Source organism: Triturus cristatus, chromosome 4_1 (genome assembly GCF_964204655.1).
Source record: "Triturus cristatus chromosome 4_1, aTriCri1.1, whole genome shotgun sequence".
Lineage (NCBI taxonomy): Eukaryota > Metazoa > Chordata > Amphibia > Caudata > Salamandridae > Triturus > Triturus cristatus.
The window spans coordinates 723,698,828-724,275,543 of NC_140585.1; the positions used below are offsets into that span (position 1 = coordinate 723,698,828).

At 44.3% G+C, this 576,716-nt stretch overlaps 1 protein-coding gene across 4 annotated transcripts; it reads right to left on the minus strand.

The window, feature by feature from the left end:
* Window positions 1-15,566: 15,566 nt before the first annotated feature.
* LRRN3 (leucine rich repeat neuronal 3) lies at window positions 15,567-341,163 on the minus strand. Of its 4 annotated transcripts, XM_085653192.1 has the most exons (4): window positions 340,730-341,163; window positions 296,465-296,536; window positions 75,055-75,157; window positions 15,567-18,847 (listed from the first exon to the last, which is right to left on the minus strand). In XM_085653192.1, the coding sequence occupies exon 4, from the start codon at window positions 18,494-18,496 to the stop codon at window positions 16,379-16,381; it is 2,118 nt and encodes a 705-aa protein (XP_085509318.1). In that variant the 5' UTR covers window positions 18,497-18,847; window positions 75,055-75,157; window positions 296,465-296,536; window positions 340,730-341,163; the 3' UTR covers window positions 15,567-16,378. The 4 variants fall into 4 exon arrangements, with proteins under 4 accessions (XP_085509318.1, XP_085509317.1, XP_085509319.1 ...); XM_085653191.1 differs by lacking the exon at window positions 296,465-296,536; XM_085653193.1 differs by lacking the exons at window positions 75,055-75,157; window positions 296,465-296,536.
* Between the last annotated feature and the right edge of the window lie 235,553 nt (window positions 341,164-576,716).

The window sequence follows — 576,716 nt, forward strand, 5'->3', positions numbered from 1 at the left end:
GAGGATTCGTCAACCGGCGCCAAAGTTATTCAAAATAGAATGTTGCGGATTTCCTATGGAAACGTGGTCCTAACTATAACTACCTACTGGCGACCGCCAGTAGGTAATATATATATATATATATATTCACTGAAAAAACCATAGGTTTCCGGGGCGTTATAGTTAGCTGGACTTTTCACTCGTACAAAACCATTGAAATTCCCCCGTTATAGTTAGTTCAGCTAACTATAACTCGCGCGCCCGCAATGCACTGCTGATGACGTCACATATTACATCACTCATGACATGGTCAGTGACATCACTCATGACATCACAGGTATTGGCTCCGCGATGATGACGCACTGGCATCGGTGAGGTTGGAGCTGCGCTGCGAGTCGGGTGGGGTTTGTGAGCATTACGAGCGGTGCCCAGGGCCGGACTGAGAGACAAAACCAGCCTTGGAAAACTGATCGGCCGGCCTCCCATAGGGGAAAGGGGGGAGTGTGGCTGAGCTGTTTTCTAGAGCCGGTTTCGGCCGATTTTGTTACAGGGGGGCAAAGTTGCCAGCCCCCGGTAACAATAACCGCCCCCAGGAGTCCAAAACTGGCCCCAACTCTAGCAGCTCACCAGGGAAACACCCGGTGCCCGCTACGGCCAGCCCAGCCCTGGCAGTGCCTTCAGCTCCAATGCAGGTAGCGGCCATGGAGTCAGCAGGCATCGGGCTGCGGTGCAAGCCGGGGCAGTACATCATGTGATTCACAAGTGGGACCCACGGCTTTGTTGCAAGTCGCTACGTCGCTCACTGGCGTTGTTGCTGCTTTTTCCTTTTGTGGCAGCTGAAACAGCAGTTCCAGAAGCAGGAGAACAGAGGGAGTGAAGTCTTTGTGTTCCTGAGATTTCAGAACAGGAGACAAGCTCTACACCAAGCCCTTGGAGATCTTTGTCATGCAGGATACACAGCACAAAGCAACATCTTGTTCCTCTCCTTGGTAGAAGCAGCCACTGCAGAACCACCCCACACAGCAAAGGGGCAGTACTTCTCCTTCAGCATTCCCAGTTCTTCCCCTTGGCAGAGCTTCCTCTTGAGTCCAGAACTAATCTAAAGTCCTGGGGTGTGGGCCCCAATATTTATACTCAATTTCTCTTTGTTCTCTTGTGGCAGAGAGGGTCTGTGCTCAGTCCAAATCAGTTCTGTACTTTCTGGCCCAGCTTCCAGGCAGGAGGTGGAGACAGCATTGTCCAAGGCATGCCATGCCTATTCAGGTTCAGTGTAAGCTCCTCCCACTACTCCAAATGCAGCCCAGATCTATTCAGCCCAGTCCAGACTTATCCAGACAACGAAGAAAACACCTTATCCCCCCTCCCAACTGGCTGTCTGAAGAGAATGCACATCCCCAGCCCCTGTCACTCCAAAGCCAGACAGTCAATCCACAAACACAGGATGGCTAAGCAAGAAAATACCCACTTTCTAAAAGTGGTATTTTCAAACACACAATATAAAAATCATCTTTAGTAAATAATGCATTTTTATATTCTGAGTTTAGGCATACTAAACTCCATTTTTCTACCTTGTCCCAATGTGAAGTTATACTTATAAGATTTTATAAATAAATTCCAATTCTATCCTATGGAACAGATTGCCTTTCCATAGTGAAAAATTAAATATACTGTATTTTACTATCAGGACATGCTTCACACCCCAGTACATTTCCTGCCTTTCACATACACTGCACCCTACCCACTGAGGTATCTTGGACCTACCTTAGGGGGACTTGCATGTAATAGAAGGGAGGTTTAGGGCCTGGCAAGTGGGTGCACTTATCAGGTCGACATGGCAGTAGAGACTGCATGCAGACACTGCAGTGGCTGGTCTGAGACCCCTTTGAAAGACTGCTTGTGTGGGTGGCACAATCAGAGCTGCAGGCTCACTAGCAGCATTTGACTTACAAGCCCTGGGCACACACAGTGCACTGTACTAGGGACGTAGTTGTAAGTTAAGCAAGCCAGTCATGGAAACACCATTCCAAATGCACCATTTTGCAAAGGGAGCACTTCCACTTTGGCACTGATCAGCAGTGGCAAAATGCCGGAAGAATCTAGACCGAGGTTTTGGGAGACAAGGGTACCCCAATATGTGAACCTGGGGTGATGATAATTATTTAACGAACAATGGTTCAAGTATGGCCTAAAAGGTCCAAGGGTAAGAGGTGTGACCCAGAGAGGGGAACTGTTTTCTTTTTTAAAAAAGGAATGAAATCAATTCAATAGGGAGCAAAAGACAGAGTCTGTAGAGGGTCATGTAGGTCAAAAAGATGACAGATATTTATTTGCACGAAATCAATTATAGCGTGCTCACAAAAATAAAAAGCGTGGTGTGAAATAGTGACAGTGGGTTTTAAAAAGGCATCGCATTGACAACAATATATTGATTGCAACAGCTCTTTTAGCAACACACAAAGTGTAATTCGCTTAAGACAACCCTTGATTTACTTTCATTAACCCCTTAATTAGCTTTGGCCTTTTTTTTAAGTGGGCCACCATTAATGCATGATTAAAATGCCTGTCAAAATGTAAGGAATTTTTCTTCCAGGGAGCTATTAACTAGTATGTACACATTATTATGTTTGTATATATGTATACAGGGTCTTAAACAGATGTGTTCACCATTTCCCTCCCCCTCTTAATTTTAGCTTGCTCACCTTGTCCTGCAGATGAACCCCAATAATAGGGTTAGAAACGCTGTCGACCACCCCACAACATGAATTCCTTATAAACTTGCATAAATCATTTACGGAATTCAACTATATTGTTGTCAATAGCCGGGTACAGCTTGGTTCCAGTGTCACAATTAACACAGGACCCATGTCTGGACATTCCCATGCCACTTAGGGTGGTACATGAAAAATACACAGTAGGTGATAAAAGGAATGCCTGCAATTTGAGAATCCACTAGCAAAAGCACAAGGTTGCATACCAATCTACCGTTCTTTTGTCTCACCATGACAACTCAGTTTGGACCCAGCCATATGCAAATCAGTCTTGACCCTGCCCCTCATGGGGACAGTTCGGGCTGAACTGCCATGCCACGCCCTCCATGGACCGGAATACAAGTAACCCAGTACCGGTTTAATTCAAGAATTACATCCATCAGTTTTTGGTATACTTTTATAAAATTAGCATTTTCTTGTCCAAAATATCTGATTCCTGCAACTTGTTCCCGGGTCACATGACTAGGTGTAGCTGGCAGTCGGTCTTTGTACAATGCTCCAAGACAGTGAGACAAAGGTGACTAGGTGTTGGCAAGATGGGCCACTCTGAGTTGATGGGGGGAGGATCTGTCACCTATCATACTTTTACATCAAAGAGGCTCTGCTGGAGCACTCTCACAAAGGGTTTGACACTGGTATTTAGTGATGAAGCTGGGGCCAGGACAGGGAGGAAGTGGATGTCTGACACCATCAGTGGGCTAAAAATCTCTAGAAGCTTTTTTTACTTCAAAGTGAGCACCAGGTATAAATTTTGTACCCTTAGACCCAAATCTTCAGTACACTTCTAGATGTGTGGACCTGTGGACTCTGCTAGGAAGGAGGACTGCTGTGATCCTGAAAGGACTACAGCTCTCAGACTGCTCAACTGCTGCTACAAGGTACTTCTGCCCTGCTGTGCTGATCTGCTGCCCTGCTGTCCTCTTGCCTGAATGACAAGGACTGGAGCTGCATCTCTAAACCCAGGACACGAGATAGACTTCAAGGGCTAGTTGGCTGGCTTCCTGTTTAGAAGCCTCAGGGACAGAACAGGCTTCCAACTCCTTGAACCCAGCACCTGGACTCTGCCATCTGTTAGTCTTGCCCTCCTAAGTGGTGCAACCCCAGGCCTGGATCCTTCAGAAGTGGACCTGAAGGTACATTGCCAGCCTATCTATGGATTCAGCAGAACCAATGCATCTCCTCTGTGGCGAGGTGCATCTCCCACAGAACCAGCATCTCGCCCCTGTTGCTTGATAAATCACCCTTGGAACTGATGCATCACCTCTGCTACATGGACTTTCCCGATGCAAGGACTTTGCATCGCTCATGGTAACACATTGGAACCACCTCTGTGTGAAGCATCTCCATGCAAGGACATCGCTTCGCCAATGCAGCCCATTGGAACTGCCGCTATACATCTCCTTGCAAAAACATTGCATCACACTCTGCATTTCCCTGGAACTGCCACTGTATGACGCCTCACATCACTCCCCTCTGTTGCACAATGCATCTTCAACGCAGGACTCCAAATTTTTTTGCAACCAATATCAAGGTACTGTGCTCAGTGGATCTAAGTGGGTCCCTGTAGCTTGCCCACTCTCTCTTGCGGGCAGCTTGAACTTGATATGTTGCCCTGGTCTAGAGCTACCAAATAACCACAGTTGGTGCTGTGCTTTTTGGCACTATTTTCACTGAAATCTTCAAACTTGCATATCCTCAGGTCTACTGTTTGGATTTTTGTTATTTCAATATTGATTTATTTAATACAATTGACTCTATTTTTCAAAATGACTGCAGGACTTCTCTTGTGGTGTGTCCTCACTTTACACATTGCCTCTAAGTTAGGCCTGACTGCTCTGTGCCCGGCTATGAGAGCGCTGAGCACAGGTTAGTTTGGGGTTTTCATGTCACTTCACCCTGACAAGGATTGCCGTATCTGCTTTAGTACCCCTCAACAAGTAACACAATTTCTTACTCAGAGTGGCTGATTGTCTGGCCTTCCATGCAAGCTACAGGGACACAACAGACTACAGAAACCTTGAACCCTGCACATGGCCTCTGCCAGAGTGAGTCCTGACCCCTCAAGTGGTGTCCCTCCAGTCCTGGAACCTTGGTGGTGCTGCTGCAGGTGCAGCTTCTTACTAATTTTAAAAGTTGGGACTTAGAAATATTTTCATCAAAAAGTGGCCAGACAACCGACAGAAGATCGGGACCTACCTGCTTGCAGATCCACCCAAGGTTCATCGCCGGTCCACCTGATTCTGTGGCAGCTCCCGCTATTATTCTTTTCTGCAGCAGTAAATCCTGTTCGGTGTGACCTCTCACTGAAGGTATCTGGTTTCATGGAGCCTTCATCAGCTACAACTTGCAGCTTTGTCACATTGGACATTTTTGACTTAAAAAAAGTTACTGTTTACTAAGCTAAATATATTGTGCCTATGCCATGCTCTGCTCATAACTTCACATATTATGTCACTCATGACATGTTAAAAGACATCTTTGATATTATCACTGATGACATCTCAAATGACACCATTGATGACTCCAGTGAGAACACTATAGTCATGTACATCACATGAGTTTCTGACTGTACCTGTGTGGGGTGGTAGCAATGGACCAGCATAAGCCATGGAGACAAGTTTAATTCAGTGTACGTTATATGGTGTGCTATTTAAAAATCACTTAATTTTGAGGAGGATGAAGAACTCCATGATTAACAAGATAAACACTGAGAGGTACTGATATGGGTTGCAAATGTGTTATTCAAAGTATGTTGTGGTTTAAAACCAATGCTTAATGCTCAACTGTCTAAAACCCAACATAAACTCCCAGAAGATGTGGAAGAAGCCTCACTCCAATTTAATAACTGGCTCTCATACGTTGCCAACAAGATAGCCCCTTATAAAAAAAAACTCAAACAAGAGAAAATCACCCACTGCTCCATGGATTTTGGAAACCCTAAGAGCTAAGAAACAATTGTACAGGCAACAGGAGAGATGCTGGAGAAGCAATTATAACACCAGCGAACTTCCTAACCACAAATCCCTACTGGTTGAATATAAAAGCCTGATAATAACAGAGAAGCATTCCTATTGTGTTAAACAAATTGAGGAGGCAAAGAATTCCACTAGGGAACACTTGCAAGTAGTCTCTACCTCCAGACCTCCAGAAAAAAACACATCTGAGCACTCACAAGACTTCTAAAACTCCTTAGTGCAACACTTTTTTAAAAAAGTAGAGCAAATATATGTCATTTTTTACACTAAAACACGCTCGGATAGATGCGTTTTAGCTAATGTGAGCCCACCCAATGTGCGACTTTTTCTGAATTTAAACCAATTACTTATGATCATTACTCTTATTCAGCAGGCCAAATCAGGTTCTCCCCATGACGCTTTCCCTCCCAGTATGTTCAAGCAAGCCCCTGAGACTCTGGCTCCCAGTCTCACCACCATGTTTAATTCCATGTTCATTCAGGGAGTATTTCCCACCATTTGGCAAAGGGCATCCATTTTGCCACTACTGTAGAAACCTAACTTCGATCCCACTGAACCAAATAATTATAGTCCTATTTCTTGCCTTCCTCTACCTGTAAAACTGGTGGAAAAAGTTATGAATGAACAGTTAACTCACTACCTACTTAACAACAACTGTCTAGACGAAACCCAGTTCGGTTTTTGGGCAGAACACAGTACAGAATCCGCCCTTAATTAAATCCACAGATGAAATCAGAACAGTTTTGGATACTGGGGGCGCTGCTGCTCTGATTCTGCTCGACTTGTCGGTGGCTTTCGACACCGTCGATCACAATGTGCTACTTCAGCATCTGAATTCTATTGGCATCTCTGACAAGGCTCCCACACTGGTCTCTTCCTTTCTGTCCGAAAGAATACAAACAGTAGCTTTGGGCAGGTATGATTCTCCTTCCTTTGCCCTTCCATGTGGGGTCCCACAGGGCTAAACCTTGAGCCCCACTCTTTTTAATATTTACGTATCTGAATTGGCGACACTTATTAGATCTTTTGGATTGACATTAACATCATATACAGATGATACAAAAATTGTCTTGTCTGTTTCCAAAAATACTATGCCACCAATGCCAAATTTTAAGGACTGCATGCTGGCAGTCAGTTCATGGATAAGCTCTCATTGTCAAACTAAATTCAGGTAAACCTGAAATAGTCATTTTTGGCAATTTCTTGCCGGTCCGGTCACAGAGTTGGCAGCCTGATGAACTAGGCACGGCACCCACCCCAGTTGCCATTGCAAAAAACATTGGCATAATTCTTGATAACAAATTGAACTTTGAGGCACAGGCTAATGCAGTCTCCTCATCAAGGTTTTTACCTTTATCTTTTATCCCTGTGGACAGTAAGAAAATGGTTATTACTTCATTGATTCTTGCCAAACTAGACTATTGCTATGGGCTCTATCTTGGTATGCCTGAAAAGCAACGTAATAAGCAGCAAATAATTCAGAATGCGGCAGATAGGCTCTTGCTGGGAATTCCCAAGTTTCACTCAGTGAAAAAACATCTGCAAAAACTGCACTGGCTCCGAGTTAAGAGCCGTATCATCTTTATGGTTCTCTGCATTACCTATTGGACACTTCATGATATTGGTCATAAGTTTCTGAGACACCTGGTATCCTGGTATACTGGTATGCCCCTAAGAGACATCTTCGCTCAGATGGAGCAAAATTGATAGGAACTCCTAGATTTTTCAAAACCAGCTGGGGTGGCATAAGCTTTAGGGTGGCAGTCACCAAACTCTGGAATGATCTTCCCTTCTTTATTAGAAGACTTCCGACCTTGTTTGCTTTCAGGAAGGCCCTGGAAACCTGATTGTTTAACAAATAGAGACCTTTGCCACACATCAACATGCCTACTCTGGACCTCAGCGCCAAGACACCTCTGGGTATTCATGCGCTTAATAAATTATTAATATAATATAACATGCCTGTTCTAAAATATCTGTTCAGGGATAAAAAAAGTAGATTTCCCGTATATAAGGAGTATCGGACCTATATTATGTTAGCATGATGCATCTATACGTATACTCCCTGTTTGATATATATGCTTTTTGCTTGGAGGAAACTCGTTTATTTCCTCCCTGTATATCTATTGCTAAAAGAGTAGACCGAGAACCATACAGACGCCATCTTCTGAATATATCCTCGAGCACAGGCCGTGATCACGCGTTGATCACGTGCAGTTGTCAGGCCCCAGTTCATCTGAGTTACTAGTAGCAGCTGAAGGTAGGCTGTTTACTCGTCTGTTCTAAGACTCAAGATCGCATCTGGCTTTGGGGGCGATAAGCGCATTCCTGGAGGCCCTGTGTCTACACTCCCAGGCACCAAGACGAAAGGGAGTCACCCCTCCTGACCTCATCAGTAATAGATAGTCAAGCCTTTGTACTGGTCTGATGTGTGCCATATATGGTCCTTCCCTGGAGCTCGAGGGCCAACTGGTATTTCTCTTTTTACAGTGATTGTATGTGTTGAATCGAAAAGTATATAACCTCATGTTTGAATATGAGCCAACAGTCTTCTCAGCGCATCTGATGGGTGAGGTTCGGAGAGGCTCCTCTATAGAGTATTTTGTTTAATAAACGATTGAACCTTCTTCACTGCAAACTGACTAATTATTTGGTAATGGTACTGGGACTATTGGTAGGTATAGTCCATTAGTTTATTTTTATGGTACATCAGTTGGCGACTCCGCCGGGACTCCGTGACTGGGTCATCCTCCCCGTAAACAGGTGGTAAGGACAAGGGGTAATTCTGGTCGAGCGGGTGGACGGAAACAGGATCCTTTGAAATTTAGCCATCTTTGGTATGAACTTACTCCGCTCTCACGATCAGAGTACCCCCAGCTGCTAGTGACCCTTCACCGGAGTCTGATGGGCATAACCCAGGAGCTGACCGTGTTGGTCTTCAGGAGTTGGCAGTGGAGAACACGCAATTGTACCTGTGTGCACCAGGTGGGTGGAATTGTTTTGATTTTCTTGGCATGCACTGTTGAGCAGTGCTTTTGAAGCAGTTAACTGTGTAAGTATTTGGTGGTCAGTGTACCACGGCGAATTTTGGGGGTCTGACGGGGCAGCATTGTGGTGGCTGCACGTACAGATGCTTCACGGAACTTTTGTGAATAATAGAGACGCCGATCGGACACCCGGTGTGGCACGTGTGGCGCGCGCCCGGCCGGACTGCTCTCGGAAAAGCCTCTGGCTGTACCTGGGTAGCCTTGGGAACACATCTAAAGCGGTGCTGATGAAGCGGGCTTAGTCAGAATAGTCCCTAGAGTGAACCAGGAAGGCTGTGGGATGGTCTGTAGGTCGGTCTGTGGTTACACCTGTCTGACGGTCTCTTAGTAGTCTTTGGACTGCTTGATTTTGGTATCTGTCGGTCTTGGAATCTGAATTTGATTGATTCTCCACGAACAGGTGTCAACGGGCTCTGTTCTTTATTTGAAAAGACGGCATTTTGAATATCTTTGTATGTATATATATATTATTGTCTTGTGTATGTTTGAATGAGCGTGAAGTTGTATGTTTTGCGAATGTTTGAACATGGCCATGTTTGGAAGTTTATTTTTATGATCGAATGAGGAATGCGTGACGACAGTAACCATGCCGTGTTTTAGCAAATTGAGTTGTTTTGGATGTTGTTGCCGCCCTAATGATACGCGTTTGGCTGAAAGTCAACCTACCCCGCCTGAAGGCAGCCCAAGTTATGATATGTATGTAAAGCATGGTATTACACCTCTCTTGTTTAACCTCTTCAGTGCCCATGACGAGATAGTCTTGTCATGGAGCACGGTTGCGCTGTGCCCATGACGAGACTATCTAGTCATGAACCCCACCCACTAGTGCAACGCCCGGCACAGGAGGGGGAAAGGGCGTGGCACTGAAGGGGTTAATACACCATGGCATAAATATACTAAAAATAATGTGGAATTACAATGGCCCTTAACCAGGTCTTTTGATGAAAAAAAAAAAAAAATTCTGCAGGATCGATTATTTTCTAAACGTAGTCCACAGTCAATGTTTGACTCCCTAAGCCTGTGGCAAAAGGAAGCAAAGCGTAGACGTATGCGGGAGGAGAAAGTATGTAGGATGAATGGAAATCAGACGATTACGCAGAAAGCTATAGCTTATGATAAAGCACAAACTGAACAAGGGATTGATTGTGCAGACAGACAATTTAGATTGCAAGTGGATAAGACCTATGTGGCTAGGACTGAAGCGGAAGATGACATAGAGGATTTATTGGATACTCGTCCACCTCCACCCTATGCTCCGCAGTGTATATATCCCGTTGTTTCCCCGACTCTAGTACAGGCCCCTTCAGCTTCCGCCCCTGTTGTTTCCTCTTCCCTTGCCTCTCCGGGAACGTCCTCTGTTTTGCTTCCCTCAGTGTCTGAGACGGCTACTTTATGGCCTGTTACACTGCCGTCTTCCGTTACGTCCACAGCTGTTCTGTCTCCCCCCGCCCCTGTGTGGGCCTCCCTTTCTGCGAGCACAACTCCATCTCCAGCTGTATCGACTCCATTTCGTGCTCTGGGGGATTTCGACGCACGGAAGTTGTTTACTCGTTCGGCTGTAGGACCGAATGAGAAACAGATGATTGAGAATCAGTCATCCCAGTGGATGCGACAGACTATTTACACTATAACTGATATATGGAACACGCTTCGAGACTATGAGCCTGTTATGCAGCAACATACCTTGAAACACATGGCTGCACATATTATTACTCTCTGGGAACAGTGTTTTCCAGGAGGGATGGCCCCCCAAGTGATGTGACATCCGGGACAGGGCTCATAAGTCTGAACTTAGCCCAGATGAAGTGTATAGAAATGTGGAGGTTTTATTAAATTATCGAGAACAGATGCATCAAAAGTGTCCCTCGTGGGACACTCAACATCATATGCGAGAAGTTCACCCTATCTTTCATCCTGAAATACCGGAACTAAAGGATGAGCACGGCGTGGTGACTAGACCTCGTGTAGAGGCCCGAGTGCAGGAGCAATGGGTTTACAACCCCTGGAAGAGGAGTGAAGTCCTCTCGCTAAAATCACAATTACTCGACCCCCGTAAGAATCCCACGGCTTATTATAAAGAACTCACAGAAGGGCCTCTTCGGCCGTCATGACCTTAGCTGACATAGAGCTATTTTTTGCATTGTTAGTTCCCGTTGACGTATGGCGTCAGGTGCATGATCAGGACCATGCTCAAGAATTCAGTAGAACATGGGAGCAGATAAAAGATTGGGACAAGGATCGTAAGCCTGGAGATAAGCCGAAACCTGAATTATTGGCATTACATGGCTGTATTATCACTTACATGCATTCCTTAATTCCGCTTCGTAAGGTGGATTGGGATAAATTGACCGCATGTAAACAGAAGAAAGATGAAAGTGTTTCGGATTTTTTCACTAGATTTGAGGGCGTATTCATTGATTTTAGTGGACAGGATTTATGGTTGGAAGGCGGTATACGATTATTTGTTAATCGTTTTGTAACCAATTTGTTACCAGAAGTCTCTGCACGGCTACAAGCCACTGAAAGTACCTGGACCACTTCCACGCCCTTGGTAATATTGAGTAGGGCCCAATATTACGAACATAGAGAAAATGAGAGTAAGGATAAGACGGAAAAGAGAACGAAAGATCTTAAAACGCGGGTGTTGTTGCAACAAGTTGCTCAAGGACGAGGAAGAGAGAGAGGCGGTAGAGGGTTCGTCCCGAGGGGGGTGGGAACTGGACGAGGAAGAAGGCTGGCTGTTGTTTTGGGAATAAATCAGTGTGCTTATTATAAGGAGGAAGGGCATTGGCGATTCAGTGTCCGTTGTTGTCGGCCCAGAACGGGGCTATAAGAAGTAGAGAAAGAGGTCGGGGAAGTGTGGATCGCAGTGATATGCGACGAGAAGAGGCGACGCAAGTTGGACAAGAAAAGAATTATTTTGATGATCCAAGAGGTAGGCTGTATTATAATGAGGAGTGTGCAATGGACGTGACCTAGTGAGGGCCAGGTGTCAGTAGCCGTTGATCAGCAAGGACCTTATGTAGAGGCACATTTGATGGGGACATCTGAAAAGTTTTTAGATGATACGGGTGCAATGAATAGTTCTATTTCTCGTTCCCTGGTGCCAGGGGCAGCTTTGTCCGGGCACAATAATGTTTCGGTAGGATTCTCGGGAATTCCGGTGGTGAGCCCCATCTCCAAACCTATTCCTTTTACAATTGGTCCTGTTACGATAGACTCCCCATTTCTTTTGACTTCCCATTGAGGCGAAAATTTGTTGGGCTTGGATGATGTATAGGCATTACACTGTGGACGCTTGAAGGTTTTCAGAGAGGGATTATGAAATGATTTTAGCATATATTGAGGTTCATCAAGGATTCAACCCCGATGGAAATAATGGAGAGGGAACCTTAGACCTGAATGCTTGTATGAATATGTATAATAACGCATGAAAATACCACTTGGTTGAAAAATGAAATTTTTGACTTTTTTTAATTCAATTTCACTCAATATTATCGACACTTTCAGGACCGTAATGTTACTGAAGATAGGGCTATTCCAGTGCCTGTATTAAACAGTACCTCTACGTTTTGTGTTCAAGGAGTAGGGTACATATCAGTAGGAGAAAGTCGATGTAATTACACTTATCAGTTGCGTACTTTTAGCAGCCCTCCGTTGTTAACCCCTCCTAATTTATATTTTGTCTGTGGAGGAAGTGCCTATACTTTGCTTTCGCAAGGTTGGGCTGGACGTTGCTACCTGTCCTTCCTGTACCCTCCAGTCTATATTGCCCCTTCTAATTATCACAAGGATCACCGACTAGATAAACGTAGCGTGCTTAATAGGAGAAATAAATAGATACCACCGATATAGATCAGACCGATACTCCACTGCAGCATTTCACCGACATTATGAAGGAAGTGTTACCCTTTTGGGGGCCTATGATTACTAGCCTAGAAGTACGACGACGTTTGTCTAGAGTAGTTGAAGGGGTAATTAACACTACTGCAGGAATACTGACCAATCGAACATTAGAGCTACAGGCGACCAGACTCGTTTCGCGTCAAAACCATATGGTTTTGGACGTTATCTTGGCAGATCAAGGAGGAGCATGCCGTGTGATCGGCAGCTCTTGCTGTGTTTATATTCCTGACTCCGCCCCCTCCGTTCATTTGGCTATACAGAAGCTACATCGTTTAGCTTCTGAGATACATGTAGGAACTGGTACGTGGTCTCTCTCTGGTTGGTTCTGGGGTTTGCTGTCTACTTGGGGATGGAAAATTTTGATGGTGCTGGCATGTATAGCCGGTATCATATTCACGTGTTGTGTTTGTGTACAATGTGGACCTGCATGTTGCTCTTATTGCGCGACAAAACTCACTTCCTCTGTGTCTGGTCCATCCCCGACAGCGGTAAAAGCTCAGCTAGTTCAACAGGAGCTCAAAGACTTAATGCAGTTTGATGAGGGAATATTTGAAGATTGAACTGTTTTTGTTAGCTACATCATGCTAAAAGGGCCGTTCTGAGGGATAAAAAAAGTAGATTTCCCATATAGAAGGAGTATCGGACCTATATTATGTTAGCATGATGCATCTATACGTATACTCCCTGTTTGATATATATGCTTTTTGCTTGGAGGAAACTCGTTTATTTCCTCCCTGTATATGAATTGCTAAAAGAGTAGGCCGAGAACTATACAGACGCCGGGCCCGATTCACAGAACTAACTTAAGACAAAATCCTAAACTTACTACCATTTTGGTATTCACAGAAGGCACTTACTCATTTTGGTATTAACAGAAGGCACTTACTCATTTCGGTATTCACAGAAGTTAGGAGTCCTAACTTTAGGACTCCTAAATGCCTTCTGTGAATACCGAAAGTCTTAAATTTAGGATTTTTCTCAGTTTAGTAGTAGTAAAGTTAAGACTCCTAACTTTAGGACTCCTAAATGCCTTCTGTAAATCCCGAAAGTCTTAAAATTAGCATTTTTCTCAATTTAGTAGTAGTAAAGTTAGCACTCCTAACTTTAGGACTCCTCAATGCCTTCTGTGAATCCCGAAAGTCTTAAAATTAGGATTTTTCTCAATTTAGTAGTAGTAAAGTTAGGACTCCTAGTTTAGGACTCCTAAATGCCTTCTGTAAATACCGAAAGTTTTAAAATTAGGATTTTTCTCAGTTTAGTAGTAGTAAAGTTAGGAGTCCTAACTTTACTACTCCTAAACTGAAAAAAATCTTAACTTTAAGACTTTCGGTATTTGCAGAAGGCATTTAGGAGTCCTAAAGTTAGGACTCCTAACTTCTGTGAATACCGAACTGAGTAAGTGTCTTCTGTGAATACCAAAATGGGTAAGTGCCTTCTGTGAATATGAAAATGGTAGTAAATATACGATTTTGTCTTAAGTTAGTTCTGTGAATCAGGCCCGCCATCTTCTGAACATATGCTTGAGCACGGGCCGTGATCACGCGTTGATCACGTGCAGTTGTCAGGCCCCAGTTCATCTGAGTTACTGGTAGCAGCTGAAGGTAGGCTGTTTACTCGTCTGTTCTAAGACTCAAGGTCGCATCTGGCTTTGGGGGTGATAAGCGCATTCCTGGATACGCCGTGTCTACACTCCCAGGCACCAAGACAAAAGGTAGTCACCCCTCCTTACCTCATCAGTAATAGATAGTCAAGCCTTTGTACTGGTCTGATGTGTGCCATATATGGTCCTTCCCTGGAGCTCGAGGGCCAACTGGTATTTCTCTTTTTACAGTGATTGTATGTGTTGAACCGAAAAGTATATAACCTCATGTTTGAATACGAGCCAACAGTCTTTTCTGAGCACCTGATGGGTGAGGTTCGGCGAGGCTCCTCTATAGAGTATTTTGTTTAATAAACGATTGAACCTTCTTCACTGCCAATTGACTAATTATTTGGTAATGGTACTGGGACTATTGGTAGGTATAGTCCATTAGTTTATTTTTATGGTACAGCACTGTGAAAAAGGCCAAAGCTGCTTGTAAATTTTTATTTCCAGAATGACATAGCGCTTTCCATAGGGCCTGATCGAAGGGGTTTTTATAGTGGAAAATGTATACCCGTGAACCTCTTGCCTTACAATTGTGGGTCATCTGAAGTCTTTAAGAGGGTAATCCCATAAATGTGAAATTGTGGGTCATGTGAAGTTTTTAAGAGGGTAATCTCATCAAGGTGAATAAAAAACTGCTCACAGGTGTAGCGTGGTGAATTCAAGTCTACAAACCTTATAGTATGTTGTAACAATGGTTGCATAACATCATCCGTGATGTCATCAATGGTGTCATTTGAGATGTCATCTTTGAATTCTCCAGTTATGTCATTTAACTAGTTATGAGTGATGTAAGCAGTGCATGGTGGGAACGCTGGTTATAGTTAGCTAAGTAAATATATAACCATATATAGAGATCGATAGATAGATAGATAGATAGATAGATAGATAGATAGATAGATAGATAGATAGATAGATAGATAGATAGATAGATAGATAGATAGATAGATAGATAGATAGATAGATAGATAGATAGATAGATAGATAGATAGATAGATAGATAGATAGATTTTTGTAAAGTGTATTAATAATGGACGAGGCATCTGAGTATTGGATTGACATGTTTATACTTTGAGACTATCAAGAGCTTAGAAGCGAGTTTAGCATCTGTGGACTTCATGAAACATTCATTCTGACACCCCACACAGACAGCCATGCACTGCTGTGATGTTACGTCTATTGGAGTAATGTGCGAATGCTGCCGGAGTTTTTCTTTCCATCGGTATCTTTGCCACGTAGACAGACATTGCTTTTGTCTATTTATTTTTGATAGTAAACATTTAACCTAATTTACAATAAACAGAAAATGTACACTATCATACTTTTTCTTCCTATATCTGCTTCCTAAGCACTAGTTACGACTTGTCTTATAAACTTCTATTTGCACCCGTAACGCGATAATACAAGTATAAATTGCGCCTGTCGTGTGTTTAATCTACAGATTGTGACTACGTAAAATCTCTCATAAATTGCGAGGAAACACTGCACTAAATGTCAGTTGTCCTTGGGACCATAGTCTATATTACTCAGACGAGCGATGAGAAATAAGAATGACAAAATAAGTTTTTGTTTTAATCAAAAATGTATTTTCTTCATTAAAAAAGTTCCACATATCCACAGTCTACACTACTGAATGTGTCCATTTTAATGCCACGTCACCTCCAGTCCATCAAGTTACTCCATACACTCTTTGCTAAAATATGTGTAATACAGCACAGTAAGAGGTATTTCTCAGCCCCACTACTCTTACACACAGTATACTGTATAAAAACAAATACCGAAAACGCTGTTGTTCAGCTATAATGTATTTCTGACAAAAAAGTCACATTATTGTTCTAAAAAATGAGTAATTTAATTTGGTTGGCACAATAGTGTACAACTTGAAGCCAGTCAGCTAAACATCCTGTTATGCAGTACCCTTGCAGATTTCCATTTGCCAGCTGCAATGATGTCAGGACTCCTTATCCTGAAAGAGTAATGCTTTCCTGCCACTTACAGAGCACAACTGCAATCTTGTGCTTTTTCTTTCCATAGAATAGGTTTACTGACTGTAATGTTTCATGATAAATTGCCTTGCTCGCCTACTGCAGTCGCTTTCACTTCCAGGTCTGTGCTTTCTCTTCTTCTTGAGTTCCAAAGACTGATAAGAGGAGGATAAAAGTCACTGAAAGCAAACCTGGGTTTGTGCAGGCTGTGACTTCGGTAGGTGCACAGAAAATCTCTGCTCATTTCCATGGGCATGTAACTGAAGACGTATGCCACTGTGATCACCCCAAATAGGCCCCCTAGAATGATGATGAAAGCAGTTGTGTTGACCTTTTCCTTTTCTTTGACTGCCAGATCCAATCCTTTTGTGGTGATGTTCACACATTGTTTCTCGTTCTTCTGGTATATATTTGGGATATGTACACAGATCTTGTAATCAGTTGATGGGTTTAGATGTGTCAAATTGTAGACCTTAATATTAGATGGTACTCGTGCACTGTGGGCAACTTGGGTCGATGCGCTCCTTAGCGAGGCGGTCCATCTCACACTGGATTTCAGAATTTTAGAACTGGCTTTCCATGACACTAGAACAGAGTGTGGTTGTATGTCCTTTATGTTAATGTTCAAAGATCCATTGATGTCGTGGGGGAAATAACCATCCACTTTGATTATGACGGTTTTTAGGTCTGCACCAACAAGATTAGTTGCCATACACGTATACAGGCCGGCCTCTTTGTAACCCACATCCCTGAGCTCCAGCGTCCCTTCAGGGTGAGCGTAGAAGTGTTCAGCCACTGTGTTGGGCTTAATTCTGTAACCTGATGGCATTATCCAGAAGATTTCTGGTTCAGGTTCAGCCATTGCTCGACAGTGTAATGAAACTGAGCTGCCAGCTCTCAAATCCATCTCAGAGGGAAAACTTTCAGGAGCAATGAGTGGGAGGCAGATTGACATCATCTCCCTGAAATGTATCTTCCTAACATTTTGCCCTTGGAATTCAGGGGGGTCAACACAAAACAAAGCATCTGGCTCCATAAAACGAATATTTGTTTTGTTCATGTTAATCCAACGGATTACACAGTCACACCTGATGGGATTACTGTGTATGCTTATTTCCTTCAGATTCAGCAAAGAGTCTATGGTGCTGCGGTACAGAGCACTAAGGGCATTGCTGTTCAGCATGAGAGATTCCAGTTTAGGGAGTCTGGAGAATGCATTTGGATGAATGTATGATAATTTGGGATTGTTGGTAGCTTCTATTTTCCTTAGCTCCGGCAAATTATCAATAGCAAGGTTATCAATAGATATCAGCTCAGGCATATTATTCATTCCCAATTCTTTTAAGAACGCCATATTGCTAAAATCTCCCCTTTGCAGTCTGCTAATAGGATTTTTATTCAGATCCAAAAATTTTAGATTAGTTACCTTTTGAAGGGCAGTATATGGAACCTTTACAAATTTATTGGCATAAAATGAAAGGCTTTCTAATAAGTCAAGACCAGTTAAGGCATTATTGGGTACTTCTGTGAGATTCATTCCTGCTAAAACCAGACTCCGCAGATTGATAAGTGGCTTAAAGTTCATATCTTCTATTCGAATTACAGGATTTTCTCCAATCATTAGAATCTCCAAACTCGGAATTGCTTCAAACCACTTACTGTTGATAACTTGCAATCTATTTGAATTAAGGTGTAGTCTGAGAAGATTGTCCATGCCAAGAAAGGCCCCCGGAGCGATAATGGACAACAAATTGTGATTAATGTAGAGCTCTTGCAAATTGTTCAATCCAGAGAAACAACCTTCTGGCAGCTCAGTCAGTTTATTTTCCTCAAGATATACAGAAAGAAGATGAAGCATCTTTTGAAGACTAATGTTGACCATCGAAGATAAGTTATTTTGAGATAAATCCAACCCTGTGAGATTCACAGGAAAATCCTCTCGGTATTCAATTTGTTCGATGTTGTTCGTCTGTAAAAGCAAGACTTGAGTGTTAGCAGGTAATCTAGTTGGTACATTAAAAAGGCCCAGATCATTGCAGTCCACTGTTGGGGCTTCCATATATACAGACCTGGGTGTAAACCAAGGTCTAACTTCACAGGTACATGATTGAGGGCAGTCACGTCTTTCATCTTCAGCATGAACTAGAGCAATAACAACAAGACCAAGTGCAAAATGTACGTTAGGGGACATGTCCTTTATGTGAGTGTAGACTTCTTCAGAAAAGCAATGGTGCAAAACCAATTCTCATATTACTTCTTGGATGATCAACAAGAACATTGGAGAGTGCTGCCCTTTGCATTTGTTAAGGGATGAGCATCAACAAGTTACAAAACTTTTGTTCCCGAAAGGAAGCCGGAAGCACATTTCTCCAAATAAAGGCGGCATATTGTGGAAAAGAAGGTCACTGCATCCTTGATGAGGTAAAACTCTTCGGCTTAAAGATGATGAAGCACAAACAGAATGCTGTTGGCGATTAGGAAATTCATTTGGTTCCATAAGCATCAAATCCCATGATTAATGTGAGGGAAATGTCGATGTGACCTAAAAGAAAAGAAATGACACATTGTTAGTTAGAAAAAACAGATAACAAGCACAAGCTTGTATTACTAATATATGAATGATTCATTTAGAAATAGGGTGCACTTTGAGGTCATTTCAGCAATCACTGAAGGGTAAATGATAAAATGCATTTCTATATAATGTGCTCATTTGACCTGCGTCTCTATTCTAAAAGAAATGGAGCAATGATAACATATGCAATGCCAACAACCCATGTACAAATTGTGACCTACAACCTTTTGTTGCTATCACAAAAGAAAAATGCCTCAGCTTTTCTATAATATTAAATATGCCTGGCAAAACTGAAGTGCAGTTCTGCCAAATATCACGCATCAGGTGTTAGACTAACGCATTTCAGTGTGAGGGTCCGCAAACCCACACTGAATTGCAAAGTCATGCATAATAGCACCTCTGCTGTAAAGGAGGAGAGCTAGTAATCACGCACCATAAGCAGGTAACTAAAGCTGGAATTGCAGCATGCCATGCATGCTGCTCCCAGGGTCGGGGCTGGCTCAGAGTCTGCAGCTCTAGTTTCTACTGCTACAAATGAACAAATATAAAACAATTATACTAGGATTCACCTGATACCACCGGCTGCATGGCATATGTGATTCATCAATGATGACTAACCTGTGAGTAAGTGCCCAATGAGAGACCTGGGGGAGGTCAAGATTAGTTTTTTAATGCACACTAGGTGGGAAGTCCTTCTGCCACCCGTGGCGGTGCCAGGGCAGGCGGCTGCAGATCATGAAGTTTTGGGAGGCTACAGTGGAAATGTTAGTTAGTACTGCTTGCACCGCTTTGTGTCACGGTAATATTGACCCAGCTGTGATCAGAGTCGACCCACCTCACCACCAGCGGTTAAGTGAACCCCACGCCCCGTGCAGCCAGGTTTGCTGAGCCTCAGAATCACACTCACCTGAAGCAAAGTAAGTCTGGTCTGATGAACTGGTGTATTTTGTTCAACCAATAGTTTGCAAAAGGGAATTTCAGTACAATTAACTTTTTTTTCCATTCACAGGAGTGAATATAGTAACTTCCTGGATCCCTCACCAAGTGATGGAAACAAAACTTACCCATAGAAGCTACCACACGAACAGTTAAGTGCCATAATATGCGCCTGACTCATGTTTCTGCTGTGAACTGATATGTTAATTCATCAGTTGGACATGTTTCCAGACTTGCAAGAAGAATTGCACAACTGTACAATCCACTTCTCTTCTACATAGGGTTGGTTTCAGGCACATTGCGTCACCGGAATGCAACAGGAAGGGTGTAAGATTGACTGTACCCACACGGTACTTGGAACCGAAGTTGAGGTGGGAAGTCACAGTCGCACATGATTTAGGTTGACCAGCCCACTTTTGGAACTGCATAGCTACAGGTGACATAACGATGGGACAGGAAGTCTGTCCTCGTGTTCCTTGACCATGTGACATTTGAGGCACAGACGAAGCCTGGGTCTCATGCAGAACTGGAGGGCTTATCTTCTCCATTCTTAGTCACAATCTTAGTGACAGCCTGTAACTAGGAATAAAGACACTGACGCACAAGAGGCAGGTCTGCACAATCCCACTGCCAAATGGTGTGGTTTCCCATAGCGGGGTGTGTCGCGCAGGTTTGTAGCATTCGCCAAACAGAAGCACAAGCCTAAAAAAACACACAACCACAAAAAATAAGTCCGGCGCTAAAGTTCAGAGCCTTGATTTAATATGTTGCAAATGAGCTTTGTGATATCTGTACTATACTGAAAGTGAATTTACTTAGACATCTGCTAAATGAAAGTCTTTTAACAATTATTTCTTAAACATTCAGTAAATGTAGAGTTTCTCCTTGCTCAAATGGGTGTAATTTCTGATATTTATATTTCTTTGGTCTTTATTACTTGATTTTGCTCACGAGAAAGTGTCACTCATAGTAGTTAAAGAGTCACACATAATTACTACGGCCGAACTGGGAACCCAAATCATCCCTGGCAACTTTGATAGGACCAGCCCAGGGAATGGGGTGGAGTGCAAATGTGGAGCACTGCTGCTTTTGGCACTGGGGGGTGATATTGCAGCACCACTGAAAAACCGGCCACCAGTAACAAGAAAAGGTCCCCCACTGCAGTAAAACTGGCCCCACCCTTCCAGGCTCCCAGGAAAATGCCTGATGCCTGCTATGGCCAGTCGGGCCCTGATAATTACTCTGAAATCATGAAAATGTCACACATAGCAATCTGAAACATTGGCAGCTATGGAAGTGTTCTGCACACCTGTGTGGGTGGGCAGTTAACTTCTGCATGGGGCACAGCCCTGTGCTAATGATTTAGGGACCATTGTCTGCCCTTCAAAAATGAAAAGGAAAACGTTTCATTTTTTTTTTTTTAAATGCCTCCCATTTTCCTTTAAGGAAAACGGGCTACATTTTAAAAAAACGTCTTTATTTAAAAGCAGTGCCAGACATGGTGGTCTACTGAGCCCAGCAGGCCACCATCCCTGGGAGGGCCTGTCATTCCCAATGGGCTCACAAATTGCGAGAGGAACATTAATATTCATGAGCCTTGCAATTTGTGACCCCATTGGGAATAGCAAACAGTGTTAAACAGACTGTTGTACATCCCAAATAGCGCTTCGCAAACTGCAAGTCGCAAATTACTTGCAATTTGCGAGGCGCTATTTTGCATGTCATACATCTGGCCCTTAATTCTCTCAGGAATCATTGCATTTGTAGGGAACTTGCACAGGTAGTCACGCAGCGTCAAGCAGATGGTATAAATGTTTTAAATGTCAAAAGGCATCTGGCAAGGTTCAGAATTGTTCCCTATTATCAGTGGATGTAGTTTGTGTGGCAATGGCATGGCCTCATAGATTTGGAGTAAGACAAAGCAGCTCAAGTCTATACCTTGCCATACACTGTGTCACGGAGGCATTCCATGGACGTTGCAGTGGGTATTCCCACTCAACACCTATGGATTTTGATGCTGCCCCAGATTGTTTTAAACACATAAACATGGGGCAGCCCAAAACCTTACGCCTCCCCAGAGCAGATGAACCAAGTAGAGATCTTTTTATTTCTCCTTGTTTTTTCCTCTTTCCATGCAGCACATAAGAGAAAAATACCTCTCTGGATTCATTTTGCGCAGGAAGTTGCCCCTTCCTGCACATAAAATATCCTGCCTGCAACGGAGGCACCCGTGCACCATGGTGCGAAGGTGCCTTACATTGGCACTAGACAGCAAATTGTGCACCAGCACAGGGGAAAAGGACAGGAATGCACTGTATTCCATAAATACTGTGCTTTCCTGTCCATTCACAGTGGCCTAGGTCAGCACAGAAAGAAGACTTGCAGCACTGCCCTTTGCCAATTCCTCATAAATGAGGCTCTTGGTTAATAGAGGCTTTGCTGGAGTAGTAAATGATTGATAGTGTCATTTGGTCACAGAAAAAGATTAAAATCAATAACGCCCCAACATTGCTACTACCAACTTCTATACATAGATATTTAGACATTTTAAATAAAGATTTAGCCCGTAGTCTTACTCAAGAAATGCAATAATTATCATAAGCTGTGAACGATAAAACACACATAAACCCAACAGATTTGAAAGAGGCGCATCATTCTATGATGCACCGAACAAGGCTCCACACTGTATTAAATAGCTGCGGATTTGTCTTTAAAGTTGCCAGCAAAAGGATTTTCAGAATAGTAGTTGTAATTTCTTAGAAACAGTGGTAAACAAACTTTTATGAAATTACATTTTCCATCATAAAACATATTTTTTAAATCATTTTTCCTTAAACTGCATTCTAAGGCCACAATAGTGATATCACAAAGGGCCCTATCATGACGAGCTGCACTGGCTCGTTATAGATATATGTGTCTCTTGTTGGTGTGTGTGGTGTGAAAAGTTCATACATACAACTCAGAAGATCTCAGAGCGAATGAATCAACTTAAGACCGAACAAGTCGGACACGTTTTTCCTGGCTGTAGGACTCTGAGCACTTTACCACAGCGAATCAGTGCTAAAGTGCACATGCTCTCTCCTTAAAACATGGTAACGTTGGCTTATACTCAATTTGCATATTAAATTTACTTCTAAGTCCCTAGTAAAGTGACACTACCTGTGGCCAGGGCCTGTAAATTAAATGCTACTAGTGGGCCTGCAGCACTGATTGTGCCACCCACTTAAGTAGCACTTTAAACATGTATCAGGCCTGCCATTGCATCCTATGTGCGCAGATTTAAACCGCCATTTTGACCTGTCTAAATAGTTCCTTTGCCAGGCCCAAACCTTCTTTTTTAATACATGTAAGTCACCCCTAGGGTGGGTCCTGGACAGCCCAGAAGGCAACGTTGATGTATTTAAAAAGTAGCCTATTTACTTTTAAGTTTGAAATGTCCTGGTAGTGAAAATCCTTTACATTTGTTATTCACTACTGCAAGGCCTAACTTTCCCATAGGATACATTTGGAACTACCATATTACATTTATTAAGCTGTAATTTCTAAATAGTACCAGGTTACCATATCATGTTTGGTGTCTTTGGAATTGTATTTACAAATCCTAACCTATGGTGATGTTGAATTTTAAATTTCAGTTTTGAAAATGCCAATTTTAGAAATGTGGCATTTTCCTGTGTTAGCCATTTAGTGCCTGCAGCCTGTCTCTGGGTAACATGACTTGGTGTAGTTGACAGTTGGGCTTTGAGTATTCCTCCTAGACAGCCATACACAATAGAGAACTTAGGTGTACCTGGATGGGCCATCACTGGCAGGACGGGAGGGAGGAGCTTGGCAGAGCCCTAGTTACACTTGACTAGGCAGTGTCCTGCCTCCTTACAAAGGGCTGCATAGCCCATGAAGTTAGTCTGGTGCCACGGAGGGACACCTGTGTACCTCAAAGTGAAGCCTCTAGAAGCTTCTCTCTCACTTCAAAGGCAAAAAATTGTCTATACATATTGGACCTCAGACACCAACCCTTACGTACATTTCTGGACCAGTTGAAAATCTGACAGTAAGAAGGACTGCTGTGCTGCTGAAAGAACTGCCACTCTGCTGGACTGCTGACCTGATAGAATTGCTGCCCTGCTGTGCTAGCCTGCTGCCTGCGTCCTTCTTGGCTGGGAGAGAAGGACTGGATCTGCATCTCTTGAACCCAAAAACCCAGAGTGACTCCAATGGCTAGTTTGCTGGCCTCCCGTCCTGAAGACTCAGGGTCATAACAGGCTTCTGACAACCCTCACGTGGTCTCTGCCATCTGCCAAGTGGTGCAACCTTAGTTCTGGACCCTTAGAAGTGGGCCCGAGGTGCTTTGACAGTGTATTCAGTAGAACCAACGAATCTCCTTTGGTGGATGGAGCAACCTCAAGCAGAACCTCTATCAGTAAGATGCAAATGGCTGGTAGCATGCAAAGTGGAGCTCCTGGAACCATACCCCATGAATGAAAAGTTGGTAATAGTTAATGTCTATATACGGGGGCGGTCTGAGGTGTATAGGCTGGAAATGGGAAGGACGAAGGAGAATGTTGACTGATTGTGTGAAAGATTCCAGAAAGATATTTTTATATTTATGGGGGATCTGAACCATGAATTAAACCCAAAAAAGTGGATAGATGGTCCAAAGGAATGTTGAAATCCTATAATATAAAGATGGCACATTTCCCTAAAACTAAAGGATCTAAATGGGATATAGTTCTGGGAAAATATCTGGGCTCAAAAGGCCTAGTTTGTTTAAATGGACAGGTAGGCGAGGATTGCCCAGCACAACCGACTTTTAGGGTTGGTCAGCAATTATGCCCAATTGATTATATGTATGTGTATGCTTGGAACGTTGATAAAATAAGGGATTTACAAGTGGGTCCTGAAGAGGAAACTGATCACCATCCTCTGAAATTAAATTTGCTGAGAGGAAAAATTATGCCAAAGGAAAAGGTGATCGTTCTTCAGAGGGATTATCCAAAATGACTGACTGCTAGATTAACAGAGGAACACATAGAAAAAGTGTCAAATCTCCAACTAAATGTATAATTAAAGCATACTTCGGAAGCAAATCCGGAGTGGAATGGGAATTTAATTGTACAAGTGGTACAGTGCCTTAGAATAGTCTTAAAAGGAAAGGGAATAAGGAATACGAAAGTCCGAACAACCAAAGTAACAAAAACAAATGGTTTACTGAGGAATGTAGGATTCTAAAGGTGCCGTTATTGAAAGGGGAAAGAAATCTCTAAATAAGATATGAAACAGAAAGTCATAATGTGCTGATGAAGTTAAGGCGAAGGTATAACACTTTAATCAGAGACCAGAACATAGAACATAAAGAGAGGTGTTGAGAACATATGATAGTGGCTAAAGTAAAAACATACAACTTTTCTGGGCACTGGCACAAGAATGACCAGGAAAAACACAGGATCAATGATCTGTGTGGTAGATGAAGAAGCTTGGGTGGATCATCTGGAGGAGACATATGGTAAAAAAGAAGACCGAGTGGGGGAAACAAGGTGCCCTTTGGGAGAAGGCGGTGAGGACCTAAGGTCCAAGTTCTCATCAAGTAACATCAGAAATATCATCTAAAGACTAACCCTGACTCATGCATCTGGACCCGATAATATGCCTGCAATATTCATGAAAGCTTGCCTGGACTGATGGGCTGAGTTATTGTATAGGTTGTTTGATAAGATTTTGGATATGGGGATTATACCTGAAAACTGGAGAGGGACAATTATCAGGCCGATACACAAAAAGGAAGGTAAAAAAAAAAAAACAATGATAGGCTGCTCAATCTCCTTGATGTGGCCTAAAAGGTATTCACAAAAATAATCTTGAGAATGTTAAAAGAGTGTGCTAATTTGAATTGCATAGTGCCACCAGAACAGAGGGTTTTAAGCAACAATACTCGACAATTGACCACTGCTTTTTACTCTGGTCCATTGCATGTACGTCTGTTGAGCAGTGGGGGTGTCTATTCTGCTGTTTTGTAGACTTCCATGCAACTATTGATCTGGCAGATAGAACCCGCCTATGGGAGGCATTGGAAAAAGAAGACATCCCAAAAGACCTTCTAAGGCTAATACAGGAGCTACATAGGGTCGACTGGGCCCAGGTCATTATGGACACTGAGGGGACTCAAGCACAAAAAATACAAATATATAATGGGTTGAGACAGGGCTGTGTATTTGCACCTTTACTCTTCTCCTTATTTGTTTCCGATCTGCCAGTGACCTTAGCTGCTGCAAACAGATTTAGCCCTAAAATGAATGGTAATCATGTGGCATGCCTTCTGTATGCAGACGATGTCATGGTTCTAGACCAAACAGAAATAGGCCTGCAAAGAAAATTAGATAAATTCGAGGTTTACTGTAGGTGGAAAAAATAGTGGCAAATATGGATAAAAATAGGGTGCTTTGCTTTGGGAAGAGTAAAAGTAAATTAAATTGGCACCTAGTCTCAGAGAAACTTGAATTAGTTAATGAATATAAGTATCTTGGAGTCTGGTTTGAGAGGTCCTTGAAATGGAAAATACTCTTAGAGGCACTGAAGACCAGGGCTATGGCCTGAAAAAATTATCAAGGACTTCAGAGAAATGTCATACAGACCAGTCCTAAAGGCTTATGTAGCAATGATCCAGCCTCAATTGCAATACGGAGCAGAGCTGCTACACATTACTGGCAAAAATAGGTGCAATGCCGAGGAGGGGAAATGTTTGAAGTATTTACTGTCATTCCCCAGCTCTGCCACGATCCACGAAATAAGACTAGAAACTGACATGATATCATGGAATATACTGGCTGCAAAAGCACTAATAAAATTCTGGGGAATATTTAGTGGGGAGGATATACAAGCAGTTTCTCAGTGGTGCAAGAATGAAATTGTGCAAAGTGTATTAAAATGGGCAAAAAGTGTTAGGATCAAATTGGGGGCTGTCTGTAAAGATATGAAAGTATTGTTGCTCCAGCAGAACCTACAAATTGTAATATTCAAGAGTGAGTTAAAAGCACTAGGCAAAGACCTGTTCCACAAATGCGACTATTGTTATTTAAGCGCTAAAAATCAGTACATTTTATTTTAAACTCAAGGTGGAATAAAGCAAGTTTCCCGCATGTGGCTATCCTACCAAACAGCTGCTAAGAACTGAAGTTTTGAGAGTAAGAATTGTACCCCACCCGTGTAAGACAAGTGATATGGTAAACGCAAAAATTATTCTTACAGGAGGAAATTGTACTTGTGGTTTGAACACTATGGGGTCGATTATGATGCTGTTCAGAAGGGCTCCGAATCGGATTCGGGTTTGCCGAATCCAATTTGGAATCCTTGTTTCCGACCGAATCGTAAACAGTTCCCAACGACCGATTGCGATGCCGGTAAACTCTAAGGGCTGTTTGAATTGGTTCAGAAAGGCATTCGAACAGGTCTTATCTTTCAGGGCCGAATCGTACAGCTCTATGGACTCGTTTTCCGAGCGAGCGATTACGTGACTTATTCGGACAGCCGTTCCGAATCCGTTTCTCCGTAACAAATCGGCTGTCTTAATCTATCTTTGGGGGCCTGTAGCAGGCCCCCTTCATTAGGGGCCTTCTGAATGTGGTCCGTGGGGGTAGCCAAGGGACACCCTTTCCAACCATGCACAATGTGGCAGGCACCAAGGGGTGCCCGCCACAGGGTGCATGATTTTCCCCACCTTCCCCTTTCTTCAATGGGAGCCTGTGCATTAGTTCATAATTCAGGCTCCCATTGAAGTCAATGGGAGTCTGACTGAATCGTATCCAGAAGCATCCGGATGCATGCAAATCGCTTGGTAGCACTCCCCCAATTTGAGTCGTTCGGACAGCATTCCAGGACCAATTCAGTAGGATTGCTTTCAGCACTAGATCGTATTCGGCCACTAAATGTGAGATTTTTCTTATTCTGTTGGACTGCTTACAAATCAAACAACAGCGGAGATAGTTTTTACACCCAATATTTCTGAAATATTATGACCTGTGGGCGTGCTGCAGAACTATTAACCGACATGCGCTTTTTAGACATAGCATGTGCCATTGGGAGATTCATGAGGGCAGTCAGCACAGTGATAACTGAGTTTTAGTATCTCTGAGGTTTTATGTATTTTATGGGACTATATTAGATATTTCACTTAAAAGCACATTTTAAGTGGGTAGATTCTTATAGTTTTATCAGATGAAATTGACCTCTATTTATGTATTTGTTCTTTTCCTTTAAAAAAATTACTTACAAGGCATTTTATAGTGCAATGGACATACCTTGTTGTATTGTTTAAAGGCCAATGGTTTGGTTGATTGACTCTAACAGTACCCTTGGCTCTGCTAACCAAGCTCAGGGCCAGTGCAATGTGTTAAAAGGTACATGTAATAGAGTACACTTATAGTTGGCTATGACAGACCCTATAAGTCCCTAATAGATAATAAGGCCAGGGGGTGCAATCTACCTATACATCCCTAGTATATAATCGGGCATGAAGGCTTAGAGGCACACCAGATTTCCTGCACTTGCATATGTGTGCTGCTGTGGGCCTGCTGTGTTTTAAAGGCAGCTTGGCCTTGCAGAGTGTCTTTAAAAAGTCAAACTGTGTGCAAACTCGACTTTGGTGGTATGGGCACTTTATAGGTGACAATACACCTTTTTGTATGTATTAGCTACCCCCCCCCCCCCCCGAGTTGCCCCTAGGTGTCCTAGAGGTGGGGGTTCATGTACGTATAAACAGGGGCCTTCTAAAAGATGTTCTTTATGCCCTGGTGGGGGGAAAACTGACCATTTCATGTTTTCCCATTGTGGATACTTAGCTCCATAGGCTAACATGGCAATATTCGATTTAGTTATAAATGTTGCTAGCAAAAGAGGAAAATATCATTCAAGGACTTAAATGATTGGTGTTGATAATTGTAACAGATTACCACTGTTGAATGTATCATAACTAGTACAGAAGAGAAGTTAGGGAACTTTCTCTTCTGTAAGCCAAAAACAAGCTTTATAGTGGTTACTGCTGACTGGTCAGCCTTAACAGGCATAGTCAGGCTGCTTTGAATAGGTGATAAGTGGCCTGGCAGGAGCAGAAGTTATCTGATGGACTAAGAATAGGGGCCAAATGAGTATAAATAAATTGCATCCAAGGTGAGCCTGATTGCACCCTGACCATTCTCTCTTCCATCATCTCCACAGTTAGCTCTGAGAACCTACCCAATTAGAGGAGGTCCTGAGCGTGGCCTAACATCCTTAAAAAGGTCCTCCACCATTGGGGATGAATCTGCAAAGACCAAATAGATCAATAGACGGCGCCTTGAGGCCCTCTTGGGTGAATAGTGCGCTTTATAAACCCCTGATTGACTGATTGATTGTCAATTTCGTCATTAAAGAACACAGTCAATTCCTCACTAAGAGGAGCTTAAGCTCTAACTATCTGACCCTATCTACTGGATGAGCTAATTCTTAACTATCTTAAATAGATCTCTAGTTGATCCACTGTTCTCCTCAAGTCTTCTAGCAAAATGGTGTCTCTTTGCTTGTCTAAGTTGTTTGTGATAAACTTTGAGTGCATTTTTAAAGATCAACCAGTCCTCTAAAACCTTAGTGTGCCACTGCCTATGCTCGACATTTGGAGTCCCATTTTATTTTCCTTAACTCATTTGAGTACCACTTCTCTGATAACAGACTTGTCATGGGATTGCTGTTCTTTTGGGGGCACAGGCAACAAAGGCTATAGTCATTGCCTTCACAAACTTATTTACTGCTTTTTCTACAGAACAATCCTCCCTCATCGTGGGAGGACTAAAATCAATAGTAAAAAAACTGAGTTTACTTTCCTCCATGATCTATGTAAAACAGGAGATAAGCTGTGTCTAATTGGGACACCACTTAGTAAAGAGAAGGAGAAATTCGTTAGAAAATGATCTGACCAAATGATAGGATCAATTGACTGAATCATCAAAATGTTCACATTATTGAATAATAGATCAAGAGTGTGCCCTGCCTTGTGTGTTGGACCCTTTATCCAGTGCTTGAACTGCAGAATCTGCATCTCGCTCTCCACCATCCTACTCAATGTAGGAGTGGCGCTGTGAATCCTGGTGTTTGTGCTGCTGTTGGTGTTCTGTACTGATACTTTTTGAGTGACACAGAGGCTGGATGTTGTTGCTGGGTGAAACATGACAATCAGCCATCACCACTATGTACTACAATGTCTGCTGAGCTGGTGAGGACATATCCAATATATCAAAATACTTTTCTGTAGTATTTGCTTAAAATCGTGACAAGAGGGTCGCTTTTTTGGGCTTTGTGTGCCTTTTATTGTAAAGTGCTCTCTCACCATGGCAGGATCGAGTTGTGCTATTGCAAAAAGTGAAAATAAAGAAATAAATGAGGTACACGGGCTCGTTTGTTCACAAGTTATTATCGGACTTGGTACACTACTTTGTTGCTTAGCTTCTAGATTGCTTTGAAGAAGTACATTGCCAATATTTGCAAATAATAGGATGAAACCAAGTCTTCACTGACAATGAAAAATGAAGCTTCAGACACAAAGTGTATGTACAGAGAGGCTCACCACACAGATAGGAAAATGTCCTTGTCTCTCCTAACGTACAAGGTCAAACGAAAGTTGTTCTTTTCCTTGTGTTTGCCACTGCTGGAGCCTTATCTCTCAAACATCCAGATAACTAGAATATCTTATCTGTGATGAGCGGCGTTTGAAACTAAAACTGCTGAGGCTGGCAGACCCTGCAAATTGTCTCAGTTTTCCCATTTTTTATACTTAAAGTGAATGTTCATTGATCTTGTGTCCCATATTGCTGCTGAAGGTTTTATTTCAAGGCTACAGTGCCTATTTCAACTGCATTTAACTTTGCGTGTGATTCACATCTAATGTATTGAGCTCCGTGGTTTACTTTGTATCATTTCAGAGACTTCACATGGAAAACGAGGGTTAGATTACTTTTTAGGTCAAAGGTGTTTAATGCAACCATGCTAGGAAATGAAAAATGTGCGCAACGTGGATGTCAATAAAAACAGCATGCTTCTCTAAAGTTTCATGCAGGAATCGAGTGAATAAATACAGTATGGAGGTGACGGAATGCTGAAAATAGAAGCCTGTCTGTTCTGAAGAATGGGATACCATAAACATGGGCCCAGAAATAATTTCTTAGCTTCAATGGAGGCGTCCATGCCCCATATATTTATTGCTGAGGTGACAAGCTGAACTGAAGTTTGAGAGGCTCAGCAAAGTTTGCGAGAGAGGGGGGCGCATCATTTGGTGCCACACCTCATGCTTCAAAGCTTTCAACTGTGGTATATTGTTCAGAAGTTGCCAGAGGTGCATTTCCACTCTATTTTCAACTCCATTCTTTTACAGCCAACTTCACTCTGCACAGATGTGAACAATCTTGACTGAAAACGCCATGGAGAGCCAAGCTATTAACAAATGTTGTCTCATGAAGATTAGAGGCATATGTACAAGAAAGTGGAAATGGCACAACGCGGCGGCAAATTTTACAGTACCATGCCCTTTCCAAATGCAGGGATGTGACTTATTGACAAGAATATGGTGCACCCATGTGTTTTCTGTAGCCCTGTTCTGTGCAAGGGTGCCTGATTTGCAGGGTTGATAGTTTGTGTACAGGAAGGGGTCCATTCCTGCACATAAACAATCAATAATGGTGATTTGCTACTTCTATGTGTGCTGCACAAGTAGCAAATTTCCATTATTTGATGTTTTTGTTCATGAAGGGACACCTTTATGAACAAAAACAATCATTAATGACATTTTGCTCTTTCTGTGTGTGGTGCAGAATGCAGCAAACAGAAAAAGCAAAAACGAGGAGAAATAAAAGTATGTCTCCCTGTTGCACCAATCTAATGCCTGCTTTTGCATGGTGTTAGTTTTTGGCACTGCCTCAGTTATACAGATCCTTATAAATCTGGGCAGTGTCAAAAAGCAAAGGGTGTTGCGATGGAACGCTGACAGCAACACCCATTGCACGCCCCTATCACACAGATACTTGCGTAAACGGGTACCATATTTATCAATTGGTGTTAAGTCACAAAAAGTGGCTTAACAGCACTTTGTAAATATGGAACAGGGCACCGGAGTGTCGGTAAAAGAGATATTCCGGCGGCGCAATCTCCTTGTACATATGTGCCTTAGTTTCTTCTGTAAAATTATTCTTCACAAACTATAGCACCCCCAGCTCGTTAAACACATTAATTTGAATGGATAGTGCAGCTGAGTACACTTATGTCCTCTATGCAGTAGGGAGGTTTCCACTGGTAATGATGTGGATGATGTTGATTATGCTTGATTTCCCAGCATTTTGCACACTTTATCTGTATGTTTTTAAACATTCAAAGTATGTGTTTGGAGTATTCTATTCAGAAAAACATTGATAAAACATAAATAAATGGCATGGATTGGTTTCTGCCCATAATAAAACTTGGGATCATGGAGTAACCATCAACTATGAAACTCATTCTCCATAAGCCATCTAGCAGTTTATGCCTTATTACATTGCCAGTGAAATATGAACTGCAGTTACAATGGATGATATGTGTCTTCCATAAATTCAGCGTGAAACGTGCCACAACTATCAACTGAAATTTGAAAAAACAAATCTTCATGTTAGCCAAAAAGCTCATGACATCCCTACATGATAACAAAATACAGACCTTAGTCCACTCATAGAGGAAAGATTTAATCCCAGTTGCCTACTTATCTAAAACACTAAAAGCACAATGTAAAAGCCAAAGAATGTGGGTGACAAGGAGCACCCTTGCTAGAAACCTGATTTATTGAATTTCTTGTGCTAAAAAAGACACATGACAGGGAGCTGATATAGATGACTTTTTTTGTTTGAACACTACTTCATTGAATTAAGAAATAAAATAAAAAACAAGAGGAAGGAATATATGAAATATCCCAATATATATATACACACATATATATATATATATATATATATATATATATATATATATATATATATATATATATATATATATATATATATATATATATATATATATATATATATTACCTACTGGCGGTCGCCAGTAGGTAGTTATAGTTAGGACCCCTTTTCCATAGGAAATCCGCAACATTCTATTTTGAATAACTTTGGCGCCGGTCGATGAATCCTCGCGAATTTCTCAAAATAGGTGGGGCGCTACGCTCCGCTCCTACCCTGAAAGTCTCGGGGGGATTCGTCAAGCGGGGGCTGAGATAAAAGGGGGGTCCCAAAACGCGTTTTTCCCATGCATTTTTCCATAGGACCTTTAGACAGAGCTACAGCCCGAACGGCTGAACAGAATTACTAGAAATTTGGCAGAGAGGTAGTCCCTATGTCAAGGAAGTGCCTTTTGTAGGTTTGGTGTAAATCTGTTCAGTAGATTCTGAGAAAATAGCCTTTAAATCAATATATATATCTGAGCCCGCTTACGGTACGCTTACCGTACGCTTACCGTACGCGTACGGTGGCGTGCGCGAGCGCGATTCTGATTGGCTCTTAGATCTTAGTAAACATTCGAATCGGCCGAAACCAGGAAGCGGCGTCCGCCATTTTGTCTCTCGCACTGAGTGTTATTTATCAAACATGATGCCCAAAAACATGTTACGGGGCTGTTTTGACAACTCCCTCCCACATAGTCATGTTGAGGGAGTCCCCAAACATCCCCCAAGAGCAAAAACGGTTTTATTTTTTTTTCGGCAATTTCGCCGAGTACGCTTACCGTACGCTTACCGTAAGCGTACGGTAAAAAATAGAAACAAAAAAAACACTATCCACACTTACCCCACCCCCTGTGCTTTTAGTGGCCGTAGGCCACCAAATGTACAGGGCTTATTACATCAGTAAAAAAACTATATTTTGGCAACATGAAATTATAAAATCGATATAAAAAAAACACTATCCACATTGACCCCACCCCCTGTGCTTTTGGTGGCCGAAGGCCACCAAATGTACAGGGCTTATTAAAGTTGATAAAAACCGTGCACGGAACGCACTGCGTTAAGTGGGCGCGCACGCCTCAAATGGCGTAAAGTAACTTAGCATTTAAAAAAACGTACAAATTCACTGAAAAAACCATAGGTTTCACACACGTTATAGTTAGGAATTAGCATTTAAAAAACCTTGCAAATTCACTGAAAAAACCATAGGTTTCACACATGTTATAGTTAGCGGAAATTTTACTGATAAAAAACCAATGAAATTGCCCCGTTATAGTTAGTGCTGGCAACTATAACTCACGCGACCGCAATCTTCTGCTGATGACATATGTGTCTTTATAAAAAAAAATATTTGTAATATATGTATAGCTAAAAATGTATGGAAGAAGACATGGGCAAATAAGTGTCTAAATACAGTATTAGCATCAGCAGAGGATTGCGGTCGCGTGAGTTATAGTTGCCAGCACTAACTATAACGGGGCAATTTCATTGGTTTTTTATCAGTAAAATTTCCGCTAACTATAACATGTGTGAAACCTATGGTTTTTTCAGTGAATTTGCAAGGTTTTTTAAATGCTAATTCCTAACTATAACGTGTGTGAAACCTATGGTTTTTTCAGTGAATATATATATATATATATATATATATATATATATATATATATATATATTATCCGTCAGCTCACAGATCTCCACTCACTGTAAGTACGAGCCACACGAATCCAGTTGATTTTCAATCATTTTTAATGTTGCGGGCAAACAAAAATGACGCGTTTCGAGCAAACGTGCTCTTGGTCACATGACCGTATGTTCCGAGTTCACTGTATTTAAGGTCATACAGAAACATAGACAACAGACTTCTCAATTAGTACATTATAGAAATAATAATATAATTCAAAAGTACTTTTACACATAATTCAGCTGCTGCGCAATGGTCGTTTCTTGAGTGTGAAAACCGGTGTATTTTAAACAATGGCTTGGAAAATATAATAAAGGAACACCATTTGTTTTCTAGTGTATCTCCTGTGATACAATCACATATATATAGTGGACAAGCAGAATTTCATTATGCTATATATCTATATATATATATATATATATATATAGATATAGATATATACATGTGATCAAGACCGCGCTTGAGCGGTCGAAACGCGTCATGCTAGGCACTGGCCTGGAGTAGACTGGATGCTATGGATTTATTTGTTCTGAATTAAAGCACTGCAATTTATAATCAACGCCTGGTGGTCCGTATCTGTTTGGTCTCATCATAGATTTGTGGGGAGCCAGGATTGTGTTTTTCATATATATATAAACATATATTTTCACTGAAAAAAGCTAGCTATAACTGCTGAATTTCACCAATTTTGCACGAGTCTAACTATAACGTCCCTGTAACCTTTGTTTTTTTCAGTAAATTTCTATTGTTTTTAAAGTAGTAGTCACGTTTGCACAGTGGTGGAGAAAGGGGGCAGGGTCTTTGACAGCTCTCAGGATTTTCACTGTGTGAGACTTATAGGAGGTACCAGTAGTGTGCCAGGAGCCGCGTCTGTAGAATGCTGGAGAAAGGGGGCGTGGACTTCAAAAACCTCTTAGAAATCCGACTGTGTGGGACTTACTGGATGTGCAGGAGGGGTTGTTGACCCCCAAGGATGTTCTCGGGGCCAACTGCCCCTCCTATCACCACCAGTAAGTACTACACAGCAGGACTGTTAAGACCTGGTAGGAGGCCATGCCCCCTTTCTCCACCACTCTGCAAACGTGCCTACTGGCGCACTGCTAGTAGGGGGAGGAAGTCCCCTTGGCTATTCAGGGCCCTTGGGGGACAACTACCCCTCCTGTTACCTCCAGCAAGTCCCACATAGTGGGTTTGCTGAGAGGTTGTAGTAGCCACACCCCCTTTCACCACCGCTCTGCATATGCACCTCCTGGTGCACTACTAGGTGGGTTGCGTTTGCAGAATAGTGGAGAAAGAGGGCAGGGCCTCCCGCAAGCTGCTGGCTTTTTTTCTTGTACTTCTCTGTTTTTGTAGGAAGGAGGGCTGTGTGCCCCCCTTCCCTGGACTGATTTGGAGCCTGGGGACCCCATCACCTGAGGTCCTACCGCTTTTTAATTTTTTTGTATTAAAAAAGGGAAGGGGGCCGCGCGTCTTCCTGCCGAGCCAATTTTGGCCCAGGGGACCCCATCCCTCTGGGGGCTACCCCTTTTTTATTTTGTTTTACTTGAAAGGGAGGGTGCCGAGTGGCACCCCTCCTGGCCATTTGTGGCCCCGGGGACCCCATACCCCGGGGCCTGGCCTCTAGTCTGGGTGCCCTGGTCCCAACCCAGGGCACCCACTGCCGATGTTGAGGACAGCAGGGGGAGCCTGAAGGCCCCCGCGGTCTCTGCCGACTCCCTGCCTCCAGGGGGAGCCGGAATTGCTTAGCAATCCAGGAAGTTGCAGACTCAGCTCTCTGGGTCCAAAACTAATGTCTGTTTCCCTGCTCGCTTCACAGCGAGCTGGGAAACAGACTCGGGTCTGCTTTCAGCAAGCAAGAGCATTTTTGCTCTCACTTCCCAAAAGCAGAGCAGGTCTTTGCTATGGCTTGCTTTCAGCCAGCGAGAGCATTTTCTGCTCTTGCTTCCCAAAAGCAGGGCAGTTCTTTGTAATGGGGGAGCCAGATCTTGCTTTTTAAAAAAGAATCCACGGATTTGCGAATCTCAGGATTTTGCTGCAATACTTTTTTTTTATAATGCATTTATGCCATGACGGGGTCCCAGGAGGTCCCCAATACCATGACTTGGGGGTCAGTGTATAACTAACCTGCCCCCTCTTTTTCCAACACTTCCTGTTTTGGCAGCCAATCAGAGCGGAGCATTTCCCTGCACAAGCTTGTCTTTTTTCACGAAGGGTTCGTGACCAGAGATATCACTATGATTTTCAACTTAAATTTCTGAAAAACTACTGAACAAATTTACACCAAATAACAAAAAGCAAAATCTGTGTAACAACATCTACCTTTCTGCCCAATTTGGTGTAATCCCGTCCCACAGTTCGGGAAGTAGGTTGGACAACGTGTTCCTATGGGAATTAACATTGCAAATGCACCTTCTTTTCATGCCCCTTTTTCTCGGACCTCACTGCACGAATTACCCCCAACCTTTCCATGACACACAGAACCTACTTTGACACTTTTTGGGAAAATTTCATGAAGATTGGTCAAACGATGCCAAAGTTATAGGCAAGGAGATGATGGACAGAGTGCTGAATTTTTTTAGATGCCTACCCCTAGTCACAGATCTGAGTTGAATCCATCATCGTTCTTTAGCTCACTTCGCCACCCTAGTTCAGACCCAGCCATATGCAAATCAGTTTTGACCCTGTATCTCATGGGAACAGTCCAGACCAAACTGCCAAGCCAGGTCTTCTCTGGACCGGAAACAAGCATCCTGGGACTGGTTTCAGGGTAACACCCCTCATCAGCCAGGCTAGCTTGAATACAGTGGCAAATTGAACAAGGGACCCACATCTGGGCATACCCTGCCAACTTGGGGCGAACAAAGCAAACACAAGGAGATGATGGACGGAGTGCTGATAATTTGCATACACCCACCCCCAGTCACAGAACTGGGTTGAATCCATCATCGTTCTTTAGCTCACTTCTCCACCCCAGTTCAGACTCAGCCATATGCAAATCAGTCTTGACCCTGTGCCTCATGGGAACAGTCCAGACCATTCTGCCAAGCCAGGTCTTCACTGGACCGGAATCAAGCATCCTGGGACTGGTTTCAGGGTAACACCCCTCATCAGCTCGGCTGGCTTGAATCCAGCTCACCATGACGAGGTATTGACCCGGGACCATCTTGCTGCTGTTAAAATTTCAGCGTTTATTGTATTTTAATTGAGGACCTCTGCATTCTACCAAAAGGAAATTGTTCTTTGATCTTCTGAGCAATTAATAGGTCTTGAGAAAGCCCTCATCTGATTGACCACTCAGGGACACGTGTCGCCTGTTGCACCCCCAGAGTACAAAAGAACATTACTTCTAGAACAACAAAGATGTAACCAATAAAAAAGTTTTTTTTCTACACAAAACACAGTCAATCATCTTCTTCTAAAAATATCAAGAACCTAAAAAGGATACAATCTGAATGTTAGAAACCATGCTTACTATGCAAGGAGGAGCATATGCTCAAACCCTCACTGTTGTCAGAGTCCTGCATCTAGATTGATGTCAGGGGGTTCTTCCTTCCATTTGTCCATGGCTGCTGCCTCCAGCCCCAGTGTCCAGCAGAAAAATACAACCAAAGAGAGCTCTCCCCCTTGCGCAAGACCTTTCAAGTGGGGGCAGGAGGTTCTAGCAGTAAGGTACCTCTTGCCTATCCTGGAGTGCCACATCACCTCTCTGCCCCAGTCCCAAACTTCCTGCACAGCCTGCTGGGACATTTCAAAATAGTGTCACCCAGGAGCAACTTGACACATCTGCTCAGAGGGTCTTAGCTCCACCCGTCACTGACATTACTGCCAGGGCCTTTCCCAGTGAATCTTTAAAGGGAGGCCTCTCCTGTGTTGGCTTCAGAAGTCTGGGCTCGTTCCTTTGTTTAGTGGGCTCGGGCAGGCCCATCCTTGTCACAGTGTGATGGCAGATTGATTGATGCAGACCCTTCATATCCACCTTTTACCTCCTCAGGAGCTGAGTCAAATATTGTTAACTGCTCCCTTTGTGTGGGAGGCCTTTTTTCCTGCCACTGCAGAGACATTTAATTAACTTAGCAAAGCAGAGTGACAAAAGGCCTGGGCTCTGATCCAGAGCTGAGCCAGACAAATATGACATTCCTGGATGACCCATAAGCTGTCCAGATATCTTTTTTGAACCTGCAGAATTGATTTTCCCACACATGTAACGCCCCAATCCAAAGTGTTACTTGTTTCTGTAGGCCAAAGGGAAGCGAAGCTTCACTCCAAGGCGGCCCTCCTCACAGGCGTACAATGGAGTGTCACTGCAGACAAAACAGTAAACCACACTGATGTTCCCTATGAGTATACAGTAACATTATGAGGCCAACCCAAGGTCAATATCTAATCCTACAGAGTTCCTTCTGCGCCAGGCTACCTGTGCACAGTTAACAGACTGCGCACAACAGGAGTCTCCAACATGCAGCCTTCACATGAATGCACACGTGTGCACACATATTCACCAGCCAAGTGCCTCTTACCCTTGCTGTGTCACAGTGACCTTATCTTAAAAAGCAGATACTGGCGCTAAACACTCGCAGTCCATTTAGCACGTGTTTACTGTGGGTGAGTCACAGGCTATGACGCTACCCCACATTAAAACTTTGAAAACCAGAAGCTAAAGCAAAGAATTGTCCAGATTAGATAGGCAAAACTAATCCTCTCACAGGGGGCATCTCTTTCAAACCCCTCTAAATAAAGGAAAGGCTGGAAAGGAAATTCTCTTCAAGAATAAAGGGACTTGATTTGCAAAATCTGATATAGATTTTCAACCTATGCAATAAATGGGAAAACAAAACCATCATTTGCTAACAGAACTCAAAGGTACTCTGTCAGGCTTTTTCTACAAGGACTGAATCTGTTGAGACCACTAAGCACTCAAAATGAGACAATGCTATGGGTCTCTAATATTCAGGTGCCCAGTTACTAGGGCTGCAGTGGCAAGTTGGCCGCACCAGCCTCCTTGAAACCTACCTTTCCAAACACTTGTACACTTGCATCTAGATGGTTGAAATGCCCTACTCCACGGCCCTATATGCCAAACCTAGAGCTTGAATAAATATGATCACATCACCCCCTCCATGATGGAACTTCATTGGCTCCCTTTGCCAGTCTGCACCATTTTCAAAACCAGCTGCATCATTTACAAACGCCATCACAACCAGTACCCCCCCACTTATCTTGCAGGCACGCTCACCATCTGTGGTGTTTCTTGGCACTCCTGCAGCCAGGGCGCCATCAGACTACAGGCTTTTCATTCTTTGCACCCAGGATCTGGAACAACATCCCTGTATCCTCCAGGTGGTGCTCAAATTTAGGAAAGAGTTGACAACTCACCCCTTTAATGAGCCCTGCATTACAATGCATTAACTGCCCACAACTCAGCTTCCTCTCCCATAACTTGCCACCTTAAAGCTTGCCTTTCCGATATCGACTTGCATATAATTTAATTAAAACCCTTTCCACAGATAGTGGCTTTGCTAATATTTGGCATACACATGAATTAGGGCAATTGGAATATAGGAGCAGCAAAGGTCATGATATTTACATTCCTGTGTTTCAGACCAAAATATATTCTTACGTTATTTATTGTAGACGAGCATCCTCTGTGACTTTATTGTTAAAAGCGTTCTTACATGAAAGGCCTGACGTTATTTACCCCTTTTTATAAAATAAAATGCACTGGAAAAAATCCACCTTTTCTGCACAATTACCAAGATTGTTTTGCCTTTTTCTGGGTCCTCTTTTTGGTGGATTTAGAACTCTGTGCACTATTACTCCTGCTAAACAGGGGTAAAGTGCCTGTGCTCCCTCTTTAAACATACTTAAAACTGGCAAAATTCCTGATTGACTCATTTCACGTGTCTATAAGTCTCTAGTATATGGTATAGAAAAAGTACCCAGTGCCTGGAAGTTAAATACCACCTGTGGAGTGCTGGACCAATTGACCTTCCAAAATCTACATTGTTACCAACAGGGTAGGGTAAGGTTTGATATTTAAAAGCTAAATGTGTAAAATTAAAGCTGCCATGCTCCTCCAGTGACTAGCCCCCAAAAGCAATTTTCACAGGCAGGGAGGTAGCTTGATCATAGAGAATGGCAAAGGATCGATTATAAACTCTAATCAGAAATTTTCACAGGAACTGGCTAAAATAGTCATTAAAAGATTCTTTTTCATATTTATTAAAATTCCATTTCAATGGTGAAGTCAGATTCCTATTACATATATAGGAAAGTTAACTTTTAGAAAGTTACCTTTTCCCTGCATGAAGTTCCTGGAGGTAAATTTGCTACAGCCATTGTATGTCTAAAGGTGGCTGTGTACTGGGTTTGTGTTAGCTCTCCAGCAACTGCCCGGCAAATGCTTGACCTTAATGATGTATCAAAATTGCACTAGAGCAGATCAATGGCTTAGGCTTGGTGACAGGATAGACTGGGTGTGGGGAATTTGATCCCTATCAGCTCTGAAGGGACGTTTGGTTTGGAGCCAGGAGTATCATTACGTTGAAACGGAAAAAGGGGAAACCTGCTCAATCCTACTTTACAGTGAGGGGAGACCTGAAGAAGGGAAAGCCTTTGGCTTGAATAGCTCGGTTGGCCCAAAGCTCAGTGGGAGGGAAGCTACCCCCAGAGCTGGTTTTGAGTGGACAATTAGAAGGGTGCCCCTTATTTCCGTGGCATGTCCTCTGGGTAGACACAAGAGCTCTGCACAAGGGAAAAAAGGTTTCCCAATCTTGGATTTTAGGAGTGAGGGGTACTGTGTGGCTGTTTGTGGTAGGGCAAACAGAAACTACTGAAAAAGTGGGTAGATTTCCCCCAAGAACTTTTTTCCCCATTGATTAGGTAGTGTTCAGTAGTCAGGCCCACTCACCTGCTGTTGCCAATCATAAATATGACACGCAAATGAACCCTCCTTAGAACACTTTCTGGACCTGTGGAAGATCAGAAGAGGACTAGACCTTCTGTCTGTGACCTGATAGAGGGCCTATAGGATTGAACTTGTACTCAGGATGCCAAGGGTCAGTTTGCTGACTTCCTTTATGCCTACAGGGTCACAACCAGCTGTAACAGGCTTTTTTCTGAAGCGACCAATGACCAGTACCAAATGGACCTGAGCGAGACCTTGCTGGTGGCCTCTGCTGGAGTGCCTTAGAAGTAACCCAGTTGGGCTGCTTCAAAAACCATGAAAAGTTGGGATTTTTACATTTCAGGGATTTTCAAAACCTCTGGATCTGTCAGGGGACTGCAAAGGTGCCTGGCTTCAATTCACCTTGAGGCTTGCCCCGATGGAGGATTTTAACTAAATCAGAAGGTAATCTTTTTGACCGAGACAACCACGCTTGGTATATTCAACCTATGCTCATTAGCAGTCAGCCGGTAATCATGCCTATTTGCCTAGGTCCTGGTCTACTGCTCCCATAGATTACTATCGGCACTCAGTGCTTTTTGGTGCCATTTTTAGTTAAAAATGTAAACGTTCATATCTCTGGTTCTCCTCATTGGATTTTAGTAATTTTGCTTATTAAATGTTACTTTCTTTTTCTAATTTGGTTTGAGATATGTATTGTTTGGTGTTTTGACTTCATTATTACTGCTTTGGTACTGCATAAGTACTTTACACATTGCCCTAAGTTAAGCCTTTCTGTTCTGTGCCATACCTACCAGGGGGTTGAGCTGAGGTTAACTTAGTGACTTTGGGGTTCACTTGGACAAATAAGTGTAATTATTCCTCGAGGTGGGCAAACATCCACCCCAAATAATAATCCACTTTCTAACCAACACAAAGTATACATTTTCTCCTGTAGAGCCTAGCACTTGACTTGGAATAGATAGTTGAGAGAACCCTTTGCTGTCTAATTGGAAAGTCGGTATTGTGCCTTTCCTATCTGTTAATGAAATTAAAAGCATGTTTCACTACTATGTGGAGAGATATCTCTCTAGTGATGGACAACATTCAGATATATGACATTCATGGTATGACAGTGAAATATTTGGTTTACTGTCTTGTAATAATAGTCCTGATTTTCCAATAACCTTGCAGTGGTGTACCCTCCTTATATTGCCCAATATATTAGGCTACGTTCTTGGGTGTTTTCGTTTTTTTATAAAGCGCCTGGCCCATGTAAATGAGTTTCTTGTCTGTTTCTTTAAGCAGGTGTAATTAGAAAAGTGAAAGAGATGAGCTGCGCCTTTAAATTGCACGATAGTCATGAAATGTTTCTTTAAAGAGGAGAACGATTTATGTTCGGTAAGAGGACTAGTAGTTAATCTCCATTTAATAAGTGATATACCACATGTATTGAAATGAATAGTTGCGATTACAGACGTGATTTGGGATTTAAATGTGGGTCCCACTTTGTAGAATGGCTATTTTGAGAGGATACGGTCAAACTATGGCTGTGAATCATATTCCAGAGGAAAGATAGCGTTTCCTGGGTGTTTTGGTTACATATTGTTCAAAATTTGTGTAAGCCAAAATTCAGATTCTTTATTGATGTCTCTTTTGAAGATATATCACTGAGTTCAGTCATAAATTCCAATGTAGGCAATTAGGTATTGTAGTGGTGAGTATAATTAAACGTTACTACACAAAAGGTTTTATTTCATATCCCTCCACAGAGCCAGGTTTCAATTTGGTGGACCATGGGTACTAAGTGGAGATAAGACGATTTCTGTGAAATCTGGATATTACTTCTAGTCCATTCCCATTCTTCACCTGTGCATCTGCACGTAGTATGGGTTTTAGAGCTTTTTACATGTTCACTCTAATTACTGACCCACAGGTATGTCCTTGACTTCCTTCTTGACCTTCAGCCCAAATATCCAGATCATTGATTAATCCTTCCTGAAGTTCCAATGTCTATGGGTTAGGCCTTAGGCAAGCCAACCAGAAACGGTGTCTGACACATTTTGTGGGCGCTGCTGCACACATTCATTGGTCTGAAGGATGCTGAACACACTTTGTTTCTATACTTTGGGGGTTCGGTGTAGTGCACACATTTTATTTATTAGCTTATGTATGCATTCGGTGTTGCAACGCAAATTGATGGGGTCCTCCTGCCGAATATTATGAGGTGCCATTTAGACTCCCATAACTCTAATATATGCATCAGCCTGGGCTCATGGGGGAGGGGTGGGGGGGCGGGGTCATTAATGGTTTGGGCCCGAAAAGGGGTTGGGGGCCCTCCTGCATGCATTTGCGAATTTGCTAAATACTGCGGGCCTCATTTATGAAAAGTGCCGCATCGCTGCGTGAAAGCAGCGATGCGTCACTTTTCATTGCGTCCTCCTTGCGACATGCTGGATGTGTCATATTTACAGTATGACGCATCATGTCGCAATGAGTTACAGATACATCAGTATTTCTGACGTATCTATAGGCGCAAAAATTACGCATTGCTGGAGTGTGTCATGAAAGTGACGCAACTCCATCAATGGGTCATTTCACATGGGCAAGTCCCATTTCAAACGTGTCTGCGTCAGTCTTACGCCTGCTGTGAGGCAGGCGTAAGATATTGACGCATTTGCGTCCTAGATGTGACGCAGTAAAATCTCATAGATTTCACGGCGTCACTTCTACGAGGCTTACTTGCGTCAAAAGGCCCATCCTGCATACACTATACCTGGTGCAGGTACAATGTTGCGCAGGGGTTTACAAAGTAACGCATCTACATAGATGCATCACTTTGTAAATATGACGCAACATGGCGCATTTTCTACCCTGCTGGTGCGTCACAAAAAGTGATACACCGGCGGCGCCAAAGTGACTCAAGGGCTCATAAATAAGCCTCTGTATATTGTGTATATTCATAGTTCTCCATCAGTCGTATGACTAGCAATGGAAAGATGAAGATGTGGCAGCATTTTACGTTTCAACCGAATTTACTGAGCTTTGGATGCATCAATCATTAGGCGGAGGCAGACATAAAACTTGAACCCCCACCCACTGGCAATCCGTTCTCGCCTCCCTCTCCTGCCCGTGATCCAGTCGTTCTCCCCATTAATTAGTACATCAAACCATTTAGTGGCAGCATTGTGACGTCACAAGAGCATTGTCAAAATTTCAGAGGAACTAGAGAACTAGAGAGCACACTGAGTTTGTTTCGAGGCGCAGTGCAGCACACTCTACTTCCACAGGATGCGCCATGCTTCACAGTTCTGCATGTTACCGCATTGCACTTTCATCCTGGGGGTAGATCGCACTTGCTAAGTCAGTCAGCCTTGAGCAGGCACGCAATGCATAATGTGCACTTTCAGAGACGGTCACTGCCCTGCACATCTTCGCAGGTTCTGGCACTCTATTACTCAGTCATGTGCGTCCTAACTTGTCACATTTCAACATGATTTGCCTCCGCGCATCTGGCGGCTGCGCTTTCGTGCAGCCAAACTCTTTGCTGACTCGTAAAATGCAGGGGAAGGCAGACGGGGAGATCAAGTGAATTCCAGCATGGCATCCGGAACACTGTCAGCCCTACAGTGGGAGAAATGCCATGTTTCCTTTTGTAAAACAAAGGAGTGGAGGGTCCAGTGTGTCTGAGTTTGAGATTCATTTACATTTTCAACAATTGTGTAAAATATACTATATGTGTCTTCACTGCCCAAAAATGACTGGGGCCTCTGAGCAGCATAAGAAAAAAGATAGCACAATCATGATTGAATGTGTCCCCCTAGGCACACTGGTGATCTCCGTTTAGAGATGTCGATTTTGAAAAACAAGTTCAATTGGAAATTATATGCAGTTTTAGCAATTTTTATTCATTGCACTTCTCAGTATTCACATGTTCATTGTGCATTGTTCATTCACGATGTCAAATGATATGAAAACATCTTATAGCTCAGACGTTTTGTATCTTGTCCAATGCATTTCGGGTTCCATGAACCCTTCGTCAGGGACAAATCTAAAAAGCAATCATAATGAGGAGGCAAATAAATATCTAATATCAGGTACTTAGGTGTCATGGTACAAACAGTAATTTCATCGTTGTAAACAAGAACATAGGTTGTTAATCAATTGAGCTTGGGGGAAGAAAATAGGTATTCTCGATGTGACGGTCTTTTGGTCATTACGTTCTCCGGTTTTACGTTGTACCGGACAACGTAAAACCGGAGAACACTCTCTGACACCTAAAAAGTTCTCACGAAATTCAGTTTAGATCGTGAATACCGCGTTATAAACATAACGCACACATATCGTTCTTCACCCTCTATTTGTTTCTTAAACATGTGGCAATTTATGACATTCCATACGTAATGACCAAAAGACCGTAACATCTAGAATACCTATTTTCACCTCACGCACTGACCGCCTTCTTGGCATAATTTGAATAATATTTGTCATTGCTGTGAGGTATCGGAGCATAAATTAGCATCTGCAAATCGACTACCAATCTGGTTGTGGCACCAACCTATGAATACTGCTCGCTTGGCACCATGTCTACCTCGTTCTAATATTAGTCGGGATTACCTTCTGAATGGTGCTTTGCCAGTTTTAAAACTAGGCAGGGCTAACAGAATGTCACTTGACCATAACAAAATTGGAAACGTAGGATATTTTCTGTAAATTAACTGGCACAGTCTATGCTGAGCAAGTAGAGAGATAAACCTCACTCCATCCAAAAATGGGCAGCACCACAAACAATTGCGTTTGGTAAAATGTAGCTCACATTTATGTGTGGACCCCTAAAATGCGTTCAATAAATATTTTCAAAATACTTCATGGATGAGCCGGCTGTAGATACTGTTGGACCTGGAACTTTCTGCAGGGTCACCCCCAAACATTTTGCCTTCCTCCTCCCTTTTTTGCTGAATTTGTTTTTGTTGGCTTAACTACTCTGGGAACCTTACCACTGGTAACCAGCACTAACGTGCTTGTGCTCTCTAATTAAAACATGATAACTTTGGCATGTCCACAATTAACATATTTAATTTACTTATAAGTCCCAAGTAAAGTGCACCACAAGTGCTCAGGGCCTGTAAATTAAAAGCTACTAGTGGGCCTGTAGCACTGATTTAGTCACCCACTTCGGCAGCCCTTTAAACATCTCAGGCCTGCCATTGCAAAGCCTGCTTCTGCAGTTTTAAACTATCATGTTGACCTGCCAGGCCAAAACCTTCCCTTTTTTTGATACATATGTCACTCCTTGGGTAGGTCCTAGGAAGCCCCAAGGACAGGGTACAGTGCATTTGAAAAGTTGGATATGTACTTTTAAGTTTTACATGTCCAGGTAGTGAAAAACTTGTTTTTCACTACAGCAAGACCTATCTTTCCCATAGGTTAACATTGGGATCACCATAATACATTTTATAAGTGTAATTTCCAATTAAGAAAATATTAATATTTTTGTAGTTTGGTGTCTCTGGACTCACAAAGTAAAATCACAACTTCTGGTAAAGTTGGATTTTAAGTTGCAAGTCTGAAAATGACACTTTTAGAAAGCAGGCATTTTCTTACTTTAACCATTTTGTGCCTTCTGCTTGTCTCTGAATACACGTCTCGGGTGCATGACAGCTGGGCATTATGCATTCACTTTAGACAGTCTTACACAATGGGAGCTTAGGTGTGACTTGATGGGCCTTAATGGGCCATTAACTGGCTTGATGGGGGAGTGGTGGAGCTAAGCACAGCCCCACTTGCACCTGAATAGGCTGTGCCCTGTCTCCACACAATAGGACTAACAACCCAGTATTGTCAATCCATCCAGCTTGGAGCCAGGGCAGGGGAGGAAGGGGGTTCCCTGAAGTTCAAAGCTACTGTCTAGAAGTTTCTCCCACCTTCCAGAACCATGGCACCAAAGTTTAAATACTGGACTTCAGTACACTTTTGAACCGGTGCATACTCTGCCATGAATAAACACTGCTGTGCTACTGAAAGGACTGTCACCCTGCTGGACTCCTGCTCTGCTGTGCTGACCTGCTACCTGCTGCCCTCCTAGCCTGGTAAAGAGAAGGACTGGACCTGCATCTCTACAACCCAGAACCAAGGTGACTCCAAGAGCTTGCTGGCTTGCCTCCTGCTTTCTGAAGTCTCAGGGACACAAAATACTCCCAACTTACTTGCTACAGCACCTGGACTCTGCATCTGTGAGTCTACACTGCCAAGTGGTGTCACTCCAGTCCTGAACTCTTGGAATTGGGCCTAAGGTGTTCTGCATTCTGTGGTCCTTTTCGGAACTGACGCCAGACAACGCAGAGCCTTTCAAAGCAGTGCCTATCAGTCCATCATGCAGACCAAGCACCAGGATTTAAGGTACTCTGTTCAGCAGGCACATGTGGGTCCCTGTAGTTGGATCATGCTCCATCGCAGTCTGCATGAACTCGTACCAGTCTGGCATGACCAAATAACCACAGTTGGTGCTTCGTGCTTTTATGTGCTATTTTCACCTAATTCTGTAAAAATGCATATCTCAAGTTCTACTTTTTGGATTACTTTTGTTTTGGTCTTGTTTTGCTCATTAAATTAAGTTTTATTTTTCTAACCAAGTGTGGTGCCCTTTGGTGTGCCGTTTTCACTGTTTTACTGTTATAAGTGTTGCCTCTTAAGTTAAGCTTGACTGCACTGTGCCAAGCTACCAGAGGGTTGGAACAGGTTAATTTAGGGTGTGTTTCTGACTTACCCTGACTAGGATTGTGGTTCTTGCTTGGACAGGGTACAGACCTCTGCCAACCAGAAACCCAATTTCTAACAGATATGTTTCATGTTTTCTGGCTATGATTCAGACATTTAAAATATGGATCTGCATACAAATGCATTCCATTCATAGCCAGGTAGTCATCTTCCAAGATATGGCTTTTTCCTACTAAATGATGCCTTTAGTCCAATGTACCTAATTGAAAGGTTCTTGTTGCACTAGCGTTCTGATATCAGGGGAATATTGTTTGAATTAACAAAGTTATGAGATGGTTTTGGAGAGGGATGTCTACTATATGTTCTGCATTATTTTTGGGCATTTGTCTGTGTTTATTACAATGTTTAGGCATTATTTTGTTCCAGGATTCATGCAGGAGTTTTGTAAGCTTGACAGTTACAGAGTATGCTTTGACACAGGTGGATACTGGTGTTCACTCGAAGGCACAGCTCTGGGTGAATTTGCCAAATCAAATTCAGCTGTAATAAACTGTTTCATATTCACCTCACGTAAAAAAGACCATCCAGCGCAAAATATAATGTTCTAGTAATCTTTGTCGTTGATGAACATGCCCCAGTCTGGTAGTCTAGGACACTTGACCCAAGACAAGGCCATGGCAGACACCATCACCCCTACTGTAAGAATTTAACTTCAAGATATGGGCATTCTAGTGTGACAGTATGGGAATTCAAGCCTTACATTGACATATAGGTAATCGTTCTTCTATAATCAAAGAGGTGGGGTTTATATCTTGCTCTATCTGCATTTGAAGTTAATTTACCTAAACTGATTCTAACCCAGGTCTCTAGACCCTTGCTAGCTGCCAGTGTAACAGCTGTCTGCACATCACTCACACTCTATCCAGTACTTTCAACCGGTGCAATTCACAGTCTCAACTTCTAACCCTGAGATACCAGGGTTCACTGTAAGCATACTGACACCTGCCTCTCAGCAAATACAAATGGTCCTTCTGCATGCACCTCAAGCTCACATCCATGGAAACTCTTGCCTCCTCCTTCAGTACAACAAATTGTTAATATTATGTTTTAAATGGACATATATTATCTTCGTTTACAGGTTCTTGACATCCATGTTTTGGTCCATTGTGGAACTCCAATCAGTTTCTTGTCAGCAGACAGTAACTTTTCCTGTCATGCTGTGCAAAGCTGGTTCTCTTTGTGAGAAATGGTGGTTAATCTGAGGCTGAAGGTGAGTGTGTAGAAACTCTGATTGTTAGGCTGAGGAAAAGAAAGAGAGGGAGCACGGTTTTGATGTGAGCTGCGACTGAGGCCCCGCCCCACAAGGCCCAAACAACCTGACTGCAATAGAGACACTGCTTTCTTGGCTCAAGCAGCAAGGTTTTACTGAGAGAAATGCAGTGGTACAAGTGCAAGTAAAAACACAAACTGTTTCTGTAGAACAATGGACAGCGAGAAACCAATGGGTGTGTACGGATGCAGAATATGTGGACCAAAGCACACTTCACAGTCAGCCTACAATGGAGCCTGATTAGGAAAACACTGATTGCTGGTCAGGGTCTGACTTAGAATAGTTTCAGTGAAAATCTTCATTGGGGCAAGGCCAGAGCAGTAGCTAAGAAGGACTCTACAAGGCCAGATGTAACTGATGAGCAGTCCAGCAGAAGCCTCAATTGTGCAGTGAACTGCTGAGAGTGGGACAAGAAGTTATGGTGCCTGGAATTTGCATAAGTCTTGCAGCGATTATTTTTTTGTTAATTGTCCTATTTTTGAAAATGTTATACAACTATTGTTCTGAATATCCAAAAGTCTCAAGCTTTCAGAAAGTGTCCATAGAGACTCCGCTCACTCTCTTGGGTTCAAGTAGAAGGGAGACTCCCCAGCTCAAAGCAAAATGACCAAAGCCAGTAGTTTTCAGGAATTTCTCTGCATGATCTCAGGCTATCACGAATAAGACTTGCCCCTCCATTTTAGAAGGGATTAGAGGATGTTTTCTCTCCCTGAATCCCTGATCTCCTTATCTTAATGTCCTGACGAAGCGCTTAAGGATCCATTAGGGACCACAGGCAGCGTGAAACATGTTGACCACCCACTATACACTCTCTCTCTCACCTTAAACCTTCACATACGGGATGAGAGCAGCGGGATTACAGATAACCTTTTCTCCCCTACTCACTTCAGCGTTATTGACGCACCATTCCCCGTTACATTTTATCCAGACCCTCAGGACTCACTAATAAAACTATTGGGGTACCGAAGGGTCTTTTTAGCCTCACCACCTCTCACATCCTCCCCACACACCCGCATGCACAACTACGGCTACTCCGACAAAAGATCTCCGACAGAGCGCCCTCTTTGAGGGCCCGTGAGGGACTGCAGCGCCACCCCCACGAGGAGCTTCGCCCTATGATGATGCTTGGCACCCGCAAGGGTGTGTGAGGGCACTTCTAGCACCCACCCAGGAGTATCTGGTCTTCACTTCACTCACACTTCAGAACCTAATCTCTAGACTCTGTTCTCTCTCTCTTATGTAGGAGACCATACCGGGACTGTTATTCTATATCTTAGGAACTGTTACCCAACTGTGTTTGAATCATTACAAAATGCCAGGAAAAAAAAAACAATACACGGGAAATGTCCTTATAAAATAAAGTAAACGTTTTTGCAACCTCGTAAATTGCATAAACATGCACATAGTATGATATCAAGTGAAATAGGATGACGGTCTGGGGTGTAGCAATAGAAAAGCCTTTGGTAAAAACTTTGGGCAGATCTGTATTGGAAAAAGCCAGACAAAGTATACCCAGCTTGTAGTTCCTGAAACTTCAGAGTTTTGCAATATGGCTGCACAAAAACTGGCCGGCCCTAGAACCAGTTTGTTGAATGTAATGCAGTTCAGTTTAAGCAGTACACAAAAACATAGGGGTAAAAAATATAATGGTACAGTGCTGGAGTTTGCAACCAGGGAGTGTTCCGTTATGCTATTAAGTTTATAGAGGTTCTCGATTACCCAAGGGTGTCAATCAATCAATCAATCAATCAGTGACACTTGTAAAGCGCGCTACATACCCGTAGGGTCTCAAGGCGCTGGGGGGGGGGAGGGGGGGGGTGCCGCTACTGCTCGAACAGCCAGGTCTTCAGCTTCTTCCTGAAGGAGAGGTGGTCTTGGGTCAGGCGCAGGTCGGTAGGGAGGGAGTTCCAGGTCTTGGCGGCCAGGTAGGAGAAGGACCTTCCTCCTGTAGTCGCTCTTCGGATGCGGGGGACGGCGGCGAGGGCGTGGTTGGCTGATCGGAGGTGGCGTTTGGGAGCGTGGAAGTTGACTCGGCTGTTGAGGTAGCTCGGGCCTTGGTCGTGTAGGGCTTTGTGTGCGTGGGTGAGGAGGCGGAAGGTGTCCTGGTGCTGCCTTATGCAAAAGAATCATAATGTAAAATAATTAAAGAGCTAGGCTAGAGATTAAAAAGCCATGTTTTCAAGGCCTTTCTGAATTGAGGGAGATTTTCAGAACATTTGAGGTCGAGGGGAAAAGAGTTCCACAGTTTAATGGCACCCACAAGAAAACTTTTACTGCCCCAAAAAGTTTTCCTAAATTTGGGGACAATCAAGTTCTTTAAAGTCAGGGAGAGAAGTGCCTAGGCGGGATGTACCAATTACATTTTTGAATAAAGTATTCCGGTCCAATGTTGTGTAATGCCTTAAAGGCGATGTAAAGGGCTTTGAAAGCTATTCTTTTCTTTAAAGGAAGCCAATGGAGTATATGGTAATGCCATGGAGGCAGAGTGATTTTGGAAGATTTGGAGTTTGACAAGGAGATTTTTCTGCATAATAATGTATACTCCATTGCAATAATCAATTTAGATCAAATCAAAGCTGTCGCAACTGATTTTTGGAGGATGGGAGGGATGTAAGGAAGAATTTTCCTGATGATCTTTTAAAAATAAAACACAGAGGAAGCAATTTGATTTACCTGATTTGCAAATGTGAGTCTTTTATCACAGATGACCACAAGGTTTCTTCCCTTGTCTACGTGTGTAGGTGGAGGGCCAAGCTCCTGTGGCCACCAGTCGGAAGGCCAGAGGCTGGTGGTGTGACTGAAAAAAGAATCTATTTTTTTCTGGAATTAAATCGAAGGCAGTTCTCAATCATCCAATTACTTATGCTTACCATACAGGTCCTGACTTAAAGGGCGGTGTGAGAATGGTTGCCAGATATTGAGACAATATTTTGCGTATCGTCTACATACAATACCACCGAAACACCAAATGATTTGATAAGTTTAGCTAATGGACTAATGTACCAATAAAATAAAGTGGGGCTGAGAGAAGCCCCCTGTGGGACCCCCTAAGGAAGAGTGAATGAATTTTAGATGTGAGGATCTAAGGCAAACTGTTGTTCCCTGTCGGACAAAAACGAGACAAGAAGTGCAAAGGCTGAATCTCTAATGCCCAGCTCATAAAAACGACCCAGGAGGATGTTATGATTGACAGTGTTGAGAGTTGCTGAGAGATCTAAAAGAATAAGGACAGCGTTGTCCCCTTTGTCGATGATAGTTCTAATGCCCATCTCATGTAAATAACAGATGAGAATATTTTGATTGATGATGTTGATCATTGCTGAGAGATCTAAAAGAATAAGGACAGCGTTGTCACCTTTGTCGATGATAGCTCTAATGCCCAGCTTGTGTAAACAATTGATGAGAATGTTTAGATTGACAGTTTCGAACGTTGCTGAGAGACCTTAAAGAATAAGGACAACGTTGTCACGTTTGTCGATGATAGTTCTAAGTCTTTCAGTTGCCACTATAGGGGTTATTTTGGAGCTATGTTGGTTACAGAAGCCGAACAGAGAGGAATCAAGCAAGTTGTTCTCATTAATAAAGGTGGATAGTTGTAAGTTCAAAGCTTTGTCAATGGTTTTTGCTGCAAGAGGAAGCCGGGATATGGGGCGATCGTTTTTGGGGTCTGTTAGAAATGGGGTTTCTGGTTGTCTAGGGTAAGCACCTAAGCCAGGCAGAACCCACCATTCTAGTCATGGTAAGGGAGTTACACACACAAGATAACCACTGCTCACCCCTTGGTAACTTGGCAAAGCAGTCAGTCTTATCTCAGAGGCAATGTTTAAAGTGTTTGTGCAATACACACACACCAGCGACACGCTAGGCACACCACAAAAAAGACTCCACACAAGGTTATATAAAATATCCTTTGTATTATAAAACACTTAGACCACAGCTACATGAATCACTTTGCCAACTAGGCAGTCGTCATAACATCACATGTATCATAAATCCCTTTGTGTCATATGTAAAGCACATTAGGCTACAAATCACATACACCAACATTCACCGTGTCACTAGGCAATGGTCATTACAATACATAGCTCCTAAATCACTTTGCCAATTAGGCCTTTGTCATAACAACACCAGTAGTGCACTAAAGTAAATGCTTATATGGTGCACAGGTTATACAACCACCATCACTGTACATAACATCCAGGTCCTGGACATGTATTTGCTATCCTGTCAGTATCTCCACATCAGGGCATGAAATGCAGCAGAAACCTATGACAGCACTCCTGCACTCATCTTAAATGTTATACGGTACTACTCAAAGGGAGACCAGACATCAGCATGGGCGCACCTATAACTGGGATTACTGTACTCCCAGTACTGTTTCTCTCCAGGCGACAAATTCCTAATTGGGGGTCTGGGCTCGCCCACAATGCTACCTAAGTACACGTACCACCAGGTATGTCCCTTACCTTGTAGCAAGGGGGTGGACATACAATCCTTGGCTACTGTGGCGGGGGAGACCACACTGGACGCGCTGCACGAACCCATGCCCAGCAGCTACCAATGCCTCAGGCTCTCCCACTAGAGGAATCACAACACTGCAAAGAGCCCTCTGGCTCCGGGGCTCTCTGGACAGCCCGCACGGTCAGCCATGGTCCCTTGGACCAAGACAGCAACTGTGGTGGTACCGGGCCATTCCGCATTGAGGTGTGGATCCTCGCTAGGCAGAGCGCCACCGTGGGAGTAGAGCATTCCGCTCTCTCACCCCCCAGGCTCTCTGCACATTAATTGCGGTGGCCCTCAGACAGGCGGTTCACCTGTGGCGAACACCAGGCGTCCACTAGTACTTTCTTCTGGGCTGGTCAGCCACAACTGACTCTCAAGTGAGGCAGTAGGAATAGTTGAAGCCTGGAGCGAAGTCTCCAGCGAGCACAGTTACGCCTCTCAGGACACCCTTCATCAGCTGGACCTTGTTCAAGACTGACGTCAAACTCAGTGCAGACAGTCGGCTGCATCACAAACACCTGGGCTGACTGGCAAGTGCTGACAGCACGCTTCAACCAGCGCCAACAAGCCGAATCTAGAGCAGCACTTTCCATGGGATCACCAAAAGGCATAAACAGTGCTCCACCACGTGCATCCCTGTAGGGCCACAATCACAACAAGGGCCCGTTGAAGCACTAAGCACGCTTAGGTTCAATGCCAAGTACCAAGTAAATAAAGCGCTACCCCGGTGCTACGTTTTCTCAAACACAGGACAGACCACCAAGCCCTGAGAGAACACTGCGGGCACCAAGCAGGTATAAATGCAGCAGGCCAGCACACAGAGTCCTTGAAGGGAAGCAGGCAGTCTTTCTTACATCCTAGAAGGCCACAGGTTAGCACAACAGGCAAGGGAGTTAAATGGTGTTTTCTCCTGGCAGCATAACAGTTCCTTCTGGCAAGGTTCAGTCTGTAGAGCCAACGGCATCTGGTTACAAATCCCATGCAGTGTCTCAAAATCATGGGGTCGCATCCCCTCTACTTATAGTTCAAAAGTCTTTTTTCTGGGGGCACTTCAAACAACTTTCAGAAGTGCACAACAACCCCATTCAATCCCAAGCCCTGGCTCCAGACACAAAACAGGGGGGAGGAGACAGCATTGTTGAAAGTCAGGCACAGCTCTTTTCAGGTGCAAGTACAGCTCACTCTAAATTCAGACAAGGCCTATTCAGGTGCAAGGAAAACTCCTACCACCACTCTAAATACATCCAAGGTCTATTCAGCTCAGCGCTTAGTCACCCAGGAAAGGCAGGACACACCTCAACCCCTTTGTGACTGTCTAGAGAGAAAGCACATACCCTTCCCCTGTCAGTCTAAACTAGACGGTGAATACACAACCAGACAGGGCACAAAGAGTCATAAGCACACAGAAATGCCCACATCTAAAAGTGGCATTTCTAAAATAGTAACAAATCCGCTTACACCAATAAGCAGGATTTATTACTACTATTCCAAACATACCAAACATGGCCACGCTACCCTTTTCATATCAGAATTGACAACTGGAACCACATATCAGGGAATTCCCAATGTAAAACTATGAGAGGGCAGCCTCACAGCAGTGAGAAACCAAAAAGGCTGTTTGTCACTACGAGGACATGCCACGCAACTAAAGACATTTAGTACTTTGGATTGAAAAGTGGAAGCAAGAAAATCGCAAAAAGATTGGCTCACATTGGAGTTATTCCTGTCAACAGGATTAGAAATAGTTTTTACGATTTTAAATAATTCCAAATTTTTTGCAGATTCAATTTTGAAACAATAGTAGGAGGATTTTTCCTCAAAAATCATTGTTTTGTAGTCTTGAAAGGATTTTTTATGCATATCTTTGTCAGCTTCATTATAATAAAATCCCCATATATATTTTAATTTGCGACAAAGTCTTCTTTGTGTCTTAAATTTCGGGACGTAACAGGGTTCAGATAGTGTTATCCAACAATTTTTAGGGGGATTGGCTGGGGCTAGAAGGTGGGTGGCATCAACTAGCCAAGTATGGTAGTTGGTGGCCATGATATTCAGATCTTTTTGAAAGCGATTGAATGGATGATGAATGTAGTTATCATTTAAAAGCAAATTCTGAATAATTATACATACGATGTTGTTGCTTTTTTAACTGAACTAGAAATGATAACAACATATCTGGGCAATCACTTTCTCACAACATTGTAATTTGTGTGTCACATAATAGCAGGAATAAAAAATGTTAAAGATGATACCCCTGCTGCCCAGTTCTAGTGGAGTTTTTTGTCAAAAGTAAGGGGTTAGGCTCAACCAGGTAATTAAAGGCAAATATTTTATCACATGTTATACTCTTTGAATGAGATTTCTATAGTGAGTGAACTTTACTCGCTTCTCCACTTACTAAAAATGTAAATGCATATCTGGCTTATTTAGTTGGTTAAATCGAATCTAGAGATTCTCAGTTTGTCAACCACAACCTGGATTTGTCAACCACAGTCTGGGTTGTTTCCTTTCACCTCATTGGACAGGAGTGCTCTCCTGCTTGACCCCAGAGAACGCTTAATAAATATGTGAGAAGAGCAGAGACTCTCAGATCTGATGCTTGAAACTAAGAGAAGAAGAAAGTTTGTTAAGCTGGACACTTGATTTGCACCATCAGGCCTTGCATTCTGACTGACTATGCCTGCTGCATTATCTGGAACTACAGCCCTGTGGATGTACCTTGCTTCAAAAGGATTAAAGAGTGGACTCCCTGCAGGCTACAGGTTAACAGATCTCACCTGGACTATCAACACCAAGAATCCCCTACTTGGAGTGTGTCCAGTGGATTTGTAAAGGTTTTGTCCAGATGGATTGTGGGAATTGTGGTCCCAACATTTCAAGGACCATCTTGGAGATTACAGACCCTTAGATTGTGGTTTGGACACTTTAGACCATCAAGAAGAACTTCAACAAGAAGTTCCCGAAGTCTGGAGAAGTTTGGAACAATGTTTGAAAAAAGATCCATAAGGGGACCGACTCAACTGCGAGAGTCAAGCCGGCCACCTTCAATCACGAGCCAGCCTGACCTGCTGGTTTGTCCTGGAGAAAAGCTCCAGAGGTCCAACCTCCAGAGTTTGACTGTGAGCTCCCTAAAAAGCAAGCCAGTTAGCACTCAATAAATCCGGACAGATGAAGAGCCTCGAGGGACCCCGGCAGAAAAAGCTTGAGAAAAGTTTCAAAGTCAGAAGGTAAAATTTTGACCGAGGTCTACACCGAGGGGTATCTGAGCAGGACTCCGTTGTGGTGAGCCTGAAACTTAGACTTTGTCCCTGTCAAGCGCAACCATATGTCCCAAAGTGGCGCTATAGGTTTCTAAGTGCAATATAGTGTTAAATCTTTTAAAATTCATATCTCTGGTTCCCTAAATTGGATTTTTGCCGTTTTGATGTCATTTTGAAGATACAAATATTTCCTATTTTCATAAATTGGTGTTGCATTTTTATTGTGTGTTGTGTCTTTATTATTTACTGAATTGGTGTTTTTAAATGCTTTACATACCTGTCTCCTAAGTTAAGCCTGCCTGTTCCCAGCCAAGTTACCCAGGGTTGAGCATGGGAATAATTTATTGAGACCTGGACCGAGCCCTAGGCTGTGTTAGTGGTCTTATTGTCAGTAGTAGATGCCTATTTACCACTACGAGTACCCCACTTTCCAACAGAGGCATCTAAAGTTCATACATTTAACTCAGAATTTCTCCTCCCAGTTAATGCAGATCTGTCTAAAGATCATACCTCAACTCAGAGAAGTTCTGAGATAAGTGTGTGAATTTTAGATACTTCATGAGCAATAGCACAAGTTTAAAGCTCAGTGTTGAGCCACTGAACTTGATCCCAATACAGCACCCAGGCCGCAGTGAAATGCGGGTCGGGTTGTTTGAAGCATGGTCCATCTTTCTCTGCAGGTGTTGAACAAAGGAGTACAGAGATCCCCCTGGAAGCAGGTGCAGTGAGTGATGGGGAGATTTCTGGTGGTCCAAAAGACCCTCTTTTCCTCCTTGCAAGGGTCGCCCTTGAGGGGTGCAAGGACTGTACGTTACCTCACTTTGTCTCTGAGCCTATGTACATAATATGGCGCAGGAACAGAGTCAAAATGTTTCCAACATTTGCTTTGGGCCACACCGTCCATTCAAATGAGGGAATGCCGTGGGCGTGGCTTAGCACCCAGCGAGCATGGCGGCGTCTTTGTGAGGCTCCGTGGACCGGTCGGGAGCAACACGTCGCTTGCACTGCCAGCGCGGTAACGACCAGCGGAATGCCAGTATAAACTGATGCCCTTTACTTGAAGACTCCAGGCGCTTCTCCATTTTACAGTTAGGAGGTCTTATTCGACCATTATCGTCGCTCCACAGCACTGTTCTCATCGCGCCACCGCGCGCTATGAATGCTTTTTCACCCCTCACAAGCGGACTTGCGGTTTTTCATTGTTAGAACCTACAAACTGTTTTTGAAGTCCTATTTGCCCTTTATGCTTTCAACTATATGGGGGCCCTGAATGTTTCAATAAGCGACTGGGAAGAGGCTCATTTTGCTGTTGAATGCCTCATTCTGGTTGCGGTCGCCATTTTGTATGTGCAATTCGCGTCACAGACGCTGTTCTTCCTTCTGACATGAAGAACTGCCGCATTTCTTTGTTTTGTGCCTAAATGAGTTAATTACAAACTCCTCTTCCCAGAACACTGCCCTCCTGCAATCCTGTGCCTCATTTCTCATGTTATTCAGTCTGTCCTATGAAATGTTGGAAGCGCAATTGCCACTCTGTGAAGCCTAACTTCTTGAACGACATTTACTCCCTGACATGGTCTCATCATTTGCTTAGGCGTTCACCATAAGTTACTTTTCCTGCATGGACTACCTAATTGAACTTTCGCAAACGGAGTGTCAACAGTTATATTAATTTGCGAGGTGAATTACAATAATTTATTGCGCTTGTTTACACACTAATTCAACAGCGTAACAAACCGAATTCTTCCTGCAGCATGCAAACCTCTTTGATTGAAGGTCCTTGTTAGAAATGAGGGGGCTCTGGTTGACGCAGGTGTGTACCCACAACAAGCAGGGACCCTTTACTTCTTGTCAGGGCGAAGGATGACTCCCCAGAATATCCCCTGCTCACCCTCTAGGTGCGTGGCGCGAGCAGTCTAGGCTAAGTCTCAGGCGTACACGGTTAAGCAAATGCAATTACACATACAGTAAACCCCTTGCATGCACCACAAATGGACACCAATCAGGAAGTATATAAAAATAAGCTTTTATGTAGATTCAGCAGATTCAAATACAAGGCCCAGTAACGATGAACTGATGGGGCCACAACTCTTGTGAATACGGTAAAGTCTCTTTGTTACGGAAAGTTCCTTAGGCGGGCACAAGGTAACTGTGGGCCTCAGCGCACTTCGTGCTGAGGCGGCGCCCGGGAAGCACACGGCAGATGACAGGGAAATCAGAACGTTGCGGACCCTGGATCCGATGCGAGCTCGCGGTCGAGTTCGTAAGTACAGTACCTTGTTTCTTGACGCAAAGGCGGGTGCGGGACTTCAGCGGCTCTTCGACAGAAGGGCGAGGCGGCGTCCGAGGCTCCCACACTTCACGATGGGGGTCTGATCTTCAGGCTCACAACAAGAGCGGGGTGGTGCAGGTGGCGGGTGAACAAAGCGGGGCAGCCGGGCACGCAGGTTACGTCCGGGCCGTCCGAGGCTTGGAGATGCTCACAACGCCGATTCCGGCGGGAGGGTGAAGGTGCACAGCGAGCCTCCGGCGAGCGAGGTGACAGGGGCAGCCCAGCACAGCGTAGGGGGAGCGGCTCCGATCGAGCGAGGCTCTTCCCAAGGCGGGGGCGGCTAAGCAGTCCTGGTCACGGCTCAGTCAGGGAGGGACTGGGACACGAAGGACACAGCTCCGGCGGGGGAAAGGACACCACAGTCCAGCGGCAGGCGAGTGAAGATCAGGTAGAGCCCAATGGTCCTGGGGCTCAGTTCAGGGGGCAAGCTCAGTTCCAAGCCCTTGGAGATCGCTTTGGAAAAGCACAAGTCTTGAAAGTAAAAATAAAGCAAAAGTCTTCAGCAACAGTCTCTCTTCTCCCCTTTGGCAGCAAGGTCACCACTGTAGGCCAATCCCCCAGGATAGGGACAGTCTTCCTCCTACAGCTTTCCCGGTGCCTCCTCCTCAGGCAGAGATTCTTCTTGGTCAAAAGCGGATCTAGTTTCTGTGGTAAATAAAATAAATATTACCGGACTGAATTTCATACGGAATCTTAAAATAAAGTAAAATAGCTCAAAATAACAAGAGGCAGAATCCGTGGTATAAGAGGTTTTCTAATGGGCTTTATTCCATTCAAAATGGCCGACTCGAGTCGCGGCCCTCAGGTTCCGTCACCACGAGGGTTCAGGAAGTGAAGTACAATAATTTATTAACAGACATGTATTTTTATAATAAGTACATTACAATGAAACGAATGTAGAAGGCGTAACATTTGATAAGAAAAGTGACGTGACAGTGACATAATCGAAACTAGGCGTAATAAGGAATAAAAGAAACATAATTGGTTTGCATTATCAGACATAGGTGGATCTATAAGATAATACTTGGCATAGATGCGCGCGCAGCAGTATGACGTGTAATTGACGTGCAACTAGGGGGTGAAGGGGACTTGACATTTAGCTCTACATGTGGAGACGAGAAGTCTGGGGTCAAGTCAACCTAATCCCAAATCATATCTAACATCCTATGTTTAAAGAACTATGTTATCCACAAGGAAGAGACTCTCGGACAGAATCTATTCTATACTGACTGTGTGCGTGTACAAGCGTCTAAGTGTCTATATGAGATGCGAGGGGCAGAAAACTTTCCATGGCAACAGGGCTATGAATCACTTGCAGGAGGACGGAAAGGCTGAGTCCTCTGCTTGTGAGCTAAAGGAAATGTTTACCTAAATCACTGGACGGGAATGCATCGGCTGGAGAGCAAAATAGATAATTCGAAGGTGAAATACAACTTCTTGGCAGACAGGCGAAAACTGGCCGAGGCAGGCACCGTTAGCTGCACAGGGAGTAGGACAAAGTTCATGGATACAGATGCGAGCTCAAGCTGAAGCTGTCAGAGACAGAGAGCAGGGAAAGGCTTTGAGGACAGAATCGGGCCTACTCGCCTGAACTGTAAAAATGAAGTAACTTAGCCATATAAAGTCGGTGGCCTTTCATACTTAGGAATCGAATATCCAGCCCATTGATGGCGGATCTGACAGAGAACATGTTGACGGTAGACACACATATGTTTGCGTCTTAGAAACTGGAACTGGAGGGAACATACATGTACTTGTAACATGTATATAGAACCGTTGGGGTCCAAGATAGGGGACATAACTGATCAGGAAAATCCACATTTCCACATTCCCTCCTTGTCCCCTTCTTGCCCTTCACGAGACATCAATCTTCATCATTCCATTGATTTGCTCATGGAGCATCATTTCTTCTTCCTTCTTCTTCCGGCATTTTGAACGAGAACTGTGATATGGAATGCATGATGTGGCACACAGACCACAAATCGCTGGTCCACATTGTAGGCATAAACAACAACTGAAGAGCATAAGAAGGCCAATACCTAGGAAGGATAGAACTCTCCATCCCCAGGCTGATATCACACTCCAAAACCACCCGGACCACGTCCAAGTGCCTGGATTCTCGTGTATCTGGCTTACAATCTTATGAAGGCGTGTTATAGCTTTATATACAGATGGCGAATTTTCTGGTATGAATATGCAGCAGCTGGATCCGATGACCCTGCAAGCTCCGCCCCTATCGGCCAGGATGACGTCAAGGACAAGACGATTCTGGAGAACAACAATTCTCATCACTGATTGTTCCTCTGTCAGATTGCCTAGGGCGGCTATAGTCTCGTTTACTACAGCTTCAAGAGTCTTGGTGAGTCTACGTATCAGCTTGCTATTTGATATTGTACCTATATAGGGAAAGATACCTTTATTGAAATCTACATACTTGTCCCATGCTGTCTCAGTATAATCGACAACTGGGAGATCTCTTTGCTCTCTATTGTGTACTAAATGAACATTTCGATAATAATCAGGGGGAGCTAGGAAAACAGGTGGCAAAAGGAATGCGATGTAACAGGTACCATCCCAATCTAGAGGCAGACGCATATATGCCGTCTGACCACATATGAAGTAAGAATGGCGAGAAGCTCTAAATGAAGATTTACCTTGATCACTATATTCTACTGTAGTAACGCATTGGCTATGGCCCATATGTATGGAACCAACTTTTCTTACACATAATTCACCCTTAACTGGAAATACTGACATAGTGGGCAGAATTAGTTCAACTTCGGATTTGACATTCAGAATCATAAGATTAGGCGTAAAATTACCTAATTTATACACTTCATTTTCTAAATCAGTTCCTGTTCTACTGGGGTGACCCTCCTTATTAGGGTGACAGACTTTGAATAAAACTAGATTCAGATTTCCCCATATCCAATGTTGTTGATAAACTGCTGTGTCTGGGTCTATGGAATTTAATAAACTAAACCATGCTCCACAGGAGCCATTGTGTGTGAATGGATGTGGAAAGAAAGGCAGAACTCCTTTGTTATTCTGATAGGGAGGAAGTCGGCCACACACCCAACAATTGGTCGCATTACTAGTCTGATGGGAATGATGTAACATACTAATGAATGTGTTATTGCGCAGCGCAAGTCTATAAGATAATTCATGTGGCGGTAGGTCACTAAAAGAATGTTCATCAGTTATATTGAAAACACGTTTAGAAACAGGATAATACATATGCAACAATATACTTGCAGTAACTATTAAAAAACTCAAGGAAGACAAAATTAATAAAGTCACAATACAGTGGTTACGCAGTAATTTACAATAAGCATGTCGTTTCATTATGATTCTGGACTCTACGTGATTCAGACCTAAGGGGTACATGTCGGGACAGATTCAACCGCTTCACCTTGGAGAGGACTTAAACAATCAAATCGTCCGACAGTTTAGATCTGGACCTGAGTTTCTGTTTATAGAGTTCGGTGCTACTGGCCTCAGCCAAAGGTAGCTTTGAGTCAATGGGGGAAGACACACGGGCAGTACTGTCTGTGTCAGGAGGAAGTCCATGAAATTTTTTGACGTGACTTGAATGAATCCACCCTTTGCGTCCCTCGATCTTCACGGCTGTTCTTGTGGTCAACAGGACCAACTTGGGTGCTTTCCACCTGGGCTCCAATTGACTTTTCCTGTCGAAATTTCTCACAAAGACAAGATTACCCGGAACAACGTCATGGGGTTTCGCCTCAGTGTTGTCGGGAAAGGCTGCAGCTACCTGTGAACGAGAAGATTGTAGTGCAGACATCAAGGAAGCCAGGTAATCTGTCAGCATATTACAGTCAACATCAGTTATTTTACGTGGTATAGGCGTCCCCCACATATTCGGTGGTCTACCAAAGATCACCTCATACGGGGATAGCCCTGTTCTAGAGTGTGCTACCATTCTCATGTAAAAGAGTGCAACTGGTAATGCTACTATCCAGTCGACACCTTTCTCTCTACATATTTTGGACAGTCTGATTTTCAGTGTCTGGTTATGTCTTTCTACGAGACCTGCTGCCTCGGGGTGTCGGACACAGTGGAATTTCCACTGATATCCCAACAAGAGTGAGACATGTTTCATTAATTCGGATGAGAAAGGCTGACCGTTATCTGAATATACAACACGTGGTAAACCGTACCGTGGGAAGAATTCTCGAACTAGCTGCTTGGCAGTAGTCGGGGCAGTGTAATCTGATACGGGATACGCCTCTGTCCAACGGGAGAGAGCGCAGACAACTACGAGGACATATTTGAATCCTCGACAACGTTCCATCTGAATATAATCCATCTGGAGGACTTCAAAAGGATGGTCAGGAGGCTGAAATCCACCCTGCTCTACGGGAACACTCTTTCCTGGATTAAACTGACAACATATCATACAGGTACGAACTTTTTGTTTAGCTGCTGCTCGTAAATGTTTGTTGAACCAAATGTGCTGAATGCTGTCTAGCATAGCCTTCTCTCCCAAATGTGCTGGACTGTGAACTGTAGCTATAATGGCTTGAACCATGGAATCAGGGAGAAACCATACAGATTTCTCCTTCGTCATCCATCCTTGATCTGTCTGGATCCCTCCTAGTTCAGTCCACTTCTTTATTTCTTCTGCTGTGGCATGTGTCTGTATGTCAATTACGTCAAGTGCGGGATCCTTAATTGTCATACACTGTGTTGGGGTCTGAACTATTGGCTTTGTCATGTCTAATGTGCGATTCTGAGCAGTCTGTTTAGCTGTTCGGTCAGCTAAATCATTTCCTTGAGAAATGGTATCAGTAACCTTCGTGTGTGCTTTACATTTCATAATCGATATAGCAGTGGGTAAATGTATTGCGTCTAACAAAGCATGAATGAGGGGCCCGTGCTGAATGTGGGCACCATGGGACGTTAAATAACCTCTCTCTCGCCATAGCACGCCGAAGTCGTGTACAACTCCGAATGCATAACGTGAGTCAGTGTATACATTAACTTTCTTATTTGTGGCTTGAATACAGGCTTGCGTTAGAGCAATAAGTTCTGCTGCTTGGGCTGACAGAGTATCTATACAATGTGTCTCAATAACTTCAGTGTCTGTTGTGACTGCATACGCGGCCACTAAATCTCCTGTACTTGCTCTCATGCATGATCCGTCTACATACAACGTCAGGTCTGGATCTAACAATGGAACGTCTGTCAAGTCTTGTCTAGGTTTCGTCTTTATTTCAATGATTTCAACACAATCATGAGCTAGTGGGTCTGTTCCAATTACAGGTAATAGTGTAGCAGGATTCAATGTATTACACCGTCGGATCTCTATGTGTGGTTGAAACAATGTCAGTTCATAACCGGTAAGTCTTGCTATGGTCAAGTGTTGCGTTTGTGTTCGGTTCACAAGAACCTCTACTGCATGTGGTACTTGTACTGTCAATGGGTGTCCTAATACTATGGCATCGCTTTGTCTGATTGCTAAAGCTGTCGCTGCCACTGATTTCAGGCATGCAGGCAAAGCCTGAGCTACGGGATCTAATGTACTGGAAAAATAAGCACATGGCTTGCGTGATCCTGCTTGATCCTGAGTGAGTACTGACAAGGCAGTACCTTCGCGTTCTGTAACAAAGAGTGTAAAAGGTTTGCTATAACATGGTGTTGCTAGAACAGGTGCTTGACATAAAGCTTCCTTTAGGCTTTCAAAAGCTTGTGTATGTTCCTGAGTCCAAGGGAGAACAGTCGATGTGGCTGCCTCCTGTGTGGTTAACTGAATGAGTGGTTTTGCTAGAAATGCGTACTGAGGGATCCACTGCCTACAATATGAAGTGAGGCCTATGAAAGCCCGCACCTCCTTTTGTGTCTGGGGTATTGACATGTTAGCAATTAACTGGATGCGATCTGGTGTAAGCTGCCTTCCCTCCTTGGACAGCGAGTGACCAAGATAAATAACTCGCTGAACACAGAATTGCAGCTTAGAAGGGGACACCTTGTGCCCCTTGTCGGCTAGGAAATGTAAAACTGTCAGAGAAGCTTTTTCACATTCTGGCTCGCTTCTCGCGGTGATCAGCAGATCATCGACATATTGAAGCAGTGCAGTATTGACTGGCATGTGGATACTGTCAAGTTCTCGTTTCAGTGCTTGGCTGTAGATGCTGGGGCTTTCTGTAAATCCTTGAGGAGCGCGTGAGAATTTAAAGCTGCGCCCATTTAAACTGAATCCGAACAAGTATTGGCTTTCCGGATCTATTGGGACGCTGAAAAAGGCATTCTTGAGATCAATTACAGTAAAAAAATGTTGCTTCGGAATCAATTGCTGTCAACAATGATGATATATCAGGGACCACAGGGAATTGTGGTACAATACACTTGTTTAGTTCACGCAAATCAATAACCAATCGGTACACTGGTGGAGCAGTAGGATCAGTTCGTTTAAGAATCGGAATTATCGGTGAATTACATACATTGGAGTCTGTTTCTACAACTACTCCCTGGGCAATTAGCTCATCAATAATTTTCAGCAAAGCCACTACAGCATCATGCGGTAACTTGTATTGTCGCATTCGTGGTAGTACCACTCCTGCTTTCAATGTAACTCGATAGGGTGTAATGTTCATGCAGCCAACATCCGTAGGGCCTTGTGCCCATAGATGTACTGGTAAAGTCTGTAGTCGGGGATCCATGTCTCTAGACACATAGTGACCTTTAAAATCACGCAAAAACAACCTTACTCCTTCCGGAGAACAACATATTATGGCTCCTAGTGCTTTCAGAGTTTTAATTCCTAACAGATTTTCTGGGCATGATTTAGTAAGCAATAAATCTGTAGTTCGTGTCAAAGGTCCTATCGTAAGTGGTAGAGGCTGTGATACTTCATTAACAATAGGTTTTCCTGAAAAACCAAGGGAAACATTTTGAGAGCCTGAGAGGGGTGCCCCTGGAACTTCACTACGTTTTATGGTTGTTCGACTTGCCCCTGTATCGAGTAAGAATTTTCTATCTTGACCTAATAATTCACTATGTACATAAGGTCCTTCTTGATCTACCGGAATCTCGATAAGCGGTAAGTCAACTTCCCTCTCTAGGCTGGTTCATGCGTAACGCTGATACTCAGGGTATTCATACTGTGCAGTCTGATACATTTGTTGTGTTGTGGTTTGTGTGGCAGTAGCAGGCAACGGTGGTGCAGCTGGCACAAACTGTATGGGTTGCTGTGAGGCTGGCATAGACTGTTGCTGAACTGGCACGGACTGTCCATGCTGCATAGCTCCTTTTTCATTCTGATCTTGTCTAACTAATCGTGGTCTCTCTTTTGCAATACCTGTAGCTATATTTCGTTTCAGGACTTGACAATCATGTACATAATGGCCTAGTTGTTTACAGTAATTGCAGGTTCCTTTTACAGGAACTGCAGAATCACCAGAATGTGTCACACCCTTTTTGTGACCATCTGCTGGTACTGTCTGAGAAACTAGCATTTTCATTTTTGTATCCTTCATGCGTCTATGCTCGTGTTCTTGTTCATCCCTAATTCTATTGTGATGATACTGTAACATTTGTAGCATTTGCGACGGAGTGTTACTTTGCCAGGTACTCTCGAATTTCAATATTCTATTCTTCACTGGAGGCAATGCATTTTCCACTAATTTTGTCACAAATAGATGTGGATATGAGTCACTACTTGCTTTTATACCACTATTTATACCAAAACATTTTTCAAATCGAGCATAATAATCGCTTGTGTCTTCATCTTGCTTTTGTTTACAGGCTGTGATTGCACCCCAATCTTCCTTTTTTGTAGTTAATAAACGTGGCAGTACCTGTACTAGTAAACCTGGTAATAGTTTAACTTTATCCCCGAGCCCCGAACCTGCAGCTCGGCCCCTTTCTTCCTCTGCTAATGCTGTCCAGTCTATCTTTTGGTCTCCCACTTCCCACTCTTTTTCTTTCAGTTTTTCATAAATGCCAGCAGGCAAAAGCACCTTTAATATCGTCATAATATCAGGAAAGGTGTACTCTCCCATCAGTAACATGTCTTTAATTTCTCGGTGGAAACCCGCTGGGTCTTTGTCATGACTAGGTACTACTTTCTTCATTTCTAATAATTCCATTTTTGATATGGGTGTGTAAACAAATACACGGTGAAACTCATTGTCTTCGCCTTTTATTGGGTGCACTTCCCGTAAAGGATTTTGTCTATCCATGTAGTACGGTGCTCTTTCTCTGGGGGGCAAGGAGAGAGAATCTGGATTTACAAAAAGGACGTACTGCTTACGTGACACTAATATCTCTTTAATTAGCTTGTTACTAGAACCTCTCCATCTGTACGTGAGTAGTTCCGTTAATATATCAGGTAAAGGACCAGGGTCAGCATGTTGGCTCTTATATAATATGAGGAGTTGCTGAATCATATAGATTCCAGCTAAACGTTGTTCATCTGTACTGAGGTTAAAAAACGTGTGCGCTACGGTCTCATCACCGTATTTTTCAGGACTAACAATCCAGTGAACGGCTGATCTGGCTAATTCTTGCTCATCTATGGAATCGAGGAGATGATAACCTCTTCGTTCTCGTAGTATTTTATCTGCGGCTTGAAACAAATGTTCAGGAGACTTCAGATTTATTACAGGCGTCGGATACGTTCTGCTATTATTTGGACATACAGAGTGTATTGGATCAGAAAAACATCTAGTATTTTCACAAGATCTTCCTCTGCCTACATAGGCTATGGTCTCTGACTGTCTTGCAGAGTTCCCTGATTCGGACACTTCGTCTTGCTCAAACTCGTCTGTTCCCAATCTCTCTTCATGAATACGCTCTATTTCTTTACGGATTTTTCGGCACATGGCTATTATACAATTTTGCTTATCGTGTCTCCCTTCTGATATATTCTGACTCCATCTTGTAAGAATAAGCATTGCATTCGGGTCTACCCCCGGACGATCTTGATTTCTGATCACACAGTTTATGAGGAAACGTAACAGTTCCCCCTGTATCTCTACTTTCTGGAATTCCATAGCTCTGTTAATACATCCTGGATCTCGTCCTGTTTGAACAAAATGATATATGTTTATCCAGATGCGTAGTCATTCCTGGTAACCTTACTAAATACTCTGCGGCTCGTCTGATACGTAATGATGCCAGGACCATTTCGTCCTCTTTACCAACCACGGGGTCATATCTACAATTTACAAGGAGTTCCTTAAGCGTACGTTCACTTACGAATTTAGGTGTACGTGAATGCGCTGACTCTTGAAAAACAAGTTTATTTATTCTGGGCGGTGTAAAGGTACTGCTAGCACCTCCCGTGGCCCCATCTGGGGCGTCGGGTGTGAATGGATTCGTTGAACGTGACACAGCAACTATGGGTGTCGATACCTCTGTAGAGTCGACTGCGGGGACAGATGCGGAAACAGATGTGCTTGCCGATGCTTGTGTCGGAACTTGCTGTTGCACGGGGACAGATACCTGATCCTGACGTAGAACCCCTCTGCCAGATGGTCTATGTGGTGCGGCGTTAGCATACTCGGGAGCTGCGTCATCTAGATATGAGGAAAGAAAAACATCTTCTGCGGTTCTGGGATGCCCTTTTGGATGTACCTTAATTGGAAATAATGGGGGTGGCAAGTCTTTTGGCACCTCCGTAACAGCCTTAGGCAGTCCTTCGGCTAGAAGGGGATACATACCATTCATAAGAGCATTCCTTTGCCTATTTACTTGTTCTGATTTCACTCGGATACCTTCCTCAATTAATAGATTTTCTTGAACTTTATTTGAACTTTCTTTACTCCTCTCTTCTTGTCTACGTGCTTTTTCTGTTCGTCTATGAGATTCTTTACGCCATAACTCAACAGCGTCTTTCTGTGACTGTCTGACCTTTCTTTTCCATAACTCTTCCTCCACTTTCATGATGCACTCTGCATCCCAGGTTCCCGCTATGGGCCACCTTTGACTTTCCGGTAATCCTTTGGTATAATCTACCCATAGATCAAGAAACAATATGGCATCTAAGCCATGCTTATGGTACATGAAATGTCCTGGAGTGTCTCTAGGAGGAATGGGAACTGCTTCTTCAAGCACCCCTTTTCTGGTAGTAATCTGTCTTAACTTCGAGAAGAACGGCATATTGACAACTGATCTGATACTTACTCTTGAACTTGCTTAATACGAGAAACACAATAATGAACAGTGAACAATGAACAGTCATTCATACCACAATATGCAAGACATTTCTGAATACTTTAAACATTAAACATTAAACATTATAACAATGATCGACAATGATGACAGTCTGCTTAACTAATCACCACGCTGAATTCTTGACAATAACTGAATACTTCGGAATACTTGATATACTGCTAAACAGTACATATACACTGCTAAACAGTGCAGACCGGATTTGTGTACCCAAATCCGTCTTGACCGGCACAACCTATGTGCGCGTCAACACGCCTCCCCGGCGATGGTACTCACCGAGTAGCTCCTTGAAACGGAAGGCCTCAGAGAATGGACAGGACTCGATAACTGCGGACATCGGACCCTCTGGACGTCGGGATTTCGGAAAACCTGGTGGGCCTCTGTATACCTCGGATCTTGCTCTCTCAGCTAGGCTCTGGTCGGGATACTTCGCACTTCTCACCGCCTCGTCTGGGTTGATCGCAGCCTCAGTCGCCCCCGCTTGACCGGAGGGAGCTTACAGGAAATCCTGCTGGTACGCGTTTATGGTCCGTCCAGCTGTGGCAGGAGACCGGGCCTGCAACGCACCGCCGGCGCGTGAGATGAGAAAGTGTCCCTATTCGGGCGCCATTATGTGGTAAATAAAATAAATATTACCGGACTGAATTTCATACGGAATCTTAAAATAAAGTAAAATAGCTCAAAATAACAAGAGGCAGAATCCGTGGTATAAGAGGTTTTCTAATGGGCTTTATTCCATTCAAAATGGCCGACTCGAGTCGCGGCCCTCAGGTTCCGTCACCACGAGGGTTCAGGAAGTGAAGTACAATAATTTATTAACAGACATGTATTTTTATAATAAGTACATTACAATGAAACGAATGTAGAAGGCGTAACATTTGATAAGAAAAGTGACGTGACAGTGACATAATCGAAACTAGGCGTAATAAGGAATAAAAGAAACATAATTGGTTTGCATTATCAGACATAGGTGGATCTATAAGATAATACTTGGCATAGATGCGCGCGCAGCAGTATGACGTGTAATTGACGTGCAACTAGGGGGTGAAGGGGACTTGACATTTAGCTCTACATGTGGAGACGAGAAGTCTGGGGTCAAGTCAACCTAATCCCAAATCATATCTAACATCCTATGTTTAAAGAACTATGTTATCCACAAGGAAGAGACTCTCGGACAGAATCTATTCTATACTGACTGTGTGCGTGTACAAGCGTCTAAGTGTCTATATGAGATGCGAGGGGCAGAAAACTTTCCATGGCAACAGGGCTATGAATCACTTGCAGGAGGACGGAAAGGCTGAGTCCTCTGCTTGTGAGCTAAAGGAAATGTTTACCTAAATCACTGGACGGGAATGCATCGGCTGGAGAGCAAAATAGATAATTCGAAGGTGAAATACAACTTCTTGGCAGACAGGCGAAAACTGGCCGAGGCAGGCACCGTTAGCTGCACAGGGAGTAGGACAAAGTTCATGGATACAGATGCGAGCTCAAGCTGAAGCTGTCAGAGACAGAGAGCAGGGAAAGGCTTTGAGGACAGAATCGGGCCTACTCGCCTGAACTGTAAAAATGAAGTAACTTAGCCATATAAAGTCGGTGGCCTTTCATACTTAGGAATCGAATATCCAGCCCATTGATGGCGGATCTGACAGAGAACATGTTGACGGTAGACACACATATGTTTGCGTCTTAGAAACTGGAACTGGAGGGAACATACATGTACTTGTAACATGTATATAGAACCGTTGGGGTCCAAGATAGGGGACATAACTGATCAGGAAAATCCACATTTGCAGGGCTCCTACATTTATACAGCAAATCTTTTGTTCTCCCAGGCCAGGGGGGCCCTTGCCTAGTCCAGTCCGGTTTCTGAGCACTTTGTTTACGCGATGCAGGCTTCTTCTTTCAGAGTGCAGGGCAGAGTCCTCAGACGCTCCACAGGGGGTGGAGCCGGCATTGAGGTGGCAGAGCACTGTCCTATTCAGAGCCTAGGAGTACTCCTCCCACCCATAAACCTGTCGATCGTCCTATTCACCACCAGGCCACCTAGCCCTGCCCATCTGGGTTCCCCCAGCCCTGTCACTCATACCAGCCAGACATCAGATACACATCACGCAGAGGCGGGCTGAAATGTTTAGGCAAGCAAAGGCCAGCTTTCTAAAAGCGGCATTTGCAAACCCTGAATATTAAAATAAACCTTGGGAAAAGATGTACCTTATTATTCCGAGTTCAGGCATACTAAACTCGATCTCCTACCATGTTCCCTGGGTCGGTTAGGATCATAGGGTGTAACAATCCAGGCCGCCCATACTGGCCTATGAGAACAGGGTAGCCTTGCAGTAGTGAACAACAAGATGGCGGTAATTCACTACTAGGACATGCCACGCATCTAGGCTTGTCCTACCTTATGCTCACAACGCACCCTGCCCGTGGGCCTACCAGAGGGGTGACTAACATGCAGCTAAGGGAAGGTTTCAGGGACCGGCAAGTGTGGGCACTTGCCAGTCAGCATGTCAGGCTTTCTTTTTACCGACCTCCTTTATCCATAAATATACTATGCTCAAGAAAACTGTGCTGGAATCTTTTTCCCATTGCCTCACTACACACAATGCTTCTATTAATCGAGAACCATCCTCCGGACTTCATACCTTATTAATGACCAAACCCAAAGCTTCTACTATTTATAATCTTTTGCATGGCACCGACATCAATAGACAGAAGACTAAAATTGAAATGGCTTGGGAACAAGACTTTAATACTTCTTGGCCATTATCATTGTGGAAAGACATATGGACTAAAATACGTAAATCCTCTAAAGCAGCAAATACCACGCAAACATGATTCTTTATTTATAACAGGCTTTTACTTACGCCAGCTACATTATGTAAAAGATTCTCAACCATCCCAGATTTATGCCTGACTTGTTCTTCCCCCAATGCTGACCTTTTTCAAATGTTATTTACATGCTCGCAAGTTCACAATTTTTGGAAGCAAGTATGGTCACAGATTAACTCCATTTTTAACACTACATTTCCCTTTTCTTTTGCCCACGTTTTTCTAGGTAGTCTCTCCTCCATTTGGGATAATGTTTCTCTCAATGTTAAAATTATTGATTTATTATTAGCGATTGCTTTTCAACAGATCACCATTAACTGGAAAGACTTTACGAAAATCTCCTACAAGGCTTGGTGGTTTACTGTTTGTCATAACCATAGATTAGATACTGCTTTTGTATATCCCCCTCAATTGGCCATGAAACGCGTTGACTTATGGTTGCCAGTCACAACATATATTGACACCAGTGCCAAACGTTTCTCTCTACCTAATCCTTCTCAGCAGTAAGTTCTCAAACCACCGTGAATTCCCTAATAGTTCCATAATTTTTTTATGTAGGTACTTAAATGGCCTTAATGTTTCATTTTATTTTGCTTTTATTTGCTTCAGTTATGTGTCAATAGTCCAATTCCTCATACTTTTTATGTAGTATATCTGGAATGTATTGGTGTATGCTTAATATTGTATAATTTTCCTTGACACCTTGTTTTTCTTTTAATAAAACTATTTGAACTAAAATGAGGGAATGCCCCTGTAAGACAGAGCTCACGCCAAACAGGCACTGGCACCATCTGCATTACAAAAGGGGCCTCACAAGTGTCTGTGGCCCCTTCTGTAATACCAAAGTGCCCCAGAGCACAGAAAGCGGCAGCTCAGGCCCCGTGGCACCCTCTGGAGCACATTGTGTAATGATGGCCCTGATTTCCTCAAAGCATCACCTCCTGCTGTGTTTCTGTATTTTGTCCCTTGTGCCTGATGACTACTATTTTTAAATAATGGATTTGTGTAGCAGACAAGAGTACAATTCCCAGCAGTGTTTAAAAGCCTGCACTGCAATGTTCTCATCTCAGATGGATGCAGCTGACGAGCTACTCGGACGCGCCAAACATTCAATGCGAACGAACAGTGAGGGAAGGCGGGTACCGCGAGTTCGGATTGGCTGCCATAGAAATGGAAAGGTCCTTCAGAGGGACAGACTATCCGGTGCACACCTGGCGGCAGTGCCTGAGAGGCAGGAGGGAGACGCGCCTCAGTGGGGCCCCTGGAGGATGACGCACACACAGTTACTGAACCGTGAGGAAGGCTGCCTAAAAAGGGATCCAACTGTTTTAAGTTATGATTACCTACATGTTCGTCGCAGATCGCGATAACGTTGAGAGAAAAAAATCATTAGCTTTATTAAAAGTACTACGTGACTTTTAATTCTATTTATTAAAGGTAGCGTGCGTGAGTGTTTATTAAATATGATAATGATTTTATCTTTCTTAATAAACCTGACATTTTCAAACTATTTGAACCTAAGAAGGCTAATGATGCGACTCGCAGTCGGTTTTGGTTTAATTGGGTTTGTTTCACTGGCTGTCACTGATGTCTCACGCCCGGGTTCACAAGGGGCGTAGACATTATTCCTAACGGAGTAAATATTCAGAGCACGGTAAGTGGAGCGTTGTTTTCATCACTGTAGCAGAAGACAGCTAGGAAGGAAGTCCCAGTTTGTAAAAAAAAAAAAAAAAAGCACGACAGGCCTCGGCAATTTTTCTTTTTCTGCTTCAGCAGTTTGACAAACAGTGTTAAAAAGTAAAACGGAGCAGTTACAATCGAATGTCACCTGCTGGCCAAAAAAGGCAACTAGTTCACTTCACGAGGCCAAGTTCAAATGGAGGCCAACATTTCAAAGCAGGGCCTTTGCAAGAGTGGCACGATTCCCTGCTCACTGAACGAAGGAGTTGTCCTTCTTTTCCCTGCAACTGACATTTCGGGATGGTTTGTGACTAAGAGAAACAATATTCCGGATTGAAAAAAACTGCTCCGTTCGTTCTCTGTATCTAAATTCAGTATTGTCGGCCTTTGGAAAATAAAATTCAAATCAAAACAACATGAGATTGCTCTCCTCGAAGATTTTAGGGTCGATGATGAAGATGATGATTGTCAGTAGCAGCAGCAGCCGCAGTAGATGATACATGATAACATTGCTGGGAGCCCCAATTAGGTGTACTCTTTAAGTAATATTGATTACAATGATATCAATAAAAATGATCATTTTAATAATTATGATATTGATGTCTGTGACTCATTATTATCAGGCAATGTTACTGTCATGTAAGGATTGTCATTGGCACTGCGCCGCACAGAGAAGCGGAATTAAAATATTTTATGCAAGCAGCCTCGTTCCTGTGTCGAAATAGATCCATTATTACTCACCACTGTGGCAGATATGGATTACAAAGTCATAAATGCGAGCAGCGTGCAGCACAAACACTAGATTGCTTGCTAAATTAATAAGTTTCCATGATTGTTTTATTTCACCTACCTCCTTCCGCTTCTGATTGGGGCTGGAGTTGTCTGCAGCCTGAGGCTAAAGCAAGGCTCCAAATGACATTGAAAGCGAGATCAAGACATCCTGGCTTCGGCAGCTGGAGAATGAAACCAAATGAGAGAATTATGTCTGGGAATAGAGGCCATTAGATCAAAAAGCCCGTGTTAAATCAAATTTCACTGTTCATATGTCATTTCAGGAAATGCCATTATTAATTCAACTTCCCCTCCCGGCAGAGACAGCTAATGAACATTAGGCAAATAAGGTTCTGTTTACTATGGCCCCGTCGGGGCTCCTGCGGAATTAAACCCTTGCTAAAATTCAGGGACTAAGGTAGTGTGGGGCAGAGGCATGCTGGTGACAGCTCTGGAATATCAGGAGTCCTAGAGGTCAGACAGGGGGTATGTCGGCACGCTGCAAAGGGCTCCCAATGCTGGAATAGAATGGGGGTTAAAGGTCAGACTGAGGTATATCGACACGCTGGATATGGCTCTCAGGGCTGGAATATCAGCAGTGCTAGAGGACAGACTGAGGTGTATCGACACGCCGAAAACACCCCTCAATGCTGGAATAGAATGGGGGCTAAAGATCAGACTGAGGTATATCGACACGCTGGATATGGCTCTCAGGGCTGGAATATCAGCAGTGCTAGAGGACAGACTGAGGTGTATCGACACGCCGAAAACACCCCTCAATGCTGGAATAGAATGGGGGCTAAAGATCAGACTGAGGTATATCGACACGCTGGATATGGCTCTCAGGGCTGGAATATCAGCAGTGCTAGAGGACAGACTGAGGTGTATCGACACGCCGAAAATACCCCTCAATGCTGGAATAGAATGGGGGCTAAAGGTCAGACTGAGGTATATCGACACGCTGGATATGGCTCTCAGGGCTGGAATATCAGCAGTGCTAGAGGACAAACTGAGGTGTATCGACACGCCGAAAATACCCCTCAATGCTGGAAAAGAATGGAGGCTAAAGGACAGACTGGGGTATATCAGTACGCCGTAAATACCTCTCAATGCTGGAATAGAATGGGGGCCAAAGCAGAGACGTTTTAATGCATGGGCAAAGTGGGCTCTGGCCCAGGGCCCCAGCCTTTCAGGGGGCCCCCTGACAGTCAGCTCCGTTCTCCAGAGTTTTTGCCCTAATGACCTTGAATATTTCTTAAACAGTTTGTTTTAAATACTGTTTTCTTTTCATATATTTCTTATGTACCTGAAGTGTGAGAGTCTAGTACAGCCATTTTGCAGAGAAATTTTGTGTTTATGTTTCATGCAATATACATAAAAAAAAGTTTATTTTAGATCAAAACAAGGCCTAACATATAAGAAATGGGAGGGCGTCACAGAGATTATTTGCAGTAATATTGGTGAGCTGCTGCTGTGTTACAATATTGAAAACTCACATAACTATCCCTGAATATTAGATGTAAACACATTTAGGGCCTTACTTATGAGAAGTGATGCATCGCTGTGTGAAAACAGGGTTGCGTCACTTCTTACTGCGCCATCCTTGCGACATGAAGGATGTGTCATATTTACTGTATGACGCATCATGTCGCAAGGAGTTACAGATACGTCAGTATTTCTGACGTATCTGTACGCGCAAAAGTGATGCATTGCTGGGGTGTGTCTGAAAATAGACGCAACTCCAGCAATGTGTCCTTTCACATGGGGCAAGCCCCATGTGAAAGGGCCTGCATCAGTCTTACGCCTGCTGTGAGACAGGTGTAAGATATTGACGCAATGGCATCCTAGAAGTGGCGCACTGAGTTCTCATAGATTTCAATGCACCACTTCTACGAGGCATTTTGAAGGGCAACACCCACCCTGCATACATTATACCTGGCGTAGGTATAATGTGGTGCAGGGGTTTACAAAGTGAAGCATCTGCCTAGATGCGTCACTTTGTAAATAGGGCGTAACATTGCACAAATTTTACGCTGCCGGTGCTTCACAAAAAGTGACGCACCAGCGGCATAAAAGTGAAGCAAGGCCTCATAAATAAGGCCCTTAGAATTTGGACGAGTGTTTCTTTGCACTGTCAGGGACCTAATGAAATGAAATAGTGTATTTAATAAAGCGCGCAGCTACTCAGACTAGAGTGTCCTGGCGCATGACAGTGGGAGGAAAAGGTGCATAAAAGACCTATCAGTTATCAAAAAGCCAGGGTTTTAAGTTCTTCCATGAAAGAGAGTAGGTCTGTAGTTAGTCTCAGAGACTCAGGGAGGCTATTCCACAATTTTGCCCCTAGAAAGCCGTGGGATCTGCCTCCAATGTGGGCACTGCATATTTTAGGCATGATGGCCAGGTTGGCATTGGAAGAATTTAGGGGTCTAGATGTTGTGTAGCGATTAACACGCTTATTTATGTAGCCGGCTCCTAAGCCATGGAAAGCTTTAAAGAAGATGGTCATCGCTTTGAAGTCGATCCGTTCTTTTATGCGGAGAGACTTAAGAATAGGGGTTATACTAGATCTGGGTTTAGGTCTCAGGATGGCTCTGGCCGCCGCGTATTGTACCACTTGTAGGCGCTGGATAAGGGATTTGGGAAGACCGAGGTACAAGCGGATGACATAGTCAAGCTTTGATGTCACCAGAGCCTGCACCACGATCTTTCTTCTCTCAAGTGGTAACAGTGGCAGGAGATTTTTTAGCATCCAGAGTATGCCAAAGCAAGCGCCAGTTAGATTTTGAATTTGAAAGTGCATGGAGAGTGTCTTGTCTATGACAATTCCTAGGTTTTTGACTTTCTCCTTTTCAGCGGTCGGGGGCGGCAGATCTTTTGGCCACCAAGAGCTCCAGTCAGGCGTTTCTGGATTACCAAAGAAAACCACTTCAGTTTTGTCAGGATTGCACTTCAGCTGATTGATCTTAAGCCAGTTAAAAACCTTTGCAAGACCTAATCATTGCCCCGTCAAAGTCGGTTCCTTTTTCACACGTAAAAATCAGCTGAGTGTCATCAGCATAGGAAACAATTTTGGTGCCCTCTTCCTCTACCAGAAATGCAAGGGGGATAGATATATATTAAAAAGGGTAGGACTGAGAATGGAGCCCTGAGGGACACCTAGATTCATGGCTGGAACTGGGGATGAGAAAGGGGGGAGCCAGATGTCCTGAGATCTATTTACCAAGGATGACATCCATGTTAAGGTGGTTCCCCCCAAGACCGATGTCAGCAAGTCTCTCCAGGAGCCTCTCATGTGGGAACATATCAAAGACTGCCAACGTATCAAGCAGTATCAGAACAGCCTTCCTTCCCTGGTCCAGCTTACCCTTGAGAAAGTCAGTCACTTCTAGCAGAGCGGGCTCCATACTGTAGTTAGCCCTAAAACCGGATTGGACTCATGAAGGAGCCTCCCATCTTCAATGAGGGCCTTGTTTACATGCTTCTCTAGTACTCTGGAGAGGGTCAGAAGAAGGGAGATTGGCCTGTAGTTGGCAGGGTCCGTCGGTTTGGCGTTAGCCTTTTTTATCAGTGGAAGAAACTTGGCATTCTTCCATAATTTCTGCATGTTGCCTGAGGAGAGAGAAGCATTAAAAATCTGGTTTACTGTGGGGCTTATGGTGGGAGCTAATAGGTTCAGGATATTCCCTGGACATGGGTCAGTAGGAGAGCCAGACTTAATGCTTTGGAGAGGGGCCAGTGACTCTTCAAGCTGAAACTCAGGGAAAGCTAGTAAAGATGGATGATCCAAGAGGTGCAATTTGCTATTAGAACTAAGGTAGAAGGCCAGTTCTTCCTCTGAGATGTTAGTGAAGGCTTGTTGGATCATGGAGATCTTTTTGTGGAAGAATTCAACTATTTACTTAGACCATTCTTCAGTGCATGGCCCTTCCTTTGTGCCGGCTTTCAGGGCAGTAAAGGATTTAAGTCTGCTAAATATGTCCTTACTCTTATTTTGGGCATTTTCTATCTTGGTTTGAAAGAAGTTTTTCTTGGCTGCTTTGACAAGAATGTAATGAGCTTTTAAGGTGACTTTATACACCTTCCTGTCCTCAGGTAGATAGGATTTATGCCATTTCCGTTCAATTTTTCCATAATTTCTGTTGCGAGATCTGAGGGAATCGTTAAACCATGGAGCTGGTGGGGCTGACGTCTTTAAGGAGCGACAAACAACTGGTACCGCTGCATCAATGTTGGTTCGGAGCCATGAATCTATTGAGAGGGCGTCCGAGTCGGGGCAGCCAGACAGCTCTGGTGAGGAATGACCGAGGGCGTCTGCTAACATCGAGATGGATATTTTATGGAACGTCCTGTAATTAGAGACCCTCTGCCCTGTGTTAGCTCGAGGGTCTGTGGCAGAGTTGGGAATGACAAATTTTAATAGGAGGTGGTCAGACAAGGTAATGGGAAGAGGTAGGCTTACTGATATGTCAAAGTTGTGAACGATTTGGTCTAGGGTATGGCCCTTCTCATGGGTGGCCAAAGAAATAGATGGAAACATGTTGCAGGCCTGCTGCGCCTCCAACAAGGAAATTGTTGGAGGGTCTTTTCCATTGTCCAAATGTATATTGAAATATCTCAGAATGAGGCAGTTGTTGTACTTTAAGGCCAGGGAGGTGGTGGCTGTATTAAGCGTAGTAATAACATTTCCAATAGCACTGGGAGGTCTGTAAATCAGAAATCCAGCTATGCTATGATGGGGGATAAGGTACAGCAGAAGCCTAAGCAGTCTAGTTTTGTATTGTAAATTATGGCGACACCTCCCTCCTTCCCATTCGATCGGTCCCTCCTAAGAATTTTATCGAAAGTCTACCTCCAACCTCGGATCAGCGGCTGTACACTGACATAATGGTAGCCACCTAAGGCTAAGCAGTTTTTTCCTATTGCAATATAGTGGAAGAAACTCACCGGAGGGGAACTGGGCAGCATGGCCGGCGCCAAACGCCTCCAGGCGCAGACAGTCTTGCCTTCGGCGCGCCAGCGTTGCGCCTGCTGAGCATGTCCACTTAGCGTGTCCGTTTGCATCGGGAATATATAGGCTAATGCCTATGATGCAAACTGGATCGCCAACGCCGCTGAGGAAGCGGAAACTGCATAGGCATAAGTGAGGAGCCCGATAGTAGCCCCAGCCCTCCGCACAATCGGCGTATCAGCAGCAGCAGACCAGGACTGGAGGAAAACCGAGATGCGAATCGGAGCAGCTAAGGAGGTGTAGGCAAGCAGAATCAAGTAAAGTGCAAGGGCGCATAGGTAGGAGAAATTGTTAAAAAGCACAGAATAATTCAGCCTCAAATATACAATGTAAAAAGTATTAAAAAACCTAGTGGCAGGGCAGGAAACCCTGAATCCCACAGCTGTAAGCTGCGCGTGTCCATTTACAACGGAAATAGATAGGCTAATGCCTATGATGCAAACTGGTTCGCTAGCACAGCTGAGGAAGCGGAAACTGCGTGGGAAACAGGGGCTCAAATTAGATCATAAATTCAAAGGTGTCCTGAACAGGGGCCCCCAAAATATGTTTGGCCCAGGGCCCCCCAAATCCTTAAGATGTCCCTGGGCCAAAGGTCAGACTGGGGTATGTCAGCACACTATAAATACCTCTCAATGCTGCAATAGATTGAGACTCGAGGTCATACTGGGGTATATCAGTACGCTGTAAATACCCCTCAATGCTGTAATAGAATGGGGGCTAAAGGTCAGACTGAGGTATATCGACACGCTGGATATGGCTCTCAGGGCTGGAATATCAGCAGTGCTAGAGGACAGACTGAGGTGTATCGACACGCCGAAAATACCCCACAATGCTGGAATAGAATGGGGGCTGAAGGTCAGACTGGGGTATATCAGTACGCTGTAAATACCTCTCAATGCTGTAATAGAATGGGGGCCAAAGGTCAGACTGGGGTATGTCAGCACACTATAAATACCTCTCAATGCTGCAATAGATTGAGACTCGAGGCCAGACTGGGGTATATCAGCACGCTGTAAATATCGCTCAATGCTGGAATAGATTGGGGGCTAAAGGTCAGGCTGGGGTATGTTGGCACACAATAAATAGCCCTGAATGCAGCAATATCAGGGTGCTAGAGGTCAGGCTGGGGTATAGCAGCACGGTGTAAATACCGCTCAATGCTGGAATAGATTGGGGGCTAAAGGTCAGACTGGGGTATATCAGCAAGCTGTAAATACCTCTCAATGCAGGGATACCAGGGTGCCAGAGGTCAGGCTGGGGTATAAAAGCACACTGTAAATACCCCTCAATGCTGGAATAGATTGAGGGCTAAAGGTTAGGCTGGGGTATATTAGCACACAGTAAATAGCTCTGAATGCAGTAATATCAGGTTGCTAGAGGTCAGGCTGAGATATACAAGCATGCTGTAAATGTCGCTTAATGCTGGAATAGAATGGGTGCTAGAGGTCAGACTGGAATATATCGGCCAAAGTAAACAGCTCTGAATGCAGGAATATCAGGGTGCTAGAGGTCAGGCTGGGGTATATCAGCAGGTTGAAAATACCGCTCAATGCTGGGATAGAATGGGGGCTAAAGGTCAGACTGGGGTATATCTGCAAGCTGTAAATACCTCTCAATGCTGTAATAGAATGGGGGCTAGAGGTCAGTCTAGAGTATATTGGCACACAGTAAATAGCTCTAAATGCAGGAATATCAGGGTGCTAGAGGTCAGGCTGGGGTATATCAGCAGGTTGAAAATACCGCTCCATGCTGGGATAGAATGGGGGCTAAAGGTCAGACTGGGGTATATCTGCAAGCTGTAAATACCTCTCAATGCTGTAATAGAATGGGGGCTATAAAAGCACACTGTAAATACCCCTCAATGCTGGAATAGATTGAGGGCTAAAGGTCAGGCTAGGGTATATTGGCACACAGTAAATAGCTCTAAATGCAGGAATATCAGGGTGCTAGAGGTCAGGCTGTGGTGAATCAGCCCACTGTAAAGACCGCTCTATGCTGGAATGGATTGGAGGCTAAAGGTCAGGCTGGGGTATATTGGCACACATTAAATAGCTCTGAATGCAGTAATATCAGGGTGCTAGAGGTCAGGCTGTGGTGTATCCGCACACTGTAAAGACCACTCAATGCTGGAATAGAATGGGTGCTAGAGGTCAGGGTGGAGTATATCGGCCACAGTAAATAGCTCTGAATGCAGAAATATCAGGGTGCTAGAGGTCAGGGTGGAGTATATCGGCCACAGTAAATAGCTCTGAATGCAGGAATATCAGGGTGCTAGAGGTCAGGCTGGGGTATACAGCACACTGTAAATAGCTCACAATGATTGACTATCAGCAGTGCTAGAGGTGAGACTGAGATCTAGCGACACTCTGTAAATGGATCTCAGTACTGGAATATAAGCAGTGCTAGAGTTAGACTGAGCTTAGGAAGGTAGAATCCTTTTGCATGGTTACCCACACTTTTTGCCTGGTGTTGCTATGTTGCTCTGACTAGTCTGAATAGGCTCCTGCTAATCAGGACCCCAGTCTTGGTGCTTCCTCCCTAAATTGGACATGGTGAGTACTAAGCTACACTCCAGATTGGCTACTAGTGTACCCTTGTAAGTCCCTAGTATATGGTACTGAGGTACTCAGGGCATAGGTACACCAGGGACACCCATAAGAGACCATTCAAATTGTGACTTTAGGCCTGCCATTGCAGCCTGTGTAAGCTGTTGCTAGAGCCACTTATGACAGATATAGGTTTCCTTATATCTGAGGTCACTGCACTTAAAACTTATGTCACCCCTAAGGCAGGTCTTTCAATCCTGAAGGAAGGATTGCTCAGTTCTGAGTGTGAGTGAGCCCTTGCATGAGCAGGACACCCCTACAACCTTCGGACTCCATTCTCCCAGGTTGTATGTGCATCAGCCATTTCGTTACATAGAGTAGCTATGCAATAGCTATCTCTAAACTGGCTGTAACGAACCCTGTCCTGTTTGGTATCAAACATGTTGGAATCATACCCCAACACTGTAAATGGTGTGAGGAAACAGTGTGGTGGTATCATTCCATGCACTGTAATGCTCCTCTGGGAGGCCCTTAGTCCTCCCGGTACCGGTTGTCTAGACCCGAACAGCAAACTATGGCTGCTGCCGACCAGAGACACGAATCTTCCCTCCTGCTGCTGAGCCAAGCTTGAGCAGGGGAAGGCAGGATAATAGGTTTCCTGTCATAGGGAGATGTGACCGCCTCCCAGAAAGGACTTAGTGTATTGGTACAGGGTAGGGGCGCTTGCCAGCGCCTCTGAGACTTCTTTAAGTGCACATTTGGTGCCCAACTTGCATACACCAGTTCAAACCAGTTCAGGGAGCTGTTGTCTCCCGCTCTGGTACAAAACTGGACAAAGGACATGGGAATATTCTCCCCAATGTCCAGCCCCTCCTGCGGGAGGGACAACTGAATCGTCCCAACTCTTTCCTTAGGGTACTTAAAGGCTTACCTGTGGGTGGGTTCCTAGATTCATTCTGGGACAAGATTCAGATCCGAAACCACTTCATCTTCGACCATCTGGGCACTCTGGACTTTGCTGGACTGCGCTCTGGACACCGAGGCTGCAACTGGGAAGGCTCCTACTGCTCCTGGTCTTGTCTTCCTGCCAGTCTTTCTGTAACATCTGTGCCTGTGTTCCATACAAGTTCCTCACAAGGCCTGTATGTATCCAAGACACCTAAAGGAATCTCCCTGGAAGTGAAGCAGTCACTTCCTTGCATCTGCAGGCACTGCAACCTAGCTGACCAGTCTGCTTTTCCCGAGCTACTACAGACTTCGAAAGGTTCAGCAACACAGGTGGTGGCTTTACAACTCCTTTGAGGCCATGCCCTGTCTTCCTAGCAAGTTGGAGGCCAGTATGCCACATCCGAATTGCCGGAGCAGCACCCCTGTGGAATGCGTCTATTTAGTGTTGCCGAGGCTTGTTAATTCTCTTCACAAGAGATCTTCAGGCTTCAAGAAGCTTCAGCCTCCAGCATCTCCTACAACGAAGATCCTTGCCTGCACCACATCCTTTGCACCGTGGGCCTTCATCCTTTGGTGAGCTGCTCGAGGTCCTCTTGCGACTCCTGTGCTTGTGGGTCCTCTTGAGGGTCTTCTTTGGCTCAAATAGGCTCATCTCCTTGCTCTGGGCATGCTCTGACTTACCTGCTAGTGGTGAGTCACTTGGACCTTGCGGGTCCCGACCTTGCACCTTTTTCTTCTAGTATGTTGTTTGCCACTGCTAAGGCTTGTTGATGCCCCTGCCGGCCACTGACCCTCTGGCTCTCGACATCAGCTCGGAAATGGTTCCTGGTCTTCGTCAGCGCCGCCTGGTCCATACAGCCGCAACTTCAAGTGCACCATCAACTCACCTGCATCCCGACATCGGTGGGAATTTGTATTCCGTGCCGCCTGGTCACTCCCGAGTGGCATAGACTCTGTTCCCTCTGCTTGCAGGTACCTCTCACCTTGAACCCACCTTTGGTTTTCACCGGACTCTTCTCACCGTCTTCATCAGTGGGATCTTCCTGAAGTCCTCCATTGTGGTCTACGGAGGTTCCTAACGCCACTTCGCACCTATGCACCCGGTTTCCCTGGTGTAGGCATCCTGGATCCTTATGTATCCACAGGTGAGGTGGCTCTGTAACCTTCAGTCTTCCACAGGGTTTCTTCAGGGTTCGCTGGGAAGGTTTCATCTACTTTAAAATTGCAACCGCGACTTACCATTTGACTTGAATTGAGTATGCGGTTGTGTTCCCACTCTACACACGACCTCCGTGGGGTTCCTAGATACTCACCTTGGGTGGTTACTTGGGTCCCCAATTCTTCTACGTCTTCTGGGTCCACTCTTGACTTGAGTCGTGGTTCTCATTCCACTATTTTAGTATAGGGTTTGGTTACCCCCTGGGGACCAAAGTGTATTTGTGCTTCTCGTTTATTCTATTGACAAAGTATTATTGTGCATATATCTCCGGGTACGAGATATTGTATTGTGTTAGTGAGTGTTAGTAATAAATACATATTTTTTATAACTACACTGTGTTGTTCTATTTGACTTAACTCATACCATAAGGTTAAGTGCTGGCAAACCAAGCTGCTTTACACTCCTTCTGGACTAAGCCTGAAGGCTGGTCTCCACAGCTACCCCTTAGAGAGCTTTCTAAGGTTATCTAAGACCACTAAAATGGCCTTATGGGTTGTCTGGATTAGTGCAGGGTTCTGCACTTACATAAATGGGCACCATATACTAAGCCAGACTCCTACACTGAAGTATATCAACACTCTGTAAATGGCTCTCAATGTTGTAATATCAGGAATATAAGAGGTCAGACTGAGGTATATCGACACGCTGTAAATGGCTCTCAATGTTGGAATATCAGGAGTGTTGGAGGTCAGACTGAGGTATATCTACACGCTTGAAAGTGGATCTCAGTGCTGGACTGTCAGAAGTTCTATAGAACAGGCTGGGGTATGTTGGCATACTGTAAATGGCTCTCAAGCCTGGAATATGAGGAGTTTTAGAGGTCAGGTTGAGGTGTATTGAAACTCTCTCTCAAAGCTGAAATAGCAGGGGTCTTGAAGTCAGGATTTTGGTGTCAGAAAAATGTAATGGGCACCCGAGTGGTGAACCAGCAAGTGTGCTACATGTCACAATTGGATTTATCCGCCGAACAGTATGTAGATCTGTTAGACCTGACATCCTTGGCGAGGTTTCCCCTGTCTTTTTGCCTCTGCTTCTGGTGATTTTAACAGTGAACTGGATTCCATTTTTGCTTGTCCAGATGCTTTGGGAACTTTACCACTGCTGATCAGTACCAAAGTGCTAGTGCTCCCTGTGTAAATTGTTATTATGGATTGGCCTTCCCATGAATGGCTAATTTGATTTACTACTAAGTCTCTAATACAGTGCACTGTGTAGGCTGCAGCACTATTGTGCGACCCACGCCAGCAGCCTCTCAAAGGATTCTCAGACCTGCCATTGCAGTGTCTGCATGCAGTTTGTACTGGCATGTCAACCTGGCAAGTGCAACCACTTGCCAGGCCCTAACCTTCCCTTTTCATACATGTGAGTCACCCGTAACGTAAGTCCAAGGGACCCCCATGGGCAGGGTGCAGTGTATGTGAAAAGTAGAACATGTACTGGTGAGTGTGGCATGTCGTATTTGTGAAATACAGTGTATTTTGTTTTTCACTATTGAAAGGCTATCTGTCCCATAGGATAGAATGGGGGGAATATTTTGTAACAGCTTACAAGTATAACTGCCCATAGGGGCAAGATCGAAAGATGGAGTATGCCTGATCTCAGAATATAAAAATGCATCTTTAGTAAAGATGATTTTTATATTGTGTGTTTGAAAATATCAATTTTAGAAAGTGGCTATTTTCTTGCTTAGCCATCCTGTGTGCCTCTGCTGGTTTGTGGATTGACTGTCTGGTTTTGGAGTGTCTGTGTCTGGGGATGTGCATTCTCTTCGGACAGCCACTGGGGTGGTTGAGGTGTGTCCTGCCTTTCCTTGCTAAGTCAGGGCTGGGCTGAATAGACCTAGGATACATTTAGAGTAGTCGGAGGAGATTTCCCTGTGCCTAAATAGGCCTGGTTTGCCTTGGACAATGCTGTCCCCACCTCCTGCCAGGAAGCTGGTCCAGAGAGCATAGAACTAGTTTTGACTGAGCACACAATGCACAAGAGAACAAAAAGAAATTGAGTATAAATATTGAGGCCCAGGCCCCATAACTTTAGATTACTTCTGTACTCAAGAGGAACCTCTGCCTAGGAGAAGAGCTGGGAAAACTGAAGGAGAAGTACTGCACCTATGCTGTGTGCTCCGTGGTGTTGGCCTGCAGTGGCTGTTTCTGACAAGGACAGGACCAAGATGTTGCTGTGTGCTATGTATCCTCCACGAAGAGGTTCTCCATGGGCTTGGTGTAGAGCTTGCTTCCTGTTCTGAAGTCTCAGGGACGCAGACATTTCACTCCCTCAGTTCTCCTGCATCTGGAACTGCTGTTTCAGCTGCTACAAAGGGAAAGAGCAACACCGACGCTGGTGAGAGATGCCGCGACCTGCAATGAGGTTGTGGACACCACTCCTGAAGTGTATGACGCACCGCCCTGACTTGCACCACAGTCCCAATGCCTGCCGACTCCGCACCTTACCGACTCTTATGACGGGGGTTGTAACTTCCTTTTCCTGACTAGAAGCAAGAGTCTCTACTTGGACAAAGGTGCAAACCATTGCCAACTAGAGACTCCATTTCTAATAAGATATTAGTGCTTGAAGAGCAGAGGTGCTGAAGGTTATGTATGACATGCATGTGGGTGCTGATGTGGGAACCGCAAGAGTGCTCCTTTTTGAGATTGGGGTATTTTAACAGTGCAATATATGGCATGGGGTCAAGTGATGGAATGGTTGAGACACTGAAGGTAAGATTTGGGGTGCTTGAAGAGAGCTGTATGTGGGTCTGAGTACAGGATTTTCTGGGGTGCTGCAAGTGAAATTTTAGATGTATTGGGGTCTTCTGACAGGTGCATGGGGGTGCTAGTGTTAGAAAAAGAGTGCTGCTAGTGAGGATGGGGGTTATAGCAGTTCTGTGTACGTGACTCAGAGCCAGGGGCGGCTGGTGTTAATGGGCATACGGGGCGTTGCCCTGCTACCCTGAGGGAGAGGCAAGATGAGCAAAAATGCCCAGCAGCTAAAAAAAAAAACGATGACTTGCTGCTCGGTAATAAACAAGTTGAATTGTCATTGTGGACATGTCCTGCTGCGCATGTCATGTGCCAGAAGGGCGAGGTATTGCTCGACCTGCAGGCACAAGCTGCAGCAGTGACATCATTTTAGAGGAAGTGGTGAATTACATTGCCATCTACAGGGATCCCATTTGGGCGCACAACACAGTGGCCCTGGAAGGAGTTAACAAACTCCATTCATTTCAATTGGAGGGGGTGGGCCAGGCAGCAGCCGAGGAGACAAAGAGGTAGTTGATTTGTCATCATGAAAGGGGGCGGGTGTAAGAGGGGTGACTTTCTAACCAATGATTTGCTGTAACACGTGCTTCAAACGGCATGGTTTCACTTTTGTAAACGTTATGAAAGCAGCCTGAACCTGTCACTTATGATGGGGCCTCATCTTGTTTCATACAACAGAGGCCCAGAAGGAACCGATGTTTAATCTGCCTGCGACAGATACCAGCCTTCCAGCCCATAGCACGCATCAGGTCAGAAACATCATCATACTTTTCTACCTTTTGTTTTATAGAGGGGGGAAATCATGCAACAAATATCAGGTTTGAATATGAAAAGGTCTCTTTGAAATGAAAAACTCCGTATTTCTGAAGTGTTTCGACTTAATAAATCAGATTTTGTGAACTTTTAAAAGTGTACATTTACCACAGTGCTCTTATATCACAGTACCTTTGTCCTATCTTGAAAGCAGGGCCGGACTGGCCATTGCCGGCACCGGGCATTTCCCCGGTAGGCTGCTAGGCTGGGGGCCGGTTTGGGCCCCTGGGGGGCCGTTTTTATTACCGGGGATCGGCAATATCAGCCCCCTGTAACAAAATCGGCCGAAACCGGCCCTCGCAAACTGCTCGGCTGCACTCCCCCTCACCCCAGGGGGGGCAGCTGAGCAGTTTGCCAGGGCCGGTTACTGTTCTTAGTCCGGCCCTGCTTGAAAGTGTCCATGGGCAAGATTGGCTTGGATATATAGGATCACACAGGGTAACTGAAAAGCTGCTGGGAATGATTGACCACTTTACGCTGCCAGGAAAAGCACACCGAGTCTTGTCCTGACATGTTTTCTCCCCATGTGATGTGAGTATGTATTCTCATGATGGTGTTTCCTTTAATTGTCCGTACTGATTGACAGCCTCGACTGCAGGACAACTCTTGTTCAAATTTAGAGATCAATCTACCCAGGCCCCAAAGTTATGCTTAGAAAACTCCAAAGAAGGTACTACGTGAGAGGTTTGTTTACTCCGTGTGCTTCTGATATTTATAATGTATAAGCAAAAATATACAACTGCTTAGCGCATAGATATTTGCCTGTTTTATCCATAAAACATATGCGTTTTTCCTCATAATTGTCCTATTCATTTGATCCACGTGTTGGAAGAATTCGTGGACCAAGTTATAATTTGTTTGGTTCAAATCGAATGGTAATTTGCTCGAGGGAAAAGGACCATGGCAGAACTGCTCAAGCAAGGAGATCAATTGTATATTTCCTTTGAAAAGGTTATTTTGTGTGCTTGGAAGTTCCTACCTGTAGAGTAATGAAAAATATATTGCAGCCCAAGAAATGCAAGGTCTATCGCCAGGAGCCACCCTTCGATCTGTAGAGGACGAGAAGGGAGCATACATAGGTTTAGCTTTTGTGTTGTGCCGGCGGACAGAACCACACAGCAGTACTACAATTTTAAACCTCAGCTCAGGGTGTATTGTCATACAGCACGGGCACAGACAGTACTGTGCAGTGCAAAGAAAGTATTGTGCTAGCTGCCCTGGTATTCATTCTTTACAATGGTGTCTCCCAGAGACTCAGACTGTCCCTGGCTGTGCACTGGCAGCTCAGCAGACAGTACAGAAGGGACTCTGGAGGGGTCTGCACCGCAAGCAGTCACAGGACTCGTATGGAAAGAGTGATTTTGCTAGTGCATGCCTCCATTCATGCTCTGGTATGGCCAAATAAAATCTGCCATAATGAAAAGCAAATGTTGTTGTCCAGTCTCGGCCTGACCCTGGGGTTGTTGTGTTGAGGCAGTGTTTCTACCTCCAGTACCGATGGTACTTTCCTAAATCCAGAAATCAAATAAAGGGACACCAGTTCTGACCAGGCATTACAGAAGACCGTAAGTTACTGTACTCTGATTTGTGAAATCTGGAATAGTTTTATGAAACACATGTCTTAAAAGTATGGAGCGTGTGAGTTCTTAAATACTTCTAGGCATTTTTAAATAAATATTTTTGATTTTGACACATTTTAAATTCTGCATTCATTAAAAATGAAATAATGCATTCAAAATTCACTACACGCAAAATTTAAGTTCATTTTAAAGTCTTTACCTTTTCAAGAGAAAATCTTTAATGTCATGATTATGTGGATTTTCTTGAGTTGGAAATGTACTTGTGGTAAATACCAACTATTAAATTCTTGTTACTATTTTTTCCTCTGGGGACTATCAGAGGATAATTCTTATTGTGTTTCCCACTTTCTGGTACATTATTTTGTGCCTCCATTTCTTCGATTCCAACCTTGTGATCTAAAGCACTTAACAGTATAGGTTTATATGAACCACCCTAAAATAAGTTAAATGTTGAAGCAAGAGATCAACATGCCTGTGGGCCTCTTCCTTTCTTAATGTATTCCATCCCTCAAAGTGTTAGCCTATTGAACCAGCTGAGGAAGGAGAGAGAGAGAGCAGTGGTCAAGGTGAGAGATGAAAGAAAGCAGGCCCAGAAGTGAAAGAGCTGAAAGGAATGTCAACACGATAAAAGAAAGATGAAAGGGCAGGGAATAAGTGAGAGAAGAGAGCTACCCAAATACAGCGGAGGAGAGAAGGCACACTAAGTGAGCAGAGTAGAGGTAAAGTGGAGAGAGAGCTGATAAGGGCCACAGTATAGACATTAAAGAGCTGTGTTGGGAGAGGAAGCAGGACATGACAAGAACGGTCTAAGAGTGAATAGAATGAAGATGATGAACAAAACAAATTATAAATGATGGAAGAAAGATGACAGACCATGGGAGCACAAAGGGAGGAGAGAAGGATTACATAAGAATGAGGCTGGACAGTGGAACAAGGACAGAGTAGAGTTGTATGGGTGGCAGCTGTGGCCATTAGGCCTCATCGCCTCCATGAATAAATGAACACTGGTCACAACAGCAGGCAGTGCCCAGGTGGCTTCTGCAGACTTTGAGAAGCTTGGCACTTGCATTGCCAAACTTCGATTGCATGGAGGATCTCTGGGCAAAATGGTTAGGATGAATGGTACAAAACATTGAGAGTGCAATACATAGGTATTGCCAGCAGTAAGGGATGTCTATCACTGGGGCGTGAGCTTAATATGAGGGGAGCTTGCTTTATGAGTCTGGCCTCCAACACTTTTGAGTAGCCAAAAGACTGAAACATACAATAGAACTGTAGAAAGTGACAGCTGGCAGAAAATATTCTACACTCATACAAGTTTTCTACTGAGATCTTAATTGTTCTTAAGTCAGTGCATGGTTGTGTTTGTGTGCAGTTATGGCTAGGTGAAAATAATGCGCACTGTGCGACTGCTATATGCGTTACAATAAAATACAAAGTTTTCCATGACTGGTAGTGTGCTGTAAAATCCACAATTTGAATCTGTTTTGTTAAAAAAAAAGAAATTGGGGGAGAGGGGGCGAGAACTACCCCTGCATAACTCTTTTGACTTTGGCTGGCTCGCAGTGCTCACACATTTTCATCCTGCCTACAGTTTCCGCCCTACCATATATAAAACCCACCAGCCACCACTGCCCAGTGCTAGAATGACAAGGGTGCCAAAAGTCAGGTTAGATGTGCACCAGGAAAACTGCACGTGGGTCTCACTGCTGGAGGAACAAGGGATGCTTTAACTCAGACTTGAGGTATATGGGCAGAGCTGTATGTGAACCCTAGTGCTAGAATGGAAGAGTACGGCAGCTGATCAGGAATATTGGCAAAGGTGTGCATAGGCTCGTTATCAAACAGTCGGGGTGCTGTAGGTCCCGTATAGGCTACCAATAGCCATTGCAACTCTATCCAGGTTCTATGGCTCAACTAGAGCGCTGAGAGTCGAACTTTTGAAGAAGCCAAATTTAGCAGGAACACTCTCTGATTTTGTCTGCCCGGTAGTCAGAAGAAACAAAGTTTATGCATTCACTCATTTCAGTGGCTGTGCCTCTCTACCTCAGCCCTATCAGCCTATCAGCTGTGAGCTGTATATGTGACCGTCAGTGACCAAGACCCACTACCTTTCCAGAGGCAGAGTTGCACATGTCATTGACTCTTCCCAACCCTACTGGCTTCTAAGACGCAACCGTAACATGCAACCAACTTGCCCCAGTCCTTCTGGCACCCAGAGCCTTATTTGGACGTAGTTTTGGACGGAGATGCTTTCTGGAATATCTCTGTTACCACTAACTGTCCCATCTGTGTCTGAGCGGGACACCTCCTGAGGCCTAATTTGCTGTGTAAAAGCAGACTAGTCAAACGCGCGTAATGTTAAAGAAAAACAAGGGGTGTCCTGTGCGGTAACACCTTCGAAGGCATCTTGAAAGCAGTTAAGCTATGTGAAAGGTTTTTGTGCAGATTAAGGAGAACGGAAGGGCGAATAGGGAGCCTGGTGTGTCAGAAGAAACACAGAAGGGATTCTAATCCCTGATGTGGCCATGTCAGCAATGCAGACTCCAGCTCTCAAGGACAGATCCACCAGTTGCGTCCCGCTCTGAGGGGCTCGTCTGGAGAAACGTGGTTGCATTCGGAGTCCTGCTGTCTGCTCAGAGGAGCTCCTGCGTGCTCATTAGCTGGACTGTAATTTGGCCGAGACTTGGTAGTTCGGGAATGGCAATGCGCACAGGCATCTGTGGAGGCCGCACTGCCAACAAAGAATGTACAAACAGGAAGCAACATTCAGCATAAAATATTCAGGCTGTGCCAGTTCCCGTCGCGTGCCAGCTTGTAGCCTATAATGTGTCATCAAAATATATGTTTCCTTCATCCTTTGATCCTGTTGTTTTTAAGAGTGTGTGTGGCTGGAATAGTTGGGAGCAACAGTTGTCGGTTGTTTCTCGGGTGGGGTGAGGAGCCGGTTGAGTCTTTGCAGATCAATGCTTACCCCTACGGCCGCAGTTTAGAAGAGAGCGATACCTGCAGGTCTAATTCCGTCTTTAATCCATCGGAGGTTCATAGAATGAGTGCACTGATCGCTAATGTCACATATTTCCTCACACACTAATGCTTAATTAATTTCACCCTGCACGCCACGGCCAGCAGCACACCGATCGCATTGTTGTGCCCCGGAGTATGAGTGTGACATTCCCAGGCAGCCAATGTCCATTCGAAGGCCAGATCAAAGACACAACAAATGGAAATGCACAGGGTTAATATGCCCTTATTGGTGGTATTTCAACAAAGGCGATGTCCAGGATTGGGAAAAGGGCTCAAGCTGAAGAAAACAAACTGACTCCACGAGGGTGCAGATGCATTCCTGGAAATTCGATCATGCAGCACTATAGCCCCATCATGATGTACTTTCTTGGCAAAGGGCAGAGCCGGGCGCTAGTTAATGCGCCTGCAGTGACTAAAGTGAATTCATCTAACTTGATATTGTTTTGACTTAGTCAAGTCTTTTAGACTGCACAGCTCAGAAACACAAAGACTGCAGGCCTGGCTGCCGATGCGAAGACACGCCTCACGCCTCGCTTTGACTCTCGCCCCACGCTACGAGGGTAGTTCCAGAGAGCTGATGGCCCAAGGCGTCGGTGGCCTCTCCGTCCCTAAAAGCAGCTGGGGTGCTCCTACAGCAGCTGGGATCTCTTCATGTCCTCTTTCTGCTTTATCTTGGCCGCCGACACCTGCACCCAGTTGCCACACCTTCATGAGGCAGGCCCGCCCTCACCAGGGCCCAGCTGGTGGTGGAAGCCATCAGTTAGTCTGGCAGCAAGTGGCTGAGGTGGTTTTGTGTGGCAGAGGCTTTTGGCAGTCTGGGGTAATGCGGTTGGGCAGAGGAGGCCTGGAGGTAGCAGGCTTGTGTGTCCCTTAGGGCCCAACTGGCTAGAGAGCACATTGCAGCTTTTGGCTGAGGGCATGTGCCGGTAGGCCTCAGAGTAGTGTTTGAAGAGCCCTCTAAGGTGTGTGCAAACCAGAACTTTGGTACACCAGAGCGACAAAGCAGTCATCCATTTTGCCCCTGATTTCATCCTTGCCCGCTAACTCCTCCACTTTTCATCCCTCCTTTGACCTACTACGCTATTCCAGGCCCTTACTTGACCAATTGACCTATTGAATTTTCTCACAACTTACAACAATATGATTGGGCTCACTCCAGGAGGTCATGCCCTCAAGATTCAGAAATTCAACTGCATTCCCAGAGCACAGAGCGATCTGCACCAACTAACAATCCTGGAACCTCAATGAGGATCCATGGGATAAGATACCTCACAGCACCCTAATTGGTCCCTCAGAGACAATATTAAACTCTTTTACCACACATGCCAGCCCAAAGCCGGCACTGTCAATATACAACTCTAGAGCCAGGGTCAGCACTTCCATTTGAAGTATGAAAAAAACAAAGATTAAACAAGAAGCCCCTGACTACCAAGACAAGAGATTTAACCTTGTTAAGCAAAATCACTTATTTTTTCCCAAAACATGACTTTCATGAAAGCCCTTCTATGCCCAAAAACCCCAGATCCATGCAAGAGCCCAACAAGGCAATCCCCCACTAACCAATTATTATCTCATTCACGCTTATCTGGAAGCCTTATGGATATCCAGCCACAGCCAGTGCAGACAAGAGTGGTAGGATGGATAGGCCGGGTGGGGGAGGGGGATTTCGACAGACGACGAGGGAAAATGTATTATTTAATTAATTTTCCCTTGTGGTCATATGTTGAATAAGGTAGGCAGCAGGACACTTCATAGTAGTTACAGGTTAGGTTTATTAAGTTACAGCAGAGCAAGACACCTGGCCAGCTGACCAGACCACCAACTGACACGAGTAGAACACTCTGGTACAAGTTAGAACACTCACAGGTATTCTGGGAGGCTAAGGAGGTAAGAACACTAAGGAAGGGCTAATGACCATTGTCAGCCATATTACATGAAGAATCAATATACAACAAACATCACAAAGACTCTACCTTAGCATGCTCACAGAGGGTTTCGCAGTAGTCTTTTGTGTCCCCAGATAAGCTGGGGAAAAGTCAGGGAAGAAGGACATTTTAAACACCTCAGGGGATGGACCCCTTTAGAAACTTCTCCATCTTCAAAGCTCGCACCAAGGATGAATGTACCCTCAGAGCCAACTCTTCAGAAAACTGAAGAACCTGTGGATACTACAGAATAAGGACTGTTGTGCTGCTCTGCTGCCAGGCCTGTCATTCTGCTTCCCTGCTTCTCCGTTGCCCTGCTGCCCTGCTTGTTGAGAAGGAACACTGGACCTGCACCCTTCGTCCCAGGCTGAAGTGACTGCAAGGGTCAGCTGACTGACCTTCTGTTCTGAGATAAAGAAGCATGACAAGCTCCAGAAGCCTCCTTGCATCTGCCTAGCTGACCTGCTGTCTGTGTCCATTGACTGGACCTGCTTGAGCCTTCCTGGCCTCTGCTGGAGCTGAACTCCTTCTCAAAGAAAAGGAGAAATTCTGAAGTTTGAGATTCCCTCACCTGGGCCTCTTCATGCCAAGATCTTGCCACCCACACCGACCACAACACGTACCTCCAGTGAACCCAACTTTTAGTACTCCAGTGGCCGCCAGCACCACTGGGCAAACCGAGATCTGAACTTCGCGCTACAGCACCGACAGCCCGTGTTGACTGTCAGCGTGAATCTCCAGCAACAACCCTCTGCAACAGCCAACAGGATCTTCGAGCTACAGTGATGACCATCTGCAATGTCTGGCCTGCCCTTCGCTCTACATCGCCAACCATATGTGATGCTCTCCTGGCATCTCGCTGCCCCCTCCACAGTTAACGGAACTCTTTGCACTGTACTTTGAATATAACTTTCGGAGAGAGTAACCTGGTCATATATTCGGCCCGGGTTCCATTGAGGTTGGCCTGAAATTGTGACTTTTACTTGGTCCTGCCCGACCAGATAACCGCGAGTGCCGCTTTGGGATTTTAGGCATTATTTTTAGCTAAATCTTTCAAATTGCATTTCCCTGGTTCTAGTGAATGGAGTTTTGTCATTTTGGTCTCAAATAATGTATTAAATTGTACCTTATTTTTCAAAATTGGTGTGGGATTTCTTTGTGTTGTTTTCAGTTTCTAACTGCTTGGAGCACTGCATACATACTTTACACATTGCCTCTAATTTTAGTCTGACTACTTTTGTGCAAAGCTACCAGATGATTAAGCACAGGTTAAATTGGTGTTGCTTGTGTTTCACCCTGCCTAGGATTATGATTGCTGCTTGAGTAGAGTTCCATCCCCTTAACCAGTAACCCAATTTCCTACAACGATCTTTTACAGCCTGCACTCTATGTTCATTCCATAAGATCAATAATGTGATAATGATAATGTGTTGGGTCTAGTGCAGCCCTCAAGATCCTCAACTCAGCTTTGTCAATGATCAGTTTCAGTTCCACATCTGTTACCTTTTTCCTCCAATTATTCATGGCATCCTCACACCCACAGTACCCTTAGCCAAGTGAACCTAGTAAATAAATCCATCAAGCCTTGGAAGGGGAATAGCAACTCGGAATGCAATGCTGCCAGAAATGACTGTGGTTAGCTCTGGTTTCAGTTAAGAATTTGTTCTAAAGTCATTTTTCTCTTGGACAAAGGAGAAGTAGTGTCACAATATGGTTCAATTGAAGACACGTTCTAATTCAAGGTGGACGGCAAGGAGAACTAGTTGAGTCTGATTTGGGGAATCTTGAGGGTTCATCAGAGTCTCCTTGAGTCTAGCGGAGGCGTGAGTTGGCAGGTACGGAATCATACCAGCTTTAGCATAGGTCTGAAAGGAAAATTGAAATACTATGTGAAGAACCCTTTCAGAATATTTCACCATGGTTATTAGTGGCTCTGCATGCTGTGACTAGTCAAACCTAGATGCCTGATATTTACGGAGCATGATCATAAAAGTCACCAACGTGGTAAATTCTGTTGTATCTGACCTACAAGCGCTGGAAGTGACCAGTGGCTATAGCCAAAAGAGAGTACTCTAGCCAGGGTCAGAATCTCATCCAATGACGTCAATTTTAAAAAAGCCAACAGATGGCAGAGTCACTGATTTACGGACTCTAGCAGTGCCAAGGTAGCATACCACAAAAAATACCCTTTGTGGACATTAGAGATGCTGTCAATGTGAACATGTGAGAGGCACCCAAATAGCCAATGACCACAGACAGTTGGATGGCACGTGGTCTGGGAATCCTAGCTGCACTTTCCCAATTGAAGATGTCTGCACACAGAGAGGTTGTACAGAGGAAGTGGTATTTTACTTCTGTGAATTTTTTTTCCCAGGAGGAACCAATAGCTTCGGGAGAGGTGGAAGATGTTATTCCATCATAGGCACCCCTTCTAAATTTCAAAATATATAGTGGTAGTATGATGCAACACAATCTGTTTACCACCGGTAGCCAAGTAAGTATAAAACCTTCACCTAGATGCCACCACTATGTGACCACCATGTAATGTGCATTATTTCATATCAGAAATACGTTTTTTCTGACAGGCTAGTGTCTTTAAGAAGCAAATATGGCAGAAGCAGAGCGACGCATATATGACTGAGCATGACGTGTGATTAGGTCTATCCCAAGTGACCAACCTTTCAGAAACCCTGCTTGGCTACAAACTGTACCTTCCACAGCCCCAGCTCTACAAGCCACCCAGATCTTTTGTAAGGAGACTGATTTTACCCCTACCATATCAAACTTTCAAAGGCCCTGGTCTGACATGAGTCTGACTACATATCAGCCATACTTGCGTTGGAGGCTCTCTGCCGGGAATGTGACTGACTATACCCCAGCCCCACATGTATTTTAGAGAACAAGGAATGCCAGGTGAACATGGAAATGTCCTTCCACTGGCCCAGACTTACTGGCCTTAAAGCACCCATGTCTAGGAAGAGACTGGCTATTTACCAAGGCTATTAAATATTCAGAAGAAAATGACTTGCACAAGATGCACCAGCCGCACGTGCCTTTCAGAGTCTCTGTCTGATAAGCACGGCAGTCGTGGCTGGCATGACTCATCGATGGGGGGACGGTGGGTCACGAGGGGGGAGGTTTTTATATAAAAAAAATAAGTTAACTTACCTTCACCATCCCAGTCCTGCGTAGTCTCTGCTTCTCTGCTCTTCTCCTGAACTTAAAGCAGGCAGCCTCCCTCCCCTCCCCTAAGCCAATCACAATGCTGCAATGGCAGCATTGTGATTGGTGGGGATGCCGATCAGCCAGGCGTCTATGGGCAGAGTGCACATGTTCTTATGAATACCATTTTATGTTGCATGTTATTATAAATATCATTGTTTGTTTCTGCTTCTCGCACTGTGAAAAAGCAGAAGGGTTTGGTTGGGGGCGGGCGGGTCTTCTCTAGGGCAGGGTCACCCACAGCTGAGGGTGCTGACTGTTTAGTTGACCAAACCAGTCATGCGCACTCTGCCTTTTCTCCATGTAGGCTGCATGCAGCCTAGAAAATGGTTTCCCCATTGACGCCAGGCTGGCCGGCGATCCCAACCAATCACAACTCTGCCATTGCAGCGCTGTGATTGGCTTAGGGGAGGAAGGCTGCCTGCTTCATGTTCAGGAGAGGAGCAGAGGAGCTGAAACCATACCGGACCGGGCCGGCGAAGGTAAGTTAACTTTTAAAAATTAAACCTACCCCCCTGCAGCGCGACCCCTGGCCCCCCCACCCTCGAGTCATGCCGGCTGCGACTATTCTCATGGTCTCCCTTCCCTGATGCACAGCACTGCAGCTCCTATTTTTAAGTCCTGGGGGACTAGTGTGCCAGATCAATAACAACCATGGAGCCCCGTTATAAGCAACACAATAGCGCAAGTTAAATTAATATCGAACCTGAGGAACAAAGTAGGAATGAAATCCACAAGCCACGCTGCCACTGAAACTAACTCTGCAGCATCTTCTGGCCTCTAGCGGGCACGTGCTGAACTGGTGCATCACGTCATCAACATGACTTCCCAGCTGTTACATAGCACCACAATGGCCATTCAGTGTATTTGTCTTCAAATGTTTTCAAGATATAGTGAGGCATATTTATAATAACTGACGCATCTCTGCATATCAGCAGGGATGCGCCAGTTATTTTGCGCCCCAGCTCCGCCACCATGGATGCGCCGCATTTATAATGCGGTACAAAAGGGGGTGGTGATGGACGGAGCATCAGAACCAATCAAACACTCACACCCAGTCAACAGATCTGGGTTTGATCCATCACCGTTCTTTAGCCCACTCTGCCACCCCAGTTCAGACATGGCCATATGCAAATCAGTCTGACCCTGTGCCTCATGGGAACAGTCCAGCCCGAACTGCCAAGCCATGCCTTCCCTGGACCGGAAACAAGCTTCCTAGGACCGGTTTCTGGCATTTCAGCCGTCTTCAGCCAGGCTTGCTTGAATCCAGTGGCAAAGTGAGCAAGGGACTCACGTCTGAGCATACCCTGCCAACTTATGGCGAACAAAGCGGTACAAAAGGGGGTGGTGATGGACGGTGCATCAGAACCAATCAAACACTCACACCCAGTCAACAGATCTGGGTTTGATCCATCACCGTTCTTTAGCCCACTCTGCCACCCCAGTTCAGACATGGCCATATGCAAATCAGTCTGACCCTGTGCCTCATGGGAACAGTCCAGCCCGAACTGCCAAGCCATGCCTTCCCTGGACTGGAAACAAGCTTCCTAGGACCGGTTTCTGGCATTTCAGCCGTCTTCAGCCAGGCTTGCTTGAATCCAGTGGCAAAGTGAGCAAGGGACTCACGTCTGAGCATACCCTGCCAACTTATGGCAAACAAAGCGGTACAAAAGGGGGTGGTGAAGGACGGAGCATCAGAACCAATCAAACACTCACACCCAGTCAACAGATCTGGGTTTGATCCATCACCGTTCTTTAGCCCACTCTGCCACCCCAGTTCAGACATGGCCATATGCAAATCAGTCTGACCCTGTGCCTCATGGGAACAGTCCAGCCCGAACTGCCAAGCCATGCCTTCCCTGGACCGGAAACAAGCTTCCTAGGACCGGTTTCTGGCATTTCAGCCGTCTTCAGCCAGGCTTGCTTGAATCCAGTGGCAAAGTGAGCAAGGGACTCACGTCTGAGCATACCCTGCCAACTTATGGCGAACAAAGCGGTACAAAAGGGGGTGGTGATGGACGGAGCATCAGAACCAATCAAACACTCACACCCAGTCAACAGATCTGGGTTTGATCCATCACCGTTCTTTAGCCGACTCTGCCACCCCAGTTCAGACATGGCCATATGCAAATCAGTCTGACCCTGTGCCTCATGGGAACAGTCCAGCCCGAACTGCCAAGCCATGTCTTCCCTGGACCGGAAACAAGCTTCCTAGGACCGGTTTCTGGCATTTCAGCCGTCTTCAGCCAGGCTTGCTTGAATCCAGTGGCAAAGTGAGCAAGGGACTCACGTCTGAGCATATCCTGCCAACTTATGGCAAACAAAGCGGTACAAAAGGGGGTGGTGATGGACGGAGCATCAGAACCAATCAAACACTCACACCCAGTCAACAGATCTGGGTTTGATCCATCACCGTTCTTTAGCCCACTCTGCCACCCCAGTTCAGACATGGCCATATGCAAATCAGTCTGACCCTGTGCCTCATGGGAACAGTCCAGCCCGAACTGCCAAGCCATGTCTTCCCTGGACCGGAAACAAGCTTCCTAGGACCGGTTTCTGGCATTTCAGCCGTCTTCAGCCAGGCTTGCTTGAATCCAGTGGCAAAGTAAATGTAAATGTAAATGTAAATGTCAAGGTACTTATAGAGCGCACTGTCACCAGACGGCCACCTAGCGGTGTCGCCTTTTGCGGTTTCCTGGCGGTGATACTCATACCGCTGTGGAACCCCTCCTGGCTTTCCCTGTGAAGTGTCCACTCCTGGGCTCCCCCAGGGTGAAGCCAGGCATCCTTAGCGCTGTTGGGGCCGGTGTGGAGGCTAAGCAAGCTATTGCCCAGAGTTGCAGCGTGGGGCCCGTGATTAGAATAGGCACCAAGGCAAGAATAGACAGGTCCGAGGAAATTGAGCCCGAGCCCCGCCGAGGCGGGAATCGAACCCTGGTCCCTGGCCAGAACTCTGCTTCAGGGTCTGCCGCTCTAACCATTGAGCCACACTCCTCCAAAGTGAGCAAGGGACTCACGTCTGAGCATACCCTGCCAACTCATGGCGAACAAAGCGGTACAAAAGGGGGTGGTGATTTATAATGTGGCGCACCATGGGGCAAAATCGGCACAGATGCGTCACGCATCTGTGCCGTAAAAGTGGCGCATTGCTGGAGTTGCGTCGCAAGCGCGACGCAGCTCCAGCAATGCTCTGGGGGGCCCTATCTGCACAATGCTGCGTCAATCCTTACGCCTGCTTAAAGCAGGCGCAGGGTTTTGACGCAGCATGGGCTCAAAAGTGACTGAGTGAAATCTTGTAGATTTCACTCAGCCACTTTTAGGAGGCGTTCCTGCGCCGGAACGCCCCCACCTGCCCTGGAACGCCTACATGTGGCGCAGGGCTTTACAACGTGACGCATCTCCCAGATGCGTCACGTTGTAAATACCCCGCACCATGGCGCAGGATTTGCGCCGCTGCTGCGTCACAAAAGTGACGCAACGGCGGCGTAAATGAGGCGCAAGTCAAACATAAATCTGCCCCCGTGTACCTATTCTAATGCCGCATTTCACTACCTTTTCGTTCATATCTATTGAGGTTCTCTCCTATTCCCGTTGTTTACCGCTCATGGTTGCGCTTAAACACTTCTCATGGTTATTGCATGCAGATCCTCGATACGTCATATGTCTCAGGTTTTTCGAATTTCTACCCTCGAGGTGTATGAGAGTACAATAAACACCGATGTTTGCTGCCCTCTAATCTGTGCACCAGAAGAAGAACGTCCCACCACGCAGCTACACATCCCTACCCTGTGGCAATTCGTAAATAAATTACACATGTATTGCCCTTGAAATACTTGTGATATTCATCTCCCAGTGTTCAAGGAAGGATGACGGAGAGAAGGATGCATTATATCCAGAGCATAGGCTTAGCAGGGAGTGGTAAGAGCAGAAATGGACCTGTCCATAAATTAAATGAGAAATCTCGCCAACCGAATTATGAAGCCTACAGCCGCAGTGGATTGTCTCGTATTCCGTTAGTTATGCGTCATCTCTCAGAGCAGAGGCGTCCCACAAGCCCCTGCCGCGCAAGTCCCCCCGCCCCTCCGCCACCCACCCAGACGGTTTTTGAGTCTCGCATTCAGGGCAAGGCCAATGCATATCAGCTAGAAATGGGAGATCCAGGAGGGCCCCATCATTTTGCGTTATGTCACTGGGTCTGAGGTAGGAGCCACCACCATTGTGACAGCTGATGTGGTGAATAATCTTTGCAGCAGAAACTGGCATCACAATGTGTGTACCCCAAAGTGGAGGCACATTTACAGTACCCACCTTTATAATTGGAGGTATATTTATATAACCAACTTTAAATGAGGTACATTTACTGTACCCGCGTTTAAAAAGTCCCTGACAAGCTGTGACTTTTCTCTCTGAATATCAGGGACACTGTGCTTTTCTGTGCAAGACTGTCCTATCTCAGATAGATATATCACACCTGCCACTAAAACATGGTAGCAAGATTGCCAACCAAAATTTAGCAGCTCGACCAATAATATTTGAGGTAGCGCCGTGGCTGACAGGACAGCATTTCCCTTTGCAGAGTCAGCTCCAGAATGGAGAGAAACACCCTCCCCTTCAAGCAAAAGGAGGCGAGGAACACAGGGGACTTTAGACGGGACCTTTGACGTGAGTTCCAATCATGCGTCTGCATCAAGTCCTATGTGTTCGATTTTGTGGAAGGGAAATGGAGAATTAGGAAATCGGCAATCAGTACAGTGGGCAAAATTCAATGCCCAATCCTTTTTGTGTGAGTAGCTATTGAGACAATGATTTCTAAGCAAATACACAAGAAGAATTTGAAGAATTCATGCATTATAGATTAGTAAATTTCACAGTTTGCCACGCACCCCTGGCTCTGTAATTCGTTTAAGTATTTCTGGCATGTGGACGTGCTAGGAAATGGCTCCCTATTGGGGGGCTGATTTACAAGCCCCCTGCGCCACCAGTACATCAGTTTTTGTGACGTACTGGAGGCGCATTTCACTTCTCCATATTTTCAAGGAGATGAAAAGCCACCCTGCATGACTTTTTCTCTTCTTGTAAATATGGCCCCTTCACACGCAGCACTTTGCGTGGAAGGGGCGTTCCATGGGTGTTGCTGTGGGTGTTCCCAAGCAGCACCCAAGGAACGAGACACATTTCCAGATTTACGAGGAATCGTAAATCTGATAATGCGTGTCATTGCTACGCCTCCCCAGGGGAGGCGTAGACAGGTGCAACGAGGAGAAATGTTTTCATTTCTCCTCATTTTTTTCTCTTTCAAAGTGTGCTGCATTCTACAGCATGCATTGAAAGAGGAAAATGCCAGCAGTGATTGTTTTTGTGTAGGAAGGTGCCCTTTCCTGCACAAAAACAATCTCCCCATGACGCAGGCATCCTTACACCATGGCGCAAGGGTGCCTGCACCGGTGCATGGCTGCAGTTTGTGCGCCAGCACAGGGAGCAGCACAGGAATACGACATATTATTGGAAATATGTTGCATTCCTGTGCTTCGGAAGTGCCGCAGAGTGGCGCAGCCAAAGGGCTTGCGTTGCCGCGCTGCGGCACTTTCTTGTAGATCTGCCCCTGGGCATTCAGAAAGATGGTGACAAAGCCCTCCCTCCATTAGATATACAAAGAATTGGAGTGGAGGGCTGTCTTGTCCTATCCTAGTGAATACTAGGGGTTATTCAATATACCAGGAACTTAGTATGAAAAAACGTGTTGATAATTGCAGGCACAGAACAAAGCATGTTTTTAGGCACCATGCTTGGATGAGGGTGACAAGAAACAAGAGTAAGATTGTGTTCATGATGGGGCAGTGTGAATTAAAGACAAGAAATGAAAGTCACTCACTCATCCGGTATATCTTAATACAGATCTTGCCCAGGTCGCTGACATTCTTGGATTATGTCATATGTATTAGTGGCTTAGCTCGTTGTGATGCACATACCAGATGTCTATATGGGCTGGGAGCAACTATCAATCATGCACACTCCCTGTTTCTTTCTTGAGGTTCCCACCAACAGTTTACACGCCTCTGCTGCTACTTCACAACATATTCAAGACATGCAACTCTCGTGCTTCTTTAAACTAAGGGAAGGCACACTAAGGGGGATATACACAAGGAATTATCACTGATTTATCTCCACCTTAACGCATCAAAAGTGGAGATAGCTGTAACCCCCATTCACAAGTTGGTGAAAACTGCAGAGAACGCCGGCATTCCTGCGATAACTGGTCCAAAATTTATCTCCACGGTGGACACCACCAACTAACCCTAATGAGATGCAGAGTAGGCGTTCCCGTGCAAAAACACACAAAAAAACCACAACACCACTTTCACAACGAGCTGCCAGATCTGTGAAGCGAACCAAAAACAGCTGATAAGCCGCGGTAGCACCAGGGATTTAACACGTGCCTTTTGCTGGTGCTAAGCAGGACGACTACCCACAGCATGAAAAGAAGCCCAGCCAAGAGCCACACCGAAGACCCACAGATGCCATGGAGACAATGATCATGGAGATCCGATCAACATGAGGGCCACAACACCCACCGCCAACACCCCCAAGCCCCCACATCCCCCCCTTCCTGAGACATACACATACCGTGCACGACACAAGAGCCACAAAATGGGCATGATGACACACATTGCCAAAAAAAAACACACATGTGTGGCCAGAAGAACGAGAAACAGTCACACAGCACTGAAGTAACAACCAAAAACTTTATTGAAATACAACACAAAACACAAATGTGGAAGACTCCTGTCGGGTCCGTCAGGGACAATCTCGACATCACAGCCTGGAAAATAAAGCACAAAATCAGGACGTGTGTCATGCGCACATCAAAGGAGCGAGACACAGAGAAACAGAGAAGGAATGAAAGCCAGAAAGAGAAAGAGAGGGAAGGAAAGGAAGGGAGAGAGAGAGAGAGAGAGAGAAGGGAGAGAGAGTGAGAAGGAAAGGAAGGGAGAGAGAGAGAGAGGCAGAGAAGGGAGAGAGAGCGAGAGAAGGAAAGGAAGGGAGAGAGCGTGAGAGAGAGAGAAGGGAAGGGAGAGATAGTGAGAGAGAGAGAAGTAAAGGAAGGGAGAGAGAGAGAGACACCGCCGCCCCAGCGCACCCAGGCCCCACTGTTCACCTGCTGCCACCGGTGTGTCCATTAGTGCGCACACCACATGCCCGTGCAAGCTCCAGGCCCCGGTCCCGCCACCATGGCATGGTCCACATCATGCGGACCCGCCCGCATCCTAGCAGATCCCACACATGACCTGAGTCCTGAGTAATCAATGGCAGAGACCACATCAGTGCACACGTCATCATCACAGGCTGCACACCCGCTCAGCTATTTCGGTGCCACTAACCCTGTGCAACACCAGTCAGCGCCACGTGGTGGTAGGCTCGTAATGGCCGCAAGGCTTCGGGTGCCACAAACCCTGTGCAACGCCAGTCAGCTCCACGTGGTGGTAGGCCCGTGATGGCCACAAGGCTTCGGGTGCCAATAACCCTGTGCAATCCCAGTCAGCGCCATGTGGTGGTAGGCCTGTGACGGCCACAAGGCTTCGGGTGCCACTGACCCTGTGCGCAACAACTCATGGGCCCTTTATGACTGAGAACCATGGAGCATCCGTCATCCAGTCACCACCGGCAGAGGGGAATGTGACGTTGTCGGCCCCTTATATTTGAGGAGTCACATGGCCTGTGACACCTGTGCCGGATGGATGTGGTGTGTGTGCAAACCTGCCCTCAGGGAGTGGCCGTGACATGCTGACAACTAGACCAGTGACCTGCACACCACCAGCGAGTATGCCTGTGACAGGTAGCTATGTGGGCCCCCCCTCGGAGCGTAATCGGAGTGGTCTGGCCTGGCGTACGTCAGACCAGCGCAGGGCTTGCAACAATTACTCGAGGGTTCTCGGCGTGGTTCAGTCCATGTCCAGACAAGGAAGTGACTAATGGGTGTGTCCCTGTTGTAGTGTCCACGGCACCCAGAACACAATAGGCAATGTAGCATACTGTGACTGGCATCCCACTAGATGAGCATCATTGACCAAAGGGGAATCACTGTCCCTACATTCATCCACACATTCATACATGAATGATGAAAGACATGACACAGCAGTGTTGTACTGGATGTTCATTGCACATCCAGTGGAGTTTTGCAGCTGGAGCGGTACAGGGACATGCCAAGCACACTTCACAATATGGGCCCGTGGAGGGCCAGCCAGAGTCCATCTGGGGATGACAAGTACTGCGGAAGAGGAAGGGTACAGTCCGCAGTCTGGTCGTCGTGTCATTGGTCAACAAACAGGATATGGCAGTCCATGTCGCCGTCCAAGGTGAGTGCAGCGGAGTGTATCTGGGGTCAGTGGAAGGTCATGGGGCCATTTGAGACACGAAGCAAAAACAGGCCAGGTGGCGGAAATGAATGCTAGTGCCTCCTTCTGAACTCAAACCCATCCACGTCCTCGGATGTGTGCTCTGCCCCACCTGTGGGTATTGCAGTACCGGCTGTGGCACTGTGTGCAACTGACACATCAGGGGCCGGAGGAGGATTGTCGGCCGCACTGTGTGGCAGTGACACACCAGGTGCCGGAGTGGATACGCCTGCCGCACTGTGAGGCGAAGATGTGGATGGTATGGGGGCAGCAGCATTCATCAGCGCCACGCCTTGTGGCAGCAATGCCATGATGAGGATCTGCAGGGCATGGTAGATCCCAGCTACATTTCGCTGATGTGCAGCGGGGGCTGCCACCCTTTCAGCCTCCATCAGCACCATGTCCTCCATGAGCCTCCGTATGTGTGCCAGCTCACAGCTGGGATCGCTGGAGCCACTCTGAGCGGACAGGTGTTCTTCTCTCCGCGTCATGACCAGCGATGTCAGTCACCATGGAGACCATGGAGCGGGCCGTGGGTGTCCGTTAGGGACCGGAGCTGGTCCCTGATGAGACCTAGACACCCATGGATGGAGTCCAGTTTGGTAGCCATGATGTCGAACCCCACCCGCACCTGCTCAGCCGTCTCCCTCTGGCCCTACAGCACAGGGCGTTGGAAGGCCATGTGTTGTTCCTGGGGGTCTTGGGAGACTGCCGGGGCTGTGGGTGCCTCCTGCTGGGTGGTTTTGGTAGTGGGTGGGGTCTCCTCGATGCAGCTGGGCTGCCCTGATCCTGGAGGTGAGTTGTGGATGATGTCAATGATGTCTTGGAGGGCTTGGGTGTCGATGCTGGGGGTGTCCTCCTCATCATCAGTGAAGAGTGTCTGGGGCTGCTCTGCAGGAGGTATTGACGGTGCCCCTGCAATGTGAAGGGGAGATGGTGTATTACAATGTGTCCACATGTATGTAGTCGCATGGTACATGTTGATATTCAGACAGCATTGCATTGTACATTGTGACAGTCTGTAGATCAGGGCCATGACCCAGAATCATTGTGGGTGTACACTGTGCTCTGCTTGATTGTGCATGTGTGCCATTGTGGCCATCTCCACCCGTCCCCCCAGTACCTGGTGGTCACTCACCCTGTTGCAGTTGTGTTGTGTCCTGTCGAGCAGTGTCCGGTCCCCCAGACTCCGGCCACAGTCTCCACACTGATGACTGTCGACACCAGCTCCTCCATGTCATCCAGCACGAGCTGTGGCGCTGGGCTCCCACCTCCAGTCTGCATTGCTGCCTTCTGGTTGGCTGCGAGTTTATTCTTGGTCTTTCGCTTGATGTCAATCCATCGCCTCTTGGCCTCATCCATTGACCTCTTGTGCTCTCCGATGGCATTCACCTTGTCCACGATGTCCTGCCATATTCCATTTTTGGTGCCCAATGACACGTTGGAGGTGACGAACAGTTGTTGATGGTGTTCCATCACCTCCGTGACTAGGATCCTGTTTGCCTGCGGACTGAACTTCATCTTCCTCTTCTTGTCCTTGCCCTTCCCTGTCCCCGAGGTCCCAGGCTGGTCCTCCGGGGTGCTTGTGGGGTTGAGCTCAACCTCTGCGCCTGCTCCAGGGTGCTTGGGTGTTGGTCAGTTTGTGTTTGAGTGTTTTTTCTAATTTTATAGTGATTTTTCCCGCCTGCCATTTGTGTATTGCAGGCCTGTCTCTGTTTACCGCTGATTTCCTCATCGCGCTTTGGCCCATCGCATGTTTTTTCGCCTTGAGGTTTGTGTTTTTATCTCAGTCGAGGTGGTTGTATCCCGGACATTGGCCACGGATTCGGCAGACTATCGCATGGTACCGCCTTGTTGTGAATTACACGTTGACACAGGGTTATTTTACAGCGATAGGCTGCGATGTGTAAAGTTGCGTTAGCATTTTTGGGTGATGTTTGGCACACGTTCTTGTGAATATCCCCCTAAGTGTCAAATTCTTCTAGTTCAAAAAAGAGGGCACGTGAATTGCACCAGGACAGACAATTATCACGGAAGTGTCAAGGAGTCACTCACCTCGATTAAGGGAATGATTACATCAATAAATCTGTGTTCTGGTAACGCCTGCAGCTGCACCAGCCTAACTGTCGCCTAGGTGCGTTGCATTCATTTTGGTGGTTTACATATGTATGTATGTAAATTGAGATTAAAGGTATTTTTACATGTGGGTGAAATGTTTTTCCATATTTGTTGCTTTTGCTGTCTGGGAACATTTTAAATATTTGAGTAGGTGCATTTCTAAATAATATACAGTAGTAAGGATTAGTTTAGAGTAGCAGAAACATTATTAATGTATGTTCTTCTCTATTAATGAAAGTTCTCTGATGATGTATGAAAATGGAAGAACAATATCACTGCTACAGGAAATGTACATATATTTGACTTGTGTTTTTTAAATTTATTATAATGTGTTCAAGAAAATACTTTCTTTGCTTATTGTCATGTCTAAACAGCATGAGAAATACTAAGTCTAAAATTCAGTTCCAGTGCACACTGTGATCTTCTTCAGGACAATTTTTCCAGTATATTTTATTTCCAAATGTTAATTGTATCTTTTGCTGGTGTTACATTGGAGTTGTGTACTAACATTTGTTTTCAGAACTGAACATTTTTCTGATAGTGATGCAGACGTGTTGATATGTCTGTTTTATATTTCAGAGTATTTTTGTCTCAACTATCTTAATGCCTGAGTTACCGTCTCAAGATGACTATATGTATTGCACCTTACGGTGTTTGCATTTCATGCTCAATGTGGAGCAAATGTTTTGGAAAAAAAATTACAATGCACAATTTGCTGAATTAATTGGCTTAATAAGAGCATATGTTTTCGGTACAATGTAGCAACGAATTAAACAGATTTTAGGTGCACATTTGAAGTTGTTCCTGATGTTGGGCAACTCTAGGCTTACAAAGGCTACTTCCCATCAGCTGTCAAACCCTCTAGTAATAAAATGTGGGTATCTATTCAGTTGCCATCTAAGTTAGTTGTAGTCATGCGCTTTGCTCATCAAAGCATTGTGGACCATCTCACGCGTGATAATACTTGTGTACCCTATTTTGCTCATGTGAACCATGTGATTACCAACGTGCGGAGCAAAGAATTGGGAACAGGAATGACCCATGTTGCTGTTGTTCCTGTGTCCTTTGCCGAGCATACGAGGGCAGGACATGGAACACAACCTCATCCATGTTAATTTGTATACAAAGGTGGGTTTGTGGTTCAGCCTGAAGGCCTTTCCGAGAAGCCAGTTTATAACCTATAACCTAGAACATTGTGGTCAATTAGGCCTTACTGTAACGAAGTACAAATAGAAAGCTACGATCACCAGGAGCAAGAAAACGAACTTCGATTTTTGATCACGATCGAATCGACCCGCCATTTTGTGCTCTGCCGCCATTTTGTGTTGCCATCGCTCAGGCAGCACGGCGAACAAAGTCTATTCTGCTTTTTCTGCAAACCGGTGTCGAAATACGCTTTCTGACTCTATTTACAAAGCTGGTGTTAGAACTAGCCGAGTACACAAATCCCTGTCTGGCTTTCCTAATCCCCGTCTCAACTATCTGTTGGTTCACACTATTCTTTCCTGACCTTATCTTATCGTCTGGCCTTCACTGTCTTCTGCTAGCATTCTCTCGTTTCACAACTGTCCTCCAACACACACAAACGTATCTCGCCACCTGCAAGTTAGTTACAAATCCGTTAATAAATTAGCTTGAGGGAGGGGTGACAAACATAGTTGGAGGAGAGGTTTCTTTGAGTCATCTGACAATTCTGTTTTCAAACCTTTCCTATTGGTTCTGTCTTGTTTTCGAACTTTCCTTATTGGCTCTTTTCTATGTACTCTGAGTGTGTAGTTGGCTAATGTATATTTTTCGTATGGGATATATAAGATTGTTCGCCACAGAGTGAAGTGGCAGTCTCCTGAGAACCTACTCTGTGTACTTCTAGGATAACTGTACTAGCTGCAGCTAAATAAATCTGATCTTCTAACGCCGACAGAGTGTCCCGTGTCTCTGTGTAGCTAAGCAGGAGAACCCCGGAGACTTGGGCGTACCCTGCGCCGCCAGGCCCAAAAGGTTCTGGTTGTTCAACTGGCGCCCAACGTGGGGCGGCTTCAGTGGTACCGGTTCTGCCCGAAGGTCGTGAGGAACCCCGCAAGAAAAGGGTTCGCGAGCCACATTAAGCGACCCCTGTATGTCGAAAGTGGTCCGAAGGTCTTTTGCAGCGCGGTTACTCCTTCCTGACGGCTACTGACGACTGCTGCCCTGACTGCCGCCCTGCTTTGGCCCTTCCTTTGATGATGTATGGTAAGGCGAGACGATAGACGGGCCTCTGTTGGTGGGAGAAGACGTCCTTAGTTAAGTATTTTCATGGGTCGCGCCCACAATTTTGTATTTCTTTGGGTTCTTAGATTTGTCTATTGCAATAAACAAAGCCGAGGGTAAGTGCATTTGTGCTGCGTAAACTGAGTTTTACTCCCTTGAAGTTTGTGAAGAGTCTGGTGACATCTCGAGATGCCTGGTCTGACTAAGTTTGGAAGAATTTGTTGTCTTGGTTGTAATAGGGATTCCCGACTTGAGGACTCTTGTCCGATTCCTTCGGTTGGAACTCCCACATATGAGCTCTATTCAAAACATGGTATCGGCCCCATTGCCTTTAACGAGACATGGACCCGATACACGAAGAAAGATGGTGTTCTAAAATGGCCAGAGAATGGTAGTTTTGATCCTGATGTGCTAGACAATTTGGAAGCAGTTTTATTCAAAAGAAAAGCCCGGCCGGCAATGTTTGACTCTTTCCGCCTTTGGCGTAAGGAAGCCAAACAGAAAGAAATTAAGCAAGCAAAACGAGACAGGAAAGCACAGGGTATGACAATTATACAGGCTGCCCAACAGTTTAAAGACGATGAAATTGACAATGCGACTGAAATTTCAGAAAGACAGCATCGTATGGCAATAGATAAATGCTATCCGATGTTGCCTGTTTCTCCTTCTGATAATAAGAAAGATATTGAAGAAGATCCCCTAATGTCCCACTTATTAAGGTTGCCTCCGCCCTATGCACAAAGTACTAATGTACCTCAGCCGTTACAGCCTGTTCAGCCGCCAGTGGTACTTCCGCCTGTTCCGGCTCTTCCGCATTTGCCTCCTCCCTTTATTACCGCCCTTGCCGGTTTTACCGTTAACTTCGTCTTCTTTGCCCTCATCTCTTGATCCTAGATCTCCTTTGCCTTCTGCTCCTCCTGTAATTATCAGTTCTTCTCCTGTCAGTTCTCCTAATACTCTATCTCCAATTCTCATGTCTAATTCTCCGTCTGTGCGTAAGCGTCTTACAGACACTGTCACTGGTATTCTATCTCCTTTCTTGGAAGCTTTAAATGTGTCTCCGGCTTTTGCTCGAAGACAATCTTGTAGTCAGTTCCCAGATTTTGAAGAACGAGAGAGGTTGGACTCTCTTGCACGTAAATGGATCAAGAAGGGTCCACAATACAGTGTGCTTGATATTATGCCTACCTTTTCACAATGGAATGCGCCTACGCAAAGATATGTTTTTAATGTGATGTGCGACACTCTCATTAAAGAATGGGAAGATGTGAGTTCGAGTCCGATCCCACAAGATTTGTTAAATGTTCAGACTGATTTTGATAAAGGACTTATTGTGGGTTCTAAGGTTGAGGAAGCTGTAAGGACGCTTATTTCTTATCGATCCTTATTGTTTTCTCAGGCTTTCCTTGATTCTGATCCGTCGGTTAAACTGACGTTGAAAAATTATCCTATGAGAGAAGTTCCTCCAGTATGGAAGGAGGCGGTAGTGGGAGTAGGTGGTAATGCACCTATTCCTGCTCATTTCCAACGTATATGGGTACATGTCCCTTGGAAGAGATCTGAAGTTTTGGCCCTTAAGCAGACTCTACCAGATCCTCGTAAAAACCCTGCAGGTTATTATAAAGAAGTATCACACACAGTTGATGCTTGCATCATGAACTTAGCAGATATTGATATGCTAATGGGAAATGTAGTCCCACAGACAATATGGGCTAAGATTCGTAGAGAGGATCACGCGCAGGAACTAGGTGCTACTTGGGATGTTATAACTACTACAGATAGAGACCAAGTGGGTGGCGCAAAGCCTGACTCTTTGATCTCGGAACTCCCTGGTAGGATTATTACCTTAATGAAAACTATGATGCCTGCATTGAGAGTTAATTGGGATAAACTAGCAGCATGCAAACAAAAGAAAGATGAAAGTGTCTCTGATTTCTTTACTCGTTTCGAGGAGACATTTATCGACCACAGTGGTCAAGACATGGCTACAGAGGGTGGACAGCGATTGTTTGTGGACAAATTTGCATTCAATTTGCTTCCCGAGCTGTCACACAAATTAAAAGATTCTGAAAGTTCATGGGCTGTTTCTTCCTCTGCCCAGATATTGGCTACTGCACAAAATTATGAAAATAGGGACAAGGAAGAAAATGAAAAGCAAGAGAAAAAGACGAAAGAATTAAAAACAAAGGTTCTCTTGCAACAAGCCTATCCTCCACGTTATGCTTAGCCTAAATTTCAACAGCCTCCGCAGTTTCAGAGGTTGTATCAAAAACCTGAGCCATACATTCCGCGACCTTTGTTGGGTCCTAATCAATGTGCCTATTGTACAGAGGAAGGTCATTTTAAGAATAGTTGTCCGGTTTTATTACAGCGCAATGGAGCATTATCTGCTCCACGAGGTCGTGGTGGCCTCTAGTCAGCAAACAGAGGTAGAGGTCGAGGTGTGCTAACTCAAGAACAGCGTGCCCTTCCTTCTCCCAATTCCATGAACTACTTTGATCAGCAAAATGTGAGGTCTTCTCAGTATTACAATGAAGACCATTATATTGAAGTCGAGAATGAAAGTCTTCCTGCTAACTAGGACAGCCATGGACAAAGTAAGGGAGTTGTGCCAATCCCAGTAGATCAAAATGGACCTTATGTTAATGTCACTACAATGGGTGTTTCAGAGCCATTTCTTTTAGATACTGGGGCAATGAGAAGTTCTATCATTCATTCTAAACTCCCTGGGGCACCTTTGTCTGGCTTAACAAATGTTTCTGTAGGATTTTCTGGCGCCCCTGTTCGCAACCCGGTTTCTTGCCCTTTGCCTATTTCAGTTGGTCCTTATGATTTGGAAGCACCACTTCTTTTGACGAATGGTTGCGATGAGAATCTGTTGGGTCTAGACCTATTGAAAAGAATGCATGCAACGATATATTGTTCTCCTTCTGGTGTACATCTCACTTTAGGACAGAAATTGATCTCCCCAATGTATTTGTCCAGAGATCAGTTTCCACCTGAATTACTTTCTCTTCCAGCAGCGCTTTGGGCCACGGGTCCGAACGATGTGGGTTGTCTTGAGATTCCACCTTATGTTGTCACCCTCAAGCCTAATGTTGAATTACCGCGCATCCCACAGTATAGAATTTGTGCTGAAGGTCGGAAAGCGCTTTTGGGAATCATTCATGACTTGATTCAGAAGGGTGTGGTTGAAGAAACAAGAGGTAACACATGCAATAGTCCTATTCTTCCTGTTCTCAAACGCACTGATCCTTCTCAGCCTCCTGTGTACCGTTTTGTAATTGATTTGCGGGAGGTAAACAAAATTGTTGTCCCACAATTTCCTGTTGTTCCAGATATCACTGCTTTGTTGACAAGGATACCTTCCACAGCGACTTGGTTCTCTGTTATCGATCTAAAGAATGCCTTTTTTAGTATTCCCATTGGAGAAGGGAGTAGGGACATTTTTGGCTTCTCTCTTGGAGGCCGAAGCTTCCGGTTTAAGCGCGCACCTCAAGGCTATTGTGAAAGTCCCTCCATTTACAGCCAAGCTTTAAAATGCCATCTCGATACTTTTCATTTGCCGTCTGGTGCTGCTCTTATCCAGTATATGGATGACTTGTTAGTCGCCGCTGATTCAAAAGATATCTGCAAAGATGTCACTGTTGCATTGTTACGCCATTTGTTTAAACTGAATCACAAGGTTTCACCTTCCAAACTACAATATGCTTGTCGAGAGGTTACCTACTTGGGTCATCTCCTATCAAAGGAGGGACGACGATTGACACCAGAACGAATACAGGTGATTGCACGAATGTCTGCACCATCCACACAAAGGGAAGTACGAGCCTTTCTGGGTATTACTTCTTACTGTAGACAGTGGATCCCTAACTTCTGTCTAATACCCAAACCTTTGTTGGCACTCACTTTAAAAGATACGCTTCAGCCCCTTCCTTGGACTGATGAGTGCCAAAAGAGTTTCACTGACTTACGTACCGCTTTGTGTTCTGCTCCTGTACTAGGCACCTCAGATTACACTAAGCCTTTTACGCTCTATGTTCATGAGAGAGAAGGTTGTGCGTTATCAGTTTTAACACAGCAATTTGGAGTCAAACAGCGGCCATGTGCCTATTTTTCGGCTACATTAGATCCCGTAGCTAAAGCATTGCCCAGTTGTCTCAAGGCGACAGCAGCAGCAGCAATTTCTATTCGACAGTCTGCTGGAGTAGTGTTGGATAACACTCTCATTGTCATGGTGCCACATGCAGTGGATACTCTAATAAACAGAACGAAAACACAGCATCTTACGAGTGCTCGTCTAACTTGATACGAGCTGACGCTTTTGTCTAGTCACATACACATCAAACGATGTAATATCCTGAATCCAGCTACTCTGTTGCCCCTTCCAGATGAGGAAAGTGTTGAGGAACAGCATGATTGTTTCTTCCGTACTGAGGAAGAGACAAAAGGAAGAATTGACCTGAAAGACACACCGCTAGAGAATCCGGATGGAACTCTATGGGTAGACGGTTCTTGTTTTAAAATGCCTAATGGAGATACAGTTTCAGCCTATGCTGTAACTACTTTACATACAGTTGTAGAAACTGCACGCATTAGACATAATTCAGCGCAAGCAGCAGAATTAATAGCATTAACGAGAGCTTGTGTATTGTCAAAAGAGAAAAGAGTGAACGTATACACTGACAGCCAATACGCTTTTGGTGTAGCGTTCAACTTTGGGCGTCTCTGGAAGGAAAGGGGTTTTCTCACTTCACATGACACTAAAATACAACATGGTCAGTTAGTGACTGATCTTCTCGAATCACTTGCCTTACCCACCCAAATAGCAATTGTGAAGTGTAGTGCACACAAAAGGATTACGGATGATGTTGGTCGAGGAAATGCGTTTGCAGACGAAATAGCGAAAAAGACCGCGAGAGATTCAACGAGTCAAATGTATGTGGCAGGTCCTGCGAATTGGGTCAGAGAGAGAGGAATGTATGAGAATACAGTAGAAAGTGTATAAGCGATTCAGAAAGAGGCCTCAGAGAGGGAAATAAGCAAGTGGAAACAAAGTACAGGAATGTTAGATGAGATGGGTTGTTGGGTGGAATTATCTGAACATCAACGTTGGCTGTTACCAGATGCCTATGTTCTCCCAGTGGTTACTATGGCACATGGTCCAGCCCACTTAAGTGCAAAAGGTATTTGTAAACTTCTGGCTCCAGTATGGCAGAATGAAGGTATCCCAAAATGTGCAGACAATGTAGTGAAGCACTGTATTGTTTGTTTAATGTACAACCCGGGAAAGGGAACCCCAACTCCAGCGGGTCACTTTGCTCCTCCGACATATCCATTTGAGGTGTTGCAAATCGATTATATTCATATGGAACGATGCAACAACCTCAAATATGTTCTGGTGGTAGTATGCACCTTTTCAAGATGGATAGAAGCATATCCTCTAAAAGATAACACAGCCTTATCCACAGCTAAAATTCTACTAAATGAAGTTTTCCCCAGGTTTGGTTTGCTGCGCATTGTCTGTAGTGACAATGGGAGCGAATTTGTTGGCCAAGTCATGCAAAAAGTTTGTGCAGGTCTTGCTATCAAGCAAAAGTTCCATTCGGCAAATCATCCACAGTCAGCGGGTTTAGTAGAATGTTACAACGGAACCTTGAAGTTAAAACTAGCAAAGGTTCAAGCGAGTGCAGGACTCAATTGGCCCGATGCTTTGCCGTTAGCCTTGCTATCCACCAGAACTGCAGTACACTCTTGTTTGGGACTTAGCCCTTACGAAGTGGTTTTTGGACGCCCGGCTAACGTATGGGGAGTCCCTGGCCCTAAGAAATACTCAGACTTGCCATAGCCAATGCTGATTGACTATTTGCATGATCTTACGACTAAATTGCGTGTTCTCCATCAACAGGTTCAGAGTGCTCTTCCGAAGGCTTCCACAGACCCTGGTCACTCCATCCGACCAGGGGACTGGATTTGCACTAAAAATTTCCAGAGGACAAGGAATTTGGAACCCAGATGGCGAGAGCCCCGGATGGTTCTACTCACAACGAGAACAGCAGGAAAGAAAAATTGGATTCACAATGTGCATTGTAAGAAAGTGCCTTTGCCTTTGCCCTACGATCAATGGGTACGCAGGGGTATTGGTGACTGTGAAAATGAAAAAGTTCCACGATTCGTGCCTTTTAGCGATGCACACCTGACTGGGACACTGTCTGAGAAAGAGGACGACGACGTTTTGCAGAAAGCAATTCCATCACATCGTCGCTTGGATACGACCAATCCACGAACATTGTTCCAAGACCACAGTGTTCCGGGGAAGGAACGATACCATCTGAGACCTAGACCAAAGAACACTTAAGATATCTCTCTTGTGTAGTATTCTGTCCCGGTTGCAGGGTCACGGTAGGAGTCTGGATCACGACCTGAGTAGTGGCAATAGGCCTGCAGGACTTGTAGTGTCATAGGACGGCAGACAATCGTGATTGAGCGATCGAGGAAGATTGCCGTGAGCATCCATTAGAAAGATGGAAACTACACTAGGCAAAAGAGAGAGAAAAGAAGAAATAAAGAAAGCATCCTGTAAAATAATGTACAGTCGTTTCAGCATAACTTTATGTATCATTATATCATTGTGTATTGCTTTGGCGTTTGTCGGTTGGATTATTTGTGCTCTGCAGCCAAAAGTTGTCTCCCCTTCTTCCTCTTTGTCTTCTTCTACTATCTCTCCACATCTCTCTCATACTCTTCCTCCACATGAACTCATTAGAAGAACTAAATATTATAACAATTCCTTTGTCCAGCTATTACATCAGCACCAGTTAGTGGTCAATACAACCAACTGTTGGGTGTGTGGACTTATGCCACATACCACAGAGAAAGGAATGCCATATTTAGTTCTCCCGTTCTCTTATGAGGGTTCTGCTTGGGCTTACTTCGTCATTTTCTCCAATGCTTATCAAAGCAAATTCAGACGATCCGTTAGTTCACATGTTAGTGAACCGGATTTTAGTCATAGTTCTTTGATTAAGGGAATGGTAGCTATGGCTAAAATCATGGAAAATAGTAAAATCTCCATTGACGAAAGAAAAGCGTACACTAATTGGAACGTTACCCAATATATGTCTAGTCTTAGTGACAAAGTTAAGAAAGGAAAGTCTTCACCGATTTGGACTATACCACATCAGGGCAACTTCTGCTTACAGATAAACGATCACTTTTCTGACACCATACAGAGGAATAACTGCTCCTACACGTACGTTTATTCCTCTCAGAACTCGCCTCCTCTAGTGCCGTCTCAAGGCACCTATTTCATTTGCTATAATTGAGCTTATACTTGGTTACCAACGGGGTTTCTCCGGTACTTGTTATATAGCCTTTCTTCTTCCCCCTACTTACACCGCTTCCGCAAATCATCATCGACACAGATACAGCAGAGGAATTATTGATTCGAAGGACACAGCAGGTCAAGAGGGAGGAGATTTCCTTAAAGGATTTCTTCCTTTTTGGGGTCCAATGGCTAACAGCAGAAATATAAGGCAACTGGACCGTGTCGTAGAGACTACAATAGACATCACTGTAGGTGCCTTAAGTAACATCACGGCAGAACTACAGGCGGACCGTCTTATGACATTACAAAATCGAGTTGCCTTGATTTTGTTCTTGCCGATCATGGTGGAGTATGCAAATTGATCGGGTCAAGTTGCTGTATTTTCATACCTAATGACGCTCCGACAGTATACCAAGCTATCTCCAAGTTGCACATAATCTCTGAGTCTATTCATCAGGACGAAGGAGATTGGTCTCTAACGGAGTGGTTTTGGGGACTACTGTCTAAATGGGGTTGGAAAGCATTGACATTTCTTGGTATAATTCTGACCATTATTTTCTCCTGTTGCCTTTGTATGCACTGTGGTCCCGCTATCTGTGACCTTTGTGCTAATATGTGCATCCCAAAACCCAAACCGCAAGTAACAGAAAACATAAGAATGATGTTACAGCAACAACTCGATGACCTCATGACTATCGACATTGACTCAGATTAGCATGAGTCTATCTTGCCTGAGTTCTGGCAAAAGGAGGGTCTGAGGAACTTCGATTTTTGATCACGATCGAATCGACCCGCCATTTTGTGCTCCGCCGCCATTTTGTGTTGCCATCGCTCAGGCAGCACGGCGAACAAAGTCTATTCTGCTTTTTCTGCAAACCGGTGTCGAAATACGCTTTCTGCCTCTATTTACAAAGCTGGTGTTAGAACTAGCCGAGTACACAAATCCCTGTCTGGCTTTCCTAATCCCCGTCTCAACTATCTGTTGGTTCACACTATTCTTTCCTGACCTTATCTTATCGTCTGGCCTTCACTGTCTTCTGCTAGCATTCTCTCGTTTCACAACTGTCCTCCAACACACACAAACGTATCTCGCCACCTGCAAGTTAGTTACAAATCCGTTAATAAATTAGCTTGAGGGAGGGGTGACAAACATAGTTGGAGGAGAGGTTTCTTCGAGTCATCCGACACTTCTGTTTTCAAACCTTTCCTATTGGTTCTGTCTTGTTTTCGAACTTTCCTTATTGGCTCTTTTCTATGTACTCTGGGTGTGTAGTTGGCTAATGTATATTTTTCGTATGGGATATATAAGATTGTGTGCCACAGAGTGAAGTGGCAGTCTCCTGAGAACCTACTTTGTGTACTTCTAGGATAACTGTACTAGCTGCAGCTAAATAAATCTGATCTTCTAACATCGACAGAGTGTCCCGTGTCTCTGTGTAGCTAAGCAGGAGAACTCCGGAGACTTGGGCGTTCCCTGCGCTGCCAGGCCAAAAAGGTTCTGGTTCTTCAAAGCCAATATCCAAGTATGGATGGCTGTGCTGCTGCTGTGCTGATGTAAACTGCCTCAATATTTATGCACCAATGATAACTGATACACTGCATGATTAGAGCTTAATCAGCACCTGTCATAATGATGTTTCATTGCTTAACATGGTCCAGGAGCTGTCACCTCATTGGCTGTGCATTCATTATGTTTATGTTAAGAAACTATAAAAAATATATATTCATTTGTGCAATCAGTAGTGGCCTCTGGGCTTTTTTGCCACGCACTCTGATGATCATTGGATACATTCCTCTTACTGATTTACTTGACAATGATTTTACTTCAACACAGTACTTTACATTTGTAGGGCAGGTCCAGCTGCTGATTATTACGTTTAATAGCAATGAAATAAGCAGTAAACTGAGAGGTTGAGAGAGTTAAGCAATCAAGAGATGTTCTAACTATTATGCGGTTTCACAGCTACTAAATGTTGTTCAGGCTGTTTGATTGACCTAAAAATGTCAGCCATAGGGCATAGTAAAATGCACGTCAAGGATCCAACAGAAAAAAGAAAGTATTGAGCGAAGCTGCACTCAAATTCAAAACGGTTAATAGAAGTTATCAAAACAGGACAAAATAATCCGGAACATTACTCTAACACACAAAATAGAAAAACGTAAATAGAACATTAGAAGTTTGATCAAGGAGACTGAGGTGGGGGGTGATAGTTAGCTGGGCTGCAAGATGTCTGCTATGCTTAAGAGTTCTGGCATTGCTTTAACAACGTAATTGCAAGGGCAGGACCAGGAGAAAGGAGTGAGGAGTGGGAGCACCGTAGGCATGCCCACAGAAGATCGAGCGCTGCACTGTATGAGTGTCTCGCGTCCACGGGGGTTGCCTGAGGACAAGACTGCAATCTGAGCTTTGCCCCCACTGAGGTTGAAAACATGAGAATGTCCATGATCGCCACTCTGCTACCACATATTCCTGGGAGGCCCAGCCTGGCACTTGACAGCTCCAGACAGTCCCCATGGGTTCTCTTTTTCATCTGTGATAGCTGAGGCGGGAAAGCGTGGTTATGGAGCCACTGGGAGACACAGTGGAGTCGGTCTGGCAGATCCTTAATACCCACTCAAAGTAGAACGACAGACAGATGACTTTGATTAAAAGGAGGACACTTTTCACTCTAAGAGTAGAAGTTATAATTGGGGAGAACCAAAGGAGAATGTTTTACTCTAAGAATAAAAGTCGAAAAACCAAAGGAGATTTTTTTCTCCTTTTATAGCCTGGGGCATATTATCAAGAGCGGCGTTAAAATTATCGCCGCTTTAGCAGCAGGAAACTTCAGCTAAAGCGGCGATAATCGGCTTGATAATATGCCCTAGAGAATTCCAATAGAAGCCCGGCAGCACTGGTTAGGTCCTCCGCCGAGTGGCCGCGAGTTTTTGAAACCACGCGTTGAATTGATGTGCTCACTCATTGTATCTGACTGATGAGGCCAGTCACGGAATAAACATAGATTGATTACAGCACCGACGGACATTCCCCGCCGATGGTGAGCAATAATTGCTAATCCCTAGGTCATTGCACCATATAACCAGCTATTAGTGTAGATTTTATTTAAATTCATAATTTTTTCGGTCCTGAAGAATTGCCGCTTGATTCCATTTTTTGGGACTACAAGGCAAGAAACATGTTGACCACATAAGAGCATCTACTTACAACATTATTGTAATTAGTCGCCATCACCTTTTTAATCAGGGTATTTTTAATCAGGGTAGGAGGCAGGATTATGAAAGTAGTGGCCCTGACCACCGTCCCCTGTTTTAATTCACCTATTCCATATCACACACCACACGTCTACAATTTAGGGCCCCTCACACGCACTCACTAAACGGCAAGGATAAAAGATCCCTGCCAAAGAGCCCCCACTGAGGGTGCCCGTCTGGTATTGCACAGCCTCCTTTTTTGGATAAAACAATCTGTAGATTTTCACTTTCTCTTTCTAGCCACTGCATCAACCCTGTAGAAACTGCATATCAACTTCTTTTGACCTTCTTTTGGAATTTTCAAGGGCATATTATCAAGTCCATTATCGCCACTTTTGCGGCAGTTTCCTGCCACTAAAGCGGCGATCATTTTAATGCCTTTTTTGATAATATGCCTTCCTGTCTTTAACAGCATGGTGCAAACAATATGAGGAGCAGTTTGCAGATCATTAACACTAGGTGAATCTTTAATCATGATAACTCACGTAGAAATGCAAAGTGATTAGAAGCACATTGAGACCTAGATTAACTCAATAGAGGTAAATGTAATATACTACTGAAAGGAGTGAGAGAAATTTAAGGCCACGATATATCCTCCCTTAAACATCACAAAATGACAAGTATGGAAAAGCAGTACGGAAAGGGGTTGGAGAAAATCTATTGATCCAAGCTGAGGTAGTCCTTTTTTATGACATTGAACCCTCACCCACCAATGGTGGCAAACTTCATCATTGGTTTCTCTGCTCATTCAGACCAGGCATTATACCTGTCTGGATGGGCTCCTACTGGTCAGTGCGCCTTAGAAGATATTTTCTGTTATTGAGCACTAGGAGGATTTTGAACAAAATGTTGGTGGGATCCAAACAATTATGAGTGTGGAATAAGATTAAGTGTGGGGGGGGGTTGTCAACCAATCTTACATTTATTAGAGTTCCCCCCCGGTAAGATTAAGAGCAGTTGGGAAAATTATCAATACATTTAACACCATGTTTCGTTCATATAAAGATAGGCTAGACTGGGTTCATGGCCTTTGAAAGACCCTAAGCATCCCCAATTCCTGTCCCTACTCTTATTGTAATGGACACAATACGCATGGTGTAGAGTGTATTTTTTAGGCCAGAGACAATCACAATATATAAAAGAGACAGTAAATGAGGCTGAAATTATCCACAGCAAAATGTACCTAAAATGGTAGTGGTAAAGATAACATGACTTTTCGTAGATATTTTGCAATACATAAATTCATATTTGGGAATTAAGGTAATGAAACAAATAAAATGGCAAATTCACATCATGGGAAAAAATGTACTCAGATCCCAGCATGTATCACATTACACCAAAGTGTTCCACTGCAAATGTCACGCAAAAGAGAATAAACCACATGCGTGGGTAAGATGTTCCTAGATATCAAGGATCTTAGCTTGATGAAGGAGAGGCACTATGGCCCCCAACCTCTGTGGTCATACAGTAAAGAGGATATATACAGGTAATGTTAGATTTGGGGTCTCTAGTTGGCAGAGGTAGGTACCTTTGACCAAATAGGGACCCTTGCGTCTAGTCATGGTAAGGGGCTACACTCCTAAAATAACCCCTGCTCACCCTCTTGGTAGCTTGGCACATGCAGGCAGGCATATCTCAAAGGCAGTGTGTAAAATATTTGTGAACACATACAGTAATCCGGTGACAACACTACAGATGGAGAACACACAGGTTGTATTATAAAAATAAGTATTTTTATATAGACTTAACACAAGACCAAACAACAAAAATCCATAGTACTGTACTCAAAAATAGACTCTAAAATAGTAGAAAATAGCTCAGTTCACTCAAGTTGTAAATGCGACACTTTACTCTCAAAGTACCTTGGATGCGTAACACAATGCAAACAAAAGGGTCGCGGGGTAGGTGATGCGTCGGTTCCTTACACTCAGGGGAGTGGATGCGTCGGTTCCTTACTGCTGCGCAGAGGGTTTGATGCCCGCTTCTTTACTGTGTGGTGAGGTGATGCGTCGGTTTCTTACTACTCTCCAGTACGATGCGACAAGATGGTGCCTCGATGCGATACTCTTCTCCAGTGCGAGGCAACAAAATGGTGTCTTGCTCAGGATGCGATAACGTTGATGCGATGCGTGCACGCCCGACGGCCGTGTGGCGACTCGATGATCTTTGGGGCCGTGACAGGCCCTGCGACGTGCTTCTCCGGTGATGCGATGGCAACCTCTGCGGCAGCGGCACTCTCTCTGGTGATGCGCCACGGTTCGGCGATGCGATGGCGACAGCGGCAGCACGCTTCCTTTGCGATGCAACAGCAACTGCTGAGGCGGCGACACGCTTCTCGTCGTTGCATTGAGCTTCCAGCACCCAGGGACATGCAGTCTCTCAGAAGGCCCAGCACAATAGTAGGCACTTCAATTCACAGCAAGGGAATTCAGGGGTATGCTGGTTGGTGAAGTCTTGTATCCCTGAGACTATAGGCAGGAGGCAAGATCAAGTTCAAGCCCTTGGAGATTCTTCTTCAAGTTGATGAAAAGCACACTCAGTCCTCTTTTACTTTCTTTGGCAAAGAAGCACCCACTTCAGGCCAACCGCAAAAACCACACAGCACAGGGATAGTCTCCTCTTTCAGCTTCCTGGTTCTTCTCCTCAGCAAAGGTTTGTTTTGATTCCCAGAAGTGATCTAAAGTTCTGGGGTCTGGGTCCTCCTTTTTATACACCAAAATCCTTTGTCTCTGATGGCAGAGAGTGTCTGTACCTAGTCCAAACCAGTTCTGTTCAGTCCTAGAGCACTTTGTTTACAAGACTCCTCTTCTTTTTCAGTGTGGGCCAGGGTCCTCAGACACACCACAGGAGGTGGAGCCAGCATTGTGGAAGGCAGGCACAGCCCTATTCAGGCCCAGGTGTTACACCTCCCCCCACTCTACATGCGGATGGGTCTATTCAGCCCTGTACTGACTCACCCTTTCTCTTGGAATCCCCCCAGCCACTGTCTACTACTTTCTAAAAGTGGTATTTTCAAACACAGAAGGCTAAAACCAACTTTACTAAAAGATGTATTTTATCATTCTGAGTTCAGGCATACTAAACTCGAATTCCTACCATGTTACCTGGGTCAGTTAGGATTATAAGGTGTTATAATCAAACTGCCCATTCTGGCCTTTGGGGACTGGTAGCCTTGCAATAGTGAAAAATGAAAATGGCTGTAATTCACTATTAGGACATGCCACACACACCAGGGCATGTCCTACCTTTTACCTACAATGCACCCTACCCTTGGGCCTACCTTACGGGTGTCTGATATTCAGAAAAGGAAAGGTTTGGGGACTGAAAGTGGGTGCGCTTGCCAAGTCTACATGGCAGTACCAGACTGCACACAGGCTCTGCAATGGCAGGCCTGAGACACACTTCACAAGCTGCTCCGGTGGGTGGCACAATCAGTGCTGCAAGCCCACCAGCAGCATTTGATTTACATGCCCTGGGCACATGCAGTGCACTCCACTAGGGTCTGACAGGTAAACCAAATAAGCCAATCATCTAGTCACTAATCCATACATCAATTTAAAATAGAGAGCACTTGCACCGTGGCACAGAATAGCAGTGGCACAGTGCCCAAAGCATCTAAGACCAGCAAAAACATCAGAGGCAACAGCAACATAAATGGAAGGGAGACCTACGCCAATGGTGCCAAGTCTAAGAGGAAGGATAATCAATGTGGTTCAAAATGACCAAGCGATAAATGTAGTTGCACTGTGTATACAAGCTTTTGATGTCAAGTCATATGAATAAATTCATCTCTGGGTCAAAAGGAAGATCTTGTAGTATCCTTGGGATATCTGAAGTATCTTTTAGATGTGTGGGTGTTTTTTGGACGATTGAGCGACTGGTGGGAGATTTCTGTTCTTGTGCATTTTTGGGGGGATTAAAAGTATGGTGTGTGTGGTTCTTTTATGAACAAGAACTCATAGATGAACAACCCCAAAAGGGTTAAAGATGTTCTCATTTAATGGAGCAAAAATACACATTTATAGAAATCACTGGGTGTCTGCATTATTAGAAATATGGGACAACATCAGTACTAGATTCTAATACTTAACGCATTGTTCTCCATGTCTTTTTGCCTCCTCCTAGGACTGGACAAAGAGTACCTTATGGCTAAAAAAGAAGAAAAAAAACTTCAAATGTTGGAGGGAAAGTGTCCTATGTGATTTGATTTAATTTGTCTCTATGAAGGGATACTATAAAACAATCTTTCGGTCCTGATGAAAACCATCGACCCATAGGGCGCAAAGTTGGCTGAAACATGTTGACCTGGTTCTTCCAAAGATAGATGTGCTAGACACCTAATACCTCTCTTTTGACATCTCACATTTTTTAATCATACCACTACCTTTGATCTTCTTAATTAAATGTGTTCAAGAGACAATCCCTCCTACTGGAGGAAAAGACCCAATGATGTAATGATCAGTGGCTAAGTATGCCAACAGGAGACAAGACTTTGATGGAACAACACTGTTGAGGGTCTCACAACAATTTTGGTGTTGCCCTCCCCCCTCCTGTCTCAACACAACTCTTCCACTCTGTTAGAAATGGGATCTCTGGTTGGCTAAGGCTTGCGCCAAAGCCAGGCAGAGACCACCACTCTAGTCAGGGCAAGGGAGTTACACGCCAATGATAACCCCTGCTCACCCCCTTGGTAGCTTGGCACGAGCAGTCAGGCTTATCCCGGAGGCAATGTTTTACACATTGCCTTTCCGCAACACACACACACACAGCAGCAACACACTAGGCACACCACAAAAGGATCTCCACACAAGGTTATATAAAACATAGCCTTTGTATTATCATAAACACATAGAATAGTAATCACACGATATACACTGTGCCAACTGGCATTGGACAATATTTACAGGGGACTACATACACATGACAGGGCCAATTGGGCCACTGTCAGAACCATCACAAAGTGAAAATGGTAGATATAGATCATAGAATAAATGTAGGACACAACCAGTAATTACTGGTAAACACTGTACTCAGTATTATATCCTGCAACATAAACATATTAGGCAATCAGTATCACCTCAAGCACGAACCACATTATGCGCCAACCTCATGAGCCAAAACATAATAGACAATAACCTCACAATCATGAATCCCGCTAGGGGCAGAAATCACAGTAGAAAGTAACCTCATCACATAACCTATTGTAGAGGTATAAATCAGGGTGCATCAATCACATTATACATACAGCATAAGCATATGCCCAGCGTGCCCCAATCGGGGGCACCACACACAGGACCGGCCCCAGGCCGACTGGCCTCTCACCGGGGCTCAAATGCCCTTGGTCCCAAAGTCAGGTCGCGCTGTAAAAGCAGCAAAACAAAGTGTGCAGATGCACAGCCTAAATGTGGCAGATGCCTACTAATTGCTGAGCAGCTGTTCAAATGAGCAGGGGCACCAGCGTGCACCCTTAGCCCCTCTCTGGGTCTCTAAATGAAAATGCCCCCAAGGAAATATGGGGCTGGCACTGCGGTGCCTCCGGGGTTCCCACTGGGACTTTTCAAGCAGTCATGCCCAATGTTGCAGCTGCCCGCAACAGCGTTGCAGCTGTTGCGAAATTAGTCCGGGCACCCTGGGCTAACTGCCCTCCAAAAGAAATGCCCCCAATAGAAATCAGCGAGGGCACCACTGTGCCTGGGGGAGCCCCACTCGGGGGACTCCTAGAAACAAATGCCCCAACGTTGAAGTGACCCCCCTTTGCAGGTGGGGCCGCTCAGGATCCACACAGGACTGTCCGGGTGCCTCATGAGCACCAAGAACAAATCAGGACGTTTCCCCCCTTCACACTCACGGGGGCTCTGGGGACTCGCTGGTCTCCTAGGTCCAGACACCGACCTGTGCCTCAGAGGCCTCCAGACTGCGACGGTATCCTCCTTCATCCGGTCCCCCTTTCAGGGACCGGGACTTCACAGGGAGCCTGCAAGGTGCCGGGCGGCCTCTCCGGCAGGCCGAGCTGCTATTGGCCGGCCAGCTGCTTCCGGGTTTGGACCCGCCCGGAGTCAGGCGAGCTCTGCCTGCTTCTGGGTCGAATTTTTAACGATCGGGTCGCGGTGGTGACTGGGTTGCGGGCAATACAGGGAAGGCTCCCGTTGTAGGTAAAGGCACATGCCGGATGGGCACCCGCCAGTTAGCACCACATGCGGGGTTGGCACCCACCAGTTAAAAATAGAGGAAAATCGGCACAAACACGCGGGGTGGGCATCCACCTTCTAGTCCTCATAAAACCGACACCAATACGCGGGGTGGACTCCCACTTGCAGAAATCAATTTCAAAGGCGGCAATAACGCAGGGTGTGCTCCCGCTTTCCCCACGCCAAGTAGGGGGAATCCCACACAAGGCAGCTTCGCGCTGCAGGCCACCAGCAGTCCTCTTGGGCAGAAATAGAGTGCTCACAAGGGCAAAAGTCAAGCGGTCTGCCAAAAGTAAGTAAAGCGCTTCTTCAGGGATAAAAGGTCCAGAGTAGGCCCTTTAGGAGGAAGGGGGGGCAAAGGGCTGGGCCCAGGTAGGCCAGCTCACAGGGCCCTCCAGCAGGGAGGCAGTCCCCAATGGTGGTTCCTCCTGGAGCCCAGCAGCAGCGGCAGGCCTCCCTCAAGTCAGGAACAGCACAACAGAACACTTTCATGGGGTCACAGCCCCTTCTTTTATACACCCTTTTCCTTTGTCACAGCACAGGGCTTGGGGATACCAGTTAGAACTTGTTTAGAGGGGCTTTGGAGCACTTTGTTTTGTTCAGCTCCTCTCTCCTTTGTTAGGTGGGGGCTCAGGGATCAGACGCAGCACAGTGGGCGGAGCCAGCATTCTGGAGGGAAGGCACAGCCCTATTCAGGTCCCAGGTGCAACTCCTCCCTTCTTCATGCAGATCTCTCTATTCACCACTGGGCAGACTCCCCCTGTCTCCTGGAGCCACCCACATCTCTCAGCTCCTGTCAATCCCAAGCCAGACATGCAATTCACATCAGGCAGGCAGACACACACCACACAGAAATGCCAACTTTTAAAAGTGGCACTTCTCCACCAGTCACAATATATCTGCGCACACCATTGTGCAGCATTTATTCTCATGAGTTCGCACATACTAAACTCGACCCTGCACTCCCCTCATTCCAGGAATTACCATGGACACACATATCCCCCATGCATTCCTATGGGAGGGCAGGCCAATCTCACCACACGCACTCAGAGAGCACAAGCACTTTACACTGGGCCACAGTGCTAAAGTGCACAGAGGCCTAAAACCACCAAGACTACACAGGGAAAAGACTAAGAGACAGGCAAAAAGTTCAGGGGTGAACCTGCCAAAAAGGGCCAGGTCCAACACAGTCCTTTTGATTTTACATGTTTATTTAAGGGAAGTTGAGTGGAACTTTATCTTCTGCCTCCCTCTTTTGATTCGTGAGACAAGTGATGTGAGACTTCCTTTGTCAAGGTCCTCCCTCCAATGACTTTCTGGTCATGATTGCGATGTTTTTGGGAAGTGATTAATTTTCCGTATGTTTTACTACAGATGGAAAGATGATCCACCATACAGGATGTATGACGTTACAACGCATGCTATTACAACGCATACCTTTACAACGCATTTTTTACAACGCACAATCCATTACAACGCATGACATTACAACGCAGGACACTACAACGCATTTTTAAAAACTACCTTTACAACGCATATCCATTACAACGCATACTACCTTTACAACGCATACCATTACAACGCATAATATTAAATTACATTTAAGGTAAGTATTAGATAGTATAGGGTTAAAAATTACTATTCTAACTCCAGGGGGTGCAACAGTAGGGTAAGTGTTGGATAGTATAGGGGTAAAAATTACTATTCTAACTCCAGGGGGTGCAACAGTAGGGTAAATGTTGGATAGTATAGGGGTAAAAATTACTATTCTAACTCCAGGGGGTGCAACAGTAGGGTAAGTGTTGGATAGTATAGGGGTAAAAATTACTATTCTAACTCCAGGGGGTGCAACAGTAGGGTAAGTGTTGGATAGTATAGGGGTAAAAATTACTATTCTAACTCCAAGGGGTGCAACAGTAGGGTAAGTGTTGGATAGTATAGGGGTAAAAATTACTATTCTAACTCCAGGGGGTGCAACAGTAGGGTAAGTGTTGGATAGTATAGGGGTAAAAATTACTATTCTAACTCCAGGGGGTACAACAGTAGGGTAAGTGTTGGATAGTATAGGGGTAAAAATTACTATTCTAACTCCAGGGGGTGCAACAGTAGGGTAAGTGTTGGATAGTATAGGGGTAAAAATTACTATTCTAACTCCAGGGGGTGCAACAGTAGGGTAAGTGTTGGATAGTATAGGGGTAAAAATTACTATTCTAACTCCAGGGGGTGCAACAGTAGGGAAAGTGTTGGATAGTATAGGGGTAAAAATTACTATTCTAACTCCAGGGGGTGCAACAGTAGGGTAAGTGTTGGATAGTATAGGGGTAAAAATTACTATTCTAACTCCAGGGGGTGCAACAGTAGGGAAAGTGTTGGATAGTATAGGGGTAAAAATTACTATTCTAACTCCAGGGGGTGCAACAGTAGGGTAAGTGTTGGATAGTATAGGGGTAAAAATTACTATTCTAACTCCAGGGGGTGCAACAGTAGGGAAAGTGTTGGATAGTATAGGGGTAAAAATTACTATTCTAACTCCAGGGGGTGCAACAGTAGGGTAAGTGTTGGATAGTATAGGGGTAAAAATTACTATTCTAACTCCAGGGGGTGCAACAGTAGGGAAAGTGTTGGATAGTATAGGGGTAAAAATTACTATTCTAACTCCAGGGGGTGCAACAGTAGGGTAAGTGTTGGATAGTATAGGGGTAAAAATTACTATTCTAACTCCAGGGGGTGCAACAGTAGGGTAAGTGTTGGATAGTATAGGGGTAAAAATTACTATTCTAACTCCAGGGGGTGCAACAGTAGGGTAAGTGTTGGATAGTATATTACTATATTATGCGTTGTAATGGTATGCGTTGTAATGGTAGTATGCGTTGTAATGGAATGCGTTGTAAAGGTAGTTTTTAAAAATGCGTTGTAGTGTCCTGCGTTGTAATGTCATGCGTTGTAATGGATTGTGCGTTGTAAAAAATGCGTTGTAAGTGTAGTGCGTTGTAAAAGTTGCGTTGTAAAGGTTGTTCCCCACCATACAGCTCCTGAAAACATTGCAATCATGACTTTTCTAGCCTCAGTCACTGCTAAGGAACTGTAGTTTGAGGTATTAAACTTTCTGCAAACAGTGGTCCTTGAAGGGTCACAGAAACAATAATCAGGTCAGTAAGCTTGCTCATTAAAGTCTGGCTTGGTCCCATTCCAACACTGGTGCACCATGAGCAAAACTAAGGAATGCTTAAAGAAGAGAAATAAAAAACAAAGGTAGAGCAAAAAAAGGAGAATTTTGATGGATGACTCAAGGACAAACATCTTTCCAGTTCATTCTACCTTGATGTAGACACAGAAAATACAGAACTTTAAAAATAACGGTGTGGCACGGGAATGGAATATTCTATTTAGTCCTCACGAGGTTGTGTTTAGTGAATTGTGCAAGCACTTACAAGTCCCAGCACTGCAAGAGCATTTAAACTTTGAGAAGAAAATCTATCAAATAAAGTGAGGGGAGGTGATGCCGAATAAGTGAGACTCCTGTGTTGTTGAAGGTATTTTTTTTTATCAATGAGGCAGTCACATTTTGCCTCCCTCCTACAGCCTCAAAGCAATGTTGGTGAGCTGCTCCCTAGTGTTATGTTATGACAGATGCTTTACAGCACCATTTTGAACCCTGATTACAGTTTAAAATACATGTACACTGTTAAACCTGGCATCATGTGGGTGGCCTTCCTCAATACCTTTTGCCTTCTATCTCCTGTTTTTTCTCATTCTTTTGTAGGCATTAGGAATCTGAGAACTTTACCACTGTTAACCAGTGCTAAAGTGCATGTGCTTCTCCCCTAAACATGATGACATTGGTGTATACCTGATTGGCATAGTTGATGTACTGGTAGGTCCTTTGTAAAGTGGTATACCATATACTCAGGGTCTGTACTTCAAACACTACTCGTGGGCCTGCAGCACTAATTGTGCAATCCACATACGTTGCCTTTCAAACCTATCTCAAGTCTGCCACTGCAGTGCCTATGTGTACAGTTTACTTCAATTGGCATTTAAAAATACTTGCCGAGCTTCAAACTCCACCTTTAAATATATATGTCACCCCTAAGGTAGGCCCTGCGTAACCCTAAGGGCAGGGTGCTTTTCTTCTTGTTGCCCTGTTTCCAGCTGTTTCCTGACTCTGTTGAAGGAGAGCTGGATTATGCCTTCTCTCCAAGTGATCTCCAAGGGCTTGCAGGCTTGCCTCCAGTTTTTTTAAGTCTCAGGGTCACAAAAGACTTCCCTCAAATCCACTGGTGCTGCTGGACTGTGAGTCCTACACTTGCCTGAGGTGCCCTCTCCAAGTTCTAGGTTTCAGAAATGGGTTCTGCAGCTGTTATGCTACAAAACCCATGCATTGTGACAACTGTGCTGGTCAGAACTGACACATTGCCCTTTGACACCGACGCAGAGGCTGTTCGACAACAGTGGTTCTATAGTCTGTGTGCCCCGATGACGCACAGCCTTCACTTCAGTGAAGCTCAATGACAACGCAGTGACCCGGCTGCGTAGAAAAGATTGACGCATCGCGTCCTCAGCATCAGTGCTTTGCATCATCCAAGGTACTCTACCAGCGGGCCCTGCATGGGTCCTGTAGCCGGCCTACCCTCCATCTTTGTCGGCCTGAACTTTGGATTCGCACAGGCCCCTCATGACCTTAAGTAACCTTTTGACCACTATACACTATTTTTGCATTTAATCTTTAAAAATTAATATCTCGACTTCTACTGATTGGATGTTTGTCGTTTTGGTATTGTTTTAATCCGATAAATATTCTCTATGTTCCTAAACCTGAGTGCAGTCGTTTTGTGATATATTCATTGTGTTACTGTGTGTATGTGTTGCACAAATACTTTACAAATTGCCTTTTTAGGTCTCGCCTAGCGACACAGTGTGAAAGCGCTTTTGCTAGCGAGATCTATTGTTACAGACTTGCTTCGGAAGGGAGACAGGAGATGTGCACGTGCAGGACAGACTGCAAATGTGAATGCGCCCGTGAACACACACGTACAGACACGCGCGATGTGCACATCTCCTGTTCCCCTTCCGTTCACGCAAGCCAGCTGCATGCAGTAACTGCGCCAACAAACACACACGCACCAGCTGCCCCCAGCCAATGCACGCGTACTCGTCTCCCTCAACGCGCACATGGAGTGCTTTCGCTTTCCCTCCCTCCGGTGTTTCAGCCCACGCTCCACCTTCTCCATGTCTTCTCTCCGACCGGCTCTGCAGCACTGGTCCCGGTAGAATGATGCCCAAGATGCGTGTGCTGTGGCTCCTCTGGGCCCAGTGGGCCCCCAGCTGGGCCGGCATGTACTCCTGGGAAGACCCGCTGGTCATCTTAGACTCCGACTCGGCCCGCTCTCACCTGCTCAACTCCAGCAGCGTCTGCTTCGCCGAGTTCTACGCTTCCTGGTGCGGACACTGCCAGAAATGTGCTCCCATCTGGAAGAAGCTCACTTTGGACGTACAGGGTAAGAGAACCCCCCACCCCCCAAGACAGAACGTGAGACACACATGAGACTGCCCTTTCTTCCTTCTCTCCCCCTAGGTGCTTCTATCTGCCTGTTACTTCTGGTGTTATATACCCAGTTGGTGAGTAATTACTGTGCTTCTCTGGGCAATTTTCAGCAATAATCTCGCTGTGCTGATGCGGGTCACTTAATCAAACAGCGCCACCTTCCGTAACGTTTCAATTCAACTGGTGGTTTCTTTCATTTTTAGAGACTTTCAATTCCCCTTCGTGTTGGTATTTCCGCGGGTGTATCATCAGAAGCAAGTGTAGGATAATGTGTTCCAATCTATGTCATGAGTTGACTTATTGCTGTGATTGTCAAGGTATTAAAGACAAGGGATTCCTGCATGCGCACGACTTAGAGGAGAGCTTGCGCCGCGTATAGGTTTTTCATTAAATATACTTGTTTTCTCACTCACACAAGTGATGGCTGTGAATGCATAATTTACAGAGCGGTAGTTTAAGCGTTCCTGTAGCTTGATGTGTGTCGCCAGCAAAATATTTCGATCCAAGATTTAATCAAAATGTACATAAAATTAACACGGTTTTCTCAGCTCTTCGTGTTAGCGGGAACTTTGGGGCGCTGGAAAGTAGCCTAAAAGATTCATAAAGTAGCACTTTGCGCTAATTGCTCCTATGGAGCATACATTAGGATGTCTTTGCAACAACACATGGGTTTTGATGCAACTCCAGGGTCGGATTGGGATCAAAATTAGGCCCAGGCACCAAACAAAAAAAGCATTTGCAATGCAATAGGTCTCGCATTTATGCGAGTTTGAACTATTCACATTGCAAATAACAATGCTTTTTATTTTAGTTTTCGTTTTTAAAACATAAATAAAAGGCATTCTCATTTACAATGCCAATAGCTTAAACTCGCGTAAATGCGAGACCTATTGCATTGCAAATGCATGTTAGATAAGCTCTGTGCCAAGCTACCAGAGGGTGAGTACAGGTTATCTATCATTTAGTGTGTATCTATGTTACCCTGACAAGAGTGGAGGTTCCTGCCGGGCCTGGGTGCATACCTCAGCCAACCAGGAATCCCATTTTTAACATACACATATTATGGTAGCACTCAGACAAAGCAGCACTTAACCTTTCACAGGAGTGTTCCTAAAGGCTGCCTTCAGTAAGGCCACGTAGCATTGTAGTAGGCGTATTTATATGTCTATTGTCTTCATATTGTTAGGGTGCAAACCTAGCTAGGAAACAATGAGGTGTACATTACGTGGGGGTATTGGGAGAGGATCTACAAGACTGTACATCAGGTGGGGATTGCACAAATATATTTCTGATAGTCATTAATTAATTGCAGCCTTATTCATATGCGATATGTCAGAACCAATATTTAGTATACCAGTATCATATTCCTGTTAGCTATAAAATCAAGTCTGGTTTCAACATTTGAAAGTCAAAATCAGCTTAGTGGTCAGTGCCATATTACAAAATACACCATGTTACATATAAAGACCATAGTGTCAGCTTGTAACTCATTCACACTTGGTAATATACGGACACGCCTCGTTTGCTTCCCCTTCCAGTCCTTGTTTAGCCTCCGGTATTGATCGAGGCTCAATGAGTGAAACTCCTTTCATTTAAGAGCTAGCTTGATCCGGCTTGCACTGAGCTAATGACCTTAAATCATTGCGTTTCACTTCCATTAAAGCTGAATGTAACTCTTCCGAGTGGTGCCGTCCTTGAAGGGCTGCGGGATACGGGGCGGGATGCTCGAATTCTTACTCTAGCGGCGGCACGTCACTCTCCCTCGAGTCACGCCGCTGGCCCCAAAGCCACAGGTCATATAAAGCTATGCTAATCAAGAAGCAATTCTTTCTTTCAAAAAAATGCGTAAGGAAATTCTAATTACATTTTCATTTGCCCTCTTATTAGTTAACTTCTTTATGGCGAAATATAAAATAAGTGGATTTACTAAAAGCAAACCCATTAAATCGAAAATAAAAATGAGGGTCTGGACTATGTAATCCCTGTAGCCCATGGGCCTCGATGCCACAGCCCACCCAACCCTATGCTCAATCCCTTCCTCATAGTGAACATTGTCGTAAGATGATTTATCTAAACAATTTTGACAATTTGGTGCAGGAATTTGATGGGTGCGAGCTACTCTCAAATATCTGTTTACCGGCACGGAAGCACTTTATAACAGATAGCTAATGATACCAACGTGAATGGAGCACTTTGCTCAATATCTGTACAGAAACTTACGACAACTTACTGCATTGCCAATGCTTCGTGCTGAAGTAAACCTGCAACAAGATAATCAATCAAAGCACTCGAAAAATGTTGGGAAGAAACTGATGGATGGTTATAAGCTGAGATCAGCAGTTTCAATCGTCTGTTTTTTACAGAATGACTGTATCTAAACTTATTTTTATCTGTCTTTGCAAATCCAGACACCTTTTGGGTACGATTCATATTTTCGAAAAATAAATAAAAAATGCACATAAATAAATCTTAAGTGATCTGTGATGCAAGCAACAAAACTGTCATGTTTTTACAGTGATGACATTTTTCTTGCACAAACAAACGTAATCCCATGATGGTAAAAAGCAGAGGATCTCTGAATGGCCTACAAATACAATAACAATTGATCAGTCAGAATGTGCATATCTTTAACGGAGCTTCATTCAAGCATTAACGGGATACTGGCTTTTAAAAAGAGTGGAAACTTTAAGAAGCCAACATTCACAAATCAAAAACAACTTTGATATTGCTTGGAGGTATCATTGATAGTGGACAAAAATTAAAATATCACTTCTGCATTTTTTACCTGTATTCAATAAAATGCAAACTGTTTTAAAAAGAAATCCTCTCCATCATAACAATTAAATCCATTACAGAATATAGATTTGGGTAGTTATATGCAAAACAGCAGCCTGATAAACTAATTTATTAAAATGAAATACAGCAAGAAGGACAAATTATAGTTCGGACTCTAACAAGAACGAACAAATATGAAAGCTAAAAACAGAAAAAATGCTTACATCCAACAAACTCCATTGGTCTTATAACTTTAAGCAAAGTCACTAAAGGCCTCAGTGAATTCAAAGAAGGGCTACCAAGTAAAGACTCTGAATGAACTGATGTCAAGTTCTATAAACAGCCTTGGAATTCAATCTAGCACACTTCCTGTTAATGTTCATTTGTTACCCATCCTGGTAAGGACGTCACGCATCGATCAATGCACGAATTTCAAGAAAATGTTAGTTTGTTGCTTCCCCCCTCCCTCCCTCCTGTTTGAACGTCTTTTCAGTACTCTCCCTAAAATAATAGACTCCAGACAAAGGACAATTGCCCAATAAATAATTCAATGTATTCCATCCATACTCACAAGAGACCTATAGTCTATACAGAAGCTTCTGGAACACATACACATACAGCATCATTATTGCAAGATTTGAGGTCACTGAAGAACAATGAGCTACCCTTGTTCCATAAGGTTCGGGCTGACAAAGAATAATGGGACCCATTGTTTGTTTATGTCCATTCAAAAAGGAGTAAGGACTTTTGAGTTTTCAGAACTTTAGGATGGAAGAAAGCTGACATCGCTTTCGTGTGTTCTCTCCTTACCAAATGCAGCAAAGCACACCATATACGCCTCGCTGTTCTGCTATATGGGTGATGATAGCGTTCAGGAATGCTGTTTGGTTTGCCTAAGCCTTCTATAACTAGGGCATATTCAAGTTACAAAGTGAACGAAAAAGCTTGCCAGATAGAAGAAAAGGGTCACACCAGGAAACGATGGCTGTGCTTCAAGAAAGTAATGTGCGGATAAATGCAGAGAAAGTGTGGAGCCCCAAGGAGCCAATGGCAACCAGCACACTGTTGAGACAGCTAGGTTGGGAATCTTGGAGGAAAGCTGTGGATTCATACACACGCCATGCACGTCAAGAGAGTATCATTGTGATAAGCATTCAGGAGAATCTCATCTTCAAGCCAGAAACGGGTAGGTCTCTGCAGGCTAACATCAATTAAAAGGAAACAATCTAACAGGTCTAATCAATTTTGAGACCCTCAAAAACAGCACGGCCTCTGAAGTAACAACCCTTCAAATCCAGCCATCAATAACACTGCAGCACATGAAAGAGAACAGAGAGGAGAACCACGTGAGAGGCTTAGGAGACAGGAAACCTCCAATAGGAGGAAGTCGCAAAGGCCATACTTGCCATCTTTACCTCCTCCAAATAAGACAATCTAACAAGAATGAAACTGCTTGTACCTAAGGAAATAAGGTGTGGACTGGAGCAAGAAGATTCATTGATAGAAGCATTCTTTTGTTGCCTAAACCTACAGGAAATATGGAGGCAACACATGTAGAGAACAATGAAAATGGATAATATAAGAAACTACAAGGAGCTTACAGGGTCTCTACACGGTGACTAGTTCCCAAAAGTGACCCCCGAGGTAGCCACATTCTCGAGAAATAAAGAATACAAACTAGTGATACATGGAATGCTTGAATTAATCTGAACCACTGGTAATTACTGAGGGCGCGTCACAGTCCATTTTGTACCCACTATGCCACCTCAGATTAGACCAAGCCATATGAAATGAAAATCAGCCTTGGTCCAGGTCCAGTAGGAACAGTCCAGCCCGAACTGCCATGCCAGGCCTCCCTGAACCAGAACACAAGCACCCCGAGACAGGTTGTGGCCCATTCATGTGTGTGAAGCTTGATTCCAGCAGCACAGTGAGGACGAGACCCAGGCCTGGGCACATAGCAGGCCAGTGTGGACAGACTGTATTTTATTTTCACACACATGATTCAGCCAAGCCCTCACCGGATGTCTCCTGGCTCCCAATCATCAAGTAGCACAGGCTGTTCCTCCTATGGGGATGTTAGGTTTGCGTTCACACTTGAGGTAAAAGGAGTTACCAGCAGGCAGGGTCCCTGTCGGCGCTGCAGCATTGCAATAGGCTTGGAGGAGAGGTGGAGGCAGCAGAGGCAGCTCTGTGATGATTGAACCGACAAGAGCTCATTTGCAGAGCCGAGATGATTCATTAAAATAATCTTAGTGTGCAGCCTGGGAAATGAAAGCGCCGGTCTCCGCAGTGCTCAGACCCGTTTCTGAGATGTATGCATGCTCATAAATTATCAGCTTGTTGTGATACTGTCCTCACTAATTATGAAAGGAATTTTGATTTGTATTTATTTTTAATTACAGGTTTTACTCAGCTGAGCACTTCATTAACAGTATTAGCTGTTGAGTTGATTCTGTACATGATTAGCTGAACAAACACGGTTTGCAGAGGCAGACTCCGTTTCTTTTCCCGCTGTAATGTCTTCCCATGGCATAGACAATGTGTACATCGAAGAGCTGTAAAGAGCGGCGCCTGATTGCTCGGTTCATCTACAGCGACGCGGGACCCACATGGCACTTACAAAACGACATCGGCGCCAGCTTTGCTGCATTAACATGGCGGAACGCGTGTATATTTTATCGATGCTGCCGTGATTGCTCGGTGCGCTGCTCCAAACGTGTGCCCGAGAGGGTATGGGTTTTCATGCAAGTTTATACCGCTGCCGTGGTCGGCAGCGATGGGCAGTGGGCTAAGCCCAAGCGTACAGTTCTAGATCGGTACACAGAAGTAGGTAACAAGTGTTACCTATGGAGCAGGAACTTAGTGGTCCTTAAAAGACGACTTGTCAGCTTGCTTAGTAGGAGCCTGTATGATATCATTGAGGATGCAGGTACACATCCAGGAGGCATATCCTATAAGGTCTAGCAATGTCCTGGGTGCGGTTATGCAGTTGTCCACTTCACTTGGTTATTTGTATGGGCAGGCACGTAGTGGTGACGTCTTTGATGATCGTGCTAGTGAGGCAGGCAATCTTTAAAACGATGCAAGCGTACAGGATTTGTCAGTATAATTCCTTCAGCGGTGGGGTAATATGGATGAATGTTATCAGGCTCTTGAGAGATGCTGGGGCGTGTAGGGTGACTTTGAGGGGTGCTACGGTGGTACCCGCTAGGTGGCTGCACTGTGTTGAGTCGTCTACATGTGGACTCTGCCTTTTATCATTTTGCCCTTGGTAAATTGGGAACCAAAACTTGAGTAATGAGGAAAATCCGTTTCACCAATTTTTTACAACACACAAAAATGGCAGATGTTGCATGCAGCACTTTAAAGCAAATTATGTAGCACTATAAAGTATATTATTATTATGGTGTCAATTACTGTGATAGTACAAGGTAGATGTTAACCTGTTTCTAAAATAAATATTTTTCCTCTGAAATGCATATATTGTTCTTTCTATTTCCCAAAACAAGTTCGAACCATAAGTATGTTACAGATTTTTTTGCACAATGTTAATATCTCGGTACCATTATTTTGTTCACTGAGAGCACGTAGAGCAACGCTTGCACTCATAAGCAGAACACGACCAGCATGCCTAAACTATTTGAAAGCATGACCTCCTCTTCAGGGCGTGCGATCGGGTTAGTGGTGCAGAGCCATGGTATGGAAAATAGGAGGCTGACACACTCGGAGAGTAACTAGAAACGTTGATTGTAATGTATGAATGTGCGATATATGCATTTGAAGCGCACCCTAGCGTCGGTGACGATTCAATTAATGTATGTTAAGAGAAGCATTTTTTTTCACTCACTTTTGCAATGTTAGCGTGAAGAAGAAAACCCACCATGTTTCTTTTATGACTACACAGTGATATTTGGTGGGAAATATGGTTTTCTCTCTCGCTCGCTTTTTCTTCACGCCCTTCCGCGCATTTTCTCACCCCTTCCTTCCAATTTGCCCCTCTCTCTCTTTCTCCATCTCTGTTTTCCTGTCTCTTCTTGACTCCAAACAGGTTACACACTTCCTCACAATGACACAATCATTAATTGACTGTTTTCTTTAGGTAAACAAAATACATACAGAAACGTGGTCTGGACGGACCTTGCCAAAGTGTTTCATAGAACAGAAGCCCTTCTGTGGTGAGGAAGCAAGCAGAAGGTATCAAAACCAGACTTTATCCATCACTCATTGCCAGTGGGAAGGATAACAATGCGTGAACAAAAGACAGCTCACTCTCAATTGGCTGTTTAATGAGCTGTAAGCCAGTTGGCAACAACAACCTTATCATTCCAAGAGAGCACAATGAAGGCCTTAATACAAATCTACATGCTCACAAATTACATATTCATGAGGACAATATAATGGGCTGCTCTAAGCGGGTTCTACAACTTTGGCACTCGAACCATTATAAAAAGCAACATTTTCAAAATAATAATGTGTGGCCTTTAATCTTTGGTTTATATCCTTGTAATTGATGAGCTGTAACACCTGATCACTTAAAAAAAGTAGTTGAGTGTTCGACCTGACATCTGTGGCATGGAGTTCCCCTATCTTTATGCCTTCAATCCTCCTGTTTCTGCTGATTTCGTTTCTGCTGACTTTAAGACTGAACACTTTACTACTGCTAGCCAGAGCTGAAAGTGTCTCTGCTCTCCTTTAAACACTGTGAAATCGGCTTACATCCAACTGGGACATTCAGTTTACTTTTAACTCCCTAATAAAGTGGTACTAAATGTACACAGGTCCTGTAAATTAAATGCTACTAGTCGGCCTTCAGCACTGATTGCGTTGTCTTCTAATGTAGCCTTTGAAAAGTTTCTCAGACTTGCCACTGTGTGCAGTTTAAGCTGCCATTTCGACCTGGCAACATAAACCTTTTGCCAGGCCTAAATCTTCCTTTTTCTTACATATAAGTCACCTCTAGCACAGGCACTAAACAACCCATGGGACAGGGCGCAATGTATTAAAAAGTAGGACTTGTACTTTTAAGTATTACATGTTGCAGTAATGAAAAACTCTTAAATTCATTTTCACTACTGCAAGGCCTACCTCACCAATAAGATAACGATGGATTACTTTATAACTTTTAATAAGTGATAACTTTGAATTGGGAGCAGGTTGACATGTCGAGTTTGGAGTCTGAAGAACTTTAATTTAAAACCCTCTTTAACGATAGAGTTGTATTTTATGTCACATTTTTGAAAATTACACTTTTAGAAAGTTGGCATTTTCTTGTCCTAAACATTTGGTGCCTGCAATCTGTATTCAGGGTCACATTATAAAGTAGAACTGGCAGTTGGTCTTTATGTATTGCTCGCAGACAGTGAGACAAAAGGTACATAGGTATTGGTAGGGTAGGCCTCTCAAACCTAATGATAGGGCGGGGCTGTCACCTACCACACTTGCCCATCATACAGGCTAGGCCCAGCACACTCACAAAGCATTTGTCAACACTCTTTTGTGCCCCCAAACAAGCTGGGCCAGGGCAGTCCTGAACCCTTAGGAGTGGTCCTGAAGGTGCACTGCCAGCCCATCTGTGGTCCCAGCAGCACCAACGCAACGCATCAGCTTGCAAGACTCAGCATCAGAACTGCTGCGTGACGCATCCCCAACACAGGACTTTGCATTGCAGCCCACAACTCCTCAAAACTGCCGCTTTGTGAAATATCTTCATGCAGGGCCTTGCACCTCAGCTCCTTGGAACTGCCGCTCGCGGTGCATCTTCATGCAAAGACCTCAAATTGCACTGTAGCTCCTCTGCCTGCCACTGCACAGCCGTTTCCCCACACAGACCTAGCATTGCCACTGCAGCCCCCTGGGAACTGCCGCCGAATGAGGAACCTCGCTTCACTTCGGCTGGTCAATCCATCCTTGAAGGCTCGAGACTTCGTATGACTCTGCAATGACGATTTAAGGTATTTTGTTCAGTGGGCATAAACTGTAGCTGGCCCACACTCCATTGCAGTTGGACTGAATCTGTGAATTTGTCCCGGTCCAGTGTGACCAGATCACCACAGCTGGTGCTGTGTGCTTTATGCTTTTTGGCACGTTTTTCATTTAATACTTTAAAAAAATTGCATGACCTCCGGTTCTACGGGTTGGACTTTTGCTGCTTGGCCTCAAATTATTTATTACATTTTATTCTATTTTACTAAGTTGGTGTGGGATTATTCTTGTGTTGTGTTTTCACTTTAATACTGTTGAGGTCCTGCATAAATACTTTACACATTGCCTCTAAGTTAAGCCTGACTGCTTGTGCCAAACTATGAGAGGGTTAAGCAAAGTTTAATTTGGGGTTTACTTGTGACTTCACTGTGAGAAGGTGGGTTGATATATGCTGTCCACTAATGAAAGTGGTACAAAAGGGGGTGGTGATGGACGGAGCATCAGAACCAATCAAACACTCACACCCAGTCAACAGATCTGGGTTTGATCCATCACCGTTCTTTAGCCCACTCTGCCACCCCAGTTCAGACATGGCCATATGCAAATCAGTCTGAAGCTGTGCCTCATGGGAACAGTCCAGCCCGAACTGCCAAGCCATGCCTTCCCTGGACCGGAAACAAGCTTCCTAGGACCGGTTTTGGGCATTTCAGCCGTCTTCAGCCAGGCTTGCTTGAATCCAGTGGCAAAGTGAGCAAGGGACTCACGTCTGAGCATACCCTGCCAACTTATGGCGAACAAAGCGGTACAAAAGGGGGTGGTGATGGACGGAGCATCAGAACCAATCAAACACTCACACCCAGTCAACAGATCTGGGTTTGATCCATCACTGTTCTTTAGCCCACTCTGCCACCCCAGTTCAGACAGGGCCATATGCAAATCAGTCTGACCCTGTGCCTCATGGGAACAGTCCAGCCCTAACTGCCAAGCCATGCCTTCCCTGGACTGGAAACAAGCTTCCTAGGACCGGTTTCTGGCATTTCAGCCGTCTTCAGCCAGGTTTGCTTGAATCCAGTGGCAAAGTGAGCAAGGGACTCACGTCTGTACCTCATGGGAACAGTCCAGGGTCAGACTGATTTGCATATGGCCATGTCTGAACTGGGGTGGCAGAGTGGGCTAAAAACAGTGATGGATCAAACCCAGATCTGTTGACTGGGTGTGAGTGTTTGATTGGTTCTAATGCTCCGTCCATCACCACCCCCTTTTGTACCGCTTTGTTCGCCATAAGTTGGCAGGGTATGCTCAGACGTGAGTCCCTTGCTCACTTTGCCACTGGATTCAAGCAAGCCTGGTTGAAGACGGCTGGAATGCCAGAAACCGGTCCTAGGAAGCTTGTTTCCGGTCCAGGGAAGGCATGGCTTGGCAGTTCGGGCTGGGCTGTTCCCATGAGGCACAGGGTCAGACTGATTTGCATATGGCCATGTCTGAACTGGGGTGGCAGAGTGGGCTAAAAACGGTGATGGATAAAACCCACATCTGTTGACTTGGTGTGAGTGTTTGATTGGTTCTGATGCTCCGTCCATCACCACCCCCTTTTCTACTGCTTTGTTCGCCATAAGTTGGCAGGGTATGCTCAGACGTGAGTCCCTTGCTCACTTTGCCACTGGATTCAAGTAAGCCTGGCTGAAGACGGCTGAAATGCCAAAAAACGGTCCTAGGAAGTTTGTTTCCGGTCCAGGGACGGCATGGCTTGGCAGTTCGGGCTGGTCTGTTCCCATGAGGCACAGGGTCAGACTGATTTGCATATGGCCGTGTCTGAACTGGGGTGGCAGAGTGGGCTAAAAAACGGTGATGGATCAAACCCAGATCTGTTGACTGGGTGTGAGTGTTTGATTGGTTCTGATGCTCCGTCCATCACCACCCCCTTTTGTACCGCCACTAATGAAAGTGGGCACCTTGTACCAGGCCACACGACCCTTATGATGTCTGAGGTCAAAGACATCCTTATTGAAAGCTATCCTAGTGGTAGCTATAGAGATTAGCCTTCAGGCTTAGTCTTGAAGGAATGTAAAGCAGCTTATTTTACCAGACTATCACCTCCTACACGACTAAATGAAAGGAAACCACACAATGTTTAAATAAAAATATGTATTTATTAATATAACACTCTCTACTAGTTTCTACAGGAGATTAGGGCACAAACCACACAATACTAAATCAATAGAAAATTCGTAAATAGCAAAATACACAGCGGGCTCCAGGGGAAGACCAAACCATATACTAAAAAAATGGTATAACAACAACAACTTAACTAGACACAGTGCCTAGAGCATGTAGAATCGCTGGAACCACCCAGAGGAGTGACACAGGGAGCCCACGGAGGACGGGTGCAGTGAGGAAACACAGATGCGTGCTCTGTACAACTCTATGTGAAAGTCGCGGTTGGAAATTTACAAGTTAAGGGCACTTCTAAGAGGACTTTGAGCAAACCCTTTGGAACTTAGGAGGTTCTAAGGCCAACCCACCAGTGAGTACCGAAGTACCCATGTTACCTATCCCAGAGGAGGCGGGTGCATAGGGGTCAAGTGGTGTCGGAAACCTTCGTCGTTTTCAGTGGAGAGCTGCAAAGAAGTCCTGCTGCCAGGAGGGCGAAGAATGTCCAGTGGAATCCAAGCCTGGATTCGATGAGAGAAGAACCTGAAAGCAGATGGGACGGAGTCTGGATCACTTCAGGACTTTCCTACAATCAGTCTGTTGCTTTTCAGTGAGGCTGCCTGCTAAGGCTACTCCATCAACTGAACCATCATCAGGGTTCTGTGAGAGAAGATCAGGGAGTGGATCACTCTCTTCCTCCTGTCCCTCATCAGTAGCCATGAGCATGCCAATGTCTGCCCTGTCCACATATGTCTTGAGTCTGTTCACATGGAGCACCCTGTGGGGGCACCTGGGAGTTCCAAGGCCGACCAGGTAGGTAACCTCCCCCTTTTGCTCAGGAATGGTATGGGGCCCACTCTACTTATCTTGGTGAGCTTCTGGGCCACAGGCTCCAACACCCATACCTTCTGTCCTGACTGGAATACAGTCAAAACAGCCTTTTGGTCATGCTAGGCCTTTTGCAATTCTTGGCTAGCCTCAAGGTTTTTGGATGCCTTCTTCATGAACTCAGCCATCCGGGATCGGAGACCAATTACATAGTCCACTATGTCCTGTTTAGGTGGTTTGAGGGATAACTCCCATCCCTCCTTAGCGAAACATAAGGGACCCCTAATTGGATGTCCAAACAGAAGTTCAAAAGGGCTGTAACCAATCCCCTTCTGAGGAACCTCTCTGTAGGCAAAGAGAAGGCAGGGCAAAAGGATGTCCTATCTGTGCCTAAGCTTTTCAGGGAGACCTTTAATCATGCCCTTGAGGGTTTTGTTGAATCTCTCAACTAACCCATTGCATTGTGGTTGAATTTGTAATTCACTCCAAACTCCTTTCACATAGCAGTCAGATAACCAGACATAAAATGTGCATCTCTGTCTGATACTACCTTCTTAGGGAAACCCACTCTGGAAAATACTGCCAGGAAAGCTCTAGCCACAGCAGGAGCTGTGGTAGTCCTAAGGGGAATTGCCTCTGGTTACCTAGTGGCATGGTCTACCACCACTAGTATAAATCTGTGCCCAGATGCAGCTGGAGGATCCATGGGACCAACAATGGCAATCTCAACCCTCTCAAAGGGAACCCCCACCACAGGTAGTGGTATCATGGGGGCCTTTGTAGTACCACCTGCCTTACCACTGACTAGGCAAGTGATACAGTAGCGACAAAACTCCTTTGTGTTTTCTGACAAGTGAGGCCAGTGAAAGGGAGGGACAAGCCTGTCCCAGGTCTTACTTTGGCCTAAGTGTCCTGCTAATGGGATGTCATGTGCCAGTGTTAATAGGAAGCCTCTAAACTTCAGAGGTATAAAAAAAAACCTCCCGGTAGCACCAGGCTTGGGGTCTCTACAATCTGAATACAGAAGTCCATCCTCCCAGGAGATCATGTGGGATCCACTGGCACTCCCAGCAGCCTCAGCAGCAGCTTGCTGTCTGAGGGGTTCAAGATAGGGGCAGCTCAGCTGCTCCTGGCTCAGATCTGCCCTGGAACAGCCCCATGTCCCCAAGAACTGAACCTGATCAGGTTCAAGTTCCTCTGAGACAGTTCCCTCACAGGGACTGAGTTTATCTCCCTCAAGAGACTGATCCTCACTCTGAGAGGGGGGGGGGGGAAGACAATGCCTTGCCCCTTCTGCTCCTTCTCTTGGAAGGCACCTGGTCCATATTTTCAGGATCCAGGGCCTGTTCAGTGGAAGACATTTTTGCCTGTGACCTAGTCATGGCAAACACATCTGCAGGGATGCCCAGCATTTCTGCATGTGTCCTGAGTTCCACTTCAGCCCAAGCTGAAGTTTCCAAATCATTGCCCAATAAGCATTCAACAGGGAGGTCTGAGCTAACCACAACTTTCTTAGGGCCAGTTACCCCTCCCCAAGTGAAATTCACAACTGCCAAGGAATGGTCTGTCCTGACATTGCTTGCATTGGTCACTTGGTTCATCTCACCAAGTATTATCTGTTCAGGGTCCACAATATATTTTGTCACCATTGTAACACTTGCACCTGTGTCCCTGTATGCCATGGCCTCCTTACCATTGATCAAAGGCTGTTGTCTGTACTTGCCCAGATTACTGGGACTGACAAGTAAGGAGGCAATATTCATGCCTCCATCACAGACCCTACTATACCCTTGTTCTGTACACCACCCCTTGGAACTGAGCTAGGGGGAACAGTTGCCTTAGGGGCAGTGGTGGCTGGAGTAGATTCCTTGGCCCTTGGACAACTGGCATCTTTTGTCCATCGTGTCTTCTCTCTACAGATATGACACCAAGGTTTCTTTTTGCCTTTGACTTTGTTAGATTGTGACTCCCTCCCAGATGCAGGCTTTTGGGGCCCTTGTGAAGTCTTCTGGTCTCTACCCTTCTCCTCACCCTTATCTGAGGTTTTAGCATCTTGCTCCTTTTAGTCACCACCTTGATTCTGAGTTTTCTGCCTCACCCTGACCCATGTGTCTGCCTTCTGTCCCAATTCTTGGGGAGAGGCCAGATAAGAATCAACCAAGTACTGATGCAATAACTGATTTTGGCACTTATTAAGGATCTGCTCCCTCATAATTAAATTGTACAATCCTTTAAAATCACACACCTTATTGCCAAGTAACCATCCTTCCTGAGCCTTAGTAGCACAATTACAAAGTCAACCCAGTCCTGAGTCTGCACCTTCTGTGTGTCTCTGAACTTAATCCTGTACTGTTCAGTGGTTCCGCCAAGCCCGTCAATGAGAGCACTCTTCAAGACTGAGTAATTGTCAGCATCCACTTCTCTAACAGTGAGGAGCTTGTCTCTACCTTAGTCAGCAAAGGAGAGCCACAAGATAGCTGCCCACTGGTCTTGAGGGACCCTCTGTACCTTACAGGCCCTTTCCAGTGCAGTTACCATTTGTGGATGTCATCCCCACTCTGATAGGGAGGGACTATCTTGTTCAGGTTCCTATGATCATGAGAATATTCTCTAGCTCTAGGGACAATGTTGCTGCCACAATGGAACTTTAGTCCCAATCTCCTTGTTGCTCTTTGGAGCTCTAGGGATTCCCTGTCTAGGGTCAATTGCTCTTTCTTGAGCCTGAGCTTGACTCTCTCAAGCTCCAGAAATTGGCACTGCTTATCATAAGAGGATTCCCTCTTGATTGATATGGATGTCCCTACAGAAGTACCTGAGTGATTGGACTCCACAGAGGGAGTTCTGGATCTTCTAGGTAATCTCTGCACTCTTCCCGGTGGAGTAAAGAGAGGGCAACTGGGGCCTTCCTCCCCACCTAAAGGAAGTTCTAAGTTGCCCAGGTTAGAATCATTTTGATTCTCCTGGTCAGGGTTTGATACCAGGTCAACAAAGTTTTCACTTTCTGGCCTTTCCTCATTCCCTGCCCCACCCACTCTATCTACCTCATCAGACCCTGGGGTCTTTCTAAGGTCATCTAAGAGCAAAATCTCAATGAGACATTGGGTGTTTACTGTTCTCCCTGTCTTCAACTTCCTAGATGCACACATGGCTCTCAATTCTGGAAAAGAGATGCCATTGTATCTAGTTGGCAGAGAGCCACTGGCTTCTCCTCTAGAAGACATACTAGTGTTATGTGATGTAGGCACCTACCTAACCTAGTGGAGCCTAAACTCTCTTGAGTTGGAGAAAGGGTATGCTAGATCCTTGGTTTGCCCAACTCCAAGTTCAGTAGAACTTACTTTATTCTAATCTTGATTGTATTGTATGTACCTAATGCTTAGTGGTTTTCAGTTAATCATTCAATGAGATTTATCTGGTAAAACAATAGCAAGCTTGAATCCCAACCACTGCACAGCAATGTGAGAAGGTGGGTTAGTATATGCTGTCCACTAATTAAAGTGGGCACCTTGTACCAGGCCACACGACCCTTATGATGTCTGAGGTCAAATATAACCTTATTGAAAGCTATCCTAGTGGTAGCTATGGAGAGCAGCCTTCAGGCTTAATCTTGAAGGAATGTAAAGCAGGTTGGTTTACCAGAATATCACCTCCTAAATGACTAAATGAAAGGAGAACCACACAATGTTTATATAAAAAGATGTTTTTATTAATATAACACTCTCAACTAGTCTCTACACGAGACTAGGGCACAAAGCTCACAATACGAAATTAATAGAACATTCACAAGTAGCAAAATACACAGTGGGCTCAAGGGAGGGACCGAACCATATACTAAAATAATTGAATAACAACAACAACTTAAGTAGACAGTGCCTAGAGCACGTAGAATCGCTGGACCCCAAGGAACCACCCAGAGGAGTGACACAGGGAGCCCACATAGGACGGGTGCAGTGAGGAAACACAGACGCGTACTCCGTACATCTCTATGGGAAAGTCGCGGTTGGAAATTTACAAGTTAAGGACACTTCTAAGAGGACTTTGAGCAAACCCTTTGGAACTTTGGAGGTTCTAAAGCCAGCCCACCAGTGAGTACCGAAGTACCCATGTTACCTATCCCAAAGGAGGCGGGTGCATAGGGGTCAAGTGGTGTCGGAAACCTTCGTCGTTTTCAATGGAGAGCAGCAAAGAAGTCCTGCTGCCAGGAGGGTGAAGAATGTCCAGTGGAATCCAAGCCTGGATTAGAGGTGAGAAGAACCTTAAAGCAGAGGGGACAGATTCTAGGTCACTTCAGGTGACCAGGGGCTCGGTAGTCGAATGCCCACCGATGTTGAGTGCTTCAGGAGTGAAGAAGGGTTGCTTGACTCTGCAGCCACGGGGACTAGGAGACGTCGAGGACAACCAAAGTCTGGAGGTGAGCTTCCCCACAAAGGATGTCGAGAGCTGAGGGGTCAATGTCTGGCTGGAGCATCAACAAGCCTTGGCAACTGTAACCCACACGGTCACAGGAAACAGGTTACGGTGAGGACCAGCAAGGTCCAGGGGACTCTCCAAGCAATGGAGAGTCAGGGAACATCAGGTAAGCCCAATAATTAACAAGGGGATCCTCGCCAGGACCCATAGGCCAACGGACCAGGGATCGCAAGGAGACCTCAAGCAAGTTAGCAAAGTACCAGCCCCCAGGACACTCGTGGAGTGGAGGCTGGAAATCTTCAGTACAAATACTGCTTGGGGTGAGGACTATATAGAGTCCAAAGCACAGGCTCAGAAGTTGTCACTAAGCATATGCAACTGCAAATGTATAGGGTGCACAAGGGTTCGGGCTGCACGGTCCCCACGAGGAATACTGGTCTCAGAATTGCGGAGAGGGTAGATCAACCTCAGGGACGTTCGGAAACCCACCTCCTGTGTTGCTGAATCTTTGGGGCCCTCAGGAGCTTGGGAGAAGCAAACCAGTAACATGCATTTAGGTGCCTGCTTTTGCAGGGGAGTAACTCCTTTACTACAAGGGAGATTCTTCAGTCGTTCAGCGTTGTGCAGGCAGTCGAAGTACTTGGTTTCTTCTAAGCAGAATCTTGTCCAGGTAAAATCCAAAGTCCTATAGCCAGGTAACCCACTTTATACCCATGGGAAGGGGTTGGAAAGATTCTGTGGACCCTTCTAGGGGAGGAGCAGGACAGAGGGATGGCTACACCCATGTCCTTTGTCCAGTTTCGCGCTAGAGCAAGAGCAAATGGCTCTCAGAACTGGTTTGAGCTGGACTATGCACAGGGACACCAAATGTACCCCCAGTGCAGACTTTTTGGCACTCTAAGAGTGCACCTACCCAGCCCCAATACACTAAATCCTGTATGGGAGGTGGTTGTACCTCCCTGTGACAGCATGACTATTGTCATGCCTTCCTCTGCGCGAGCTTGGCCCAGCAGCAGGAGAGCAGAATTGTGTCTGTGGCTGGCAGCATCCATTTTGTGCTGCCTAGGTCGAGAAAGTTGGTACCGGGTATACTGGTGACCCATATATGTCCCTTTGGAAGGGTGGAATCATACCTCCCCCGCCAGTTGCTGGCGTGGAGGTATGATTCCAAGGTGTTTGACACCAAACAAGACATGTTTCTAAGGAGCCGTTTTAAAATTAGCATTTACCACGAGGTTATGATGCACTTAAACATATATGTCTGGCTGCATCACAGACAACCCCGGAGAATGGTCTCCGAAGTCTGCATAGGGGCTCTGCTCATGCAGGTGCACCCTCTCACGTAAAACCCAGCACCCTGCATTCAGGATTGTTAAGGCCTACCATAGGGGTGACTGATAGGTATTTAAGTGTAGTTATTTAAATAGATATAGTGAACCTATATCTTAAGTAAGTGGTGCAAGCACCAGCTTACACATTCTGCTGTGGCAGGCTGGCCGTGTCAATTTGGATGGCCTCTCAGGGGTGGCATAATACATGCTTCAGCCCATGGAAGGCCCCTGGGGTACCTATGCCCTGGGTACATGGTGTACCATATACTAGGGACTGATAAGGGTACCCCAGAATCCAATCTGGAGTCTACCTAAAGTACATGCATATCAATTTACAGGAGAAAGCAGATAGACTGGGGTCCTGGACAGCAGGATTCCAGTCAGGCTAGGCCAAAAACGGTGTGACATCAGCAAAAAGTGAGGGTAACCATAAGAAGCAGATACTACTTTCCTACATTCACACTGACAACAATTGTGGTTGCTGCAACCCCTCTCAGCCATTCACACATTTTCTTAATTAAATAAATAATATCCCAAGAGAATGACAGATTGTTGTAACATACATTGTTCCAAAAACTCAAGCCTGGCAAACTCTGCCCAACAAACATTGTTTGTGCAGAGGTGTGCCCAGCATCTGGCTTAAGATAACAATATGCATATAATGATTTCAGTCTGTTATCAGACCACAGAACACTAGTCACAAGCAAAGAGTTATTTGTTTTATGAGGATTCTAGCATAGATACATAATTAGAATAAAATGAATGTATTGGCACCATCAACAGCATTCCACTTGCCATATGTGCAAGGTCATTATAGCATACAAAGCAAGAGAAGTCAAAATTATGAAGTAGGCCTCAGAAACAACTTTTTCTGTTTTGTACTAATTTGTACTCCAGTTTAGTGTGCCAGTTTGGCAGTTCGGGCTGGACTGTTCCCATGAGGCACAGGGTCAAGACTGATTTGCATATGGCCATGTCTAAACTGGGGTGGCATGGTGAGAAAAAGAATGATGGATTTAACCCAGATCTCTTGACTGGGGTTGAATGATTGTATTTTTTCTGCCTTCCATCCATCAATTGCGTGTCTTCTGCTTCCTCGCCTTAAGTGCGCTGAGTATGCCCAGACGTGGGTCCCGGGCTCACTGTGCCACTGGTTTCAAGCTATCCTGGCTGATGAGGGGTGAAACCCCGAAACCGGTCCTAGGATGCTTGTTCCCGGTCCCGGGAGGTAGTGGCTTGGCAGTTCGGGCTGGACTGTTCCCATGAGGCACAGGGTCACGACTGATTTGCATATGGCTAGGTCAAAACTGGGGTGGCATGGTGAGCAAAAGAATGATGGAAATAACCCTCTTAACTGGGGGTGAATGTTTTGATTTGTTCTGCATTCTGTCCGTCAATTGTGTGTCTTTTGCAACTACTTGATAGCCTAGGAAAAGGTAGACTGATGGATATCTCTATCAAACTGTTGCAAATGAAACCTATTTCTCTAGCATAATGGTTATGTTATCACTGGGTAGCAAATCCTCGAGTGGATCTTTTTCTTCTGCGAGTTGGATTTCTGTCTTCTTTTAGTGTGGCCTTTAACTTTGACCTTGGTGTGGTAGCACTCTCCTATAGTGGATATAATTAGGTATGAGTGGAGTCTGACTATTAATGTCCTTTACCCTCAATATGGCACGCAAGCATTTTGCTCGGCAATTAATATCTTGGCTTTATGAAAGTCTCTTGTGGTCAGAAACCAACATCTGTTGTATTGTTTCATGGGAAGATATTAAAAGTTGTCAGTAGAAGGCCGCCAGTCAAATGCTTGCCAGTGTTGATATTATGGACTTGGACAAGAGACAAATTGGTAATAATTGATTACTTCCCAAGTATATTGTCTAAACATCAGAGCTTTAGATTAATTCCGCCCAACACTTTTATACAGTTGTCGACCACAGTGTTGCCACTTAAGTGATTCCCCAGTAAGACATTTAGTAGACACCCCATAAAGATGGGCATAGTGGCTACATGTGTGTCAAATGTATAGACCTAGAATTGTTCCCTTCTTAAAATACACACAGCACACATGCTCCTGGAAAAAATGATAATCGTGTCACTGGTCAAATCTTCCACTTGTTATCTATTCTTTTTTTTTTTATTGATCTTTGCCTTTTTAATCCAATGCCAAATATACAGGTGATTGACACATATTGAACAACATCATATGGAAATGAAGAAGCCATCATGAAGAAACAAGTGAATCTAATGACTCTACTTTATTGCAAAAACCAATGTAGACATCTAAATCTGGAATTTTGCAAATTATTTTGTAAGAACCTTGCATTTTACTTTTGTTAGGGTTGTTTTTCCTGTAGAAAATTAAAATGCTTAGTAGATATATTTCAAAGTCACACCTTCCCAACAGTATGCCATTTCATGTGAAAGTGACAGTGGAATATGTGAATAAAGGGACCCTCATGCAGGAGTTATTCATTAACCGGCCTCTCATCCATTTCACAATTTAGTGCCTTAAAGCATGACCCCCATGCCTCACCACCACCTGTAACCCATACACATTCCACCCTAAACAGAAGCCAACTAAATAAACAACATACCACTATACACAAACTTGCATCTCTTGTCTATTATACAACAAAACTACTCTGCAACTACTTTAGAAAAACAACACAGCCCATCAACTCACTCTCAACCACCACCTGCACACACAGACCCAATAAAATGCCTTCTAAGACTGCTAAATCAGTACTACGATACAGACAAACAATATTATTGCTATCCTAATACTGTTGAGACAGTTCCCTCACAGGGACTGAGTTTATCTCCCTCAAGAGACTGATCCTCACTCTGAGAGGGGGGGGGGGGGACAATGCCTTGCCCCTTCTGCTCCTTCTCTTGGAAGGCACCTGGTCCATATTTTCAGGATCCAGGGCCTGTTCAGTGGAAGACATTTTTGCCTGTGACCTAGTCATGGCAAACACATCTGCAGGGATGCCCAGCATTTCTGCATGTGTCCTGAGTTCCACTTCAGCCCAAGCTGAAGTTTCCAAATCATTGCCCAATAAGCATTCAACAGGGAGGTCTGAGCTAACCACAACTTTCTTAGGGCCAGTTACCCCTCCCCAAGTGAAATTCACAACTGCCAAGGAATGGTCTGTCCTGACATTGCTTGCATTGGTCACTTGGTTCATCTCACCAAGTATTATCTGTTCAGGGTCCACAATATATTTTGTCACCATTGTAACACTTGCACCTGTGTCCCTGTATGCCATGGCCTCCTTACCATTGATCAAAGGCTGTTGTCTGTACTTGCCCAGATTACTGGGACTGACAAGTAAGGAGGCAATATTCATGCCTCCATCACAGACCCTACTATACCCTTGTTCTGTACACCACCCCTTGGAACTGAGCTAGGGGGAACAGTTGCCTTAGGGGCAGTGGTGGCTGGAGTAGATTCCTTGGCCCTTGGACAACTGGCATCTTTTGTCCATCGTGTCTTCTCTCTACAGATATGACACCAAGGTTTCTTTTTGCCTTTGACTTTGTTAGATTGTGACTCCCTCCCAGATGCAGGCTTTTGGGGCCCTTGTGAAGTCTTCTGGTCTCTACCCTTCTCCTCACCCTTATCTGAGGTTTTAGCATCTTGCTTCTTTTAGTCACCACCTTGATTCTGAGTTTTCTGCCTCACCCTGACCCATGTGTCTGCCTTCTGTCCCAATTCTTGGGGAGAGGCCAGATAAGAATCAACCAAGTACTGATGCAATAACTGATTTTGGCACTTATTAAGGATCTGCTCCCTCATAATTAAATTGTACAATCCTTTAAAATCACACACCTTATTGCCAAGTAACCATCCTTCCTGAGCCTTAGTAGCACAATTACAAAGTCAACCCAGTCCTGAGTCTGCACCTTCTGTGTGTCTCTGAACTTAATCCTGTACTGTTCAGTGGTTCCGCCAAGCCCGTCAATGAGAGCACTCTTCAAGACTGAGTAATTGTCAGCATCCACTTCTCTAACAGTGAGGAGCTTGTCTCTACCTTAGTCAGCAAAGGAGAGCCACAAGATAGCTGCCCACTGGTCTTGAGGGACCCTCTGTACCTTACAGGCCCTTTCCAGTGCAGTTACCATTTGTGGATGTCATCCCCACTCTGATAGGGAGGGACTATCTTGTTCAGGTTCCTATGATCATGAGAACATTCTCTAGCTCTAGGGACAATGTTGCTGCCACAATGGAACTTTAGTCCCAATCTCCTTGTTGCTCTTTGGAGCTCTAGGGATTCCCTGTCTAGGGTCAATTGCTCTTTCTTGAGCCTGAGCTTGACTCTCTCAAGCTCCAGAAATTGGCACTGCTTATCATAAGAGGATTCCCTCTTGATTGATATGGATGTCCCTACAGAAGTACCTGAGTGATTGGACTCCACAGAGGGAGTTCTGGATCTTCTAGGTAATCTCTGCACTCTTCCCGGTGGAGTAAAGAGAGGGCAACTGGGGCCTTCCTCCCCACCTAAAGGAAGTTCTAAGTTGCCCAGGTTAGAATCATTTTGATTCTCCTGGTCAGGGTTTGATACCAGGTCAACAAAGTTTTCACTTTCTGGCCTTTCCTCATTCCCTGCCCCACCCACTCTATCTACCTCATCAGACCCTGGGGTCTTTCTAAGGTCATCTAAGAGCAAAATCTCAATGAGACATTGGGTGTTTACTGTTCTCCCTGTCTTCAACTTCCTAGATGCACACATGGCTCTCAATTCTGGAAAAGAGATGCCATTGTATCTAGTTGGCAGAGAGCCACTGGCTTCTCCTCTAGAAGACATACTAGTGTTATGTGATGTAGGCACCTACCTAACCTAGTGGAGCCTAAACTCTCTTGAGTTGGAGAAAGGGTATGCTAGATCCTTGGTTTGCCCAACTCCAAGTTCAGTAGAACTTACTTTATTCTAATCTTGATTGTATTGTATGTACCTAATGCTTAGTGGTTTTCAGTTAATCATTCAATGAGATTTATCTGGTAAAACAATAGCAAGCTTGAATCCCAACCACTGCACAGCAATGTGAGAAGGTGGGTTAGTATATGCTGTCCACTAATTAAAGTGGGCACCTTGTACCAGGCCACGCGACCCTTATGATGTCTGAGGTCAAATATAACCTTATTGAAAGCTATCCTAGTGGTAGCTATGGAGAGCAGCCTTCAGGCTTAATCTTGAAGGAATGTAAAGCAGGTTGGTTTACCAGAATATCACCTCCTAAATGACTAAATGAAAGGAGAACCACACAATGTTTATATAAAAAGATGTTTTTATTAATATAACACTCTCAACTAGTCTCTACACGAGACTAGGGCACAAAGCTCACAATACGAAATTAATAGAACATTCACAAGTAGCAAAATACACAGTGGGCTCAAGGGAGGGACCGAACCATATACTAAAATAATTGAATAACAACAACAACTTAAGTAGACAGTGCCTAGAGCACGTAGAATCGCTGGACCCCAAGGAACCACCCAGAGGAGTGACACAGGGAGCCCACATAGGACGGGTGCAGTGAGGAAACACAGACGCGTACTCCGTACATCTCTATGGGAAAGTCGCGGTTGGAAATTTACAAGTTAAGGACACTTCTAAGAGGACTTTGAGCAAACCCTTTGGAACTTTGGAGGTTCTAAAGCCAGCCCACCAGTGAGTACCGAAGTACCCATGTTACCTATCCCAAAGGAGGCGGGTGCATAGGGGTCAAGTGGTGTCGGAAACCTTCGTCGTTTTCAATGGAGAGCAGCAAAGAAGTCCTGCTGCCAGGAGGGTGAAGAATGTCCAGTGGAATCCAAGCCTGGATTAGAGGTGAGAAGAACCTTAAAGCAGAGGGGACAGATTCTAGGTCACTTCAGGTGACCAGGGGCTCGGTAGTCGAATGCCCACCGATGTTGAGTGCTTCAGGAGTGAAGAAGGGTTGCTTGACTCTGCAGCCACGGGGACTAGGAGACGTCGAGGACAACCAAAGTCTGGAGGTGAGCTTCCCCACAAAGGATGTCGAGAGCTGAGGGGTCAATGTCTGGCTGGAGCATCAACAAGCCTTGGCAACTGTAACCCACACGGTCACAGGAAACAGGTTACGGTGAGGACCAGCAAGGTCCAGGGGACTCTCCAAGCAATGGAGAGTCAGGGAACATCAGGTAAGCCCAATAATTAACAAGGGGATCCTCGCCAGGACCCATAGGCCAACGGACCAGGGATCGCAAGGAGACCTCAAGCAAGTTAGCAAAGTACCAGCCCCCAGGACACTCGTGGAGTGGAGGCTGGAAATCTTCAGTACCAATACTGCTTGGGGTGAGGACTATATAGAGTCCAAAGCACAGGCTCAGAAGTTGTCACTAAGCATATGCAACTGCAAATGTATAGGGTGCACAAGGGTTCGGGCTGCACGGTCCCCACGAGGAATACTGGTCTCAGAATTGCGGAGAGGGTAGATCAACCTCAGGGACGTTCGGAAACCCACCTCCTGTGTTGCTGAATCTTTGGGGCCCTCAGGAGCTTGGGAGAAGCAAACCAGTAACATGCATTTAGGTGCCTGCTTTTGCAGGGGAGTAACTCCTTTACTACAAGGGAGATTCTTCAGTCGTTCAGCGTTGTGCAGGCAGTCGAAATACTTGGTTTCTTCTAAGCAGAATCTTGTCCAGGTAAAATCCAAAGTCCTATAGCCAGGTAACCCACTTTATACCCATGGGAAGGGGTTGGAAAGATTCTGTGGACCCTTCTAGGGGAGGAGCAGGACAGAGGGATGGCTACACCCATGTCCTTTGTCCAGTTTCGCGCTAGAGCAAGAGCAAATGGCTCTCAGAACTGGTTTGAGCTGGACTATGCACAGGGACACCAAATGTACCCCCAGTGCAGACTTTTTGGCACTCTAAGAGTGCACCTACCCAGCCCCAATACACTAAATCCTGTATGGGAGGTGGTTGTACCTCCCTGTGACAGCATGACTATTGTCATGCCTTCCTCTGCGCGAGCTTGGCCCAGCAGCAGGAGAGCAGAATTGTGTCTGTGGCTGGCAGCATCCATTTTGTGCTGCCTAGGTCGAGAAAGTTGGTACCGGGTATACTGGTGACCCATATATGTCCCTTTGGAAGGGTGGAATCATACCTCCCCCGCCAGTTGCTGGCGTGGAGGTATGATTCCAAGGTGTTTGACACCAAACAAGACATGTTTCTAAGGAGCCGTTTTAAAATTAGCATTTACCACGAGGTTATGATGCACTTAAACATATATGTCTGGCTGCATCACAGACAACCCCGGAGAATGGTCTCCGAAGTCTGCATAGGGGCTCTGCTCATGCAGGTGCACCCTCTCACGTAAAACCCAGCACCCTGCATTCAGGATTGTTAAGGCCTACCATAGGGGTGACTGATAGGTATTTAAGTGTAGTTATTTAAATAGATATAGTGAACCTATATCTTAAGTAAGTGGCGCAAGCACCAGCTTACACATTCTGCTGTAGCAGGCTGGCCGTGTCAATTTGGATGGCCTCTCAGGGGTGGCATAATACATGCTTCAGCCCATGGAAGGCCCCTGGGGTACCTATGCCCTGGGTACATGGTGTACCATATACTAGGGACTGATAAGGGTACCCCAGAATCCAATCTGGAGTCTACCTAAAGTACATGCATATCAATTTACAGGAGAAAGCAGATAGACTGGGGTCCTGGACAGCAGGATTCCAGTCAGGCTAGGCCAAAAACGGTGTGACATCAGCAAAAAGTGAGGGTAACCATAAGAAGCAGATACTACTTTCCTACATTCACACTGACAACAATTGTGGTTGCTGCAACCCCTCTCAGCCATTCACACATTTTCTTAATTAAATAAATAATATCCCAAGAGAATGACAGATTGTTGTAACATACATTGTTCCAAAAACTCAAGCCTGGCAAACTCTGCCCAACAAACATTGTTTGTGCAGAGGTGTGCCCAGCATCTGGCTTAAGATAACAATATGCATATAATGATTTCAGTCTGTTATCAGACCACAGAACACTAGTCACAAGCAAAGAGTTATTTGTTTTATGAGGATTCTAGCATAGATACATAATTAGAATAAAATGAATGTATTGGCACCATCAACAGCATTCCACTTGCCATATGTGCAAGGTCATTATAGCATACAAAGCAAGAGAAGTCAAAATTATGAAGTAGGCCTCAGAAACAACTTTTTCTGTTTTGTACTAATTTGTACTCCAGTTTAGTGTGCCAGTTTGGCAGTTCGGGCTGGACTGTTCCCATGAGGCACAGGGTCAAGACTGATTTGCATATGGCCATGTCTAAACTGGGGTGGCATGGTGAGAAAAAGAATGATGGATTTAACCCAGATCTCTTGACTGGGGTTGAATGATTGTATTTTTTCTGCCTTCCATCCATCAATTGCGTGTCTTCTGCTTCCTCGCCTTAAGTGCGCTGAGTATGCCCAGACGTGGGTCCCGGGCTCACTGTGCCACTGGTTTCAAGCTATCCTGGCTGATGAGGGGTGAAACCCCGAAACCGGTCCTAGGATGCTTGTTCCCGGTCCCGGGAGGTAGTGGCTTGGCAGTTCGGGCTGGACTGTTCCCATGAGGCACAGGGTCACGACTGATTTGCATATGGCTAGGTCAAAACTGGGGTGGCATGGTGAGCAAAAGAATGATGGAAATAACCCTCTTAACTGGGGGTGAATGTTTTGATTTGTTCTGCATTCTGTCCGTCAATTGTGTGTCTTTTGCAACTACTTGATAGCCTAGGAAAAGGTAGACTGATGGATATCTCTATCAAACTGTTGCAAATGAAACCTATTTCTCTAGCATAATGGTTATGTTATCACTGGGTAGCAAATCCTCGAGTGGATCTTTTTCTTCTGCGAGTTGGATTTCTGTCTTCTTTTAGTGTGGCCTTTAACTTTGACCTTGGTGTGGTAGCACTCTCCTATAGTGGATATAATTAGGTATGAGTGGAGTCTGACTATTAATGTCCTTTACCCTCAATATGGCACGCAAGCATTTTGCTCGGCAATTAATATCTTGGCTTTATGAAAGTCTCTTGTGGTCAGAAACCAACATCTGTTGTATTGTTTCATGGGAAGATATTAAAAGTTGTCAGTAGAAGGCCGCCAGTCAAATGCTTGCCAGTGTTGATATTATGGACTTGGACAAGAGACAAATTGGTAATAATTGATTACTTCCCAAGTATATTGTCTAAACATCAGAGCTTTAGATTAATTCCGCCCAACACTTTTATACAGTTGTCGACCACAGTGTTGCCACTTAAGTGATTCCCCAGTAAGACATTTAGTAGACACCCCATAAAGATGGGCATAGTGGCTACATGTGTGTCAAATGTATAGACCTAGAATTGTTCCCTTCTTAAAATACACACAGCACACATGCTCCTGGAAAAAATGATAATCGTGTCACTGGTCAAATCTTCCACTTGTTATCTATTCTTTTTTTTTTTATTGATCTTTGCCTTTTTAATCCAATGCCAAATATACAGGTGATTGACACATATTGAACAACATCATATGGAAATGAAGAAGCCATCATGAAGAAACAAGTGAATCTAATGACTCTATTTTATTGCAAAAACCAATGTAGACATCTAAATCTGGAATTTTGCAAATTATTTTGTAAGAACCTTGCATTTTACTTTTGTTAGGGTTGTTTTTCCTGTAGAAAATTAAAATGCTTAGTAGATATATTTCAAAGTCACACCTTCCCAACAGTATGCCATTTCATGTGAAAGTGACAGTGGAATATGTGAATAAAGGGACCCTCATGCAGGAGTTATTCATTAACCGGCCTCTCATCCATTTCACAATTTAGTGCCTTAAAGCATGACCCCCATGCCTCACCACCACCTGTAACCCATACACATTCCACCCTAAACAGAAGCCAACTAAATAAACAACATACCACTATACACAAACTTGCATCTCTTGTCTATTATACAACAAAACTATTCTGCAACTACTTTAGAAAAACAACACAGCCCATCAACTCACTCTCAACCACCACCTGCACACACAGACCCAATAAAATGCCTTCTAAGACTGCTAAATCAGTACTACGATACAGACAAACAATATTATTGCTATCCTAATACTGTTGAGACAGTTCCCTCACAGGGACTGAGTTTATCTCCCTCAAGAGACTGATCCTCACTCTGAGAGGGGGGGGGGGGGGAAGACAATGCCTTGCCCCTTCTGCTCCTTCTCTTGGAAGGCACCTGGTCCATTTTTTCAGGATCCAGGGCCTGTTCAGTGGAAGACATTTTTGCCTGTGACCTAGTCATGGCAAACACATCTGCAGGGATGCCCAGCATTTCTGCATGTGTCCTGAGTTCCACTTCAGCCCAAGCTGAAGTTTCCAAATCATTGCCCAATAAGCATTCAACAGGGAGGTCTGAGCTAACCACAACTTTCTTAGGGCCAGTTACCCCTCCCCAAGTGAAATTCACAACTGCCAAGGAATGGTCTGTCCTGACATTGCTTGCATTGGTCACTTGGTTCATCTCACCAAGTATTATCTGTTCAGGGTCCACAATATATTTTGTCACCATTGTAACACTTGCACCTGTGTCCCTGTATGCCATGGCCTCCTTACCATTGATCAAAGGCTGTTGTCTGTACTTGCCCAGATTACTGGGACTGACAAGTAAGGAGGCAATATTCATGCCTCCATCACAGACCCTACTATACCCTTGTTCTGTACACCACCCCTTGGAACTGAGCTAGGGGGAACAGTTGCCTTAGGGGCAGTGGTGGCTGGAGTAGATTCCTTGGCCCTTGGACAACTGGCATCTTTTGTCCATCGTGTCTTCTCTCTACAGATATGACACCAAGGTTTCTTTTTGCCTTTGACTTTGTTAGATTGTGACTCCCTCCCAGATGCAGGCTTTTGGGGCCCTTGTGAATTCTTCTGGTCTCTACCCTTCTCCTCACCCTTATCTGAGGTTTTAGCATCTTGCTTCTTTTAGTCACCACCTTGATTCTGAGTTTTCTGCCTCACCCTGACCCATGTGTCTGCCTTCTGTCCCAATTCTTGGGGAGAGGCCAGATAAGAATCAACCAAGTACTGATGCAATAACTGATTTTGGCACTTATTAAGGATCTGCTCCCTCATAATTAAATTGTACAATCCTTTAAAATCACACACCTTATTGCCAAGTAACCATCCTTCCTGAGCCTTAGTAGCACAATTACAAAGTCAACCCAGTCCTGAGTCTGCACCTTCTGTGTGTCTCTGAACTTAATCCTGTACTGTTCAGTGGTTCCGCCAAGCCCGTCAATGAGAGCACTCTTCAAGACTGAGTAATTGTCAGCATCCACTTCTCTAACAGTGAGGAGCTTGTCTCTACCTTAGTCAGCAAAGGAGAGCCACAAGATAGCTGCCCACTGGTCTTGAGGGACCCTCTGTACCTTACAGGCCCTTTCCAGTGCAGTTACCATTTGTGGATGTCATCCCCACTCTGATAGGGAGGGACTATCTTGTTCAGGTTCCTATGATCATGAGAATATTCTCTAGCTCTAGGGACAATGTTGCTGCCACAATGGAACTTTAGTCCCAATCTCCTTGTTGCTCTTTGGAGCTCTAGGGATTCCCTGTCTAGGGTCAATTGCTCTTTCTTGAGCCTGAGCTTGACTCTCTCAAGCTCCAGAAATTGGCACTGCTTATCATAAGAGGATTCCCTCTTGATTGATATGGATGTCCCTACAGAAGTACCTGAGTGATTGGACTCCACAGAGGGAGTTCTGGATCTTCTAGGTAATCTCTGCACTCTTCCCGGTGGAGTAAAGAGAGGGCAACTGGGGCCTTCCTCCCCACCTAAAGGAAGTTCTAAGTTGCCCAGGTTAGAATCATTTTGATTCTCCTGGTCAGGGTTTGATACCAGGTCAACAAAGTTTTCACTTTCTGGCCTTTCCTCATTCCCTGCCCCACCCACTCTATCTACCTCATCAGACCCTGGGGTCTTTCTAAGGTCATCTAAGAGCAAAATCTCAATGAGACATTGGGTGTTTACTGTTCTCCCTGTCTTCAACTTCCTAGATGCACACATGGCTCTCAATTCTGGAAAAGAGATGCCATTGTATCTAGTTGGCAGAGAGCCACTGGCTTCTCCTCTAGAAGACATACTAGTGTTATGTGATGTAGGCACCTACCTAACCTAGTGGAGCCTAAACTCTCTTGAGTTGGAGAAAGGGTATGCTAGATCCTTGGTTTGCCCAACTCCAAGTTCAGTAGAACTTACTTTATTCTAATCTTGATTGTATTGTATGTACCTAATGCTTAGTGGTTTTCAGTTAATCATTCAATGAGATTTATCTGGTAAAACAATAGCAAGCTTGAATCCCAACCACTGCACAGCAATGTGAGAAGGTGGGTTAGTATATGCTGTCCACTAATTAAAGTGGGCACCTTGTACCAGGCCACACGACCCTTATGATGTCTGAGGTCAAATATAACCTTATTGAAAGCTATCCTAGTGGTAGCTATGGAGAGCAGCCTTCAGGCTTAATCTTGAAGGAATGTAAAGCAGGTTGGTTTACCAGAATATCACCTCCTAAATGACTAAATGAAAGGAGAACCACACAATGTTTATATAAAAAGATGTTTTTATTAATATAACACTCTCAACTAGTCTCTACACGAGACTAGGGCACAAAGCTCACAATACGAAATTAATAGAACATTCACAAGTAGCAAAATACACAGTGGGCTCAAGGGAGGGACCGAACCATATACTAAAATAATTGAATAACAACAACAACTTAAGTAGACAGTGCCTAGAGCACGTAGAATCGCTGGACCCCAAGGAACCACCCAGAGGAGTGACACAGGGAGCCCACATAGGACGGGTGCAGTGAGGAAACACAGACGCGTACTCCGTACATCTCTATGGGAAAGTCGCGGTTGGAAATTTACAAGTTAAGGACACTTCTAAGAGGACTTTGAGCAAACCCTTTGGAACTTTGGAGGTTCTAAAGCCAGCCCACCAGTGAGTACCGAAGTACCCATGTTACCTATCCCAAAGGAGGCGGGTGCATAGGGGTCAAGTGGTGTCGGAAACCTTCGTCGTTTTCAATGGAGAGCAGCAAAGAAGTCCTGCTGCCAGGAGGGTGAAGAATGTCCAGTGGAATCCAAGCCTGGATTAGAGGTGAGAAGAACCTTAAAGCAGAGGGGACAGATTCTAGGTCACTTCAGGTGACCAGGGGCTCGGTAGTCGAATGCCCACCGATGTTGAGTGCTTCAGGAGTGAAGAAGGGTTGCTTGACTCTGCAGCCACGGGGACTAGGAGACGTCGAGGACAACCAAAGTCTGGAGGTGAGCTTCCCCACAAAGGATGTCGAGAGCTGAGGGGTCAATGTCTGGCTGGAGCATCAACAAGCCTTGGCAACTGTAACCCACACGGTCACAGGAAACAGGTTACGGTGAGGACCAGCAAGGTCCAGGGGACTCTCCAAGCAATGGAGAGTCAGGGAACATCAGGTAAGCCCAATAATTAACAAGGGGATCCTCGCCAGGACCCATAGGCCAACGGACCAGGGATCGCAAGGAGACCTCAAGCAAGTTAGCAAAGTACCAGCCCCCAGGACACTCGTGGAGTGGAGGCTGGAAATCTTCAGTACAAATACTGCTTGGGGTGAGGACTATATAGAGTCCAAAGCACAGGCTCAGAAGTTGTCACTAAGCATATGCAACTGCAAATGTATAGGGTGCACAAGGGTTCGGGCTGCACGGTCCCCACGAGGAATACTGGTCTCAGAATTGCGGAGAGGGTAGATCAACCTCAGGGACGTTCGGAAACCCACCTCCTGTGTTGCTGAATCTTTGGGGCCCTCAGGAGCTTGGGAGAAGCAAACCAGTAACATGCATTTAGGTGCCTGCTTTTGCAGGGGAGTAACTCCTTTACTACAAGGGAGATTCTTCAGTCGTTCAGCGTTGTGCAGGCAGTCGAAGTACTTGGTTTCTTCTAAGCAGAATCTTGTCCAGGTAAAATCCAAAGTCCTATAGCCAGGTAACCCACTTTATACCCATGGGAAGGGGTTGGAAAGATTCTGTGGACCCTTCTAGGGGAGGAGCAGGACAGAGGGATGGCTACACCCATGTCCTTTGTCCAGTTTCGCGCTAGAGCAAGAGCAAATGGCTCTCAGAACTGGTTTGAGCTGGACTATGCACAGGGACACCAAATGTACCCCCAGTGCAGACTTTTTGGCACTCTAAGAGTGCACCTACCCAGCCCCAATACACTAAATCCTGTATGGGAGGTGGTTGTACCTCCCTGTGACAGCATGACTATTGTCATGCCTTCCTCTGCGCGAGCTTGGCCCAGCAGCAGGAGAGCAGAATTGTGTCTGTGGCTGGCAGCATCCATTTTGTGCTGCCTAGGTCGAGAAAGTTGGTACCGGGTATACTGGTGACCCATATATGTCCCTTTGGAAGGGTGGAATCATACCTCCCCCGCCAGTTGCTGGCGTGGAGGTATGATTCCAAGGTGTTTGACACCAAACAAGACATGTTTCTAAGGAGCCGTTTTAAAATTAGCATTTACCACGAGGTTATGATGCACTTAAACATATATGTCTGGCTGCATCACAGACAACCCCGGAGAATGGTCTCCGAAGTCTGCATAGGGGCTCTGCTCATGCAGGTGCACCCTCTCACGTAAAACCCAGCACCCTGCATTCAGGATTGTTAAGGCCTACCATAGGGGTGACTGATAGGTATTTAAGTGTAGTTATTTAAATAGATATAGTGAACCTATATCTTAAGTAAGTGGTGCAAGCACCAGCTTACACATTCTGCTGTAGCAGGCTGGCCGTGTCAATTTGGATGGCCTCTCAGGGGTGGCATAATACATGCTTCAGCCCATGGAAGGCCCCTGGGGTACCTATGCCCTGGGTACATGGTGTACCATATACTAGGGACTGATAAGGGTACCCCAGAATCCAATCTGGAGTCTACCTAAAGTACATGCATATCAATTTACAGGAGAAAGCAGATAGACTGGGGTCCTGGACAGCAGGATTCCAGTCAGGCTAGGCCAAAAACGGTGTGACATCAGCAAAAAGTGAGGGTAACCATAAGAAGCAGATACTGCTTTCCTACATTCACACTGACAACAATTGTGGTTGCTGCAACCCCTCTCAGCCATTCACACATTTTCTTAATTAAATAAATAATATCCCAAGAGAATGACAGATTGTTGTAACATACATTGTTCCAAAAACTCAAGCCTGGCAAACTCTGCCCAACAAACATTGTTTGTGCAGAGGTGTGCCCAGCATCTGGCTTAAGATAACAATATGCATATAATGATTTCAGTCTGTTATCAGACCACAGAACACTAGTCACAAGCAAAGAGTTATTTGTTTTATGAGGATTCTAGCATAGATACATAATTAGAATAAAATGAATGTATTGGCACCATCAACAGCATTCCACTTGCCATATGTGCAAGGTCATTATAGCATACAAAGCAAGAGAAGTCAAAATTATGAAGTAGGCCTCAGAAACAACTTTTTCTGTTTTGTACTAATTTGTACTCCAGTTTAGTGTGCCAGTTTGGCAGTTCGGGCTGGACTGTTCCCATGAGGCACAGGGTCAAGACTGATTTGCATATGGCCATGTCTAAACTGGGGTGGCATGGTGAGAAAAAGAATGATGGATTTAACCCAGATCTCTTGACTGGGGTTGAATGATTGTATTTTTTCTGCCTTCCATCCATCAATTGCGTGTCTTCTGCTTCCTCGCCTTAAGTGCGCTGAGTATGCCCAGACGTGGGTCCCGGGCTCACTGTGCCACTGGTTTCAAGCTATCCTGGCTGATGAGGGGTGAAACCCCGAAACCGGTCCTAGGATGCTTGTTCCAGGTCCCGGGAGGTAGTGGCTTGGCAGTTCGGGCTGGACTGTTCCCATGAGGCACAGGGTCACGACTGATTTGCATATGGCTAGGTCAAAACTGGGGTGGCATGGTGAGCAAAAGAATGATGGAAATAACCCTCTTAACTGGGGGTGAATGTTTTGATTTGTTCTGCATTCTGTCCGTCAATTGTGTGTCTTTTGCAACTACTTGATAGCCTAGGAAAAGGTAGACTGATGGATATCTCTATCAAACTGTTGCAAATGAAACCTATTTCTCTAGCATAATGGTTATGTTATCACTGGGTAGCAAATCCTCGAGTGGATCTTTTTCTTCTGCGAGTTGGATTTCTGTCTTCTTTTAGTGTGGCCTTTAACTTTGACCTTGGTGTGGTAGCACTCTCCTATAGTGGATATAATTAGGTATGAGTGGAGTCTGACTATTAATGTCCTTTACCCTCAATATGGCACGCAAGCATTTTGCTCGGCAATTAATATCTTGGCTTTATGAAAGTCTCTTGTGGTCAGAAACCAACATCTGTTGTATTGTTTCATGGGAAGATATTAAAAGTTGTCAGTAGAAGGCCGCCAGTCAAATGCTTGCCAGTGTTGATATTATGGACTTGGACAAGAGACAAATTGGTAATAATTGATTACTTCCCAAGTATATTGTCTAAACATCAGAGCTTTAGATTAATTCCGCCCAACACTTTTATACAGTTGTCGACCACAGTGTTGCCACTTAAGTGATTCCCCAGTAAGACATTTAGTAGACACCCCATAAAGATGGGCATAGTGGCTACATGTGTGTCAAATGTATAGACCTAGAATTGTTCCCTTCTTAAAATACACACAGCACACATGCTCCTGGAAAAAATGATAATCGTGTCACTGGTCAAATCTTCCACTTGTTATCTATTCTTTTTTTTTTTATTGATCTTTGCCTTTTTAATCCAATGCCAAATATACAGGTGATTGACACATATTGAACAACATCATATGGAAATGAAGAAGCCATCATGAAGAAACAAGTGAATCTAATGACTCTACTTTATTGCAAAAACCAATGTAGACATCTAAATCTGGAATTTTGCAAATTATTTTGTAAGAACCTTGCATTTTACTTTTGTTAGGGTTGTTTTTCCTGTAGAAAATTAAAATGCTTAGTAGATATATTTCAAAGTCACACCTTCCCAACAGTATGCCATTTCATGTGAAAGTGACAGTGGAATATGTGAATAAAGGGACCCTCATGCAGGAGTTATTCATTAACCGGCCTCTCATCCATTCCACAATTTAGTGCCTTAAAGCATGACCCCCATGCCTCACCACCACCTGTAACCCATACACATTCCACCCTAAACAGAAGCCAACTAAATAAACAACATACCACTATACACAAACTTGCATCTCTTGTCTATTATACAACAAAACTACTCTGCAACTACTTTAGAAAAACAACACAGCCCATCAACTCACTCTCAACCACCACCTGCACACACAGACCCAATAAAATGCCTTCTAAGACTGCTAAATCAGTACTACGATACAGACAAACAATATTATTGCTATCCTAATACTGTTGATACCAACACTAGTACACCTGCTACTAGTTCAACGAATACTACTCACTCTTCTACAAAACAAAGTCGCAACACAATGTCTAGAATGCCTCCTAATAAATGCTTGATCACACTCTAAAAACAAACACCACATCTATGACCTACTCACGGGAACACAACCTGACTTACTCTTCATAGCTGAATCATGGTTGGGAGATGACATGGCTCTGGTATTGCATGAAGCTGTTCCTCCAGGCTATCAAACTGTCACACAAAATCTCACTGAATTCTCACTGAATTTCATAAACCTAAATGCACAGAAGGAACTCACCCCATTTCTCAAGAATTTTTTGACAAACTGGCAAATCATTACCCAACCAAAGCAAACATGATTGACTCCTATTTAAAACAAAGGAAAACAATCAGCACCAACCGATTTCCATCAATCCTCTCCAACGATAGGCTGACCCATTCTCTACATTCCTTAAAACAACTATCAGAAAGTGAATGTATGGCTCTTCTCAAAGCCAATAGGTCAGGAGGCCAGCTGACTGCCCATCTGACCCTTGTCGACCACAAATCTTCAAGAACATTCCTGAACTATCTCTGCTGCCATACCAGTCAGAACAATCATCAATAATTCTTTAACTACAGGAGTCATTCTAAAATACTTAAAGGAGGCATACATATTCCCATTATTAAAGAAAACAAATGTGGACCAGCCTGACCCAAGCAACTACAGACCGATTAAAAATGGACCTTTTCTGAGCAAACAGATAGAAAGAGCAGCATTCACCCAGATGGAACAATTCATTGAAGATAACTCCATACTTTCGAATTCCAAACAGGATTCTGTGCAGGAATAGGCACAAAATCTTCCTTCATCACCATCTGGGATGACTTTAAAAACACAGTAGACCGGAAAGGGGTTGCTGCACTACTTCTATTGGACCTTTCAGCTGCCTTTGACACAGTTAATCATGACACTCTAATCCAAAGACTTGAAGAAACCGGCATGGAGGGGATTGCTCATGAATAGATCAAATCCTACCATCAAAACAGAGCAAATTTCATCCATACTCTCTCTTTCTCATTCAAACCATGCCTTGAAGGACCCCTACTTTTGTGAGGAAAAAAGCAGGTGTCCTTTAAGGCATCTCACCCATAATTTTCAACATCTACACGAAGTAATGACTGGCAATAATCAATTAATTTAAGCTCACACGCCATAACTATGCAGAAGGCACGCAAATACTATTGCTAAATCTAGAAAGCCCGAAAGACATTGGAAACTCAAAAAATTTCAGTTGCCTCTAAGCCATTGATCAGTGGATGACATGGAGCCATCGCAAATTGAACATGTCCGAAACTGAAATACTCATATGTGGCGACTGGAAAAATTATGACCCACTCTGCACCTGGCCCGACGATCAGGGATCACTTCCTAAAGTATCCAAAGAAGTAAGTAACCTTGGAATTACCATGGACTTCAAGCTATGAATGAATGCCGAAGAGGTAAGTTAGCAATATCGAGCTTTGTTACTATGAAAACTCTGCAACACATCTTACCCACCTAGGATTTCCACACCAGGTCCAAGCCACCATCTCTGTTATACTGTCTAAACTTGATTACACCAATGGTCTTTACTGTGGATCATCTCTGTCAACTATGAAAAGACTACAACTAATTCAGAACTCTGCTGTCAGACTACTCTTACATGTAAAGCCACAATCCCACATCTGCCCTACATTGAGGGCCCAATATCGGGAACAGGCTGCCAGAAGATAACCTTCAAGCTGCTTTGTACCAACCATAAAGCATAACATGGAACAGGACCACTTTTCATCAGGAATAAGATCACCACACACATACAAGAAAGGAACCTCCACTCCATATTGACACCTCAACTCAAAGCCCTAGCATACAAGAAAAAAACATGGTTGGTACATATTTCTCTGTTCAAGTAGCCAAACTATGGGATTCATTATCCCCAAACATAAGATCCCCCTGATAACTATCCTATCTTCAGAAAACTACTCAAGAGTTGGCTCTTTCCTACATGACCACCATACTGAAGTTACAAATGTACAGCATATGCCTGTGGATGTAAGCTGAATATATGTATGTATTTAAATATGTACAGTTTTTTTGTACAAATATATATATATATATATACTACTTATGGTTTAAAAATATATATATATTCTTATCGGTATGCTTAACAAATGTATATATTGCTTATGTTTATAAAATATATGTACTATTTTGTGCTTATTCTATGCTTAACATTTATATAATTTGTAAATACCCAGGGACTAGTTGTATTTAGTCAACCAAAACCTTTTTAGAAATCAACGCCAAGTAAGCTACTTGTCTTGGCCCGTGTATATATTCACAATTCTTTCATTATTATTTCAACACACATTATATAAATTTAAACATATACAAAAAGGAGAGTAACATTTCAAAACTTTTCAAAACCACCGATTTCCCAACAGAAGTGGCCACAGCTGTTCAACTGTTAAGCCGTAATTACACAGAGTACGTCACTATGAATTGTGCATGAAAAAACAATAACAAAAACTTAACAGTGCTTTCAACTCTAGTCAAAGACCAAATTAGTGCTTTTAAACCCATTTAACTAATTTTGACATAGTGCAGAGGTTGTGATCATCACTATCATTCTCTTTGCTAGGAACCTCTTGCTGGTAATGTCACTTAGGGGTTCCAAAGTTATTTAATTGTAATGGGGTTTCAGTTTGTTGTAAATGCCCCCTGAACAGATGCTTTTCTTGTACACCACTTCCCAAGGTTTTCCTTTGATGAGATTCAAACCTCTTAGCAATTTGGGGTTCTCCTCAGGACCCTGACTGGTTGTGTTCTGTGGAATGATAATACATGGAGCATATTAGCTGATAACAATCTTCCACTTAATTCTTTGATCTGTAATTTCAGTATTTTGACATAATTGGGTAACTGGTATCTCATGTGATTGAATACCCTTGTTGGTGTATCCGAATTCTTCTGCCAAACTGCTTTCTTTTTTAATTCTCTTTCACTCAGCTACTGTAATAAGAATTATGATTAATGGAACTTGTTCCTAGGGTAAAGGCATAATTGCACATTTGTGTCTTACAGTAGTTTCCCCTGAAACATCTAAGATGTATGTGCCACTTTCCATCTTGATTTAGAAGCATTGTCCGTATTATGCATTCTGTGTTTAACTTAGCTAAAGCTTCACATTAGAAACCCTTGCATCTGGGTTGTGCGCGCTTTTATTAACATGACATAAAACATTGTTTTAGTATGTTTAAAATGGGAATGTTTTGCGTATCCGAATTAGGTGCTCTTTGACTTGAATTGAATGAAACATTGTTGCGGTTTGGAAAGGGCATATATTATGTAGTTTTCATCATCACTCAGTTCATTAGTACCGGCGTGTGCTCCCATCTATTTAAGTTAAAGATACCAATGCAACTTTACATTTGGGTTTTTACAGATTGAAATATAACTCTCGCGAAAACGGTTATCAAATTAGTATGCATGCATGAAGAAAATAATCCCTTTTCAGGTGCAGTTTCTTGGGATTCCCAAAAATTGCCTTTATGGCAAGTTGTCTCGTAGGCTCAGGGGTTGAAAGCTTCTGTAGTGGAGTGCATTTTTCCTATCAGTAGACTAATCCAAGAGGAGGAGACTTGGAAGCAAACATTATGCGAAAAGAAGCATATTTAATTCTGAAATTCAATATTGTCAATCTTGGGCTCAAAGAAATGTCTGCAGTTAAATGACTATAAATGAACTTTCCAATTCATATGTGAGACCTGGAGTTTCAATGTAATTAATACCTATGGCTGATCAGTACACTTACCAAATGCTGCAAAATGTTTTATTAATTGATCACAGGGATAGCCATCCCCACTCAAAGTTGCACTCCATTACTCAGGTCTAAATATTTCACACCAATGGAAGGTGATCAGTCTGCCCTGAACTAAGGAGAGAACAAGGACCGCTGCTATGTGGCTTCCAATGAAAGTAGAATAAGTAAGTTGAATAGTTATAAATGCAATCAATATATACGCTGGCCTATGCACACGCTATTTCTCTCTCTACTTGCATTAAGTATACAGTAAGTGATACAGGTACAAATTGAGTGAAACAATAAATCTAGTTCTTTAAGTAATCGTAGTAATTTTTTATGTTCTTTGTTCTTTTATTCAAAGGATTTGCCCAGCCAACACGTGTTTCGTCTTGGGGAATTTTCCAATTGACTTCTTCAGGGCGGTCTGGAAAGGTATGCTGTCCATTGTGTTCTCCCCTCCGGTTCTACTTCCGTCCCTGCTGACTTTAAGATATTTCCTGTATTCTGTGCTGGGTTTTCTTCAATTAAACAATTCAATCTTATCTGTGGTCTCTGTGAGCCGCATATGGAGTTGAACTCTATATCTCGAGATCCTCCCTCCACAGAAAGTAATGGCTCCTGGTTGGTTCCCCAGTACTGGTCTCTTAGCGAGTACGCTGAATTACTCAATCGGCTTCGTGAGTTCCTGTGCGACCCGGAAGCCAGGAACTCGCCAAGCCGATTGAGGAATACAGCGTACTCGCTAAGAGACCAGTACTGGGGAACCAACTGGGAGCCATTACTTTCTGTGGCTCACAGAGACCACAGATAAGATTGAATTGTTTAATTGAAGAAAAAACAGCATAGAATACAGGAAATATCTCAAAGTCGGCTGGGATGGAAGTAGAAGCAGAGGGGAGAACAGAAAAGACAGCATACCTTTCCAGACAGCCCTGACGAACCCAAATGTAAACTCGCGTTGTATCTTTAACGTGACTAGACGGCAACACACGCCGGTACTAATGAACCGAGGGTTGCTCAAAGCTACATAATGTACGCCCTTTCCAAACTGCAACAATGTTTCATTCAATTCAAGTCAAAGCGTGCCTAGTTCGGATATGCAAGTGTAGAATATGAAGCTTTCCCACTTTAAACATACTGCAACAATGTTAATAAGCTTGGTCTGGTGGATCAGTGGAATAATGCATCCACTGCAGGGGTCTGGTTCAAATCCCTGTGGGTCCACTCAGCCATTCATCTATCTGAGGTTGATAAAATGTGTAACATTGAGTTGGGTAACAATAAATAGTTGTTATTCAGCATCAAGATACCTACGGGTGAATGTCTGCTTTATATAAATTCACATATTGTGTTATCTCATTTTAATTAAAGCCCACCCAAGCTGGATACGTGAGTTATGAATGATAAGCTTTAGCCAAGTTAAACAAAGAATGCATTTGACGGACAACGCTTCTAAATCAAATCTTTGATGTTTCAGGGAAAGCTACAATAAGGCACAAATGCGTAATTAAGACTTTAACCTTCCATTAATCATAATTCCTATTACAGCAGCCGATTGAAGGAGAAATAAAAATGAAAGTAGTTTGGCAGAAAAATTTGGATAACCCAACTAGGGTGTTCAATCACATGAGATACGAAGTGCCTAATTAAGTAAAAATACTGAAATTACAGATCATAGAATTAAAAGAGGGATTTTATCAGCTAATATGCTTCATGTATATCATCCCACATAACACAGCCAGTCAGGATCCTGAGGAGAACCCTAAATTGCTAAGAGGTTTGAAATTAATTGACGGAAATCCTTGGGGAGTGGTGTACCAGAAAACCATCTGTTCAGGGGGGGCAATTACAACAAGCTAAAACCCCACTCCAATTAAGTAACTTTGGAACCAGCAAGAGATTCTTAGCAAAGAGAATGATAGTAATCACAACATATGCACTATGTCAAAATTACTTGACTGGTTTTAAAACACTATTTAGGTTTTTGACTAGAGTTGAAAACACTATTAAGTTTTTGTTTTTTCATGCAGACTTCACAGTGAATTATACGTTGTGTAATTACGGCTTATCAGTTGAATAGCCGAGTCCAGTTCTGTTGGGAAATCTGTGGTTTTTAAAAACTCTGAAATGCTGAAATGTGCCCCCTCCTGTTTTGATATGTTTACATGTATATATTATGTGTTGCAATAATAAAGAAAGAATTGTGAATAAATACACGGGCATGACAAGTAGCTCTTTTGGCATTGATTTCTCAACAAGTTTTGGTTGACTAAATACAGCTAGTCCCCAGTTATTAACACATTTCTAAGAGGCCCAATCTTGCTGTAGATATAATGGCCCAACCGCCATATATGTAAAATGTTTATAAGTCACTTTATAGTTTACCTATACGTTATTTGATTATATGCTTATGGGTTTTATTATTTTATCTACAACAATGTTTAAATTTGATCATTACAATTGTAGCTCTAAGTGCTTCATTATTGAAATATTGGAGAAAATATGCAATAAAAATAAACAAATATAAATAATAGATACAATTTTTTTAAATAACTTAAAAAAGTAATAATACATAAATAAACCTAGCTTTATGTACAGCAACACTTGAAAGTGTCAAATTCTAACTATTGATCTATACATGTACATATACGATTTTATATAATATGACTTAGATCTCTTTATTTTTTTCCATACACATGTATATCTTTCTATCTAGTTATATATCTATACATGTAATACTTCACTCCTACTGTCAAAAGAAAAGCTTCAACTCTCTCTAATTCACTAGTCTGTCTCTTCTTACACCTCTTTCAATATATCCTCTACTTCCACTCTCTGACTCATCCCAAACCTCATTGTACTACTATGATATGATCTCCCTTATAACCCTTTCATGATTTTTCTCTCCTCTATCCCTCCTTTGACTCATTTCATCCAAAACATCATTTTACAACAATAATCCTGCAAATAACACATTCCAGTCTCTTCCCTCCTGTGATTAATCTCAAACCTCATTTTACACCTATGGTTTTCCTAACAATTCTTTCTAGACTCTTCCCTCCTTTTGCTCATCTCAAACATCATGTTGCTACTCTGATCTCCCAAATAACACTTTCTAGACTATTCCCTCCTCTATCATATTCAATTCAACTAACAAATTAACACATCTGCTGCTCTGACATATATTTCCCTATACTAATCCACCACTAATCCACTTTGTGTTCTAGAGCAATGTTCTATGCACCAAAAAGCTATTCAATGTTTTTTCAGGGGTAGTAAGCGCTATATAAATACAATAACAATTACAAAATCATGTGAAGACAACCGAAAATCAAAATATGCATATTGTGTAATAATCAAGGAATACATTTAACACTGTAAGCATGTTATTTCTTAATTATTTATTTCAGATGTTAGGATTGTGATAGAATTAGGGAATGGGTCAAGATTAGCATATTTGAAGGTTAATTGGAGGGGTAATGTGTAAGGATCTGGTTTACAATAAGAAGGTTTAATGTTACATTTAGGAATATATGTTAAACCTCAATCTTTGGTTCTGTTACGGTTAGTTCTAAGGCAGGTAGGTGTGGGCACATATCCTGGGTAGGTTTATTTCCAATTTTCTTCATTCTGGTATTATTCACAATGGTTTGTTAATGTTATCAATAATTTGTAAAATGAATTTTTCTTCACCATCTGTACTAAAACAATGACTTTTTCAAAAATGCATTTAAGTTTTCAAATACTAGTACCCAAGAACGTCTGAAAAATATTCACGATCAAAATGTATGCAGTAGGGAATTGAGAAAGGAAAGGAAATCCAATCCACTTATTTCCATCCCCATAGAGATTTGTGTTTCATCATTCTTCCTGTCATCAGCTTGTGCAATAAAATTTCACCTAATTGGTGTCAGAGGAAACAAAATAATGACACCCGTGACACCTAGTTATAGCCACTTCATTTCAATTGAAGCATAGACTACTCCTTTTTGAATGGCAGTCACGGTTGCATTTCCCAATAAATAGATGTTGTAAGAATCAACAATAAATGTGTTTTACAAACCAAAATGACACACGATTTGACACAATATGATGTACACACTACAAACAGGTTCACAGCATAGCTGTTTTTATGTATCTACATCCTTTCAATTACAATACAGCCCATGATGGTGACAGAATGCATTTTTTCATAGCCCAGAGAATATTGTAGTTGGCCTGTCATCAAAGTAGAACTGCAGATGCACTTTCAGAGAAGAGATTTCAGGATTGCATTTTTTTTAAAGTTTCTCCAATCTGACAATAATGTAAATTCAAACTTGTTTTTCCCTTCTGCTTTTCTGATTCACAATGATATATTTAAAAATAATTGCTGCTCTATGATGGACACAACACAATCCAAAATGACAATTATATTATACATTAATTAATGTTGACATGCAAGGGTCAGCAGACCACTAGGCCCCTGAATGTTTTTTAAATAAAGGAAACTATTTTATAACATGTGTTGGCAATGCCAATAGGTCTGGATTTAAAGGAATGTTGTTTGGTAATATGATACATTTCAACTAAATAACATGGGACTGAATATGTATTTGTGTGGATGCAAAGAACTGTAGAATAATAATGGTGTAGGTAAAAGGTCAGGTGACAGTTGCACCGTCAAGCCAGACCTAAAAATCCATGTAGGTTAATTACTGCCCTACTCCCATCTGTGCTGCTGTCAGAGAAAAACACTATAAATTATCTCATTTTCTAAGACACTTTAATAGCTTTACAATGTCATATGTGTACCCTTGATAATTTAAGCTCAGGCAGCTGTATAAACAACATGATCTCAGCTTTGTGGAGGGCAAGCACATTTTTGTAGAAGCACACAGCTTCTGCCCAATCAAAACATGTACTCCTGGCTCCCACATGTGGGTGGAGCCAAAATCTGTTGCCAGGCCTAAACCTTCTTTTTTAGTATATATAAGGCACTCCTAAGGTAGGCCCTAAATGTTCATAGTCCAGAGTGCATTGTATTTAAAAAGTAGGGCATATGTGCTAATGTTTTATATGTCTTGGTAGTGAAAAATTCCTAAAGTCGTTTTTAACTATGGTAAGGCATATCTCTCTCATTGATTAACTTGTGGTTTCTTTATTAGATTTAATAGCTTGTAACTTTTGATTTGGAGGATCTAGAAATATGTTTTCTATACTCAAATAAATTGTAATTCGAAATCCTCCTTACTTGTAAAGTCAGATTTCTGAACATGTCACTTTTAGAAAGTTGACATTTCCTTGTCCTAACCATTTGTGCCTTTTCCCAGTGCCTGGGTCACATGACTGTGAATGACTCTGCTGTGGGGGGGTTTGTGTATACCTCCCAGACAGTGACACAAAAGGAGAATACGAGTGGACCAGATGGGCCCCCCTCTCAGCTTCGTTGGGGGGGAGAGCTGTACCCAGCCCCCCTCACATTTCAAAGGGCTCCTGCAAACACAAAGTAGACGGAGACTAGTCTTTTGTCGCATCAGACTTATTAGAGCCTTGACGGGGAAGGAAAGATCCTTCCAGAATCAGGTGTGGGAGCAGTATATAGAATCCCCGCACTTCAAAGGCTGGAATCAGGTATAAATATTGGACCGCCACATCCACTCTTCAGTACACTCCTGGATCGGCGGCCATTACCAGAGGAAGGACTGCCTTGTTCCCCTGAGACCTGCCCTGATGCCTGATGCCTGCCTTGTTCCCCAGAGGACTACCCTGATGCCTGAGGCCTGCCTTGAACCTCAGAGGACTTCCCTGCTGCTTGAGGCCTGCCTTGTCCCCTAGAGGACTGCCCTGTTGCTTTAGGCCTACTCTGATCTATGGGAAGGAAGACTGGACCTGCTCCCTTCATCCCTGGCTACCTGAGTGATTCATAGGGTCAGTTGGCTGACCTCCTGTTCTGAGCTACAGGGACACAGCAAGGTCCAGAGGCCTCCCTGCAATTGCCCATCTGACCTGCTACAGTGGACCTGCATGGACCTGCAACTGAACCTGTCTGAGCTCTGCTGTCTCTGCTAGAATGAGTCCCTGATCCCCAAGAGGTGCCTCCCCAGGTCCTGGACCCTTTGTTGGCATCATAGTTCACTCCTCTTCACCACCTTGAATGGGCTAGATCACGATGACCGCCAACGTGAAGCTCCTGTGAACCCTACTCTTCAGTGCTACAGTGACCACCCACACTGGCAAGCAATGTGAAATCTGCACTTCACGCTACAGCAAAAATAGCCAGCAGTAGCCACTAAAGCAAAACTCCAGCAACGACTGTCCACTACGCTTCACAAGCTATTCATGCTACAGCGATGAAGACCAAAGACACCTGGGCTGCTCTTCGTGCTACAATGATCAGCTGCAACTCTCTCCCTGCTCTTCGCGGCCTGCTCCGCTGCAAGAGGAACTCTCCGTTCCTGAAATTGAGAAGGTCACCTTTTTAACAGGACTAATCTGGTCCCTATATTCATCCTGTGCTCCATTGTGTTTGACCTGATCTTGTGTCTTCACAATATCTAGCACGACCAGATGACAGTGAGTGGCACTTTGTGCTTTTAGGCCTTGTAGCTACTTAAAAGTTTAAAATTGCATATTTAGGATTTTCCTGATTGGATTTTTCTTATTCTAGTATCAGTTTATTTATCAAACCTTACTGTATTTTTCAAATGGCTTTGGGATTTTTCTTGTGTCGTGTTTTCACTTTATTATTGCCTGTGTGCTGCATAGTTACTTTGGCTCTAACTTGAGCCTGACTGCTGTGTGCCAAGCTACCAGAGTATTAAGCACAGGTTAATTTAATTACACGTGTGGTTCACCCTGACAAGGATTGCGGTTGTTGCTTGAGTAGGGTTTTCACCCCCCTCCCACCACCCAATCAATAACAAAATTTCTTACGCCGGACGTAAGCAACAACTCAATCTAGGCCCACTGTCAACAGTGGGCTAGCATGACTAAATGACGGAATATGTTTTAAAGGATGTAAAGGTATAATATCAAAATACATTTGAAGAAATACTATGTACTAAATATTAGATAAAAAAGGAAAAGAAATTCCACTAATGTGCAAACTGTTACTACTTTCTAGCTAAATAACATATTTTTAGCGCTATCAGATCAGTGGTTCGGAACACGTTTAGGGTTACATATTTCATTAAAAAGCTAGATTTCGCCAGCCGTGTATCATACTGCATTCTGATGAGTGAAGTAGCCTTTATATCTGGCTGCATATATAATACACATGCCCTTTAATTATTGGGACCTGAAAAAATTGCATGCGAAGACCTTGACATTACCTCCACTGATGTACAGGAAATTTTGATTGTTTCTAGATGCATCCTAATTGTTTTTCATTGCAATTTGTTATGAAGTAGACTGAGTAATTTCCTAACCTATTAGAAAAACCATTAAACAAATGATTTCTCATGGAACTACTGACCAATTGCTTTGTCTTTCTCTTCTGAGAAACACATGCCATTTTGACCCAGTTGTGGTAGAAGTGATTGGTATTTCCAGATGCACAGGAGATGACCAAAATATTTCAACCCTCTTGTGTTTAAAATGCCACTGGGGAAACAAAATCACCTCAACCGAGCAGTTAAGAAGGCACTCTGCGAATAATGATAGTAAGTGCTACTTTTCTTTAATTCACCAACTTACGGCTCTAAAACTATTTACGAATCGAACGTTTGCTTTCTTATTTTCATCGTAAAGCGAGGCAACGCGACCTGATATGTAACATAAACATCATTTTGCAAAGAATATTTTAATTAACATATTGGGCCATATTTAATTCAAGCGTTTATTTGGTACACTAGCGTCATTATGATGATAAGCAACTCCAGATATGAAGTGTGAATCTACATTTTTTATGTCAGGAAAATAAAGCTGGTGGAGCGGCATTTAAGCTACATATAATCAGGCAAGGGTGCCTGCATTAAATGGATTATTAACGCAAGACTAACAGCCGATTACATTGGGTTTTGTAAATTCTGCTAAACGTACGTGATAGTCTCCTCCTGTAGCATGAAGTTTGGTTGAGATTGAAGATATTGCCTAGTTGTTTAGGACACCGAATAGATATTCAAAGGCTGATAGCTTATTTAGTCATAAAAGGAGTGGTTTGTTTACACTGCCGCAGAATGACTGATTTTGAGAATGATGTGTGATTTCAACATAGACTTTGCTAACTGAGTAGTGTTTCTGATCATGGCTATCTCATCAAAAAGAAAGGATAAAAATGGGGAGAACGAGAGAACGGTGACAGAGGAGCAGGAACAACTATAAAGTGGTACATGGTCAGCAAAACAGGAGCGTTACAATTTACCAGAGCCAGGTCGTAAATGACTTTGCAAAAACAAACTTACTAATGGATCTTAAATGGCCTAGGGGAGGGAGGGAGTTTCATAGTTCAGCTGAATGAATATGAAGACACAGTCACCCACTCTGGCTTTTTGGGGCCATATTACCGGAGTTCGCTGGGGGCAGCTTGTGCAGCTCCTTCTGAAATACTGATAGTGCTGGCACACATAAAGAACCAGCACTATCGTCAGAGGGCATTCCCTCATTTGCAAGGGGGCGTGGCCCCATGCAAATGAGGGAATCCCATTGCCTCTACACCTGCGCCATTTTACAGACTCGGAATGAGAGGCTGATAGCAGCCCTCTGGAGGGGAAAAGGGTGTCTCATGGAACCCCCAGACATCCCCTTGCAGGCAGGGGCAGTCATTCATTGCACCCACCTTGAAGGGGATCTATAATCCCCTCCAAAGTGCTGGTAGATTACAGCTTGTACAGTGAAACACAAAGCAACCACTCTATTTTTCACCTGAATGCTCTGCCACCATGGCAGCACGACTTTGCGACTGCCCTGGGGGCTGCGCATTCTCTGTAATAGGACGCACTTTCCCTGTTTGCACCTGGCACACCTGTGTTAAGGTGCATCAGGCGCAAACAGGGAAAGGGCCCCCTATACATATTAGGGCCCTTGGTGGAAGTGAACATGTGAGAGTTTGGTGACTGAACAACAGTGGCCCGATCGGAGTGCAGTGAAGAGACACCTCAGTCAAGTAAAGAAGGCCTTTTTGGTAGATCATGAATGGAAGTCATCACATTTCCCACGAGCAAGTCTATAAATGCTATTTTAAAGGTGGAGAAAATCTGAAGATGTAGTGCTAAAACTCGTTATGTGCCTGGAAAATAAATTAGTACTTTGGGAAGGCAAAGTTTAATCCATTAAATGAGGAGAAAGACGAGCACAGGAAAAGGAAATGCAGGATCTGTTATATCTAGCTTAGTACCTGGCAAAGTAATGTCAGAAATTGGAAGCAAAAATCCATAGGATGAAGCACACATGTAATCAATTCAAAGATGGAAAGACTCAGCCCATCAAATGAGACAATAGGTGCCTACGAAGGGAAAGATTTTCAGTCCTGATGACAAAGAAAGACAAGGAATTCATCCATGTTTTATCAAGTGACATACCAATGAAAAAGGCACATATAAAAAGCATTTTGCTAGCAAACCTCCTGACAGAGGAAGTAAACATTCAAGAAAATAAAATATAAGTCAGTTATACTAAAAGGACTCAATTTGGGCAGGATTGCTACTATTAAGATGATAACGCCTATGTGTGTTAAACATTCCACCTTAAGAAAATCATCCATCTCAAATTCAAAGCATAGATATTAGCAATTGGGTATAATATACAACAGAATAAGGGACAACATACACCGATAATATCAAACTGAAGAGGGTAGGCCCTCCAGGGCAGGCACAGCAAAGATAAGCAGTAAGACTGTTCAAATATCTAAGGATTGTTGAGGAAAGGAGGTATGCATTCAAAAAAGTGGTATTAACCAATATCCCACTTCAAATAGATTATCCGTGCACACACTGAAACACAAACTTGATCATGGTTGAATAGAAAACTAAGCACAAGCACAACAATCAGTAGGATATTTGAATTAGTTTAATATTATGATGCTCCGGAAGCTCAATCACAAAAGAGACAATATTAATAACAGCTAGATTTAAATCATTGCATCAATGAGGGAAAACAATAAAACATTTAAATTGCTATATATGAAATAAGGTTAATTAAATCTATGATATTCAGACACCCTAAAGTCTCCCCTGGTGTTGGAGAAATTGTCCAGTTCATTTTCCCCATTGTTGATCCCCAGCCACATAGGTTAACATGGCAATCAGTTATTATTTAATAACTAACACTAGGTTTTACAGAAAAAATATAATTAAAGGAGTAGGAGAATGGTATTTATAAATCTAACAATATGTTGTTGTTGAATTTTGCCTGAAATGTACAGAATAGAAGTTATAAGACTTTCTTGTCTGTAAGCCAAAATTCAGCCTTCCAGTGATTTGTCCTGATTAGTCAGAGTTACATGGATTAGCCAGGATGCTTTGATGAAGTGATACGTGGCACCCGGGGTGAAGAGCCATTGTGGGAGGAGAGGGTTCTGTGGTACAGGAATGCCAGAGCAAGGGGGATGGGAGCTTCCAAGGCCCATGGGGACAGGCAGAGAAAATCAGATCCATCTATGCCCACGCCCTCTGAGCCCAGCCAGATGGCAGGCTTAAGGAAGGAATGTGCAACTGCCAGGGAGAAGGAGACTATGGAGATGAGCCATCCTTGAGGTTGGTTTAGCAAGCTCTTGCCACTCTGCTGAGACTTCAGACACATTGAATTTTAAAGAAATAGTGCTTTCTGGGAGACCATTGTGCCATAATTTAGAGGAAATGTTCATGCTCTGGGGTGTTGCCCTGCACCTCATTGGACAGGAGTGCCCTCATGTGTGACACCAGAGAACACTGATTAAGTATCTTAGAGCAGCAGAGCCTCTTAGCTCTGCTGCTTGAAACTGAGAGAAGAAGAAGGATTGGCAAGCTGGAAACTTGATGTGCACTATCAGACCCTGCATTCTGACCGACTGCGCATGCTGCATTATCGGGAACTACAGCCCATTTGATGTACCTTGCTTCAAGAGGAATAAATAGTAGACACCCAGATGGAAAGTTGATTGGCACCATCAGGTCCTGCATTCTGACTGACTATGCCTGCTGCATTATCTGGAGCTACAGCGCTTTGAGCGTACCTTGTTTCACGAGGAATAAAGAGTGGTCTCCCTGCAAGCTACGGGTTAACAGGGCTCACCTCTATCATCTCCACCAAGAGTCCCCTGCCTGGAGTGTATCCAGTCGACTTTAAGGGTTTTGGCCAGGTGCATTGTGGGAATTGTGGTCCCAGACTTTCCAGGACCATCTTGGAGCTTCCTGACCCTTCAATTGTGTTTTGGACCCTTTGGATACTCAAGAGGAACTTCAGGAAGAAGTTCCAGAAGTTTCCAAAAGTTTAGAGCAACTTTGGGTATGCGTTTAGTCTTTAAAAATTCACATCTCAGGTTCCCTACATTGGATGTTTTTTCGTTTTGGTGTAATTTTAAAGAAAAACATATTTCCTATCTTTATAAATTGGTGTTGGGTTCTTATTACGTTGGGTCTTAATTATTTACTGAATTGGTGTTTTAAAATGCTTTACATACTTTTCTCTGAAGTTAAGCCTGCCTGCTCTCAGCCAAGCTACCAAGGGTTAAGCATGGAAATAATTTTCTGAGACCTATTCTGAGCCTCGACTGTGTTAGGGGCCTTATTGCCAGTGGTAGATATATATTTACCACTACTAAAACTCCACTTTCCTACATTTGGTATTCAGCAGTGTAGATAAGGACTTGTGTTTAAAATGTATATATTTCAGTAAAGTGAATTAAGAATTTAAAAATCCTCTGAATTATCTTAGAACAAAACTATAGAGTCTGCTTTTTTAGAATTTGGACTAAACTGTTTTTAATCCATTCTTCTGTTTTTTCTAAAATTGTTCTAACTCTGTTTTGTTAGTTGTTGTCAACCATAACTAAGGAATCATGGAGCTAGATCCTGGCTAAACTGCCTAAGTTTGGGATGGCTGGTCATAGGGTGCAGTGCAGGCTTATGGGGCAACCTGCTTCAAACAAGGTTAGGAAGGCAGGGTTGCATAGGTCCCTTAGGGCCTGGGCTGGGGTTGCTGAGGAAATTCAAGAGGTGGGGTGGAGGGTGTTCCCCCCAAACTCACTGAGGAGGAGGGTGAGGATGGTGCCTCTTCTATTTTATCCATTGTTAGCCATGTGATTCCAGATGGTGGAGGGGTCCACTACTCTGGAACCACCACTGTCCCTTGCAGAGAGAAAGATTTAGAAACAACTAGCTTTGATAGCATTGGAACAGAGGAACCTGGAATTGGCTGAGAAGAAGTGGGAGAGGGAGGAGGCAATAAAAATAAATGGTGGAAGTGAAAATGATGAAGAGTTTGAGATGTCCAGGGGTGGTGGGTTTGATCACAAACTTCACAAGGGTATGGTACCCATGTACACAATGGGGGATGGTATTGACAAATGGTTGATTGTATTTAAAAGGGCCCTTGAGATATGGGGGTCCATCCCAAGCATTGGGGTTCACTCTTGTGGGATCTGATGCCAATGGCTGGAAGGGATATGCTTCTGAACCTGCAGGGAGAGGAGGCAAAGTCTTATACTCACAAGAGGGAATGTCTAGTTTAGAAATTTTGTTTAACCCCAGAGCAGTACAGGGTGAAGTTCAGAGACACCCAGAAAGTCATGGGTAGCCTTTCTGAACATCTCACAAAGGGCACTAGAAGGCTGGATTGTTGGTAGAAAGTTGACACATATGAGGAATTATATAATGTTTTTTGAAAGAACATATTTTGACTTATTAAGCGGATGAAAAGATACACCAGTACCTAGTAGACTCAAAGATGTCTAGTCCTAGAGGCCTAGTCAAGGCAGCTGATGAGTGTGTGAGAACCGGGGTTTCCACACAGCATCACCACACAGCACCAAGGGGGTAACTAGAACAAACGAGGACAAGTCCCTCCCTAGGGGAAAGCACAAGGGAAAGAAGGTCAAAAACAGAAGGAGTCCTCCAAAGACCCACAAAAATGTGAACAAGGAAAAGAGCCCGAGCCAACCCAAATCCAAAGGGAGAGGTATCAGTGAAACAATGGTAGGTTCCTTAGTCTCTCCAAGGTGGGTAAGTGCTTTGACTGTAACAAGCCAGGGCACAAGAAGGGAGATGCTGTCTGCACCAAGAAGCCCTCCACTAAGGGGTCATCCCCAGGGATTGTCAGTGTAAGTGTGGGGTAGAGAGTGCCCAGAGAGGGGTAGGTAGGTGGTAGAAGCAACCTTAGTGTCCTTTGGTGGGGTGAATATTGCAACCCTTGCTGCCTTACCCCCAAACAGGGATAAGCACAGGCAGTGGCCTAAAGTTAATGGGGCTGAGGTGACCTATTCAGGCAGCACAACCAAATTCCATACTATAGTTATGGTCGATTTGAAAGGGGGAGGTGTGGCAGGCCCTTTGAAAGTAGCTGTGTCTACTGTGCTTCCAGTCCAGTGTTTACTGGGCAATGATCTTGAAGCCTCTAGTGGTCAGAGGTGGAGAGAGGTCTCTCTATGAAAATATTGGAGCTCCCTGAGTGGGTATGTGCTGTGACTAGGTCACAGACTGCCCAGAATGGAAAGGCTGGACACTTGGACCCTGGAACAAAGATCCAACCATCCAAGGACAAGGGTACTGGGCCTGGTGAGCCAACCCAGGGAATTCCAGAGGTACAGGAGGAATCTAACCCTGATCGGGAGGATCTGGCCTCTAAGGTAGGGACTCCATCGCTGCCAGAGCTGTCAGATGTGGCAGAACTGACAGGAGCAGGTGGACCCTCCAGAGAGAAGTTGTGTGAGGGACAGGGAGACTGATACCTCTTTGGCAGGACATTTGGGACAGACAAAGACATGGACCTGGCCCCATATGCCTGAAACGGTAAAGGAGTTTTGCAGCTCCTGTCTCACCTATCAGGCCAGTGGCAAGGCAAGGGGCAAGACAAATACTCCCTTAATACCTCTGCCAGTGATTGGGGTTCTCTTTGAAAGGGCAGGGAAGGACATTGTTGGTCCCCTGGATCCAACTACTGCATCAGGGAATAGGTATATATTGGTGGTAGTGGACTATGCCACCAGGTACCCTAAGGCAATACCTCTTAAAACCATAGATGCTCATGCATTGTCTAGGGCACTGCTTGGTGTGTTCACCAGAGTGGGTTTTCTGAAAGAAGTTGTGTCAGATAGGGGCCTACATTGGATGTATTTTAGTTTTGGTGTCATTTTAAAGAGAAATATATACTAATTTTTATAAATCAGTGTTGGATTTTTATTGTATGTAGTGTCTTATTTATTTACTGAATTGGTGTTCTTAAATGCTTTACATACCTGTCTCTGAAGTTAAGCCTGCCTGCTTGCAGCCACGTTACCAAGGGCTGAGCATAGGAATAATTGTCTGAGACCTATTCTGAGCCCTAAACTGTGTTAGTAGCCTTATTGCTAGTGGTAGATATATATTTATTACTACTAATAAACCACTTACCAACAGTGACACACAAGGAGCCTAAAGCAAGATTAAAGAACATGACCTTCACAAGTTTGAAACAAAAGCACAAGTTGGGCAATGGCACAAGAAAAAGCAATTCATTACGTTGCCTGAACACCACCAAGGGCAGAATAACCGAATTCAAATTTATCAAAATACCTGGGTTTTCCTGATATTAAAGCAACAACTGAAAGTTTGTTTTCTAGTCACTGAGTAGGACAGCTGGTAGAACTGGTAAACGTTCTTTTATTGAATGGAAACACTTACATTTCAGTTAATCTACAAGCAGCAGCATTTTTAAATGGTGAGTCGGATGCTGCAAAATATTTAACTTCCTCCCAGTTTGGTGTCCTTATTCCTCTGCAGCTAAGGTCGCTACCTCACGCTAAGAACAACAAAGGAGTCATAATAACTTTAATGATATGGAAGGGCACATTGTTTTTTTGGATTAGTTTAATGAACTTGAAGCTCTTGTTAAGACTTTAATAATGGTCTTAAGAATTTGTTCTCATGATATATAATTCTGATTTTGCAGAAGAGAAATATGTTGCTGTTTATATAAAATATGCTTTTGCAACCTATATCATTTCTTCTTAACCTCAGGTTCTGTTTTCACCATATGCAAATGTCTACCTCCATCTATGGATTTAAGTTTGTGATGATTAAAGAGAGTATATTTTTGGTTTCACTGGTGTAAGACATTGGGTTGTTGGATGACTGGGGTGTGAGCCACAAGACAACCCCAAATTAACTTTTGCTCAACTCTCTGATAGCTTGGCACAGAACAATTGGGCCTAACTTAGAGGCAAGGTGTAAAGTATTTATGCAACACCTCAAGCAGTATTAAAGTGCAAAATACCACTCAAAAAACATCCCACACCAAGTTAGAAAAATAAAGTAACTTTTAATGAATAAAGCAAGACCAAAACAACAAAAAAACATTCAGTAAAATCAGCGATATGCAAGTTTAAAGATTTCAGTGAAAATAGCACCAAAAAACACAAAGTGCAGCTGTGGATAGCTGTAAACGCCAGAAGCAGGACAAAGTTTAAGTTGAGACTGACAACGATGGAGCTCGGGACACCTACGAGGGACTTTGAAAGCATTTTTTTCGTAGATGTCTCATGCAGCCGAAGTGATAAGTTGGTTGCGCCACACAGCAGAGAGAATGCATTGATTCTGCTGCATCCCCAGAGGCTGCAACTCACACCTATGCCTATCAAATAACATGTCACAGGTGGGGTCTTTTACCCAAACATAAACGCATGCCCAGGGAATACCTTGATCTATCCCACAGATAGATAGTTACACCACAAACAGGTCCACTGCAATTGGCCCCGATAAAACACGTTTCGCCATAGGCCCACGTTCCCCAAAAATACCACTAAGCTAGATGCCACATGTAGATAAAAACACTCAGCCAATCAGGATACTACATGCACACCACAGGTAGTCCAGCCTTTGTCACAACCCTAGCACCTCCCCAAGGGAGGACATGGTGCAGTCAACGTGGCCCAGTGACAAGGGGTACATTGCCCAGACCAGGAGCTTACAATTTGTCATCAAACACTGTTTGCTTGACTGGCATAATGACACCCGATGGCGGTGTCCCCGGCTGCCATATAGGAAAAGCCATTGAGCCTACAAAGGATAGGCCACTGACTTCATCCCTGATGCAAGAGCCCCATTGGTGTGACAAGAAGCCAGGCGATGGTGCCCCCCAAAGGTGCTGGGGCAACTACTGGCCGGGGAGGGGGGCCTGACTGGACTATGAGTCAGCTGCAGAGTCCCAGAGGGATCCAGCAGAGGACCCGCACCTGCAGGCAGAAAGACAGGCAACCTCCAAATTCTAAAGACTGCCACTTCTGTTGCCAAAACAACCATATAGCCAAATATTGTTGTCTAAAAATGTACCACAAACAGAATAGGGTAGTACCAGGACAGCCCCCATAGAACATACTCCACCAAAACTAAGCGCATAACAAAGCACATGTATCACACAATCAGTTCCAAGACACCACACCTCACAGGGTGCTTGGCTGAGCACAGGACAATCGCTGCAACAGATAGGGAGCTCAGCCCTGCAGGGACCAAACCCACAGCCACAGCAGGGTCTGGGGTGACAGCGCCCTAGCACAATCCCAGAATTCAATTGCACCAAAGTAAAATAATCATCCCCCAAATCATACCACTCTCAGTCAAACTTCCTTACCTGCCACCACCACCAGCCTTCAGGATGGTCATTCTATGTTGATCGGGAGTCCACACTAGAATTTGCCATCTAGGTACCCACTCAGAGCCCAGATACCCACTGCTGTTGCTCCCCAAGGGTGGGCTGACTGTTCCTGCCCCCCAGGGGAAGATAGTCTGACACGGAAGCAGGGAGGGCCCCCAACCAGTGCATACAAGAAGGCACCCAGGACCACTCAACCAAATCAAACTTCGGACAGACTACATAGGTCTCCACCAGCTCAGGATTTACCGCCCAATAGAGGCCACTCTGTAGTTCCAAAACAAGGAGAATGAAAGAGCAATCTAACTCCGTGGAGTAAAACCCTATAGAACACTAGTAAACATCAACCGATATGAGGTGAACACCCACTGCATTGTATCTCTTCACCAAGCCGAGCGACATCCAATTCGAGGTAGAAAGGATGCGCAGAATGGGCACCCTAGGGGAGGACACTGTATGGCAGCGGGAACTTGTAGAGAAGAGGTTCCTGGACGTAGCAAGACCATTGCACTAGTACACAAATACGACCACTACGCTTCCGTCTGCAGTCCCAGGGTTGCCTTTAACATCTTTGGGGTCACCTTCTTTGGTGACAAATGTATCCTGGACATGGAATTCCAGTGCAGGGCCGCTCATCTCAATAACACGGCAGAAATGATGAGTCCCATAGGAGGGGGTCCAATGCTAGCTTAGACACCCCATGCCAGGAAATCTGGGATTCTGAGATTAATAGGTACACATGGTTGGAGGGAAGGGGCAACCCATAATTGCACTGAAACTTACACTTACTATTTAAGTTTCAGAGGCTAAGGAACCATACCGTTGGGTAACATTGAAGGCAGAGATGTGATATTATACGTTCTGAACCTGCAATGGGGCACCTTCACGTTGATAGATATCTACTGGCAGTGTGGTGACCTTGCCTAAACCCAGCTCATCCCCAGATGGGTCTCTGCTCCTTCGTGACCATACACATCCCTATGCTGGTCATCCCTGGAGAAGATCTGTCTAAGATGTCTCAACATCCATTACAGAAGAAAACAACTCTGTTGCATCAGGCTTGAAAGAGAAGAACTGCTGATTATTTTGGCTGGGCTCAGTACAAGGACATTACAGCAGAATTTCGACTGTTCACAGAAACTTAAGGAAACACCAGAGGGTCAATACCCTTCTTCACTGTGCAAACAAAAGCCAACTCCTGCTGGTTACAAATAACCAGGGGGGAGCTGATGCAGATGATCAACAATACAGTGCTATGCCTAAGTGTTATGACGGAAGAAATGACAGCTATCCGTCTTATAGTGGTGCAACATCGATACATGTTAGACTTGATGACCACGATGGAAGGTGGGGGTGCACCACGATTGGTGCTGCTTGTCGTACTTTTATTACCAGCAATGGCAGGAACAACAGGACATTAGCTCAGGCCCTCCAAGAACTACATTGCCTGCAGACCGACATGAAGAAGGAGGGAAGTGACCCAGAGTGGGACTGGTTGCATATTATCTTTTTGAATGGGTTTACAGACTACTCACGTCAATGATTTCAGCACTCATTGTTATACTTCTGTTATGTGGTGTCCTACAATTAGGGGGTTCCTGTTGTAAAAACGCAGTCCTCAAATTAGGTACTATGCACTTAGCTAGGGAAAAAGTAACAGACACTACACACACGTTCCAATATTGGTAAAGAAAATGCCAAAGTATGCTATGACAACTGTACACAAGATATCGAGAATGTGAGTAAAAATGACACCAGTGACTGCCATATTTATTTTAGGGGTTCCAGTAAACTCATATCATTGCTGTCGGATTTACCCAAGGTGACATTCCCATCATCCCCGAGTCAGAGATATGTGGTCAGACAGACCCTGCAATCCACACCCATGCCTATCGAATAACAGGTCACTGATGGGGTCTCTCATCTCCAAAGATAAACGCATGCCCAGCGAATACCTTGATTGATCCCGCAGCTAGATAGTTACACCACAAACAGGTCTATGGAAATTGGCGTCAATAAAACACTTTTGGCCAAAGACTTGTGCTCCACAAAAATACCACTAAGCTAGATGCCTTGTGCAGATAGAGACACTCAATCTGGACACAACATGCACACCACACGTGGTTATCACTTTGTCCTTATGCTGAGATTGAGAGCCATTTGTGTCCTTATCAAGATGCCCAACATTGTTTATTTATGACTGTAATGCATTTTAAGAATGCAGCAAGCAGTTTCATGGCACTTGCAAGAAATGTATACATCCAGTCAAAACTTTGTACACAGAGAAACTTTCCTTAGGCGCATTCCTGTTGCAACTCTTTCAGCCGCAGCTTTTAATTAAACCAACTTGCTCCTATTTTGCCAAATGCCTCTTGTATTTCTGCTTCTTTAAGGTAAATTCATATACGAGCAATAAAAGCATGATGATATTTTTTCCAATAACCTGGAGTCAGTTCTTACAAATGCATAACCGAATATGTCGGATATTTCTGTTTTTTGTTTCCTCTAGTTCAACATGCTTTGTATGTTCCTTTCTGTCTCTACCTATGTGTTACATAGGTTTATGTAGTGAATTGTGGCTCTCTATTGCAGAAACACTTTTTTATATGTAAATATGCTAATTTTGAGTAGGCCTGGGTGGTAGCGGAACTCCGCAAAGTGACCAATAACCTCTCCTTACGTAGACTCCCTTTCCACACCAATAAGGCTGGCGGATTAACCCACCTTTCCCTTTCAGGCAGCTATTGTCTCTGCATGTCAATTATTGTAACCATGCCACCCCCCCCCCCATTTTCTGGCACTCTTGGGCACACTAATTTAATTGCTTCTGCCTTTGCACACCACCTCATCACGACACTTTGACCTCGGTTTTCGGCATGACTCTGCTACTGCGCCCAATCGATTTGTGGTAAGTCCACTGTTCAACTCCCCTTCCCTCCACGTTTTTCACAATTTTTTTGCACCCAACCCATTCTATCTCTTGGTACCAGATTCATGTTTATCCCGATGATCATGAAGTCCCACCCGGACCAATCCTGATGCCCATCTCGACCTACCAGATGATTTTTTAAAAGGTTAGATTTATTACTTTTGGGTGTACAACTGCACGCTCAACCCATGCCTTCTTCTCACCCGATTCCTTCATCTTCCCCGTATCCTGGAATTTTCCGACCCATGGGCCGATGCATACTCCTGGCCTCCCATCTATCATGACCTTGCAACTACGACCACTAGGCCAGCATTTATTCTTTTAGTTGGTCATCGCATTCCGCTCACACGGTTACACAATCCTCACATATCGATTTGACCTGTACCATAATTCTACTCTACTATTGACATGGTGTTCTCACTCTCCTCTACTATGTGAATCCCAATCAGTTAGAATTCTATGTTGAACAGTACAAAGTGTCTAGTCCGTAAATTCAGTGTGACCTTGATTGCCTGTCCAGAACGCGCACCTGGCCTTTTCTCAGTCATCCATTGATACTAGAGCACACCGGCATGGTCACCTGTTGTCCGTCAGATTCAGTATCACCGCGGCTTCTGCACCTTTTTTCACTGAGAACCATTGATCAGCATGCCTTTCACTACTGCATGCTTCACTTTGACCTGATCTTACGCTTCGCCTAATCCAGTTTTTTTCACTCTTTTTCTCTTTCAGTATTGTTCTCTGGCATCAATTTTGATGTCCTGATGATGATCCCATTACCGAATTAAGGGATCAAAACGCCGTCGACTACAGCACCTTGACAGAATTGAAAGTTTTGCTACTACAAAGTGCTATGGTGCTAATGTATATGTTCCTCGGCTTACAATGCTTACCTGTATTCTGGCCAACATCTCGAATGCCTGAGTTTGGCAACCTGATTTGTTTGTTGTAATTTGTCCCACTGTATACCTTTTTATGTTTTTGTGCATTTGTTTGAAGTATGAACATCCATTTTGAAATATGAACATAGATCTCATTGTATCTCCGTGTTAAACGCAAAAGCAAATTCATGTTGTGAGAGACCATTATTCCTATACACATACTCATACCCAAGGTCCCTTCCAGACAGTTTGGGTGCCCTTGTCTCTTTATAATATGTATTTTATAATATCAGAGTTCTCAGTGTTCTTCCTTATCAAATTACTGTAGTTCAAAATAAGAACAAGGTGGATAGTATGTCCTTGTTATTTTCCCTTGTGACATGCTAGTAAAAACAATTTAATTTTAAAGCAGACAAGTTAAAGCATAAAATAGACAGTAAGCAGTCTTGTCACTTTATACACGTACATTAATTTGGCATTAAACACTTAACATATCAGTAATCTCGTTGAGGTCAAACAGCTTCAGTGTTTCTCACTCACCAAGTTGTGTACTTGCTTCTCTTAATAGTTCTGAACCATAAAACCATTCCTGTATCACTAGATAAATAATGTGACAAGACGGCAATAGGAAGAGCAATATACAAAGGTAGGAAGGATCCACATACTTAACTTGAATGACGCCACTGTATTAAAATCATTAAATTATACAAACTATCTCCTCTCCTATGATTAATAGTGTGTTCTGGATAATTTTACTGCCCATGACAATATATTTAACACGTATGCCATTGGAGAAGCATGCTGCTGTTTTCTCACTCTATGCACTGTTACATTGGAAATCATGCCCCTGTACATGTATTCTGACTGTAAAATATGGTAAAATTGGCTAACTAAAAAGTGGCAAATTGAACTTTGCGTAACAGCTTAAAGCTGGGGAACCAGGTTTGAGTCTTAGCAGGGACGCTCAACATCCTGTGATTCTTAGCAAATCACCCGATCTCCCTATGCCGAACAAAAAATGAATCTGTCCGTCTGTAATGCAACAGGTGCTAATGTAAAGTGCTCTGATACCTTCGGGTTTAGTTCGCGTTATATAAAACTCAAAAACAAAAAGGTCATGGGATATGGTTCTGAAATAAACCCATGGCATGGAAAGTTAAAGGTCACCTGTAGACTTCAGCAATTATTATGCAATCCACTAGTGTCACTGAGAAATCAAGGTTTCAGCCTACCAGTATAGCGGCACTGCTGCAGTTTAAACCTGTAGGCTTTCCTGTCGTAATAAACCTTTTTGGCAGAGAAAAATATGCCTCTAAATATTGATGTCACTTCCTATGTAGGCCTTGTAGCCCTCAAGGTAGGTGTTTTTATGGTATTTAAAAGTGGAACGTGTAGAAATTAACCATGTCCCTACAGTGAAAAAGCCCCAAAAGTTATTTTCACTAAGGAAGGCTGTGGCAGTCCTCCAGGGAGAACTAGGGTACAGATTAAAATATTAATTTTGCTATCTTATATTTGGGACCAGAATGAAAAATAGCTCAACCAGTATTCTAATATTTATTTAAAGTCCAATTCACTAGAAAAGTTGGGTTTTAATGAATATTTAGGAAAAGTACATTTTAGAGAATTACTCTTTCCCTGACTGACGCTCATGGAAATGTATTTGCTTTAGCTCTTCAGCAATGGCCCAGCTAGTGCTTGACCTTTGTGAGGTATAAAAACTGCTGCTAGAGCAGGAACATGAGTAAGGGAGGATCCAGGAATCTCATTAACATGTAAAAGAGCCTGCCCTTGCCCAAGGAAATGTAAGGTGAGACCTTGAAAAGACAAGACTATGTTCCCCTGCAGGCTGGAACACAGCCTAATGCAAACTACCTCCAGATACAGTGACCACAGAGGTGGGAACTGTTCATTCTCTGGCCACATCTCTGGGTGGGTACACAGGTTCCTTACAAGAGAGGAAAGGTTCCACCACTTTGGATTGTAGAGGTAAGGTGCACTGTGGGATTGTTCACAGAAGGTCTAACAGGAAGTACTGCGGGGCATATTATCAAGCACGGCGTTAAAATTATCGCCGCTTTAGCGGCAGAAAACTGCCGCTAAAGCGGCGATAATGGGCTTGATGATATGTCGCAGAGAATTCCAATAGAAGCCTATTGGAATTCTCAAGGGCATATTATCAAGCCCATTATCGCCGCTTTAGCGGCAGTTTTCTGCCGCTAAAGCGGCGATAATTTTAACGCTGTGTCTTGATAATATGCCCCTGCAAAAGTGGGAAGGATTGCCTTGGGAACTTCTACCAATTGGTTAGAGAGGAGACATGAGTCACCCCCACCCACTAGCTAATGGCAACCATACATGTGGGACCCAAAGACATCTTCCTCACAATACTTTTTGGTCCTATGTGAGAACAAAAAAAGAACTGCTGCTGTTTGAGAACTGCGAACTTGGACCTGCTCCCACTTACCCCAGGACAAAGAAGTAGAAATCAAAGGTAGGTTGAATGACCTCCTCTGCGGAAACAGGGACATAACAAGCTACAAGAGCCCTTTCCCCTGAAGTGCCCAGCTGACCTGTAGAAACTGGATCTGGACAAGATACTGCTGGTGGTCCTTATTGAGTGAGTCTTGACCTCCCAGTGCTGTTCCTGAGGTCCTGGAATCCTTGGCTGTATGTAACTGGACTTCTCCTAACAAATCTGAAATATTGGGAAAACTATTTGGACTTTCAGACCTGCAAAGGACCGGGACCAACCACCTATGTCAATCCACGCAAAGAGCGACCTCCCAGTGCTAAAGAAACAGGTTTTCTCTGCTTGATGTTTCTATTCAGCAGAAAATTCTTTTGAGCAGGCCCTCGGCAAGAAAGTATTTGCCCTTGTCGAACTCATCACTGGATACACTGTGCAACTATGTCTCACTCATGATTCTGAGCCCTGAAAAAGAGACTAAGTGGCTGATTATGAGTTTGACCTTCCATCAAACTGTCAAAGTCACTGTGGCGTGGTGGGAACCGCTGCACTGGCGGTCTGCCCACCACATTACAAGTGCAGCGGTTCCACTGCCCCAGGACCACCTCGCCCACCATGGATCCGTGATCCCTCCGCTGTAGCGTGGAGATCTGAGGCACCAATATGCTGCTGGTGCTGCTGTGGCACCGCAAAGCATATTACTACTTTCCAGACCTCCACACTTTTCATGGCAGTGAGCTTGCTATGAAAAGTGTGGCGGTCAGGAAAGCTGGTACCCCTGTGCATGGGGGTGCAAGCAGGGGGGCACATGTTCTGCCCCCCTGTATGTATGTCCCCCTGTTCCTGCATGGCATGAACTGTACAGTCAATGCTGTGCAGGAACAGGCTTTGGCGCTCCTTTGGTGGTATAAGGCGAGGCGTTGACGTGGTGGTCCATTGCCACACTGCCTAAGTCATAATCAGTCCCAAAGTCTGAACATAGAAATCTTCACAGGTGAAAAGTGGCAAAAGTTAACAAGCTCATTTCTTGGCATGAAATTTGAATTATCTTGCCGTGAGACCTTATTCAATGGCCATTGAAATTCGAGACCACTCCCTCAGATACTTACCTCGCTGGAGGGTTTTGACGTCCCTTTCAGAGACTAAGGGCCCTTATTTAGATCTCAGCGGAAGGGTTACTCTGTCACAATAGTGACAAATATCCCATCCGCCAAAATATAAATTCCATAGGATATAATGGGATTTATATTTTGGCGGATGGGATATCCATCATTGTTGTGACTGAGCAACCAGTCCGCCAAGATCTAAATCAGGCCCTAAGTCCCAAGATAAATTCTCCAACCAGGGCAAACCTGGTTGGGGTATCCGATCCGTGATCCACTACAGTTAGGCTGAGATTGTACTTAGTTCCTGGTCTACTGAGACTAAGACTATCATTGGTGCTTAGCAGGCGCGCAACACCCATTGGACTCAAAGGGCTTCAGCCCCCCCCGTCGTGTGTGGCAGCCCGGGATGAGACACCTTCCCGGGCAAAAAAGCAGCCGCACCCGAGCACTTCACAGGTCTTTAAAAGACCATTTGCATGTTAATGAGGCCTTGCTGTTGTGTCACCCCTTCTAAGAGCCCCTGCAGCTCCACTCTGCCTATTGCTTAAAGTTCAGCCCCCCCCGACATTTTTTCTCAGCCCCCCCCGAAATTTGGCTCTAGTTGCACCTCTGGTGCTTAGCGCTTTGTGATGCTATTTTCCCTTAAATCTTCTAAAATTCATGTCTCCGGTTACCCTTCTCAGATATTTTTTGTTGTGTCATTTTGTTTATTACATTTTACTTTGTTTCCCTAAATTGGAGTAAGATTTTCACTGTGTTGTGTTTTTGACTGTTTAACTGTTTTTGTACTTCCAGATGTTTTACACATTTTTTGTAAGTTAGGCCTATCTGCTCTGTGCTATACCTACCAGGAGTTGAGCTCAGGTTTAAATTATTGAAACTTGTAATTGGACCTAACCGGTTACTGGCTTTATTAATTGTGGTGAACTTCCATCTACCCCAATAATTAACTCACTTTCTTGCACCATATGTGAGGAATGCCATCACCCAAAATCAAAAAGGCAAAGACATTGTTCATCTTGAGGATGACAGACATGGGATATAGCTGGGAGCTTAATAAAAAACTGACTCCTGTCAACTATGCATAACAAGGTAGATATGTGCTACAATAACTGGTAACTGGTGAAGGAACGGAGACTTTAAACCATCAATAGTGTCAATTCCAGAGTATTTATGGTGAGTATTTCTGTGCATTGAACCCTGTCATCCTTGTCTGGGAAATGTTATTTGGGCAGAGCCAGGCCATTGGTGCAAGCTTGGGTCACCACAAGCAGATCATTGATAGTTAAGCCAGTGAAGGCTAAGTTAAGTGATGGGGGTTGGTGTGAAGGGAAGGGTGGATGCGAGCATGAGTAGGAAAGGAAGTAAAACAGACAGAAGCATAGGTCAAATCTAGCAATAGAGTTTTTCGATGACATAAGTAGCATTCCATGACCCTTTGATTAACAATGAGGAGCTTAATTAATCTTGTACATAATTTTCGAAATTTGAAATGGCAGACATTGTAGCACTTCCTGAAACCCATTTGAGGACGTATAACCGAGGTAGACTTTAGTACAAACACTACACTAGGCAAATTCATGCAACAGCAGATACCAAAACCAGTGAGGTAGCTGATCTCAATGCCCTTTGGGATTGTGGTGATGGAAACACTGACAGATGGGGAAGGGAGACACCTCATGGTGAAAGGGAGGGTGGGCATGGAGATTTTCACCATAGCAGGCATCTACACGCCTCACCAGGTATTGAATACAGTTTGTGAACAGTTGTATAGAAAGTGTGGGTATTTACAGAAGGGTCCCTGCTTCTTTAGAGGGATTTGAATAGGGTGATGACTTGTAGGTGGATAGGTCAACTGCTCTAAATGAGCCCAATATAGGTTACACAGCATATAAATGCACAGATTAAGGAATTGGACTTATCGGACACAAGGAAGACAATGTATCTGGGAGAAAGAGATTACATATTTTACTCCTCAGTCCACCAAAAATACTCAAACTTTGAAAAGATCTTCCTATCTAGCAACATTCTTTACACAATTGGAGAGGCTGGTATAGGCATGATAACAGTTTCAGATCATGCCCCTAAATGAATCGCATTTAGCAAACTAACAAAGACATGTGGAGAAAAGAACTACAGGATGGGTGGCTTCAACCTTCAAGATGAGGCTAGCATGACTACATTTCATGAAATCAAGAATGAGTATTTGACCACCAGCAATCCATCAGATACACCACCTACTTTACTTTGGGATGCCTTAAATGTTGCAATCAGGGGATATCTGATTACCATAGTGGCAGAGACTAAAAGAAAGAGGACCCTAGTGCAGTCCCAACTAAAGGCAATGTTGAAAGTGTGGAAAACAATCACAAGAAGCCAGGATTCAGGGACAGACCTTAGAGCACTTCCTGAAATCAGCTCAAGGTACTTATGTTGTTATGCAGATTTGCAAAGTACACTATCACCCGGGAGTGTATCCTGGAACTGAGTAGTTGTGAGTCTACCCAAACCTAGGGTCTTGTGGGACTACTTGAAAAGCCAGGTCTGCAACTTCTTGCAAAATTCAAGGAGTGAGGAGAAAGCTATTATATGTCATGGCAGATCATTCCTGCTTTGAGAGTTGTGAGAAAGTGGCTCTGTATATACTGTTCCCTAATAGGTACAGGGTGTACAGAGTCCACAGTCCCCCAGAGGCTGATAGAGGTCAAAGTTAGGTATGACCTTACTCTCAAAAGTGGTAGCTTGGTCGAGCAGTAAGGCAGTACCAGAGGACAGTGTAAAGCATTTATTGTACACACTCAGTCAGCAAATGGTTTCACACACTCAATAACTGAACTCTAGGCCAATGGTTTATATATATAAAATGTATGCTTGTTTTATTTTTAGAACCACAAAGGGGGTAAAAATACACTTTCTCAGAATGAGAGGTTGAATATAAATACTTTTGTCTTAAGCAATAAATTTGTGTGAACAGTCACAGTTGGTTGCAATAAACAATCCTATTTCCTAAACATAACAATGCATTGAGCTCAATGGTAAATTCAGGTTATTTGTAATAAATTACTTTTCAGATTACTTTTGGAATTCCAGGTCTGGCTCCTAGATCCAGCCTTGGGTCAGTATTCAGAATCAAGTGATGAAAGTCGACTTAATAACTGTAATGATTTTTAAATAATATTTAGCTATTTCAAAAGTTAGCACTTAGAAAATATTTCAAAGAAAACATTCAATGGATCTCTATGGCAAGAAATTCAAATTGCAGGTAGAGTACTTTATCGTTACTTTAGTAATCCAGGACTGGGTACCTAGACCCAGGACTGGGGTCCTTATCAAAAACAGGTAAGTAATTTTGTTTGCAGAAATGGTACGATTTTAAAAGAATATTTCAAATTTGCAAAAATAGACACTTAGAAGAAATTTCACAGAAAAGCAGACAATGGTTTCCTATGGGAGAAAAATGAGTTAGAGGTAAGTATAGTTGTGAACACTTTTCAGGGTCAGGGCTGGGCACCAAGATCCAGCACTGGGAGCTCACCTAGGAGCAGGTGAGTAAATTCGTTTTTGTCACTTGGCTGATTTTTGGTGAATATTTACAGTTTTGAAAAGTTCACACTTAGAAGATTTTTGAAGAAAAATTCAGTCAATGTTACCCTATGAGGAAAATGAAGTTAGCGGTTTAAGGGTAAGTACTCGACTGGCAGAGTTGAAATTCCGGGCATGGACTCAGGGGTCCCCCAGTGTCAGGTAGGTACAGTTGGTTCACCCTCAGCGGTTTCAGGACGGCCGGGTGCAGAGAGAGTTAGGCCCAATGTTATCCTATGAGGGATAGGGGGGCCTTGGTTGGTGGCTGCTGTCTGGCAAGCCACGCGGCTGTGGGAGCTGGGCTCCTGGTCACTTACTCAGGGCAAGTGGGGAAGTAGGTTAGTGTAGAGAGTGCACTGCCAGGGCCACTCGGGCGGCTGGGTGCAGGGTGCTTTTGAGCCTTCGGGCGCTCAATGGAAATCAATGGGAATGTTCCGGTTTGGAAAAAGGCTGCAGGCTCGGGGACGAGGATGTTTCAGGTGCCACCACCACTTCGAGGGGTAAGTTGGGTAGTTGTAGGTTAGGTGGGTACCCCGGGATTGGGCACAGGGGGCCGCAGGGCGCCGGGTGCAGGGGTGCCTTTTGACGTCGGGAATCTTACCCTCTGGTTGATCGCAGTTGGGGTGGCACTCGGTTCTGAGGCTGCAGGCTTCTTCCGGGATGTCGAGGGGGGTCCTTGGGTGCCGGACTCGGGGTCACAGTCGCCGTGGGGTCGTCCTCAGGGTCTTTGTCCACTCCGGCACTGGCCAGGCTTGGCTGGTGCAGAGTGTGTTGGGTCCGCGGTTCCGGGCTGCTGCCAGGGGTTAAAAATAGGTTTCTTGAGTAGAGCCTCTACTCATGGGAGTCCCAGGGGCTTAGAGCCAAAAGGGTAGCCAGGTCCTCCGGGGTTGGTGAGGTTGCTGGCCACGAGAGATGCCGCGCTGGTGCAGGTTCGAGAGTCGACAGGCCGGTAGGGCTGGGGCCAAAGCAGTTGGTGTCTTCTTCTCTTTTTAGCAGCTGGAGGGCAGGTCCTTGTTCTTCTTGCTCTTCTTGTAGTTTTCTATCTGGAATCTGAGGAAGGAAGGTTCAGGGTGCCCCTAAATACTAGATTTAGGGGCGTTACAGGTAGGTGAAGGCCAGGGACCAATGGGTCCTTGTCCTGGGGTGGGTACACCCCCTATCCTGCCTCTCTCCTGTGGGAGGGGGGCAGTAGCCTAATCCTGATAGGGTAGGGCCTCCCATCTTCAAGATGGCGAGAGCCCGGAGATGTGCTTCACCTCGCCTCCCCCACCTGAGGGGTGGGGTGGGCAGGCTGGCACATCCCCTGTCCTTGTATGGGGTTCCGGCCAAGCTTCCCGCCAGAGTGGGTGGTTGCAGTGGCCTGGGGAAACTCCAAATGGCGGCCTGCCTTTGAAGCTTCCCTTTGCTCATCCTGGGGGAGGAGATTTCTCACCTCACCCAGGATGTGCATTGTTGCAGGCCCGGGAGAGCAGGGGCTCTCCCACCCAGGGGTCCAGCAACGTGTCTGCTGTGTGGCAGCCTGGGCAGCCTCAGAGCAGACGTGGATTGTAAGTTAGCTGTAAGGGGGCATCTCTAAGATGCCCTCTGGGGTGCTTAGTACATTAAATCCTACACTGGCATCAGTGTGGGTTCAATGTGCTGAGAAGTTTGATACCAAACTTCCCAGGCTTCAGTGTTGCCAATTTGGTGCTGTGGAGCTCGTGTTTGACAAGCTCTCAGCACCATGTACTCTTAAATGACAGCACTGCACTTACAGTGCCCAGGAATGGACCCGGGTACTGTAGGGGCACAGGGCTCCTGCTCCTGTGCCCACACCATAGGCGTAATGCACCCAGCTAGAGGGGTGGCTGACATATTCCTTGGCAGTGTAGGTGATGGGCATGGTACACAGGGATGTGTGCCATGTCGACTCTTTGTTTTGTCCTGCACCCAGACACTCAGCCTGCAAGGGCAGTGTGTGTGTAAGGGTACAGGGCCTCTGAGGGTGGCACAATGAGTGCTGCAGCCCTTAGAGGCCTTCCCTGGCCACAAGGCCCTGGGTACCTAGGGTACCATTTACTAGGGGCTGACATGTGGCTAGGGTTTGCCAATTTGGAGTTTGTGTGGTTTAAGGAAGGAACATAGGCCCTGGGCACCTGATTGGCAGGAACCCAGGGTACACTCAATCAAAGTACATTCAGCAATTTAGCAAAAAAGTGGGGGCATACCATGCAAGGAAGATGGCACTTTCTCACAAGAGTTGAGTAGGAGAAGGCTTGAAAGCTGAATCTGGTTTACTGAGTCTGGATGAGCAGTGGTGTGTAGAATGTTAGTGAAAGGAAATGCAATTGTTGTGGTATACTGGGCCAGTGTTATGTAGAGCCTTGAAAGTGTGGGTGAGGAGATTGAATTGCGCTCATTTGTGTATGGCGAGCCAATGGAGCTACTTCAGGTGTGGTGATGTGCTGTGACATGGGTGGTTGAGAGTGATTATGGCTGATAAGTCCTGCATTGTCTGCAGCCTTTTGGGGAGTTTTTTGTTGATCCCATCGTAGAGGGTTTTCCCATAGTCCAGCTTGCAGGTGACCAGTGTGTGTGTGACAATTTTTCGAGGTTCTGACTGGGAAGCAATTTGACTTAGGTGGCCATGTCCCATTTGCTCTTGATAATGGCCCAGAGGTTCTTGGCGTGGGTGGTGGGTGTGGGAGTCAGCCCTAGCTCTGTTGGCCACCAGGTGGAAATATCAGGCTCAGACAGTTCATCTTCATGGGTGATTTTAGTCATACAGGCATTGAACTTGATCAGGGTACTGGGTGTCTTGCCAGTGACGGAGAGAATAAATAGCGTGTCGTTGATGTAGTAGTACATTGATGCTGTGACAGTGAATGATGCTGGGTAGAGGGATCTTGTGCACATTGAAAAGGGTCGGGCTCAAGGAGGATCTTTGCCTAAATCCGCAGATGAGCTTTTATATGGTGCCATAATGAATAACTGGGTTCTTCTAATCAGGAAGGAGCAGATCCATCAGATTAAGTGTCCTTGGATCCTAATGTTGTGTAGGTGTTGGATGAGGATGGGGTGGGAGACCATGCCAAATGGTGCAGAAAGGTCCAGGAGGATGAGGGCAGCTGTGTCTCCTCTTTCCAAAGTCATGTGGATGTCATCCATGGCGGCAATGAGGGCAGTTTCTGTGCTGCGGTTAGGTCTGTGAAGGGTTTCTTCAGCAACGGGTGGACAGTTGCATGTTTCCAAGTGACTGGGAAGGTCATAGAAGAGATGGAGGCATTCAGGTGCTTCTGCATAATGAAGAAGAAAGAGCCTGCCTGACCTAGAAAAGGTACGTTTATGAGACAGGAGACAAAGGTCACCACAGATTGAATGACATGGCTAAAGAGAATAATAAAAGAATGCTTGCCCTGAGGAACACCAATGGGGACCTGGACTACCACAATAAAACTCAGGTGCCTATGTTTTGATTATTTCTATGGTCACTATATTCTGAAAAGATGAACATAGGTGCATTTCTAGAGGACTACCACCATTCCCTCACCCTTCAGAGATTTAAGCAGAAGCCTTGGGGCCCCAATACAAGATACAGGCAGCTACAAAATCTCTTTAAACCAGGAAAAGCCCAGGGTCAAGTATGTTTAGTGGGTCATTTTACCAGACCTTCACCTATAAACTAATGCCATTTCTCAAATAGATATTCCACTTCTTTCTTGGAATAGGGACCTACAAAACAATGATGGTACGATGCCACCATTGTAGCAATCCCCGTGCAAGGGAAATGCTACTCAGAATGTTCATCATACAAGGCAATACCATTACTGAATATTAATGTGAACATTTATATAAAAGTCATAGAGATGAGACTAACAACCATTTGACCTTATATTTGACATGAAGACTAACTCGTAAAGAGACTACAAACATATGACAGCATCAGTGGGCTGGCCCATTTTGTTGAAAATGAGAAACATTGAAAAGTTAAAGGAAATCTTATTGACACCAAATACAAAAAAGGCGTTCAACAGGGTGGACTGAAACTTGCCAACAGCTGTGATGGAAAACATTGGCTAAAACATTTTTTGACACAGGGAAGGCAAGCGCCAGGCCTAAGTGTTCCTAACTAAAACAAAGTGTCTCATATAGTGGATGAATGCTCAAGGAGGGAGAGTGACTCACTGGGTCCATGGGGAGTGCAGTGTGGTGGGATTCTATGGGATTTAATATAACAATGAGAGACTTACTGACCTTTAAACATTATAGGCAAATCACTCTACACTGCTGTGGGTTTGGGAAAAAACTGTGCTGCTGTGCCAAGGTATGCCATTCCCATCCCTAAACCTTATAATGACAACCTGAAATTGACATCAGTTTGAGAGAAACTGCCTTTTTCAAGTGGAGAGAAGGAGATTGTCGAATGCAGCTTGATATGCTTGAAAATGGACAGGTTAGGTCCGTTGCAGATTGCTAGCACAAGTTTGGGCTAAAGAAATTAGAGTTTTTTTGCTACCTACAAATTTTCCACTGGGTGCTACAGCTAGGACTCAGGTAGAATGATACTGTGGAGGGGGATAAACTACTACGATGTATGTATGTATGTATGTATATGTAGGTATATATGATACTTCTATAGTGCAAACCTTCCATAAGGCAGTGGAGCACTGTACAGGGTACCCTGGGGTGCACCTCAAGGATATGAAACCGGCAGGTACATTGCCATGTGGGCAGGGACACGGGACTCAGAGAAAGATGGGAATATATGTGGAAATACTATATATATATATCACAAAAAATACGCCCGGCTATATGTGAACAAGGAGAAAAAGAAGAAAGAAAATAAAGATCATGTAATTTCAGAGGGGTGAAGCAGGAGAAATCCCTTCAGGACGAGAACCCTCACTCACCGTTAGGTGACATGCTTCATCATATGGGTTCCCTCCTCACACCGAGGTGTGGGCTATGACTCCCAATTATGTAATAGAAGAAAACAAAAAGAACCTGAACAACAGACACTACCAAAAGTAGTTATTATAACAAGTACCACATTTTATATTTTTGGGGATGAGTGGGTCCAAACAAAAACTAACAGTGTTGTGCACTGGTTCTGACACTTCAATAGTAAGTAGATATGTTTCACTACCAACATAAGTTCAATGCAGATTTTTCAGGACTCAGGATTAAAAAGCTTACAGACCAAACAGGTTCTTTATATTTTCCAATTATAAAAAAGTATAAACAGTACTGAATCATAGGTATAGTACAACTAACTAAAATACAAGTGAACTGCTTTCCTTGCATGAATTATCAGTCAAAGCTACTGTACCCTCACATTTAAACACTATGGACTATTGTGCAATGCTCGAAACCCATGCATATATTACGTTAGACAGGCAGATAGGTTGGCGTATGGACCTTTTGGTAAGTAGACAGATACGTAAATATATATGCAGTCTGGAAATACAGATGCATAAACACAATGATGGATATAAAGGAACAGGCAAACTTTTAGACATTAAGGCCGTGATCATAAGTTTAGATGCTATTTATCACACCTGATAAATAACGATACTAAGGGGTAAGTTATTTATCCAGTGGGATAAATAATAGCCTATTAAGCATTGGGGGGAATACCATGCAGATTTTGATGTTTAATGCACCACAATTCACATGATACGGTAAATACAGTATGCTTTTCTCCCAAAACAATTCAGCACGTTTGACCTGCCACAGTTTAATAAAGGTTGAGGTATTTAACGTTTACAATAGTTATCGTATCGAATATAATGGCCAACCCGTATTCCGGCCCATACTGTACTGCCAGTGTAATTTTATTTTTATTTTTTTGCCACACCCTCATAAATGAACAATTACATGCCAAGTATAGATTGAAAAAAGATCTACACATCCACTAAATAAGCAGATGCCCAAGCATCTGTGACAAATATGGGGGGGGGGGTTCTCTTTATCAGAGATCATATAAAGAAAATGCAATGGAAAGCAAGATTGTATTACTTTCCCCAGAAATGTTTTCACTTCTGCTATTGTGGCCAAGGCCAATTACCATTTTCCAGTATTTTGAAACTCTGATGAGGTAGATACCTGGGGTAGTATTATAGAAAGCATCCCAATGATGTGCCATGCATGTGCAACTGTTGTTTGCCTAGACTGCACTCTGCTATTACAGAAGTGGGCACATATTCTTGTGCAGCAATTTCTGTAATTTATAGCTCAACTCAAGATAGGTAGTAGAAAAATCACCTAAAACACAAATGTGTGCTCACACAATTATCAATTAGCATAACAAACAAATGCTTCCTTCTAACAAACAAAGTGGCAGCACCTCCGCTAAGGCGCAGCAGTGTAAAATAGGACAAATAAAATTATAATTACTCACATTATTATCATTTTATTTGTTCCTTCTGCAGCGTCTCTGAGGGCGGGGTGGATCTGCTGTGTTCTCAGAGCAGGGGGACGAGTGGTGGGCACTATGTAAGTGCGCATTAATCTTTGACCGACCCTCTTGTTCTCCATGCTCCATGTTCTCCATGCAGGCTGCATTATAGCCTGCATGGAGAACATGCCCAGGCTCCCATTTCCTGGCTGAGCATCAAGTCACGGCGCTCAGACAAATCACAACACTGCAATGCAGTGTTGTGACTGGCTATGGGGAGCCTGGAAGTCCAGGTACTTACTGCTTCCTGTTTCTACAGAGTAGGATGGAGGAGAAGCGGTGGCTGCTGGCTAGCCAGCTGGCCAGCAGGTAAGTGATTTTTTGCTTTTTAATTTTTTTAACGGTTTTTTCCCTTTACCCCTCCCGCTCCACTACTGCTTCCTGGGAGCAGCCACCCAAACAAACATCATACCAAGTACCACTCCTGATCTCCAACCATTCGGTGTGTGAAAGCCTGTGCCAAATGCCATTATATTTAAATCAGATTGATCACAGGAAAAGGCTGGCATTATCTTAGGTGGGGATAAAAAAATGTCTTTCCGCAAGATCTCTACCTGAGTCTTTCAGTCAACGATGCACGTAATGTGCTTGGGCACAAAACCGTTCATTGTTTACAGACCACACTCACCACCACCATATTTACAATACCTGACTCACAAAAGAGCTGAAGAAAGAAAAAGAGGAAAACTAACAGTGACTTTCAAACATCTCCAAGTGGGTCGCCATCTTCAAATGTAACCAACATTTTAGTGCACAAAGTTACATTCCATGCCCATACCCATGCCCATAATCAGGAAACGAACAGAGACTTTTGATACCTCAGCACTAATCATCATTAGTGGGGTTGGCAGACCATCCTGCCCTGCATAATTCCATGTCAATCAACACATAAATGTCAGGAGGAATCAGGGCAGTCAGTTCAGTCCTCTGACCGATACTAATAAACACAAAAGAACCGACCGTCTCTCAAGTAGGACTAACACAAAGAGAGTACCCTAAAGTGGGTACTAATATAGTTTAAGGATGCAAGCCCTCCCCCACCCATCGGGTGGTATGCTTCATCATCTGACCCCTCCTGGCATTAACCCAAATGGGTCCTATGGTGCAAGCTACTACCCAATTGGTATATATATTTAGGGAGCTTAGGAGGAATATTTTGATGGCTGCAATGCTATGGCCTTTTAAAAGTGAAGACTATTATATCAGACTTTCTGATGCTTTGTAATATGTTGTGGCTTACACATTCAGTGAATCATAGGGCAGTTGGTGATCATGGCAAATTAGGGTGTCTTTTTTTCAGATCTTGGATTAAAAATGTTAGGTGGTCATGCTTAAACATTGGATGTCTCTAGTAAACGTATAGATAGTGGTGTACTGTAGTAAAGATGCTTTTTTTAAATTTTATTTTTATTAGCTTTACCTATTGATGGCTAATACTACACAATGAGGAAACATTTGGTACCGAAATTTGACTACTTACTGGTATCTAAATAGACCCACTTTCACTGGACCTACTAAAAGCAAGTGCTTAGTAAGGGGAGGTGATATTTGCACCTTCAAACTTTGAGGGTATATGATATATAATTGGTGAAGCACTTAGAACTGTAAGTTGGGTACTAAAAAGTATCTAAGATATTCTATTTCTGAGGGAAGCAATATTTTTGGTTTTTATAGAATATTGCTTCTCAGCACCTCTAAAACTGAAAATATTTCAAAACAATAGGTCCAATGTCCATGCTTCCATTCAATTTAATAAGTCAATCCAGTCTTTGTTCATTTATTTATTGAATATCTTCTCATGAAAATATTTTTGATTGCAGCCGTTGGTTCTTGAGATGGCTACGTCTCTTGGTCGGCTCACACCTCTCCTTTAAATTCCATTACTGTGCATCTTTCAAATTCCAAATTCTACAAGCCATTGCCACATTCAATCCGCTGGCACTGCTACTCATGGTACAGTTTCTTGTCACTCACCACCATTGCAATCACCCAGTGCTCTTCCGTTAACGGCAGCAATCTGGCCTGATATTTCTTCAGCTGCTGCCAGTCATGCCCCTGGAAAAAATTATGTTAAACTTGCATTGCATACTCTGTAGCTAATCACCTCTGGGCCCTCCCAATATCTGTGGTACGGTTTAAGAAAGTTCTTAAGAAACAAGTTTCACACACAGCTGATTTGAATGCCTTAAAAGATGTCCCCATACACGGAAGACTCCTGCAAAGACAATGCCACCCAGGAATATCTGGTATCCAGTATGTCTATAAAGGTGAGGCACTCTTTTTTACATTAGAAACTTTTCTTGTCCCAATTCTACAATTCCAACAAGCAACACTGAGTGCTGCTTATGCGGCTACAAGAACAAGTCTCAGACACATATTGTATGCATATGTCCTTACCTCCTTCCTGAAAGAATGGCAAGTACCCGGTTTTTAAAATGTGATTGTCGTCAGGCCAGTAAGGCCACAGTACACCCTAAATGGGAAAAACTTGCAAATGTGTTATGCCCTAGCCAAATTTATGCAACACGCAATCAAATTGGTAACTGCAAAGGACTTAAATCTATCACCATTAATTTTATCTGAATCAGGCACTATTATTTAGCAGATAACTTAAATTACAAATTGTTTATATCCAAATATAATAATTTTAGAGGATGTCACAAAGTCTTAATGATTTTATACAAGGGTCTCATTCAGTTATCTTAAGGTGTACGTAATTGTGGGATTGTAATGTATTATGAGATTTTAACTTTTATTGTACAGTTAATGTTTGCTCCAGAATGTTCTCCTTCTACCGTTGGGCAGACTTCATTGGCCCTTTCAGGATGTACAAATCACAATATAAATCTCAGGAAGTGTTTGCTGTTGAGTGTTGGTGGAATCCACCCCTTTTTTGGTTTTAATGAAGTAAATAAAGGTTTTCATCCATCCATTCATTCATTCAATCATTCATTCCATTACCATGCAAGTGCAACTTCAATAACCAATATACTGTCAATAGTTTATGATATCTTTAAATGGTATATTCACCAATGAAAAGAAAACCTAGCAAAATCAAACATATTTCCATCACATTCCCACAAAAGCAATTTAATGGTGAAATCAATTTTTATTGCCAATTGAAAAGTACCTTTATAAAGTGCATGTTATACTGCCTCAGCCTAAATGACTTAGAGCCAATGTTGTCACTCATCTCACCTCCAGAAGCCAATGCAAATCCCTGTCTGTTAATTAACTTGCTCTTCAGAGGGCAATAGTCTGGCAGCTGGGTCCAAGGAGGATATTATGCGTTTGTCAAATTTCACCTACCAGAAAAGCATAGATGGCTTAGGCCATTTTTTTATTAAAAAGATCTGTCAAGTGAAAGAGGCTTTGAGATTTCCAATGAGTTTTGCAGATTTCTAAATGGCAACAAAATGTGTCAAATTTACAAATGCAGTCTTGTGCCATTTAGGAAGTAGATAGCATGGGCACACCTAGAGTAGTGCCCACCAAACCTTTTAGAACATTGACCCACTTTTTAGAATGACAAATCTTCGTGACACAGCTAGTTTTAACAGACATGAGGTGGGTGATTTTTTAATGTAACTAAAGGATCAAGTGGCAGCGCACTGTCATTTACAGACAGCACAGTGACATGGCTGCTAAATTTGCACAGGCATTCAGTTTTACTGATGAAACTATATTGCACTCAAAAGTAAATGTGTACAAATTGGGTTTATTAGTGTTATTATTTAGCATTTGTAAAGCGCAAAGCTACCCTCGGCCTTCCCAGCGCTAGCGACTGAACATTGAGATGGATGGTGTTATATGTCCGATTGTTAGAATAACAGGTTTTTAGAAGTCTGCAAAACGGAAAGAGATGGGGTTCAGCGCGAAGGTGTGGGGGTATTGTGTTCCAAAGTTTTGCCACATTATAGGAAAACGATCTTCCTCTGCTTCTTGTCCTCCTGATTTTGGGAAGGACTGCAAGGTTGAGATTAGCCAATCGCAGCAATCGCAGGTCCTTCTTTGGGCGATAGGGGGTTATGAGGAATCTGTTAATAGCCAGGCCCGTTCCCCACATAGTCTTATGGGCAATGCAGAGAGCCTTGAATTGTATTCTTTCGGGGATAGGCAGCCAGTATAGGGTTTTTAGGGCTGGCTTGGCTGACTGAGTTTTTGGGATCCCAAGCAGCAACCTGGTGGCACAATTCTGAACAACTTTGAGCTTCCTTAATTTTGCTTTGGGGGCCCCTAAGTAGGGGGAGTTTCCATAGTCCAGTTGCGATAGGACCAGGGACTGAATCAGGATTCTTTTTGCAAACATTGGCAGGAGAGGGGGGACCTTTCGAAGTAGTCAAAGTGTACCACAGCAGGCCCCTGTCACTTTCACTGCTTGCCGGTCAAACTTGAAAGAATTGTCTATCCAGACACCCAGACTTTTTGACTTGGTTTTAGGAGTTGGGGGGGGGGCCTAGGCACTTGGGCCATATCTGTTTAAGATCCATGTTGGAGTGGTTACCTAGGAGCATGAGTTCTGTTTTTCCTCCGTTAAGTCTGACACAGGAGTGCTCCATCCATGAGGCCACTTTCTCCAGATATGTTTTGAAGTCGGAGGGGAGGTTATGGGGACCATTAAGAGTTCTGACCAACTGTGTGTTATTCGCGTAGGTGACAATTTTAATCCTGTGGGGCAGGAAGATATCAGCGAGTAGCCGCATATAGACATTAAATATTGTGGGGCTCAGTGAGGATCCCTGCGGGACTCTGCAGCTGAGCTATAAAGTCCTTGACATTGCGTCCCCTGAAAATACCTGAAAGATTCTGTTATCTAGGTATGATTGTATCCAGGAGATCGCTTCATCTTGGATTCCTAGCCTCCTGAGTCTCTCTACTAGGATGGCAGAGTTAACTGTGTCGAAGGCTGAACTTAGATCAAGGAGGATGATGGCAACTGCTCCTCCTTGATCCAAGATTTGTTTAGAGTACTCGACCACAGCAAGAAGAGCAGTTTCGGTTCCGTATTTGGGACGGAACCCAGGCTGGGTGGCATGCAGGAGGTCATGGGTTTCTAAGAAGTAAGAGAGAGTAGTGTTCACGTGTTTTTCTAAAACTTTTTACGATCGCCGGCAACAGCGGTGTTTGGGCGATAGTTACCTAGGTCATCTGCGTCCAGGCTAGGATTTTTCAGTAGAGCCTTGACCATGGCGTGTTTCCTTGGACCAGGGACTAATCCTGTGGAGATGGAAAAATCTCTGGAAGAAATCAGCCACTGTGTTACAACGTTCTGGGGAGGCCTCTAGAGCTGATTCGGACTTTGGGAACTCTAGGAGATCCTTTGCGGCGCCAAAAATTTCCCTGAGCGTATTAGCGGCGGCGGTAATGATGCCTTTGTAGAAGCTGGCCTGTGCTATTTTTATTTCCTTTTGATAGACATTTATGGATTCTCTGTATTTTTCTTTGCTCTAGTCCTGATAGTCTTTCCTCCATTCCCTCTCCAGCTTTTTACATTTCTGTTTAAGTACTCGCAGTTCGGGGGAGTACCATAGAGTCCTTTTCTTTCTGGAATTGTGGCTGAATTTAGCTGGGGCGACAATATCAAGTGAGGCCTCAATCCAGCTAGTAAAATTTTCCGAGGCTGTGGAGAGATTTAAGTTGGATTTAAGTTTGAGATTGCTGAGGGCGGGGATCCATGAGTCTGTGGGATTTCAGTGAATATTTATCATTTGCACATCGCCAAGTAAAGTGTCTTATTTTGTTTTGCTCCATCAGACTTCAGAATTACAAAAAAAGTGCTTCATTTTAGCTTTCCTAACTGATGAAAATGAACAACTCATTTACAGGTATTAGCATGTTGGTGTGTGTAACAAAAAATGACACCGTCCAGCCTTTGCTTCCACATTATCTTGTCACATAATTCAATTTGCTTTTTTTTCTCTCACTGCAAAGTGAGAGGAGTTTGTAAACAGCAATCCACATGTTAACAAATAAGCAGCAATTTGTCCGAAGACATAGCGTGACATTTGACCACTGTCTTTGAAGCGCCATAAATGTGACAAAATAAATACAGAATTTAAATGCATTTGTGCATATTGCTTTCCCGACTGATTAAAATCAGCTTTCGAACTTTGTGAAACGCTGACCTAGAATATTGTTTTAGTATGATTATTGTTTTGTCATTGTTAGACCTGACATCCTTGTTGTGGTTTCCCCTATCTTTTTGCCTCTGCCGCCTGTATTTTTGCTGTGTGCTACATTTCGTTTTTGCTGGTCTAGATGCTTAGGGCACTTTCCCACTGCTGATCAGTGCCAAAGGGCAAATGCTCCCTATGTAAAGTGTGCATATGGATTGGTGTTTCCATTATTGGCTTGTTCGTCTTACTACTAATTCCCTAGTACAGTGCACTGTGTGTGCCCAGGGCCTGTAAGTCAAATGCTGCCAGTGTGTCTTTAGCACCGATTGTGCCACTCACACAAGCAATATTTCAATGGGGTCTCAGACCTGCCACTGTAGTCTCTGCATGCAGTCTCTACTGCCATGTCGGCCTGGCAAGTGCACCCACTTGCCAGGCCCTGACCTACCCTTTTATTACATATGAGTCACCCTTAAGGTAGGCGCAAGGTACCCATGTGGGCAGGGTGTAGTGTATGTGAAAGGTAGGACATGTAGTGGTGTGTGGGACATGTCCTGATAGTGAAATACGGTGTATTTTGTTTTTCACTATGGAAAGGCTATCTGTCCCATAGGATAGAATGGGAGTTTATTTTTAACATCTTATAAGTATACCTTCCCATTGGGACAAGCTATAAAGCTGAAGTTTAGTATGCCTGAACTCAGAATATAAAAATGTATCTTTTAGTAAATATGATTTTTATAATGTGTGTTTGAGAATTCCACTTTTAGAAAGTGTGTATTTTCCTGCTTAGCCATCCTGTGTGCCTCTGCTGGTTTGTGGATTAACTGTCTGGCTTTCGAGTGACAGGGGCTGGGGATGTGCATTCCCTCAGACAGCCACTAGGGGGATTGATAGGTGTCCTGCCTTTCCTGAATGAATCAGGGTTGGGCTGAATAGACCTGGGCTGTATTTAGAGTAGTGGGAGGATATGTCTCTGCATCTGAATAGGCCTGGTCTGCCTTGGACAATGGTGTCCCAACCTGCTGTCAGGGAGCTGGGCCAGAGAGGACAGAACTGGTTTTGACTGAGCACACAGCCTCTCTACCACAAGAGAACAAAGAGAAATTCAGCATAAATATTGGGGCCAAGACTCCAAAACTTTAGATTACTTCTGGACTCAAGAGGATCCTCTGTCAAGGAGAAGAACTGGCAAAACTGAAGAACAAGCACTGCCCCTTTGCTATGTGCTGTGTGGGATTGGCCTGCAGTGGCTGTTTCTGCCAAGGAGAGGACCAAGACTTTGCTGTGTGGTGTGTATCTTGCTTGAGGAAGATCTCCATGGGCTTGGTCTGGAGCTTGCCTCCTGTTCTGAAGTCTCAGGAACACAAAGACTTGATTTCCTCTGTCCTCCTGCACCTTAAACTGCTGTTGCAGCTGCCACAGAGGGAAACAGCAACACTGACACCGGCGAGCGACGCCGCAACCTGCAACAAAGCCATGGGCCCACTCGTGAAGTGCACAACGCACCACCCCGACTTACACTGGAGCCCCGAAATTGCTGGTGCCGCATTGTACCGACTTTGACGCCGTCACCGCGGCCACTGCCTGCACCAGATCTGAGGGCACCGCTCATCATGCTCACGATGCACCGCCCCAACTTGCACAGCAACCCTGACCTCACCCAGACTGGTGCTTCATCATTGCGGAGCTGAAACCTTAAGAATGTGACCTCCCAAATCTTTCGACCCTGCATCGTCGTAAGGAATTGATGCCTCGACACCATAGCAATAACAGCTCCCCGGCAACAGTAAGGAACTGATGCTTCACCTCCCCCGCATCGCAGTTAAGAACCAACACCTCACCTCCCCTGTGTTCGTAAGGAACCGATGCCACCCGACGTCAATGAAACATCACCTCTCCAAAACTGTGCACCATCTTTGTTTTCATCATTTACCAAGGTACTGTTCTTTGTATCTGTGTGGCTTATGGCTCGACGGCATGTACCTCGTGGTCGGCGAAGTACTTTGGGATTTTCTTCTTTCACAAAATCGTAATAGCCCCAGGTGGAGCTATTTGTTGCTACAAGCTTTATTTTTATGAATAACCTATTTTTGATGATATGTTGCTATATGTATGGTGAATGTTTGTCATTTTGGTCTTGTTATTTTAAATAAAGATTTCCTATTTTCCTGGTTTGGTGTCCAGTTGTAGTGTTTTCACTGTGTTAGTGTATGTGTGCACAAATGCTTTACACACTGCTCCTGGGATAAACCTGTCTGCTCATACCAAGCTACCAAGGGGGTGAGCAGGGGTTGTCTAAGGGTGTAACTCCATTATTCTGACTAGAAGAAAGGGTCGATACTTCGACAAAGGTGCAAACCATTGCCAACCAGAGATCCCCAGTTCTAACAGTCATGAAGTCTGGATTTTAAATGACCTGGAAGCTGTTTTATACTTTCTTAATTACAAACAATGAATTGATGTACTGTTTTGGATAAATATTGTATGATTTGAGTTAAGCGACAATACATATAAAATTAAAAATAATAATGAAAAATAATATCATTCTGCACCGTAAACCCCCGTTGGACTAGAGGTTTCGGACTTACCCCACTGTAGGATTCATAGAAAAAAGAAAGTATATAAGTCAGAAGGTAAAAGATTGGACTGGGCAGGTTAGCAAAGAGATCAGAACAGAGAAGAGACCTCTGTAGGTATTAAATCTAGATTTGTCGCACCTGGAGGATATGGAGCCAAGATCAGCGGCTTTTTAGTGGGACCTCAACAATGACATATTCAACTTGAAGGTGTCCTAAAATCGCTTGGGGTCCTACTCAACCATGAAGTGTTATTTTCCAGTGGTGCTTTAATTTCTCTAATTGCCTTTTGCCTTACCTCTAAATCCCCTCGTCCGATTTTAAACACATTTTGCTCAATACATTTGTCACTATTTTTGAAAATGGTTTGCTAAATTATTGTGTTGTTTTTTGGTTTTTTTTACTTTAAAGTTGTTGATACTGCTTGAAATTTACACTCATTCTCTTGAGATTTCCTTATGCTTGTGCCAAAGCTATCAGGGAATCAGCAAAAATTCACCACGAACTATGTTTTGATGTAATTGCAATTTGGAGGAGCACTCACAACACACCCATTCTGAATTGTAATTTGGTAACCATGCAAAATCCCATTCTAGGAGTCAGTATAGGTTTTCAATCTCCTTAAATGTGATTCAAACACAATACAAACACACTTGCAGTTGCAAACAACGGAATTTTGCTAAATGCAAATTTTGCAAATTGAGAGAAAAAATTAGGTAAGTGATTCGGACCCACAATTCCACTTTGATAGGATTCAAACTAAATAATAAATCAAGTAGGATTCAGGTTTGTGAAATCTATCCAACGCTAAGAAAGCATGGATGGAGACTTGTCAGATACAGAAGAACTCCATCCTCACATTCATAATCACGAAATGCAATTTATTCATCTGAATGCAGCCCTAGTCTCTGTAAGGGGCAGGAAATAAGAAATACTATGCAATGAGGAGACAGTGATGGAGCATGCAGTGATACTCGAACCCACTGTCTGAATTCTTCAATGCCTACATATGTAATTCAGTGTATATGTTCCGCCACATATGTGCCACTTTGTAAATACGTACAACATGCATCTTTGGTCGGTATCTTATAAATGGTTTCCTTTAAAATCCTCTAGTAAAGTTGGCTGAAAGAATCTTTTGTTAACAAAATGGGTTGAAATGGGGCATTTACTTTCGTTAAGAAAATTAACAAAAATCAATCACAGGCATTTCTAAAGGAACACTGATAAAAATATTTGGGAAAATTCCGGGTTTGCTATGAAAGCGCCCCGTGGGTGCAGCAACCAGGCAAGAGGGCTTGGGATCGCCGACGTGAACATTCTGTGCAATTAGCTCTCTTCCCACCATGTGCTTGTTAGGCTGCCCTATTGAGGATAATGGGAACTTGTCGGGTATGCCAGGGCTGCTCCATGTATTAATGATGTTCTAGAAATAAAGCATACATTTGAGCTTCCTACTGTGCCAGTGAAAGTGATAGATAAAAATCACTTCCAGGTTGGTTATAAAGATTCAGGGAATATATATTCCATAGATAATAGATAATTCCAGGACAGGTCTATGGATTTCTACATTTTCCAAAACTGCATGCATTGCCTGCATAGCACTTTAGCATTAGTTATACTTATATAAAAAATATCCTCATTTGAGATTTTTCAGACATCCTCTCAATTCAGGCACTAGTATCAACAGAAAAATATATTGGTCATTTATCACAATTCCGACCCTAAAATCTCATGCACACCTATGTACATAAGCCTAAATTGCTTGCAATATAAAAAATATAACATAGAAACGTGCACAGAGAGTCAGAGTCCCATTTACAAACTTTTGGCGTAGGGCAGTGCCGCAAGCCTTCTTGCTGTACTGCCCGATATCAAACGAACAGGGCAGGAATGTGCCATATCTCTGAGATACAATGCCTTACTGTCCGTTTCTTTAGTGCTGCCGCACAATTGGCTGCCATTTGCCAATGCATAGATACGGCGCATTCCTGCCCTTTTCTTTTGACGTAGGGCAGTGCAGCAAGAAGGCTTGCGGTGTTGCCCTACTCCAAATGTTTGTAAATGAGGCCCTGTGTTCCCAACTTGGTGCATGCTGGTATCTATTCTGCATCTGCTGTTCAAAGATGGATGCACAAGAGGTCAAAGAATTATTCATTTTATAATAATTGTCTATAAATACAAGAGATAACCATTCCAAAAAACTATTTTCAGAAAATCAAACCTACTTCAATACTACATACCCAAGTGGCCTTAACCTCTAGATTTAGGTGCCACGCTATTAACCCCTTCGACGCGCATGACGGAACGGTTCCGTCATGCACGTCGGTTGGGCTGTGCGCATGACGGAACCGTTCCGTCATGGCCCCGCCCGCGCACGGAACCTTCAGCGTGGCGCGGAAATCCGCGCCGCACTGAAGGGGTTAAAGTAGATGGAGCAGTGGCACCAGGACTAGTGATTTATGAAGTCTGTTAGAGTTGACATCTTTGGCATGGTTTCCCCTGACTTTTTGCCTTTCCCTCATGTATTTTTTTTTAATAAATCTTTTTATTGAAAACAAAACAGTGGTAATACAGACAGCACGAGATTTGTTCATATTTTGTAACCTTTTGTACAGTATGGTATTCGACTTTTAGGCATAAATACAGTACCCAACATCCACAACCTATATACATGTGCCTCCTCATTTTTCCAGCATGGGGGAGGGGGAAAGTGAGGGCGGAGCGCAAATATTACCTCTGTATGCGTTCCACTTGCCCCATATTTACATACACCTCTTCTGGCATCCCTGGGCCTCATACACTGTTTTTTCACTTACCATGCACCAATACACATCTGTTTTCCATGTGGCCACTGTTGGTACTTCTTGTGCCCATCACAGTTTAAATATATTTCGTTTAGCAACCATTAGCTCCAAAGTAACCCAGTTTTTTTCCTTAACATTTAGGTCTGTGGGTTCCCAAATATTCAGTAAACATCTTTTGACCTCAGGTTCCAAACCTAATCCCAATGTCTCAGTCATACTGCGTAGCATCTCCGTCCAATATTTTTTCACATGAACACATTCCCATAATTTATGGATGAATGTGCCCTACCCGCTGCATCGCCGCCCACAGCCGGAGTCCTCCCTGTAACCCATCTTAACCAAAGCCGGACCTGAGAGGTATATCCGGTGTAGATTCTTAAGTTGCACCAGCTTGAGCTTGGAGGAGATTGCTACCTCTTTGGGAGAGGCTAGCACCTCCGGCCATTCGTCATCTTCTAATTCTAAGATTTCAGTTTCCCACTTTCGACGTGGTTGTATGAGGGTGCCAGGTGTATGGTTTACTAGTTTCTGATATGTCGGAGAGATAGTTTTTATAGGCATGTATTCATCTAGAATTCTATATTTCAAGGGTGAAGAATCAGGTGGGGTTTCACCCCGTAGGGATCCAGGCCTGCAGGGCATGATGCACATGTAGATATCTAAATCTCTCTGTCTAGCTAGTTCGTACTCTTGTTGCGGAAAGGGGATGACATCTCCCTTCTTCCACAGATCTCATACCCTAGATAATCCGATCATATTCCAATTGTTGAAACCCTTTGTCTTCCTCAATGTGCCCAGTTGTTCCGAGGCCCACAGAGGGGTGGCTTGTGTAATCTTTTTAGACCATCCCATACTCTTTTGAGCAGTGTGCCACACCTGGACCGAATGCCACGTGGGCCCCGTTAAGTGCAGTTTTGCAGGTCTCGTATATAGTGCCCTAGCATAACTCTCTCCCGGCAGAAGCCATTTGTCCATTCTGAACCCCCATGGTCATCGTTGGGCTGGTGCATGCAGTGATTAATAGCTGCCAGATGTGTTGCCCAATAATATTTCTTGATATCCGGGAGTCCTATACCACCATCATACCACCCCCTCACCAGTTTTGGGAGCGCTCTACGGGGCAGCTTACTCATCCACAGTAGTTTCCTCTGTGTATATTCTATTGCCTTGAAATAAGTGGTTGGGACTGGGGAAGGTGAGTTATGCAAGATGTACAGAAAACACGGTAGGGACATCATTTTAAATAATGCAGCTCTACCCAATAGGGACAGAGGGAGTGACTTTCAGTGCTCAACGTCATTTTTAAGTTGTTGCAACGGGGCAAGGAGCTACAGGTGTAGGACATCTTTGGATCCGGTGTTTTATAGATTCCGACATATTTGAAGATATGGGTGGCTTTCGTTATTATGCAACCTTTGGGTAAAGGGGGAACTTCCCATGCAACACATAGATCACCGATTATGACCAATTAATCGTGTATCCTGAGTATTTGCCAAAATTGGTAAATATGTTAAGGACCCTGTTTATTGACATCTTAGGTTCCTCGAGATACAACAAGATATCGTCAGCATAAAGGGAGATTCGGTCCTCCCAGTCCTCTGACCATCTCAGACCTCTTATTATGGGGTCCTTACGGATCCACGATGCAAGTGGTTCCAGCGTCAATGCAAAAAGAAGTGGAGACAGAGGGCATCCCTGCTGTGTCCCTCTCTGCAGAGGAAAGACTGTGGATTTTTTATTATTTACTACCACCTGCGCTAATGGGTCAGTAAATAAAAGATGTATCCAGCTCATGAAGCTGGAACCAAATCCCAGGCTTCCCAGGACAGCAAAAAGATAGGGCCACTCAATCTTATCAAAGGCAATGGAGGCATCCTAGGACACCACCACTGCGTCGTCTCTCAGCGTGTCTAGTCTTTCCATGACCGAGTGCAGCCCGGCGAAGATTCAACAATGTGTTTCTGGTCAGCATGAAGCCCGATTGATCAGGATGGACCAAATTAGAGATAGCCTGGGCCAAACAGGCGGCTAGTAATTTTGCAAGGATTTTGGCTTCCGCGTTAAGCACCGAGATAGGCCGATACGAGGAGCATTCATTTTTGGGTTTGCCATCCTTGTGAATTACTACCAGATTGGTGATTCTCTGGTCTTTGGGTAGTATGCCCACATTGCAACTCTCTTCGTATATGGCTTTGAGATTAGGGGCTATTTTATTGGCGCTTTGCAGGAAACAACATCGAGTATGTAAGACCCCTGTCTCTAAGTTGCTTTTTGATTCTCGGAAAGGAGCGCCTCTGCACATTCAATTTGAAGTTTGGGAAAAAGGTTATCACGTTATTCTAATACTTAACTGGGGGAGCAATGCGAGCCGTTTGTAATATAATGACACAATCTCTAAAGTTAAGGAATCTCGCCATCAATGGTCTCGGCGGTGCCCCTGGTTTTGGTCTTCTTCCCGGGACCCTGTGTGCTCTTTCTACAGTAAACTTTTTTGCCAATCCTTTCAGTTGCAAATAATTGGTAATCAAGTCTTCAACAAAGAGGTCCGCCGCAGGTCCCTCTGATTTTTCAGGGATCCCGATTATTCAAATATTATTCCAGCAGGACCACCCTTCAATGTCGTCTAGCTTGTTTTCAGCCATCTTGTTCGTGACCTGAAGTTCTTTAATTTCTTTTCATATTTGTTTGGCATTGCGACAGTTCCTCTGTGATTGTTTCCATATTCTTGACTTTCTCGCTTGTGTTATGTAGATCAGCCCTAATGAGGGTCCCTTTCACCGTGATTGAGTCCATTCTGTGTTCTAGCGAAGAACGTACTCCCCGTAATGGCGTCCATAATGTCTATAAACGTGGGGTAATCTTTTTCTGGTCCTGGCCCAGTTGCCGTGCTTCCTTTAGTTGTTGTGTCAATATCCGCCTGTCTCTTGGTTGCAAATTTATCCAACTTTGTCTGGAGCAAACTCTTTGGTACCCTGGTTCCAGCCATTACGACTAATGACCTCCTGTCAGACTGGAGCCTTCCTGGATACAGCTCGCTGCCTGCTCTGGGGAATGATTCCCTTACGGTCTTTCGAGGTTCTCCACGGGGGGCCCCTGCATGTCCCAAGCACTGAATAGCCGGCCCGCTCTTTTCATTCACTACACCTCCCTGATGGTGGCCTTGCATATATTCCTGCTTGTAAAGGAGATGGTAGATCAGCCCCTTGCTGAGCTCATTCAGGGCTCAAGCGGCCCTAGGTAACAGATAAACTTGTCTCACTTGATCTCTACAGGGTTCAGCCCGTTCCTTCCCTAATTCAATATTCCTGGTGCCGATCCCTCATTCAGGATGCCAGTTAGTTAACTCCACCCAAAATAACTGTACTGCTTCACTTCACCCATTGATTCCGTAGTGACCCTCCTTTGACCCAATGTTGAGGTTATAAATGCTCAGTGTTGACAGTGAGGTATTATCAGGATTACGTACGTCCCACCAAGTGACGCAAAGGAGACTGCTGGTCTTCACCTGACATAGTCCTCAGACAGCATGATCTGCAATAGCCGCTCCTCTTCGCTTCCCCTTCGCTTCTGTTACGTCTCTGTTCCGCCTGCAGAACCGCTCACCTCCACAATGATCTTCAAGTTGTCGCGCTGCTCCCTTGATAGCGGCGTGCCTCTGTTTCCTCCCCCGCTGTGAGCCAACTGCTCAACAGCGGGACTTCGCTTCTAAGTGGCTCAGCCCAGGGAGCGGTTACAAGTCTCCCGGTCGCCGCTCGTCACAGATTGTTGCCAGGTCTCTATTCTACCACCCGTTGCTCCTGGATATGGCGGGTCAGCCGCCTCAGGTCACTGGTGGACCACTGTCGTCTTTCTGCTGTCTCGGGGTTTCTCAGGTCGGCAGTTTCTTACGGCCCCACTCCAACCGCTACATTATTTGAGGCCGCTGCCTCCCGGTCTCGCAAGGCAGCACCTTTCATTTAGTCCCCCGCCATGCACTCATCGGCCATGGGAGCTCAGATTTCACACCGTCTGTGGCTCAAAATCATTAGTAGCCAGGCTGGGATAGTTGTGCCGGATTAATGGATGGCAGGGATCAGAGAGTCACGACGCCTCTCTAAGAAGCGGCCATCTTGCTTGGCATCAAGCCACGCCCCCTACCACCTGTATTTTTGATGCCGTGCTGGATTTTGTTTTTGCTGGCTTAGAAGCTTTGGGCACTTTGCCACTGCTGATCAGTGTCAAAGTGCAAGTGCTCCCTGTGTACATTGTGTTTACAATTGGTTCTCCCTGATTGGCATATTTGATGTACAAATGCTACTAGTTGGCCTGCAGCACTGATTGTGCCACCCATATGAGTAGCCCTGAAAAGGCTTCACAGACCTGCCACTGCAGTGTCTATACGCAGTTTGTTAACTGCCATGTCGACCTGGCAAGTGAAGCCACTTGCCAGGCCTTAAACTTCCCTTTTCTTACATATAAGGCATCCCGTTGGTGGGCCCAAAGTACCCTCCTGGGCAGGGTGGACTGTATACGAAAGGTGGGACATGTCCTGATAGTGAAATCTTTTCCATTTCATTTCTCAGTATTGAAAGGCTATCTTCCCCCATAGGATAGAATGGGAAATGTTTGTAACATCTTATAAGTATAACTTCCCATTGGGACAAGATAGAAAAAATATAAAAGTTTAGGGTCTCCGAACTCAGAATTTAATAACACATTTTTTAGTAAAGATGGTTTTTGAATTGTGTGTTTGAAAATGCCACTTTTAGAAAGTAAGCATTTTCTTGTTTAACCATCTTCCTGTTTGTGTATTGCCCATCTGGGTTTGGAGTGACAGGGGCTGGGAATGTCCATTCACTGTAGACAGCCACTGGGGAGGGGGTTGAGGTGTGTCTGGCCCTTCCTGGATGATTCAGAGCTGAGCTGAATAGATGTTGGCTGAATTTAGTGTAGTGGGAGGAGATTTCCTTGCACCTGAATAGGGCCTGTCTCCCTTGCACAATGCTATCTCCACCCTCTGTGGTCATACTGCGCCAGTGAAGAGAGAACTGGTTTGGTCTGGGCTCAGAGACCCTTGCATAAAGAGAGAACAAAGACATTTTGGGGTATAAGTATTAGACCTAAAACCCCAGAACTTTCCATCACTTCTGGACTCAATACGAACCTTTGCCAAGGAGAAGAGCTGAAGAGCTGTGAGGAGGAGTACTGCCCCTTTGCTGTGTGTTGTGTGGGGTTGGCCTACAGTTGCTGTTTCTGCCAAGAAGAGGACAAAGACAGGAAATTTGCTTTGAACCTGCTTGCAGAAGATCTCCATGGGCCTGTGTGTGCTGGCCTCCTGTTCTGAAGTCTGAGGGACACAAAGACTTCCCCCCATCTCACCTGAACTCTGCTGCTGAGAGTTCTGATGTGCCAGGAGGTGCCTGTTCCAGCTCTGGGCCTCTGGAGGTTGAGCTTGCTGTTGGGAGCTGGAAGAAACTTGAAGAACTAAGAAAATCAATATATCTCTCTTCTTGCAGCTGTTTTTATGATGCTGCACCACTGTGCAGGAAGACTCTCCACACATCGGTGCCCCACTGTAAAAACTGATGCAGCGCCTGCCGCCTCTGCAAGAGCAAACGCATTGAGGGATCAGGGACAATGAAACTGACGCAGCGCCGCTCGATGTCGCTGCATCAATTGCCACTGCATCCCGGATTTTCATGCATTGGACCTCTGCGGCAAGTTTTCCCGACGCATCACCTTTGGACCAGAACCGTCTCAGAATCGACATATCACTTCCCCCTACAGACCGAATTCGACGCATTACTTCTCCTGTGTGCAGCAGAACTGTTGCATCACATCCCCATGGTCTCAGGAACCGACGAATCTCTTTGTTTTTTTACGCTTCCCATCTCTGCGGCTGTTTGGCCTTGTGAATTGTGTCGCAACTACAGGTACTTTGTGAGAAATCACGCATCCATCGTTTTGTATGGACCAAGTTGTTTGAAACATTTTTAAAGTCATATTCTTATTACATGTATGTTGGATTTTTGTCCTTTTGGTCATGTTGAGTTTAGATAAAGATACTCTAGTTTTCCTAAACTGGTGTGGTGTCCATTTTTGGTATTATCACTGTATTATTGTGTGTTTTGAGTACAAATACTTCACACATTGCCTTTAGGATAAGTCTGTTTGCTTGTGCCAAGCTATCCAGGGGGTGAGCAGGGCTTATCTACAGTGTGTTTCCCCTTACCCTGACTAGAAGCAAGGGTCCCTATTTGGACAAAGGTACATACCTCTGCCAACTAGAGGCCCCCGTTTCTAACAGGGTCCATCCCAAACATTCAATGGCTGCCTTACTACCTACAGGGGTATAAGAGGGTCATTTTTCTCTCAACTGGGAATAGAAGGCTTGTTTTCCTTGCTTGCATTAGAGCTGCTCACACCCATGCCACACCACTGACAACATGTTGTGTCCTTGAAGATATAGAACACTGGCATCTAGTAGACTTTGTGTAGGCAAAGTAGAGGCAAGGATGTGAGGGTATAGCAGCCTTTAGAAGCAGGACCTACAGGATGTAGAACAGCTAGTGGAGAATGCACTGCGAGTGCGTGACTGAGTGAGTGAAATATGTATGTGTAGGAACAATATGGTTGTGATGCATGCAGACGGGCAGAGATGCTGGCCTGTACTGGGCCAACACAAACTTGGAATATTAGGGGCAAGTGAGTGAGTTAATCAGTGTGACTTTAAGGTGTGACATTTATGAGGGACTCAAAATGGTGATAGTGCTTGCAGGTGTGCTGAGATCCTGTCCTCTACTCCATAGCATTGTGAACCTCCTGCTTTCACAGCTAAAGCGGGGTAAAGGGGTGGTGACAATTATGGTATTTGTGACCCTGTCTTAGCTGCAGCTCTGCAGGCAAAAGCTAATAAAAAAAATCAAAAGTAAAGGGAAATGATAAACAACACAGTGATCAGGAGTTAACCACAACAAAAATTAAGAAAAAAAGAGGCGAAATGAAAGACTGAGTGGGAAAGATATTCGGGAGTAAAAGCAAAAGGATAGATATATATAAATAAGGAAGGAACTGTGGATGAAAAGATGAATGCAAGGATAAATGGACGGATGGGTAGAAGGGGAAAACAAGATTTACATGGGTGGGTGAAAGAAAGTGTCTGTAATGATGAAAGGCTGGCTGAATACATGGATGGATGAATAGACGGCTAGATGGAAGGGTGAAAGGATGAATTATTGGATTGATAAAAGGAGGGTGAATTGGTATATGGATGGAGGAACGGGTAATAGTGTGGAGGGATGGTTGGAAGTGTGAGTAGAAGAACGGATGCAAGACATGATGAGAGGGAAGATGGCTAAAATGGTGAAAGGATGGATAGATGGATGGATGCATGACAGGCTTAAAGGAAGGAGAAATAGATGGACAGAAGGCTGGATTAAGGGAGCTCATCTAGAGTGGGTAGAGTTTACTTGCTTTCCTAACCTGTCGGCATTCGAGGGAGTCATCAAAGTGGGGGATCTTTTAATTTTTTGACTACTCCCTTGATCGAGACTTTTGAAATTGAGTGTTTCGAAATCGAGTATTTCAAAAAGAGAAGATAATCATTGTACTAGAAATGTGTGATAAAATAAAAGCTCTTCATGTGTTGACCCTCACAACAGTAAAACTAAATAGTAGCGCCTCTTTTTAAATCCATTGAACAGACAGTTTTAATGAGGGACAAATAGGAAAACAAACTTAAAGGAACTGTGTAGGTGATGTAACAGACGTGCAGCCCCAGGAAGAGGAGACTGCCAATGATAGAGCGTCTAGCATGGGAGGAGGACCTCGGTGCTCCTAGTAGAATCTCTTAACTTACCTCTTTGTGTGCATTTTTGTCAACAGAAATGTGTAGCAGTGGACGTCATTTACCCTGTTTCTAAGCACTTCCGATCTCGGGTGATGATGAAGCGATTTGACCAGGGTCCCATTAAGTGGTCAGGGGATTGGGTGACTGGAATTTTAAAGCCAAAATCCAGGACATTTCCCAGAAAAAGAAGAAAGACTACAATTTTACTTCAACCAAGCGCACAGAATAACAGTGCTCCTTAGCAGAAAATTGAAGAACACACGGTTAGAACATACATAAAATGCAATTTTTGAACCCAGTAGCATGCCCGTTATTTAAATTGCTTTCTTATAGCAGCTGCTAACTATTCCTGCTTTTCAAAACATAAAAAGATACCTCCCACTGTTTTCAGCCGACCCTCTCTAATAACCGGGGCAGGAGCTTAATTTCCTGAAATCTGCCTGGAATGCTGGTGGAAAAACACAGGACTGTCTGGGCAAATCCGGGACACATGGTCACCCAATCAAGGAACGAAGCAGGGCTTACAAACTACGAGACTTCACTCCCTGGTGGTGCACTGTATACAGCTGGGGCCACTGCCATGGAGAGTGCTTCTTCGTTTTGCACCCAGCAACAGAATCGTTTTCTAATTCTTCACTGTGTTTAAGGGTTTGTTTAGTGTAGAACTCGTATAGGTGTGTAAGTGCTTTGCAACATAAACAGACGCAGCACATAAACATGAGTGATTGGCCCTTGCAAGGTGCAGGCACAGGCAGAAAGTTCTGGAACAAGTTGGAAACTATGTGGTCCATTGTCAGTGTCAAAGAGGCAGAAGTATCTCATGAAAAAAAGAAACACTTGCAATTCTTTCTCCTTCCGCCTGCTTTTCCCGTTCGCCCTAGTTGAATTCTAGTCCCACTGCAGAGGCACGCCCTGGATGGAAGATTAATCTGCTATGGTGAGTGAGGTCCGCAGTGCGTGCTCTTCTCCAGTGTTGGTCCAGTCAGAATATGCAGTCGAGTCTGCACAGCATATGATGCAAACGTGATGATATACTGAGCAGACTCAAGCGCTCAGTTTCCTGCTAGCAGCCTCTAACCCCAACACCCCACCCTTTCCCACATCGTCATAAGGTGATGTGAGAACAGTGAACCTTGACGACCTCAACCCACCCTCTGACAAGTTGTGAAAGGGTGGAGTGCTGCGGTTGTAGTCTCCGTTTATGTTCAGCCCCTGGTGCTGCAGGGCTGCAGGGCTGCAGGCTGAAGCGCCGGGGGCTTATATTATCTTCACATTACCTCCTCATCTGCCCTCCCCATCCCAGTCCTAACTAAATGAGCATCGGTCCTCCCACCAGAAACTACCAAGCAATTAAAAACCCAACCCTTCCCTCCAGGCCACACCCAAATCCTGATGCATATCATCAAGTGACCCGCCTATCCGCATCCTGTTTGTTTTTTCTGCGTTGATTACTGCCGGAGCAAGAATTCGTTGTGGGGGGTGATAGCTCTGCCTCCTTTCAGGTGAGTGTGGAACAGTCTGCTTGGCAGCCATTTGATTCCCCTACGTGCCTTTTGTGTTCAGGTACGTTTGGGTCCCTGCTTTAGCGGGACCGTGGGGTTATGGGGTCCGGGCTGCCTGGTGTGGGGTGGTGGCTCCCTGCTGCGGCTTCCCCTCTTCCGGGTTCATTCCCTGCTCTAGGGGGAACACCCAGGAATGGAGGGGGGGGTGTGTTGGGTGCGGCTGGCTTTTCTGTGCGTGCTGGGGGCGTGGCAGATTGGCTCCTCCTCGGAGGTCTGTTATGGGGGCTCAGTGCTCGTCTCGTTTCGAGCCCGTGTTCCCCTTTTTTTGTCTCGTCTCTGCCTCATTTGAAATCTGCAGTGGGAGCAATGCTGGTACAGTAATGTGTATCAGTATTTAAAATAAAACATCCCATAGTGATGGTGTTTGCTATGATGTTCTCTGATAGCCACGAGTCTCAGGGAGCTGAGTTCTTTAATTTGAGGCGGTTTGCGTCTCGTGGAAACCCGTGGTTCTGTGAAGGCGCATGTGCCCGCTCAGTGTAAGGTTGCCTGTTGTTGGTGCCGCTGGGGGTTTCCGTTTCCCCATAAACGGTGTGGCTCTGTCTCTCTTGGGTGAGAATTTTGGTGAATAGATGGGCTCTGCATCTGCAATCTGATACCCTTGCCTACGGCCTAAAATGTATTCACAGCATATTGCAATGTTCAAATGTAACAAAATTCTAATACATTTTTAAATGTTGTGTGCCGGTTTGTGTCCATTGGTCGCGCTTTCACCGTGTGGTTGTGGGTTAGCGACTGGTGTTCCCTGGGTGGGGATTCCCTTTTATTTTTGGCCGAGGTTCTAGTTGTGAGTGGGTAAACTTACCTGGGTGTGCACTGGTTCCTGTGGCAGTGGGTCCAGGTGGCGGTCCTTGGTTGGCCCTTAAGTCTTGCATCGCTTGGTCTGGGGTTTTCTTGGGCGCCGGTTCTCTGTTCTGTTCACATCATGGAACTGGTTCGGACGTGTGTGGGCTCCACTGGGTGGTGGAGGTAATGGTCGCTATGTCTCCCGCTGCTCCTTCCCTGGTGGATGTGCAGAATACCTCTGCTGACATTTATCCAGACATGGCTTCGGATGAAGTGGTGTAGGGTCGGTTTGTCTAATGGAGGCTGACCTTCACAGTGTTCTGCTACGTGTTTGGGACAGGTTAGGTTCCCTGGTGCCTTGGTGGGTGGACTTTTTTGCCTATTTCCATTCGTTGGGGCCTGTATGCCTCCCTTTTCTTGGCTCTGTGAGACATGGGCTGGAGGGGTGGGGAAAAGTGTTGCCAAACTTGCCTATCCCAGGTTTCTGGCAGAGTAATATCCTTTCCAGGGGTTCGCTGAGGTATTCCCGGCTATGGTGATGGTGGATCTCTGCTGGCTGATGTGGCGTCTCGGAGCCTGGTGGGGTCCTCGGAGGCGGTCCTTCTTCTCCTGGGCTCAAACGAGTTGAGGGGGCCTTGAAGTGATCCTTTGCTGCCTCTGGTCTTGCAGTTTGGTCTGCGTCTTACACCTGCTATCTGGTTTGGTTGCTTCTGAATGTCTGTCAGGGTATTTCTGAGCTGCTCTTGCAGGATGTGGCTCCCTCTGAATCTTTGTTCATGTTGGAACTGTAGTTGCCTTTCCTGGCGAATTTGTCCTTCGTTTCCTTTGTGCGGCAGCGGCAGCGGCTGGGGGCTCAGTGGCTGCTCAGTGGCAGTTGTGGCTTATGCCTGGGTAGGCGGTACTGCTCGGTAAGCTTGTCGTGGTGGAGCTCACTTCATGGGCTCTACACTATTTGTGGCACCGTTGGAGGCCTTCATTGGGAATGCCCCAAAGGACAGATATTGTTGGCTCCGGTCCGCTCTTCTCACATGGGGAAGTTTGCAGATTTTAAGCGGCCTTCTGGGCAGGCGTTCTCGTTTAGCGGCCCAGACCTTTTGTGGTATGGAACGTGACCGGGGTGTCCCTTCCTTCCACGAGTCCCGGGGTAAATAGGGTGCCTCTTCTCTTCTGGTCCCTCCTTGTCATGTCTCTGTGAGGAGTTCGTTGGGGGTGCCAGTTGGGGATCACCTCACGCCTTTTTTCCTGTTTGGGAGGAGTTTGTTTGTGGTCAGTGGGTCCTACAGGTGGTCCGGCTGGGCTACTGGATTGTATTTAGTGTGCCACCGGTGGATGTGTTCGGTGCTACCCCTGTTCCCTGTTCTCTGACGACGTCTCGGGCTCTGTTCGGGACTTAGTTTCCAGAGGGGCTGTGATGTGTGTGCCTGTGAGTTGACTGGGTCGGGGGGTTTTGCTCAATCCTGTTTCTGATCCTGAAGCCTTATGGGGACTGCTGGCCTGTCCTGGTTCTGAAGGCTGTGACCTTGTGTCTCCCTCATTGGTCCCTCTTTATGGTGTTGTTTCAGTTGTTTCTTCCCTTCATGTTGGTGGGAGGTTGCCTGGCTTCTCTGGTTCTCTGGGTCGCCTGCTTTCATGTGCCGGTACATGCGACTTCACAGTAAGCCTGGGCAAAGCACTACGCTACGCTCGCGTAGTTTGCGAAGTTCGCGCTACTTCGCACTACGCGAACTGCACGTAGCACAGTGCGAACACGCGTAGCGTAGTGTTGCGTAGTGCTGCGGTAATTTTTTGCTTGCTCGCGGTCCTCAACGTCAAGTTGGCGACCGCGAGCAAGCAAAATGACATCCCGGCGAGACTTTTTCCTTGTTCGCGATCAGCAACATCAAGTTGGCGATCGCGAGCATGGAAAATAAACCTCCCGGCGAGATTCCCAACGCGAGGAGGTCAGGTTTCTCATTGCGAGTGGTCGCGTATGCTCGCGACCGCTCGCGATGAGGAACTACCAGTTCGCGTTGAGAAAGCTGCCGCTCGAGTAAAAATCTACTCGAGCAGCAGAAAACTACAAGATGCCATTTTCAATGATTGCACAGTGCCGGTTGCTTGTCCGCACTGTGCAATCATTGAAAACGACATCTGGCACAGTGCGAACAAGGTACTACGCAGTTCGCGAAGTGCTACGCGTAGCTCGCGTAGTGCGAACTGCACTTTGCGTAGCTTCGCGAAGTGCTACTTCGCGAACTATGCCCAGGGTTACTTCACAGACGTTCCTGCCTTTCGGTGAGGGAGTGGTTCATTACCGGTTCTAGGTATTGCCTTTTGGACTGTCTGCATCTCCTAGGGTGTTTACTGAAGTGTTGGCACCTTGGTGGGTTTGTTGGATTCTCAGGGGATCCTTGTGTTCCCTTTCTTGGACGGTTGGTTGGTTCTGGCTCAGGCCCTTCCTGGGGAGTTTGCAGGCTCCTTCATCGGTTCGGGTGGATTCTGACCTTGGAGTATTCCCTTCTTTGCCCCACTCTTGATCTACTGTTCATTGGGGTTTTTTTCAACGCCTCAGTGGGTAAGGTCTTCCTGTTGGTGCCCCGTGGACTGGCTCTGTTGCGTAAACTGAGGTGGTTGTTGGGAGCTCAGTCTTCCACTGCTCGCCGGCGGCTGCATGTTCGGGGGCTGTTGTCTGCTACTGTGGTGATTGTTCCTTGGGCCCATTTGCTTTTGTTGCCCCTGGTGACTCATGTCCTGGGACTTTGGGTTCCGGCATCTCTGGATTACGAGCTGTTGATTCCGGGGTGGGAGAGACCATTGGCCTGGGGTTGTCCTGGTGGCTCATGACTTTTTACGGGGCTCACCCTTTGTGTTCCGGGAGCGGTTAGTCCTGATGACCATTACCAGCGATCTGTGTTGGGGAGCGATGTTGGTTCTGCTGTTGGTGCGGGCGCTGTGGTCTGTGCTGGAGGCGGGAGTGTCTTCGAATTGATGAGAGTTGCAGGCAGTACGGTTGGCCTTGACTCATTTTCTGCCTTGGTTTCCCCAGAGGATCGTGATGGTGCAGTCGGATTGCGCGGTGGTGGTGCGTTGTTTTAATCACTGTTGGTGTGTGTTGATGGCTTCCCTCGCCTTGTTGGCTCAGCTGATCTGCCGGTGGGCCGTGCCATGCTTGTTGTCCCTGAGGGGTTTACTTCTGCAGGGGTTTTTTTGTTCTCGTTGGTGGCTTGCCTGAGCAGGGTGTATCCCTCCCTGTCCGAGTTGTTCAGAGGGTGGATTCCCTGTCCTTCCAGGGGGTCTGATGTATGCTTTTCCCCTGCTTGCTCTGATTCTGCGGGTCCTGCTGCAGGTTGGCCTTGGTTGGGCCTCGTCTGTCCTGGTGGCTCGGGATTGGTCCGGGAAGCCTTGGTTCCCTCTGCTGTTGAGGTTGGCGGTGGGGCCTTGCTGGCGGTTGCCGGTGGTCCCTTGTCGTTTCCCCCTCTGTCTTGGGGGGTGTCTGGTCCACCTCCTTCTGTGGCTGAGTTTGTTCGGTGGTCCGGGTGCCCTTCAGCTCTCGTGTCCTAGGCCAGACTTTGGGTTTAGTTTCTGGGCCCTAGGTGTCCCGGTTGTTGTGGGGTGGTTTCCTCCTGTGGCTGGTCTTTTGTTCTTTTGCTCCTTGTTGGGTTCTCCTTTGGTTTTGGTTTTTTTCCTGTTCGGGTTGTTCTGCGGCCTGTTCCTTCCTGTATTCCCTGGATTCCTTCCCAGTTTCACTGCTTGGGGATCTGGTTTTGCCAGTTTTTCTGTCCAGATCCTCTTTCTGGGGTCTGTTTGGCCGCTGGGCGGGCTCTGGAGGTGTGCTTCCTTCGTGCTGTGCCCTTTCTTGCGGTGGTTTCCTTTTTTGTGACCTTTGGGCTGGCTGGTCGAGGTCTAATGCATTCTGGAGCTACTCTCTGTCGGTGGCTGCATTGGCTGTGGGGCCAGCGTATGCGGCTTGTGGTGTGTTGACTCCTGGATTGATTCATGGATGATCGACTCGGGGGGCTGACTGCGTCCTGGCCTTGCTTACGAGGGGCTTCCATGGCCGAGTTCTGCAGGGTTGCTGCTTGGTGTTCTTCTCACGCTTTTTTGTCCCATACTCGTTGGGTGGGACTGTATCTCCTGGGTTTGGGGACACGGTGTTGCATTCTGCTCAGGTTGTGTGACTTTCTGCTTGTGCTAAAAAAGTCTGTTTTTGCTACTGAGTGAAGCCGATTCTTGCTTTGGTATCCAATCATTTAGTTAGGAATGGGACGGGGAGGGCTGACGAGGAGATAATGACCGGTTACTTACCGGTAATATTCATTACTCCAAGTCGTAGCCCTCCCCGTCCCAGTCCAGGTTCCCATCCCTCCCTGTTCGGCTTCTTGTGCTTGCTGGTACAGGATGTGGATAGGTGGGTCACTTGATTATATGCCTCAGGGTGTGGGTGTGGCCTGGAGGGAACGGATGGGTTTTTAATTGCTTAGGAGTTTCTGGTGGGAGGAGCTATGCTCATTTAGTTAGGACTGGGAAGGGGAGGGCTATGACTCGGATTAATGAATATTAAAGGTAAGTAACCGGTCATTATCAGGGGGTGGCACTTGACCCAGGAGGGTTTGGTTTTTCTGAGCTGATAACCTTACAAGCATCATGAATCAGCAGCCAAGCAAATGAGGTGAGGCGTGCTTATATCAAAAATAGAAATTTTGGAAAAGAAGGTGAGTAACACTTAGGGTGAGTGCTTATCTAATGTTACCCTCAACCAGCGTGTGTGTTTTTGTTTTTTTAATTTTTACAACTGATTGTACAAATATGAATTTGATAAGGAAATATATTAAGGCGATGCGCCATTGCCCACAACAGCCAGCCATCACTGCTGGTGATTCCATTTAACATTGTATTTTACTGAGGTTGATAATGAAATGAGTACCACAGATATGAGTAACAACAAACATGTTGTCAATAGTGCCAACAGACTCTTAGGGGTAAACGTGCTTTCTATAAATATGCTTGCTATGTTATCATCTCTTGGGGAAATGTTTTGCCTAAAAACATTGCTAGTCATAGAGTCATCCTATATTAAGTTGACCCGTTACGTCATGCCAACTAGGCTTGCCATGGGGGCCTTAAAATAATATGTTAAGGTTAAAAAATAATGCTAAATGGTAGTGTACAGTGGAATAATGATGTAAAGATGGTATAACAAGGCGTGACCGGTACAGGTGAGAGTGGTGGGGTGAGGCAGGAGTCATCAGACTACGGGATAGGGAAATTTAAATTAAAAAATATGAAGACCGCTTGTCTTGCGCTCGCCACATTGTCAACTCAGTGATGCGGCGAGCACAAGATAAGTGGTTTTATTTATTTTCACTATCCCATCATCTGCACCGCTCTTACCTGTACCGGCTGCGCCTTGGTATACCTATCCGATGAACTGAAGTATGTATGCTGATGCATTTTTTTTATACCAGAACTGGATGCATTTGTCTTGTGATCTCTTTCACTGTCAGTGTTTATGAGATTACCCTTTTCTTTGTCTCGCTTTCAGTGCATGTCAGACAAGTTGCAGTTTATTTGAACAATAGCAGACCTTGCTGTAAAATTGTTCTTAAAAGAGCTGTATTATTCTGACAATGTTTCAAGTAATGGTAGATATTAAAGAATGCAGAACTGGCCACAGAGTTGATTTAAACTTTGAAATCCTGTAAACTAGAAAACGTGAACGAAATAGCTTTAATATGGCCCCTATCATGTGTAGAACTTCGACTCCTCTCCCATGAAATAACACTGTTTACCCTCTTCAGGAGATATATTACGTTGTAACGTTTCTTGTACATTTAAAGTTAATTTTAAATTTCTTTAGCGTACGCCTGGGATTGTGCATCTTTTGGTTATTCCCATGTTTTCTTACAAGTTTAACGATTTCATTGTATGGAAATGCAACAATTTTCAACTCTTAAAAATGAGGTGAAAAGGGGATTCTGCAAATAAAATTGTTTGTAGGAAAAACCCTTCCCCACAACACCCATTATTTATTGAGGTAGTCCCTCGAAATTCCTTTCCAGACGACACATTTAAATTATATTTCACATAGGAATTAGTGCCCCGTTGTATTCGGAAATTGGCAACGACCTTCATTATGTTGGCAAATACCTACTTATGTTTTACCCATAAAAAAACCTTAAAAAACAGTCCCCGGTCATGGATTTTCTCACACTGTGATTCTACCAAAATCCCATTTGTGCCGGCAAAATTTGATAATTCCTGCTTCTGTTAGTTAAGAAGGCGAGTATGTCACTGCAAATTAAGAGTTTGTGTCTCTGCAGTGAATTTTAATCTTAAAAAAATATTTAACAATCGTGTCCCATGTGTCCAGCCAGTTCTTAGTGATCAAACTACTGGAAATAAAAATTAGAGAAAGGCAGGACTCTATCACCTTTAGGGCAAAATACACGTATTATTGTTCGTACCCAGTCTTTTCAGTATACACCTCAATTTAAATGTAATCAGAGGTTTTTGAAAGGAAAGTTCAAAAATGTTCGTCTAATAACCTTGTTGCACATTAGAGATGAAAGAAACTAATATTTGGGGGAAGATAGCACTTGGAGAGCAGATTAAACTTTAGAACAGTGTGCCCCTGCCCAAAAAGTTTAAAGACATTTTTGCTACAGTAAAGTCTTTTTGGTCGTAATCATCAAAGAGAATTTGTTTTATCTTTCTAGTAGGAGGACTCATATTTTTCTATCTGCAGTTTTTCTTTCATAAATAACCCTCAATAATAAACCTCTATGCAGCACCCCTACTGTGGTATCCTCCTTATTCCATTCTATTGTTGTTTGTTTGAGCTGTTGCGCCTCCCAGAAATGTATTTTCCAAAGGATGTGTTCCGGATACTCTGTAATCCCCTCCACGTTTATCACACATTGACATGAAAAAAAGACTGCTTTGTTTTTTCATGTTGATTTATGTCAGTTTAGTTTTATTCTCTTTATGAGGTTCTCTTCCACACTTTGAGCGAACACTAAGCAGATTTGGAGTGGTAGTTCTACTTGTTACCTGTAGAAAAGTAAAAATCGTATACTTCTATAATAGTCTTCTGTGAGTAGACCCGCTTTCTTTATGTTGCTCCTTCACTCTTCATCGTCTGGTTTTCGTTCTATGTTTCCTGTGGCTAAGATAGGAATATTTTTTTTACATATCAAGTTGCTCATCTCCTTTCAGTTCTAGACCAGAGTTAGGAATTTTATTTTCACAGAAAGCACGCTGGCTCAATAAAAATGTTCCCTATATTCATACACAATTATCTGACTCAGCAAAAAAGTGACCTATGAAACGGTACCTTTAAAGCTTTCAGGAATGCTTCGGCACCAATCCTTGATGGAAACTTCAATTTAAAATATTTAGTTTCAGGAAAACAAACTAGGTATAACTGAGCTTTCCATCAGGAAACGAATGTCTGCACAATGGCTGCCCTTGGGCTAGTTCTTTGTATAACAGCATGTTTGAATGTAGTGCCAGGAGCCCAGAGATGCAGAGTGAACTCCATGTCTTGAATTATGTCCTACCTCGGAACACATAAGGTGATTAGATGTGGACGCTTACCCTACTTGTTTTCCACACTAGCATTTTTTCTTGTACATATGCTGCCATTAGCCTCTGCAGTGATTCGATCCTATTGGCAATATAACACCTTGAAATGGGGAAAGTTACATTAAGCTTTGAGACAGAAAAAAGGTGCTATTGTTTATTTTGTGCTATAGTTGCACCAAGAAGACGGCTTTCTTTGATAGAATTTGAATACACTATGTGCAATGAAATCAGTGATCAATCCACTGCTGAGTGAGGAAACATGATAACTGTCCGGTGAGAGGTATTTAGAATGCTTTGGCGATAGGCTAATGATGTGCCAGCAGCAAGGGAGCATGTGAGAACAATTGGCTTCCAAAGATTCTTTAAACTATATTGTCAAAGCCTTTTTAAGGAGCTACCAATCCTGATATGAAAGTGTATATAACCTACAGCCTAGGCTTCTTGGATTGGGGCCATTGCCATATGAAATTCCCTGGAGAAAATGCTTCTAGGCAGCTTGAGACTTTTTCTACTCTCCCTATTGAACTGGGCCAGGCTTAACTATGATGACTGGTGCAGGAGCTGGGAGACTGAGAAGGTACTGTGCACCGAGAGTCAATTGACTTCTCTCTGCTGTTGATCATGCACTACCACAAAGGTATGGACATATGCACCCTTGAGGTCATAAATGGTGCTCAGGCGAGAGCTGTAGAGAGAGGTGTGAGAATGAGTATGTTTACACTGGTGTGCTGACTGGTAGACCTGACTGTCAGTCACAGAGCAGACAGACAGTTTGCAGAAGAGGTTTGTAAACATTCACCAGCATTGCTGTAGTTGTTTGAGTTGTGAGGCACGTCTCAGTGAGGCAGGAAAACTTCAGTCATGTTGCTCGGAGCCTAGAAAACAGTGGCCGAGAACCGGTGAGGTGCCACAGTCAATGAGTTCACACATTCAAATAGCAGGGTGGGAATTTTTGGATCAAAATGGGTCAAACTGTCATGCTGCACAAGCCACTTTGCGACCAGCCACAGGAAAAGCACTTTTGGTCACTAGATACAGCACCAGTAGAAATATTGCCCAAGAGCAAGCATGACCATCTGCCATCAGAAGTTCTTCTGATATCTTTCCTGATGGTTAGTTTGCGCCTGGCCTCCCATTTTGACACCTGTGTTGTGTCTGCCCTTCTCTCATTTCCCTCAGTAGTTGTTCCTCCTGGATTCATCCTTATAATCACCTTGCTGTCCTGAGTTACTGTTCCATGCCCACAGGCTTCAGCCTTCCCGTGTATAAGTGCTTTCTACTCTTCAATTGTCTCTGGGGTGGGATTCCTGGCATGATTTGGGCCGTGGCTTGCTTAATCTATAGTATGCACTGGATAATAAACATTTCAAGGAGGAGGTTGGGGAGGTGTTCATAATTTTTTTTTGAACGTATATAGTAAGTGTTTTTACCGATGTGCTTATTAGGTTTCAGCTCTCTGTATCCCCTAAATATGACCATAATGTCGTCATCAACATACTGTGAGTAAGAAAAAATCATGGACCAATGTATTTCAGGTAAAACATTGGTTTTAGCTGTTATACTATTATATCAATGCTTAAAATATAGTTTACAGTCACATCATTTTTAATGTTATTTTTTGTATTATTTTATGTTTTATTTTATTTTATATGCTCATTAACATTTGTTTATTATAGATTAATTTGTTTTAATTAATGTATTAAGGATTCTTTATCTTTTTCTTATTTGTTTAAAAGATTAATAATTGATTTATTTTGTGTCACATTTTTATTTTTCGGTTATTGGGTTTATTACGGCGTCAGGAAGGGAGAGTTTATTAATTATATATTTATTGATGTTGATTCATTTGTTGATTATTATATATATTTTAATTGGAGTCTGTTTAAGTATATTTAATTGATATCTTATATATATAAACACATTCACTTATGTTAATTGATTAATATGTTAATTTGCAAAATATTAGCTTATTTGTGTCAGTGTTTTATAGCTTTTTTAAGTTATGTATTACATTTTAAATTTTGAGTTCAAGGTTTGATTCTATACAGAAAATATACAGACCTAACCAACCGGACCTGGAATTGGAAGCTGAGGCCTCAGCTAGAAATTACACAACCTGGTTGGAGTCCAACTTTGCCAAACTAGCCCCCGTAACAGTGATAAATAAAAATAGAGAAACCCCCTCTGCCCCGTGGTTCTCTGAAGCCTTAAGACTAGATAAACAAGCCTGCAGAAGGCAAGAAAGATGCTGGTGGAAAAATTATGAAACACTAGAAAAAGATCTGTATAAAGCTATGTTGGCAGATTACAAGAAAAAGCTAATTGCTGAGAAGAGCCAATACTTCACATCACAAATAGAAAGGGCAGGTAACTCTAGCAAGGAACTCTTTAAGAGCATAAAACATCTGACAACAGCTACAAAGGAGGACTCCGCCAATTGTAGCCAAGAGTTCTGTAACACAGTTGCCCAATCCTTTAAATCTAAGGTGGACCCAATATATACGATCAGTTTGCCAACTATAAAATAAACGCTAGCAGTATAGAACAAGAAGCCACAGTCAAAGCACCCTTTTTAGGTCTTGCTTTGCGTTGCAGCGCGAATGTGCTGCCATCGCTTTGCGAGGCATGCACTATACAGTATAGTGTGGAAGCTTTGTGGAAGCTCCGTCCACTCTCTAGCCCATCTTCTTCATTGGCTTAGGTTCTAAATGCTGCCTTCCGATTGGTTTTAAGCTTGTTAGTCCCTCCCCATAACAGCCATGTCAGTCATTTGTGTCCTTCCATGGCTACTGGCCCCTTCACAGCAGAGACTACTTTCTTCACGTGTCCCCCCACCTCCTGCAGTCCGATGCCTTCTTGCCACTGCCCCCCCTCTCGTGGCTCATCGCTTGCAGGCATTGCTATTTGCAATGCAATAGGTCTGGCATAAATGCGAGTCCTATTGCATTGCCAATGCTTGTTTAATTGTACCCCTACCTCGCCAACTCAAATAGCGGCGCATTTTTCAACGATCAAATCAGGATCCCCGGATGATCCTTGACCTCCCATGATCCTCCAAAATATTAGCCATCTTATTAGCCCGCAGCTATCTAGCATGTTCAATCAAATGCGTTCACAAGGGCTCTTCCCTTCTATGTGGAAACAGGCTTGTATACTGCCACTCCTAAAAAAAAGCAATTTGGACATAATGGACCCGACCAACTACCGTCCCATCACGAGGCTCCCGCTTCCCACAAAAATCATTGAGAAATTAATAAATGTTGAACTCTCTGCATTCATCGCAGAGAATCAAATCCCAGACCAGAGTCAGTTTGGGTTCAGAGCTAGTCATAGCACCGAGACGGCTCTGATAAAGACCACGGACGAAATCCGCATGGCGCTGGATGGCAGAGGGTTGGCGGCCCTCGTTCTCCTCGACCTATCCACTGCATTTGATACCGTGGATCATACACTTTTGGTTGATCGTCTAAAGACCATAGGTATTGGAGGAAAGGCCCTTTCCCTTTTAACGTCGTTTCGATCAGATAGAACTTAAACAGTTCACATGGTCAGTTTTAAATCAGCACCTTTTTTTCTGCCTTGTGGGGTGCCGCAGGGCTCATCATTGAGCCCCACACTCTTTAATATCTATATTTCCGAACTAGCCCCTCTGATCAGAAGCTTTTATCTGATACCTACCTCTTATGCTGATGACACCCAGTTGGCTATTTCAACAGTGGACACGGATGTTAATTACTCCATCAAACTTCATGACTGCACGGTCTCTCTGAGCAACTGGATAAATAGGCATTGCCTGAATTTGAATTCAAGCAAGATGGAGGTGGTGTTGTTTGGAAACCTTTCTCCTTTGTGTTTGCCAGCTTGGTGGCCGGATACCTTCGGTCCCCCACCTACACCAGCTGCCAAGGTTAAAAATGTAGGGGTTATTATAGATGAGAAACTAAACTTCAGGTCTCAGATCTCGAAGGTGATGTCCTCCTTTCACACCATCAAAAGTTTACGTAAGATTCTCCCATTCATTCCCATAAGTACCAGAAAAACAGTATTGACCTCCCTGGTTTTATCAAATTTGGATTATTGCAATGGCTTATACATCAACTTACAAACCAATCTACTCAGAAGGTTACAGGCGGTATAAAACACCGCCGCTAGACTAGTCCTGGATGTCCCCAAATACCATTCCATTAGATCAGGGATTCAGGAATTGCATTGGCTACCAGTTGGTCAACGTGTTAAATTCAAGGCTCTCTGCATTACACATAAGGCACTGTACAGAGGAGGACCACAATTTCTGTGGGATTCCTTTAGTTAGTATACACCAAACAGACCGCTACGCTCGGCCAATGCCTATCTGATACCCACCTCCAGATTAAAAAGGAAGAACTGGGGCGGGGAGGAGTTTCAGCTACAATATTATCAAGTAATGGAACTCCCTTCCACTTAATCTTAGGAGGACTTCCTCCCTCCTTGAGTTTAGGAAGCTACTCAAGGCATGGCTCTTTAGAAACTAGTTTGCCCTGGCACAGTATTGGAAGACTGGAAGCGCCTAGACACCCACGGGTATTAGTGCGCTATATAAATTGTTATAACATAACATAACCTATAAGAGGAGGAAAAAGGATTGACTTTGGAATCCCATGTTCAGACAACAGACTGTGCATGGATAGTGATCTCCTGACTGTGATGAAAATCAAAGCTAAAATTTGTTGTGATTGTGGAGAGGTGGGTAGTGACCACACAGTCTACTCACATATTAATTGCTAATTCACACGAATAGATTCCAGATGATGAACATATGTCAGGATTGGAACTTTGAACAGTTTCATTGGTTTGAAACACTGGAAAAAGCAGGGTATTCACCTTGGGTACAAAATACTTTTATATGTTGTTCCTCTCAGCATGCCTTACTAACAAAACTCTCCACCAACTATCCAAAGAAAGCTTTCCTAATCTGAATTTGCTCTGGTATTGATGCTTTTCAACAGATACTTCAATGTTTAGAGTAGAGTGCTATATTAGTTATAGAGGAATCATTTATGGCAAACAAATACAATATCCTGTGATATTTCCACTGAATTAACGAACCAGTCATACCATGAGATTTGTGGTTCATTTATTGGAGGATCCCTCCATTGGAAAAAAAAATCACAGGGTAATGTTGGCCACATGCACATTAATGGCAATTTCCAACTGCAATGCCCTTATTTTAAATTAGTGAAAACAAAATTTATATCTGCAAAGTCTGCGACTTAATACAGCACTATTTTTGCACATGTAATTTCCATTTATACATCTGCGTATACAAAGCAATATACCTGATTGGAAACTATTTTTGTATGTCTGAAAAAAGCAAGATGTTCTTGCATCATTTCTATAAAAGTAAAAATCCATTACGTTACATTAGTGTAACTGTAACCTGCCATGGCAGGCTTGTAATTCTGTGGAGCACATATGCCTAGCTCAATGGCATAAACACGTTGCACCCATGCTATCTAGTAACCTTCATGAGCTTGGCTAGTCACTTGCTGGAACTCTTGGTGAGAAATGAGTTATATGACCACTAATAGAAACTGTGTGTATAGTATATCAGTAATCTGGGTTACCTCTGGGAGCCTGGTTCCAGTTCTCACGTACTCAACCAGAGCGAGACATAGAATATTCATTGACATTCCGAAACAGAAATAATGCCACATGTTTAATGCAACAACTTGAATTAAGCATTCCCTCATCATTGACAAAATCTTGCTACTGGTGTTATTTTTTATTTCATGGTTATGGTTATGTCATGCTGGAGTAATTTTGTCTGTTTAATATCTTAATGTTATTTTTTGCAATGCTTTCCATTTATATCAAATCATTTATTTGCTCATGTTTTTAATTTATTATTTATTGTCAGAAACTGGATTGTTGGCTGAGTTGGGTGTGAGCCCTAGTCAAGCAACAGCCGCAATCTCTTACAGACTAAACCACGAAACATCACAAAATTAACATGTGCTCAACCATGGGTTGCTTGCCACAAAAAGCAGTCATGCTTAACTTAGAGGCAACGTGTAAAGTATTTATGCGGCACACAAACAGTAAATGGAAACACAGCATAAGAAAAATCCCAAACCAATTGAGAAAAACAGAGTACATTTTAATAAATTATTTGACACCAAAACAACAAAAATCCAGTCAGTAGAATCAGGGTTATGAATTTGTAATTTTTGTGTGAAATTTAGCACCTAAAACACCAACCCCGGAGATCTGCTTGTGCGTCACAGGCTCAAAGTCGAAAGTTAAGGCCAACTCTGAGGAGCAAGGATACAAGAAGTGGATTGGGACTGGTCAGCGTTTACCTTCGGACTTAGCAAAATTCTTGAAGAAAAATATTTGAGAAGGTAGAAGTTCAGTGGGTCAAGGCTGCATGAGTGTCCACGGAGGGTGTGTCTTCATTGGATGGCCATGGAGCAAAGCCACAGTGAAGATTTTTACCTTTGGACTTAGTTGTTGAAATGGAAGTCGAAATTCTCCAGTGGGACAAGGCATAGGACTGCAGCCGAAAACAGTTTCACAAGGTTGGATATCCATTTGGTAGAGGACCGTGAAAAAGGATTTGCTGCTGTTCAGAATAATGTAGCGAGATAAGCAGCGAAGTCAATCCTCTCGGGAATGCACCTCGGAAGGATAGGCAAGCAGGTTGGCCCCAATCTTCTCTTGTAACTTAGCGCACTTTTTGGCCAAATTGTGTCTAATGCACTGATTATGAGTTTAGGCGTTATTTATCGCTGATGATAAATAATGATACCACAAGGTACATTATATATTGTATGCGATAAAGAACACCTATCATGAGTTTGTGGGAAATAACATGCAGATTTATGTCTAGCGCACCAACATCTGCATGATGCTGTAAATACAGTACAACTTTCCCTGTTAAATCAACAGCTGAGGTATTTAATGCATCCAGTAATTAGCAGATACATTAAATACAGTTAAACTTGTAATTCCGACCCGTGTGTAATTATATTTTACACATGGGTCAGAATTTACCTGTGCACTTGCAATCAAGGCTTATGTGCTCAGTTTTGGAAATTGGCCATCTAGGCACATTTAGCACCACAGCCAAGTGTCCAGGACTGGTGGGACACCTCTTGGGGGCTCAGGACTCACTCAGGCTGGGTCCAGGTATGGGTTCAAGATGGTGGAATCTTTTATCTCCCTGTGGCTCTGAACAGGAGGCCAGCAAACAGGCCCTTGGAGTAATTTCTGGCAATCCTGGATGCAGATGAAAATGCAGGGTTCAACAGCAGGGCGTGCCTCTAAGGGTTCAAGACAGGCTCTAGGCAGCAAAGCAGTCCTCCTAGGAACAGCAATGATCTGGCAGAGTGCTTAGCAGGTGACAGCAGCAGACCTCTGAGAGTCCTTCTGCAGATCCAGGAGTGAACTGAAAAGCGGGTCTGAAGGTCCTAATTTTTTATACCGGTGCCCTTCTTCTGGAGGGTGGGAGAAGATTCTGGAAAGGTTCTTTGAACTGGATGGAATTTACTGACTCCCCTGCTCTGGCTCCAAGCTGGCTGCGGTGAACTTACATGGTTGTTAAGCCTTTTGTGTAGAGACAAGACACAGACTATTCACGTGTAGGTGGGGCTGTGCTCAGCTCCACCTCCTATCCCGCAAGTGACAGCCCATTGAGGCACACCTAATCCCTCTATTTTGTGACTGTCTGGGAGGAATTCACAAAGTCTAACTGTTAGCTACACCCAGTCACGTGACTTAAGACAGGCTGCAGGCAGAAAGGGTCAACGGCACGAAAATGCAAACTTTCTAAAAGTGGCATTTTCAAAATTGCAATGAAAACTCTTACTTCACTATTAAAGAGGGTTTATCTAGGGGTGGGTGAAACTCATGGAGTTGCACTCATTGTAATACCATAGACTAACATAAAAACTCAGTGGAATTCCATGGAGTTCTACCCAACCCTACAAATATATGAAACAGCCCAGAGGTACCTGACACTGCCTTCAGCATGAACCGTACCCTCCCGCCACTCGCTCCTCACATCACAAGTATGGGAAAGTCACCCCTTTCAACACAGTCTGTCCTCAAACACCTTCAAAGAAACTGTGGTGCACCAAAGATTCAGGACAACTTTCAGGCAATCGCAAATCTCCGTGATGCAAGGGAGACAAATGTATCTGCTCTTCACAAGGTTTTGGCCTGCTGGCCGGGATACTACACCACTCTCCCAACTCTGACAGCCATCTCTGGGGCTCGGTCAAGCTCCCTTCGGCACCCCCATATGCACAGAACCTCCGATCCCTTATTGTATGGGCATTAACACTCTGGCTTGTCTCAATCACCGATGTCAGTGGCACCATGCTGTCAAGTGGCAACTTCCCAGCCAAGGCTTCTCAATGATGGCCATGCTGTGCATGGCTATGGGCTATATACCAGATAGACAGAGAGTGGCATGGCAAGAACCAGCAGCATTTAGCGCTCTGCAGGGCTCAGTGCTGCAGGTGAAGGCGGCCCGCTGTCAACAGAACTGTCCTGGAGTCCTAAAACACCTCTAATCCCCAGTATATAGACAGAGCCTACCACATTTAATAAATTAACTAGGCCACTTAACATTAGAAAGCTGGAAGTCTCATTCCGGCATAGCGGACATACTGGGAAAAGACTGTTAAGAAAACCTATTTATATTTAAATGAAAAACCACATGCCTTTCTCCCTTTCCCAATGAGGACAGCTCAACTTCTAATGCAGACACCATGTGGCACGGTAGCTGTTGCTCCTAATTCCTGCTCCCTGCTCTTTGCCGCCAGTTCGGGTACATTTCTAATCTGGCACCTTTAATAGTTTGGTCCGGGTATTTAATTTATGTTCAGTACATTCCCTCCTGACCCTTTTGGGACACTATCTCAGAGCAGAACACTGCGTTGAATTGGTTCCCAAGCCAGGCGAGTGTGTGAAATGTCAAAGCAGTGGCGCAAAATTGTTCAGTTCATTGGTTGGTAGCATGAGGCGGGATGTGGGCATGGGTCATAGGATACTGGTAGGGGTGTGGACAAGTGAGGTGATGCTGAATAGTGCGAGGGGAGGAGAAGCTGATGAAAACCATGCGGTGTAGGAGGGAAGACAAGCATGCCAATATAGTGGGTGGGTGATAAACTCTGCTATGCGGCGTTAGCAGAGCTTTTGCTGAACTCCGTGCTTCAGGTGGGGCTTAAAGTGCTAAACCTCTTTGAACTCCGCCCATGGAGTGGAGTTTACCGCCCAGGCCTAGGTTTATCATTGGAATTCCATAGGTACCAAACATGATACATGTACCTCCTCTCAATTAGGAATTAGAGCTTATTAAAACAAATAATGAATTCCCAATGTTATCCTATGAGAGGTGAGGCTTCGTAGTAGTGAAAAATTAATGTGTGAGAATTTCACCCCCAGGACACGTAAAATATCAAAGTTCATGTCCAACCTTTTGATTTCACAGTACCCTGCCCTATGGGCTACTAGGGCCTACCTTAGGGGTGACCAATATGTAGTATAATTGGAATATAAGGGTTGACAACATGCAAAGTTGACATGGAAGTGAGACACTGCATTTAGACTGCAATGGCAGGCCTGTGACCAGTGTTAGAATGCTACTTAGGTGGATGACAAAATAAGTGCTGCAGGCCCACTGGTAGCATTTAATTTACAGGCCGTGGATATATAGTATACCTCTCTACAAGGAACTTACAAGTAACTTACAAGTAAATTAAATATGCCCATTAGGTATATGCCATTCAAACCATATTTAGGAGAGTGAGTACAAGCACTTTAGCACTGGTTAGCATTGGTAAAGTGCACAGAGCCCTAGCGTCAACAGAAGCAAAAATCCAGCAACAATTGGAGTTAAGTAGGCAAAGATTTTGATGGAAGATCACCTTAAGTCAGACAAGTCTAACATTTACTTTCTGGCTTCAAGAATTTGAATAATATTGTATATTGTTAGTGTTAATATTTTGTTATTTAGATTGTTGTAAATACTAGTAGCTATTGGTCTGTTAATTTGTACTTGTTAGTAAGTGGCATTGGTACGTTAGGAGTTAACTATTGTACGATACAAATTAGACAATAGTGATGTACTGCATTTATCAGTTTCTGTTTTTTCCTTATGAACGCTGTTGGAAATAACCATCTTGTGCATAGCTTACCCCTAGATTTTTGCTAGCTGTAGAACTCACCCTTGCTAACCAGTGGTAAAGTGACTGTCTTTGGCACACCCCCAATTGTCATTTTTAACTTACCTATAAATTACTATTGTCCGGTACCAAGTGTATTCAGGGTCTATAACGCAAATACCCGAGTAGACTGCAGCACCTATGGAGTGATGAACTACAGTGATAGTGCAAATCTGACTGCAGGCCTGCCCTCTACAGCCTGGCTGTGCAATTTTAAAACTGCAAATTCGTCCTGTTAAAATGACCCCTACTGACAGGCCTAAACCTTGCTTTTCAATATTTAAAAGCCACTTTTCAGTAGGGCTTACTGCTCACAAGGGAGGGTGAATGGTATTTAAAAGATGGACATGTAAACATTTCGTGTTAAACATGAGATTGCAGTGAAAAGGCCCGAAAAGCTATTTTCACTGTATCAGGGTTGGCTGTTCTATAGGGGAAGCCCTGGAATACAATATTAAATTGATAAATATTATCTCAGTATAGGAAACAGCTGTAAAGTAAATTTTTTGACTTTTTATAATATTTATTAAAGTTCATATAACTGGTGGGATCAGATTTATAATGAATATTTTGGAAAAAGTACTTTTAGAAATGTAACTTTTCCCTGCAAAAAGCCTCTGGATGCCCAGTTGCATGAGATTCAACTGTCACCCAAAAGCTAAATAGCCCCCCTGATGAAGTGTAAACTTCCTCCCAGAGCAGGGACAATAGGTCATAAGTTTTGAGTGACCTCCAGTTGGCACAGGAGTTCTGCACACACAGAGAAATGTTCTGTCATCTTGGTTTTAGGTAAGAAGGGCCACTGTCATATTCTTTGCAGTAGGGCACACAGGAAATGCTGCAAAAGGGTGTATAATCACCACTGGGAACTTTTACACTATTGGTTAAGGAGCGACCAACTATAGCCGGAACCCACAGGTTGGTGCCAGGCATAAATATGGCACCCATAGTTGCCTCCTTAGAACACTTTCTGGACCTGTGGAAAACAAAAGAGGAATGGACCTGCTGCCTTGCGACTTGAGATGAACCATGAAGAGTGGACCAGCTGTCCCGCTTGTAACCAGGACAAAGAAGTTGGCAGCAAAGGCCATAAGACTGACCTATTTGGGCTACAGGGACATAGCAAGCTTCAGGAGGCTCTTTTATGCATTTCTAACTGACCAGTTCCAACTGGACCTGCTCGTAACCTGCTGTTGGCCTTTGCTGGAGGGAGTCCTGACCTCCCAGTGCTGAAGTCTTGATTGGTGTTAAAGTGTACTCCTCCAGACTTTCAGGTACCCGGGAATTAGAAATCTTTTGACTACAAACACTTCAGAAGATGGGGACCAACCTGCCAAGCCAATCTTATAAAGGAACTTTTCTGCAGTACTGAATCCTTTTCAGTTAGACCTCACGGAGGAGTCATTCGGTCTTGAGGAGCATTCTTTGGGTACAGCCTGCAGCCATGCTCCGCTGAAAGAATCAGAGCTCCAAAGATAGTGACTAAGTCTGACATTAGAAATCTTCTCTGGGTGATGGCACAAGAAGTATCTGGCCAGTAAAGGACCGTCCTTGGGCGTGAAATTCAAATTTCTTTTGCTCAGAGTTTTCTCACCAAAAGTCAAAGGCTTAACCTAGCTCCATCTAGCAGGTATCTGGTGGGGTGGAGCCCTCTTTAGTGACATTCTGCTTCTTTGTCTCGCTGAGGATTTTTGACTTCCATTTCAGAGACTAAGTCTTAAAGTATAACTTCCAACTGGGTTGTACCACATTTCTGTATATGACCCATGGCACATCAGGGATGGCATTAACTTCGACCTAGGTACTTGTCAAGTACAATCTGGTTACCATGTTTGGCATTTCATGCTTTTTGGTGCTTTTTTCACATTTAAACATAACTGTAGTTTCCCTTATTGGATTTTTGTCATTGTTATGCCAATTTAAGCATTCAATTAGTCTCTATTTTCCTGAAGTTGTTTGAGATTTTTCTTGTGATTAATTTTTACTTTATTACAGTTTTGGAACTGCATCAATACTTCACACATTGCCCCTAAGTTATGCCTGTCTGTTCTGTGCCACATCTACCAGGGGGTTGTTCTCAGGTTTAGTTAATTACTTTAATGGTTCACCCAAATAAAGTTTATGGTTATTACTTGAGGTATGTACCCACCCCCCCCCCCAATTAAATCCCTGATTTCCTACAATCACTAAATAGAAGTGAGTTAGACTGCAATTGCACAATAACTTTGAGCTCACTTAGATTTTATAATCTGCTTTATTAAATAGTTAATTGAAGATGTTTGTAACCACAACTCTATTTAAAAACATATATTTTAAAATAATATAATTTCCAACTGAAATGTAAAGTGTTGGAAAACATAAATAGTATGTAGTATGCAGATCCCATGATTTGGTTGTTTAATCTACAGAGTAGGACTCTGTATGCCGACTTCGCTCACTGGACCTGGACATGTCCCCGGATAACTGCATACTGGATAGATATATTCCAGACGTTATCTGACATAATTGCCACGCCCCTTCTTCCTTCTCCGAAATAAGCTCTGCTGGTCAGCAACATCAAATTGTGCATTCGTAGGTTTGTGGCGAAGAGGGAAATAGCAATACACTAGGGAACCAAACACTGTCCCACAAAAGCAGCATGGATACGCAGCATGTTGTATTGCGATATGCAGACTGAAATATATGCCACGCTCCAACCCCCGACCTCACGACTTAAGGACATATGGCATGTCTATTGCTGCTACTTGCGTCAGGTACAGCACTCCTCTCCAACCCCCTCTTCCGAACATCAACCAGCCTCAGAAGGTTCTGCACCCAAGACCCTCCCCAGAATCAACTGTTGTGCTGACACCATAGCGCTTTACACGCTCCCACCAATGTCGACTGTGATGTACACTGATCACGCATCCTATAGCCTCTCACAGCCTTACTATAAATGACACATACAACCTTCCCCTAGCACAGCAGATATTGTGCAATGTAGCATACGCTCCAGTGGAGGGTTCACATGCCCCCCACCCCTCCCCCCTCTTTTACCCCAACCCCCTCTAGTGAGTACTTATTTGTTGCATTTTGTGTTTTACATTGGATAACTACACCTGAACAATGTATGTTTGTCAATGTTTCCTTTATTGAAAACTTTAATTAAAAATATAATAAATAAAATACTCTACAGAGTAGGAACAGTATTAATGGCTAATGGCATATGTTTCCAGGTGTCCAACTTCCTCCATCACATTTACAATTCTCCACATTCATAGCCACTCACTCATTCAACCTGTAACCTACTCATCCACTAGCTCAGTCATTTGGCTGAATTCTCACTGCAACTCATCATCTTGCTTACTCTTCAAACCACTTAGTGATTAGCTTCGCCACTCTCTGACCGATTGAATAGTGCACTTGCTTACCCACACGCTCATCTATTCATCTATCCACTCGCTCAAAAGCAAACACACTCATTTACCTCTTGACTGACTTATACATCAGGTCTATCATCCACTTTCTCAATTTCTCTCATGGTACAAATCCTTGACATTTCTGATACATTTATTTTGTAAACTATATTTTACGATGTACAGACTTATAAATGTTTATATTTTACCAGTATTGCTGTGCTGCTTCTGAAGAGGATGCGGGCATAATTAAATGAAACACTGTGTTTTTATTGTTCGTACTACATCAAGACTTGAATCATGAGTAGCAACATCTTTTAAAATGTTCCCATGGCAACAGAACATCTGAAAGAAAAACTGAAACCTCCGCGTAGCACTGATACATAAAAAAAGTGCTTTGATATTAAATCATTTTAGAATTCTCACATAAAAAAGAAGTTGTAATACCTTGCATATTACACACACAAAAAAAATCATTGTTGCATGGGTAAAGTTATATGAAATAGTAATACCAGACTATTTGCTCTTGGATGCAAAATTAACAAATATTTATGGATTAATATTTATTGATCAACTTAATACACGAAAAATTAGTTAATGTGGATATGACCTTATAACTTACTGACTTGCTGAATTAAAATGTAGAAGCGCCTGACTTGGATAATACGACTTTTAAATGTTTATACATATGTTGTATACTTTACCTATTGCAGCTCAAATCTTAAACAGAGACAATAATCTTCTGCTTTTCAGCAAACAGATGCACCCAGAAAGTGCATATGCCCTCATAATGAATAGGTGTGCAAAGTCTAGTGGCTTCTACTACCACTGTCTTTGAAATCCATCACCTTTACAAACATACATAGATAAATATGTGTGTAACATCGAACAGTAAGGGACATAGAGCCTGATTTAGACTTTGACAGAGGGTTCATTTTCGCGAAATAGTGTCCTCTCCACCAATGTGAAGTTCTGCCCACCTCATTTAGTGTCCGGCGGCTCTTCGGTATAAAGATGGCAGAGACTACTCTGTCTCTGCCACCAACATATGCCTCCAATAGCCTGAAGGAATAAGGGCCATCAGAGGTTTGGTCATGCATTTGCCAGCCCTATTTAGAGTGGGTGAACACATGAGCAAGTTTTCACTGTTGGTCACTGCCATGTAAAACCTAGTAGTGATGGGTAGTGAAAAGTGCCAAATGACCCCCACACAATTGGCGAAATCCCCCATGGCAAGAGGATATTTTTTTTATTATTACCAAAAAGCAACTCATGCTTTCCGATTTTCTTTTTGAAAATAAAAAAAAAGTTGAAAGTTTGACATCTTGTCCACGTCATGTTGATGATGGGGCCATCCGTCAAACTTTCAAAGCTATTTTAGGAATGGACATTACTGTGTTACCTGCAAATGCAAGAGATATTTGCTGAGCTTGTGGTCAACTCTAAATTTGGCAGGCAGGTACTCCCTCAGGGTGACAGAGTACTTTACTCCATCACTCGGATGGATTTAATTCCCGTTCGTCAAACTCTAAACCAGATCTACAATCTTTAACATGAATTGAATATCTTTTAATGCTAATTTTCCCACTGATTGGTGTAGGTAAGTCTCACAGATATGGAGATTAAGGGAATTAAAAAAATCATAACCCTGAATTGATCACAACATTTTATTTGTGACAGTTTGAGAAAAAGACCATAAAAATGACAAAATGTTGTACATCTGTACCTGCAGATATAGGACCTTCACCGATGCAGACTTTTGGGAGGTTGAAAAACTTTCCAGAAATGATAGCTGGAAAGTTAACAAGATACATCTTTTATTTTTCTAAAGTGATTAAATAATTTTGATGAAATAAAATGTAATGAATTCTTAGAGCTTGAACACCATCATTGTCAAAATTGGGACATTATCTGGACCTATTGATCCATTTACTTTTGCAATAAAGAGTTAGAGAGAACAATCTCTCATTACTGCATAGAGGAAGTTATTCCGGTTATTTAAGATGCAATATCCACCTGAAATATTTTCTGCTTCTATGACGTTATAACTAACCGTGAAAACAAAATGGTATAGCATCCTAGATGCAATATGTTCACTTAAATCTAAATATACAAGTAGAAACCAAAACTGTCAAGTCAATACAAATTCATCAACGCTAAGTTAGTCGCTATTAATGCACTGTGTATAGGTGAAAGATTCAATGGCATGCCCAAATAAAGGAAAATCGCTTTCAGCAAATTGAATGACATTATAGTTTTTGGGAATAGGAAACAGAAATGATATGGCAGGTAAAGTGAAAATCAAGGAACATGAGCGAGCTGCAACTATATTTTAGTAGAAGCCTGTCAGTAATAGAAAACCACTTGAGCAGTCATGCTACACAAGCAATTTACAGGTGTGATTGAAAGAGCAATTGTGGTCACCAAAGCAAGGAGTGCTTCAGATCTGCGGGGAATGAAATGGGTGAAAGGTTTCAAAAGTGTAGATGACAGCCCTTCTGCTTGTTTCAAATGTTGGTTTTGCTCCCCAAATTCTACCACTATATGAGGTATGAATAACTTTTTACATACGGTGGGAATTCTGGACGTATATAGGCATTTCTATTTATTTATGTGGCTAGTATATAGCATTTCTGTATCTCATTGATTAATAAGTGAAATTCGCTTGCTTTTTAAAATGAAGCAATGTACACAGAACACAGTATTTAAGACTTGCAGATGAATACTGAAGCTTTTTTAAAGCAGATTTGCTGCGTGTGCCACTGACAAATGGAGGTAATCAGCCCGAATGTGAATAAAAGTATACAATATATGATTTCCTGGGAACATCTAGGTAAAGGGAAAGTAGATTACGTTTTTTTGTGAAATCAAATTATGCTTGGATATTTCAGCCTATTTAAAAACTCCAGTCTCTATCAAATTATAACTCTAACTGTCTCCAAAAGCCAAAGTGAATTCATTCTGATCCTGTGGCGAAATTGAATTCTAGCTTCAAAATAATAAAACTAGTACGATTCAATAAAGCTCCCATTTTGTGGTTAAGAAATTGGAATTTCAATTTGGATGTTTCACGTCACCAAAGTGGTATTCAACATTTCTCTGTGTACTATTTCTATCAACTGAAGTTGGGCTCTGCATATAAATACAATTTGTATATACAATGTAGATACTCTAATTTTCTCATCGTCCTTTCACTTAGTTGATGGCGAGCATATATAAACTACCCAAATATAATGCAAAATATATATGGGAAATGATTTGGTGAGTTGGTCCCTTTCCTGAGTTATATATGGATAGATAACTATGGCAGGTAAGCACATCCAGCTCTGTTCGGCCTGGATCATTAAAAGCCTCACTTGATGTAAAATTCTATTTCCTCTCAAGCATCTACTTTTTATTAATGTTTTTCTTAAGCCTCAATTAAATGTATCAATAATTGTGCCTACATCACTTTGCTGGAATTAAGTTCCATGCATTTACAACTCCTTCTGCTGTAACATCAGCTGCTCATACTTTCCCAACAAGTATTCTTCCACACCATCCTTTGACAGTTTAACCCATGTGCCAAAATGTGCTCAATTCCTACAGCCCAGGTACAAGTAAAGGTATCCCCAGTGTGATTTCTTTTTTCTCCTCTCCTGTAAGCTATGCGCCTATTTTCTGTGTACAGGTCCTGATTGAGCCATTCATGCACCAATGTAGTCTCCACTAGACTGTCTGCATTTCATCTTCAATATTCATGGTATAGAAGCTCCAACGTGGGAGACAATATTTCAGGTGAAGACTAAACCATGAATTATAAAGTGGTAAAAAAGCTTGTATTCTCTGTTAAATCTGTTCTTAGGTATTTGAGGTTACCCCGAAAATGCTGCTCACTATTGTTTGCACCGAGCTAAGCTTGAAAGTTTATGGAAGCTAATGATCAAAGCTATTTTCATTGCTGGCAGCTGGAACAATAAAAGCCAGACGAAAAAGTAAAACAATGATGACTAGGTAAGGATCTGTGAAGATTTATCTCTGGAAATTCCCTAGCATTTTATGCTATTATGCCGTCCTTATGGTACACTTAGGAAAATGTGTTAGTGCTCCCAAGAGAAGCTCAAACAGCACAAAAGCGTTATATGGGTATTTTGGTATAAGGACTAAGGGGCCGATTATGATGGCGGACGGAGTCCGTCCGCCATCGTGGTGGTGACTGGGACCATACGCAATACATGCGGCGGTCCTGCACAGATGCAACCGCCACCATGGCGGTCACATTTTGCACTTTAACATTCTGGTGGGTGCTGCTGACTGCAGCACCCGCTGTGATGTTCAAATGCATGTTGTGCATTTCACTGCACTACGTGTCAGGCACCACACGGTACCAGTCAGTTGGTGCAGTGAAATGTAGCAGGGTACCATGGGTACCCCCCCAGTGCACAAACACCACCCCCAGATACAAGGGGGGGGCCAGCGACGGGTCACCAAAACCAATCACCACCAGACTTTCAATGGCGGTTTATCTGCCACGGAAAGGCTGGCTGGCTGAAGACAGCATCCTAATTTGGTGGACAGTGCCCAGTAGGCACTGCCACCATTTTATGGATGCAGACCACTCCGCCAGGCAATCGTAATGATTCTCCACATTACCAATGCATAATAAATTGATATATAGCAGTCAATGATATACATCTACAATTTCTATTTTAATTTGAATTCATGGAGTCCTAGGGAGGAGGAGGCCATTTTCATCATGTTTTCTTTGAAATTGTAGTTATTATCAAGTACATTACTTCAACATTTTTAACCCAGCTGTTACACCTGTCATCTTAGACCTTTTGTCTCTGCTTTTTGCTGATTCTATTGGTTGGCCTTAAGACTCTGAGAAGTGTACCACTGCAAACCAGTGCTAAAGTGCATGTGCTTCTTCCCTAAACACAATGACATGGATACCTGATGGCCTATTTGTTGTTCTTGTAATTCCCCTGTAAAGTGGTATACCATATACCCAGGGCTTGTACTTCAAAGGTTACCAGTGGGCTAAAGCACTGATTGTGCCACAGACATAAGTAGCCTGTATCAGACCAGTCATTGCAGTCCCTGTGTGTGCATGTACTGCCACTTCGACTTGGTTTTCAAAACTACTTGCCAAGCCTTAAACTCCCATTTTATGACATATAAGTCACCCCTAAGGTAGGCCCTAATTAACCCTGAGGGCAGCGTGCTATATAAGTAAAAGATAGGACAAGTACCTTTATGTTTTGCATGTCCTGGTAGTGACAAAATGCCTATTTCGTTCCTCTTTACCATGAGAACTACCCCTCTCATAGGCCAGCATTTGGAATTCCTTAAAACACTTTTAGGCTGTAACTCCTGATCAGAGAGGAGTAGCTGTTTCATGTTTCACATGTTTGGAATGGTAATGATAAATCCTACTTACTGGTGAAGTTGGAGTTAACATTACTGTTTTAGAAATGCCACTTTTAGAAAGTGGACATTTCTCTGTACTTACTGATCTTTGTGCCTGACAGTCTGTCTCCAAAACACATCTGGGTTGTGTGACAGTTGCACTTTGTGCACTCCTTCCAGTCAGTAACAAACACAGGAAGGTGAGGCGCATCTGCATTCTGAGCACTCATCAGCATGTAACTGCATTCTGATGGGTCTTCTTAGGCAGGGAGAAATAGGAGGGGCGGATACTTACACTTCAATAAGTAAAGCACTGATTTGCCCCCACATGTAGCCTGACAGACAGGACTGGGTAGAAAGGGATCCTTGTGCACTTCAGAGAGTTTCTTTGAAGTCACCCCCTACATCAAAGGCACTTTTGGGTATAAGTACTGGGTCTCTAACCCCCTAAAATCAGACAGTTGTGGATCTTGAAATGAATCACTGTCAGACGCACTGCTAAATTGGACCAGCTGTTGTGCTGCTGCCTGCTGCTCCCTCACTCTGCTGGAAGAACGCTGCCTTCCTTTCAAGTGATCTCCAAGGGCTTGCTGGCTTACATCCTGTTTTCTGAAGTCTCCGGGACACAAAAGACTTCCTACAAATCTGTTGGTGCTGCTGGACTCCGCCTTCTGTGAGACCTGTCCTTGCCTGAGGTGCCCTCTCCAAGTACTAGGCCTCAGAAGGGGGTTCTGCAGCTGTTTTCGTAAAAAACACCAATGCATTGCATCGACTACTTAAGAAAGTCTGCTGCATCGCGTTTCAGTGCCAATGCAGAGGCTGCCTGATGGGCAGCTCAATGAAAACACATTGCTTACAGTTCAATTGAGCTCAACGATGACATGGGACCCTCATTGCATGGCTCTGCCACGACGCAGTAGACACTTGACGTCGACAAAAGCTGCATTCAAGGTATTTCTTCAGGGGGGCCTGTCTGGTTCCTGTAGCTGGCCTGCCGTCAAATGTGGTCACCGCAAACTTTGGATTTGCACCGGTCCCTTGCACCCTAAAGAAACCATTTGACTGCAATTGGCTTTTTTGCATTTAATCTATAAAAGTCCATATTTCAACTTTGACTGATTATATTATTCTTGTTTAGGTCTTATTCTGCTCAGATAAATATTTCCTATCTTTCTGAGTCATTTTGTGGTGTACGTATTGTACTACTGTGTGAGTGTGTTGTACAAATAATTTACACACTGTCTTTGTAGATAAGCCTGACTGCTCTATATAAAGCTCCCAAAGTGTGAGCACAGATTATTTTATTATGTATTTAGCTTATGCTGACTAGAGTGGTGGTTCCTGCCTGTCCTGGGTGCATATCTCAGCCAAAAAGGAATCCTATTTATAACACCATCTCACCATGACTAATTGTGGCCAACTATTTTTTAACTGGCCGGCTCTGTCAAGTAAACAGTGGCTCATTTGGCTTTTATTCACCAATGTACAGGTTTACTTTCCAAGGATAGATTAATTCACATCTAATACAGAAACAAGGAAAAATGTATACCAATCAACCAACATACCTATAGCTCTTTATCTGAAACAAATAACATAATAATTAATCAGCTAAAGAAATCAATAGTAAAAATGGCTATGAGGCATCAGGTATATTGGAAGATTAGTAAAGCATATTATTTTTAATCATAGGAACTCATCAGCATGGTCAATCACTAGCAAAGATGGCTGCCTAAGCAAATGCATACGTCCCGAGCTCTACAGATCCTATGAAATCCAGTTTAAGAGTGCATCATCTGCTTAGTTGTTTTAAGGATTCTGAACTAGAAGAACTACTGAAAAGATATTGCCAACTGTACTGAAGATTCAGTGAGGAGGTGCGGTTAAATTGCTGCTGTGGGTCTAGCCATGCAAATGCTGCACATCTCACTCAAGCTCAACATGTCACAGCCATGAGAGCCAATGAATTGAATGAGAAGGTGGGCCCACCATCCACCCACACTAGCTGGTAAATAGGAAACTGCCTGCTCCAGCCCGAGGCCTGACATTGAGGAGCCCAGTGCAAGGACTATATCTGAAACCTGATGGCTAGTGCAGGCTGGTGAGCCAAGCCATGCATCCCAAATGAAAATGGAGCTGGGGGTCGAAGGAGTCATGGATCAGCTGGGCCCATGCAGGAATGACCTCCCTCACAGCGATAGAGAAGAAGCACAAGATGTAAGGTCCCTATCAACCTGAAATACAGAGTGTACAGTTGTGGGCTCCAGTAACCTTCCCCTACATGCCATAGTGGACAGTGCCAGCCACCAACTCAGGTCTCCTGCTTTTTACCTCAAGGGGCCTGTAGCTTCATAGTCCAATGCCAAATAAAGTATCCCCTACTTCACTTCGAGTGTATGAGGAAAGGCAATGGGGAGAAGGGATGAAACCTTCTCTTAGAAAGTGGGGTCGTTTGGAAAACTAAACAGGTTTAAAGCTTAAGTGGTGGAAATATCCCCCTTATACAACATATGCTCTGCATGACTGCAAACACCATCCAATTCAGAGCCAGGCAGAGATCACCCAGCTCATGTTTGCAGGTTTGCAAAGAGATACGGGGAAGGTGGACCACAAATAGGTCAAACTGGCCTTTGAACAAAAGAAGTACATATGGAACCAGGGTGACGGTGCTGCCCAACCAGAGCATCATATGAAAAATATTTTAATAGCTTCAGACACCTTGAAATGAAATCTAGCTTCAAAGCCATTGACAGAAAGATTGACAATCTCACCATTAGAATAGACCAAATGAAGGTGAGGCTAGACAAACCTGACTGATGAATAGATAAAGCTGAGAGTAGGGTCCCAGTTTTTAGGAAGGCTCAGAGAACCTAAGGCATGTAGTTAAATGCCTGAACACAGACATGGCCTGAATATGCATGGAAAATGAGGATTTAGAGTCACACCCTTTACACAATAATATGTACTTTCGTGGCCTAGTGGAGTCCAACAGATATCTTGAAGCCCAACGTAGCTCTTGAAAAAAACTGGAGGCCAGCTAAATAAATATAACTTCTTGGAAATGTTCATAGTTGAACAGGCAATTGAAGTTTTTGAACATAGTTGAACAGGAGCATAAGGATCTAGACCAGTGTTTTTCTTGTGGGTGGTGATAATCTAAGCAAAAATAAATATGTTTTATATTCTATATTTATTTTGTCACAGTTGCAGTGCTTCAAATGTTCTCCTGGCAAGTTGCTGCTTATGTTTGAACATGGGGAATGGTGTTTACAAACTCCTCTTACTTTATAGTCAGAGAAAGAAAAGTAAAGCCAATTATGTGACAATCTTGCTGGGGTAAAGAAAGGGTGCAAGATGTCATTTTTCTGTAGCACATAACAAGCTGTAAATACCAGTAAATTAACTGTACACATTCAGCAGTTAGAAAAACAAAAACAAAGCACATTTTTTGTAATTCTGAGGTGTGATGTGTGCACAAATTTTTATAGCATCAAAGCAAATTACAACACTTTATTTGGCAGAGCGCATATGACAAGTATTTACTGAAAGCCGATTTACACACATTAGCATTTGTGTGCAATACAGTTTTATCAGTAAACCTGTATGAGTGGCCATTTCAATGGAAAATTTGCTGCTTTTAAATGACTGCACTGCCACATGATGCTTTAGTTACATTAAAAATTGCCTGCTTCATGTCCTTAGTAAGGGGGGTCACAAAGGTTTGTCATTCTAAAAAGTGAGTTGTGGGGGTATAAAAAGTTTGGGAAGCACTGCTCTGCGTCTTACACCTCCACCAGATGCCACCGCGGCACCCATTATTGCACAACTTCGGAACGTCTATGATCATGACCCAGCCCTAAGGCTGGCCACAGAGAAAGAATGGTTGGAGTTTCAGGGATCCGCGCTCTTGTTTGTTCTGGACTCCTGTCTCCATATAAGAAATAAGCCACACATTTGCTGATGTGAAACACTACTGCTATCCTAGAATGTTACATGCTCCATGCTCTATCCTGCAAAACTGCATGATGGGTATGCTATGTTCTTTTCTTGACCTAAAGAGGCAATGAAAAACTCAAAATCCAATTTGAAGAAATGCCACAACAACCGAAAATAGATCAAGAGCAAAATAGAAGGCTCAGGCTAAACAACTGAGCTTATAGAAAGATAAACTGAAAAACTCACACACACATTCGGCACAATATGAAGCAGTACAACGACCGTATCACACTCTCAGGTACATTAGCACTGAAGATAGCTTGGTCTCTACTCTGTGCCTATTATCATAAATGCTCCCAAGGGTGTTTTTAGATTTACTTTATGAGGTAAGTAACACAGAGCCTCATTTACAATGATTTGGTGTAGAGCAGTGGCACGAGTGCTTTTGCTACATTGCCCTAAGCCAAAGTGAAAGGGCAGGAATGCACTGTATTTACAAGATATGATGCCTAGCACCAACGTAGGCACCTTTGCACCATGGGGCAAGGGTGTCTGTGTTGTTGGCAGGATTGTTTTTCTCCAGGAAAGGGGCACATTCCTCCACAAAAACAATCCATGGAGGGAGAATGCAGTACAGATAGAAAGAGGAAAAAACGAGGAGAAATAAAGATATTTCTCCTCTTTATGCCTCCCCTTGTGAGGCATACAATTTTAACGCATTCCCAGGTTTACAGATCCTTGTAAATGTGGTAATGTGTCAAAATCCAAGAGTGTTGCGTGGGAAAACCCACCACAATTCCCATGGAATGCTCCCTTGACGCTCTGTAAGGAAACGCAATGACTTGCACTGTGTTGTCTCACACCATATCTATGAGGCCATGAAAACCTACATAAAGAGGCTTTGCACGGCCTCATAGATATGGGTCTGCACTCTGTGCCACCAGAGTGTCATAAAAAGTGATGCACTGATGACACAAGGGGGTTGCAAATAAGCCCCTAAATGCCTCTTAGGGGCCTATATAGATCAGACAAATTCTACTGCCACTTGTGGTAAATAATATATCCATTTGAATTGGAGAGGTGGATGGTGCTGAATCACCCCTTTGGTGTTTTTCACATGGATTTTTTATTTGTTCACTGGGGAAGGCGTGGGGACGATGCACTGAAAGCTGAAGTATTCAGTGTGAATGAGGTGACCTTAAAGGAGCTCGTAGTCAAACAGAGAAATTCAGTTATGCTATACGCACACTCAGTAGAAATAGCAGCAATAGTTACAGGTTAACCTTGACTGGTATTCGTAACTTATTAAGTCAGCTTCTAAATTCATGCACAAAAAACACAGTTAACTAATAATCTAGAAGATAAGAGGATTTAACAACCCTAAAAAGAAACACATAGTCATAGCTCGAAAAGCATGTTGGAGAGAAAGCCCAACTTTGCAGAAAAGTGGGTGTCATCCAGATAATTTCCCACATATAGCACATATGGCCAAGGAATGGCACTATTAGTATTCAAGGCGCTGTCATTTAAGCTTAGTCACATTTTAAAAGACTCACTAGGGAGATACGTATTTGTGATTGTCTTTTTACCTTTATCACCACCTACGCTCCCAGCACTGACTCCCCCAAAATCTTTGAAAGCATTCTAAACCCTGTGCGTACACCATAGCGCTTACAATATGTTTTGTGAGGGTGGCTTCAATCTTGCCATAGATCCCATATTACAAAGCTCCAACTCTTGCAGGGTCAATATCCAGAATACAATAAAGATGCTAACACAAATAATGGATATAGACAACATCCTTAATGTTTGTAATGTGCACAAAAGAGAGATATAAACTTAGGTAATATATATTGAGTATATGTACGGTACTCTACTAGATCACTCTCCTATGCGACTAAAGAATGATGGGGCATATTATCAAGCACGGCGTTAAAATTATCGCTGCGTTAGCGGCAGAAAACTGCCACTAAAGCGGCGATAATGGGTTTGATAATATGCCCGTGACAATTCCCATAGAAGCTCATGTTGACACCAGAACATGGGCTTCTTTTGGAATTCTCAAGGGCATATTATCAAGCCCATTATCGCCGCTTTAGCAGTTTTTTGCCGCTAAAGCGGTGATAATGATAATGCCGTTTCTTGATAATATACCCCAATGTTCTTGAAACAATGGCACAACAATGCATTTGGTGCTCCCGACATTAAAACAGAAATCTCCATCACTATTACCAATGTCATCAGTATAAATACAGGGTCACTCTCTGGTTTTACTACGGTCTGGGAAGTATGGGAATTATTCAAGTTATACACCAGGGTAATTTCCTTGACCAAGCACGCTAGGGGACCCAGTGTTATACGGACACAACCTGACAGTTTTGAAAGCACTCTGTCTAAGCCAACGCAGAAGATACAACAATCCTTACACTCTCAAAAAACTCCACACAACCCACTTACAATTTTAAAAAGCTGTGGAGTATGAAATTAGGCATATAGAGAAGAATGCTCAAGTCTGCAGATATGGAGAAAGGGCCAGTAAAACATTAACATGGGTGCTGGAAAAGCCTTATAAAGCCTTATATAACGTTCAAAGCTGGGCAACATTAGTCATATGAATAAAAAGATACAACAAAACTAAGCTGGAGTTATATTTTTAAAACTACAATTAAGTTTAGGACAGGTAGAAGAATATTTAGATGAGAACACTGTTGCCTGGGTGGAGGGAGATATGCAGTGCTGTAACGAAAGTTGAAAGGCCCCCCTGCGAGGGAACATGAAGGGGCCCCAGTTCTGTATTTAATCCGGCGCTCTTATGCCTGAGTACTGTGCTGAGGGCCCCCTGGAGCTCGGCTGCAGCTTGAGGCACCTCCACATGACGGTGGGTGCGGGGGCCTGTGTTACGCCACTGGAGGTATGCATGAATACTTAACAGAAATCAGAAAAGCCATAAATCTATTTGTAAGTAGTAAGGAGCCTGCTTTAGATGGCTTGACCACTGAGTTCTAAAAACTTTCAAAGATATGCTAGCACTCTGCAACGGCCTGTGCAGGTAAGAGCGGTGGGACCTTGTGGGGGTTAGGAGGGGATTTTGACAGATGAAGACGAGGGAAAATTCATTATTTATTTAAGTTTCCCTCATGGTCATTTGTCGAATCTCCCCCCCTTCCCCGGTCCCACTCCCCTACCGCTCTTACCTGCACGGGCCGCTGCTGCTAGCACCGTACCTACTGACAGAGTCAGGCTTCACCCTATCATAGAGAAGCCCTGGTCACAATCTTCTTAAAACATTGCAAAGATTACAAATTCTTTCAGGCCATCAACCTTACTAAACATAGATATGAAAATTCTTTCCCATATACTGGCCAACAGACTTAACTCATTGATGTGCTAATTAATAACCCCTGACCAATATCGCTTCATACCTAGAGGAGACACTTCCAAAAAACTATGGACTATATTCTCTCTGATACACCAGATGTGTCCAGCGATCCAAGCAGTCTTGCTGTACCTTGATGCCAAAAAGGCTTTTAACTTACAAGAAAGGCCATTCCTGATAGTAATTTTAATGGGACTAGGCAAGTACTATGTAAATCTAGTTAAACACCTGTATTCTCTGCTGTATGCCGGAGTACAAGTAAACGGCTACAATTCTGACCCCTTCATTGGAAAACAGGGCAGGCATGTCTGTTATCACTTTTACATTTCGTTATAGAGATGGAGCTGTTGGCTTCCTGGCTGGTGCAAGCCCTCTTAGAAAGAGGCATCGCCCTCCTTTAAAAAAGACTGCTAATATCAGTATTTGAAGAAGATATTTTATTCTTAATCATAAATACTGGGTGTAATGTGGCAAACATCATCCGGAAAATATGGCGATACTCTGGGGTTCAAGTTAACTTGACTAAGTCAGATATTCCTTTTGAGAGATTTCACCACTGACCATGTGCTCAAAGTTTCTCCATGCTGGCAAGAACAATCAGTAAAAATTTAGAGATGCATGTGAACAGAGACTTTGATCTGGTCCTTACAGACAACTATGGTCCTGCCATCAATAAACCTTCAGCCCAGGTTAAGAGATCCAGCTCCCCCTCTTGATGGCCGTCAGTACTGCCTTGATTAAAATGTCACCATTGCCCAAGCTCCTGCAATTATTTACAAATATACCTATACTTTTCAACAAACACTTTTTTTATTCAAATTATGCTCATTGGTGATTAGATTTGCGCTGGGGAGTGGAGTGTACCGGCCCGAGGTACAGGTAGTAATCTATAGCAGGGGCTTATAAGCAAGTGTATGCTAATGTTTCCATGTTTACAATGGAGAGCACACGCACTTTACTACTGGTTATTAGGAGCAAAGTAAACAGAGTACTAAAGCAACAAAAACAGGTTTCAGTTCAAAGGTAAAAAACATACTGGGTGACCCTGCAGGAAGGGCAAATTTCCCATACCCACACTTATTAAAAAAGGCCAAGAGGAAGGAGGAGTGCCCTGTACAATGTTGATTAGTAAATTGCCCATACCTGGCAAGTTCATACAAACAGTTAGATGAACACATTGTTCTGCTGCATGACCAGCAGGCAAGTCATACGTCTGGGATATGTTCTTCTATGAACCAGAGAGTTGTAGTACTTGTAAATAGTTCAAAGGGTATCACCTGCTGATCAAGAGAAGTTAAAATCATGACCACTGTCTGTTGGTCTCGGCCCATTTTGGCTAAAGTTCCTTAAACTTTTTGCTTTCCCCCTAGACCTTGTTTTCGGACATGGTGTTGCCAACTTAGATGTTTTGGACACTTTGCCACTGCTAATCAGTGTCAAAGTGCAAGTGCTCCCTGTGTAAAGTGTCATGGTAATTGGTTGTCCATGATTGGTATGTTTGCCTTACTAGTAAAGTCACTAGCAAAGTGCACTATGTGTGCCAAAGCTGGTAATGCAACTGGTACTAGTGGGCCTGCAGCACTAATTGTGCCACCCACACAAGTAGCCTTAAAGAGGGAACTCAGGCCTGCCATTGCAGTGCCTGCGCACAGTTTGTTAAACTGCCATGTTGTTCTGTCAAGTGCATCCACTTGCCCGACCTTACCCTTCCTTTTCTATGCACATCAGACACCCCTATGGTAGGTCCAGGTTACCCTCTTGGCAGGGTGCAGTACATGTGAAAGGTAGGACATGCACTAAGGTGTGTACTATGTCCTGAAAGTGAAATAATCTCCATTTCGTTTTTCACTGTTGAAAGGCCATCTTGCTCATAGGATAGAAAAGTAAGGCTGTGTAAATATGTTTTCCAGCCTATCTTCCCAAAGGCTTAAGATGGAGAGGTGAAGTTTAGTGTGCCTGAACTCACAATGTAATAACACATCATTTTATGAAGGTGTTTTTTGCACTGTGTGTTTAGAAGCCACTCTTTTAGAAGTGGCTGGATCTTTGTGCTTTAACATTTCTGTGTGTCTCTGCCTGGTTGTAGATTGACTGCCTGGATTTGAAAGAGATAGAATCTGCGGATTGTCTTGACCCAGGGGAAGAGGGGAGACAGCAACAGGCTGACCTGCATCTGGAGTGTATGGGGGAGGAGAAGCCCCTAGAGGTGAAGAGGCCTGGGTTGCTGCCATAAAACAATTGTCCCATCTCCTGCTGAGTGATTGAGAATCCAGACCCCCACCAACCAAAGGAAGAAGGTGTCGCTGGCAGGGAGGCACCCAGAACTGGTTTGAACAGGGGTCAGTGCCCCCCTGAACACAAAGACTTCAAAGACATTTAGGGGTATAACTATGAGAGCTGAAGCCACTGAACTTTGGAATGATGGCTTGATCAAGAGAGAACAAGACTGAAGCTACTTCGTGGTCAAGAGGAACCTTTGCCAAGGAAGAAACAACTGAAGAGACTTAAGGAAAGGACTGACCCTTCCTGTGTGTTCTGGGGCTGGCCTGCAGTTTGCTGTTTTAACCAAGGAAAGGCTGCATGGACTTTGCTGTGTGTTATGTCCCCCTGCTTGAAAGGACTTTGCTGTGTCCTGAAGTAACTTATCCCCAAGGGCCCGAGGTGAGCTGGCTCCCAGTTGCAGTAATTCAGGAACACAAAAGTTTCCAGGAGAGTCTCAGTGATGCTGTGTGCATGTGGTTTTTGCAGCCTGAGACCCTCGTTAGAAGTGCCCTGTGATCGTGGGCACCTGGAGTCCAAGCGAGGATCAGCGACGCTGTGTGCGTTTGCTTTTTGCAGCCTGAGCCCTTTGTGAGGGATGTCCAGTTATCGTGTGCACCGGAATCCAAGTGAGTCTCAGCGACGCTGTGTGCGTGTGCATTGTGCAATGTGAGACCTTCATTAGGATTGCCTTTTTATCGTGCACATCTGGAATCCAAGTGAGTCTCATCGATGCTGTGTGCGTGGGCTTTGTGCAGAGTGAGACATTCGTGAGGATTGCCTTGTTATCGTGTACCTGGAGTTCAAGTGAGTTTCAGTGAAGCTGTGTCCGTGTGCTTCGTGCAACCTGAGACCTTCGTGCAGGGTGCCTTGTTATCATGCACCCAAAACTCAGGGGAGTCTCAGCGACGCTGTGTGCGTGTGCCCTGTGGCAGCGGTTTTTGCGGTCTGGGACGACCGCTGTTGGTGCTTTGTGCTTCTCAGCGCTGTTTTCACTTAAATTATTTAAAACTTCATATCTCTGGTTCTTCTGATTGGAATTTTGGCATTTTGGTGTCAAATCATTGATTACATATTACTTTATTTTTCTAAATTGGTGTGGGAATTTTCTTGTGATCTGCTTTCCCTATAGTACTGTTTGAAATACTTCAGAAATTTTCCTTAACCCCTTCAGCGCGGCGCGGATTTCCGCGCCACGCTGAAGGTTCCGTGCGCGGGCGGGGCCATGACGGAACGGTTCCGTCATGCGCACAGCGCAACCGACGTGCATGACGGAACCGTTCCGTCATGCGCGTCGAAGGTGTTAAGTTAAGCTTGACTGCTTTTGCTATCAGAGGGTTGAGCACAGGTTAATTTGGAATTTGCTTGTGTCTCACCTTGACAGAGATTGTGGTTGCTGCTTGAGTAAAGTTTCACCCCCTTCAACCAGTAACCCAATTTCCAACATTCACCTAAGAAAGGACAGTGTAACTGCACTGTGACAATCATGCATTGCACACACATAGAAGAATTCAGTATTTATCACTTCATAAATCACTTATGAAACAGTAAATTTCAAAAGCTTATTCAACGTAAATGTACAGTCTTTCATCTTACAGGAAATATACACATCAAATGGATGTGTCTGTAATGTCTTGATAGGATATATTATACATTTAAGTATAGCTTGCCTTTGTCTACCATGGTAAACAGGTTTATTTGAAACTTGTTTGTGAACTGCAAAATATTTATTAAAAAGAAATTAAAGAAAAATAACTTACCTTTACAAATGAATCTGCCATGGTTGTTGTGAAACAGCTCTTTCTACCTTTCAAAGTGGCAGTAGAAGAGTAATCCACACACCAGTGGGAACGAAAACGTTTTCCCAACACACTTTCAAAAAAAGCACCTTTCAGCCTTGGAGAAGAGAAGTAACTAAAACAGCAACCATAGGTTAAGCACTGTGCTGTGCCCCCGTCTGGTGGACTAAAAAAGTAAACATTTAATATACACAAATAAATTAGAAAAGTGCTGACACTTCAAGAACCGAGAGTGAACCAAAATGGAGCTGTGCAGGAAGATGAGTGGTAGTTTAGGGCCTTATTATGACTTTGGCTGCCGCCATGTTCAGAGACTGTCAAAGCCATTACGCCCGCCAGAGTATGACTCATTTTTACTCTGGCGGGTGGTTCTTTGGAGGTCTCACTGCGGTGCCTTTGAAAAAGGCACCGCAATGGGAGAATCAAAGGCAGTTCCTGCAGGGCATGACTGTCAAGTTCATGCCTTGAAGAAAGTGGGGGTGCATGCACAAAGGGGGCACAACATGTGCTCCCCTGCATGCACCCCATGGCACAGAGGCAACAGGGGGCCCTGTAGGGTCCCTTTTGCTTCCTCACTGCCACACTTCCTATGGCGGTTACCCCCTCCATGAAACGTGTGGCCGTGAGGGAACTACTAATACGCATGGTGGTGCAGCAGCGGCACCGCCAGCATATTAGGGGCCTCAGACCGCTGTGAAACCGCCGTAGATTGTGGATCCCTGACAGCAGCAGCCTTCCTGTGGAAGCCCAACTGGAAGTACTAATGCAACGGGAAGACTGCCAATCTGGTGGTCTGTGGACCACCACCATGAGTTCAAACTGGTAATAAGAGCCTAAGTCATCATGTGGCTGATAGACATAAGAAAAGGTCTGAGGGGGTCCAATGCAAAAGAGCTTGAATGCATTAAGTTAATGTCTCATGGTGCTGTTCTCCATTCATCAGATTGTTATGATTTTTTTCTCATATACATTTTCCCCCTATATTATTATACCCTGGTTTTCATACGTAAGAGTGTACAATACCTGACTTGTTAGTTTGATGAGTACATTGGTAGCGTTTAAAATCATGTGCAGTGCTGACTTACAAAGAGGCCTTCCAAAGAAAATCAATGGTTATTTACTTATCCATCTAATCTGATGATCAGTTAGACCAACAGTATAAAAACCATAACAAATTTGTTGCATCCTATAGGAGTACATCTGCTAACGCTGAACTCGTTGGTGTCAATCTGAAGAAAATAAATTAAGTGACCATTCAAGAGCATGTGCAGTACATATTGTAAGCCCCTATTCTAGCAACATCCGCAGAGGAGCATTTTTTCGTTAATATTAAATTGAGTTAATCCTTCTTAGTAATTAAGTTATTGGATTCATTAATTTAATTGTTTGAGGAATATAAAGACTAGACCAATAAATATATTTCTTTTGTAAACCAGGCTTACTCAGTATGAATCCTTTCTTTCAAAGTACAAAACTACAATACTGTCCTGTGGAAATAGCAATTTGGAAAGCAATTTGACTTGACAGACAAGATTGGTATGTGCATCTTGATTATTCTGAACAATATTCTTTTCTTGCACTTCAGACAAAGGAAAATGTAAACTAAATGAAAAAATATTAATTTGCTTGTCTGCACAATTAGCTGCTAGAGTGTGGGGAACATGTATATTTATTTTCCCCATTAATATACCCTCAGGTCTTCTTGATTCCAACATGTGATTATCCAATTCCGTTGAAATTAATCGATTTACATTGAGTTTGCTCTGAAACTTTGACTGTCCAGTATGCACTGGTCCAGTATGTTTGGAAGTCCAGGTATTGTAGAATTTAGATTGTTTCAACATAAAGCATGATGATTTATAGACAAAGATCCAAAAACTATGCATGGTCAATAGTAATTGTTTGCAAAAGAATTACTGCAATGTCTAAATTCTTTATTTTAGCAATCTTTTCAAAACAATGCGAACAAGTGTGTTGTATTGGTAAACTTCTTTCACAGCCCCACGAGCTGAATACAGCCACAATTACTGTTGACAAAAAATGGTGGCACTTGTCATAGAATTAGCACATCCAGACTCCAAAGATAAACCTGAGGGCCTGATTCACAAAGAAAGTAGGGCGGACCTCTCAGCAGTTAAGGGTCCATACACACCATGCACACTGAATCCTAACTTTTTCAGGAGGTAAAAATCAGTTATTAAAATTCTTGTACTTTCTTCCATTCACTACCTTAGGGAAAATTACCTCTCAGCCAGGGGTGTGTCTCTGTCATTTGTGAAATATATGCAGTTGCTTTACTATTAATGCATCTCACTCATGTCATGTTGTACTGATACTTAGCAGGGACATCGCTTTCCTGATCTCATCCCTAAACAGAATTTGAAATTAAGAGCACCCGATTCTGTTACAACTCCACGCTCCTTAGACAGGGCCATATTGTGCCCTTAAGTTTAAACTCATTGCTTACTTGTGCTCAAATTGGCAGTTTCAGTACAAATAACTCCCAACATTGGTAGAAAGAGGCTTTCTTCCACTGCCCCCCCCCCCCCAGGTCTTGTCCATGCCTTATCTCTGGAATCACTGTATGCTTGTTAGTTTAAACTCCAGTCGTCTGGTCTGCCCTTTGGCATGCCTCTACGAATTATTCCCTGCACCTACTCTAATCTTCAGTGCCTGGTAGGTCCCAATTTGGCAAGAACTTCGAATAGCATCTGTTACCACGCATGCCAAACTACACATGGCTTAACAACGGGTCAATACCATGACTGTGTCGTTACCACGAGTTCCATTGCAACGCAAGCAATTACAATGATTTGCTTTAGGGTAGGACTGGACTTTGGAACAGTTTAAATTACTATTCCAACTCCAGTTGGTGTATCAGTGGGGAAGGTGTTGGACTTAACATCCAACACCAGTCCAACACCGCTTTCCCTAAAGGACGTTGTTATAATGACTTGCATTGTAATGGATGTTTCCCAGGAATGTCCTGCCCTGCTCTTCCACTGCTTTTCCAATCTGCTGCAGGATGAACCAGTTCAAAGCATCTCTTCACATTCTGCTTTCAGCCCTGCAAAAACATTTGCTCTGAATTATCATTCAAGGTAGTCTCCAGATGTGACATCAACTTGAAAAGTTCTACTAGCTATGTTACAGATTTCAGGAGGAAGATATAATTTCATACTAGGTGTGGGTAAATACCAATAACTATTCTCCATCTAAAAATGTAGCATAATACTACAACTATTGTGTAGCACTAAAGGGGAATGTGACTAGCAGGCCAGACCATATTGCTTCTCCTGTCTCATTCTATTTTAAAAATGTGAGTTCGATAGAACCTTGGATGCCTAAAGGTGGAGCATGCTGTTTCACTACAACCCTTGTTTTAGACAAAATAATATTCCATCTCAGGAACTGAACAATGTTTAAAATGTTTCAGCAGGAGAATAAATGAAATGTTGCATATGAAAATGTATTATAGGTGTTCAACCTGACAAATTTAAGTGTGAAATTAGGCAGGTTAGAAGGATCAAACATGTGATATGAAGCCTGTAATGGTGTAGTGATACATTGTGAAGATAGACAATTTGTTTAAATGTGGTTCAATTAATTACACAGTTTACTACAGTAAGCCTAATACAGTAGCATATTTGATGGGCATTTCTGAATGCAGCCACTATCCAGGATCTGGGCTGACATACATTTTAACACTAATTCATAAATCTGAATTTGAATGAAGATGGTGGGGAAAAGGACATCCATCAGTTTTGTTGTAAGACATCCTTCTGACAGTTGGGAGAGTTATGAGGGACATGCAAGTGAGATGTAAGTGGAGGTGGTGATGTGAAGGAGGGGAAAAAACACTGTGTTTCCTTTCGTTGATAGCAACAGTTAGGAATGATTTTTTCTAAAAAAGGAACTATAAAGACATATGTAAAATTCATGTGATTAATGCAAATCAATCAGCAAACAGAAGTAACCAAGAAATGACATTCTCTTATTTTGCATACAGGCAGCAGATATTTTTGTAAAAGGTGTCTTTTTGTAAATAAGTTAGAAAGAAAGATTCCCTGCTCTGAGGTACGGCTGAAACATTGTGGGTTAGGGGGAGTGATGCTGCAATATTCATATAACACACATGAAAGAACATATAGGAGCTGATTCACAAATGTAAATGTGGTCATAAACATAGGCTTTCACATGAATTAACCTTTTTATGCCTGCCTGGAATTCACAAAGGGATTCATGAAAGGAGTAAATTCAAATGTGAATGCAAGATTTTTCAGCCATGATTGTGGAGAAATACACACTTGTAAATACCACTCAAGGGGTGGGAAGTGGTCTCCCATGACTGGGGAGAAATCCACACTTGCACATCTCCCTCAAGGGGTAGGAAGTTGGTGTTTAAAGGCATGCCTTATCTTGAACATTTGACGACACCCACAAACAAGTACAATTATGGGCAATCCCAAATTCCACTTTCTCTTCGTTACACCATTGAAATGGCCCTAGATTTACTTGAAGCCTCCCTGTGACACATTGCTCAAGTTGAGTTTGAGTGGTACGAGGGGTCTCATTAGTAGGATCCTTTAAGTGGTGTTCCTAGCCTGTTTGACAACCTAATTGTAATATGGAATTCTCATTATCGACCCAAAGGAATAAAATCCAGGTCTATGAAATAGAAGGTCAGTCTTTGGCTAGGTCTTCCATTTTGTGGATACATCACGGTAAATGGAATACTGGTAAAATTACATATTTGCACAATTAAATTGTATGCCTGGTTAGAGAAAATTAACTCCTTTCTGCCTTCTATCTTTCTTGCATTTGCCACTGCACACACAGAAATGGAAATAGTGCACAAATATACATGGCTTGCATATGCAGGTGATGTTATCTTAGGGGGGGGTTGACAAAAACGCGGAGAAAAGCTTATCATTGAAAAAATATTGCTTTGATGGCAGCATAAGACATTCAGTGGACTACAGAGGCTTTAAGCAATCAAATATCATATTAATTTTGATGGATGATTCATATCCTGATAAACAAAACAAACTATCACAAAAAACTTGCTTCAAGAAATTGAGGCTCCAGAAACTCAGGTTCAGATGCACATAAACATGTTCAAATAAGTTTGCCTCTACATAATAATGTCCTATGACTTACATGTAATCTTCATTACTCTTGGTTCCGTTGTCCTCCTCCAATTCATAAACAAGTGACATAATCCTATCTCACCAACAGAAAAAAAGAACAAAAGAATGCTGGACCTTTACCCCACCCCCTCCCACCAGGAGTACATAATCATATTTACCCAGCATTCCCTATGAACTACCAATCCATAGATGAAGGACTGCATGTCTGGGGGGGAGGAAGGGGAGGGAGTAATGAATGGGAAGAGGACAACGGGACCAGGAGTAATGAAGTTTACCGGTGTCTAATAGGGCATTACCCCCAGGTCCCTCCTGTCCTCGTCCCATTTATATACAAGTGAGAATAACCAAGCAACAAACTGGCATTCATCATCAACAAACCACCAGGACACAAGGAAGACAGCAACATCCAGTGATTAATTGGAACACAGAAGCAAGAAGTCAGTTGCTCATAGCCTGCAGCACTTCCAAACCAAAATTAGCATCATCACCCAGCAAATTCTGGATCTGCTAATGCCTTACAAATCCCTACAAATCTCAGACATGGAAACCCCCTGAACCTCAGCCTAGGAGGCCGCCATCTCATGAGTAGTATGCCCCTGTACACCAGCTGGAGGAGGGCAGCCAGAAAGAAGTGAGCAAGCCAACTCAATGACCCACTACAACCAACAGCCAGTGGAATAAGAAGAGGCATTCCATCCATGAGAGGAAACCACAAAAGACACAAACAGCTAGTCAGACTTCCGGAAAGGATGAGTCCGATCCAGATAGCTACACAAAGCATGGCTAACATCCAGCAATGACCAATGAAGATCATCCCCAGACACCTGACCCGTGAACAAAGCAGGTAAATCCACCTCCTGGGAACGTTGGAACTGTGACAGCACCTTTGGGACAAAAGTGGAATCCAAACAGAGGACCACCCCATCCTCAGAAAAAGACAGGAAGGGCTCCTGGGCCATCAGATGCCCCAAATCTCCAAGTCGCCTGGCCAAAGTAATGACCACAAAAAAAAAACCTTCAATGTGACAAACTTGATGTCCAGCCTCAGCCAAAGGCTCAAATGGATCTGCCACTAGAGCACGCAACACCAGGGGAAGGTCCCACAAGGGAAACAAAGGCCACGCCAAAGCACGGGATAAAGAAAACCTCCTTAGCAATTGGGAGACCAAGTCATCCACATCTGGCAAATTACTCCAAGGGGAATGAAACGCCTTAATCGCGGCCCACTGAGCCCTCAATGTGGAAGCATCCAAATGCTTCTCGAACCTCTCCCAGAGAAACTGCAGAACCTCCATATGGGAACTCTCCAGGCGGGACAACTATAGAGCCTGAAACCAGCACTGGAAACTCCCCCAATGCCACCAATAGAATTTGAGGGTCGAAGGCTTCTGAGATTGTTTATAGCTAAGGCTAAATGCTTGGGGATACCCCGACGATGCCACCCCAGCTTCTCAACCTCCACACTGACAGCTGCATGAGAGGCAACATCGAAGCGTACCACAGAGAACAAGGAAAGCAGGGGATCAACCACGTCCCCTGAACAGCCAACAGCCTCAGAGTGAGGAACCAAGATGGACGAAGTTAAAAGGGCACCACCTCCTCCCGCGATTCCAGCACCAGGCGAGCCAGGGACTGAGGGATCAGAGCAATGGGCGGGAAGGCATACAGCAGGCATGAAGGCCTAGGAAGGGACAGAGCTTCCACCCCCACACCACTTCCTCACGGACCCGGGAACAAAGCCGCAGAAGCTGAGCATTGTGCCAGGAAGCAAACAGGTCAAGGAAGGGAAGACAAAACCTCCTGCACACAAGCTGAAAGACCTCTAGAGTCAGAGAAACTCCTGGGATGGGGGAAAAATGACTGAGGGTGTCCGCTATTCCATTGTCCACCCCCCCAGTTGGGAACAGCCGGTGGAGACAACTGGTGCCCTTCTGCCGAACAAAACAAGGGATCCACCACCGCATTCAAAGACCTGAACCTGATCCCCCCTTGATGATTCAAGTAGGCCACCATCATCATGTTGTCGGATTGCACAACCAAATTCCGCCCCAACAACAGCCTCTGGAACCCCATGACAGCCGTGGAGACAGACGTCAACTCACGCCAATTGGAGGAGCACCTTCCCCCTTAAAAAGACCAATGCCCCTGCTGCGAGTCGGATGCCAACGACACCCCCTCACCCAAACGGACTGGCATCTGCTGTCAGGAGCGCTGGAGGAGAGGGTTACAACAGCAGCCCCCTGGAAAGATGTCCAACACGTCCACCAGCACCGGGTAGGTAGGAGGGAAGGAGACAGCAGAACCAGAAGGCTCATATTCCACAACAAAGGATTCCAACAGGCCAACAGATGCACCCACAAAGGCCTGAAATGAAACCGCACCCAAGGCGCTGTGAACACAGCTGCAGCCATGGGATGCACAGCCAGACTGGAAAGGAGACCCCCCTCAAGAACTGCAGAGGAAGGAACCCAATGTCACTGCCCAGGAGTTCGGCGAGACCACCCTGTGCAGATCTGTGCAAAATCGTGCCCCGATAACCGTCAAGTCCTGAGAGGGCACCAGTTGACACTTGGGCAGGTTCAGCAGAAACCCATGAGCCCTCAAAGCTGAACACACCCACCCCCAAACGACCAACAACTGTTCCTGAGATGGAGCATGGATCAACCAATCATCGAGGTAGGGGTAGAGGAGGACACCTTGGAGATGTAAGGGGATGTAAGGAGGCCACCAACGGTGCCACCACCTTGGGGAACCCTCTCAGAGCAGACCGAAGACCAAAGGGTAGGACACAAAACTAAGAAAAGACAGCCTCAAAGGCAAAACCTCAGGATCCTGACACACCTGGGATGAATCAAGACATAATAGTAAGCATCCTGCAGATTCAGGGTGCACAAGAAATGACCCAGGAGAACTGACGGGATCACCCTCTGAAGAATCTCCATCTTGAAGGGCAGACAAACAACAAACTTGTTCAGAGCCTTCAAGTCCAGCACCAGACGGAAGACCCATGTCAATTTGGGTACAAGTAAAACCAGAGAAATAAACCTTCTCCCCATCTCCAGAGGAGACACAACCTGAATAGCCCCTCATGAGGGACTTGACTCCAAGGGACAACTCACATCTCTTGGTCTGACAGGAGGGCCATGGAGTTGAACGAACCCCTGAATCTGCAAGGGTCTCCATAAACTCGATGCAGTATCCCTGGCGCACAATGTCCAGCGTCCATACATCTGAAGAGGACTGCAACCAGGCAGAAGAAAGAACTAAATCTGTCCGCCTACCAACAATTCTGGGTCATGCACCATATAGTCAGGAATGAGGCTTAGGCTGGGGAGACTTTACCTTCCCATCCTGACCCCATCCAGAAGAAAACCTCCCATGATCCCTAGAAAATAACCTCTAGAGGGCTGACAAAAGGGGGATATGGGCTTCGACGAACCCTTATCAGCTGAGGACTGCATCAAAGAAGAGGAGTGCTTCTTTTCCTAAAAGGTTTGTGCAACTTGCCCTCCAGTTCCTCCCCAAACATCATAGTCTCCTGGAATTGCAAACGTAGGGCAGAGGTCTTCTAATCCTGCAAAACCAGATTGCGGCGATCTGAGGCCCCAACAAAGGACACTCCAGAAAGAAACTCCAATTGGCGCTCAATATGATCCAAAAGCCCAGAACAGTCCGACGTATCATCCAGAGACTGATACAGAGCCTTCACATCGAAAATTAGGGCTTGAGCAACATAAGTCCCATTAATCCCAGCATGTAGAGCCAGATGAGAACCTGAGTAAACCTTACTGAGGGAAGCATCAACTTTTTTATCCACAGAATCCCTAATAACTGTATCCTCCGCCAAAGAGGTCTAGCCCACCAGACTGGCAACAAATTGAAACAGAGTCTGGCAAGTCTTTTGACATGTCATGGAGACGATACAGTTTGGCCATGAAACGTGGCAGCATAATCCAGTTGGGGTCCTTCCGCTCCTTCTTCAACAGCTCATGGATGTAGGGGTGGACAGGCACATCCACTGCTGCTGCACTGTGAAACTGGTGCAGCAACGAACCGCCAGTCGTGCTGTGTGCCTCATTGTCAGGTAAAACCTATGTTTGGCTTAACATGCTCGAGCAACTCAGGTAACATGTCCTTATCGATATACTTCCCTTTCTGCTCCTCCCCCCAATCCATTCCTCCTCGGAACTTGAAGAATGAAGAGGCAGGACCCGGACAGAGCTCTTGGGCTGGACACCCCCACCCATCTCCTGTAAAGTCTCTTTAATTAGTCTTTTGATTCTAGCATCATCCCCTCCCTGCGGCGCTTGGACCACGCCGGAGAATAAGAATAAGAGCACTCCAAATGTGTGTGCTTCCTAGAGAGTTTGCCCATCCTGACAAACCCCACACTCAGGAGATTCACAGGCAGGCAGACAACCTCCAGACACAGGGACACTCCATACTCCAACGAAAAGCCCCACTGAAGAGGATCAGCACTGTACTACTAAACTCACTAATCGGCAGCCAAATAAAGGGAGAAAACCAGGACCTCCTTCCCCCAAGCACCTCCAGGAAGCCGACCAGCATCGTCATGCCTGACTTTGTGGACTGCCAAAATACCGGAAGTCATGCAACTTGACCCGGAAGGGTACCACACTCCACGGGAGCACAGCGCCAGCTCCTCCAGGAAACTTTGCACCTCCCATCATGCCCAGCACCTCAAGAGGCATGGACAGCAATGCACCAGGAAACCACGAAAGCGCCAGCGGCACTGAAGAGGCAGTTTCCATGTCTCCCTCCAAGCCCAGCAGAGAGAGAGACATGCCCGCCAGGAACATTCTATTGTTTTTTATGATGTGTAAAGTGAAATTAGAAAAATAAAAAAAGATTGATAACGATTTTAGATCTTCGCTTTATTTAGCTGAAGGGATTTTTAGGCTTCATGAATGAGAAAGTAGTTTTTAAATATGTTTATTCTCAATTGATGGTGTTGATTAGTTTTAAAGCCTAATACATCTTTATGATTTTTGGCCTTGGATTATTCACTGGGTTCCATTTCTACCAGTTTGAAAGAAAAAAATCTAGATTTTAATTGAAAAGGGAAACTTTGGTTGTTGTGATTATAAAGACACCCGTCCCTTTTCTCTGCATTAGGGAGACTCCTATAAGTTTTTGGTGGCCTTAAGGAAAATAATGGCAGTTGTTTCTGGATGAATCAGACTACAAGTGTGGGTAGAAAGCTAGGTTGAAATGACATTCATAAAATGTTGCTTCCAAACCATAGTGGTACAGACATACTGGGATCCTGGTGGGAGAAAAGGATATTGCAATACACACTGGGTTGTACTGCCACCTTAGTGTCCTCGTGCAATTGACATTTAAATAAAAAATGTAAGGCTGATTGTCACATTTTGTAGTGATTAGTGAATTTGACAAGATGTTTCACTGCCTACAGGATTGCTTAAGACCAAAGAGAGGTACAGAATATATGGCTTTTGACTGATGGCAGATAGAGACCATGTTGGCCCCATGGTTTTCTCAGATTTATCTGCTGCGTTCAAAAGCAGTAACAATAACATTATTTTTTCTGCACTAAAATATGTGGAGAGTCAATGTATATAATTCCGTTCAATTTAATTCTCTGTTTTGAACTGATCTTAAAGTAGAGCTCACTTTCCTTTTTAATAAGCCACTGAAGTAATGTTCTGTGTCATCACTGACAATATATCTAGCAATAGTTTCGACATGTACTTGAACTATCCGACTGACTTAATTAGATCCTGCTTATTGCTGTGAAATAAATGGACAGAAAATTGCTGTTCAATTCTCAAACCCATGAGGAAATACAGCCGAATGGATGGTCTACTGAGGGGGTCAGTTAAACCTTGGCAGAGCTGCAGCAATGCCAAAAATTAGGTCTAACTTCACCAAACTAATGGATCGCTCTACATTTTAAAGGAACTTGAACTGGCACCACTCGAGTAACTCTTTGAGCTCATAGGCTCATCACCACACAGCTGTCAGTTGACAATGAAAACTGCCATACTCTATTGAGGATAGGGAATGGCTGTTTTTACTCCCAGGGACAGCCATTCAAAGAATGTTGCAAGCACTTTCAAGGAAAAAGCTCCGTATTTAGAGGGATTTTTATTGTACATGATTAAAGTCTGCATACATGCATCTTGTCACATGAAGTCCTAGAAATTACCTTTGTAGGTAAGTATCTTGGTGCTGATTACCTTATTTGACAAACCCCATTCAGAAGTTTGCACTGTAATAATTCTTGCTAGAATCTCTTTGTAAGGTTTGACAGGCTACACTGTTTGCTAGGTCGTATAAGCAAGCAAAACTAATTTTAAAAAATACGTTCATACACCTCATATTGTTAGAAATATGTATATGTGGGGGTGCATAGATGGGCTTTGGGTCACCCCTCTCAAGTCACTAGTCTGTATGAGTGCCAGTTACACTCTGTTTCATTCATGACCGCAAACATCATATATCAATGGGTCCACATACTTCAGCTATTGCTCTGTGAACAATGGCATTTGTCTGCTCACATGTTCACATCCACTTGAAAATGAGTGTGCTTCAGTGGCAGGGCTGGTGGGTTTTCCATTTTTTCCTTTATAGGTCCCCTTTTATTTATTTCTTTTTCCTCTATTTTCATTTTTCTAGCATGCTACAACTCATTTCCTCTGCATTGTGCTGCAATGATCATCATGGAATGGTATTGTCCAAGGAGTATCATTGTTTTACCATTCCAAAATGACCAACACATTAGTTCTAAATGTGCCAGTCATTCTGTAACTTTAAAATAAGAAAACACTGTGTACAATATCAATACAAGATGGCCATCTGCTGCTCTGTTAAACTTTATTTGTTACTGCAAACATATATCTGCCAAGTTTAGGCCGCAGCATGTTTTCTTTTTTCTTCATTTAATTTATCTTGCATAGATTTTGTGTTTTATTGTCTTTGTGTACATGGGTAAATGTAGAAACGAGCTAGCATTGTGGATGAATGAATTTATGAGTGACAGAGAACATGTTTGATAGCTTAGTCAATGACTAAACCCACCACTGCATGATGAGGCACTTTCGATTATAACCATATCTGCTTGCATTGTCAATTGTTGCCTTTACATGTTAATGTAGCATAGTTCAGTGTTATAAATGTATCTGTGTGCTAGCGGTTGTACTGCGAGATGTTCACCTATATGGTTGCATAAATTAAATAAACTACACAGAATTTAGGAAAAAGGAAGATAAAGTATGGATCAAGATTAATTTTGGCTTAATAAATTAAGCCTAGTAAAAGCTATATTCAAGTACAACCAATGATTTTCATTGTCTCTATTGTCATACGTTAATATGTTTTAGTTCCATTTATCCTATTGCTTAATTTACAAAATTAAAAAATATAAAATGTAAAATTTCCTCATGCTGCAATTTTGGTATTGTACCAAATATTTATTTATTTATTTATTTATTATTACACACGATTTGAGCCTAACTTGTCTAGCAGTTACATTTTATCAGATTTTTAAAAAAAACCATATTAGGAAAAAATATAACTGAAGAGTGATCTGTACAAAAAAAACAGTGTACTGCTAAACACTTCTAAACAAAAACAATTCTAATTAAAAATTCCAAAATATATCCTTTCATTTGAATTTTATTTTATGGGGCATAGTTACAGAAGTTTCATCAACATAGTAGGCACCATACATTTATAGAATAGTAATCCTAAAAACACATCTGTAGAGCTTAGAAGAAACATAACATAGCATTCCATTATAAAAACGTACTAAACAACTTTAACCCTACTTCTTGACAAATTCATAAGAGAGTAATTAGAATTAGAAATGTTATTCCCATTTATAATTCACATGTACTCCATGCCTAGCTCCTGGTACAAATTATTATTTATAATTTATAAAGAATATAGACTAAAACCTAAACCAATCTTAGGCTTTGGCTTAGTCTTAATATTTATTCGATCAACCAAAAGTAGATTATTCAAGATACACCGAAAGAAACAAGTGAAGTGGAAAAACAGGAATGTTAAAAACATCTACAATAAAATGAATGAATGACTAAATTCAAGGAAGTAAAAGATCTAAAAATCAATAAAAGAATAACAATGTGTTGTTCAAATAGGCTTGCAATCTCTGACAAGCGCTATACGAGAGATATGGAGCTCATATCAAAAAACAAACAATTCATAACACATGTAGCTCTCTGAATAATACACATTTAAATCATCATACTTCTTCTTAGAGCTAAAGTGCACTACAAAAAACTAGCAACTAAGTGACATGTATCATACAGTTCTGATAAAAAGAACAGAGCAGCCCTACACTTTGAAAATGTATGCCTGCACATCAATGGTAATAAAAACCTCATTTTGAACAACATATAATATTGACAAAAAAATACAAAATGCTGTAAAGTTTGGCTAGAATGCTCATCACATGGGCAAATACCGATAGGAGTATTGGCTCAGTGGAAAGCATATTAACCAACTAAAGGAATCTAACCTGAATCTAGCAAATAAAGTTATCTCGTACACATTTTCCAAGTATAATAAATAAGGGGCAATCGTTGGCACAATCTGAATGATACAATAGTCCCTAACCGTGGGTTTGGAAACTTCCATTAGTTCCCTAGAGGCCTGTCTAGGCTCGACAAAGCTATCCTGAACCCAATATGTGTTCTTTTTCATGATAGTCTCCGGGTACTCCAACAAATGTGCACAGCCAAGGGCTGAAAAGCAATCCTTGACATATATTAGCCAGGGGATTGCCAGCCTGCGCTCACAATAAAAGCAATCTCTAATAACTTCCCAATTAAGATCAGCTTCCTCATTTGACCATAGTGAGCACCAGAAAACCAAAGGGGCAGCGTTAATGGTGTCCTGCATGTACTCCATGCCTAGCTTCTGGTACAAGCAAAAATGCAGGGATGAGGAAGGGACGTCCAGTAACCGACGACAAAATCTATTATTTTCCAACTGTATGACACCCACGTCCTTGCATTCCCAAATACCCATTCCATAAGTCAAAATTGGCAGACATTTCCGGTTGTATATCTCCACAATCGGAGAAATAGTTTTTTTACCAACGGTCATGGCGAGTGAAAAAGTTAGTGCCTACAGCTCGAGTATTGTTATGTTTCATAGGGTACCCCAATATAGGCTTGAGTAGTCCCCTAACCCTTCACCTACATTTAACTTACACTACATATCAGGTTCTGGTATTGACCTTTTACCTAGTTAAGCACTGGATAAAATGGCATGTGGTTTTCCCTGAAAACTAGCCTCATTAATTATGCATGAAGATTCACAGAATCACAGTAGGATTACCATCTTCTGCATTATAACTATTTATAAGGGTCATCCCTTCCGTCATCCTCGGCTGACATGACACAGCAAGGTAGAATCCCCTGAGGATACCTTTTGGGCATATATACACCATATCTTTGCCAAGACAGGCAGAGAAGAAAGACTTCCATGCTGACACACTGACGCAAGACGCTGAGGTTCCTGCACGCAGACAATCCAGCTCGCAGTGGTATGACATCCCTCACAGGATGTCCATCTCAAGATCAAGTTGGGGTCCCACATCCTCTCACTTCAGGTAGTGGGGTTGGCTTCAGCCAGGGGGATTCTTGGCTCTACATCTATATACATGCTAGGTACACTTAGGTACATCTAGTTAGGGTTGCATCGTAGTATGCATTATTATTGTCACGTATTTATATGCTTGCCTATGTTCATTGTTTTTAGCACTATGGAAGGAATTTACCATCCATTTACTCTGTTGGTGCTTATAATCATTTATATCTGTTTCTGTCTTATGGCTGTTTCAGCACACCTATTTTACTCTAGAATGACGCTGGTTCAATAAATGCTTATTGAAAATGTCCCCACCATTTATTTTGTGTATCTCTCTGAGACAAAGTGAGCACAAGTGATTGAGAGAAAAGTATTGTACTGTCTCCACGATCCCTGATGGGACAGAGTTGTCATGTTCGATAGTTGCCAAAAACTATTCTCTCCTTGGTAAGAGGAGTTTACAGTGGCACTGTGAGCTAGCTAGGTATACAGGCGAACATACCCGGTGGGGGTGCCTGGAATCAGTCTGGACATCAATCCCACAGTCTATGTTGTCTAAATGCGCAGATCCTATATAGGTATATAGGAACTGCATGACAGTATATCGAACAATCGTATTGCTGATGCAAGTGGACCAGGAACACCTCTCATCGAAGTCCATATCCAGGTAAGAAAACTAGCTTACCCAAAAATCATTCTTGCCATCAATATTTAGGATACCGGTTTTACTATTTCTAGGACCGCAGACCATTGTAAATGTTTTATTCAGGTTTGTCTCCAGGTCCAGTCCTCTCATAAAACTAACATAACTGGAGATATAACTCTTGAGACCATTAGCTGTCCTTGCCAGAAAAACTGCATCATCTGAGTATAAGAGCGCAGGCACAGCCTTTTGCTCAACAAAGTGAACATCAGCCCCAACAGATACCAATACTCTTTCCAGGTCATTTAAACCAATCAAACGTTAATGAATTGCCTTAATAATCTTAACATAAATCTAAAAAGGATCTAAAACAATTAAAAAGTCTATAACAAGTTATGTCATTTTGCGGAACTACTAGAAAATGGTGTACAACATCAGGAGATACTGTTTCAAAATCATTAAAAAGGGAGTGCAAATAATATTTTGTGCCTCTGATAACACTGGGCAAAAGAGAAGCATGTGATCTAAATCTTGGATACCCTCATTACACAACTAATATATACATTCCTCTTTTTTTTCATTTTTCCATGCGCCCTTTATGATTCTTAAGGGTAGCAAATTCAATCTCATTCATAGGATCATTCTTCACACCCCATGATCTAAGTACATATGGTTGGGCTGCTTTTTCCTTACAAGTACAACAATTTTTTTTTTGTACTCATCTCACCAATAAACATCTGTGGATCTTATGAAGGGGACCCTTATTTACAAGAAACTTTACCTGGACGACGCTACCTGCCGACTGGGTGAGCAGGGATAACGCCGACTCGTCTTGTGGCCTCCCCGTGTCCCTGGAGGGATTGACCGCCATATCGCCTTCTAACAACTTGCAGCACCCGCTTCGCGGGTGCCGCTGCGCGGCATTTGGCGTGGGGTCGAGGCTGCAGGGGTGCCGGTGAGTGCCCGGAAGGAGGAGGGAACAACTGCGGGTGGTAACAGAGGGCGCGTGCTGCAGGGACTCTCTAGACCAGGAGTCCCTGCGCTGCACAGGTGTGCATGGCCGCGCCCCCAGCAAGACACGCCCCCGGCCGACCAAGCTTTAAACGTGAAGAATCTCTGAGTGCTGTGGGAGCCTTATTTACAAGAAACTTTACCTGGACGCCGCTACCTGCCGACTGGGTGAGCAGGGATAACGCCGACTCGTCTTGTGGCCTCCCCGTGTCCCTGGAGGGATTGACCGCCATATCGCCTTCTAACAACTTGCAGCACCCGCTTCGCGGGTGCCGCTGCGCGGCATTTGGCGTGGGGTCGAGGCTGCAGGGGTGCCGGTGAGTGCCCGGAAGGAGGAGGGAACAACTGCGGGTGGTAACAGAGGGCGCGTGCTGCAGGGACTCTCTAGACCAGGAGTCCCTGCGCTGCACAGGTGTGCACGGCCGCGCACCCAGCAAGACACGCCCCCGGCCGACCAAGCTTTAAACGTGAAGAATCTCTGAGTGCTGTGGGACCCTTATTTACAAGAAACTTTACCTGGACGCCGCTACCTGCCGACTGGGTGAGCAGGGATAACGCCGACTCGTCTTGTGGCCTCCCCGTGTCCCTGGAGGGATTGACCGCCATATCGCCTTCTAACAACTTGCAGCACCCGCTTCGCGGGTGCCGCTGCGCGGCATTTGGCGTGGGGTCGAGGCTGCAGGGGTGCCGGTGAGTGCCCGGAAGGAGGAGGGAACAACTGCGGGTGGTAACAGAGGGCGCGTGCTGCAGGGACTCTCTAGACCAGGAGTCCCTGCGCTGCACAGGTGTGCACGGCCGCGCACCCAGCAAGACACGCCCCCGGCCGACCAAGCTTTAAACGTGAAGAATCTCTGAGTGCTGTGGGACCCTTATTTACAAGAAACTTTACCTGGACGCCGCTATCTGCCGACTGGGTGAGCAGGGATAACGCCGACTCGTCTTGTGGCCTCCCTGTGTCCCTGGAGGGATTGACCGCCATATCGCCTTCTAACAACTTGCAGCACCCGCTTCGCGGGTGCCGCTGCGCGGCATTTGGCGTGGGGTCGAGGCTTCAGGGGTGCCGGTGAGTGCCCGGAAGGAGGAGGGAACAACTGCGGGTGGTAACAGAGGGCGCGTGCTGCAGGGACTCTCTAGACCAGGAGTCCCTGCGCTGCACAGGTGTGCACGGCCGCGCCCCCAGCAAGACCCGCCCCCGGCCGCAACGCCTCCTTTAAGAACAGTGTTCTTCCGCTCAGCGGGACGCGAGCGGGACGCCGAGCGAAGCCCGGGCAAAGGGCAGGCCCTCTGTGGCCCTCAGAGGCCAGAAGAGGCTGGACTGGGCCATAAACCCTAGTCGGTTATACTTAGCTTCCTTTTGCTGTTACTGATAGGAAATATAGGCCATGAACTGCCGCGAATCCAGAAGTATGGCCACTGTAGGAGCTAAAAAACTTACCGGAACCTTGGATGATTTTATTACCCGCACTCATGCGTTAATTGACGAGGGAATAACATTAATGGATAGGAGAGTGTCCCAAGACCTGGCCATGGCCAAGCGATCCTCCCTGGGACTTATTGCACAGGCACAGACACCCAACACTGATTCTCGGACAGATATACAGGCCCTAGTTCATAGCACTGGAGAGACTGGGGATCTTGATGCCTCAAACACTTTACAGGACCTGGAGGCTTCTCCTAACCTTCATCTCCTAACAGAGAGTGGAGTGCAACAATGTGAGTTAAACACCTCTAACAACATATCCGTTACAAAAGAAAGGGGCCGGATAGAAGGGGCTATCCCTAAGCAAATTCGAAAGACCAATAAACCATCAATTCCTAAAGGAAAGAAGGTTCGAATTCCCCCTAACCTCCCTAACATGGATAAATTGCCAGTAGTTTTACCCAGTTCCACAGGGGGACCGCATGCTATTAAGAGTGGTTTACCCTTGAGCCTTCCAGACGACACTATTATCGATCAAAGTCTGGAGGAAATTTTGGAGCTGACCGGGGAAGTTGGTAATTTAGCAAAATCACCATTACAGGAGGGGTATGGTTCAAGCACGAATAACACCACTATTTTGAATATGTTAAAAGTATTGCTGGAACCCATAGAGGCTAGACTACGCTGCCTGGAAACTGTCCTAAAAAACATACACAAGGATATAAGTGCCCCTAGTTTTACCTTGAATAACAAAATTGCCCAGGTTACCATTCCACCTAAAACGGCCAATAAGCCTTCGGTGGCTGTTACCAGATCGCTGGAGACCATAAATGTGGCCCCCAAGAAACCCAGTAACACTCCAAACCAGGTTGGCACCACAACAAAGGCCCCCGTAACTGACCAAACTCAGACAACAACTAAAATTAATCCAACCGCTCAGGCTACATTAAGTGATCGCTTATCACAGCCTTTAAATCTTGATGCACCCGACAGAGCCAAGGGCATGGCCCGCAGAAACATTCACCTTCCTCCTGATGCCTGCCCCTACGTGATTATTCTCACTGGTGTCACCGAAATCCCTCCATCAGAAGTAGAATCGTATCAGGCTCTTAAAAACAAAGTATGTCACTGGCTATCCAAAAACTATCCCCTCCCGCCAAACATACCGAGCAATATTCTAATGATTGAGAGAGCTCCGTGGGTGGGAGGCAACAGAAAAAACCTACAAGGGGACTGCGTAGTGGTCACTTTCGAGAATACGGAGATTGTAGATTTTATTTGTAGTAGTGGATCCCCTAGATTCCAGACGAGTACGGTGGCTGCTAGACCTCTTTCCTATTTTTATCTCCCACAAAATCAAGCTGACAACCGATGGAGCTGGTTAAAAGGACCATATGACAGTAAATTCAGACAGAGACTTAATCCCCCCTGGGAAATACAATCCCTTGGGTGGGAGGAGGGGTGGGATGCGGGATGGAACCTGGTAAGGAGCAGAAGAGGTAGACCGCATCAAGGCGGCCCTCTTGCTGGTCCACATCACAGCCAACCTTATCATTACCACCAGCTTACAAATGGTCTAGATAATCCCTTGCACTTTCCAATGGCCAATCGCTTTGAATGCCTGTCAACCACAGACTGGGTTGACTGACAAACACAGGGCTCGTCATTTGGACGGAGTTACCAGATTATTCCTATTCAACCAGGTAAGGTTGTTGCCACGGAGGACTCGACTAAATCAAACTTTTCTCCTACGCCTGATAAAGGCCCAGTGGAGGGCGAGCGCCGGGGTGCGCTTACCCCTCCTAACGCAGATTCACCATATTGTAAATTTCTCACCTGGAATGTGGCGGGTTTAAATGTAAAGGCTTTAGACCCCATATGGCAAGGGTTCGTAAAACAATACGACGTCCTGGCAATCCAAGAAACATGGGACACCACTACAAGTTTTTCACTGGATGGTTTCCGCAGTTTTTCTACTCCAGCAGTCCCAGGAGCAAGAGGGAGAGCAAAGGGTGGCCTACTTACACTGTGTTCTCTGGACTTGGTGGGGGTTTTTAAAAAACTAGATTCCGCACCCATGAACACGTTAGTTGTGGAGTGGACTCTATCTGACTCAAACATTTTCTTGCTTATCAATTTTTATAATTCCAAGGAGGTTTCTTATGCGAATGAGCATTTGACCTCCTTGTTAGACTTCCTGTCAGTCTATAGACAAGATTGCATTTCCGTCCCAGAGATGGTCATCCTGGGTGATTTTAACATTCATCCTTGTGAGGGAGATTGTTTTAACGATAGATATGGGGGTTTACCGACTGAGGGCATTCCCCATTTTGAACACACGAATGAGGGTGAGTGTCTCGAGACTTTCCTTGCGAACCTAAACCTATTTGAAATTGAGCAGGGCAAAAATGAACCCAGAGCCCCAACTTTTATAGGGAGAGACGCCAACACCGTCATAGACTATATTTTTGTATCATCCGGGGCCCTGTTAAAGGCATGTGAGTATAGGGTTGTTACTGCTAGTTTCAGTGATCATCATCCTGTCCTCTTAATGCTGGACCTAGACTGTTTCCGGATTAGTAGATTGACAAGTGTGGCAGCTTCAAAAGTCTTGACGACTAAGGACCAGGGGAGGCGTCTTAATTGGGGGATGATTGTCCCTGATCAATTCTTCCAAACATTAGCCCAAGAGTCGGAGGCTAACTTGGCAGTGTGCTTAGATCCAACTGCCCTTGGCCCTGATGTTGTGGCTGCATATGAGGAAATATGTGCAAGGATCTCTAAGAACTTGGAGCCAAGGCCAGGCGCACTAAGAAGATTTATAAATGGTTCAACAAGGATTGCTCGCTAAAACACAGTGCCCTGTTGAAAGCTCTAAAACATAAACCCAGAGACAGGCCCTTAGTGGCTAACCTAAGGAAGGAATACAAAATTGCAGTCACTAATCGCAAAACCCAAATTAAGGAGGAAGCTTGGGATAGTTTACTATCCATTGATGTATTGAGAGATAGCAAAAAGTTTTGGGCCATTGTGAATCAGCATTTTTTTTCCGAGGATGGGAAAACCGATATGGACTGTGTGATCGAAGACGATAGATGGCTAGGCCACTTCAAACAGATTTACGAATCCACAGCATTAACTTCACCAGTCAGTGCCCATGTTATATCCCACCTGGTTATGGAGTTTAATACCACCGAGGTTGAAAGGGCGATTAAAGACACAAGTAAACACAAGGGCCCCGGGACCTGATGGTGTCCCCGCAGATCTCTACATCCAGTATCCGCAATTTTGGTCAAAAATATTAACCAATGTTTTTAATGCGATACCTGCAGCTGGTTTTCCTTCCTCCTGGTCTACCTCTATTATTGTGCCCATTTTCAAGAAAGAGAATAGGGGGGACCCTGCCTGCTACAGGCCAATCTCCCTGTTGGACTCTGCCGTTAAGATCTTGGGCAGAGTCATCTTGCAAAGAATGGGGGATTGGCTAGTGGAGAGCGGGACCCTTTCGGAACTACAGTATGGTTTCAGAGCACATAGAGGGACCATGGACCAATGTTTAAACCTCCACCTTATTATTAGCAAATACACCGTGGCGAAGGGGGGGCTTCTTTATCTAGGATTTATGGACTTATCTTCTGCTTTTGATTTGGTTAACCGTTCAAAACTGTGGATTATTTTGCGTGACTTGGGTTTGGACAGTACTTTGGTTAATTTTTTGCACGACCTCCATCAAAATCTGTTCGCCTCGGTTAGGGTAGCAAGGGAAGGAAGATGCACAGCGAAGTTTAGGTCAGGGAGAGGGGTCAGACAAGGCTGCATTCTGGCCCCTCTCCTCTTCACACTGTATATTAACTCTTTGGGGAAATCCCTGAACTCAGCTACCTTGGACATACCGCGTATGGGGGGGCTACCTATTCCGGTCCTCCTATACGCGGATGACGCTGTTCTTATAGCTCGGACTGGTACGGGCCTGCAAAGATTATTAGATCATTTTGGTGGTTTCATGGAAGCCTTGGACCTAAAGATCAACACTGCTAAATCTCATGTTATGGTTACAGGTTCACGGAAGAAATACATGAAGGTTAGGTCCTTCAGCTGTAACAATTCTCCTATTTCGACGGTACCCTTTTTTTGCTATTTAGGAGTCACCTTTGACGAGAAAGGAACTTGGGGTGCCCAACTGAAACTAAAGGAGAATGGCGTAAGCAGATCTACCACAGCTCTTATGCATTTCGCTAAAAAATTGGGTTCGAGACCCATGGAAGCCATAACTCGTATTTATAGAGCCAAATGTGTGAAAATTGCATCCTATGGGGCAGATATTTGGGGCTACGTTTCAGCCCCAGGCATCCAAATCGTAGAAAACAACTTTATACGAGCCTTGTTATCACTCCCGAAATCATCTCCCACATATTCGATCCATAACGAAATAGGCTTGGGATATGTCACTGATCTCTTAAAAATGTCCCCACTGTTATGTTGGATTAAAACTTGGACAAATGAGGAGATCACATTGAACCATTGCATTCTCAAAGATTGTATGACTTTGGATAAAGCAGATAGCATACCGTGGCTAGCGTATGTTAGAGCGGCATGCGCTAGGCTGGGGCGCCCGGATATGTACTCTTTTCCACAGAATCTCAAGAAAGAGGATGTAAGGTGGGTCAAGCAGCACTTTCGAAATATGTTGGAAGCTGAGAGGGAAACGGTTGAGCTTTGTAAACCAATGGTAAGATCATTTTACCAACTTTCGTCGTCTATGGCCATGGAACCTTATTTAAAATATGTAACCAAACCATATCATCGTTTCCTACTTATAAGGTTCAGGTTCAACCTGATACATCTCGTGCTTGGCTCGTATACAAAGTGGGGCATTCCAGAAGACTCCCCGCCCTGCACCTGCGATTTCTTTTCCACACAGGATACTCTGCACCTAGTTATGCTTTGTGAACATTATTTGGTGGCCCGTAAAAAATTTCTTTTCCCTATCCTGAAAGATTTAAACTTTGCTCAGGTACGGCCGGCTCTATTATACTTACAGTTGTTGAACTCGGTACAGGTCACATATGGTGTAGCTTGTTTTTTGGTAGCAGCCGTTAGACAAAATAAAACCAGACTGGCCCTAGAAATCAACCACCAAACCTGACACTTGCAAATATGGTACTCCTTATATCTCTAACATGTTTTTTTATCTAGGATTTGCAATCACTTTTATACTTGTTTAATTGAATTTTAACCTTGTTTTATGTACTCTGTATTGCTTTTATGGTTTTAATTTACCGAATAAAGTTCTTTGACTGACTGACTGACTTATGAAGCCGCTTATACAATCTGTGGGGAAGGAGGCACCCGGCTTACCACGTATGTTTCCGTTGGTCGACCAGTCCCTTATTTAGTATGGGTATCTGGTGTAATCATTGGACGAAAGTATATAGTTGTAGGTTATGCCCCCAGCTCATAAAAGGATGCCAAAGATTGGTAGATTTTTCCTCTGCTCCATCATATTCCAGACGGGCCATAGCAAGAGAGACCTTAAGCCAGTCTTCTCTATTGGGTGGTTGGGGGTCCTTCCATCTCTTACATATTTCTCTTCGTGCAAGCAAAACCAAGTATAACAGTAGTCCTCTTTGCTGCTGTGACGCCTTTCTACAAAATAAGCCGTCATCTCCAAAGAAAATCAGTGACAAGTTAACCTCGATGATAGATTTAAACACATCTTTAAGAATGTCTCTGATTTCCCTCCAGAAGGTCTTTATTTCTGGGCACTCGAAAAATATATGGAGATCATTAGCTAAGGGAAGCTTGCACCTTTGACATTTCGGGGTTGGCGCTGGGGCAAATTTCGCAATTCTTGCTGGGGTGTAATAAAGCCTATTAATAACAAAGAAGTGGTTCTTTTTTAAAGCCGCAGGTTTAATATATTTATGCAGCAGCTTCAATGATGGCTCAAATAGTGCTTCTATTGTTGGCTCAAGGGGGGACAACTCCCATATTCTAATCGATGAGGGGGTTTTCGGGTCTACAGCTTCTAGGGCTAGGTAGTACCACACCGATATCTCTTTTTTTATTACATGGGCAGAGTGACATAGCCTTTCTATCTCCCAATTTCCTCTTACTTGCTCTTTCTCTGCCTCAAACCACGAAGCCACCTGTAGGAATTTGAACCTAGAGAGACCGGTGCCAATCCTAGACCTCAAAACCTCCCAGGGGAGAATCCCCTCTGGGTCTGCCAATTCCGACCAAATTGTGATTCCAGCCCTCTTAATAGATAAAGCCAACCTGTCCATTAGGCAATGAGGTGTCCCAGGGGAATCCCAGATAGGGGCATAATGTGAATAATACCCTATCCCCCATGTAGTTCTTAGTTTATGCCAAAGAACTAGGGCTGCCCTTAGGACCTTTAGGCAAACTTTTTTGAAGTACTTTGGAGCACCAAACTTGTGTAAAAAGGCCTCTTCTCTTCCTCCCCCTCCTTCCGCTCTTGCCATTTCACCCAACAGTCTCCCCCACGCCGACTCTTCAGGTCTCATCAGTAGCGTACGGATAGATTTAAACTGGAAAGCTACTGCATACCTGCTTATATCCGGGAGTGCCAGGCCCCCCTTAGCAAGTCTACGCCTCAGCTTTTTCCAAGACAGTCTGGTACCCTTATCTCCCCAGATGAAGCTCCCTATCTTGCTCTGGATTTTATTTATTAAGTTTTGGGGGAAAGTTAGAGGAATAGCGGAAAAAAACGTAAGAGAGCTTTGGGAGAATGATCATCTTCACCAGATTAACTTTCCCGTATATGGTCAAAGGGAGGTTCCTCCATCTAGAGAAAAGGCGATCGATTTCCTTGATTACTCTGGTCAAATTTACGAGGGGGACTCTTACCAGATCTTTAACTATGTAGATACCCAAGTATCTTAGTTCTGAAGAGTCGGCTCCTCCCCATTGATCAACATTCCAGCCCATCACCTCCGTCTTGGATTTATTTACCAGATAACCTGCCAGTGCCCCAAATTCCTCCGTAATTGACTCTAAACGGGAAATAGCCACTCCGGGATTGTTTGTGTATACTGTCAGGTCGTCAGCATACAGGGCTAATTTGGAGCTGTAAAGTTGAGATTTAAAGGGATAGATGTCATTATCCAGTCTAATGGCTTGTGCTAGTGGTTCAATATAAATATTGAACAAAAGTGGGGAAATCTGGCAACCCTGTCGAGTCCCTCTCTGGATCTTAAAGCTTGAGGTGAGTATCCCATTCAGAAGGATACGGGCAGATGCGCCTTGATAGCAATTTTTCAGGGTTTGGATAAAAATTGGGCCAAACCCTAGTGCTGCCAATACCTCCCATAAATAGACCCAGCAAACTCTATCAAATGCTTTGGCCGCATCCAGGGCTATTATAGCCAGAGGATCAGATCTTGTAATGGCCAGATCGATGTTACCTATCATTAATTGAGTTTGTTCTTGGATCTGCCTGCCTCCTACAAAGCCCTTTTGGTCCGAATGAACCAACTTGGGGTCCAACTTCGCCAATCTCCCTGCCAATATGCCCATAAAGATCTTGTAATCGGCATTAAGCAGGGAGATTGGTCGGTACGAATCAGCTCTAAGTGGGTCTTTACCAGGTTTAAGAATCAAGACTATAGTTGCTTCTTTCCAAGACTCCGGAACCTTACCACCGGGACTATAGACCGAGTTAAACAAAGAAGCCAAGGCGGGGGTCAGTTCTTCAGCCAGAAGTTTGTATATTTCATTTGGGAGTGAGTCCATACCGGCAGCCTTTTTGTTCTTACATTTATTGATTTGCCCACTTATCTCTTCTATGGTAATAGGGGCCTCTAATTTATTTCTACAGTCCTCTGTTATAAAAGGAAGAGACTTTGTACTTAACCAAGCTTGAACTGAGCAAGGGGAGGGCTCCAGGTCCTCTTTATATAAATCTGAAAAAAGGGAAAGTAGGCAAGATTGCAAATCTTCAAATCTACTTGAAGTCTCCCCCGTGGTGTTTATTATCAGTCTCTTGATGTTATTTTTCGCTCTATCTATTCTGGACTTCCAAGCAAGAAGAGCCCCTGCTCTCTCCCCATACTCAAAATTCTGCATATTCCTTGCATGCCACTGTGCCCTGCACTTTGCTTCTAGCTTACCTCTATACTCCCGTCTTACGTCATCTAATTCTTTTAAAACTTGCGGTAATTGATCTGAGTCCCCTGGGGGTAGTCTGTTCCTTTCCCTCTCCAACTGACTTATTTTCTCCTCAGCTGATTTTAGGGCACTAGCTTCAGATCTGTTTTTAAAACAGATGTGGCTATGGAGACTACCTCTCAGATTGGCATTATAGGCGTCCCATATAAAATCCATTAACGTAGATCCCCTGTTTAACTCAAAAAAGTCAATAGAGGAGATCTTGACAGCCTTAATAATCTCGGGGTCGGACAACATAGCTCTATTTAATGTCCATCTTGACTGTAGTACCGTCCCCTTAGCTCTGTAGGCAAACTGAATTGGCGCATGATCTGAAAGATGGCTGGGCTTGACTAATATCTCCTCGATGTCGTTGAGGGATGGTGTATCTGCCAGAACGTAATCAATCCGGGAGGAATGTCCATACTTTTTACTATAAAACGTAAATTCCTGTAAATCTCCTTTCTTTGCCCTCCAAACGTCTGCCAAGTCTAAATCCTGCAGCATATTAATAAAAGCTCAACGAGATTTTGGAGCGCCAATATGGTAACTCAGGTTAGATCTGTCCCTAACCGGGTCAAGGAGGAAATTAAAGTCACCTCCAATAACAAATGGAGGTGTTGCCAATGTTAGAATCGACTGGAGTTTACCAATATATGTGGGATCGTCTATGTTTGGGCCATAATATGACACACAGGTTAAGTTAGTATTATCAACCATCAGGTTTGCCACTAACCACCTCCCAGATGTGTCTGTCAGGCAGTTTTTTATAGAGCAATGTAAGCCCTGTTTCACCAAAATCGCCACCCCTCTATTGTGGGATGACTGCTGAGAAGTACAAAAGCAGTCTATCCAGGGGACCCTAGAGAAAAATAGGGAACTTTCTTTTTGGCTCAGGTGAGTCTCCTGTAAAATGCAGACCTGAGCAGAAGAGAGTTCAAGGTACTTTAAAATCAGCCTTGGTCTGCGGGGGCACCTTAACCCATTAACGTTCCAGGAGGTGAAGATTATCCTTCTACCCCCTGTGCCACGGTTTAAGACCATTTAAGTTGTGTCCAATCCTTAGACCAAGAGCTCCCAAAACTTATACTTAATGTGAGATGAGGTTCATTTTTTTTATTTTGTACCCTCTGCTCCCCCCCCCCGTGCCCACCCAACCACCCTCACCCCTACCTCCCCTGTGCCCCCCTCTACCATGAGGAACCCTCCCTTCCAATAGGCGAGCCTAATCGACCCCTATCCCCCCCTGGACCAATAATCAAAAGCTTATATCTGCTGATTAGTTCTAACTTGGGATCACGTTAAAGATTATTATTGACTTACATACCCTACTCCTACTGAGGTTACTTTACATAAAACTCCGGACCTACATCCCTTTGCTACTTTCTTTGCTACTTTTAATCCTCTCTATTAGGGCGTCCGCTTCTTCTCCGGTTTTTATTTGGTACATTTGGTTGTTCCACATTACTCGGAGATGAGCGGGGAACTTCAGCTGGACCTTAGCTCTACTACTTTTCAATTCCTCCATTTTTTTCCCCAACTCCCATTGCCTTGAGGCAGTCGCATGAGAAATGTCGGATCTAATTTGGAAGGAAAAAGGGGTAGATCCCCTGTAGTTGATGGAGCCCTCTTTGAGAGCGGAGGACAAAATCAATTCTTTTACTGAATAAGTTAAAAAGTTAACCAGTATTTTCCTCGGCTTTGATTTAGCCAGGTTCCTCCTAAAGGGATCTCGATGAACTCTCTGGATGTCATGAACAAGGTCAATCTCTGGAGCACCTATCAAGACTGTCTCCTTTAAGAGAGTGATGATGAATCCCTTTAAGTCGGTACCCTCCAGAGCTTCTGGAACATTCAGGAGTCTTAAATTATTCCGACGGGAATAATTTTCCAGTCGTTCTATATCATCCCTGAGGTCCTTGTTCTGGGCTGATAGCTTAGTAAGCTCCGCGATAGTTGAATTAATTGTGTCCTTAATTTTTGGGATCTCTGTCTCTATTGCGTCAGTTCTTGGAGAGACCTCATCCAGTCTGTTAGAAAGGACTTCACAAGAAGCTTGAATGGCTGCCTGATTTGTCTCAGAGATGGTAAATCTTTTTGATAGTTCTGCTTGATTCAGCTCGGATACCTTAAACCTATTGGAAAGTTCCTCTTTAATTCCGAGCAAAATGTCAGCCAAGGAATGCGGCTCTGTTCCTGAAGTTACCGAATACGGAGCCAAGTCTGGAGTTACTATTGCTGAGCCAATGGCCATAGCTATGTCAATACCATCTAAGGTACCTGGTAGAGTTTTCGCACCTGCCGAGGCAGAAGAAGCAATGCTAGGGTCCCCAGTTTGGAAAGTCCCCTCACCTACTGTCTGAGTTCCATGTAGAGCTAGGAGGGAATATCTATTAATAAGAGGTATGGCGGGGCACACCTCAACAGACACTGAAGTTGTCTCGAGGGTAGGTGAACCCTTCCCCTTCCCCGCTGGTGGTTGAGTAGCTGGCGCTGAGTCAGATTTAATCACTTTTGGGCGAGCACTGACTAAGGTGGTAAGAGCAGAGGGTACGGAAGCGGTAGTACTCGTGCTTGAAGAAGACATGACCTTGTAAAATATTTTAAGAGAGGGGGTGATTTTAACCCTTGAGGCGGAGCTCTTTTTGCCTTTCACACCTCCCTTACTGTTGTCTGTCTCTTTACTCTTAATCTCAACCCCCCCTCTATAACTCCTCTATCCATTGTACCCCTCCGTATCACTTCAGATATAACTGGAGGGTGAGGGAGGGATAACCAGGCTTGTCAATGCTTGAAGCGCAAATGACTCTCGTCCGGAGGGTGTATCTATTTGCTTTAAGTATATTGCCTTTTCTTACTTCCAGCTTCTTAATTTCGCCCAAGCCTGACTCCGACTCCGACTCCAGCCCTACTTCCATGCAATCATCGAGGAGATGATAGCAAGAAAAGGTTGCAATCAATCAATCAATCAGGATTCTTATAAAGTGCGACTACTCACAGTTAGGGTCTCAAGGCGCTGAGTGAATCTGCAGTTTAGTCGAAGAGCCAGGTTGCATAGATTGCTAAATATGTTCAAAATGCATGGTAAACTATTTTCCTGGGAAAGGCTAACATTAGCACTCAGTTGAGCTATGATGAAACAGTGTTTAAAACATTGTCATAAACCACTGTTGTATATTATAGAATTACAGATGTTAAAGTTATTACAAGTCCTAGTTCTATGACCTGTCTGTTTCTATTCAACCTAACTCTATTATTAAATACTTCATATGTTAAAATGTAGTTACTGTTTTTCAGGCTTGGTTGGAAATGATAAATTATGTATCTTGGTGTAGACAATTATTATTAACTGACTTTGATATAATGTAACTCCAGAGCTGGATTTCCGCTGTGCTTGTTGCTGGATCACTGGTAAATATAACATCCTAATTTTAAAGCAGTGCGCACTTTAAGATGTCCTGAGGCAGTAAGTGAAAATAACTAATTTAAATACGCTAATTATGCAATGACATGGTCTGCTGAGCTGTTATCTGCCAGGAAAATGGCATGCAGCTATGTCCTGCAGTTAAGAGCTTCAGGCACAAGCACAGATACGGAAACAGGCATTGCCTGGTTCATATCCTTACCGAGCCTGACACACGCACAATTAGCCTTTGATATGTTGGGGCACATCTGTTATGTTTTTGCAAAATAAACATATTTTGTAAGGGCTCGGAAGCCATCTGTTTTTCTGGAAGCGGGGTGAATGAAAACTTGCTGCGAAACCACGCTCATATACAATAACATTGCTTTTGGTTTGAAAATACTTAAAAATGTAATGTACTGAACAAACTAGTATATGTACAGTTCATGTTCAAACACACGTGGCACTTATGTATTCACAATGTCCAACACTCTAGCACAGGCTTCTCAAGGAGTAGCTCGGAAGGTACTAGTAGCTCTCTAGCTACATGGAAGTAGGTCGCTTCCTCCTATTTACTCTGCCCTTGTGAATAGGGGCAGTGTCAAATTCAATGGGTGTTGCGGTGGAACGCCCACCACAACACCCACTACATGCCCCTTTCATGCTAAACACAGCGTGAAAGGGGGCCTTATTCACAAGGCAGCATTAAGCCACGTTAAGTGGCTTAGCGCTGCCTTGTGAATAAGGCGAGGCCGCTATCGCCACCACAACATCACTGAAAGTGACGTTGTGGTGGCGGTAGGAGCTTGTGAATATGCCCCAAAATATATAGAATGATACATTTTTACTGCACGCAAATGCAGAAAACCGTGGTTTCGAGATACAGTAGACCAATAATACAAGTAATTTGCAATGTACACAACCCCATATTTAAACCTGTGTGCAGAAGAGGAACTTGTTGCCACATTCCTTAGCTTTTCATTCATAGTAAAAATACTATCGAAAATCAAGATTAGCTATTATGTGAAAAATGATTCTATATGTTAAAAAATATGATTTAATGCAAGATACTTTAACTTAAAAATGTAACGCTTCCAATTCTGTCAAGTTTCAGAAAATTATATTAGTACAAGTAGCAGTTTTTAAGATTCTAGCTACACTAATTATAAATATAAAAAATCAGTAATCTGCCACTGTTTGGCATCCAATGTTTGCCTCCAGGTTGAAAGTCTGACACTTAATAAATCTTTGCAGAGACCTGCCATTCCTTTTCTTAGCATCATCGTTTTATTATTAGACTTGTTCTTTCCTGCACTGCCCAATGCTGTGCAGGTAGAATAAGTGCTTACTCAAATAGCCCTTCAAAGCCTCTGCTATATATACAATATCCTAAAACTGAAATTTTGTGACATAAGTATTTAAAATGCAAAAGTATGGATTAGTATAACAGGCATGGTGTCTAATCATAAACAAAATCACAACATGTTCCTGAAAAAGGAACTGTTCACTCACCCAATCAAAATATTAGTGCTGTTAAAATGTTCATACATTAAAACACATGGGCATTTCTTCATTCCTCGAGTTCTGGAAGTTCAGGTAAACAGAAATAAAAATGTGTTATACAGATTAGTTTAGTAAACTTTAGAAAGTGTGATGTTGCCAGCATCTAAAAATGTGGCTGTGTCCTTCCGGAGTTTGTAATGTTCACAGCAATACTTGATTTAACAAAAATGATATAACACATCTAGGAAAAACAAAACACGTAAAATCTTAGTTTATGCATACATTTCAAACTGTTGAAGAAATATTTGAACATAAGGCATTTAGAGTGCTACACGAAGGTTTTGTGACGATGTAACAGTGCATATGCAATGTAAAGGAGTAATTTTGAACACATAGGAATAGAACTAGTCTAGCTGCACAAAATTAGCTTTAAAGAAAGGAGGATTGCAAAGGAACTGGTTCTGTTCCAGTATAAGACCCATATCGAGTCCAGAGCGGGAAACATCAGCGTTTTGGCCCACTCATCTAATCGATACTGTGGTTTTAATCTGGCTGGAACGGTCTAAGGTCCTTTGGAGTAGCACCTCAACTAATAAGATATAGAAACATCTTTATATTCAATGCAAACAGCTCATCATGAATGTGCATAGACTCTGCACAGTAATATTGTGAAAATGCTTGCCTTACCGTCTAAATAAATTCACAAGGGCTTATTCACAAAGATAAATCTACAACTTTAGACACTGACAAAACAGAAATCCTCATTCTCGGGTCCAACCCCTCCGCTTGGGATGACTCTTGGTGGCCCACTTCACTGGGCCCCCCCCCATTCCCCACCGACCACACACGCAACCTAGGAGTCATCCTCGACTCGAAACTCTCCATGACCAAACAAGTCAACGCAGTCTCCTCCACCTGTTTCAACACCCTCCGAATGCTCCGCAAGATCTTCAGATTTATAGCGACAAACACAAGGAAAACAGTCACCCAGGCCCTGGTCAGCAGCAGGCTCGACTACCGAAACGCCCTCTACGCCGGAACCTCGTCCAAGCTCATCAGCAGACTACAGAGAATCCAGAATGCCTCTGCACGCCTGATCCTCGACGTCCCGCGCCGCGACCACATCACCCCCCACCTGAAGAACCTGTACTGGCTCCCCCGTCGACAAAAGAATCTCCTTCAAGCTCCTGATCCACGCACACAAGGCACTTCTCAAAACTGGCCCAGCCTATCTCAACAGCCGACTCTCCTTCTATGTACCCAAAAGAAAACTCCGCTCCGCTGACCACGTCCTGGCCATGGTCCCACGCATCCGGAAAACTACTTCCGGAGGCAGATCCTTCTCCCATCGCGCTGCCAAGACCTGGAACACCCTCCCCCTCCACCTACGTCAAACCGAAGACCAGCTGACCTTCAGGAGACAACTCAAGACCTGGCTCTTAGACCACTAATAGCTTCCCCCCCCACCCACCCCCCCAGCACCTTGAAACCCGCCCGGGTATGTAGTGCGCTTTACAAGTTACATGATTGATTGATTGATTTACTGAAATTAAATTTACTCTTGAGTAAACTACCTACTTTTGGCTATTCACCATGAACATAGGTTCCTTTATGGGTATGGGTTTATTCACGTTTATATTGATAAAACATTTACCTGGACCTAACAGGTTAGTGACTTTATTACTTGTGGTGGACTATTATTCACCTAATGAATAATTCCTCTTTTTGCATGGATGATAATTAAATGTCCAGTCCTTGGCATTTTAAGGTAGAATGTAACAGGACTCAGTACCTAAACTGAAGACCCAGACTAGATTCCCTATATTTCCTAACACAACTGTTATGGTTCTAGACTAGCAAAGATGATGGGTGTAAGCAGGAAATTCAATTTTAACCCTCCATTATTTATCCTAATATGGCCTGCAAGCACAGTCTGTACTTCAAGATGGCCAACAAACTTCAACACAATTCCAGTGTGTTTATTTCTGGGATCAGTCCTTTCCTGCAACGTGGTCCCTGTCTGAACGATATATAAAGAGACTCTGATCAGAGTACCAGTTCATTATAAGTGTTTGCTCCTGCTGTTGCATTCTTCACTCCTCATTCAGCTCCCCCTATGAATCAATCACTGCTTGCTCCAGCCCTATGTGCTCCAGTTCTTGTTTGTTCCATCTTTGCATACTCCAGTCACGTTCCATTATTGCTAGCTATAGCTCAGCTCCAGGGATGCCAGTTTCAGCTCCAGCTCTGCTTCAGATCTGATTTCACTCCAGCTCTGCTCTTGGCCCAGCAGCTCAAGTTCTATTCAACACTGAATCATAGTCCAGCTGTGCTCCAGACCTGTCCGTTCCAGCTCTGATTCCAGTGTTAGTCATTCTCCATCCCTCATCCAGCTGCATCTCTGTACCTGTCCTTGCCTTATTCCAGCTCTGCTCTGATTCTGGTAGCCCCCGCTCTGCTCCAGTATTCTTTCTACCCCAGGCCTGCTTCAGGCCTGAGAGCCTCAGCTCTGCTTCAACCTTAGGGTCAAATTACGACTTTGATGGTGTGGGAGTGGGCCGACCCACACCTATGCCCTGCTTCCACACCACCAAAGTCGACTGCCGCCCACCTGCCAGATTACGAGTTTTTTTGTGGTCGGGCGGGTGGTGCTTTGGCAGTTCTAAGGCCCATATGTGAGCCTTAGAACTAAAGAGCTGAGGGAGTGCCAAAGCCTGTTACTGCACAGTATGGACCATGCAGGGACAGGGACAACAGATGCCCCCTGGCATGTACCCCCATGCACATGGGCACCAGGGGTCCATGTAGAGCCCCCTTGCTTTCCTGACTGCCACACATTTCATGGAGGGCTCAACACCATTAAAAGTGTGGCGGTCTAGAACATCATAATATGCAACCATTTTGCTGCCCCAGACCGCCATGCTACAACCAAGATCGTGGATCCCTGGTGGTTGCGACAGTCTCATGCTAGTCCGACCACCAAAGTTCTACTGTGGCGGCCGTAGTTGCACAGTCACTGCTGTACCACCATGTGTTTGGTGGTCTGTGGACCGTCAAACTCATATTCAGCCCCTTAGTCTTGCCCATATTCAAAACATCAGCCTTGCAGGAACTGTCCACTATCAAGGCCATCTTATTTGTTTTTGAAATGTATGAAGCTTGACCCCAAAACCAGACGTAAATGGTCACTGTACCACAGTCAGTTACATCAATCTGCAAATACAAAAAATAGTCAAACCTAAGCAGGAACAAAATCGAAAAATAAAATTGAGGAAGAAGGAAAAAATATCTGACTAATTGTAAAAAAGATTGCTGAATTTGAAGAACTCAAGATATGCTAGCTTGAATATAAAGGCTATCTGGGATTTTCTTTTTAAAGTAGAAGACTGAGAGGGAGAATAATGATACATTGAAAAACGGTTCCATATTCGGAATGAGCCTGCAGTAAAAACCAGTGCAGATATTATCACAAGAACATTTTTGATGGTCCTTATCACTCTGGAACCGACCAAGAATGCATCACAATTTACATGCTGAATAAGAAGAATGAACAAGTGCAAAGTAAGCCAAGCAGAACATTTTAAGAGAGAGCCAGAGGTGAAGAGGAAGCCAGTGAAGAGAGAAGAAACAGTTACAATTAGATTGACATTCAAGATCCCAAGAGCAGGTCAGGCTGCACAATGAAGCATGGCCTAGTAAGGGGAAAGATAAAAAAGAAAGGATGCCATAGAGAATCGAATTACCTTCATATAGTCTGGCATGAACAGGAGCTTGAACTTTAATGCGAATATCTGAACAAGATAGAAGAGGCTAGTCCCTTTTTAAAATAAATGAATGGAAAGCACAAAAGAAACAAGTTAACTGATACGTTCCTTGGTATTCAGTTAACACATATGTGCAGAGACATCTGAGATTTTGCAAATGGTGATCGAGGAGGACTGACGCCCACAGGAGCTAGAGACAAGAGCCATCGAGACACCAAAGAGAAGTCAGAAAAGAATGTAATAAGAAGTACCTCAATTTGGGAGAAATTGAAATTAAAAAGGAGACCAGGCAATGATTCCTTGTGGTAGTTTACCAAATAGGTAGATTGCTCGATAGTAACATATTAATTTATGTTTTAAAAATCTTAAAAATTCACTTAAAAACCTCAGTTAAAGTGGAGTTCTGATTACAAAGTAAAATTAATAAAACACAGAAATTCGAAAGTTGTGATTAGGACCACAGTTCATAACTTGCAGGACAGCCATACAAACCATTACTGGCACACCAATGATTAAATGATGTCAAGGATAACTTTACTAATGAGACAAAGCCTCAAATAACAATAAAAGGGTAGTGGCAAAAGGAAGGGCCCTACTGCACAGCACCGGTGAGGCACTTCCGGATGCTGTGTTGCTAGAATATGAGAAGCTGGATTTAAAGCTTTTCCTATGAAGCAGACTGAAGTAAATGTGCATTGAGGGGTTAAAGCAGACATGAAACCAGCTGCTCGTGGGCAGAGGCAAGGGTTTTTGCTATTTATAGCAACCATACATTTTCCAAGGGTTCATAATACTTAATGCAAGAAATCTATATTCATGTCACGCTTCCCATTTCCTCATCTGTTTACTCAGATTTGCCATCCTTCCTTTTGTTTAATGCTTCAATTGTTGTTTAAAAAAGCAACATTTTGGTAAGAACTATGGGGCATTTTATCAAGCACGGCGTTAAAATTATTGCCGCTTTAGCGGCAGAAAACTGCCGCTAAAGCGGCGATATTGGGCTTGATAATATGCCCGTTAGAATTCCAATAGAAGCCCATGTTCACACCAGAACATGGGCTTCTATTGGAATTCTCAAGGACATATTATCAAGCCCATTATCGCCGCTTAAGTGGCAGTTTTCTGCCGCTAAAGCGGCGATACTTTTAACGCCGTTTCTTGATAATATGCCCCTATGTTTTTATTTTCTTTGAAATGCATCCAAGCTGATTTTCTGGGTGGTACAAGAAGCTATGGGGAGATGTCATATGTTAAGCTAACGTTGCTGCTTGAACATTTATTTTTTCTTTTCACTTCGTCCACTTTGGGCAGTAGCTACATCTCCCTACATGAAAGAGCACTGGCTTCAACATTGTTTCACTGAGAGATAAATATAAATAAAAGTTAAAACACCATAAAAAATAAGTAGCACTGTAAATCAGACAGAGCAATAAGGCAACTATTTTAAAACGCATGGAAAACTATCATGGACTACACACATTTCATACATTGGGAACACTTGAATACATGGAACAACAACATGGAAAGGAATGGTTTAGAGAAAACATGATGAAAACCTTCACAGAATTTTATTCTTTTAACTGCCGTGTCTAATTTCCATCACCTACAGAAAACATGCAAAGAAGGTTTACAATGGCAGAACCCATCACTGCTTTTCTGTCTCAAATGCCCTACTTGCAATAGGCTTAATGTTACTGATTTACACTACACTCCTTTATCCATCAACAGCACTGCTCTCAAGACGAGCACATTCCACCTCCAGGGCTGAAAAAGTAACAATACGATCCATACAAATCCTATTTTAAATTCAAATCTGAAACATTTCTGCCCTTAGAAAATGTCAATATCTCCAGCGCTCTGCTTATTTCACTTTCTAAATACCTTGAAGCTTCTTTCAGATAACTAAGTGTCATTCAGTACCTCGCAAAATATTTCACCCGTACTCAGCTTTGTAATTCCTCCCTAATACTTAGGCTTAATTTATAATTGTCTGCATGCATTTGAGCAAGAACTATATTTTAGAAATAAAATGCAGGTGTCTACTTCTGTCAGTTCACTCTTCTAGTTGTATAATTTGACATTCTGGTCTCTATTGGTTTCAAATCCTTTTATTAAAACATGCACTGAGTCTCTGGTTTGGGCCTGGCATGTATCAGTGAGTTATAACTAAGCAACGGGTACACATTTAGCACTTCTCTTTCGGTAAGGAGGTCGAGTCTTGCTGATCTACAACCTGCAATAACACTCCCGAGAACACATTAAATATGTGTAAAACGTATGGGTTTCGCAGTGCAAAAATATCAGCACATTATGTACATAGTAAACAAGATTGTTTTCTTCTTTTGTCCTTTATTTTGTAGATCTTCAGGCAGCCGACACGTGTTTCGTTGCATACAGGGGGAGTTATCCCGCGACTTTTTCAAGACTGTATAGGTGAAACATATAAAAAAAAACAATGTACTACCTTACAGAACAGGAGTAAATATAGTCAAAACATCTCCATTTGTGAGAGTTCGCTCAAAATGAAAACCAAATGGCATGCACAAGATGGGAAACCTCTTATAACCAGAAGAAAGTCCCATTAAAAACACATAATGACAATTTGTACACAATGATAGTACAATTATAGTGATAGAAATATAATAAACCAAAGGAAGATGGAAGAAAGAAAGATCACTGGAGATAGGAAAGTGCCGACGCGTATTAAGATCTCTGTGTGAGTGATTCACAGAATATCAATAAGGTGGGTCTCAAGAAGCCTGAAGCGTGAATCCAATCATATAGTCAGAACAGGTGAGGTTAACACACCCTCTCCACTGAAAGCGATGGAAGGTCTTGTGTGTGAACCCTATATAGCCCGTGAAGTATGAAAGGGCCATAAATACCTATTTCTTTTCTGTGGTAAACTCTGTGAACAAAGAAGTATAAATCGCAGATAAGCATTAGGTCTGCCTACCATTTTGTCAGGAATCAAACTCACGTGGTGTCTGTAGTGCACCATAAATTGCAAAAATCTAAGAAGCAACGAATTCTTGTGAAGCCTCAGATGGTGAATTTGTATCGGGCCATATAGTGTTCCTGTGTGCAGTTAGACCTTTCAAAATGGCCGCTGCTCTTTCCGTGATTTGCTGTGCATCTTTGATAAGACGTCACAAGACGGTTGAGCGCGCGGCAATCTGCGCACTTCAATCGAGTTGTTTTGAGAGAAGCTAGTGTTTTCCGTCTGCTCCCCTTACCTTGAGGAAGGCGGACCTTGAACTTGTGGAGAGATATTTTCGGAGTTTAGTCACCGAGCTGAATGTACCGCTAGCAGTCAGCGTCAAGTTTTATGCGGTTATCAGCTATCCTAGAATCGGACTGGTTCAGTTGCGGTTCCGTCTAGAACCTGAGATATTCGTTTGTCCTACACCTGAGGAAGCAGTTTCCAGAGTGGCTGAGTTTAGACCTTCCGGAGAACTTCAAGAAGCCAAATCTGCATCAACGACGAAAGCCAGTAAGCGAGTGCAAGCGCTGTACACCAGTTTCCTTTCCTCCCCTTGGCGTCCTCTCCTTTTCCTTTCCGCCCTATTTTCCCTTTCCCTGTGCCTTTTTGCGCGCATCTTTTCCAACTGAAGTTGTGGAATCTATCTACGCTGGTGTGAAACAATCGTGACATTCGACGCTACAGCGTCAGAGAGAGAGACAGTTGTTCTGCTACTATATGTACATATTTTGTTCAGGGTAAAACGTTGGAACAGTGATTTTTATCCAAAAAGTATTATTAAGACTGTAATACCCTAAAAGATTAGAAAAGAATACATCATTACATAGAAGAGTAGCAAGCCTGCAGGAGTACAAGGTAGGAGTAGAGGAAGATAAATGTCAGTAGGAAGAAGAGAAGAGTAGGATGTCATTGTAACCCTTTCTCACCTCTGTGCATTAGGTGTACCTCGTCAAGAATTGCCAGTGAAGAATCACACACTACAAAAGACTCAACAGAGAAGGCAGTAACACCACCTTGAGGCCATACACCTTCCTGAGGCAGTCTCTTCTCTTCCACTTCCCCTTTCCCCCGTGATAGTGCCGTTACCTAGTCTGGGTGACTGTACTGATGCAGGGGCATTGGGAGTAGTCGTCAATTCTGTTTCTGTGGAAATTGCGGTACCTTCTGACAGATTGAAGTGCCCACGAGTTTATTTCCACCCAGGCAGAATGGCGGAAGGTTTTAGTTTAAAATCCTTAGGGGAGATGTTAGAGGCTATCCAAAGGGAATTAGGAGCGGTAAGGGAGGAAACGGTTTCGCTAACACAGAGAGTAAATGGGTTAGTAGCAGGAGCCACTCCTATAGCTCAGACCTCTTCCCCCAATTTGTCTTCAGAGCCCAACCCTAGAACAGTCGCGCAAGTAGTCCATTCTGTTTCCCCTTTAATTCCATTAGCTCCGCCTGAAAGGTATTCTGGGGATGCACAGAAAGCGCAACTATTTTTGACACAGTGTTCCCTTCATTTCATGTGTCGACCTGCGTTATTCCCTGACGCACAATCCAAGGTCGCTTTTATTCTCTCTTATTTGAGTGGGGATGCGGCTAACTGGGCAATGCCATTGGTGTCCAGAGACCACCCATTTTTGAATGACCTGGAACGTTTCAAGGCCGAATTTTTGAGGATTTTCGACAGCACTGACAATGAACTTCTAGAACTTCGTCAAGGAAGCAAGGATTAGGTAACTTATTTAACCCAGTTTAATAAGTTGGTTGTGGAAACAGACTGGCCAGAAGGAAAAGAGCGGCTCTCTTCTATAGAGGATTGCGAGAAGAAATAAAGGATACATTAGCACAAATTCCTAATCGACCTACTGAATTATCAGCTTTAGTGGATCTGGTTTTAGAAATAGATTTTCGTTGGACAGAACGGAGAGGTGAAAAAAGAAAAGAATTTCGTTTCCTACCTCCCAGATTTGATCGAAGTCGACAAGAGACCAGTAAGGTGTCTCCTTCTGATGTGGAACCAATGCAAATTGGAATGGTAGGAGGCCCCTTGAGTAAAGAAGAGAAGGAACAAAGAAGACTGAAAAGAATATGTATGTACTGTGGAACTTCGGGACATTTTGTGAAAGAATGTCCAAAAAAGCCTAAGTCCTTGGTGAAGGGAAACGAGCAACACCATCAGTAGACGGGAGCACTCTAATGGTGTCAGAAGATAAGATGGCTCCGAATTCCCATTATGTGATGAATACTTTACAAACCATGACCCCTCATTTGATCTTGCATATGACTATTCAGTTTCGGGAGCAAGAAGCTGCTGGAGTAGCTATTATGCTAGACTCCGGAGCCACAGGAAACTTCTGTGACATAAAATATGCACTAAGAATGGGAATAAAAGGCATCTGTAAAGAGAGAAGTGAATTAGTTCGGGCAGTAGATGGAACTAATCTCTCATCTGGGCCCATCACTCAACACACGGAACCTTTGAAGTTGATTCAAGCAGACGGCCATAGTGAAATTATTCAGTTCAATCTTATAGATGCGCCTCAATTTCAAATGATTTTGGGACTTCCATGGCTCACCACCCACAATCCCACTATAGATTGGGAAAACCGAACAGTACTCATGAGTTCCCAATATTGTTTAGAATATTGTTACCATGATCCAGAGGAAAATATTGAACTTTCACAAGCATCTTTGTTATCTTGCGGAGGAGAATCAATTTGTGTCATCAATACTACAGAAATTCCCTCTGAGTATCAAGAGTTTAAAGAAGTATTTTGTGAAAAAGAAGCGGAAAAATTACCTCCGCATCGCCCATACGATTGTACCATTGAATTAGAACCGGGGGCGGTTCTTCCTTGTTCAAGAATCTATGCCCTAACTGAAGGCGAAAACCGTTACCTCAAGGAGTATTTGGATCAATATTTGGCTAATGGATTTATTAGACCTTCACAGTCCCCAGTATCCTCTCCTTTATTCTTCATCCCCAAGAAGGAAGGATCTCTTAGGACCTGCATTGACTATCGCGCCCTCAATCGAGTGACCATCAAGAATCGTTATCCGTTACCTTTGATTTCCGTCCTCCTTGATCAAGTGAAGGAAGCTCAAATTTTCACGAAATTAGATTTGAGAGGGGCTTACCATCTTATTCGTGTAAAAGAAAGCCATGAGTGTAAAACGGCATTTCGAACTAAATATGGGCTATTTGAATATCAAATCATGCCGTTTGGTCTGTGTAATGCCCCAGCCGCTTTTCAACATTTCATCAATGATATCATGGGAGATTTGATTGACAAGATAGCAATTGTATATTTGGACGATATCTTGATCTTCTCTAAGATTTCTCAAGAACATGCTACACATGTAAAGATGGTTTTGGAAAGACTGCGTCTTCATCAATTGTATGTGAAACTGGAAAAATGTGCTTTCAGTGTGCGAACAGTTGAGTTTCTCGGATTTGTCCTTTCTTCGGCAGGAGTGACCATGGATCCAAAGAAGATTCAATCAGTTATTAATTGGCCCTCTCCAAGAAATGTTAAGGAGATACAGCGATTTTTGGGATTTGCTAATTTTTATCGCCGTTTCATTCAAGGATTCTCACAGAGAATTATTCCTATCACCAGACTCTTAAAGAAAGGTCAAAAATTTCAGTGGACTAAGGATGCTGAGATGGCTTTTGAGTTTCTCAAGAAGAGTTTTACTACTGCTCCCATTTTGATGCATGCGGATCCTGCAGAACCCTTCTTTGTGGAAGCGGATGCTTCAGATTTAGCCATTGGGGGAGTGTTGTCTCAACACCACAAGACAACCGGACAACTTCATCCAGTGGCTTTTCGTTCAAGGAAGCTTACGCCCGCAGAGATCAATTATACAATTGCAGAAAAGGAATTGCTGGTGGTTAAAGATGCCTTTGAAGAGTGGCGGCATTATTTGCTGGGAGCTCTTCATACCGTTACAGTCTACTCAGATCACAAGAATCTACAATTTTTGAAATCTGCTAAAACCATGACCCCTCGTCTCTTAAGATGGTCTCTCTACTTTGCAGACTTCGATTTTGTGATTACCTATCGCCCAGGAAATAAGAACTGGAAGGCAGATGCCTTGTCTCGAATTCAGACAGAAGGTCAAGAGCCTTCAAGAACTCAAGAAATTATCATCCCAGAAGCCAAGATCATCTGTACTCTTGATTTGGTTGATTTCAAAGAAGAAGTAAGGAAAAAATTGACGCCAGAAGAGATACAGAACTGGGTTCAACAGGATCCAGAAAGGAAAATCTTCGAACAGTTACCTTATGTCAAAGGTGCCCTGTATTTACCAACTACAGAACTTCAACGCAAAGCAATGCAAGTATGCCATGATCAACCTTTGGCAGGACATAAAGGCGTTCTAAAAACTCTCGAACTCATTCAACGATATTTTTGGTGGCCAGAGATTCGGTCCAGTGTCATACAATATGTGGCAACTTGTCAAACCTGTGCCCAAGGGAAAGCCATGAGACAAGCCCCATCAGGACTTTTGCAACCCTTACCCACTCCGTCCCAACCTTGGCACACAATCACTATGGATCTAATAGTGGATCTGCCTTCAAGCCATGGATATAACACTGTGTTAGTTTTTGTTGACACCTTCACTAAGATGAGCCATTTCATACCTTTAAGAGGGGTTCCTACCGCTAAGGAGTTAGCAAAACATTTCAGTGAGCACATTGTCAAGATACATGGAGTCCCAAAAGTTCTGATTTCAGATAGAGGGTCTCAGTTTGTGTCTCATTTTTGGAGAGCCTTCATGCAAGGGTTGGGAGTAGAGACCAGATTCTCGACCAGTTATCATCCTGAAACAGACGGGCAGACCGAAAGAGTCAACCAGGAGTTGGAGCAATATCTTAGAATGTTCCTTCTGGATCAGGAGTGTGAATGGTCTGATTTATTATGGATGGCAAAGTTTACATGCAATAATGCTAAAAATGTGTCTACGGGGTTTCCTCCTTTTTTCCTAAACTATGGTAGACATCCAAACCCTTTCATGGGACAGGGAGACATGGGTGTTCCCGCAGTTAAAGACCTCATGAAAGATCTTCTTAATACTCGCAAATCGGCAGAATCCAATTTGGTCAAGGCTAAAGCGAGTTATAAGAAACAGGCAGACAAACATAAAAATATGGCACCAGAATACAGGGTGGGCGATTTGGTGTGGTTATCTACACGTAACCTCCATCTCAAGGGTAATCGGAAATTCCAACCACGTTTTGTGGGACCTTACCTGATTGAATAGTTACTGGGTCCTGTCACCGTAAAATTAAAATTGCCCTCTCATACAGGTATTCATCCAGTTTTCCATGTCTCTTTAATTAAAAAATGCACTCCAAACACTAGAATAGTGAAGCCTCCGGCGCCCCTAGTGGTAGATGGACATCCTGAATATGAGGTCAAAGATATATTAGATTCTAAAAGAACTAGAGTAGGGCTTTACTACTTAGTGGATTGGAAAGGTTATGGTCCAGAGGATAGATCCTGGGAGTTAGCTACGAATATCCATGCTCCTCGACTTTTGAGGAGATTTCACAGTCGATACCCTTTCAAACCTGGGCCGATGAATCGGCCTTTGATAGGGGGTACTGTCAGGAATCAAACTCACGTGGTGTCTGTAGTGCACCATAAATTGCAAAAATCTAAGAAGCAACGAATTCTTGTGAAGCCTCAGATGGTGAATTTGTATCGGAACATATAGAGTTCCTGGGTGCAGTTAGACCTTTCAAAATGGCCGCTGCTCTTTCCGTGATTTGCTGTGCATCTTTGATAAGACGTCACAAGACGGTTGAGCGCACGGCAATCTGCGCACTTCAATCGAGTTGTTCTGAGAGAAGCTAGTGTTTTCCGTCTGCTCCCCTTACCTTGAGGAAGGCGGACCTTGAACTTGTGGAGAGATATTTTCGGAGTTTAGTCACCGAGCTGAATGTACCGCTAGCAGTCAGTCAAGTTTTATGCGGTTATCAGCTATCCTAGAATCAGACTGGTTCAGTTGCGGTTCCGTCTAGAACCTGCGATATTCGTTTGTCCTACACCTGAGGAAGCAGTTTCCAGAGTGGCTGAGTTTAGACCTTCCGGAGAACTTCAAGAAGCCAAATCTGCATCAACGACGAAAGCCAGTAAGCGAGTGCAAGCGCTGTACACCAGTTTCCTTTCCTCCCCTTGGCGTCCTCTCCTTTTCCTTTCCGCCCTATTTTCCCTTTCCCTGTGCCTTTTCGCGCATCTTTTCCAACTGAAGTTGTGGAATCTATCTACGCTGGTGTGAAACAATCGTGACATTCGACGCTACAGCGTCAGAGAGAGAGACAGTTGTTCTGCTACTATATGTACATATTTTGTTCAGGGTAAAACGTTGGAACAGTGATTTTTATCCAGAAAGTATTATTAAGACTGTAATACCCTAAAAGATTAGCAAAGAATACATCATTACATAGAAGAGTAGCAAGCCTGCAGGAGTACAATGTAGGAGTAGAGGAAGATAAATGTCAGTAGGAAGTCATTGTAACCCTTTCTCACCTCTGTGCATTAGGTGTACCTCGTCAAGAATTGCCAGTGAAGAATCACACACTACAAAAGACTCAATAGAGAAGACAGCAACACCACCTTGAGGCCATACACCTTCCTGAGGCAGTCTCTTCTCTTCCACTTCCCCTTTCCCCCGTGATAGTGCCGTTACCTAGTCTGGGTGACTGTACTGATGCAGGGGCATTGTGAGTAGTCGTCAATTCTGTTTCTGTGGAAATTGCGGTACCTTCTGACACATTTGCACTCTAAAACATTCTAGGTGCACGTCAAGACCGGATACCTACTCAATTTGTGGTGATATTTCCAACCCACAAAGGGTGTCTGTCTTTAGCGGCGTCCTTAAATGTGGTAACTGTACATCCAGGGATCCTGATGCGTCCTGTTAAAAAAGACTGTAAGACAACAAAATCGAATATCTCAAAAGGTGTCTCTGCCCAATAGCTAAGCTGCATAGCTCAATGCCCAACTCTATCTCTTAAACCAATTTCGACCTATAACCAATTTCGCTCATTGTCAATCCTGCAACTATTCATATACCAGAAACTATGAGATTTGTCATCAAAACCCCATATAAGCTAAGCACCATACCCAATAAATTTGGCATATAAACCTCAGTATATCGATCACGCAAATATCCCATGCATAGATGTACACGCAAACATCGGGAGCAGTTCAGTAAAATGTAAGATGTCTAACCGTTATATTGCCAAAAGAAAAGGTATCACACGCTCCTATTTTATATAAACGATCGCGTTAATGGGTACATATCTACCTCCAAGACATCCACATACCAAAACAGCCTGTCTGGCATTAATCGGACATCAGATTTACTCAGCGCATATCCCCTGCTTCTGTATGGCATGTATACCTTAGTACAACAATCAAGTAAATGCCCCGTGCATACATGTCTACGCAAAAACGAGCGCAGTTCAGTTAAAACAAAAAATGTCTAACCGTCGTATCACCAAAGAGATCTAACCAAAGGTTCCACACGCTCCTATTTCATATCAATGAGCGCGTTGATAAGCATGTAACTACCCCCAAGGCATCCACATAACAAGACAGCCCGTCTAGCATTAACCGGACATTGGATTTCGACAGTACATATTCCCTGCTTCTATCAGGGACACATTATCAAACCAACTTATTGTCATGAAATCTGTTGCATCACTTCTCCTACCTAAGGCTGAAATTCGTCGCCCAGGACGCCGCCACTTGTGTGATGCCGAGTACGGTAACACGAGTGTCACTGCAAAAAGCCCTGCTTATGTCTGATGGACTTCTCCTCACCGACGTCATAAGAATCTGCCAATCACCGGCTCCGCTTCCACCATGAATAGTAAACATAATGCAAGGACTAAAGGTATGTCACTTCTATTGCGGTGGCCATCTTAGAACGTGAGTGTCTCCAGTGTATGTCATGCATTATAAATGGATTACCACTACTGTGTAATAGGCAGACAGCCATATCCAGTGGAGTAGGCAAACGGAACTTGTGTGGGTGATAAGTTCCATCCATAAGTATATATAAGAATCATTGGTGATTTGTCACGACGGGAGTTGTGAGTTTGATTATCAGTTTCACCTGTGATTAAATAGGTAATACGCCCACAGGCTGAGCGGAAGCAGAAATGTGGGTGCGTAATAGTCATATGAGTAATCTTTTTCAATCCCCTCTGGTGCTCATTATAACAGGAATGCAATTGGGAAATCATCAATCAAACAAGCGAGCGTAAATACACAAAATCATATGGTACAGTTTTCAAAACCAGAAAGAGAAACCACCATCAGATGAGACATTAGATTATTCCATTCTCATTATCATCCATATGTTACATCAATACTCGAGGTTCAGCATGAGATGTGGCAAACGTCAGGAATTCAACTCCCCAGGAAATAGTGTAGTTCCTAGTCAATATTTAATCCGGTCTCAGTACTCTGCAGTCTCAAAATCCACAAAGCCTCCCTCCTACGTAAGGCTAATTCCCTTTTACCACCCCTAGGATGTCGTGGTATGTGTTCAATTCCATAATACTCAAAACGTTTGTTCATGGTTTGAACGGAACAACGTGACATGTGAGCGGCACGAGGACACCTCATGTCTCCATGCTTGACTGCTCACATGTGTTCTTTTTTTTTTTGCCGAGTTTTATATAGTGCAAACTTGACCCGAATCCAATCAGGTATCAGAACGCTTTACATAGCACCAGTTACGTTACATGAGGACACAAATTCATTTTTTTTTGTTTCCTCTCGCGTAGTGTCCTTATAGTGCTGCCAATATACCTCTTATTGGACCTGCACTCAATGATGTATACTACAAACTTAGTGAGGCAATTGATGTTGGACAGAATGTTGTAAGTCCTTCCCCCTGGCCCCAAAAATGTGATCTTTTTGCTCCTTGCCCGTTTGCAGGCACTGCAGTGTCCACAACCAAAGAAACCCTTGTGTGTCTGCTGATCCAACTTTCTCGTATCCCTATTTTCGGGTAACTTGGGCTGAGTATGGTCCTAAGAGATACACCCCGTCTATAGGTGATGTTGGATCTGTCCGTAATGTACTCACTAAGGGATTTGTCAGCCTTCAGTAGGTGCCAATGTCTGTTAAAACTTTGCATCAGTACCCCAGACCAGTTGTTATATCTCGTGATCATCCTTATTTTGTTATCAGTACTGTGAGGGTCTGTCCATTCCCTCAATGTGTCCTTCCGCTTGATTCTGTCAATTCGTTGTTCAGCTTTCCTCAAGGTCTTCTTGTCGTAACCCCTGCACTCAAACCGTGTCAATACACTCTTCTTGCAATCTTCAAACTCTGGGTCGAAGCTACAATTACATCTTGCTCTAATAAGTTCTCCATATGTAATAGAACGGATTTGGTGAGAGGGATGTGCACTTGATGCATGCAATAGTGAGTTGCACGCTGTCTTTTTACGGAAGAGACCACTATGAATATGATTTTCTCTAATGTAAAATTCAACATCCAGAAAGGTGATTCAACTCTTGCTATATTCAAACGTGAATTGTGTGTTGTGCTCATTACTATTCAGATATTCAAAGAATTCAGTCAGCTTAATAATAGAGACCATCCATATCATCAGAGAGTCATTAATATATCTGCCCCAATATAGTATGGAGACATTTCATTTGGATCTCATCGGGCTCCAGATCCTCATCTCCTTGAACCAACCCATAAACAGGTTAGCGTACGAGGGAGAAAATTTGGAGCCCATGGCAACACCTTGTTTCTGTCTGTACCATTTTTCCTTGAACAGGAACACGTTATTGTCCAAGATTAACTCAATCATCTCTATTAACATCTCAGTATGACTCCATGCACTTGCTGATCTACTATTGAGAATCTTCTTTATCGCAACCAGCCCAATGTTTTTCCTGATACTGGTGTACAATGCTGTCACATCTAACGTCACCATGGTCATGTTCTCATCCCAATTAAGGTCTACCATAATCCCTAGGATGTGTTTTGTGTCTCGGATATATGACGGTAGATTGGTCACCATAGGTTTCAGGAAAGTGTCAACATATTCTGAAATTCTCTTTGTAGGCCCCTCATTCCCAGAGATGATGGGTCTACCTGGGGGAAATGGAAGTGCTTTGTGTACCTTAGGTAGCATGTACATACAGGGGTACCTAGGCCGGTCGACCCTCAAGTACGTGAATTAATTGTCATCTATTAACCCCTGTCCATGCCACTGTTTCAAATGCTTGTTAATCTGATCTGTCAATGTCCATATGGTATTGTTAGGGAGAAGCTCATAACATTCTGGATCATTAAGTTGTGTCAATTTCTCATTCTCATAATCTGAGCTACGCATGATGACAATATTGCCCCCTTTATCTGCTTCACGGATTATGATGTCTGTGTCACTACTCAATTACTTCAGGGCATTGTGTTCTTTATATGACAAGTTGTCCCTCTTCACCCTAGAGTTTTACTGTCCTCATGTTTGTCAAGGTCTGCAATAACCTGTCCGTGAAAAATGTCAATGTTATTGCCAGCAAACAGCGTCGGAGTCCATTTGGATTTCTCTTTGAGATTACTGGTTATATTGTAATCGCTCGTTATATTTAGATCTCTTATGATCATATCAGAAGTTATGACCTCATCTTCACAATCTGTTAACGATAGTAAGAGTCTGGTGTCTAGTATATCTAGAATAAAATGTTCACTGGATGTCAAGACCCCATGATTCTGTTGCAAGTCTTTATTAACATAATTCATCATCTCAAAATGTTTCTTAAGCTTCATTCTCCTCACAAATCTGTAAAGGTCTATTTTGACATTACACACATCACCAATGAAATTTGGGCAAAAACTCATGCCTTTAGTTAACATAGACATAACATCACTTGAGAGACATTTGTCAGTTAAGTTAACAACATTAACATTTCTCATTTCCTCTGGTTCCAGGACCTGGTCCTCACTCCTGGACGCTCTTCTCCCTGCGCCCCCTCTCTTTTCCCTCCTTGTTCCTTGTTTTCCTACTGGTGCGGGTCGTCTGTTTTCCCTGGTCCCTCCTTTTATCCTCCTGACCTCCTGTAAGAAACTACTCTCATTATTATGAGCACCGGTCATTCCCTCTCCTCTGACGGACTCGCTGCCGCTGGTATGGGCTGTGTCCAAGGAAATCGAGCTGGAGCTAATGGATTTCCCATCATTGTTACCTTGCTGACTTGTTTTCGGTACTAAGTAATCATACTTCCTGGTGAACATGAATATACTGCCACTGGAGTAGTCACGTTCGTCCCTCTTTAACTTCCTGGTTTTCCGCTGTTTTATATCTAAGATATGGTGTTGTATGATGTCATTTAGGATAGCATAATTCTTCTCTGTAGCCTCGGGTAAATTCAAATTCTTAATCTCGGTTTCAATTTGGTCAATGTCTTTCTGCAATTGTGCCCCCTTCCTTTCACAATTCTCAATGAGAATCCCACCATCTTGACATCTCGCTCTTCCCAGGCCTCTCGAGCTTGATAAATTTCTCCCTCAGTCCCTCTTGCCTGGAGGGTTGCCCACCTTGTGCTAATGAGGTAATAGCCTTATTGCCTGAGATATTGTTAAAAAGGTCCTCTGCCTCTCTGTCCCTATTCATCATTTCGTTAGTGAATGAAGTCATCGTGCCTCCTGGACAGCCACCTAATTGTCCTGAAGGGGAAAATGTGAACAGTGGTATACTATTAAGGTGAAATGGCGCCACTAATTAGATTAGCACATCAAGATATCTAGAAGTCTCTTATTTTGGAAACAGTGCTGCAAGGTGAGGAGAACCACCAACCTCCCCAAAATCAAGGCCTGAGCCAACAAACTGCAATAACACTCCCCAGCACACGTTAAATATGTGTAAAACCTATGCGTTTCGCAGTACAAAAATATCAGCACATTATGTACACAGTAAACATGATTGTTTTCATCTTTTGTCCTTTATTTCGTAGATCTTCAGACAGCCGACACGTGTTTAGTCACATACAAGGGGAGTATCCCGCGACTTTTTCAAGGCTGTATAGGTGAAATATATACAAAAACACCAATGTTCTACCTTACAGAACAGGAGTAAATATAGTCAAAACATCTCCATTTGTGAGAGTTCGCTCAAATTGAAAACCAATTTGCATCCACAAAATGGAAAATCTCTTATAACCAGAAGAAAGTCCCATTAAAAACACATAGCGACAATTTGTACACAATGATAGTACAATTATAGTGATAAAAATATAACAAACCAAAGGAAGATGGAAGAAAGAAAGATCACTGGAGATAGGAAAGTGGAGATGCGTATTAAGATCTCCGTGTGAGTGATTCACAGAATGATATCAATAAGGTGGGTCTCAAGAAGCCTGAAGTGTGAATCCAATCATATAGTCAGAACAGGTGAGGTTAACACACCCTCTCCACTGAAAGCGATGGAACGACTTGTGTGTGAACCCTATATAGCCAGTGAAGTATGAAAGGGCCATAAATACCTATTTCTGTGGTAAACTCTGTAATCAAAGAACTATGGGGCATATTATCAAGGACGGCGTTAAAAATTATCACCAGTTTAGCGGCAGAATAGAAGTCCATGTTCTGGTGTGAACATGGGCTTCTATTGGAATTCTCCAGGGCATATTATCAAGCCCATTATCGCCGCTTTAGCGGCAGTTTTCTGCCGCTACACTGGTGATAATTTTAACACCGTCCTTGATAATATGCCCCTATAATTCGCAGATGAGCATTAGGTCTGCCTACCATTTGCACTCTAAAACATTCTCAGTGCACATCAAGACTGGATACCTACTCAATTTGTGGTGATATTTCCAACCCAGTCACAGGGAAGACCTGGTTTGGCAGCTCAGCCTGGACTGTTCCCATGAGGCTCAGGGTGAAGACTGATTTGCATATAGCTGGTTCTGAACTGAGGTGGCGAAGTGAGCTAAAGAATGATGATGAATTCAACCCAGATCTGTGACTGGTGGTGAGTATCTGAAAAGTTTCAGCGCTCCGTGCATCATCTCCTTGGGTTTTGCTTTGATCACCCTAAATTGGCAGGGTATACCCAGACGTGGGTCCCTTGCTAACTTTGATACTGGATTCAAGCTAGCCTGGCTGGTGAAGGGTGTTAAACAGAAACCGGTCTCAGAATGCTTTTTTCTGGTTCAGGGAAGACCAGGCTTGGCAGTTCAGGCTGGACTGTTCCCATGAGGCACAGGGTCAAGACTGATTTGCATGTAGCTGAATCTGAACTGAGGTGGCGAAGTGAGATAAAGAATCATGATGGATTCAACCCAGATCAATAACTGGGGGTGAGTGTCTGAAAAGTTTCAGCGCTCCGTCCATCATCTCCTTGTGTTTGCAAGGTGCCCAGTAGCCCATCCCTGGGCCCTGGGAAGAATTGTGAATAGGGGAGTACCGTTCCATTTCCTAGAAAGGTGAGAGGGGCATTTACCTGCTCAAGACTGCCAGTTCATGAGACTGCACACAGGAGTGCAGTCCACATCTGGAGCTGGCTCGGGGAAGCCTGGTGTCGGTTCCCGAGGTTGTGCCGCAACAGAAAAGTGCATGTGTGCTCTGGTGGGACCAGGCACCCCAATGAAATGGAAATCACAGTGCTAAGCTGTCTAAAGCCACAAATGAGGGAAGAGCGGGACACGGCTCTCCCCAGCACAGCGGTAGAGCCACTGCTTTAAAATGCACAGAAGAGCACAAGGAGCACCCCATAATGCCCAGCGGGGCTCATCAGTTTTGCCAGTATTCTTGAGTAAAAAACTACTTGTTTTGGCTGTGAGTAGCCCCAGGAGTGCGGGATCATCCCCAAATGAATACAAAACTGCAGGTGGAGCTACAGGAGCAACGCAGCCTCCCCCCCATAAGATGCAACCTCTGTTAGGAGGGACTTAAAAAGGATAACCCCTCAAGGGTTTTGAGCCATTTTAAATACTTTCTAGCCTGGAGCTTTTGCTTTTCATGTTAAGAGTGATACACCCTCTCGGTGCAAAGATTATGGCTATAGTTCTGTAGGCCTGAATTGGTGCAATATGAGTTTTCATATTGCTAAACACACTATATGGATGAAAGACTTTAATTACGTGTGTAGCGATTACAGAAATGATGTCCTTTAAGGACTACATTTAAGGTGCAGTATTTCTTATGAAAACCTATTAAAAGTGTATGCTGCAAACACCCTCTAGGGGTGACTGATATAAATGCACATGTTGTGATTATAAATGTAAAAGTTGAATTGTGTTAGTCATGTTAACAGTTATAATAAGTACACCGCACTTTGAGACATGCTTAGATATTTATTCCTGCTAATGCTTTATTTGAATAATTAGACTGACAGCCTCTCATGATCAAAGTTTCTATGCTCTATTGCCAGAATGAAGCGCCCTCAGTAGGGGTTATATGTAATTAGTGCATTTAATCCTATGATGAAATGCGTGTTGAGGTAATAAGGTTAACAGCCGCTAGCTTTGGTGGCAGTATTAAGTGCTCTTACTCTATGTTATGTTCGAACCTGGCAGTTAACGATAAGATAACGTTTACACATGTGAGTTATGGAACTAGACCCCACTCCTGTCGAGAGAGGAAAAATTTATTACGCAATGTCATCTAGAAGTATTTCCATCAGCTTGTGTATATTTGTAAATTGCTGCATAATATTGAGTAATGTGTGGGTAATAAATGTACTTTTCCTTTTTTTTTTTTTAAAGTACAGACTCGACAATCATTTATTGAGTGCTATTATAGTGTATCTGTGAATCGTGATAATAGCCCACACCACCTCGCTTAAGTAGGCCTTGGACTGCTCCACTTCGCTACCCTTTTAGAGTCAAGGGCTACAATGGGGTATTTGGTTCCCAGTGAAGGATAAATGTAGGCCCATTAATTCTGCAGGCCACACTACTAATGACTCAATTAATAACAGAAGCTATATACAAAATGATGCAATGCAGGTAATCTTAAAATGGTACTAAATGGTGTCTCTACCTTTTACATTGCTGACCAGGAAATTCCTATGGAATGAGATATATATGTTAATTTCATTGTGAAAATGTGCCTTTTTTGCATAATCTGGTCCATTTTTTTGTTGCTGACGCTGCTAGTTTTATAACTGCATACACGAGCACTGCTGACCAAGTCACCAGTGAATGTTCTCTGACCACCTAAAACATGGAAATATGGGCTAATCCCAATTGGCATATTTAACTTTCTAGTAAAGCCATAGAATACAGTGTAGGAAATACGCCCATGGCATGGAAGGTATATGTTTCCTGTGGACTGAAGCACATATTGTTTAATCCACTAGGCTGACAAAGAAAGCATGGCTTCATGCCTGCATGTGCAGCCTGGCACCCGCAGTTTTTAAACTGCTGGCAGACGCTTTTTGATATGAAGGAACCCTACTTTGAAGTTGTAAATAAGTTACCTATAAATAGTCCTTGTAGCCCACATGGTAGGGTACCTACAATTTAAATTGGAACATGTAAGAATTTAGGGTTTGCATGACTCTACAGTTACTAGCTCCAAACAATATGTTCACTGTATAGGGCTGTTACTGTTTCGATGGGAAAAATTAAAGTGGAATTAAAATGTTATTTTTGCAACTTTGGTTTAGAGTGATATATAAAGTGCATTCAACCACTGTTTTTAATATGTATTGAAAATCCAGATCAACACCTCAATAGTGGAATTGGAATTTTAATGAATGTACAGGAGGCCTAACTTACTATAACGTTATATGTTTCCTTCCTGAAGCTTCAGTATCTTAATTAAAATTTGCCTGCTTAGAGCTGCCCTCCCTGTCAGTGCTTTCCTCTTGGTGGAGTGTGGTAACTGTTTCCAGTGCAAAGACTAGGGTTTGGGCATTTTCACAGGATGTCTTGGGTGTGAGATATGTGTTTCACCTTATCTTAGGAAGGGCAACTGGAACTATTCAGGAACTTCATCAAATGAAAAGGTCCAGGGAGAGGCCTGCCCATCCAGTAATAAGTTGGACCAGGAGAAGAAGGGTCTTTTCATTCCAGGCTGCACTCTAATCATTCTAGCTGTATTCCTAGTAGGAGGGAAGCTAACAACAGTACTTGTTTGGTATGATCAATTAAGAGAGGACTGCTCATGATCCTAGACCCACCTGTGGGATGATTTTTACTGTGGGAGAGTTTACAGTAAAACAAGCAGGATGTGCTGCAAAATTCAGTAAGGTGGGTCCAGTAGTCTCTCCGTGCCCGCTGGCTAAAGAACTGTATAGAAATTTCCCCTCACCCACAAGTCTGTGTAACACATCTGGACATGTGGAAGATTTAAAAAGGAAGGGGCCTACTGTCTGTGTCCTGTGAGAAAAACAGAAGTGCTAATATTGCTCTCACTTGCACCCAGGACTGAGAAGTGGACTTTCGGGGTCAGTTGTTTGAACTCCTTAGTGGATGCAGGGATATCAAAAGGTACAAGAGGCCTTTCCATGGAGAAACCAGTTGGCCAGTGGCAAAAGGTCCCATACTAGAGTGGGCTGTTGACCTCACCTGGAATGGGTCCTCAAATCTAAGTGATGTGCCTGAGATCCTGGAAGACATATAAATGCTTAACAGAAACTGCTACAAAAAGAGGAAATATTTTGGGGACTAACCACACCTGGATATCTGGAAATGGGACGACATCAGTGAGCAAGAGAGTCAAGTAGGTTTGGGCGTGGTCAACCGTCGCGGAAGATGGCCGCATTCTAAAGCATCTCTGAGACCCACTGCCGGGCGTATTACATAGTTATCCGCCGATTAATCTGAGCGATATCGACTTGCTCTTCCACCTATGCTGCGCTGTTGTTGTGGCACAGGTGCCGGTAGCTGAGCCACTACTCCAACGCTCTGGGAGAGAGAACAGCATAGTGGCCTAGAGTCCTGGGCGGATCTGCAGGGCCGATTTCCTCCTGCAGGTCATGGGACCCCCAAGATCAAAACTGCCCTGTTTGTTCCTAGCTGTGAGCTACGTACTGCCAGAGCAACTATGCCGTTGTGAGGTGCAAGCCCGTGAGGGGAGGCATATGCCGTGAAACCCGAACCCTCAGCCGCCGATGTGGAGGGCCTGCAGGGAGGCCCCGGTGCGAGACTAAAGTGGGCTGGCACCACAGATGGCTTAGATTCAGTGCATCATTGCGTACAACAAGAGCCCCTTATCGGTGGCTGCACAGTGTGCGGTCTGGCTGAGGCCTCTGTAACTATGAGATCCCAACCTACGCACAACTGAGCCCCGTTGTAAGACTGAGGTGAGCAGATATTGTCCCAGGGACCGTGGCTAGACTTTGAGCCTGATACTTGTTTTGCCCCCTATGGGCACCCTGGAACGCCTAGGGGGGTTGCAGACCACACTCCATAGGGCCACAGGAACTCTGCTGAGAAGAACAGAGCCCAGCGGCATCCTGCAGGTTGCAATCCTTGTTTTGATCTCCAGACCTGCACGGTCAAATACTACCATCTACCGGGGCAATACAGAAGGGAGAAAAGAGAACAGACATTGTTTAGCCTCCGTCAATGTGAGAGATGTTAAGGTGAAACCCCACATCCTGGTGTACTGAGAGCACCCCCCAGCATAGTGGTGAAACCTCACATAGGTGGTAATTAATGCAACCCTATGGAGACTACCTGCTGAGTTGAGGAGTATGAATTTTTGGGAAGGGCCCCACAACCACTGGGCCACGAACAACTGTCCTGTGGGACTTGAGAGGTGACATACAGGGAGAAACCAGAGATGGCACATTGGACCCTGGGGACACCAAAGGACAGGCGGCGGTGAATGCCCCCGTTCCCCTCCATCCCACAGAGAAGTTGCTCCACCAACAAGATGACAAGCAGAAAGAATGCAAAGGGGTCACACCAAATGAAAATAGACAGGTTTGTGCTTACTAAGGGGCCCGAAACCCTGGGGGGCTCCGAGGACCAATCCACCTCCGAAACCCCGCAGACGCCAGAAGAGGCCCCCCATCCCTTCGCGATAATATGGCCGTCATACAAGGAATCTGTACCGCACTAGAATCACGCATAGTCACAGCCACAACTGAAGTCTCCCTGATGTGGGCGGACCTACGCAACTTGGGAACAAGAGTCAAGGAAGTGAAAGACTCAACAACAACAACTCTACTACAATACACAAAGTGCATTAAGACGCAGGTGGGGGAACTAGAGGCTTCAAACAAGTTCTTGGAAGAGCGGCTGGAAGATTTCAAAGGCAGATCTCAATTAAATAAAATCCAAATTTTGGGGTCCCTGTTTGCGCAGAGAAGCCAGCTGCAGAGCTGTTTGTGGAGGGCCTTATACTTAAACATCTCCAGGCTCAGAGACTCTTCAAGTTTTTCTCTGTGCAGAGAGCACACAAGGTACCAGGGGTCATCCGTTGCCCGGGGTCCCTCCACGCCCCCTACTTGCCCAGCTTTTTCACTTTTGAGATTGTTACCCAATTTTCCAAACAGCCCGAACTGCTCTGCCAGTACTGTATGATAATGCACATAATACCTTCTTTCCGGACTACACGCTGAGAGTCTAGAGACAAAGGCGTAATTTTCCAGAAGTGAAAGGGCCCTGAGGGAGAAAGGAGTGAAATAATTGATGCTCTTCCTGGATGGTTTGTGCATTAAATCAGAGGGCAAGGCTTGGTTGTTAACCACTCTGGAGAAGGCCTGGGAGTGGCTCGAGGGATGGAAGCCAGTTGAAGGCACCAAGCGAGAAGCATGTCGCGGAGGACGAATGCGAGGCTCCGAGACGGCTGGAAAACAGACAGTGGGAAATGCCCTGCACGAGATGGTGAGACAGAGCAGCGGCAGGAGTACTGATTGTCTGGAGGGCTGAGACATTGAGCGATGCCATACAGCCCATATGCCTGCATTGACTGTAGCTAACTTGGAGTCAGAACCTAGGGCTGCCATGTTCTTGCTGAATGAATGGTGGGATGCAGGCCGATCCTGGGGGCCATATCAGACGCTGGGCAGAACACATCCCCCACCCCCTGTGGTGGTGGAGGGTGCTATGGCTGGGTTGCTAATCTGTTCAGGAAATGGAACCCAGATTCCGCATTATCAAAGTTGATGGCGCTACACGCTACATTAGGTATGGGGACGGGTGGTGGGTGGAGAGGAAGGCCTACAACCACCTAAGTTAAGCATGTTGGGTTGGGGAGACATGCCCTCTGCAGAGGTGGGGGGGCGGGCAGTTTCAGATCCGTCATGCAGGGACATGGGGTGTATTATTTTTTTCTTCTTTTCTGGTTATGTTTCTACAAATCATTGCTGGGTACTGGAAGAATGCTTAGAGAAGGTGAGGGGGTGGTTACTCAACTTTTTGGGTTTTCCAGATATTTTCTCTTTGTTACAGGGAATTAGGTTTATATATGCCATATTGAAACTCCGGATATTGTTGGCTGGGTTGACGCAGCTACAGAAACACAGCTTAAAGTGATCCGATGACAGGGACTGGGGAAGACACTTTACATAGATAAATGACCGTAGGAATAGATCAAAATATCCCAGAGCTTCGCCTCCTATCCTGGAACGTTGACGGGCTGGGGGATAAACTTAAATGGGGGGTAGTGCTCCAATACATCAAGCAGCACTCCTCAGATGGCATCCTATTGCAAGAGACTCATCTCTTGGGCAATGCCTGTAAGACACTTAATCGCTGGGGCTACAAAATGGTGGTCTAGGCGGGCTACACATCCACCTCCTGTGGAACGGGTATTCTCCTTAGAAAGCGCTTTCCACTTTTGATTGATAAGATCTGGACCAGACAAAGGCACACTCATGCTCCAAGTACCAGAAGGCGATTTCCTGATGGGATGGGATTTTTACATGACACTCTGTGACACCATGGACCACTACCCCCCCAGGCAGACACTCCCTTCAAAAACCCAATAGGCAGATTTTTTAGCAGCATTGAGAAATGGTAGATGTCTTGAGGGTCCTTAACTCCTCTAAACAACACTTTAACTCCAGGGCCCACAGTAGTAGGCCCTGCATCGGCTTTCTTATTTTGTCGGCCTTCTCCCTATCGAATTTCCAAGATGTGCGACACTTCGCGAGGGACATATCGGATCACTCCCTTAAATGTCCAAGATGCTGCCGGGGGCACCCCACGGGTGAGGGACACAATCTCTATAAACCCATGGTTCCTCAAACTTCCAACTATACGGGAGGGACTTCTGAAACAAACTAATCATTATTTCAAGGAAAATGAGCATTCAGTAACCTTCTCATTGACGCTTTGGGAGGCCTACAAGGCAGTAATCAGGGGTCAGGCTCTCTCATTGATGGTGGGACACAGGCAGGATATGTATGCCACAATAGAGGTGCTTGAGCAAGAGATCCTGGAGCTTGAGTCCGAATTAGTGAATGATGCACAAATACACACACAACACCACCTACACCTGAAACAGTGGGAATGCAAGGATGTAGTAACGAAGGTGGCTAGGGACCAAATACAGGGCTACACAGCACCGGGTGTCTGAACTAGGAGATAGGAAGGGAAAATTACTTGCCTGGCTGGAAAGGCGGGATTGATCGAATCACTGGGTGGTGCCACTAGAATCAGGAGATGGAGAATGCCTGCATGATCCACAAGCTATTGCAGACACATTTGCAACCTTCTATTCTAAACTTTACTACTCTGAAGTATCATGCTCAGAGCAGGAATACCTGGTCTTCTTAACGGTTAGACCTCTCCCGACTCTTTCTCCTTATGAAATAGCACTCCTGGACAACGACCTCACAGAGGAGGAAGTGAAGCAGGCTATTCAATCTCTGCAACCGGATAAGGCAATGGGGCCCGACGGTATGCCCAAAGAACTATATGAACTTACAGCATCCACCATAGGGCCCTAGTTATTAAAAATGTATGAAGAGATCAAGAATGTGGGCACACTCCCTGAGGAACAAAGACTCGCCTCAGTGTTTGTAATACATAAAGAGGGTAGGCCACCAGAACAATGTGCCTCTTACAGGCTTATCTCCCTATTAAACGCAGAGGTGAAGATTCTTCCAAAGCTTTTGGCTCTCTGTCTGACCCCGCTAATGACGAAATTGGTTCATCCAGACCAATCAGGGTTTATTTCCAGTCGCAATACAGCACTTAACCTGCGTCGGCTCCATGGAAGCGTGCATACAAAATCAGTGAAGATGCGGTGATCCTATCTCTTGATGCCTGTATGGCCTTTGATACAGTGGAATGGCTGTACCTTTTTGCTGTAATCCAACACATGAGCTTTGGCCTGAGATTTTTACCCTGGCTGCGACTGCTATAACTTTGGCAAGCGTGGTGGTGAACCATAGAGTTTGTCAGAGTTTTTCCCCTTCATCAGAGAACTCAACAGGGCTGTCCCCCTCTCCCCTAATATTTGTATTGATACTCGAACCCTTGGCGGCATGGGTTAGAGGGGACCCTTTGATCCGAGGCCTACGATGGACGGAGGACTGGGAAGACAGAATATCGTTATATGCCGCCGATATTCTCCTCTATGTGGCCTCTGCAAAATCTTCCATCTCCAGAATAATGAGTATCTTGTTCATCTTTGGGGAATACTCCGGATATATGATCAACTGGTCCAAATCAGTGATATTTGTTTTGCATGGACCGGCACCGCACCCCTCCACAGCGAGTCCAATATTGCAACAGAGAATTTCAGATACCTGCGCATCCGTAGTACAACAGATCCTAATGTATTCACAGCCAAAAATCTACTAGGCCTATAGACACGCCTTAAAAGCGACGTTCGCTATTGGAGATCTCACCCACTATCTTTACTAGGGAGAGCAGCACTCTTCAAAATGATGGCACTGCCCTGTTTTCTAGATGTACTGCAGAACACTCATTTTCCAGTACCCAAAACGTACTTCAAAGCAATAAATAGCGAGATCAAGACCCTGTTGTGGGATGGGGTTTCCCCACACATTACCTCAGTGAAACTGACGCATGGGTAGTATGATGGAGGGATAGCGCTGCCCGATCTTCAGTCATATTACAGAGCGGTGCCATTAACGACTATTAACAATTGGGTCCACCAGCCTAGGAAGGAACCAGCCTATCGCATGGACTGCCTGGTTCTCCGACCGTAGCGGCAACTGCTGAGCGCTCTATATTGATCCGCGTGGCCTCCACTTGGAGGGACAATCAGCCTGGACCGTTAATCTCTGGTATTCAGCCCTGCAAAAATTGGAATGGGAAAAGAAGATTACCTGTGCCACAAATCTGTGAGACTCCGAACTCCTGGGCACTATGGCAAAAAGGCAGGGGTTTGAGAAATGGGACTTGATAGGGATCTCTACCATGTAGGACCTATGCACCACTGAGGGGCTAATTCCATTTGCTGACCTACAAAGAACCTATGAACTAGCCCCCATGGAGGCCTTTTGATATTTACAAATCTAACATGCTCTACAGGCAACACTGCCCTCGGGAGAAAATCTGCCAGAGTCGCCTCCTATGGAGAACAGATTACTGGAAGAGCACATCACTGCCAATGCGATTTTACTTACTTACCAAAAACCCATAAATAACTCCCCTGACTCTAATCCAGCTACGAGAAAGTTGGGAGACAGATCTGGTCGATTTCCAGAAGGAAGATTGATCTGAGGCCTTGGCTTCACCACAAGAGGTTGCTGTGCGGCTGATCTATTGGTTAGTGCAACTTAAAATACTGTATAGGGTCTATATTTCCTGTACTACACTGGTAAAAATGGGTAAGCAATTAGATGCATTGTGTCTCAGGAAATGTGGGCAAGTGGGAACGTTTTTCCATATCCTGTAGGGTTGCCCAAATGTCCAAACCTACTGGGAAGAGTGATGTTGTGCATGAGTGAGGTCACAGGAGTAACCATGTCTCTATTGGCCAAACGGTGCCTCCTTAATGTTTGGGAAGCCACTGAACTGTCGCTGGCTGAACAAACCTCGGTCACATTAGGCATGATGGTAGCCAAATGCAATATCGCACAGCTGTGGGGGGCAGTATCAACCCCATCTCTAAGAGACAGGAAAAGGGACATGGATCGATGCTTGGTAGCAGAGAAGACTGTGTATGAAAGCAGGGGTTGCCCCTGAAGGTGGGAAAAGATTTAGGGAAAATGGAATGCATATAGGGAGAGCCCATGTGTCGTCCTGAGATCTAATGTTGGATGTTCCATGTCGCTTGAGAGCACACATGACCCAGGCTTTAGGTACAGAATATGCTGCCTTCCCTGTTTGATCTTTGTAAGAAATGTCAAACTGATTGTTGAATCCCCGGCAGATACTCACCAACTGTATAACAATGTGACACATGTAATGTGGTGGATATTGTTTATGCTAATAAACGGAAGTTTTAAAAAAATTAAAAAAAGAAAATCAAGTAGGTCTCAGCAGTGGTGGCTGATAATTTCTAGGCATACTGGAGAGGGACCACACACACACACCAGCCCGTCACAAACAAACACACTTACTCACACCCACTAATTCAAAAGCACATGCGCTCACACCCATCCATTTCACAAGTGCATACATACATCCAAAATTCACAAGCACATACACACATGAACTTGCACACACCAATTCACAGCACACAGGTCCAAATACACATACATACATACTCACACTCACCTAAACATTCAATAAAGCATTTACCAGGCAGCTAGGTGATGGCAGGACTAGCAGAGAGAGGGAGGGAGAAGCAAAAAGGCTCTGGAAGGAGCTGGAAGGAGCTGGTGGATTCCAGGAAAGAAGAAACACAAGATCCTGCCACCTCCTCTCATGATAAACCTTGTAAATGGGTCAGCCAATTCGAGGAGGACCTTTCCTAACTTGTTACAGGGCTGGGGCGCTCGATCTCAGACCTGGGGAACTGGGTTCGAGTTTTGGCAATGACGCTGAACATCCTGTGATTCTGGGCAAATCACTTAATCTCCCTGTGCCTAACAAAAATGTATGTGTGTCCTAATGTAACGTAACTGGTGCTATGTAAAGCGCTCTGATACCCATTTCGGGTCAAGTTCACGCTATATACACTCTGCAAAAAAAAAGAAAAGTGGGTTCAGTGATACATGGTGATCCCACTCCACTTTGTGACAAGTTCGGAAAGGGTGATGTGAGGCATCATAAATGGACAGTCAGCCATGGGTCACTTAAGGGTTTAAACATTAGGAAACTCTATTGGTGACGCTCTCTCTTGTTAGGAGGGGAACGACCTCACAGGGCTTTGTCGAGCCGATGAGGTCACTACCTACAGGGCTATGAGATCCTCAGCCCGGCGAACCCTGGCTTAGGCAGCCAGGCACGTGCACATTAGCCTCTATAACTAAGAGCTTTTGGTAAAGATGGAATCAATATAATAAATATGTAATGCATGCTGATTCTGCAAATAAATGACATGGCTGCCATGCTGTTCTGATGGAAGGGTGGATTCAATATGCACACTGTAGGAAGGCGAACAGCAATACAATAGCCTGGTTGCGGGGCCTCGAAGGAAGCAGGTCTTAGGGCTGAGGCACTAAATTCACTACCTACAAGTGCCCCTTTTACCTCCTTGCCCACTCCATTCTCCACCCTGCTAACACCAAAACAAAAGTTTTGAGGCTGGGGCGTGGCTTAGGCACCGTGCAAGATGGCCGCCTAGAGGGGCTGCTCCTTCGCATCGGGACGTTTCCTGGTCCAGCCGGTGCATTTTTCTTCAACCTTTCGACAAAATAATTGCTGCATCGTGCACCGGAATCATGGGAGCATTTGGTGAGACCTTCAGCACTTTACACCTGCCTTGATGAAAGCCTTAATCACTCGCTACATCGTCTGCCTCGCAACGGCCGCCATTTTGTTTATACACACCCGCGTTTTGAAACTCGGCGCCCTCGAGGAATGCTCCGTGTGTACTGGTTCCTGGCTGCTTGTTTCTGCCCAATCTCTCAGCGAATGTATTTGAATTGATGTGCCATACAATTTAAACAGTCATTTCCTTTATTCATGACGCCAGGTTTCATGGCTTCCCTCTAATGTTTTTCTCCTCAAGATGTCTGCCATTTTGAACACGATTTGCCTCACATTCCTTTTTGGATAACTCTCTATTTACTTCTTTGTTGGCTCTGCGAACTGCATCATTTTCATTACTATGCGCACATTTTGCTCTCGCTGTGGAAGCTTTTAATATGTGTTGGGGATCATTTCATGCCTGTTACTGGATGCACCATCATCATTGATTTTGTCTTACACTCTACTGGCCTTCACGGAACATTTTGCTTCCTCATGCTGAAAATCAATTGTCTATGAATTAACTCCTTTGCACCTCTTAGAACTCTGCTGCACTACCAATCCTTATTATAATTGCTTTGCGCATTCCATGCCCTGAAGTTTTGAACTTATGAGCAAACTGCGCATCCCGAAATTTGTTTTTGTCCCTGCCAAGAGTACTTCTTCAGCAACGTCCTTATCGTTTTTGGTGTCAGTCTCACCACCCCACACAACCCAAATGGCGGGTGTCGCTTCTAATCGCTTTGTCCCCGACACATTCCATCTCAAACAAATCTTCTCCACCTGCCTTGCTTTCTAAACGCTTAAAGCAGGATCCTCCGTCTCCTGATAAACCATCGTCTCCTATTTCTATGGAATTGATTTTAGAGGAAATTCGCGCCTTGCGCCCATTTGTAGAAGAAACCAATAGCAAGATGCAATTCCTTGAAGAGAAGTGGTCTGCCATGGATAACAGAGTGACGTCAGTCAAGCAACAAATTTCAGAGTTATCTGTTCATTCGCATCGCATTTCCTCTTTGGAAAAGAAGGTTCTCGCTCTCCAACAACATACAGAGGACTTAGAAAACAGAAACAGGAGGAATAATTTGCGTATATACGGATTACCGGAATCTTTGGAAGGGGACGATCCTGTAACATTCTTTACTTCCTTCCTTCCGAAACTCCTGGACATGCCAGCAACTACTTCTCTCAGCATCCAAAAAGCTCACAGGCTTGGTCCTCGTTCATCTGCCTCAACTAAGCCACGTGGTGTCATTATCCTTTTCTTGAAATTTACGGACCTTCTTTCAGTTATTACTGCAGCTAGATCTTAACGCCAAGTTTCCTGGTTGGGTCAGAATGTCTTTCTATCCCAAGATGTCTCCAACGCTACTGCTTCCAGAAGAAAGGAATTCTTTAACCTCCGCACCCCCTTGCGAACTCTAGGTGTTAGATTCGGTTTGTTCCATCCTTGTATCTTCAAAGTCACGCACCAAAATCGAACATGAACTTTTCAAGACCCTGCAGAGCTTAAGAATTTTATTCATATCCAAACTAATAGTCGCATGGATACTTTTATTTCTCCTAATGGCTGATCATTAACCTCTTTTTCTTTACAGGATTTCTGGTGTTTATTCCTCATTTACCTGCTATATGCGGTTGATGTTTTGCTCATGTTTTACCTTTTTATGTTTATTAAGCTTTTCTTAGATGTTTTAACTTTTCAAGGTTCTTAATTCCCTGTGTTCTATGGTGGCTGTTATCTATTCCCTTATGTCTTTTTCCTGATATTAACCGTTTCTTTTGTTCATTCATATAGATCAGTTGGTCTCTATTTCTTCGTTCCATATGAATCCCTTCCTACGTCCCTCGTCCTAATGCGGTTGGACTCCCAATCCTGGGAGGCTTGTCTTGTTGAGTGTCTCCATTACCCCTCCGTCCTTTTTGTGTCCCCCTCAGGTATGTTATTCTCAGTCATCCTTTTTGGATATGTACTGTCTTTTCTTGCGTTTCTTTTCTCCTTTTCCTCCCTTCCTTTACCTCGTTTTCCTTTTTGTCAGATAGTTCTACTCCCTTTTCCTCTGTTTATGTCTATCTTCTTTTTTTCTTTATATGCAGTGTTTCTCTCTTCCTCTTCGTACTCTTTCAGTTTGTTTTCTATATTCCCTTTCTACTTTTATTCTCTTTTCCTCCATTTACAAATAATTTAATCTCTTTTTCTATTAAGGCTTCTTTACCTCATCCTTGCTTTTTCTTTTCTGTTCTTTGTTACATTCATTTTTTCCTTCTCTTTCTCTCATTTATCGGGTATATTATATATATATGCATTCTTGTACTTTTTGTTTCTATTAATTTTATGCTACATGTAAATTCAAAGTTGTTTCCTGGAATGTAAAAGGTTTTATTAACCCCATTAAACGGCAGAGAGTTCTTTCCCATTTAGCTTCCTATAATCCTGATATAGTTCTCTTGCAAGAGACCCACCTTACTGAAATTGAATCCCTTAAATTAAAACGGAATTGGGCGGGTACAGTCCTTTTTCCACCTTCCACCAACAAAAAGAATGGAGTTGCCATTTTATGTCATAAGAAATGAAAATGTAATGTTTTCTCACAAGAAAATGATACTGATGGTCGATGGATACTAACTAAGTTGCTCATTAACTCTATACCTTTAACTGTTTTTAATGTCTATGGTCCTACACAACCTGATTGCTCTTTTTGGCCTTTAATCACAAAGAAATGTATTCAATATAAGGATGACTTATTTATTTTAGGTGGAGACTGTAACCAGATTGTTGATCCATTCCTTGATCGTAAATCCACGGTTCGTTTCATACCTCACAAAACTCATAAACAATTTCTTGACACCATCTTGCAATCCCGTCTTACTGACTCTTGGCGACTTTCGCATCCTGACACTTTGGATTACTCCTTTTTCTCTCCTCCTCATACTTCTTCCGACTGGATTACATTTTTCTATCCCAATCTTTGTCTCAAAACTTACTGTCCTCTTCTATTGAACCTATAGTGATCTCGGACCATGCCCCTATTGTAACAGACCTTGACTTACTTCCACCGTGACCCAAGTCATCCCGTTGGCGTTTCAATTGCGCACTTCTCACTGATCCAAATTTCTCTTCCTCTTTTCGTTCCTTTGCTAAGGATTTCTTTTTATTTAACTGTGACCCTAATACCCCTCCTCACATCCTCTGGGACTCCTTTAAGGCTACTGCCAAAGGATTCATTATTGATTTTGTCTCTAAGAAAAAGAAACAATATCTTCAGAAGCAGAAAACCTCCCTAACGCAAATAAAATCTTTGGAGCATAAATTCTATACTTCTTCAGATAAGGCTATGTCACCAGATCTCTTGCGAGCAAAATTGCAATTTAATAAATTTACTACTGATAATGCATCTTCAGTTCTCCTTCGTAGTAGTGCTCATTATTATGGAGGTCGCAATAAGTCAGGGAAAATCTTAGCTAACTATCTGAAATCCCTTAAAGAACGTACTCTTATAGAATCTGTTTATTCTTCTGATAATACTCTTCTACATAAAGATAAAGAAATACTTGATCAATTTCAATTGTTTTATAAACAACTCTATACCCCAGAATCTCCCCCTACTCCTTCCCTTGTTCAGAACTATTTTGAGAAACTTCCTAAACCTCCTAACTCTCACCTCAATTTTCCAGTTCTTGAACTAGAACTTTCATTACATGAACTTTCCTCGGCTTTGACATCCCTCACTAAGGGCAAAACACCCGGTCCTGATGGTTTCCCTGTTGAATTTTATTTATATTTTTCTGATCTTTTATTACCCAAACTTTTAACGCTTTTTAAGTCATTTTATTCATCTGGCAAAGCAGAGGGTACTTTTCAGGATGCTACCATTTGTCTTATTCCGAAAGAGGGTTGTGACCCCCAATTTTGTAAAAATTACCGACCGATTTCTTTAGTTAATGTGGACTATAAGTTATTTGCTAAATGCTTGCGTTGCACTTAGATCCCCTTATGCCCCATCTTATTGGTAAGGAGCAACGTGGCTTTGTTAAAGGTAGGCTTACCTCTGACAACTCTCGCCTTTTTCTTAATGTTTTGAATAAAGCCCCATCTCTTTCGATCCCTTTGGCCGCTATCTCCGTTGATGCAGAGAAGGCTTTTGACAGGGTGGATTGGTCCTTCTTGTTTGCTTCTTTACGTTGGCATGATTTTGGCCCCAAATTCATATCCCTTATCTCTCTGTTATACTCTACGCCCAAGGCTTCGGTGTTTGTGAATGGTCAACTCTCCGCGTCTTTTACTCTTCGGCGGGGCGTTCGTCAGGGTTGTCCTTTATCTCCACTTCTTTTTGTCCTGGCACTTGAACCCTTTTTGTCCTCTATTCGTAACAACAAATCCATTTCTGGTTTTCATTATGGTAGCAGCCAATTGAAAGTGTCTGCATATGCAGATGACATTCTTTTGTTTATTTCTGATCCAGAAGTATCTGTTCCCCCTTTATTATCTGAATTTGACTCAGTCTCTCTGGTCTCAGGATATAAGATTAATTCAGATAAAACTGAGATCCTTCCTCTTACCAGAACCTGTCTTCCTCATCTTTTCTCCTCTACTGGCTTTGCCTGGAATAGTTCAAAGATTAAATATCTAGGTATTTGGTTCTCTAATTCTATTTCTTCGTCAATTAAATTAAATATGTCCGCAGTTTTATCCAGAATTGAACAATTGTTCTCCGCCTGGAATCCTCTTTTTCTTTCCTGGTGGGATCGATTGGACTCAATTAAAATGATAATAGCCCCTATTCTAATTTATATTTTCTCAATGTTACCAGTTCATGTTCCTGCACTCTACTTTAAACGTATTGATTCATCCCTTTCAAAATTTCTCTGGAAAAAAAAGAAACCTAGAATTTCTCTTGCAGCTCTTCGTAAGTCCAAACCTAATGGTGGAGTTAACTTCCCAGATCTCCGTCTCTATCATAAATCATTTTCTCTTCGCCAGGCTTCGAGATGGATTTCTTCAGATCCTTCCCCATTTACCCCTCTTTGGCTTCTTATTGAACAAACATTGTTATTACCCTTTTCTTTTGGTGAAGTAGTACGCTTCTCTGCCAAGACTCCCTACACTTCATTTCCTCTGTTCAAACATACCTCTTCTCTTTTAAGGCCCTTGGTTCACCCTACTACCATTACTTGTGAATCCTTTCTAAATCCCCCCATTTGGTACAATTCACTTATCCTTTTCAATAATAGAACTATCTTCTGGAACTCTTGGAGAATAAAGGGTGTTATGTGGGTTAAACAACTCTTCAATGGATTATTACCTTGCTCTTTTCCCCAATTTCAGCTTTTATTTCACTGCCCCCGATCTTTTTTGCAGAAATGTATTATTCTCATGGCAATAATTCTTGCCCGTTATTATTCTCTTCCCTCTTCATCATCATTAGTGCCTCCACCTCCTCTTGTTAAAATTCTCACTATTATCCCTAAAGCTTCTCTTATTTATAGATTTTTCTCCTCCCCTAATCCGGATCGTGTTAAATCTAAATTGGAGCTTTCCTGGGAAGCGGATTTTGACTGTACCTGGCCTGTTGCTCTCTGGGATAAACTTTGGTCCAGATCCTTAAAAAGTTCACATTCTGCCTCTCTTACTCAATCTATATTCTATTTATATCATAGACTTTATCTTTCTCCTCTTTCCTTGTCTCGCTTTATTCCTTCTTCTGACTCTAAATGCTGGACTTGTGGCGCTCCTAATGCTGATCTTCTTCACTTATTCTTTTTCTGTCCTGTTGTCTCTGCTTTCTGGGTAAAAATCTGGCTATACCTTTCCCGCATTTTTGCGCTCTCTGTTCCTTACTCAATCACTCTTCCCTTTCTGGGTAGTCTTTGTCATTCTTTAGCTCTCCCTGCACACTCAGATGGTCTTTTCGATCTCATGCTTGCTCTTGCATTCCAACAGATATCTTCTAATTGGAAATCCCTTACAAAGATTTCCATACAACGTTGGTGGAACACCTTATGTCACTTTCACAGGCTCGATGTCGCCTTTGCCTCCTCCTGCAAACCAATACGTAACGTTGATCTTTTCTGGTTACCCCTTACTACATATCTTGACCGATTGGCTTTGAAGAAATCTACACATATCAATTCAGAAAATTTTAAACCTCCTTGAAGAACTATAACTCTCTTCTTCTTGTTATGTTTTACAGTTTACAGTTTATTGTTTATGCTGAATATTTTTAGTGCTCATTTATATTATTTGATTATAAGCCGTAGTCATTTTTAGTGTTTATATTTTGCAAGGTTACTGTTTCCCTCCCTCTTCCGTCCTTTCTATCTTTCCCCTTCTTTTTCCTTTCCTTACTCCTTAAAAAATCCCATAAAAAGCTTTTGTTTCTTTGAAATGGATATTAGCATTGTTAATGTTCTATACTATTTTTGAACATATTTCCTGTTCTCTGCTGATGTCTTTACATGTTAACAAAATCTTCAATAAAGCTTTTCAAATAGAAAAAAGTTTTGAGGCTGCTGCCAATGTCCTGGGAAGGTTTTACACCTCATAATGGACATCAGTTGAGCTGAACCTCAAAACAATTCGCTGGAAACCTGCTCAGATATTGTGTGACATACAGTGGCACTGTGTGAGTTGGAAGCTCTGTCCTCAACAATGCCACAACTGTTCTGGGGACGGCATGTGTTCCTTTTCGGAAAAAACACGACCTAGCAGTTCAGGCTGGACTGTTCCCATTAGAGGAGATCCACGACAGATTTGAATTTAGATTGATTACTTGAACCAATACAAGAAGATGCACCTCACCATGAGTGTGAGTAACAAATAAACACTACAAGAGCGAGGACAGTATCTGGCAAACAAACAGGGTGTTAGTTATTTTCTAACTGCTAAATGATTAGTAGTAGACTGCATATGACGAGGGATAGCGTTCACAATTTAGAAGGGACCACTAAAAGGAGTGGCCACCTATACGGGAGCACCTGGCAGAGGAGATTAAGGACTGGGCCTTATTATGACATCTCAGAGTCCTAACTGGGATTTGGTGTTGAAATGTGTGATACAAAAACAATGGGCGCTCAAGAAAAAGGGCCTTGTAACACAAAAAGCAGACATTTAAACCCCAGACAGCTTTTCAATGGAAACCAATGAAGATTAACCCGATGACTGGGGACAGAGAAAAATGTAGGCTATCCCAGGTTCAGTCTGGTTACCAAATAACCACAGGTGTAAGTGGATGACCAAATGAAGGTGCCAACTAGTTTGAATTGTATATGGCTGGTCCATTTATTAGCGATGTGGACCATAGTAGTTTGCGTTGGCCTTGAATAATTTAACCGCTCACGCACCATTTTTTTTTCAACCCATCATGAGTACCAGTTTTTGTGGATAGGAATCAATAAATCTTCTTTTTCCGAGGTCAACTTATAATTGAACAGCCAATTCCACAAAAGAATTCATTCAGAGCACAAGTATGCCAAATGGGCAATAACTTCAGAGCATCATACCTAAGGCTGTTACAGCCTGGGTGTATGAGAGGTTTACCACTGTTATAATTTTCATAGTTTGCTCTAAAATTTCAGGGAACTGGTACATTTTCTCTCATCCTTAGATAATTATCCTCTTCCTGTGAGCCACAAAACAATTTCAACACGTAGCGCGCTAACGTCCTCCTGAAGATCAGACAGGGGTCTTTGGCCTACCTGGAGCTATCTCACTTTCCACAAGAAGTCTACAGAAGGCTCAGTGGTCCTGAGCCTGTAGCTCATCGGACGTTACAAGCCAGTTCACCTTTGCATTTTACAAAATACATAAAACCTCACTTCCTGGCTGTCTCTTACTGGTTTTCAGGCGATGCACAAAGTGCCTTGCTGCAGAAACTCCACAAGATTGGAATTAGCGCGACAGTGATATTTTTCCGGTAAGAAATACTTACAAAAACTTGGTGTGACTGGCCCAGTTGTGTGTGAACATCCCTACCTGAAACATCAGTTCACAACCTTACTGCATTTTCCATTGCAGAAGTAGCACTACTTGATACTGCTTCTTTAATGTCTATGTTGTTTAAAAGACCACAAGAGCAAACCTAAGACTCAACCACAGCTTTTGGCATCAATTAAAAATCGTCAATGGTGTCTTCACTGCAGGTGGGTAAAAAACAAAACGAAAACCCGTGCCATGAAAGGAAACTGCCCTTAAGGCCAGAAATGTCTTTCTTCATACAGTTCATCTCTAAAGAGACAAAATCATTTCATCCAGAACACCTAGTTTTCCTTTTTATCCCTGAAGACACACACGTTGCATCTCGTTATTCCAATTGTGTCATCATTTCCTGGAATGGCTGCCTTGTTGCAGAGGCAAAACACCAAGTACATGCGGCAGAAAACATACCAGAGACAGTCTTACCGGAACAAACAGCCAGGTCGCAAATGCATCCACTAGAAATTAGCAATTAATTAATTAATTATATATATATGTATATATAGAGCAACAAAAAGACTCCCTCATGCTTCCTTCTTCCTTGGAAAGAGAGTCACGGACCCAAACTTAGTGGCTGAAACTATTTATTTTTCCAAAAGCCGTATGACGCTTTTCGGGCACTCAGATGATATATATATGTGTGTGTGTGTGTGTATATATGTATATACATATATATTATATATATATATATATATATATATATATATATATATATATATATTAAAAAGTGGCCTTTGAGCTAACTGCTATTTTCTTAGCATGTATTTTCAAGACGTATTAGTGAAATGATTTCAAAAATGGAGTGAAAGCGTTAGTACCCCTGCCTCTCGTGCACACCACCGACGCAGCCATCAGGCACGCTTTTCGAATCTGAATCAGTGTGTGAAGTCACGATGCCATTTTCAAAATGGTTCTGCAAACGGTACATTTGAATCAATATGTGCGAATGAAACACACATCCCACGCGCCCTCTCAGTGGGGATTCAGGACTGGCGGCAGCACCTGACAGGGAGCCCTCACTGCAACAGCGAAGCATTGTTGCATATTAGTCATTTCGACCACGTCACACAATTACTAAAAAAGTGACAAAAACGAGGCAACGACGGAGTAGGCAGTTTGATAATACATGGTTGCTAGGTGACTGCTGCCTCCGTGCATAATGTCACAAATAGTTCTGAGCTTGTATAAGTACCTCGTACCCAGTAACCCGTTTCACAAAGAGTCCACTGAATGTAAACACAGGCTGCCTAGGATGTCTCACAGCCTGTAGCCTTTCTCTGTATTTAATCTTTAAAATGCTCGTTTGGTAGATATAAGATCTCCAGAATGCTCACAAAGGCAACCATTACAATCAACACAAAGGAACATTTCAGAAAAGCATAAACAATCTAATTTTCCACTTCCAATAACAACATGAGGGAATGCGATTTCTACCTTACAGATGGATTACACCAATAGCTGCCAGCCGGATGCACCTTCTCAGATATGCTAATAGGCCGCACGGTCTGCATTTCCTCTTTCACGACAGACTTACAGGGTCATATCGATTCCTCCCTACCACTACTGCACTTAACAACCTTTATAGTGACATCTGTCAACGCTGCTGCTTTCCATATCCGGATATACGTCCGGCCCCTCTGAGATACATGGTTCAACTCTGGCACGTTATGTTCTTCCGTTCACCTAAGAAAAGCGGTTTTGGTAAATTTGAAAACGGCATTTGATTTATCAAAAAAGCGTTGCAGAAAGTGTTCCTAATACAAAAACACTGTGGTGCACTTAAGCTGCCCATGCGTGTTTCTTTCTTCCCAGATGTTAGTTACCTTGGCAGCCACGCCCAGTGTGGTTATTGCAATACAACAATAGTAAACATGGATTGTGAAAGGTGCAGGCCGTTTGTGCCCGTGTGTCGGGGATGCAATGTATTATGCTGCTTACTTATGCCCGGAGAACGAGCAAGTAAGATGCATATCTCAGCATGGCCCAATGGAAAGTCCCCTGGGTGAAATAAAGATGCCGAAATATTACTGCAAGTGACTGCAAGTCAGGGACCCTGGGGTCCCAGAAAGCAATGTATTTCTACATCCGTTGTTTTACAGTACAATATTTACTAAAGTGTTTGAATAACTGAAGATAGTTTGTACAGCTTTCAAATAACTAGATTATACATTTTTATTATAAATAAAAATAAATCATTAGGATTACTAATCAGATGATTTCTTAGTGTCTTGAAATTGGGTTAAGTCAGTGGCCGTCTACTCCCACTTTTTACTGGTTGCTGTGAACCAATTGGCTCGCTCCCTTTGCTCACCTTTAGATTTCATAGCTCAGTATCTGGAAGAGACAACATATCATAAATAAATACATTTCGGAAAGTCACCTACACCAACGTTGTTTAGAGGAAGCAAACAGCTACACAGCAGCTGTTAGAGTACATGTGAAAAGTAGCATTATGCAGAGAAGGGAGAGCTATGCTGCAAGTGGCTAAAAGACTGGCTTTGGGGCCCAGAGACATGCACTTGATCAAAGAGCATGTAAACATCATTACAAACTGCACAGAGCAGTGCACTTCCCTAAATGAAGGTCCTCGCGCCCACCTACTGTCACATCACGAGGCTTCCTGTAATAGGGTTCCAACTGGACCCATAAACCACATTAGAATGAATAACAACGCGCTCGAAATGCTTCTGCTGCCGTAAGAATGTTCTGGATGGCTATCCCACTGAACCTTGGAGCCAAGTATAAGGGACATCATGTGCCTGAGACCGTTGAGGGAACCTGCCACAACGAATTCGATACACTGGCCAGTTGGCTTTGATCACTGGCAAGTCGTGCTTTCATACTTTTCATCAGACTCTAATGTATGAATAGTTTACATCATCCATGCTAGTGGTTAACTGAGTGCCGCTCCATGAGCCTCTCCGTGGGCGTTGGAGTTTGTAGGGGGTCCAGCAGTCTGCCTCCTCCCATTTCTTCTACCGACATCCTTTGAAGTGCCACTTTCAGACTGGCACATACAGCTGGAGAAGAAGTGTACAGGCATCCTGGCATTCATTTGCTTTAAATGTCTTACCAAAAAAAGGCACGAGCTGGGCTTAGGATGCAGCCTATCTACTGTATACTTGAGCTACCTCACACCTCATACTCTCGGCCTTAGCCACCAGGTGATGCTGGTTGTACTTTCAACGTGTCTCCACTTATCGTCAGTGTGCTGTTAAGCACAATTGTCAATCCATCCAATTAGTTTAACTGGATTGCAGGCCCCTAAACAAATGAAAAATATCAAATAAACATGAGCCCATCCCAGAAAACTTGAAATTATGAAAAAGGAGGAAAGGCTGTGAGTCTCCAGCAGGTAGACTGCACGTGAAGCTGCAGTGCATTTAAGATCCAACGAGACAACAACATCAACAGCAAGTGCACCTCCAGATCGTGCAAAGGCACGAAGCTCTATCTATCAACAGATACTTTTGATCTAGATTGCAATGATATGCCATGTTTGTATCATCCTTGCACCGAGGGCACTCCTTTCGAAACCCCTTTCCACTATAATATCATGCTCATTATTTTCCATATTTCACATAGTTCTTGAGGATAATTTCACCCCTGTGATTTTAACCAATAGGAAGCCTAGAAATCAATAACAAACACAGCAATGTACCCCTGTATTCTGTGGTACTGCTTCACATGCCCAATTCCCCGTTTAAAAAACCATGTAGTATAAAATACATTACGGGTAACATTACAGTACAATCGTGCCATCTTGGGGCCCTGGCCATATTTACAAACCACTCAACCGTTGGTCTCACAGTTGATTATCATGTCACCAGAACCACTTAATGGCATTAGACGACGTTCACGGATTCATTTTTATTACACGTATTTCTATCATGCGGCGCGAGGCTTGTCTGTAATGTGTATCTGTTTAAAATACAAGTCACATAGTTGAGAGGAGGAACGCAGCGCAATTGCCACGACGCGCGCTTCAAATAATTATAGAGGGCTTTAGAAAAATAGTCCCCTCTTTTCGCCACGGGTTCTGACAGGAAAGCTGCTTAATTTCCTTAAGAGCTTATCGGGCAGAGAGAGTATCTGACATTTGAAAACAAGGCTTTTCTCTCAGCTGCTGAACAGTGTTCAGTCACGGTGGCCATCACAAATGAACGAAATATTGTGTCTGGCTGAAAAAGCAACCCTTGAAGGAGGAAAAGACACACTTTGCAGATATCCTGTTGAGATCTCGTTAATTACCGTAGAAAATTAAAAATCTTCTGGTCAATGTCTTCTTTTCTTTCCTGCCATGTGTCAATTTCAGCTGCATTAGCCCGCAGATACTCGCACCGCCCCTCCTGACTGCTAAGGGGGATGCTTTTTAAGGGAAGTCATTTACCACAATCCAAGATGTAGCCTGGCAGAAATTCAATAACTGTTTGAGATATGCTCAGTCTGCGTGGTCTGTGGTTTATAGCCTGCCATACATAGCATGTTGCCTGCATTCATCCTTAAAAAAACCTGCATACTGTTCCATTGGTTACCAAACTGAATCCATGCGAATAATTTCACACCGCACTGGAAAAGGCGCAGAATATCAGATCCTCCCAAATCCCCATCCTTTCATGTGTTTACAAACTGGCAAATGCGCCCACATTACAGTCGTGGACATGCACATTCATCTGAGAGAATATCATGGCTCGACTAGCTCGGTACAGTCCAGAATAAAAGCATGCAACGTAAATTGATGGACCTGGAAATGCCCGTATCTGCGACACACAGCGAAATAAGAACTTACCTGCGAAATACATGAGTACTATAGGACTTGCAGCTACAGCACTTGTAATCCTCCGAACGACTGTAACCAAGCAGGGCGCGTGTAACCACACCACGGCGTTCATGCGATTCGAGCCCGCCTTGAACACACAAATCCTGCAGCTCGAGGGGCGCTGCGCGCTTCCTCCTCTCCGTCCCCTCGCGTTTCCCAGTGAGTTCCTTCCCGGCTGTTGAGCTCGCAATCCGAATCCAGTGCGGGCGGACGCAAATCTGGCGGCTTTCAGGATTCGTTGTGTCGTTGTGGTGGTTCTACTGGTCATTGGTGCATTGTTCACCTGATCAGCTGTCACACTGACATGCTGCTGCCTGCTCAGCGGTCATTAATAACTGAACACCCACCACTCCCCAGAGATCAGCCAATAGAAGCACAGAACCAGACGTACCGTGCACGAGCGCTCAAGGATGGTTGGCTGCAGAGTGCTGTCTATTACATGGCAGGACTACCGAGGTGCAAATGTAAAAGGGCATATCCCTGATGTTTTCCAAGTTTCCGGTTCTATGTACTGACTTGTATGCAAGCAATTTGCATCTGAGGATTAGGTTTGTTAGAGGATGGGGGTGTTGAACGTGACTTGCAAGTGTGTGTTTTTTTAAGCAAAGGATTCTCTGTTTCCGCAATAAATGAACGCAATCCGACCAAAAGGTTCATCCACGGATGACAGAGGGTATGGTCAACATTAATTTGATTGGGAAACATCTGCTCCTGCTGAGATGCTGCAGCTAGAAGAGGAGCAGCGGAGGGGCTGGCTGGAGGGGAGAGGGGGAGTGTTCTATTATTCCTGCAGGAAGTGGAATATGCTCAGCCAAACGGATGGAATCCCTGCTCCGCATGTAAATGAATACCTCGCAGTTTAGCAGGCAGCGCGAACTTCGAACTATAAGCTGCTGCTTCTGTCCGCCACCCCCCACATCGCCACACCCTTGTCTAAAAAATGAATTACGTTTGGAAGTTTCTAGCAGAGATTCACAGTACATCAGGAAACGCACATGCACGCCTCACCCGTCCCCATTCACAACTAACAGACTGCAGAGTGCTAGACTGACCCTGGATGCAGGTTAAAGCAACGGGTAATCAACCGAAGACCCGTAAATAATGCAGTGTTACTACAATGGGACGTCTATGTATTGAAAAAAACACCCACTGTTGTTTTTGCCAAATTCCACAATGACCGGGCATTATCGCAAGTGACTTATTTTCACAATGGGCTGCCTTGGTTTTAAATGGGCTACTCCATCTTTTTGATGTGGGGTGATTTTGACGGATCTTTGCAGTGGGTATTTAGAGTGTTGGCAGCATGCCTAGCTTTCCAGAGATTTCCCTTCCAGGAAGGGATTCCGCGAGTGAAATGCGGCAGAAAGATGAGTGAAGACACGTATTTCACAAAAAAAAGTCCGGGCACCACTCTGCAAAGATTTTTTTTTTTTAATACGGGCTGTAGAACAAAGTAAAGAATATCTGCGTCCTTTGTCTGGTAAGATATATAAACTGTCTAGTACAATAAATCAACAAGAGCACACAATCACACCCTGATAACAGAGACCACCCTCTAGTGAATTATGAAGACATAGTCTCATTACAGTTAACAAGGGAGAGCCTGGCGGACCTACCAGCAGCAAACATATTTAGCGCGCAGCAGAAGAGGTGTTAGTGTGCCACAGAGGCCTCTGTGGGAAGTACCCTTCAGCCGAGTATAGCTGTCAGTAACAATTCTGGTCTGCTATTTATTTTAGTTTTATGTGTGTTAGGTATGTGCTGGGCCATGGAGATTACCCTTGTGCTTAGTTTGAAGGGTGTGCGTTTTGTTCTTCATCTCAACTTTTCTCGGAATTTATTTATGTCTAGATTTCACTGGTGTCCATTTTCATCAAATTATTTCATTAGGAAATATAAACACATAAAAATAATCAAAAATTCAATTTAAATATAGTTCATCATAATCCTATGCAAAGTGGGGTTTGTTGGCATGGCAGCCGTACGCGACAGAGGCCTTATCCCCTGTTTTCCATGGGCAAAAGCCAGGGTGGACGCTTTGTCCTTTGATAACACAAGGAACGTGGGCTGCGTCGTCATGTGGGCTGATGTCACTGCTTAACACTAGCATCAAGCATTTTATGTTGGTAAATAGAAAAAGGTCACACATACTGTTAAATCTACTATTACCTCTACGTCCCTCGTCCTCGACCCAGTCATCACTAATGAGGTATTCCACAAGACAGGAAACAAAACAGGAAACGCTTTTTAGGCTCCACCCACCCTCCCGTCAGGGGCTATAAGAACCCAGCCAACCAAAAGCACATCCTGTTTTGTTTCCTGTCAGTGGACCTGACGGGGACGCTGGGGTAGGTGCCGGGCACTTACCTGCTACAAGTTGCTGTTGTCCTGTGGTCTCCTCCTCTGCTGGGCTTTGGGGGCGCTGCTGGACCTCCGTGGGACTTCTTGAGTCGGGCTGCTGGGCTTCCTGGACTCTTCAGGTTCCTGGTTGCTGATCCTGCTGGGCTGTGTTGGCTTCCTCTGGTTCCTGCTCCTGCTGCGCCGGATTTGACACCAGGTTTGTTGTCCAGGGCGGGTCCTTTGTTGCCTTGGGCCCGCCTTCTGTTTTGAGCGCCCGGGTTGGGGTCCGGGCGCTCGTGTCTCTTTGGCCGCTTTCAGTCTCGGGCGCCCGGGTTGGGTTCCGGGCGCTCGTGTGTGTCCAAAACCGGCTTCTGTTGGGCGCCCGGGTTGGCTCCGGGCGCTCGTGTTCTGTTCTGCCTGCTTTTGGTTGCGAGCGCCCGGGATGGGGTCCGGGCGCTCTTTTAATCTTGCGCCCGCTTCTATTACGAGCGCCCGGGATGGGGTCCGGACGCTCGTGCTTTCTGGGCCCGCCTTTTTGTTTCGAGCGCCCGGGATGGGGTCCGGGCGCTCGGTGGTCTTCCGGGCTTGTTTTTCATTGGAGCGCCCAGGTTGGGGTCCGGGCGCTCGCTGTTCCTGGGTCCGTGTTCCCGTTTCTTTCACGATGTTGGTGACGACGGGTGGGCTCCCGGTTGAGTTGCTGGCTTGTTCTGCCTTCGGCGGCCGAACTCAGCGTTGTTTTCTGTTCTCCTGTGCTAGCCACGCCCCCTTTACCTCTCTTTCGGTTCTGCTGGGGGGGCGGGGTTTGTCTTGGTCGTTTTCTTCAAAAGGATGGGGTTGGTCCTTTCTCAATTTCTATACTTCCGTGTTGGTCTTACCTTCGGTTACTGCTCCTGGTTTGCTGCTGTTTATGATGGGGAAACATCATAGAAAGCGGAGGCATGTGTCTCCTGTGTCCTCTTCTTCTTCTCCTCCGGATAGTGAGGATCCTGCGCCTGCGGTGAAGCGTCCCAGGTTGGATGAGGACCAGTTGAAACTTCTGATACTGAAGACTTTGTCTGACATTCAATCCTCCAAACACTCAGCTGCCGGTCGTTCTGGTGGGGGTGTGGCCATTTATTCTGACATTTCATCTTCTGGGTCCTCTGATGATGCTTCTTTGAGTGCGGTGGATCTTAAGGGGAAGTATGTCTCCAGGGAGTTGTTGCCGGACCTGCTTTCTCATGTTCGTGAGAACATGGGGTTTCCTGAGGACGCTGTGGCCAGTACTTCGTCGGATGCTGTTCTACCGCAGTTTCGGAAACCTGTTGCGACTTCACTTCCTATTCACCCGTTTGTGATGGATGTGCTATTGAATGAGTGGAAAGACCCTGATCATATTATGTTGCCGCGCTTCATGTCGAAGCTTTACCCGTTGCAGGGCATGGAGGATTCTTTTCCTGAGTCTGTGCAGGTGGACTCCATTGTCGCTAGTTTGGTTGGCCGTCCTTCCATGGCTGATGATAACATTCTTCGCGATGGGGTGGATAAGAAGATTGACTCTGCTTTGCGTAAATCCTATGCTGGTTCTCACCTTGCCATACGTTCCGGTATCTACGGTGCTTATGTGGCTCAATCGCTCCTGACTGACTTTAAGACTTTGTTTTCAACTATGCAGGAGGGTGGCTGCTGTCCTGATTTGCTGGAATCTATGGAGCGTCAGGCTGAATTCCTTTCGGATATTGCTTTTGATTCTGTGCGTGCCTCTGCTCTGTCTTGTGGTTCCTCTATCGCTGCCCGTAGGAATCTGCTGTTGAAGGGTTGGAATACTGATGCCGCCCAGAGGTCCATGGCCTTACGTTTACCTTTTACTGGCCCTCGTCTCTTTGGGGATGCCTTGGAAGACAAACTGCATAAAGTGTTTAAAGAACGTAAACATTCCTTTTCCTTCCGGAGGCAACCTTCCCGTAAAGATTTTTCCTCTTCGCAGGCCAAGTCTTTTCGTCAACCTTCCCGGTTTCAGCAATCCTCCTTTAAAGGTTCTCGTGGAGCCGGTCGTGGTTTCCCTCGGAAGTTCCAGAAGTAGCCTCCTCGTGATGCTGGTCCTGGGCCGCAGCGTTCCTGACTATGCCCCTCCGTTCATGGATCCCACTGGAGTGACGCCCGTGGTTGGTGGGAGATTGAGGTTGTTCCTTCCAGCCTGGCGTCTGTCGACCTCGGATCAGTGGGTGCTGGATGTCCTGGACCGGGGGTATCGGATCGAGTTTCTGTCCCCTCCGCCTCCCTCGGGTGTAGTGCGGACTCCGACTCCCTTGTGCCACTCCCGTCGCCAATCCTTGAGGGACGGTGTTCAGGCCCTGTTTTTCAAGAACGCTATTGTTCCCGTTCCCAGGTTGGAGTGGGGTCTGGGGACCTATTCGATTGTTTTCCTGGTGCCGAAGGTCACGGGGGGGTTCCGGCTTGTCATCAATCTCCGGAGTCTGAACCTATTTGTGAAGAAGATCCCGTTCAAGATGGAGACCTTGCAGCGAGTGGTCCCGCTGATTCAGGCCGGATGGGTGTTTACTACTCTGGATCTCCAGGACGCCTACCTTCATGTGCCGGTGGCCCGGGAGGATCAGATGTTCCTGCGTTTCTGCCTGGAGGGTCATCATTGGCAGTTCTGTGTCCTTCCGTTTGGTCTCCGGTCCGCTCCCCGAGTGTTCACCAAGGTGGTTGCTCCTTTGGTGGCCCTTCTTCACCTCCGGGGGGTGTCTGTGTTCCCCTACCTGGACGATTGGCTGCTCCAGGCTCCCTCCCCAGGGGTCATGTCTCAGCACCTTTCATTGACCATCCTTACGCTAGAAAGTCATGGTTTTCTGGTGAACTTTCCAAAGTGCCAGCTTCTTCCTGCCACTCGACGGACTTTCATTGGGGCCATCTTCGACTCCGTCCTGGGCAAGGTGTTCCTGCCGGATTCTCGGATTCGGCGTCTTCAGTCCCTGTTGCGGATCTTGTTGTCCCAGGCTGCGGCCCCCCTTCTTCAGTGGCTCGAGGTTCAGGGTCATATGGCCGCTACTGTCTTCACGGTGCCCTGGGCCAGGGTTCATCTGCGGCCTCTGCTGTGGCATGTTCAGCGTTGGGTGCCGTTTCCAGTTCAGGACTATGCTCTGTCTGTGCCTGTGTCCTTGGGGGTGGTGTCGGATCTCCAGTGGTGGCTGGATTCCGCGAATCTCTCGAAGGGGATGTGGATTCACCTGCCGCCCCCTTTGGTGTTGACGACGGATGCCAGTGCGGCCGGTTGGGGGGCCACGTTGGGACAGTGGTCTGTTCAGGCTCGCTGGCTCCGGATGGAGTCCCGTCGCTCGTCCAATTGGAGGGAACTGTCTGCTGTGGCCAGGGCTCTTCGTTTCTTCCATTCCCGTCTGCTGGGGTGCAATGTCCTGGTGAGGTCGGACAACACCGTGACTGTGGCTTACATCAACCACCAGGGCAGTACTCGCAGCCCTTCCTTGAATTTGGTAGCTTGTGCGATTGCAGGTTGGGCGGAGCGTCATCTTCTGGCTCTCTCGACTCAGCATATCCGGGGGGTGGACAATGTGGTGGCGGACGCCTTGAGTCGCAGGTTTCCATCTTCCCTCTCCCTGTGTCTCTCCCCCAGGGTGTTCCGGTTGATCTGTCGGAGGTTCGGGACTCCCCTGCTGGACTTGTTTGCCTCCCGGGCGAATGCTCAACTCCCCCTGTTTTGTTCTCGGGCCCCGGAGTTGGGTGCTTGGGGGGTGGAGGCGTTGTCTCTTCAGTGGCCCCCTTGGTTGCTGTATGCCTTCCCCCCCTTCCCCCTGATTCCTGCCTTCTTGCTGAAGGTCCAGAGGTTGGGTGCCCAGGTGGTAGCGGTCTTACCTCACTGGCCGCGGAGGTCCTGGTTCCCTTTGTTGTTGAGCCTGGCGGTGGGCCCTCCTTGGATTCTGCCACGTTATCCGTCTCCCCTGAGGTCCCCCTCCCCTTCCCTCCTGGTCCCTCTCACCTTGGCGGTTTGGAGGTTGAACGGCTGTCGCTTGGGGTCCGGGGTTTGCCTGATCACCTCATCACTGTGATGCAAGGGTCTCGTAGGGGTTCCACTTTGTCCTCCTACTCTAAACATTGGGCTTCTTTCTCCTCTTGGTGTGCGGGGCTTGGTCTCTCTCCTGTCTCTTGTCCTATCGCTTCCGTTCTGCAGTTTTTCTTGGATGGTTTTCAGAAGAAATATGCCTTGTCTACTCTGAGGGGCCAGTGGGCTGCTCTTCGGGCTTTCCGGGATCCGGCTTCTCTTCCTCCTGCGGATGGTTTGTTGGTTTCCCGTTTGTTCCGGAGTTTCTCTCTGTCATCTCCTTCTTCTCGCTCTCCGGTTTCTCCTTGGGATCTCTCTTTGGTCTTGGGTGCTCTGCAGTCTGCTCCTTTTGAGCCATTGGAGTCGGTGGACCTTAAGTTTCTCTCTTTTAAAGTGGCGTTTTTGGTTGCTGTGACTTCTGCCAGGCGGTTGGGTGAACTCACTGCTTTGCGTTGTTCTCCTCCCTTTTTGCGTTTCTTGGATGACGCGGTGGTCCTTTCTTTGGATCCTGGTTTTGTTCCCAAGATTCGTTCTAGGTTTCATTGCTCTCAGGAGTTGATTCTTCCTTCTTTCTGTCCTTCTCCTTCTTCCCCTGCTGAGTTGTTGCTTCACTCTTTGGATGTGCGGCGTGCTTTGTCCCTTTATGTTGCAAGGTCTGCGGGGTTCCGTTCCTCGGACTCCCTTTTTGTGACTTTTGGTTTGGCTGGTCAGGGTAAAGCTGCGTCTCGGCTTACTCTTGGTCGCTGGATCAAGTCTGTTATTTCTTTGGCTTATCAGGGATCTGGTTTGCCTTGCCCTTCTGGTGTTCAGGCCCGTTCCACTAGGGGTGTTTCTGCTTCCTGGGCTGCTTTTCGTGGGGTTTCCCTTGATGAAATCTGTCGGGCTGGGACTTGGGCCTCTGAGTCTACTTTTGTGAGGCACTATCGCTTGAATTGTGCTCTGTCTGACCGGACCAATTTCGGTAGTGGTGTGTTGCGTGCTGTGGAGGTTGTTCCGCCTCCCTGATTCTGTGTTTTTTTTTCATTAAACTGTATTTTACTGCACGCCTCTTTGTGTTCGGTCTCTGTTTTCTGTGTGGTTTGCCAAAGGCCTGTTGTTGGGGGTGCTTTGGTATGCCTCATTAGTGATGACTGGGTCGAGGACGAGGGACGTAGAGGTAATGCTATGATTACTTACCGGTAATCCCCATTACTCTTAGTCCTACTCGTCCTCGACCCAGTCATACTTCCCGCCCGCCCTCCCTGTCCAGGCCTTTGTTGCTTGGTATGTCAGGATGTGCTTTTGGTTGGCTGGGTTCTTATAGCCCCTGACGGGAGGGTGGGTGGAGCCTAAAAAGCGTTTCCTGTTTTGTTTCCTGTCTTGTGGAATACCTCATTAGTGATGACTGGGTCGAGGACGAGTAGGACTAAGAGTAATGGGGATTACCGGTAAGTAATCATAGCATAATACCTAGATCCTGGAAGCATGCTAAGGTCGTCCCTCTATTAAAAAAACCCACCTTGGATCCCGCCAAGCCGGAAAATTTCCGGCCAATATCCTTGCTACCCTATTTATCCAAGATAGCGGAATCTCATGTAAATTCCATTCTGATCAACTATTTAGAGGTCAATGGAATTTTAGATGACTCCCAAAATGGTTTTCGGACAAATCATAGTACCGAATCGGCCTTATTGGCCGTCACAGAACAATTAAGGGAGGTACAGGACCAAGGTGGTACAGCGGCACTGGTCCTGTTGGACCTGAGTGCAGCATTCGACACGGTCTCCCATGAGATCCTCCTAAGAAGACTATGGGAGATCGGAGTCCGAGATGGAGCCCTAGATTGGTTCGTCTCATTTCTGACTGACCGCTCTTTCCAGGTCCATGCTCCACCGCATAAATCAGGAAGGTTTCCGCTGTGCTGTGGCATCCCCCAGGGGTCTGCTCTCAGCCCCACGCTATTTAATGTGTACGTCTGCCCTCTAGCCGCACTGGCTAGAGCTGGTAACATCAAATTAACATCGTATGCGGACGACACTCAGTTTATCTTCTCCTTCTCCAGTGATACCAACGCCAACAAAATTAAATTTCAAGAAGATCTATCGGCCATTGCAGACTGGATGACTGAAAACCGTCTCCAACTTAACTCATCTAAGACTGAGGTACTACTGGTTGGGAAGGAGACTCAAAAATGGGACGATCAGTGGTGGCCATCTGCATTGGGACCTGCACCCACTCCTAAGAAGGAGGTCAAAAACTTGGGTATCATGGTCGACAACCGACTAGACCTTGACTCCCACGCCAAAAAGGTGGCAGGCATGTGCTATGGCCGTCTTCGGTCTCTGAGACCCATTCTGGGTTTTTTCGAACCCCCAGTCCGTCAGATGATCATTCAGGCCATGGTGTTGTCAAACATTGACTACTGCAACGTCCTCATGCTAGGCTCTACTCAGTCTACGATTTACAGACTTCAAAGAGCTCAGAATGCGGCCGCACGCAGTCTGTTTGGTCTACCAAAAAACTGTCATATCTCTTCTATCCTCCACCATCTGCACTGGTTGCCGGTAAAGCAGCGCATCCAATTTAAGGCACTTTGCCTTATCCATAAAATTTTCCACTCCTCGGGCCCTAAAATTCTGAAAAATCTAAACTCTTTATACGTTCCCACTCGGGCTCTCCGTTCTGCAGATCTGTTTCTAGCCCACATTCCTATGATTCAGAGGAGCAGAGCAGGAGGCCGATCTTTTAGATACTTGGCGCCTAAATTGTGGAATACAATCCCGCTTGAAGTTCGCGCTATTACGAATCATCTGTCTTTCAGAAAAAAAATTAAGACCTGGCTATTTAACACTCCTTAGGCCCAGCTTTCTGTAGTTTTTCCCACACTTGGCTCGGCTGCTGTGTATCTGGCTTGTCTGCAAGCGCTGGGACGCCCTGTTGCTGGGGTAGCCATGCGCTATATAAGCTGCCCTAACATAACATAACATAACATAACATAACATAACATAACATAACATAACATAAATGAGATATAATGAGCAATTAGATGCGACTATAAGGGCTTCTTTCCTAGCCACATGCACCATGCACCAGTCCGTTGCAACAATGTGAAGATTTAAACTTTGATTGCGTATGTCATATTTAACCATTCTATTCGCACAGAGAGACCCATAAACTGCTCATTCACTTCGTAACACCCACACAGCTATCTGCAACTCATCAAACCACTCTGTCATCTGTGTTGGAACACCACTTACTTTTACACAAAAAAGAACAAAACTTCCAAAATCAATTTTTTTTAACAGAAAATAAATGAAGTACCAAACATGAGAATTTCGAAATTATGTTAATATGCATGAAAGAGAGAAGACACATAGGGTTATCTAATATCCCTGGTTTACTGAGGTACTTCATTTTAGGAAGAGCTCCAGATTATCACAGGTTGCAGGTAGACAAGCTCAAGATGAGGTGGAGTTTGGTTCACTGAGAAAAGTTTCTTGAGATCTTGGAATGTTGTTCCCACAAGCAGGAGAGGATCGCAGATGATTTTCAAATCATGAAACATTTCCACAAAACGACTTGGGTATTGTTTATGCTGAAGTCGAAGTTAGGTGGCGAAAAAGTTGTAGACAAGATTTTCAGACCAACGTGGCAGCATCCTGTAAGAAACTACAATATTATTTGGGGTGGGCTGTCATCCATCTCAAGGAATCATCCATTTGCACAGGAAGTGACATCACTGCATTTCCAATCGCCCACCTGCACAGGAAGTGACATCACTGGATTTTCCATAATCGGTCCTCAAAGGAGGCGACAGCTCTGTTTTCCCACCAAATCGATCTTTAAAAGAAGAAGGCAAGTCAGAGGACTTCATTTTCCATGAGTCAACTCCGCGGGAATTGGTATCACTGCATTTCCCATTGTCCACATGCACAGGAATGGAAATTACTGGGTTTTCCTTCATCCATCTACGCAGAAAGTGGCATCACTGGTTTCCCACCAAAACTGTCTTTAAAAAAGAAGCCAAGCAAGAGGACCTTATTTCAGCCATCTGCACATGAAGTGACATCACTGCATTCCCCATCATCTAACTGCACAAAAAAGTGAAATCATTGGATTTGCCAACATCTGCCTGTACAAGAAGTGGCATCACTAGGTTTCCGCAAAAACGGTCTGTAGGAGAGTAGGATCTGCTTCTTATGGTTACCCGCACTTTTTGCTGATGTTTCACTGTTTTTTTACTTTAGTCTGGCTGGAGTCCTCCTATTCAGGACCCCGGCCTAGCTGCTTCCTCTCTAAATTGACTCCATGTACCTTAGGTACACCACAGATTGGACTCTGGGGTGCGCTTGTAAGTCCCTAGTATGTGGTGCACTATGTACCCAGGGCATAGGTACCCCAGAGGCCTACCAGGGGCTGCAGCATGTATTATGCCACTCCTGGGAAGCCCTCCAAAATGACCCCACAGGTCTACTAACTAAAGCAGCCTGAGTAAGGTGGTGCAAGCACCCCTTACTGAGATATACGTTTACTATGTCTCACCCTATCACTGCACATATAAACCTATCAGTCACCCCTATGGCAGGCCTTATGAATCCTGAAGGCAGGGGGCTGGGTTTTATGTGAGAGGGTGCCCAAGCCTGAGCAGAGCCCCTCTACTGCCTTCGGAATCTATTCTCCAGGGTTGTCTGTGATGTAGCCTGACCATATACTATTAAGTGCATTATAACCTCACAGTAAATGCTAACTTTTGGATGGCTGCACGGAAACATGTCGTGTTTGGTGTCAAACACCTTGGAATCATACCCCCACACCAGTAACTGGTGTGGAAGTATGATCCCACCCTTCTAGAGGGAGAGACATGACAGCACCGATATACCCGGTACAACTAACAGAGCCCTGGCATCACAAAATGGATGCTGTCAGCCCCAGACACACATCTGGCCTCCTGCTGCTGACCGAAACTCCGGTAGGGGAGGCCTGGACAATAGATTTCCTGTCACAGGGAGGTGTTATCACCTCCTGAAGTACTGGGAATTTTAAGCCCAGCGGTGCAGGGGAACACACCCTATGACTTCGGGTTCTTCCTGTTTCAGACCTACAGAAACACAGAGTCTTCTGGGTGAAGTCAAAGATCAGTTTATTGGCTGCAGACCAATTACAGGCATCCTAGAAGTACAAAAGCGTGTATGTTCTCAGGAGACTGCTTAAAGTTACAGAAACAAGCTTCTCCTTAAATACAAAATATCATGCTTCAGGCACACATTCCTTGTTTTAAGATATGGCCATATAAATGTATACATTACAAACGAAAAGGCAGAGTCATGATGACCATCCCACATTCCAGTTAAGCCAGCCCACAATTATTTACCCAGCAAGGCTCAGATCCCACATCAGATATCAACAGGCCCCAATAAAGACGAGCATCTCCTGTTTGGAAAACAAGCCATAAAGCAGGAACAGTCAGGTGTGAAAGAGATTAGCTGGAGGCTCGTGTGGGATGAAAAGGTTTTATGGTTTATGGTGTGTCAAACCCTGATGCTAATCACAGGTGGCCGAAGGAAGGGGAGCTCGTGATACCGGACTGACCTGGGGCAGCGGAGCCAAGCTGCCCAGGTCACAGAGAAGTCAAAGGAAGGCACATGTGCTCTAAAGGCCCGAATTTGCTTGTAATGTGTGGCCTATGTGAGGGCAACCATAAGATGGCCACCGCTCTAAGATGGAACCCACGAAGTCAATGTATAATAACGTATACATAGTGCTTTTATCGATGAAACGTTATATAAAGCACTTGTACATACCGCATTGACCATTCGCGGTTCGCTAATACCGGGATAGACAGGGGTAGGGCCCTGCCTCCTACGCGGTCCCAAATTTCAAAGTACGACAGACCCTCCTTTTGCCCTAACATAGGCAATAACTATGCTCACATCAATCCAAGTCTAGGTCAATATTCACGAAGTCATGGAGATGTTGCTGTAGCATCATCCTATTACTTAGCTCGTCCCTCGATACAGGTTTCCTTACACATAATGTAGCACAGAGGCCACATATCGCAGGAGCACACTGGATGCACAGACAGAACAGGAAAAGGATGGCTAAGATCATTCCAATGACCATCAGAATCTTCCAACCCCAGGCAGATATCAGTTCCCAGAACCACCCCACCAGTGACCAATCTCCTTTATCCACGTGTATGGAGTCAGATATTTTATGCAGTTTGGAGATGGCTTGATAAACTGTTGGAGCGTTATCTGGTATGAAAATGCAACAACTAGATTGGATGACCTTACATACCCCACCGCGGTCTGCAAGTATGACGTCTAGAACCATGCGGTTCTGCAAAGTCATGAGGCGATCCGCTTGGAGCTCAGCTGTCAAATTACCAAGGGCACCAGCCGTAACATTAACAGTGGATTCAACCACACGAGTCAGTTGTCTCAGGTTCCTACTATTGACCATAGGTCCCCAAAACGGCAGGAAACCCAAAAAGAAGTCTCCCGCTTCCTGACGGGCAGTATCCTCCTTACTAATCACGCCTCTCACAACTCTGGTCTTGTGATAGTCAGAGGCAGCAGTGAATGTTGGCGGTAGCAGATTTGCAATATAACATGTGCCCGAGAAATCAGGGGGCAACTATGTATATGCTCGGTCATTGCAGACAAAATATGTACCCTTGGCAGCCAAAAACGCAGGGGAAAACTGTGACGGAAAGGTGTACGTTTCAGTACAGTCACTTCTCCCCAGTTGAGCTCTTGGATTCTGACCATTACCTTGTAAACAGACCGACCTATGTGGGGTACGACCCAAATTGGGGATGAGATTTTTTGCTGTCTTTCACTCAGACTAATACTATACCCCGTCGCGTTCCACCCTACATAAGCTCTCAATTCCTCCTTGGGAATAGATGAGTATGCGTCGATATCTCTGCTCATATCGGCAACTCCTTTCATTAAAGCTTTATTATTTGTGCTAGGTCTGATGGAACGCGGTTGTCGTGGGGAGTAGGTATCTAGTGCAAAGAGAAACATGGTCTGGAATGCCCATGACGATCCATTGTAACTAAACGGCAGCACTAGATAAGGAATACCCTTATTAATGGTATGTGGCATTAAACCACACACCCAGCAATTGGTTGTATTCATGACTAGTTGGTGCTGGTGCAGGAGCTGAATAAACGAGTTGTTTACAAACTCTGATCGTCTAGCTTGTTCATGTTCAGGCAGAGGGTGAAAAGAGTGTGAGGAGACAGTAGGAGGAGGTATAGTCTGTACAGTGGGTGCAATGGGCTCTTGAGAGGAGAAGAATACAAATCCTACAGTAAACACTACCATACTACATAATATAAACAGACATAAAAATACAAAACGTTTGCTCTTCATTATTCTACACATTCTTGCTTTAAAGTTCATTTCCTCAGCGAGTCTCTCCATCTTGAAAAACTCCATCCTCTAATCGTGCCGCTCGCGGCGGGTGAGTATCTTCTGCTAAGGAGTACGCCTGTCGGTCCAGGGAACGCCCTAGACCAACCAGAACCGTTGACCTAACGTCTTCGGCCTGTACCCCAAAGTCTTGGCACCGCGACCCTGCGGCTGAACCCGGATGGTGGTTCGAAAAACAAAAATCAAGAATGTCCTTCAGATGGGAGAGCTATGGTATCAAAAACAAAAAGGTAAGGAAAAGAATATTTATTTGTCCATAGGCCTTGGTCTTAAGTTATAGTGAAAACGGCCAGGTACTGTCTGATCTTGAAACAAGAGTTCAGGCTCTGTGGTGTCCAATCGAATTGACGGTGGCACAGCTTCTTGTAAAATATCGTCACTCTGTTGTGCTGAAGTTGTGCCTCTCACGCGTGCATCACTGAACGGCACAAAACGAGGTACAGTGTCTGTTTCAGAGTCAGCGATACCCTCCTGGACCCACTGGTCATACGGCAGAGGCAAAGGGATCCTTTTGATGTGGGCGCCGTGGATCCAGTTCTTTTTCCCCTTTACTCGAACAGCTGATCTCGTAGACAGAAGTACGAGGTGAGGGCCAATCCAACGGGGCTCATCGTTGCTCTTCCGCTGGAAATTCTTGATGAGCACCCATGTGCCAGGGTCGATAGGGTGTCCTGGAGCTTCAGAGGCCTGGGGAAGAGTATCGTTCACCTGTTGGTGTAAAACACGCAATTTAGCCGTCAATTCGTACAAATAATCAAGCAGTACTGGATGTTCGATTTCGCTGAATTTCGCCGGTCTTGGCACACCCCATACATTGGCCGGGCAGCCAAAAATAATCTCGTATGGGCCAAGTCCCACTCGTGAGTGTACGGTCATTCTGGTGGACAGGAGTGCTAGAGGCAGAGCGTCAGGCCATTTAAGACCGGAGCTCGCCTGGATTTTGGCCAGCTTGAGTTTTAGAGCGCCATTGTAGCGCTCTACTAATCCAGCTGATTGGGGGTGATTTGCAGCGTGGAACTTTTGCTTAATCCCTAATCCCTCACACACATTCTTCATCACTCGACCCACAAACTCACTCCCATTATCACTCCACACCATTCTTGGCATTCCAAACCTAGGGAAAAATTCCTTCACAAGGGCTTTGGCTGTGGATAGAGCAGTGTTGTCTTTTAGGGGATATGCCTCTATCCATTTTGAAAAAGCGCAGACAACCACCAATACATATTTCAGGTTGTTGCACCTTTCCATGTGGATAAAATCTAGCTGCAAAACTTCAAATGGATATGATGGAGGCGCAAAATGACCAGCTGGAGTTGGGGTTCCCCTACCAGGGTTGTATTTCAAGCATACCATACAATTCTTGACCACATTCTCTGCACACTTGGGAATTCCAGCATTCTGCCATACTGGAGCCAACAATTTACAGATTCCTTTCATACTGATATGTGCCATTCCATGCGCCATAGTAACCACTGGAAGCACATATGCATCAGGTAACAACCATCGCCTATGTTCTGACAAATCAATCCAACAACCATTCTCATCCAACTTACCCGTACTTTCTCTCCACTTGCTCAATTCTTTCTCTGTGGCTTCAGCTTGAAGGGACTTCACACTCTCTATTGGGTTTTCACACATTCCAACATCACCTACCCATCTTGCAGGGCCTGCAACATACATTCGAGTCTTCACATCTTTTGCTGTTTCTTTCGCGATTTCATCAGCAAACGCATTACCACGACCAACATCATCAGTGATTTTCTTGTGCGCACTGCATTTCATAATCGCAACTTGTAACGGTAGGGTCAGCGACTCAAGGAGATCATTCACCAACTTGCCATTCTGAATCTTAGCTCCATGCGAAGTCAGGAACCCACGTTCCTTCCACAATCGCTCAAAACTATGAGCCACGCCAAAGGCGTACTGGCTATCCGTATATATGTTCACTTTCATTCCTTCAGACAACACGCATGCTCTTGTAAGGGCAATCAGTTCTGCTGCTTGAGCCGAATTTTGTGGCACACGTGCAGTTTCAACAATCGTGTGCAAAGTCGTGATAGCATATGCAGCAGTTGTATCACCATTTGGAAGCTTGAAACACGAACCATCCACCCATAAAGTACCATCACACTCAGTCAGGGGAGTATCTTTAAGATCTACTCTCCCTTTCGTCTCTTCTTCTGTTCTGAACAGACAATCATGTTGCTCAATCTCATCTAGGTCTGCTGGAATTGGTAATAGTGTAGCTGGATTCAACGTGTTGCATCTCTTTATGTGTATATGATTTGCTAACAGTGTCAGCTCATATCCGGATAATCGCGCACTAGTTAAGTGTTGTGTCTTGGTCCTGTTTAACAATGTGGAACCATAACAATCAATGTATTATCCATTACTAGGCCAGCAGACTGTCGAATAGACATAGCTGCGGTGGCTGTAGCTCTCAAACAACTTGGCAATGCCCTCGCTACCGGGTCCAAGGTTGACGAAAAATATGCGCATGTACGCGGTCTGTCGCCAAAAGTCTGTGTTAACACTGATAATGCGCAACCATCTTTTTCATGAACATACAATGTAAAAGGCTTACTGTAGTCAGGGGTACCCAACACAGGAGCTGAACACAATGCATTACGCAATTCCCAAAAACTTTTTTGACACTCTTCAGACCATGGGATAGGATTCAGTGTGTCTTTACATGTTAATGCTAACAAAGGTTTTGCCAGCAAGGAGAAATTTGGTATCCAGTGCTTACAGTATGAAGTAATGCCCAAGAAAGCACGCACTTCTCTCTGTGTTCTTGGCACACTCAACTGTGTAATGGCTTGAATTCTTTCTGGGGTCAGTTTCCTTCCCTCCTTCGATAAGAGATGACCTAAGTAGGTCACTTCTTGTCGACAATATTGCATTTTTGAGAGAGACACTTTGTGATGGAAGGCAGACAAATGACGCAACAATGACAATGTAGCTTCTTTGCAAATCTTTTCAGTATCCGCAGCGATTAGTAAATCATCAACGTACTGAATAAGGATAGCGCCACTAGGTAAAACAAGTGCATCAAGCTGCGCTTTTAAAGCCTGACTGTATATTGATGGACTTTCACAGTAGCCCTGTGGAGCGCGTTTAAAGCGGAAGCTGCGACCTCCTAAACTGAAGCCAAAAATGTCTCAGCTCTCCTCTGCAATTGGGATGCTAAAGAAAGCATTCTTCAGATCGATCACTGAGAACCATGCAGCGGAGGCTGGAATCATAGTTAACAAGGCAGTTATATCAGGGACAACTGGAAACTGTGGCACAACAATCTTATTAACCTCTCTAAGATCAATCACAAATCTGTAAACAGGTGGCTGTGAAGGGTCCGTTCGTTTTACGACAGGTAAAACAGGACTATTGCAAACGTTGCCTCTTGTCTCTTCAATTACACCCTTTTTAACCAAATCACTGACAATTGCTAACAACGCTTTCTGACCTTCATTGGAGATCTTATACTGGGGAATGCGTGGCAATCTGACATTGGCTTTTAAAGTGACCACATATGGCGGTATTTCCAGGAGACCCACATCATTGGGACCAGTAGCCCAAAGGACATCCGGAAGGGATGACAATTCAGGTGGCATTGCATTCTTGGACAAATACATTGGGGAAATCACTTTCTTACCTAATGTAAGTTGTACTCCTGAGGGAGAACAATATAGTGTTGCATGCAATCTTTTTAACAAATCTAATCCTAGCAAATTTTCACCACAACCTGTCGTTAGGATGAGGGGTGCTTTTAGCTCACAAGGTCCAACAGAAAGTGACATAGGACTAGAAATCGGGTTCCTAACTGGGGCGCCAGAAAAACCTACTGAGACATTCATTTCGCCAGACAAAGGCGCGCCAGGGAGTTTTGAATGCATGATTGAACTCTTTGCAGCACCAGTATCCAGCAGAAAGGGCTCTGTTACATTTGCTGTAGTTACTTTAACATAAGGTCCGCTCTGATCCACTGGCACTGAAACAACTCCCTCTCTCTGTCTACGGCTGTCCTAGTAATCATTATCTTCTACATTGTCGTCTTCTGCATAATAATCATTATTGTAGTACTGAGCTGTATTACCAGTCGCATTGGCTTGCTGATCAAAGCTATTTATGCTATTTTGAGGCGGAAGAGGACGCGCGTTCTGGGGAGCATTTCCACGCCCTCTGCCTCTAGAAGCTTGTTGACCACCTCTACCTCTTGCGCCATACGCATTACTGTTGCGCTGCATTAGTTTAGGGCAACTATATTTAAAATGACCTTCCTCTTTGCAATATGAACATTGGTTGGGACCTACAGGGATTCGTGGTTGATAATACCCATTCATTTGCTGATTATTCTGAAATTATTGGGGTTGCTGATAGATACCTTGGGTTTGCCTATAATTATTCTGTCCTCCACGTGGTGGATAAGCCTGCTGCAAGAGGACATTCATTTTAAGTTCTTTCGTTTTCTTATCTGTTCTATCTTTCTCGTCTTTATCTCTATTTTCATAATACTGTGCAGTAGCCAGTATTTGCGCTGAAGAGGAAACAGCCCAAGAACTTTCGGAATCTTTTAATTTCTTACACAACTCGGGAAGTAGATTCTGTACAAATTTATCAACGAATAACCGTTGGCCACCTTCAGTGCTCATGTCTTGACCACTGTGGTCGATAAACGTTTCTTCAAACCTGGTAAAGAAATTGGACACTGTCTCATCTTTCTTCTGCTTACATGCGGACAGTTTATCCCAATTTACGCGCATCGCGGGCATTATAGTCTTTCTCTCTTATTCCTTTTCGCGAGCTTAATTTCCTTCTGTTTGGCTTCCTTTCGCCATAGGCGGAAAGAATCAAACATCGCCGGCCGGGCTTTCTTTTTCAACAATTTCACTTCCAAATTATCTAAGATATCTGTATCGAAACTACCATTTTGGGGCCATTTTAAAACACCGTCCTTTCTGGTGTATCGGATCCATACTTCATTATATGCAATGGGGCCGACGCCATGTTTTACATAAAGCTCATAAGGTGGAGTTCCAATTGGAGGAACCGGACATGAATCCTCTAACTGGAAATCCCTTCTACAACTCAAACAAAACCAATTACCAAATACACTAGCACCAGGCATCTTCGCTCACTAGTCTAGTTCCAAACTTCAAAGGATTATCGATTACGATAGTCTCGTGAATACACGAGTCCTCTGGCTTTGGCGTTTGCAAACTCCAAATCAAAGCGATCCCGAAGGATACCAAAAATCCCGAAGGATACCAAACAAACTAGGAGACGCTCCACTTATACTTAACTGAATATCGATGATCGATGGCGTCACCAGAAGACTCTCTCGATTGTTTCGCTCTACCAAAATCGTCAAGTGTCCAAAACAGGGCGATTAATCAGGGCAGCAGTCCTTCGTAGCCGTCGGGACGCGGAGAACCTCACAGAAAAGACTTTCGGACCACGTCGACATGCAGGGGTCGATGAAGTGACGGCCTTCCTCCAGAATTTCCACACGAAGCTCCTCACGAACCTCTGGCTTGGAACGGTACCGCTGAAATCATCCCGAGTTGGGCGCCAACTGAAGTACTGTGAATTTTAAGCCCAGCGGTGCAGGGGAACACACCCTATGACTTCGGGTTTTTCCTGTTTCAGACCTACAGAAACACAGAGTCTTCTGGGTGAAGTCAAAGATCAGTTTATTGGCTGCAGACCAATTACAGGCATCCTAGAAGTACAACAGCGTGTATGTTCTCAGGAGACTTCTTAAAGTTACAGAAACGAGCTTCTCCTTAAATACAAAATATCATGCTTCAGGCACACATTCCTTGTTTTATGATATGGCCATATAAATGTATACATTACAAACGAAAAGGCAGAGTCATGATGACCATCCCACATTCCAGCTAAGCCAGCCCACAATTATTTACCCAGCAAGACTCAGATCCCACATCAGATATCAACAGGCCCCAATAAAGACGAGCATCTCCTGTTTGGAAAACAAGCCATAAAGCAGGAACAGTCAGGTGTGAAAGAGATTAGCTGGAGGCTCGTGTGGGATGAAAAGGCTTTATGGTGTGTCAAACCCTGATGCTAATCACAGGTGGCCGAAGGACGGGGAGCTCGTGAGACCGGACTGACCTGGGGCAGCGGAGCCAAGCTGCCCAGGTCACAGAGAAGTCAAAGGAAGGCACATGTGCTCTAAAGGCCCGAATTTGCTTGTAATGTGTGGCCTATGTGAGGGCAACCATAAGATGGCCACCGCTCTAAGATGGAACCCACGAAGTCAATGTATAATAACGTATACATAGTGCTTTTATCGATGAAACGTTATATAAAGCACTTGTACATACCGCATTGACCATTCGCGGTTCGCTAATACCGGGATAGACAGGGGTAGGGCCCTGCCTCCTACGCGGTCCCAAATTTCAAAGTACGACACTCCCAGACAGGCTTTAGTGGATTAGGGCTGGCTAGGTGGGTGCACTCCAAGAGTGCTTTGAAGTCTGCACTGAGGGCACATTTGGTGTCCCTGTGCATAGTCCAGCTCAAACCGGTTGAAGGGGCTACCAGCCCCTGCTCTTGTGCGAAACTGGACAAAGGAAATGGGTGTAGCCACCCCCCTTTCCTGACCCTCCCATAGGTGGGTCCCCAGAGTATGTCCAACCCCTTCCTTGGGTATAAAAAAGGAACCCCTAGCTACAGGACTTTAGATTACACCTGGACGAAACTCTGATACAGATATCCCGGAACTTCAACAATCTACACGACTAGATGACTGAAGAATCTCCCTTGGAGTAAAGGAGTTACTCCACTGCAAGGCATGCACCAAAGACGCATCTGACGGGTTTGTATCTCCGAAGCTCCCGCCGGACTCCGAAGGTTTGCAACACAGGAGGTAGGATTCCAGACTTCCCAGAGGCTGACCCGAGTCTCTGGCAAAGCTGAGACCCGTAGCCCTCGTGGGTACTGTGGAACCCGAACCCCCTGGACACCATGCACATTTGCAAGTGCATTAGCTTCTCGACGTCCCTCGAGGCTGTGCATTGGGTTACTTGTAGCCCAGACCCCAAGCACCTTTTCCATTGAAGATTGCTGGCCTACACTCCACGAGTGTCCTGTGCGCCGGCCCTTTGTGTTTCTGCTGGAGGTATCTTTGCGATCCCTGGTCCCTCGACTGGTGGATCACTGTGAAGGAAACTTTAACTTTAATTGGGCTTACCTGGTTGCTCCAGATGTGCCCTGACTTTCCATTGCTTGGGGAGTCCCAATGACCTTTCTGGTCCACACCGAAGCATCTTTCCTCTTCCTGCGTGGCTTGTTGTGTCCAATCCGGGCACTGATGCTGCAGCACTCAACATCCTTTGTGGGACAACTCGAATCCAGCTTCTGGTTGTCCTCGACACCTCCTGGTCCTCGTGGCTGAAGAGTCAAGCTTCCCCTCTTCGCACCTGAAGCACCCGACATCGGTGAGCATTAGTCTATAGTGCCCCTGGTCATTGGCTAGTGACCCAGACTCTGTCCCCTCTGCTTTCAGGTTCTTCAAATCTTCGATCCAGGTTTGGATCTCTTCGGACACTTCTCCTCTTCCCGGCAGCAGCCCTTTTCAGCATCCTGCCATTGAAAACGACGACGTGACCCGACACCATTTGACACCTATGCACCCGGATTCCCTGGGTGAGGTAACACAAGTACTCTGGTGCTCCCTTAGGTGTTGGTCCTAGAACAATATAACTCCTAAAGGGTTTGTTCCTAATCCACCTCTAAGTGTCCTTAAACTTTAAAATTCCAACCCCAACTTTCCCCATAGAAGCTAACGGAGCTCGCGGCTATGTTCTCACACTGCACACATCCCCCGTGGGTCCCCTGTGTCACTACCTTGGGTGGTTGCTTGGAGTCCCAGCAATTCTACAGACTCTAGGTCTTGTGTCTAGTCAAATCGTGGTTCTTATACCACTTTCTTAATATATGGTTTGGTCCGCCCCTAGGGCCTACTGTGTATTGTGCTAATTTACTGTGATATATTAAGTGTAACATATGTTCTTTGACCTCTAGCTTCATAAAGAGACTAATAGGGGGTGTTTAGTAATAAATACATATATTTTATATATATACCTGGTGTGGTTCTCCTTTCATTTGGTCATTCAAGAGATTATAGACTGGTAAAACAAGCTGCTTTACATTCCTTCAAGACTTAGCCTGAAGGCTGCTCTCCATAGCTACCACCAGGATAGCTTTCAAATAAGGTTGTCTTTAACCTATCACCTTTAAGGGGTTGTTTGGACTGGTGCAAGGTGCCCACTACAACTAGTGGACAGCATATGTCAGGCCAACTTCTCACACTGTCATTAAAAGAAGAAGTCAAGCAAGAGGACTTCATTTCCCACCATCCATCTGCACTGGATGGGCCATCACTGTATTTATTGTCAATCATCTGCACAGGAAATGCAATCTCCCAACTCCAATCAACTCTTCAAGGCATCCCATGACCTGGGCATCCCTAGCAAAGAGCGAACACAGGCAAGGGGAATGGCTGTTTTAGCCTTTTAGCATAAGAGAGGGCTTTGGACCAGAACCCTTGTTTCAGTGAAACCTACATGGTAAGATATAATCATGTGCTTCACCCAGCACCCCATACTGCCAGTCCCCATTATCACTTCCAGATGTAGGGGACCTAGATGCTCACATTGCACTTGTAAAACACACAGACCCAGCTTTGTACACATCCTACTAACTATAACACACACTCACACTACAGAACACACATTCCAACTCATGCTCATTAATGTGAGTTCTGCAGCACTTGATACACCAGACGTCACAGACCTCATCACCTATCACAAGCTTGATGCCCTATTCATCACAGACACATGATTAAACTCCATATCTTTGCACATCCTAGAAGTCCTTCTTCTCACATGCTACAGCCTCCATTTAGTGGACAGTACATAAGAAGGACGGAGACCTCGCTGTCATCCATAAATCCTTGTGGTCCTGCACCCCACGCAACAAGCAATGCTAAACTCCATGAAACTACTAGCATGCCATTTCCGACTCTGAAGCAAGATCATCACCTTTTACTTCTTCTACAGCCTCCCAGGCACGGGAGCACTGGCTACAGGACCCAGGCAGGCCATGGTGAACAAAGTACATTTCCTGGTCACAAATAGCGAGATGTATCAATGTAGGTGCAGGATGCGTCAAATGTAAGGCGATGCATCAGTTCCAAAGACAGGTGCCGGAGTCGAGAGGTATTGAGTCGATGGGATGTGTTGATCTCACCAAGCTGCAGCAGCAGTGATATGCTGTCTGATGCATCGACTGTGGAGGCAAAATGCTGGTTCCGAGGCGATGTGCCCATTTAAGTCCCGCCACTCGGTCAATGCACTGGGTCTGCTACATGCAGAGACGTGATGCATCGAAATCCAAGTATCTGGGCTATATCCAGTGAGCCAGGCACAGGGCCAGGGATAAAGACTTTGGTATGCCTGAGTCTCAAGCCAAAGGAGGCAAGCCAACAGTCAATCAATCAATCAATCAGGGGATTGTAAGCGCGCTACTCACCTGTGAGGGTCTCAAGGTGCTGGGGGAGGGTTTGGCAGCTCCGATCAGTTGAAGAGCCAGGACTTGAGTGTTTTCCTGAAGATGTTTAGGGAGGAGGCACGTCTGATGTCGATCGGGAGCTCATTCCAGGTCTTTTCCGCATTGTAGGAGAAAGCCCTTCCACCTGCTCTGGCTTTGCAGATGCGTGGGGTTTTGGCAAGGGCAAGGTCGGTGGAGTGGAGTTTTCACTTGGGCACGTGGAAGGAGATCCTTTCTTTGAGGTACTGGAGTCCGGTGTTCTGGAGACATTTGAAGGCATGGGTGAGTATCTTTAAAGTGACTCTATTCTCTATGGGGAACCAGTGGAGGATGCGCAGGTGTTGGGTGATGTGTTCATGTCGTGAGATGCCAAGGGCAAGTCTGGCTGCAGTGTTCTGTATGGCCTGGAGTTTGTGGAACAGAGACTTGTTGATCCTGGCATAGAGGGCGTTCCCGTAGTCCAGTCTACTGGTTATGAGTGCATGGGTGACGGTCTTCCTAGATTCGTGGGGGATCCATTTGAAGGTCTTTCAGAGGATGCGTAGGGTGTTGAAGCAGCTGGAGGCAACAGCGTTGACTTGTCAGGTCATGAAGAGGGAGGAGTCGAGTATGATGCCGAGGTTTCGGGCGTGGTCAGTAGGGGTGGTGGGGTGGCTGCAGAGGGCTGTGGGCCACCAGGTGTTGTCCTATGTGGAGGGGGAGGGTCCAAGGATGAGGACCTCTGTCTTCTCCGAGTTGAGCTTCAGGCAGCTTTTGCTCATCCAGGATGTGATGTCCTTCATTCCTTCCTGGAAGTTGAGTTTAGTGGTGACGGGGTCCTTGATGAGGGAGAGGATTAGCTGGGTGTCGTTGGCATAGGATACTATGCTGAGTTTGTGGTGTCTGATGATCGCGGCGAGGGGGGCATGTAGATGTTGAAGAACGTGGGGCTGAGCAATGATCCTTGGGGCGCTCCACAGTTGATTTTCGTGTGTTCGAAGCAGAAGGGTGCCAGTCTGATTCTTTGGGTCCTGCTGGTGAGAAAGGAGCAGATCCATTAGAGGGTGTTTCCCCGAATGCCGGCATTGTGAAGTCTTGCGGTAAGTGTGCAGTGGGAGACGGTGTTGAACGCTGCAAAGAGGGTGAGTAGGATTAGGGCCACGGTATGGCCTTGGTGAAGAGGGTGTGGATGTCGTCTGTGGCGGCGAGAAACACGGTCTCGGTGCTGTGGTTGCTTCAGAATCCGGATTGGGAGGAGTCGAGGATGGAGCTTTTTTCGATGAATGTAGTTATCTGGGCATTGACGATCTTTTCTGTGACTTAGTCTGCGAAAGGGAGGAGGGAGATGGGTCGGTAGTTCTTGAGGTCTGTGGGGTCTGCTGAGTGCTTCTTAAGCAGGAGTCTGACTTCTGCGCATTTCCAGTCGTTGGGGAAGGTGCCGGTCTTGAAGGTGGTATTGATGGTGCATCGTAGTTCAGGAGTGATGCCGGCCCTGTGGTACATGTGTGGTGGGCAGGGGTCTGTGGGGGCCCCTGAGTGGATGCCTTTCATGGTCGACGTGGTGTCCTCGGTGGTGACTGGGGTCAAGGAGGAGACGGTAGGCTGGCTGGCGTTGCTGGAGGGGGAGGTGGATTCGGCGTCAGGAGTCTAGTCGTTGAAGTGGTTGTAGAGGCCTTTGATTTTCAGGTGGAAGTAAGATCCGAGCTTGTCACAAAGGTTCTGGGAGGGGGTGATGTCCGTGGTTCCGCTGGCAGGCTTGGTGTATTCCTGGATGATGCTGAAGAGCTCCTTGGAGTTGCTGGTGTTGGCGGCGATCTTGTTTCGGATGAAGGTCCTTTTGGTGGATCTGATGAGTTGGTGGTATTTTGTCATGGTGTTCTTGTAGGTGGTATGATCTTCTGGCGTTTTGCTGTTTTTCCAGTTCTTCTCGAGACGTCTGCATGTGCGCCTGGATTCTTGGAGGTCAGTGGTGAACCAGGTGGCTTTTCTGGGGCCCTATCTGTTGGAGTTGCCTAGGGGTGCAACTGCGCAGGTGGAGATCCATCTGTGGAGTTCTTTGGCTGAGAGGTTGGCGTCAGTTGAATTGGTGGGGTTGTCATGGTTGACGGCATGGTTGGGCTGTTCTTCAGTGATTTTGCTCCAGTTCCTTCATCGAGGGCACGTTGCTGGTTTGGGGGCAGTGGGTTTTTCGATGTTGAAGTGTACGCAGTGGTGGTCCATCCAGGGGGTTGCGTGGTGTGGCTGAAGTGGATGTTATTACCTCCTGCGAAGATGGGGTTGAGGGTATGTCCTGCTTTGTGGGTGGGCGTGGTGATGAGATGCTTCAGGCCGATGTTGGTGAGGTTGTCCAAGAGGGTGGTGGAGTTGGAGTCTCCGGGGTTGTCGAGGTGGAAGTTCAGATCTCCGATGAGTTTATAGTCCATGGAGATGATGGCGTGGGGTGCGATGAGTTTGGCGATGGTGACGGCGAACGAGGCACGGGGTCCGGGGGGTCTGTAGGTGAGGGTGCCGTGGAGAGTGGTCCTATGGCTGGTCTGTAGCTGGAAGTGAAGGTGTTCGGTGGTGGCAAGGGAGTCATTTGTGGTGGAGGTGGAGAGTCGGTGGGTGTTCTAGTGGGTGATGGCGAGACCTACTGCTGGGCAGTTGGGGCGGTCTTTCCTCTGGATCTTGTATCCGTCGGGGATGGTGGTGGTGATGTCTGGGGCGGAGGAGGCGTTGGTCCAGGTCTCTGTAAAGAAGGCGATCTCCAGTGAAAGGGAGACAAAAAGGTCCCAGATTTCGCTGGCATGTCTGTGCATGGGGCCCACATTGAGGAGGATGCACCTCAGGGTTTTGCGGGTGTTGGTGTTCAATGCATGGGTGGTGGCCTTGAGGGTACTGATGGTGTTGAAGGTCTGGTTGTGGAAATTTAGCGTGCAAACTGAACATTATCTGCGCCATCTTGCCTCTCCCCAGCGCCACGCATAGCAAATGCACGGTCGCCATTTTAGGCACCCCACTCTCTCTCCCCGCTCACTCTCGATTGCCAGCGCTTTCCCCCGGCGCTGCGAGCATCCCCCGCGCGCCGGCCACCCCCGCTCTCTCATACAGGCCATAAACCCTCTCCTTCTGCGCGACCCTGCTACGGAACCACTTCCGACCGACAACCCATACATGGTCATGCCTCTCCTTTGATAACCCCCTTCCTCTGCGCCCCATTGTCTGAACTGGTCCCAGGCCATCACCTAGCCCTGCGGATGCAGTTTATTGCCCCTACTGTAAGGGAAACACCCCACATCAAAGGGATTACAGTAGATCAAAGCCCCTACTCCCTGAGACCCGACCGGTCACACACCCCCCCAGGAATTGGCGGAATACCCTGCTGCGCAATAGCCATCTCCTACTGTGGATGGGGTGGGAACTTCTACTGTATCTATGTGTGGGATCGGATCTGAACCGGGGCTTCAGGGGATATTTCCCCCGCACATCAAGGGAATCTCAAGAATGTACTATGTATAATAAAGCAATAAACCAGTGTATAAGAGACCAGGTCTCAGAGATGCAGTTAGAGCACCTCGTGACGATACCTTGCTGTCTGATCTGATGTGTTCTGCTCCGACGGAATAAAACTTTGTTTCCTGCCTTCCAGTCTCCGGCGCCTGCCTCTTTTATTGGTAAAATCATCGAGTGGTATGAGAGGCGATTACCGCCGGGCAAATACTTGAAAGGTTATCGACTGAAACTGCCGCTACCATTTAACAATTGGCGTCCCAAACGTGGGGCCCATCAGCGACACGTGGATCCAGTGGGAGAGGTCCCGACGACAGAGTGAACGACTGCAACGATCGGGAGAGCTCCTGCCCAATAGACCCTCGTCTGGCAGCCGATCATCCGAACTTCACTGGTTCCGAGCAGACCTCTCTCGAGTGATCTACGGTCCTGACTGGGAACCATCAGGAGTGCCGCGGCAAATACGGAGAGTAGAGGACGATCGGGCGCTGGAGGCGGAAGACGAGAAACTGTCCACGCGGTCCGGGTAAGGTCGTAATACACGACAAATTGAGAAATAATTGATTGATTGTTTGACGCTTTGGAAATACTAGTATTGCTCATTGATTGTTCTTTTTGAGATATTCGCTGTCTACAAACGGGGAGAAGTAGAAATACTCTCTCTCTCTCCCTTTGCAGATAGTGAAGGGTAGGTAACGCAGACTTTTGTCCCCGTTGAAACCCGTCGTGCCTATCTTTATCTCCCCATTGATTGATTGTCCGAACATTGATTGTTTTGAAGAATAGTGCTTTTTGAGATATTCTCTGTTTGCAAATAACGTAGAATAGGAATATTCTGTCTAGTCTTTGCAAATAGTGAAGGGTAGGTAACGCAGACTTTTGTCCCCGTTGAAACCCGTCGTGCCTATCTTTATCTCCCCATTGATTGATTGATTGATTGTCCGAACACTAGTTGTTCGATATTGGTTCTTTGGAGGTATTCTCTGCTTACAAATAACGAAGAATAGAGATATTCTGTCTAGTCTTTGCAAGCAGTGAAAAGATAGGTAGTGCTGACTTTTGTCCCCGTTGAAACCCGTCATGCCTATCTTCTCCCCACTGATTGGTAGTTGGTTCTGCCCGGACCGCTTATTAGAGGTGAACCACCCGGCTCCACTGGAAGGCACCCCTAATAAGGACATGTTCACTAAATATGGACTAGTCGCCGTAGCTTATAGCAAGCTGTGGCATAAATATACCAAGAAGGACCCCGAAAGTCAGTGGCCACTGATGGGATCCTTCGACGACCATAAGATAGAAGCGCTAGAAATAGCTCTGCGTAGCAATAAGACGACGCCTACTATGCTTGACAGTATCGGCATGTGGCGCAAAGAAGCGACGCAACGGAAAAAGAGGGAAGAAGTAAAAGCAGAAAAGGAATTACGAAAAGCAGCTCACCTTGCCGCTAGAAAGTTAGAAGAAGACATAAAGGAGAGAAGGGAAACTAAACTAAGACAGGAGCCCGAAACCTCAGGCCAGTACGCTGTTAGGACCCCTTCTTTGCTCTACCCTGAGTTGTCCTCCAAGCAGCGAACGAATGACGAGTTACTGTTAGGTCCCCCGATCATTTACATGCCCCCTCCGTATGCACCCTCCCAATCAATAGTGCAACACCCACAACCCCCGAACACGAGCGAAAGCAGTACAGGGGCCTCGGCCCTCACGGCCTCCGCGCCGGCTGAGCCTCTTGTGCCGAACCCAACGTCGACTACAACGCCAGACGACCCTGAGATAGGAAAGAAAGAGTCCACCAGAATGAATCGATTAACTAAGGATGAACGAGCAGGAATTGACAAGATAGTAGGGACGCTGGTGGAACGAAAAGAAAGTGAGGAGTATATAACAGACGTGTATAACTCGTATGCCGACAGCCGCAGACGACACTTCGTCGTACGGCTCTGTTATCACGCCCTGAATGCATATGAGGATAGGTACCACGATAAAGGTCCCGAAGGCTTAGCGGCCCTATATAGGAAGGTAGACATTGGGGAAGAAAGAGAGGGCGATGTAACAAACCTCTTCACTCGTACACTCGAGGTCTACCGACACCTTAAAGAACATGGACAGACCACCAAAACAGAAACCCCCATAGCAACTAATCCCCAGGGAGGAAGGGCCGATGCCATGATGCCCATTAAAGAAGCTGCCCCCTACTGGGTCCCCCGACGGGGTCAGGGAACACACGACGACATCAACAACCCAGATGCGAAGGGAAGGGTTGTAAATAACTGGGTCTATCAGCCGTGGGACCGGCAAGATATTTTGACTTTTAGAAAGACTCTACCCGACTTAAGAAAGAACCCGACTGCCTTCTACACGGAATTGGGTACAGCCTTAGGCTCAACGATAATGACGTTAGCAGATATCGACTTGTTCTTTGGGCTATGTCTGCCGGCTGATGTGTGGAAACAAATCCGGAAAGTTGACCACGCTGAGCCGTTCGGATATACCTGGGTACAACTCGATACCATAGATAAACAGCGAGAGCCAGGACAGAAACCCCCGAAAGCCATCTTAGAGCTCCCAGACAAGATTGTACAAAAGCTGAAGACTCTAATCCCAGAAAGAAAGGTAGACTGGTCGATAGTGACGGCTTGCCGTCAGAAACCCCAGGAAGATGTGTCTGAATACTTCTCCCGATTCGAGACTGTGTTTTCCGATTACAGTGGCCAAGACATGACCACCGCAACCGGACACCACCTCTTTGTCCAGAATTATGTAAAGGGTCTGTCACAAGAAGTTTCCCAGAAGCTACAGACCAGCGAGAGTAGTTGGGCAGCCTCCAAACCCGCAGCAATTCTCCAGATGGCCCAATACTACGAAAACCAGAAGAACGAGAACGATAGGGCGTCAGAGAAGAAGAAAAAGGAATTAAAGGAGAGGGTGATGATAGCACAGTTGCAAGGGGTGACCATAGGAAGAGAACCTCCAAAAGAGAATTACCAACCAACCGCCCCTAGAAAGCTACCCCCTAGAGACCATACACCTACACCCTACAACGGACGGAGAGACTTAGATGGGAATCAATGCGCGTTCTGTAGAGGTTTCGGACACTGGAAATCCCAGTGCCCGGTCCTTCTGGAAATGAACAAGAATAGGGACCCCAGAGACACAGCATATGACCCCAGAAATAGAGGACAGGGACGAGGGCACACGAACAACACCATCAACGACAGGCCAGGCAGACCAAACACCTTTGATCGCCCCCGACAAAACCAGTGTCAGCAGTCCGACTATGAAAGCACCCATGACTTCGCATAGGACCGCCAGGGGCAAGGGAGGGATCCAGTCGAACTCCGTGTTGACCAGCAAGGCCCTTACGTCACTGCTAAGGTCCTGGGCACAAAATCCCCATTCCTGGTAGACACTGGGGCGACACGTAGTGCGTTATCCAAACGACTGATCCCTAGGGCACCCTTGTCTGGCTCACATGTAACCTCAATAGGCTTCGATGGAACGCCCTCCACTAACCCCTTATCAGCACCAATCTCCTTTGACTTAGAAGATAACACCACTGACACGACCTTTCTGCTCTCCTCCAACACCCCCGATGCTATTATGGGACTTGATTTGCTAAAACATTTTCGAGCTACCATCAGATGCTCCCCAGACGGAGTTCGAGTCATCCTACACGATAACCCAGATCTGTCCAGACCCTGTCACACACAGTGTATGCTCTCTATAACCAATGCTGATATGTCCCTACTCGACACATTACCTTCACATCTATGGGCTAAAACCGACTCAGATGTAGGGCGCATGGTGATCGACCCGGTACACATAACCGTCCGACCGGACGCAGTGCTCCCAAAGCTTCCGCAGTATCAGATATCACCCGAAGGCGAGAAGGCATTGGTGGAAATCATCGAGTCCCTGGTCGAGGCAGGAGTGGTAGAAGAAGTAGTCAGTAATGTTTGCAACAGCCCTATCCTACCCATTGTAAAGAAGCAAGGCGAGGGGGATGAGAAAGCCTACCGTTTCATTGTTGACTTGCGAGAGGTTAACAAAGTAGTCATACCCCAGTACCCCGTAGTCTCAGACATCACCACCATCCTTACCCTGATTCCATCCACTGCCACCATCTTTACTGTTATTGACCTCAAGAACGCATTCTTTTCCATCCCCATCCACCCAGACAGCCGCTACCTGTTCGGCTTCACTTTAAAAGCCCGTTCGTACAGATTCTGCAGGGCACCCCAAGGCTACACTGAGAGTCCCAGTATTTCCAGCCAAGCCCTCAAGAGGCAACTGGATGCAGTCCAACTACCCGATGGAGTGGTGTTGATACAGTACGTTGATGACATTCTTTTGGCGGCCGACACCACTCCTCTTGCCGTCACAGCCACCATTCACCTCCTCCGCTTCCTTGCGGAGAACGGTCACAAGGTCTCCAGAAAGAAATTGCAATTCTGCCAGCCCCAAGTAACGTATCTAGGCCACCTACTATCCAAAGACGGGAGGAAACTTACCCCTGACCGAATTCAAACCATTCTAGAAACCCCTGTTCCCAAAACTCAGAAGCAAGTGCGGTCCCTAGTGGGCCTCACCTCCTTTTGTCGACAGTGGTTGCCAAATTTCAGTCTTATCGTAAAACCTCTGCTTTCCCTGCTGGCTAAAGATACCCCCTTCCCCCTCCCCTGGACACCCGAATGCCAATCCTCCTTCAAAGAATTACGAGACGCCCTCTGCTCGGCCCCAGTCCTAGGAACCCCAGACTACACTAAACCTTTCTCCCTCTACACCCACGAAAGGGAGGGATGTGCATTGTCTGTCCTAACCCAGTCCATAGGCCCTAAGCAACGCCCTTGTGCCTACTTCTCTGCCACTCTTGACCCCGTAGCCAGAGCTTTGCCCGCCTGCCTTCGAGCAGTAGCCGCCGCTGCTGTCTCTATCCGGCAAAGTGAGGGGATCGTGCTCTCGAACCCCCTCACCGTGCTAGTACCCCATGCTGTTGATACCCTCCTGAACCAAACCAAGACTCAACACCTGACTAGCGCACGACTGACTGGTTATGAACTGACTCTGCTTGCACCCCATATCACATTGAAACGATGCACCACTCTGAATCCAGCTACTCTACTACCTCTCCCTGACGCTGACCCCAATGCATCCCCTATACATGATTGCGTGACCCTCACCGACGAACAAACCAAGAGTAGGGTTGACCTCCGGGATACTGCCTTCCCGGACCCTGACGGAGAACTGTGGGTGGATGGCTCATGCATCAAGCTCCCCGATGGCACCACCTCAGCTGCCTATGCAGTCTCCACAGCTCGAACAGTTGTTGAGACAGCCCGCATCACACAGCGATCCGCACAGGCGGCTGAACTAATTGCCCTCACACGAGCCTGCATCCTGGCAGCAGGGACAACCGCAAACATTTACACAGACAGTCAGTATGCCTTTGGGGTAGTTCACCACTTCGGGCTCTTATGGAAAGAGAGGGGATTCTTGACTTCTCATGGCACACCCATCCTGCATGGAGATCTAGTCTCTGCCCTGACCGAAGCAGTCCTCCTCCCCACACGGTTAGCTGTGATCAAATGCCAGGCACACAAGAAGGTGACAGACATTATAGGACAGGGAAATGCACTGGCTGACATTACTGCCCGAACCACAGCCGAGAATAGGTCCACGACCCGTATGTACGTGACCAGGTCACAAACTGAGAAATGGAAGGATGCTAGGGAAACAATTAGGGATATCCAACTAGCCAGCACACCACACGAGTTAACTGAATGGGCCCGGGTGGGATTGAAGGACGATGACGGTTGCTGGCGAACCAAAGACTTGAACAAATGGTTGTTACCAGATTCATACTTGATCCCCATGCTGACCATGGCACACTCCCCCGCACACATAGGGTCTGCCCCCATGATCGAACTCATCTCCAAAGTCTGGCACAACGACAGAATACCAGACTCAGCCAAACGTCTGGTCCAACAATGCCTAGTATGCCTCCAACACAACCCTGGGAAAGGAACTGCTGTACCCCGGGGAGGGTTTGGGGTCCCCAATCACCCCTTTGAAGTCCTACAAATGGACTATGTCCAGCTAGAAAGGTGCCAAGGTTTAAAGTATGTACTTGTCGTTGTGTGTGCCTTCAGCAAGTGGGTGGAAGCCTACCCAACCCATGACAACACCGCTATGACTACCGCAAAAGTACTGCTGAAGGAATTCTTCCCCCGATACGGCCTTTGTCGAATTCTGTGGAGCGACAATGGCCCCCACTTCGTAGCCGAAGTTATCCAACTCATCTTAAAAGGGTTGGGTGTAAAACAGAAGTTCCATGCGGTCTTCCATCCCCAATCTGCAGGCCTGGTTGAGCGACACAATGCCACATTGAAGCTTAAGATAGCAAAAATAGTCGCCACCACAGGGCTAAGATGGCCAGACGCTCTCCCACTAGCATTGCTATCAATGCGTTCCACCCCCACCAAACACCACTTAACCCCCTACGAGGTCGTCTTCGGGCGGCCCATGAACCTTTGGACTGCACCAAAACCGACATCCATCCACGACGTCCCGGACGTCCTCATGTCTGATTATCTGTACAATCTAACTAAAACGTTGTCTATCATCCATCAGCAGGTGCTGCACGCCATTCCCGATGTTTCCAGGGGCCCCGGGCACGACATCCAACCTGGTGACTTCGTCTTAGTGCGTAACTTCCAGCGCACCAAGAGTCTGGAGCCCCGGTGGACGGGCCCCCTGCAAGTCCTGATCACCACCCGAACAGCTCTTCGAGTGGAGGGGAAACGCAATTGGCTGCATGCACACCACTGCAAGAAGGTATCACCGACCCTGACAACCACGGACAACGGCACCGCCCAAGAGGAACTTCTGGACAAAGACCGACCATCCCTGAGCCGCCGCCCGGATACAGAGACACTTGAATTGATTGAATATCCCGATCCCACTGTGCCATCCAAAGAAGGGTATAACTTGCGACGAAAGGAGAGGACTTCGGCTAAGCAGACCACAGGCTAAGTGGAAATCTCAGAGCGGTAGCCTAGTCATCTCAAAGGCCACCAGGAGAGAAACTAAGCAAAGTCTGTGGTTCTGCCCGCTACCGAGTCTCTCGAAGGTGATGGAAGCGCCCGACATGAAGGTGATGGAAGCAACCGGACGTCCGAAGATCCCCTACAGAAACCCAAAGACTGACCGAATGCACAGCTTTAAGACTATAACACTTTTTATTACCCTTCTCTTTTGCCTTCTCCTCATGGTCACCTTCTGGATCATGGAGGAGAACACACCCGCTCATAAGACATTGCTGACTACCGTTCAACCTACCACCATGAAGGAGCACCATCTGATCTCACTTTCACCCCAACTCCGAGAAAGGCGTAAGGAGTTCTGGAATAACTCTTTTGTGCAGTTGCTCCACCAACACAATCTTGCCACCAACGCCACTAACTGCTGGATCTGTGGATTGCTACCACATGCCACTGGGCACTCAATCCCTTTCATCCCTTCACCTTTTTCTGTCCATGGTTCCTGCCTCGCCTGGCTGATCCTTCTGCAGGAGAGCTACAAGGACAATGCCACTTCCGGCAGAACCATGTCACACTTCTACCATGGGTTCTGGATGAACAAAACTGGTAGAACTTCCGCCCTCTTCTGCCCTCTGAGATCGAACACTTCCTTTCACATGGACATCCCCGCCAAAGAACGAATTGAAATGCAAGTGTTCAACAATCCAGCCAGACCCACCTTCTCTTACCTCCGAAAACGGACAGCCGCCACCCTAACAGTGGCCCTGTCCGTCATCAACATCACTGGATCTGTATTCCTCGAAGGCCTGGGGACGCAGCTGGTGGGCCACAGCTCCTGCCTCATCACCCGAACATTGGACTCAGTTGACCCACCCTCCTTTGTTGCCTCCCCGAATATGTACTTCGTCTGTGGTACTAAGGCCTACACCTGGCTCCCGAAAGGTTGGGGAGGCACCTGCTACATCGCCTTTGTCCTTCCTCCGACGTATGTGGCTCCAGCAAACCATCACCGACAGAAACGGGCCAAAGACATTGTGCAGGCCGACTCCACCGGAGCACAGTTCATGGACGCAGTCAAAGGCCTTGTTCCACTCTGGGGCCCAATGGCAAACAGCCGTGCCATCCGCCACTTAACCCAGGCAGTCGAAACGGCAATGAACATTACGGCTGGCGCCCTCGCCAACAACACCGCCGAGCTCCAGGCCGTCCGCTTAGTGGCCCTTCAGAACCGCCTCGTTCTAGATGTGGTTCTGGCTGATCGTGGAGGAGCATGCCGCATCATTGGGTCCAGCTGTTGCACCTACGTACCAGACAACTCACCCTCAGTCTACAAAGCAATTGAACACCTCCACAGACTGTCTACAGAGGTCCATCAAGAGCAAGAAGAATGGTCGCTGGGGAGTTGGTTTTGGGACGCTATTAAAAGTTGGGGATGGAGGCTGTTTTCATTTATCCTAATACCGATTGTGATACTATGTGGATGTTGCTTGGGGATTCAGTGTCTGCCACCTTTATGTTCGCTTTTTATGAACTGCATCTGCCCTAAGACTTTGAACTTTGAAACAGAGCGGATGAAAGCCCTTTATGAGGTGGAGGTCCGTAGTATTATGGGGATAGATCCAAACTAGGCAAGCTGGCGAGACATGTTAAAAGGGAGGACTGTGGAAATTTAGCGTGCAAACTGAACATTATCTGCGCCATCTTGCCTCTCCCCAGCGCCACGCATAGCAAATGCACGGTCGCCATTTTAGGCACCCCACTCTCTCTCCCCGCTCACTCTCGATTGCCAGCGCTTTCCCCCGGCGCTGCGAGCATCCCCCGCGCGCCGGCCACCCCCGCTCTCTCATACAGGCCATAAACCCTCTCCTTCTGCGCGACCCTGCTACGGAACCACTTCCAACCGACAACCCATACATGGTCATGCCTCTCCTTTGATAACCCCCTTCCTCTGCGCCCCATTGTCTGAACTGGTCCCAGGCCATCACCTAGCCCTGCGGATGCAGTTTATTGCCCCTACTGTAAGGGAAACACCCCACATCAAAGGGATTACAGTAGATCAAAGCCCCTACTCCCTGAGACCCGACCGGTCACACACCCCCCCCAGGAATTGGCGGAATACCCTGCTGCGCAATAGCCATCTCCTACTGTGGATGGGGTGGGAACTTCTACTGTATCTATGTGTGGGATCGGATCTGAACCGGGGCTTCAGGGGATATTTCCCCCGCACATCAAGGGAATCTCAAGAATGTACTATGTATAATAAAGCAATAAACCAGTGTATAAGAGACCAGGTCTCAGAGATGCAGTTAGAGCACCTCGTGACGATACCTTGCTGTCTGATCTGATGTGTTCTGCTCCGACGGAATAAAACTTTGTTTCCTGCCTTCCAGTCTCCGGCGCCTGCCTCTTTTATTGGTAAAATCATCGAGTGGTATGAGAGGCGATTACCGCCGGGCAAATACTTGAAAGGTTATCGACTGAAACTGCCGCTACCATTTAACATGGTGGCAGTGGCGGTAGGAGAACTGTCCATGGCTGATGCTTGGTGTGGACAGCTGGCAGTTGTTATTCCTTCCAGGGTTGAGTGCGAGGAGGGTGGTTGCATCATAGCGGTGGATGGTTGGAGATCCAGGGTTCCTGGTGCTGGTCGCGGTCGGGTAGCAGATGGGCACAGACGGGCCTTCCTTTTGTGCGGCAGCCAATAATAGGGAAGGGGGAGAGGCGAGCAGCCGGGAGGCGGGAGCGGAAAACTAGCAAGGGCGGGGGGCCGCAGAAAAGCAGCAGCAGGATGGGAACAGGCTGGGAACAAGAGGGCTCAACCAAGATAAAGTGCAGATACAGGAAGCAATAAAATAAAGACAATAAAAAAAAATTGAATAAAAACGATAAAAACAAATCACACCAGAAGCAGTGTCAGGCACCGCAGGGGAAGGATGGCAGCACGAGTGGGCCCAGCAGGACCTGGGCAGCCTCAAACACCTTCCAGAAGGAGGCAAACGTGGTCATTGATTGGACGCGCACACAGCGGAGCTGCTGGGAGAAGAGCAGTTCTCAGACCAGAAGGTCAGAGGACTTGCACTCGCTCCCCCGCAGCAGCCACCATTAATAGGGGAGGGGCGAGCAGCTAGGAGAAGGGAGTGGGAAACCGGCAGGGGGAGGGGCCGCAGGGGAAGCAGCGACAGGATGGGAACGGGCTGGGAACAAGAGGGCTCAACTAAGACAAAATACAGATACAGGAAGCAATGAAATAATTGACAATAAAAACAATGGAATAAAAACGATAAAAACAAATCACACCAGACGCAGGGTCAGGCACCGCAGGGGAAGGATGGAAGCACGAGCGGGCACAGCAGGACCTGGACAGCCTCGAACGACTTTCAGAAGGAGGTGAATGGGGTCAGCGATTGGACGTGCACACAGGGGAGCTGCTGGGGAGAAGAGCAGTTCTCAAACAAGGAGGTCAGAGGACTTGCACGCTCTCCCCTGCAGTGGCCGTCATTAATAGGGAAGGGGGAGGGGCGAGCAGCTGGGAGGCGGGAGCGGGAACCGGCAGGGGGGAGGGGCCGCAGGGGAAGCAGCGACAGGATGGGAACGGGCTGGGAACAAGAGGGCTCAATGGAGACAAAATACAGATACAGGAAGCAATTAAATAAAGACGATAAAAACAATGGAATAAAAATGATGAAAACAAATCACACCAGAAGCAGAGTCAGGCACAGCAGGGGAACGATGGCAGCACGAGTGGGCACGGCACGACCTGGGCAGCCTCGAACACCTCCCAGAAGGAGGTGAACGGGGTCAGCGATTTGACGCGCATACAGCGGACCTGCTGGGGAGAAGAGCGGTTCTCAAACCAGGAGGACTTCCACCTTTAGAGAACACTTGGAGTGAAGGCAGAGTCCACCTCTCCTTTAGCAGAGTCAGAGAGCAGCAGGCAGCATGGCTACAAACAGAAAAGCAGGCCTTCCAGATCAGGAGTCTAGTTGAGTCCCTTAAGCAACACAACAGTTCTTCTGGCAGAGCTTGAGTCACAAGTCCAGTAGTGTCTGATTTTAGTGGGTCAGGGATCCAGTACTTATACCCAAAAGTGCTTTTGAGGTGGGGGGTGAATTCAAATCAGCTCTCTGAAGTGCAGAAGTATCCCTTTCAACCCCGTCCTGTCTGTCAGGCTATCTGAGGAGTTAATCAATCCTTTGTGGCTACAGGACACAGTCTATTCAAGTGAAGTGTTAGCCCCTCCCTTCCATCTTGCCCAGGCAAAGCCATCAGAATGCAGATGCATGCAGATGAGTACTCAGACACACCTATCCTTCCTGTGTTGAGGCTCTCTAGAGAAAATGCACAAAGTATAGGTGACACTCACCACAGACGTGTATTGGAGAGAGGCTTCAAAGCATACAGAGTTATAAGCACAGAGAAATGTCCACTTTCTAAGAGTGGCATTTCTAAAACAGTAATGTTAAATCAAACTTCAATAGTAAAGAGGATTTACCCTTACCATTCCAACCATATGAAACATGAAAAAGCTACTCCTCTCTGATCAGGAATTACAGTTTAAAAGTGTTTTAAGGATTTTTTAGTGCTAACCTATGAGCGGATTAGGCCTCACAGAAGTGAAAAAATGAAATAGGCTGTTTGTCACTACCAGGACATGCAAAACATAAAAGTACATGTCCTCACTTTAACTTAGATAGCACCCTACCCTTAGGGCTACCAATAGCCTGCTTTAGGGATGATGTATAAGTAATAAAAGGGTAGTTTCAAGCTAGGCAAGTAGTTTTAAATGGCAAGTCGATGTGGCAGTAAACTGCGCACACAGGCCCCACAGTGGCAGGCTCGAGACAGGTTTGGAATGCTACTTCTGTAGGTGGCACAATCAGTGCTGCAGGCCCATTAATAGCATTTAATTTACAGGCCCTGGGTATATGTTATACTACTTTACAAGGGACTTGCAAGTAAATCAAATATGTAAAATAAGTGTAATCCAATTAAACCATATTTAGAGAAGAGAGCACATTCACTTTAGCAATGGTCAGCAGTGGGTAAAGTTTTGAAAGTCTTAAAGCCAGCAAAAAGAAGGTCAGAAAAAAAGAGGAGGAGAAAGGCAAAAAGTTTGGGGTGACCCTTCAGAGGAGGCCATTTCCCAATATATAACATATTACCCAAGGCCTTAAAGTTAAATTAAATAGTGAGCCTGTGTTAGAAATAGAGCTACTAGTTGACTAGGGTGTGAACCCTGTTCAAGCAGGAACCACAATCCTGAGAGACCAGCAAACCCCAAATTAACCTTTTTTTCACACCTGGTAGCTTGGCACAGAGTAGTCAGGCTTAACCTAGAGGTAATGTTTAAAGTATTGTGCAACACTTCAAACAGCAAAACAGTGAAAACACCTCACAAAAAGATCCCAAACCAGGTTTGGAAAATAGTTCTTAATTTAGTAATTAAAGCAAGACCAAAACAACAAAAATCCAATCTGTAGAACTGGAATTATGATTTAAAAAAAAATAAACTCATAGTCAAAATTATAGGCTAACATTGATAGAGCATGGGTCAGATACAGACCCAGATTAGTTCCGATAAAGATTTACTTTCTCAAGCTTTGTGCTAAGAGTCCCGTTTGCATTGGAGTGGTTCACAAGGAGAATGTCGCAGGTGGCAGTTGGCGTGGTGCGAAGAGCAGTCCAGGCATTGTGGATGGGTGGGCTGGACCTTCGCCTTGGTGGTCCACAACGGGCTGTTGATGCTGCTGTGTGAATAGATGGGCTAGGGGCTGTTCGCACTGACATTCAGAGTGAGCGCTGTTTATCCAGTGTGAACTGGCCCGTTCACTGTCATAAAGAGCCCAAAAGCTTGAATTAAAAGCTCAAGAGCCACATAAACGGTCCAGGGCATATGAGGCACCACTTGTGGGTCAGGAACTTGCTGAAGACAGGTTAAGGAGCTGTTGGGGAGCCTTTTATGTCCCTGAGCCTCAGATCAGGGGGCTAGAAGACTAGCCTTTTGGGTCACCCTGAAGTCCTGGATTCAAGATGAAGTTGCATGTCTAGTTCATCTTCCTCAGGCAAGAGGGCAGCAGGTCAGCACAGCAGGGCAGCAGTTTCTTTAAAGCAGCAGTTGAGCAGAATGGAACTCCTTGTAGCAGCACAGCAGTCCTTCTTCCTGGCAGAGTATCCACAGGTCCAAAAGTATACTGAGAATTGGTGTCTGAGGTCCTTCTCTTATGCACTGGTTCGAGATGGTGGGATACATTTATAGACAGTGGAATTTCCTGCCACCCCTTCCCTGGCACCAAGCTGGCCGAAGTGGCAATTCAGGGTCGTCAGACCCTTTGTGTGAAGGCAGAGCACAGGGTAATCATTGGGGCTGTGCTCAGCTCCGCCCCTCATTCTGCCTATAGATGACCCACTCAGGAACACCTAATCCCTCTATTGTGTGACTGTCTGGGAGGAAGTAAAAAAGTCTGTCAGTTACACCCAGTCATGTGACCTAGGCCAGGCTATAGGCACAAAAGGGCTGGGGCAGAAACAGGACAACTTTCTAGAAGTAGCATTTTTAAAATTGTGATCAAAAACCCGACTTCACCAATAAATAGGGCTTTTCACCCCAATTCCAAAGGGATCAAACATGAACTGATTATCTCTTCTCATTAGGAAATGACACTTGTAAAATTTAATGCAGCAATTCCACTGTTATCCTATTGGAGAGATAGCCTTGCAGTAGTGAAAAACAAATGTAAGAGTTTTTCACTACCAGGACAGGTAAAACTTAAAAGTAAATGTCCAACTTTTTAAATACATTGCACCCTGTCCTCTGGCCTGTCTAGAGCCTTCCCTATGGGTAACTTATATGTATTGAAACGGAAGGGTTTGCCTATTTCGCCATGTCTAAATTCTGAAGTTTAAAACTGCACACACAGGCTCTGCAACTGCAGTCCTGGGACACGCTTAAAAGGCTACTTAAGTGGAAGTCACAATCAGTGCTGCAGGCCCACTAGAAGCAAGTACTTTATAGGCCCTGGGTTCACGTAGTACCAGTTTACTAGAAACTTACAAGTAAATCCAATTTTCCAATCGGGTATAAGCCAATCTAGCATGTTTTAGAAAGACAGCACAAACATTTTAGCACTGGTTAGCAGTGGTAAGGAGCCCTAGGGCAAACAAAAATAGGTTTAACAAATTTGAGGAAGAGAGGAAAAAAGTAGGGGAAAGACTACCCTAAGGCTGACAGGTCTAACAGCCTGAGGAACTTATTGTGCCATCAGCTTAAGTAGCCCCTTAAAACATGCTCCAAGTCTTCCACTGCAGCCTGAATGCGGTTTTGAACTGCCAATTCAACTTGGGACCCCTTCTCCTTTGTGACTGGCATTGAAAATATTTTTTAAAAGCAGGCAGTGGTGCCACGGAACACAGCCTACTCTTAAAAACTGAAACAGTAACGTTTCATTTTCCTTTTTTCCATGCATCCCAATTTCCTTTAAGGAAAATGGGCTGCATTAAAAAAAATACTGCTCATTTAAAAAGCAGTCACAGACATGGTGGTCTTCTAACCCCAGCTGGCCACCATCCCTGAGAGTGCTAGCCATTCTCAATGGGGTCAAAATATACACCTGCCTCATGAATATTAATGAGGCAAGAAATTTGCAACCCCATTATTTAATTGCAAACAATGTCTGGGACACTGTTGTAAATTCCAATTTGCGAGTCGTAAATTGCGGGTCGCAAAAAGACGCAATTTGCGAGTCGCAAATTGGAAGGGTCGTACATCTGCCTCTTAGTCCTAAAACGACTCAATTTAAAAGAATCATGTGCCAAAAGTGGCATTTGATTTAAAAATCGATGAATCTTTCACTTTGCCGCTGTTTCCAGTGAAGAAAGAACTAGCCATAGGCAGCCAAATTGTATGAGCGTACACACCTCCATAAAAAATCAGAAATACATTCAGACAGCTGTGGAGTATATTGTCTCTGGAAGGCCACCTCAAATGTGGTACATGCGTTAACTGTCATCTAACCGTTGAAGGATCTGTGTTTACACAGAAACATTGGAAATGGACACACAAAACGTTTTCCAACTGTAAAACAAAATATGTTGTGTATGTAATAAAAATGTCCTTGTGACAAACTATATATTGGTAAAACGAACCACAAAGTACACCAAAGTATAATACAGCACAAGTCAATGATTAAACAGAGAGTCATGTCCGAACCATTGGCCAACAATTGGACAGAAAAACAGAATACAGAGGACTTAAGGTGGTCAGTTTTGGCGTTCATTCTGTCGGACCCCGTGTTGGGGATCTGGAGAGAAAACGTATGCAAAAAGAAGCATATTTAATTTAGTATTTCAATTCAGTAGTGGATGGACTAAATGAAATGAATGAATTGCAGAGCTTGAATGCAGAGTAGACATGATGAGAGTCATCGTAATATTACAACATAATTTTTCCCCCCACATTTAAAAGCTCAATTGGATCTGCTCCAATGAATTTTGGACTGTCCAAAAAACGCCATCTCCCAAGAGACCTCGCTTCAGTCCAGGCTCTTGTGACACAGCACGCACCCAATGAGCTCACAACATAGTCGTACGGTGATACGTTCTGAGTCCATGGCAGCTGATCTCAACACCTAATGGGAGACAGCGTTGCACCCTGCAAGCTTTTCTCAGAAAGCCGAATGTCGTACTGAGGACACGGTAAATTAAGCTAGATGAGTTTGTATGCACCTTGGAGTGTGCCCCTCCTCTAACTTAGCGGCCGCACAACGGCACTTGGTGACCATTTTCCAAACTAGCATATCCATTACATTCATTTTGTGTACTTTTGGGTTCACTCAAGGTGAGGGTTGGTCACTTAATTGGTCAGAATGCTTTGATCTTTTTCAGCACTACTTGGGTAGCGCCCGCACTACGGTATCACGAACAGATGGTGCACGTTTTTCTTACATTTACCAATTAGAGAAGTTTTAAGGCATGGGCAACGTGGGCCCCAGGCTTTCAGGGGGCCCTCTGATAGAGCCAGCTCTGTTCTGCAGAGAGCTTTGCCCTGATGATTTTGAATAATCCTTAAACACATAGTTTTAAATACAGTTTTCTTTTCATTTATTTTTCAATGTGAGTGATGTGGGAGAGTATATATTTCAGACATTTTGCAGAGAAATGTTGGGCCGATTCCCAAAAGTAATCTGAGACAAAATTCTAACTTTACGACTTTCGGTATTCACAGAAGGCATTTAGGAGTACTTAAGTTAGGATTTTGTCTCAGTTAAACTTAAGTTTGTCTTAAATTTAATATAAGGCCAAAATGTAAGATTAATTGAGACAAAATCCTAACTTTAGTACTCCTAAATGCCTTCTGTGAATATCGAAAGTCATAAAGTTAGGATTTTGTCTCAGATTACTTTTTTGAATCGGGCCCATCGTGTTTATGTTTCATACAACATCCATAAAAAAGTTTTTTTTAGATTAAAACAGGACCTGACATATGCAAAATGGGAGGGTCTCACAGAGATTATTTGCTGTAATATTAGTGAGCTGCTGCTGTGTTACAATATTGAATACACACACCACTATCCCTGCATATTAAATGTGAACACATTTGGAATTTGGACGAGTGTGCCTGTGCACTCGTCCGGCCAAAGAGGGCATGAAAGAGCTGTAACCGAATCATGACTTCAAATTTGTTCCAAACAGGGGTCCCCAAAATACGTTTGGCCCAGGGCCCCCAAAATCCTTAAGATGTCCCTGTTACCAATAAGTCACTCAGGGGCACCTGCATCAAGCTAATTTGCAATAGCAAATGTTGCGAATCGGTAAAAAAAGGCAGTTTGCGATCGCAAAATAGCCCATTCGCAGAATATCATCAACATTTGCAAAATATTGCGATTACCAAAATAGTGAATCAGTAACAGTGATTCGATATTATGTAATCACCAATAAGAAATCGCAAACCCAATGCATTAAACATTCACTAATACCGAATCTGTTAAAAAATCACAATTAGCAATTCTTAAATAAGAACAAATCACATCAGGTGGTAACCATTTCAAGTGGAACAAATCAGGTGCAAATCATCAGTAAACTACTTAAACAGTTCCAGAAGCCATCAGGATGCTTCACAATGGCAGCACTCTACGTCATGACGAGTAGGGTGAGGCTAATAGCAGCAGCAGAGAGAAGAAGGAGGATACAGGAGCGCATTTTCAGAGTGCGCGTTACTTTGCTAGGGCAGACGGAGGAAGAGATTTATGATAAATTTAGGCTGAATGTAGACACAATCCATAAGCTAATAGCTGAATTGGACCCAATACTGCAGTGTCAGACTCACAGGACACATGCCATCCCCACTCACGTGCAGGTCCTCTGTTCACTGCACCTCCTAGCTTCCAGGGAGTAATTGCTTCAGCTGGAGGTGTCTCTCAAAGTGCCCTATCGCAATTTTTTAATGCGTTCCTTGATGACATGTTGTAGAGGATACACCACTACAACTGGTTCCCCACAACACCACAGGAATTTCTACAAACTAAATTAGATTTTTATCATGTTGCCCATTTCCCACATGTCACTGGTTGCATTGATGGGACGCATGTAGCCATTTGCCCACCCTCAGTGAATGAGTACATTTACCGCAACCGAAAATGTTACCATTCATTGAATATTCAAGTATTCTGCAATTCTAAAAACATTATTGCAGACATAGTGGCTAGTTACCCTGGCATCGTCCGGCATAGTGGCATACACAGACATCTACTTGTGGGGTAATTTGGCGAAGGATATTTGCTTGGTAAACATATGTAATACTCTCTTGCACACCTGTCTGCCATGGTGACACATAGCAGTGACTAATGTATTTTCTCATTACATCCTGTAGGTGATAGCGCATGCACTGTGCGTTCTTTCATCATGACTCCATATCTAAATCCTACTACACAAAGTGAGCAGCAATATAATGAGGCACACATCTCCACGGTCAACATGATTAAGAGGACATTTGGTTTACTAAGATCTAGGTTCCGCTGCCGCCACAAAACTGGGGGTGCATTACAATATAGGCCAGAGGCTCGCTGCAAAATAGTCTCCACATGTGCCATATTGCACAACATAACCACTAATAGAGGCATTCCCCTGGAAGTCTCTGACAGCGAGCCTGAGGTAGACATCCAGCCAAGACAACCACCACAAGCGGCATGCGGTCCAAATGCAGCAGAGGGGAGACGGAGATGGGCAGAAATCACGCAACATTACTTTTAAGGTGGGTAATCACGAAACAACACAGTATGTGCTCAAAGGTTTATTGTGACAATTGTGTGGTTGTGTTAATGTACACATACCAGGTGCAGGCAAGTGCAGTGTGAGTACAGACAATTAAATGTCTTTGCCTTGGCACTTAAACTTCAGTGGGAACTATTTACAAGATTCTGGTTACCGCACCAGAATTGTACCTGTCCATATGTTTACTTCTTCCGGCCACTCACTCCCTTGGCCCTCTCAGTAGGCTCAGCCACATCCCCCATTGAGCCTTCTATGCCAGTGTTGCCCCTGGTACTGTGCCTCCTGGGATTTGTCACAAGTACCAGTAGGCTGCTGAGGCTGGAGGCCTCCTCACTGCCCCTCTGCAAGCAAGTTGTTTCCAATAGCTGCAGCAGTCTGTATTTGTTCCACTGCATTAGTGACCTGGATGAGGCACCTGGCCACATCCCCGCAGCAGTGACTCATCTCCACCTGCATGCTGACAGCACACCTGGAAAGCTGAGCTGTAGTTTCACACAGCCTATTGATTGCCCTGGTGTAACCGTCCAGGTGCACTATCAAATTGTGATGCCTCCTGCCATGGGAGGCATGCTCACCCTTAATGACCCTGCACAGCTCATTCATGGCTGTTGCAACACTGGCTAGGATTTCCGTGTTTGCCCTGTGTCCTTCAACTACAGTAGTGGTGAGCTATCTCAGGCAGTCACTTATGTCTCCCACGTGTTGCCATTGTCCCCTGTTGCCCCTGCATAATCCTCATGTTCCTCCCTTGCAGGCACTGGACCCTCAGCATCTTGCTCTCAAGCCCACTCCAGGCAGGAGCCCCATTGTCCTCTGCAAACGTCAGGATTGCCCTGGGCCTTTTCCTGCTGAACTGGATGGACCTGCACCGTATTGCTACCTCTGTTGGTGTTGGTGTTGTGTTGCCAACCTGCTGTGTGGGAGTTCCTGTCTGACTCTCTTCATCACTGTCCGAAGCAGGCAGTGGTGGGACTATTCGTCTGCGTCGAATGGAAGTAGGTATGGGTGAGGATGCTGGCACTTCTGGTCCCTCCTCAGACTGTTCCACTGGTCCCTATGACTTGTGGACGTCAGCCACGTCCCTCTCCTGCGCTGCTGCATCTGTGATTTTAAACATTGCAAATTCAGTTATTTTTTTCTGCACATGTTTGTGACATAGCTCTTGCAAATGTCTAATAAATTTACTTCTGTTATGGAAAAGTATACTTTAGTCACTTCCTTGCTGTACTCTGCTGCACTAAAGCTGTTTTGGTCCCTCCTTGCCTTGCCCTCACATTTGTCTGTATACAACTCCCACAATGCATTTGGGTGTTGCAAGTAAAAAGTGGACTGGACTCTGGTGTGCTGCACTATGCAGGGTATGCATTTGGGGCTATTTTAGTTACATTTAACATTGAAATATGTTTAGCAGTGGTCTTACCTTGGAAGGTACCCGCCTGTTCAGAGGTGTTGATCTGTGTTATCCCGAAGACTGCCTCTGGCTGCAGTGTGGATTCCACCATGTCCTTCAGTGGTGTGTTTGCACGTTCGGGAGATGGTCCCCCTTAAGTTTTTTTTTTGTTGCAGCTGCTAGCCTTTCAGCCACCCTCTCTTCAGCTTGGCTGCTCATGTCGTACTATCTTTTGTGCAGGTCTGAGATTGCACGCTGAGTTACCCCCACAGCATTAACCTTAGCTTGGATTGCCAGCCAAATTCTTCTTTTGACTGACTCTGCAACCTGCAGGGAGAGTTTACCAAAAAGATTTTAGTGGTTCAAAACCACTTCCTCAATGAGGATTTCAAGTTCTTTCTCACTAAATTTGAGCTTTCTCTTCCTGCCTTCTCCTTTCTTTTTCCCGTTTACTGTGGCCATGCTATTGTTTTCTTACTGCTTCAGCTCCAAACACAGCTGCTTCCTGTTGAGCCCCACCAGTGTGCCTCTTCCGCTTACCCTCTCTGTGAACAGGTGTGTGCATTCACTGATTCACTTCCTGGTTGTGATGCCATCCCAATGCAGCAATATGGGTAAATCGCTATTAGCGATTCTGTAATAACGAATTTGCTATTACCGATTCGGTAAAAGCAAAATCGCTATTGAAAATAGCGATTTTTTACTGAATTGCTAAATTACAGCGAATTTTTTGATGCATTCACTTTTGCGATTCCGTAATAGCGATTTCTTAATAATCGCTATTGAGTTATCACAAAATCGTTTTTTGATGCATGTGCCTCTCAGTTCAGTAAATGAACATATCAGATGGCGGCATACTTCCGTTATTGAAATAGCTTGGGTTGAGTTTATTCATGTATTTCAGTGTGGAAGAAGCCTTTCATTATTGGTGATTCATTCCCATTTTGTGATTGTTGCTACCCTTGGACAGAAATAGGTTTAAAGTGCCAAGACTATTGTGTGCATGGAACAAGTTGCCTTGAATCGAAAAAGTCCTATTTTGGATGGTTAAGACCTAATTAAAGAATACCATGATGTTTGGTTTGTTCACAAGTCTGTTTTGGCACATCATTGAAGGCATTTCATAGATTTATTTGGATATTCGATGGAATTGTCAAGAGGTAATTAGATGGTGGAGCAAAAAGTGATGTTTTTTATTTAGTCTTCCTACCCATCTATAGGCTATTGATGTTATATATCTTTTCTGTTTCAGTTCTGAGTTCTGATGAGAACCTCTAAAATATTAAAGGATTAAAATGCATTGCCGCATTCTTAGCCCAAAGTGCACTGTAATATTGTGGCTTGGAACTTTGGCAGATGAGAGTGATTAAATACAAAGCCACTCCTTTGTTATCCAACTAGCGTAGCACAGTGGAGTTGAATACGCCCAATCTGGAGGAAGTTAGTAGCAACCAGTGAAGGTTAAAAATAATTTCTCACGGGCATTAAAATTTAGAACTGGTCCATTTTTTAAATTTGTCACATGTAGGTTTGTGATTTGTCTTGTTAACTGAGATTTTTAACATGTTATATGTGGGGTGGGTGTCAATACAATGTACTGAACTGTATTGACAATGTTTTATCATTTGTCTTGTGCATTCCAATGTGTATTATGTAAAGATAATGTTACAAATTATTGTGAAATAACAAGAAAAATAAATTAAAGGTGATCATTGATATTAAATACAGTGCCCACGAAGGCAAAGAAAAGTTTGTAGTTGTTGAGTCAGCATTGGAACGCTCTTTTTTAGTAGCATTTTCGATGGCCTAGCTTTGCTGACTAGTTATTGACCCATTCCCTTTATAGGTTTTTAAATTTTAGGGCGTTTGCATTTCCCTGTCCTAAAATATTTGGTGCCTGCAGCCTATCCTGGGTCACATGACTAGGTGTAGTTGACAGTTGGACTTTGTTTATTCCATCCAGACAGCCACGCGATAGAGGGATTAGGCGTGCCTCTATTGTATCAACTGGCACGATGGGGATGTGGAGCTGGGCACAGTCCCACATGCAGTTGAAAAGGCTGTGTTCTGTTTTCACACAAAGGACCTGTCACCTCTGCATTGTTCATGCACCCAGCCTGGAGCCTAGGCAGGGGAGTCAGAAAACGTCAAGCACTTAAAAGAGAACTCTCTAGAAACTTCTCCTTCAATAAAGAATGCATCCTGGATAAAAAAGGGGACCCTAAGATCCAGTGTTCAGTTTACTTTCTGAACCTGTGGATGGACTCTCAGAGGACTGTTGCTGCTATGGGCTGTTGTATACTCTACACGACTGCTTTGCTGCACCTGGAAGGACTATTTTGCTTTCTTGAGTATGAGTTGAACCCCAATGGGCCTTCCCTGCTGCTTGAGCCCTTCTTTACCACTTGAACCCAGGAATATCAGAGTGACTCTAGGGGCTAGTTTGCTGGCCTCCAGATCAGAGCCACAATGACATAAAATGCCCCAACCATCTTTAACCCGTACCTGTACTCAAACTCAGTGAGTTGCTTTGAAAAAACCTGATCGTCTATCCGCCCAAGGTGCATCGCCAGTTGGCCTGACTTCAGGGAAGCTCCTGTTATATTCTTCTCTGCAGCTGTAAATCATGTTCAACAGTCCTTTGGCAAAGGGGTATCTGGCCTCCTGGAACTCTCATCAACTACAGCCTCCAGCTTGTTCCCACTGGAGATTATTGACTTCCAATAAAGAGGCTAAGTTTGAACTTAGAAATCCTCAATGCGACCTTGGCCAGTGGCTCCCCTACAACAACGCCTCTTCCTCGGACACCGCCTGCAACCTTGCCCCACAGAAGTTTATGCTCTTAGACCATTATTCATTAAAATTTCTTCTAAGTCTGAAGGTAAGTGCCAACCAGGCCCAATCCTGTTCTTTTATCCAAATCCCACTCCATCGCTGTCAGCCATATTGTTTGACTTTGACCCGGTCTCGTGTAAATAGATGTTTGCAGTTGGGGTTTTGATCTTTTGGGCCCTAGATTTTTCCTTAAACTTTAAAAATGTATCACTCTAGTTCTACTGATTGGATTTTTGTTGTTTGGGTATCAAATAAGGTATTACAATTTACTCAAATTTTCTAAATTGTTGTGGGATTTTTCTTGTTTTGGTTTGTCACTTTATTCCTGTCTGTGTGCTGCATACATATTGTATGCATTGCCTCTAAGTTTAGCCTGACTGCTTTTGTGCCGGGCTACCAGAGGGTCAAGCACAAGTTAATTTAGTGACTATTGTGGGTCCCTCTGACAGGGATTGTGGCTGTTACTTGAACAGGGGTCCCCCCATTCACCCAACAACACAATTTTTCATAAACATCAACAAAAGCTATGTGAACATCCACAACCAAATTACAACATACAAGCACAAATCAAAGCCTACAGCACCCTGGAATTTTAAAGACGTTGCTGACCATAAATGAACCATCTGGAGACGGGAGCGAGAATAAAAGAAAAACAAAACTCCGAAGGAGCTCTTTATTCTAAAATTCCTCCATGCATCACAAAAACATCTCATCATATCAACCAAGACTAAGTACTATACCATCACCATCAATGAAGCCAATCAGAGTAGAACTCTGTTTAAGACAATCACACACTGCATCAACCCCCATGAAACTCACCTACACCTCACTCCACAGAAAAGTGCAATGGCATGAAACTCTTCTTCAGTGAAAAAATAGTGACAATTCAACAGCAATCAATAATAGCAAGAGGGCTGCATCTCTTACACCCATCCTCCCTGTAGAATCCTGAAATGGTCAGCCTACAAAGCCCTTTTTCTCTCACATCTGGCTACATACCATATTCTATCAAGGCTACATCTTATGAAGATGATGTCTTACTATTATTCTTCATCAAAGCTCTCTTCTGGGATGTTCTCTTACACATACTTACCATTGGCAATGCTTCCCTCACTCAAGACATCTACCCAGAAGCTCTCAAGACAGGCCACATCTACACATTCCTGAAGAAACCTATGCTAGACTCTCATGGACTCACTGTAGGAAAATGCTTATTTTTTCTTTTTTGTGTCTGGTCATCGCCAAATTCTTACTAGGTTTTCTGATGAGTTTTTGGGCTCTGCACACTAGGATACTGCTGGCCAGAGCCCAGTGAATGTTCTTTGTCTCCAAAAACATGTTGGATTGGTATACATCATATTAACATAATTAACATAACTTTGTCACTCACATATGGTACAAAGTGTACCCAGAGCCTATAAATTGAATGTCACAAGTGGACTGAAGCACACATTTTGCCTCAACTTGAATGGCAGTTCAAAAGATGACTTCAGGCCTACTCCAGTAGCCGGTTTGTGCACTTTTAAAACTGATACTTCAACATGCTAAACTGGCCCCTCTTGATAGGCCTAAAACCTCCTTTAAAATATTAATAAGTTACCCATAGTAGGCCCTAATACCCAATAAAGCAGAATATTTAAAATTGCTACATGTAAAACTTTAATGTCCTTATAGGGACAAGATCCTACAAAGCTAATTCCAATGTACTAGGGTTAGCTGTTTCATAGGAAATAACTAGGATATAATATTAAAATCAGATAATGTTATCTCTGCCTAGAAACCAGCTTCAAAATGCATTCTTAGACTTTCATCATTTCTAATTAAAAGCCCAACTCATTGGTAGAGGCAGATTTTTGCTAAATATTTTATAAAAGGTAATTTTAAAAAGTCAGCTTTTGCCTACCTAAAGCCTCTAAAAGCCCATTTGCATGAACTCCAACTGTCACCTAGGAGCTGAATAGCTCCTTGATAAGGTGTGAACTTGCTCTTAGTGATGAGACAAAGGCCTTGGGTGTAGGGAGGTGTTCTATTCCTTTGACAGTAGAGTCATCTGGGTAGTACCCAGAAACATAATGAAATTCAAAGAGGCCTACCCTGTGACAGGCAGATGTAGCTCACACCTGGCCTGCCCCCTCCATTGTCCTTCAAGTCAGCTAGATACCAATGTCAGTAGGAGTAGAACTGCCCAACAGAGGGGTTGCTCATTTCCCTGGCCACCACCAAGCATAGGCACAGGAACTCTGCATAGGGAAGATTGTTCTGCCATCTTGGTTTTAGGTAGAGAGGGGCATTCCTCGAATTGCTTGCAGTAGGGCAAATAGGAACTGCTATAAAAGTCAGCATGGAACTTGGAACTTTTTCCCTAGTTGTTAAGGAGGGACCAGGAGTCACCCACACCCAGAGGCTTGTGCTGCACATAAATGTGGCACCCATGGGCATCCGCTTCCGAACAGTTCTTGACCTATTGAAGCCAGAAGGAGGATTGACCCTGCTGTTAACATTTGTGAGTAGAACTCTAAGGGTCTCACCTGAACTCTAAGGGTTAGTTAGCTGACCTCCTTTTAAGCTACAGAGACACAAAAGCTGAAAGAAGCACACTCCACTGGAGCTGCCTGTGACTCTGCTGGTGGCTTCCATTGGACTGAGTCCTGACCCCCCAAGTACTGTTACTGAAGTCCTGGAATCCTTGGCAGGAGTCAAAGTATACTCCTCCTGCCTAACCCTAAAAGCTGGGACTTAGAAACTTTATGTTACATTTCTGCCTCGACTACCATTGTGGGACTGTAAGCAACCCACCATGGGATAATCACTGGTGGGACTGACTTGGCCACAGCTCCCACTACGTTATTCTCCACAGCAGCAAGTCTGATTCAGCAGGGTCGAAAGGCGTTTAATTCCATCAAATGCCTTTTGGCTACAGCCTACAGCTTTCCCCTGCTGAGGAAAGGGCTTAATTACGATTATGGAAGTGTGGGAGTGGTCCGCTAATCCAGTGCACTTCTCCCACACCACCAAAGCATAGTGACACCACCTGCTAGATTACCATTGTCATTGTGTCTGGCGTGTGGTGCTTTGGCGGTCCCACATTAAAAAGGCGCTCTAATGGGAGTGCCAAAAGGACGTTCCTGCACGGCAAAGACTGCACAGTCCATGCCTTCAGGAAAGGGGATGAATGCATACAGGGGGGCACAACATGTGCCCCCCTGCAGGTACTTCATGGCTCTGAAGAAACAGAGGGCCCTGTATGGCCCCCCTTAGTGTCATCACCACTGCAGTTTTCATGACGGCCTCACAGTGGTGGTGAGGAAACACCTAATATGCTCAGCGGTACTGCAGGGGCAGGACAGGGATCAGTCAGCTCTGTCAGCTAAGGGCAGAGACACTCATACCAGGGAAAACCTCCAATCACCATTATGGATTGTCCCAGAATGCTGTGTAGGATGGTTGGTAAAAGGGTGAAGGGATGATGTGGCATCCTAGGATTGGCCTGGGATGCCTAGCCCCTAAAACCTTACACCCCCATTTCAAAACTCCTGCACCTGGGAGAAATGTGAGAAGACCCTATGCCTGGAGGTGAAAACAGTGACAAGGTGCCCAACTGGAAGGTAAGGCCGCCTGATGCACAACAAATATGAATTAAGGACTTGGATTCCAGCTAACCCTGATGACTAGGATGCATCTCTCCAGGGTCAGTGGTGCTGCCCCCCCTATGTACTTGGAGAACAAGTTGGAGAAAAGGACCTGGGCTCCACTGCCAACCAGATGCCTTTCAATATGCCAGGAGACCCAGGGGTTTGAGTGTGCAGCAAGGAGGGTGTTCAGCTGGCTGATAGCAAAGGGGTTGTGCGAGATGCCTGCCCCAGCAGCAGAAGAGCATCAGGAGCCAGAGAGAGGACATGACTGGTACAGGGAGCCAGAAAATCCAGAAATGCACAGAAATTCATTAAATGCACCTGGGAGATAGGCTTGGCTGTCAAGAGCAAAACAAAAAGTAGAAAATCTGCACAAAGGGGCCATATATATGCTGCTTCAAACATTAGTCTTTGTCAAAGATAAGAAATTATGGAAATGGGCATGTGGCACTCTGTCACTATCCCAAACACTGTCCCTGGGATGGAATAGGGCCTGGGGGTTCATGCACCATTATTTCCTTTTTCCCTGAGGAGAGGGGCTGGCATGTGTCCTCTCACTCAAGCATATTTGCATCCCCAGGGGCGCTCAACTGCCCAATGTCCATTTCAGTACCATGTGGGCACCTGAAACCTGTGTCCATAACCCTACTGCAGTGGAGGACATGAAGAATGCTCACTCACCCCCGTGCCCATGTCTGGGGGTTGGTGTACCCACCGCTCAGCCTCAGATCCAACTCCCACCGGCTGTTATTAGTATGGCTGGGACACTGCAGGAGCCAACATCTGCATGCCACAAAAGGATGGTGCTGCTCTGTGGGGATGCCAGCCGAGCAGCCTTTTGGTGGGCTCCAATTACTGTCCCTACTAACCACAGGCTGTGGGTACTGCAGGTGGCACCGATTTAACCAGACAGCCAGGGAATGTTAGTGGTGTGGTCACCTCAAAGGGAGAAAAGAGTGAAGTGAGCTACTCACTAAATATGCTTGGATGGGCCTGGATTCCCCCCAAGTGCCCTGTGAGAGCTCCCTCTTGCAGATTCTATTTCACATGGTGGCCAAGGAGAGGCAGGGGGCACCACCAGCACCTACTCAGGAGTGTTTTGGTGACTTTAGAACAGCAGCATCACCACTACCCCCCCAAACAATGTTATTGGAGGTGAACTTTAAGTCTTGGGGGCCTGATATCCATGACCCCGGGACTTCAATAAGATTATTATAAGCACTCTCTTGACTTGAGCTTTTGCTATTAAGCTTAGGAGTGCGTGGACCTGGTACTGTTGGTCCTTATGGCTACAAGTTGCAGCCTAAAGAGAGTGAAGGATAACTCTGACACACATGTTTATATTTTCAAAATGTTTTATACACAGTACCGCTGACAAACACTGCAATACATACACTTATAATGAATGCTTTTCATCATGATTATTGTTCCCATTGGCTTTAAAGGTGATATCATGGGGACTCATAACATTCAACTGTTTTAATAATGTGCTGCCACCTTGACAAAATCAGTAGATCTACCTAATGTCTAATGATATAATTGTATTGTGATTATAGGTGATCAAGAGCCACTATGGATGAAATGTGATATGAGGGTGTCACTAAAGGTATTTCCATCTACCTGATGTATGTATTTTTCAATTGATGCACAGTATTAGGCAGTGTGTATATAATAAATGTACCTTTCCTTTTTTTAAATGAAATAAGCACTGACTGGACATTAATTTATTGAATGTTGTTGGTACAGTTGTTAGACCTGGCCCTTTTGACAGGTTTATCCCCAAACCTTTTGCCTTTTTCCTTATATTTGTTTTACCCTGTTTTTGTTGGCTATAGGATTCTGGGCACTTTACCACTGCTGATCAGGGCTATATGCTCTCTGTGTAAATTATGATATGATTGGCTATCCATGATTGGCATATTTGATTTACTGGAAAACCCCTAGTAACGTGCACAGTGTGTGCCAGGGCCTTTAAATCAAATGCTACTAGTGGGCTTGCAGCACTGGTTGTGCCACCCGCATGAGTAGCCCTGTAAATGTATCTCAGACCTACCACTGTAGTGTCTGCGTGCGCATTTGCATACTGCCATGTTGTCTTGGCAGGTGCACCCACTTGCCAGGCCCAAACCTTCCCTTTCCTTACATGTAAGGTACTCCAGGACATGCCCAAGGTACCCCTGTGGGCAGGGTGCAGTATATGTGAAAGGTAGGACATGCCCTGGTGTGGGTGGCATGTCCTGATATTGAAATACTGCCAATTTTGTTGTTTACTATTGAAAGGCTATCTGGCCCACAGGAAAGCGTGGGGGTTAATTTATAACATCTTATAAATATAACTTCCCATTGGGACCAGATAGGAAAATACAGTCTAGTATGCCTGAACTCAGGATCTAAAGATGCATATTGTAGTAAAGATGATTTTTACATTCTTGTGTTTGAAAATACCACTTTTAGAAAGTAGGTATTTTCTTGTGTAGCCATCCCTTGTGCCTCTGCTAGGATGTGTATTGACTGTCTGGTTTTGGAGTGGCAGGGGCTGGGGATGTGCAGTGGCTCTAGAGAGTCTGATGAGTCAGGGTTGGGCCGAATAGACCTGGGCTGCATTTAGAGTAGGAGGAGGAGATTCCTTTTGCACCTGAATGGGCCTGGTCTGCCAAAGCCAATGCTGTCTCCGCCTCCTGCGGGGCAGCTACACTGAGGGAACATAACTGGTTCTGGCTGGGCACTGGACTTTTCTGCCACCAGAGAACAAATAATTTTGTTGTATAAAAGGTGGGTCCAGACTCCTGAATTTTAGATCATCCCTGGAATTCAAGAGGACCCTTTGCCAAGGAAAGAGCTAGAGACTGAGGAGAAGTACTGCCCATTCGCTGTGTGCTGTATGGGGTTGGCCTGCCATTGCTATTTCTGCCAAGGAAAGTAAAAGGACTTTGCTGTGTGCTGTGTCCCCTGCTTGAAGGAGATCTCCAATGGGCTGTGGGTGCTGGCCTCCTGTTCTGGAAGACTCCGGGACATCAAAGTCTTCCTTCTGCACACTCTCCCCTTGCTGTGGGAAAGTTCTGGCATGTGTGCTCTATGTTTAAGAGCCCTGGTGCTTCTTTTTTTCCAAAGTTTGCGTGCTTTTTACCTCCAGTTGAGAAGAGAGGGACTGGGCTGTTCCTCAACTTTTGATAAAGTGCATGGGGAGTGCTTAGGGCCGTCCCATTTCAAACATGTGGCTGATTCCTCCACATTTCCGGGAGTCAGGAATTGGCAACTGCAGTCTGGACATCTAGCCCAGAAACATCGGCACCTGTGGTATGCCTGTACAAGGAAGTGCATGTGAAGCGCTGAAAGCGGCCCCTCTAAAACTCCGGGTGCCTCCTGTCGACCGCCGAGTTCATGCCTGGAGCTGAAATAGTATTTGCCTCCCCAGACAGGGGAGAGGCCGGAGGAACCACCAAGGGGTGGGGGTATCTACAGTGGAAGCCGCCTGTCCGAAGGAGCTGGGACACTGCCCCAAGCAACAAGGAAGCCCACCCTCAATGGGAAGACCAGAGAAGGGCGCGGAACAGCTCCGCTGACGTCTTGCAGTGGGCGGGACCAGCAAGGAAGGCAGCACCCACCATCCATGGCAGGAGAGGAGAAAGTGTGTCCATCCAACAGGATGGACGGTGAATTGAGGGGGCATTCTGCTGCCTCCTCACCGGGCCGACACGGGCTCCGCATTGGAATTCAGGTCAGTCAGCCAAGCGGAAAGGAGCCCTCAACAGAGGTCCCGCTCAGCCCTTTTTGACCCGTGCAGCCATGCCTGCTGCACTGTGAAACACTCTGCTTGCGGTGGGGACAGGGGGAAGTTCCCCGCCATCACAGGAGGTTTGCACACCCAGACCTAGCTGTCATCAACTCGGGGAGTATTTGACTGAGGCCGCCATTGTTGGTGCAGCAGTGATTGGCTGCAGCGGCCTCACATGTCCACGGGCAGCCACACTTCCTGGTTTTCCACACCGGGGAAGGGAGTGGGGGCCCTTCCCCCCCTTTTGGTGTGGGCACACTGTGGGGGAGACTCAAGAGATTGGGAATCAGATGCAGGCCAGGAGGGAAACCCTCACCAGAGGTCCCGGGTCCTACTGAGGAGCTGCACCCAAGTTACAGTGAGGAACGTTGATGATATAAGGGTGTTTTACTTATGGTGACTGCAGTTGTTTTAACACCTGAAAACAGGAGTGGTTCTTGTACTGGGGGCGTGATTTAGCTTCTAAACATGTTGGGGTCCTGAGGCAATAAGGTGCATTGGGATGGTATGAGCAACTCAGTGATGGGGTTCCTCACAAGGTTGGATAAGATATATGATCTCCTAGTAAGATTTGTGTGATTGCCCAACCTGCAATAGTGTGACCATTGCCTTATTGCAAAGTGCATGACAAAAGCCTAGTGGCTCAGTGTTATATGTCATTATGATCGTATAGGGGTTTATGCATCCTTATGACCAGTGCCTAGTGGCACAGAATTTATGTGATTATGTTCTGTTGTGTCCCTATATGGGCCCCTTTCAAACCAGTGCCAAGTGGCGCAGTGATTTATGTGTTGTGGCCTAATGTGTTCAACCCAGTATAAAGTTGTATTTGGTCTAACTGGTATGCTCATGACAAGCGCCTATTGGTACAGTGATATGTTATGTGGTCTAAACGTGTTTTATATGCTACTCAGTGATTTATGGTCTAATGTGTCTTATGGGTATATAATACAAAGGCTATTTTTATATAACCTTGTGTGCAGTCTCTCTTGTTCAGTGCCTAGTGTGTCACTGGTGTGTGTGTGTTTTGCAAACACTTTACACATTGCCTCTGGGGTAAGCCTGACTGCTCTGCCAAGCTACCAAGGGGGTGAGCATGGGTTATCTTGCCTGTGTAACTCCCTTACCATGACTAGAGTGATGGGTACTGCCTGGCTTAGGTGTATGCCCTAGACAACCAGAAACCCCATTTCTAACACCAGTGAATTGGGTTTGGTTTTCCACACCACCTCCCCTGAGTAGGCCTTCGCTAACCTGGGAGAGTCAAATGCTACTATGGTGTACTTGGTCCCCAGTAAAGAGATAATTATGGACCTATTAAATGTGAAGTGTTCACTTCCTTTGCAAGTAATAATGACATTTCTTACAACATCTTATGCAGGGCCTGAAGAAATATGTTCACATCACCCCTATCTTGATGGAACTCCATTGGATGCCCTTGCAAGCCCACACCAGCTTCAAACCCAGCTGCATTATTGACAAAGCCTTCAGAGCCAGCGCCCCTGCTGATCTTACTGACAAGCTTACCATCTCTGATGGTTCTTGGTGCCTTCTTGAAAGAAGATAATAAAGTTACACTACAACAAAAATCCCATACCAATTTAGAAATATAGAGTACATTTTAATAAACTATTTGACACCAAAGCAACAAAAACCCAATCAGCAGAGTTATGAATTACTTAGTTTTTAGTAAAAACTAGCGCATACATTTTTTTATTGCCAACTGAGGACATCTAGTCGCGCAAGACCTGGTCAAATTAAAAAAGTGTGGCTGACCGCAATGTAGTATGATTCGGATACAAGAAGAGGATTGGGTCTGGTCAGTGCTTACCTTCAGACTTAGAAAACATTTCTGAGAAAAATATTCTGAAAAGGTAAAGTTCAGCGGGGCAAGTCTGCAGGAAGTGTCTGAAGAGGAAGCGTCATCATCAGGTAGCCATGGGTTAAATCCACAGTGAATATTTGTAGGTCTGGTTCGCTGCAGCCTGAATGTATTTCTGAACTCCCATGTCAACCTGGCATTAAAACCCCCTTGCCAAGCCTTAAACACCCCTGTAATTACATATAATGCACCCCTAAGGTATGCCCTAGGTAGCCCAAAGGGCAGGGTGCTGCGTATTTGAAAGGTTGAACATGCACTTTTAAGTTTTACATGTCCTGGTAGTGAAAAACTCCTAAATTAGTTTTACACTACTGTGAGGCCTATCCCTCCCATAGGATAACATTGGTGATTCCTTATTATATTTAATACGCTGTAATTTCCAGTTGGGTGCATGTAGCTATATCACATATGGTGTTTTTAGAATTATAATGAAAAGCCCTGTTTAATGTTAAGTCAGATTTTTGACTACACTTTTGAAAATGCTATGTTTTAGAAAATTAGCATTTTTCTGCCCTTAACCCTTTTGTGCATGTAGCCTATCTTGAGTTGCATGACTGGGTGTATCTGACCGTTAGAATTTGTGGATTCCTACCAGACAGTCGCATTATAGAGGGATTGTTTATGCCTTGAAGAACCATCTGCTGTCATGATCATGGGGTGGACCTGAGCACAGCCCTGCTTGCAACTGATTAAGGAGTGCTCTGCCCTCACATAAAGGATCTAACACCTACCCATTATCACTGTGGCCAGCCTGGAGCCAGGGCAGGGAGTCAGGTAATACCATGCACTTCAAATCCTTTGTCTACTCTAGAAGCTTCTTCCACCTACTGGAACCATTGCATCAGGCTATAAAAGTAGGAGCTCAGACACCAACTCTTCAGTACACTTCTAGGCCAGTGGATATTCTGCCAAAAAGAAGGCTTGTTGTGCTGCTGAAAAGACTGCCGCCCTGCTGGACTGCTGACTTGCTGCCTTTCTGCCCTGCTGCCCTCTTGCCTGGGGAACATGGACTAGATCATCAACTCACAAGGGAAAGATTGCTGGCCTCCTGTTTGGTGCCACTTGGCCACAAAAGGCTTCCTTTAACTTGAACCCTCACCTGGACCCAGCTTGAGTGAGTCCTGACCCTCTTGGTGGTGCTCCTCCAGTCCTGGACCTTTGTAAGGTGCGCTAAATGTGCCCAGATTGGTAAATCCAAAACTGAGGACTTGGCAAATTATCGCTACAAGTGCTCAGAGAATTCGGTCCGTCTCCCACTATGCTCTTCTCTGCAGCAACAAATCCTTTTCAGTGATCCTTCGCCAATGGGGTGTCTGACCTCATGGAACTGTCTTCGGCTACAGACCTCTTCCTCATCCCACATGAAATTATTCGACTTTCATTTCAGAGACTAAGTTCGAATGTAGAAATCTTCTCCATGGCTTTGACCCACAGCTATCTGATGACAACGCCCCCTCCTCTGACACGTCCTGTAGCATAGCCCGCTGAACTTTACCTTCTCAGAACATTTTTCGCAGAATTATTTCTAAGCCTAAAGGTAAGCATTGACCAGGCCCAATCCACTTCTTGGCTCTGAACCGTGATTCATTGAGGCATACTTTATCTACTTTGACCCGGGCTTACATAACTAGATGTCCGTGGTAGGCAATTTGATCTTTTAGGCACTAGTTATCATGAAATACTTTAAAAATTGATAACTCCAGCTCTATTTATTGGATTTTTGTCAATTTGTTGTCAAATAATTTGGGGATTTGCTGTTTAACTGCTGCAAAAATATTTTACACATTGCCTCTAAGTTAAGCCTAACTGCTTTTTGTGCCAAGCTATGCAGGGTTAAGCACAGGTTAACTTAGTCACTTTTTGTGGTTCACCCTGCAAAGGATTGTGGTTGTTGCTTGACCAGGGCTCACACCCCAGTCAACTAACAACCCAATTTCTCACAAAACCCAATACACAATAATGAATTATATGCAATGTAATAATTTAACTATAAAGTTTAATGGCTGTTATAGTAGACATTTCTGACACCATACTGTAATGGTTATAAATCAAACTAGCACCTTAAATTTCCTATTGTTGGAATGTGGTTTATTAGTAGAGGTAAGTTGGTACCTACCACTAGCAAAAAGGCCATAATCACAAAATAAGGTCAAGTCTAGGTATCAATAAATGCATCCCTTGCTCAACACTTGGTAGCTGGCTGTGAGCAGGCAGGCTTAATTTAGGAGGCAGGTATTTAAAGCATTTAAAAGAAATAATAATACATTGATTAAGTAAGACACAACACATAGTAAAAATCCAACAGCAATTAATAAACATAGAATATATTTTTATGATTCAAATGACACCAAAACAACAAAACTCCAATGTAGGGAACCAAAGATACATATCTAGTCATGATTGACCGGGAAAAGGCCAAAGTTTCAGGCTGACCACGATGAAGTGCGGTCAGATACACTTAGCAGTAGGGCCCAGCCAAGTTTTTACTTTCTGACCCTGTCAATTTTTTTAGAGCTTTTTCTCTCGACGTCAAGAGAGGCTCCTTGTCAGTCCGGCTTTGGGTTTGATGACGGCGCCTTGGCTCAGTGTGACGCCTCAGCCAACTCCTGAAAGTGTCATCAATAACAAAAAGCTATGCTGCTTCAGCAGGAAAAACCTGAATCTCAGGCCATGTTGCAGCCGACGTCACTTACATGACTCTCATCGACTATTCAGTCACCTTATTGATCTTTTTGACAAAAATTCTCTAGATCTTCTCAAACCTCTGGGTTCTCTTTCAGCAGGTCCTTTTGGGGTTCCAACGTGTCCAAAACACTAATCCAAGTTTCCAGAAGCTCTGAGTTGCTCCTTGGGATGTTGGGACTATATCAATTACAATGCACTTGGACAAATCCTTAAAAGTCCAGCTGAAGGTGGTCAGCTGGTTTCTTCTTGCTGAAGATGATACAGGTGGAGCTCTTTTAACCTGTTGCTTTCAGGAAGTCTACTCCTTCACTTTTCAAAGGAGGGCACAGTCCTGAGGGCTGTAGTTCCAAAGTGTATAGCAGGTACAATCATTCAGAGTACAATCCTCTTGGTGCAGGGCATGTTCCAGCAGGGCAGTCCTTCTTCTTGTAGTTTCAGGAAGGGATGTGAGGTGCTGGTCAGCTCTCCCATATTTTTGCAGTGTTCTTGAGTGACAAGCAGAGGAGCACTCCTGACTAAGGGGGTGCAAGTTACCACCCTCAAGTATGACAACTTCGTCCAAAGTGTGGCATATTCTTGACCCAAAAAGCACTAACCTTTTAAAATCCAAAATGGAGAAACTCTCTCCCGGCGCTTAACATCTGACTAAGTCAATCCACTGGTGTGGCTAAGATTCCCTAACACTCCCCTTCCAGACCCTCTGCTTATTCAATCACTGGGGCTCATGTCTGGCTGGGGGTGCAGAATGATGGATGAGAATAAGTCCTGTTCTAACTGTCATTCCCTCTTTGAAGACCAGTCTAGCTACTCTAGCCCCATCCTGCCTTTTGCTCTGCAGATCTCCTAACACCAGATGTTCTGTGACTCTAGTCAGGCCACTTCACACCTCATCTGAGTAGTTTGGCTCGGCCTGTCAAAGCAGGCTGGCCAATCAGGAGAGGCTGATCGAAGGCTTGATTTTGGTTCATCAGAGAATAACGTTTTATTACTATTTTTCTGTGATAGTGATAATACATCTAACCTTGATGAGTTGTTGGATTTATTCTTATTATCATTTTAATACTTTGAAGTAAATTTTTAGCTCCCTCGTATTAATAGTTACACCTTATTAATGTAATTCCAAGTTAGCCTATGAAGCCAATGTGCTATAATGGGGAAAATGAAATTGTAGGTTTTCCCTCACCAGGGCATATACAAAAATATTTTAAAATATCCTTGCTTATTTTTACAACATGGCACTCTACCTTGGGGCACCTATGGCAGACCTTAGGAGTGGCGTATATGTAAAGAGGAGGGAGTTTAAGACTTTGGAAGTATCCTTTATTCCAAAGTTGAATTTGCATATAATTAAATTTTAAAGCAGTCTGCAACACAGCATTGCACACTTAAGTGTAATACTGGGCCTCTAAGCTTACATGCACTACCATACTCTAGGGACTTACAGGACGGTTGTCAGTACCAATTGCAATTTCACCTAATTACCATGTACTTTTAATCAGAGCACATGCCCTGGGTCTGGTTAGCAGAGCCCATGACACATTCAGAGGCAGACAACCAGCATCTAGTAGTCAAAATGGGGGCAGAAACTGTTGTGACACTGTAAAAAGCCCTGGTTTCCCACACTCATAGTGCGTCCCAGTGACTATTGTCGAACAAGATGAACTGTATTTGAGTGATGCAAACTCTATCTGTTTGAAAATGGCAGAAAGGCAGACCACTTCACGGCAGGCTGCAAGATTTGAGTTGTCACAGATCTGTCAATAATCCAAATTGGCTCAAGTTTCTTTTACACTCACGCAGAGATGTTTCATGCCCCAGTAACAACCCTACTTTTAAACGTATATGATGGATGGAAGAAATCCCTTCACTAACTGAATTAGCAATATATCATTTTTTGAATGATTCACAAATTGATATAATTATTTTAGGTTAACTGTTCAGTAGATCTGAACAGATAGTGAGATCAGGGTTAAAATATATCTCGATTAAGAGCGAATTCTTCCAGAACTGCTTTAAAGAATGGAAAACATGGAACTTAAAAGAAGATGGTATATACTTGATACCCCTCTACAATATGAGAATGGAAATAACTGCGAAATGTTCTGAGAATTGTTTGAGTGTTCAGCTTCTCCATTTCTCCTTGAGAGTATTGCAAGGAGCATTGATTAACAGACAATCAGGCTAGAGGAAATTGCGATTCTCCTATTAACATGACCAGAGAATCTGGATTTCATTAAAGACACGGAGGCTATCATTATGCATTAATCCTTTTAATGCGTCACAGGCAGCCGCACTACATCATAAACAAGAAGTTCTAGAATGTAGAGAGTAGGGTACAAGTGGCATGAGGCACAAACAGACTGCCTCTTTTAAATGCAAATGAGTAGATAAAGTCCAGAGATGAGATCCAGGATGAACTAGAAGATGAAGGCAACAAAAGGTCCGAAGCGAAGAAGGCTGGAGGAAAGAGATTATCCAGAATTATCTGAAAAAGAGAAGAAAAAGTAAAGGTACAAAAAAGAAACAAACATATTCGCAAAACATCAACTGATATCAACATATCAAAATGCAGATTATAAATATACAAAATGTAAATGAAACCACCAAGGGTGTGGCCAAGGGCGGGATAATGATAGCCTCCGTGTCTTTAATGAAATCCAGATTCTCTGGTCATGTTAATAGGAGAATCGCAATTTCATTACAAGACCGGAGGCTACATTATGCATGTTGGTAGCCACGAAGTACCACATCAGACATATGTTCCACAGGTTTACAGTAATGATGAGCAAAGGTTGAAGCATTAGACCAATCAGCAGCTTTAAGAATATCATCCAATTTGCCACCAGACCAGAAGGATTTGCTTGCCATAGCACCTCTGAGAGAATGAGCTTGACAGACTTGACCCATCTAGCTATGTAGGAGGAAGAGACTGGTCTAAAGGGTTTAACAAAAGATAAAAGGAGTTGCTTGGCATCTAAAGGACGAAGGTCTTTCATTCTCAAATCATATTCTCTCATGCAGTCTATGATGCACAATTTCTTACAAAGGTCGAAACGAGGATAATAAATCGAGTCAGACATAGTATCAAATTTAACTCCAAACATATCGTACGATCTATAAGAAATATCAAGGCATCTCACATCTGAAACTCTACGACAGGAGATTAAACAAAGAAGGGTGGCGAGCTTAAGGGAGAGAAATTTCCTGTTTAGGTAGGCGTTATCTGGCCAAGAGGAGAAAAGGTCTAGGATAGCTTTCACGTCCCACATGTATTGGTACTTAGGTCTGGGAGGTCTTTTAAGTCTAATACTTTTCATAACTCTACAAACAATATTGTTCTTACCTACCGTCTTACCGTTGACAAGGGAATGTCCAGCAGAGATAGCTGATCTGTAGCAGTTAATGGACCTATAAGCTAAACCTCTATCGAATTGTTCGACAAGGAAATTAACTATATTGACGATAGGAGCCTCCAAGGGATCCAAGTTCCTTTCCATGCACCAACAAACCCATTTTTTCCAGATATTATTGTATCTGTAGTGTGTTCCGGGAGCCCAAGATTCCCCGAGGAGAGAAAAAGCTGACGTCGAAAGGCCAGACAGTTCGTTGGATTGCCTGACACTTTCCAAGCAAGAAGGTTCAAATTCCCTGAAGAGATTAGGTGGTGATCTTCTCCGTCCGCGTTGGTGAGCATACCCATTTCCGCAGGAATGAGGAAGGGAACGTCGCAAGAAAGCTCGAGGGTGGTTGGGAACCAAGCCTGAGATGGCCAGAATGGAGTTATCAGAATCAGGGAACACTGGTCTGATCTCACCTTCTGAAGGACTCTTTGAATCATGGCAAATGGAGGAAATGCGTAACCCTGAAGGTTCGACCAGCATTGAAGAAAGGCGTTCACTGCCAGAGAACCCGGGTCTGGCATCCAGCTGAAATATTTTGGGAGTTGGAACAACAGTCTGCTGGCGAACAAATCCACGTCTAGTGGACCCCAAAAAAGAGAGAGAGTATTGAAGATGTTCGCATTGAGTTTCCAGTCGGTCCTGTCTGAGAGGAATCTTGAGTTCCAGTCTGCCGAGAGATTTGACTTCCCAGGGAGATATTCTGCCTTCAGAGAAATCTTGTGTTCCAAGCAGAACATCCAGAGTTTTCTGGCTAAAGCCGACAAGTCTGCTGATTTCGTACCGCCGAGGCGATTGATATAAGATACTGCGGAGACGTTGTCCATTTAGAGAAGAACGGACCTGCCCTGAAGAGAGTGTTTGAAGCTCATTAGGGCGTATAAACCGGCTGTAAGTTCCAGGAAGTTTATGTGGTGGGAGGACTCCGCAAGCGACCATGCGCCACCAGTGTCTTGGTCGAGGAGACGAGCGCCCCGACCGTGGAGGCTGGCGTCTGATTCCAGGATGAATTCCCGGGTAGAGCCAAAAATCGCCCTCCCGTTCCAGGCGTCGAGGTTCTCTAGCCACCATGAAAGTTCTGATCTGCCTTCTCCGTCCAAGGTCACAAAGTCCTCGTACCAGAGACCAGAATTGAGAGCTTTCCTTTTTAATCTCTGAAGAGCACGGTAGTTCAGAGGACCCGGGAAGATAGCTTGAATGCTGGAGGAGAGGAGGCCTATAAGATGGGCTAACTCCCTCAGGGATAAAGAATCTTTCTTTAGGACATACCTGATTTCCTTCCTGATTTTTGCGATTTTCTTGGTAGGGAGAAGGAGGAGACAACTGGAGGTATCTACTGTGAATCCGAGAAATTTTAGAGATTTGGAGGGAGAGAGGATAGATTTCTCTCTGCTTAAAATAAAACCAAGACTCTCGATGACATTAATTGAGACATTTAGGTCTCTCTGAATTTGGGAAAAGGATTGGGACATTATGAGGATGTCGTCCAGATAAATAATAAGACGAATACCTCTCTCTCTGAGGATAGAAACGATAGTCCTCATAATTTTTGTAAAGCACCAGGGGGCAGAGGAAAGTCCGAAGGGGAGAGCTTGGAATTGATAGAGAAGATCTTTCCAGCTGAATTGGAGAAAACACTGATGTTCCCGAGCCATAGGAATGGTAAAGTAAGCATCCTTGAGATCTAGTTTCACTAGCCAATCTCCTTCTAGAAGAAGATCCCTTAGGAGGTGAATACCCTCCATTTTGAAATGTCTGTAAATTAAGTATTTGTTCACCTCTCGAAGGTTTATCACTGGTCTCCAACCTTTGTCTTTCTTTTGAACTAAGAAAAGGGTGCTGATGAAGGTTTTTAAGGACCAGGGTACCTGTACAATAGCTCCCTTCGTGAGCATTGAAGATATTTCTTCTTCGACAATTTTTTCGTGATCGAGCGAAAGAGTTAGGGGTTTTGGGGGATGAGATTGGAAGGGAGTCTCTATAAAATCTATTTTGAAACCCTGGACAGTTTCGAGAACCCAGGGGTCTTGAGTTAGCGACGCCCAAACATGGTAGAAGAGTTTCAATCTGCCCCCAACTTGGGAAGAAGAGGAAAGAGGAAGAGGGAGAGGAAGACTTACTTGGAAGGTTGGAGGAGTTTGGATTTCCTCGGGATCTAAAGCCTCTGTTGCGTGGTCCTCTTGCTCGATGAGGGAAGAATTGCTGATTTGAGGGGTAAAAGCCTCTACCGGAACCTCTGTAGGACGAGAAGGGCCACTGGTTACTGCGGCCGGAAGAACGGACCCTTCTTCCAGCCTGTCCAAAAAGGCTTGTGCTAAAAACACACTTCATATTCAATTGAGCCCTATCAAGGGCGGTAAAGGTGGCAACGTATTTTCCAATTGACTTGATGACGTCCTCACCAAATAGAAGACCCTTAGGATTCTCTGAAGGTTCTTTCTCCGCCAAGTCACTAAGTTTTGGATTGATCTTAGAAAGGATAGTCCTCCTCCTTTTGGTGTTTAAACTGGAATTGGCATTTCCGAGGAAGACAATAGCTCTTTGACTCCATCCGCGGATGAGATTTATGTCAAGAGGCGTTCTGGAAATGTGAGACTCCTCAGCCAGGTCAAGGATTCTGGTGAGGGGGCCAAGGACATCAAGAAGGCGGTCCTGGCAGCCCTTAAGAGCTCTCTCCAGACCTCTTCTGGGATCTTTGCCTAACTTAAATAGGAATTTAATCAAGTCAGGATCAAGGTTGGGGGTTTGGGAGACCTTTTCGTGAATAGTAGGTCTCGGACACTCCGATCTGAGTGTATTCCTTGTCTCCCTTTCAAGTGAGTCCCTTAACCATCTCTTAATAAATTTTGAAACGTGTTCCTGAGGGGACCACTTAGAACTGTTAGGGTGGGAAAGAGTTAGGGGAGAGAACATTTCTTCCCCTAGGGGGTTCAGTATAATATTGTCAGAAGAGGAGGGGGATTCTCCTTCACCAGGTAAATTAAAGTCTATGTCTTGGTTCGGGTCATCTAGATCTAAGACGAATTCATCAAAGGGATTATCAAAATGTTCTTCCTCTGAATCAGAGTCTGAGTCTGCGACATTCTTAGAACCGTAGCGGCTTGAACCGCGGAGGGTATTAGTCATAGTTGTGCCGCTAGGGACACCCATCAGATTCGTGCCGCGAGGGGCAGCGTTCTCATTCGAGGCGCAAGGGCCTCCCAACGTAAATGAGGTGCTAGGACCTCCCATGTCAACTGAGGTGCCACGACCTCCCATAGATAAGGAATGTTCGCAGTTTTTTGTTTTTTACTTTTTTTACCCTCGGTTACAATGTCGATGGAACGACCATCTAGATCAGAGGGAAAAGGTCTTTTTGTAGACATCACCTCTTTTAGTGTGGAGAGCATGCAGGAACGCATCTCTTTCTGCAAGAATTCTTTAAAGTTGTCATTATTATGGAGGGGGGAGCTAGCTGTGGCATCGTCAGAGTCAAGGTCTGACATTTGTGTAGGAAATTGGATAAATAAATATAAATAAATTAATCACTGTAGATAAGGTTTCTATCTCCCTTTTTTTTTTTTTTTTAGTTTTTTATTTATGGGATAAGGATGGCAATAATAATCAATATTCTAGCCCCTCAATATTCTAGCTCCTTAATTTGATTTATTATTTTGGAAATAAAGATGGCAAAATATAGAGATTAGGGCTTGATTGGGGCAAAGGAACTGGCAAAATTGAATAAAATAGGAAGGATTCCGTTAGACGTGATCTCCGGCAACAGCTGATCCGAGTGGAGTAACTGACGCACTCCCTCGAGCTCAGCTGCCGCCGGGGAAGCGTCAGCTTAGAGGAAGAAGCCCTGGGGGGTGCCATGCGAACGTGCACCATTGCTAGGGTGCATTCCTCTGATGTTCGTAACGCGCTCGCACGGGCTAAGTGAGCGCGACGAGCAGATCCCAAAAGGGGAAAACGAAGTAAGGTATCAAAAGGAAATACGAAGTAAAGGAAGCACGAGTTAATGAAATCCAAAACAAAATTCGCGAGTGGGGTTAGAAATCGACAACCTACATAGGAAGTCGATAGAAAGGGTGAAAAAAGGGGGGGGAAGCCCATAGAAGAACACCGAGAGTACGTGAGTACCGCGTTTAAATTTAAAGTCGTAATAGGCAAGGCATAAAGTAGTGTAAGTGAGAGGGGAGCAGCAGAATGTTAAGAGCAGGACATAGTTATCACGCTTTCTCCTTTTTAAATGAAAACATTAAGAAAAAAGATCTTAAAGACAATAAATATGGAGAGAAGAAAAAATGTTACTTATCTGCCTGAGCCGCATTTAAAAGAGGCAGTCTGTTTGTGCCTCATGCCACTTGTACCCTACTCTCTACATTCTAGAACTTCTTGTTTATGATGTAGTGCGGCTGCCTGTGACGCATTAAAAGGATTAATGCATAATGATAGCCTCCGGTCTTGTAATGAAATTCTAGTTTTGTGAAAGATGCTCTGGTACTGTTGTTTTGGGGAGATTCTTGTGAAATTTGTTGCACTGTTGATGTAGATAGCTTTTAGGTTTTTGCAAGAGAATCAATGACTTCAGCTAAAATTAACATATGAAAGTCTAACTGTGTAGAAAAATGTATAGTATTGCTGACTTTTTAAGATGTTAATATATGTTGCGATGAAAGAAATAAGGAAAGTGGACATTTTTATATGCACCATTAATCTACATATCAGTTGTGAAACTTGTCACATGTCAGAGAAAAGCAAAATGCCTCTAAAAGGCCGAATAGTCCACATATGCCTTGTATTGGTTATTTGGATTGTTTGTATGGTGGGACATTTTAGAGTATCATAAATAAACTATTAGAGGGATAGTTAATGTTCACCCTCATACAATTATTCACCACTGTTCCTGAACTGCTTATGGTAATATTTTTTCAAGAACGGCTATGTTATATTTTTTATATATCTTATGTTACTTTTTTGTTTTTAGTATTGTGAAAAAGGGTTTAAGATTTACTTTTAAAATCTTGTTCAGAATGAAACGTAAAAATGTGAAAATTGGAGATTTGCATTTTAATATTCTTGAATATAAATTTAACTTACCCTTGTCCCCCAAGTATAATGTCCACAGATCATTGCATACAAGTACGATGGGATTTCAATTTGAGATCTACTAACTGTATCAGCAAAGGCAATTACCATTGTTTCAAACTTTTGAAAGTTGTCATTACCTAGCATAAGAAAAGACTGTTCTAGCTGGCAGATTCTACCTCAGTTATTCACCTAAAACACAGGTGACCCTGATCTGATGATGTATCAAAAGCATGATGTCCTCGCTTTTCGGGAAACATGGACAGCTATTTCCAGGAGAGCCTATGCTATATGAACATTATAAAATGTGCAGTTGAAAATGAAGGGGCAGGACACTGTGGGATCCAAAAGTTATGTAAGTGTAAAAGCATGTCACAAATTAAGAACTTGGAGATACAACATCAAGACCTCCAAATGTCAGATATCCCATTATTAAACACATGTTTACTAAATATGCACAGCAGGGAATAAAGGGTCGACTATTTTAACCATATTACAAGTCATCGGTGATGCTATTAAACTTCCAGTGAAAAAAGACAGAAGGTGATCACAGCTAGCTAGGTGAGTGGGGGAGTGACTATGACGACCAAATGTCGGTCAAAAATTAACTCCACCTTCCATCCTTAAAGGAAGATTTTCCCAAAATGGACCCTTGGAGAAAGAGCTTGAACTCCTTTTGTGTAGGCAAGTGCCTACCGCGTGCCCATAACGTCTTCGGAAATGAAAATCATGCATCTTTTTGTGGGATGATCGTATGCCGTCAACAACGACTCATATCTTGCTAAGATGTGGGGATTGGCATTATTAGGAGAATTATACTGTGATCTGGAAACTGGTGATCATCAACATACTTCCCCTGTGTAAAAAAATAGATGACAGCCCTCCAGAAACAGAAGAACTCGATAATACATGGTTAATTACTTCAAGGGTTAAATTACACTGGTGCAGCAACTTTGAACAGAGCTAGATGACACCAACTGGTCCAAATGGCGCATTAGTCTCTGCAAAAGAGAGCACACCAACTTAAGCTAAGCACTGAAGAGTCAACAGTTAATTACATGAGGATTACCAAAACCTACTCTTTGCAGCCCATAGTCTCATGGGCCCGAGGACCCATAACAAAAATGTTACCGCTAGAGTTAGTGTGGCGGACTGATTCAATTAAAAGTATAAATAAAGGAAAACCTATTCATCACAGTAGAATAGGTTGTAAAGCTGAGGAAAACAGGAAGGCAATGAAATGATATAAATAAGTGGTGTGGGATTTTACTTGTGTTGTGTTTTTCCTTTATTACTCTTTAAGTGCTGCATAAATACTTTGCACATTGCCTCTGAATTAAACCTGGCTGCCTTTGAGCCAAGCTACCAGAGGCTTAAGCATGGGTTACTTTAGAGACTGTTTTGGGTTCACCCTGACCGGCACTAGGGTTGTTCTTCACAGCCCTCTCAACAAGACCAATTTCTAGCAGCCACCAACTGCTAAGTGCAGAGAATAACAGATAAACCAAAAATACTCAATGCATTGTGTAGCAAAAGAGAGGAAATTTGAAGGAAAAAAACCTAAAGTCACATACAAACCCATTTTTGTGAAAGTAAGAAATACATGGTACTTGGAAGATCTATTATGCCTGGTGACAAAAGCATATGAATAAAAAAGATTTGTGGAAACCCAACCAGAGACGTGGATTAAGCGAATGTTGAATATGCATTTTTTTAATAATGTATTTATTTTATAGCAACATCAAAACATTAAAACATTGATACAGCTCAGCAGCATCTGCATATCAATTTCCATGGGTGCACCTCAATGAGCCAGTTAAGTGGGTACTGTCATCTTTCCGGCAGTTGGGGAAAAGGAAAAAAGAGATGGTGGGTCCTATCCGCAACCATGCAGTCCTGTCTATGCTCGCTGTCAATCAGGGAGGTCTAGCTCTCTCACTCTTTCCCAGTCACACCTCACATTCTCTCATTCCCGTCTACCTTCCTCTGTCAGTGTCGTTTCCTCTCTGTCTGGAGGGCTATTCCCATGTGTTGCACCTGACCCACTAAGGTTCCACCAAGCAGTCAGAAAACTCCTCTGGTACTTCTGAATCATTTTCGTCCACTCTCACAAGAACATGCATAGTTATATCAGGAAAATAGGGCACGCAGAAATGATGGCGCGCAATAAGGACTAGCAACGATGGCATACATATACAACCATGCCATCCTACAAAAGACAAAATTAGAAAATAAACACACATATTTGTGAAAACATCTTTAAAAAAAGTCTTTGTATTTATAAAATGAAACAATATCAATGAAAACAAGGACATTTTCAATAATGCAAGACACTCATATTTTTCGAACAGAAGTGAAGACTAGCTTTAACATAATGTTTTCACCTTGATCAAGAGGGTATCATTATTTACTTCATAAATTGAGTCTGTTTCCTCTATAAAACTTAAACACAAATAATCCTTATTAAAAGAAGAGCATCAATCAATGACAAGCGAAGATAGCAAATCTTTTGGATAATTGCACAATAGGACTTCTTTTGTTTGTACAGTGTGTTTACACATGGAGCAATTAGAATGCACTTGCATAATATTAAGACTTGTTCTAAAGATGACATGTAGTGGCCATTTATGTTCCCTTTTTAACTAAGCATTATTTTCCGACATGTTTCCTCATACTATAAAGAAGTGCCATGTGCGCACTTATTCCTGGTAGATATTGTTGCTCTGTAGCCTACACAATTAGTTCCAGGGTAACATACATTAGAACGCAATACCCTTGTTTAATTTTGTTCTCGAAGGAGATGAATATTTTTCTCCAGACTAACTAAGACCTTATTCTGTGCCTCTGGCACTGTACGATAAGGATGGCGTTTTCTTATTGAAGTACCGTCCATGCTGAATTCGGTGAGAGGCACTTCGCACTGAAGTTATCATAGAAGCTTCCTTGAGCTATGACTGAGATGCAGCTCTGAAGACCGACCTTCATCCTGAGAAGGAAGATAGCCATGCAAGAGAAGTGTGCAGGCCTGCACACTCAGACTAGATGCATTAACTAATGCAATGAGGCCAGCTTCCTGTCACAGTATCCCAATGTATAGTGGTTAGATTTTTTCAACAGGTCTGGCAGAAGGCAATTCCTGATATGCTCACGCTAATGTAGAGATTTTAATGATAGATAGGATAAACTTTAGGAATAATTAACATGGTTGAATTGTTCGTATTTTTCCCCATTTAAATAATGCACATAACAAAGATGTCTCATCCTTCTAATAATCGCAAATCATGTTTTATTTACAAGGATTAGATCTTTTCAATAAATATTTGAAAATATAATCTCATATCTTTTCTTTGTGACACCTTAGGCATGCAAACATAAGAAATGAGAGGGTTAGATCTGTTTTCATGAATTGCATGGGAATTGGAGTGGTCATGTTGGAGGGTGCCAACAACATCTACAACTCTGGAAAGTTAAACGTTTAGATGTGGCACTGTGAACTAGCCAAACCAACATTTACTGATGATATGAGTAGACCAGGTCCCTATATTGTGGAGGTATGATGACCCAATACACAGTCCTACCAAATACATGGAACCATATCACATGGCACCTCCAACGTTCTAGATTTAGTACATATTTAATGGGTCACCTGAGTAGTTTTCTTGCGTGTCCGCAATGCTCCTTCATCACCTTTATACAGAGATGTACATGGTGATAAGGATATATCCTTCTGAGTTTTAATAGGAAGCACATATTTATGTCTGTTGGCTGATCTAGTTTGAGCTTTTAAAAGGATTCATCCTACAGTGTTTCATTTCTTTGAATTCTATTATTTGAATATGGCGCAAGCAGTGAATGCTGCTGTTAATTGTAGACGGTCTGTCACTACTCATGTGGCAAGATATGGACTCACCAATGGCGTTGGAGCTGTTACCTTCATGGCTGAGGCACACAAAGCTTATAAATGTGAAGTTTTTTATTCTTAGGTTAATTTTCCTGCAGTCTCCACCAATTCACAGATATTTCCCACATGCACTGATGCTGCATATATAGACCTTATGAATATTAACTTACCAGGAACATCATAATTGGTTCAAAGGCACCCTCCCACATATACTTCAAAATGTAAGACTGAGCCCTCCCCGGTCTTAGCAAGCTGTATGCCTTACCCGCATACAAATGCATTAAACCAGTGTGAAACTCTAGTTCTCTTGAACAATTTAGTTAGGCTGTATCGATGTCTGATGCAGTATAATATGCGTAAATTAACTACTGTCCCAGCAAAGGCTCCTTAGGCTGGGCAGTCGCAGTTAGCTGTGCCTGTAATTCCTCCACTTACCATTAATTCCATTATGGGTAAAATCCCTACCAAATGTGATGAAATTCCACTTTGGATTGCACAAAAAACAAATCAGCTTGAGGTAATATTTCCCCATACAGGACCACAAGATAAATTTTAAATTCTCACAATGTGTCTTCCACTTAGTATGGTTTCCCCTGCTGAAGAGTATACTACATGGGGGGCTGTATTTGCTGCCATCTGCACCATTACTCATGATATTTAATCAATTGCTGTTTTACTTGAAGTCCTGAAGCAGATGGAGGCTGAATATGGGGCGGCGCCTGCCCTGGATATGGGGATGAAACTCATTGGCAACTTTACCACTGTGTCCTCAATAATTTTAAGCAATATCAAAGGGGAAGCAGCTTCTTTAGTAACACACCAACGGCTCACTTTAGCTTCCGCACTATGTCAGGAGTGCAAACTACCCAAAGTAATGTTTGAAACCTATACATAGGTCATGGTAGTTTGGGAACCAGGCCTAATGAGCCCCAACTTAAAGGCAAATCTGATGCCGACACTGCCAAGCAGACACTTGAGTCTTTTAAAAAGCGCTGGGATAAAAATAAAGATGGAGCTAAAACTGAAACACAGACTGGCTCGTTACAATCGGAGTCTTCCGAAAAATGTTACAATCTACATAACCATGAAACAATTAAACGGCCTGATGGGTATCAGTATTCTGATATGCATCTTTGTCCTTGCCAGACTACACAGATAGGTGGCCACAGAGAGGGGGATGAGGCGGATGCAGACAGGAGGAGTATGTGAAACAAAAAATAGACTCACAGCACTCCTCTGAGGTCATCATAAAAAGGAAGATAAACTTCCACAAAAATAAGCACAACTTAAACAGAAGAAAATGCCAAGAATTTCCACTAAATATGGCACAAATACTCTACTTTTCTTAAGAACAAGATGTGGGTGAGAACTCTTCTCGACAGTGAAGCAGGGGTCACAATAGCTCACCAGAATCTTTTTTTCTTGTGGCGAGACTGACTAATGACTATGTACAGGTTGGAACTCTAGATCAGTGGCTAAGCCCTCCTGATAGACTTTGTGATTTGGACACACGAATTGAGAGTGACATACTGCATTCTTTTAAAGTAATATTCTAGCAGAGTTCATCTAATAGAAATGACATTCTCTTGGCTGAGGTTCATTGGCCACCTGAGTTTCTTAGAAAAATCCCACAAGGGGAAGATGTAATAATACTTCCTTTTCTGTTCTTATTCCCAAGGAACTTAAAGCAGCATATGCTGAAGAACGGGGTCTCGCACAGGCCCTAGTATTATATCGCAATCAGGCGGGTTGGGCTAAAGAGTCACCTTCCTCATATTATACCTATAAGGTTCAGCCCACAGGTGCAAGCACAATACCCCATTAAACGTGAAGCTAAATGCCCTGTCAGGGAGATTCTATCACAGTTAGAATATCAAGGTGTGTTTGAGCCTTGTGTCTTCCCTATAAACAATCATTATTTCCTGTGCTTAAATCTGATGATTCCTATCGTATAGTCTTAGACTATTTACATTTAAACAGTAGCACTCGGACTTATGCTGCACAAATTTCTGGTCAGAACTGGAATGGCATGGGGAGCAAAAAAAACAATGGATTTATGCCCAGATCTCTGTACTGGGGTGGATGTTTGACATTGTGCCGCATTCTGTCAGTCAATTGTTCTTTTTGTATGTGTCAACCTGAATGGAAGGAGTATGCCCAGACGTGGGTTCCGTGCTCTCCATGCCATTGGAGTCAAGCTAGCCTGGATGATGAGGGGTGATGCCCCCAAACCGTCCCCAAGATGCTTGTTTCCAGTCCATGGATGACGTGGCCTGGCAGTTCGGGTTGGACTGTTCCCATGGGGAACAGGGTCAAGACTGATTTGCATACGGCTGGGTCTGCACTGGATTGGCATTGAGAGCAAAAAAAAACAATGAATTTATGCCCAGATCTCTGTACTGGGATGAATGGTTGACATTGTGCAGCATTCTGTCAATCAATTGTTCTTTTTGCATGTGTCAACCTGAGTGGGACGGGTATTCCCAGATATGGGTCCCGTGCTCTTCATGTCATTGGAGGCAAACATAGCCTGGCTGATGAGGGGTGATGCCCCCAAACCGGTCCCAGGATGCTTGTTTCCAGTCCATGGAGGACCTGGCCTGGCAGTTTGGGCTGGACTGTTCCCATGGGAAGCAGGGTCAAGACTGATTTGCTTGCTTATGGCTTGCTCTGGACTGTAATGGCATTGGGAGCAAAGAAACTATGGATTTAGGCCCAGATCTCTGTACTGGGTTGAATGTTTGACATTGTGCAGCATTCTGTCCATCAATTGTTCTTTTTGCATTCATCACCTCGAGTGGAAAGTGTATGCCCAGACGTGGGTCCCATGCTCTCTATGCCACTAAAGTCAAGCTGGCCTGGCTGATGAGGGTTGTTGCTGCAAAACCGGTTCCAGAATGCTTGTTTCCAGTCCAGGGAGGACCTGACCTGGCAGTTTGGGCTGGACTGTTCAGATGGGGAACAGGGTCAAGACTGATTTGCATATGGCTGGGTCTGAACTGGAAAGGCATGGGGAGCAACACAACAATGGATTTAGGCCTAGATCTCTGTACTGGGGTGAATGTTTGATATTGTACAGCATTCTGTCCATCAATTCTACTTTTTGCATTTGTCACCCTGAGTGGGGTATGCCCAGACTCGGGTTCCGAGCTCTCCATGCCACTAAAGTAGGGGTGGGCGGAATTTGCGAAATCCACTTTTGCAAATTATCACAAAATGTTAAAAATGATCGCAAACACGTGGAAATATCGCGAAGATGTGGAAGTTTTTTTCCCGCATGTTCGCGAGATTTTCTGCATGGTTGCGGCTCGCCAACTTACCCATGTGGTTGCTCGCGGGCGCGGCCATCTTATTTTCAGTTGTCTCGCGGTGCATGATCGCGAGAAGAAAGACGTGATCGCGCGACGCAGGACGTCACTGCGGGCGCGAACTGTCGCGAGACAGCGCAAATGGCTAAAAACAATACAACATCTCATGGAGAACGCGACCGGATCAAGAAAACTTGTCGGCGAACGCAGGGATTCAGGTAAGGCGATCGCGCGTGCGCGAAAATGTATCATTTTACAACACGAGCAAGAAACAAATTATCGCCAAGCTGCGGAATGCGGAAATTTTGACATTTTCGCGCTTTCCGCGGAACGCGAAAATGTCAAATTATCGCAATTTCCGCGTATGGAACGAAATTTTCACCCAGGCCTACACTAAAGTCAAGCTAGCCTGGCTGATGAGGGTTGATACCTTGAAATCGGTTCCAGGATGCTTGTTTCTAGTCCATTGTGGACCTGGCCGGCAGTTCGGGTTGGACTGTTTTGCAATGGGGATCAGGGTCAAGAGTGATTTGCATGCATATGGCTGGGTCTGAACTGGAATGGCATTCGGAGCAAAACACTATGGATTTAGGGCCAGATCTCTGTACTGGGGTGAATGTTTGACATTCTGCAGCATTCCGTCCATCAGTTGTTCTTTTTGCATTTGTCATCCAAGGGTATGCCCAGACGTGGGTCCCGTGCTCTCCATGCCACTAAAGTCAAGCTAGCCTGGCTGATGAGGGTTGATGCCTGGAAACTGGTTCCAGGATGCTTGTTTCCAGTCCAGGGAGGACCTGGCCTGGCAGTTCGAGCTGGACTTTTACCATGGGAAACAGGGTGAAGACTGATTTGCATATGGCTGGGTCTAAACTGGAATTGCATGGGGAGCAAAAAACAATGGAGTTAGGCCCAGATCTCTGTACTGGGGTGAATGTTTGATAACGTGCAGCATTCTGTTCATCAATTGCTCTTTTGCAAACATCAAACAGTACAGGCTTAGTTAACAACATTGTTCATAAAAAATATAAATTTCATATAATTATTTCTGTCAAAATATAGCAACTGAGAGCAACATTTGTCCTTGTTCTCTGAGCTAGGATCCCTATAAAGATTATGTAGGCTCCCACAAGGGTATAAGAACAGTCCAGGTCTGTTTGGTGCCTGAATAATGTAAATGTGAAAAGAAATTGACCCAGAAGCATGTCTTACAGTGATGATATTTACATCAGTGATGATGGTTTATATACACATTTGTTGAGAGTGCCTCTCATAACTTTAGGATTCACTGAACATGGCTATGAAATTAAATTTTCCAAAATCTAAAATTGCCTTTCTCAGTGCCCTGTTGTTGTGAAATGAATTATTGAATAGGGCAGGGGCCTAGCACCACATTACCTCAAATAGCTTCCATCGCTTTTAGGATTTCTACATTTTGATATAACATATATACCAGAATATGCACAACGGGTTCAATCTTTATCCGATTTAATTCCTCTTGATTTTTCTAATAAGCATTAGACTCCTGAACATACTACTATTCTCAGAAACTTACAAACAGACATGCTTGAGTCTAAAGAGTGCCGATAGCTTATGAATCACATTCATATTCCAATACAAAATGTTTTTTGCTTCCATTGTAAAAGTGACTGCTGTGCTGAAGGAGCTTCCATTGGCTCTAGGGAAATGCATTATTGTGGTGTCTCTTGTTCTGGCCTTAGAGCCCATCACCAATGCCAACATTCCTATCAAGAAGGCCTAACATCTATGATGGATTAAGTTGGGCACCTCCTTAACAGCTACTGATGTTTATTACATTTTTTACCTTACTTTGAGAACACAGGAACTCCAGTATGAACAATAATACCCTGTATCTAGTGATATTTTGCTTCTAGATGATTCTACTTTCATAATGTATACTGCTGGCTCAGCCCAGCCTGCAGTTAGTACTAAGTACAAGTAGTCAGCTGTGTGTGCTGCATTTAAGGGTGTCATGAAAGATGGTGTATTTCAGGCACAAAAAAACATACACAGAAACTTTAGGTGACTGTACCGCTCAGCTGGCTGAATTGTAAGCTTTGGTTCTGGCTTTGCAGAATACGGATTCAGAATTCCTCACACTTATAGTGAGTGATTCCTATTACTGCATCCAGTCTTTTAATGATAATTTACCTTATTGTTGCTTGAATAGTTTCATAGATTCTAAAGGTAACAATGTCAGGCATAAGCTTCTTTGGGGGAAGACTGTGGTACTGAACGATGCTTTGCCACAGGCTCATATGATCCACAAATTGAGTCATGAACATGTTGGTGTACACGCTGAAGGGAATTTGCTGGCTGATGAAGCTGCCAAGGCGGCTTCTCAAACAGTATTAGTAGCTGCAATTACTCATTCACTTACAAGCATGGATGATGATATCATGGCTGCGGTAACTGACTCGGCTAGTGACAAGCTCCCACCTAAAGGCTATTCAGCAAAAAACTCCTATATATTGAGTCCTCAAGTTGTTCCCTTTGCCTGCATTTCTGGGGTGGGTGATCGAGTGATGCCCAACCGGGACCGCAGGTTAGAGGAAATATTAGCTGCTCATAAGAAATTGGCATCTGTCATGATGATGTGGTAGCTACAGTCTCTTTATTACAGAAACGCTACTGGTGGCAGAGTCTTTGTAGACAGACTAAAACATTTGTTCTTTGCTATGACATTTGTCCGCAAATTAAAAGTTCCACAGTTACATGCGCACAGCAGACACCACTTTCAGTTTCAAATAATCCATTACAATGTGTCTATTTAGATCATTGTGGACTTCTACATACAGATGGTGCCTTCAAATACTTCTTAATGACTGTTGATTCTTGTTCTTGATTTCTATGGGTGTCGCCACAGCGATCGGCTGGCGCTCTAACTGATATTAAAGATTTACAAGTTTTTATTGGTACATATGCAGTGGCAGCATTCCACTCGGACTAGGGACCAGCTTTTGCATCTAAGGCATTCAAGGATGCTATGCGCACCCTCGGTGTTGCTGTGCATTACTCCACTCCCTATCATCCTAAGGGAAATTCGATAGTGGAACGGAAGAACCATGACTTAAAGCAGTCCTTAACAGAGTATTAGGTTCAGGTTGTAGATGAATCGATTATCTGTATGATATCCAGAGAGCACTAAATAATCTGCCTAGACAGTTGTTGGGTGGTCAGACTCTATACAAGGCATTTTTTGGGGTTCCAATGTTTGTTCTAGATCTTGATAACTCTGGCACAGTGGCAGTACATGCACCCTTTGTCATCAATGAAAGTTTTACAGTTTTACAGGAATTACAATACTTCCGAGGTGATCGCTTAAATTTCAATTTGAAATGTTCTGCCACTGACAAGGTGAAGGAGCAACCAGTGGTTTCTGGCTGGATTTCTAAAGTTAGGGATTGAGTCCGAGAGAAGATTGCAGACAAAAATGTGTTTGGACCGTCCTACCGTGCACCGGTGCCTGTCCGTGTGGTCCAAGGGACTCGAACTGTGATTTTGCTGCGGTTTGTTGGTTATAAACAGAAACAATAAGTTTGCATTGATTTAATCAAGTTACATCATGTGACCATTTCCCCATAGCAATGGGTTTCTGGATAGTTCCTTGTCACCACTCCCTACCATGCATGAAATCCCTCTACATGCACTAAGTAGTCCTGATCTTTCTACTCTTTGTCTGGGGTCTTCAGATGCTGACCATTCCATCATACCAGTTAATAATGACTACACAGGATGTGTTTCTGATGTGAGTTTGCCGTTTTCAATTGCTGCTTCTTGCAATGAAATTATATACTATCAAACACCTTTAGAGGTGCCTACCTGCTCTCCTTTGCCTGATGAGGTCCCTGTTTTTACTCAGACTGCCTCTGGTTACTTGGTCAGCATTGATGGGTTTTCCTCAGACTCTTCGCATGCCTCCTTGTGTGGTGTGCCTGCTCTGTTTATTTGGCTGAAATAGTTACCTGATTAATCCATGGTCTTAATGTTGGATTTCCCTTTCGTTTTTTTTCTCTTCCTCTGGATTAGATCTGTTAGACTTTTTTTTTTTACTATTTAAAGGACACTATCGACCTGATTGTACTGCTCCAGACCTAGTTGCTGACGTGCTTATGCCCCATTCTTCTTCACATAAGGTTCAAAGAGACTTGTCACTTGTGTACATTACTGCATTACCTGTCCATGATCATATCATTTGGGATAAAGTCCCCTATGAAATTTTTGATACCACAGAACATTGCGAATTCCAAATGTTTTTAAAGTTGCTATGGATGACTTTATCACCCCAGGTTCCATTTCTGGCTAATAGGATGTTATGACTGTTTCTAATATGCAATCTGATTTAGAATTATACACAGCATTTGAAAATGAGGAGGATTTGGATACCAATTCTGCAAATTATGGTGAATTGTTTGGTTACCGTCATGAGGCACATCACTTTTTACACAGAGCTAGTACTACATGTGCTGTTTTTATTCATTAACAATGGGAACACTGCCTGATATCTCCTGTGGGTAGTTTTGAAACATATTTAAGAAAGTTCCAATTATTTTTCTGGTCATGTCTCTACAGACCCAGTTTCATATTTGTATACTCTTACACCTTCCCCACCGAAGAAAAATATACTCACACAAAAAAAGTTGATTTATTCTGACTCATTTATTTCGCAACTGGCCCAAAGGATTATGAGGATTGGAAGAACAATATTGAGCTAAAACAATGTGGGGCACACAATACTGGCAGGTCCAGGGCACTGATGTTTTATTTAGGACTTGTTTGATCCCTCACCAAATTATCTTTTTAAATAAAGCATTACAAAAGGCTACATGTCGTGGCCTGGGCAATGCTAAACATTAAAATGCACCTTGCATTTCTTTTGTAGTGAGATTTGATAACTGGCAACATTTCATTAATTTTACCGAAGAACAGCTTAATGATATGATGCAAAATGGAGCGTACAATTCTTCACTTTCTAGTTCAAATAGGTGGTTACATTGGCCAGTAGATACCAAATGGTGTAATGCTTGTTTTATTATCTCTTTGACAGAGTTCAAGATAAGCAGACCAGACCCCCCAATATATTCAGTCACAACACTCTGGGGTAGTTACAAACTATAGCTTTGGACAATTAGGGCAGAAATGGTTAGAACATTCCACGTTATCAGCACTTAAAGACCATTTATCCTTATTTTTTGATAATATGGATTTACAGGATTTTTTGTTGGGTCCCAGATCTCCTCATTCTAAACGTTTTATATATGCCACTTATAATGAAATTTGGAAGATTTCTCAACAAGAAACTGCTGAACGGTTAAGATAAATTGATAAGGAAAACTTGGAAAAAGCTGTGGTTTTTGTCAATAATGGCGTGTGTGCTCTGTCAACACATATTTATTCATTGAATGATGTTGTTTCATCTGCATTCAATATCATACATGTTATGTCTAAGCTTCAAAATGGGTGGAGTCATTTAAAATTGGTTTTGCAATTAAGTCGGACGTTGCAGGTTTTAAAATCAAATTGAGTGTAATGGGATTTTTTATAAAGTGATTGAATAGTTTTTGACATGTATGTATAAGATAATGGCTAAACGAGATGCAACCTGCACTGTTTGATGTGGAACATTTAAAAAACGGAGCACTTTACTGTAGCTGAAACACTGGCTCATTTACAGTTTCATTTCTCTTCCTATTTCAAAGTTTCATTTCACATCATGCCTTAGACATTTCCTAATAGGCAGATATGAGCATGGTCCACATGTTTTACATGAGGCTTGGCTTCTCACTTTTCAATACAGATGTAGTGACAAGAACAAAGAGGTTTTTGTTAGTTAATGTGAGTCTGGATCTTCTTTGTCTCCTTCGTCTGTAAAGAAATAACACTCTATGGAGTTTGTAATGCTTTCATGGCCATCCTTGCATGTTATTTGAAGGGTATTCTTCTACCTTTGATAAGGTCTAAATGTGTTTCTCTTTCTAATAGGAGCTACTTAATTTTAAATGATCATAGTTGTTGTGGGATACAACTAGGTGTCTCTTATGTATTCACTCTTTCCAAGGTTGTGACTTGCTGCATGAATATCTTATATCCTTGTGTGCAATCTACTGGGGAAGTTACTTTGTGACCGAAGGTCCCTGTTGCTCAAATTAATTTTAACCACTTAAGCAGACTAAAACCCTTATTGTTTGAAAAGTTGCGGTTATTACAGCTGCCCAAGAAACTTTTGATCTCCAAGTAGCAGATTCCTCATTTGAGGTGCAATCAATCACTTTTATTCACTTAATTGCCACAGCATTTTAGTGACGTGCTACACCGTATTTTCAAGCCTTCTAAAACCAATGGAATGGCACACTTTTAAAAACGTAATTTGGTCTGGATTTGTTACTATGTTTCAGAAGGTGCTTGGAGTTATGTTGTCTTTTTTACACTCATTGTTTTCAAATGTTTTTGGAAGAATTACGATTGTGTTATTGTAGGAAGGTGGAATCTGATTACATGGTTGCCCCCACTTTTTTCCTGGTGTTTTGATGGTTTTTGACTAGTCTGGCTGGGATTCTGCTATTCAGGACCCCAGCATATCTGCTTACTCCCTTAAACGACATGGTGTGCACATTAGGTGCGCTAGTGATTGGATACTGTGGTGCTTTATGAGTCTCTAGTATATGGTACCTTAGGTAACAAGGGCATAGGTACTTCACAGGCCTACCAGGGGCTGAAGCATGTATTATGCGACCCCTGAGAAGCAGACTAAATCTGACACCACAGGCCTGCTACTGCAGCCTGGGTGAGGTAGTGTTAGCACTCCTCACTGAGATATAGGTTCACTATATCTCTCCCTGCACACACATTTAAACCTATCAGTCACCCCTAAGGCAGGCCCTGTCAATCCTGAGGGCAGGGTGCTTGGTTTCCATGTGAGGGGGTGCCTCTGCTTGAGCAGGGCCCCTCTGCAGCTCTCAGAGTCCATTCTCTGCGTCTGTTTGTGAATGCGGTCAAACCATATACTCTTAAGTGCATTATAACCTCGCGGTTAATGCTAACTCTGGGATGGCTGCATCAAAACATGTTGTGTTTGGTGTCAAACGCTTTGGAATCATACCCCCACACCAGTAACTGGTGTGGGAGTATGATCCCACCCTTCTAGAGGGATAAACATGTACCTACTGTGGAAACACGGTAGAATCCTGAAGAGCCCAGGCACCACAAAATGGATGCCACCAGTCACAGACACTGGGCTGCCCTCCTGCTGCTGACCGAAACTCGCAGTGGAGGCGGCCCAACAATAGGCATCCTGTCACAGGGAGGTGTAACCACCTCCCAGACAGGATTTAGTGTATTGGGGCTAGGTGGGTGCACTCCTAGAGTGCTTTGAAGTCCTCCACTGGGGAGCAGTAGGCTCCTCTGTGCATATGCCAGCTCAAACCGGTTCAGGAGCTACCTGCTCCTGCTCTGGCGCAAAACTGGACAAAGGGAAGTGGGTGTAGCCACCCACTCCCCTGACCCTCCCATAGGTGGGGTCATAGAGCTAGTCCCTCCCTTCCTTCTAGTATAAGTTAGGGAACCCTTGCCATTGAAAAGTAGATATCCCTGGATGACGCTCTGAAGAAGAATCCTGGACCTTCGACGTTCCACTACCTCTGGAAGACTGAAGAATCTCCCTTGGAGTCAAGGAGTGACTCCCCTGCTTGGCAGGCACCACAACTTTGAATCAACGGTCGCAAACTTTCAGGCTCCCGCCGGAGTCCGAAGTCCCTGCATCCCTGGAAGTGGATTTCCTGACTTCTCCAAGGCCATCGTGAGTCCCCAGTGACGCTGAGGCAAGTGGACCCCACAAGTGATGAGGAACCGCAATACCTGAATACCACGCATTATTTTCAAGTGCAACCCCTTCACGATGTTCTACAAACTTGTGCATTGGACCGCATGTGGTCCAAGCCTCCAGCAGGATTTCCTCAGAAGATCAGAGGCCTACCTTGTCCCGAGTGACCGTGGGCTCCTGGTGAGTGAATCCTCCTAAGGTGTCTTCGCGATCCCTTGCCGGCTGGCTTGTGGGACCCCAGTAGACTTTTCTACAATTACAAACAGCTCCTTTGGTTGCTCCAGGCCTGCCCTGACTTACCTTCTTTGGGTGAGTCCCTCAGACCTTGCTGGTCTGCACCGCTGACTTTTTACACTTTCCATGAGACTTGCTGTTGCCAAGGCTTGTTGGCTCCAATCGGGTTGCCGACACTGCAGTAAGCTGCAGACTTTGTGATACACACCAAATCCTGCTCCTGGTTGTCGTCAATGCCTCCTGGACCTCGTGGCTGAAGAGTCAAGACATCTGTGATCACCTGAAATCACCCGACGACTGTGGGCATCCATCTTCCTTGCCCCGGGTCACTGCCAAGTGACTTTGAACACTGTCCCCTCTGCTTTCAGGTCTTCCTTCTGCTGAATCCAGCCTTGGATTCCACCGGACACTTCTTCTGTCTTCACAAGCAGTAAGTCTTTGTCTCCCATTGAAAACGACGCCGCAACCCGACACCAAAAGACACCTATGCACCCGGCTTCCCTGGGTGAGGTAACTCCAGCACTACAGTGCTCCTGTGTGTGTTGGCTCTAGAACTACTTACCCTGTAAGTGACTTGCTTGTAGACTCTCCCGAAGTATCCTAAAACTTTAAAATTCCAACCGCGACTTGCTCCATTGAAGTCAATTGGGATCGCGGCTGTGTTCTCACACTACATGCGTCTCCCGTGGGTCCTTTACTTACCTGCCTTGTGTGGATTAGTGAGGCCCCAGCACTTCTGAAGGCCCTAGGCCTTGTCCCTTCTCAAGTCGTTATCTCTAAGTCTCTTTTTTAGTATATGGTCTGGTACGCCCCTAAAGCCCCAGCCATATTTGTGCTTAACTTGTTGTGAAATGTTGATTTGTGCATATGTCCTTGACTTCTAATCTCATAAAGAGATTAGTAGAGTGTGTCTAGTAATAAATACATATATATTTTATATATATATACCTGTGTGGTGTCGTTTCATTTAGTGATTCAAGAGATTATAAGGTAAAACAAGCTGCTTTACATTCCTCTAAAGACTTAGCCTGAAGGCTGCTCTCCACAGCTACCACTAGGAAAGCTTTCTTTAAAGGTTGTCTTAAACCTACTACCATAAGAGTCGAATTGTACTGGTGCAAGGTGGCCACTTTAACTAGTGACCAGCATATACCAGGCCAACTTCTCACAGTTATTCTTTTTGGATGCTATTTTAGTTCTATTTTTCTTGCTCCGGAGTGGATGTCCCACAACAATGCCTAATTGTAATGGAACTGCCACATGTCCTTCTGTGTCATAAATGCAAGATATAGTATTTTGGAGAGTCTTTGTTATAGTAACTGAACAAGAACTAGTTTCTATCCTTCCGGTCCTTGTGGTTCAAAGAGTGTAATCTGTGTTTCACTGTCTGTGGTGCTCTTTTGAGTGTGTACCTGACTAGTGCCTTGCTACGCAATTGTTGCATTCTCTGGATATAAATCTGCTTTTGCATCATTTGTGGTTGCTTTGGCTGTGTTGTCCTGTGATTATGCTCCCTGTGCAAAAAGATGACATTATGTGCAGTCTGTGCTAGTTTCAGGTGTTCCTTGGACTTCATGTTTTCCGGCATCTGAATACTCTATTGAGGATGCACTGTTGCCATTTTTTTTCGCTGAATGGACTGATAATGACTCTCTTAATTCTTTGGTTTTTACTCTTGAGGCCCCTTTTGATGTGTTGTCTGCGGATTAGAGTTTCTTCCTGAGCCCTGATGACACTCTGTAAATGGATGTGGTGGACATATTTAGAGATGCCGCCCTTCTGTTTGGATACCTCCTTAACTCTTTAGTTGGCTTCTTGTTTGTTCAAAGCTGTTTTATTATTTTTTGTGTAATTTGCGTGGGCTTTTAATTTGGCATTTTGTATGGCTTTTCTGCATCTGCTTATGCTGGTAAAGTGTTCATATGGAATACAAGGCTTTTTATATAAGTTCATTGCTATTGCTTATTTTGATATAGTCGTCTCCTCCGACTAAGGGGAGAGTACATAAGTTCATTGCTATTGCTTATTTTGATATAGTCGTCTCCTCCGACTAAGGGGAGAGTGGTGTAGAGATTGCATGCAGTCTCCATTTTAGCCTTCCATTTTAACTTAGCATCTTTTTGTCACATGTTTTACCCTAATACAAAGAAGTGCCATGCACATATTTATTATATTATGGTACATATTCTGCATAATTAGTTCCAAAGTTACACATTCCAGAATGCAATGCCCTTGTTTTATTTTTGTGCTCGCAGGAGGCAACTCTTTCTCTTCAGACTAATTAAATACGTTGTTCTGTGCCTCTGGTACAGTGCGATAAGTCTGGTGTTTTATTTTTAAAAAGCATCCATGCTGATTTCGGTGAAAGGAACTTTGAGCTCAAGTAATCATGGAAACTGGTGTTAGCTGTGACTGAGATGGAGCTCTGCTAACCCTGACCTTCTTTCTGAGAAGGAAGATAGCGATGCAAGAGAAGTGAGCAGGCCTGCTCACTCTGACAGGGTGCATTAACTAATGCACTGAGGCTGACTTCCTGATACATTATACCAAGATATGGGGTCAGATCATTCCAACAGGTTAGAAAGGAGGGTACTTCTGATATACTCTCTGTAGAGGTATGTCCTTTCCACCATTTTAATAATGCTCTTAATAATGATGTAAAAAGAAAAATTGATGGACAGAATGTAGAACAATGTCATTCATTCACCCCAGTACATAGTTCTGGGCCTAAATCCATTGTTTTATTGCTCACCATACCATTCCAGTTTGGACCCAGCCATATGCAAATCAGTCTTGACCCTGCGCCCAATTGGAAACGCCCAGTCCGAACTGCCAGGCCCTCCCTGGACTGGAAACAAGCATCCTAGGACCGGTTTCGGGCTCTCAGCCCTCATCAGCCAGCATAGCTTGACTCCAGTGGCATGGAGAGCATTGGACCCACGTCTGGGCATACCCGTCCCTCTCGGGGTGACAAATGCAAAAAGAACAATTGATAGACAGAATGCAGAACAATGTCATGCATTCTCCCCAGTACATAGATCTGTGCCTATATTCATCATTTCTTTGCTCACCATGCCATTCCAGTTTGGACCCAGCCATATGCAAATCAGTCTTGACCCTGCGCCCAATGGGAACAGTCCAGCCCTCACTGTGCCACTGGATTCAAGCTAACCTGGCTGATGAGGGGTGAATCCCCGAAACCGGTCCTAGGATGCTTGTTTCCAGTCCAGGGAGGACCGGGCTTGGCAGTTCGGGCTGGACTGTTCCCATGAGGCACAGGGTCAAGACTGATTTGCATATGACCAGGTCTAAACTGGGGTGCCATGGTGAGCAAAAGAATGATGGATTTAACCTCGATCTCTTGACTGGGGTTAAATGTATTGATTTGTTCTGCATTCCATCCATCAATTGTGTGTCTTTTGCATAACAATGATGTGTCTCATTTGTCTAATAATCGCGCCTCATGTTTTATTTACAAGGATTATATCCTTTCAACCAATATTTGAAAAAGTATTTTCCTGTCTTTTCTTTGTGACATCTTGGGTATGCAAAAGTAACAAACAAAATGGTTAAATATGTTTCCACTAATTTCTTGGGAATTGGAGTGGTCATGTTCGAGGTGTTTCTTGAATATGGAATACCTTGAAAAAACAAGAGGCATTTGGCAAAACAGGAATAGTTTATTTAAGTAAACAGTGCCGCTGGGAGAACAGGTACAGGCCTGGATTACGAGGACTGTCTCAACTTACAATCGATCTGACATGGGTTTTTCTAAAATTAATTGAATGCCATAAAATATTTCAGGGGATCCATTTTTTGGTAAGATATGTAAACCTCTGTCATATGAAAAAAATTGAAGTATTCGATGAGGAATCCAGGTAGGCATCGATCTTGTGCGGACATAATGCGGCCAGTGGGTAACGTGTCAAGATGTCTGGCATGGAGAGCGTGAGATCAATGCTTGTACTGTGTGGGCTGTGTCCTGATTGGCTATGTGTTTCTAACTTCATGTGGCATCTGACTTTATTGTGTTCTGAGAACATGCATACCCTTCCAGACATGTGTGCTTTATTGGGACCAATCCCCGCAGATCATTGTGGTGGTGCTGCGCCTATCTGTGGGATGGATCCTGGGTTTCCTGTTCACGCATATGTCTGCCGGCTTCATGCCACCCCACATGTGACCTGTCAATCAGTGACCTCAAGCATGGGTTTCAGCACCTGCCTAATTATGTATTTTTAAGTCGGGTTGATGTGGAATTCATAATAGGGACATTTGTCAATGAAGCTGTGACTTCATTTTTATACATTTTATACTTTTTAACCCATACTTCATGACAGTTACTTTATTGTGGGCCTTTTGTTCTTCGTTTTGACAATTACTACTTTCATAGTTACTTGTATTCTATCCAATTTGAGGACTGCGTTTTTACAGCAGGAAGTCCCCAATTGTACGGAACTACACAAAAAGAAAACCACAATGAATACTGGCAACAAAGATGAGCACAGACCGGAAAGCCATTTCGGGTGCCAGGAGAACCAATTTGTAAACCACTCCTGCTCAGGGGCACTTAACCTACTCATGCATGTCTCTTTGTAAACTGTGTAGTGATTGGATAGCAAGAGCCAATGTCCCATTATCCATGTCAATTCCTGGGATGAACGTGCAGCAGAACGTACAAATCTTGGCACACTCCCCTCCCTCCATCAAGGTCATTAAGTCCAACACATACCAATGCTGCATCACCCTGAGGCAGATTGCTCTTTATTCTTACTTGATCAAGTTAAGGCAGGGCTTCGAGTTGTCCATCATTTTAAACATTTCCTACCTGGTTATTTTGAGTCAGCAATCATTAGCTTTTGTCTACATGGGGAATAAGGGTATGGACCCTTCTGCCGATACTTGTGAGTCCAAGAACATTTTGAATTCTTCTGGAACATCCTTGTGCTGAGACCAGCCAAAATAATAAGTAGTTCTTTTTTCACAAGCCTGATGCAGCAAGGTTGTCTTCATCCTTGGTGGGTGCTGGTACAAGTCTGACAGTTATTTTCCTGGAATGACGAGGGTAGGGGTGCCTATGGTGACCAGGAAACAGAGTCCATGCCATCCAGGGATGAGCAGAGTGTAGGCAATCTCTTCTCACTACCAGTACATATCCATCAGCATGGAGGTGCCCCATTGCATATCCGGAATGTGCAGGATCATGCCACAGTTTTCATTCGGGTCTAGTAGAAGCTTTCATTTACCTCTGAAACATAGGAATTACAGTTTAAGTTTCCGTTGAATCAGGGGTTGCCCAATCCCTTCTAGCCAAGTGTATCCAGCCACCTCAGCATCCCAAGTTATCTGATATGGGGTGTCTATGCTTTTGTTCAGCCCTCCCCTATGAGACTAATTTCTCTCTGTATTATAAAGCTGGATGGCCCTGCACAAGAACTCCATGTCTGGGGTCAATTTTGTGTTATTGAAGACTGCCCCAGATATGCTAAGGACACCCTTAGACAACAAGTGGAGGCAGAAATGGATGTGTTTGTGCAGTGAGTTAGGGGTTTTGCTACCTTTAAGTATCTCTTTTCTGGGAAGTCTCAGAGCCAAACAGTATCCTGCCCTTCCTGCACATCCTGTCTAGCTCAGTTTGAATATTGTTCGGCTCGGTGAAAAGGTATAGAGCCATTGGGTTGGTCTCATTGCAAGGGAATATTCACTACCACTTTTTGGGGCCTTACCTTACTAGGTTGGATTTTGGCCCTAATTCTGCATAGGTATAAGTGGAGAAGTCTTGCTTTTCGGGGGCCATCTCTTAGGACAAGTAATGTCTGCCTGTGCCAACTGCTTGCGGTATCAGTGAACAGATGTAACATGATCTGGTTAATGCCTTGGAACCCATGCAGTCATGTGCTGATACCACCTGTTGTGTAAAAGGGCGCTGTGTAGCTCATGTGATATGCTAGCGCTGGGGTTGGTGTAATTATAAGCGCTGTGATAGTTTTTCAATAGACTCCATTTGGCTAGGTTGTTTCTTTAACACGAAATAGGTGTTACAGCACCCAACACAGACAGAGGACATAGAAGTTTAACAATACATAACCTTTTATTGAACATTGCAGGTCTTGGTATGGATCCAGGGGAGGTGTCTGTGGGTCTCTGGTGATTGAGGTTTCGCGTTTAACAGTTCAAAAAAAGTTCACAGTGCAGTTCCTAATTTTTATTCGCACACTTTAGATCTGTGTTGGGTTGTTGATGTGGCAGCTGAAATGTGATTTGATGTAATTTGATAAAATGCGAGGTTTGATTTTAGCCCTCCTAGATAAAAACTGGGTTCATTTTGTCAATTTAGAAAGCATTGCATGTGCCATCATCAATGACTTTTCTTCAGGGTTCCTGTACTTCCCTTTACGGATGTGATCTCCACACTCCATTTACACATTCTTTAGTGAGGTACCAGAAAATGGTCCAGATTGTGCTATCTTTTTGATAGTTAAAACTTAATGGTGCCTTATTGGTAATCAGGCAAATACATTTATTTTATGAGCCATTGAGCCCCCCCTTTTTTCTTCGTACCTAACTAGGTGCTTGAATCAGTGCGAAATGTCTGTGGAGTGTTTTTGTGATCATGGGGATGGATCCCATAAGTTCTTATCTAGGGTTTTATGAGTGCTGCCAGTTTTCTAAGGCCCTGTCTCTCCCGGTGTGCATGTGGGCACCATAAATGTGGGCTGCTTCCAACCTACATTTGTGTGGGACTGTGCTCGCTGCTAAGTGTTTTTGGTGGTTGTAACATGCCCCGAGATCATATATGTGTATTCTTCTCCATTGTCGACATGCTGCGTGCAACATGCCCCTCCCTTGTGGCGTCAGATTTCTCGACTCCATCTTTGCTCTAGAAACTACTTTTTGGGCTAACTTTGGGCTCCTTTTGTTAGCTTTTATATGCTTCCCTAGAGCTAGAATAATCTGCTATTTCACTTATCATGAGGTAGAGGGGGTAGGAAAGTTGTTCCGTTGCACCTATGTACCCCTTATCATTCCGTCTTGTCGTGTCCGAGGTCTCCCTTTCTCCGGATGGTGTATGTTAGGCCTGGTGCATTGGCTAATTGCTGGGCCTGGTATGGGTGTAATCATATTCTGCATTTTACTCTCGCCTGGAGCTGTGATGAACTTTGCAGACTCCCCTCTCCCTCAGACCATGTCTTTTCACAGCATTTGGATCTTCAGTCCCTGGCTTGTGGCTAAGATCTTCGAACTAGGGGGCATGCTTCTGTCACTATTTTGGAAGAATACTGCATGGCGGCCAGACTTTGGAGATTTGAAAAAGGCAAAGGACAGAAAAGAAAACACAGCCGGGATTATAAGAATGGGGGAACCCGGGAGCAAGGCCAAGAACCCTCTCTAAATTTGCCTAGGGATGATGAATGGACCGGGACTGCCTCATAATTCTGGGATGTCTGGTTAACCTGGCAAACCTCCTCACTGACTCAATGCCATGCGGGCACCTCTCAACTTGTTGGTTCTTATGCGTGTGATATGGAGGTTATGGGATCTTCACTATCCCCGGTGTATGGTAATCCTGGCTCTGGTCGCTTGAGGATAGCTTTGTTTTAGAATTTAAAGGGGGCCTCCATTTGGCCGGAGGATTCTAGTTTTTGAAGGGGCTGTTGGGGCTACATCCCATGAAGTAATTTTGATCCCAGTCTGGGTGCCTGAGAATGGGAACCTTTTGACTTAGTCATTGGAACTCGACCCTATTTGATTTTAGATATGGGCACCTGAGTGTCTGTTTTGTTAAGTACTTTGTCTTGGAGCTGTCCTGCCCCCTCATTAGACTTCCTTCCCCTGGGGTGTGGCCAGCAGCTGAGTGGTGCCTTGGCACCCATAGGCACCCTTAATAGTAAACTGTTGTGAGGATATCCGATCAACAGAACACATACAGCAGCCCTGAATCCCCAGATACAAGTAAAGGTCTATATTTCCAATGCTTTATCACTAGTCCTTCTTTTGGGTTTGGTACAGTTCATTCTTTGGATGTGGATGAATGGGTAATATTTACTCTGGGGGTTTATCTTACAGCACATTTAGACTCTGTGTTTGTGTGAAGACATAACCTCTCCCAGACAGCTACCTCTCCCTGCTGTGGCTGTGGCCCCTGTCCCTGTTGGGCTGAGTACACTGTGGTTGCTGCTGCCATGTGTTTGCCCAACTACCTGATCCCTGTTGCTGTGGTGTGGCAGCTGACTGACCTACCTGCAACTAAATATAAGGTGCATTTGGGTTTCCCTGGGATTGGTTTAGTGGGTGTGGATTTTGAGGTTGGCCCAGGCCCATCTATCCCTGTTCGTGGTATGCTTTTAACCAGCATCTTTCTGCCAGGTGGCCCAGTGTCTGGCAATAGTAACATTCCCTAGGGTTTGGCTGCTGCCAGACACCCTGGACTCTGCCACTATAACTAGGTTGAAACCCTCTGGGGTTTTGCACTGGGGTTTAAGACAGGTGCCATTTGCAGACAAAATGGCAAACACAGCCCCCTAAAGGGGGGAATGTTTCAATTTGTGTTGGACCAATTGGGCTTCCCCCTGTTTGGGGATCGTCCTCATGTGGGGGATGTTTGTGTCTGCCTGCCCATCTCGTTCTCAGCTTTCCTCCCCATGCGGTTGGCAGGGACATTTCCTTGTGGTGGTTGTCTCTCTCCTTTATGTGCAGCATTTTTTACAATACCTCTGAGTTCGGGTATTATTTTCAACAGCAGAAAGGGGTCCTTAGGCATGGTGAGTGCACCACATAGCACCAGGCTGCCTCATCTTCGCTGCTTCCAGGTGCACAGAGGTACCATGGTGGTGGCATTGGCTGAGCTCTGCTTTTCAAAAGGCATATGGGATCTAGCCATTATGGGCATTGTTACAATATGCCTTTCCCCCATTTCATGTTCTGTCACAGAGGACGCAACGGGTGTGTATGAAGGGAAATCACGACTCTTCCTTCTCACAATCACTATTGTCTATGAAGGTCTTTGCCTTTTTAAATGTCTCAACTAGGATGCACTGTATGCAACTGGCCCACTGCTGCACAAGTTCGCACATATTCAAGAATGTCCCCATGTATTCCAAGACTGCCTCAGCGAAGACAGTCTGTTTGGTAGGTAGTGTCTTCGCTCACATACTTGTGATGTGGGGGTGTTTTGGTGACCAGGGTCCTAAGGTGGAGGCCCTTGGGGAGGTGCAGGCCATGGTCCCGTTGTCAGAAAACTGGATGGCCATGTTTAGTTTGGTCAGCAAATCTCGTCCTAATAAATTAGTTCGTGATGAAGGAGAATATAATAACTGTCCTCTCATGTGATTCTCTCCTATCTATAGCTTGAGGGGTTTCGTGAAGGGGGCCCTTGACATCTTACCTTAATCACACTGCCAATTCCCAACGCAAAATCTTTCAAATTGCTAACATTTTGCTCAAACAGAAACGGTTCGACCACGCCTGAGGTAACTACTGCGACATAAGGTCCACTCTGATCAACTGGAACTGATACTACTCCCTCTCTTTGCCTGTGGCTGTCCTAGTGCTCGCTTCTCTGAATCTCCTCATTATGATCATAATAATCTTCAACATGATACTGTGGAGATCTACCTGCTTGCGCAGATTGTGCATTTCGCTGATCGAAATAATTCGATTGGCGATCAGCCTGTGGTGTCATAGTACCACGTCCTCTACCTCTAGGAGTTTGCATAAACCCAACAGTACCTCTCTGAGCCAGGACACCACTAGTCTGTGCGTGCAGTACCGGACACTCATTCTTATAATGGCCCTCCTTTTTACAATAGGCACACTGATTCCATGCTAACTGTTATCGGGAAAAACCATAATTAAATCTTTGGGACGTCCCTTGCTGGAATTGTGGCTGCTGCTGAAACTGGGGTCGCTGCTGTGAATCTGACTGATTCGAACGAGGCGGATACGCCTGTTGCAAAAGAACTTTAGTCTTTAAATCTTTTGTTTTCTTTTCTGACTTTTCCTTCTCTTCCTTCTCTCTATTCTCGTAATACTGAGCAGTTGCAAGTATCTGTGCTGTCGTTGACACTGCCCATGCACTTTCAGAATCCTTTAACTTGTTACTAAGTTCGGGTAATAAATTAAACACGAACTTGTCGGCAAACAATCTCTGGCCTCCTTCAGTACTCATATCTTGCCCACTGTGGTCTACGAAGGTCTCTTCAAATCTAGTGAAAAAGTCAGAGACGCTTTCGTCCTTCTTTTGCTTGCATGCCGATAGTTTATCCCAATTGACTCGTAATGCTGGCATCAGCGTTTTCATCAGATTAATTATTCTGCCAGGTAGGGCAGCAATCAGAGGTTCAGGTTTAGCACCGCCAACTTGTTGCGCATCTGCTGCTACAATAGCTGGCCAATCACCTCCTAAGGCGACTGGGTGGTTCTCTTGCCGAATCTTGGCCCATATAGGCTGTGGCACTACATTACCAAATAACATTTCAATGTCTGCCAAATTCATGATGCACGCTTGAACTGTCTGCGTTAACTCTTTGTAATAACCAGCAGGATTTTTACGTGGGTCTGGCAATGCCTGTTTTACTGCTAATACTTCGGCCCGTTTCCAAGGGATGTGTATCCACACTCTCTGGAATTGTGCCGGGGCAGCTGCAATATTATGAGCCGCATCAGCTTGAACTGCATCACGCCATATCGGTGGAACTTCCCTCATCGGATATTGACCTCGTCTTTTCCTAGTAATCGGTGAACCGTCAGGGTCTCTTGTCGCTCGAAGAGGGGAATCATCCCTATAAGCTAAAATCAGTTCTATCGCTCCTCTTACTTCTGAACCTATCACCATTCCGGTGGCGATCTTCTGTTGAATATTTATCAAATCAGAGGGGACGGAATCTAAGTCATCATCTTCCCATTCTTCACGCACAAGAGAACACATCACGTCAGAAACATAACGTTGAGTTGGTTCATTCCATTGCATAAAAGTATCTAACACTCTTTGTGCATCATACTTCACAGCTTTCGACATCCACCTAAGAGCTGTCGAATCTAACATGTCTCGTTCCTGAGGACCAGGAAGCTGGCTACGTCTCTGTATAGAGTCAGAAACGGGGATCTCAATTAAAGACCTGTAGAGAGGAGTTAAGATATTAGTTACAGAGTCGGTAATTTTCCGACGAACGGAAAGCGGAGTCAGAATGTTCACAGGGTTCGGGGATAGGGCAGCTGGAGCAGATGAAATAGTAAGGGTGGGAGTAGCAGGTAAAGCAGTTTGCGTAACGACAGGCAAAGGCGGAGCAGGCGACCCAGGAAGAGGGGGTGCCGAAGGAACATTAACCACGGGAAGGACAGGAGCTGGAATCAAAGGAAGTGGAGCAACTATTCCAGGCTGACCAGCAGCTGGCTGTACAACAGGTAATAACTGTGGTACTGTAATACCTTGTGCATACGGTGGAGGTGAATTCAACAGGTAAGACAACAGAGGATCCTTCTCATGATCCTCCATCGGCTTAGTAGGACAAGATGGCAATACAGGGTAACATTTATCAATTGCCAAATTATATTTTCTATTCGCCATCTCCATTGCTTTTTCAGTCTCGTTGACATGCAGCTGCCTAGCAGACTCCATTAAAGTCAACCCTTTCTCTTTCTGTTCTTTCTTCGTCTTCCTAATTTCTCTCTGTTTGGCTTCTTTGCGCCATACGCGAAAAGAATCAAACATTGCCGGCCGGGCTTTTCTCTTAAACAACTTCATTTCTAGATTGTCTAGAATTTCGGTTTCGAAGCTACCATGCGGTGGCCAACTAAGGACACCATCTTTTCTGGTATAACGGATCCATACTTCATTATACGTAATAGGACCAACACCATGTTTACAATAGAGCTCATATGTAGGAGTTCCAATCGGAGGAACCGAACACGAATCCTCCAACCGGGAATCCCCGTTGCAACGTAACCAGGACAGGAAACAATTACTACTGGTAGTCATGACAAACAAAGACAAATTTCAACCAAAATGCGCAAAGAACTTAGGCCTACCAAAATGAACTAATACCAAAACAAAGATTATCTAAACAAGAGCAACCAATGATAGTCTACGAATTAAACCAGAGCAACAAGGAACAACCAAACTGAGCGTAACCCACTTAATACTTAACTGAAATGTGGAAGACGTCACCAAGGAGAACCTGTCTACGTCTCGCCATACTAAGGTCTGCACCTCGGGTCCAAGACAGGGCGACAGTCAGGGCAGCGGTCCTCTGTAGCCGTCTGGGAACGGGAACCCTCGTGGAAGAGATCGTCGGGCCACTTTTACGACATGCAGGGATCGATGAAGCGGGGTACCTCCCTCCGGAATCTTCACACGAAACTTCTCGAACTTTTCAGGCTTTGGACCGGTACCGGATGACGTCGCCCCACGTTGGGCGCCAATTTGAGGGTCTGGACTTTTAAGAGTCCAGAGGTGTCAGGGAAACAACACCCGAAGACCCCTGAGTTCCTCCTGTCTCGGTGCACAAATAAACAGAGACACAGGCTTCTCGATGGTGGCGTCAAAGACCAAGGTTTATTTACTGCAGGGACACAGAAGTCATAGGAACCACACAGAGGCAGAATCTACGAGACTGTTCAAATTGCATTAAGTGGGTTGTTCTTTAAATACACGCAAAATGTCTTTAGGCAACATTACACGAATATTTCTCATGTCCAACCCGGTATCCCAAACAAACAGTAAATAGACATCAAACAATAATTAGTCATAGGATTTCGGTATTCGATCAGGTTCCCTTGACAGTTTTCCATTCTTTGCCCGATCCTCCCCATCATAAAAATCGTAACCTCCCCATTGTAAAAGCCCAGAAGGAGAGGAGCAGAGCCAGGTGTAAAGGATTGAAAAGTAGGATAAGAGGTGTTTATGGATCATAAACGGGCATGGCTACCGTCTTCGGCCTTTCAGTCAGGACAACGGACACGAGAACCAGTATAGCAGGACTGGCCTCAGGCAAGGGAGGCAGCTTGATTCTGCCTAGTCATGTAGCGTCAGCCTTTCTCGGGGCTTGAGCTTACGTGTCCTTAACAAGGTGACTCTGCCGGGGTCATCGCCCGTTCATTGACTATGTGAGGGCAAGAAACAAAATGGATGCCGTAACTAAAATGGATGCCATGACTTTACAACAGAATGCCCTATTTCTCAGTGAATTCATGCTAGTTGCGTAGCGAAAACACTGTTATGCATATAATGGATCATTTGCGGTTCATTGGTACCAAAATCGTGTCAGTACTACGATACCGATTTCACGGGTTCGGATCGCTACAGAACCTCAGTACACTAATAGATACGACACCAGCACGGTGCAATGAACTGGCTAGATTCTTTCACAAAAAAATCCAAGATATTTATGACAGATTTCACTGTCCCTCCTCTATTGGTAGTCCCTCAATTGATGATAATTATTCACCCTATTCTGACAACATGTTTGAGGAGTTCCACGTTATGAACTCAGACAAGCTCATAGAAATGCTATCTAAAGTAAAGTCAGGCTCTCCAACCGACACGGCCTCCACGCACTTTTTAATTAAAGTCATAGATTTGGTGTCCCCAATCTTGCTTGAGCTGATAAACCTCTCCATTACTACAGGATAAGTCCATTTGCAGTGGAAACGGGCCATGGTAAAAGCTCTACTAAAAAATTCCAATCTGGGTTCCTTGATGTTAGGCAACTACCGTCCTATCTCCCTTCTCCCACAGATAAGCAAAATTCCCAAAACACATGTCAACTTGACTTTGTCAGGTTTTCTAGAAAATCATAATTTACTTCACCCTACCCAGACTGGATTCCGACCTCTCCATGGCATGGAAATGGATCTTCTTACAGGAATCTAAAAAACATCTTGATCATGGAGGATCAGCTCCCATTATTTTACTCGACTCGAGCTCCGCATTTGATATGGTAAATTATGACATCCTCATATAAAGACTTATACATGCTAAAGTCACTGGAGGCACGCTTACCTGGCTACAGTCTTTCCCGGAAGACAGGACCTTTCAGGTCTTTGAAGGTGGCAGCACATCCGACAGCCTGCTGCTAAAATGTGGAGTACCCTAGGCTCCTCGTTGAGCCCTACTCTGTTCAATATCTACATGACGCCACTCTCATATATCGTCCTACCTTATAGGATTACTATAGATACATATGCCAATGACAGCCAACTGTTTTTTTCTTTGAATGATAACCAGAACATTTCTTTATCCCCCTTGATTTATGTTTAGGGATGTGCCAAAATGGATGAAATATTCTTATCTCAAGCTCAACGGAGACAAAACTGAGCTGATGCTCCCAGACAATATCATTAACCGAGAGCTGGGACTGGATTGGCCTAACTGTCTTGGCCCTGCACCCTCCCCTAAATCTACATCAAAAGCCTTAGTATGTGGCTAGACAAATCCCTTAAGTTTGACCATCAAGCAATGAAGCTGGCAGCTACATGCTATGCCATTCTTAGAATACTTCGTAAAATTCTTCCCCTTCTACTATTTAGTGCTAGGAGACTGATGGTCCTATGGCAACTCTCTCTATCTCAGGGCACCAAAAGGTACGACAAGGAAACTGCAGGTAGTAGAAAATTGTGCTGCACGCTTGCTGCTTAACATTCCCAAGACCCATTCGGCCAGCCAAGCTTTGACTACCTTACACAAGCTTCATGTGGCAGAAAGAATTACGTTCAAATCTATATGAATTACTCACACTATGGGGCAAAGGACCTTCAATTACTCGCTCCATGATCTCAATCTATCGCCCCAGAAAAATCTTGTGGTCCGCTAATTTATTCTTGGGCATAGTTCCTTGAATAAAAAGGAAAATATATGGAGGCCATTTCTTTTAATACAATGTTGCCAAGCTTTGGAACACCCTACCCTTGTCACTGATTTCAGCTAATCAGCTTCTCCCCTTCTGGAAAATGCTTAAAACCTGGCTGTTCAAGAATATCTAACTGTAACAAGAATCCTTATCCCAATTAGATACTTCTGTGCTTCACCTTCGGTGCTGGGATGCCTTTGGGTAGCCATGCGCTCTTTAAGTATTTTATCATTCATTAATTAACCTGACAGTTGTGTATTTCGATAAAGGGCCCATCATTTTCCTTAGGCATGACCTTGCCGCCGCTGTGTCTGTTAAAAAGTTGTATATTGTATTGTTCACAAGTACCATGACTACTGATTCTTCCTATGGTCGGTTGATAATACGAAGCATGTGTGGTTGTGTGAATCTTCTGCCTCGAGCATCAGTTTCTGTCTTTCTCCCTTGGTTGGCTTTGCAGGTCCTGCAGTCTTCCCCTAGCCACTGGACCCCGGGAAACTGCGGTCGCCTTTCTCACTTCCGCTAGCTGTATCACTGTCTAGAACCACCACAAATCTCTCTGTCACTCATGAGTGTTTACCTACAACAGTGGGAGTGCGTGTTCCCTGTGCCGCTAGGGTTCTATGTATCAGGTGCGATGAATGGGGGTCAAACTTTTGGGACTGGGGTTGCATTGGAACTGCCTGGGCCTGCTGGTCTGTTAGTCTCTCATGCCTGGGGCTAACTGTTCATTGTTCGATAGAGGGTCCGCCAACTTCTTCAACTGGTGGATTGAAGTATCCTAATGCAGGGAGAGTGAATGGGAGCATCCCCATACCAGCATATGGTGGGGTAGGTGCTGACAATTTGCTTGCTCTCTGTACTGCAGAACTGTTAATCTGGGCTCCCTCGAAGATGGCTCATAGTTCTAAGTATGCCTCCCTTCTGTCTTTCTTTTGACCTATTTATTTGGTTTGTGTGTGTGTTCTTAAGTGTTCAATTGTGTTAGTGATAAAAGGTCCCTCTTTTCGCCAAGGAAATGTGTGTGACTTAATGTGTGTGTGCCATTCTTGGCAAAACATATTATGTTTTTTAGCCTGTGTGGGAAACCGGGTTTGCATGTGTTTTAATGGTGACTCTATGATAAGTTTGCTAGTTTTAGATACACCTTAGTTTCTCTGTTTTAGGGAATCTTTGGTTTTGATAGAATTATGGGGGAAACATACATTGGGAGTTACTGCTTATAATTACCTTACTATGAGCTCAGCGTAATCTACAGATGCATCAACAATTCAAAATGAACATTTCATAAAACACAAATAACAATGCATATGCCGGTTTGAAACATTTAAAAAAGTACAATTGTCCCCCCCAAAAAAACAGTATCTGAACGATATTGATTCTTGTCATCAAATAGTTTGTAAAGTGCCTTAATATGAAACATTGGGTCAACAAAAACACAATACTTAAGACACAACACAGGTTTCAGTAATTAACAGCACTACAACATCCCATATACCTTACATAAATATCAAAAATAAAAAACTGACAGAGAACAAATTATGACTTTGTCAAAATCCCATAGCCCCCTCTTAGCGCATGCTCTGCAGAATAGCGTGAAGCTCTGCATAGTACATGGAATGAAGTGAGCCTGATAATCGGCCAATATTGGCTCCGGGACAAAGAAAATAACAGTTTGCAGGAAAAAGGGAATAACATAAGAACCACAGGCCCCTCTTGGCCAAACACAAGTTACACCTAATCTCCCAGGTCCAAATCTTTTCTCCTAAATGTCCAAATCTCACCCTGTATCACATCCGGAGGCAAAGCGTACCATCTGTGTCACACCCATAGATCCTAGCATACCGGCTGTGTCATGCACGGAAGAAAAGTGGACCATCTGTGTCATGCCCAGTGGTCCGAGCATACCGGCTGTGGCACGCCCAGGGGAAAAAGCGTGTTATCTTCATCACTGCCAGTGTTCCAAGCATACTGGCTGTGTCACGCCCAGTGGAAAAATTGTACCATCAGCATCACTGCCAGCAGTCCAAGCATACTGGCTTTGTCACACCCAGCGGAAAAATTGTACCATCGGTGTCATGCCCAGCAGTCCAAGCGACCAACACCTCACACTCCTTTTAGATACCAATGGTGTTGAGAAAATGTGGCACCAAGAAACCATTTTAAAATAAAAAAATAGATTAAGGTGCCAACTCTGCCCAATCAGGATAGCTTTTTTTGACAAAAATAGAGTCCTGTGAGCCATAAAGGGCTATAAAAAAATTAAAAAAATATTCACCTTTAATAGCGTGCTATCGAAAAAAGTTTATTCCTGTGGGATCACCTCCGAGGCTGCCTAATGACTACTCAGCTGGGACATATAAAATAGGTAATATGCCTGACTTCTGTCAGTGGCAGGGTGCTCCGGTTATCTTTTTACACTTCTTGATAATTTTTCATGTGCCACATGCTTTACTAAGGTTCTGATGTAATCTCTTACCCTCTGTGACTGATGCTTCAGCAGAGACCTCTGCCCCATGGATTCAGTAGACCTACAAATCAATTGTGTTGTCTGCTCATCTTCCTTGATGCGCCAATGTGAATCTGTCCAGGCAGGTTCTCCTTCCTTTGGTTGCAGTCGTCTTCGAGGTACCAATCAGCTCCTGGCTGGCTCTCCAAAATGTTGCTTGGACATAAAATACCTTGAAAAAACAAGAGACAAGAAGCGTTTTGCAAGCCAAAAACAGTTTGTTTAATTAAACAGTGCTGCCAGAAGAACAGTTACAGGCATAGGATCTGTGGACTGTCTCACCTTAATATCGATCTGACATAGGTTTTTACACAATTCACTGAATGCCATAAATAGTTCTGGCGATCCTTTTTTTGGTAAGGAATGCGAACCTCTGTCTTTGGAGCCATAAATTATTGCATTCGATGAGGAATCCAGGTGGGCCCAGACCTTGCATAGACGCAATACAGCCAGTGGGTAACGTGTCCAGATGTTTGGCATGGGGAGCACATGAATACTGTGTGCACTGTGTGTGCTGTGTCCTGATTGGCTATGTGTTCTTACTTCATATGACTTCTGATTTCATGGTGTTTTGAGAATGTGCATACCCCTCCGCCCATGTGTGATTTATTGGGCCAATCTCCCTAGTCCATTGTGGTGTCACCGTGTCAATCTGTGGGATTGATCTGGGGTTTCCTGTTCACGCATTTGTCTGCTGGATAAGTGCCACCCCACCTGTGACTTATCAATCAGTGACCTCGGGCCTGGGTCTCAGCGCCTGGATGACTATGTATTTCTGAGTTGCGTTGACGTGGAGTTCATAACGGCCAAATTAGTCAATAAAGATGCAAACTTAGTTTTTATACATCAATGTGTCATTATTCATGTTGACATCGACCTTTTCAATATTAACATAGGTTACCAACAACATCTATAATTCTTGAAGGTTAGGAGTTTGGATGTGGTATTGTGAGCTAGCCGAATCAACATTTACTGATGATATGAGTAGACAAAGTCTCTTTATTGTTAAGTTTTGTTAACCTGATACACAGTCCTACTAAATTCGTAGGAACGGTACAACAGGATGGATAGAATACTGGCTTTCTCTGCCTGCAAAAAAGAACAATATCATTGGTGAATATTTTCATAGGGGGCACACTGAAAAGCAGGAAGGAATATCTTTATATAAGAGTGGATCAAATTGCTGAGGGATGTATATACATTACAAAAATATTTAGAATCTGATAGTATCTCTGCTGAATTCATCGATTTAACATCCTTGTTTTTTACCCTATTGTGAGCCTTAGATCTTGAAATTCAGAGAGGGGATGAGCTTACTAAAATGTGAGTAAATATTTATGTCCTTAAGACCACCTGTAACAAGTCCTAGTTTTCCGTATCCAATAGCTGGAGAGCAGGAATTCACTCTGTGATAAGTAATCGATTGCTTCCTCAACCAAAAGAACATTGAAAAGAAGCAGTCAAGTAGAAATAAAATATGGAGATGTGTCAAATGAGATGCTAAGAAACTTAATTGTTTAATTTGGGAAAAAATATCATCTGGAGTAAGTGAGATGGTGGGCCCTTATCTGCAATCACAAGTGCATTGTTCTTGTTTTAAAATCCCAATCACCATCTTTCCCAGTGGCCAATGAATGGATTAATAATACTACTAATAGCTCACAGGAATGTTTACAAATGTTATAAGACAATTAATTGCTTCTATAATCTCCAACATTCAGATTTCATGGCATAAACCTGCCTTACACTAAAGGCCCAAAAATTCCTCAACGTTTAACCTGGTTAGGGAAATATCAGCAGTATGTGGTATCCGATAATGGGGAGAAGTATAGTTAATTTGAGAACCATCTGTTGATGCTATGCCAGCTATGGAATCCCTGAGTCTTATCTTTACCTAAGCACCCCTCAAAACATCAAACTCTTCAAGCAGTTTATCAACATTTTATGAATCGTCATAAAGAAATCTAGGGGCAGATTTACATGACCCTTGAGACTCCTTGCGCCACCATTGAGTCACTTTTTTGACGCAACGGCGGCTCAAACAATGCGGCCAACTTACAATGTGACGCATCTAGGGAGATGTGTCATGTTGTAAAGCCCTGTGTCACATTATACCTGCGCCAGGTATAATGTATGCAGGCTAGGCGTTCCCACTCAAAAAGCCATATAGACTGACGCAGTGAAATGTACAACTTTTCACTGCGTCATTCTGTGCCTTCATTGCATCGAAATCCCTATGCCTGCTCAGACCAGGTGTAAGGAATGATGCACAGCTTTTTGTGTGGGACTCACCTATCTGTTGTGGCATATTGCTGGAGTTGCGTCACTTTCATGAGCAACTCCAGTGATGCGTCACTTTTATGCCAACAGATGTGTCAGTATTTCTGACACATCTGTTAATCCTTGCGCTATGGAGCACTGTATTGTAAATACAGCGCATCCATGGTGGCGCAAGGACATTTGGCACTGGCGCAAGGAAACTGACACATCAATGCAGATGCATCAGTTCCTTGCAAATCTGCCCCCTAGTTCCCATTGGAGGTACTAGTTTCTTTCGGCTAATCTGGCTTTTTATCACTAAAATACAGTGGGGATAGAACAATCCCTAAAACTGGCATGTCATGTCAAACTCAAGTAGGGTTGCATTGAGACAGAAAATAGTCATAGCCCAAAATAAAAGTGCCCCTATTTGCGAATCAGCTAAAAAAAGTGGCCCACATATGCACATCAGGGCAGTTCTAAACTTGCAAAGAAACACTATGTAAGAGACTGCATACATATATGTTTGCTAAAGGCAATACTTGGGGTAGTATCAAGGAAACCAACAGTAAAAAAGACGACCACCAGACCATAACACAGGCACACAAAACCGGCCCTTCGAGGATTGCCAGATTGCTTTATAAGCATGGCCCCTGAAATTATCTGATTGTGTGGCCGCTGCAATTTGCGATGCAAAAGTTGTATCAAATCGTCAGTGTGCGGGCTCTATATTTCAAATTGGAAAGTCACTGCAGAGAAGCAAAGTGAAATACAATCGCAAAGAGCAATGTCTGCTGTGCAGACTGGCATCTCTACAAAATCCGCTATTTGATTTCAAAAGGAATATGGGAATCTATCGTCATGACCCCTAAGCAGGCTGTTGTAGATGAGGGTTAGCGCCACAGAATGATTGCGACCCATCAAATACTCTAACCCCGGTTTTGAAAATTGATCGCTACAACAGGCCTGTTCTTTCCTTCTCTACCTTATTTTTCTCCGAATCCTTGTTTTTTTCAATAAAGGGGCCCTGTAGAGAGAAGCAGGGTGAGTGTGCACCTGGGTTGTCACCCACTGCCATTGTCACTCTGGAGTTAAGCAAGAGATGCTCAAATCGTGCACCACCCAATAGAAGGCATCACCATTTCAGGTCCAATAAAGAAACACTTGTGCATTTGTTCAAAAAGCGTAGCTTAGGTACCAACTCCATTACTCCTTTTAACCAAACAATAAGGCCTATCAGATCATCGATCAACTTTGCACACCCCGTGTACCCGGCTTCCACCATCAAAGCACAACTCGAAATAGTCTTCGGGTATGACCCAAAAGAAAGTGTGGGGCATCTAGAACTGAGCAGATAGAGCTTATTACAGAGTCTCCAGCAATACTGGAAGATGAACTGACTATAGTTGCAGTGCCTCTGGCACTGCCTTAGTGTTGTCCGCTTTGTAGACTCCTTCAGTTTCCGTAGAATCTCAGGAGTTTGTTTTTTTTAAAGCCAAGAATTAAGCTATTAAGTAGAAGGTTTTCATCGATGCTGGTGATTCACTGGCTAACAGTCTGTCATTTCCTGAAAACTAAGGGGCATATGTATAAGCACCTATCGCCACCACAACGTCACTTTTACGGACGTTGTTGTAGGCAGCGTTAAAACCACTTAACGTATCTTAAAGCTGCCTTGTACATAAGGCACTCTTTCACGCTCTGGTTAGCGTGAAAGGGGCGTGCAGTGTGTGTTGTGGTGGGCATTTCACCGCAACACCCATTGTATTTGACACTGCCCCCTATGTACAAGGGTGGCATACATAGGAGGCAGCGCCAAAATGAAGACCAGGAAAACCCTGGTCTTAAGTTGGCAAAACAAGGAGAAATGCTTTAGCTCTCCTTGTTTTTGCTTTTTCCATGTGTGCTGCCTTGTGCAGCACACGTGGAAAAAGCAAAATGCCATGGTTTGTTTATGTACAGGAAGGTGTCCCTGCCTGTACATGAACAAACCTTTTAAAAAATGCAATTTTGCATGAAGCAACACATATGAAAGTGACAGAATTGCATTTTAGGATTGTTTATGTGCAGGAAGGGACACCTTCGTTCACATAAACAATCCTCCCCTGCACACAGACACCCTTGCACTCTGGTGCAAGGGTGCCTGCGTTAGCGCTAAGTTGTTTCGCAGGGGGAAAGCAAGGCTGCACCACATTCTTGTAAATGTGGTGCATCCTTGTTTTTCAGAAGTGGCGGCACGTGTCGTAAAGCCAGGGAGGCTAACGGCATGCTCTACCACTTCCTAGTACATATCCCCCGAAGTTTCTTTCCTTCGAAGACGTTTCTACACTAGGCAGACAGATCTTTCATGTAAGAGGCTTTGACCAACTCAACAAGTGTTTGAGGTTTGTGCCCCACTGCTTTGCACTATCTAGTAAAATCCCTCACATAGGCTGGTTGTATTTGTTGCCCCTCAAGTATCTAATGGAAACCTTTGTGAAACAAACCACTTGCGTACTTTTTAAATTTGAAGGTAAGGGATGCCTTCACTCCCTTTGATGTTCTATGACCCAGTGCACATGCTCGTCCCAGGCCATCAGAGAACTCTGCAAAGTTTTCTGGAGAAAGTTATTGTTAACAATTGCTTTGTCTGTTTTAGAATTTTTTTATTTGCATTTCTTGATGTCACAGGGAAGATAACGTTTTTGACATCTAGCTTTGGGGGGGGGGGGATTGGGAATATTCCACAGTTGATAACATCTTAATAACTTGTTTCAATCAAAGAGGGGGGAGGGAGAGAGAAGTCGAAGTCCATTTTGCTTCCAGGCTTGTACCAAAAATCAATTGGGGGAGAATGGACCACTTGTAACTACGTAGCCAGGGTTTCTTATGGTACTCAATGACCTTAATAAAAAATCCTCATACACGCACGTAGATGGTATAGCGGTATATCTTGATTCTGTTTACGTTGCGTTAGTGCATCATCATAGGGTTTTTGTTTTCATGTATGCTAACCTCCACCCAGAGGTAGCCACTGGATTCGTGGTAGTGTTCAGAGAAAATCTAGTGCTCAAAAATAGTGAGTTAAAATTCTGTGAATCATCTTTGAGGTGCAAGTTTTTATTAAGGAAAAGAAAGGTGATTCAAGAAATTAAAAAAATCGGTGTTCATTTATGGATCATGTTACTGGATCCTCTGCACAGCATTAAAACTTAGGTCGACATGTTTCAGCCCCACTATGCCCAGCCGGGTCTATGGGGCTTTCTTCAGGACCAATTAAAAGAAAGTACTTACACAATTTGTGCAGCAATTGGAAGTGGTTCTATGTTCCACTCTAAATAGACAAAGATCAATAGTACCTTCACTTGAAAAGTTGTTTGTCTCCTCGGGGAACCGGAGAAATTATCCTGGTTATTCGGCATGTAGGTATTCCCTGCTTGTGCTTATTCTGCCCCGGAAGATTGTGTAAGTACTTTCTTTTAATTGGTCCTGAAGAAAGCCCCATAGACTGGGCTAGGCTTAGTGGGAATGAAACATGTCGACCTAAGTTTTAATGCTGTGCAGAGGATCCAGTAACATGATCCACAAATGCATACCGATATTTATTTTTTTAAATTTCTTGAATAACCTTTCTTTTTCTTAATAAAAACTTGCACCTCAAAGATGATTCAAAGAATTTTAACTCACTGTTTTTGAGCACTAGATTTTCTCTGGACACTACTACGAATCCAGTGGTGACCTCTGGGTGGAGGGTAGCATACAAGAAAACAAAAACCCTATGATGATGCACTAACGCAACGTAAACAGCGGAGAATCAAGATACACTGGTATACCATCTATGTGCGTGTATGAGGGTTTTTTATTAAGGTCATTGAGTACCGTAAGAAACCCTGGCTACGTAACATCTTAATAACATCTTATGTTTATATATGATTAGTGAGAAATATGTTTAGTGACACAAAAGTGTGGTCTATGTGGCTTTACAGTGTGGAAAGAGCCACTTTATGACATAAATTGATCAAATTTGTTATTCTAACAAAAATATTGCAGCCATTTGTGACTGTACACAGAAAACTGAATAAAAAGCTTTTTGGGCTCAGCCAATGAGTATTCTGGTAAAAATGAAGTTAATAATGGATTAAAACAAGGATGCATATTTGCTCCAATGTTAATTTCTCTGTATTTATTCGTGTTTCCTGAATTAATAGTGTTGGACTTGGCCCTTTTTGCAGGGTCATCCCTGAACTTTTTGCCTTCCTCCTATATTTTTCTGATATGTCGTTGGCTGTTTTATGACTCTGGGCACTTTACCACTGCTGATCAGTGCTAAAGTGCATATGCTCTCCCTATTGTAAATTGATGTATGATGTGTGATTCCATGATTGGTTGGTTTGATTTACTTGTCAGACCCTAGTACAGTGCACCAGGAGTGCCCAGGGCTTGTAAATCCAAATACTGCTGATGGGCTCGCAGCACTGGTTGGCCACCCACAGAAGTAGCCTGTAAAAATGTGTCTAAGGTCTGCCATTGCAGAGCCTGCGTGCAGTCTGGTACTGTCATGCTGACTGGGCAAGTGCACCCACTTGCCAGTCCCTAAACCTTCCCTTTTCTTCATATCAGACACCCCTATGGTAGGCCCAAGGGTAGGGTGCATTGTAAGGATAAGGTAGGACATGCCCTGGTGTGTGTGGCATGTTCTAATAGTGAATTACAGCCATTTTCGTTTTTCACTATTGCATGGCTACCTGTTCTCCATAGGCCAGAATGGGCAGTTTGGTTATTACATGTTATAATCCTAACTGACTCAGAGGACATGGTAGAAATTCGCATTTAGTATGCCTGAACTCAGGATGATAATATACATTTTTTAGTGGAGTTGGTTTTAACATTCTGTGTTTGAAAATACCACTTTTAGAAAGTAGGCATTTTCTTGTCTAACCATTCAAACCTGCCTCTGCTAGGCTGTGTGTATTCCTTTGTCTGGAGTTTGAGTGACAGGGCTGGAGAATTCCAGGAGACAGGGTGAGGTGCCCCAGTGGTGAATAGAGAGATCTGCCATCCACAATGCTGGCTCCACCCCCTGGGGAGCGGCTGATGTCTCTGCCCTGCACAGTGAATGAAGAGAAGGAATCCTGTCAACAAAGTGCTCCAGGGTTGTACTTGCCTTCCACAATGCTAATGTTTCTGCCCTACACTGTTAAAGGAAAGGAGAAGTCTGGTAAACAGAGTGCTCAGGAACTGGTTTGGACTGGGCAAAGGCCCCTCTGTCTTCAGAGGACAAAGGATTTCTGGGTATAAATATTGGGACCCTGATCCCACGAATTTAGATCACTTTGGGAAAACAAGAAGACCCTCTGCTGAGGGAGAACCAGAAGAAGCTGAGGAGGAAACTAGCCCTGAAACTGGGGGATTGGCCTTCAGTGGTTACCTTACTGCCAAAGAGAGGAGAAAGGAACTTTGTGTGTACTTTTGCTCAACTTGTGACGGATCTCCAAGGGCTTGGAATAGAGCTTGCCTTCTGCTGAAGTCTCAGGAACAACAGACTTCAGCCCCCAGCTCCCCAGAGTTCTTTGGAAGTGCTTGCTGCTGTTGTTGGGCCTTCTGAGGGACTGCGTGTTGCAAGGAGCTGGAAGCGCGACTCAAGAAGGAGAAGCGTGCCGCCATCGGAGCTGTTGTCGTCGTGTTGAAGATTGCATTAATCTCTTGGCATGAGCTGAAAGCCATTTTGTACTTGGCAGCCATTTTAGTTAGCTATGTGCTGGACATTTGCTGTTTCCCTCTCCCAGAGTCTTGCACATGCTCAGATGGGCCTAGCTAGTAGAATGCACCTGTTCCTAGTATAGAACTGTCAGGCTGTTCTAACTGATGTCAGCAACTTATTACTCCTCCTACTTGTTGACTGTGCAGTTTCTGTATGACCATCTATGTGCATAACTCTTCTCATGTGTACTTGTACCACCTTTTTCAGCCCCTGTGTGGGTATAAAAGGACCATGCTTCTTTTGTTCAGTGTGTTACGTCACTCAACACCGAAGGGTGCTGTGTGAATGTAGTTCCACCTCATGAGGTTTATGAAACTTTGTATTTTCTATTCCAGTTTCTGTGCCAACTTCTTCCTATTGGTCTGAGGACTCTTTGCAGAGAAGGGCGAACCCCTTGCACTGGTAGGCCTAGCTGAGGTCACCATCAACAAATTGGCGCTCAACTACTGGGGCTCATCGGTGACTCGGAGGCCCAAAGGATTGGTCGCGACGAAGGATTGGAATCTCGCTCTGGACAATATCATTGGTGAATATTTTCATAGGGGGCACACTGTAAAGCAGGAAGGAATATCTTTATATAAGAGTGGATCAAATTGCTGAGGGATGTATATACATTACAAAAATATTTAGAATCTGATAGTATCTCTGCTGAATTCATCGATTTAACATCCTTGTTTTTTACCCTATTGTGAGCCTTAGATCTTGAAATTCAGAGAGGTGATGAGCTTACTAAAATGTGAGTAAATATTTATGTCCTTAAGACCACCTGTAACAAGTCCTAGTTTTCCGTATCCAATAGCTGGAGAGCTGGAATTCACTCTGTGATAAGTAATCGATTGCTTCCTCAACCAAATGAACATTGAAAAGAAGCAGTCAAGTAGAAATAAAATATGGAGATGTGTCAAATAAGATGCTAAGAAACTTAATTGTTTAATTTGGGAAAAAATATCATCTGGAGTAAGTGAGATGGTGGGCCCTTATCTGCAATCACAAGTGCATTGTTCTTGTTTTAAAATCCCAATCACCATCTTTCCCAGTGGCCAATGAATGGATTAATAATACTACTAATAGCTCACAGGAATGTTTACAAATGTTATAAGACAATTAATTGCTTCTATAATCTCCAACATTCAGATTTCATGGCATAAACCTGCCTTACACTAAAGGCCCAAAAATTCCTCAACGTTTAACCTGGTTAGGGAAATATCAGCAGTATGTGGTATCCGATAATGGGGAGAAGTATAGTTAATTTGAAAACCATCTGTTGATGCTATGCCAGCTATGGAATCCCTGAGTCCTATCTTTACCTAAGCACCCCTCAAAACATCAAACTCTTCAAGCAGTTTATCAACATTTTATGAATCGTCATAAAGAAATCTAGGGGCAGATTTACATGACCCTTGAGACTCCTTGCGCCACCATTGAGTCACTTTTTTGACGCAACGGCGGCTCAAACAATGCGGCCAACTTACAATGTGACGCATCTAGGGAGATGTGTCATGTTGTAAAGCCCTGTCTCACATTATACCTGCGCCAGGTATAATGTATGCAGGCTAGGCGTTCCCACTCAAAAAGCCATATAGACTGACGCAGTGAAATGTACAACTTTTCACTGCGTCATTCTGTGCCTTCATTGCATCGAAATCCCTATGCCTGCTCAGACCAGGTGTAAGGAATGATGCACAGCTTTTTGTGTGGGACTCACCTATCTGTTGTGGCACATTCCTGGAGTTGCGTCACTTTCATGAGCAACTCCAGTGATGCGTCACTTTTATGCCAACAGATGTGTCAGTATTTCTGACACATCTGTTAATCCTTGCGCTATGGAGCACTGTATTGTAAGTACAGCGCATCCATGGTGGCGCAAGGACATTTGGCACTGGAGCAAGGAAACTGACACATCAATACAGATGCATCAGTTCCTTGCAAATCTGCCCCCTAGTTCCCATTGGAGGTACTAGTTTCTTTCGGCTAATCTGGCTTTTTATCACTAAAATACAGTGGGGATAGAACAATCCCTAAAACTGGCATGTCATGTCAAACTCAAGTAGGGTTGCATTGAGACAGAAAATAGTCATAGCCCAAAATAAAAGTGCCCCTATTTGCGAATCAGCTAAAAAAAGTGGCCCACATATGCACATCAGGGCAGTTCTAAACTTGCAAAGAAACACTATGTAAGAGACTGCATACATATATGTTTGCTACAGGCAATACTTGGGGTAGTATCAAGGAAACCAACAGTAAAAAAGACGACCACCAGACCATAACACAGGCACACAAAACCGGCCCTTCGAGGATTGCCAGATTGCTTTATAAGCAGGGCCCCTGAAATTATCTGATTGTGTGGCCGCTGCAATTTGCGATGCAAAAGTTGTATCAAATCGTCAGTGTGTGGGCTCTATATTTCAAATTGGAAAGTCACTGCAGAGAAGCAAAGTGAAATACAATCGCAAAGAGCAATGTCTGCTGTGCAGACTGGCATCTCTACAAAATCCGCTATTTGATTTCAAAAGGAATATGGGAATCTATCGTCATGACCCCTAAGCAGGCTGTTGTAGATGAGGGTTAGCACCACAGAATGATTGCGACCCATCAAATACTCTAACCCCGGTTTTGAAAATTGATCGCTACAACAGGCCTGTTCCTTCCTTCTCTACCTTATTTTTCTCCGAATCCTTGTTTTTTTCAATAAAGGGGCCCTGTAGAGAGAAGCAGGGTGAGTGTGCACCTGGGTTGTCACCCACTGCCATTGTCACTCTGGAGTTAAGCAAGAGATGCTCAAATCGTGCACCACCCAATAGAAGGCATCACCATTTCAGGGCCAATAAAGAAACACTTGTGCATTTGTTCAAAAAGCGTAGCTTAGGTACCAACTCCATTACTCCTTTTAACCCAACAATAAGGCCTATCAGATCATCGATCAACTTTGCACACCCCGTGTACCCGGCTTCCACCATCAAAGCACAACTCGAAATAGTCTTCGGGTATGACCCAAAAGAAAGTGTGGGGCATCTAGAACTGAGCAGATAGAGCTTATTACAGAGCCTCCAGCAATACTGGAAGATGAACTGACTATAGTTGCAGTGCCTCTGGCACTGCCTTAGTGTTGTCCGCTTTGTAGACTCCTTCAGTTTCCGTAGAATCTCAGGAGTTTGTTTTTTTTAAAGCCAAGAATTAAGCTATTAAGTAGAAGGTTTTCATCGATGCTGGTGATTCACTGGCTAACAGTCTGTCATTTCCTGAAAACTAAGGGGCATATGTATAAGCACCTATCGCCACCACAACGTCACTTTTACGGACGTTGTTGTAGGCAGCGTTAAAACCACTTAACGTATCTTAAAGCTGCCTTGTACATAAGGCACTCTTTCACGCTCTGGTTAGCGTGAAAGGGGCGTGCAGTGTGTGTTGTGGTGGGCATTTCACCGCAACACCCATTGTATTTGACACTGCCCCCTATGTACAAGGGTGGCATACATAGGAGGCAGCGCCAAAATGAAGACCAGGAAAACCCTGGTCTTAAGTTGGCAAAACAAGGAGAAATGCTTTAGCTCTCCTTGTTTTTGCTTTTTCCATGTGTGCTGCCTTGTGCAGCACACGTGGAAAAAGCAAAATGCCATGGTTTGTTTATGTACAGGAAGGTGTCCCTGCCTGTACATGAACAAACCTTTTAAAAAATGCAATTTTGCATGAAGCAACACATATGAAAGTGACAGAATTGCATTTTAGGATTGTTTATGTGCAGGAAGGGACACCTTCGTTCACATAAACAATCCTCCCCTGCACACAGACACCCTTGCACTCTGGTGCAAGGGTGCCTGCGTTGGCGCTAAGTTGTTAAACTTAGCACCATCGCAGGGGGAAAAGCAAGGCTGCACCACATTCTTGTAAATGTGGTGCATCCTTGTTTTTCAGAAGTGGCGGCACGTGTCGTAAAGCCAGGGAGGCTAACGGCATGCTCTACCACTTCCTAGTACATATCCCCCGAAGTTTCTTTCCTTCGAAGACGTTTCTACACTAGGCAGACAGATCTTTCATGTAAGAGGCTTTGACCAACTCAACAAGTGTTTGAGGTTTGTGCCCCACTGCTTTGCACTATCTAGTAAAATCCCTCACATAGGCTGGTTGTATTTGTTGCCCCTCAAGTATCTAATGGAAACCTTTGTGAAACAAACCACTTGCGTACTTTTTAAATTTGAAGGTAAGGGATGCCTTCACTCCCTTTGATGTTCTATGACCCAGTGCACATGCTCGTCCCAGGCCATCAGAGAACTCTGCAAAGTTTTCTGGAGAAAGTTATTGTTAACAATTGCTTTGTCTGTTTTAGAATTTTTTTATTTGCATTTCTTGATGTCACAGGGAAGATAACGTTTTTGACATCTAGCTTTGGGGGGGGGGGGATTCTTTTTCTTAATAAAAACTTGCACCTCAAAGATGATTCAAAGAATTTTAACTCACTGTTTTTGAGCACTAGATTTTCTCTGGACACTACTACGAATCCAGTGGTGACCTCTGGGTGGAGGGTAGCATACAAGAAAACAAAAACCCTATGATGATGCACTAACGCAACGTAAACAGCGGAGAATCAAGATACACTGGTATACCATCTATGTGCGTGTATGAGGGTTTTTTTATTAAGGTCATTGAGTACCGTAAGAAACCCTGGCTACGTAACATCTTAATAACATCTTATGTTTATATATGATTAGTGAGAAATATGTTTAGTGACACAAAAGTGTGGTCTATGTGGCTTTACAGTGTGGAAAGAGCCACTTTATGACATAAATTGATCAAATTTGTTATTCTAACAAAAATATTGCAGCCATTTGTGACTGTACACAGAAAACTGAATAAAAAGCTTTTTGGGCTCAGCCAATGAGTATTCTGGTAAAAATGAAGTTAATAATGGATTAAAACAAGGATGCATATTTGCTCCAATGTTAATTTCTCTGTATTTATTCGTGTTTCCTGAATTAATAGTGTTGGACTTGGCCCTTTTTGCAGGGTCATCCCTGAACTTTTTGCCTTCCTCCTATATATATATTTTTCTGATATGTCGTTGGCTGTTTTATGACTCTGGGCACTTTACCACTGCTGATCAGTGCTAAAGTGCATATGCTCTCCCTATTGTAAATTGATGTATGATGTGTGATTCCATGATTGGTTGGTTTGATTTACTTGTCAGACCCTAGTACAGTGCACCAGGAGTGCCCAGGGCTTGTAAATCCAAATACTGCTGATGGGCTCGCAGCACTGGTTGGCCACCCACAGAAGTAGCCTTTAAAAATGTGTCTAAGGTCTGCCATTGCAGAGCCTGCGTGCAGTCTGGTACTGTCATGCTGACTGGGCAAGTGCACCCACTTGCCAGTCCCTAAACCTTCCCTTTTCTTCATATCAGACACCCCTATGGTAGGCCCAAGGGTAGGATGCATTGTAAGGATAAGGTAGGACATGCCCTGGTGTGTGTGGCATGTTCTAATAGTGAATTACAGCCATTTTCGTTTTTCACTATTGCATGGCTACCTGTTCTCCATAGGCCAGAATGGGCAGTTTGGTTATTACATTTTATAATCCTAACTGACTCAGAGGACATGGTAGAAATTCGAATTTAGTATGCCTGAACTCAGGATGATAAAATACATTTTTTAGTGGAGTTGGTTTTAACATTCTGTGTTTGAAAATACCACTTTTAGAAAGTAGGCATTTTCTTGTCTAACCATTCAAACCTGCCTCTGCTAGGCTGTGTGTATTCCTTTGTCTGGAGTTTGAGTGACAGGGCTGGGGAATTCCAGGAGACAGGGTGAGGTGCCCCAGTGGTGAATAGAGAGATCTGCCATCCACAATGCTGGCTCCACCCCCTGGGGAGCGGCTGATGTCTCTGCCCTGCACAGTGAATGAAGAGAAGGAATCCTGTCAACAAAGTGCTCCAGGGCTTTACTTGCCTTCCACAATGCTGGCTCCACCTCCTGTGGGGCGTCTAATGTTTCTGCCCTACACTGTGAAAGGAAAGGAGAAGTCTGGTAAACAGAGTGCTCAGGAACTGGTTTGGACTGGGCAAAGGCCCCTCTGTCTTCAGAGGACAAAGGATTTCTGGGTATAAATATTGGGACCCTGATCCCAAGAATTTAGATCACTTTGGGAAAACAAGAAGACCCTCTGCTGAGGGAGGAACCAGAAGAAGCTGAGGAGGAAACTAGCCCTGAAACTGGGGGATTGGCCTTCAGTGGTTACTTTACTGCCAAAGAGAGGAGAAAGGAACTTTGTGTGTACTTTTGCTCAACTTGTGATGGATCTCCAAGGGCTTGGAATAGAGCTTGCCTTCTGCTGAAGTCTCAGGAACAACAGACTTCAGCCCCCAGCTCCCCAGAGTTCTTTGGAAGTGCTTGCTGCTGTTGTTGGGCCTTCTGAGGGACTGCGTGTTGCAAGGAGCTGGAAGCGCGACTCAAGAAGGAGAAGCGTGCCGCCGTCGGAGCTGTTGTCGTCGTGTTGAAGATTGCATTAATCTCTTAGCATGAGCTGAAAGCCATTTTGTACTTGGCAGCCATTTTAGTTAGCTATGTGCTGGACATTTGCTGTTTCCCTCTCCCAGAGTCTTGCACATGCTCAGATGGGCCTAGCTAGTAGAATGTACCTGTTCCTAGTATAGAACTGTCAGGCTGTTCTAACTGATGTCAGCAACTTATTACTCCTCCTACTTGTTGACTGTGCAGTTTCTGTATGACCATCTATGTGCATAACTCCTCTCATGTGTACTTGTACCGCCTTTTTCAGCCCCTGTGTGGGTATAAAAGGACCATGCTTCTTTTGTTCAGTGTGTTACTTCACTCAACACCGAAGGGTGCTGTGTGAATGTAGTTCCACCTCATGAGGTTTATGAAACTTTGTATTTTCTATTCCAGTTTCTGTGCCAACTTCTTCCTATTGGTCTGAGGACTCTTTGCAGAGAAGGGTGAACCCCTTGCACTGGTAGGCCTAGCTGAGGTCACCATCAACAAATTGGCGCTCAACTACTGGGGCTCATCGGTGACTCGGATGCCCAAAGGATTGGTCGCGACGAAGGATTGGAATTTCGCTCTGGACGCGATCGCTGCCCGATGAGACCCGAGTCTTGGCAACCACGGCGTTTTTCCTTTCTTTCTGATCTGACCATCCAGGTGGTGCCGGTCCTCGACTGAGATCTCTTGTGTTGATTCGCCATGCAGTGACCATTTGGTCAATTTTAGAACTTGGCAGTTGGAACCTGGACACCAAGTGATTGGTAAGTGTCCTTCTGTGGCGCTTGCTGTTGGTTTTGATGCCTGGGATTGGTAAGGTAGTTTAGTAACACTTACTGTGGCTTTTTGATTTTGGAATTGGTGTTGGCCAACTTGGTTTGTTATGAGATTTATATATGGATTGCAATCTATATAGGGAGGTAATGAGGAGAATTTTCTCTATCTGAATTGATTTGAACGGCACATCGTACGAAAGGTACCTTAAGTGCTACTTTGATTATAATACTGCATATTCTGCACTATTTTTGGCATGCCTATTTTTAGCACACTTCGTAGGAAGTGTTGCTTTTGTAATGGTGCCAATTTGAGACTAAATGAAGCACAACCGCCCCCCCCCCCGGAGGGGACGCCTAATAGAGATATGTATATTAAGTATGGTCTTTCTTCTATAATGTACAGCGCATTATGGAATAAATACACTCGTAAGGATCCTGAGTTGCGTTGGCCTATGTATGGGTCATTTGATTTACGAAAGATTGAGTATGTGGAACAATGTATGTTTAAGCGAAAGACTAGGCAAGAGATGTTTGATTGTGTACGAATGTGGGAGAAAGAAGTGCGTGAACGAATGAAGCGTGAGCAAGCCTTAATTGAAAAAGAACAGCGAAAGAACATTTATGTGAAAGCATTAGAGCTGAAGAACAAAGCAGTTAATTGTAAGCAAATGTGTGATGGTCTTTTTCTTTTCCCCCAGGTGAATTTATGAATGTGTTGCTTTCTTGGATGTACCATTTTTAAACTTGTATATAATTAGCCGGCTCCCCTAGAGGGGATACTTAGCTAGGTTTAGGTATAAAAAGTACTTCTTCTTTGGTGACTAGTACCCCGAGGAACTAAATATGTACATAGAAAGGATCCTGGTCTGTGCACTTAGTAACATTCATAAGTGGTGATATGCAGAGCGTTTTTTTTCTTGATGTTCTGCCAGCCAAATCTAGTGAATATGACTTACAACTAGTATTTACAAATGGTTTAGTTTAAGTACAGTCTGTGGTCTGTCTTTTGTTTCTGTCCTAAGTGTTGATCTGTGGGTTAAATGTGTGTTTAAATGTCTGTGGTTTGTCATTAGTGGTACTTGTAAGTAGCGATTGCGCTCTTGGTGCAAGAATGGCTAGCCTTAAGTGCCCTGTATTATGTGTTCTGAGTATATGACACCGTTTTGAAAATGTCTGGAATGAGCTCAATGTTTTTTTTGTCATCATTCTGTTATGCAAAACATCATTAAAATAAAATATAAGACACATACAGGCACATGCATCAAAAAGAGAGTTTGCGAGTCCTTATTTGCGATTTTTAAGGAATCGCAAATAAAGACTCGCAAAACACGATGCAACAAAAACATTGCGAGAATATTGCGAATCGCTAAAAATCGCTAAATAAATTGCGATTTCGGCATTTGCGAACTCGCTATTAGCGATTTCGCAATTAGCGAAATCGCAAATACCGAAGTCGCATTTTGATGCATCCTGATGACATCACAACCAGGAAGTGAGCAGCACCAGCCTCATTTCCAGTGCACAGTGTCAGGGAGAGGAGGGAGCTGGCTCTGGGAGCAGAACAGGAGTGCGACAGAGACAGAAGAACAACTTGTGATATCAAATGGAAGCCTCACAAACAGCAGAGGAGAGCCAAACAGGCAGGAAACGCAAAATTAAATTTGCAGAAAAAGAAATTGACACCCTCATTGAGGGAGTAGTCCACAGCCATGACAAGCTGTTTGGAAAGGCATCATTGAAAGTGGCAGAGCAGGAGAAAAGGAAAATCTGGCTCCGGATCCAAAACAGGGTCAATGCCATTGGGGTGACACACCGCACCATTGAAGAACTCAAAAAACGATGGTACGACTTGCGCAGTCGGGCTAAGGTGCGCATAGCTGACCGCCTGAAGGAGGCAAAGAAGACAGGAGGGGGAACACCAACAGACACTGGGAACACTCCCATGGAGGACTTGATTGAATCCACCATCCAGCCAGAAGCTGTTGTTGGTGTGACCCAGCTGGACACGTCCGGAGCAGCAAACACATCTGAAGGTAAGATGAATGTATGTTTTCTTAGTGTTACAAAATGTAAAGGTAGAACTCGACCACAGTACAGCCCAAGTGCAGACCCTGAACATCCAGTACACAATGCATTCAGTAGGTGAGGGGCATTATGGGAGATGTAGTCAGGTCAAGCAGTTAAAATGTCAAATCTCAGAGTAACAACCCAAAAAAGCTTAATAGAGTATAAAATCATTTACAAAGGCAGAAATTTATTACTGTGCAATTAATATCACAGACATGAAATAATACAGTGTTGCACTGTTTCACCTCACAGATGCGCAACGTGTAGAAGATGTGGATAGCGATTCCCCAGACATGCAGGACACCAGCGCAGGTGAACAGATGGACACACCTGTGGTGCAAATAAATCCCTCACGTCCAACAAAGTCACGCAGGGCTACTGTTCCATCCCTAGTCACCATGGAGTGGGAAGATGATGAGGCTGATGCAACACCAGGTGGCAGCCATGGCCAGACAACTTCCATCACACAAACACAACCACAGGTCCCCAGAACTAATCACAGAGCCCGGCGTAGGAGAGGAAGAGCACTCAGGACACAGCAGGAGGAGCAACCAAGTGATGTCTGGGGTGGTCTTGAGGGACAGATGCTCCGTATGCAGCGCCTGCAGACAAAAAACACACGATTAGTACAATTGCAAGTTGGCAAGATGGCTAGCAACATAGCAGTACTGTCAGAAAGTGTGCAGCAACTGAGCAAGGTGATGCATGAGGGAAATGTATCCCAGAAGAGACAGCATCGTCAACTAATGCTGCAATTGAAAATGTTTGCTAAATCAAACAATAGATTGGCCACGACAACTGCACTGCTGGCACGTAGGTCTGTGACCATGCAAACTGAAATGTGCCATTGGAGCGGCGATGTGGCTAAAGCACTGGACCAGGTCACCAATGCAGTTGATTTGCTAAATGCTTCCACAATTGCGGTCAACAATTCCACGCCCGAAGAGGGTAGTGAGGGTGGCTCAAGCCTAAGTAGTGTGGCAGTTCCAGTCCGCACTGCAGGAAGACGCAACACACGCAGCAGTACCCCCGCCGCTTCCAACATAACGGATGACAATGCTGGGTCTGACAGGCGTCTGGGTGTTCGTGGGAAAAAGCGCTAGACTGGCATGTACAAGTGCATTCCACTATGGTGACGTAACCATTTATTTGGATTTGACTTTTCACAGAGTGACAAGTGAATTGACATTTGCAAACCACTTATGTCCATTGCACTGGTCAGATTACAAGTGTGCTTGAACACTCATGGCAATTTTATTTAATTAAAGAATACTTTGATAGCAATAGTCAGTTTCTGTGTCATCATTACTCACCTCAGAAATAATTTTGTGTGATGTCAAATCTTCTCCTACGCCCTTCTGCTGCGCTTGCCCCTTGTGCTGCATGGTGTTGTGGCACTTGCTGGTTCCCATCCTCCGAATCGCTGTCAGACACCTCGATGTCCATTCCTCCCCTTGTCGCTATGTTGTGCAGCATGGCACATGCCGCTACTATCTTGCAGCATTGTTCAGGGTTGTACTTCAGTGCTCCACCGGTCTTATGTAGACATCTGAATCTGCTCTTCAACAGCCCAAATGTGCGCTCTATGATGTTCCTTGTCGAAATATGTGCTGCATTGTACCTCTGTTGATTGGCAGTTGTGGGATTGAGGTAAGGCGTCATTAGGTAATTACGCAAGGCGTATGCGCTGTCACCTACATGTAATGGAGCAAAGAGTCAGTGGCAGCTTCACATTGACATACGTACAATGACAGTGATAAACTATAACACATATATACCAAGCAGATGTCCCTCTCCAAATTCTCCCCTGACAAGACGGGTGTGTATGCCACTTTGCCTGAAGATATAAGAGTCATGTGCACTCCCTGGAAATTGCGCAACAATGTCAGTGATAATGTTTTTGGCATTGCAAACAACCTGAATATTGAGGGAATGGTAACATTTCCTATTTCTATATATATATTCCTGTGTTGCAGGGGGACATATTGCAACGTGGGTGCAATCAATACAACCCAAAACATGTGGGAAACGAGCTATCTGGTAGAACTCCTGTTTGGTTTTTGCAAGGTCAAGCGCGGTGGTAGGGAACTTGATATGAGACCCGATCACGGCCATCATGGCATCAAGGAATGCTTTCAATATTCTTGAAAGTGCGCTTTGTGACACACCTCCCGCAACAGCAATGACCCCCTGAAAACTGCCTGACGCCAGGAGGTGTAGGCAACATAGGACCTGCACATGCGTTGGGATGGCATTGGTCCTACGTGTCTGTCGTTGCATTATGGGGTCCAATTCATTGATTAGGTCATGGATCATTGCTGCATTGAGCCTATACTTGTCGTATATCTCATCCTCTTGCTGGCCTAGCAAAGTTATGCGGACTCTGAAGATGCGCTCATTCATTCGCCTCCGTCTCTGTGCGGCAGCCTGCAGCCTCATCCTCCTCGCCATCAGGTAAATCCCTGCCATTGTGAACAGTGCTGGCTCATTCTGGGTGTGTTTAAATGGGTTTCAGTTGGTTTTCACCTGTCTGTGATTTGCACTCATGATTACCACCTGGTTGTGATCCTTCTAATTTAGCGATCGCTAATTTGCGATTTTCATGGAAATCGCTATTTGCGATTTGTCATGCATACATTTAGCGAATCGTTGTTTGTGATTCGCTAATTGGAACACGCTAATACCGATTCGCTATTTGATTCGCAGAATGTTTTGCGATTCCTTATATTTGCGAAACAATGGTTTTTCGCAAATATACAGTTGATGCATTTCAACACTGACTTTTGCGATCGCAAACGGCCTATTTTTGCGATTCGCACCGTTTGCGATCGCAAAAAGGTTTGATGCATGTGCCTGTATACGTGTGTGCAAATTGCCACAATGTTAAAGATAAAATTAGAATCCACATTTAATAGGAATAAAAAGCTTAAAAAAAAAAAGAAATTATGTGTTTTTCAATAGATACAATTAAAGATTCAAAATGTCTTTAGCTCATGCTAAAAGGACCGTCTGTTGAAGATTGCATTAATCTCTTAGCATGAGCTGAAAGCCATTTTGTACTTGGCATCCATTTTAGTTAGCTATGTGCTGGATATTTGCTGTTTCCCTCTCCCAGAGTCTTCCACATGCTCAGATGGGCCTAGCTAGTAGAATGCACCTGTTCCTAGTATAGAACTGTCAGGCTGTTCTAACTGATGTCAGCAACTTATTACTCCTCCTACTTGTTGACTGTGCAGTTTCTGTATGACCATCTATGTGCATAACTCCTCTCATGTGTACTTGTACCGCCTTTTTCAGCCTCTGTGTGGGTATAAAAGGACCATGCTTCTTCTGTTCAGTGTGCTACTTCACTCAACACCGAAGGGTGCTGTGTGAATGTAGTTCCACCTCATGAGGTTTATTAAACTTTGTATTTTCTATTCCAGTTTCTGTGCCAACTTTTTCCTATTGGTCTGAGGACTCTGTGCAGAGAAGGGCGAACCCCTTGCGCTGGTAGGCCTAGCTGAGGTCACCATCAACAGTCGCATCTCGTAAAGTGTCGCCGCTGCAGCATCGCATCGAGCGAAAGCGTCTCACATCATCCAGGAAGTGTCTTGCAACGCCGAAGAAGCGTGTCGCCATCGCAGCCATTGTAGCTGACGCATTGCACCGCATCAAGAGAAGAGTCTCGCATCGAGGAAAAAGCGTGTTGCCATCGCAGCCATCGTAGTTGTCGCATTGCACCGCATCAAGAAAAGCGCCTTGCATCCACAGAGAAGCGTGCCGCCGTCGGAGCTGCTGTCATCGCATCGCATAAAGGGGTGTCACCGCTGCAACATCAATCGAGCAGAAGCATCATGCAAACGTCGTAGAAGAGTGTCGCTGCCAAGGCCGCTGTCGTCACCTCACGTAAAGGGTGTCGCCGCTGCAGCTGACGCATCGAGGCGAGTCTTATCGCAACATCGGAGAAGCGTGCCGCATCTTGAAGATCTTCACGTCTTTATTTCTTTGCACCAAAAACTTCATCGCATCAACATCGTTGCAACACTTTCGTTGCCCTGCGTGTCGCGCCTAAAAGGTACATTGACTTAAAGTGTCGCATTTAAGAACTTAAGAGAACGAAGCAAACTTCTACCATCTAAAGTAACAGTACTGTGTGTTTTTGTCGTTTAATGGTCTTGTGGTAAATCTATATAAAGAATACTTATTTTTGATATAAAACCTGTGTGGTGTCCATCTGTAGTGTTATCACTTGGTTACTGTATGTGTTCACAAATGCTTTACACACTGCCTCTGAGATAAGCCTGTCTGCTCATGCCACGCTACCAAGGGGGTGAGCAGGGGTTATTTTAGGAGTGTACCCCCTTACCCTGACTAGAGGAGAGGGTCCCTATTTGTCACAAGTGCATACCTGTGCCAACTAGAGACCCCCAAGTCTAACAAATAGTAAAAGTTAATTTTGCTATTTCAAATTTATGGAATATAGAAATATCTGCCCTAATGTCTGCTGACATTTTTGTACTTATGAATCTCACCCTCGTAAGGCTAGAGAGGCAAATAGAAACTCTTACATCATTACCTAATCAATATAATTTCACAGTTAAGGAGAGGAAAACTAAAATAATTATAATAAGTGCAATGGATTTGAAAACTTCTCGAAATTGGTGTAATAAAGTAAAAACATTTGAAATAGTAAACGATTACATCTAACTGGGAGTGAATGACTCAATAATCTTTCATGGTCTAAATGCGATTGGCACCAACTTTTTAAAGCAAAATCTATAGGGTATGGTGTATTACAATATTGAAGAGTACAATCAAAAAAGTGTCCAATCACTACTTATTGCAAAATTTCTGGGGGTAGAGTTATATGCATTTGAAACCCAGGGGTAAATTTGCAAGGGGATAGCGCCACAAGAACGTCACTTTTAGCAACATTCTGGTGGCAATATGCCCTTTTTCATATTTACAAAGCAGCGTTAACTCCGCCTTGTAAATACGGCCCCTTTACATGCATTACTGTGCGTGAAATGGATGTGCAAATGGTGTTCCTGTGGGCTTTTCCCGCAACACCCATTGGTTTTTTACGTCGCCCCAGATTTACAAGGCTGTGCAAATCTTAGGCAGAACCAAAAACTAACGCTATGCAATAGCAGGCGTTAGAATGGCGAAATATTATAGCTTCCAATAAAACCTTGGAGAAACTAGATCATTTGCATTTGTCACTCTATGGAAGAAGTAATATTATTAAAATGCTAATTTTCCCAAAATTCTAATATTTATTTCGAGCTATTCCGTTATGGTTTCCCAACTTGTTATTTTTGAGAATAGAAAGGATGTGCTCCCGGTTTTTATGGAGCTATAAAAGGGCGAGAAGTGCCCTGAGATGGCTCTATTTACCTAGAAGTCGTGGGGGGTGGTCTATCCCTAATTTCCGTCTTTATTATTATATATCACTGCTTTAGTACATTGGGGTCTTGATTTCCGGAGAAAGAGTTGTTCAGGATCCGGCTACTTCTCCTTCCAATTATGAATTTATTATGGGCCTAGAAGCTCGGTATTTATTTGTTAGGATTATAGAGCCGAGCTACTATAAGAAAACTAGGTTTAAAATTCTGATGCATGCGTTTTCTGTATGGAAAAAGACACGTGCATTGTTTAAGATAAGGGATTTTAATCGCTATACTCCGATCGGCCTACTAGGTGCTCTCTCTACAGTTTTTCAGGATTCTGTCGCGCGAAAGTGGCGTGCTGCCGGTATAGGGACTATTGGGGATCTCTGTGAACATAGTCAAATGAGGTCGTATGCTTCATTGAGGGAGAAATTTGATCTTGATAAGGGTGACTTTTTTAAATATCTACAGTTGCGGAGCATTCTAGACAAAGCTATTATAAAGGGCACTTGCTCACTTGAGGGAATATCCATTCTTTTTTTTTTTTTTTTTGAAACCGTTTATTGCAATCTCAAGAATATACAAGTATGGGCCTACAACCTTCCGGCCGGCCGCTAGAATGACAGGAGCATATGACATACATACAAAAAACACTGGGCGGTGCAGAGAAGCAAAATCAGGAGGTATCAGCGTCGTGGGCCACATCACTCTGACCCCACAATACGGTTTCATTTTATACACACAACACAAAAACCACACCCGCAAGGCAACCCGCAATCGAAAGTAACAGCACGTGCTCCCCGGATGGGGGACCCCAGCCAGCAACAGGAGTCTAAAGAGGGGAAAGGGAACAGATCGAGGACTGGGGGAACTCCGTGCTCGGGGCTATGGAAAGGAGTCAACTAAGGGGACGGGGCTGGTGAGGCCGCAGGCAGCAATGGTGGCGCGCAGATACCCCCGCGGTAGGCGTTCCAGGGGCCCCATACTTTCACCCATGCCCCAGGCTTACCCCTCGCCACATACACCACCGTTTCTCGGAACATGCAACAATCCATATGTTCTTTCCAGGCCGACACCGTCGGGGGCCTCTGGGATCCCCACAGTTGAGCAATGTCACGCTTAGCTATCATATATCCCAGAGTCACCCATCGCGTCTGCGGAACCGAGTAGTCAGTTGGTTCCCACACATTCAGCAGGCATCTCCTCGCTTCAGGCAGCAGCGCGACATGCGTAACCACTCGCAGAACCTCATGCACACCACGCCAGAATCGCTCCACCTTCGGGCATTCCCATAAAATATGCAAAAAAGTCGCCAAAGCACCACACCCACGCTTACACAACCCATCCTCAGCATAGCCCATACGCAGAAGCCTTGGCCCCGTCATGTAAACCCGATGGAGTATCTTAAGCTGGACGAAGCGAAGGTGAGCCGGTATGGCCACCTCCTTCGGAGAGGCCACCGCGGAAGTCCAGTCTTCGTCGTCCAACTCCAGCCCGTCGGCAATCCAAGCCTCGCGGAGGCCAGTCAGCAAGCCCGAGCGATCATTAATCAATTTTTTGTAAATGAGGGAGATCGTGCTGTCCGGAACGTGGCCATCCAGCACTCTATCCTCCAGGGGGGAAGACTCCGGGATGGAGGCGACGTCTGGGAAGACTGAGCCCAGCGCGTGACGGACCTGCAAGTACCGAAAGTATTCACTGCCCTGCAGCTGAAACTCCGTCTGCAGCGTCTCGAATGTTTTAAATCCCCCCCTCGTCCAGAGGTCCCCCACTTTACTGATGCCGATCGTGTCCCACTTCTCGAAGCCCTTCGAGGTCCACAGGGAGCCCAATCTCTCAGACGCGTACAACGGTGATGCCCGGGCCAAACGGTCCTTCCACCCCATAGCTGCGTTAGCCGCGTGCCATACTCGTACCATGACACGCGTAGGTCCCGTCAGGCGGGGTCCGGGCGCGCCAGAGTAGAGCGCTCGATTATAGTCGCCACCAGGCAGGAGCATCTTGTCCATTTCAAATGCCGGGTTTAAGGCGGGCCCGTAAAGGCCATGATTAATTGCAGCTAGCTGGGAGGCCCAGTAATACCGTTTAATATCCGGGAGGGCAATCCCCCCGTCGTACCATGGGAGTGTCAACTTCGTCAGGGCAATACGCGGCCTCCCGTCCCAGAACAGGCGGCGCTGTAGACTCTCCACCTCACGGAAGTAGCGCGCCGGGACTAAATCCATAGTATTCTGGAGAGCGTACAGGAAGCATGGCAACGACATCATCTTAAACAATGCCGCCCGGCCGAGCGGCGAAAGCGGCAGGCGCCGCCAGCGCACGACGTCCTCCTTCAAGCGCTGGAGGGGGGGAAGCAAATTCCGCTCGTAGCGGGCCTCCGGGTCCAGAGTAATGTAAACCCCCAGGTACCGAAACCCCTGCGAGGCAATCTGGATCGGACAGCCCCGCGGGAGGACGGGAGCCTCCCCGGAAAGCACATACACACATGATTTAGCCCAGTTGATGACAAGGCCTGAGTTGCGGCCGAATGAGCGCAAAACATCAACCAGGACAATCAGTGATTTACGCGGGGAGGCTAGGTACAAAAGGATATCGTCAGCGTATAGGGACACGCGGTCCTCATACTCGGGGGTCCAACGGAGACCACGGATGGAAGGGTGCCACCGCAGCCACTCCGCCAGGGGTTCCAAGGCCAGCGCGAACAGGAGCGGCGACAAGGGACAGCCCTGTCGCGTGCCCCGTCCCAGCTCGAATGGGACCGATACTCTTCCATTCACCACCACCTGCGCCGATGGGCCCGAATACAACAATTTGACCCAGCTGATGAACCCCGGGCCAAATCCAAACTTCGCCAGCATAGCCCAGATGTATGGCCACTCGAGCGTGTCAAACGCCATGGTGGCGTCTAAGGACGCCAATATGGCCGGCTCCCGCACAAACGGGACACGCGCGAGCACCCCGTGCAAGCGCCGCAGATTAAGGGCCGTGTTGCGATGGGGAATAAAGCCGGACTGGTCTTGGTGGACCAAATCGCCCACCACGCCGACCAGCCGGTTGGCTAGCACCTTGGCGAGGATTTTGGGCTCCGCATTCAGGAGCGAGATAGGCCGGTAGGATGTAACCCGGTCTCGAGGTCTCCCTTCCTTGTGGATCACCACGATTGTAGCCAGACGTTGGTCCGGCGGGAGGGAGCCCAGCGAGTGGGCTGCCAGGAACATCGCACGGAGGTGGGGTGCCAGTACATCCGGTCGCAGCTTATACAACTCGATAGGGATGCCGTTCGGGCCCATGGCCTTGCCGGATGCGACCGAGCGTATGGCGAGGGCAATTTCGTCGGAGGTAGGAGCGGCATCTAACGACACCCTGTCCTCCACCGAAAGGGAAGGCAGCGCGATATCCCTAAGCAGGGCATGAGAATCCTCCTCCGAGCAGGGAGACACAGGGGAATACACCTCGCGGAAATAATCCGCGAAACAAGAGACAATGTCTTCTGGCTCGGTGACATGCACACCATCCATCCTCTCAATCAGCGGGACCACTCGACTCGCTCTCTCCTTTTTATCCAACCATGCAAGCAGTTTACCAGCCTTATCACCCACATCATACAGTCGCCCCTGTTGCTCTCTATAGAGGCCCCTGGCCGCCTCCGTGACGAGGGCCCTATAGGCCGCCTGCTTAAGCTGTAGGACATGTAGTGCAGCATCCGTCACCCCACCCTCTAGATCACCCTCCAATTCAGCGATTTCGGCCTCCACCCGGGTCACCTCCTCCTGCTCGCGCCTCCGGGCATGGGAAATAAAGGAGAGGGCCTCCCCTCTAAGAACTGTTTTGAAAGCTTCCCACAGGGAGATAGCCGAAGGGACGGACCCCACATTCTCATCAAAATACCGCTGCAAGGATTTAATCAAATCAGCGCGAATAGTGGGGTCGCGCAGATACCAGGCATTGATCGGAGCTACCCTGCCCTCCCCCCTCGGGAAGACATCAACGTGCAACAGGAGCGGGGAGTGATCTGAAATACCCCGCGCCAAATGGCGCACCTCTCCTACCCTCCCAACATAGGCCGCGGGGACAAGGACATAATCAAGCCGTGAGAGGCTACCATGGGCACCCGAGTGGAAAGTGTACTGCAGCTGCGTGGGATGTTTTAAGCGCCAGCAGTCCACCAATCCCAGTGTATCTAAGAAGCCGGACAGCCACGCCTGCGCCCGGGGGAGGTCCCTAGGGGGGCGACGGTCCACGGTCCCAGAAACCACCGCATTGAAGTCCCCCCCAACCACCAGAAGCCCCCCCGGAAGGTCAAGGAGGAGGCGCCCTAAGTCTGCAAAAGTCGTAGACTGTAACCCCGGTGGGACATACACTGATACAAAGACAACTACTTTACCCTCCATTCTCCCCACTAAGACAGTGTAGCATCCCCTCTCATCATGGCGCACCTCGTCTATTTCCAACGGGAGCGAGTTCTTCACCATGATGCCCACCCCCCGTGAGCCCGACGTGAAGCCCGAGTGGGCCACCAAGCGATAGCCACGTAGATTCATAGCACAAAAGGAATTACCAATAAGGTGTGTCTCCTGCAGAAAGACCACATCTGGCGAAAGTCGTTTCAAGTACTGCAGGACCACACCTCGCTTAATCCTATCCCCCAGTCCGTTAACGTTCCAGGACAATAAAGTCAGGTCCCTACCCCCATCACATACAGAAGCCATCATTCGTCCCCCGGAGAGCACCTTGAAAACACCAATAAAATAAAGGGTTTGCCTTGCGGTAAAAACGAACAACACCCCACCCCAACCCACCCATCCCAACAGAACTCCCCCCTCCCTGCACCCCTGCATGAGCCCAAACTGCCCCCCCAAAGTGCAGTGTGCCTGTCGCCCCATGAATGATTAAACTAACTAGTCCCCCAGAGGAGGAGGGAGAGCCCCCAAGAGACCCCGTACCACCTCCACAGGAGGGAGACTTAACGAACAGTCAAAAATGACGACAATGTTGTCCAGAGCGAGGCCTACTATTAATCCCTCAGTCCTGATCCGGACCCCTCCAACCGCCGCCCCCCCCACCCCCCCGGCCCCGATCCCCGGGCAAGGAGTCCAACCAGTCCCCGGCCGCCTCGGGACGATCAAAAAAGTGCGTGCGGCCATCCACCTCCACCCGCAACTTAGCTGGAAAAAGCATCGCATACTTGAGGTTCAAGTCCCGTAGACGACGTTTGACTCCGAGAAAGCTCAGTCTCTGCTTCTGGACCGCTGGGGTGAAATCAGGATAGAAGTTTACGTCCATATTATCAAGTCTGACCGGTCCTTGTTGCCTAGAAGTCTGAAGGATAGCGTCTCTGTCCCGAAAGTTGAAAATCCGGGCAATGAGAGGCCTCGGAGGGGCTCCGGCCTTAGGTCTTCCTCCGGGAACCCTGTGGGCACGTTCCACCGCAAAGAATTTACTCAGCCCCCGGGGCTGGAGATGGGTGAGAATCAGGTCCTCCACAAACAGGTCCGCCGCCGCCTCCTCACGTCCCTCCGGCACCCCGACAATGCGGACATTGTTCCTCCGGGCCCGACCCTCGGAATCCTCCAGTCGACGATCCATCAGGGCGCTCGCCTGGCCAAGCCGGCGCACTTCCTTTTGGAGGGCCGCCACGTCCGCTGTAAGGCCCGAGGTGGTGTGGGCCAAGGAATCGACCCGGTCATTGGTCTTGGATAAATCAGCCCTCACCAGGCCAACATCCACGTGGACCGAGTCGATCTTTTGCGCCAGTGTGTCAAAGCGCTGGTCTACCGAGGCCTTCATCTCGGCGATAACGCCCATGACATCTCGCAGGGTCAGATCCGCGGGCAGCGCAGGAGCATCAGTCGGGTCCTCAGGGGACCTACGCGGCACCTCGGGAGATCCCTTCTGGAGGGTGTAACGGTCCATGCTGTTGGACTGATGGGCTGCGCCACGGCGGGTCGATTTCACCTTTGCCCGGTCGCCATCTTGCTTTGTGGACATGGTTTCAGTCCCCAAATCGTGCCAATCACCTCGGAAAAGGCCGATAAACCAGTTCACGGGCTCCGGGGGGGGGGCAATCACAAGTCCGCAGGACGGATCACAGCCGGCGGGCCAGCAGGGCAACCCAACGAGGCCACACCACCGCACATCGCCCCGCAACCCAACCTCGCCTATACAGCAAGGAGGGTGCAAAAGCGAAAGCGAAAGTGAAAGTGCGGGGTACGCGAGTCGCCCAGCCCTGCCCGCCTCTGTTGATCAATTTGTCTCCGGATCGCCCCGTAACTCCAATCCGGGGGACCGGCGTGGAGAAGGCCGCAAACCTCAATCGGTGCTCCCGCCGGTGTCCGAGGTCCAATTTGGAAGCGGAAAACGGGTGACACCTCAGCTCGGGCTCACCAACACAGTCCCCTCATCTAGGACAGGATATTTTCAGGATTTATGTAGGAGGTCACGGAGGTCCTCGGGAGCCTCACACCTACGCGGCCATCTTGGTTGCGCGCTAGGCTCCTCCTCCCGGGAATATCCATTCTTGAGGTAATAATGCATAGGGGTAAGCTGGCGCAAATGTATCAAGAAGCTATTCGGGGGCAGCAAGACGACCTTTTAATACAGGAACAAAAATGGGAAAACAGGCTTGGAGTTTTGAATATAGATCTACACGAAGCTCTGGAAATGGCTAATTCAATACTGTTGACTCGGAGTTTTAGGAGTCAGTGCTATATGGTGATTTTCGACCTGTACTATACTCCTGTTAAGATAGCTAAATGGAAGACTGGAAGGGGGGATAGGTGCTCCCGGTGTGGTGCGATTGCAGCTGATGCTGCACATATGTTTTTTTCTATGTCCGTCTTTAGCCCCCTTCCTGCGTGACTTACAGCATTTTCTGAATTTTTCTTTGGAAATACCGGTAGCCCTTAACGTGGGATTGGTATTGTTCGGCATCGAATTCGACATAATAACTAACAAACGATTAGCACCACAAAAGGGCTTTTTATTTTTGGCTGTGATGCGTCTTTGCATAACTTTGCAGTGGCTGAGCCCGGATCCACCCCTGTTTTTTGAATGGAGGGCTAGGATTCTTGCTCTGTATAATATGGAAATGGCTCTCTATAAATTGAAAGGCTATAGAAGGAAGCTATTTGGTGAGCAATTATGGGCACCAATAACAGGTTGGGTTTGATTAAGGGTTATAGTCAAAAACTGCAATGAATGTGTCTCAGATTTGTATTTGTATTGTAAAAGGACTTGTTTTCATGTAATAATAATGAAATCTGCTTTTGCTGAATAAAAAAACCATAAAAGAATGGTGAAACGAGGAGAAATACTTTTACTTCTCCTCATTTTTGCTTTTTCTATGTGTGCTGCATTCTGTGACACACATAGAAAGAGTAGAATGCCATTAATGATTGTTTATGTGGAGGAAGGTCACCCTTCCTGCACATAAACAATCATTAAATAATGACAATTTGCAACTTCTATGTGTGCTTCTCTGTGTGTTGCATAGAGACTCAGCACACAGAACGTAACAAATAACACTTAATAAATCGCTGTCCAGTGAGTGATTTTTCTTATAAAAATAAATTAAAGGTACTTTATTATACACACTACTAAATACATCACACAAATTTACAATTATTTACAGAATATCAGATTAGAAAATGCTCATGGTGAGACACTCTAAAGAGCTTGGCAACCAACATGGGGCACACACTACAGAATGGTCCACACACAGATCTGCAAACCCCTTAAATGCAGCTTGTAACACCCCATCCCTCTGAGCTTGAGGCACCACAACAAGGCACATAAGCAAGGCCTGCATCCTAAAACCACACCACATTCCCCATGAGCCAAATAAAACATAGTGGCTGCAGGTAAACAAGTCAGTCCTCCTGGCTTTGTCACAGTGTTACTGGAGTAGCTAAAGGTAAAACACAGTCCAATTGATAAAACATTTCAGGATAGTGCCACAGTATAATGACAGTCAAAAATGTATGCAGTGAGTCACTGTTACAGTAAAATAAGATCGCAATGCTCAGTACTGTGTCATGTCAGGAGCCCCCTAGATTGTTGGTCCCTGCCAACTACCCAATGCCCAACAAAGCTTGAAGTTACCAGTACATGATCTAGCTTTCTTCACTTTCCCACCCAAGTGTGGATGAGTAGGGATTGCAGTGTGGTGTGCTGCCCCCTTCTCCCAAAACAGGGAATGGAGACTGGGGGAATCACACCACAGAGGTTTTTAGTGTTTTTAATTGTATGCTTTTATGGATTCATACAAATCCGAAGAAAGGCTAAATGACTGGCTGATTGACACCATATAGTTCCGGAGGCTCTTCCCTCTACAGTACCTTAGTTGAGAGTGCACACTTATATTGATTGGTACCCAATGAATGGAAGGGTGGGTGGTGGAATGTGTAGAGAGCTCAGGTGCATGCTTTGGTACCCAGGCCCTGATGCTCTCCAGGGGATGTTTAGAGATGGGACCACCACATGCTCTTGATGTCTGTTTGTTCACCCTGGGCACTGGCCTTCTTTATGGGCTAATTAATAAACCATGAAGAGTGGTTGGCCTGGTGGCCTCAAAGACCTGTCGGGTAGCTCTCTGTCAAGGGGAAGGAAACAATTCATATTTCTTCGGGCCCCTTTTGCCATTTTAGATTATTAGTATTTGTTCTATATTGTGCCTGGTTCCATTTGCTAGCTACCACAAGTATTCATATTGTCCATCCTGGTGTCTAAATGATTTGGATTCTTAGGTGATTGCTCTCCATCCGACGAGGGAGTGCTTGGGGTCTGCCCACCCCTCACCATTTGGTGATCAAGACCTCTTGTCAGCACCAAGAACCTGGTCCTCTGTCTTGGCTTCTAGTACTTCTCCTTGGCCTGGGTTCTTCTTCTTCAACAGCATGCCATGTCTCTCTAGGCATGATACTCTCCCTGCCTCCTTTTCCCAGGGCACACAGCCTCCTGTTCACATTCAGGGCACCCGTGTGTCCAGCAGGAATCAGGTGGGTCCCTTTTTATGGGACCAGTGCACAGAAGTTCCAGGGGACCTCTCTTTCCTCTTTTCCAGGGTTCTAGCAGGTCCACTGTCAATTGTGCCCCAGAGGGGGTAGGGAGGTGAGTACCTGTGGCACTGTAGAGAAAGCCCATAGAATCGAAGTCAGTACATATCCAATGTGCCCAGCACTTCAAAAAGGATCAAATACTGTAGTTCTCTGAGACTATAAGCCCCCACTGCGGAGCTGGTTCCTTTCCACCAAAGTTCAAAGGAGTCTCCAGGAGTGAATGGGGACAGAGCTGAAAATGCTCCGTTATTGTTTCTCTCAGAAAGGTAAGCCGAGGTTTGTCAGTGAGTGGGTGTTGATTAGCCTATACAGATGCTGCCCTCTCGTTCTTACGCTCCCAGGATTATGATTAATTCCCTCAGAATTGGCGTATTGTGAGCGGGAGTTTTAATTTAGTGAAACTATGGCAGTACATGTTAAAATTCTCTCTAGTTCAAGCTAATGTGGAATTGTTATTTTGTTGAAGCTCTCACCTAGAGTCTGAATACAGTAAAGCACTACAGACTTATATAAAACATTACAGATTCACATACAGCCACAAAGAAATGGTGATATCTCTAATGAATGCCTTTAAATCTCAATATCAACTTTATTCGATCATTCTTAGGCATGATCATAAAAGTACAGAAACAACAATAAATGTAAAAGGTAAAACAACTCTCATAGATAAAATATGGTAACCATTTCATCTGGATTCTTATAAGAAGAAGTTGAAAATCTTACAAAAATTCAGTTTATAAGTACTAAAATCTGCCATATCAAATATAAGTTAAAATGCAGATATAAATAGTTAAATAAATGTACGTAAAATGTTTTATAATCCCAAGATCTTCCGCCTTTTCCTACAAGCCCATAGAAATGAGGCTAGGGAGAAGCACACTAGATGGTCTGGTAATGATTTTAAAAAGAATAGTGCAACCCTACATTGGACAAAATTATGGCTCTTTAAAATCGATACAATGTACTTTTTCCTTTCTTTAAAATAGTGACCACAAAAAAACAGTATATGAAGATCTGTTTGGGCAGAGGACTTGTCACAAGGACAGTTGATCAGGTCCGAATGGTTATACGTTTTCGATAGGAACCCTAGCATTAGTGGGATCAAATTTAACCGAAATCGGAGTAATATAAATTTGTGGTGTGGTATTGTAACCTCCTCTAGGTAGGAGGATCCACCTGCCCAAGTAGATAAATGAGGTTGATAAACCAGAATAGACTGCTTCCTGTGGTTGTTCTCCCTACGAATGTACTGGGCTTTCAGCATAAAAGTGTCGACTAGTCTTTGCTTGGACATTAACCTGCAAGAAAGCGGGTCTGTAAACAATACTTTCATCCCCAACTCCGTCAATTCTTGCTCGACATAGTTAATCAATCTGATTCTCTAATAATTGTTGAGGCTCAGGCAATCTTTTATTATACTCTGGGTTAAAGGGAGAGTTTTCCTTCGCCGAATTGAAAACCACAGAAGCAAAGGAGCCAATACAATTGAATCCGTAATATGGGGTAGGCTTAACTCAGTGTGGATTATAAAATTAGATGTTGATTGGGGAAGGGATTTAAAAAACTTATCTTCAATGATTTGGAGTTGTTTATGGTGTGCCAGACCCCAGACTCCTGCTCCATATGTGGCCGCTGATTTTGTTTTAGCTTGATAAATCTGCTTAACAGTGGCCAGAGGTTTCCTGCCCATCCTGGAGGTAAATGCTTTTAATGCTACCAGACTCATTTCCATTCCCATGGCCCTTGCATCAGTTAGTCTAGACCACGTTTGATTCTTATCAAAAAGCACCCCAGGATAGGGGAACGACTCCACCACCTCAATTTTCCCTGATTCTGTGTGGAGGTGTGATAGGTTTCCTCGAACACCCTCCCTCCAGCAATATTTACAAATGATTTTGGCTGGTTAACCTTCATGTCAAGAGAATCCATGAAGGCGGCATAAGTGGTGATTAGACGACACAGCCCTATCCCTGTTCTGACGATAAGGACTGCGTCGTCTGCATACACCAGAATTAGATGCTGGATAGATTCAGACACGGGGAGATCAGGGGTTACACCCAGAAGGGTGTTCCCCACGCCATTCGTATAGATGGAAAACAAGAACGGCGCGAGGACACAGCCCTGTCTTACCCCCATTAAGATCTTAAAAGGGCGGGTCCATTCCCCGTTTTTCCCGTATCTAACCGATGCTGATGCCTCCGAGTACAATTGCCGGATAATGTCAATTATTGAAGGGTCGATCCCCATCTCTTCCATGATATGCCAGAGCTTTGGGTGGGAAACACAGTCAAATGCTGCTGAAAGGTCCATAAAGGCAAGATAGATTTTCCCATCCTTAGCCCTTGTATATTTATCAATGATCAATGAAAGATTGAGGCACTGATCTACAGTACCCCTACCCTGTTGAAACCCATACTGGGCTTGCATTAATATATTCTTATCAACTGTCCAAGCCTCTAGTCTTGCTAAAAGCAGACGGCCCATGAGTTTCGCTGTAGTGTCTGAAAGGGAAATAGGCCTGTAGTTTTTAGGGCTACTCTTGTCCCCCTTTTTGTAGATAGGAATAATTATACTTGTCTTCCATGAAGGGGGGGGGGGGGGCTACTATTGCTATGTTGTTAAAAGCATTGGTCAGTAAGGGAACCCAAAGTTCATAGTTGTCCTGGAAGAGGTCTATTGGGACCCCATCTGGACCTGGGGCTCTTCCTATACTGCATGACGGTAGGGCCCTCTTAACCTCAGTAAGCGAGAATTACAAGAATACCTTCCTATTATTCAGAGGGACAGATGAGCATTGGGCAGGGGGGTCAGCGGGCGAGAAGATATTAGTGAAGTGTTCTATCCACTCCTCCTCTCCAACATGTGTATCCAACAAAGGGTCCCTATGAGTCTTAAAATACGGTGAGTTGATTATGGCCCAAAACTCCCTACTATCTCCTGCTATAATAGCTTGAGTAAGCCTTTCCCAAATTTTCTTCCTTAGTATGCTCTCCCTTTTTCTTCTAGCCAACTTAAACTGGGTACGCAGTAGAGCGATCTGGGTTTGATCGCGTGGCCGAGTTTTAAGAGCATTAGTAAGGCTTTTCTTGGCTTTTGGTACAGGTGGTGTTGAACCATGCCTTTTGGGTAGGACTCTTTCCATTACTTTTACGGGTAAGGGCCGCCTTTATATGCATCAAGACATCAATAAATGAGTGGACGAGTGTTGAGGGTGCTATGGATAGGTCCAGACACCTTTCAATACTAGTTTGGGTGTTTTTTATTATTTCAGGGATAAATTTAAACCTATCAATTTGAGGCCATTTCAATTGATAAACATTTTTTTGGGGCCAATACAGGGCAATCAACTACCATATGCGTGTCCTTCTCATTGGAATTCAAAATTATTATACCAGTTAAAATAGTGTGATCACTGAAACTTAAATTTAGCATCTATACTACTAAAACTGCCCTCGACCATAGAAGAAACTAGTATAAAATCTATTGTTGACTCATAAGCCTCCCGGGAAAAAGTTTTCATAGGGGAGCCCACTAAATTATCACCAATATTCATAATAGACACATTTCTACTAGACAAGATCCTGTTAAGGCAATTACCATAAATGCTATGGGCAAAATGAGGGGCAGGATTACCTATCAAATCAACCAAACCGCATAGTTTGTTTTGATTATGTTTGCATGGATGGATGTTGAAGTCTCCCATCAAGATTATGGTAAATACCTCATCTTGGTTTCTTCATTTAGACATCTCCTCGATTGAGGTAATAACCTAATTTACAACCATGTAAGTTTTTGGGCCAAAGTTATTATTGTAAAAGTTTATCAGAATCCAAGTTCCCATTTTCGGAAATTCAAAAACAAGGAGATGGAAGAAAGGGCTCCTGTCATCAAATGTCCTTATTTTTAATGATGTTGTGTTTCGGTATTAAAGTTAGGAGGCCCCCTTTTGATCTCCCGACAGTTGATAGCAAAGCCATAGTTTGGAAAGAACGGTACCCGTTAATGAAAACGTGTTCCGTAGCCCAGGATCCTGGAAGCAGATGATATCATTAGCCTGCCAAAGCTTTTGCCAGTGTGCGTTATCCAGCTTTTTGCAGATTCCTGCCATATTGCAAGAGATTATTTTAAATAGGTTATTGTTCTTTCCCTCAGGGTCATTCTGTCTCGGGAAAAGCAAGGTGGTGAGAAATAAGTGGTGCTCAGAGAGAGGCGCTTTGGATATTGAAGGGGTAGTCAATCACAACGATTTAGATCCGAGGGTGGGGCATACCTATTTGTTGTACAAACTCCTGGCCCTGCTACAACCGTATCCCTCTCAGTTATATGTCTGACTATGCCACCCAATGGGTTCTTACTGAGATCTTGAAGGCAGGGTGGGGAGCGATTGTAGAAATAAACCAGTGAGAGACCCTTGATCTGTGTGTCTCTTGGGGGTTGACTGTGTAGTAGGTCCAATACATATTTCAATGCATAAGGGTTGTTACAATTAATCACCACACAGTCACCCTCCAATGATTTCCTCGATGGCCCCACCCAGACTACCCTTCGTGCCATGATCATTTGGTTTTTTAAAGAAGGGCCCCCTCTGGGCTTAATATGGCGAGAGAGCCAGTGTAGTGATTTGTCTAGTAGTTGGCCCGTAGATTCGTACTGGCCCTCCCTCAGGCTTGGAAACATTCCCCAAAATTAGTACAAGAGGAGAAGATGCAGGAGGGAGATGAAGCATCGGATGACCAGTGTCCAGGCGACACTCATTAATCACCCCACTAAATTTGGCCGGGCCCAATGGCTTGTGATCCCCTATGCCCCTTCTTAAGTTTGCAGCCTAACGGGTGAACGTTGAAATGTTCATGGTGTTACTAAATGATGGTTGTGGGAGCCCAGGTAACCCAGGATTAACATTTTGGGTTATATCAGGGGTTGGTGAGGACATAGAGCCAAGAGTAAGTGGATTTGTTCTTGTAGTAGTTTGGTGGTTCTCTATTATACACATCTCAGAGTGAATAGGTTTTGCAATCCCGCGGATGGCCCCCACTTCCTCAATTTGAGTTATATTGAGGAAAAGTGGTTCCAAAAGTGTAGTGACTATAGTCCTGAATCTTTCCCAGGTGGCGTCGTCAAGTGATCCCGGGAGGTGTGTCTGCGTAGGTATGGTATTCCTGTTTAAAGTTTGGCCTGATTCAGCAACTCTAGTCCCTCCGGTCCCTCTGGATTTCACTGCCCGAGTGGGTTTCTGGGGCTTTTGCTTTTGTGATCCCCAGTTTTCCTTTTTTTACTGGTGGTTCATTGTCATTCAAAAGTTTAATTTTTGCATCCTGTCCCCTGGTGGTAATTTTAGGGCCCGTAGTTACTTCCACCAAGGGGGAAAGTGAAATTGGTACAGGGGGCGGGGAAGCAATCGGCGATATTTGGGAGACAGTTGGAGTTTCCCCATCCCTAGCAATACTGCCTAGTGAGGAACACTTTTGGGAGATAAGAGATCCCAATGAAAGCTGTCGTTCTGCCAGCTGGATCTCATGATTAAGGACAGACTCCACCCTGGTTAAGAAAGCGTCCAGTGTCCCTGTTCTTCCTTTCCCGACATATTAGTAATCCCAACAAATGACAGAGTTTAAATCAAGAGCGGCCAGAAAACCGCTAAAGGATCGGTACCTTGTGTAGCAGGAGTATCATCATTCAGGAAGTCTCCAACCCAGCCTCTTTCGGGCTCCAACGGGCATGGATCGGGTGGTTTTAAGTGCCTCCGGGCGCTTTGCCTCTCGCGGGGTCGGTAGTGCCTCCAGGCTCGATGGATTATGGAGGCTAGAGTCCCCTGAAGTACTGGTAGCAGCAAACGGGCAGTTAAGTAAATTGTGAAATTTTACACAGGGTGGGGCAGAACAGCAGAGGCTGCGGGCGCAGGCAAAGGGGTGAAAAACAGGCGATACGAGTGGATGGCTGTGGTGAGCGGGGCTCTACAGGCGGACGCAAGCTGCACCCGGTGCTACCTGGGCTTCCCGCTTCCTCCTGGAGCACCCTCTCTGCAGCCTCCATCTGATAGGGCCGCAGTCACTTACACACATAGGGTGTACACGCACCTTCCTTTCCAAGGCGTCAAGGCTGCCTAAGCTTAGGCGGGATCGGGTACAAAAAACTGCTTGGTGGAGGGGCAGCTCCCGGTTCCCGGCACAATGCGGGATTAGTTACTTTGGGTCACTGATGATGGGTGGAATGAAAGCGCGGTTCCCGTCCAGCTGACGTTTTCTCAGGCCACCTATTCTTTCCCGGGTTACTGCGTGGTGTGAGCTCATCTGTGGCTCACCTGTAGCACGTTCGGGCCGACACCTGTAGCGCATTCGGACCGAGTCTCCAGGTTTTCCCCACTAGCGCTGTTCTGGGCGTTATCTCTCTGGCCGCTCACTTCCACCGCCAGCATTCCAACACACCGGGACCGCTTGATTTCTTTTCAGGCCCCGGGCTGAGCTGGTGAATCAAGCCACACAGCCAGCCTCCTGGTCACCGTTTTCAAATCTATTCAAATTTGTACTGCACTGAGCCCCTTTCCCGTTCTCAACGTCACCATGCCCAATTGCATCATAAACACTGTGGTCTCTGAAGACTATAAACACCTATAAAAATGGCAATTAAATTACAATAAGTTATATACAATAAAGCAAAATACCAACGCTCTGCATGCCCGTGACAAACAGGCTTATTGCTGTCTTCTACGTGATACACGCACATGATAAGAGGAGATCAAGTGCGTATCATATTCACAAGACCAGCATAGCCTGTTCAGTAAAATGCAAATGTTTACCATAGGGTCTGCGAAATAGTCAATAACGTTTCAATCCTTTTGGTGATTTAGGATAATTATCAGGACTCGGGGGTATATTGAGTCTGTGAAAAGTGCTGCAAACACTAGTGAAAATGAAGAAATTATTCAAAACTGTATGTAAAATATTGAATATTCTCATAAAGAGACACAATGAGATTATCAGAGATTATCAGTGGATTACTTGCAGAACTGAAGAGTTAAAGGTACTGTACATAGAGTTGAAGGGAAAGTTAAATTAGAATGCAGTGAAAGGCCGCCTTGGGTGGGAACGAGTGTAGTGTCAACACACAGTACTTAAACCAACAACAACTACCTCACAAAGTCAAAGATGATTTCTGTAGGCTTGTGTGGACGAGTGGCCAAGATAACCCGAAGGGAATTGTGTGTATGGGGAGAGAAAAAAGTTATGGAAAGAAGGACTCTTTGTAAATAAGAGCAAACCTCGAAGTTGAGATGATCCCATTCACATTAATCTGCAAAAAGAATAAGGATGGTGCATGTTTGCCCAGTTTGCCTGCGAAAGCCTGAAGATGTAAATAGTAAATCTAATCCCTCTGGAGTCCAACACTTTCTCTACTGTTGTGTGTATTGGAGTGGGAGTGGTAAATCTAACATTTCTGCAGTCTAAGACTTTCCCTATTGCTGCATAGATTTGAACGGGAATAGTAAATCTAACCCCTTTCGAGTCTCACACTTTGTTTACTGTTACGTAGATTGAAGTGAAAATAGTAATCTAACCCCTTTGGAATGCAACACTTTCCATACTTTTATTTAGGCAAGAGTGGTAATATTAAATCTCACTCCTCGAGAGCCCACTAATATCTCCACTGTTGCATAGATTGGAGTGGGAGTGGTAAATCTAACCTTTTTGGAGTCCAACACTTTCCCTACTCTTGCATAGTCTTGAGTGTGTATAGTAAATCTACTGTTGCTTAGACGGGAGTGGAAATAGCAAATATAAACAAAGTCCAATACTTACCATACTTTTTTACGTGATGGAGTAGGAATAGTAAAATAATCCTGTGTAAATTAAATACGTTAGGTAATTCTTGATAATCTGCGTTTAAAGACATTTGTTTATTGCCATTTAATACTGTAGGTTTATATTTTAAATGATATTTTAAAGGTTTATATTATTTGCAGAATTGTTTTTAAAATATTTCTTTTATTTATTACACTAGTTCAATACAGCTTTTTTTTTTATAACTATTTTTGCTCTAGTATTATGTGTGGCGTTTTTGTCATATATTTGTTGAGAAAAATGGGAAATCTATCTATTCCAGTGGTATGTTTAATTTTTATAATTTAGTGTTAAATAGCACTATTTTTATATGTTTATATTAACATTTAAAATTAGTTTACATTTTTTAATAAACTTTACTTTTTCTATTTTAATTTAAATGTATTTGAAAAATAGCTTTTTTACAGTTGTTTTATATGTATGTATATGTAAAAATATATATGTGTGTGTGTATATATGTATATATTATCTACTGGCGGTCGCCAGTAGATAGTTATAGTTAGGACCGTGTTTCCATAGGAAATCTGAAAATTCTATTTTGAATAACTTTGGCGCCGGTTGACGAATCCTCGCGAAATTTTCTAAACGAATGGGGCGCTCCATTCAGCTCCTACCCTGAAAGTCTCGGAGTGATTCGTCAAGTGGGGGCCGAGAAAAAAGGGGGTCCCAAAACGCGTTTTCCCCATGCATTTTCCCATAGGACCTTTAGTCGAAGGTACAGCCCGAACGGCTAAACAGAATTACTTGAAATTTGGCAGAGAGGTAGTCCTCATGTCAGGCAAGTGCCTTTTGCATGTATGGAGTCAATCTGTTCAGTATTTCCTGAGAAAATTGCAGTTAAAAGCACATAAATATCTTTAGCCGGTGCGCGCACCCTAACATGCGCGAGCGTAATTCTGATTGGTGGTTACATGTCAGTCAACGTTCGAATCGGTTGAAATCAGGAAGTGTCACCGCCATTTTGTTTGTTGTGAGTGCGAGAGTGAAAAAGAGTGGTGGCGAACGTGAAAAGGGGGCAGGGTAGGGAGTTCCTGACCCCCTAGCCTTTGTCAGGGGGTCCCTAAAGGACCCCGAAGGGTGAAAAAACATTTAATACTTTGTTTTAAAAAATCGCGGGGTGCGCGCACAGTGAAAAATATTTAAAAAAATAAATAAATAATACATACATAACTTAGCATTTAAAAAACTGTACAAATTCACATAAAAAATCATAGGTTTCACACACGTTATAGTTAGGAATTAGCATTTAAAAAACCTTGCAAATTCACTTAAAAAACCATAGGTTTCACACATGTTATAGTTAGGTGGACATTTCACATGTATATAAAAGCTGTTCAAAATTATGTTTACTAGTTTGAAAAAATCTGGTAAGCCAGCTGAAACATGTTACGTGTAGCCACTCCAAATGAAACTTTTATTATGCTGATCCCATGCAGTGCTGGAGCCTGTGTGATGATTTTGGAGCAGGAATTGTGAGGAATATATTTTACAGACAGTTTAAATAATATATATATTCCCTAAAATTAAAGGATAAAATGATGTTATAGGCATCTGAAATGTCATTTAAAGAGTTACATTTTAAACCAAAAATAACCCTGTTAGTCAGTGGTGACACGTCTTCCTTGGTATTTACACGATACCAGCAAGCCTTACATTTGTGACATTGTTTGAACCCAGGGTTGCCTTTTAACCAACTCTCTGGGGTCAGCATCTGAGGACTACTCACAACCAGCTCCTGCCACATCGATGTAGCTCATATAAAGTCATCAATTGTCTAGTCTATAATGGAATCATGGTGCTACGCCCTGCCGTCATCCTAAACTCTTGCTGAATCCTATGTGTGAGCTTATTCTATTTCTGTGAATTCATGAAGAGGAGGACTTCACAATCCTATTGATTGGCCCTGTGTTTGGTAGTTTCTACCACCTCTTCATTATATCCACATGCTTGGAACCTATCTTTCAGTTTTTCCTGTACTTCCTCAAGCAGCTGCCAGTCACTACAATTTTGTTTCATTCTCCAATTGTCTGTATGGGGGATACTGAATCTGAGTTTATTAAGGTGAAAACTGCACATGTGCAATATAGAATTGCCTTCAGTGGATTTTCTCAATGTCTTTGTGTGTATCTTGTCATATCTGACAAGGACTGTTAGATTCAAAAAGTGAACCTCACTTTTACTTGTAATGGTAATGAAGTGAATATTCAAATCATTGTCATGTAAACTGTCTGTGAAATATTTAGCTGATGCTCCTGTCCCTCTCCATCTGACAAATATGTCATCAATAAAACCTGTCCAAAGGATCACATTTTCTCACCACTCAGAGGCATATTGGTGTATGAGCACCTGCTCCTCCCAACAGCTCATATGCAGATTAGCATAGCTGGGGCTAAGCAGGTTCCCATTGCAGGCCCCCTCATTTGCCTACAGATAACTTTGTCAAATAAACAGAATATATTATAAGGGCACCAATGTACCAGAGACAAAAAAAAATTTGAGTGCTGATGTAGCCCAGTCGGTCTATTTAATATGAAGTATTCAATCGCTCTAAGGCCATTTTTGTGGGAGATGCTCATATATAGTGAAGTTACATCCATGCTTATTAACACAAAGGAGTCCTACCAAGTCACATCATAAATTGTTTAAAAGAAATTCCAGTATACTGATATAGGAGAGTAGATTTTAGTACTTCCTGGGTGATCAGGCCTGGCCGCTGCCAGCATGAAAGATCAATGGAATAAGCCATTTACAAATTATTTTAATCACTTTGTTGTACCAATCAGTGTCCCTATACATAGTGAGTGGCCAGAGGATAATATTTTCCCCCTGCCAGGCAGACAGATCACCACATCTCCAGTACCATCTGCCCAGTGAAGAAGAGGGTCCTAGAGCATTACAGGGCAATACAAAATCTGGATGTATCTTACCCTGTTGTGAGACATTGGGCCAGAGAGCATAACCAGGATGATGACCTCTTATTGATTTTTGGTACTTATAGGATTGAGAAGAATGTACATGGAGGAGACAGAGTGAAGATACTCAGGCTTTTGGAGTCAGAATATATTACTTTGCACAGTAGCAAGCCCCCTGGTGGCCTCAACAAGGATGAAGAGCTTCATGTACACATTGGCTGATGTGGTAATTATTCATATATTCTTACATCTTTTATCTGCTTTCTCTCCCCCTACTTTTGACCTCTTTTCAGTGTGGTAATGTGGTAGACCTCTGACCTGTTCTATGTGAGTCCACAATGATTTACATATATTTTTTTGTGCTATTTTAAGGATATTTCTTGTAAAATGTAGTGTGTTTTGACATTTTGACATGTGGAACATGGGCAGGGAAGCTGTACTTTACAGAGATGAATATAATATGTTTCATTTTCAGGAAATTGATAGTGTGATTGGGCTGTCATATTCAAATTGTGGAGGCATTTTTCACATTTCAATTTGTTATGGAAGGTGATAACCTTTGATTGGTCATGTGCAACCTGTTTAACATAGTTTTGGCCACTGAGCCAGCACTTAGAGTATGAATTAAAGTCTGTTTTGTTTTAGGGTACAATTACCCCATGTGAAGAAACAAATGTAATGGCCAATATGCTCTTTTTGTTTATGTTTTTATAATATATGCACATGCAGCTGGGGTTCCATGATGATCGCACATGTGATTAATGAATTTTCTGACTCTTTATCATAACATCAGCGTCTCACCTGTGAAACTATGCATGCATCAATGACACTGATGTGAAAGATCTTTTCCTCAAATAACGAAAAATCAAATTCCCTTTATAACTAAATTCAAACTTGAAAAGCAGACTGTTTTTACGACATCTCTTTTGTTTTTATTTCATTTAAAATACTGTTTGTATTTTCACCTGTTTAATTTCATTGGGACAGGAATTAAAATGTAGTTTCAATGTCAGTTGTTGTACTTTGTTTTAAATGTTGATGGGCACTTTACCTTGTATAAGGCTGTGACGAAGACTCCTTGAGGCTGAAATGCATTGGCAAAATACATTTGGTGGAGTTACTTTGAACTGTATGACATCAGTGATGTCATTTGAGATGTCATCAGTGAGGTCATCAGTGATGTCACTGACCATGTCATGATTGATGTAATATGTGACGTCATCAGCAGTGCATTGCGGGGAAGCTAGTTATAGTTAGCTCAACTAACTATAACTGGCGAATTTCTCTGGTTTTATGAGTCAAATGTCCAACTAACTATAACGTCCCTGAAACCTATGTTTTTTTCAGGGAATTTCTATGGATTTAAATGCTAATTCCTAACTATAACGTCCATAAAACCGATGGTTTTTTCAGTGAATTTCAAAGCTTTTTTAAATGTTAATTTCATATTTTAATAATAATAAAACCTATGTTTTTCATAATTGTTTTTTAATATTTTGCAACTCTATTATCCTTTTTTTAACTTTAAAAATGATGTAATGTTTTATATCTTCCCCCAAAAATATGCATACCGAACTTTTTTTTATTTTGAGAAAACTACAGTCCTGTACTGGTACTCTACCAACCTCGATCAGCACGCGAATCCTATCCACCAGATTTAAATGATGCGCATTTCGTATCTGACAGGTTTGTGACACCACGTCCCACGTAACATGTACGTATGAGGTCACGCCAGCTGCTACTTTAGTATGCGACGGGTACGCACTACCAAGCCGTGCGTTACGTCATGTTCATATGGGGTCGTGCCCACTACGCGTTGCGATTGCGATGAGTGCACGCTGCCACACCCTGTGTTACATCATAAACATACGGTGTTGCACCGCTTATGCCATTCTCTCATTTTTTCTGTCTCAAAACTATATCTAAATAACTTTAAAGTGTATATGAGAGCAAGCAATAATCTAACATATTTTAAACATTTATATATTTCTAATTGTAATAAACTTTTTAGCAATTATATTTTCTCAAAATCACGCTGGGTGCGGTCTCCTTGCGCACTAGGTGCGCGATTGCCATGTGACCATAAAAAAAAGCACTTCATTAGTTCATAACATTTCCCATTGTAACAGTTGGAAAACGCCACCCATTTTAGTCAATCTCTGTACTGCATTTGATGAGACACACCTCTTCTGCTTAGAGAGCTTTTTTCCAAACTTGTTGCAATGTACACATATCTTACACTATACACAACATGCAACCATCATCTTCATCAATATTCATGGTCTGTAAAGTAGCCTTCCACCTGTTATAGCCATACACCTGAAGTACTGGGAATTTTAAGCCCAGCGGTGCAGGGGAACACACCCTATGACTTCGGGTTCTTCCTGTTTCAGACCTACAGAAACACAGAGTCTTCTGGGTGAAGTCAGAGATCAGTTTATTGGCTGCAGACCAATCACAGGTATCCTAGAAGTACAACAGCGTGTATGTTCTCAGGAGACTGCTAAAAATCACAGAAACGGGCTTCTCCTTAAATACTAAATATCCTGCTTCAGGCATACATTCCTTGTTTTATGATATGGCCATATACATGTATACATTTCAAACGAAAAGGCAGAGTCATGATGACCATCCCACATTCCAGTTAAGCCAGCCCACAATTATTTACCCAGCAAGGCTCAGATCCCACATCAGATATCAACAGGCCCCAATAAACACGAGCATCTCCTGTTTGGAAAACAAGCCATAAAGCAGGAACAGTCAGGTGTGAAAGAGATTAGCTGGAGGCTCGTGTGGGATGAAAAGGCTTTATGGTGTGTCAAGCCCTGATGCTAATCACAGGTGGCCGAAGGACGGGGAGCTCGTGAGACCGGACTGACCTGGGGCAGCGGAGCCAAGCTGCCCAGGTCACAGAGAAGTCAAAGGAAGGCACATGTGCTCTAAAAGGCCCGTATTTGCTTCATAATATGTAGCCTATGTGAGGGCAACCATAAGATGGCCACTGCTCTAAGATGGAACCCAAGGAGTCAATGTATAATAACGTATACATAGTGCATTCATAGCTAAAACGTTACACAAAGCACTTGTACATACCGTATTGACCATTCGCGGTTCGCTAATACCGGGATAGACAGGGGTAGGGCCCTGCCTCCTATGCGGTCCCAAATTTCAAAGTACGACAGACCCTCCTTTTGCCCTTACATAGGCAATAACTATACTCACATCAATCCGAGTCTAGGTCAATATTCATGAAGTCATGGAGATGTTGCTGTAGCATCATCCTATTACTTAGCTCGTCCCTCGATACAGGTTTCCTCACACATAATGTAGCACAGAGGCCACATATCGCAGGACCACACTGTATGCACAGACAGAACAGGAAAAGGATGGCTAAGATCATTCCAATGACCATCAGAACTTTCCAACCCCAGGCAGATATCAGTTCCCAGAACCACCCCACCAGTGACCAATCTCCTTTATCCACGTGTATGGATTCAGATATTCTATGCAGTTTGGAGATGGCTTGATAAACTGTTGGAGCGTTGTCTGGTATGAAAATGCAACAACTAGATTGGATAACTTTACATACCCCACCACGGTCTGCAAGTATGACGTCTAGAACCATGCGGTTCTGCAAAGTCATGAGGCGATCCGCTTGGAGCTCAGCTGTAAAATTACCAAGGGCACCAGCCGTAACATTAACAGTGGATTCAACCACACGAGTCAGCTGTCTCAGGTTCCTACTATTGACCATAGGTCCCCAAAACGGCAGGAAACCCAAAAAGAAGTCTCCCGCTTCCTGACCGGCAGTATCCTCCTTACTAATCACGCCTCTCACAACTCTGGTCTTGTGATAGTCAGAGGCAGCAGTAAATGTCGGCGGTAGCAAGTTTGCAATATAACATGTGCCCGAGAAATCAGGGGGCAACCATGTATATGCTCGGTCATTGCAGACAAAATATGTACCCTTGGCAGCCAAAAACGCAGGGGAAAACTGTGACGGAAAAGTGTACGTTTCAGTACAGTCACTTCTCCCCAGTTGAGCTCTAGGATTCTGACCATTACCTTGCAAACAGAACCGACCTATGTGGGGTACGACCCAAATTGGGGATGAGATTTTTCGCGGTCTTTCACCCAGACTAATAGTATACCCCGTCGCGTTCCACCCTACATAAGCTCTCAACTCTTCTTTGGGAATAGATGAGTATGCATCGATATCTCTGCTCATATAGGCAACTCCTTTCATTAAAGCTTTATTATTTGTGCTAGGTCTGATGGAACGCGGTTGTCGCGGGGAGTAGGCGTCTAATGCAAAGAGAAACATGGTCTGGAATGCCCATGACGATCCATTGTAACTAAACGTCAGCACTAGATGAGGAATACCCTTATTAATGGTATGTGGCATTAAACCACACACCCAGCAATTGGTTGTATTCATGACTAGTTGGTGCTGGTGCAGGAGCTGAATAAACTAGTTGTTTACAAACTCTGATCGTCTAGCTTGTTCATGTTCAGGCAGAGGGTGAAAAGAGTGTGAGGAGACAGTAGGAGGAGGTATAGGCTGTACAGTGGGTGCAATGGGCTCTTGAGAAGAGAAGAATACAAATCCTACAGTAAACACTACCATACTACATACTATAAACAGACATAATAATACAAAACGTTTGCTCCTCATTATTTTACACATTCTTGCTTTAAAGTTCATTTCCGCAGCGAGTCTCTCCATCATGAAAAACTCCATCCTCTAATCGTGCCGCTCGCGGCGGGTGAGTATCTTCTGCTAAGGAGTACGCCTGTCAGTCCAGGGAACGCCCTAGACCAACCAGAACCGTTGACCTAATGTCTGCGGCCTGTACCCCAAAGTCTTGGCACCGCGACCCTGCGGCTGAACCCGGATGGTGGTTCGAAAAACAAAAATCAAGAAAGTCCTTCAGATGGGAGAGCTATGGTATCAAAAGCAAAAAGGGGTAAGGAAAAAGAATATTTATTTGTCCATAGGCCTTGGTCTTAGATTATAATGAAAACGGCCAGGTACTGTCTGATCTTGAAACAAGAGTTCAGGCTCTGTGGTGTCCAATCGAATTGACGGTGGCACAGCTTCTTGCAAAATATCGTCACTCTGTTGTGCTGAAGTTGTGCCTTTTATGCGTGCATCACTGAACGGCACAAAACGAGGTACATTGTCTGTTTCAGAGTCAGCGATACCCTCCTGGACCCACTGGTCATACGGCAGAGGCAAAGGGATCCTTTTGACTTGGGCGCCGTGGATCCAGTTCTTCTTCCCCTTTACTCGAACAGCTGATCTTGTAGACAGAAGTACGAGATGAGGGCCGATCCAACGAGGCTCATCGTTGCTTTTGCGCTGGAAATTTTTCACCAGAACCCACGTGCCAGGGTCGATAGGGTGTCCTGGAGCCTCAGAGGCCTGGGGAAGAGTATCGTGCACCTGTTGGTGTAAAACACGCAATTTACCCGTCAATTCGTACAAGTAATCAAGCAGTACTGGATGTTCGATTTCACTGAATTTCGCCGGTCTTGGCACACCTCATACATTGGCCGGGCGGCCAAAAATAACCTCGTATGGGCTAAGTCCCACTCGTGAGTGTACGGTCATTCTGGTGGACAGGAGTGCTAGAGGCAGAGCGTCAGGCCATTTAAGACCGGAGCTCGCCTGGATTTTGGCCAGCTTGAGTTTTAGAGCGCCATTGTAGCGCTCTACTAATCCAGCTGATTGGGGGTGATTTGCAGCGTGGAACTTCTGCTTTATCCCCAACCCCTCACACACATTCTTCATCACTTGACCCACAAACTCACTCCCATTATCACTCCACACCATTCTTGGCATTCCAAACCTAGGGAAAAATTCCTTCACAAGGGCTTTGGCTGTGGATAGAGCAGTGTTGTCCTTTAGGGGATAGGCTTCTATCCATTTTGAAAAAGCGCAAACAACCACCAATACATATTTCAGGTTGTTGCACCTTTCCATGTGGATAAAATCTAGCTGCAACACTTCAAATGGATATGATGGAGGCGCAAAATGACCAGCTGGAGTTGGGGTTCCCCTACCAGGGTTGTATTTCAAGCATACCATACAATTCTTGACCACATTCTCTGCACACTTGGGAATTCCAGCATTCTGCCATACTGGAGCCAACAACTTACAGATTCCTTTCATACTGATATGTGCCATTCCATGTGCCATAGTAACCACTGGAAGCACATATGCATCAGGTAACAACCATCGCCTATGTTCTGACAAATCGACCCAACAACCATTCTCATCCAACTTACCCATACTTTCTCTCCACTTGCTCAACTCTTTCTCTGTGGCTTCAGCTTGAAGGGACTTTACACTTTCTATTGTGTTTTCACACATCCCAACATCACCAATCCATCTTGCAGGGCCTGCAACATACATTCGAGTCTTCAGATCTTTTGCTGTTTCTTTCGCGGTTTCATCAGCAAACGCATTACCACGACCAACATCATCAGTGATTTTCTTGTGCGCACTGCATTTCATAATCGCAACTTGTAACGGTAGGGACAGCGACTCAAGGAGATCATTCACCAACTTGCCATTCTGAATCTTAGCTCCATGCGAAGTCAGGAACCCACGTTCTTTCCACAATCGCCCAAAACTGTGCGCCACGCCAAAGGCGTACTGGCTATCCGTATATATGTTCACTTTCATTCCTTCAGACAGTACGCATGCTCTCGTAAGGGCAATCAATTCTGCTGCTTGAGCTGAATTTTGTGGCACACGTGCAGTTTCCACAATCGTGTGCAAAGTCGTGATAGCATATGCAGCGGTTGTATCACCATTCGGAAGCTTGAAACACGAACCATCCACCCATAAAGTACCATCACACTCAGTCAGGGGAGTATCTTTAAGATCTACTCTCCCTTTCGTCTCTTCTTCTGTTCTGAACAGACAATCATGTTGCTCAATCTCATCTAGGTCTGCTGGAACTGGTAATAATGTAGCTGGATTCAACGTGTTGCATCTCTTTATGTGTATATGATTTGCTAACAGTGTCAGCTCATATCCGGATAATCGCGCACTAGTTAAGTGTTGTGTCTTGGTCCTGTTTAACAATGTGTCCACAGCATGTGGAACCATAACAATCAATGTATTATCCATTACTAGGCCAGCAGACTGTCGAATAGACATAGCCGCGGCGGCTGTAGCTCTCAGACAACTTGGCAATGCCCTCGCTACCGGGTCCAAGGTTGACGAAAAATATGCGCATGGACGCGGTCTGTCGCCAAAAGGCTGTGTTAACACTGATAATGCGCAACCATCTTTTTCATGAACATACAATGTAAAAGGCTTGCTGTAGTCGGGGGTACCCAACACAGGAGCTGAGCACAATGCATTACGCAATTCCCAAAAACTTTTCTGACACTCTTCAGACCATGGAATAGGATTCGGTGTGTCTTTGCATGTTAATGCTAACAAAGGTTTTGCCAACAAGGAAAAATTAGGAATCCAATGCCTACAGTATGAAGTAATGTCCAAGAAAGCACGCACTTCTCTCTGTGTTCTTGGCACACTCAACTGTGCAATGGCTTGAATTCTTTCTGGGGTCAGTTTCCTTCCCTCCTTCGATAAGAGATGACCTAAGTAGGTCACTTTTTGTCGACAATATTGCAGTTTTGAGAGAGACACTTTGTGATGAAAGGCAGACAAATGATGCAACAATGACAAGGTAGCGTTTTTGCACATCTTTTCAGTATCCGCGGCGAGTAGTAAATCGTCAACGTACTGAATAAGGATAGCGCCACTGGGTAAAACCAGTGCATCAAGCTGCGCTTTTAAAGTCTGACTGTATATTGATTGACTCTCACAGTAGCCCTGGGGAGCGCGTTTAAAGCGGAAGCTTCGGCCTCCTAAACTAAAACCAAAAATGTCTCTGCTCTCCTCTGCAATTGGGATGCTAAAGAAAGCATTCTTTAGATCGATCACTGAGAACCATGCAGCGGATGCTGGAATCATGGTTAACAAGGCAGTTATATCAGGGACAACTGGAAACTGTGGCACAACAATCTTATTAACCTCTCTAAGATCAATCACAAATCTGTAAACAGGTGGCTGTGAAGGGTCCGTTCGTTTTAAGACAGGTAAAACAGGACCATTGCAAACGTTGCCTCTTGTCTCTTCAATTACATCCTTTTTAATCAAATCACTGACAATTGCTAACAATGCTTTCTGACCTTCATTGGAGATCTTGTACTGGGGAATACGTGGCAATCTGACATTGGCTTTTAAAGTGACCACGTATGGCGGTATTTCCAAAAGACCCACATCATTGGGACCAGTAGCCCAAAGGACATCCGGAAGGGATGACAATTCAGGTGGCATTGCATTTTTAGACAAATACATTGGGGAAATCACGTTCTTACCTAATGTAAGTTGTACTCCTGAGGGAGAACAATATAGCGTTGCATGCAATCTTTTTAGCAAATCTAATCCTAGCAAATTTTCACCACAACCTGTCGTTAGGATGAGGGGTGCTTTTAACTCGCAAGGTCCAACAGAAAGTGACATAGGACTAGAAATCGGGTTCCTAACTGGGGCGCCAGAAAAACCTACTGAAACATTCATTTCGCCAGACAAAGGCGCGCCAGGGAGTTTTGAATGCATGATTGAACTCTTTGCAGCACCAGTATCCAGCAGAAAGGGCTCCGTTACATTTGCTGTAGTTACTTTAACATAAGGTCCGCTCTGATCCACTGGCACTGAAACAACTCCCTCTCTCTGTCTACGGCTGTCCTAGTAATCATTATCTTCTACATTGTCATCTTCTGCATAATAATCATTATTGTAGTACTGAGCTGTATTACCAGTCGCGTTGGCTTGCTGATCAAAGCTATTTATGGTATTTTGAGGCGGAAGAGGACACGCGTTCTGGGGAACATTTCCACGCCCTCTGCCTCTAGGAGCTTGCTGACCACCTCTACCTCTTGCGCCATAAGCATTACTGTTACGCTGCATTAATTTAGGGCAACTATATTTAAAATGACCTTCCTCTTTGCAATATGAACATTGGTTGGGACCTACAGGGATTCGTGGTTGATAATACCCATTCATTTGCTGACTATTCTGAAATTGTTGGGGTTGCTGATAGATACCTTGGGTTTGTCTATAATTACTCTGTCCTCCACGTGGTGGATAAGCCTGCTGCAAGAGGACCTTTGTTTTCAGTTCTTTCGTTTTCTTATCTGTTCTATCCTTCTCATCTTTGTCTCTATTCTCATAATACTGTGCAGTAGCCAGTATTTGCGCTGAAGAGGAAACAGCCCAGGAACTTTCTGAGTCTTTTAATTTCTTACACAACTCGGGAAGTAGATTCTGCACAAATTTATCAACAAATAACCGTTGGCCACCTTCAGTGCTCATGTCTTGACCACTGTGGTCGATAAATGTTTCTTCAAACCTGGTAAAGAAATCGGACACTGTCTCATCTTTCTTCTGCTTACATGCGGATAATTTATCCCAATTTACGCGCATCGCGGGCATTATAGTTTTCATGTAGGTAATAATTCGACCAGGGAGTTCTGCTACTAAAGGGTCAGGTTTCGCGCCACCAACTTGGCCAGCATCTGCAGCAATGATATTAGCCCATGTGTTACCCAATTCTGCAGCGTGATCTACATTACGAATGGATCCCCATAAAGGCTGTGGAACAACATTACCAAACAACATGTCTATGTCAGCCAGATTCATTACACATGATTCTGCAGTTTGTGATAACTCCTTATAATAACCTGTAGGGTTTTTACGGGGGTCAGGCAATGTCTGCTTAAGCGCTAACACTTCAGATCGTTTCCAAGGGACATGTACCCAAACACGCTGAAAATATGGCTGAACAGGTGGGTTAGCAGCCAAATCACCAGGTCTCCAAACTGGAGGAACCTCACGCATTGGATATTGGCGTGCTTTTACCTTTCTCCCCACAGGGAAATCTTGTTCAAACAACGACTGTTGACAATCATCATTCCTCAAGGATAATAAGATCGCAACTGCTCTATTTACATCGGGGCCCACAATCGTACCTTTTCCAAAATCGAATCTCACTCGACACAACTCCTGCGGGTTTGGATCTCTACCATGATCATCCAATTTCCTCACAGAGGATTTCACACATTTTCTCGAACACATACCTCTGTTTCGGGGCATCCCATTGGTAAAAAACGTCAACAACTGACTCCACATCATAGAGTGAAGAAAAAATAATCCACCTACGCGCCATATGATCTAATGTCTTTTTCTCTTCAGGATCAGGCAGCTGACTGCGCAATTGCTTACGTTGTATACCAGGGGTCGCACTAGATGACCCAAAGAGAGGCGACATTAAACTAGTAACTACATTAGCTAGACGTTGTCGCGCTGAAGGAGAAGTTGAGGCGAGAACGGGGGGATAAACAGAGGGAAGAAAAGCGGAGTCAGATACAGGTACCTGGGTTGTGTAAGAAGGAGCGCCAGGGGAAGCCGCTGGCGTGTTAGACAAAGTCGCAGGAAGCGCGGGGGTAACAGGTAGCAAAACTGGCGGCCCTTGAGAAGGCTGCACTGCAGGGATAGGAGCCAGCTGAGGAGGAGCTGGCGGCTGTGGGAAGGCTTGCGGCATATTTACTGGAGGCTGCACATTTACAAGCTGTGGAGGTGCGGTTGCATTTTTGCGCATACGGGGGTGGCGAACTTAACAAATGGGACATCTTTTTCTTTCTCTTTTGTCTCATCTTGCACAAGGGGTGACAAAACAGGGTAACATTTATCGATCCCTAGTTTGCGCTGTCTGTGCAATTGCTCATTCATTTGTTCCTCCTCATTATCTTTAAATTGCACAGCTGCTTGCATTACTGACATACCTCTTTCTCTCTTATTTCTTTTCGCTAGCTTAATTTCCTTCTGTTTGGCTTCCTTTCGCCATAGGCGGAAAGAATCAAACATCGCCGGCCGGGCTTTCTTTTTAAACAATTTAACTTCCAAATTATCTAAGATATCTGTATCGAAACTACCATTTTGGGGCCATTTTAACACACCGTCCTTTCTGGTGTATCGGATCCATACTTCATTATATGCAATGGGGCCCACGCCATGTTTTACATAAAGCTCATAAGTTGGAGTTCCAATTGGAGGAACCGGACATGAATCCTCTAACTGGAAATCCCTTCCACAACCCAAACAAAATAATCTTCCAAATACACTAGCACCAGGCATCTTCGCTCACTAGTCTAGTTCCAAACTTCAAAGGATTATCGATTACGATAGTCTCGTGAATACACGAGTCCTCTGGCTTTGGCGTTTGTAAACTCCAAATCAAAATAATCCCGAAGGATACCAAATTCAAACTGGGAGACGCTCCACTTATACTTAACTGAATATCGATGATCGATGGCGTCACCAGAAGACTCTCTCGGTTGTTTCGCACTACAAAAATCGTCAAGGGTCCAAAACAGGGCGATGAATCAGGGCAGCAGTCCTTCGTAGCCGTCGGGACGCGGAGAACCTCGCAGAAAAGACTTTCGGACCACGTCGACATGCAGGGGTCGATGAAGTGGCGGCCTTCCTCCAGAATTTCCACACAAAGCTCCTCACGAACCTCTGGCTTGGACCGGTACCGCTGAAATCGCGCCGAGTTGGGCGCCAACTGAAGTACTGGGAATTTTAAGCCCAGCGGTGCAGGGGAACACACCCTATGACTTCGGGTTCTTCCTGTTTCAGACCTACAGAAACACAGAGTCTTCTGGGTGAAGTCAGAGATCAGTTTATTGGCTGCAGACCAATCACAGGTATCCTAGAAGTACAACAGCGTGTATGTTCTCAGGAGACTGCTAAAAATCACAGAAACGGGCTTCTCCTTAAATACTAAATATCCTGCTTCAGGCATACATTCCTTGTTTTATGATATGGCCATATACATGTATACATTTCAAACGAAAAGGCAGAGTCATGATGACCATCCCACATTCCAGTTAAGCCAGCCCACAATTATTTACCCAGCAAGGCTCAGATCCCACATCAGATATCAACAGGCCCCAATAAACACGAGCATCTCCTGTTTGGAAAACAAGCCATAAAGCAGGAACAGTCAGGTGTGAAAGAGATTAGCTGGAGGCTCGTGTGGGATGAAAAGGCTTTATGGTGTGTCAAGCCCTGATGCTAATCACAGGTGGCCGAAGGACGGGGAGCTCGTGAGACCGGACTGACCTGGGGCAGCGGAGCCAAGCTGCCCAGGTCACAGAGAAGTCAAAGGAAGGCACATGTGCTCTAAAAGGCCCGTATTTGCTTCATAATATGTAGCCTATGTGAGGGCAACCATAAGATGGCCACTGCTCTAAGATGGAACCCACGGAGTCAATGTATAATAACGTATACATAGTGCATTCATAGTTAAACGTTACACAAAGCACTTGTACATACCGCATTGACCATTCGCGGTTCGCTAATACCGGGATAGACAGGGGTAGGGCCCTGCCTCCTACGCGGTCCCAAATTTCAAAGTACGACACACCTACAAGTTACATAACCCAAGTTTTCCCCACTACCAGAGGTAACGTAGTTACATACATTGCTCACAGCACAATGTAATATCACACGGCCCAGGGGCACTATCAAGCATAGATAATAAATACACGGACACTTATAGATAGTGGAAGTGGGTATGAGCACATGCGCTCGACACCTTTTTATTACCAGGGTCACATATCCAGTAACGTCTGTGGTGGATGCGTGTGGAGTCAGTGTAAACCATTCCTCAAGGAATATTTGCTGCTATCATCTACTACAATAGTAATCATTGGATCACACTCAGACATTCAATAGTAAAAGAATCAATAGTTTGTACTGCAGTAAGGTAGGGACAGTAGATGTGAAGTAATACAGAAAAATATTCTATCGTAAAAGAAACACAACTTATGGTATACTGAGACACAATTAATAGATCAGAAATAATACACAAAAAGATTTTATCATAAAGGGTCCATCAGTTTTAGTGCACTCAGAAAGCCACATCAAAATCATTCAGCATGTCAGCAACCAACAATGATGTGTGCTGTGGATGGGCAGGCCGTACTTGGAGTAATATCTGTTGCCAACAACAGAACATCATCAGCAATAGCAACTCAATCTAAATTGTGAACACTGCTGTCTACAGTGTAGGACAGAGAGAGCGGTCAGCAAGGGCCCACAGCTACGTAAGCTGGAATTCAGCTACACAGTTTGTCATATGCGAAGCAACAAAAAGCATGTCTGGAGCCTGTAATAATACGTATTCATGGTGTAGACAGAGCGCACTGGCGCAATGTCTTTTCCTACAGAACTGCGTCGTCTACAAGACCAACTCGAACCGAATTGTGAACACTGCTATCTGCAGTGTTAATTGTAAACAGTACTCACACAGACATTCATGAATACTTTCTCTCACTTCCACTTAACAAAAGATAACAACATAAATTGCAGAAAAATCTGCAATAAATAAAACAAAACAATTCAAATACCATTCTGCTGTCTACAGTGTAGACTATTCAGTGTTCCTTTGCACTTGCAAATTAAATTTGGTCATTGTACTAAACCTATAAGTCATTTCAAAAAATGTCTTCAAAGAAGTATACTAGATATAATATGTATATTCCAATAGACGTTGTAGTTACTTGACTACTGGATTCTATAATTAAACAATCAGCAGTCGATCTGAATTGTGAACACTTCTGTCTGCATTGTAGGCCAGACTCACTATTTATTAACACCTGACAGCTATGTACCATTCAATTCGAAAGCATGTACTTGCTTGCAGCAGATCAGAAGGGGTACACAGAAATAATATCGAACTTCAACTTCTGACATCCTCAATCATACAATCAAGACCCCATTTCACTGTTCGGACCTGCTATACCACAGTGTACTCCACCGAATAGTGTCAACCAAGCACAATAATAATGTGCAACAGTTAGCTACGGAAACACCGAGTCTGATGCACCACCTCAACGGAGGGAGTTCTAATATCGGACATCTTCCATTGTGGAATCAAGACACCGTTCCACTGTTGGGACCTGCAGTTGCTTGCACCTGGTCGAAGGGAGTACCTTCATCTCCACCCTCAGATGAAATTCTAACATCCTCCATTGTCAGATCAAGACACCATTCCACTGTTGGGACCTAGAGTATGATGCACCTCATCGGAGGGGGTACCACAAATCATCACAAACTGTAACTTCTGACATCCTCGATCATAGAATCAAGACCCCGTTCCACTGTTCGGACCTGCTGTACCGTGGTGTACTCCAACTACAGTCAACCAAGGCCATTAATCATGTGCAGCAGTTAACCAAGGAAGCACAAAGTCTGATGCACCTCAACAGAAGGACCTCTGAAAATTCACCTGCACGTTATATCGGACATCGTCCATTGTGGGATCAGGACACCGTTCCACTGTTGGGACCTAGAGTTGGGTGCACCTGGTCAAAAGGAGTACCTTCATTTCCACTCTCAGATGCAATTCTAACATCATCCATTGTGGGATCAAGACACCATTCCACTGTTGGTACCTAGAGTTTGATGCACCTCATCAGAGGGAGTACACAGAAATCATCACAAACTTTAACTTCTGACATCCTCAATCATAGAATCAAGACCCTTTTTCACTGTTCGGACCTGCTATACCACAGTCTATTCCAGCGACAGCAGTCAACCAAGCCCAATAATCATGTGCAGCACTTAACTACAGAATCACAAAGTGTGATGCACCTCAACAGAGACAGTTCTGTGAAAACCCAGCAAAAGGTTATATCGGACACCGTCCTTTTTAGGATCAAGACACCATTCCACTGTTGGAACCTAGAGTTGGTTGCACCTGGTCGAACAGAGTACCTTCAGCTCCACTCTGAGATGCAGTTCTAACATCCTCCATTGTGGGATCAAAAGACCGTTCCACTGTTGGAACCTACAGTTCGTTGCACTTGATAAGAGGGGGTACACAAAAATCATCACACACTTTAACTTCTCACATCCTTAATCACAGAATCAAGACCCCGTTTCACTGTTCGGACCAGCTGTACCACGGTGTACTCCACTGACTGGTGTCAAAGAAGCACAATAATCATGTGCAACAGTTAACTACGGAAGCACAGTGTCTGATGCATCTCAACGGAGGAAGTTCTATGAAAACCAAGCAACAAGTAATTTTGGACATCTTCCATTCTGGGATCAAGAAACCGTTCCACTATTAGGACCTAGAGCTGGTTGCACCTGGTCGAAGGTGGTACACAGAAATAAACACAGACTTTCACTTCTGACATCCTCAATAATAGAATCAAGACCCCATTTCAGTATTCGGACCTGCTGTACCGCGGTGTACTCCAGTGACTACACTCAACCAACCCCAATAATCCTGTACAGCAGTTAGCTACGGAAGCACAGAGTCTGATGCACCTCAACAGAGTGAGTTCTGCGAAAAACAAGCAGCAGGTAATATCGGACATCATCCATGGTGGAATCAAGACACCGTTCCACTGTTGGGACCTAGAGTTAGTTGCACCTGGTCGAAGGGAGTACTTCATCTCCACTCTTAGATGCAGTTGTAACATCGTCCATTGTGGGATCAAGACGCCATTCCACTGTTGGGACCTAGAGTTGATTGCACCTGGTCAGAGAGGGTACACAGACATTATCACAGACATTAACTTCTGACATCCTCAATCATAGACTCAAGACTCCGTTTCACTGTTCGGACCTGCTGTACCGCATCGCAGTTTCAACTTCATGCACAGCAATGGCTGCTTCATTTTCCAGTATTGCTCGTCCAAGAAGTTCGTGACTACATGGACCACTAGTTTCACTATCTTGAGAACTTTCATTACTAATTTCAGCTGTAATAGTCTTTTTCTGTTCAACTTCATCATTCAACATTTTTAAATATATAGCAAAAATTGTACATGCAGCGCTACTTTTACATGTATTACAAGAGTCTTCGTAACAGTCAAAGGGCCCGATTCACAGAACTAACTTAAGACAAAATCCTAAACTTACTACCATTTTCGTATTCACAGAAGGCACATACTAATTTTGGTATTCACAGAAGACACTTACTCACTACGGTATTCACAGAAGTTAGGAGTCCTAACTTTAGGACTCCTAAATGCCTTCTGTGAATACCGAAAGTCTTAAAATTAGGATTTTTCTCAGTTTAGGAGTCCTAAAGTTAGGACTCCTAACTATACTACTACTAAACTGAGAAAAATCCTAATTTTAAGGCTTTCAGTATCCACAGAAGGCATTTAGGAGTCCTAAAGTTAGGAGTCCTAAATTTACTACTACTAAATTGAGAAAAATCCTAATTTTAAGACTTTCGTTATTCACAGAAGGCATTTAGGAGTCCTAAAGTTAGGAGTCCTAACTATACTACTACTAAACTGCGAAAAATCCTAATTTTAAGACTTTCGGTATTCACAGAAGGCATTTAGGAGTCCTAAAGTTAGGACTCCTAACTTCTGTGAATACCGAAATGAGTAAGTGCCTTCTGTGAATACCAAAATGAGTAAGTGCCTTCTGTGAATACCTAATGGTAGTAAGTTTAGGATTTTGTCTTAAGTTAGTTCTGTGAATCGGGCCCAAAGTCTCCAAATAATTCACTTTCACTACACCATGGCTTAAACAGTTGCAGAAGTGCTAAATAGTAAAATTCTCCCTTATCTAAACTTTCACAACTAACTTTCTTGTGGTTTATGAGATTACTCTTTGCATGTTTTACTAAACAACTATGACATCCAACTACTGCATATTTTCCTTCTTTTACATTCTCTTTAACATTTCAAGCTGTAATGTTGAAGTACTTTATACAGACATAGGTGTTCCAGATGTTGACTCCTTTTCGGTTAGTACGTGTCCAGCATATTAGTTTTAAGATTGTCTGTACTGTCTGCTTCATTTACTGCTAATTCTTCAAATCATTTCAAGACTCCATTTCATTTGCAGGCAAGACCTAAACTTACCCAAATGATTCCTCGTGACTTTGAATTTAAACTTGAAGAGCACAATCAGTCTGAACATCCATACAATCCAATTTCTCGGTGGGAAAGCATTTTCACATTAAAGCTGTAAAATTCTTTACTAAGTCTTTTCTCTTGTGAAATTTCTTCCCACAGTTCTTTCATCTCTATTTTTTCTGATTTTGTTATGTACGATGCAACGTAACATGAAACAGCAGTTGAGTTATCTGCAACATACTGAATGTCCATGTTCGCATTCCACATTTTTAAAATGACTGGATTGTAATCATTGATATACTTTGACACTTCTCCTCTTTTTAACTTGTAGTTATTCTTTTGAGATTTCCAAGTTATTTTATGCCTTACAGAAGAGAAAAAATAATTTACTCTTCCTTTACAAATGACTGGACAGGAGAAACCAAACCGACATCTGGTGTAAAATTTTCCTTTAAAGTTGTAGTTTCTTCTCCAATACTTTCAACAACTGTGACTTTGGAAACATAAAACTTGCTATCTCAAGCTTCTATCTCCTTCTTCTCTTGATATCTCACGTATCACATACTATTCAATGAAAGACAATACTGTTTCATCAGAATCATTTCCAAATTTAGGTTCATCCTTGATCCATAGTAGCATATGTATATGAGGTGCACCTCTTGCCTGATACTCTTTTCTCCAAAAGAAATCGGTAACCTCTCCAAGAGCGGTATTCTTTTTATTGCAGATAAAAGACATTATAGGTTGAAACCTATCATTACAATATCTGCAAACATATACAGTATCCAATGATTCACCACGAGTCTTTATGTCAACATTTTTTATATTGGAATTCGCTTCTCTTAGAAAGTCAAGCAAATCTTCCCATGCATATTCTGCACAGCTAAGTGAGACATACCATGTTCTTGTACCTACATTCGGTAACATAAACTTGAGTTCTTCATGGCGACAATACCAATACTCATTTGTTCCACGTTGACATGCCATCAAATTGATTAAGTATCCTTCTAAATTTTCATCTCTTTCTTGAAGTTTCTCCACAAATTCTTTCGCAGAAAGAACTTATTGATGAACTTTAGTTTTAAATATGTGGTTCACTGCATACGACAAAGAAGGCAGATCACTTTCAAACAAAAAGGTGAAATATGTATAAAATGCACTGTCGAAATCTAGGATCTTCAGAATATAATCTGAAATTTCAAGTGGTCAAATAGAGAAAGTGGACAAGTCAAGGACTGAAGATATTTATGAACATTACATAATATGTCCTTGGCATTCAAAAGAAGTAATAGGAAGCAGCTTTGAGTTATTTGAAATGAAAAAAGCACAGGGAACTCCAATAAGTGTATGGGAGAAAACCTTGGAAGGTCATTATTTTCCACAGTTGTTTCCTACAGGAGAACGTTGACGGTATAATGATCCACCTGCACCGATTGCAGCTTCAGAATATCTATCAACACGATTCATCTTCTAAACGTATTACCTGTTCACCCACATTTACAGTTTTGTAATAAATATTGTTCTCTATAAGATATAAGGTAGCCTTTTCAACTTTATTAACACCCACAAAATCATTCCATATTTTCCGACTTTTTGTTACTACCACATTTACTAGAATGACTACTGCCTAATTTTCCTATTTCACTCCAGCAGTAGTTTCAATATTTTACTTAAAATCCAAAGGTAAGTACACCACTCTTCCTTCAAACCTCTTTGCAAGTCTGTTGGTGACAGTTTACATGTTTTAGGCTCCATCCGAATTATAGTTTGAAAAGAATTAACACATTGAATTAGAACAAACTCCTATGTACTCAATTCTGCCAGTTCCTCCGGAATAGCTACTAATTCTAAGTTATTATGTACTGCTCTAAAAGGCATTTTGTTCTCTTCTAATTTGTTATAACAATATTTACATATATGTTGATCACTACGTAACTCAAATTGAACTTCCACCAACAAGTAAATTGTAAATTCTACCCACTTACCATTGTTCTCCTTTTTACTTTTCAAATACAAATCAACATTCCTACTTTCACTTTTATAATCAGTACGTCGACAACAAACACAAACATAGTCTCCTATTTCACACCACACTACATTAAACTTTCCAATTTCTTCTTCAAACTGATCAGTGTTAATCACTTTCCCATCTCCTCCAACATCTGTATTTGTCAAACTTTCACATTCTATGAACTGCTCCTCTGAGCCAAAATATCGCATTTCAATATCATCGCACTTTTTTTGAACAACTAATAAAGAAGCATATAAAAGACTTGTACTCAGTTCACTTAAAAATAATGCATTACTTTTAACATAGTACACTTTCCTCACAAACTTCCGCATTTCTGAATAACATACTGCTAACATCCTCAACTGATAAAAAACACTTTTACAAACTTTTCTTCAAAGACAAGCCAGAGAATGCCCATACTTCTCAGTATATTTTCTTACGCGACAGAGATCTAGTCCTTGTAATAACTTAACGTTCTGTTTAATAATTTCTCTTCAAAATCACAATGAATAACTTCTGTTTTAAATTGAAAGCACTATCCACTATACTTTCAATACGCTGTATCTCTTTCAATTCAAAAACATTCCTTTTATATTTGAAGCATTCTTTCATTGAATTCTGAATCACTCTAGATCGAAAAAGTCTCTGACAATTTTCATGAAACTCCTTTTGTCTCCGAGTAACAGATACTATTTCTTGATCATCTTTCCTTTTCCTGGTATTTGAAATTGAAGTCTGCTTCACCTTACTTGAAAAATTCCTATTTTTCCTCTTGTGTGATCCTTTTTTCATCTTGTACTTATAGTAGAACAAAGTTTTTTCGTACTACTCCCATTTTTTCCAAATACAAACTTTTGCCTTTTGCACAAATATATATTTTTCTTCTCTTTTCTATTTTTTTTCTTCTTCTTGGCATTTCAAAATTTTAATCCAAACAAAATAATTTTCTGGAAAAAAAATAGTTTCAATTATTTTTCACATTTGTCCACTATGTTAAATTATAACATACAATTAGAAAACCTCCACTAACGACTTCCACACCCAGTCTTGCAACGTGATTGAACATAAAAGAGCAGCACTAACATGACAAGTAGTGCCATCGAACATATAGCAAGTATTTATTTCATTATTTACAAACACCTTTACAATTTATATGTAACTGCACTACCTCGTACTTTTCACCTCTCCGCGCACCCCACCACCCCACACCACTCTCTCTGCAACCCACCACAGACAACTTTATAGATAGTATTTTTAAAAACGTTTAATCTATGTACTTAAGATGATATTATCAACCAAAAAGCACGCACAAAAATTACCATTATTAGCCTACAATTTTATCTACAACTTTCCAAACATAACACTGCCCCCGGTTTTAAGTGCGGGGGGGTGTCTGAGCAACAGCACTTTATTTTAGGTGGCCTCGAAACAGGTCTTTATGTGGGTCTACTTTCGGGCCTCGCAAACCTCATGCCTTTTTTTTTTCTTTATTGCACTGCAGTGAGACTGTGAGAGCATGCACATTACTCACTACTTAGAAGTGCAGACATCATGCCAGGTGACTTGCATTGTAGGAGAAGGGAAATCCTTTAAAAAGACACTTTTTCTCTCAGAATTTCCCTTCTCTTTTTGCAACGCTGGAGCAACATCATCGTGGGGTAATTAGCAAACACACCACAAGGCGCACATCGCCCCGGACTCTCTCAAACAGCTTCCCGAGCGCACACACACAGCCGCACCCGAGTACTTCACAGGTTTTCAAAAGATCATTTTTTGGTAAAGAAGACTGTTCTTTTTCACCCCTTTTTACAGCCCCTACATCCCCACTCTGCCTATTGCTGAAAAAATTAGGCTCCCCTGAAATTTCTCTCTGGTTGCACCTCTTCAAACGACCACAAGCTAGCAACTCCAGCACGAACCTGCTCTGACCTTACACATTCTTTTGTTTTAGGGCTACGAAAACACACGCTTTACCTGCCTCACTTAGTTCTCACACCCCCTCTTTAATATGAACATAAAAGCTTTAAACTTACTTTTATATTCTTATACTGTACTTCACATGGAAATATAGAAATCAAGGTTCTCACCACCCCAAATTACCTCTCTGGTATACTTTCTCAAATGTAAGAAATACAGGTATTCAGTATCTGTCAGTCACGGCCACTTTTAAACAGTGTACCTATATACAACTCGACAAAACGTTATGTTTCTAAATTAACGTCTTACACTTAAAAGCTCCTTTACATTTCTTTCGCTATATGTACCTTTCTTTAAAACATCACCAGAGAAGGATGGTGAAGTATGCTCCACAAAGAGCAACTCAAAGCTTTGTTATTCTTTATAAAATAATCTGCCTGTCAGTACTTTTCGCAAACCTTTTCGACCCCTTAACAGGCTGGATGGATGAGTGTAATACGTCCTATTTAGGATCGGGGCGGACGATGCCCAAAAATAAAAACGTATCTTTGAATAAAAGGCGAGTGGATGCATGGCCATATGCATCAATGCATATATACATAGATGGATGTATCAATGTATGAATGGAAGGATAAATGAATAGAGGGACCAGTACTTACGATAGACTGGTGGACTGATAGATGCTTAGGATTGGTTATGGGACAGAAGTATCTATGGATATATAGGCGTATGGCTGCATGAATGACACAGTGCTTACAATAGGCGAGTGCACTCATAGATGCTTAAGATAAGTGCAGGAACAGATGTATGTATGTAAATAAGTAGGAATGTATGCATCAATTAAAAGATGGTTGTATGGCGCAGTGCTTAGGATAGATGAATGCTGGGCTTTAATTGGGCTGGGTCTGAGTACCAGCACTTATTTTCAAGGAGCCTCCAAAAGGGTCCCTATCAGGCTCTATTTTCAGCCCTCGCAAACATAGTAAATTTTATTTTTGGCCCTCGCAAACATAGTCAATTTTTTTTTTTTTTTTATTGCACTGCAGTGAGAGCATGTACATCGATGTATGCATGCTTATTTTGCTCACTACTGAGAACTGGAGACATCACGCTATGTTACCCACGTTGTAGAAGGAAGGGAAATCCTTTAAAGAATGTTTTTTTCCAAACGTAGGATAATTGGAGAGGATTTCCTAAAGCACACAATGATACTTATCTTGATTTAGACCACGGCCCAACTTGCATAGCCCACACCCCTTTAAGAGCTTTGCCCCCCCCCTTTTAGAGCACCCCCACTTCCTGAAACGCTCATAAGCAAAGCGTATTAAAACATGCAAATTTGCGAGTAAAACATATACCATGCCATAGGGCACTTTATAAGTGCTCCCAGTGATACTACATCACCTTTATTAGCTCAACATCTACACGTTACTATATTCTGAGTTTTAATCAGAAACATACCCACCTCCCCCACACCCACAACCACCCACACCCTTCCTTAACCGTACAAAATCAAAAAGAAACCCCCACCATTCCTAGTAGCGCCACTATACCCATACACAGGCTTAATTTTAACAGGTGTGTGCCGGAACACTTATCAACAAAAAGTATTCAAACATGCAAATTCACGGGAAAAACATAAACAATACCATAGCACGGTTAATAAATGGGCCCAGTGAAACTACATTACCTTTGCTAACAACACATGCCCACAATACAAATGTCTGTCTTCTAATCAGCAACATACGCACATCCCTCACCCCCACCCATACCATGCTTAACCTTACAAAATCAAACAACAAGCCCCTGCACTCCCGTTACCGCCACTATAGCCATAGATAGAGTTAATGTCAACAGGTGTGTGCCAGAACGCTCATCAGCAAAAGCTATTAAAACTTACAATTTTGCAACTCAACATACACCATACCGTAGGACGGTTTATAAATAGTCACAGTACCACTACACCACCTCAACACCCTCCCTTGCTTAACTTTACGCAATAAAAGAAAGAGCCCAAGCCAACGTAGAAGCGCCACTATAGCCATACACAGCCTTAACTTCAACAGATGTCTCCTGGAAAGCTCATCAGCAAACCGTATTAAAACATGCAAATTTGCGGGTAAAACACATACCATGCCATAGGGTGCTTTATAAGTGCTCCCAGTGGTACTACATCACCTTTAGTAGCTCCACATCTCCACGTTACTATATTCTGTATTTCAAACAGCAACATAACTACCTCCCCCACACCCACCCCTGCCCTTGGTTAACAGTACGAAATCAAACAGAAACCCCCATTCCTAGTAGCGCCACTATACCCATACACAGGCTTAATTTTAACATGTGTCTACTGGAACACCTATAAGCAAAACCTATTCAAACATGCAGATTGGCGGGTAAAACATAAACCATCCCATAGCAGTGTTTATAAATGGGCCCAGTGAAACTACATTACCTTTAGTAACTACACATGCCCACGTTACAAATATCTGTCTTATAATCAGCAACATATGCACCTCCCCCACCCATCCCTTGCTTAACCTTATGAAATCATACAACGAGCCCCAGCACTCCCGTTACCGCCACTATAGCCATGCATAGACTTAATGTCAACAGGTGTCTGCCGGAATGCTCATCAGCAAAAGCTATTGAAATCTGCAATTTTGCAACTCACACATACACCATACCATAAGACGGTTTTTAAATAGTCACAGTACCACTTCACCACCTCAACACCCACCCTTGCTTAACTTTACGCAATAAAAGAAAGAGCCCCACAAACGTAGAAGTGCCACTATAGCCATACAGAGGCTTAATTTCAACAGATGTCTCCCGAAAAGCTCATCAGCAAAACGTATTAAAACAGGCAAATTTGCGGGTAAAACATACACCATGCCATATGGCACTTTATAAGTGCTCCCAGTGCTACTACATCACCTTTAGTACCTCCACATCTCCACGTTACTATATTCTGTGTTTCAAACAGCAACATAACTACCTCCCCCACACCCACCCCCGTGCTTAACAGTACGAAATCAAACAGAAACCCCTCTATTCCTAGTAGCGCCACTATACCCATATACAACGTTAATTTTAACAAGTGTCTGCCGGAACTCTTATCAGCAAAAAGTATTCAAACATGCAAATTGGCGGGTAAAACATAAACCGTCCCATAGCATGGTTTATAAATGGGCCCAGTCGAACTACACCACCTTTCCTAGCTAGACATCTATATGTTACGAAAGTCGCTTAAACACTCTGTAGAGTGTGTAGCAGGGCATGGGGAGAGTAATTAAAGTTCTAATTCCCAAACCTTTGATATACAGTCCCTTTACTGTATCTATATTAAAGATAGTAAATGGAATGAATAAATTGACGAGTGTCTCAAAAGGGATAGTGAAGCTCACCATCAGTAAAACACGAACCACTTCAACACCTACATATATCCGCCACAGCGACACAGCCTGACAAATAGTATCACTTATAATCACATGTAGTTCTCTAATGTCAACAAAGTCATACAGAAAATATACCGCACATTTACATTTTTTTTTATCTCTCACACATTTATAAAACATCTCTTCTAAAGAAGCACCCCTTAGCTACTTCTATTCCATAAGAACAGACAATAATTAATACGTTTACTACCATATATTTTAGTATATCCTAACTATAACTACCTACTGGCGACCGCCAGTTGGTTATTTATTTATATATATATATATATATATATATATATATATATATATATATATATATATATATATATATATATATATATATATATATATATATATATATCTTCCAAGTTTTGCCCTGCAAATGAGTCCGCACTCACAAACAGGTAAGTTGCACACAACATTTATTTACGTGGATGAAGCAAGCATTTTAGTCCGGGTCTTGTTCCTGTAACTGCCTGTCGCGCTTCCGAGATCCATAGCTCCTTTTTCAAAGGCACTTGAAAACCCAGTATTTTCGCTGTACCGTTGTCGCTGCTGCTCTATTTTAATGATTTCACCTTCCGGTGCACTCTTGTAAGGTATACTGCTTTGCATAATTAATTGACACTTCACTCTCTTCTTGCAAGGCATTACGGTACTTGTGGTTTAATTGCTTTTTACCCTCAAGTGGGTTTCTATGGTTTTCATAAGTTTATCAAGGGAACCAGCCCTCCAGTGGGTTTCCAGACTGAAAGTCCTGCTTCCATCCGATTTGAAATACCTGCTTGTCCTTAGTTATTTGGCAAAAGTCCAAAAACACAGTCCCTTTCTTTCTGGGCGGTGCGTCGATTCCACGGCTGGACTTGCCGGCCGTGTGTAAATCTCCCAGATTTTGCCCTGCAAATGAGTCCGCTTGCAAGGTATACTGCTTTGTATTATTAATTGACACTTCACTCACTTCTTGCAAGGCATTATGGTACTTGTGGTCACTCAAATCCAAGCAGCCAGGGCTAGATATAAAGAAACGCTTAAGCAGGCCAAGATAATTTGGGACTCTTCTGTATGGGGGCATATCATAGGTTGCTATCCGGAATAAGAATCAGACAATCTTCTTGCATACACTCAGCCATGGAGGGAAAACTATGTTGATGAGACCAGCATCTAATATTCTGTCTAAGAACTGGGTTGCTCAATTCAAATCCCTTTATAGTGTGGGCAGTTCCACTAAAGCTGTCCCTGACGTAACTGACCAGGAGAAGTTGACTGCTGACTTAAACCTTTCAACAGATGACCCTATTGGGAAATAGTTTTTGTTTACAAGAAGAGCTTGAAATCTGATCCAGCCAATTATCAGCCCATAATCTTCATCGACATGGCCCAGAGGATTTTCAATCAGCAGATTCTGGCCTGCTTGAACTTTTGGTTATAATATAACAACATCCTATCCACATTCTAAATTGGATATCGTACAATAAGGAGCACTGTCAACCAAGTTTTCTGATTTCAAATGGTCAGATGGAAAACTGTAGGATATAATTGGAGGCAGTCTTTATGTAGCCTTTGTGGATCTGAAGGCTGCATTTGATATGGTTCCTAGAAATAGACTTTGGGTTGTCTTGAGAGACCTCTGATCTCCCTTCAGATTACTTGAAGTCATAGTGTGACTCCATACCAAGAACTATGCCCCGTTTAGATGGGGCCCTAATGAAGAGGAATCGGATCACATTCTGGTCGATAAGGGCATTAGACAGGGATGTATTCTAGCCCTAACTATTTTCTTTTTATTTATAAATAATTGTGTCAAGTTTTTAATGGTTTGTGGTTCCCCAGTCCTGGGTGGCATTAAGATCCCCATTCTGTTGGTTGCAGACTACACACATTTTTTGTGTTGAAAATCCCAAAGGTTCTGAAAATTCTTCTTGATAGATTCTGTGGTCCTCAATCCCATAGGACCACCATCATGGTAACTTAATATCTCATGAATACACCTTAAGCAGGGTTGTTCAGATTAAAATACCATCCCCGTATCATATTATGAACTAGCTGGGAGGTAGCCACCTACAATTACTTCATATGTGTCAAAGTAAGTCTCCTAATAGTTTCAACACAATATGAGAATCAACTACATCTGAACCATGCATTCTCTTGAGTGCCTGTGCACCCATAATCGACTAATAGTTCTTTCATAAACATATGACACACTGCTGTTTTACTCCAAGCAAGCGATCTCTGCAAAGGGGCAGCACCGTCAAACTGACCAACTAAAAAACCCTGGAGTTCAACATTATCCATTAGGATCACGGTCCCATCTCATTTGGTTCTGATATCGCACAAATAAATTCAAGTTAGAATTTTAAAAGCTGGGGACCATAGTCACACTACATTTCACAGCAGCCCCTCTTCCCAGAACTGCTGCCGATTTCATCATTTTCTTCAATGCCTACAAAAGCACCGGCTCAGCCATGCTCAATGTCTTCCGTCCAGTGCGTGGTGAGCTTGGTACCAGCACTTCAGAACTGAGAGGAGTCTCCTGAGATTACCTTGATGATTCAGCAGCCTTTGATTTGTTGGCAGAATCGATTAAAGGATACATTGAAGGTGGCACAGATGAAAGCAGCACAAAGAGGAAGTCAGAGTCAACCTTTTGTAGGGAATGTTGGTTCTGTGCAAGGAGTGAATCAGCAGGGAACTCCTATTATACAAGATGGAAATGGGTTCCTGCCACAAGGTAGAGTCCAAGGTATTCCAATTGACCCAAGTAATGGGATTGTTGTAGCAACTCTGAAGAGATCGAATCCTTTTCATTATTGCAATAAGTTAGGGCATTGGCAGTAGGAATGTTGTTTAATCCCAATAGAGTGATGACTAAGAACCAGGTTCAAAATTCAGGGTGTACATAGGGAACAGAGACAGAGAATGCAAAATTCTAATGTGTCTCAAGCTCCAGTGATGCAGATTCCACAAGCCCTGATGCTGCGGCAAAATGCAAATGACAAACCCTGTAAAGAAAAAGTACATCTTAAAGTAGGGCCCTTTGAGGAGAATCACCAGTTTGTGGTGTGTGATTTGAGTCCTCTGAGCTTACTAGGACGTGATCTATTGTGCAAATTAAACTGTACTATCTATTGTTCCCCAAAGGGAGTTGAGTTCCAAACGCATGACAAATATGTCACCTTTACATAGATGAGTCAAGTGCCAACCATTGAATTGTACCCTATGATGACAAATGAGGACTTTCTACCGGACCTTAAGGATACAGTGAAACCTGAGGTCTGGGTCTTTTCAGGAGAAGATATTGGTCTCATAAACGGAGTTGAGCCTGTTCGCATAAAATTAAAATCCAATGTTGAGTACCCAAGAATCCCATAGTATAGTCTGACCCCTGAAACAATTGATGGGATTACTCCAGTGACTGTGTCAATGATACTATAAGGCATTTTGAAGGAGATAATGGGAAGCACCTGTAAGTCACCCATTATGGGCTTGCAGAAGCCTAGCATTAAGTACTGCATAGGAAAGGACCTTAAAAATATTAACAATATTGCTGTTCCCTGTTGTCCCATGGTACTAAATCCAGCTATGATTTTGTTTCACATTCCATTTGATGTTGAGTGGTTCACTATCATTGATTTTTGTCAGACCTTCTTCTCTATACCCTTGCATGAGGACATGTTGCTGACTTCCACAAGGGTATACAGAAAGTCCTTCAACTTTTAATCAGATCCTCAAAAAGAATCTTGAGGCTCTAATCATACCTTGTAACTCTTCCAGAGTGCAGCATATTGACAACCTGTTAGTGGCATCAAATACTCAAGAAGCTTGCAAATGAGACACCATTGCATTGTTGAGCCACTTAGCTGAGAATGGAAATAAAGTGACCCCAAGTAAGTTGCAGTATTCTCAGAAAGAAGTTTCTCCGTCTCAGAAATCGCATTGCAAAGGGTGCAAGAAGGTGCCACAAGAAAGAATCTTGGTGATTCTTAAAATGAATCTGCCAACCACCCAGAGAGCAGTTAGGATGTTTTTGATAATGGTGGGCTACTGTCGCCAGTGGATGCCCAACTTTACAGAGGCTGACATACAAGGATATGTCTGGTCCGATACCATAGGATAATGACTGCTTGATGGCTTCCCTTGAGAAAGTCTCTGTTGTGCCCCAGCATTAGGTATCCCTGTTTACAATAAAGCTTTTACACTTTTTTGTAGTGAAAGGGAGGGTTGCACTCTCTCAGTACTTTGACAGATGCACAGAAATGCGATACAGCCTGTAGCTTACTTTTCTTCTACTCTTGATCCTGTTGCTGCAGGGCTGCCCCTGTGCCTTAAAGCAGTGGCAGCAGTTGGTACCAGCATAGAATGGTATCAAAGTATTGTGATGGGAAACCCTCTAACTGTTGTTGTGCCCCACCCAGTCAAAATATTATTGAAAGATACCTGCACAGAGCACTTAACCAAGATACGCTTGACAAAATATGAACAAATTATGCATACTGTGGAAAATGTTACCCGTAAGAGATGTGCTATTTTGAATCCTGCCACCTTAATGCCTCTCCTGTAGAAGGAAAATGATAAGTGGGAGGTTGAGCGTGACTGTCTCAATGTCACTGAACTATACACTAAGCCAAGACCAGATATATAAGATGAGCCACTGGTAGAGTCTGATTACATAGTGTTTGTGGAGGGGTCATGTTTAAGAGACAGTGAAGGAAACTTGAGAGCTGCATACACAGTCTACACAGTCTCTGGGGTGGTCGAAGCTTCCTGGCTTTGAGGGGTGTTCTCTGCACAAGTGGCTGACTTGATAGCTCTTACTAGGGCTTGCTGTGTCTTTGAACAGCTGAGAGTGACTAAATGTACAGATAGTCAGTATGTTTTTTTGCAGTTCATGACTTTGGACAGTGTGGTCACAAAGAAGTTTCATGACATCCTCTGGATCCCCGATTCGCAATGGGGAACATGTTATGAGATTGCTTGAGGAATTACAGCTGCCTAAAAAAATGCAGTTGTGAAGTGTGCAACTCACTGCAGTGGTGATGGTTATGTGACCGTGGGCAACCCCTATACTGATAAGGTTGCACAATACTGTGCTCATGTGTCACAAATATTCAATGGTGAAAACATGAATGAATCCAAAGGTGAGACCAACTATAACCTTTTGTTGTCAACAACTGATCATTGGGAGGAAGTGAAGACATTGCAGGAGGGAGTGTGAGAAGCAGAACAGCAGGGTTGGATCAGAGCATGATGTGGAAAGAGAGATGATAAATGGGTTTCTGTAGATGGCAGCCCAGTGTTACCAGACAACATGTTTTACCCAATGGTAAGACATTTCCATGGATCTGAACACATTGGTAGGGATACCGTATTCCGGTTGTTTGGACAGAATTTGTTTAATCCATGATTTAGATTGATGACTGAAGAATTGTACCACAGATGTTTTGTGTGTCAGCAGATGAATGTAGGGAAAATAACTCCAGTGACATTGAGTTATATAGGAAGATTAGGAAGGCCATGCAGATAGATCTTATCAAAATGTCTGTGTGCTACGGGCTGAGATATGGCCTTGTGATTGTGTGCATCTACTCACATTGGGTGGAAGCCTACCCAACTGGGAGAAATGACAGTCTCACAATAGCTAAATTGTTGTTGAGCGAGCTTATACCAAGGTTTGATTTCCCGGCTTCGCTGAAGTCAGATCGAAGGACTCATTTCAATAATGAGGTCCTGAAAATGTTGTGTGCAGTGTTGCAAGTGGAGCAGAGATTGCATTGCATTTATCGGCTAGAGACTTCTGGTATTGGCGAACAGGTCATTAGAACACTAAAAGCCAGATTGGCCATCTCTCAAGTGGCCAGACGCTTTGCCTTTTGTACAGATGAGTCTTTGTAGTGTGCCTGACAAAAAAACAGGATTATCCCCACATGAGATAATCATCGTAAGAGCAATGATACCGCCTTCAGTGCCCGCAAATGGGCTTGTGAACATTACAGATGACATCATTCTTGAATATGGCAAGAAATAGCTGATGTGGTCCATTGTCTGTCCCACAAGTTTGAAGCTGTTGGCCCCTCTCAATGTCTTGAGCGGTGCCATGACCTCAGTCCTGGGAACTGGGTCTTGGTAAAGAAACATGTTTGAAAAATGTGTCTGGAGCCTAGATGGCGCAGGCCATAACAGGTTTTAATATTGATAAAATCGATGCCAATGTTTGTAATGATACATTCATATGTAAAAACGAAAGCTCATCTCTGTTATCTAATTCACCCGTCATGAACACTCCATTAATCCGTCTCAGAAATATGTGGACAGACATACGCTGACACCTTGGCCGTAGGTTACTGATTGACAGGTCACACCTGCATTTGTTATCAGGGGCCTTATGCATGACTCCAAAGACAAGGCCCACATTCTATTACCAAAAAAGGATCAATGGAAGCACTTTAAGGTACCCATAGAAACATGTAAAACCTTGTTCTAATTGATGGTACTTTGAGAAAGTCCTTACACCCACTTCTGTAACTGTGCTCCCAATCGAAGTCTTTAATTAAACCAATGGTTCCTGTTTTGCCAAACACCTCTAATCTTTTGGTTTTTCAAAGTAAGTTCATACTTGAGCAACACAAGTTGTACTCTGGACGAATGCTGTAAAGTGTTGGGGGTTTCCCAACTGGATCCCTGCAGCCAACAGTGGTAGAGTGGAGTGTCCTCTTTATGATTTGAGTACCTCTTCCTGATGTGCAACCCACAACTGAGAGACAGCAAGAAGAGGGTGCACGGAGTGCTAAGACTCTGGAAGTATTAGAAAGTGGGTTATTGGCAGGGGATAATATGCACCTACCACTATTAATAAGGCCACCAACATGGCATAGGGTCCAGTACAGGTCTTAGCCTCTTGCTCATCACTTGGTAGCTGACAAAGAGCAGTAAGGCCTAACTTAGGAGACAGACGTTTTAAAAACACTAATATATCAAATAGGTAAGACACAACACACAATTAAATTTCCACACCAATTTGTAAAAATAGGAAACATTTTTATGAACAAATAAACACCAAAACAACAAACATTAAATGTAGGGAACCGGAGATATGAATTTTGAAAGAATAACCACTTTACAGTGTTTAAAAACATATAGCTCCACTCAAAGTTTGAGGCTGATCGCAATGGAGCCCTGGTCAGATACACTAAGAGGGAGGCCTCAGTTAATACCTTTACACTTGGAAACCTTTCTGGAGCTTGCTGCTTGACCCTCCATGGCAAGCCAGATTTGGTGAGGGTTCACCAGCTTGACTTTTTACAAGGCCACAATCAAATCCTGGAAGTCTGGAGCTCTGGCGCTTTCAGTGGGATGAACCTGAAATCCTGGCCAGATAGCATTTGAATGTAGTCGGTGTGACTCTCGACAATGGGTTCTCAAAATTTCAGGACGTGCTGCCTGAAGGTATACTTGTAGGTTCCTAGTGTCCAAAACACCAAGCCAAAGGTCTGGAATCTCCTAGATGGTCTCTGGAATGTCTGGACTACAATTCCCACAATGCACCTAGCTAAATCTTTAAATGTCCACTGGATGCACCTCAGGATGGGGACTCTTGGTGGAAATGAAGCATTCAGACTCTGTTAGTCTGTAGCTTGCAGGGAGCCCACTCTGTAATCATTCTTGAATCAAGGTACAGTCCCCAAGGCTGTAGTGCCAGATTGTGTAGAAGGCACCGTCAGTCAGAGTGCAGGCCTTTGGGTCCAAATCCAGATTCCAGCAGGGCAGTCCTTCTTCTCCTTGTTGTTTCAGGCAGCAGATTTCAGAGACTATTAAGCTCTTACATATTTATTCCGTGTTCTGGGGTGACAAAAAGAGGGGTACCTCTGTCCAATGACACAACAACAGGCCAGTGGCTGAAGAGGGCTGTCTCAAAGTATTTTATATATGTAAATTTAGGGACTTGGATAACGCCAGACCTAAATTTCTTTGCTCCCTCTCATCGTCACCTTTATGCGGAGTTGAAGCTCATTATAGATCTGTAGTGAGTATTGAGGTGGACCTTAGATTCATAGCCCGAAAAATATAAAATCTAATTGATAGTTATATTCAGAGAACAGCTTAAGTGATTCACACTGCTTTTTTTTGTCTTCTGCAATTCGGAAATTATTTGTTCTCTGTACTACCTACATTTTTCATGTTATATATGTTTTTGTTGCAATACTACTTGTCTTCTGCAATAGACTAACCTCTCTCAAAGCTACATCTAATCACATACGGACACAAGCTATAAAATGTGTTTGAATCTGAGAATGTAGGCCAGTGCTGCCGCACATTTGGTAATTTGCAAATGCTTTATTAAAAATATTATGCTGAGTTGTTGTTTAAAAATGAAATGTGTTAAATGCAAAATGTGTAGTAGGTAACCATTCTTAGAAATGATAGGCCTGTGACGATAAAATGAAGCACTGGTTCTTAACTTGGCATAACCGATGATGCCATGAAAGAATTAGAATTAGAAATATATTTACACTAAAAGGCTTGTCTATCACAATAAAAAATTATATTTTTCTTCTTTTGCTGCAAACGTTGCAATTTCGGAAGCTACTGTTTATTAGGTAGTGAATAGACACTTGTTTGTATTAGACAACTGATAGTAAGGTGCTCACTGCAAAAGATGCAGATAACCCAGAGAAGGATGTGCATCAACATTCAATGACACATGGTTAAAAGACAATTGTACTCAGGTGAGAAGATGGGTAGTAAACCTGTTCCCAGGAGTATGCTGAAATCTTATTTGTCAGCATAAAAAAGGAAGAATATTAATGTTGAAGCAGAGAAAATGAGTATTTATATTAGTGAGTATTCTTAGACTAGTTGCAGACAGATTGATTGAGATTTTCATTCATCCTTACCTTAGACTGAAAGTGGCATCTCATTCTGTTCCCTTTTCCCCGAGTCTCTGAGGGAAAACTTTTCATTGAGTTCCTTGGATTTCTCTATATGTGAAGTCTTAGCTTATTTCTTGGTCTACTGTTATTTGAGCTGAGAATATCTTCCAGCTTATTATGCTAAAGCTTTACGCATATGCTTGATTCTCTCATCCGAGCCCTTCATGGATATCTGTACTGATAGCTCACATTTAATTTTGATTGATTTAGAATTGGGGAGTTTCTTTTGAAACACACGTGTTGCATTTGATCATAAAAACTGCATTATTGAGATCTAGATTTACCTTATTATCTAATATTATGATTATCATAACCATTGATGATGGGACTTGGAAAAATAGTACTTTAATAAAGATGACAAATTAAAGTTCTAAAAATGAACCTTTAACTCACAACAAGTGGCTGATTACGATGGCAGTCGTAGGCTTGAAACTTGCCAGTCATTCCGACTGGCTTCTTGCAGGCTCAAGGAGCCCGTCAGCCAGTTGGAGGCTGGCTTGTAATCTCAAAGGGTGGCATTTCCACCCTTGGGATTATGATACTCGGCCTCTGGCAGGCTTTCCATGCTGAGCTTTCTGACATGGAAAGCCTGTTGGAGAGTGAGTATGGGGGCCCCTACCAGGGCCCCCTTTCCTTGGCAGCCTCTGGTTGGTAGCCAAGGCGGCACCTGCGGTGCCCCCCTATTAATCCCTACACCTGTAGCAGGCACCTTGAGGTGCCTGCCACCTTGAGGTGCCTACCATGGCTGCAGGGATTAACACCACCTCCCATTTTCCTATGGGAGCATGTACTACAGCCAGTTTATGGCCATAAAACATGCTCCCATAAGGAAATGTCAGAATGCGACCAAACAGTTTTTGGTTGCATCCTAATCAGTCCCGTTTCTGAGATGGCATCCACCCGACATCACAATAGGCCCCTCATTCTATTAACTGAATTAGAAGAAATGATAATCGCTAATGTTTTATATTGATTGCAGCTCCTTACATCCGTATCAACATCAAAGATTCATTGACCAGTAATGCAGGGTTTATGATTGATGAGTAGGAGAGTGGTAGCAGAGTGACGGTTTATGTTATGAGAGAGGAGCTGAAATAATTTGCCCTAGTTTAGAAGTGCCCATATCTTTAAGCCCAGGGCCTGAACTTGAGATTGTTGGAGTCGTGGTTTCGAAGGCGATTGCAGGGATAGAGGTATGAGACTCAATAGTGCAATGCGTCGCTTTTGTCTTTGTTGAGATTTTGTCAATTGTTAAATTTATGCTTGTGCTTGAGAATAGTGGTGTTTATGTGCTAAATGTTGAAAGTTGAAGGTGTCATTGGACTCAAAGTAGTTTAAGATCCCAAGATAAACAATTGAAATTGTTGTGTTTTTTGTCTGCTTAAATTTGTGGTGTGGATTCATGAGGTACCATTGAAGTGCACAGTTGAAATAGGGATTGTAAAATTTGTTGTGAGAATACTAGTACTCATCAGTGTTAGTGGAGCCCATTGCGCACAGGGGAAGATACATCCATTAGAGTGATATACTTTTGGTTGAGATTTCATTTGCATATGTGTAAGTGTAGACAGAAGATATTACAAACGTATTACTGATCATTTCTTGCATGAATGAATTACTTTGAATTCGATAGTGGAGAAGGCAAAAGTTATTTGTTTATTGTGCTTGCTTAGAGTAGTAGAAATTGTTGACGAGAACATTGTAAAGGAGAAGGTGAACAGCTGCAATGAGTGAAGAATGTGGCACACTTTGCGCAGAGATTGGTCGGTTGATAAGAATTGCCGAGCTGGGATTAGTTGTTTGGTGTGGAAAGCTGTGCTGAGACTGGTTGACGAGTTATCAAGTGTCGAACATTAATGCGTTTTTGGAAGAGAAGTTTGTGATAGGATTGGAGAAAGGAATTGATGTGTACAGGAAAGAAACAGAACCAACATATTGAAATTTAAATTGATCACTGTTCATTTATTGTTGAATTATAGCGAAAATGAAATATTTTAGAACCCTTAGACGTTTGATGAGGGGTTATGTAAGAGCCCCAGTGTGGGACGGTGAAGAGGTACCACTGGAAGGTATGACAGTTCATTATATGATACAGTGGTCCTTAGAAGGAGGGGAAGGGACAGTTGGGATAAATATAGTCCAGAATCAAAACTATATTATGGGATGTCCAGCCGGACAAACCTATTTATTTCTAATAATACGTATCTCTTTTTCTGGAGGTCCCAGGCAGATCTAAGTGCATTGTCACCCTGCCCTGAACAAACCGGTGGAATTCCTTCCCCCGCACCGGAACCCCTAGCCCGGTACCGCCCAATTGCCTTGCCTCCGTGCCGCCCATTCGATTGGATTTCCTCTCCGGCACCGATATCCCTGGCGTGACTATGAACTCCTGCATTGCCAGCGAGCTTCCCCTGGATTACCGACCCTTGGACAAGTATTCCCAGCCTATGTTCATACAGGTCATCTTCCCTGGTTGTACCCTTGTTTGTGCTCAGCTTAAATTAGCTGTCCACGCGGTCTCCGTACCCTGCCTCCTCTGACCAATTTCCCGCTTCCAGTGGGCAATTTCTTATGCCAAGGCCAGCAAATTAATTTGTCCTGATGATGATCCTAGTATTCTAAGACAGGATCGAAACGTCGTCGACCCAAGCTAACAACGTGCACATTAAGCCATTGTGTTAAAAAAGTGCATGTGCTGTTACAAAAAAGCTTCTAACATTCGATTTGCATATAAGCTCTCTCCGTCTTGCCTGAAATGCCCCCTTGTATGCAATTGTTTTACATGTATTGTCTGTTTTTTCCCCCAAAGGATACAGGACTGTGTCCCACAATAGTACGTATATTGTATATGTGATTATTACATTATAAAAATAAATAGGTTTGTCCGGCTGGACATCCCATAATATAGTTTCGATTCTGGACTATATTTATCCCAATTGTACCTTCCCCTCCTTCTAAGGACCACTGTTTCTTGTTTAAAAACATAATTACCCAAGGTCCTTGATTACCTCTTCTGGGTACCCTTGTGTCTTTTCAAATATAGTTCATTATATGATAACAGATGTAGGGCTCAATACATGTTTGTGGCTTCATCAATGGTTCAGGATTACTGAAAACGAGGGTCTATTTGAATTTCCACAATACAGTACATTTGATTTAAAGGTTATCAAACATTTAAGGAAGAAATTATATGATATGAAACCACCTCCTAAACCCACACTAATAGAACACATGCTAAAGTGAAGTACAATAATAGGGCAAGGGGAGCTATGCGAAATTATATGGTTGCTCAAATGGGATGAAGAACACCAAAGATTGAGAAAATGTATGATTAAGGAAACTAGAATGCACCCAGTCATAGAACACAGGGAATGATGAAGGAGGAGCTGCAGAGAAAACAGACACTGATAGTGATTCATGGAATGATATTCTGAATGCCTTTTTGGCTTCACGTCCACCATATGTGCCCCCCTCATAGTGATTCAACTTCTAGAGATACAGTGGCTACAGCCCCTGTTGATCCGAATGCAATTCAGAATGATAGATCATTTCTGCTACTTCTAATAGCATTTGCACATGTTGAATAAAATATACTATAATAACTCCATGTGTTTTTGCTTTAATTGTGACTGTTCCTGCCCAACTATCACAAGTTGCATCGACATGGACATTGGTAGTGTCAATTGCAACTGTACCATTAAATATTATTCCCAATACCATAATTCAAAGTGCTGTAGGAGGAGCAGGTGCAACAGGGTGCATCCCAACATCGCACAGTTCACAGATTGTTGCTTGGACTCCACCGCAAAACCTTCACACATTGAGAAAAAGCAGGAGGATTATCCTTTCGACACAAATTGCACAAAGTGAGACAGGACCATTGGAGGATGGAATTTTTCCCCTGTGGTTTGAAGAAACCAGAGACAATAAAAAAACAGGAGATGCAAAGAGATCCTTCATTAGTCAAGAAACAGAGAGACCATTAGATGTCTCGAAATTAAAGGTAGAATTAGAAGAAATTATTTAGGGATGTTTAGAGATTTCCCCTTTGATTCATTATCAGGAAATCAAACTGATATATTTGAGTAAATAAATCACGAGGCATGCAGCGGCTACACATGACAAATTAACACAATTAGCAGGAAAATATGAATTGGATCTTTCAAAGAGTGTTTCTTTACAAAGCAAAGTCATTAGGGCACAACTAGATGCTAAAGCTATTGTGACAATGCAATCTTCAGGAAGGAGGTTACATATTGTTGAATTGGTAAAATATACCCCCAAATGGAGTGATGTTTGACAGATTAGAGTGCAAGTGGGCAAAGAAACGGGAAAATAAAAAGAAGCCTTCAGATGCAGCAGAAGCAAAGAGTAAATCACCACCAGCACCCCCAGATGAAGCATTGACCTTTCCTATGAGGGAGACACCATAGGTTCCTGTACCTTGGAGTAGAGATGATCCTGAAACATTTACAAGCAATGTTGTGAAGTTGTCAGAAAATCCTGCTTAATAGTATAAAGAAGCTGGCAGATTTATTATCATTTCATATGTTTTGTGAGCAGATTTGAATACTTTCTTTGATATTTTAGTATTGGGTGATTTGTGGGCTGAGTGTAAAGTAGCTGTGTAGAGGCTATGTGCTGAACCTCCGAGAGATGCCTGTACTTGTGTACCCTCACCTGTGATCATTCCTAAGCATGATGAGGTGGATAACTTTTTGAAAGGAAAGGTTCCAATGGGATACATTGATAAACTGAAAATCAATAGAACTGCACAAGATGCAAAATAATCAGTACATGCTTACTATGAAGAATTGTTACAGGTTTTTCAACAGTACAGTGGACAAGAACACCCTGAGAAAGTGATATGGGGAGTTTTGTGTCACAGTTTGTTCTTGGTTTGAGATCAGAGATGAGTATGCACATACAGCAAAATGTGATTTGCTGGCAGACAAAGCCTACAGAAGAGAGCCTGAGGTATGCATAATACTGTAGTAATGAGCAAGGAATGAAGCAGAAAAAACGTAAGGAGAAGTTGACACAGACAAAGCTAGCATAGAAACGTTTCCAGATAATGGGTCTGGTGGCTTAGTGGACTAATGCATCCACTTTTAGGGGACTGTGTTTGAACTCATGGTCACAGGTTCTAATCGCCACAGATCCACTCAGCCTTTCATCCTTCTGAGGTCGATAAAATGAGTACTATTGAGTTGGGTGACAATAAACATCTGTTATTCAGCAACAAGATGCCCACGGGTGAAGGTGTGCTGTTCAAATACACATGTTAGAATCAGTTATTTGGAGGAAACATTATGTGGAATGTAAGGAGTTGGTTTTCAAACTGGAGGATTGGTTGCTCTACAAGTTGGAGGTATAGGTGTTCCGATTGACTTGAATTTTGGGAGAGACATTGCAGCATTGAAGAAGTCAACTCCTTGTCATTTTTGTAACAAGATCAGGCATTGGAACAGGGAGTTTAAACGTATTCCAAAGAGAGTGAGTGGTGATTGGCATATGCAAGGAGTAAACGAAATGCAGATACAGAGTGTCCCAGTTGCCTGCACAATATATACAAATGACAGTACAATTGCAAGTTCCCATGATGCAGGTTCTGCAAGCTCCAATGGCCCCACAGAGTATGGGAAATCCCAGGTTTAATATGAACCAAGTACCAAGAGCAAATCCAACCCAATGTCAAAACCAGAACACATTCCAACAGTTCCTCATGTTGGAAAACAAGAGTTTTGACTCTGACAATTCCTAATGATGGTGCCTGAGGTGGGAGGAAGATTATGCGCTTGGTGCAGACTTAGAGGTAGACCAAATGGACCATTTGTTAAAGGAGAAGTTAATGGCCACCAAATGTCATTTCTTAGTGACACTGGAGCTACCCGATCCACTGTTCAGTGGATGTGTCAGACCTACCCTTCTTGGGAAAGAAGATCAAATTTGTAGGTTTTACGAAAAAACAATAACTATTCCTGTTTCTGAGAAATTGCCTGTAAAAATATGTTAATTTAAGAAAGATTTTGAATTTGTAGTATGTGACTCAAGTCCTGTAAACCCTGTAGGAAAGTATAAATTCCACTATTTACTGCACAGCGGATAGTGTTGAATTGCAAATGCATCATGAAGATGTTGAATTTAAAATGGCCCAACAAGAAACAGGTGTAGGATTGCATCCAGTGAGGACAGTGAAGAATTTATCTAAGGATTTGAAAGATACAGTAAACCCAGAGGTATGGGATGTTTTAGGAAAAGACATCTGACTAAGCAAAGATATAGAACTAGTCTGAATTACAGTAAAGCTGAACGAACATTTTCTCAGAGCGCCACCTTATAACTTAACACGAAAGACAGTAGTAGGTATAACACCGGTGAGCAAGAACATGGCAAAACAGAGAATTTTAAAAGAGATTGTCAGAAGCCCTTGCAAATCTCCTTTTATGGGTTTACAGAAACTCAATGTGAAAATCTGAATTGTACAGGATCTTTGAAAAATTAACAATATAGTTGTTCCATGTTGTCCCATGGTACACAATCCAGCAACCATTCCTTGCACTGCGGAATGGTTTTTGGTTGTGGATCTCTGCCAGATTTTCTTTTCTATCCCATTGCATGAGTAAAGTCAATAAGCACATGGTTAAAAGACAATTGCACTCCAGTGAGAACCTGTGGAGTAAACCTGTTCCCAGGAGCATGTTCATTATGAAAGAATATTAATGTTGCAACTTAGAAAAGGTGAATTTACATTAGAGTAAGTTCTTAGACTAGTTGCAGGCAGTTGTATTGGGATTTTCATTCATCCTTTTCTTTAGTCTGAGAGCACTATCTCAGTTTGTTACCCTTTCCAAGAATCTCTGAGAGAAAACTATTTATTGAGATCCTTGAATGACTTCCAGCCTATTAAGGTAAAGTCTCATGCTTATGCTTGATAGACTCCTTTTTTCCTTCTCACAATTAATTTTGATTTATTTAGAATAGTAGAGTTTATTTATGGAACACACTTGCTGCATTATTACCATATCATATCATAAAGGTTTCCAGAGGTTTATACTCCTGGAAAGAATATAGCCATTGATGAGTCCTTGATCTTGTATAAAGGACAGCTGCTGTTTAGGCAGTACATTCTGAGCAAACGCGCTTGCTATGGCATCAAGCTGTACATGCTGTGTGAGAGCTCGACTGGCTATGTGTACAGCTTACGAGTGTATACAGGGAAGGACCCAACTCTTAACCCTGTTGGTAGCCCTCCCATGCTAGGGGGTCACAGGAAAGATCGTATGGTAGCTTGTCCAGCCACTTCTTCACAGAGGTTATAACCTTTATGTGGACAATTTCTATACAGGAGTAGAGCTGTTCAGTGAGCTCTACAAAGCTGGCACTGTGGCTTGTGGTACAATTCGTTGTTGCTGCAAAGGATTCCCGCAGGAGCTTGTTTGCAAGAAGCTCCAGAAATCCCAGAGCACTGCGTTGCGTTCCAACGAACTGCTCTCAGTCAAGTTCTCAGATAGGCGTGACGTGTACGTTCTCACTACAATTCATGCTGAGAGCACTTCCCCTGTCACGGTTTGGGGTCAAATGGCCGAAGTCCACAAGTCCACCTGTATACTTGATTACAACAAGTACATGGGTGGAGTGGACAAGAATGACCAGGTTCTTCAGCCATACAATGCGAGTCATAAAACACGCATTTGGTATAAGAAACTGTTTACGCACCTGATCCAGATGGCAACATACAATACGTATGTGGTTTATCATGAGACCACCACAGGAAGACTCATGTACTTCCTTGACTTTCAGTTGTCTGTTATTGAAAGTCTTACTGCTACAGAAGCAGCAGCCTCCATTTCATGTGTTCTGGAGGACGTGGCAAGGCTGCAGGAGTGACACTTTGCAGATAATATTCCTGCAAACACCCAAAAAGGAGCGACCATGTCGTCGTTGCAAAGTGTGCTCGATGCAGGGAAAGAGGCAGGAGACTCGTGTTTACTGTCCCCAGGGCCCAAGTAAGCCTGCCTTCTGTTTTCCTACTTGCTTTATGTTGTATCAAACTAAAGCAAAATACTGGGAAATTGACTGAGGCGGAGCTGCCAATAGGTAAACCTTTCAATTGGTGTGAATGGATACCTACTGTCTGTGGGCCACTCCTTCACTATGCAAGCAGCTGCCGAATATTTCTTCCTCTATTTCATGAAATCATGGACTTCTCAACACCTTTATATGCTTTATATGCTTTCATAACCGGGTAGTTGTTCTTTTCGCCAATTGACAAGTGCATTATAGTCCCCACGCTGCACATACTGGTGGACAGAACAAATGCCACGTTGTCATGGAATACCTGTGTTTCACATTCAACCGTTCTTCATAGTTTATGTTGTCGTCTTTAGGAAGCTTTTGAAAACTTTCAGGATATTTGCCTGCTCAGCTCGAGAAATGTTTTTGCGGCATTCTCGGGCACCCCCCAACTTGCATCCACAAACTGGAAGGAGTTGGATAGAGCATTGTGAGAGCATTGTTAGCACATGACAGAAATGTTCACTCAATATTCAAGTAGCTAGAGTTGGAAGCCATTAGTATAGGGTCTCTTTGCAATTGGACAGGATTAGTCAGGACTCTGTGGATAGACACGCGAACGGGTTAGACCAGCTTACGGTAGGTGCGCTTTCCGTGGAATATTGCGAAGGCAGATAGTAAAGGTAGTATAGATACACGTCCTGACTTCATCTTCACCCATAGATTCAAATCCATTGCTGCCACACTCACACTGAATTAACTGTAGAACATATGGGTCTATGGGTCAATGCTGCTTGTCATGTTCATTCTCCGTTAGAACTTAGCATATGGTCAGTTTGCTGTATGATCAGTGCATTACAGTCACTGCACATAACGGTGGATTGGACATATGCTACGTTGTCACGGAATACCCGTGTTTCACATTCATCTGTTCTTCATAGTTTATGATGTTATCTTTTGAAAAGTTCCAGCATGTTTGCCTTAGTTTCAAAGGTAGATATGCTCGCTCAGTTTGAGATATGGCCTATAAGGATACTCGGACACCCCCCAACTTGCATCCACAAACTGGAGTGAGTGCGCCAAAAGCGCATGAAAGACATGTCCTCCTGAGCCTCATGTGGCTGTCTTGGAAGCCAGTAGTAAAGGCTCACTCTGCATGCATTCGGTAATGTTCAGGAAGAAGGCGGAGACTTGACAGGTGGTAAAACTCATTATGTCTTGTGGCATATGAATGTGATGGGCCCTTGCATGGCGGCGGTATGTTTGTGTGAGTGCAAGTGATTTGGTTGTTTGGGCCCGTGGCTGGCGGTATGGAAGTCTTGTATGTGGTGTGTGAATGGTGTGTGAATGGACCATAAAGCGGTTGGTGCCCTGACAAGGCTTTATGGCTCACCTTCAGAAGGCTAGGTTTCAATATTTTTATACTTTGATAAGTATTTGTGCTTTGAAGACAGCGTTTCTGGAGATACTAAAACCAACCAGTGTAAGTGGTGGATAAGCTTTATCAAAATAGTGTTGGATATATAATTGTGGCAGTTTCATGGCCTTTTGTAATATTTATTTTTTTGTCAAAATGGGTTGCAGGGGATTTTCTGGCCTAGCTCAGTCATCACCTAGGCAAACCTTCACATTTTTGAGTATTACACAAAGGGGGAAGTACAAGGGTGAATGACTTATGTGGCTCTCACTGCTTTTTTGTTACCAAACAGGTCCTTCTAGCCTCACATTTAGTTGAAAAAACCTTTTTTTCCACATATTATTGTGTGGAAAAGTTGTGGGATCCTTGGGTTGACACAAATTTCCTTTCACCTAGCGTTCCCCCAGGTCTCGAGATAAAAATGGTGCCTCACTCGTGTGGTAGGCCCAAGTACCCGCGACAGGCTAGGGCCCAAAACGTGTTGAGGCGACATCAAAATTGCCTATCACAAAACAACCTGGTTTTGCAAGGGGGGTTAGCTAGGTTTTTGGCCCCGTGCTCGGCGGACAGCTAGGGAAACCTATAAAACCCACATATTTCTAAAAACTAGACACCCGGGGGGTTCTAAGCAGGTATGGCTTGCGTGGATCTCCCAACGTTTCTTTACCCAGAATCCCTTGCAAACCTCAAATTTAGCTGAAATAAATCACTTTTTCCTTACTTTTTGCTGTGGGAAAGTTGTGGCATCACCGGGCTGACAAAAATGTCCTACCACCCAGCGTTCCCCCAGGTCTCCTGATAAAAATGGTGCCTCACTCGTGTGGGAGGCCCAAGTACCCGCAACAGGCTAGGGCCCAAAACGTATTGAGGCAACATCAAACTTGCCTATCACAAAACAGCCTGGTTTTGCAAGGGGGTCACATCGGTTTTTGCCCCTGTGCTCGGCGGCCAGCTAGGGAAACATATCAAACCCACACATTTCTGAAAACTAAACACGCGGGGGGTTCCAAGGAGGTATGGCTTGCATAGATCCCCAAAGTTTTCTTACCCATAATCCCCTGCAAACCTCCCATTTAGCTAAAAAAAAACACTTTTTACACACGTTTTTGTGTGGGAAAGATGTGGCATCACCGGGCAGACATGAATTTCCTACCTCCCAGAGGTTCCCAAGGTCTCCCGATAAAAATGGTGCCTCACTCGTGTGGGAGGCCCAAATTCCAGCGACAGGCTTGGGCCCAAAACGTATTGAGGCGACATTAAAATTGCCTATCACAAAATAATCTGGTTTTGTAAGGGGGCTCACCTCGGTTTTCGGCCCCGTGCTTGGTGGCCAGCTAGGGAACCCTATCAAACCCACACATTTCTGAAAACTAGACACCTGGGGGTTCCAGGGAGGTATGGCTTGCGTAGATCCCCCGAAGTTTTCTTACCCAGAATCCCCTGCAAACCTCACATTTAGCTAAAAAAATCACTTTTTCCACACATTTTTATTTGGGAAAGTTGTGGCATCACTGGGCAGACATGAATTTCCTACATGCCAGAGGTCCCGAAGGTCTCCCAATAAAAATGGTGCCTCACTCGTGTGGGAGGCCCAAGTACCCATGACAGGCTAGGGCCCAAAACGTATTGAGGCGACATTAAAATTGCCTATCACAAAAAAAAATTGTTTTGCAAGGGGGTCACCTCGGTTTTTGGCCCTGTGCTTGGTGGCCAGCTAGGGAAACTTATCAAAACCACACATTTCTGAAAACTAGACACCCGGGGCGTTCCAGGGAGGTATGGCTTAATCCCTTGCAAACCTCAAATTGTGCTGAAAAAATCACTTTTTCCTTACTTTTTGGTGTGGGAAAGTTGTGGCACCACCGGGCAGATATGAATTTCCTACCACCCAGCGGTCCCCAAGGTCTCCCAATAAAAATGCTGCCTCACTCGTGTGGGAGGCCCAAGTACCCACGACAGGCTAGGGCCCAAAACGTATTGAGGCAACATCAAAATTGCCTATCACAAAATGTTTTGGGCCGTTTCCTGTCGCGGGTACTTGGACCTCCCACACGAGTGAGGCACCATTTTTATCGGGAGACCTTGGGGACCGCTGGGTGGTAGGAAATTCATGTCTGCCTGGAGATGCCACAACTTTCCCACTCCAAAAAGTAAGGAAAAGGTGATTTTCTTCAGCTCTATTTGAGGTTTGCAAGGGATTCTGGGTAAGAAAATGTTGAGATCCATGCAAGCCATACCTCCCTGGAACCCCCCTGGGGTCTAGTTTTCAGAAATGTGTGGGTTTGATAGGTTTCCCTAGCTGGCCGCCAAGCACGGGGCCAAAAACCGAGGTGACCCCCCCATGCAAAACCAGATTTTTTTGTGATAGACAATTTTAATGTCACCTCAATATGTTTTGGGCCCTAGCCTGTCGCTGGTACTTGGGCCTCCCACATGAGTGAGGCACCATTTTTATTGGGAGACCTTGGGGACTGCTGGGTGGTAGGAAATTCATGTATGGCTGGAGATACCACAGCTTTCCCACACCAAAAAGTAAGAAAAAGGTGATAGTAGGCGCTGTTTACTTGCGACCTGCTTACACCTTTACTCCTGAGGCACAGCCGGGAGCGTTACTGCTTTCTTGTATTTGTTGCTCTTTTTAAAACCCACTTTTAAAAAGCGTTACTGCTTTCTTGTATCTGTCGCTCTTTTTAAAACCCACTTGAGTGTCACATAATTGAATTGGTTTTAACAATCTTTCGCGCTGCGGAGCTTAGCGCAGACGCGTTTCACTCGCCTTCAAAACAGCTGACGCCACTACCTGGCAGTTACTGAGGCCACGCCCCCTCAAGGCCACGCTCCCCCTCCCACCACTCCCCCTATAAATCATGTGCATCTGGAGGAAGCGCAGCGGACGAGCGCAGCGGGAGCGCCGTTTGCGCGCCAAAGGCGCGCCTAAGGCAAGCCCGTCTGCGCCCGTCATCGCCAAGACATCGCCTCTCGCCAGTCCCCCTGCACAAAATCCCCAGCTTAAAATCTGCTATGATAGAGAACGTCTCCTCGCACTGAACTCCAGCACTAGATGCGACAAGCTCGGAGGCTGCCTCGGACAAACAGCACTTCACTGTGAGTCCTGTAAATTTACTACATCTAAGCCTAGCCTATCTAGCTGCATAACGACGGCGCCTAACCTTTCTCCCCTTCTGGTCCTCCAACTGAATGTCAGATCCCTCGCTAAACATCATGCGGAAGTTCATACTCTTTTAACGGACGAAAACCCAGACATTCTGTTTTTATGCGAAACCTGGCTCCATGATGACCAGACTAGCATCCAGAACCTCACGATGCCCAATGGTTTCTCCATAAAATTGATAAACAGAGACTCTAGGGGCGGTGGGATAGCTGTTATATACCGAACTGTATATAATTGCTCCTTTACGAAAGAAGACATCTGGGGATGCGAATGCGCACGATTTAAGATCTCCATATGCCCTCAATTTGCCCTTTCTGGGCTATATATCTACCGGCCGCCTGGTCCCTCTGCTAGATTCATTGATGAACTCCTAGAAATATCCCAAACTTTGGTAGTTTCCTCTCCCAACTTCACCATATTGGGTGATCTTAATCTCCATTTTGATTCCACTATTGACCCCTCCATTAAAAGCCTGTTGGCTGATCTTACGGCCCTTCAGTTAAACTCTCTTGTCCACTCCTCCACTCACATTGCTGGGCATACACTAGACCCTGTTTTCACCAACATTTTAGAAGCCATGGCCGCTCCCCCTGAGCCTATGGGTTGGACCGACCATTTCCTTATCAGATTTATCCTTACGGCGAAAAAACCGCCCACTAAATCTGCTGCTAATCCCTGTTACAAAAGACCATGGCATAAATTCTCATCTGAGGACCTAATTAAAAATCTGGGAGAGTTTCACCCCCCTGACGAGAACAATGACATTAATACAGCCTATGCCGCTTTTCACGACTGGATCGTTACAGGGCTTGACGCCTTAATTCCGGCTACATGGACCAAAACCCGCAGCTCCCCTACAAATCCATGGTACAATGAGACGCTCAAAACCATGCGGAAGGAATGCAAAAAAGCTGAACGCGGATGGAGAAAAAATTATCTGGATAGCGATAAAGTTCTTTACCTATCAAAACTACGAATGTATCACAAAGCGATTCGCACCACCCGCGCCTCCTTTTATGCAAAGGAAATCAAATTAAGCTCTAATCCCACCAAAACGATCTTTAAACTCGTTCAAAACCTTCAAAATGCTTCCAACCCAGTCTCCTGTATTACTTCTTCGAAACAGTGCGAAGACCTTGCCACCTTTTTCATTGAAAAAGTGAGGAAGATCTACATCACTTTCCCACAAGATGAGCCTGTTTCTTTAAATACTCTCAACCCTGTGGTTGGTATGTCTAGACTGTCAAGAATACCTGACATATCCCTCGACGACCTTGCTAAACTGTGCAGACAGGTTAAGTCTGGCTCCCCCACAGATCCCATGAGACCAGCCAAATTCTTGGACTCACTTGATTTTTTTCTCCCCCCCCCTTGCCAGCCTTCTCAATCTTTCTTTTTCCTCAGCTGCGGTTCCCACCTGTTGGAAACTAGCATGGGTCTCCCCTATTATTAAAAAGCCCACACTGGATCCCACAAAGCCAGAAAACTTCAGACCCATTTCGCTGCTCCCATGGGCGTCTAAACTGGCAGAAGCCCATGTGAATAAAGTACTATCCCATCACATGGTGAAAAATCACGTCCTGGACCCATCTCAAAATGGTTTAAGGCCAGGTCACAGCACCGAGTCGGCCCTGTTGACCACCACTGAACATCTCCGGGGCGTTCTGGACGCCGGTCAAAGTGCCGCGCTGATCCTGCTGGATCTCAGCGCGGCCTTTGACACGGTCTCACACAATATCCTGCTGAAACGACTTGAGGCCATAGGGATTGATGAGCTTGCCCTCGAGTGGTTCCGGTCCTTTCTGAAGGACAGGTCCTTTCGAGTTTCAGCCCCACCTTATATCTCCCAACCCCATTCCATCGAACAGGGAGTCCCTCAGGGCTCTGCGTTAAGTCCATCCCTTTTTAACCTTTACGTCCAGCCTCTTGCAGTAGTGGCAAAAGAGTGGGACCTCACGCTGGTGTCGTACGCCGACGACACACAGCTGGTCATCACTCTCTCTGAAGGCCCTTCAACTTCGGCTGCTAAATTCAGGGATGGCTTAGCGGCAGTTGCGCAGTGGATGGCGCGCAACTGCCTTCAACTGAACGCAGGGAAAACTGAGGTGCTTCTCCTCGGTAAGAACCCCGGCCACTGGAGCGATCATTGGTGGCCCTCTCTGCTTGGCCCCACTCCCGTGCCAAAAAATGTTGTGAAGAACCTAGGCGTCTGGCTGGACTCCTCACTCAACTTCCAGTCCCACACAAAGAAAGTGGCAGCTACTTGTGTGGGTCTGCTGAGGAGTCTCAGTCCGATACTCGGTTTCTTCGACTGCAGAACTCGTCAACTTATCATCCAATCCATTATCCTTGCCCGGCTGGACTATGCCAATGTTCTATTCTTAGGGGCGAATAAAACAGAACTAGCACGGTTGCAACGAGTTCAGAACTCGGCCGCTAGGGCTGTGGTTGGCCTTCCGCGCAGGTGCTCTGCCAGAGCCACCATCCGGAAATTACACTGGCTGCCAATTGAATCCCGAATTCAATTCAAAATTCTCACCACTGCATTTAAAATTCTTAATTCAGACGGCCCTGAACTCCTACGCCCGCTTCTAGCACCCTACACTCCCCAGTGCACCCTGCGATCGCTGGGACAGCACCTGGTGACGGTCCCGCGAACCAAGCTCTGCAGAATGGGCGGCCGCTCTTTCAAAGTTTTAGGGGCTAAACTTTGGAACTCCCTGCCTCTGCATATCCGCACCCTGACCAACCTAACTACCTTTCGAAAGGAACTAAAAACCCACCTTTTCTCTGTCATCTAACTCCTCTGTGGTTTCCCCCTCCCCTCAGGTACTGTTTAGGTCAGCGCCGGGACGCTCCGTTGCTGGGGCAGCTGTTTTGCGCTTTAACAAATTGCTAACATAACATAACATTTTTTCAGCTCTATTTGAGGTTTGCAAGGGATTCTGGGAAAGAAAACGTTGGGGGATCCAAGCAATAAATACCTCCCTGAAACCGCCCGGGTGTCTAGTTTTTTTAAAATGTGTGGGTTTGATAGGTTTCCCTAGTTGGCCGCCGAGCATGGGGCCAAAAACCGAGGTGACCCCCCCTTGCAAAACCATTTTTTTTGTGCTAGGCAATTTTAATGTCACCTCAATACATTTGGGGCCGTTTCCTGTCGTGGTTACTTGGGCCTCCCACAGAAATGAGGTACCATTTTTCTCGAAAGACTTTGGGGAACACAGGGTGGGTGGAATTTTGTGGATCCATGCAGATTCCAGAACGTTCCATCACAGAAATGTGAAGAAAATGTGTTTTTTTTGGACAATTTTTTAGGTTTGCAATGGATTCTGGGTAACAGAACCTGGTAAGAGCCGGCCAAGTCACCCCATCCTGGATTCAGATGGGTGTCTACTTTTCAAAAATGTATAGGTTTGCTAGGTTTCCCTAGGTGCCGGCAGAGTTAGGGTTCAAAATCTACAGCTAAGCACTTTGCAAAAAAAGGGTCCATTTTCACTGCGAAAATGTGGAGTTACCACGTTTCTTTCCAGCCGTTTCCTGTCGCGGGTACTTGGGTCTCCCACACAAGTGAGGTACCATTTTTCTCGGAAGACTTTGTGGAATGCTGAGTGGGTGGAATTTTGTGGATCCACGCAGATTCCAGAACTTTCCACCACAGAAAAGTGAAGAAAATGTTTTTTTGGGACAATTTTTTAGGTTTGCAATGGATTCTGGGTATCAGAACCTGATGAGAGACCCCATCCTGGATTCCCCTGGGTGTCTAGTTTTCGAAGATGTATAGGTTTGCTAGGTTTCCCTAGGTGCCGGCAGAGCTAGGGTTCAAAATCTACAGCTAGGCACTTTGCAAAAAAAGGGTCAGTTTTCACTGCAAAAATGTCGTGTATCCACGTTGCATTTTGGGCCGTTTGTTGTCGCGGGTACTTGGGCCTCCCACACAAAAGAGGTGCCATTTTTCTTGAAAGACTTTGGGGAACACGGGGTGGGTGGAATTTTGTGAATCCACGCAGATTCCAGAACTTTCCACCACAGAAATGTGAATAAAATTTGTTTTTTTTGACAATTTTTTAGGTTTGCAATGGATTCTGGGTAACAGAACCTGATGAGAGCCAGCCAAGTCACCCCATCCTGGATTTTCCTGGGTGTCTAGTTTTCAAAGATGTATAGGTTTGCTAGGTTTCCCTAGGTGCCGGCAGAGCTAGGGTTCAAAATCTAGAGCTAGGCACTTTGCAAAAAAAAGGGTCAATTTTGACTCGAAAATGTGGTGTGTCCACGTTGCGTTTTGGGCCGTTTCCTGTTGCGTGTTCTTGGACGTCCCACACAAGTGAGGTACAATTTTTCTCGAAAGACTTTGGGGAAAGCGGGGTGGGTGGAATTTTGTGGATCCACTCAGATTCCACAACATTCCACCACAGAAATATGAAGAAAATGTGTTTTTTTGACAATTTTTTAGGTTTGCAATGGATTCTGGGTAACAGAACCTGGAGAGAACCAGCTAAGTGATCCCATCCTGGATTCTCCGGGGTGTCTAATTTTAAAAACATGTATAGGTTTGCTAGGTTTCCCTCGGTGCCGGCAGAGCTAGGGTTCAAAAACTTCAGCTAGGCACTTATCAAAAAAAGGGTCCATTTTCACTGCGGAAATGTGGTGTGACCACGTTGCGTTTCCGGACGTTTCCTGTCGTGGGTACTTGGGCCTCCCACACAAGTGAGGTACCATTTTTCTTGGAAGACTTTGTGGAACGTGGGGTGGGTGGAATTTTGTGGATCTACGCAGATTCCAGAACTTACCACCACAGAAATGTGAAGAAAATGTGTTTTTTTTGACAATTTTTTAGGTTTGCAATGAATTCTGGGTAGCAGAACCTGGTGAGAGCCAACCAAGTCACCCCATCCTGGATTCCCCTGGGTGTCTAGTTTTCAAAGATGTATAGGTCTGCTAGGTTTCCCTAGGTGCCGGCAGAGCTAGGGTTCAAAATCTACAGAGAGGCACTTGCAAAAAAAGGGTCAGTTTTCACTGCGAAAATGTGGTGTGTCCACGTTGTGTTTTGGGCCGTTTCCTGTCGCGGGTACTTGTGCCTCCCACACAAATGAGGTACCATTTTTCTTGAAAGACTTTGGGGAACACGGGGTGGGTGGAATTTTGTGGATCCACGCAGATTCCAGAACTTTCCACCACAGAAATGTGAAGAAAGTGTATTTTATTTGACAATTTTTTAGGTTTTTGATGGATTATGGGTAACGGATCCTGGTGAGACACAGTCAAGTTACCCCATCCTGCATTCCCATGGGTGTCTCATTTAAAAAATGTATAGGTTTGCTAGGTTTCACTAGGTGGCGGCAGAGCTAGGTTTCAAAATCTACAACTAGGCACTTTGCAAAAAAAGGGTCAGTTTTCACTTGGAAAATGTGGTGTGTCCACATTGCGTTTCCGGCCGTTTCCTGTCGCGGGTACTTGGGCCTCCCCCACACAAGTGAGGTACAATTTTTCTCGGAAGACTTTGGGGAATGCAGGGTGGGTGGAATTTTGTGGATCCACGCAGATTCCAGAACTTTCCACCACAGAAATGTGAAGAAAATGTGATTTTATTTGGACAATATTTCAGGTTTGCAATGGATTCTGGGTAACCGAACCTGGTGAGAGCCAGCCAAGTCACCCCATCCTGGATTTTTCTGGGTGCCTAGTTTTCAAAGATGTATAGGTTTGGTAGGTTTCCCTAGGTCCCGGCAGAGCTAGGGTTCAAAATCTACAGATAGGCACTTTGCAAAAAAAGGGTCCGTTTTCACTGCGAAAATGTGGTGTGTCCACGTTGCGTTTTGGGCCGTTTCCTTTCACGGGTACTTGGGCCTCCCACACAAATGAGGTACCATTTTTCTTGAAAGACTTTGGGGAACACGGGGTGGGTGGAGTTTTGTGGATCCACGCAGATTCCAGAACTTTTCACCACAGAAATGTGAAGAAAATGTGTATTATTTCACAATTTGTTAGGTTTGCAATGGATTCTGGGTAAAAGAACCTGGAGAGAGCCAGCCATGTCACCCCATCCTGGATTCCCCTGGGTGTCTAATTTTCAAAAATGTATAGGTTTGCTAGGTTTCCCTAGGTGCCGGCAGAGCTAGGGTTAAAAAACTAGAGCTAGGCACTTTGCAAAAAAAGGGTCAGTTTTCACTGCGAAAATGTGGTGTGTCCACGTTGCGTTTCCAGCCGTTTTCTGTCGCGAGTACTTGGGCCTCTCACACAAGTGAGGTACCATTTTTCTCGGAAGACTTTGGGGAATGCAGGGTGGGTGGAAGTTTGTGGATCCACGCAGATACCAGAACTTTCCACCACAGAAATGTGAAGAAAATGTGATTTTTTTGACAATTTTTTAGGTTTGCAATGGATTCTGGGTAACAGAACCTGGTGGGAGCCAGTGAAGTCACCCCATGCTGGATTCCCCTGGGTGTCTAATTTTCAAAAATGTATAGGTTTGCTAGGTTCCCTAGGTGCCGGCAGAGCTAGGGTTCAAAAACTAGAGCTAGGCACTTTACAAAAAAAGGTCAGTTTTCCCTTGGAAAATGTGGTGTGTCCACGTTGCGTTTTTGGCCGTTTCCTGTCGCGGGTACTTGGGCCTCCCACACAAGTGTGGTAACATTTTTCTCGGAAGACTTTGGGGAATGCGAGGTGGGTGGAAATTTGTGGTTCCACGCATATTCCAGAACATTCCACGACAGAAATGTGAAGAAAATATATTTTCTTGACAATGTTTTAGGTTTGCAAGGGATTCTCGGTAACAGAACCTGGTGGGAGCCAGTGAAGTCACCCCATGCTGGATTCCCCTGGGTGTCTAATTTTAAAAAATTTATAGATTTGCTAGGTTCCCTAGGTGCCGGCAGAACTAGGGTTCAAAAACTAGGGCTAGGCACTTTGCAAATAAAGGGTCCATTTTCACTGCGAAAATGTGCTGTGTCCACGTTGCGTTTCCAGCCGCTTCCTGTCGCGGGTACTTAGGCCTCCCATACAAGTGAGGTACCATTTTTCTCGGAAGACATTGGGGAACGCAGGGTGGGTGGAATTTTGTGGATCCACGCAGATACCAGAACATTCCATCACAGAAATGTGAAGAAAATGTGTTTTATTTCACAATTGTTTAGGTTTGCAATGGATTCTGGGTAACAGAACCTGGTGAGAGACAGCCAAGTCACCCCATCGTGCATTCTCATGGGAGTCTACTTTTCAAAAATGTATAGGTTTGCTAGGTTTCTCTAGGTGCCGGCAGAGCTAGGTTTTAAAATCTACAGCTAGGCACTTTGCAAAAAGAGGGTCAGTTTTCACTTGGAAAATGTGGTGTGTCCACGTTGCGTTTACGGCTGTTTCCTGTTGCGGGTTCTTGGGCCTCCCACACAAGTGTGGTACCATTTTTCTCGGAAGACTTTGGGGAACGCAGGGTGGGTGGAATTTTGTGGATCCACGCAGATACCAGAACTTTCCACCACAGAAATGTGAAGAAAATCTGATTTTTGTACAATTTTTTAGGTTTGCAATGGATTCTGGGTAACGGAACCTGGTGAGAGCCAACCAAGTCACCCCATCCTGGATTTCCCTGGGTGTCTAGTTTTCAAAGATGTATAGGTTTGCTAGGTTTCCCTAGGTGCCCGCAGAGCTAGGGTTCAAAATCTACAGCTAGGCACTTTTAAAAAAAAGGGTCAGTTTTCACTGAGAAAATGTGTTGTGTCCATGTTGGGTTTTGGGCCGTTTCCTGTCACGGGTTCTTGGACCTCCCACACAAGTGAGGTACCATTTGTCTCGAAAGATTTGGGGAATGCGGGGTGGGTGGAATTTTGGGGATTCACGCAGATTCCAGAACTTTCCACCACAGAAATGTGAAGAAAATGTGTTTCTTTTGACAGTTTTTTAGGTTTGCAATGGATTCTGGGTAACAGAATCTGGGGAGAGACATCCAAGTCACCCCATTCTGGATTCCCCTGGGTGTCTAGTTTTTGAAGATGTATAGGTTTGCTATGTTTCCCTAGGTGCCGGCAGAGCTAGGGTGCAAAATCTACAGCTAGGCACTTTGCAAAAAAAGGGCCCGTTTTCACTGCGAAAATGTGGTGTATCCACTTTGCGTTTTGGGCCGTTTCCTGTCACGGGTACTTGGGCCTCCCACACAAGTGAGGTACCATTTTTCTCGGAAGACTTTGGGGAATGCAGGGTGGGTGGAATTTTGTGGATCCACGCAGATACCAGAACTTTCCACCACAGGAATGTGAAGAAAATCTGATTTTTGAACAATTTTTTAGGTTTGCAATGGATTCTGGGTAACGGAACCTGGTGAGAGCCAACCAAGTCACCCCATGCTGGATTCCCCTGGGTGTCTCATTTTCAATAATGTATAGGTTTGCTAGGTTCTGTAGGTGCCGGCAGAGCTAGGGTTCAAAAACGAGAGCTAGGCACTTTGCAAAAAAAGGGTCAGTTTTCCGTTGGAAAATGTGGTGTGTCCACGTTGCGTTTTTGGCCGTTTCCTGTTGCGGGTACTTGGGCCTCCCACACAAGTGTGGTAACATTTTTCTCTGAAGACTTTGGGGAATGCGAGGTGGGCGGAAATTTGTGGATCCACGCAGATTCCTGAACATTCCACCACAGAAATGTTAAGAAAATATATTTTTTTGACAATGTTTTAGGTTTGCAAGGGATTCTCGGTAACAGAACCTGGTGGGAGCCAGTCAAGTCACCCCATGCTGGATTCCCCTGGGTGTCTAATTTTCAAAAATGTATAGGTTTGCTAGGTTCCCTAGGTGCCGGCAGAGCTAGGGTTAAAAAACTAGAGCTAGGCCCTTTGCAAAAAAAGGGTCCGTTTTCACTGCGAAAATGTGCTGTGTCCACATTGCGTTTCCAGCCGTTTCCTGTTGCGGGTACTTGGGCCTCCCACACAAGTGAGGTACCATTTTTCTAGGAAGACTTTGGGGAACGCAGGGTGGGTGGAATTTTGTGGATCCACGCAGATACCAGAACTTTCCACCACAGAAATGTGAAGAAAATGTGATTTCTTTGACAATTTTTTAGGTTTGCAATTGATTCTGGGTAACAGAACCTGGTGAGAGCCAGCCAAGTCACCCCATCCTGGATTTCCCTGGGTGCCTACTTTTCAAAAGTGTTTAGGTTTGCTAGGTTTCCCTAGGTGCAGGCAGAGCTGGGGTTAAAAAACTAGAGCTAGGCACTTTTCAAAAAAAGGGTCAGTTTTCCCTTGGAAAATGTGGTGTGTCCACGTTGCGTTTTTGGGCGGTTCCTGTCGCGGGTACTTGGGCCTCCCACACAAGTGTGGTAACATTTTTCTCGGAAGACTTTGGGGAATGCGAGGTGGGCGGAAACTTGTGGATCCACGCAGATTCCAGAACATTCCACCACAGAAATGTGAAGAAAATATATATTTTTGACAATGTTTTAGGTTTGCAAGGGATTCTGGGTAACAGATCCTGGTGGGAGCCAGTCAAGTCACCCCATGCTAGATTCCCCTGGGTGTCTAATTTTAAAAAATGTATAGGTTTGCTAGGTTCCCTAGGTGCCGGCAGAGCTAGGGTTCAAAAACTAGAGCTAGGCACTTTGCAAAAAAGGGGTCAGTTTTCACTGCGAAAATGTGCTGTGACCACGTTGCGTTTCCAGCCTTTTCCTGTCGTGGGCACTTGGGCCTCCCACACAAGTGAAGTACCCTTTTTCTTGGAAGACTTTGGGGAACACAGGGTGGGTGGAATTTAGAGGATCCACGGAGATACCAGAACTTTCCACCACAGAAATGTGAAGAAAATGTGATTTTTTTGACAATTTTTTAGGTTTGCAATGGATTCTGGGTAACAGAACCTGGTGAGAGTCAGCCAAGTCACCCCATCCTGGATTTCCCTGGGTGCCTACTTTTCAAAAGTGTTTAGGTTTGCTAGTTTTCCCTGGGTGCCGGCAGAGCTAGGGTTCAAAAACTAGAGCTAGGCACTTTGCAAGAAAAGGGTCAGTTTTCCCTTGGAAAATGTGGTGTTTCCACGTTGCGTGTTTGGCCGTTTCCGGTCGCGGGTACTTGGGACTCCCACACAAGTGTGGTAACATTTTTGTCGGAAGACTTTGGGGAATGCGAGGTGGGCAGAAATGTGTGGATCCACGCAGATTCCAGAATATTCCACCACAGAAATATGAAGAAAATATTTTTTTTTGACAATGTTTTAGGTTTGCAAGGGATTCTGGGGAACAGAACCTGGTCAGAGCCAGTCAAGTCACCCAATGCTAGATTACCCTGGGTGTTTAGTTTTCAAAAATGTATAGGTTTGCTAGGTTTCCCTGGGTGCCGGTGGAGCTAGGGTTAAAAAACTACAGCTAGGCACTTTGCAAAAAAAGGGTAATTTTTCATTGTGAAAATGTGGTGTGTTCACGTTGCGTTTTGAGCCGTTTCCTGCCGTGGGCACTGTGCCTACCCACACACGTGAGGTACCATTTTTATCGGGAGACTTAGGGTAATTCTGATTTGTAAAGCAACTGTTATTACCTATTGATTTTCGATGCATTTCTGCCTTCCAAATGAAAGACAATGTATAAAAAAGAAGTCATTTTGAAAAATGACTGATAATTCTCATGCTAGTATGAGTATTTCCAATTTCGGAAATGTGCAAATATCAACTGCTTCTAAACTCTATATTTTGTTCCCATTTCAGAAATACATAGGAGTCTTTCATACCGAATTTTCCATGTATACATTTTCCCAGAATAATTGCTATATACCCGGTACATAATAAAAAACCATTGCAAGATGCTGCTCAGTTTTTGGCTCTGGGTTTGTCGGGTTCTTGGTGAACCTAAAAGTCCTATATATCCCTACAACCAGTAAGGTCCAGTGGATGTAACGGCATATTGCTTTCAAAGAGCTGTCATAATTAGAAGAAGTTACAGGTGAAATCGTTGACACAAAAGGCTGGTTTTTTCAACTAATTTTCCATTTTTCCAATATTTAACTGTTAGTTTCTTGAAAGAAATCTTGATGGATTTACACAAATGACCCCTTGCTGAATTCAGCATTGTGTCTACTTTTCTAAAATGTATAGCTTTCCAGGATCCATTATTGCTTTCATACCCATTTCTACCATTAACTGGAAGGAGGTTGAAAGCATAAAAAATAGCAAAAATAGGCTATGTCCCAGAAAAATGCCAAAACTGTGTAAATTTTTTTGGTTTTCTGACAAAAGTCTGTCATTCCCTAAAAGCTGTGAAAATGATGATTTCCGCCCCACAAACCCTTTTTTGATACCATTTGCAGGGAAAAACACAGACGCTTTCATTTGCAGCCCTTTTTTCACATTTTTCCCCCAAAAACTAAATTTTGCTGTGTTTTGGCCAGTTTCTGGTACCCCTCCAGGGGAATCGACAAACCCTGGATACCTTTAGAATTCCCATGATGTTGGAAGAAAAGGACGCAAATTTGGTGTAGATACCTTATGTGGTCAGAAAGTTACAGAGGCCTAATCTCGAAAAACTACAAATAGCCAAAAAAGGGCTCAGCACTGGGGGGGAAAAGGCCCAGCAGTTAAGGAGTTAAAAAAAAACACAGTTAGCAGGTTATTTATATTGTAACTTACCAAAGACTGAGAAAAGACTACAAACATGGCAAAAAGACATGATATTATAATACATAATAGCAGTAGTCATTTCTTCTGAGCAATGGGGAGCTAGTATTTAATCAATTTCTTAAAACAATTAAAAAATGTTTTGAAATCCTCGAGTCAGAAGAAGCGGACTCAAGACCAGTTTAAGCATTTAGACCAGTTTAAGAATTTACACAACACAAGACCTGAATGATGATGTTGACGAATGATAATATATATGCAAATTATGTATCCCTTTTATGAGGGGGTGAGTAAGGGGGGGCTGATGTGGGCTATTGCTCAGGTAATAGAATATCCCGCATTGAGCTGGAGTAGATTTCACCACATCCACACCACCAAGTGGGTGATCCATTTATGCTGTAAATTCACATCTTAACATATATCATATAGCCTGGGAGACAGGGTTAGGGGTTTGATGAATGGATGGGAATGGGTAGCTGCGGAAAGGTGTGACAAAGACAAATACTACACAACAACAATATTCATCAGGTACATTTCCAGTACAACATCATCAAATCTGTTGTGGAATGGAATGAAGAAATGTCAGTTCACTTAAATGCATTGTAATCTGTCCTACAGCCCCAGAGACCCAAGTTATATATATAAATGTTTTGGCATCTAGGTTTGAAAAATATAAATTTATGGAGGTGTGAACCCACACAGCTCTGACAATTATGATTGTTAAAAGAAAAGTGATTCTGTATATGTAAATGCCAAAAGGGGGTGTGCATCTGCATTATTGTCTATCTTGGATGCTTGGCTGAACCAGTCTCGTGAGGTAAGGTAAGCAGGAGTGTATGGATCTTTCACCTTTCATTCATACTGCCCCAACATGCCTATAATAGGAGCTTGAATTGTTTTTATCATTTGTGGTGCCACTGACGCAGGAAACACCTGTCTGGACAAAACCAGGAGATGGTAGACTAAATGTGCATCTTGGGGGAATCATCACGGTATGCGGTGGTGTCAACATCTGAGTTTTAAGCCATTTGGAGGTTACTGATGTGGGTGATGATGGCACACTGCTAGAGGCAGGGCTGCTGTTAAGCTGTCATCCACTTCTTCCTCATTACCTCTTATCACTGTGATCGTAGCAGATTACCCTCTCTCAACACCACCACCAATTTCTTTGAAGGTGCTCCTCCCACTTATGTGATGGTTTTTCATATGGGTTGCTTGGCCTCCATTACCAATGTGTGATCCAGGCTTACCTCAATGAACATCAGTGTGACAAATGGAGCATATTTCAATGTTATCCACCTTTTATCTAATTGGAAAGAAGTCCCAAACTGGGGAGGAGAACTGCCAAGTCTGAAGAAGAACCGGAGGTAGGTGAGTGTGTCATCGATTGCTTCTCTGTAGTGTGTCCTTGAACTAAGGTAGTCAGAGATGCAGGTCTCAGCAGGAGCCTTACGCATATGGAAGCTGGCAGTGGTGGTGAAAACAGTAACAGATCGTTCAGAGCAGATTGAATAGGAGAGGTAATGTCGGTGTTTACTGAGCCAGCTTCCTTGACAATGACTAGCTCGTCCTCCTCATCCCCTTCCATAATTCTCAAGCTTTCAGGAACTTTGCTTTTCCCTTGTCTCTAGTGGTGAGTCCTGGATTCAGCTGGGGTCCAATACATATCCATATCATCAGTAGGGGACTTGGAGAAGATGGTGGAGAACCCTTTCTTTTTTTCTGGAGATCAAGAAGCCAATGGTCCAAGAAGATGTACATCTTTCTCAGTAGGAAGCTCAACCTCCTGTTCTACTCCCACTTCAGGAAGATCTATTGCTGATTGCAATTCCTATTGCCTACTTTGCTCACTTTCCTATGATGATTGGGTGCTAGCTTGTGGTTGAGATAAATCCACTTCAGACTCACTGCTTGTCGCCAGGACTTTGCTGCACAAGTGGAAGAGAGGAGGACTCATGTATTGTGGTCTCATCTGTTTGTTCCAGCCTTCTGTCTGGCTGTACTGTGGGTCAATCAAACAGGATTTTTAAAGTGCTGCTAGTCACCTGGGAGGGCATCCAGGCACTTACAACATCGCTGTTGTGAGTGGAATCAATAGAACAGCCAGGCCTTTAGTCCCTTTCTGAATTCCGGAAGAGAGGGTGAGGTCAGGAAGTGGAGGGGGAGGTTGTTCCAGGACTTCACAGTGAGGTAGGAAAATGAGAGTCAGCAATTGTTGCTTCGGCGGGGTATGTGAGAGGGAGAGGAAGGTAGAGTGCAGATATCTGGAGGGTTCATAGAAACTTAGGTGGTGGTTGATGAATGCTGGTCCTTGATTGTGCAGGACTTTGTAGGCGTGGGTCAGCATCTTGAATTGACATCTCTTGTGAATAGGTGTCCAGTGGAGTGTCTTGAGGTATGGGGTGATGTGGTCCTTTTGGGGAGGTCAGGGGTTAGTCTGACTGCCAAGTTCTGTATGGTCCACAGTCTCTTCAAGAGGTGTGTGGGAATTCCTACGTGGAGTGTCTTGCCATAATCCCAGTGGCTTGTGATGAGGGCTTGAGTGGCCATATGTCTGGTGCTGATGGGGAGCCATTTCAATAGCTTTCAGAACATGCAAAGAGTGAGGAAGTAGGCAGATGAGACTGAGTTGATCTAGTTTTTCATGGTGAGCTTGCTGTCCAGGATGATGCCGGGCATGGTCTGTTGGTGTAGGTGAGGGTCCTAGTTCAGCAGGCCACCAGAAGTCATTTCATGGGGAGGTGTTGTTCTCGAAGATCAATACTTCTCTTTGTCTGTGTTGAGTTTGACAAAAGGAAATGATGTACGGAGCGCTGAAACTTTTCAGACACTCACCCCCAGTCACAGATCTGGGTTGAATCCATCATTGTTCTTTAGCTCACTTTGTCACCCCAGTTCAGACCCAGCCATATGCAAATCAGTCTTCACCCTGTGCCTCATGGGAACAGTCCAGCCCGAACTGCCAAGCCAGGTCTTCCCTGGACCAGAAACAAGCATCCAGGGACTGGTTTGGGGCCACACCCCTCATCAGCCAGGCTAGCTTGAATCCAGTGGCAAAGTGAGCAAGGGACCCACGTCTGGACATACCCTGCGAACTTAGGGTGAACAAGGAGCTGATGGACGGAGCTTGTTTCCGGTTCAGGGAAGACCTGGCTTGGCAGTTCGGGCTGGACGATGAGTCAAGATGATTATTGAATGCTGGTGTGCGCCTATGCCAGACAGGGGGTCCAGGCAAAAGTTGAATAATCCTTTAAAAATGTATACTGGTGTGCACATATGGCAGGCAGGTGGTCCAGGTGAAAATGAGTAATGACAATCCTGAAAAAAATGTATTCTTGTGTGTGGCAGGTGCCTATGGTAGGCAGGCGGCAGACAGAATTTTTAAATACAAAATTGAAATGCAAAAAATTTAATGAATTAATAAATCAAAATGAATAACTAAACAAAGTGCTTGTGTACTAGCAGACTATGAGAAATCATTTGGGAGGCAAGGAGGTTCAGGAGAAAAATGGGAAAAAATGCATAAACATTGTTCATATACATATACTATTATAATTCTGAAGCACATTAAACTGATTTCAAGGGGAAAAAAACAGAATGGCATAGCCCTCGTCTATCAATCTCCCTAGAAAATGACTGTAAAAACTGGGAAAAAAAGGATTTAACACAGTGGCTGCCTGCACAAGATGGTTGGCGGCCACATGTTCAAACAACAACAATAAGTAAGGAGGCATGAACAACAAAGAATACTTTCAGGTCTATGGCAAAAGTCTAACCGTGGGCAATAAACTCCGCTCCACTAGCGGCGATTTTTTAACTATGCACTACATTAAAAACACGGAATTCATGCAAACTCTAACTACGCAACTCCGGGAATTAGCTACTGCACCCACAACCCTTTGATAAAACAAATTTACCTTTACATACTGAAAAGCATATAACTAATTTACAAAAGTGAACATTGAAAAATATCAGGCAATGAGAGAGGTGATGATTTTGGGGTCCCCCCTAACCTAGGGGGAGGACCAAGCAGGTGCCTTGATCACAAAGAGCATATCATGCTGAACGATTCGGTGGTGGTTCCATCCTCCTAGGACCACCCCAAGAAAAGTTTTGGACAAAAATACAATGCCAACCAAAGACCCAACAAATCATTAGGGGGCGAGATTCTAGAATACAGTGAATATTATAGTATTATCTCTGAGCTGAAGCCGGGAGAGCCTGCCCTCTGAGGAACGTTTTGATATTGGATACTATAATATTCACTGCACTCTAGAATCTCATCCCATAATGATTTGCAGGGCCTTTGGTTGGGATCGTTTGTTTGCCCATAACTGTGCTTGGGGTGGTCCTGGAAGGATGGGACCATCACTGAATTGTTAAGCATGATGTGCACTTTGTGTTCAAGGAATCTGCTGGTTCTCTCCCTAGGTTAGGGAGGACCCCAAAATCATCACCTCTCTCATTGCTCGCTATTTGTTTTGTTTTGTTTTGTTTAATGTTTTATATAGTGCGAACCAGACCCCAGGGGGTATCAGAGCGCTTTACAATTTAGGATTGTTGCGTTACAAGTTACATGAGTTACAGGAGCATAGTAAAAAACAATGTTAAGAGAGTTCGTATCAGGGAGGGAGGGAGAGGAGGAAAGCAGAGAGACGAGGAGGAACTGTGTCCAATGTCTAGCTGGGTAGGTGACAGTTGAGGGGGAAACCAGGGCCAATCTCCTCTAAAACTGTAGAGCAGTTCCAACGGGCATCAGCCATGTCGCTCATGTCTCAGCGTTCAGGAAAAAAAACAGTTTAAACCCAAAGGTATCAGAGCGCTTTACATGAATTTCCACAGTGTTCCAAAATTACATCAGTTACAGGTTACCTCAGTTGCAGGAAACATATAAAGATCATTGAGGTCGAGGTCAAAGGAGCGTAGAAGAGTAAGGGGGTAGGGTAACGGGGTGGGAGGAGATACAATGGAGAAAGGAAGGGAAAAGCCTGCCCAAGGTCCAGCTGGGTAGGTGACGGCCGTGGGGGAAGTAAATAACCCATCTGCTCAATAGCTATCAGGTTGCTCCACCAGGCATCAGCCAAATAGCTGGGTCTCCACGGAAAAACAATGAAAAATCATGGAAGATGGGATGAATGGAGCGTAGAGGGGAAGGGTGAAGGGGATTGAGGGAGATATGACAAAGAGACAAAGGAAGGTCTGTCCAAGGTCCGGCTGGGTAGGTGACGGACAAGGGGGAAGTCCACAACCCATCTCCTCTTTAGCTATCAAGTAGCTACACCGGGCATCAGCCAAAAAGCTAGGTCTCCACTGTCGGAGGAAAGTTCTCCAAGGTCTAAGTACTGACAGGTAATCATGATGAGGGCTAGGATTAAGGTCTGGTTGAAGTCTGGTTTATGTCCCAGAGTAGTAGCACAACGTGGTAGGGACTACTATGGCAGCCATATTGAAGTCAGGCAAGGGAATTCTGACATTGGTGTTACATTCAGCCGGTCCCAATGTTACCTTTCGCTCGAAGGGGGGTGTTTGTTGAGCAATGGGGCCGCTAGAAACCAGAGCCAGTGACCGCTCGCCTCCCGAGGAGGAGGAGAATATAGCTGTATTATAGCAACAAGGGGTAGAAACGGCTGCCATTTTAGGATCAGACCGGGCGCCTCCTATATCCCTCTCACTCTTCTCTTAAAGATAAATTAGTCTCAACGAAATGAGGACAAGTCTTGAGACGCTGTGGTTAAAACGTTGGTGGATGGCAGGGTATCAGCGGGATATTTAACTGCTATTGATCCCGGCCATGAAAGCTTCTTGTCCAGCTTCAGTTCGGCGGCCATCTTGGTACTGTCTGACTTAATGCTTCAATGGACCAACTCTAAATCGGGCAAGCATACCTTAGGGCAATGATCCCGGGACGAGGACTCAACAATACCTGCTGTTTTAAGGCCACCAGTGGATGTTTGATCTCTGGTGATCCTCTGCTCAGTACTGCCTCGTGATATTGGTTGAAGCCGCCATAATGGGGTCTGGCAGTCCGGGCCGGCACCCTGCGCCTGTCTGTGACAGCCACCATTTTAAGGTCAGGCGGCCGGGGTCCGGCACCCTGCGCTGTCTATAACACCTCATAAGCAAAAACATTCACCCCAAAGCCTGTGGTGGCTGCATCTCTGGACCCCCGGTTCTTAGTGGGGCTGCCGGCGTCACCGCCACCCACCCCTCTCACCATCACTTGTCTGGGTAAAAGATGGCTTCACCATTGTGGTGCAGTCTCTCCGGACAGGCTGTCCAGTCACGTAGCCCACCTCTCATCGGCCAGCACGCTGTCGCCTCACTGCAAAGAACCGAACCTTTTGGTGGGTGTCAGGGCTCCGTCAAAGTGAAGAAGTGGAGTCGCTGCTTCACCGACCGCCGCCATTTAGGGAGCTTCGGCTGCTCCTCCTTGCTTCAGTTTCGATCGCTTGGCTGTTAGGGTCGTCTGCGATGTCTCTCCGGACCCTGAAGAGAGAGGTATTGCAGGGGGATAAGGTTGGAGGTGAGATGGCAGGGTAACATCGGGATTTTCACTGGTAGTGATCCCGACCCTCAGGAGCTCATCGAGAACACTCCTGTTTTGATGCCATCTTTCATTTTCACTTTTGTGAGAAAAATATATGTATTTTAGCATGTAAAGATAGAGTTATTTGTTGTTTAACTAAAGGTACTGTTTGCTATATTTTCATTTTCACTTTTTTGAGTTGACTATATGCATTTTAGCGTGTACAGTTAGTTATTTGTTGTTTTACTAAAGGTATGTGATTTTTCTGGTTTTTTACTTGAGATGAGGGGAGTTTCACAAAGAGGAGATTTGGGATTTGATAACTACAATTACTGCATTACATTGAAGACTTTGAAAACACAGAATTCATGCAAAAACTCTAGAGTTACATACTGCACCCACAAGCCTTTGATAAAACAACTTTACCGTTACATACTAAAAAGCATATAACCAATGCACAAAAGTGAGCTTTGAAAAATATCAGGCAATGAGAGAGGTGATGATTTTGGGGTCTCCCCTAACCTAGGGGGAGGACCAAGCAGATGCCTTGAACACAGATAGAATACCATGCTCAACGATTGTGGTGGTCCCATCCTTCTAGGACCCCAAGCAAAGTTATGGGCATAAATACAATGCCAACCAAAGGCCCAGCAAAGCATTATGAGGCGAAATTATAGAGTGAAGTGAATATTATAGTATTAGCTCTCAGCTGAGCCGGGAGAGCTGCCGCCGCTTGAGGAATGTTTTGATATTGGATACTATAATATTCACTGCACTCTAGAATTTCGTCCCATAGTGCTTTGTAGGGCCTTTGGTTGGGATTGTATTTTTGCCCATAACTGTGCTTGGGGTGGTCCTAGGAGGATGGGACCACCACCGAATTGTTAAGCATGATGTGCTCTTCGTGTTCAAGGCATCTGCTTGGTTCTCTCCCTAGGTTAGGGAGAACCCCAAAATCATCACCTCTCTCACTGCTTGCTGTATTTTTATATTCACTTTTGTGAGATGACTATATTAAGCCTGGGCATAGTGGGCGTAGTGGGGCTACATGAAGCAGCGCGTAGTGTGGCAAAATCTATGCACACTCGCGCGCTCCGCGTAGCCCCACTACGCGCCGCTTGCCATCATTTTAAAATAATTTAAAGAAGGTTAAAGGTAAATAAACCAGCTTACCTTCAGTGCGGCGTCCCGGGGCTCCCTCTTCTTGCTGGACGGTAACTTCTTCACACAAATGCGCATGCGCGGATGCCCACGCATGCGCGAATACAACAGTTAGACCAAATGCTCCATTAATGCAATAAGTTCCAAGAGAACGCATGATTATCTCACCTTTGAGTGGGAGAACAGAAGTTTCTGCCCTTATAAATCTAATTTATTCAATGATTTGACTGTTCCAGTTACCATTGGCCCTGTTGTACCTCTTTACAAAAATGGGTTTCAGGCAAATACGATTCACTATTTAACTGTGCCTACTGGAGAAAATAGTACATGGAAATTCTTCAAACCCATTAGTAAAATGTTTAAGTCATACACCATTGATTCCATTTCGAATAAATAATATTGCTAATAGGGATACTGTCTCTAATCAAGGAGCAACTGAATGATGCAGAGGTGTCCAACTTTTTATTGCCCACAGTCGAGTGGACCTACTTATATGAATTGTCATGCTTTGAAGATGACTGTGCCCATGGGGAATACAATTCATGATACATCTGTATTAAATATGCCACCAGTAATGAGTTTTATTTATAAACAAGAATGTTCAAACTTGAGCAGTACAAGAGAGCACTCAGGAATTGTTTCTGAAGAATTTAATGAGCGGCTTAAAGGATACAGTGCTCCAAAAAACACAGTTAGGAGAGAGTTAAACCCAGAATAAAATATGTAGTTCCATTTCAAACTTCAAATTGTTGTTCCAATTCAGTTGCAGGTCTACGTTCAGTCCAATTTTCAGCCCAGCACAATAAAACATCGTTAGATGGAAGCCGATTGAAGATCAAATTAGAGGAAATGATTCAAGGAACGCTTAGTTTATTTAAATTAAAGAATTACTAAGATGAGGTTTTAAGTAAAAACATTTGATGTCGAGCAAATACAACCTATGAAGTTTTGGTTTAGTTAGCACAGAAATATGGTATAAGGATTAACAGAGATGCTATAGAATGTACTTTACTGATAAAGATATAGAAAACATCAGAATCCATGGGAAAAAGTTGCAGATTAAAGTAATTGAGGCACTTTTGAAGAAATGAGAATAGAGAGAAAACTGGGAATCAAACGGGTACATGTACAATCACCTTCAGAGGTTTTTGAGGGCAGTGTGAGTAATATGCAAATGATTCCAAAGAGAGAGGTACCTGGAGGAGTGTATGTTCATGTGCCCTGGAATGGACACATATTTTGTCCCTTACTAATGAAGTCCCTAGGTTAAGGGAAAAGCCAATGGAGTGGTACAGACATGTGGAATGGTTGGTAAAAAATTTCAAAGGTTTTGTGGATTGATTTACAGACAGAATGTAAAGTTGGTCTGGATTGGCCAAAAGGTGAACCACCTAGACAAACTAAAATGGCTGCATCTTCTCCAGAGGTAATGAGGAAATATCACCAGATGAAGAAAAATATTTCTCCAAAAGAAATTGGTTAGTTGAAGATTGATAGAATGACTCAAGAGCTGAAAGAACCAGTACATGCATTTTACAAAAGAGTAGTACACATTTTTAAACAATACAGTATATTAGATAGGATAGCAGAAAGAGATGTGGGTCAGTTCGTTTATAAATGTGTTATGGGTTTGAGACCCGAGTTTTCTGAACAAATTAGGCAACATATTCTCTGTTGGCTGGGTAAATCTGTGGATGAAATTTTGGGTTTTTCAAAATATTGTGCAGATATTCTTGATTTAAGGCACAAGAAATTGAAAGAGAAGTTGATGTTTGACCAAATAAAAGTCCAAATAAAAGTGATACAGAAAGCACAAAAACAGACGAATTTTGAATATACAGGTCAGGTTCAGAAAAATTATAATCAGGTTCCAATGATGCTGGGTGTAAATGGTATGAAACAGCAGAATTTTCCTTCACAGGGTAGAGGTCGATATGGCCCTGTGGACCCTAAAACAGGTATTGAAGTGTCGCTTTTTAAACAAATTAATCCATGTCATTCTTGCGAAAAGCTCAGACATTGAAGACATTAGTGTAAGGCTGTTGTGAAAAATGTAGGGATACAGATGCAGAATGTGGTTACGTACAGTCTCAAGGGAATAACATGGGATATTGTCAAGACTTTGGCCACTACTACAGCCAAAGCGAGAGGCAACTCATGGACAAAACAAATTAAGCATCCATGTAGGAAACGAAAGTGTGTGACGCCCAAAATCCTGTTGAGACAATGCTTAACAATGATAAGAAACTCAGGTGAGGAAAATGGCCGCGCAAAAGGGTACAGATCCAAAGCAGGTCAGCGGTCTAGTGTTTCCCCTCACGCGACAATTAGGGAGCTCAAGGTGCGCGTTCCACAGGAGAACTGCGCACTTCAACTGTAGTTTTCTGGAAGAGAGTAGCGTCACAGTGAGGCGCAGAACTTGTTTGGTATTTACCTCAGGGAATAACGTAATCACAATTCTTTGGTTCTATAACGCATGCGCAACGTGGGATTTGACTATCCTGACAAGAATTTATCGAAGGGAGAGAATTTCAAGCAACGCTTCAGTCTACATGTTCCAGTTGCGGTATTTGTTCCAACCTTCCTAGCTTTTCTAAGGTAACACCTTTGTAACGCTTATGTTCCTGAGGACAGAGTGGTAAATTTCAACCTAAAAGAACTAAAGTGCTTATTTGACATTATAAAAGCCTTCCTGCCTGAAGCACATGAAACCGAGACCCTCAAAAGACTTGGGGTTCCAGTTACGGGTGTATTAGAGGGAACCTCAGGGAGTTATAACTTCTTCCAGAATTAATTACGGACAGATAAATTAAAGAGCTACTACTCGTAGCTAAGGTGAATAGGAGAGCGCTAACTAAGAGTACACATTCAGAGTGTTTAGTTCTTTGGGAAAACGAATTACAAGTGCTGTCTTCTTTCTTTACATCCAGATGCAGAAAATTAACCCAAATATAAAACATCACAGAGAGAAGCAATAGCCTGGGGTCGACAGGGTAAATTTAGTGTTGTGGTGTTACATCTAGCATTAAACATGTTTAGGCAGTTTTTACATGTATGTCTTTAAAATCCAGGTGCAGTAAGAAGATCCACCCAGACGACCGAGTGAAGTACCACCAACTTACCAGGCAGTCTCTCTTGTTTCTCATCCACTTCCCCTTTCCCCCCTGCTTTAGTCGCTACCTCGAGTTGATCTTGGGTGGCGCCTGAGGTGGCGGGGCGTTGGGACCATCATCGGCTCCTGTGGAGATTTGGTACTTTGACAGATATACTCAACAGATGAAAGGACAGAGAATGCAGAAAAATAATGTATCACAGCAAATAAAGATGCCTCAAGCTCATTTGCCAAAACAGAATTTTCAGGTATTAAGGTACAACGTAAACCAAAATTCCTACTAGAATCAGAATGTAGCACAGCAGTGTTTGATCGAATTTGATGAAAGTGATTTGGACCCGTTAGCATGACAGTGCCTGAGGGGGAGGAGCACTGTGTGCTGGTAGAGCTCTAGGAGTAGACCATAGTGGCCCATATGTGGATGGAGAAGTAGAAACGTATAATTTCTAATTTCTTGTAGACACTGGTGCTACCCGCTCTACTGTGAGAACAGCAGAGGTTCCTAACCTACCCCTCTCGGGAGAAAGTAACAAGTTGTTGGAGTTATAAATTGAAAAATGTCCACCCAAATTTCAGAATTGATTTGTAAATTGAACAGTTCAATTTATTGGACACCACAGGAATTGTGTTTCATACAAATGATGAAGATGTTTTTCTTAAACTTTCCTAACAGAAATCAGATGTGGGAATATATCCTCTTCTGACAGATGAGGATTTGACCAAAGAACTAGGAGATAGAGTTTTATCAGAAGTCTGGGACTTCACAGGGAAAGACATCGGAATGATAAAGGATGTCAAATCAGTCAGAGTTACTGTTAAGCCTAATGCAGAATTCACCACAATATAATTTGTCTGCAGAGACAATTGCTGGATTCACTCCTGCGATTGATTAAATGATTGAACAGGGAATATTGACGGAAATAAGAAGAAGCATATGCAATTCTCCTATTATGGGTTTGCCGACGCCAGATGGCAAGTATCACATTGTGCAGGATTTTTGCAAGGTGAACCGCCATTGTGTTTCCAGTTTGTCCTGTGGTACTGAATCCAGCTAGATTTTTGATGAATATTCCATGTGAAGCAGAATGGTTTTCTGTCATAGAGCTTTGTCAAACATTCACATCAGGATAGCCAATTTTAATTTGATTTCCATTCTGGCAGTCGTGTTTTGGCATGGTGCCAAGTCCCACAGGGGTATATAGAACATCCCTCAATATTCATCCAGATACTGAAAAAGAATCTTGAAACTCTGAAAATGCAATATAACTCAGTGCTTGTACAGGATATCAATGATCTATTGGTGACATGGAATACAATAGAAGCTTGTCGAGTTGATACTATTGCCTTGATCATCTTGCTGAAAATAGACAAAGTTTCTCCAACTAAGAAACTATTTTACAAGACAGAAGTCTTATACTTAAGGCATCACATTGCATCACACTGAGAAAGGAGCAAGGACAGTATCACAGGAAAGAATCTCAGTGATTCTGGTCAATCCTCCAACTTCTCTGAAAGGAAGTGCGAATGTTTTTCGGAATGGTAGGCTATTGTACACAGTGAATGCCAAATTTTTCCTTGACTGCAAACCCTCTTCAAAAGTTGATACACAAGGACGTCTCAGATAGGGTACCCTGTGATGATGATTGTATGACTGCCTTCACAGAGCTGAGAGAACATCTATGTAGCAGCTCTGGAAATGCCTGATTCCAATAAGTGCTTTGTGTTGTTTTGCAGTGAGAGAGAAGGTTGGGCTCTTTCAGTGCTGACACAAATGAATGGAAGCATATGGCCTTCTTTTCAGCAACTCTCGATCCTGTTGTGGCTGCTATGCCTAGATGTTTGAAAGCGGCTGCATATATCTGGAGAAATGTGAGAGTATTTTAACTGGTTACCCACTGACAGTGTTTGTGACCCATTCAGAACACGAACACAATTTTTGACTAATAGCCGACTCACTAAGTATGAACAAGTTTTGCAAGGTGAAGAGAATGTGACCTTAAAAAGATACACAATGTTGAATCCGGCTACATTGCTGCCACTGCCTGGAAGTGAAGTTTTGACTGATGAAGCTGAGCATGATTGTTGAGATGTGTTTAGAAGTGACTGATTTGTGCACGAAACCCTGACCTGACATTGCAGATGAACCTCTGCCTGAATCAGATCATGTTTTGTTTGTTGATGGCTCTTGCTTGAGATACAATAAAGTAAGTCTGAAGGCTGCTTATGTGGTGTGTGAGTCTGGAGAAATGTGAGAGTATTGTAACTGGTTACCCACTGACAGTGTTTGTGACCCATTCAGAACACGAACACAATTTTTGACTAATAGCCAACTCACCAAGTATGAACAAGTTTTGCAAGGTGAAGAGAATGTGACCTTAAACAGATACACAATGTTGAATCTGGCTACATTGATGCCACTGCCTGGAAGTGAAGTTTTGACTGATGAAGCTGAACATGATTGTTGAGATGTGTTTAGATGTGACTGATTTGTGCACGAACCCTGACCTGACATTGCAGATAAACCTCTGCCTGAATCAGATCATGTTTTGTTTGTTGATGGCTCTTGCTTGAGATACAATAAAGGAAGTCTGAAGGCTGCTTATGTGGTGTGTACAGTGGGAGTTGTGGTGGAAGCATTATAGCTTCAAGAAGTGTTTTCTACGGAAGTGACGGAACTTAAATTCTTGAATGGAGCATGCACCATTTAAGAACAGCCCTGAGTTACAATTTGCACTGATCGGCACTATGGCTTTGGAGTTGTACATGACTGTGGACATTCTTTGGGCAATGTGTGAGGGAATGTGTGAGGAACCTACTGCAGTCCCTACAATTGCCTGCTCAAATTGCTGTTGTGAAGTGTGCAGCTCACAGACAAGGTGCAGATTATTTTACGATTGGAAATAGCTTTGCGTACAAGATGGCACGTTATTGCGCTTTGAATGCTCACACATTGTACCTTGATGCTGTCAGCTTTAGAGTCGTGTGAGGAGGTTAGAAAGTTACAGGAGAAAGTGACAGAAACAGTAAGAAAAGTTTGGATGCAAACAGGTTGTACCAAGATGATGTTCGGTTTTACACAGATGGCTGACCAGCCTTACCTGATTGTCTTTTGTCACCAATAGCAAGACATTATCATTGTCCTGCACATGTTGGGAGAGATGCAATGATGCACCTTTTTCAAAAGGTGTGGTATAATCCCAAAATCAGAGCAACAGCAGAACGTTTGTGTTAGAGATGCACAATTTGTCAACAACAAAATCCTAGCGGAAAAAAGCAGGAGTAAAATTAGAAAATCAGCGTATCCTTTTAGCCGGATGCAAATGGACTTTATTGAGATATCCCTTGCAATGGTTATATGTTGGTAATTGTATGTGTTTTTTCTGAAGAGGGTTGAAGCATTCTCACTCATAGGAATGGCTTAACTGTGTCAAAACTGTTATTAAGAGAGCTGATTCTGCGTTTTTGATTTCCGGCTTCTCTTAAGTCAGACTGTGGAACTAATTTTAACAATGAGGTCCTAAAGATGTTATGAGCAGCATTACAGGTTGAGCAAAAGCTCCATTGCAGTTATTGACAGGAGGTTTCTGGTCTGAGGGAGCAAATCAATGGCACATTGAAGTCTAGGTTGGCAAAGGTATGCGTTTTAACGTCTTTGAAGTGGCCCTACGCATTGCCACTTATGCTGATGAGTTTAAGAAGAGCACCAGATAGAAGAACAGGATTGGCGCCATGTGAGGTTATCATGGGACGGTTGATGAGACTACCTACTGTTCCTGTGAATGCTCTGGTCAATAATAATGATGATGTGATCTTGGATTTTTGCAAGGGTCTTGCTGACCTGGTGCATTATGTCTCTCACCAGGTTTGAGAAGCTGCACAGGAGCAGTTCCATGATCTCAGTCCTGAAGACTGGGTCATGGTGAAAAAGAATGTGTGAAAAAAGTGTGTAGAACCTCGGTGGAAAAGACCATATCAAGTGTTCTTGGTCACCAACAATGCCGTGAAGTGTGGAGGTCTTTTGAATTTGGTACATGCTGCACACACTTGAAGAGTCTCAAGTCCCCTGAATGATCAACATCACATTTCCTAATGTGCCCGTGGAATCAGTGAGACAGAGGGCTCAGGCTAGCCAGGTTGCTGGGGACCATCAAGCTGCTGAGACATCATATGTTTGTCCTGAGGAGGGACCGAAAGAGTCAACTTCTGGAATAGATGAGATGCAGTTAAAAGAGTTGACTATGAAAGATATAGGTGCCAACAAAGGGCAGAGTGGTGCAATACAACACATTTTACCTGGAGACCATTGTCGGAAAAGAGGTGATATCCTGAGATGTTGACTGACAAAGGGACAAGTATCACCAACTATTCCTCAATGTTGTGAATCAACAGATAAAAGTGACCTAGAGGATGATCGGGGGCCTGTGAGGAGTTCAAAAAGAGTGAAAGTACCAAGTCGTCAGTCGTATCTCCTGAATGGACATGTTTGGCTGCCACTAAGTTGGTCCAACAGTTTTGAGAGTTTTGTTTAAACAATTCGAGTTCACCTGAACCTCCCTGAAGCAAATTGTGTAATTGATTTGAATTTTAATCTGGATGTGCCAACTGAACAAAGCTGATAGAACTTTTCCCAATGTGAGAAGATTCTGTGCTTTGCCATAAAAAGTTCTTGAACTTGCTGAGTTGCTAAACCACTGCTGATGCATATTTTTTGGTTTCTAAACCTTGAGTAACCATGCAGTCTAATATCAAAATGACTTCTAAGTGCAGAGCTACATTACCTTTCTTTGAAAGACTCAAATCTTTTTCATCTTAATGAGGGTGCCAATGTTAATGCTGAAAATTCCATGAATTTGAATGACAACACTTTACATAACAATTATTCATATGCACAAAGTGAAAAGGAGCATATGGTTATATTGAGTCAGCTTGTAAAGTACAATAAATTTCATCAGTCCATCAAGATCCAAAGATATTGATCAGGGAGTTTTTGTTCATTTGTTTCAAATTCCACTTTATTGCAGTTTAGATAACATGCGTGCATCAGCCCAGCCAACGCATTTCGTCCAACAGGACTTCCTCAGGGTTAGGAATTTTCCTCAAAGGAACAGACAAATGTTCCTTTCATTCAAATTTCTATGGGGTGCAAAGTATCCCCATGATGTCCTCATTCCGAGAAGTAAGAGGTAAAATAACTTTTGTCGTAATCTGTAGTGTAGTGTTCCCTGCTGGGTTTCAAATGCCGAGTAGTCCATCTGGCTGTTTCCATAACAATGTTTTTGGAACAGATTTTAATTCAAATGTATATGCTGTATTTGTGAAAGAATATGTTGATACTAAGGATGTCGGTGATTGCTACGTTTGTATGCAAATACCTTCATCACTTGCCGAGGTTGTAACTTACCATAGCTTACCTTTAACATATGGAATTTCGTGTGGGGCGTTAGTTAGTTTGCTTTACGGAACAGATCTGTTATTGTTTTAATATTCTAATCAAAATCTGAAATTTTATGAGGTATCTGTGATGGAAAATGTAAATCCTCATTCTGAAGTTCACAACATGGAGACTATGGGCTATACATTGAGACCTGCTAAATGTTTTGACATCGCTTATGCACTTAGAAATAACTTAACTTGTAAATTAGTGAGAACTAAATAGACTTTTATAGAGCTAGTACAGAACAGAAGGGAAAAAAATACATATATCATAGTGAAGTACCTACATTAATTCTGTGAAATGTACAAAAAGAATGAAGCAAGCTACTAGAAGAAATAACTTCAGTGGCTTTTTATATATCGTAAAAGATCAATTATTAACACAAATTTTATAGGATTTGGTGATTGTGAATGTACATTTGAAATTCATGAAAACTAGGCAAGATAAATAGGGGACAATTATGATGTCCGACCTCCTAATAACAATGTATGCGGTCGGATTTGAAACTGGCTGGTCATTCCGGCTGGATTTCAACAAGCTCAAGGAGCCTATTGGCCAATCGGAGGCCCCAATGTAATCCCTGAGGACATTTCTGACAGGCCTTCCATGTTGGGCTTTCTGACATGGAAAGCCTGTCGGAATGCAACTTTGGGGGCCCCTTGTAGGGCTCCTATTCCTTCACAGCCTCCGGTTGGGCCCCCCCCCCCCTGTTTATTCCTGCACCGTATGGCAGGCACCAGGAGGTGCCTACCACTCAGTATAGGGATTAACAGAATCTCCCATTTCTCCAAGGAGGCTTGTGCTATTGCCGGTTTACTGCTGCAGCACAAGCTCCCATAGAGAAATGGGAGAATGTGACCATACCATGTACGGTTGCATAGTAATGGCGGTCTAGGGACCGCCGACCAGATGTCAGTCTATCCCCAGAAGGAGGCAATGTAGGGTGGACGTAAGTATGCCTGATAGCATAATCAGGCCCTTAAAAGGTGTGAATCCAATCTTTCCTGGTGTTTATTACTTGTGATAAAAAACTTCGATGGTTTGAAAGTTATAACATGGCAAACATTTTTCCGAACCTTTGTCACACTAAGAGATTGAAAGAAGAAGCAATAAAATGAAATGTAAGAATAAATAGAGGTGACATTCTTGGAGATATTTTTGGTGCTTTAATACCTTGAGTAGGAGTGGCATTAAATTCCTCACAAAATTTGAAAATTGTCTACTATAGTTGATAAACTTGCTACAAGTACAGCAGGAGGTTTTACGGTAGTTAATGAAGAAATGTTGCTGACTCGATTGATGGAGCTTCCAAATTGACTTGCCCTTGATATCCTTCTGGCTAAAGAAGGTGGAGTCTGCAGATTGTCGAGAGTTCAACATTGCTGTGTTTACATACCTGACGGGAGCAAGGAGTTACAGAGTTACAGAAGAGATATTTCAAGTCTTAACAAAGAATTGAAGGTCTTCAAAGCAGATGGCGCCTGGGAAGTTATTTGAAAAGGGTTTACAAATGTTAGGAATTGGTTGGGTAATTTAGGATATTAATTAATAATTTAAATTTTCAGACCAATAGTAGCGATCTCTCTGTACATGATGCTGATGATATTACCAATCAAACTTTGCAAATACAAGCAAAATAAAACCATGGACAGAAAAGAAACACTAATGTTAAATTAGAGGATGCACAATGTAGATTTTATGAGGAGATAAAGAAAGTAGAAAGGAATGGGAGAAAATAAAAATGAAAATGGTGCATCCATACTCTGTGACTAAATCTGATGTAGGAGATATGATGATGACTTAATTTGTCATCAGTGGTGGGGACTGATACAGCCGGATTTTATAAAATAGTTACATGAGAAAGCATAACTAAAACACTTTTAAAACAATCATACTCTACACATTTGAAGAGACAAAGACACAGGAAATTAAGGAAGTATAGTAGATAGTAGAAGCACCGCAAAAGAGTGTATTAAAAGTAGTAATAGAAATATACATTAGAAATAATTACATATAAAATGTACACTTTGTACTGGTGGCTAAGTAAAAAATTTGTGAAAGGACTAGAGTTTCAGTGCTATTCAAATCAATGTATTTCAAATGCAAAAGTGGTATACAAATGTGTAGAAATATAGTGGAAGTTTGAAACTACATAGAATGATAATAGAGGTACTAGAGAACATAATATACTTCAAATTCATTTAATTGTTATTGTTTTTTTTCTTAAGATAACCATTTTATTGTATTGAATTTCTTTAAATTGAATGAACAAAACAAAGAAAACATAATGTTTATAGCATACAGTGTAGCAATTCAGTAAAAAGCCTGTGACAAAATTATACACAGCAGTGTAACATATACAGACATGGCAAAAAATATCTGTACAGTACCTGATATTAATTCGCACGCAGATCGTTCTTACAGAAGGACCAGTTGTTAAATGCATTGGTCCTGAGACAAGGGGGCCAAACATAAAGCACTCATACCTTTACACATTTGCTGGCCCAGGGGGTTAATCAGTTCCTGTGTCGAAGGGTCACTACTATCCTGCGCTGCCAAGAGATAAGTTTGGAGCAGTTGCCTGATGTCCATGGACTGAGAAGCCAGCGGCTGTGTTGCTGTTAGTGTTGCAAAACGTGATGCTATGAAGCCATGCAGCGAGCGTAGGGGCACGCGAGCAGGCCCACTTGATAGCTATTTTGCGCTTGGTGAGAAGAAGCGCTATAGCGACAAAGCAGCGTTTGGATTTGGGGAGACCATGAACATAACCTAATAGTGCTAACAGCGGCAATTGCATGATCTCAACCTCTACCATACGGGACAGCTCCCTAAAAATCGACCTCCAATAGTCCTCAAGTCCAGGGCAGGTCCACGTCACATGTGCAAAGTCGGCCTCTAGAGAGCGACACGCAGACGAGAGGGATCCATACGATGCAATTTACCAGGGGTCATGTAGGCCCTCAATAGAAATTTGAGATGTAGCAGTTTATGCCTGTGGTTGGGAGAGACACGGCGTATTTGATTACAACACCGCCTCCAATGCACATCCGACAAGGTATACCCGAGATCACGCTCCCACCCTGCATGCACACTCGCATCATGGCATGGGAGCAATGCCACCACCGCCTTGTACAGACGGGCCTCTAAGTGGCTCCCATCACCTCCCTTAATAATCCCAATTAAAATAGTGAAGTCATTGGGCTCCAAGGGATAACTATCCACACACGTGTGTAACGCCCTTTGCACTCTCATTAGCACAAATTGATCCATCATGGAGGCTGAGCGGGGACAGGGGTCTTCAGTGCGGGAGGCAAGGTGCCTTCCTGGAAACAGGTCACCAAATGTGGTCATCTGGAACTTGCCCAACGTATTCTTTATCGGGGTCTCCTTTAGAATGGGAATACAACTATTCCCTGCCAGGGGTGGTGGGGTGAATATAATATACAAGCTCCAGTCACACGCTGCAGCTTATGCCAAGCCCAGCTGGTTGTGGACACTGTCTGGATATCTTGCAGATCCCTAGGGAACCCCTGTGGTAACTGGGAGGTAAGAGTAGATGGAAAGACTAAGTCAGCCTTAGGCCTATAGTACGAAGGCCCGTACAATACCAGTGTCTCGCAAAACTCGCCTGCGTCACCAGATAGTAAATCTGTAGGTTTGGCACGCCAACCCCACCTCTCTCATATGGAAGTGTTAAAAGTGTCCCAGCTAATACTTTACCACCCCATACCAGTCGTGTTAACAGCGTGCATAGGTTGGAGAAAAAGCTATTGTAGAGCGGGATGGGGATGTTTAAAAAGAGATACAGAAATTGTGGCTATACCACCATCTTAATTATAGCTATCCTACCAGCCATTGACAGGGGCAATTGCAACCAACGTTTAATGTTGCGTTCCAGTTTCTCAACAGCTGGGCCATAGTTTAGCCATAGTTTAGCTGCAGGATATGGTCCTTGTCCCTATGGATGTGAATTCCAAGGTATTTCACAGAGTCATCACACCATGCCAGGGGGTATTCTATCGTTCTAGCCCAGGGTGCCTCTGTCAATTGGAACACCTCCGATTTCTCCCACTTGATATGAAGGCCAGACTTGGTGCCAAATCTCATTACTTTTCGGAGTAATGGTGTTAAATTGTCATCTGGGTGCCGTAAATAGAGGCTAATATCATAAGTGTAGAGTGTAAGGAGCAAGGGCCCGGTGTTAACCTTCAATCCCCTATGACTGTGCCTTACCAACAACTGGCGCACCAGTGGATCTAGCGCTAGGAAAAACAGAAGAGGGGATCTCCCTGTCCTGTTCCCCGTGTAAGTGGAAACGCCTTGGTCAATGTACCTTTCAATCGGATATGTGCCGCAGGCAGTGTATACAATAGCCGAACTACTGCCAAGAACTGCTTCGGCATCCCCAGCCTTTGCATGGTAGCAAACAAAAAGGGCCACTCAAGTGAATCGAACGTTTTCTCAGCGTCTAGGAGGACAGTGGCAGCAGGGACTGACGGCGAAATTCTCTACAGTGTAGCAAACAGGGTACGAGTGTTAAGGGCAGTGTATTTCTGGGGAATAAATCTTGACTGCACTGAGGAGATCAATTTCTCTACAATCAAAGCAAGCCTAGCCTGTATTTTTTTCTAGTCAGTTTCAGCCCTTTGCGTTCTCCTGCCTGTCTGCCCGCCTACCTCGCCGCCCTCCGCCTTCCCTCCCCGCTCCCCGCTTCCCGCCACCACCGCTGACCACGCCCCTTTTTCCTTTCTGTTCCCTCCCCGCTCCCGCCTCCCAGCTGCCCCGCCCACCCGCGCACTTGGCCTTATATGGCGACCGTGCGACGCAGGTGAGTGTAACCCACTTGTGGGACACCCCCGCGCCGCACGGCCACCAGCTGCTGTGTGTGCCCCCTCGCCTTGCCCTCTGCCTCGCTGCCTGCCTCGCTGCCGGCTGACGCCGCTGGCGTCTGTTTTTGCTTGTTTTGTCTAGCATTTGTGCTTGTTTGAACTGCATTTTCCTCCCGTGTTAGCAGCTTTTGTCTGACTTTTGTGCTTGTTTTGTCTAGCATTTGTGCTTGTTTGAACTGCATTTTCCTCCCGTGTTAGCAGCTTTTGTCTGACTTTTGTGCCTGTATTTTTTTCTAGTCAGTTTCAGCCCTTTGCGTTCTCCTGCCTGTCTGCCCGCCTACCTCGCCGCCCTCCGCCTTCCCTCCCCGCTCCCCGCTTCCCGCCACCACCGCTGACCACGCCCCTTTTTCCTTTCTGTTCCCTCCCCGCTCCCGCCTCCCAGCGGCCCCGCCCACCCGCGCACTTGGCCTTATATGGCGACCGTGCGACGCAGGTGAGTGTGACCCACTTGTGGGACACCCCCGCGCCGCACGGCCACCAGCTGCTGTGTGTGCCCCCTCGCCTTGCCCTCTGCCTCGCTGCCTGCCTCGCTGCCGGCTGACGCCGCTGGCATCTGTTTTTGCTTGTTTTGTCTAGCATTTGTGCTTGTTTGAACTGCATTTTCCTCCCGTGTTAGCAGCTTTTGTCTGACTTTTGTGCTTGTTTTGTCTAGCATTTGTGCTTGTTTGAACTGCATTTTCCTCCCGTGTTAGCAGCTTTTGTCTGACTTTTGTGCCTGTATTTTTTTCTAGTCAGTTTCAGCCCTTTGCGTTCTCCTGCCTGTCTGCCCGCCTACCTCGCCGCCCTCCGCCTTCCCTCCCCGCTCCCCGCTTCCCGCCACCACCGCTGACCACGCCCCTTTTTCCTTTCTGTTCCCTCCCCGCTCCCGCCTCCCAGCTGCCCCGCCCACCCGCGCACTTCGCCTTATATGGCGACCGTGCGAACGCGCAGCGGTCACGCGCAGCGGGCGCGCCGATTGTGCGCCGAAGGCGCGCCAAAGGTAAGCCCGTCTGCGCCCGTCCGCGACCGGACCGCGCCCAGCGCCAGGACCCCTGGCCAACGAAGATCCCGACCGACCCGCCTGACGTACTCCGCCGCCACCCTCACCGCGCTCAACACCGGCCGACTCCCAGAATGCCATCAAGCCACTCCACGACGTACCCACGGACCTTTCAGCTGCCACGCCTGCAAGTTCACCTGCATCCGGACCAGCCTCGCACCAGCACCCACCAAGTCGAACACCAGCAGCACCCACCTCAAGTGCATCCTGCTCAACACCCGCTCCGTCCACAGACACGCCATCGAACTCTGGAACCTTCTAGACGCCACAGCCCCTGACGTCGCCTTCCTCACGGAGACCTGGATGAACGCCTCTTCAGCTCCCGACATCGCCATCGCTATCCCAGAGGGCTACAAGGTCGTCCGGAGGGACCGAAACGCCAACCAGATGGGAGGAGGCATCGCCATCATCCACAGGAACACCATCCGTCTCACGACCAGCACCGACAACACCCTGACCAGCGCCGAACACCTGCATTTCCAGATCCACACCAACCCGAACACCACCCTCAGAGGCACCCTGATCTACCGACCCCCTGGACCACGCACACAATTCAGCGAGGACATCGCCGACTTCGTCAGCCCGCATGCCCTCCCCTCCGCCGACTACATCCTCCTGGGAGACCTCAACTTCCATCTGGAGAACAACAACGACCGCAACACCAGCACCCTGCTCGACAACCTCGCCAACCTGGGACTCAAGCAACTGGTGTCCACCCCCACCCACCTCGCCGGACACACACTCGACGCAGTCTTCTCATCCAGCACAGACATAGACTTCAGCCACGCCACAGAGCTTCAATGGACGGACCACAGCTGCGTCCACTTCACCTTCAAGAGAACGACGACCCACCAACACCAGCAACAGGCAGCCCGCAGAAGCTGGAACAAGATCACAGCAGACCAGCTCGCCACCTCCCTGAACCAGCACCCTCCTGCCAGCTCAGCGAACCCCAGCCAAGCCGCCGACAACCTCACGAAGTGGATCAGCAACTGCGCGGACGAACTCGCCCCACTGAGGACCCCGCCTAGCAGACCCGGCAGCAAGAAGGCCCCATGGTTCACCGACGAACTCAAGAGCTCCAAGAAGAACTGCCGAGCCCTCGAGAAAGTCTGGAGAAGGGAACCGACACCAGACAACAGGACCTCCTTCAAACTTGCCACCCGGAAACACCACCAGCTGATCCGCGCCGCCAAGAAAACAGCATTCAAAGACCGGTTGGACAACAACGCACACAACTGCAAGGAACTCTTCAACATCGTGAAAGAGCTTTCCAACCCCAGCGCAGGAAACAACGACATCACCCCATCGCAAGACCTCTGCAACTCCCTCGCTTCATACTTCCACAACAAGATCGCGGACATACATAACAGCTTCAACAACCAACCAACGCACACCATGACCGAACAACCACCCCCCACCACCACCCTCCACGCCTGGACCCCGATCAGCACCGAAGACACCATCCGCACGATGAACTCCATCCACTCCGGATCACCGACCGACCCCTGCCCTCACCACGTCTTCAACAAGGCCGACGCTGTCATCGCACCCCACCTGCGAGACATCATCAACACTTCCTTCGACACCACCATCTTCCCTGAGAGCTGGAAGCACGCCGAACTCAGCGCCCTACTAAAGAAACCTACAGCGGACCCCACCGACCTCAAGAATTACCGCCCCATCTCGCTCCTCCCGTTTCCAGCCAAAGTCATCGAGAAGACCGTCAACAAGCAGATGGCCGCCTTCCTCGAGACAAACGGATCCCTCGACCCCTCACAGTCCGGCTTCCGAGCCAATCACAGCACCGAGACCGCCCTCATCGCCGCCACCGATGACATCCGAGCCCTGATGGACAATGGAGAAACAGCGGCCCTCATCCTCCTAGACCTCTCTGCGGCATTCGACACGGTCTGCCACCGCACCCTAGTACGGCGCCTCAGCAACATCGGAATCCAGGACAAGGCGCTGGACTGGATCATCTCCTTCCTCGACGGAAGAACACAGAGAGTCCGCCTACCACCGTACAAGTCAGAGGCCTCCGAAGTCACCTGCGGCGTCCCTCAAGGATCATCTCTGAGCCCCACCCTCTTCAACGTCTACATGAGCCCCCTCGCGGCCATCGTACGCAAACACAACCTCAGCATAATCTCCTACGCCGACGACACCCAACTGATTCTCTCCCTGACCAACGACCCCGCCGCCGCCAGATCCAACCTGCACGAAGGGATGAAAGAGGTAGCCGAGTGGATGACGACCAGCCGCCTGAAACTGAACTCGGACAAGACGGAGGTCCTCATCCTGGGCTCCTCACCCTCCGCCTGGGACGACTCCTGGTGGCCTCCCGCCCTGGGCACCGCACCCAAACCGACAGACCATGCACGCAACCTGGGCTTCCTCCTGGACTCCTCCCTCTCCATGACCAGGCAAGTCAACAACGTCTCCTCGGCGTGCTTCAACATCCTACGCATGCTACGGAAGATCTTCTGGTGGATCCCCACCGAGACCAGGAAGACCGTCACCCAGGCCCTCGTCACCAGCCGACTGGACTACGGCAACGCCCTCTACGCCGGTACCACCGCCAAGCTCCAGAAGAGACTCCAGCGGATCCAGAACGCCTCAGCCAGACTCATCCTCGACATCCCACGAACCAGCCACATCTCCGGACATCTGAGAGACCTTCACTGGCTCCCCGTCAACAAAAGAATCACCTTCCGCCTCCTCACCCACGCACACAAAGCCCTACACGACCAAGGCCCGAGCTACCTCAACAGCCGAGTCAACTTCCACGCTCCCAAACGCCACCTCCGATCAGCCAACCACGCCCTCGCCGCCGTCCCCCGCATCCGAAGAGCGACTACAGGAGGAAGGTCCTTCTCCTACCTGGCCGCCAAGACCTGGAACTCCCTCCCGACCGACCTGCGCCTGACCCAAGACCACCTCTCCTTCAGGAAGAAGCTGAAGACCTGGCTGTTCGAGCAGTAGCGGCACCCCCCCCTCCCCCCCCCCCCAGCGCCTTGAGACCCTACGGGTATGTAGCGCCCTTTACAAGTGTCACTGATTGATTGATTGATAGTCGCCAACACTTTGGCCAGAATTTTATTATCAAAATTCAGGGGCGAGAAGGGCCGGTATGATCTACATCGCAACACATCCTTACCAGGCTTAGGCAGCAGGATTATGACAGCTTCTCTCAAAGTGGGTGGAAGCACCCCAAGCTCAATGGCTTCCTGATACATATCAAGGAGATGGGGCACAATCAGGCTCCTATATTTTTGTAGAAACAGCCCATAAAGCTGTCGAGCCCCGGCGCTTTAGATCCATCCAACACATTGATAGAGTCTGTGATCTCATCCTCTGAAAAGGGTTCAGCCAGGAATTCTTGGTGGGCCTTACCAATCGAAACAAGGGAAACCTCAACAAGGTAGTCACTATAGGCCGAGGAGAAGTCAGTAGTTCCGGAGGGGTACAAGGTAATGTAGTACTTAAGCACCTCTCTCAGTACCCCCACATTGCCTGTGATCCGCTCGCCACCGTCTCACCGAAGTTTCCGCTATGTATATGGGCATGCGGGTTTGTTGCATAAATCTGGCCAGCGTCCTCCCAGGCCTTTCACCTTCCCCATACCTCCAAGCGACTGCATATTCACCAAGAAAGTGTGCCTCGCGTTCCGCGGCCCCACGGAATTCTGCCAATATAACCGCACGTCTGTGCAGGTTGGGAGATCTGCAGTAACTGCCCCACGATCTAACTCCGTGAGTTGTGTCTACATGTCTGCAAGTGCGCGACGCAGAGCCCTGAGAACCCAAGCATTCTTGGAAATGCGAAGCCCCCTTGCATAGGTCTTAAAGGCCACCCATAGGGTAGCCTTAAAGTCCACAGACCCAGTATTAATTTGAAAATATTCTACTATTGCTTCCCCAAGTTCGGTCGCAAAAACTGTATCCCTCAGGGCCATATCTGGGAATTGTCACAGACGCTCCACCCACCCAGCCTTAGGAATGTGCAAGCTCACCGTCACCAGAGAATAATCCGACAAAGTACGTGGGATGTGCGTAACCTCATCATCCAACGCTGCCACCCCGGTAGACAGGCAAATGTAGTCCAACCGTGTCCAGGTATTATGAGGCGCAGAATAATGAGTATACCCCTCACGGTCCACGCAGTTGTATCTCCATATATCCACCAACCAAGCTGATCAGTAGTGTCCAGCACTACATGTCATGGCTTTGGCTTTGTGGCTCTCGCATGCGCCGTGCTATCACGCCCCAGGTCGAGCAACAGGTTGAGATCCCCTGTCATATAAACCCAATCTGCCCCAAAGAACTCGGGGTCATCAACATTCGGGGCATAAATATTAACAAAAAGCACTGAATGATCAAGCATGGTGCCCTTAACCAAAACATAACGACCCCCCCCCGCATCCTGATAGACCTCCTCCTCCTGACATGGCACCCGTTTATGTATCAACACTGCAACCCCTCGAGCATAGGAGCTATATCCATCAAATTATTTATGCGGCCCCTAATCCGATGCCAATGGCGTCGCAACATGTGCCGCGAGGTGGGTCTCTTGTAAAAACGCAATGTCCACATGATATCTCTGCATTTAGTTAGTCACCTGCTTACACTTAAAGGCATTGTTTAAACCCCTAACATTCCAGTACATTAGCACCGTACTGGATTCAGCAACAAACGTGTTAACCATTGTCTAAAACCTGTATTTCTGACTCACTGGTATCAGGACTACATATGCGACACTGCATCTGAAGTGTAGAGTAAAAACAAGCTACAAACATTGACCAATAATCCCAAAGTCCCCCCTCCCACCACCCATCCCCACACCCAACTTTGGGGGAAGTCACCATCCCGTATAACCACAATCATGGAATCATATGAATAAAAACAATTAATACTGTAAACCTGCATAGTTCGAGACATGTGCAAATGCACTGGCAACACCCCGCCACTACCCCCATTATTGGCCCAGGGTGCCTGCACAAGTGCATTTACTACATCTATGGTGGCACACTAACGTGTACAAAGGCACAGGTTGAGAGTGGTGCAGCACAAGGAGCAGGAAGGTAACATCATAGTACTGCGACACTGAGAGGTCAGAGCGGCATGACTAGCTAGCGGAAAACAGGTCCGCACTGGCACCAGAATCCGGTATGTCCTGGGTGTGCTGCGGAGACGTGGTGCTCTTCTTCCTCGCAGCGTTGGAGTACCTCTGGCAGAACTCTTGGGCATTGTGCAGGGAATCAAACACCCGGGACTGACCATCAATGTCCACTTTCAGCCATGCTGGATAAAGCATCACATATCGTAGTCCCATCTTCCATAAGGCCGCCTTCACACCTGCGTATTTCCTACGTGCATCCTGGACCAAGGCAGTAAAGTCCGGGTATAGGGATATTTTCAAGCCCTGCCACTCCAGCTGACCCTTTTCACGTGCCAGTAGTAAGGCTGTATCCCTACCCCTGAAATTCAGGAGCCGGGCAATGATCGGTCTTGGTGGGAACCCTGGGTTAGGTTGTGGTCCCAGGTTACGGTGAGCGCGCTCAACCACAAAGGTGGTGGTAAAGGATTCGCCTCCGAGCATGTCCGTTAAGAGTGTTTCCACGAAGCGGTCCAGGTGTCCAGTGTTGGTGGAGTCCGGCACCCCCACAATGCGAATGTTGTTCCTCCGCCCATGAGCTTCTAAATACTCGTTCTTGAGAGCTACTGACTTGAGAAGCTTCTCCATCCTTTCAAGCTTCTTAGTTGTCTGGGCTGCGCCGTCCTCCAAATCCGAGATTCGACCCTCCGTTACAGTCAGACGACCCTCCTGTGCATCGAACCAGGACCCCATGGAATCCAACCTCCTGTCAAGTGCATCAAATCTGGTTTCCAGGGCTCTAAACCCAGCCCTTAGTTCCACCTGCAAGCTGTCAGGACCCGCCGGGTCAACTGTGGGCATCTCACCACCTTCCGCCATGGTGGGCTGCTGCATAGAGGTGCCAGGACCTGGTGGCTTGAAAGGCAGGGTGCTTTGCTTGGAGTCCTTATACCCCATTTCCCTCGCCATTGACGTGCCGCAAACTCAGGCGTGACAGGGGACCCCATGTCAGATACCCAGTACACAGGGTAGATTGGATCCAAAGAGGTAGATAAATCACGCAGCAGCCCAACGCTACGCAATGCCACAGGACATATATGCGGCTGGGGTAAACAGGAAAAAATATGCAGCAGTTGTGCCTCAACAGCTGGCATGTCATTAGCCACAACCATGCCCGATAGCTGTCACGCACATGTGGTTAGGGGCTGAGGCTAAACAGCATTACAAAGCGTTGATCAGCAGAGGTCAGAGGGGTTCGTTTGCCCACATCTGTTTGGTCGCCATGGGTGGACACACGTCGCCACGGGGTCAGAACGGAGGGAAACAACCCACGGTGCAGCCGGTATGCGGAGTGTCGACACACCTCATGCCCCACTTCACCCAGGACAGGCGCAGCTCCAACCAGCCCGCTCCCCAGCAGGGCCCAGTCCAGCACACAGGGAGGGGGAGAGCAGCTGTTTGAGGTAAGGCCCCCAGCTCTGTAATGGCAATGAGGGCTGGGAAACAGGCTCGGACGGGTGAAGCCGCAGGGGAGGAGGGCTACAGCAGGTGGCACTGTTGCCGCAGTGCTTCTGGGGAGTGCCAGCACCCCCGTCACCGGTGGAGTCAGCCCCCCACCCACCCACCGCGACCGCTCACCGCAACTTGTCCTCGATCCGGCAGCCACTCCCTGCAGTACTCGATTCCACGCACTTCACTCGAGGCCCCTCGCTGGAGCAATCCAGGGCGATCAGCGCCGATCCGTTCCATGCACCACAAGCAGCCTGGCTCCACCACCATGAGCCGCACTGATCCCTCCCTTGCCTCACATGGTGTTGGAGGGGTCACAAATTACCATTATACAGCCATGACAGAGCCGACAAGGGGAAACAGTGGCAGAGCTCCAAGCCTTCGCGGCCATCATGGTCGGTGGCTTGGCCACGCCCCCTTTTATTGGTGTTGTTAGAAAAACATGTATTTTATGAATAATGAGAAGATTTTATTGGTAGTGCATTCTCAATGATAGCTATTTCTAAGTGATGATATGATAAAGTTTAAACTTGAGAAGACTAATTATACTATTCGTAATTCAATTATGTGTAATGTTCAAATTGTATTTTTCATATTGCTGACCTTTTCCTTTAGTCTAAGACAATGGGATATTGAACGTGTAGTGGAAATGTATCATTCTCTGTACCGAACATGCTTACTTTGACATTCTTAAATCTTAAACCGTGTGGGAACGAAAGTCTAACTGTTTCCTCAAGTTTGCAACATTTGTCTCTTTTTCTTCTGGTTATAGGAGTTTGTGGACAGTCATATGATAGTTTCTCATGAAAATCATGGGAGCTTTCTTTAATGTTGCAAGTTATTCTAAAGAATATCATATGGACATAGACCACAAGACGGTCTTTCGATGGTGGGGTGATGCAACAACACCAGGACTTTGCTAGAAACTTTATAAATGAAGGAGGGGCATAGCAACCTCTCAGACGTCTACCCCAAACAATTCATCATGAGCACATGATTTTGCTGTTGGAGAGCACATATCTTTTTATTCTTGCTACATGACTTTATATTTTTCTTTCTTCTGAATTAGAAGATGCTTTACTAATAGATTTTTCCACTTATTGAGACTTTCCTTTCTCAAGCATTGGCTTGCTGAAAGCCACAATTAGTAGCATAAGCATTGTACTTCTTTTCTGAACTCACCTAAAATTCTCGCTTTCCAAATTATTGATATTAATGGACTAGCCCTTAAAGAACTCTAAACTTGAATTCTTTCCGTTTAGGAAGTTGATGTTAGATGCAGAAAAATTAATCTGCCTACATAGTAGTACATTTCTGTGATTCTGTTACAAATTGTAGGGAAAAGAATACATTTGAAACAAAAATAAATGATTTGCATTTTACTTAAGGCTGTGATTTACATACCTGAATAGCTAGAGGCTTCTTATTTTGATGAAGTTTTAAATCAGTAATACAGAAATTATTATAAACTATTACTAACTGAGTCTCTTTTTGAGTCAGTTGGTTCTTCTATTGTGATGTTTAAATAAGGTGTGGGAAGAATTAATGAACTTTTATAGAACATCAAGTTCTGCTTCTTTTATTTTGTGTAGCAGAACTTTTGGTTTGTATACTTTTAGTTTGTCTTGAATTCTTTAGTTGAGTGGGTTTCCATGTGGTAATTCTATATTCCTATAGTACGGTTTTCAGTGCAGTGTATTTAAACTTGATTTCGAACTTGTGAATTAGTTGCAAATTAGTTGATCCTTATTTGGCAACTAAATAGGAGACCAATATCTTAACTTCCACTCCTCCTATCGGTGGAGAAAGATCTGTCGAGAGAATAAATATTTTTGTGGTAAAGGATGAGAGTAAACTAAAACAAACATAGCCACTGATAATCGTAGGTAGGCCCAGTGCTGTTACTAGGGTATGTAACAGGGAAAAACGCTTCTCGTTGCACAACAAGCATCCTAGCATTGGTAAAGACTGTAGGGCAGCAGTGGCCTTATCTAAGCACCTGGCCTTAGTCGAGGCAGGGTGATGGCGATGACATCATGCTGAAGCTCTATGCAGCATCTATACCTAGGCTTTGGGGGGGGGGGATCAGTATGGACAGGTAAGTAAATTAATGGAACATCTACCTTTTGCTTTTATAAGTGGGAATGCATGATTTAGAGAGTCCTGATGGGCAGAAATAGGTGCAGATGCTATCCTCCAGAAAACACTGATCAAACTAATCACTGGGTGAGCATTGTAGATGAAAGGTAGACAACATTTCAGGGCAATTTCTGGGACAGAAAACTCGGTGGACCTCACACTAATTGATGTTGTATATCTGATTCAAGATTAGTTCATGGAACGACACAATTATTTCAGAAAAGCTGCTTAACAGGAGATGTTGTTATATTAAACATTTACATTAATCCTTTCGCAGTATTTGTATTCTATTAAAGCGTTTTTTGATGAAATCACATTTCTATGAAATCATATCCAATGCTATTTTCTTGAGTGGTGCTAAGTCTCCTTTCTTACCAGATGTTAAATGGCGAAAAAGCAGAGAAGATTAGTCCTAACGTTTCATTATACTATTCTGAAAAAATAGAGGGTTCTGGCCCATAATCAGCAAGGCTAGGCCAACTTAATACTATAACAACACCACAATTGCCAGTACTGATGCTTACTATACTGATTGCTTTAACCAATCACACGTGACACTCATAGTGACTGAAAAAAGTACATTTTTCTTTTTCTTCTTTTTTATTTCTTAAAAAAGATTTTTTAAAGACTCAATTTCATCAAGAAAACTTTAAACGTTCATGTTATTATTCCAATGAACACTTCTAACAATTTTGCATGAACAATATCAGATTCCACACAGATATAGCATTAATCCTGAGTCACATATATGACGAGATATTGAACATTACATTTGACAAAAAAGATTAGTACATGAACAAGCTCAGGTTCCACACTTTAAATATACAGAAAAAAATGACACGAATAAATGGACAAACAAAATGAAAACATAGAAAAGACCCAAAGGGGAGGTTGAGAAATTGTTTAGAAAAAAACAGTTTTCATTTTTTTGAAAAACAGCACAGCCCCATTAGGGATACTTGCCAAACCGTGTAGTATTTAAGTAACCAACAGTAAACATATACTTATAGAACAAAGGTTAACCTGATACTCAATTGTAAGGTTCACTTGTTTGGTTAAACAGAAAAAAGGTCGACTCGTTTTGAACCCCTGATGAACCTTGAGCGGGGTTCTCCTCAGGACCTTGAAGGAAACAGAGCTAAAAGAAAACAAACAAAAAGGGGGTGCTCGTGTTACCACTTATTCAAGCAATTCACCAAGCACCCCAACCCTTAAAAAGCTCTGTTTTTGATTTACCTTGTAAAAAATTTATTTTCACGGCATTCTCTATGCCTCTTCAAATGACTGTAGTAGGGAAAACTGAAGAGGTGAAGAAGGAATTTCTTTGAAAAATATGGGTCCGGCTTTTTTTCTCTCAAAGTTGTTTCTATTAATTTTAGAACAACACAAACTAAAGGTTTCTGATTGCCGACTCAGTTGGTCGCACAAGAGGCATTCGCCCAGGACACCTATCGTCCTATATAGGTAAGAAGGTTTTCCTTTACTTGCCAATAATCACAACTTTATTGGCTCCGGCCAGGCGACTCATGACCCCTCTCCTTTCGATTCTTTTCCCTTCCATAAAAATGTATTACCTTAAAGTGCCGTCTCCACCAGCGTAAACAAGACATCGAAGATGTTATGATGTGAGTCACTGCCCCGCATCCTAAAACTAAAACTAAGTAAGTGCCCAACAAATCACCCTGCAACACTCATTTTTTCCCTGAGATGACAGCGTGTTTCATCGAAATTTTCACTGACTAAGTCCTTTCCCTGTCTCTCTTCCTTCTTCACTACCACAGTTTTCCATACTACAGTCATTTGAAGAGGCAAGAGAATGCCATGAAAATAATTTTTTTACAAGGTAAATAAAAATCAGAAGTTTTTAAGGGTTGGAGTGCTCAATTGCTTGAATAAGTGGTAACACGAGCACCCCCTTTTTTTTTGTTTTCTTTTAGCTCTCTTTCATTCCAGGTCCTGAGGGGAACCCCACTCAAGGTTCATCAGGGGTTCGAAACGCATCAACCTTTTTTCTGTTCAACCAAACAAGTGAACTTTACATTTGAGTATCGGGTTAACCTTTGTTCTTCAAATTGTTTGATTAAATCATAAAAATCATAAGTATATGTTTACTTTTGGTTATCAGAATACTACATGGTTTGGCAAGTGTCCCTAATGGGTATGTGTTGTTTTTCAAAAAAATGAAGACTGTTTTTTTCTAAACAATTTCTCAACCTCCCCCTTGGGTCTTTTCTTCTTTTTCATTTTGTCTGTCCATTTCTTCGTGTCATTTTGTATCTTTAAAGTGTGGAACCTAAGCTTGTTCATGTGCAGATCTTTTTTGTCAATTGTGATGTTCAATGTCTCATCACAAATGTGACTCAGGTTTAATGTTATATATGTGTGGAATTTGATGTGGCTCATGCCAAATTGTTAGAATTGTTCATTGGAATAATAACATGAACGCTTAAAGTTTTCTTGATAAAATTGAATATTTAAAAAATATTTTTTAAGAAATTAAAAAGAAGTAAAATAAAAATGTACTTTTTTCAGTCACTATGAGTGTCACGTGTGATTGGTTAAAGCAATCAGTATAGTAAGCATCAGTACTGGCAATTGTGGTGTTGTTTTAGTATCATCATACTAGTCATTTTAACCAG

Bases quoted from the DNA above. Each gene is read 5' to 3' on its own strand.
- LRRN3 (XM_085653193.1), bottom strand. From the start codon at position 18,496: ATGTCCCCTAACGTACATTTTGCACTTGGTCTTGTTGTTATTGCTCTA.